The sequence below is a fragment of the Podarcis bocagei genome (assembly GCF_964188305.1).
Source record: "Podarcis bocagei genome assembly, chromosome: Z".
NCBI lineage: Eukaryota > Metazoa > Chordata > Lepidosauria > Squamata > Lacertidae > Podarcis > Podarcis bocagei.
In genome coordinates, this window is record NC_138140.1 from 31,631,959 (window position 1) to 32,200,000 (window position 568,042).

Genomic DNA, 568,042 nt, shown 5'->3' on the forward strand with positions numbered 1-568,042 from the left:
TTAGGAACTGGCTGTTTAAATAAAGACATGAACGTTGGTTCGTTGGTTCATCCATTCATGTTTATATTCCACCCTTTTCCCCAATGGGAACACAGGATGGTTGCAATGGGAGCACATAGTAGGATCAGCCTGTATGCACTCCCCCCTTCCCCTCTGCTTGAGCACCTGAGATTTGGTTGTATACTTCAGCAACTGTGGCAAAAGGGTAGACAGCTGCATTACTGGAGCAAGTGAAGCCAAGCCTGTTCATCTGCTCTCAGGAATAGAGTTATGAAGGTCTAGGAGCTCTTGGCAGGTTCTGCAATGACCACTACTGCTGGCAGTTCTGCCCTAGAGTTTTCCAAGCACTGTTCCTTGGCCTATTGAGAGTTTGAACCAGTTTGGGCAGGTGCCCATTGTTCAGCTGAATGCTGGCAGATGAGAAGAGGACACAGGTCTCTTTTCACCTGGGTTGCACAGCAGCAGGCAGAGAGTAAGTTGCACCGTTAAGGGCAAAGGACCATCTGGTGGCAGCAGATAAGCATGGTCACTTGGCAGGATGGAAATGACACCTGCAATCCATTGGAAATGGCGCAGGGAGAAATGAAGCCACAGATGAGCATGGAAATGAGTGTCGATGACACAGGCACTGAGACTGTCAGTATTCTAAATTGAGCATTTAGGAGTAAAGAGCTTGTAACTAAAATGAAACAAACCAATGTGAGTCTCTTTCTTTTGCAAAACAGGGAGCATTATATGCTCTGGGTTAGAATAGTTGATGCAACCCTTGGAAGCAGCAAACAAGCCTTTGAGATGCAAGGTCAGAAGCGTTATCCCTATGGAGAATCACACCTCTGCTTTCTCTTGGCTCTCACTCTAAGCTAGCCATGGAATGGGAACTCCAACCCAGATACAGTGGTGCCTCGCAAGACGAAATTAATTCGTTCCGCGAGTTTTTTCGTCTAGAGAATTTTTCGTCTTGCGAAGCACGGTGTCGGGAAAGTTTTGGAAAAGCTTCAAAAATCACCAAAGTCTTCAAAAACCTCAGAAAAGGCTATCACGCCACGTTCTATGAGTTGTTCCTCGAAGTCAAGTCGCAACTGTATTAACGGTGTTAAGAAAAAGGAAACAAACTCGCAAGACGTTTTCGTCTTGCGAAGCAAGCCCATAGGGAAATTCGTCTTGCGAAGCAGCTCAAAAAACGCAAAACCCTTTCGTCTAGCGAGTTTTTCGTCTTGCGAGGCATTCGTCTTGCGGGGCACCACTGTATTGTGATAGCAGCATGCAAGTCTTCAGTTGATTATATGTTTCAGGATGAAAGTAGATGGAAACACCATCCATCCAAACATACCTTGTGAGATGGCTTATGCTCTGGGGATGGAGAAGGGGAGAAATGGTTCTGCCGTTTTGAAGCAAAAGGGGCCTATGGTTCATGCTAATTGGCTGTCTTGCACCCATGATGTCACCAGGATGCCACATCTTTTCAGTCTCTGGAGCCATTTTATATTCACAACAACCCTGTGAAGTAGGTTAGACTGAGAGATAGGATGCCCACTTACGCGTCACCAGAAAAAGAGGGCACAGATCTGCATATGTATAACTTCCAATTTAATTACTATAGAAACAGAAATACAATGCAACTTACATTGTGGAGAAGATTGTGGCTAGTTGGCCCTTTTGCCTGCTCAGTGTGCTGTCTGGATGCAGATAGTCAAAGAAAACTTGAGGATCCCTGCTGTCCCTTCTTTAAACTGGACTTGAACAACCCTTCAAATAGAGGCCTGTGCCTTGTAAAGCACTACACATTGTCTTCCAACTGAGAGATAGAGTGACTAACCCAAAATCATCCAGGGAGCTTCATTGGGTATTTGGACATGCTATTTCCTACTGATTTTCTAATCCGGGGTGGGAACACTTTTTCTGCCTGAGGGCCAAATTCCCTCATGAGTAACCTTCCAGGGGCTGCCTACCAGTGCTGGCTCACTTACAGGTAGGCCACATCCTGGGAATAGTAGTTTTCCATTATGAACGTGCAATTCCCATTATTCTTTTGGGAAACTTATGTCCTTTAGATGTGCTTTGAATGTATGGTGTGGGTGTGATCCTATGTGGCATTTAAAAAGGCACCTTGCCATTTCTTTAAGCATGTCTGCTTGACCACCATTCTTGATGAAACAGGCTCTCTACACCACACTCCTTCCATGAGCCACTCTTGGCAAACAAACCTGCATCACTTTCTTCCAAACTCTCATGGTGACAGCAGAGTGTCACCCACTTACTGTATGTGTTGCTCACTTCTAAGTTATTTAAACAAGGCAGAGCTGCATCTAGTGGCTTACTCACTGCGATGCCATGAGAACGTGAGCCAGGGAAGAGACATGTGCTGGCAGGAAAGTGCTGGTGGTGAGTAAGGCTTGGTTTAAATGTGTCTGCAGTTCTGATATTTTTAGAGCAAGTGAGTACCACTTAAACCATGATACACTCTATTTTTGAAACCCGTTTTTTCTCCCTTTATGACAAATCCCAAAAGTAACATTTAGCAGCCAGTCCTTGAGCAATTGTGCACATGGCATTCCTCAAGAACCCTTCACACATATTGAAGCGCATATGTGGCATTTAGGGCATTTAGTAATCTTTCCATACAACATCCAATTCCCCCCCTTTTTTGGTCCCCTTTCCACATCTGTTGCTCTTCCGTTGATGTGCTTGTGCTTTCCACAGACATCTTGTTGACCACTGTGAGAACAGAATGCTGGACTAGATGACATGATCCAGAAGGACTCTTCCTGTGTACTGTTTGTCCCAATTACATTCAAGTGGCAATGAGGAGGAATACAATGGGCAAAAGAGACTTGAAAAGTAGAGAGAATGGCTTGTGGGAGGGGGATGGAGGAGAAAGAAAGGTAAAGACGCATTGCAGTTCATCCGATCTGCATTCAAATGGTACCAGCTTCAGTCTCCAGCACCTCCAGGCAGGGGCGTAGCGTGGGTTGCCGGTGCCCAGGGCAGAGCAAGTATTGCAATCCCCTAGTGGACTAGGCAGCACTCAGTCCCTTTGCCAGTCAGCATCTAATCAAGGGAGTCTCTCCTTGCAAACCAGCCACAAGCTGGGAGCAGAGAAAAGGCAGAGAAGCACGAAGCCAGGAGCACCACTGTGTCGTCTCGCCCAACTGCCCTTGCAGGGTGGTGCTCCAGACAACACATGTGACTCCAGCAGTGCTTTCCTGCTTTCCTCTTCCTCCGTCCCTCTCGGCCAGCCCAAGGGTAGGATGTGCACGGGCGTTCCTTCACCAGACACAAGGAGAAGGAGGCATCTCTGCTGTCCCAGCCCCAAGGCCCAACCCGGGCACAGCTTTCCTCCCCGTGGCTCCAGCCTCAATGAGGGAGCCTATCGTGGGGGCAGCTGGTTGCACCCCCTCACAAATTTGTGCCTGGGGCCATGGGCTCCCCATGCTATGCCACTGCCTCCAGGTAGGGTTGGGGGGAAACCCTCTCTGAAACCTTGGAGACCTGCTGCCAGTCAGTGTAGACAGTACTGAGCTAGATAGATCAATGGTTGAGTATAAGGCAATTCCATATGTTCCTAGTGAACACTACAACTGCTGTGCATTTGGTGGAAACAATAGCTCAAGAAACTTTTCTGCCTCAAATCCGCTTGCAAAAATTGCATTGTATTCTCCCAGTCTTGTTTGTGTTTTCAGTCTTGCCTCTTAGGGATACAGTTGGATTTTGAGGTTGCCAGGGGAGTGGAGCTATAAAATAATGGAGCTGTTATTCAACTCCGCTCCCTTAAATTTTATCAGCAAGTGCCATGCTTTTCAAATGGCTCTTATTTTTGCCAACGTGAACTCTTATGAAATTTTGTTTTGGCTCTAAAGTGGTGTTTCTCAAACTCTCCCCACCCAACACAGCCCAGTGGAAATGGCTGTACAGCCTCTGTCACACCCCCCCCCCCAAATGAAACGAGATGCTAGTGACAGCATGTCTTATGCTCAATGTTCTCTGGTGCAGAGGTTTCACTAAAGTCATGTTCCTTTCTTCAGATGGATGTGGTTTCTCACAACTGCCTCACAGTGGGCTGAAGAGGCTGAACATCAGTAGATTAGCTGAAAAGCATAGGTCCTCTACATGTGGGTACACAAAGAAGCCAATGGGAAAGGTGGAGGCAGGAGAAAGATAAAAAGCCACATAAAACGTAAACTATGGACTACCATAATATGTCCGGGTGGGAGGAGGGAAACAAGCAACTTGGACCCCTGCTATATCAGCGATTCACCATACAGGGAATGTTGACACACTTCCAGTCCTGGTTTGACAAACCATGTTGTGCTTTCATCTTTGTTCTGGCTGCTTTTCCTGTTACTCTTAACACAATGCCAAGGTCTCTGTGAGCCTTTGTCAAAAGCAGCAAATAGGTGTGCAAAGCTCTAAGCAGGTTCTACATGAGAGACAAAGACATGGCACAGTGTCATCCATTTTCTTCCTTAACGGCTGCTATACTGGGTCCCGAACATATGCCATAAATGCTGGGTGCAATGGTTATGTAGGCCTAACACAGACCAGATTAACAGCTTCTGAAGTTCCTTCACAAGATGGTATTGGGCAAGGATTGGCCAAAGGTAGATCGAGATCTACTGCCAGATCCCCAAGTAAATTGCAACAAATTATGAGGGGTTTCCAATTCCCAACAGCTGGGCAATAGAAACAATTAAAAGTCACTCTTGCTTCTCAAATGCAGAAAATGGTATGGTTATTTTTTTTAGGTGGGGGACACAGCAGGGGTGGATTTTCGTGTGAAAATCAGTGGTGGCTAGTGTCTATTGGGACTAACAAGGCAGAAGGCAGGGAGCCCAACAGTAGCTAGAGCCAGAACCAATGACAGGTGGTACCAAGTAATCGTAGTTTTGTTCCCATCCTCCTCCTTGCAGAGGCAGTCCTGAGACTAAGTAGAAGGAAGTTGACTGCTGGTGTCATACTCTGGACTGTTTGCTGTAAGCAAGGAGAAAGGCAGGTGGGGATTGGCTGAATGCAGACTGAGGTTGGTGGGGAAAAACTGTCACTATGATTCCCGCCCCCCGTGATTGTTTTGATTGTTTTTTATTATTACAGTAGTACCTCCGGTTACGTAACCCTCTGGCTATGTAAGCTTCAGGATGTGAAAGTGGCAAACCCAGAAGTATTTGACCAGGTTTCGCTGTGCGCGCATGTGCAGAAGCGGTCCCCAGGTTGTGGAGACCTCGGGATCCAACCAGACCTCTGGAACGATCCCATCTGCAACTGGAGGTACCACTGTATGCTGTTTAAATTATGTTTTTAATGTTGTTCACTGCCTTGGGATCTTTGGTTAAAGGGCGGTGTATATATATATATGAAGAAATCCAGCTAAGAATCATCCCCAGAGAAAAATCATCCAGATGCCCCAAACTCTACGGTCTCCCCAAGATACACAAAGAAGGAACACCACTCAGACCAATAGTCAGCTCCATAGGCTCACCTCTACAAAATCTCGCTAAATTTCTCGCTAAGCAACTTCAGCCCTATGCAGAATCTATCGCTTCACACGTTACAAACTCCTTCCAGTTCATAGAAACAATAAAGAAGCAAAACCTACATCCCGATGACCTACTTGTGAGCTTCGATGTTGTATCTCTCTTCACACAAGTGCCCATTAATGAAGCCTTGACAGCCATTCAAAACAAATACAATCCCCCCGAATACATCCTGGACCTGACCAACCACTGCCTAACCAACACGTACTTCATCCACAATGGACAAAGATACAAACAGATAGAAGGAGCACCTATGGGATCACCCCTCTCACCGGTCATCGCAAATCTGTACATGGAACACTTTGAAACCAATGCTTTAGACAAGTCAGAACACAAACCCAAACTTTGGCTCAGATATGTTGACGACACCTTTGTAATTTGGCCACACGGGAAGGAAAAACTAGATAGCTTCCTCACACATCTCAACAGCCTACACCCCAAAATACAATTCACTATGGAAATAGAAGCCAACAACCAACTTCCCTTCCTTGACGTCCTAATCTACAAAAAACCTGATGGCTCCCTAGGACACACTATCTACCGGAAAAAAACACACACCAACCGCTACTTACATGCACAATCACACCACCACCCTGCACAAATAAACTCCGTAGCCAAGACTCTCATCTCCAGAACCAAACGCCTGGCTGACGAAGACCACTTGACAACTGAGTTACAGAATCTCTCAAATGTGTTAATCGCCAACGGATACCAGCAAAACAGGGTTACGAAGCTAATCCAAAAAGAAACACCCCCCAAAAACCAAGACACAGAAGAAAACAATGGCATGGCCCTCCTTCCTTATATCAAGGGCACCACAGATAAAATTAGCAAAATCCTCCATAAACACAATATCAAAACAGCCTTTTGCACCAACCAAAAAATAGCCAATATCCTCAGAAACCCAAAAGATAAAATCCAGTTAGAAAACCAAGGGGTCTATGAAATACCCTGCAAAGTCTGCCCAGCCACGTACATTGGACAAACAAACAGACGAATAAATGCACGTATCGCAGAACACAAGAATGCCGTCAAAAAAGAAGAAAAAACTTCCTCTCTTTACCAACACATGAAAGAAACAGGACACGAAATTAATTTTGCGAATTCCAAATTGCTCTTTAACATGGAACATCACCACAAGAGAATAATCATGGAAGCCATCGAGATAGAGAAACACCCTCACAACATGAACAAGCGTGACGACACGTCCCGCCTGCCAGACATCTGGAAATTAGCCCTCCCCACAAAAACCGACACCAGAACCAGAGGCACACAGAACGCCATCTCCAATCAACCACACCAGACCCAAACCCAGACCCTCTCCACAGATAAATTACAGATACCATCCAGTAGCCAAACCATAGTGGCACCTCCGGATGCTGCACCCCCCTGCAATCCCTACACAGATCTGGCTGGCACAGGGCACAAAACCACAGCTCGCCCCTATACACGAAGCCAAGCCAGAGCACAACTAAGTGCAGTACAGCCATCTTCTCAGAAAAACTCTTCTCAGAAAAACTCAGAAAAACTCTTCACAAGCTCAAGAGGTCAAGACACGAAAGCTTTAGCAACTAATCCACACCTAATGACCCTCCTAAGTGGTACTCAGAATATCACTCAAGAAATCACTCAAGATATCCCTCAAGTAATTAATGAACAAAAGAAGGAAAGGCACAATAACCTGGGAACTTCCTCTCTGCCCAGAACGTTGGAGGCTATACACCACACCCCCTCCACAGTATTTATAGGAACTCAAACACTGAGATCCTGCTCTGTTCTAGTAACAAGAAGCCGAAAGCACCAGCCTGAAGATGACGAGTGAGACCTCGTCGAAACGTCGCCTAGACACCCCAACTCTTACACGGGAAGATACCCGAAAACACCAAAACCTGCATTCCTGTACCCGTGAAAATCTACGAAAGCATATATATATATATATATATATATATATATATATATATATATATTTGCTTTCGTAGATTTTCACGGGTACAGGAATGCAGGTTTTGGTGTCTTCGGGTGTCTTCCCGTGTAAGAGTTGGGGTGTCTAGGTGACGTTTCGACGAGGTCTCACTCGTCATCTTCAGGCTGGTGCTTTGTTCCAGTAACAAGAAGCCGAAAGCACCAGCCTGAAGATGACGAGTGAGACCTCGTCGAAACGTCGCCTAGACACCCCAACTCTTACACGGGAAGACACCCGAAGACACCAAAACCTGCATATATATATATATATATATATATATATATATATATATATATATATAATTATTTCATTGTATTATGATTGTGTGATATCACAATTTCATCCCTTCTTATTCCTTGTGGGGTAGATCGCTTGCCAGCACCCTGTGATCCACTGGCATCCCTCAACCCAATTTTTGGAATTTACAAGGTTTTGAGAAGCCAAGTCCTCCATATTTCACAGCACAACCATTCTCTGTATCTGCCCAGGATTGCCAAAAAGAAGAAGAAACCATTAGCCTGAAACTGTGATTCATATTATCATCCCATCTTGAAATGCCAAGAAGCACTTGGCTGAAAGGTCCTCTAAGGGCAAAGCGACACTAATAAGACAAATTAGAAGCCAGGCAGGTGAAACTGATGGGAGCATTGCGTGTAAATGTCCTTTTTCAAGTTTTAAAACACTAGAGCTAATAACAGAGTATGAGACAATTGGTGGGGATGGAAATGAAATTAAGTTTACTTTGTGCTTAAAGGTGGATAAAGAACTTAAACAGCTGTCCTTCAGAATTTGTACTTCCCTGAATATTGCAGTATAGTTCTCCAGTTGAGTAATGTGCATGAAAAAAAGGTATATTGGGGCAAAGCGTGCATAGAAATGCATATATTGGTGGAAATAATATACAGAAATGCATTATATTGTGCTCTGCAAAACTGCGTAAGTTCAACAGAATCACTTACCAAAAAATGTGCATTGTTGTGACTTTCGGCAGGGTTAGGCTCTGTGATGCCTGAGTCCCATATGATTCCTGGAATCCTGGATCCAGCAAGGGTTAAAATTCATTTGTTGAACAGGAGGCAACTTTCTTGGTGAGTTAATGGCCTAAGTATGGTCTTTAGTATAACAAAGGAAGTGGGTTTGTGCAAGAGGGCACATGGGTAGGGCCCCCTCCCTCACCTCATTGGTGGTAAGAAAGAAATTTGCAGCAGTGTGTGTGTGCGCGCGCGCGCATGCATGCACATGCACACTAGAAGCAGACAGAAGCCAAAAAGTGAGAGTCATGCTTGATTTCTGTTTTGATTGCAAGGCTGTGACTTCTGGGGTGTTCATGCTCTAAGCTCCAACATCATAGGCTTACGTTTATATATGTATAAATAAACCATGTATCATAAAGACACCACAGTCTCTGCTCTGCCTCGTTCCAAGAAAGCCAAACTGTGCCTGGAACCCCTGAAATCTCACACTGCTCAGAGATTGGGTTGGCAGTATATTAGGAGATTTTCACATTAAAGTGCTGGTGAATTTTCATGAGAACTTAAAAAATAATAATCCTGCAGACTGATACAGAAATGTAGATTACAGTTGTACCTTGGATCCTAAACACCTTGGAACTCAGACGTTTTGACTCCTGAATGCTGCAAGTGACTGTTCTGGTTTGCGAACATTCTTTTGGAACTTGAACGTCCAACGGGGTTTCCGTGGCTTCCATTTGGCTTCAGGAGCTTCTTGCAGAAGCCGCACTTTGGTTTCCGAACATTTTGGAAGTCGAACTGACTTCCAGAATGGATTTCTGTCTGAAAGTAGACTCTTTTCCAGGTCCAACTGTCCTCTCTTCCTCCTCCCTCCACTGTCTATTTTCTTACATTTCTTTAAGGGATGTAAATAGCTTGGTCTTAGGACATTATAACCACAAAGAGAATACACAACACCAATTTGCTAAAAGCTGTGCAGGGTCTTCCAGTAAACGTCTGGCTGCTGTTGCAAGATGAAAGGGTTAACCTCCAACATTTCCCTTCCCCATACACACACTTAATGGGAGTGCTGTCGCCTCTTGTTAATCTTGGGCTTCACTGACCCAATTCCCTCTTTCCCATAAAATACTTCACAGGCCACTACTTTTCAAATACAGCACATTCCATCTCAAGGCTTGCTTTATTCTTCACGTACGTTCTTCAAATGGCTGAACAATGCAGTAATCTTTTTGCTCAGAAAGTAGCAAGAGCCAAAAACTAATCTATCTGCTCAGGACTGCTCAAGAAGCAATGGGCTGAACTTGCAGAAATGGAGTTTGAGGCCAAATATTAGGGAAATAGTTCCTAATTGTCATGCAAAAGCTAAGCAACTGGGAGCTCCTTTTGCCCTGAAACAACTTCAGATTTGGCCTTCAGGACAACGCCCAAACTCAAAGGCCAGGTGTGGGACACCTTTCACTCTCTGGATGTTCCTGAAACTATAGTTCCCATGATTCCAGGCTACTGGCTGATGAGAGCTGTAGTTCAGCAACATCCTGAGGTCAAAGGTTCCCCACACCTGCCAACAACAATTGATGCTGGCCCTTTGGCTCTTCCTTTATTCAAAATATGACCCCTGTTACATTGGTTGCTGACCAAGGCTGTTTCTCAGTTCAAGAGATTCTGAAATCTCTTTCACTGGGATGTTTGGAAAGATAATCTGTGAGGCTCACATGTGCTGCCATACGTTATGGATGGGATGAAATGATCAGTAGAGTCTTGTGCAATACTGATTCAGTGGCTACCTTCCCATGTACTTTTGAGGTGTGGTATATAACCTGAATTAATGGTTTGGTTCACACATGCACGTGGATACCTTGATGTAGCATCAAGGGGTAGCTTACATGTGTGAATGAGCCTGCTCTGCTTTGGGCAGAAATGCCCTTGGCCAACCCTGTAGTCCTAATGTGCATTTACTACCACAGTGACAAGAGGTTGGGCAAAACTGAACTCCCAATAACTCAGCTTCAGTAGCTTTGTACAGTGCAGGCTAGTGATGAATGAATCTGTCAGTTGCAGTTTCTCTCATTTTCTTGGTTTTTTTTAATTCTTATGTATACTTATCCACATTTATGCTTCTGATTCCATTAAAAAAATAATAATCCTGATACAATTATTCAGCATTTTTGTGCAAATTTCTCCTGGTGTACACATTTTTGTATGCAATTTCTCCCTTTGTCCATAGTTTTGCAAACATTTTTGCCTAATGTAACTAATGCATTTCTGGATGTTATTGTCACTTTTAAATGTGCACTTTCCCCTAACAGGTGCATTTTTGTACACTTTATTTGGTCTGAGAACGGCATTGCAAAATTAAGGAAACTACACATTTTTTTAGGGATAACATTGTTTCAGTTCACATATTGTTTAAGGAACTGCAAATTAGGAAATTTTGCACTAAACCAAATTTCTCCCCCAACCTTCTTACAGGCCTGTGTTACAAAAAGCTAATGGGATAGTTGGAATTGCATCTATACCACAGCCTTAAGCTTGCTTAAGCTACTCCTCTTCTCTAGGAAATCATACCACCCTTCCCCAAACTACAATTCCATGGGTTCCTTGGAGGAAATAAAGTGAAAGCAGTATAAGCCAACGCTTAAAAGTAGGGCTGTGAGAACACATGGTTCTCCATTCTGTTCATTCTTCACTACAAGCAACACAGTCTCCACTCTACTGCAGTCCGTTTTCTACCAAAACCTACAATATACATCTCACTGTCTACTGTGGAAAAAATATGTAGCTTACTTAATTTACACAATTAATTGCATAATTATGTTGACGTTTGGTTATTTCACCACATCTATTTCAATGCAAAGGAAACACAATGCAACCAAGTGGTGTTTGTGTGTATAAAAAATGTAATCAATTGTGTATCATTTGCAGATGAAAAGCAACAACAGCAGTGAATGCCGGTCGTATTTGCTGGATTGATTTCCTTTCAAGACAGAGCATGAATAAATAGACATAGGCAACTTCTACTCCTGTTTCCAGCTGAATTCTCTGACCTCCCTGCATCTAAATCTGTAGATGCTGAAAGAGAAGAGTATAGATGAATCTATCTGGGTCCAAGCATTGCCCACTGCAGTTGAGATGGCATGATATTTGGAGGGTGCCATGAGGAGTAGAAAGTCGTTCTGCTTCCTTTCCATCACACCTTTCTTTAAGGAAGTAAGCAGCATGCTTGCTTTAATTTTTAACCTATTTATATCTTCTAACTATTATGGATATTATTATGCTAATGGGATGTGTATATCCCACTAGGGAGGTGCATCAAAGGATGCAGCAGAAGTTGATTTATACAGTCATTTGCATTATATTAGCATATTTCAAAATTCATCAGATCTCTACCACCTTTCTCAGGCTTAGAATAACTTTGGTTGGTTTGAGGATCAAAACTGTACTGGTTAGCCATTCATAATTAATGTGGGCACCCCCCTTTCTCCTTATCTTGAATCTGATTTTTCCAAGATAACAAAACCAAACCTAATATTTTAAAAAAAACTAACAAGAATCTATCATCTGTCTGGTTTTATTTTATTTCAAATGACCTTATACTATGATATCTCAAGTGGTGAATAGCAGCAAATCTGGAAACATGTTCATTTTAAACATATTTAAAGAAGGCAGAGAGGGAGAAGACATATGGAATTAAAAGAAAAACATTATCCCCCCCCCCGCCGCCCCCCAACTGTAGTGTAATTTGAAACAGGAAGATAACAAACCCTGAAATTGTGGTTTGATTTACAAATGCTTTAGCAGTTTTAATTAGGGGCATAAATTAGAGGAAAGCTGGAGCTTCATCAGAAAGAACAAGAAAGCATTATGCATCACAGTAGCATTTTATGGTTCTCTATGAAGGTATAATGCTATGTCCATGCCTCTAAAATGCAATGAGAATGCATTTAGCACTAACAATGGGGCTTGGGACAAAAAAAAATGCAGCTTGCTCCACACACCCATTGAAAGAAAGAAAGAAAGAAAGAAAGAAAGAAAGAAAGAAAGAAAGAAAGAAAGTAAACAAATTTCAAAAGCAGCAGTAGTACAGTATATTTTATTATGACCAGCTGAAAGGTGACAAAGTGGTGAGGTTCTCCCCACTCTGTCCATATTCACAAAGACCATCTGAAAGAGCCACAGACCAGTGAAATCAAGGACTTAAATTTGTGCCATTTGAGCAAAATACCTTGATTGGGCCCACTTCTTCAGTCACTGCCACCGATGCCCATTTGATGTCCTCTCACTTTGGTCCCAATCCACACCACAGCCCAGAGACAAAGATGAGTGGCTGCTCCTGCTCCTTTTCTCTCCCATTGCTGTATTGGGGCTCCTCTAGCCAACCTATTTATTGAGCGTTCTTCCCAATTTGCTCACACAAAGCTTACACAGAGGTCAAACTATGCCTGGTCTTTATTGAGCATTCACATTGATTTAGCTATGTTGTCTCCCGTCTTACCAAGTTTGGAGATCAAGGCAAGGAACCATCAGAAAAGCAAAATCCAACCTATTTGGCTAGGGGGCCAGCATAAAGAATGACCTGCTGGTTTTGTGAATGAGCCTTGTGGCAAAGAAGACCACATCCTGCCACAGTCTGACTTCTCCAAGCCATTCAAGCAAGGACTAACATAAAATAGTTGTGGATCCCTACAGCTAGGAGCAGTGGTGGCTGGTATCCATATGGACTGGTAGGGTGGAAGAGCTAGGCTACCAGTAGGTGAAGCCAATGACAGGCTATGCCAACTGATTCTAGCTTTGTTCCTATAGTACTCCTTGCTGAATTCCACAAGAGTAAAACTGAGGCTAGGGAGGAGGAAGCTGGCAGAAGCAGAAACACTCCCAGCACTGGTTGCAAGTAAGAAAGGCAGGCAGGGGCTGGCTGAGAGCAGATTGAGGTTGCCTATTTGCTCCCAATAGACTAGTCTCCATTGACTGAGAGGGAGATAGGGACATTTTAAAGAAATAAATCATGGGAAGCATTTGCAGCAGGGACAGCGCATCCTGTTTTGCCGTTTGAGGCAAAACGGAAAGTATTGTCCCACTCTGCCCCTCCACTTTGCACCACCATGCCCCTTCCACCCACCTCTGCCACACTGTATGCACCACTGCCTGATTTTTGCAGCTTTTCTAAGGCATGCCCACCTTCTATTGTGCATCATGCAAATAAAATGCTCCCCCGTATCCCCTTTCCAGTGCACCACTGCTTCCAGCTCCCTTTGCTGCATCCCTTTCAGGGGGGCTGTTCCAAAGGCTGCACTGGAAACCTTGTGCTTGAAGCCTTCTGTAAGGTGGTGGGACAGAACAGTCCTTCTGGCACCAGTGCCAATGCTGCTTACAGTGTGGTAAAGTCAAGCTCATTCAGACACACTGGCAGAAGCACCAGATGGTGGCAGCAGTGGTCCTACTGGTGTAACCTCGACCTGGCAGCTGCCCCATTCCTATCCAGGTAAGCAACAGTGAAGCAAATGTTAGAAGGGCTGATGTGCACCTCCATCTCCCCCCCCCCAGCTGCTGCCTGTGAACATGTGCCCTAGAAAGAAGACAATGATGGCAGACAGTCTTAGATGTGTGTCTGCAGTACACAGAGTGTGTGCACCTGTGAAGCTGCCCTCAAACATTTATGTATCTATAAGGTCTGAAAGCACTTTGGATGCTTAATTGTGCATTGGAAGTTGCCAGGGGTTGTGCGGAGTGATAGCTGGAAGCAAAAGCTCCTGTAACCTTTTAGAAAATTCCAGGTTATTCACAGTGGAACTAGCAAGGCTATTATAGTATCAATGGTTTCTGAAGCCAGCTGTTCAGTCGTCTTAGCGGGAACAAGCAATGGAAAGATCACTTAACAGCACATCAGTGTATCACACCTTTGACACACTGCACCTTGTCACAGTGGTAAGTGTGTGATGGTGGGAAGATTCTCTCTCTCTCTCTCTCTCTCTCTCTCTCTCTCTCTCTCTGTGTGTGTGTGTGTGTGTGTGTGTGTGTGTGTGTTTAGGTAGCCAAAAGTGACTTCTGTTGCAGCATCAAACTGAGGAATATGCCAGAAGGATGCCTGAGGAGTCTCGAGAGATTTAGCTTTTTAAATTATTATTCTAAGATCTGAAGCTGTTAAGAAGAGCCTTTTCAGAACAGGAGCAGATCAGGAGCAGAAAGGATCAGGAAGGGAATCTGGGAAAAGGTTATAGCCTTCCAGAGGAATGGGCTGCAGCATGTTGTAGCAGGGGATGGGGGACCTCTGCTCCTCTTTTTGGTTTTTTTAGGTCAATTGTCCTGGTGCTTGTAGTTTCTACAGAGCATGTCTGATTTATGCATCTGCTGTAGTTAGATAGAAGGTCCCTGGGGAAGTAGAGGCTGAAAATAAAATGTAGGTCTGTTGTTTGGTCTGAAGGAGACTTGTGGGAGAGGAGCAACAAAGCTTTCCATAGGAAGCCAGGAATCAGGACAAATGTGAAAGCTACTGTTGATTTGGGTCATTGCAAAATGTCTGGGAAACATGGTTCACATGTACCTTGGACTACATAAGGTGAAGCATGCACAAGGTGGTAGTGAACATCACATACCTGCACCCTGCCACATTTGAGCATAAGAACATAGCAGTATTCTTTTGAGCCCTTCTGGATCAGCCCAATGGCCCATCTAGTTCAGCATCCTGTTTTCATAGTGGTTATGCCCTAACAGGATGCCCATAAGCAAGACCTGATTGCAACAGCACTCTCGCTTCCTGTGATTTCCAGCAACTGGTATTCAAATAGAAGGGTTAATAGCCTTTGATAGCCTTATCTTCTATGAATCTGTCTAATCCTCTTTTAAAGCCATCCAAACTGGTATGTATGTATGTATGTATGTATGTATGTATGTATGTATACATACCCCACCCATCTGGCTGGGTTTCCCAGCCACTCTGGGCAGCTTCTAACAAAATATTAAAATACAATAGTCCGCAACTTCCCTAAATGGTATCCATCATTGCCCCTCTCCTGTGGGAGCAAATGCCATACTTTAATTGTGCATTGTGTACAATACTACTTTCTTTTGTCTATCCTAAACCCTGCAACATTCAGTTTTATTTGATGTCCATGAGTGTTATGAGTGTAGGAGATTTTAGCAGTCAAACCTAGCAATGCATGTTTTCTAGTTAGTATATGAAGGTGTTAAGAACCACAGAGTTCTAATTACTAGAGTAGGCATAGGTCATATAATCACAGATTTGTAGAGTAGAAAAGGAGCCCAAAGGGCCATCTAGTCATGCCCCCTATTCTCCTGAAAGGGAGGAGTAAAGCCTATTTCCTGATCCTCTCTCTCTCTCTCTCTCTCTCTCTCTCTTCATTGTAAGCCATGAAGGTGGATTTGTTTCAACATAGCTGCCAACCTCAGACACACGTCTGAGGCAGCTTTGCTGTGCTTCTACATAAGATTTCTACATTATTCTATTGCTGCTGCAAAAGGAAAATGCTTGTCTGAGGCCTAGACATGGTAAGTAAAACATTCTAAACTTACTTTGTAGTCAGTGCTCTGTTTATTGAAAACAGTTTGTGGTCTATTTATTGAAAAGGGGGTAAAAAAGGATCCACTGCTTCATGCAGCTGAATTGAGTAAATAAGGTTTGAAAGCCTATATTCTCATACTTCATGAAACTGCTTAACAGAGGGATTGCAAAGCCCCACATTTTAAAAACAGGTACCAACAGTTTTTCTTTGTGTTCAGCCACACACATGGATCTCTAGAGGATTAAATATTGTAATAGAACTAGAGTACCAGAAGTAGAGTACCATTCTACCAGTGAATGGTAGAAATTAGATAATATTTGGGTTGTGAAGGGAAATACAAGCTGAACAACTGTGCCAGTCAGGAAATTCCTGGGTTAGCTTGTGCAACCCAGCCTGGCTGGACTAGCCAAATACTAAGCCATTAAGGGCCATATGCAATGCACAAGAACTGTCCTCCTTGGTTCTGACAAGTGAACAGAGACAGGAGAATTGACAGGTTGCCAAGGTGATGGGGTGTGTCACAGAAAAATCTGTAATGTTTTAAATCTAAAGGTGTTCTGGGAACAAGAAATAGGAAGTAAGGAGAACCATTTTGGTGCTACTGCCTGAAAGAGGCTGCACCAAGAGACTAGGAGCCATGACTGGCTGCTGCTTTGGACCCAGGCTTGCTGAATCTAAAAAGGGACAATGAGAGGCACTCTGCTGTGTCTCTGTTTTCCTAATGGAAACACAACCCTGAGTGAGTGCATAGAACCCTCCCAGAAGCTTACTATTGCTTGGCAGAGATCGGGAGTGGCATGCAACCTTCGTTACAGTATAATTAATATATCCTCTTACCAATTATCTAAATACAGTGGTACCTCAGGTTAAGTACTTAATTCGTTCCGGAGGTCCGTACTTAACCTGAAACTGTTCTTAACCCGAAGCACCACTTTAGCTAATGGGGTCTCCCACTGCCGCCGCACTGCCAGAGCCCGATTTCTGCTCTTATCCTGAAGCAAAGTTCTGAACCTGAAGCACTATTTCTGGGTTAGCGGAGTATGTAACCTGAAGCGTATGTAACCCGAGGTACCACTGTATGCAGACAGAAACAAAAACAAGGAGAAGGAGCACTAACCTTCATTTTCCTTGCCCTCTCCTTCTGGGCACTGGTGCAGATTGGGGCAAGAGGGAGAGGGCAGGTGGGGATGGGCAGAAAACCCCAGGTTCAGTCCCCAGCATCCCCAGGTAGTCTCTGGTCGGAAATCCCAAAATGACACTGCCAGCTAGTGTGGTGTATGGGTGGGGAACTGCAGGCCATATTGCCTTCTGGAAAACATCCCAGGGGGCCACATGCCAAGGACCAGAAGCAAAACTGGGTGGAGCCATGGTTTAAATTTTACCTCTGTGCAATGTGCTCATTTCCACACTCCTGTCTATCCTCTTTCTAAGCAACACAAAAGGCGTCATCAGAGTTCAAGGGTACATTCCAGCCAGGCAAAAACACATGGGTTGCACAGCATGGCCAGTGAGGGGTGTGTTGTCTGCAGAGAGTTTCAAGGGCCAGATAGAAGCACTTGGAGGGCCACATTTGGCCCTTGATCCTCAGTTTCCCTGCCACTGATGCAAACAATGCTGAGCTTCCTATGTTCTTAACACATAGTGATGGCAGTGATAGGGAGCCCCACCTGCCCAACTAGGGTGTTTTGCCCAAAGTCCTCCCAAAACCCAGAGATGATATATTGGTGTGAATTTACCCTCTGGTGGCTCATAAGTCAGCTCAACTAGGTTTTGCACGCTGTGCTTTCTAATTTGAGGGCATGTTTCCAGGCTCTGGCCACAGAGCAGCAAATAGAGCAAGGCTGAATCAGAAGCAGATTTTTTTTTAAAGAACTAGGACAGGGCAAGCCAACAGCTCAGCTATATTCTACTGCTTAAAAAAAAAAACCATTGCCAAAAAAAGTGGGGGAGATAAAACCAGCTGTGTAAGACCAAACAGATGCTCTAGTCATATACATCACATGACACGGAAGCATTAATAGCCAATGCTGTCACGTTGCAGAGGTTGCTTTCTGCTGTCTTTGTAACTATAGGTTAATATATTGTTATGACACAGCCTATTCCATTTTGCTTAAGAGTCCATTTTCAATATAACCCAAGCAGGATAGTTTTTCAATATTCAGTCAACTGGTACTCCTTAGTGCTAAACAATCCTAGGTCACAGTCTAGGGCAGAGGTGGGGAAACTGTGGCACTCCAGATGTTGTTGGACTCCCAACTCCCATTAGCCCAAGCCAGCATCACCAATGGGCAGAGAAGCTATAATCCAACAACATCTGGAGGATAACAAGTTGCCCACCCTGGTTCAGAGCAGCGTTTGTGAAGTGAAGCAGTTCTGTTGCTGTAACAGCAGCAGCATTATAGGAATCACATTTGTGAACATATTCACTCATCAATTATTTCGTACCTTCCAAGTGTCCCGATTTTCCAGGGTCGGTCACAGAATTACAAAAGTCATCTCAGCTTCTGATTCAGTCCTGGAAAGTCCCTATTTTCCCCACCAGTGCAACCGCTGCTGAGCTTTGGAAGGAAGATGCTGCAAGGTAGCATCCCATGGACTATCCATAGCTACTGCTGCTGGCCTATTCCCTTGGGCAGCCCATAGTGGCTTTGGAGAGCAGGCAATGAGAAGAAGCTGCAACTGTGGCTGCCAAGGTCCAACCCTACATGACACACTCGCTCTGAGGGACAGGCATTGGGCAGGGTCACCCTGGGCAGGAAGAAAGGCAGTGAGAAATGGAGTTCAAGGAGTCTTGATTTTAAAAAAGAAACACTTTGTGTGTCCACGTCTGTCAGAGATGGGGTACCTGTAACTCCACAAGTGTTACTAGTCTGTAGTTTGCAATTATTCCTGACCATCAGCCATGCTGGCTGGAGCTGGTGGGAGTTTTAGTTGTCCAAGAACTTCTCTTCTTCTCTTCTTCTCTTCTTTGGCGATGACTCGTAGCCGAGTAAGATTGTCTTCCATAAACATGGTTTTAACAGTGAGTCTGTAAGTGACTGTGGAGGCCAATTCTGGATCCACACGTCCTTCCACAGTGGGGACATTGGTTTCCGGGCAGGAGTTGATTATGGTGTGGATTTGCCAAAGCCCATGACACCTTTGGTAAAGGCTGTTCTCCAATTGGAGCACTCACAGGCTGGTGTTTCCCGGTTGTCAGTGTTTATACTACATTTTTTAAGATTGAGACAGTCATTAAACCTCTTTTGTTGACCACCAGCATTAGGCTTTCCATTTTTAAGTTCGGAATAGAGTAGTTGCTTTGGAAGATGATCAGCAGGCATCTGCACAACATGACCAGTCCAACAAAGTTGATGTTGAAGAATCATTGCTTCAACACTGCACTAGAGGGTCACAGGTCACCCATCCCTGGAGGAACCAATAACAGTACTTAAGGGAGTGGAGTTATCTGTGAAGTTTCATTGGAAATTACCATCTCTTGCCAACTATAGATTTCCCCTGAGTAGGACAGCATGAAGGAATCCCTCAATATGCACACAGATCCCTATGTTCAAGGTTTACCTATGCAGGTGTGTTTTCCCCTGTGACATTTCTCTGTATTCCTAGAAATGTGCAGCATCCCTCAGCATTCTCTTGCTATGTCTTATCAAAGTTCTTTTAGCTTCTTCTCAGAAGTATTCAAAAAATGTGTTTGCCTGTGCTGAACCTCCATTTTTCATCTCAAATGTGCAAACCTTCTAGAATAGCGATAGGGGAACCTCTGCTTTCACAAATGTTGTTAAACCACAACTCCCATCAGTCCTGACCAACAGCAATGCTAGTTAGGGCAGCTGGGACTCGGCGTCTTGTAAAATTCAGAGGGCCACAGGGTTTCCCATAACTGTTGCTGAAGCTGATTTAATGCTCCTCAGAAGTCCTACATATGTGCTGCTCCAGCAGGCAACATTTGGAGTGGACCCTGTATGCTTCCAATATTATGCTATGTTGCCTGACTATGGAAGAAGGAAGTTGTTGCCTTGACATGCCCAGGGCTGGAGGCTGGGGTGGAGAGAGACCATGCAGAATTCTAAGCAAGAGGCTGCTGTTCCAGAGGCAGGAAGGATGTTGCTGTGGTCCATTACTTCTCTTCCCTCTCCCCCTCCTTCTTCCATGAAAGTGAGCATCTTGTGACCAACCCACCTTGGACAGTGGAAGACAGATAATCACAGGGTGTGCAGTCGCTTAACCCTCTGACAGAGGACATATGTTCTGTGAAATACGAAGTTCTCCATAGAACTTCAGAAGCACACCTACTTGAGCAATGAATCCAGTGCAAACCCTCCTTCTCATGTTATAATAACCCCTCTTCCAAGCAGCAGAAGTTTAGCTTCTGCAGGGTGTGTGTGTGTGTGTGTGTGTGTGTGTGTGTGTGTGTGTGAAATCTCCAGTGAATTTCAGAAGGAATTAAATGCTGGAGACTTAAAAAATAAATAAACCATGCACTACCTTGGACTTCTTATATTGCAGCCCGTGGCCAATGACAGTGTAGAAGAGGATTCATGAGGTGATGCTGTTCTTTTGCCATAAACGAGGCACAGAAATGAGAAAAGGGCACTGGGGTCTCCGAACACTGAGAGGGGCTAATCTGAGATGGACAAGGGCTACCTTGGTACGGCTCTCAGTCCCGCTCCTGCATGTGACGCTCTGAATTACATGATTATAGATGCCGGTGGTGACATCCTGCATTTGTGTGTATATGAAGATGCTCAGCATTTATTTATTTATTTATTTATTTTTTTGCTGGCAGCTGCCAAACGCTATCATGCTTTCTTTTAATTCTTCAGTGACAGTCAGCATCTTTTGCCGCTGAACAGAGACAATCCGCTATCAAGTTCCAGCTAGCAATATCGTTATCTTTGCATTCGTCTTCTCCCACCCTCCCACCCCTTGTCTTCCCTCCCTCCCTCCCTCTCTCTCCTTTCTCATCCGTGATCCCCAGAGCCAGTCAAAAATCCAGCTCTAGAGGCTGGAATAGCAGGGGGGAAGAGGGGAGGCTGGAACAGCTGAAGTGTGCACTGTAATTTCATATTTGTGCCAGCCTAAATAAGTAGATCATTGGGTGTAGAGACTGCCTCTTTCTTTTTCCCCCCTTTTTCCGTAAGTAAGTAGAGACACACTGCACCATTTCCTGATTCAGTGAGCTCTAGAGGGCTGCTGGCTGTGTGCGGCAGGGGAGGTGCTAAAGCTGATCAAGCAGCGTAATTTTATACATTACTGAATCAGTGCAGGAAAAAGCTGGAGGGACAAAGCGTCAGCTCATCTTTGGACTGCATCGTGAAATCCTCCCGCTTTCTCCTCTAGCCATGCTCTGAGAGATCCGTTTCATTTCCCTCACACCCACCCACCCCTCTCTCTTTTTCCCTTTCCTGCTTCCCATTCCTCTTTTTCTCAATATTTTCCCTCCTCCTCCTCGTGTGAACGATAAAGTGGTCTGATGATGGCCCTCGTTATGGAACCTATTAGCAAGTGGATGCCCAAACAAGTAGTGGATTGGATGAAAGGTAAGAGTATTTCTATATTGCAATCTGCCTCTCTCTCTCTCTCTCTCTCTCTCTCTCTCTCTCTCTCTCTCTCTCTCTCTCTCCTCTCCCCGCTGGCCTTTCATAACCTGCGCTTTAGGCATGATACAGTGTTGTGATCCCAGCCCCTGCTCCTTTCCAATGTGCAGAGTTCTCTCAGTTTTGAAGATCGGTATGCTGTCTCATGCAAGCGAGTTGACTGAGAAAGAGGCACGACTGAATGGAGACAGGCTGTTTTTGGTGCGTGCGTGTGCGTGTTTAATTTGACACTCCAATGCTAAAGTGCCGCTGGAATCTCTTGGATGAGAGCTGATTGCATGTGTGAGCCCAAACCCTGGCGGGACTGTAGAATGTGCCCGTGCTCTAAGCAGCAGAAGACACCTCCCTCTCCCCATTTAGCCATTGCACAGTGTAATGATCTTATGCCTGCCTGTCTTTAAAAAATGCCCTGATTATCTCTGATGTGTTCGGAACAGGTGATTTGATGCAGTAGGTTGCAGCACTAAGTGTGTGTGTGTGTGTGTGTGTGTGTGTGTGTGTGTGTGTGTGTGTGTGGATTCAAGCATATAGCTAGTGATGGGAGGATGACACCCTTGATTCCTGAGCCATGTACAGGTTGCTTGGAGTCTGGGCTCCCCAGCTTTGCTTGTAGCTTCTCTGTATTTTGTGTCATGCAACCTCCGTGACAATCTCCCCACAACCCGCCCCAGCACTGTGGACAGTGCAGCCCCTGCCATATATGGAGAGTACAACGAGGGAGCAGCAAGGGACACCTGAAAACAACCTTGCAGGAGAAACTCTTCAGGATAACTTGGCAGGAATTACGGATTCCACAAACACGCACCCACAGCATGCATTGTGTAGTCACTACCACCATACAAGCCCATGTTTTCTATCTGGAAACTCAGTCTATGGTATCAGTAGGCATTAATTTGGACAGGAGGCAGTGAAGTACTTTTCTGAACACAATGAATCTTGTTTCTTTTTTCCTGAGTAAGGAGGGGGGTGCAAGCAATAGTATGTATCTGTGGAGACCTACATTGCGAGAAAGGGCTGGCCTTAAGGAGCAAGCTAAGTACTCACATTTTCTGCTTTGCAAAATGAACTCTGGTGGAACATTTTCTTTGTGATGTAGGGACACACGGTAACAAGCAACATACTTCTATTTATATATGCATATGCAATACACAGGCCTTCATTATATTGCTGTGTGTGTGTGTGTGTGTGTGTGTGTGTGTGCGCATATCTGCATGCAGTATTATACTGAAGGACCATCACCTTTTCCTTTTAAAATTCCTTTACTATTAAACCAGACATTGGTTTTAATTTGTATGCAATTAATATAGCCCTGATCTCCAAAAGGTGCATTGTATGTACAAAATATGATACACAATATAATTCAGTTCAATATATGGCCCAAGTTGGAATCCAAGACTGCTTATATTTCATGACATAATTCTACATGGTTATGCATAGGGATAATTTTTGAGTTGGGTGGAATGTACTCCCTGCTTCTACTCTGCAAAACTGCCACTATTCATACACACAATAGTTTTGTGCAACTCTTCTTGCCAACAGGGTAGTATGTGTTGTGCTGTTACACACCTGTACCCTCAACATAAGCCCTCGTATGGGTGGGTGACATCTGAAGAATCCAAAAACTTGGCTTCTCAAGAATCCATTTCTTGACCCTCATGGAGGGGGTCATTATTCCAATATGGCTAAGCCAGGAAAAGTCTTGAAATTAACAAGGTCTTGGGACACCACTGAAATAGAGCACTGGTGTCTAAGAGGGAAGATTCCACCTTTTAGATAGCTTTGTTACTGTATTCAAAGGGTTTGTGGGTGTAGTGAAAATGTTACATTTCCAAAACGCAGGTGATATGATGGGTCGCAACACTACTGGAGGCATGGTTTTCTAAATAAATAAATAAATAAATAAAAATTAATAATAGTACTTGTTGCTGGATTCCAGATAGATCTTGGTTTTATATTTACAACATAGCTGAGAAAGAAAATCCACCACCAGTGGAATGAGCACTTTTCTCATCCTCTATGTGTGCAAACAGTTTTTTTCGAATGACAAATAAGGACACAACTCTTACTTATCCCAAACACTTAGGATTTAATCAGACAACGTATTGTTAAAATGATGATTAAAAGTATGATAGCAGAGTCCCCGTGTTTGGATGCAGATTGTGCCAAATTTATGTGATGCAAGAGGAATTTGGGGGTGAAAAATGCTGTGCAGGAGGGTGCTGAGATCCTGCCTGTCAACTCTTTTCCTTCCAGCTCCAAACCTGCTCCCCTATTCTCCAAGTCAAAGTTGCAGCAGGAGAAAAATGTGTAGGGGGAATTCTCTCTCTCTCTCTCTCTCTGTGTGTGTGTAAGGATTAAATAGCCCCCTTCCCCACCACTTCATAAAAATTTAGCAGTTTACCAGTTTTAACACATGCGTCTGCCACCATTGCATCAAGTTTGACCCTAAGTTGCTTGCTAAAATATGCTATGGTGTGCTTATAGATCTTCTGTGTCTTTATCTCTTTGCACATCGTGATATAACAAATGCAAGGGGATTCCTTTCAGCATTATGGGCTATTATTTCAAAATGAAATTTTGCATGATGAAACTGGAGCGTGTGTAGCAGCAGACAGGACTTTCCTTCAGTAGGGGGCTTTCTGAGTGCACACAGACATGTAGGCTTCATTTACACACACAAAAGCCCCCTATTGCTCTTGCTACCAACAAAGGATTAGATTTTTCCTTTAGCATTTGCTCCATGCCAATGAACAGATATAATAGCATGAGCTATGCAGCCAAACAGGAGAAAATGGTTCATTAAATATTATCTTGCAGCTAAAATGTTAAGTGTGGCCACTTGAGGACTTGCCCAAATTAGGGCAGAGCTGAAGCTGCTTATCATATTTTGCATGAGGCTCAAAAATCGCCCTCAGTAGCATTGTCTTGTAGCCAAAACTGATTGGTTGTGCTGACCCGCCTGACTTTATTTAGAGGTGTCTGGCATTGCCACCACTATGTTAAGACACAGCATCACAATAACTTCCCATTTACTATGCGATTCCAGATTGGGGGCATCACCCATATGACTCAGGAAGGAAGGAAGAGGAAGCAGCAGCAGCAGCCAAATAGTACTCAGAAAAGTGTAAATATTTGCAGAATCTGAGCCTTGTTTGCAGGCGGGGCGGGGGGGGGGGCTACTCTGCCAAAATTGCTAGTTTTCTGAAAATCAAAACTGGTGAATATTCTATGGAGCTCAGTGCAGATGCACACACTTGTTTTTCTCAGTTGCAATCTTACTCCAAGGAAGCAAATGAGTCTGACAGTATTTAGGATTCAGATTTGACATGGCACTCCTCTATGGGAGTTTCTTTGATGCAGCACCCAGGATGTCCTTGTTCTGGGAAACCTTTTAAGCTTCTTTTTTATAGGCTTCCCATGTGTATCTGTAGACTCTTCTGTTTCAGGAGGCTTTCAACCAGATGCCACTACCCCACACTCCTTTTGCTCCTTTCAGGATAGCTTAGTTGCAGAGCACCTCCTTTGCCTGGCAGAATGGAGGGATAGGGGAGAAATCTGATTCTGTTCTCATTTCAGTATGAACTTACCTAGTTTGCTCTTTAAAAAAAAAAATCAAATCCCAAACCGAAACATCCATCATTAGAAATTTGCACTTTTCTGAGTTTTGCACTCCAGTTCTCCCACCAAGCAATGTGTAGAACAATCCGTATACTCAGGTAAAGTGTGCAACAAAAGGTACATATTGGAGGAACTAGCATTTAAAATCCATTATACATTTGCAAAAGTGTGCATATTAGGTAAAACTGCACACAAAAATGCACATCTTAGAAGAAATTTGCCCTAAAATGCTGGTTTATTTTCATAACACACACACACTGATGTCGAATTTTAGAGAACTGAGCTAAATGCAGGAAAAATGAGGAACTGAGCATCTATTCAGCATATCCAGTTTAAAAAAAGGAGTCAGTGGCAGGGGATGGAAATGTGGCGCTTTTCTGTCTGAGATCCTGGAGCGCTGTTATTAGAGTAGATGAGGGTACTTCAAACTTGCATCTCCAGGTGTTGCTGAACTACAACTCCCATCATTCCTAGCCAGTTTAGCCAATAGTAAGGGATGATGGAAGTTGCACTCTAACAGCATCTGGGGACCCAACGTAGAAGAGCATTGCAGTAGACAACACTGGGCTAGAGAGACAAGTGGTCTGTCCTGGTATTAAGGCAGTTTACAATGTTCCTCCTCAGTGTAAGTTTGTTTGCTTTTTTAAATTTACTGCTGTATCTTCCATTGTGTTTTTTAAAACTGCTGTATTGTATATATTGCTTTTAAATTTATGGTGTTAGCTGCCCTGAGCATTTTGCTCTGGAGTGGAAAGGTAGGATAATAGATAATTGCCAACATAAATAAAATGCCTATGTGTATGGCTGCTGTTAAAAAGCATGGAAAACAGGGCTAGGGGAAGAGAGAAAGGAAAGTTGTCAATCCATGTCCACTAGTATTGCGTGCACCTCTGAGGGTCCATGGCTTATAGAGCAAAGTGGTGGTGGTGGTAAGGTAAAAAAGGTAAAGGTACAGGACCCCTGACAGTTGCACACCCCCCCCCAACTAATTCAGCTTCTACATTTTGCAAACCTGCTCAGATAGTCAAATGATGAGGCTTCCTCGTTTCTCTCTGTTGAGACTTCATTCAGGTTAGAATTAACTAGTGTGAACTCATTCAGCTTTCCAAAATTTATGTCTCCTTGAAGTGCATTCTACTTACGGTAGAGACCCATCTTTGAATTCTCCTTGTCTCTTTGAATCCTAGTCCAGTGAGCAGTTCAAGCTTTGTTCAGCTTGTAAGTCTAATCCATGGGTAGGCAACCTAAGACCCGGGGCCCGGATCCAGCCCAATAACCTTCTAAATCCGGCCCACGGACAGTCCGGGAATCAGCGTGTTTTTACATTAGAATGTGTGCTTTTATTTAAAATGCATCTCTGGGTTATTTGTGGGGTGTAGGAATTCGTTCATTTATTTATTTTTCAAAATATAGTCTGGCCCCACACAAGGTCTGAGGTACAGTGGACCGGCCCCCTGCTGAAAAAGTTTGCTAACCCCTGGTCCAACTCTAATCTGTCATTCAAAGTCTTGAAAAGTTAAGACTCTGAATCTGGAGCAGCTTGATGGGACCATGTGTCACCAGTCTGGAAAGCTTTGCATCAGCTGCCAGTCGCCTGCTGGGTCCAATTCAAGGTGTAAGTACTAACAAATCCCTTGGGGTCCAAGTACCCCCAAAAAGCATGTTCTCCAATATCAACCATCTCAGACCCTATGATCAGCAGCAAGGCCTTGTTGGTGGTGGTGTCACAAAGTGCTGCCCAGTTAGCCCTGACCTGCAAAAAGTATTTTAAAGTGGTAGTTCCCCATTTGTGGGATGTCCTCCCTTGTGAAGTGCATCTTCCCACCCCCCTTTCAGGAAGAATTTTAAACCAGTGTTGTTTTCCCGGGCATTCGATTTGAACATTTCTGTTCCTAGCACCTTGATAGTATTATCTGTGCAAGTATGTGATTGTGTCTGGTCGGTTTTGGATAAGTTGTTTCATTATTATTTTGTTATTTTATTGCTGGTCTGTTTTCCGCTGCCCTGGGCATCTTTGGGAGGCAAGGTGGGATATAAATGCAATAAATGAATAAACAAGCAAACAAACTGAGATGAAATGTGACATAAACAAGGGATTTCACCAGTCACAGGACAGAGGTGGGTGTGGATTCCATGATAAGGTGGCTGCAGATTCACCATGCTGTATTAAAAAATAAGAGATGTTAGCATCATCATCATCAATTTATTAATTACCATTCACACAATTGCTTCAAGGTGATACACAATTAAAAATGGCAAAACAACAACAGTTAAAAAACACACACACACCCCAAAACAGCTGATACATTTAAAACAAAGCTAAAGCAATGCAAAATAGACACTCATAGCAAAGACTTGATCTCCGGCTGCGAAAACCTGTTGGGTGGGGGAAATTGCCTTCAGTTGTTTCGGGAAAGCGCAGACAGTGTGCACCTGCTGTATCCCAGCAAGAAAGCTATTCCAAAGAACAGAGGTAGCCACCCTAAAAGGCCTGCTCCAAATTTCTTCAAAGTGGGCTTCTGAGATCTTTGGAACTTGCTGGAGATAATTAATCTTCACATATAAGCCTATTCCGGTGCAGGAACTGGCAAGAGTTGGCAGCTAAATGTATTGCATATTCATTTCACACACACACACCTCAAATCTTCAGGCCTCCCATAGAGCAACATAAGCATTGAAGAAGACAATAGCAATGAGCAGGAGCATGGTGGGTGGTCTGGTGGGAGGTACAAAGGGCAGCCTAGATTGCCCATCTTTGCATCATACCCCTGCCCACAATTTATTTATTTTTTAAAAAATGCATTCCACGAACACACACACACATGAGAGGACACATATCTGTATAACATCTGCATGTACTAATTGATATGTATACACACCAATGGGCAGTAGATGAATTGAACTGAACTGAACTGATTTGAATTAACATGTACAGATGCCAAGTTAGAAATAGTTACCATAATTTAGACCTGAGCTTGACTTCCTGGACACCCACTGCTAGAAAGAGTAGATCAGGTTGGCCAAGGGTTTGACAGTAAAAGGCAACTTAATATGTTCTCATAACTAGTGTGTCATACATAAGACTCCTGGTTAGAGCCCCATGGCCACTCAATAGAGTATTCTTTCTATTTTCCTTTTGATTCCCTGGGTACCTGAGAATCAACAAATAGGGCACATGCGCCCCCCTCCCCCCTTATATATGTCTTACAAACACCCTCTGATTTCCACATTGCAGATGCCCTGCAAAGCTTGCGAGATACAGTGGTACCTCAAGTTACAGGCACTTCAGGTTACAGACGCTTCAGGTTACAGACTCCGCTAACCCAGAAATAGTGTTTCAGGTTAAGAACTTTGCTTCAGGATGAGAACAGAAATCGTGCGGTGGCGGCGCGGCGGCAGCAGCAGGAGGCCCCATTAGCTAAAGTGGTACCTCAGGTTAAGAACAGTTTCAAGTTAAGTACGGACCTCCAGAACGAATTAAGTTCTTAAACCAAGGTACTTTGAGAAATTGCTTTGTTTTTTAAGGCTCCTTCTATACAACTTGTTTCCGAGGATTCCAAATAGCTTTGTACTACTGTATGTGCCTTTGTATGCACAGAGCAAGCAAAATGACGGGGAAGTTTCAGCAGGTGCACTTGCAGGAGTGGTTGTGACTTGCACAGGAGGTAGGTACAGGGGACCCTGGGGTTAGAAGAAGTACAAAACTGAGCCCTAAAAAGTAGAGAGGGCAAAAACCCCAAAGCAGCAATGACGACTTGAGCATGTTCAGCTTTCAAGGGACGCTGATTAAGACCCTATCTGCACTGTACATTTAAAGCAGTGTCCTACTTTAAATAGTCATGGCTCCCCCCCCCCAAAGAATCCTGTGAACTGTAGTTTGTTATGGGTGGCAAGAGTTGTTAGGAGGAGACTAACAGAACGATCCCTGGGGAAGGGTTGTTAGTTAAACCACGCTGGGGTTTTTAATTATGTGAGGGGAACAGGTGTATTGTAACAACTCACAACACCCTTAGCAAACTACAATTACTATGATTATTTGGGGAAGCCATGACTGTAACAGTGATAAGATACAGTGGTACCTTGGTTCTCAAACTTAATCCGTTCCGGGAGTCCGTTCGACTCCTGAAACCGTTCAAAAACCAAAGCGCGGCTTCCAATTAGTTGCAGGAGCTTCCTGCACTCAAGCAGAAGCCGCATTAGATGTTCGGCTTCTGAAAAATGTTCACAAACTGGAACAGTCACTTTCGGGTTTGCAGCATTTGGGAGCCGATTTGTTCAGGAGTCAAGCTGTTCGACAACCAAGGTACCGCTGTACTGGTTTAAACATATGGGGCAGATGGGGCCTGATTCATACCTCCCACAACAGCATGCAAATTGAAATTCAGTGAGCTGTTATCTGCTAAGGGTGCTGTTGTGATCGGGTTCTGCTCTGGGGCTCCCCAGAGGCCTCTGGTTGCCCATGGTGAGAATAGAATTCTGAACTAGATGGGCCAGCACAGTGTTTCCTAGGTTCTTAAGATATATTCTGTAGCTGTTCTATTGCATTTGCTGATCATGTGAGATGGCAAAGTGCACTTTGATGTTCCGTCTGCCCCCGAGGGGGTCGAGGAGTTATAGTCTAACAATCTGCAATTTCCCAATTCCCACTGTGCAGCTTGAGGGAGTATGCTGGCATTTTAGCTTAGAGAGAAATCCCTGTTTGCTGTGCAACCTCGTGAAGAACATAGCATAAGAACTTGAGCCTGCTGGGTCAGGCCAATGGCCCATCTAGTCGAGCATCCTCTTCCCAAAGTGGCCAACCAGGTGCCTGTGGGAAGCCCTAAAGCTGTTCTGTTCCCACCTGAAGTTTCCAGCAACTGGTATCCAGAAGCATTACTGTCTCTATGGAGGCAGCACATAGGCATCATGGCTAATAGCCACCAATGGTCCTCTCCTCCACGAATCTGCTGAAACCATGTGACCATCACTGCCCCCTGTGGGAGTGAGCTCCCTAGTTTAGCTATGTGCTGCAGATAGTAACTGTTCCACAGGGTTTGCACCTCTATTCAGCAAAACCATAAATTTTCTTGGAAGGGCCATAGCACAATGGCAGAGTCTCTGCTTTTCATGGAGAAAGTCACAGGGTCAGTGACGGGCATCTACAGGTAAGCCCCCTGCCTCAAACCCAAGAGAGCTGCTGCCAGCCTGTGCAGGCAGCAAAGAGCTAGATGGACCAAGAGTCTGGCTCGGTATAAGGCAGCTTCCTATGCTCATCACATTTTTATATCTATATAAATACATGCACACAGATGGTAACTGCGCCCCCCCCCCAAAAAAAATGTTCTTTGCCATCAAGTAGCACTTGAAGTGAAATACTGCAGAATAAAATGACAGCTAACTATTAAACAATGTTTTAAATTGAAACCACCGGAAAATCAGGGCCAAATCAGGCACAGTGTTATATGCATCGTTGTATCTCAGATGCAGATTTTTTCAAAATGCAAATAGCTTCAGCTGGCGTGGTGGTGGAAGGGTCTGATAATCAGCAATATCAGAGCAATCACAGAAGGGAAATTCTTGCAGCCATTGCAGCGGTTCTGAGGACAACCCTTCTTCTGAAACCATTATTTGTTGCAGGGAGGGGTTGGGAATCCCCCACAATAGACCTCTGGAATTCCAGCCCCTACCCAGATTGTGGCAGCATCCTGTCTGCTTCCAGTAATACATGCTTATTGTTAAATGAAAGGTATAAGTGTTGTTGCTGCATTTATTTTAGAATCACAGTTGCAAAATTTCATTGAGAATTGTGAGCAGCCAATTTTTGTTTTCCTTCCGATGTGTTTCTTTTGCAGTCAAGAGAGCACCATATGTGTATAAATGAATGGTTCTGTGTGTGACATCACAGTGTTTCAAGTTAAACAGCAACAAAATCAGTTGTGGTTCTCGGCAGCCTGCAAGGTGATTAAACAGCTGTGTGTGCACGTAAATATATAAGATCAGCTCCTTCTTAAATGCACCTTTTAAAGTAATAGCCTCATATGGAGTCATTTATTCCAAGTCCTGCTGATTGATAGCAGTGTTTTGCCTGCCAAAAGCTCTGGAGGTTCCAGTGATAATGAATGCTCAGCTATAAATGCCCCATTTCACAAATGCAAAACCCAGTTTCTCACCCTCATTCCTAATTCTACCTCCCCTCCTTTCTCAGCCAGGCTGCAGCCACGAAGAAGAAAAATACAAGCAAATTCAGTTGGTAAATTGATTAACCATGTTGCATTGATCCTTGCCCAGAATAATTACATGTTCTCAGCAGAAGGGTTTTCCTTAGTACGTAATTCCCTGGTTCCAATAGGGTTCATAAAAGGGGGGGGGGTAGAAGGATGGGAGCAGGGAGCAAAGATGCTGATGACGTGAATGGGCTTGTTAACATTCACCTCATGCAGCTTCTGGCAATCCCTTCTTCAGTCTCTCTCCTTTGCCTCTCATTAAGTCACTACCTGCTTTGTAGCAATGTGTCATGGAAAGGGAGTCTCCGAGATTTGCAGAACGCAGTGCATAAAAATGGTAATGCACCACGGAATGCCAGACTAGGAATGGGGCAGAAATTCAGTCCACTTCACATTTTAAAGGGGAACCTACCTGCTTCACTCTTCCAGAATCAATAAGCAAACTGAAACATAGCCACCCTCCAAAATCTGCACTTTTCTGAATTTTCAAATGCAGTTCTCTAGCCCAGTGATGTGTACAAAAATGGCGAAGCTGGGGTAGAGTTTGCATTAATATGCACATACTAGTGAAAATAATGAACACAAATGCTCTGCAAAATAGTGAATATTAGGAGAAAGTGCATACCTAGGACCACAGGAAGCTGCCTTATACTGAGTCAGATTGCTGGTTTGTCTAGCTCAGTATTGTCTACCCTGACTGCCAATGGCTCGCCATGATTTCAGACAGGAGTCGTTAACTGGAGATGCTGAGGATTGAACCTGGGATCGTCTGAATGCAAGGCAGTTGCTCTGTCATTGAGCTACGGCCCTTCCCCAGGCATATGTTAGGAGAAATGCTGGTGAATTTTCATGACATCTATCTATCTATCTATCTATCTATCTATCTTGCAAACCACTGTGGAGAACTGAACTGATAATTGGAAAAAAGAAGATTCTGGGAGAAACCAAAATTGACATATTTGCCCCTTCCTGCACCAGAGCACATTATACCATATTCTCGCCAAGCGGCTTTGACCTGTTATTAGTTCCTTCCACATTTAATCCTCTCATATGCACTGTGCCATTTCTGTTTACTGAGAGCATATTCACATGAGAGATCTAAAACAGCTTAATTGTCATTCCCGTTTTCCAGGGAATCCTGGGAATTGTATGCTTTTGGGGGGAGAAGATGGGTAGGGATATCTTAACAGCAAGCATCTCACTGAACTACAATACCCAAGGTTCTCTGGAGGTAATCCCATGACCTATAAAAGTGGTATATTGGTTTTAGACCAGTTGGAGATTATTATCTAAGCCCTTAGCTGCACTGCCCAACATATATTGATGCTGGTAGTGTAGCTAGGAGTGAGATAAGCAGTTCCTAATTGGAGATGGTTATCATGATCGGTTCTCCTGAGATAATTATTCTTTAAATGTGCACTAAAGAAAATTGAATGCACAGTTGACTGGTTAAGATAGGAGCAGGGAGTGACACCTCTGTATAATGAGAACCTGAGAGCTGAACCATACTGGCTTTTACCTGTGGTTTGTTGGTTTGTTTGAATGTAATGCCCAGCCTCCAAAGGGTTAGGCCTGGACATTTTCGAGCCTGAAACAGAAAATCCAAATAGCAACTCCATCTCTAAAATATAACAATAAATAAGGCCTCTGGGAGCTCCTGGTGACTCAAGAAAAGTATGAAGCAAGTCTGGTGCAGGGTGTAGCTGGGGAGGATCTATGCAAGTCTAGCTTAAACATCGGGAACCATAAGAAGGGAGAGAAGAGACCTTGAAGTTGTCCTTCAGCTATGAGAGCCTGGACAACAGACCACGTAGGTACACAGGTGATCTAGCTGCATCCCATCATGGTGAGATGTACTGAATTTCTGTGTACATTACAGTAATTATTTTGCATCTATACATATAAGATAGTGTATTCAAATTCCATGCAAATCTGCACCACCTTTTTATCTCTTATTCGGTGATGTGAACGAGGGCAATTACGGTAAAATAAGTATTGCAGTAGCACACCTCAAGACCTTGTAAGAAGACATATCTGAAAGTTAAAGGCGGATGTTCCCCTGGAGACACCTAGTTTGGTTGTCCTAGGGGATTTTAACATCCATGCCGACATGGCCTTACAAGGGGCCGCTCGGGACTTCGTGGAAAGCATGGCCTTCATGGGGCTGTCCCTGAATAAGTCTGGCCCAACCCATAGCCGTGGACATGCCTTGGACCTGGTGTTTACCTCTATGGATGTTGGTGATCTGACACTAAGTAAAAGCGAAACAAAAGAAGTGCCATGGTCAGATCACTTCCTGGTGCAACTGGACTTCTCTGCGACCCATCCCCTCTGCAGGGAGGTGGGACCAGTTCGGATGGTCCGCCCCCACCACTTAATGGATCCAAATGGTTTCCAGAGAGTGGTAGGGGATGCTTTATCCCATGTTGATGGCCTTTCAGCTGATTCCCTGGTGGCCCGCTGGAATGTGGAGTTAACCAGGGCTATTGACTGTTTGGCTCCGAAGCGCCCTCTCCGATTGCATGGAGCCCGGACAGCCCCGTGGTTTTCCACGGATCTGAGGGCAATGAAACAATCGTTGAGACGGCTAGAGCGCCGGTGGCGGATAACTCATTCCGAATCTGACCGGACACAGGTTAGAGCTCAACGTCGAGCCTACCAAGTGGCGATAGCGACGGCGAAGAAGAATTTCTTCACCGCCTCTATTGCATCTGCAGAAAACAGCAGCAGGAGACTTTTTCAGGTGGGTCTCAATTTTGCGGAACCACCTGCAACATCGGGGCCCAGTACGGGCCACATGTTCTCCTGCAATGATTTTGCAAAGTTTTTTGCAGATAAAATTGCTCAGATTCGGGAAGAAGTAGACTCCACCGTGGGAGCAGGGCCGGGGCGGGAGAGTGCTAGAGTTCTGTCTAGTCAAGTTGAGTGGGATCAATTCCAATCTGTTATCTCCGAGGATGTGGACAGGCTGCTTGGACGCGTGAAACCAACCACCTGTCTCCTTGATCCTTGCCCATCCTGGCTTATAAAAGCTAGCCGGGAAGGACTGGGCGATGGGCTTCGTGGGGTGGTGAATGCTTCCCTCCGTGAGGGAGCCTTCCCAGACCCGCTGAAAGAGGCGGTTATTAAACCGCTTCTTAAAAAACCATCTTTAGATGCGGCCACGATGGCCAACTATCGCCCAGTCTCAAATCTTCCATTCCTGGGCAAGGTGATTGCCGAACAACTCCAGGCACGCCTGGAAGAAGCGGACCATTTGGATCCCTTCCAGTCGGGATTCAGGCCTTATCATGGGACTGAGACTGCCTTGGTCGCACTGGTTGATGATCTCCGGTGGGCTAGGGACAAAGGTGAGAGCTGTTTCCTAGTTCTGCTGGATCTCTCAGCGGCGTTCGATACCATCGACCATAGCATCCTTCTGGACCGTCTTGAGGGGCTGGGAGCTGGGGGCACTGTTATACAGTGGTTCCGCTCCTTCCTCCTGGGCCGTGTTCAGAAAGTGGTGGTGGGGGATGAGTGTTCAGACCCCTGGGCTCTCACTTGTGGGGTGCCTCAGGGTTCTGTCCTCTCCCCCATGCTTTTCAACATCTACATGCGGCCGCTGGGAGAGATCATCAGGAGGTTTGGGCTGGGTGTTCATCAGTATGCGGATGATACCCAGCTCTACCTCTCTTTTAAATCAGAACCAGTGAAGGCGGTGAAGGTCCTGTGTGAGTGTCTGGAGGCGGTTGGAGGATGGATGGCGGCTAACAGATTGAGGTTGAATCCTGACAAGACAGAAGTACTGTTTTTGGGGGACAGGAGGCGGGCAAGTGTGGAGGATTCCCTGGTCCTGAATGGGGTAACTGTGCCCCTGAAGGACCAGGTGTGCAGCCTGGGAGTCATTTTGGACTCACAGCTGTCCATGGAGGCACAGGTCAAATCTGTGTCCAGGGCAGCTGTTTACCAGCTCCATCTGGTACGTAGGCTGAGACCCTATCTGCCTGCGGACTGTCTCGCCAGAGTGGTGCATGCTCTGGTTATCTCCCGCTTGGACTACTGCAATGCACTCTACGTGGGGCTACCTTTGAAGGTGACTCGGAAACTACAACTAATCCAGAATGCGGCAGCTAGACTGGTGACTGGGAGCGGCCGCCGAGACCATATAACACCGGTCTTGAAAGACCTGCATTGGCTCCCAGTACGTTTCTGAGCACAATTCAAAGTGTTGGTGCTGACCTTTAAAGCCCTAAACGGCCTCGGTCCAGTATACCTGAAGGAGTGTCTCCACCCCCATCATTCTGCCCGGACGCTGAGGTCCAGCGCCGAGGGCCTTCTGGCGGTTCCCTCATTGCGAGAAGGAAAGCTACAGGGAACCAGGCAGAGGGCCTTCTCGGTAGTGGCGCCCGCCCTGTGGAACGCCCTTCCAGCAGATGTCAAAGCGATAAACAACTACCTGACATTCAGGAGACATCTTAAGGCAGCCCTGTTCAGGGAAGTTTTTAACGTGTGATATTTTATTGTATTTTTGGTTTTTATGGAAGCCGCCCAGAGTGGCTGGGGAGGCCCAGCCAGATGGGCGGGGTATAAATAATAAATTATTATTATTATTAAACAAGTCAATTCATGCCTGTGAAAGGGGACAGGGGCTGTAGCTCATTGGTGGAGAATGTATGCTTCATGCAGGTCCTCCCTGTTTCAGTTCCTGGCATCTCCAACTAAAGAAGAGATAGGAACCCAAAGGCCCTCCATATATTGCTAGACTACAACTCATCATCCCTGACCATTGGCTGCACTGGCTGGGGCTGATGGAAATTGGACTCCAACAACATCTGGCATGCCACAAATCCTGTGTCCCTGATTTAGAGAATCACATAATAAGTGATGGGAAAGACACCTATCTGATAACTGCCAGAGTTGGCAGTGATGGACTAAATGAAACAATGTAGAAAGATGCAAATGACTATGGAAGAGAAGGCTGTGGGCCCTCCAAGTGTCTAGTTTCCAGGGACAGCCTCAGATTTACAGAAGCTGTCCTGGTTTTATGATTTGATCCCGAAATGTCCTGCTTTTCCTTAAGACGTCCCTAATTTTCATCGGAGAAATGTCAGGGGATATGGGGTTATGTGACTCCGACGCCAATGATACAACCTTTAGAAGTCATCTGAAGGCAGCCCTGTTTAGGGAAGTTGTTTTAATGTTTCATGTTTTTATATATGTTGGAAGCCTCCCAGAGTGGCTGGGGCAACCCAGTCAAATGGGTAGGGTATAAATAATAAAATTATTACTGTTATTGAATAGGACGTCCCTGTTTTCATTGGAGAAATGTTGGAGGGTATGAGGCTCTCAATGGCTATGCTCTGCCGCTACAGCTGAAGACAGTAACACTTCTGAATACCAGTTCCTGGAAACCTTAGGAGGAAGGAGTGCTTTTTTGCTCAAATCCTTGAGGTTTCCCACGAACATCTGGTTGGTCACTCTGAGAACAGGATGCTGGACTAGATGGGCCATTGGCCTGATCCAGCAAGCTCTTCTTATGTTCTTACGTTCAGTGTTCCATCAGGGCAGACCAACCCCACAGCTTTTTCTGTGCAAACATTGTAACCTGGACCCTTAATCAACATTGTCTTATGAGATCATCTGTGAGCAGAGGTGAATTAACCTCCCGTGCTGCAGACAGAGCGAAGAAAATCTTGCACAGGCAGTACTTTGCTTGGCTTTTCTGTCGACAAGGCTGCTTCTTCCCCACCTCCCACTGCTTCCCCCCCAAACCTGTGTTTGAATCATAGCCATTACCGTACCTTACAGTAGCACATCTACCTGGTGGGAGAATGTTTTGGCAGGATTATGACAGGCATAGACGGAGGAGCATTCAGCATCTTCAAGCAATACCTGAGCTATTTTTAGGCCTCGTTATTTCCGTGGCAGGGTTTTTAGGAGAGTCTGAGTCTCGGAGGAGGAGCCGGAACCTTAAGTTGAGCAGTCACTGCTGGGCTTGTTAACTGTCTTGAAAAAACATATTCCTCCAAAGCATCATTTAATGCTTGGTGCTTATAGCTATCAGTGACAGTGCTTGTGGAAGGATGCAGCCACCTTCCTGCTACCTGCACACCTGCTGCTTCCCTAGACAGGGCAGGGGCAGAGGAGGCTGGGGCTGCAGTGGTGGAGCAATGGGAGCACTAGATTGGCAGTTCTCCCACTAAAATCACATAGCCCTAAACTCTCCCCAGGTCCATCCAGGTAAGTTGCATGACAGCTCTGCCCCCATGGGATGTGCCACTCCTGGCAGCTGTTTTCACTTTGGGTGGAGCAAAAATCAGGTCTTGGTGTATGTGGTAGCATCACATGAAACAGCACCTGCACAAAGAAGTTCTTTAGAATGTTAAGAAGCTAACTTCTTAACAGGCTCATTGCTTTCCTATTCTGACTAGCAGCAATGCTGCAAGGCATGCTTTTCCCAACCTGGTGCTTTTCAGATGTTGTTGGCCTTCGGATTCCTATGAACTGCAGCCAGCATGGCCAATGGCAGGGCTCATGGGAGGCTCAGTCCAACATATCTGCAGGCTACCAGCTTAGGAGAAGTTGCTCTAAGGTCTCAACAGAGGTCTCTCCCAGCCTTAATAACTGAGATCCTTTAATTAAGAAGACAGGGATCGAATCTGGGACAGTCTACATCCAAAGCATAGGCTGCATCACTGAACTATAAACACTGAACAATGTAGAGTTGCAATCTGTGCCCCACATCAGGTGCATCTTACCTAAATACAAATGCACAACACAGGATCATAGGAAGGTGTCTTGATACTGAATCAGACTATTACTATCATTATTACTTATTAAATGTGTATACTGCCTTTATCTGTAGATCTCAGGGCAGTTCACAACATAAACTTACAATATAAAAAATACAGAATACATAATAAAAACAAAAGCAAACCAATAATCTCCCCACCCTCCCACAACACATTTAAAGGGGAATCAGATGTCAATCAGCCAAAAGCCTGGTTGAAGAGGTATAATGAAGGCTCCAGCCAAACCTCCCTTGAAGAGCATTCCACAAATGGAGCGCCATTGCAGAAAAGGCCTGTTGTCATGTTGCCACACTCTGGATGTCTTGTGAAGAAGGCACACGAAGAAGGGCCTCAGAGAATGATCTCAGGGTCTGGGTGGGTTCATACGGGAAGAGGTGGTCCTTGAGGTATTGCAGTCCTGAGCCGTTTAAGGCTTTATAGGCCAAAATCAGAACTTTGAATTGGGCCAGGGAATCAGTTGGCAGCCACTGAAAAATGATGATAGGCTGACCCAAAGTCATCCAATGAGCTTCAGCGGAGATTTAAACCTGGGTCTCCACCATTCTTAGATGCTCCTCAGTTCTCAGACAACCCTTCAAAGAGAGGCCTATCATCTGTCATATAGGATGCATGGCCATCCTCTTCCTAGGCAAAAGAAGAAGAAGAGAGAATTAGGAGGGAATTTGAGGCTGTGATGTGCTTAAAGAGAAGTTCAGTGGTTGACTGATTAAACTTTAATGGCACGGCTGGGACTATGTTCTGTCTCCCCCAAATCTCAGAGTCTTCTCCAAGCTCAAAAAGAAACAAGGATCAGCAGCTACACCCTTTGTTTAATCCCTCCGGATTAGCAAAGGCAGGGACCTATAATTGCTAGGAGCCTAGTAATCTTCCCTTGCTTGGTCAACAAAGCAGAGCATTTTCCCTGTTACCTAGACCTAACAATTCTGCATTTCCAATACCAGAAAGATGAGGTTCAACCAAAACACGCAGGCCTCTGTGAGTTTACTTGTTCCACTGTGTCCAACAAGTCTTACAACTAAGGAAATCCACAGAGAATTAAAGGCTTACTGTGCAATCTATTTATCCTAAAGTACATATTTTATAAACAGTTTTTCCTAGTATTTTGGCAAGCCATTTCACCCTGAGAGAATGCATTTTATATGTTATTTTCAGTGATATCCTCCATTTTGTACACATTATTTGGTTGGAGAACTGCACTGCAAAATTTGGAAAAGTATAAATTTCAAAGGAGAGCTGTGCTTCTGACTGATTATTAGCTTGGAAAGCATGAATTTGGGAAGGTTGCATTGAAATGTGATCTAAACAAACTTCTCCCCATCCTCACTCTGGTGCAAGTCCTATTGAACTCAGGTAACTGAGGTTAGGAAAGCAGCCTTCGGACTCATCCAAACTTGTGCTCGCCCCATGTTTTATTCCACTCGCCTCGCCACTTTCATCCAGGAAAACACACTGTTTACCACTGAATTGGAACAAACACCAATTGAGTTTTCTGTGGATTTATGTTTGTTCCGATTCAGCGGTAAACAGCAGGTTTTCGTGGGGAGAGCGGTGGAGCAAACAAAAATCCTCTCAGACCCATGCCTAGGAAGCATGGGGTAAGCAAAAGTGTCTTAGTTCTCTTACCAAAACCGAGCATCATCGTTCCAAAAGAAGCCCGCATCTCTGGTAAAATGGCACGCATACCATTTTGCTTGCTTGAGAGAACCACACAGCTGCAGGGAGAACAAGCAGAAAGCAGCTCTTTTGCTCTCGTGTTTAATGACGCTGTGTTAAAATGGAGTTCCTGCTGTAGTCATCACTAAGTCCTGGAATAATAGATAACAGAAAATAGGCCTTGTGTGCCCAGAATATGTTCACTGGGCTTTAGGGCAGTCATAACAGCTTCATTAGGAAGGCAACCTACAAGCCCAGAACCTTTGGAAGGTATGTTATTAGGTGCCAAAAACTCTTCCATGGCATAGCGCAGGGCCACCAATTCTTTTAACCCAGCAATCTGAGCTTGTTCACTTCAACAGGCAATGAAGTCTGTGGCATGTTTATCAGTAACCAGCTTTGACTCTGCATAAATTGCCCCTGAGAACATGTGTCATTGAAAGAGCCAGCAAAATGCTGACAAGGATTCTCAGGCTAACAGCTAGAGACGCAGAAGTGACAGTTGCATCATACTGCTCCTTCTGACACGTGGAGCTATTTTTCGTTTGCCTGCTTTGTTTAGGGGTTTCTGCTTTCTTCAGCAGTTAGAGAAAATTGCTGGTGCGCATCTGTTTGCAGGGGTGGGGGAGAGTCCATCCCACAGACAGAAATGAGATTTAATTTTGGATTCAAATGGGGAAGTTTATGGCGGGATGCATGAGGCTGATAATGGCAATAAGACCAGGATTTTAGGTTCCTGACAGGAATTGTTCTGGGAACTTCAAACTAAGGTTTATTCAGCCTGCATTTTTAAGCCTAATTTACACCTCTGCAGATCCAAATGCCCTTTGGATTTTGCCCTTCTCTGAATTTTGTTCTCGGCTCAAAAAGTGTACTAACATACATTTTAAATGTGGGCTTTAGAATAAAATGTGTTTAGAAAAGTGTACATTAAAAAAAGACACATATCCCTTCATACTGAAACCAGGCAGATGTGCCTTCACTGTATTCTTTTTGGCACGTGCTAAAAAGACTTTTGTTCAGGCAAGCCTACCCAGATATGTAGAATGTTGATGTGTGTTTTAATCTGCTTCTAGTTTATCATTGACTTATTTTTTTTAAAAAAAAATTTTTTAAATAGTTGCTTTAAATGTTTTTTCTGATAATTTTATTTTTATTCTTTTTGTAAACTGCTTTGAGGGGTTTTTTACAATCAAACCTTGTACAAATTTTGTAAATAAATAACATACATATTTTGTTGATAAAATAGCATTTAAATACTAATATGTGTATTTATTAATTTTAGCCACACATTAATGTAGAACTGGAATGGAATTGTGAATGAATTAAAAATGAAGTGAATCAGAAACAGACTGGCATGTCCAACCCTTATTCCAAACAGGCAAGGGGAAAAACGTTTGGGTCAGGAGCATAAATTTTAAAACAGAGATTTCAAAACGTTAAACTGCGGCCCTTCAGATGTTGCTGGACTCCCAGCTCCCCTCAGCCATGAGGCAACACACGCAGTGGTTAGGGATGATGGGTGTTGTAGTCTGTTTCTGTTTTATCTCCCATGGCTCAGTGGCAGAGGGCCTTCTTGGTAGTGGCCCCCACCCTGTGGAACACCCTCCCATCAGATGTCAAGGAAATAAACAACTGCCTGACTTTTAGAAGACATCTGAAGGCAGCCCTGTTTAGGGAAGCTTTTAATGTTTGAAGTTTTATTGTGTTTTTAATATTCTATTGGGAGCCTCCCAGAGTGGCTGGGGAAACCCAGCCAGATGGGCAGGGTATAAATAATACATTAGTAAGAATCCGTGAACAGGGGAAAGAGACGGCGGATGAAGATTGGAAGAAATTTAAAATTTATCTCAAGAAATATTACAAAATTAATGAATGCTAAAATGTTGAGGTTTTTAGTAAGAAAAGGAGATTACAGCGACAAAAGATTAAGTAAAAGAAAAGAACAAATAAGGGACAAATTTGACAAAATTAAGTTTAGGATTTGCTGAAACAATTTTGGAAATTGGGATGTAGAAAGGGGAGGTTTGGGGGAGTCAGAGAAGTAAGGTTTATGAAAAAAGGAGATGAAATTATACATGTTTGTTTGTTTCTTTATTTGTTTGTATTGTTTATAAAAATTTTGTAAAATCAATAAAAAAATAATTTTAAATAAATAAATAAATAATACATTAGTAGTAGTAGTAGTAGTAGTAGTATTTTAAGGTTGGACTTGGCCCATTTTTATGAGAAATCATTCTGACCAGGATTAAGCAACAACTTAAGTGGGTATATGACAGCCACCTCCAGGTGACAGAAGAGCTGTCACATGGAAGGTGGAGCAAGCATGATTTCTGCTGCTCAGTCATTTCCCCTGCTGTTTCCATCTTCTGTTTTCATTTGCACCACAACTAGAGATGGGAATCTGAAAACTAGTCAACAGAGGATACTCTTGTTTACCTACATGAATTCCCATTATAGCAATACAGCTAGGAAGAAGTGAAGTGTTTCTTCAATCAAATCTTTGCCTATGTGCACCATCACCTGGCATTGCCTCTGTGATTAGACTGCAGTAATGAAGGGAATACATGCTAACAAGATTCAGGGGCAACAAGGCAGGAGGCGATTGGGAAAGCAGGAGAAGAGTTGAGGCAGTGCAGCTTAAAACATTTTTATTTCTCTAATGTACAGTGTTTCCATTGCAAGATATCGTAAAAATGTAGTTCTGGGGCAAGGAACATTTAAACCCAAACATTTAGCTTCCAGGAGGCACATGCTAGAGGAACAGCAACTGTGAATTTTACCTTTTGTACAGTAGGACAGCTTTTGCAAGCACTTCCACACCCTTCTCCATTCCTGCCAGCGAGAGGCTTTGTCACATTCCAGCCAGGCAAAAATATTAAGGAAGGCTGTGAAGCAGGGCTGGCAGGGTGTGTGACCTGGGTAGAAAGGGAGTACCTGGAGCAAAGAGTCATGGCCTGGAGACAGTCCCATGCGGCCAGATAGAGAGGCTTGGAGGGGAGGGCCTTGGGTTCCCCACTGTGGCGCATGATAATTTTTGCTCTTGGGTTATCCAGATAAGAAATGTACCTGATAATCATCTAAATTATTATTTGAAAAGCTGCTTTGCCCTGCTCCCTCTTTTCCTCCACTTTTCACATGCAAATATCTCAACAACAAAACTTTTTAAAAGATAAAAGGAGGCATGTCCTTGTTAAGCCTTAAGAGGCAGCAAAATCTCCTTCATGTTGTGATGGCATTATCATCAAGCTTTGATCCAGTACTTGAAGAACTATTGATGTTCCATAATTGACAAGTGGCAGTGAACAGTTGGGTGTACTTTTCATTTTAAGGATTGCCATTTTATCAGAATGAAAAATCCTTGGAAGTAGACAAAACCATGCTACCCCAAGCAAACACAAAGGCACTCTTCATTTTGCATTCGGTGCTGATAGGATCCCTTCCTGCAGATTTTACTATAGTTTCTGGTGATGCTATGGTCAACAGTAAAGGATGGTGTAGTCTAAAAGATGGTGTAGTCTAAGCAACATATGGAGAGTCAGAGTCCTCATCCCTGTAGCAGACAAGTTTTTCCCTAAGCATTGAAGAAACAATTTCACCAGGTATACTGCAGGAGCAATAGAAATGTTGGAACAGCAAGAATAGCCATGGTGGTAGCTCTAAGTAACTTTAAGGGCAGTGAAGCCTGCATGGATTTCAATATCATCTTCAGAAGTCCTACTTTTTTGGCCCATCATTACCATCTGGTAACCCAAGGGAGTTATGACTGGATAGCTCAGTTGGTTAGAGTGTGGCGCTGATAATGCCAAGGTTGCAGGTTCGATCCCTGCATGGGGCTGCTGCATTGCAGGGGGCTGGACTAGAAGATTGTCAGGGTCCCTTACAACTCTACCAATTCTATGATTCTATGAATGCCTTCTCTCCGTATTGGCCTATAAGAGGTCCTTGACTGTTTTTAAAATGTCAGTTTGCCTTTGGTCAATGTAGTGCTTTCAAGTTAATTTTTGTTAACCAGGGTGTATGTGTGTGAGAGAGATCATTGGGTGAATTTTTTAATGTGATTTTATGAAAATTGTGTGAACCACACTGAGCGTGCTATGCCTTAAAGGCAGCTTTAAAATGGTGTCAAACAGAACCTCCACATATATATGCAGTATACCTCTGAGTATCATACTTTGGGGAGGTTGTACTTCCACAGACAATTAAGTCAATTAAGTTTAATTAAGTCAATTAAGTCAATTAGGTCAATTAAGTTTTTAGTTGACAGTTTCCAAGCATTTTGGCTAGATATGGTTATCCTTTGGAACTTTTAAACCTGATGTCAGCATAAGATTTATACCCTTTCCTTTGATTCTCCCCCCTCCAATATTTTCCTCCTAAAAACCCTGTGATGTCAGTTAGGCTGACAGCTAATGATGAGCCCAGGGTCACCCAGTCCAATACTTTAACCACTACACCACATTGGTTTCCAGAATCGAAATGATGAAATAAAACACAGTCAAAGAAGACACCATCCCATCTTATGTTATTATGGTATATTCCTATTCCCCTAGTCTCTGAAGTGCAGAGGAAAGGACTCCTTATGGCTTTTGATCAAGACTGATTCCCCCCCCCCCTTTACTCCAGCGTGAATGTCAACCTCATCATTAATAGCTCACAACCAAGCAGTGGATGCTCTAACGAGCTACTAAATGGCTCAAATGATGATGTGTTCAGAAGACATTTGTTATAAATGTTTGCTATTTTTAAATTGTTCACTAATGGCTGCAATGAATTATCTTTCCTCTTTCAGAACCATGACCTGTCCAGAGATAGATTTACAAAATCAAGGCATGCAGTGTACTTTGGGTCCTTATACTACACTGACCTAGAAGTTCCTCTGGATTTTTAGATTTAAAAACAGGAGCACTTACATACTCCAGCAGATACCCAAGTTCCAGTCTCATAGTATTTCGTATTTATCATGCATGCTATATTTCATATTCTTAGGGATCACATGCACATAAAGCTGAGCTTGGAATAAACTTGTTTGTTTTAACCAAGTTCGCTGAATTTGTTCAAAAAGCTCTGAACTACAATTGAAAGTACCTCCCATAATTGTTGGGTGAGCTGAATATGAATTAAGCTCATTTTATGGGAGAACTTTGAATTATTTCTAGATGATCTTCACATTCATTCTCTGACATGTTTTCAATGTTTAAGACTCATCCATGCACCTTTAAACTTAAAGATAATAATTGTTGGAAGTAAATTAACATTATGCTGTGTGTGTTAATCTTTTCTTACTTAAGAATATTTTATATATTTGTAACATTCTGGATGCTGATTTTTGCTGTTGTTGCCTAGGGTCGTTTGGATGAATTTGAATTGAACTGTGAACCAAACTAGAACATTTTGTAAAGGGCTGAATGTGAATTGGAGTTAGTTTCTTTTTGGACATGTTGAACTTGGTGTAGCTTTGGATAATCTGTTAGGATGTTTACCCTTCATCAAAGAGAGACAGAGGCTCATGCAGTTGGAAGGTGCAGATTTTGGGGGGAGATAGAAAACTGGAGTTGAATGCAGGATGTTCTTTAAAACCTCCCTGGCTATTAGCAGTAAGAGGACTAGGGTTTTTTGTTTGTTTGTTTTAAATGCCTTCATTTCTCCCTATAGATATTGACTAAGCTGCTGAGGTTTTGTGGGGTGTTTATTTAAAAACAAAAACAAAAAACTCTGCACACATAGTAGTCTTCTGGACAGATGTTGGTGGAAAGGGGATTGGAGATGGGAGGCAGTTTATCCTGAGCTGCTGGATCTGTCCGTGTGGTAAACCACCAAGCTGCAATGGCAGCATCTTGGCGAACTACATTCAACTTGACCTCACATACCCAGCTTGGCTACTGGAACCTCCTGGAACAGGAAGGAGTATAAAGGGCTTCCTGTTGCTTGAGCAGCACTGTCCTCTTGCGTTGCAGTCTGTTGCTATATCCATGGTTATTCTGTGGCCCTTACTTATTAAATTTAATTAGTTAAATTTTGTTCTTTAACTCTGCCTCCTAGTTTGTCTTTTGGTCCCATCATGGCTTGTTACATGGCTTCTAATTTGCAGCTCCTGCTTCATCTGATATTGCTGCTCCCCGTGGCCAAGCCCTGTTGGACTGAGTGAGCAAACAGTGTTGTGTGAATTGGGAAAGGACATGGAGAAGGTACTAAACAATAGACACAGGATTATACATGATTCAGACTTTTATTGCTGCAAGGTTTGGAATATATTGCTCTCTATCTTGATGAAATCTAAATGCTGGCCAGTGGCATCAGACTAATGCATTATACAAAACAAACAAAACCTCTCTCTCTGTTTATTCTGAGATGTGATGGCTGATTTTAGTTCTAATTGCATGAGTTAGAGCTGCATCCTCTAACTGGCTAGGATAGGTATTGACACTAGTTTTTGTGGATGCAGGCAACAATGCTGAATCTATCAATTTGTTGTTCTCCCACCCCCTCCCTTTTGCTTAAAAGGTAAAGGGACCCCTGACCATTAGGTCCAGCCGCGGACGACTCTGGGGTTGCAGAGTTCATCTCGCTTTATTGGCCGAGGGAGCCGGCGTACAGCTTCCGGGTCATGTGGCCAGCATGACTAAGCCGCTTCTGGCGAGCCAGAGCAGTGCACAGAAATGCCGTTTACCTTCCCGCCAGAGCGGTACCTATTTATCTACTTGCATTTTGATGTGCTTTCGAACTGCTAGGTTGGCAGGAGCAGGGACTGAGCAACAGGAGCTCACCCCGTCACAGGGATTCGAACTGCCGACCTTCTGATCGGCAAGTCCTAGGCTCTGTGGTTTAACCCACAGCGCCACCCGTGTCCCTCCCTTTTGCTTAAGCTTAAGTTAAATGAGCGATAGGGATTGCAAGATAAGAGCAGACTTCTGTTTTTGTGACTCTTCTGGTGTGTGAACTTCAACAGACCCAAAAGTCTGTTGTTCCTTCTAGCAATGAGTGGAAGATTTATTTAAGGCTGAGATCCAGTGGTTCCTGGGAGGGTGCTTCAGGGGCTCATAGGACTGTGGAGAGGGTGGCCCAATCATGGGAGTCCTCCCTGCACCAGTAGTAGAAAGATGTGTGGCTGTTTGACCTCTGTTGGCAGTGCTCAGACAGTGTGGAGGTCAAAAGGGGGATGAATTGAGGGAGGCCTTTGATCTGCTGGATCCAAAGCTCCCCTACCTCCTAGAGTACCCTGGGAACAGGGAGAAAAAAACCCTTGGGCTGCCCCAGCTGACTGGGGAACAGCTGAGAATGGCAAAAGAGAGCTGGACTGGGGGGTGGGGTTGAGCCGTATCTGGAGTCCCCCTCTGATTGACTGATCAGTGGAAGGTTATGTTGCAAACCCTGTAAGATTAGGCAGTGGGCCAGAAACAGCCCAGGGAGTGCCAAATGGCGGGAGGCATGTTTCTTGGAGACTATGCATACTGACCAGAGAATGTGCATATCACTCAGAGAATGCAACAAAACAAAACAGCTGAGATACGCACATTCTTCAAAGTCTTTTGGGGTGTATGCATAATAACCGGAGAATGTACAAAACTCAGTCAGTTGAAGTATATTGACCAGGAAATGTGTACATTGTTCCCTCTTTATGGAAAGATTATGAGACTGGTGAATGTGCACAATAGCAGGCTGTTACACACACTAAACCTTAACATATATATTGGGAGCAATGGGATTGGGAATTTTTTTTTTAGTCCCCAAAGAGAGAGCAGAAAGGACAATATGTACATACATACATACACAGCGGACTTCCAGACTCTCACTGTATTCAAGTTGGATTCAATCATTGGCAAATTCCAGTTGCACAGGTGTGGTTATTTGGCAACAAACCTCCTCCCACAAAATATCGGATTGTTGTTGTTGTTTTGCTTTAAGTGATGGGGAAATTCACTGGATAACGGTGTGGGATAACACTTGTTTTGATGCAACATCATCTACCTTCCCTGCGAACAAATCAGAGTGAATGCTCAATAAATCAGGACTCTCCCACTTTCTGACAAGCCTGGTGATTTGACTACTGGTATGCTTGCCCTGCCCAGTCAGATTACACCCAGTGCATTTTTGCTGGGGGTCCTCAAGGGTATGCAGCACCTTGTTTATCTAGAAGAAAAGCACTGATTACACCCCCATTAAATTTGTAAAACCTACCACTATCTCAGAAAAAAATATATTTTGGATTGCACTTCCTTTAATTCCAGAAAAACACCTCTGTTGGAGAATTTGGCAATAATGTAAATTTAGTTTGGTATTTTTTTCTTGGTCCATAACAATGAGAAACCTGGATAAACTATCTTGGGAATTTTTTCCTCTCATATGCTTTGAAAATATCATTAACACAAAGGGTCTTTTTAAAAATAATAATAATAATAAATGATAAATTGTATAGCTTTTTTCCCCAAGGGAAAAAAATGCCCAGGCAAATCTGTCAAATGATCTAATCTTGTGCATTATCTGTGAACAATTGACCTTCATGTATTTCAACCTCAGTGCAAAGATCAGGACATTGTTCAAGAGTAGGGCCATTACAAAGCAGCGCTGTACAACTGAGCATACAGAAGGTTTCAAGTGCCTAACCCTGACATCTCCAGTTAGAAGAATTAGATAAGTGGTGATGGGAAAGGCTCCTGTCTGCTAGACACCCCAGAGAGCTGTTGCTCAATGATCAAATAGTCTGACTCAGCTCATTTAGAAGTAGATACACTGAAAGGTGTACAATGAAGAAGCCAGATGCACCTCCATCAGGAGGGAATTCCACCACTTAGCAGATGCCACAGACAATGTCCTTTCCTGGGCTACCACCACCAACCCAATTTCTGAGGGAGTTGGAACTACTAAGAGGGCCTCCTGTGCTGATCTTAGCACCCGAGAGGTTCTGTAGGGAATGAGGTGATTTTTCAGATATTTGGGGAAGGAGTTGTTCAGGGCTTTAAAGACTAATGTGAGTACTTGAAGTGGGCCTGTAAATGAACTGGCAACCACTGCAACTGTTTTAAAACATATTAAATGGAATCTAAATGGAACCCCAGCTAGTGATTTGGCTGTTGTATTTTGGACCAATTGAAGTTTCCAAGTCATTGTCAGGGACAGGCCCAAGTAGAGCACATTGCAGTAACTCGTTCTGGAAATTACCAGAGCATGGAGTCCAATGGTCAAGTAACCCCTGTCCAAAATGGGTTATGGTTGGAGAACCAGCCAGAGTTGAAAAAAGGATCTCATAGCCACCTAAGCCCCAATGACTGTTGAATTCAGGAGATTCCCCCCAAGCTGCAAATGTGCTCCTGCTAGAAGACTGTATCCCCCTTCTCATTAAATAAAGGTTAAATTTTCTATATCCCAGGCATGGGGAGGGGGGAAAGCTCTGAACTTCCAGATATTGATGGATCACAACTCATGATGGCTGGGGACAATAGGAGCTGGAATCCAACAACATCTGGAGAGTCACAAGCTCTCCATCGCTGCTGAACACTAAGAAACCTACCAGGTTCTGCATCTGGTCTTCTGCCATTTGCATTGGCTCTGCTGCTACTTCTGGATTTGGTAGGCATCTTGGGAATGCTGCTAACAGTGAGAGCCTTTCATATCCAGAATTTTTTTGTCTGTGTCCAAGGTAGAGTAACGAAGGACCTTGTTTATACAGTAAAACAATGTTTTTTCATTATTGCAAAATGCCTTTGATCTCAGCTGGTCCCTTGGTACAAGGAAGCACTCTACACAATGTACAAGGATAGCTTTATATCAAAATGAAATGCAGCCAGCTCTGTGCTGATAGGTGATGAGTTTAGTGGAGCATAGCTAAATACGACCCAGACAATGAAGTGCACAGTGCAAAATGTCTACAGTACTTGGAGGTGGTGAGAGAATTAAAGAAAAGGGTCTGAGCTGAAATTTGGGGAAGAATGTTAACACTCTGATCCAGTTTTTATTTTTTTAGAAGGGACTCCTCTTTCTACTGGAAATTCAGGTAGTGCAGCTTTCTCAAGCACGGAAATGCAATGTATTAGGAGAGACTTGTCCAAAATACTGTCAAAAATTCATAAGTTCTTTTTAGTTTAAATTGCAAATAGCTGCAGAAATTTAGAGATTGCAAAAAATGAGAAAAGGAGAGAACCAAATCTGACAGATTGGGAAATTCCTACTCTGATCCTGGCCCCAACCACAGGGTCAGTATCATCGTCGTCATCATTTGTTAATTAAAAATTGCCATCCCACCTAATTACCTCCACTACTATGTGCTTCCAGCTATCATTCCAGACCGCATAAACATGTGGGTCAAAAAGGAAAAAGGAAACCAGCAGCAAAAGATGGCAATTCAGTCAGGAGAGAAGCTGAACTGATGAAAAGGGGAAGGAAGCAGTTAAGGGTTTTGCTGCTGCAAGGAGGGAGTGTGGCTGGATGGGATGTAGTTCAGACAGAGAAAGAAATATGAAGAGACAGAACTGGGCTTCAGTCCTGATCAAGGTCCTCTTGGGTGCCACTGTGCTATAAATGTTTAATGCTAATAACAGAAAGAGGGAATAGAGAGGAGGAATTGGAAGGCAGAGAAATGGCAGCTAGCAACCCACATGCCTGCTCATGTGTTTAATATCATAGGGGGAAATCTCAAAACGCTCACTCTTGGCGCATCACCTCCCATAGATGCTCTATTCCTATTGCAGAGCATAATGAGAAACGCGTTCCAAAACGAGCTTCCTGTTTTGCGCCTAGATGCATATTCTAGAGTAAATGGCACAATGGCTGGCACCGGTGCCTATGGTGGAACTCAGGGGCATGTTTGGGAACCCATTGAGGATATTAGCTCATCTTAGCTGCAGGGATTTGGAACTGGTGACTCTCCAGATGGTGTGGGGCTCAGTTTCCCCCAATCCCTGACCATTGGCCTTGCCTCTGAGGCTGATGCGAATTGGAGTTCAACAACAACTGCAGGGCCACAGTTCCTCACCCCTGTCTTACGGGAGTTGGGTGTTTTTCTTCCTTTGAAAGTCTATGGACACTTATTCCCCATCAGAAACCCCTAGGTCTGCCATGACTTTTTTTTGGTGGCTAGCGGCTCTGTCAATTGTGGTTTTGTTTGCTGTCAAGCACTCAAAAATGGCTCCTCTAGGGAGGAAAAATGTGTCTGATTGAGGAAGGCTCAGAGACAGCTGGCACAGCCATATGGGTTTGGGGATCATTAGCTAATAGCTATGAAAATATCACAAAACTATCACTTTATGAGAGCTTTACAAATAGTAAAAAATAATAATCAAAAATCACCTCAGCGACCTTTGCTTTCTTTGATAGTTTAAGGTGCTCACCTCTTACAACACACAATCCAGAAAAAAAGGTATTCCAATCTTGATATTAATGCTGAGATAAAATATAAGTTTCCCTTATGACAGGTGGTGTGTGTTTGCAAAGCAGTTTTGTGTATTTGCAAGGACCAGGAGGGTGCAATATGTCTCTGTGTGCTCTGTGCATAATTAGATACACCCTGGCACCTCATGCAGGGATTCCCATCACAAAGGAACAGACCACCCAATTCCAAGGATGAGTTAAGCTCCAAGGGATGCTCTGGAGCTTCTAGGGTCCAGGAGGTAAAGGTAATTTTTAGCAAAGCAGCCACCAAAGAAGGCAGAGTTCAAGGTGCAGCAAGGTCTCAACAAGCCTAGGCCAAGCACAGAGAATCAAACTAGGCCCAAAAAGTGACCCAGAAGTTAGGATAGAGAGCAGCCCACAGTCAATAGTACTCAAGCAATGTACAATACAGCAAGGAGCCAGATATCTATGTTGCATTCTGCAACTAAGAAGCCACGGGAGACCGTGGCTTCTTAGACCATACCCTAATGATGATGATGATGATGATGATGATGTATAAACACAGACAACTGAGAAACACTGGCCTGCAAGCACTCCAATTGGAGAATAGCCTTTACCAAAGGTGTCATGGGCTTTGAAATAAAAAAAATAATTCTCCAGTAGCATCTTACAGACCAACTAAGTTTGTTCTGGGTATAAGCTTTTGTGTGCATGTACACTTCTTCAGATACACTGAAACAGAAGTCACCAGACCCTAATATATAGTGGGAGGATGGGCTTTGAAGACACTCAAACTCAAGACAAAAGGGAGAAATGTGCTAAGAGGAAGGTACGTTTGGCAAACCCTTGCCATGATAAACTCCCACCCGGAAAGCTATGTCCCCACTGTGGAGGGACGGGTGAATCCAGAATTGGCCTCCACTCTCACTTACGGACTCACTGTTAAGACTGTGTCATGGAAGACAATCTTACTCGACTACGAGTGACGCTGAAGAAGAAGAAGACCCCAACCTCAAGCCCAGTAGGAGTTGCAAGGATTACTTACTCACATGCATAGGTCCCTTACTTGCAAGCCACTAGGGAGATAGGAGAAATCTGGTTCAGTTTAAATTTAAAGGCAAACCTACCCAATCTGCATTATCCAAAACAATGTTAGAATCAAAACATAACCGTTCTTCAAAATTAACAGTCCACTTCTGCAGCCAAATAATGTGCACAGAAATTCATATGCAATGTGCATTAAAAATGCATAAATTATGAACCATTATGAAAATATCCAAAAATCTTTTTTTAGGTAACATTGAGTCAAAAAAATGTGTCTATTACACAAAGCTGCATATAAAAATGTGTACATTAGAATAAATTTGCACTGAAATGCTGATGAATTTTTATGAAGACTTTAAATTATAAAAGAGACCCCAGAAACTGATGTGGAAATGTAGAGAACTAAAGTTAAGTTTGGAAAAATGAGAAACAGAAACTGAAATTTACAGATTTCCTCATCCCTAACTCACACGCAGCTACATAAGAGAGCGAGAAAGAGAAATGTTTGAATGCTTTTACATCATGAAATGGGTTTGGTTGTTGTAAAACTCCACAGTTTTGGAAAGTTCACGCACATATACAATTTAACTGGGAGATGGGGTAAACTCGACTTCTTATGTTCTGTTCCGCTGTAATTTAGCAGAATGGAGAGAGTGTTTGGATACATGCATTTATCAGCTCTGATGAAGCCAGAGACACAGGGAATGGCAACTTATGTATCTGATGGTTTTGTTTATGGAATATACTGATTAATCTAAGCAGGCCATTCAGGAAGAAATCCGAAATTGCTAGCTCTGAGTTAGACTCCAGTGCCCATTGACTCAGCCGCTAATGACAGGCTGAAGAGGTATGTGGGATGGGAAGAATGTGCTAGTATAAATCCTGTCAATATTTAATAGAGTAATTATATTAGAGATGAAATTAAAGCACGGTGGTATAAATGTCAAGAGCTTGTATCCCAGAAAGGACATGCTGAAGAGCATGGTGGAAAGTAAGGACGTATAATTCAGAGAACCACAGCAGGCAGCGAAGGCTGGGTCACTGAGCAAATTAGGCACTTCTGCATTAACACTAGCCTGCCCTCAGTGAACTCCATCTGCCGGCCTTCTTACCTACATCCAGACCAGCAGGTGGCACTATCTGTCATCCTCCTCCTCCTCCTCTACCTCCTTATTCTCCATGTTGCCCTTCAAGAACTTAGCAGGGAGAGTGATGTAGTCAAAAGAAGCATTGGTATCCTCTGCCTGTCATTTGCTCTGCCTCCACCGACTGTTGGGCTCTCTGACACCTGCCTTACCACAGTCCCAATGCAAGCAGGTGCTTTGAGTGTTTTGTTTTTAATAGGAATTAAGCAGTAGCATTGTAAAATAAATAAATACAAGGATGTTTACTTTGGCTACATCTACATTCTGGTCTGAGCATTGACAAACTCCAGCTATTCCCTCCTCTCCCCCAAACCCTGAGTTGGAGAAGTGTCAAGTACCTTGAATAGAGGCAGGTGCATGTGTGCGCACACGCACATAGAGAGAGGCACAGCAAGAATACCCAACAACCTCCTTCAGCAATGTGTTGCCCATACTGAGGAAGTGATGTAGATCTTACATGCAGTGGCATAGGATTTGCTGTCTAAGGTCACCTGATTCTCAAAAAGGATTTCAGTCAGTGGAGTTATTATCCCAGTTCAAACTACATCTTCACTAGCAATCCCACTAGTGCAAGGAAAGGATGTATGACCTGCAGATATCTAATCGGAGTGCAGTAGAGCTTGGTAATTCTTTTTTTACTAGTTTTTACTGTCTCTGGGTCTTGACCCTATAGGCCAGAGGTGGGGAACCCTTGGGCCCTCCAGAAGTTGCTGGACTACAGCTCTCATCATCTTTGACCACTGGCCATGCTGACTGAGGCTAATGGAACTTGGAGTCCAACAACCCTTACAAATGTCAGAACCCACTCCAGAATGTAAGAGGATGGTCTAGGATGGTCTAGCTGCACCATAATAGGAAAGCTTGGAAGCTCATTCCTACTGATTAGAAATCCAGAAAATCAGGATTCCAGCAAGTGGATGACACAGATGATGGCTTTTTCCACTCCTGAATTCAGCTCAGGCGTCCTCAGGCACCTACTAAACAAATTATGGAAACTGGTACTTCTACTCTCAAACTCCCAATGTGTGTCTCTTCTCAGAAGTTGACTGAGCATGCCTCCTGAATCCATTCCTGGATTATTGTTTTTCTGGAGGGCTTCTTATGGTAGCCTTGCTCCCACTTACATGATGCTTTCTGGTAGCGAGAGCTTGTTAGTTTGCAAGCCTGGGTTGAGCGTCAAGAAGGTGTGTGCAAGACAAAATGGTAAGGATGGGGAATTTTTTAAAGCCCAAGGGCCACACTGCCTTACAGGCAACCTTCTGGGGGCCACATGCTGCTGGTGAATAAGGACCAGAGGAAAAAGTGGGCAGAACAATGGATGTGATTCTTACTTTTCTACAGTAGCTACATGATATAGCCAGCCACAGAGTGCCAGAAGCTTTGGGGAAATGCTAATTATGTCCATTCTACTACTAATCTGCCTCCATTTTAAAAATAAATACTTGAGCTAAAACTTATTTTCCTCTTTTTGTCCTTGTAATACATCTCAAATTAGGCCAAACAATAGTTCATATATTTTACCAAGCTTTTCACAGAGAACGTTGCAGACGTGGTGAAGGGTAGCACGGTTTGTAAGCCTTGTGAGATTGTTCCATTCTTGACTGGGCGGTTCATTTGAGTTCCTGTTTTTATCAACCCGTAAAAAGGCTCTTAATAGAACACTGTGCTTCTAAAATTGTACAAAACCAATTTGTAACAATCAATGCAGATTGAGTTCAGCTGAAGTAAACAGATTTATTTTTAGAGCTTCCTCACTGTAAGAACTAATAGTTCTGTAAGAATATCAGTGCAATTATGCATACTCTGTGTAAATAAAGTAAGACGGTTACAGAAATAGGTCCAAGAAGATAACACTTTGTTTATAAGTAATCCAGCAATATCTGGGTAATAGAGGAGCACTTTATTTTGATATGTTTAAGTAGCTCTTTCTTCTGGGTGAAGCTATTGTACAGACCGGAATTGCTTCAACACCCATCCACTTTCCCCAGTGAATCTTGAAAATCAGCAGCAGCTCTTCCGTTAAAACAAGAATGGAGGAACTTTGGCTCTCCAGATGTTGCTCAACTGCAAGTCCCATCATCCTCTGGCCATTTGTCATGCTGGCTGGGACTGCTGGGCATCATAACTCAGTGACATTTGGAGGACCAAATGTTTCTTATTCTTACATTTATAGGGTGAAAGATGGGGGACGCCTCCCTTACCACCCTGCTAATCAAAGGTGGTGGTAGGGAACAATGAAAGACATCTCAAGTTAGCAGTTAGGCAGGGCAGAAGACGGCATATAGTGCAGTCTGGTACCTCCCTCAGTCTGGTACCATCCAGATATTTTGGGCTTCAATATAATCTCTGGCCATGCTGGCTGGAGCTGTTGGGAGTTGTTGTAAAGCAGCAACAAAAAACATCTGGAGGGGAGTGGGTTGGAGAAGTCTGCTACAGTGTAAGTCATGTGACAACCCTGGCTGCCTTATGCCTGCTTAGAGCAAGCAAGTCCCTGCCACCAACCCCTACTAATTGTTGGTATCTCCCACCCAGTCTTGCTAAGGTCATCACAGGAAACTACCTCCAGTGGTTGAGGCCTCTCTAAGGGCCCATCCACTGCTCTTTCATGTGGAGCTGTGTGGGAGGTACTTGTTTCCTGCTGGCAAAGGGCAATGAGGCAACCTGAAGCTTGGACAGCATTTTAGGCTTTTATCTCAACCTGTTGGAGTTCTTGGACCCTGCTTCCCTTCCCTGCATTGCATATCAAAGCAGGGAGATGCACCTCAACTCCTTGTTCTCTGAAGGAAATTTCCTGAGACAATTTTTCTCACTAGGAGTATTCCTATGTTTCTGTTCGTTTGCCTTTGTTGTGTAACTTCATTTGCTAAGTTCTACTTTCATGTGTGATGGTGGAACTAAACCCTTGCTTGCAGCTCCACAATGGTGGCAACAATCAAATGCCTCAACTCTGCTGCTTTCTTTATGGTCCCTGGCTTTTAACTGAGTCAGTCCTACCCTCAAAACTGGAGGTGGCTCACTGAAATTAATGGACCTGTTAGTCATGCTCATTCATTTCAGTGGGTCTACTCTGAGTAAGACTAGTATTGGATACAACCTCATGAAGGCCTCATGATGAGAGCTACTATGCCCATGGCCTGAGGTTATTGCTTCAGATTTCAAGGGCCAAGCACTCATGGGCCTTGGTCCAGATTAAAACTTGTCTATGTGACTAAGATATTCCGTTCTTTCTCCTTTTAGGGAAAGGAGTGGCTTGCTTTTTGATTTTTTAAAAAAATTCTTTCCCCTCCCAATTTCAACATCCAAATGGGCAATGAGAAGCCAAGTTTCCCTGGCATTTCAAAAAACATTGATTCATTTATTTGGAACTTTTTTTTTTGGCAATGGGTGCATATTTATTTCCACTTTTGAATTTACTTCCTATGGTATCAAAATAAAGGTTTGATTTAATTAGATATTTGAAATAATGTATGACTGTGTCTACAAAAACATCTTCAGTAACATTATTAAAGAGATTTGTCTGGCTTCCCTCCAATATGTCTATGTGTTTTATTCGTTTATTTCTTTAATTCCATTTATGAGTCACTTCATATGACACACCCCAAAGAGCACACACGCACACATACACAATGGGTTGTATTCAGTGCTATTTTTCTAGAAAAAGAGGTGCCAGAACACTCCATGAGCACCTCCCTAGTTCTCTTATAGTGGCAATGGCAGCCAACTGAGAGGTGCTGGAACTCAGTTCCAACTGAAAAACAGCAGTGTATTCAACATAGGTCTTAAGTCTAAAGCTGCATTAGCACATTAATTTCACCTTGTGCAGCAGAATACACTCCCCCTTTTCACCCCATAAATTTATTCTGGGGTTCTCCAACCCAGAAGTAGTATCCTTCAGAATATCAGTTGCTGGAGTGGATAAAGCTGTTGTGCATAGGTTCTGTTTTTGGGCTTCATGTAAACATCTGCTTAAAAACCTCCAAGGAAGGAGAGCCCACTATCTTCAAAGGGAGTCCAATTCACTGGCAAACCAGCTCATCTTCAGAAAGTTTTATTCACCAGGCTGGGCATTGCTTTCTTTTTTGGTGAAAACAGAGGCAAAGTAGGTGTTGAACAGTTCTGCCTTCTCTCTGTCACCCAATAGCATTTCTCCATCTTCTCCACACAGAGGACCTACCACTTGCTTGTCTTTCTCTTGCTTCAAACATAGCCGAATAAACCTTTTAAAAAAAATTTAACCTCACTTATAAGCCTGAGTTTTTTCTGAGCTTTGGCCCACCTGACCTTCTCCCTGCAACTTTTGGCTACTTGTATATACTCTTCCTTCATGATTCTCCCTTTCTTCCAATTCTTATACATGCCCTTCTTACATCTCAGCTCATCTGTAAGCTCCTTACGCAGCCACACTGGCTTCCTTTAGATGCCTTCCACTTTTCTTTCTTGTTGGAATTGTCTGACTTGGTGCATTTCATAATTCATGTTTAAGAAACTCCCATCCATCTTGGATTCCCTTCTCATTGAGTATTTCTAGCCATGGGCTCTCATTCAGTAGTTCTTTAAGCATGCCCTTAGTTACCCTTCTGGAAGCACAAATAGGGATTAGGATAATTTATGGTGGAATGCTAAGAGAAGGGTGTGAACTTTTGATTTAGATTATTATAGGGGAATCTCTTTTGCATGTGTGTGTTCATATATACAGTATTGCCAGAATGGCTCACTTAGGACATATCCTACATTCAAGGATTTGCCCTCTAAATAGCTTCCTGCAAGAAAGCTTGACAAGGCAGCCTGGCTAATTATATTCTGACATATTCTCCATTTTTTCCTTTATGAAAGATATGCATTTAGTTTATTGGGGCTTAGGTGGCACTTGAAAACCAGGAGGATTTTATAGCTGCAGCCTCTGCACTGAGGGTTAATCTCTTTCCGCAATCTAGACAGTGTCATTGTTAAGCCAATTTACATGTTAAAAGGGACCTTGTCAGGTTGGAATAAATCACAAGGTAGTGGAGCCCCCTTCTTCACTCCTCTGCAACACTCCCAGATTAGAAATAGTAAATTGGTTTCTATAGTCAAGCACCACTATGAATGCTGGGGACTTAGTTGTTGACATTTCTTTCTTGCCTTGGTGAATTAACCTTGTGAATGACCCGCCTTTAAAGCTTCACTGTGGGGCAGTTTAGTACACTTTTTGCTGCCTATCTTTGCTCTGGCATGGCCTTTGAGGCTGTGGCTTATGATGATTACTGTTTCTTTTTTATAGTTTCTTTTGGGTTTTTTTAGGTTTACAAACAATCACAAAGAGAACAAATTTTAAAAATCCATAAATCCCCTTTGACTTCTCTCCTTCCCATTTGTGGTTCCTTATGTTAACTTTTTCTCCTGCATCTTCTCTGTTAATCCAATTCTATTAAAGTCTTCGATAACAACATAGTCCAACTTTCAGATACAAGTGTCATTCCAATCCTACTAATAATTTCAGTTGTTATTTGTTTTTGTTTCTTGTGCTCCACAATTTGCCCCTCCAAACTCCAAAGCAAGAACTGATATCAGTGTTCAGGGGGAAAGAAGCATATGAGGGAGGGCTGTACCACTTTGGGGTTCAGAAGGGTGGTCCCATAATTGTCTCCTGCATAAAAGGCTTCCTAGCTTCTCCTCTCATGTATTAGCTTAATCTTCAGTGCAGGGAAGCATCCAGACATTGCCACACTTCTGAATTCTAAAATGGTACAGTAGGTCCCAGTAGGAATGCACCATATGCACTTTTTCTGAAACAGTGTTTCAGCTGTGTGTTTCCTCTATGGAATTTAATCCCTGGAACAATCTGGTTCTGGTTTGAGTGGTGTGAGAAGGAAACAATTTAAAATCTGAAACCTCTAAGGCCCATATGCAGGAACAACCAACCGCCTTGATGCACATAAATATTAAGAAAACATATTTCTGTAATTGTTAGCTGAAGGCCTCTGATTTAATTTTTAATGTGGATTTTATAGTGCAGTATATAGGAGGGGAGCCAGCTTGGGCCCCAGGTTATGGGTGCTTGTGACATCATGATGTCACGCATGAGCCCTGGCTTCGGAACCTGACTTTCAGAGCCCCCTACAGTTGGTGCCCCTGCTATATAGGATTTCTGGTTGTAAGCCACACACACAGACAAATATTAATAAATAAAAATATATCACCGGTCTCATCTGCACTATGCACTTAAAGTATTAGAGTGGTATCACTTTAAACAGTTATGGCTTCCCCCAAAGAATCATGGAAAGTATAGTTTTAAACAAACTATAATTCCCAGGATTCTTTGAGAGAAGCCAAAACTGAGAATTTTTAGGAGACATCCTCACAGAGCTACAGTCCCCAGACTTCCCCGAGAAGGAGAATTAACTGATAAACCACTCTACAGCTGAAGAACCCTTAATTACAGTTCCCAGGAATCTCTGGAGGAAGCCATAACTGTTTAGAATGGTATGATACTGCCTTTGACTCGCAGCTGAATGTGTGTATTGGCTCCATTGCAAAGTGTTATGTCTGAGATATAATGTGAGTTGGCATAGAATTTATATCTGTAATGCTGGCATAGCCAATTCTTTTCAGCCTGAGGGCTTTATTCAATGTTGGCCAAACTTCCACAGTGCCAGAAGTACAAGGGCCAAAATGGAAGCTTGTGTGGTCACCCCACACCCACTCTCGTGCGCATGTGCACATACACAGAGAGAACAAATGCACATCTCCGCCACAGACCCCCACATACATTTGCAGATTCATGCAGGAACAGGATGAGCTGAACTTAAGGTTGGAAAATTGAGAAACCGAAACTTGACATATTCATCAAACCCTGCCACCAGAAGGCAGCATTTTCCATTCTGCAATGTATTTGATGCACGCTGCATCGCTTCTTTTGTCCTGCAGCTCATCTTCCACCAAAAAAAAACCCTACATCATTCATCTCACCGTCTGCTGTGGCAGAATTATATAATCTATATAATTAAAAACATTGTCATTATGGTTTTCCACCTCATTAATTTCAATGCAAAGGAAATGCAATTCAAATTGGTGGGGGATATAATCAGTTACATATCATTTGTGCACAAAAACAACAGCAGCAACAATGAATACTGATCATATTTACAGGATTGATTTCCATTCTAGATGTGAGATAAATAACCAAGCGCCAGAAATTTCTACTCCTGTTTCTCTTTCCACCACAGTTCCCAGACTTTCTTGTCCACCACTGGAACAATGCATAATGTGCTTCTCTAGTGAGAACTTTAAGCACAGCCTCAGTCATATAATCAGGGAACAAGGGCCTGTGTTATCTAGAGAGTGTGCATCATTTTTCTGCAATCCCCAAAGGGTACTACTATGAGAGAGAAAGAGACAGACTCATACATCCTCTCTCATTTCACCAGGAGATACAGACATGACAAAAATAAAACCTAATTCAGTTGGTAAACTGATTAACTGTGCCGCATTGATTCTGTTTAGAATAATTATAGGTTTAGTGGAAGGGTTTTCCTTAGCATGTAATTCCACTGACTTCTAGCTGGCTTCCAAGGGGGGGCGGGGGACAGGACTGCAGGGATGCTGATGACGTGAGTAGGCTATTTACTATTCAACACACACAGTGCTCTGGCAAACCCCTTAAAAAAAATCTTCTTCCCTCATTGCCTTTTATTAAATTGCTGTACCTGCTTTGAAGCACATTGGCTCAGCCAGTGAAACTCCCACATTTACATAATGTGCAGCTTGCATCTGCCTGTTAAATATTTTTGTTTGAGTGCTATCCTCTTTTAATCATATTTGCCTGTTATCTATGGGTGTGGGGTGAGCATACAAAGCATATAGGCATGTAAGTTTTTAGGCTCTAAAGCAGCGTTCCCCAGCCTGGTGCCTGCCCTCCAGATGTTGCTGGATTCCAGCTTCCCATCAGCCCCAGAGAGCACAGCCAATGGTCAAGGATGATGGGAGTTGTAGTCCGGCAACTGCTGGAGGGCCACAGGTTCTCCATCTCTGCTTTACAGCCTTCTTTCCCTTTGCACAGGCTATGTTTACCCCCAGAGTGCCTGTAATGGGCCTTTCTTATTGTACTTTGTCATCAAGGCACTTCCAGTTGGAGCTGCAATGATTTTCCCGAGACCTTTTGCACATGCTGGTGCAAACAGAGATAGCATTTAAAGAGGAGTGTTATTTCTGTCTCCTCTCACCACTCCAAGCCAAAACCATATTGCAATGTGTCAAGTGGGTCATTCAACAATAGTCCGTGTGGAATAGGGAGATGAAGAAAATGTAAGCACATCATCATCATCATCATCATTATCAATATTATTATTCCCCAACTCTCGGTGGGTTGCAATATTATAATACAACATTAAAAACAGCTTAAAACAACCTACACTTGCAAAAGTAAGGGGTCTTCTAACAACTCTCAGCTCCCACATTTCTTTTGGGGAAGCCACAACAATTTAAAGTGGTATCATGGTGCTTTAAATGTATGGTGTGGATGTGACCTGATATGTAATTGGAGTGGCATTTTATGTACAGTCGTACCTTGGAAGTTGAACGGAATCCGTTCTGGAAGTCCATTCAACTTCCAAAACATTCGGAAGCCAAAGCGTGGCTTCTGATTTGCTGCAGGAAGCTCCTGCAGCCAATCAGAAGCCTCAGAAGCCCCGTCGGACGTTTGGGTTCCAAAAGAACGTTTTGCAAACCAGAACACTCACTTCCGGGTTTTGATCGTTCGGGAGCTGATTTGTTCGGGAGCCAAGGCATTTGAGATCCAAGGTACGAATGTATTTGGCTTAATTAGCGTTTAGTCTGGGCAGGGGAGAAAATTTAAAACCTGGATGGTTGAAAACCTAAGGCATTTTGGGGTTATTGGCAGTCCTGAGCCACCTTCCACTGCTTTTGGCTTGGAGGATCCTTAGGCTGCCCTTTAGGTTTGGCATTCACACCCCAATGTGAATACTGGACATTGGGGCCACAGTGTGAGCAACATGTTCACATGCCCATAGTTCATGCAGCAGTAGGGGAGAGTTTCCTTCTAATCCTTTGCTGTGTGCGTGCTGTGAGCATGCTCAGGAGATGTGAGAGATCAGATCTCTCCTTATTGGATAACTCTTCTGCCCAGACTACTTTGATCTGGCTAATTGATTTTTTTGCATAGCCTCTAAATTTGTTATGTTTTAATAAATGTAACATGTTTTCACTTTACTTGTTGCATCTCAGTGCTTCTTCTTGGGTGTGGTTGCAAATGCTTCTCCCTCTTTCTTCCTGGCAATTAGAGTAAACAATACACTGGATGGACAAATAACCCTAATTCTCTTTTTATTGAAGTGTATCGTTTATTTGTTTATACCTCTCTTCCTCTACAGCTTGAGGTGGCTTGCTAAGCTAATAAGAACCAATATAACACCAATTAGAAACATAAATGCAAGAAGAAAACAAACAGCGGCAAGTTAAAATAGCTACATAAAAAATATACAGCAAATCAGCACCATGTCCCCAACGGCAGTCTCCAAAATGAAGTTTGAAGGTTGAAGTACAAACTTAAAAGAAGTGATATTCACCAGCTCCCTTGCTCAGGGAAATTTGTTGCATAGATTCTGGAGCTGCAAAAGAAAGGGTTATCATTAAACTAAGCTTTAGTCAGAGTAGACTTATTGACCATAATGGACCAAAGTTACCCTGTTCAGAAATTTCAGCAGGACACACATTGTTCAGACCCATAAAAATATTATTCAAAGTTTTACTTGCAGAACTCTTCAAAAGAAAAGAGAAAAATCAAATGATACATACAAAAATATCCATACAATATCTTGTGCTGTCCAGCACAGGCTCAGAATCTTAGAAATAAAAGATAACTCCAAAAATCCAAACTGTATCACTCCCCCATTCCAGCCTGCCTTAGCCTCTGACAAGCTATTCAGCTTCTTGGAAAACCATATCACATGTTTTTGTTCTCTGTGGCATTCAGAGAAAGACTAGCAGCCACCGCCCTTTCTAGATGGTGAATTTGTATCTCAATACCTTTGTCACCTGATCTAAGGTTACAACACTCATATGTTGGCTAGTAGAAAACAATAAATAGTTAATTATCAACTCAGCAAGAGCCCTGAGGGCTCTTCTTGGCTTTGATATAGCCCTGTGGAAAACCCTCATGTTAAAGCCTTCATTAATACACATAAGCATTTTCCCATTTCAGTGACAAATAAATCAATTATGCTTGACAGCCTTATACCAAGTTAGACCATTAGTCTTCCTAACTCAGTACTGTCCACACTGAGAGGCTGTCAAGGGATCTTTCCCAGTCCTATCTGGAAATGCTGGAACTTCCCCCATGCAAGGCAGCTCCTCTGTCGCTGAGTAAAAGTCCTTCTCCTTTTTGCTATTGGTTGCCAGGGGATCTATTTTTTAAACCTAGTGATGCCAGGGATTGAAGCAGAGGCCATCTGCATGCAATGCAGGAGCTCTGCCATTGAATCATGTCCCCTTCGCCTAAGACACCTGGTGGTCCTACACCCCGTCTGCACACCAGAAGCCAGAGGAACATATGTAGCTGCCTTATACTGAGATGAAAAATTTGTTTGTCTAGTTCTGTGTCACTTAACCCAGGGATGGGGAGGGAGCCCCTGCTGGCATGGAATTATGGGTCCAGCAACATCTGGAGAGCTGCAGATTCCCCACCTCCTGGTCTAATCTGACTGGCAGAGGCTCTTCTGGGTTTGACTCCCTGATCCTTCTAAATAAAGATGCCAGGAAAAGTTTGCGGAACAATTGTTTTGTTATAAGGAGCAATCTCTCCTCATTTTCTATTCATAGGTTGTGTTGAGGCTCTTCTGCTGTACTCCAATCTTAATGTGTATCCTGGTATCTTTATTATATATTAGAACAAGATGTAGCTGCACCACAACTCCCATCATCCTTCTCCCTTGCCATACTGGCTGAGGCTGATGGGAGCTGAACAACATTGGGAGGGCCACAGGTTGTCCAAATCCGCCTTAGAGAAACAGCTACCTAAATATATGTTGTTCACTGTGATAAAAATAACATCTCTCCCTCCTACAGGCCTCTTTTAGATGTATGTCTTACAAAAGAGCTGCAGAATATAGCATGCTTATATTGTATAAATTGTTCACCAAAAATGCCACTTAGATTTTGTCTCAGGATTTTGAACTAGAAACTCTTTAGTCTGTTTGTTTGCTACTGTCAAAGTCCAGAATGCACATGCAGTATTGATTTATTTTTATCCATGTACAGTAAGCATATTTGGAAAGACATTAAGCAAAGTTCAGAGCATCCTAGTTATGTCACATGACTGCTTCACTGATTCATCCAACGTTTCTTGGGGCAATCCTCTCCTATACTACTCCCTTTTCTTAGGAGACCTTTAACAACATCACTGATTTAATAGGAATTCCCTTTTATATGCCTCCTTTCACTACCTGTCTTCCCTCAGCTCTAAGCTTATGTTTCTTTCGGATCATGCAATTTGATAAGGTGTCCTTACAATGTGGGTTTGGGACAGAAAGCCAGAGAACTGGGTATCTTTCTGTTATGAAACACTGGGGTTTGTTTGCTTTTTTGCTCTTGACCAGATAACTTGAACCCCCTGCATTATCTATGCAGCATATGGTTTTTAAATTATTTTTTACCAAAGTGGTACAAAGTGGTGTTTAGCAGGCCCGTCTTACCCATAGAGGCTAGTGGCGTGGGGTGCAAGGGCACCAAGTTCTGGAGGGCGCCAGGCAAGAGTCCGGGGAACACCGAAAAAGCGTGCTGAGTGAGCAAGGGTGCGTTCGCTGCTCCTGCTGAGCATCAGCTCAGATTTTTCTCTTTTAGACTGCAGGCACCAAATTCTGTGGAGCGCCAGAAGGCTAAAAAGAGAAAAAACCCGAGCCAACGCTTGGGAATGGCGCATACACCCTCGCTTGCTCGGCACAGGCCCGCTCGCTCAGTGTGCTGCCTGCCATGGCCACCGCGGCACGAAGCGGCCAGCTGATCCAGGAGGCACCACATCCAGCCTCTGCTGCCTGCCTCCTCCAGTCCTAAAAAAAGGTTGACAACTCTGGGAAAGGGGGGCGCGCAGAGGAATCTTTGCACCATGGCGTCGGATATGCTTAAGACGGCCCTGGTGTTTAGCATATGGTGCCTTTGGTTTCCAGGGAATCTCACAGCATTGGCTCCCATCTACACAAGTCTGCATTGAGCTAATTGTGTATTGATCCACTCCCCATTTGTGGTAGTGCATTAAAAGATGTGTCAGAAGATAATGCATCTGAGAATACATCCCATTGAACTCATTGGAGCCTGCTTGGGCAAAGTACTGAATAGGTCACGTTTCTGTCTGCTACCTTGATTCAAAATGGCGGCCGGCATCCAAACACTGAGGAAGATGTTAGTTGGATTCAACCCTTAGGAAGCTGCCTTATCCCAAATGCAGATGGTTCTTCATCTAGCTCATTATTGACTACACTGACTGGCAGTGGCACTCTCACGTTTCAGACTGGAGACTCTCCCAGACCTACCTGAAGCTGCCTCTGATTGAACCAAGAACCTTCTGCAGGCAAAGTAGATGTTTTACCACTTCTCATGATTCTTCTCATGAATCCTGAATTAAGGGCACTTATTTTCTTTGGAATATCTCCTTAAGAAAGAGAGGTGGGAAAAGTAAAAAATGAAAGATGTAAGCAGATATTTAATTACAAATACTGCAAATCTTAAATTTCTAGCTTTAAAGGGACATCTCTTTTTAGGGCAACCTGTTCTCAGAATCTCCCTTTGACCATTATAAACCAGCTAATTCCTTTTCACAATTTGTAGAGTCGTTCTCAGTTTATCCCCACAGGTACTTTGGTCTGTGGCAGAAGCAATTATATTTGCCTGTTTCTTGACCTCCGGTTTCTACATTTTTGTGAGAAAACCTATGGAGCTAGAAATCATCGGAATAAAATGTTTGTGCCCCTCAGAGGACTGCCTGAAACAACAACTTGTTGGGCCGAACAATCAGTGAGTTTAAAAACCTCTGACAACTATAACCACTTAAAATCAAACAGAAAGAAACAGAAGTTATAGTTCATTTTATTTCATCAAACTTAATGTTTTCACTCTAACAGATGCATAGAGGGTGCTGGGATGTTTATTTTCTATTCTTTGACTCCAAATACTTTTCTGTTTATTTATGTGGCTTTGATTTTATTCCACTGCACTTGAACAGGTAGCAAATATTTGAAAGCAAATCCTGTGCATAATATATAAGATAGCAGCATCTTTCAACAGCTCTGGTGATTGGCTAAGGCTGCAATTCTTTGAATACTTTCTTGGGAGTGAGTTCTATCACACTGAGTGGAAATTAATTCCAAATAAATATGCACAGATCAGGCTGTTTCCTTGCACTGCCTTGCAATTGTGCACCGTACTTCTGTTTAATGCAGGATCATGCCTTCCAATTGCACCTATTTGTGCAAAAGCACAGTTCATCTTGCTTATAAACTGGGCTTCAAAGTTTCACTGCTCTGCACCAAATATTGGTAATTGGGAATATTTAAGCTCCTGGTAGGGAAGTAAGGCCCTCTTAATTTTTCTTCTCTCTTTCCAATCTTAAAATCAGTTCTCTATATTTCTGCAGCAGTCTGATTTATATAAAATCCTCATGAAAATTTCTCAGCATTTTAGTACATTTTTTCTAATAATCACATTTTTGTATGCAGTTTTGACAAACGTAGACACATGCAGTTTCCTCATATATAATATCATGCATTTTTGTGGAAAATATATTCATTTTTCTGTATATGTGCTATTTGTGAACATTGTCCAGTTGGAGAACTGCATCACAAAATTTGGATGGGGCAATTTCAAAGGATGACTGTTTCGCTTCTCATATTGTTTTCAAAAGTACCCATTTTATAGATTCTCCTTTAAATGTTAATGGAATCAAATTTCTCCCCCATCCTTAGCTCTTGGGGGCAAAAAGGTCATCTATATACTGTGCTGTTGATGTGCACGACACTTTCTAGCATTCACAAAACATCTGCTCCTACCCCAATGAATTTACAGTCTGTCTGGAGTCAGCCTGAAATTGTAGGACAAGTCAGTCATCAGCAATGAATAGCAAGCCAAGATAAGGAGGTCAAAACAAGAAGCAGGGTTGGAATCCCAGCCCAGATGGGAAGAACCATTCCAGGACCCAAAGGAGCTTGAGTTCTTCATGGCCACCTCCAGTTCAGTGGTCCACCACTCAGGACAGCCACACACATGGATCCAGCAATTTGGAGAGGGCAGAGCAGATGGGGTGGATGTGTAGGAAAGCAAAATGGACCTTCTGACTATCAAGCAATGGAGGAGCATTGTTGCCTTCACAGGCCCTGGGGCACCTGGTTGGCTACTGTCAGAACAAGATTGTTGACCTTTTGATTTGTCAGGGCTCCTCTTCTGTTCTTTTGGTTTCTCAAAGATGGGGAACCTCAGCCTTGGGGCCTTGATGTAGCCCTCCTGGTCTCTCTATCTGGCCCTTGGATTTCTCTCCAGCCACACACACACTCCTAAGACCACTCCCCTCACTGGCATTGCTTGTAGTGTTTTGGCCTGGCTGGAGTGTGGCCCTGATAATGCCAGCTTTTCCTGAATGAACAGGTGTGTGGGTGTGGATGTAAACTAGCCTATACAGTTAGATTTTACTTTAGTCGCTCCACGCATTTCTGCCTCTGATTCTGACTACCATTAGCATATAGCACCCAGAAGAATTCTGAGAAGGAAACACAGGCCTCAGGCTGAAAAAATGGTTCATGGTTCTCCACTTCTGTTCTCCACTTCATAGCATTCTTTCCCCATGGCCAACAGAGCAAATGAGTACACAGTATTCCAGTTCTATTTACCATACCATAGTGGACCATGGATGCATGTTGGTTCTGATGCTTTGGAGGTGCTTGCAAATCAGGAAGACAAAGCCCTTCTTAATACTTCCATGGAGCCTGCTGTTTATTTAGGTGGCTCTCGCAGGTAATTTAAATTCTATCCAGTGGGTGACATGCTGCAACAGCTTGGAAAAGTCCGCTTGCCTCATTGTGGTTCGGCAGTTGGTCTCAGAGCACCAGTAAAGACTAACAATCAGCCATCGTAGACGGATGCTCTAATTGTGATGTGTATTTTACAAATGACATTACCAAATGCCATGTGTCCTCTTATCGATTGTTAATGACATGTCAAGTAAGCAGATAATCAACTTCTTATATTAAATGTGTGTGTCCAAGCCATCCAGTCTTCAAGCAGTGTGGTACCATAGAGACTTAAGTGTGATGCTTAAGTGTGATGGAATGAATGGGCAAATTTGCATCCAGCAACTCCCCTCCACCCTGGTTTTAGTTGCCTAATAAAACTAGTTCCAACATTTAAAGCTCAGATCAAATTTAAAGTGAAATGGAAACCTCATTTGCTTGTTCTTGTTTGGAGATGCTGTGATATGACTGAGAGTATTTCAGTGATGGTAATATACATGAAGATCTGGCCATAACAATGAGCGGTGGCCGCATGGGTGGGTAATATGGCTGGTCTTTTGTTTCACTCTGGGAGTTTGTTTGAACTTGGAAGAGGGCATTTTAGCTGAAACCCTGAAGCAAAAATATTTGCGGGGAGTAAGGAGAAAGAGGTCTATTTGGTTCTGGAAAACGAATATTGACTAATGTATGGACTGTTTGCCAGAAAAAGGTAAATAGAGCTATATCTACTTTGAGTGGCACTGTACTGGAAGATTTTGTATGATGACAGTAGCTATTGGCCTTACAAACCTTTTAATAGAGATTGATGAAATCTAGTTTTGTTTGCAGGTGTACCAAAGAGGCTTGCCCAGCTAAACACACATCACAACTTTTGTAGTTAATGCATGTATGGGGGGGGGGGTTATTTTGCCAGCTGCCTTAAAATGGTTTGTTCCTTTAAAAAAGTGAGACTTTTATATCACTAAATATTGAAATGTAACTATTAAGAAACTTCTAAAACCTTGTTTTTAAAACATTGGGAATAAAAATTGGGCATATTCTCTCTCCATCTCTCCCTCACACACACACACACACACACACACACACACACACACACACGAGCTGGATTTTGCACTTTGTTTTAGAAGTAACATGTTCTGCTAGAAAACAAATGGACAACCAATTTCATTGCATGGGATATGTGCAACCTGGTGCAGTCAAAGGGCAACTGAACACATGAACAGACTTTCAAGGCTCTGTACTTATCTGGATGCATAGAAAGTGTGGGGGGGCTCATGCATACTTCCTCCCCTCCATGGTATCATAAGCCCCCAAATATTGACTGGTTCAGGGTTTGGGAGGCCATTGCTTTCCGATGGGTCTGAGGAGAAGGTAAACAGAAGATGCTGTTGGGGGGTGAAGTGGCCCTTAAAGGCCAAGGTAGAGGGAGAAGATCTACTGGAGCAGAGGAATTCCATAGCGGCAGGGTGGGAGCCAGGACATGTATAGAAAATCAGCAGCTATACAATTCAGCTGCTGTGGAGAAAGAGGCTCCTGGAAAGCTCACAAGCAGAACATACAACATCCTTCCTTGTTGTCCTGTCCTTAATATTTGGTGCAACATACATAGGTTCTACTACTAGAATGTAAGAGGAAGAACTGCGTCCTGTTCCAGTCCCAAGAAAGAGCCCACTGGGTAAGGCAGTTTTCAGAGCACCAATCAGAGTACTTAGCGAGCCTCCAGCCCACTTAGTCCAGCATCCTGTTCTCACAGTGGCCAACCAGATGCCTCTGGGAGGCTAAAAAGTAGGACCTAAGAGACCATCTCTGCAATGATGGTGCTCAGGCTCAGTGCCTCCATTGGCACCACCATAGCCTTGATCCTGTGTCCAGGCCACTGCTGGGTTCTGGGGTCATGTCACCCTGGTGATTTGGACAATAGTTTCTCCTAGTCCAGCATTCTGTTGCCAGCAGTGATCCCCTAGAACAGGGGTCAGCAACCTTTTTCAGCCAGGGGCCGCTCTACCGTCCCTCAGGGCATTTGGTGGGCTGGACTATATTTTGGAAAAAAATATGAACAAATTCCTATGCCCCACAAATAATCCAGAGATGCATTTTAAATAAAAGCACACATTCTACTCATGTAAAAACATGCTGATTCCCAGACCGTCTGCGGGCCAGATTGAGAAGGCGATTGGGCCAGAGCCAGCCCCCGGGCCCTAGTTTGTCTACCCCTCGACTGGAGCTCCAGAGAAACAAATGGGGCATGAAGACAAACGTCCTTCCCTGTTCTTTGGCCCTATCCACCTGATATTAAAAGGTATGTTGCTTTGGAACCCAAAGGTTCCATTTAGTTATGCTGTACAATTTTGGCTAATCCTTTTTAAACAGAAGAAAGAAAAGATCTAAGTCACTGAAAGATTCTGCGAATTAATTACCCATTGTGTGAAGAAGTCAATGCTGGCTGTAATTGCTAAACAAAATAAAACGTCTATATTTCTGTAAATCAGTGCTGTTGTTTCACTGCTGGGAATCTACATAAATGAAGGGGATTTATACATAGGGTGGAAATCTATATTTATCTATATCGAGGAATAAATTATCTGAACACAGTTGATTGCTGGACAGAAGCATTAATCTCATTTGCTTGACAATTTGAAATTTATGACTAAATGAGAACAACCCACCTGAAGAATATTCTGACAAGACATATTTGATCCAGGTTACAAAAGCCTTGTTGAACAGGGGGGAGATCATAATTGAATGAGAAATTGCTATCTTAATTCTCTTTTGTTTCTCAGACAATGAAGTCCTGGGCTTGTTTGTAGCTAACTTGGAAGTGGTGGCTTATGAAGTAGATTGCCTTTGATGGGTGCTATGCACAGATATTGCAATTAGCTTGAGTTAATTGCATAATTGTGTTGATCACTTGCAGAAAATGAAGGGAAACTTCATCTGTTCAATTTTTTTAATGGTGTCTGTGGAAGTAGATGATAAAAGATATTGTACACTGGGCTTGGGGGGGGGAGGGAAGAGACCATTTTCAGACTTTTAGTTGAGGTTTGCTCAGATGATTCATTTTGGCTTTGCTCATTTGATCAAGCTCTCTTGAACTGTTGGTTTTGAAAGCATCTTTCCTTGGTGTACCTTGTTCACCTTTAGAACACAAAAGTCCTACTGGATCAGTTCAAAGGTCCTTCTGGTATGGCATCCTTTCCCCCCACAGTGATTAAATAGGTGCTTCCAAGAAGTGACAGACAAGGCATGAAAGCAATCACTCTCCTTTGCTTTTGCTTCTTAGCAACTTGAACCTCTGAAATTAGAGAGATGTGTTTCAGAGGGATCATTAAATAAAACAGTACACAAAAGGAATCTTGATTCAAACTTATGACCAAAAAAATACTGCCTTGGGGGGAGGCTGTATTTCATCTATGTGCACGCCTGTTTTGGTAGTGTAGTGTAGAAGAAGATGTGGATGAATGCAAGTATCTGAAAGACATTTGAACCTGTACAAGTTCCAATTCCTGAGCTCATTTTAAAATGTTAGTTTAAGCAATATTCATCAGAAGAGAAAAACAAGACTAAGTGAGCAGGGGGGGTGTGAACAAAGTGAGGGGGGAGTGAAATGGATCTTCTTGGCCCTAGTAGAAATTTATTTGATCATATTCATGACATGAGCCAGGTACAAAAAGTGTTTCTCATGCATGACACAGATCACTTTTATACTTAAAAGTATTCTAAGTCATCAGGTTGCTGTCACATGGAGCAATGAATAATTCAGAGAATTGCTCAAAATTTTGCACTTGTGCAAACATTTGAGAAAACATAACAGCTTCTTTATTTTTTACATCTCTGGGCAATTACAGTAGAGCTTTCTCTTATGCTGCTATAAAACACCACTGTTTTTAGTTTTATGTAATTAAAGATATGACAAAGTTCCTTTAAACATTTTGAGAAGCTGCTTAATTACATGATTATTCTTAAGAAGTCGTAGTGGCTTGTGCAGTGAATTGGTAATTACCAATTTCTTCAAATGTAGCTTTCATGCGTGTTTGGCAAGCTATTTAGTAAATGTTGGGGAAGAGCTTCGAAGATTTACTGCTTCCTATAAGAACCAATTATTATAATGTTTAATATTCTAAGCGTGCAAAACAATAGGCTATAAAACAGCCATGTAATTGTTGGATTAGTGGTACAATCTACTCCCAATTTTTAAAAGTTTCTTCGTTGGAGTCTTGCAAGTCTTACTTAACTTGCTTATACATAACTGTTGCTGAGTCAAAATGTCTTACAGATTCTTTGTGTGTGTCAAAGGTTGCAAATAATTTTCAGTGATTTCCACCAACGCACACACACAAGAATACACCTTGTGAAATTGTTTCCCTCTGTTTATTTTGCCATCTCTCTCTTTTGCACTAAGTGATGTTGCCACAACTGTCTAACCTGACGGGCTGTGCACCACACAACACATTTCACTACAAAATGCCTGATTGAGTTGGATCATCTATTTGACTAATACAAGCAGTCAGAGTAAACCATATTGCTGAACAAAACTGAAAGCAAGGGAATAATCACATAATCTAAGCAATGTTAGTGCTAGGGAGATTTCTATGCCACAGAAGAAGTGATGCTGTTCAGTAAGACACTGAACCATCTACTCTACAATCTGTAGAGGTGGCACAAATCACAGTGTTTTCTGGGATTGTTAAACTGCTCTGGGAGTTGTAGCTCTGAGGGGGGTGGGGTATAGGAATCTCCTAACAACTCACAGTACCTTTAACCCTTAAATGTAAAGTGTATAAGGGCCGGTGGTGTCCAGGTTACTGGGGAAGGGGACCTTGCTTTTGCTGCTATGACCATCAGAGGTAGCAACAAAGAGGAAGAAGAAATAGAAGGCTGATTGCTTCTGCAAACAGTGAGCCACTCACTAAATTTTTCTGCCCTCCTGCCCTGCTTTGCTTCCCCCTTGCAAAATAAATTGCCACATTTTAAATTTTGCCAGTTTCTATCGCTTACCCTAACCTATCACTTACCCTAACCTGCCTGGCACGCTCTGGTCCATGGGGTCACAAAGAGTCGGACACGACTAAACAACCAGACAACAACAACCCTAACCTATCACAGATAACACCTGCAAATCACCTTCGATCTTGCTAAGCTCAACTGTGCTTTATCATGGAGTCAAATTTTCACACATTCCATTGACAGGCTTCCAGTGTACAAGAATCAAAATGTAAAGAAATCAAGCCTTAAATGTGCGCATGTGAAACCAGAAATCAAGCCTTATATGTGCACATATTCCTTTCTTTCAAGAACAAAAACTGGCTGCTGGAGCAAGTAGGACAGAAAGCTGAAGCTCATGCATGCACCATAACTTTCATTTTCCGACATCCCCCTCTAACTACAGCAGGCACCAGACAAGAAATTCTCTATGTCTCTCTTTTTGAAATGTGAAGGGATAGCTTTGCAGCCACGATGTGCCTTAAAGCCAGAACATTTATTCATGGATCAATGGGTGGCATTGCTTGAGAGAAGCAAACAGCCTTGCAAGTCTTAGTGCTGTCAGTCGGTTTTGAAGTTAGACTGGAAGAGGCTTGTCTAATCCTTGCAAGGAGTCTCGAAACGGGGGAAACTGAAATGCAAGATCAAACAAAGGACCCAATTACAGAGACTAAATAGGAAGAGTTCCTTCTTCTCCTCTCTTTCTCTTTCTTTCCCCAGCATACATACATTGCAAATTGTTTAGTATTTAGGTCAGCACAATAAAGATAAAATGATTCACGAAGAGTTAATTAAAAATAAATAGTTTCAGAGCCCAATGCTAAGCATGTTTACCCTCAAGTAAGCCCCTTTGATCAAGTAAGAGTGCATAAAATTGCAGCAACTGAAATCATTGTTCCCTTTCCCTTTCTGCATCCTACAGCCCCTGAAACCTCACATCCATTGTGGTGAAACTGAACTGAGATAATTAAATCATAAGAGCAGACTTTGCTGGATCAGACCAAAAGTCCATCTCATGCAGTTATGGATGAGTAAATATGCCCATTTTGGTTTTTCTCACTTTCTCATTTCCCCCCACAATCTTACATTGAATTTTCCACATCAGTTTGTAATTTATTTTTTAAGTCCTTATAAAAATTCAACATCAGTTTAGGTGGAATTTCTCCTGTTCATATGCCATTTTTCCTAACATACACAACTTTGCAAATTAATTTTCTCTGATGTAATGCATTTCGTATTTTGTATTTTAACTAATATATGCATTTTTATGCATGCTTTGCTCTAGTTACTTGCATTTTTGTACACATTACTTGGCTGGAGAATGGTGCTGCAAAATTCAGAAGACTGTGGCTATGTTTGGTGTGTTACCAATACACCAGGGGCAGGGAGTCTGTCATGCTGGTAGCATAGTCAACTGTCAGAAATCCAGGTTGAAATCCAAAACATCTGGAGGTGCCAAGCTGAGGATGGCTGGTGTAGCAAGTGAGAGTAATTTAGTTCTCACTGCTAAATAAGGAATTCAATACATTTTTAAAATATGCATTTCAAAATGCACTTTGGTATGTTTTTAAAAAGCTGAGAATTGAATTGCAACGTTCAGAAAAATGCAAAATCTAAAGGATAATTATTTTTCTTATGTGCATTAGTCCAGGAGATGAGGATCAGGTCAGCTGACATTGGAATCCATAGGAACTGAATTCCTCAATCATCGTACCATAAAATACTTCCAACCCCCACCCTGAATGCTAACCTTGATTTGTTTCAAGCATGATCAGCACAGCTCTTTCATGGTCCTGATTTTACATACTGCTGCTGATCTCCTAGCTATTTACCCTAAGAACGAATTCAAACAGTTGTCTTTTGCAGACAATTCTCAGAAAGCTGAGAATTGAATTGCAACGTTCAGAAAAATGCAAAATCTAAAGGATAATTATTTTTCTTATGTGCATTAGTCCAGGAGATGAGGATCAGGTCAGCTGACATTGGAATCCATAGGAACTGAATTCCTCAATCATCGTACCATAAAATACTTCCAACCCCCACCCTGAATGCTAACCTTGATTTGTTTCAAGCATGATCAGCACAGCTCTTTCATGGTCCTGATTTTACATACTGCTGCTGATCTCCTAGCTATTTACCCTAAGAACGAATTCAAACAGTTGTCTTTTGCAGACAGTTAATGGTAAGGATTCTGTCATGAAGACTGCAGATGCCGAATCTCATGGTCCATTACTGTTTAATCTGACAGAAAGACCAAAAAAATAAAAAATATTACTTGCAGAGCCAGCTAATGATGTTGCTTCTTGAGTTAGTGACCTAATTTCCCATTTGAAGTTGGCAGGATAGTATTTGTTTTCCAAAGGCTGTTTTCTACATTAATTTTGCAAGAGGCAGAATGCTAATGACTCTTACAAAACTGCCCCCACCCTTGCCGAGTAGAATCCGGGAATGGCTGACATGCCAAAATTCTGCTCCGGTAGATGGTTTGTCGTCATTACCAATAAAAGCCATATGCCAGCTTTGAACACCATCATGATTGCAAGACCCATACAAAGGGTCATTAAATCTCCTGCACTAATGACTCCCATTGTGTAGAAAATGCTGAATCCTGGCTCCGATTCATAATTCACCCTAGTGTCTCACCGACTTCTTTCTCTAGCTCAGTGCTTTTTTCAAAAGGTGGTCTGGAGTGCCTTGGGCTTCCTTGGAAGTTTACCAAGAGTCCTTCACTGAAGTCAGTGATAGTGGACAAAATTCTTGCCCTCCATGATACAGAATTCTCTTTCCCCCCTCAAGCATATGCTTGGAGCTTCCCTCTCCTCCTGTGCTTCCTCTTTTTCTTATTTAGACAAGCTAGAAAACAGATGAGTACTTTGTGAAATCTCAATCCCCAGACAGTGGATAGACAGGGCTGGTGTCAGACAGTGACAGCAATGGGCCAAACACCCCTCTCTGAAAGAAAAACCAGGACGTGGCCCGGTCCTTCTTTGGGTGGTTGCAGTGGCATATTCTTAAATTAGCCACATTATAAACTTACATAAAGGTGCATTTCTCATGTTTTCAAATACCCAGGCCAGGGCAATTTGCAGCAATAGTGCCTACATGCTTTTTCCAACATATAGCAGCCTTTCTTGCAAAGGAGGCACTCATTTACTGAGGCCAAATCCCCAATGAGGTACAAAACCTGATTCTGCAATGTGACGATCATTCTCCTCAATACAAATTTAAAAATCCACTCTGTAAAGAAAACAAAATGGCCTTTAAGATGTGATTGGGGTTTATTGTTTTTGTGTGTTGCTATGTTATGTATTCTTAAGTTTTTTATATTGCAAACTGCCCTGAGATCCTTGAATGAAGGGTGATATAGAAATATAACAAACAAACAAACAAACAAACAAACAGGAAATGGGATGTAAGAAGCAGAAGAGTTTGGATTTGATATCCCGCCTTTCACTCCCTTTAAGGAGTCTCAAAGCGGCTAACAATCTCCTTTCCCTTCCTCCCCCACAACAAACACTCTGTGAGGTGAGTGGGGCTGAGAGACGTCAGAGAAGTATGACTGGCCCAAGGTCACCCAGCAGCTGCATGTGGAGGAGCGGAGGCGCGAACCCGGTTCACCAGATTATGAGTCTACCGCTCTTAACCACTACACCACACTTAAGAGCCCTGCTGGATCAAACCAAAGGCCCACATGGTTAAGTATTCTGTTTCCCACAGCAGCCCACCAGGTTCCTCTGGGAAGCCCATGATCAGAACTGGGAAAACAACCAGCTCTTTCCTGGTGCTGTTCATGGAAGGACTGTAGGTCAGTGGTAGAGGAACTGCATTACATTAAGAAGCTCCCAGGTTCAATCCCTGGCACCCCCAGTTAGGACTGGGAAAGACCTGAGCTTAAAACCTTGGAAAGCCACTCCCAAACAATGTAGTCAATACTTAGCTACACGGACCCTTGCTGTGACTCAGTATAAGGCAGCTTCTGATGCTCCTAAATAGTTAGCAAAGTCGTTGAAGATGGGACAACTGTGTACATGGACCACAGTGCCAATTAACCATAAAAAAGTACACATAACTTTAAGACACTAAAGCACACTATGGAAACCCTTATGCTTTGTAGAGCTACAGAGGAAGAGATATAACTTGCTGACAAATTTCTCAGATTCATACCACTCTAAAAGATCTAAGATAGCAAATGATGTAAAAGACTTCTGCCCGGAATCTTGAACAGCCACTGCTCACATGGTTTAGCATTTCTCAATCTGCTACTCTCTAGATGTTTTGGACTACAAGTCCCTCATCCCTCATCCCTGACCACTGACTGGGTCTGATGGGAAGCTCCTTCACAGTATCACTAACGTGAAAGATTGCTCGCCCACAAAACCATAGCCCTGGACTGAGAACCTTCAGAGACTCCAATAACAGCAGTAGCAGCAGCAGCTCAAAGGAAGAGTTGTTTCTGCCTGCTGGCCTTCCAAACTCCGGGAACATCCTGGGAGGGAGCTAGCAACTATGGAACAAGCCCTTTACATTAGTCAGATACAGTGTTATGAAGTGTAACTTCAGATGGGGCATCTTGGCCAGTCTATAAAACTCTGGCAGTTGCTGCCTGAGCAAACTGTTTCTTGCTCGAGAGGTTCTAGCCATGGTCCTGAACTCATTCCAAGGTTTTCTGGCCCAAAATCTGCAGCACTGTCCATGGTGCTGAATCCGCCCTGCTTCAGATAACTGCCTTACCTAATGTCTTCTTGCTTGAGACATTGCCTACTGGGGGGTGACAAACTTTGCTGTGGACTTGGGCAGTCACATAGCTTCCTCTGCTCACAACATCCACATCTACCAGCAGAAAGCCTACACAAAGAGAAATCTCTATGTATGCAAGCTTCCTGTAGGACATGAAAACCTGTGCAATCAGAGTTCTGGGTATTGGAGAAGCCTATGTGCATATATCTCCCTCCTGTAGAAATCAACACCTTGTGCATGGATGTTGAGGGAAGCCGCATAACCTTGGGATATAATTAGTGGTGTGGCCCTACTGTATTTGACAACATGAGCACAAGTAATGCACGTCTGTGCCTAAAGGTCACTATGGCCTGGTCAAAATGCTCTCTGGGCAGTGCAACAAATGAAGCCCAAAGTTGTCGAAACAGTTCAATCAGCCACATGGCAGATTGCTATCATAGCTCTAGGCTCGGCAATATGTTCAATTAAAAAAACAGAGTGAGAGAGAATAAAGAAAAATAGGCTTTCATAGTGCATGTATATGACCAAGTAATTATAGTGAAGCATTCCTGAGAGCAGGCCTAAAGCCTGCAGACTCAAGCAGTTACCAAAAAACAAACAAAAAACCCTCCTTTTTACCTTTCTCATCCAATCACCTTTGCTCTTAGAACAATTGTTTTGTCAGGTGAAAACAACCAAGTGAAAAAAACCAAGTGAAAACAAACAAACAAACAAACAAACCACCAACAGGATCTAACATTGTGTGAACAAATCATTTATCCCACTATGTTGGAGGCTTACCATATTAACTAACTTCTCCAACTTTCCTGGTTCAATAGGCCCCACCTGCACTATGCATTTAAAACAGTATCATACCACACAGCCATGCCTTTCCCCAGAGAATCCTGGGAACTGTAGTCTGTTAAGATTGCTGAGAGTTGTTAAGAGGCCCTTATTCTCCTCTTAGAGCTTCCTGGAAGGAGAGATACATTGTTAAAATACTCTGGGAACTGTAGCTCTGGGGAGGGGGATAGGGGTCTCCTAACAAGTCTCAGCACTCTTAACAAACTACAGTCCCCAAGATTCTTTTGGGGAAGCCTTGACTGTTTAAAGTAGTTTGGTGGTGCTTTAAATGTATGGTGCAGATGGAGACTTTCTGTTTTTTTTGGGTGGGCACTCAAGCACCAACTCCTTTTGATGTCATTCATATTTATGGTGAGCGAGAAGACACGGCACAATAAAACTGACTTACAGTAATAGCCAAGAACCACAGATTTAATCACTGTAGTAGTAAAATGACAGATTTTGAACTGAAATGATTGCTGGTTTGGCTTTGTTTTGTTGACAGTGCAGGTGAAATGGCAGCATTCTCTTTCTCTTTTTTTGCTCTGGACACAGGACACCATCTCCTAAACCTAAGTGACCTCTTTCCTCTGCAGCCTATTCATCACCCACTGGGAAACATGCATGCTTCTTGTACCTTTAATACATTCAGTTTGTGTGTGTGTGGCGTGCATCTAAGAGCAGATCCTTTCAGCAAAATACAGACTTTAAACTGCTGAACAGAATCCCTCTGTTTTTGCAGATTAAAAGGTAATTCTTCCATCCTTCCTTCTTTTAACATTTTCTTCCTAGACTTTTTCCAAGAAATGTGTACATGGGATTCCCATCCCGTGTTATCCTCAAAATTAAGCTGAGAAATACACCCCCCCCCCATTCAGATGCCCCTTCACATATTGAAAGAATATGTGGGAAGTATCAGGAACATGTGGCCTAGCCTTGCATCCTGCTGCCATTGTGTGTAGCTATTTCTGTGTGTTCAGCTGGCATGTGAAGAGGGTTTTACACACATATGAAAGTATGCCCATGTATCTTCTCCCTGTGAATGAAGACTTGATTGGTTGGCAAAATAGTGGTGACAAATCACACATATTTAGCACAGCACACCGAAGTTGCTATGGTAGACAGAAAAATCATTAAGTGGCCCATCAAGATCATCTGCAATTTGGTTGGGGGGCAGCTCTGGGAACCACTGCTTTAGGCTTTGTTACAGCAGTACATGAGAAGTAGGTTCTTGGGTCAAAGGCTGCATGAGACTGATTGACTTTGGGCCACACATCCTTTTTAGTGTACATTCATGAGTACAGTGGTACCTCAGTTTGAGAACGTAATGCGTTCAGGAAGACTGTTCGTGTTCCAAAATGTTCGCAAACTGAAAACTCCGTACGGAAGCCTCAATATGGAAAACTCAATACAGAAGCTGCATGGCATGTTCGACTTCCAAGGCGAGTTTGAAAACAGAACCATTTACTTCTGGGTTTACAGCATTTGAAAACAGAAATGTTCGTCAACGGAGACGTTCGAAAACTGAAGTACCACTGTATTTGTGCTCATGATGTTATCAGGGCAGTCCCATCCAATTCTGCTTTCCATACTTTCTGTGCCTGCAAAATTTTCTGGTGGTCGCACTGCTTTATTTCCAATCAGAGCACATCCCGTAACTTCCTGCTGAGACCCATCACTTCATATACCACAACTGATCTGGTTTATTTTTTATCCCAGTTTTCTTGTGCTGTATCACCTCCCAGCAACAATAATGGCTACATTCAGACCAGTGCTTTTTCTGGGGGTACACAGGGATATGCATACCCCTAAACATTTTGTGAATCTTTGTACTTTTGTCCATTTACTGTATTTATTTTCCCTGATTTGAACTATAAAATGGTGATTTTCTTGAGTCAAAATGAGAGTACCTCAAACATTTCTTTTAATAGAAAAAAAGTCCTGATTCAGAGATTCTGGCCCCAGATTCAACCCCCAGTTTCTCCCCAGTTAAAAGCACCACATAGCAGGGTGTTGGGGAAAGTGCTCATCTACCTGGTAACTTGGGAGCTGCCACTTCCAGTCAGAGTAGATGTTGCTGGGCTCGATGGAGAAATTGAGCTTGAATAAGACAGCTGGAAAGAAGTCCACAAGGCAACAGGGACTGGATGACCATTTAGACTGGTAGGACAAAAGGCAGGGAGGTCAACCGACGGACAATCGTAGCCAACATTTAGCACCTGGCCAGCAGACTGAGCAGGGACAGCAATTATCTGATCACATTATTCCCTATGACAATTGTGCTTCTATTTAAATTATAGCAATTATTTCTAAATGTGCCTTTATGCTTATGAATTAGCACATGAAAATTGGTGTCCCCTTTTGTCTTTTTGGTGTGACGCGTTTTTCCGAAATGGCCACCCTACCCTGAAATGTCTTCTTGCCAACCTTCAGCATATAATGTTCCCAGGGTGGTTCACAGATACACACAAATGCAATATAACAAGCAGATGAAAGCAATGTTATAATCATATCACAATGTTATTAAAAAAAATCAAAATGCAAATCAAAACCTTATTATATTACAAACACATCACAATGTTGTTTAATCATATTATCATGTTATAATCATATCACAATGATTCTGTGCTGACTACACCTGTCCACAGGTCCCTTCCCCTATCTAGCTGATAACTTCCAGATTAGGCAACTGACCTCAGGGTTCTTAGACTGGAGAAGCTACTCTTCACTTCCAGATGTAGATATGGAGGCCTGTGGCCCCAGCCTGGCCCTCCAACTGTCATGGACAAATGTGGCACCATTATTAACCTGTGTTTGCAAATATTTGTTCACTGCAGTTGTCAGGGCCAAGTACCTTGGCTATGCGCTACCGCCATAGTCGGGGGCATCAGCCTTCTGAGAACTAGTTGCTGGAAGCCAAAGGAGGGGAGGAAACTCCTATCGTTGGGTTTCCTGCTTGAGGACTTCCACAGGCATCAGGGAGAACAGGATGCTGGATAGATGGCCCATTGGACTGATCCATTAAGCTCTTCCAATGTTCTTATGTGTGTCTGGGGAATGGATGGGGTTTGGATCCAGCGGATCCCAAGTCTGACCTGTTCAGTCCAGGAAACACTGCATTTTCGTGTTCTCTGCCATCAGAGCACAGATACACAGCCCATGGTGGAAGTCCTCCTATGTCAGCTGGAAGAAGGCTTCTAAGGGTGTGCCTCATTTTCACTTATGGAGATGGAGACTCACCAGATCCTACGGCCCTGGCATACCCTCCCAGGCACCAATGGATTGTGCCCTAAAACTGAAAAACCGAATGCAGTGCAAATGCTTGTTAAAACAAACAGGGACAGTATCTGGTGCAGCTTTGTTCTTCTGTACCAGCTTTCTTTATTAACTGTCACGCAGAAGGGCAAACTTTTAAATAATATAATGAACTAATAAAACGCTTTGGGTTGCTGCTGCTATAGTTTTGAGGCAATTATAATACCTCTACCTTTCTGCTGACATCCTCTGCTACCCGAACCTTATTAAAACTATATTTGGAAAGGTTTATTTGAGTCACTATAAATGAATGTCACTAGATGACTGGATGCAGAATGAATATCCTGAAAAATAACACTCTTAATGTGAGTCAACAAGTTTCATTAACTTGTCAAATGGAATAATTACATTTCCACTAAATATAAAAATATACAGGTCTTCAGCTACAAGCTGTCCTATTAGATAACCTTGTGGTGTTTAATTACTGAGTAAGGTGCATTGCAAAGTTAGCCAACACATATAGGGGCTGCATGGAATCCTCCGTATGCCAGGAAAAATGCAAAATGCCCAGATGAAGCATGAGACAGTTGTTCTAGCAATCAAAAGTCCACCACTACCAGCAGTGCTTATTTTGCAACAGGTTGATAATAATGATGAAATTAATATATATACCATCTATATCCTAAGCGGTTCACAACTATAAAGTCAATAATTAAAATACACAATAACATTTTTTAAAGCCTGAATTTAGAAAGACAATAAAACAATTAAAAGCATGGCGATTAAAACAGTTAATAAAATCACAATTTCTATTCATTGGAATGCTTGGAGCCAGTGGAATGCCAAAACTGGTGGGGCCTCTCATAAGGAGGGAGGTTATTTACAATTTCCTCTGATCTAGGGCAGGGAAGAGGAACCTGTGAGCCTCCCCAGCTCTCATCAGCACCAGCCACCAGTGCAAGGGTTGCCAACATGGTGCCCCTCAGATGTAGTTGGGCTCCAACTCCCATCAGCCCCTGGCCAGTCATTAAGGATGAATGAGAGCTGTAGCCCAAAAGCACCTAGAGAGTTCTGAGTACCACTGGCAACTTGGTCTAAAGTCAAGACAGAAAGTTGGGTTCTGCCCCCAAGGAGGAAATATTTGCCTGAATCAGTGGTGATTTGAACTAGGGGTGGCTTGAAGTGAGAAGCACAGTGTGTGGGGGTGGGGAGGGGACTTTAGCAAACAGAGCCCTATTTTACATACAGCCCAGGGGTCTGAGAGAGAGAGAGCACGCACAAGAGATAGAGCACAAAACTGCTAGCAATCTGAGGTTGTTGACATTACAAGTCATATCGCCATTTAGCCAATACTAATCTTGTTTGCCTTGGTATCTAAGGTCCAATTGAAACAGGCAGATTTGGTTAAAGCCAATATAGGCAACTTGCTCTAGGGACCAATGCTACCTAACTGAATTAGTTATACACATTAAGGATACTAGGAGAATCAAAGAGTACACTTTTATCTTTCTGGGTGATTTGGAAAAAAGGGAATATAAGATTTAACAATATTTGAGGGGGTTAATCAATAGCGGATTGTCCAGGAGATTGTCTACCCTGAGCCTGAGGCCAAGAGTAAATGGAACTGGGTCAAAGTTATACATCTGGCTCAGACAATCAAGGGTGGGTGGGGAGAGAGAGTCCTTTTGTTCTGTGAACATTGGCAAAAAGCTATCTTTCAAGCCTGTCGTCATCCATGGCCAAACATTGGATTTCCGACTCATAAGGTCAATATAACTTTGTGATTCAGAGCACCATAAATCCAACTGCAGCATAGGTTCATTTGTGTTACTCCCCCAACGGAACTGCATAATTGCAGTTCAACAAACTTGAGAAGTTTATATAAGCCACTGGTAAAAAAGAAGTCAGCACAGAGCTTCAGTGTAAGATGTGGTGCTGCAATGCAAGTACCTCTAGGCTTGTTCGCATGCTAAACTGAACACGGGTTTAAGTTGTCAACAACAACAACAATTACTTTTGCCCCACCCATCTAACTGGGTTGCCCCAGCCACTCTGAGTTGCTTCCAACAGAATATAACATATGCAAGTCTTGGTGTGAAAGAGTGTACACCTGTTAATTTGTGCAACTCAGGTCTTATGTGCACAAATTGTACACTTGTTGAATATGGTGTGTTACTGTCACCTGAAATTGGGGGTTGGAGGCTGCAGCCTCCTTAATGGTCAATTAAGTGTTGATTGAGGGCATCTGTACAATTTACATCAGCATCATTGTGATTGACTGCAGGGCTAACACTGAAAGGAAGGTACACATTGACCCGGAAGAAGGCAAAAGCAATTGGATGTCTTGGCTGGAAGAGGAGAGTGGGTGGGCCCAGTTAAAAGGGAAGACTTAATGGATGAAATGGGTAGGGGAGAGACAAGGGAATATAGGCAGCTTCCTTATACCGAATCAGACCATTGGTCTACCCAGCTCAGTATTGTCCACACATACTGGCATCAGCTCTCCAGGATTTCAGGCACGGGTCTCTCCCAACCCTACCTGGAGATGCCAGGGGTTGAACCTAGGATTTTCTGCTTGCAAGGCAGATACTCTATATCTGAGCTATGGCCGGTCCACCTAGGGAACGAAGATGGAGAGAAAGGGTGGGGAGATGTCAATAAATGGTTCAGCTGCAAGGGAGAATAATGAGGCAAGAAATGGAGAGGAAGAGGAGAATGGAGGTGGGTGAAACTGAGGCAATTAAAATAATCAACAGCAGCAGCTGCCTCTCATGATCACTCTTTTGGCCACTTGTGAAGATGTCAGACAGTGGGGCTTCTGAGCCTGGGGCGAATGATTTGAGAATCTCCTTGACAGTTCTATTTAAGCCTGTTGTAAAGTCGTCCCCATGGAAAAGGATGACAAGGTTGTCCCTTTGTGGGACAATTGACCCACGTATTTGATTAATGAACTTTTCATGACTCGTAACTGAATGTGTGAACTGGCCCAACAGACAACCAATTAAATCTAAGGCAATACAAAAATTTCATCTGTCAGGTTTGATGCTTATTTCACTTATTACCGCTTCACCCCAGCTATCAAAGGAAGGATGAATAGTCGCATTGAGCAACACTGCAGTGATGCCAACATCAGTTTGCAGCTTTTATGGCATTTGACAAGCTTCTTCTGAGTCAAAGAGAGCATCCAGTCTTATCAGTAAGATAGGCCCCTTTGCTTAATTGCTGGAATTAGGCAAATGTAGTAAACATTTACTTATAGCCATACCTTTGGTCTGCTACAGAAATGCTTTCTATCTGGGTGCATCACAGCTGTTAACGAAACCATCCACCTTTTTAAGAGGGATCATTAATTATACAATGCTTCATATTTAAGGAATATGGGCATGTGTGTTAGATATTAGTCCAATAGTTTTCCCTTTTATAAAGACCTTAAAAGAAAATGTGGCCATTTTCATCTGTCAAACACCAGAGGCCACATATCTACAAATCTCTCCCCCCCCCCCGCCCTCACACATAAATGCAAGTGCTCCAGCCAATCCAGCCCATCTGTGCTAAAAAGTTCAGAGACTTAAATATGCTGTCAATAGATTTGGTTGTAGGCATAATTTTGCCCTGGTTTACACTCAACACAGTGCTACTGCTGTGCTCTGCTGTGTGCTGTCTTAAGTTCCCGAATCCATACCAAGAGCAAATCATTTCCATGTGCTTTATTTTTTAATTTGGTTTCATCCTCTTAACAATCTGTTATTTTGCTTCCCCACTTCCCCAGAGAGATGTGAGGAAAAGAACACTTGAAGCAGCTACCATTAATAATACAACAGGAGTGAGCATTTCAAATCTGCTGAGCCAATGTTTTTCAGATGAATTGCCGATGAAGGTTTTCTTTTCTTCTTTTTCTTCTTTTTTTCGGGGGTGGGGGCAGCTGCACGTGCGTTAAGTACTTGCGCCAGACCTTTCCTTGGTGCACATGGGGGCTCTTCCACCACTGTTGCTCCAAGGAAATGGCCTTGAGTTGGAATTCCAGAGAACTCCTTCAAAGAATGCTGCATTTAGTTTGGATTCTTGAAGCAGGAAGGAGCAGTCTTCATGTGTTTTGGACTCAGGGCTGGCTCACCCATTAATGGGCTGAAGCAGCTGCCTTGCACACTAGAATCTTGTGCGGTGGCGTGGTGACCCCTCCTGCTCCTGTCACCAGGGTTGCAATGCAGTGATTTCTGGTGAGATTTCAATAGATCTCATCGAGGATTTGGCATCTTCCTGTTTCAGCTCAGGTGTTGAAATGAGATGACATTGAGGTCCAGCGCTGAGGGCCTTCTGCCAATTCCCTTGCTGTGAGAAGCCAAGTTACAGGGAACCAGGCAGAGGGCCTTCTCGGTAGTGGCACCCACCCTGTGGAACGCCCTCCCACCAGATGTCAAAGAGAAAAATAACTACCAAACTTTTAGAAGACATCTGAAGGCAGCCCTGTTTAGGGAAGTTTTTAATGTTTAATAGGTTATTGTATTTTAGTGTTTTGTTGGAAGCTGCTAAGAGTGGCTGGGGAAACCCAGCCAGATGGGTGGGGTATAAATAAATTATTATTATTATTATTATTATTATTATTATTATTATTATTATTATTATTAGCTGCCCCAGGTTTGAGTCAGCAAACTTAGGCGGAGCTGAAATGGGAGGCGGTATGGTTTGTGGAAAACATTTGCTGCTATCTCAATGTTTCTTTCAGGGGTGGCTGCAAAAGAGAGTGAGAAGGTTTGCCATTCAGAGTAATTGTGGTCACTGTATGTATGTTCAGCATGGAAGTGCCAATTCATGTAGTAAGTGCCTCCACACAGGTGATCCCAGTGGTCCCAGCCTCTTATTCATGCTCTCATTTGGAGCCTGCTCAGCATGTGAACTGGGCCTTACAAAGCTAGCAATTGCAAAGGATGGACTGGATAGCACAGAAAGGGACCAGTGGGTTGCACAATGTATTCAGGGGAACAAGTGGGACCTGTAACAAAACATTGAAGTGAGGAAGGCTCCTATTCAAAGTTCCAGTCCTTTTCTAGCAAGCTCCATTCCACCCCCATCCCCCCAGTTTTCTCTTTTGTTTTCTACCCATCCAATACTCACATACTCAGACTATCCTGGGGATAGTTCAGTCAGCAGGGCATGAGACTCTTAATCTCAGGGTTGTGAGTTCAAGTCCCATGTTGGGCAAACAATTTCTGCATTGCAGGGAGTTCGACAAGATGACACTTGTGGGCTATTCCAGTTGTATGATTCTATGAATATTAACATTCTGCAACCACAACTATGCCCACTCCTCAGTCACCTGTTTGGGGAGGTAAACCCTTTGGGATGTTTTCTTTTTTTTGGGGGGGATACTTCTGCAAACCATGTGGTCCTCCCAAGCCTGATAATATCTCCTTCTTCTGTGTAAATGGTGCCATTTTTGTTACATAAAGATCCACACAGGCAATAATTTCAAGATTCCACACATACAATCACTCTGTTATTAGGGTATACTAGGGCTCTGGTCAAACCCCATATATCTAACCAAACTGGACTGATTTGGGTTGACCCAGGATTTGGCTGCAGCAGCCCTGGGTCACCCCAGCTTAGATCAGGTCCACCCAGAGTGATCTGCAGCTGTCAAAGGGAGTAGTGGAGAGGAGGGTGAAGAAGACATGCAAGCAGCTCTGAGGGCATCTCCCCCCTCCCAATTGCATGTTTAATTCCGGTTTGGATGTATTTTGCCACTGTGGTCCTAATGCAGAGCCTCAGGCAGTAGGTTGAAGTAAAATTGCAAGCCTCATTTATACCTAAGCTCTTAGAAAGAGCTTGCATTCAACCTGATCTCGCGCAAAGGCCTTGCTGCTGCTTCCTGTGGGATTTTTAAGCATTTTGCTTGAGCTTGGTTATGTGTTCCCTTTTAGGAAAAGCGTTATATCTGTATTTTAATATGTCATTAAGAGGTACAGAAGAAGACAATGGAGCATTTTATATACCTGTAATGCAGATAAAATTTAGTCTGGTAAGAGAACTTTATTACAAACTTTAAAGTTGCGGAAGCCTAGCTTCAGTGCACTTAATGGCCAAATGAATTTTGTTTTGTCTTCTTCTTCTTCTTCTTCTTCTTCTTCTTCTTCTTCTTCTTCTTCTTCTTCTTCTTCCTCTTCCTCTTCCTCTTCCTCTTCCTCTTCCTCTTCTTTACTGTACTACAGACTACTGTGTCTGAGTGCCTTTTTGTTTTGTGGGGGGTTTTTTGCCACGAAAACTTGCTCTTTACTGCTGAAAACAATTCCACAGAAAACCTGAATTGCTGTTGGTTCCAATTCCACATTAAAGGAGCGGGTTTTTGCAGGGAAAATGCTGGGACCAAAGCAAAAAGAAAAGGGGGGGGCTTCTATCTGGCACTTTAATGTGAGGACCTCTGCCTAGAAAGCATGGGGCGAGCCCTCTGTGTATACTGTATTTATAAGCTGTGGAATAGGCTTCTTAATTCATATTTGGATTATTGGAAATTTTAGAGTCAAAGCATAGAAATAACATGCATTTTCGCATCATACACAAACCAAACAGTTTAACAATGCCAACACAAAGCGGGCCTCCTTTTTCTGAATGACTCATTTACAAATCAGGTAAAATACTTTCTGTTTACTCAAGTGACACAAAACTCAGAAAGTTGGTCTTGCATTTCACATATCAAGTGTCACTCTAGATACATGTTTCTGTAATAAAATTACAGAGGCAGTGCTAATTTTAATCAAAGTTACACTCTTGCAGTGTGCTTTTAATTATGGTTTTAATTAATGAACTGTTGCTGTGATGTAATTGTATGTACATCATTTATGGTAAAGACTGAAGCATGCCTAAAACAATGAGGCATTTATCCAGTGGTCTTTAAAAAGAAGAATAAAAAATCCTGTGGTACTATTTTTAATTAAATATGTCTGAAAGTAATTGCTAGGGGCTATAGGAACCAGTACATTTTGCTGCAATAGATTATGTCTGCTGATAGAAACACATCATAATTGCAATTAGTCATGGAGATGTGAGCCACCAGCAAATGTCACCGTAATCCAACAATGATGGATCTGTCCACCCTTATGGAAGCATGCTCTTCAAACAGCAAATACATGCACACTCATGTGCAGAGGTGTGGGGAGCAGGCATGCTTCTTCTTGTCCCAACACCCCACCAATCTCCATGTGTTGATCAGGGTATCTTGACCCCTGGATCCAGCAGAGATCCGATCATGGAGTCAGAGGCTTCCAGGGCACCAGAGCTGGGTTAAGTTTAGGACTCAACTCTACTATTGGACTATGCCTGTTCTTGGACTACCTCACCAAACTTGACCTCAGTTTCTCCTTAAGACTCTGCATATCCAAATTACTCAACTGCTTCTAGGCCAAGGGAAAATATCAGGAGACCAGGAAAAGCAGGTTTCCTGATCATATGGAGAACACAGCTGGGCATACAGAGGTTCATTTTAGACCTTTCCATGAACACTGTGGGGCATCTCCCCAAACCCCACCACCACCGCTCACCCACATATCGACTAGAAGATATCAACATGGCTCCAGTCAAAGCTGTTTGGATATGATGCCACTTTTAATTCTGTAGTTGTATTCCCATGTGTTTTAACAACCTTTCCATCACCCTAGACTACTCCCAAGAACCACACTTAGCACTCCAGCTAACTAAAGTTCTTCGCAAGAAGCCTTGGCACTTGGAAGAAGCTTAATACATCTATATACTAGATGGCTTTGGGGAAGAATTAAACAAATTCATGGATGATGAGACTCCCAGTGGCTACTAGCCTCAATGGCTGTGTTCCACCTGCACACAGAGAGGTAGTAAGCCTCTGAAACCAGTTGCTAGAAATCACAAATCAGGAGGGTGCTATTGCACTCAGGTCCTGCATGATTTGTTTTTGTTCTTGTTCTGCTTTATGATAAAATATGCATTTGTGTTTTTAACATGGTTGTAGGTAACTTGGAGACCTTTGGGGAACAAGCAACTAAAAAGTCACAATAAATAACAACAGCAAAATAATGTTAGCCACAGTGAGCTGAGGATGCTGGACTAGGTGGTCCTTTGGCCTCATCCAGGAGCTCTTCTCATACCCTTATGTTATTTTTGCAGTTTGTGCATTTACAGTGAATGTCTGCTTCAAATGGACTTTGATGTGAAGATGAACAGCCACAACACTTTTGGCTTTTTGGAGGTTCTTTATGATTATGTTCTGATTATGACTTAATACATTTCCAGACTTTGTTAATAATGTGATCAAGGGGAAAATGCTAATGAACTTGTGCATCAAGAATGCTTGGACAGTAACTTTCTTGCTGATATCTCATTTATTTTACCAATGCGGTGAGATGATCTTTCTGCCAGTGAGCTGCTTACGAGTGTGTGAATTCTAAACATTTCAATCATAATACAATTTAGTACTCTGTTTTCTCACTAATTACCTGTTTCTTTAGCTTTCCACTCGTCTGTACAGAGCTATAAAAGCCAAGCTCCCATTTTGAAATGAGTAATTGTGTTTCATTCATGACAAATCAGGAGAGCTCTCAACATTGTTTGAGAGAATTTCCTACCAGGAAAGTTTTTACATAATTTCATTCTAACTATAACAGGAATCTTTTCTCTCTCTCTTTTTCTTTCGGGAAGTTAATTAGAATCTGTCCAGGGAATGATTTATAATGAATTCTGTGGTTGACAGTGTGTGCACATTACACAAGTCACATCATACTAATGACTTTCAGTACACTTGCAGTGAAAACAATTGCTGTTTTGATATTTTAATTATGAGCTTTTATACTGCGCAAAGTGATATTACTAAAATGCTCTGCATTAATTTTCTTATTTTTAAAAAGAGCTTACAGGAAAGAATAGTTAACATATGTACCCTTTCTTATTAGATGCCAGGCAAAAACATTTCTCTTCTCCCAGGCCTTTGCTTAATTAAGCAATCTATGGCCTTTTAAACTGTGTTTGCGGGGGGGGGGGCGTGGAGTTATTTTTTTTTAGTTACTATGCTATGCATTTGTGTGTTTTTACATTGTAAACCGCCCTGTGATCCTTGGATGAAGGGTGGCATAGAAATTTTAACAACAACAATCTATCTGCTCCCTTACACAAGGACTTTATGTGGGTTGAGCCTTGCTGCCACACAGCTGAGAGCTGGGTACCAGCACTGAAATCACAGGAAGTTCCCCCTTCTCTGTAGCAAAGAACAAGAGAACATAATATAACACTGAGCCAGGAACTCCATTTCCCATCTGCCCCCTCTGCTGGGATCTTTCCCCTTTCCCAGCAGTTCTACCTCTGAGTAGGAAAGTTTGTTTGAGAAGCAAACTGAGTCTCAGGAGCCTGGATGGAAGAAAACTTTGGCTCAGGGAAAAGCTGGACTGAAAGCTGTTCGAAACTATGACCTGTGACTATGACAGGTAGGCTTACTACTTTTTGTAAAATACCAAGTTTTTGGAGGGCCAATTGGAGTGGGTAGGTAGGGTTGCCCCATCTTCAGGACTGACCTAGTGTCTCCAGGTTTGCCTGTCTTCCTGGTCCAGGTGGCAGGTGAAGGGCTTGAATCTACAGGTGGATGAGTGCCATTTAACAACAACAACAGTAATAACAACGGCTGCAGCCAACTGCAAATTATTATCTAGGCTCTTTGTGTAGGGATGGAGCTCATAGGAACATCCCTTTAGCTAAGGTTTGTGTCTTAATTTTCAGCTAGCGACATAGTTGCTCATTTTTAATACTTCTTGTTTTTTATTTTAATGATTTACTCTCAGCAGTTACTGTCATTGCTTAATGTGTCATGCTTAATGACATCACCAGGGGCCACCCCTAGGTTTCAGGTTTGGGCCCTGGAAACTCAAGAGTTTGGGATGCGTTTGACCTTGTAATCCTGAGTGTGTTGGTTGTGACAGGAGAGGCTGGCCCCTCTACTAAACTGACAATATCAAGACAAATTAAAGGCTCATGTCAGGGAGTTTTTAAAAGCATTCATTTTTTTACTTTCCTGCTTTCTATGGATCTTTCTCATTATTCCCCAAATAAATCACTTCTTTGCATTTTGAATCACTCTTGGCTACATTATTGTTCCAGGAATATTGCAGTTTGTTGCACGGGGGAGGCAAAATTCATAGATAGGACCTCAGTTAAAATGTTCTGGCAAGGAAATGAAAGGCGTGGGCATATTTATTAGGCCATAACCATCCTGCCAGTATGTGTGCATGCTCAAGTCCTTGACCAACAGTGTAATGCTAACCATGTATATTCAGAAGTAAATCCTGTTGAATTCAATGAGACTTACTTCCAGGTAAGCAGGGTTAGGGATTGCAGCCTAAATGCATGTGAGCAAAGTTGATATGTGGTTTTTGGCTTCTTGGTTCACTTTTCTTGATGGCTCTACTGTTCTGTGTTTGTTTTGACTCAGTTTTCTGTCAGTGATTCACTCACTGCCCATGGAACTAATTTTATTCTCACCAGTGTACTCTGTAAAATGGATGTGAACTCTTTCTCTGCAAGGCCTACAAGCAGTGGCAGATATTGGGGTCTCAAATTTCAGCGTCACCCAGATTTGATGCCCCCCACCTTTCATTGTACATCATAGCTGTGGCACCTCCAAGGCTCCGAGCCCAGTGTGACTGAACAAGTCACATCCCCCTAAATCCACCTGAGCCTACAAGTCCAAGAGATCTCCAGAACACCAGGGTGTCTCTTATCTCCATATACCACCTGATGAACTCCACTGAGCTTGGGACACTTGCCATCATGAAATGCCTTTTGTATTTATTCCAGCAACTTAACTGACCAGAAATGCTTCTGATTTCTGTAGTGTAGAGAGACCCTGCTGACCCCAACACTCCTTCCTCCCCCTCATTGATTCAACACTGGGGTGTTTCTCCCACCCCCCAACTTCCTCATGTTGCTCTTCTACTCTGCTGGGTACTGCTTCTTTGAGGCTAAGATTGTCAGCTGCCCTGTTTTTGGGTGCCTTTACTTTCAGCCTTCTGTCGCTTACTCCTGCTTTCTCTCTACATTTTCCCTTCCTGGGACCAGCAGTTGGCATGCCACTAGCCCCACCTTTTATCTTCTGGCTGGTTGGGCATCTCTGCATTCTCTGTGACATTGCCCTGCCCAGATGCTTCTGGTTCATTTGGCTTGCATTCTGGGTGGAGATTTCACAGAAATGTCATGGCGTCATCCATCAATCAATCAATCAATCAATCAATCAATCATGTCTTCTGTACTGTGTGCTTGAAGTTTACTTGCTAGTTCCGCAGCAAGTACATGTGTGTTATATGTTTTGTGAGTTAATGTGTAACCTTGTGGATAATTTTGTGTGTTTGAGTTGTTGTATACACGTTTCTACCATACTTCTTGTGGTACATTGTACTAGTCTTAATTGTGATAGAAGGATAATAGATTCTCACACCTGAGTGGGCCAGTTTTCCTCAGTTTCTAATTTTCCATCTTCTACAGTAGTACCTTGGGTTAAGAACTTAATTCGTTCTGGAGGTCCGTTCTTAACCTGAAACTGTTCTTAACCTGAGGTACCTCTTTAGGTAATGGGGCCTCCCGCTGCTGCCGCCGTGCGATTTCTGTTCTCATTCTGAAGCAAACTTCTTAACCCGAGGTACTATTTCTGGGTTAATGGAGTCTGTAACCTGAAGTGTCTGTAACCTGAAGCATCTGTAACCTGAGGTACTACTGTATTTGCTTTTTTTCTTTAAAAAGTCCTCATGAAATTGAGCATTTTAGCACAAGTTTGCCTAAAAGTTTTGCAAAGCAATCTTCTCTTAACACAATGTATTTTTGTAATGTATTTTACTGATGCACAGTTGGCTTGCAACTTGTGCAGGGATTACCTTTTTTGAGCAGGGGGGTTTCCACATAAAACTGAAATCCCATTTAGTCAGAACATCCCCAAAGCACCCCTGTCTGACCACCCCTACGTTTATGAAGCTGGTGTGCCAAGAGGACATTGCCCCTTACACAAACCTGAGAGCTTTAAAGCCCTGTGCCTTGCATGTGTTTGATTTGTGTATTTACAGTTGGTTGGCTGCCAAGTGCATAAAGCTGTGATCACGCAAGTTCAATGCACTTATATTGTGAGTCAACTGTATGCATTTCTTATGGATATTTTACAATATGCATTTTTATACGCAATTTTGTACACAGCAAAATTCAGAGAAGTGTGAATTTTGAAAGATAGCTGTGTTTCAGTTCCCTTATTATTTTCAAAAAGTGTCAGTTAGGTAGGTTTGCCTTTAAATGCAAACAGAATCAAATTTCTCCCCCAACCATAACCTGGCCCTACCTTCTTTCTGAATTAGAATTGTGTTGTGTGACTATGCTTTAAAGATGAACGGTTTAATTTTTGAGTTCCTTCCTTGCTTAGAGCTACACGCAGAGTGATGTTCTTTCTTCCAGAATTCCTCTTACTTCAGTCTGCTTGCTGTAAATCCTGTGGTGAACGAGTCTACGCATAGCTCAGAGCATTCCGATATCCTGGTCTGGATCAAGGAATGGGTCTGTCACAAACACTACAAATTCCATCCCTGATTCTGTTTCACTTCAAATATATGCTACAGGCCTGAAAAATCTATTTCTACGAATATGCATTACTCTAAAAACGATTAGTTGCATCCTGACATCAGTTGCATCTGGTGAGCATACCTTTTGTTAACTGGAACTGAGAAAGGATCACCTAAGTCGATCTAAAACGGGGCAAGAAATGTTAATGGTCTTATGCTCTCAGAAGAAAGTAAACTTGCTATCTAAATCTGTTTTGATCATTTAACTCATAAGTTCACAAAGAAAAAAAGCAGAGCAAGCAATAAGTCATTCAAGTAGGCTATACCTATTTAAATATCAAGTGATTCATAATTTTTCATAATGAATGACTTTTTGTTTGGGTTATGCAAACAGTTGATAATTTCTCTTCTTAATTTTGATAGCTAATGCTTGCAGAAACTACAACGATACATAATTTTGTTATGTCGTAAAGTAAATTTATCTGTCAGCTGAACTGACACTCATAGTTAGGAATGAATTCATAATAATTACAGTGGTGCCCCGCAAGACGAAATTAATTCGTTCCGCAATTTTTGCCATCTAGCGAATTTTCCGTCTTGCGAAGCACGGTTTAAACGGCTTAACAAAGTCGCAAGACGTTTTCGTCTTGCGAAGCAAGCCCATAGGGAAATTCGTCTTGCGAGGCAAATCACGGACGAAAAAACCTTTCGTCTAGCGAGTTTTTTGTCTTGCGAGGCATTCGTCTTGCGAGGTACCACTGTAAATACTACATCATGGGTAGGCAAACTAAGGGCTGGGGGCTGGATCCGGCCCAATCACCTTCTAAATCCAGCCCACAGATGGTCCGGGAATCAGTGTGTTTTTACATGAGTAGAATGTGTGCTTTTATTTAAAATGCATCTCTGGGTTATTTGTGGAGCATAGGAATTTGTTCACCCCCCCCAAAAAAAAAATATAGTCCAGCCCCCCACAAGGTCTGAAGGACAGTGGACTGACCCTCTGCTGAAAAAGTTTGCTGACCCCTGTACTACATGATAAACCAGGAGTAGCCCACATGTTGTCTTCCAGATGTTTTGGACTACAACTCCCATCATCTCTGGCTATTGACCATGCTGGCTGGGACCAGTGGAAGTTGTAACCCACAACATTTGGGGGGGGTGTCAAGTTGTCAACACCTGTAATAAGCTATATAATACATTTATATGTTGATATATGTGCTTAAATACATTGTTCTTTCTATTGATTGCATATGGAGAAAGGGAGGCAGGACCCCAGCACTGTGTTGCAGAAGGAACATTGCCTTGTGATAATCCCTTAGGCCAGACAGAAATGCCTGAGGGGCCACATGTCACCCTTGGGCTTGAGGCTCTTACCCCTGATGCAGGTCAGCGTGTAGTTACAGCCTTAAAGCATTAGTAAGAAGGAATGCCTATTTTGTTTGAAGGCTTGTGTTGAATGTGAATCAAAGCACACAGAAACAGTGGATGTAGATGTGAGTTTGCAAAAAAATCTGCTTCTGGGGTTTTCCCCCCAACCCCTACCTCTTGCTTCCTTAGAAAACCAAGCAGATTTATCTCCTTGCTTGCTGGATAGCTTTGACTCATATAAATTTGTCACTCGGAGTCTGCAAACAAAAAACCCGAGCATGCAATACTCAGAAGAGATCTTCACAGGGAGTTGAAATGGGTTTTTTTGTGGGGGGCAATAGTCTTTATAAGAAACTTTGCCTCATATTAATAATGATTTCTGTTGCTGCCATACTCTCCCTGATGGCATCAAAAGCTTGATTATGCCATTAATATGTCTTCAGACTGTTTTCCTCCTCTGGTCCTATGGGGTTTCTTGTTGGGTGTTGCCACACACACACACACAGCCCGAATCTTCGCTTGCTATCAGATGTGATTCTAATAACGAGATATATATAGTCTTATGCAAATGCCTGATAAATGCTTAACCATTATCAAGGGAAACTCAAAGCCTTACTGAAATGGGGATCGCCTCTAATGTGTGCAGTGGGTGGAGCCAGAACCAATAATAGGTGGAGCCAACAAATTATACTCTTGTCCCTTTGCTCCCCTTGTTGAGTTCTACAGAGGCTGAGTTGGTAGGCCGAGCCAACTCTCAGAGCTGGTTGTAAACAAGGCCAGCAGGTAGGGGGCAGGCAGAAGGCAGATGAAGGTTTGTGGGACAGTGTCCCATATGCCCAGATAGATCAGCCTTAACTTAACATGCATATCATTCAGATATTCTGTAGTCCAATAATTTTTATTCATCCATTGTTATTATTAGCAGGGCAATTATGATACTATTATTAGCAGGGCAATTGATATTATTAGCAGGGCAATTATGATATTGACTACATTTATGTCTCGTCTTTCTTCCCAGGAGCTCAAGGCAGCATCTGTGGTTGGCTTGATTGTTTGATCACTTGTTTGCCACCCTGGGGCTCCTTTGGGAGGACGGTTGGGATATAAATTTGATACACAATAAAGAAATTTGGCCAAAAAAAAATGCTATTGGGTTTTCTCTCTGAAATATTCTTAACCTCATAACAAAAAAAAGGTGTTGTTGCTGTTTTTGCAAAAAAAGAAAGGAGTGCCTTTTGGGGGGCAAATAAATAGGGGTGCTTATTTGGCAATCCTAGAAGCCTCTGTGCCATGATGGGGGAAAATAATAAATATGGAAGGGAGGGGGACAGAAATATGCGGGAATGGAAACAGTCGATGATAACTATCCAGTGATATTTGCGTTGTGAGGCCCCATGATCACCCTGTTCCTTGAGGATTAAATAATCAGACCGTATGTTGGATTTATGTGATCAAATAAGGCCACAACTTTATTGGTTACAGATGGGTAGGTTTTGGCCATAGGTACTGTGTATCTCATGCCAGCCAGTCTGCTGGCACTGTCTCTAAAGGTAAATTCAACTGACAGGGAAACACACTATGACCTACGTCAAATTGGGGCATCCCCCAAGTGGTTCCTGTTGGAGGAGTGGGCTGGCCGTAGTCCACATCTGGGTGTTGGACAGGAGCCATTTTTCCCAGCTCCTTTTAGCAGGATACACTTACCTGTGGAGGAGCAGGCAGAAGCCACAACCTCCCCTCCATTCGTGTGTACATGATTAACAATTAAGTTTGTAACAGTGGAGCCTTAGGGAGGGACTGCTTCATCAGGTAACAAACCACTGATGTCTTTATCAGGCATCCACACAACTTAGCTGAAAGAGATACAGTCATACCTTGGGTTACAGACGCTTCAGGTTGCGTTTTCTTTGGGTTGTGGACCGCCGAAACCCAGAAGTACCAGAATGGGTTACTTCCGGGTTTCGGCAGTTGCGCATGTGCAGAAGCGCTAAATCGCGCTATGCGCAGAAGTGCTGAATCTCAACCTGCACGTGCGCAGATGCGGGTTGCAAACACTGTGGGTTGTGAATGTGCATCCCACATGGATCACGTTTGCAACCCAAGCATCCACTGTACTAAAATGCATGTAGAAAGACTAATCAATAATGGTCTCCTGCGATGGTGCCCCTGCAAATATTGGTCTATGGGAATAGGGAAACATGCCAAAGGGGCATCCTACAGTTTGATAGTTACTTTGAGATTGTCGTGTTTTTAAGCCACGATGAAGACAGAACAATTTCTTCTAACAGGTGCAGGGGATGAATTTGCTAGACAACATAAAGAAATAGTGTGTGTGTATGAGAGAGCTTTTAGAACGTATGCATTTGTGTTTGTATATAATAAGGCTACTTTCAATTGGCAAGTTATACTGCTGCTTAATAAGTTTAATGTTTGGGGGGGGGGGCTGCTGCCCAAACACTACAATTTTCCAACCTTGGGCATTTTGCCCACTACTTCTTTGCTATGAAAAACCAAGCTTTTAGCAACAGCAGATAATCAGGTGGTTTGTATAATCCCAAAACATTGCTATAAATATAATTTTAAAACCCATTATTTATTCAATACCCTGTTAAATTCTACCCAGAAATCTTTAGCTGCCCTGCAATTTCACATACTCTTGGCAGTCTTGCCAGTATTGGACAGACACAGAAACATTTATTTATGTTATTCTAACAGCTATAAGCTACCTTACGAAGGATTTCTCCCAAGTGCACGCTAATTATGTTTCTCATCAGACAGACTGTGCACAGCACCACATTTAGGGCTCATCCAGACTTCCTTGGGTGTGACGTTTCTAGGCACAGGTCTGGGCTTTAAAGGTCCACATCCAAGTGTTGTTGTGGTGGAGGGGTTTTTTTTGTCCTGGCGCTTTCCCCATGAAGATTGCCGAATCAGAGCAAATGGCAATCAGGTTTTTTGTGGATTGCCATTTGCTCCGAATCTGTAGTATATGCAGGTTTCCCTGGTGAAAGTTCTGGGACCAAAAAACCCCACTTGGACACCTCTGCCTAAAAAAACAACAACACAAAAACTTTGGCTGAGCCCTTAGTCAGAACTGAAGAGTAAGTCAGGACCATGTGACAAACCAGGAGTTGAGGTCATAGAGCAAACAGGAAATCAAGATAAAAGAGGAAGTCAGGACAGAAGGATGAGTCAGATAGGCAGCAGGATCATAGAGCATGGCAGAAGTCCAGGCCTCAAAGCACAACCAAGAATATGGGGAAAGACCAGAGCTCAGGGAGCCGTTCAGCAAAGCTCAGCTAGTGAAGGAAGTCCTTTATACTCTGTCCACCCAGAGAAATCCAATGGTCAGCCTTGATGAGCTGAGTCCATCCAGAAGGTCCATCACCAAGAAGGCTGCTAGTTGCAGTTCAGTAGGTCACCACATGGGGCAGCCATACATAGACTTTAGCAGCTTCCCTGACACAGGTTCAGCAGGTGAAAACACACTTTATTGTGGAAAATAACATGTGCATGGCAGAAAAATCTTCACCAAATGCCAGAAGGGAGCGGGGGGGGGGGGGCAAATGAACATCATGGTGCAAGGTAGTCCACAAGCTGAGTGCAGCCACTAAGAGAGTTATCGGTCTAGCCAGTCATGCTTCCACCTTAGATGAGAAACAGAGAAGAGGCTCCACACCAGATTTTAGACACTGGACAGGCTAATAAGGGAGGAGGAAATGAAATGACAGGCCTCTGTCTGAGACTCTTAATGGGTTACTTGCCAGTCAAAATAATTTATACTGGCTAAGACACCTGCAAGAAGATCAAACCTATCCATTCTGAAGGAAATCAGCCCTGAGTGCTCACTGGAAGGACAGATCCTGAAGTTGAGACTCCAGTACTTTGGCCACCTCATGAGAAGAGACGATTCCCTGGAAAAGACCCTCAGCCTCAGAGCTTTTGTGGCTTTGACGGATACACTTGCAGTGTGGAATATTTGCCCACAAATAAGAAAATTAACATGTACAGAATGATTCAGCAGATGAATCCTGGAATAGCTCTGGAGAGGGTATAGGAGGTATGATTAAAAAGTGTACTGCTCACCCCAGGTCATCTTTGTAAAGACTGTATTAGGATTATAGCAACCCATGTATATGAGTTAAAACTGAGTTGGACCCATTTGTCCATTTAGTTCAATGGACAAATGGGTCCAATGGACTGACAGTTGGCTCTTCAGCTTCACCACTGAGTTGTGCCCCTTCCTCGCTTGCCTCAACTGCTGTGTAATAATAATAAAAGTTAAGTTTATTACCCAGCCTTCACCAGCAGGTCCCAGAGCAGGTTACAGCAATCTAAAATTCACTATTAAAAACAATAAAAACAGATTGCAGTCAGAATTACAAAATAGGGTGTGTCTTGAAAACACACATCTCAGTTGTTAAAGGCCTGGGTAAAGAGGTACGTTTTCAGCATGTGGTTGAAACTGTAAAATAAAGGTGCCAGATGTATCTGTATGGAGAGGGAATTCCGTAACCTAGGAATCGTCTCACAGAATGTACTCTCTGGGCCACTGCCACTCTCAAATGTCTGAGGGCCATGGAGCTAGAACTGGAAGGTGAAAGTGTTTGTATTTATGGTGTTTGGGGTGCTGTGTGAGCCATATAAATTTGTGATGTAATGGCTCTTCTGCACATGGAATCACTTGATGGTGTAGTCAGTAAGTGAAGGATGTGCAGTTCTAAGGGTACTGTGTTCAGGACCAGCTCCAGTTTTAGGGGCCTGTTGAAGAACACACTCTCTGCTGGTCTTCTCCTGTATCTGTGAGCCTCAGGGGGCTTATGGGTGAATGCAATGCTGCATTCACTACCGGGCGTGTTGGGGTTGCAATTTATATTTCCTGCAATGTACAGCATTGCACGAAGGCCTAATAGGAAATTGTGAGCAGAGAAGCTTGAGGAATCTGTTGCTGAACTTTATGCACGTCCAGACCATTGTGTGGATCAGAATTTCTGCATACAGATCAGTCTTGGAAACGGAGCCAAAACTTTGGGAGAGATGCAATGCCATGATGTTGCCTCTCTCTCAGGGACCTTTTATGGAAGAGAAGAACCTTGAGGCAGCTGAAATGGATGGACAGGGATAGGGGAGAAATGCAAAACCGAAGTGGAACAGGAACAGATACAGATTAACCCATCTGTAACTGTAATCCCCAGTGGACATTGCTGCCCTTTATATATCCCACAATGCTCCAGGGCTACACTGTGTCAAGGGCATTGTGGGACATTAAAATGGTAGCTGTCAGGGCAGGTGTCAGAGCCACAGTTAGTCCTGGAATCTGTGCAGCTGCCTTAGGAGTGCTGTGTGCTGCCAATGACCAAGCAAAGAATTAATCCAGTTAGTGTTCATGAAGATATGAATCAGCCCCAAGAAAAGCACTTATAAGTGCCAGAATGTCTGATTTTTACCTTTTATCATCTTGACTTAGAGTATTAGAAATGAGATGATGAGTTTAAAGTAAGTGTGTTTGAGAGAGTGTGGGAGTAAATAAGAGGCTGCTCGACTCGACAATGTTGATGACTCTTAAAAAAGAATTTCCAGTAGTCATGCTTTCTATTCTGCATCTCCTCTCAGATTTGAGTGGGCTTTAAAAAAAAAGGCTACAAAAATGCAATAGATAGCTTTTTATATATTTGAAAAAGAAAAGAAACCCTGCTTGTTTCCTACAATTTTTTGTGTGTGACTGGAGTCTCTAGCCTGGCTTGCTGTTACTAATAGATTACTGGGATGTTTGCATGCTGCCAATGAATAATTTCTGGCAAGATTTCAAAAGGAAACAAGCAGACAAATACTGAAAGGCATATGTAATAAAAGAACAGCTTAAGACAACTGTGAACTGTTGACAGCACCAACCAATATAAAGGGTGCATCTGCCACAGGGTATTTAGCAAGCTGTGCAGCCTTGCCTTAGAAAGTGTGTGAAGCCCCCTTGCAAAGCTTGCCAAGGGCAAGGATATCTTGACTTCACAGTGTGGCATGGCAGAATATAGGCCTAAGAACTCAAATTCCAAAGCTTTTCCTGAATCAGGGACCTAAGGCATGTCTGGTGGGTGTGGATATAAGGCTTTGTTTTCTATTCTGCCCTGTATTTGTCACATACAGAACTGTTTTCGTTCCACTGCAGTTTATGTTCCACCAAGGACCACATTACTCGTCTTCCTGTCCACTGTAGTAAAATTGCACAACATGTAATTTCTGTAATTAATTGCAGAAATGACATTGTCGTCACATTACAATGATCGTATTGAACATCAGCAATTTTTACTCTTCTCCGACTTCCTGGGAATTTGCCCCAAGCGCCTTCAGTTTGCTAAAACTGGGTGTGCAAGTGGAAGGAGATCAGCCATAGCATCTTATTTATTTATGTCAACTGTTTTCTAAGTGGTGCATATAATGATAATCAAAAGCATACTGTGGATGCAATTACTTAAATGCTAAAAACAGAAAACTTGCTTAAAATGCCTGCTGAAATAGAATCATATGATTGTTGAGTTGGAATGGACCCCAATGGTTGTCTGGTCCAGCCCCCTTCAATGAATTTCAACACGTGGTACTCCATCCAATCTGAAACCATACCAGACCCTGCTTAGCTTTGCAAAAATGCGCTAGCAGTTTTATTGTTGTACCACTATATTGTTATCCAAAAGGCCTTCATCAAGTGTCTGACATTCAACAGAGAGTGGGCTGGCTTGATCTGAGCTGAAGAGCTTCCAAGGAGTTCGGCCCAGAATACTGAATGCAGAGTTTCTGGTGGGTAAAAGTTGTGTATGGGAGACTAACAGAGTCTCCCCACAAGATCTCAGAGATAGATCAAGGATGAGAAATATCAGGGGGGTCCTCAAGCTGTCCTGGACCCAAGGGCCTTGTAAATTAATACAAGAACTTTGGACCTGGCCCAGTTTCATTTGAATAGCCAGTGCAAGCTTTAAAAATACCAGAGCTATGAGGTGATGGTAGTCAATTCCCATCAACAGTCCAGAAGCAGTATTTTTCACCAGCTGCAGCTTCTGGACTAGGTACAAAGGTAATCTCACTTATCACCAAAGGATATCTTTTAAAAGAGGCCAGTGAAGGTCACCTGTCTTCCCCTATCAGGTAAGTGAAGACCAGAATGAGTGCCAGATGGAGAGGCCTGGAGGGCTGCATTTGAAATGCTACATTCAATAATACTAGTAATATACAAAGACCAAAATATTCAAGTACAGCTAGGGATGGGAACCTGTGAGTATTTCATGCCTCGGAAGTAGTGCAGCTCTGTGGTGCAGCACATAGCTCTTTGTTCAAAATGTACTGGGTTCAATCCCAGGCATCTCCAGGTTCAGCTGGGAAAATTCCTGTCTGAAACTCTGGGGAGCTCCTTCCAGTCAGTGTAGACACTATTAAGCAAGAGAAAGGTTTCCCAAACTTGGGTCTCCACCTGTTGTTGGACTACAGCTCCCACCATCCCTAGCTAGCAGGACCAGTGGTCAAGGATGATGGGAACTGCAGTCCAAAAACAGCTGGAGACCCAAGTTTGGGAAACCCTGAGCTAGAGGAACCACCAATCTGAATTGCTTTAAGACAGGTTCCCATGTTAATCACCCTTTCTTTTCTGTTGAAATAGTTAGGGTTTAGATATTATGCTCATAGTCCACTTATGGCAAGCAATAGATGCTCAACATGGTGGTGCCGTTAGCATCATGCCCAGTGTGACCTGGGTTTGAATCCATTCTCAGCCCTTAGGCTTTCTGAATAAACCTGAGCCATTCACTGCCCCTTGGGCTAACATCCAAACAGGGCTATTGTGAAGATACCGTGGGACAAGGGGGGGAGATCCTAGAGCTCCTTGGAGCAACGTTGGAATATTGATAAAATTAATAATGATATGCTTTGTGTGAGGTCTTCTACGCCAAACAACTGAGCAAAGAAAGGAAAAAAAAACATTTTATGCAGCTGAATTCTTCACGTTCCATTAAGTATTAATAATAAAAGGTTGCGGGATTTTATCCTCCTGAATTGCAAACAAACAACAACCCATTTAAGTGCTAGGTTTTTCTTCATGTGGGTCAACATATCTACACTTGGTGTTTTGAGTGCTATTGATATTATTTTAAAACACATTTTGTGTTTAATGTGCTAGGATAACTTGTTTGTTCTGAAGGCATCCTTTTTGTACATCTTGAGCCGAGTGGGCTAAGGACAGAATCTTTGGAGGAGAGATGTCCTTTCACAGGCAGTTTCTCTTTCCTCCCAAGAGTAGTAAAGGTGTCATGATGTTTGCTATAAGGTGCCAGAAAAGATGAGGAGGTTGCGAAAGTGAGAGCTCTTGAGAGGTGCTTCTGATCAAGGTAAATTAGAATGTATTGAAAAGATCACGAATAAGTGTCACTCCCTGCTGCACTGCACATCACTACAGTATAAATAGGCATTTTTCTTCTTCTTTTTTTTAAAAAACGAATTCTTTATTATTTTTATTAAACACTATAAACAACAAACGTAGCCACAGAGAGTTATTTCAGTTACAAGCTTGTACAAAGCAAAGCACAGTAAAGAAGGAATTTATCCACCAATGTAATATTGCGACCACTCGGTTCCCATGCATGTGAAGTATCATCTCATCCCAAGAGTCCTGTGCCTCATGCATTACCCCTCTTTCAGTGAGCCCCCCCCCCAAAAGTGCCACAGTTACTGATTGTCCTATCAAGATGCTGGTGGGCACAATAAAGAAATCTTTACAAAACTGTCCATTTCTTTCCCCTTAAAATATGCAACATCTTAACCAGGAATGTGGAGCCTTAGTCAAGTGTGGCCCTCCATTTCTCTTTGCCTGGCCCCCAGGACTCTCCACAGGCCACACCCCTCGCTGGTCTTGTGTCACACTGCCTTTTGTGGTATTGCCTGCCTGGAATGTGTCCTTGATCTCTGATTGACACTTCCTGCTTGTGTGGATGGGGGGGGGGGTAGAAAATAGCCTACTGTACAAAGCAATTTTTTTTTCATTCATTGCTGACCCTGCACACCTCTAGCATGTGTCCCTAAGGGGTCTGAACAGACAAACAACAGAACACTTTCCAAAGTATATAAGGTAAAGGTAAAGGGACCCCTGACCGTTAGGTCCAGTCGTGACCGACTCTGGGGTTGCGGCGCTCATCTCGCTTTATTGGCCGAGGGAGCCGGTGTATAGCTCCCAGGTCATGTGGCCAGCATGACTAAGCCACTTCTGGCGAACCAGAGCAGCGCACAGAAACACCGTTTACCTTCCCGCCAGAGTGGTACCTATTTATCTACTTGTACTTTGACGTGCTTTCGAACTGCTAGATTGGCAGGAGCAGGGACCAAGCAACGGGAGCTCACCCCGTCACGGGGATTCAAACCACCAACCTTCTGATCGGCAAGTCCTAGGCTCTGTGGTTTAATCCACAGTGCCAGCCGCATACCTCAACCAAAGTATATAGATAAGGAGAAATTTGCATCAAAGTGCAAATGAATTTTCATGAATATTTTTTTAAAAGGCAGTTAATAAACTGAGGTGGAAATTTGGGGCCATGAACTTAAGATGGCGAAAATGAGCAGCTGAGAGAAACCAGAACTGACACATTCAGCCATCCCTATAATGGAGCCAAGTTCTTCCTAGGAGGACCAAGAGGGAAGCTCCCCGCAGCTGCTATTTCTCCACATGGGGTCAGGCTCATCTTCCTCTCAGTTTGAGCGGCTCTAAAATCCTCTGTCCGTGTGAGATGATTACACATGTATCATTTTACATAAATAATAATAATAAAAATAAGGGTTGTAAGGGTTTGGGTAATGATCGCGAGTAGGGCTCTGCCGCCTTGTTGTTAGCTGAGTTTAGTACGTAAGGGTAGTTTCATGGTCAGTCTTTTTGTGAGCATCAAAACCGTTTCATCATCAAGAAAAAACGGAGTGTGTTTGGTGCAGATGCTGCCTTGGTTGGTATGCGCCGCTTTCCCTGCATTCATGTGCCTACAGCTAAACATGCGTCACTTACAGTAGCAGATGTGCCCTCTCTTGGTTGTGCCCCAGTTTGAATGCTTTGCTGTTAGCATAAGATAGGAGCATTGTCTTTAAAATGAAAAGGAGGAGGAAAAGCTGTTTTTCTTCATATGCAAACATATAGATTTAATTAAAACTCTGATGATAGATCCACTAAGTTTTATTGAACTGAGTGGCTGTTGGGGAAATTAAAAAAAGGGGGGGCGGGTTCCTAGACTAGAGGTTATGCTCACAGAAACCCAAAAGAAAAGGATGTAGGCTCCAAGTGAAAAGATGGGCCTTCAGTGAAATAGAAATGAGCATAGGACGGCGTCAAAAATAAGGAGGCTGCAAGCAAGCACATCCAAAGCAATGTGTTTATACATGACCAGATTACACATGTCGACAGTTCACCAGTCAAAGGATATCAGCAATCTTAATACAGTGGTACCTCGGGTTACAGACGCTTCAGGTTACAGACTCTGCTAACCCTGAAACAGTACCTCAGGTTAAGAACCTTACCTCAGGATGAGAACAGAAATTGCATGTCGGCGGCCTGGCAGCACCAGGAAACCCCATTAGCTAAAGTGGTACCTCAGGTTAAGAACGGAACTCCAGAACAAATTAAGTTCTTAACCCAAGGTACCACTGTAGTTGCAACTCAATGTCATCATCCTGAACCAATCAACATCATTTGACTCTTCAGATCAGCCCTTATCATAATATTGCGTGATTACATATAAACATTTTTCAATGTCTTTCTTTATTAAGACTTTGACTAATTTTCCTGTTCATTAAAAGTCTTCCATCAGTCTACAAAACAATTCAAGATTAATCGCAGTTGCCATGCCTAGCTGATTCTCTTTTCATGCATTCAATGGCCTCCATAGATTCTAACAGTTTATTCTTTTCAGTGTTTATTCATTATGTACAGGAGCTAAAAGCAGCAGGTTCTGTGCTGTAAAAGGCTTGTACAGGCCCCTTTAGTTTAGCTAGACAATAGACTCAAAAGAAAACAGAATAATCAAAAGACAGTTTTATAAAATTATTATTTTCTCCAAAATGGCAGCCTAAGTTATATCTGTAACTAACATAGTTGCAAAACAAAACACTTTTCTGAGGTGGGTGAGGGAAAAAGAGCTGTACATTACATTGGGAGTCTCACTTCGAAGCAGAGGGCTAGGCTTCTCAATCCAACACTGTGTTTAATACTGCAGCGTGTTCAGTAGTATCCCAAGTAAAAGTAGCCCTGTCGTGGTTAGTTTGCAAGGTACCTGATGTACAAACTGAGGACTTGGAAACCCTGGGGAAATTATGTTTCCTTGGGTCCCTGCCATTGCAATGCTCAAGGTACCAAGTTTGGATTGGGGGAAATGGAGCTTGCTTTGTAGTGGAGTTGAATCAGATAATTATCAATTTCATCACTAGCCTCTATCAGACATAAGGCATGGTTTCTCTCCCCATGCAGATGGACTTACCTGAGGATGTCTTACCTGAGGATATTAATGTTAGCCTGCTAGAAAATGTAGCAGTATTAAAACATCATTCCTCCCTCCCGCTCACACCAGCTGAAAAACATTGACGATTTTTAACATGGTGTGTTTAGTTTTTGCTGAATAAAATGTGCTTTAAGCAAGGGATTAATCTCCTCTTTTTTCTAGTTTTCTTGTTATTCGGCCTGTGATTAATTTGTTTAATTCTCAGAACCATCAAGGGACACATGGCGGGTGGAATTGAAAGATTTAAAATAGCTATATTTCCTTCTCTCTCCCCACCAGCAACATTCAGCACATTCTGACACTTACCTAAGTGCCAAATTCAATAGAAAGCAATTAACTATGATCTGAAGCTTGACATAAAGAGGCTGAGTAATTCAGAAGCTTGAACAGGCAAATATTGTCATAAGTGGCTGCTATTGTGTGTCTGTGTTACAACATGCTACCTACCATTTAATGCTTGTTTGTCCATTGTTCACCTGGATTAAAAAGCATGTTTCATCACAGTGACTGAAGGTGTCACAGGCAGTTTGAGTGGCCTACTTTAGAGAGAACCAGCTATCATCATCATCATCTCTTCATCAGAGAATCACAAGAATACACAACACTATTAAAAAAGTCATAGATCCTTTAATCATCCAAAGGCCCCAGAGAAAAAGAATGTTTTTGCCCGGTGCCCACAGATATGTAATGAAGGTGCCAGCCGAGCCTCCCTGGGGAGAACATTTCACAAACATGGAGCTACCACAGAAAAGGCCCATTTTCATGTTGTCATCCTCTGGACCTCTTATGGAGGGGGTACATAAAGAAGTGTCTCAAATGACGATCTTGGGGTCCGGGTCAGTTCATGTACCTGATGAACTGGCAAAACTTGGCTTTATTTTTCCTGTGTCAAAGACCCAGTTTGATACCCCCCTCACACACAGGCTGGGAGCATCAGTGGCGCCCCTCTGGAGGCTTCACCCGGGGAAAAAAAACCCAGCTAGCCTCCTGTAGCTATGGCACTGTCTGGATGTACCATTACAAAGTTAATCTTCTACTCCAGCCTCTATTTTTTATGGGGTCCTCAAAAGTTTGTAGGGTTATCTGCTCAAAGGCCAGTTAAACTCTTTGAATAAGAGGGAGAAGAGGAGCCTTGGAAGTTGCCTATCAAGTGTTTGTCCTTGATGCTAAACTGGGTAGACATATAGCTTACCTGGTCAAACTTTCTCCCATTGTGGCAAGAGGCATTATATGATGAAGCTATTTAAATTCTAGTATCCATTATGAGATTTGTGTGTCTACAGAGATTTGCATGTCTCATGTTATGCAAATTGTGTCCTCTGGACAGCAATAATGCAAGAATATTAGGGAAGCATCACAGAACAACTAATGAAGTTGTGTGCTGTGTCGAGGGTCTGGTATTAATCCAGCACTAATGAACTATTATTCGTCAATGACATGGCACAGAATACACCCACCCACTAAAAATCCCACCACTCTCGGGGCTGATGGGATGAGTCCAGCAACAGTTGTAGAGGAACTGCATTGGCTGCCAATTACAAGAGAGCGGACATTTGAGCTTCCTGAGATACCCTCTTCTCCCATGCATGAAAAAGTAGGTTTAGCGTACTTGGTTAGTTAAATTTGCAGACATTAGCATATGAAGAAAAACATTGGGTTGAATCCCAAGGAGAGGGCCTGATCCAAAGTTTCTGCTCATGTAAGGACTTTTTTTGTGAGTGGAATGGATAATTCATTGGTTTCAGCTCTTGTCTTTTGGATCCATCCAACTCATTCTGAAGCACTCATCCTTTTGTTTTTAAATGACCCATAGCAGCAGGCACCATCCTGGAGAGGCATTTTCTGGTGGGTAAAATAGAAGGGGAAATCATCTCATCTAAGATTGTGTCTGCCACCTACAGTTTCTATTAAAAAAACCACACAACCCAAATACTTAAATTAAAAACAATAATTAACACTGGTTATTTGGTCACTCCAAAGAGTTTTTTATTATTATTCAAGTAATCTAGCCAATCAATCCATTGAATTTAGGATGGGGTACCTGCAGCTCTGCAGAAGATGCTTGTCTAGAACTCCCATTGTTACTGGCCATTGACCATGCTCTCTGGGGCTGATGGGAGTGTCAGACTAGGACCTCACTGGGTGATCTTGTGCCAGTCTCTCAAGCTAACCTACCTCACAAGGTGATTATGAGGGTAAAATTAGGGAGACGGAGAGATGCATGTAATCCACCTTGAGACCCTTGGAGGAAAGATGGGACAAAAATGTAGAAACGAACAAACAAATTACATCTGGAGAACTAGAGGTTCACCGTCCCTGAATTAAATGTTGCAGCACTTTCTTAGATCACTGGGCCAAAGTGATTATACCCTCCTTGCATCATTTCCAGCATGGCATGATTAGGAGAAATGTTATACCGTAATTCTTCCTTCTTTTAACACCTACTTATCGGAGCAGCTGAGTATATAATTGTGCTATGGTCTGTAGAATTAAGTACTGCTAAGAGTGACATGTGTCGTTTTTTTCTTTTTTCTTTTTCGTTTTTGGTCTTTTGCTTCTGCTTTGAATTTGTCATGGGCTTGTGGCATAATTAATTACGCCAAGCAGTCCTTTCCCAAACTCTGGAGTGTCCAGCAATATAAGATAGCCATGTAAGCACATAATCCATTTCATGCTCATTTCGCTTCATCGGAAGATATGTTTATTCAAAGATTAGGAGCTGCTATAAGAGAGAAGTCCTTTTCATTGCCAGTGGGGGGGGGGGGAGTGCCCCTGCACACAACCCCAGGTGCTAGTCTTTTAAATGCCCAGAATGTGCTTCTCTGTTATTGGGTGGTTTCCCTCACCAGGGGTTGGTTTAGATATAATGCTAAAGCATAGTTTGGTGTTACAAATAATAAAAAAGAGAAATGTCAGGAAAAAAAGGAAAATTCATCACACACACATGCACCAACAGTTTGCATATACAAATTAAAACTATCTGGATAGCTCAGTTGGTTAGAGGCTGGTGATGATAATGTCAAGGTTGCAGGTTCGATCCCCATAAGGGACAGCTGCATATTCCTGCATTGCAGGGGGTTGGACTAGATGACCCTTGTGGTCCCTTCCAACTGCCATACGTACGGAAAATCCTGGGCAAGTGGAAAAGGCGGCTGGGAATTTCAATTCCCATGGTAAATGTCTGGGGAAACCCGAACGTATGGCAACCCATGTTAAAAGGTGTGTTTTTTGCCGCTTTTTTAAAAGGGAAGCAGTTGGTGGCTTCCCACGCCCCTCATTTCCCAGCAAAGCAGGTCCCCTGGTCATCCTGCTTTTTTTGGTGTCACATTCATCCAGTGGTTCGTCTTCTGCATTGGACGATTTCCCACCTCCACCCGCATCTGTGTTCCAGGACGCTCTGCTCTGATCTAGAATTTCCTCATCTGGCTTGCCCGATAGCACAAAGTGTAGATAGCCAGCCTCAAGTTGCTGTACCTTTTCTTCCAGCAAGGCAACCAGCTTGCAATTGCTGCAGGTGTAGCTTTGCATAATGTCAGTCAGGAAGACAGAAATGGCACAGATGTTGCAGGTCACGGCAGCAGCTCCCTTGCCGTTCATGTCTCTTGGTCTTGTGTACTCTGTGAGACATCACTCCATGCACTCCCTTCAAGCTCCTCTCCCTCGCAGCACCTCTGTTTACAATTCATGGCTGTGAGAGCTTAGCTGTTCCTGTTTTATTTGTAAGCCCCCTTGGGTCCCATATCTGTTACTCACTCCTTCAGAAAACAATAGACCCTCCTGCTCCTTCCTTTCTGTACATGGGAGATGAAGAACCTTTTAGAGCTCAGAGGGCCAGGTCCTTTTCAAGATCCACATTGCAGGCTAGATTTGACTCAGTTGCTATTGTGCTTATGTCCTCCTTGTGGGTTTCTCACAGGCATTTGGTTGGCCATTGGGAAAACAGAACTCTAGATGTCTGATGTTCTCATGTTCTGTTCTCGTGTTCTTAACTAACTTAGTCTTGATTCCAACCCACTGCATTATTTATCCTCACTCACCCCAATAAAATCCTCATGAAAACTAAGGTTTGATTTTGTAACCTTTACGTGGATTTTTTTCAAAAGGTTTCTCCCCCCACCCCAGTTTTAATGTGTAGAAAATATTGGAACATATTTGGAACATTGCGGAAAGGGCTCTCTTGTGTTGGTCTGATTTTAATAATTAAATATGGATTATTCTACAACTTTTTATTTTCATATGGAAAAGAATGCAAAACCTTAAAAAAAAAATTATACTCAATCTACCCAAATCTGGGGAACGTGAGAGAATGAGAGAGAGAGAGAGAGAGAGAGAGAGAGAGAGAGAGAGAGAGAGAGAATCTCTCTTGTATGCAAACATATCTGAAGAGGGCAGCAGATTTCTGAAACTAGGACTTTATGACCGCTTATAAAACATATTTTGCACACCTCATTCTATTTGAAAGTGAGCGTGCTGGTAATGGTTGTTTGAGAGCACTTTGCATCAACATCTTCCATTTTCATACACTCAGCCTTTTAAGCCATTCTCCTTAGGGGCTGGAATGTTATGTGCTTGGTCTTTTAGTTCATTTTGCACAAAATCCTGTTAGTTGTTAATGAATTTTAGGGACTGTGGAGAAAACATATCCCTCTTAGAAAAGAAAGTGTTTTCTCCTAATGCAAATATGGCAGAAGTTCAAATGCTGAAATTAAACTCTGCCTGAAATCTTTCTGGGCATTTTATTTTCCCTTTTCATTGAAAAAAGAGCCCTTTGCACTGTAAAACATTCAGAAATGAGTTAACATAGGAAGCAGCATTATATCTAGTTAGATTATTGGCCTGTCTAGCTCTGCATTTTTGTTTGCATGCAAAGCAAGAGCTCCACCATTGAAAACAAAGATAACTCTGCTGGATCAGGCCAGTGGCCCATCCATAGCTGTCAACTTACAGATTTGAAAATAAGGGACCAGCAGCCTCAAAAATAAGGGATCAGCAGCCAAAATAAGGGAGCTTCCAAGCACAGGTATGTTCAGCTTCTGAACCCCTCCAAGCCAAAGGCAGAAAGCCCAGCCAGCAGTCAAACGAAGCCTCATGTCGTGGTTCCCACAGCGCAGCAACCCGGCAAAGGGGATGCAGCAAGGAAAACCACCGTCACCTCTCCGCTGGGAAGCGCTGAGCAAAGGCGAGTCCCCAGGCAACACGGCCGATTTGATCGGCACAAGGCATGCAAGCTCCACCCCCAGTCGTTCTTAGACTCCTTATTGGGTGAGCAACACAGCCAAGCAACACAGTTGGAGCCTCCCTCTTCCCTGGCCAGCAGGGAGGGAGGGAGAGGAGCTGCTTCCTTTGAAACCCGGGAAATTTAAGGGACATCATCAATAAGGAACAGCAGCAGGACACAGCACTGGGATAAGGGACTTTCCTGCCAAATAAGGGACAGTTGACAGCTATGGGCCCATCTCAACCTGCATTCTCTTCTCTCGGTGGCCAACCAGATGCCTGTGGGACGTCTGAAAGCAGGACCATACAACAGCACACTTGTAATTCCATTCCTTTCCCATATGGTGAGGGGGATTCATTTGCCACACCCTCCTCCCCCACAAAGGAGGCAGCCACGTGGGGGCAATTTCCCCTTCCCTCTTCCGTCTACCCATTAAGACACTCACCCTCCTATTTTCCAGTGTGGGCTCTGCTAGTTGCCTTCATTAAGTAGGATTTTTTTGGGTGACACTAATTGACACGTATCACTTCTTTCTCGCCTTCTTCACACTGTTGGGTGTTGTCTGCTTGACTGGCATTTTGTTTGAATTCGGTTAATTGGCATTTGGCTCAGGTGGTTGAGTGGATTTTGGAAAATATCAGACTAATATCAGAGCCAGAGTAGTTTTGGGCCAGTTGGGTGCATTGGGGTGAATGTTGGCCAATGGAGCCATGGTGCGCATGTCGGGTTCATATACTGAAAGAGCAGGCAGTGAGGGTCAGAAGAGTTCCCTCAGGCCTTCCTGCATGATCACAGCATGCGGCTGGCAGCTGGCTCAGGATTGATGGGAAATCTTCCTGTCAATGCATCTCAGCTCCCAGACCTCATTGGTTTTGGTGAATTTGGTTGAATTGACTGGCAGATTCTATGTTGTTGTTGTTTAGTTGTTTAGTTGTGTCTGCCTCTCCGTGACCCCATGGACCAGAGCACGCCAGGCACTCCTGTTTTCCACTGCCTCCCGCAGTTTGGTCAAACTCATGTTAGTAGCTTCGAGAACACTGTCCAACCATCTCGTCCTCTGTCGTCTCCTTGTGCCCTCCATCTTTCCCAACATCAGGGTCTTTTCCAGGGAGTCTTCTTTTCTCATGAGGTGGCCAAAGTATTGGAGCCTCAGCTTCATGATCTGTCCTTCCAGGGAGCACTCAGGGCTGATTTCCTTAAGAATGGAGAGGTTTGATCTTCTTGCAGTCCATGGGACTCTCCAGAGTCTCCTCCAGCACCATAATTCAAAAGCATCAATTCTTCAGCGATCAGCCTTCTTTATGGTCCAGCTCTCACTTCCATACATCACTACTGGGAAAACAATAGCTTTAACTGTACAGACCTTTGTTGGCAAGGTGATGTCTCTGCTTTTTAAGATGCTGTCTAGGTTTGTCATTACTTTTTCCCAATTCTATAGTTGTTATGTTTTAATAAATATACCCATCTTTCTTGTCTTGTGTGTGCTGCTGGCAATCTGTGCTTTCCAACAACTGGTAATGCAGAAGCATTATTCCCTCCAACTGTGGAGGCACAACACAGCCATCATAACTGGTAGCCATGGATCTCTTTCTCCCCTGTGAATTTTTCCAGTCCTCTTTGAAAGCAATCCAAGTGGATGGCCATCACTGCCTCTTGTGGGTGCAAATTCTGCAGTGTGTTGTGTGAAGAAGTACTTTCTTTTGTGTTCTCTGAATCTTCCAACATTTTACTTCATTGGGTGTCAAGAAGCTCAGTCATGCCCCCTCTTACTCAAAGCTGTAACCTTTTCTTGAAGAAGCGTTTCTCCATCCTCTTGATCATTTTGTTGCTCTTTTCTGAACTTCTTCCAACTCGACAATATCCTTTTTGAGGTGAGGTTGCCAGAACTGTACACAGTACTCCAACTGTACACAGTACATAACGGCATTATGGTACTGTCAGCCCCCCCCCAATCCTTTCCTAATGATATATGGAATTTGCCTTTTTCAAAGCTGCATCACAAAGGCTTGGCATCTTCTTATAGCTGTCCACTATGACCCCAAGGTCTCATACCTGGTCAGTCACTGGCAGCTCAGGTCCCATGAGAGAGAGAGAGAGAGAGAGAGAGAGAGAGAGAGAGAGAGAGAGAGAGTATGTGTGTATGTATGTGTATATAATATATATATATATATATATATATATAGGTTTTGGTGTCTTCGGGTGTCTTCCCGTGTAAGAGTTGGGGTGTCTAGGCGACGTTTCGACGAGGTCTCACTCGTCATCTTCATATATATATATATATATGCTTTCGTAGATCCATTTCGTACTCCAAGACCCTACCTACCAACCTATAAAAACAGATCCCACCACCTATCTGGAAAAAACCACCAAATCCAAAATAAAAGCCTCTCCTATCAGTGAAGAAATCCAGCTAAGAATCATCCCCAGAGAAAAATCATCCAGATGCCCCAAACTCTACGGTCTCCCCAAGATACACAAAGAAGGAACACCACTCAGACCAATAGTCAGCTCCATAGGCTCACCTCTACAAAATCTCGCTAAATTTCTCGCTAAGCAACTTCAGCCCTATGCAGAATCTATCGCTTCACACGTTACAAACTCCTTCCAGTTCATAGAAACAATAAAGAAGCAAAACCTACATCCCGATGACCTACTTGTGAGCTTCGATGTTGTATCTCTCTTCACACAAGTGCCCATTAATGAAGCCTTGACAGCCATTCAAAACAAATACAATCCCCCCGAATACATCCTGGACCTGACCAACCACTGCCTAACCAACACGTACTTCATCCACAATGGACAAAGATACAAACAGATAGAAGGAGCACCTATGGGATCACCCCTCTCACCGGTCATCGCAAATCTGTACATGGAACACTTTGAAACCAATGCTTTAGACAAGTCAGAACACAAACCCAAACTTTGGCTCAGATATGTTGACGACACCTTTGTAATTTGGCCACACGGGAAGGAAAAACTAGATAGCTTCCTCACACATCTCAACAGCCTACACCCCAAAATACAATTCACTATGGAAATAGAAGCCAACAACCAACTTCCCTTTCTTGACGTCCTAATCTACAAAAAACCTGATGGCTCCCTAGGACACACTATCTACCGGAAAAAAACACACACCAACCGCTACTTACATGCACAATCACACCACCACCCTGCACAAATAAACTCCGTAGCCAAGACTCTCATCTCCAGAACCAAACGCCTGGCTGACAAAGACCACTTGACAACTGAGTTACAGAATCTCTCAAATGTGTTAATCGCCAACGGATACCAGCAAAACAGGGTTACGAAGCTAATCCAAAAAGAAACACCCCCCAAAAACCAAGACACAGAAGAAAACAATGGCATGGCCCTCCTTCCTTATATCAAGGGCACTACAGATAAAATTAGCAAAATCCTCCATAAACACAATATCAAAACAGCCTTTTGCACCAACCAAAAAATAGCCAATATCCTCAGAAACCCAAAAGATAAAATCCAGTTAGAAAACCAAGGGGTCTATGAAATACCCTGCAAAGTCTGCCCAGCCACGTACATTGGACAAACAAACAGACGAATAAATGCACGTATCGCAGAACACAAGAATGCCGTCAAAAAAGAAGAAAAAACTTCCTCTCTTTACCAACACATGAAAGAAACAGGACACGAAATTAATTTTGCAGATTCCAAATTGCTCTTTAACATGGAACATCACCACAAGAGAATAATCATGGAAGCCATCGAGATAGAGAAACACCCTCACAACATGAACAAGCGTGACGACACGTCCCGCCTGCCAGACATCTGGAAATTAGCCCTCCCCACAAAAACCGACACCAGAACCAGAGGCACACAGAACGCCATCTCCAATCAACCACACCAGACCCAAACCCAGACCCTCTCCACAGATAAATTACAGACACCATCCAGTAGCCAAACCATAGTGGCACCTCCGGATGCTGCACCCCCCTGCAATCCCTACACAGATCTGGCTGGCACAGGGCACAAAACCACAGCTCGCCCCTATACACGAAGCCAAGCCAGAGCACAACTAAGTGCAGTACAGCCATCTTCTCAGAAAAACTCTTTACAAGGTCAAGAGGTCAAGACACGAAAGCTTTAGCAACTAATCCACACCTAATGACCCTCCTAAGTGGTACTCAGAATATCACTCAAGTAATCACTCAAGATATCCCTCAAGTAATTAATGAACAAAAGAAGAAAAGGCACATTAACCTAGGAACTTCCTCTCTGCCCAGAACGTTGGAGGCTATACACCACACCCCCTCAACAGTATTTATAGGAACTCAAACACTGAGACCCTGCTCTGTTCTAGTAACAAGAAGCCGAAAGCACCAGCCTGAAGATGACGAGTGAGACCTCGTCGAAACGTCGCCTAGACACCCCAACTCTTACACGGGAAGACACCCGAAGACACCAAAACCTACATATATATATATATATATATATATATATATATATATATATATATATGAATGAATGAATGATGCTGAGCAGTTTAATATCATCAGCAAATGTGGCCACATCACTGTGCACCCCAGCTTTAGTTATTATATAAACAATTTAAAAGTCCTTTTTCTTATATATTTATGGATGAACATTTTAGGTTCCTGTTTTATTGCTGTTATTATATTTGGTTTTAATATTTCTTTTCTTATTTTGTTAAGTTGCTTTGAGACAGTATCATGTAAAAAGCAACAAGTAAGTGTAATAAACAGGATGAATAAGAACTGAAATACTTAAAATTAAATTTATTTAGGTCATGGCAAGTGTAAGAACATCACTATCTTGAACTGAGGTTTAAGTCACCATTTAGGAAAGGTTATGTCTTCCACTTGCGTTGATGTTGTATGGATTTTGCATGTTTTCAGGTGATGTAAGATCAAATTTACAAATTTACAAAAACTGTGAATGCAATAACTGGCTGGACAAAAGGGAGGCATTGTTTCATGAATGGTTGATGGTGAGCTTAATTTAGAGTTTGCTTCGCATTCATAAACCAAACCTTTTTGAAGACACATTGCAACCTTAACTTGAATGTCAGCAGTTGCATCAGATGATAGGCCTTCCAAAACACTGGTGTGATAATGACAAACTCTGGATGTGTGGGGAGGTGCTTTTTTGGACCTCCCATGACCTTTCAGAAGATAAATGTTGTGCATCCATATCCTTGATACTGCAGGAGGCTTTTCATGTTGTGTAGGAAATCTAAACAAAAAAGAGTGGGGAGAATAAGGCAAATGGCATTTTGGTTTCAGACAGATATAAAGCATCATGTTGCCATGATCACACACATTCCTGAATTCATTTCATCTGTGTGAAGGTCTGTTTTGAAGCAGGTGGTGAAGCTCAGAGAAGTTCTATATTATTTATTTCTGTTATGGATAGATTGGTGAAAATCCTAACACAGACTTGTGTACACATGCATTGCCTCCATGTGAAAAGTTTTGAATATACTCATCTTGAATTTTCTGCACTCTAATGCACATCTGCTCTGGTGTATATTATTGTTAGATTCAAAATAAGTCCACAAAGACACTCCTTCTCTAATACAGTGGTACCTCTGGTTACGTACTTAATTCGTTCCGGAGGTCCGTTCTTAACCTGAAACTGTTCTTAACCTGAAGCACCACTTTAGCTAATGGGGCCTCCCGCTGCTGCCGCAGTGCGATTTCTGTTCTCATCCTGAAGCAAAGTTCTTAACCCGAGGTACTATTTCTGGGTTAGTGGAGTCTGTAACCTGAAGCGTATGTAACCTGAAGCGTATGTAACCCGAGGTACCACTGTACAGAGATTAGCTGAGTTGTCTTTAATGCTTATTTACTTTATGGCAGCCTCATAACCTGAGTTGCTCAGGAATATCAGAAACCAAGATATCAGTGCAGTTTTGAAAGATTCAATCAGTCATCTTGATTCAAATTGGCATCCAATTGCATCCAGATATAGACTAAAACCTGTTTGTTGATCTCAGGTGCCATCATGCAAACTGTGGTTACAATATTATTATTTACAGTATTTCTCCATGGACCTCAAGGTGGCATACATGGTTTCCCCCCTCCCATCTTCAGATATCATAAGAGGTATCCAAATGCTTAGCAAGGGAACGGACAACTTTCTAAAATATATAGAGAGATTAGTGGGCCCCTGGGACCTTTTTAATGTGGGTGGGTGGGATATAAAACTTTTGGGGTAGGTTATAGGATCATGCGTTGGCACTTTGAAACACCATGTTGAGGAAAGGAACTTGTCTGCATTATTTATTAAAAAATAAATCTTTCATCAGACCCAATATTATATAGCTCAATTGGTGCAGCAGGAGACTCTTAATCTCAGGGTCATTGGGCGAATGATTCCTGCATTGCAGGAGGTTGGACTAGATGACTCTCGTGGTCCCTTCCAACTCAACCATTCTATGATTACGATTCTATATTGGTTTGTTTGGGGATTATGGGCTTAATTTTTAAAACCTGACTGGTCCATGGCTGAAATTGGAAGGAGATAGATTGATTGACGATCCTAAAACTTTTAAAAATTTGTTGGTTGCCAGTAATGTAGCCAACGGGGGATATATTAGATAACTGGAAAAGAAGATGAGCAGATTAAGACATGATCCTGGGAGACAAAGGAATTTACATCAAGCTAGAGGGCATAAGATTTGGCAGGTTGGACATGAGTCATCAGCATTAGCGCCTATATCTAGATAGGGATGGCTGTGAAGATTTAATTGTAAGGGTGAACAGGCAGAGCAGAACACCCTGACCTTGCCAGATCTTATTTTCCTAATGATGCAAGACCCCAGGGAATCCGGGGAGCCATGATGAGCCATATAGATTTTAAACACTCTTAGAACTTCATAATCTCTGGCAAGTGCTATGACCTGCCCTTTTTCTTTTCTTGTTCCCTAATTTGTTAAAGCCTCAGAGCTAATGACCAGCCCATTGCGTTTATAGTAGGGATTGGAGAACCTGTCGCCCTGCAGCTCTCCTATCAGCCCTAACCAGCAGGGACAATGGTCAGAGTACAACCACATCTGGAGAGCAACAGGTTTCCCCATCCCTGGGTAGTGGGAATCTGCTTTCTCCAGTGGTTTCTTAAAGTGTTAAATGTGGATGAGTGATCCACTAAGCTGTCCTCACTGGGGATGCCATAGTCCATAATTTGTGCCTAGTTGATTGGCAGTTTATTAAGCTAACGTGGTTGGCTATCTTGAGCCATATGTTGGATTTTTTGAGCCAATTGATGGCATCTCCCTCCCAGTGAGCACAAGCTATAGGAGTTTGAAACTGCAGTTAACTTTCATCCTCCTCTTTCCCCTACCTTCATCTATACAGTGGGTTCAGGACAAGAAAGCAATACATTTCACAGATAAAAATAGGGCCACTGTGTGCAAGTATAATCCCTGTCCTCATACCAGATAAGGATCACTTGGGGGCACAGATGTAGACAATGGGAATCAGTTATGGCATTAAAAAACCCAACTTTTATCTGCAGAAGAAAACAACAGGTCACACTAAGACTTCCTCTGCTCTGGTACCCCCATTGATCCACCTAGCTCAGTATTGTGTACACTTACTGATGGTTCTCCAGAGTTTCATACAGAGACCTCTCCCAGCCTACTCTGGAGATGCGAGGGATTGAAGCAGGATCTTCTGCATGCAAAGTGGCTGCTCTACCACTGAGCTATGGCACTTCCCAGGATGCAGAGAAGACAGGGCTGGCTGAAAAAGATGAATGCTGCCTGTCTCTATCTTCTTCCTCAAGATGAGCTGGACTACTACTGCTGGAGAGTAATTGGAGAAAAAAATTAGGATGGTCTCCTGAGGAATAAGGAAGGTTGGTGATTCGAATCCCTGCGACAGGGAGAGCTCCCGTTGCTCGGTCCCTGCTCCTGCCAACCTAGCAGTTCAAAAGCACAAAGTGCAAGTAGATAAATAGGTACCGCTCCGGCGGGAAGGTAAGCGGCGTTTCCGTGCGCTACTCTGGTTCGCCAGAAGTGGCTTAGTCATGCTGGCCACATGACCCAGAAGCTGTATGCCGGCTCCCTCGGCCAATAAAGCGAGATGAGTGCTACAACCCCAGAGTCGGCCACGACTGGACCTAATGGTCAGGGGTCCCTTTACCTTTTTAGACTTTGATGGAAATGCTCATGGTGGCAGTATTCCTATGAGTGTATTTGGGTTTATGCTGGAATTGGAATGGAACTCAGAGCTTTACAGCAAAATCGTTTAAAAAAACAGCTAACCATGACATGAGTATAGAAATCTGCTAGAGAAGAAGGGCATTCTGCTGAAAGCACCACAGAAAAGGATTCATTTTTATCTTCTTCCTTCCATTCCATCTCCTCAACTGGCAGTGGCCAAATTACTGGAAGACATGAAATTCATTGGTAATATGGGTCACGATGTTCACCATCACGCATACGCTTGTGTAGAAGCTGTTCAGCCGTGCTTTCTTTTGTATGCACTGTGTACTGTCACATTACAAGACAGCTGGGTTCTTCATCAGTGACTTTCTGTGTTCTTTGCATTGTCACCTGCCATACTGTTTGAACCATTAAGTAAATGTCTTCCAAAAAGGCTCATGCCCTGGGGATCTATGAAAGAGCAGCCTGAGTCATAAAAAATGCCAGTTTTGCTTTTTCATAATAGATGTACCTGGCATAAAGGCATATTTAGATCAACCAGCTACACATAATTTCCTTATCGGAGCACGACACACTTGTTTGGTTTATCCCAGAGCAAGACAAGAGCACAGAAGGGGACTTTGGGGAAAATCCTTCTGAATGCCCCCTCCCCCATTTTAACTGCTGCGTTATTGTGTTGTTGCTTAAATATATTACCTTCTTTTCTCTTCCCTCATGTTGCCTTCACATTCAACTGTGGGCCTCTGAGTTTACAGGAACAGTACAGTGGTACCTCGGGTAACATACGCTTCTGGTTACAGACTCCGCTAACCCAGAAATATTACCTCAGGTTAAGAACTTTGCTTCAGGATGAGAACAGAAATCGTGCTCTGGAAGCGCGGCAGCAGCAGCAGGCTCCATTAGCTAAAGTGGTGCTTCAGGTTAAGAACAGTTTCAGGTTAAGAACGGACCTCCGGAACGAATTAAGTAATTAATCTGAGGTACCACCGTAGTTTGAAGTATGGTTGTGCACCAGACTTGGCCAAGGGCCAAATCAAATTGTCTGGATATAGGGATGGAGTGGGGAATATGGGTGTCACTCAGATTGTGAGGGTTGCTATGGGTTGGGTAGAGCATTAAGCTGATGTTGGGAGGGGAAAGAACAAAAGGCCAAGGAACCCAGTTGATTGTTGGCCATGAACACTGTGCTGAGACAGATATCTTTCATGGCCAAGCTATCTTCCAAGCTGCGACCCAGCAATAGTTTTGAAAAGTCCAACATTGCTGGTGCAGAGCATCCAAACTATTGTACCCTCCAATACTCCAATGACAACAATGGGAACACACTTCTAGCATCCAACCAAGGGCCACTGACATGATTCTCTACTTCATCATTACATGTTGCAGAAGCCTTATTCTGTCTGTTGCCTGACATCTTATTTTATCCTTCTATTGCCCTCTACACTATTTTTAAAGCCAAAGGGATGTGTGTGTTCTTTGGACTAAAGATATGCTAAGAAAACACAATTGCTCTACAGTAAAAACAGTTCAAAATATACCTGATCAGCAGTGGTATGTAAAATGGCAGGCTATGTACTGCCTTTCAGTGTTGATGCATCTACCATTTGTAGAAATGTGCTCTGGTTACTAGATACACCCCTTCGCACACTCACATAGCCAATGTGTGATTTAAATGCCAGAGACTGGAGTGCTGCTTAACCATGAAGAGTATGGAGTAAATTATACTCAAGAGGAGACGTACTGATATTAATGGAGCTAAGTTAACAATGTCCATTAATTTCACTGGTTTGAGTAGGACTAGCATTGGATGCAACCCATTGTGTCCACTTCTGGGCACCTCATTTTAAGAAGTACTTTGGGGCATGTCCAGAGCAAGAAGGACAGTGGTGAGGGTTCTGGAAGCCAAGTTCCTATAATGAACAGTTGAAAGATCTGGGCAACAGAGAATTAAGGGGAGACTATCAGAAGGTCGCGAGGGTGACTATGAGGGATGCGGGTGGCGCTGTGGGTTAAACCACAGAGCCTAGGACTTGCCCATCAGAAGGCTGGCAGTTTGAATCCCCGCGACAGGGTGAGCTCCCGTTGCTCAGTCCCTGCTCCTGCCAACCTAGCAGTTCGAAAGCACGTCAAAGTGCAAGTAGATAAATAGGTACCGCTCCGGCAGGAAGGTAAACGGCGTTTCCGTGCACTGCTCTGGTTCGCCAGAAGCGGCTTAGTCATGCTTGCTACATGACCAGGAAGCTGTACGCCAACTCCCTCGGCCAATAAAGCGAGATGAGCGCTGCAACCCCAGAGTCGGCCACGACTGGACCTAATGGTCAGGGGTCCCTTTACCTATCAGATGGTCGGCGGTTCGAATCCCTGCAACGGGGTGAGCTCCCGTTGCTCTGTCCCAGCTCCTGCCAACCTAGCAGTTTGACAGCATGCCAAAAAGTGCAAGTAGATAAATAGGTACTACTCCAGCAGGAAGGTAAACTGTGTTTCCGTGTGCTTCTCTGGTTTTGCCAGAAGCAGCTTAGTCATGCTGGCCACATGACCCGGAAAAACTATCTGCGGACAAACGCCAGCTCCCTCGGCCTGTAAAGCAAGATGAGCACTGCAACCCAGAGTCGTCTGTGACTGGACTTAACTGTCAGGGGTCCTTTACCTTATCACAATAGTATTTGAATAGCTACAAAAATGGATATGTTGCTTCAGAAGGCAGGGTAGAACTTGTGGGTGTAAATTGTAGGAAAGCAGATTTTGCTAAATATTCTTCTAATAAGCATATTTTTGTATGCAACTTTGAGAAATGTGCACATTTTTACAAAGCCATTTCTCCTAACACAATACATTTTTGTATTTTATTTTCTACTAATATATTCCTTTTCATTTTTGTAAACTTGTTTTTGGGAAACATCACAAAATTTGGATAACTGCGAATTCCAAAGGATAACTGTATTTCAGGTCACATATTGTTTTGGAAAGTGTGGATGTGGTTGGTTCACTTTTAAAATACATTTCCCCTCATCCATAACTCTAAGCAGGACTTAGTTGGATACAGCTCTAGCTTCATAGCAGCTCAGTGTTGTAGCCAATGCTAGGCCTATTCAAAGTGCGTGAAAAGCAAAAGTAGGTACGTAATAGAGGCAGCTATTTACACGGAACAGGGACCAGAAAATAAAAATAGTTGGACTTTTTGCATTTCAGTATCAGCCCTCGCCTTTGTGACATGGTTTGTGCATCGAGGTCCCCCAGGCCACCCTAAATAACTCACACATCAATTTTTGTTTAAGGTTTTTGGCATGAATTTGGCCACAACTTTAAATATACACACACGTGAGTGGTTGCTTAGGTATTGGTTCCGACTATCTGTCCGTGCCACTGGGACAGAACTGACTTCCGGATTCCAGCGGAAGCCAGTGAGGGAAACAATTTTGGAGAGAAAATGAAGCTGGGCCTCAGTCCCTCACTTCTCACCCTCATGCTCCTGGTGGCTTGCATGGCCCAAGTCCGATGCCAGGGACAAGGACGAAAAGAATGGCAAGCCCCTGGATTCCTTTAACGGAATTCCCTTTCCACACCACCATTGGAGGGGTAGGCACTTACCCCTCCACCAACCAATTTGAAGCAATGCCTAACCACCAACCTTACAAGTCGTGACGATTTGCTACGCAGTAGGCAAAAACCAAATGGCAACAGCCAATCAGCCAAATGGACAAAATTCCTACCAGGCCCCCACTCCAAAGCAGACGACCCCATGACTGGCATAGCAAGGTCAGAGGACAACGAACCCCTCCCCTTTTCAGGGAGGGTGGGAAGGTGATGCGGTGCACACAGCCCAAGAGAAGGCCCCTGGCTGCGAGCCCTGTATCTAAGACCTCTGACCCCTCCCACACTTTAGCAACATAACATTCTCCCCAGCAACACTCCTTGCCCAATCACAGCATGTGGCCAATTTGCCCAACAACAGTGGGGTGGCCTTTAGGCCCCCATCGCAACACGTGCTCTCTGTTATGGAGAACACGCTTTACAGAACATTGTTTCAATATATCCCGGAGAAACGGAAGAGAGGGGTGGAGGGGGACCCCAGCAGTAAACATTTTCCTCTGTTTCGTTTCACGCCTCTGCTAATTTTCAGTAATGGTAGGAAATAGTAAGAGATGATTTCATTGTAATGGCACGCTAGATTTATTTCCCTCCATAAAGCAAGAAACGTGATGCCTCTAGTACACAGCCCGTGTCTGGATAATCATACTGTAAAAGGAAATGGTAATTATAGAAATGATGCCTGATCTTGAAAGTGCATGGCTGGCCCGGCCTGGCCCGATCTCTTCACTGTTGCTTTGCCACGACACAGAGCACTTTGCGAAGCGGAGAAGCTAAAATAGCAACAACGACGAAAGGCAAAACGTGTCCAAGGGACTGGGGTGGGGAAGCCACATTTAGAGGCTAGAAAAACAAGGGAAGACATGGTCTGGAAGACATTTGTGTCTGTTTAAATAGCTCTTAGAGAGAGAGAGAGAGAGAGAGAGAGAGAGAGAGAGAGAGAGAGAGAGAGAGAGAGAGGAAAGAAAGAAAGAAAGAAAGAAAGAAAGAAAGAAAGAAAGAAAGAAAGAAAGAAAGAAAGAAAGAAAGATTAAATTCCAGGAGGCATTGGAACAGAATTTTCATTTTATAATTTTAACTGATTTTTTAAATTTATTTTCAGTGTATTGAGGATTTTTGCACGCTGCTTGGAGAGGATAATAATTAAGTCAAGAAATTGTCAAAATAAATCATAATATAGTTAGTTAAATAGAAGGGTTGGAGTGTATGTATTCTTGAGTTTTATGCTATACTTGCTGCCTTGCATCTTGGAGCTGAGCATCAGCTCATGTCCAGGGCAGACCTGTGCGTAGTGCATTGCAATGCTAGAATCTTGGGGCAAGTATATTTTATTGTATTTATGTTATCTGTTATACTTAACAGTCACTTGTCATCAGAAGGCCTCTAAGCGACTTACAGCAAAACACACACACACACACACACACACACACGATACCATAAAGCAAGGGGGGAAGGGGGGGTCATACCATACATCAATACATCATCTAACATAACATTTGTGGGGAAACCAACATGGCACATCCACCATATAAATGACAAGAACATTAACTATATACAGTGGTACCTTGGTTCTCAAACTTAATCAGTTCTGGAAGTCCGTTCGAAAACCAAAGCGTTCCAAAACCAAGGCACGCTTTTCTATAGAAAGTAATGCAAACTGGATTAATCCATTCCAGACTTTTAAAAACAACCCCTAAAACACTAATTTGACATGAATTTTACTATCTAATGAGACCATTGAGCCATAAAATGAAAGCAATAAACAATGTACTTCAGTCACACAATCAATCAGCAGCTGAACTGCGTTCCACACAGTCACAAAAACAAAACAAAAAAGAGGCACAAAAACGCAAAATAAATAGCAAAAACAGACAGACCCCATCGTAACACTCAAAACGGAAGTGTGGCACTCAAATCAGAAGCGTAACACTCAAAATGGAGCATGTTCGGCTTCTGAAAAAAGCTTGCAAACCGGAACACTTACTTCCGGGTTTGCAGTGTTTGGGTTCCAAGTTGTTTGAGTACCAAGGCGTTTGAGAACCAAGCTACCACTGTAGTTAGTTCCTAGGCCAAGAGCAATGACTTGAAAAGGGAACTATTTCTCACAGAGGTGAGTGGGGGGAGATGTCAGTGTGGGCCTGTAGGCCTAGGAGTAAGTAAGGCTTCATGTCTGCTGTAGTTTTAAATAACACTGTTCGTGTTTAGTTCACCTGAAGTCCCTGGAGTCTGCTTCTGAGAAAGGCACAACACATGGGGTTACCAAATGCAGGAACCACAGAAATAATGTAGTTTCAAATATACAGTGATATAGTACATATCACTATATAGTACACTATACATGTACTATATCACTGTATATTTGAAACTACATTATTTCTGTACTTAAACGTTGTATCCAAACTTACCATTACTTTAAAACTATCGTACTTACACATTGTTTTAATTTACTACTAGCTTCAAACTGTTATTCTTAGCAGAATATACTCGTTTTTCATTTCAACTCTTGAGTAGGAATTATTCCTTATATTGAAACTTTTGGCCAGAGTTCTTGATATATCCTTTTCAGTGCCTTTGTGGGTATGGCGTACTCATGTAATGGGAAGCCAAAACTGGCTGCAGCTTCTCTGTTGTTTGTGTTGTTCAACTCATGGCCCTGTAGGACAAGTCAAGAGAACTGTTTCCCCATGTTCTTAGCCATGGGATATGGCACTTAATCTCACATTATATGCAATATAAAAGATGTGTACCAGTGCACAAGGTGTGAAATGATATCATTCCATTTTGTGTTCTTTCCTTAAAAGAACATAGGCTTTTATATTCCATCAAGATGAAAACAGTGAGCTGAAGCTGCAATGAGGCAGCAAAGTATGCTACCTCTTTTTTTTTTAATTCCTAATCAAGTGCTCCTGTTGCTGTTTGAACCTAGGCCTTGATGACTGCCTTCAACAATACATAAAGAACTTTGAGAGGGAAAAGATCAATGGAGAACAGCTGTTACACATTACTCATCAGGAACTTGAAGAGCTGGGAGTCACTCGAATCGGTCACCAAGAACTCATCCTGGAAGCAGTGGATCTGCTCTGTGCTTTGGTAAGTGGACCTATTTACTTGGAACGCTCTCCATGTTGATCTCTGTGTATCTTTCAAACCAAAGTAAGCAGATCAAGTCATAACGATGCTTCTGAAATTCTTACTGTCTGAATTTTGGAGCCTCTATTGTGGTCCATGGGGTGCCTCAGGGGCCCAGATCTCAGTCCTTGGAGGAAATAAATAAATAAATAAATTAGAAACTTAGCAAAACGCTTACCCAAGAGAGCAAGGCTCAAGGTGCAGCATAATCTCTTCAAACCAAGGTCAACCATGGGAAATCAGGTCCAGTAACATCCATAAATGACCCTAAAGTTAGATGAGGCAAGAGGTGTAGCATGGGGGGATGACAGGGCAGCTGTAGCTCCTGGCACACAATTTTTAGGGGTTATGAACCAGGCACCCCATGCAGGGATCCCCATTCTGTCCTGCCTGCCGCTGGGGGTCTCAGCCCCAGAGCCTGGCCTGACCTTGTCACCACGTCCCCCCCCCCCCCGCTGAATGGCTGCCAAGCCAGCATTGTGGAGATTCACCCACTAAGGGCCACATTGTCCCTGTTCATCCTCCTTGATCTCTCATCAGCTATACGAACCACTGACCATGGTATTGTTCTAGAGAGGGTGTCTGAGTTGGGCGTGGGTGGCACTGCTTGGTTTTTGTTCCAGTCCTGTTTGAATGGCCATCTTCACAGGCTGATGCTTGGGGCGTTTTCTTCAGCCCTGTGGAGCTTTCAGGGTGGTGTGACAGAGGGTTCTATTTCGTCCCCCATGCTGTTTAATGTCAATATGGAACTGCTGAGTAGTGTCATCCAGAGTTTTGGAGTGACCTGCCAGCACCATGCTGATGTCACACAGCTGTATTTTCCCTTTACATCAGTAGCTGTGGCAGTGGGGGCCTGGTCTTGGTGATGGATAGGAGGAGAGCTTAAAGCAGAAGAATGAGGTGCTCTTAGTGGGTCTCTCCCTCGCATGTTCTGGCATGTTCAGTTAATCACCTCTTTTGTCCAGCTGGCTGCCCCTTCCTTCCTAGCTTTTCTCAACCCCGGCCACCTCATGGCCTCCACGGCTGGCATCAACACTGATTTCTGGTGAGATCTTGCCAGAAATCATCGCCAATGTCGGCACTGATGTGGGCGCAGTGATGGCAGGGTGTGGTTGCATTTTGCCTCGAGCGGCAAAATAGAACACTCCAGCCCTGATAGCAGGTTGGACAATTTGTGCACTTGGCTTTCTAAGCTGTATGGCAACAGCTCTTTAGGATCTCTAGCAGAGATTATGTTCCCCATCAACTGCTACCACCTTCTCTTTTCTTTTTAAGTGGGAATGCCAGGGACATGCTAGGGAACCACCCACTGCCAGCACCACTGTATTATCTGGATTAAGCTCTTATCCAGTTCTTTACCAAGGTCAGACGCCCACTGCCACAGCTGCAGATGTAATGGAGAAATAGAGCCGTGCTGCATTAGTATATTTCTGACAGCTGACTCCAAAATTCTGGGCGGCGCCACTCAGTGGTTTCATGCGGGTGTTCATAGAATCATAGAAGTGCAGAGTGGTAGGGACCCGAGGGTTATCTAGTCCAACCCTCTGCAATGCTTTAGCATTGCAGCTAAAGCATACATGACAGGTGGCCATCCAACCTCTGCTTAAAGACAAACAAACTCCAAGGAAGAAGAGTCCACCACCTCTTGTGGGAGTCTGTTCCACTGTCGAACAGCTCTCCCAACTCAGACATACATTCCAGAAAAATGCTATGCTTGAAAGATCAAAGCTGCTGAAAGATCAAAGAGAATCAACAGGAGTTGTGTCTTCTGGGATAAAATGCCATTTTTCTGGTCCCCATAGTAAGAAATGCTGCCCACTGGTGCTTGGAGAGCAGATGTTATTTCTTGGGTCAGATTTGACCCAAGAACTCACAATTGCTGACCTCTTTGATGGACTTCCCCCTTTCTCTGCCCTGCACCATGTAATATATCATAAAGCTATGAAATACCATTGAAACTATGAAATGCCTTTGGAGTAGAACTTAAGATTCTGCTCATGAAAACTCCATAATCTTTCTCTCTGTGTATATTTATGAGCCAAAAGAGCAATTGGCAGCTCTTATCAAAGAGTTGCTCTTTCTAGATGACTTTGACCTTGTAGCTCACTCCAAGTAAAGGCTAGAGATAATGATATCTCATTTGCTTCTGTCTTTCCAAGCTCTGACTTGACAATTAGCATGGGGGGGGGCAGTGCAGTGTAATGGCAAACATAAAACCTTATTATGAACTAGGTGCCAGTTTTACTAAATAGTGAAATGAAAAATACATTGACAAGACCTGGTGTTTTGTTTTTGTATTTTTGTTCTGCAACGCGCTGCATGCAGACATCCAATCCTTTAACACAATCTGTAATGCACTGTGTACATTTGCTTTTGTTATGATTATTGTCATTATTTCCCCATGAACTTGTGCTGGTGTAATAAGAAGCTGGGACATGGGTGGCGCTGTGGGTTAAACCACAGAGCCTAGGACTTGCCCATCAGAAGGTCGGCGGTTCGAATCCCCGCGACGGGGTGAGCTTCTGTTGCTCGGTCCCTGCTCCTGCCAACCTAGCAGTTTGAAAGCACGTCAAAGTGCAAGTAGATAAATAGGTACCGCTCCAGCAGGAAGGTAAATGGCGTTTCCATGTGCTGCTCTGGTTCACCAGAAGTGGCTTAGTCATGCTGGCCACATGACCCGGAAGCTGTATGCCGGCTCCCTTGGCCAATAAAGCGAGATGAGCACCGCAACCCCAGAGTCGGTCATGACTGGACCTAATGGTCAGGGGTCCCTTTACCTTTAATAGGAAGCTAATACCATTTGACAAGGATTTGCAAAAAAGGACCATAACTCAGTGGTAGAAAATAAGAGCATAAGAAGAGCCTGCTGAATCAGACCAATGGTCCATCTAGTCTAGCACACTGTTCTCACAGTTGCCAACCAGATGCCTATGGGAAACCCACAAATGAGACTTGAGCACAATAGCAATCTGCCCACCTGCAAGCCCTTCAACTGGTATTCAGAGGTGCACTGTCTCTGGCTGTGGAGAAAGAATAGCTATTGTGGCTAGTAGCCACTGATACCCTTATCCTCAATGAATTTATCTAAAACACTTTTAAAGCATTCCAAGTTGATGATCATCACTGGCTCCTGTAGGACTGAATTCCATAGTTTCACTTTACATTGCGTGAAGTATGATCTTGCTACAGGTAGGTAGCCGTGTTGGTCTGTCGTAGTCGAAACAAAATAAAAAAAATCCTTCCAGTAGCACCTTAAAGTAAAGGTAAAGGGGACCCCTGACCATTAGGTCCAGTCGTGGCCGACTCTGGGGTTGCGGTGCTCATCTCGCTTTATTGGCCGAGGGAGCCGGCATACAGCTTCCGGGTCATGTAGCCAGCATGACTAAGCTGCTTCTGGCGAACCAGAGCAGCGCACGGAAACGCTGTTTACCTTCCCGCTGGAGCGGTACCTATTTATCTACTTGCACTTTGACAGTAGCACCTTAGAGACCAACTAAGTTTGTTATTGGTATGAGCTTTCGTGTGCATGCACACTTCTTCAGATAGGTTTTTTTTATTTTGTATTATTTTGCATTTGCTATGACTCTTCTAGCCTTCAGTTTTATTTGGATGGCTTCTAAGTTCTGGTATTATCATGAGAGAGAGAGAGAGAGAGAGAGAGAGAGAGAGAGAGAGAGAGAGAGAGCATTTTGACTTCCATCTCTTCTCCAATTCATTTTTCCCTAATTCACCAGTGAAAAGGCAGCAGTGTCATAGTTTGCCTCGCAAGTATATTTGGACTAGTCCACATTGAAGATAAAGCTTCTTCCTTCTCTTTCTGTCTTGTCTCCCTTTTACATCCCAATTTCTTCCTAAAAGCACTCCACGTTTTCTGCATCCCAGACTGTTAAAAGATTTTATACTGCTAAACCTTTGTATGGCTGTGTGCAGTAAGGCTCTCTTCATGCTAAAAGCATTGCTCTTGAAAGAAGTGACATTTTCTCCCATTTTGCTTGCGTAGTCTTTGATTTGCACATATTGCAGAATGTATTTTTTAATTTGATTGTAATCTGTAATCATGTTTCACTCTGACATAAACCACTTTGTACACACACCGAATTGTGCCATTGCTTTTCTCTTTTTGCTTCAGAGTCATGGGAAAAATAGAAACGCATACAACTTAGAATAATAATATTTTGGTTTTGGTGGTGGTAGTAGGAATACACTGTTCTCTTTGCAGACACCTGGGTGTTCATTTTGTTTTAGGCCTCACTGCTAAGTTCTAAAGCGGCTAGAACTTTGGTGTGATTAAACCTAATGCAAGCTTTTGTACTTCATTACACTGCTGTTTATTGGCTGACATAAAGCTTGATTACTGTCCATTGGTGCATATCCAAATTAATTTACTGAGTCCACATTGCCAGATGTGCTCTGACTCATACACAGCCCAGCGTTTCAATATCACTGGATTAGTTATCCTTTATTCTTCCCTAGCCTGCCCTCATTGTCTGCTACGTGCAGTCTAAGGAGAAAGCCTCTAAAAGAGCAGCCTAGTTTTGGAGAGGGGGAGTTACAAAATAAAAATTAAAGCACATTTTAAATATTAGCAGCTTAATGCCTTGATTGGAGCAGCTTCAGATGCTTGCACATAAGGTGTGCAGACATGCTATATACCATGTTATTTTTACCATTACAAAAGGGCCACTGATGCTCCCTAGAAGTTGCCGTCAGATGCACCATTTCAACCACTAAGGTCTAGAACAATTTGCATTCTCTTTATATTAAATGGGAACATGCATTGACTCTGATAAAACTCCCACTGAAATGAAGGGGGAGTGGGGTTCATGACTGGTGTCAGTGCCTGGTGAGTCAGTGCCAGAGATTGGCGGAGTCTGACAGATGTTGGGCCTCATTAAGCAAGCCACCCAGAGTGCCACTCTCTCAGTTCGTGCTTCACACATAAGTGTATGGAAGAAATTTGCTTTGTTTTGTGCCTCCACTCATTTTTATTATTAAAGACCTCATTCATTTTGTTCTTCATTCATTAAGATCACATTGGCTTTATTCATTCATTACATTCCCATTCATTATGTAATTCTCATATTCATTTCCCAAGACCCTCTTCTTTTATTTTTGTTTGGCTTCTTTCTAGCACATGTGGTGGCAGAAGCATTGATTTGGGTGTCCGCCCGCCTCTTGTTTCCTACAGTTTTATTTTCCCAGAATGCCCCAGACATTAAATCATTGTGAAACATTGTGGTTGGGAAGTAGCTGCCATCACCCCCTTGAAATGACTCCTGTTAGTGTTTGCCCTGTTTTTCATAGAATGTCCCAGAACAAGATCTTGTCATTCCAGGAATAAAATGTTGCCGGCTAGGAAGCATGGAAATCAGCTCTGCTGCAACCAGAAAAGGTTATATCTCTCACCCCGTTAGTGGCAAATGGGGTGGCATTTTTCTTTTTAATTTAAAAAAAGTACCTGTTCAGTACTCATCCTGGTGTTCATTACTCATGAGAAATGAACATTGAACTGAATGGGTCCCAACAAATAATGCCTCCGTCTTATCTGGTTTAGCTTCCAGTGGTTATAGGGATGGGGTAGAAACTGATTTTGTTTGCATTTTAATGAGAAACTGTCCAATTTGCACTTTTCAGTGTGATCCAAAACACAGCTTCCCTTCAAATTCTGCACTTCTCCAAATTTGCAATGTGTTTCCAAACACTATGTTTAAAAATGTTTATATTAGGGTATTGTAATTCTGTTTAAATTATGCTAGTCATTTGTAAATGACAACAATGGAAACAAAAATAGTATAGACAGTTCATCTTCACTTTTAAAGTGAGCAGCAGTGACAAGCATGGTAGGCACTGCATTAATATTGTTGCTACTATTTTTTGAGAAAATGTTCAACATCAGTGCCCATTATAAGAAAACGCTGTATGTGAGTGATTTTAATCACATTTGCACACAGGGATCTGTCATTTTATATGACAGGAACAAGTAAGGCATGCAGATTCTGCAATTGAGTTGTGAGATGGGATACAATGCAATTAAAAATAAGGTAATCCAAAAGTTAACAAATAGAAAGGAGGCATCACCAAAGACTTTTCTTTCCTTGGACACCATTTGCTTTAGGATGTACATATCTTACTCATCTGTACAAAAAACTTGCACATTGATCCTCTTGCAAAAATCCTTTCCAGTAAAAAGCCCTATAGGGGTTGTACCCCAGAGCACGTCCTGTTTCATGCTGATGTTTAGGAAATGGAAGCATTTGTTCATCAATATGAAAGACCAATGCCAATCAAAAAATGCAAAATGATAACCTGGTACCAGCTCCCTCAAATTTGGATATAGGCACCTAGGAATTTGCCCAACCCAGGTCTTGGGGGAGCCATTCTAAATCTGAAAAAAGATAAAAGCAAATATTCACCAGGTACAAGATTCTAAAGAGCCACAATAATTACAAGCCATTGAGCCCCACACCTGTGTCTAAGTTGTTCCTTTGACAGTGATGGTAGGAGTTTTCCAACAGACTTCTGCTCTCTCGAATGCAGTACTCTGAAGTGAGAGCCTTCAAACAGCTCCCAAACACTGAAAGGCACACAGCATGTTTCAATATTCTTCTGTTTAAAAATGTAAATTTTATTTTTATGTTGTTTTATTATAAACAAACACAGAGTGCTCATCCTTTCAAGCCTTTTCTTTCTCAGAACTACACAGTGTCAGGAAATGACAGATGGGAGCACTTCTTAGATTGCTTCTCAGCCGGTTTGCTTCTTTAGTTCATCAAAACCCGGCTAAGGAAAGAGTGTAATTTACTTCTCTTGAGTAGGAAATAATCTTGGAGCACAAATCTCATATTTATGTCTAGATCCCATTGAATTCATTTAAGCTTACTTCCAGGAAAATAGAATCCTAAGGTTGCCATCCTATATGTTGAACTCAATGGAACTTAATTCTGGGGGGGAAAGCCTGGGATTTTGCTGTTGGCCCTATGCACACTTACCTGGGAGGGAGTATATTTAATTGAATTCAATGGGATATATTTCTGAGTTAACATGTATAGGACCACAGCCTTCAATTGTTTATTTCTAGTTTCATTTATTATTGCATTTATATTGCACCTTTCTGTGAAGAGCTCAAGGTGACATACATGGTCCTTCCCCTGCCTCATTTTATCAGCACAACAACCCTGTGATGTAGGTTAGGCTGAGAGTTGGTGATTGGCCCAATGTCACTCAGTGAGCTTCTTGGCTGAGTGAGGATTTGAACACTGGGCTCCAAGTCCTAGTCCAACATTCTAATTGACTACAGCTTACTAGCTCTCCTGTTAAATCCTGTTTCATTTTTTCCCCTTAAAGGAAATCCAGTGCTTATTTCAAATTATTGCTCTATTTGTCTTCCCATATTCCTTGCTGTAACAACTTTCTTTTTATTTATTTTTTTAATATTGCTGGCTTCCCTAGGGGAATTAAAATAGCAGGATATTTGGTTTTGCTACCATTATTTCTCATTTGAATGGATGTGCCCAATTAAGTCATTTTTGCATCATTTAAGCCTGATAAATGTCACTTTATGATAAATAGGCTAATAAAGTATGTTCATGTTTCACTTACAATGGATAAGGATTACTGGTGTGCTCTGGTTTGTGGCCTCCCCTGCAGATATCTAGAAGTCTCATGAATTTGTCCAGAGGAAAGGGGGGGGATGACAAGATGCCCAGTTTATGATCATAGATTTGAGGAAAAGGACAATCAAGCCTTCTGAGCATAACGCAACGCAACGCAACGCAACGCAACACAACACAACACAACACAACACAACACAACACAACACAACACAACATAACATAACATAACATAACATAACAACTCCCACCAAAGATATCCCCTTATTTGGGATAGTCCCTTTCTTCAGGAAAGTGGTTGACTATTTTTATTTTATGCTTCAAAGTAATTTCCATCCAATTTCAAAACATGAGCCACTATTAAGCTGAGGTGTGTACATTTGAGACGGCTGTAGCATCTGTGCATGTGGCAGCTCATGGGCATATAACAGTTTCATTGTATAGGAGTTTGGGGACTGCAAACACAGGGAAACAAGTAATGTGTGTCATGTTAAGGCATCCCCACCGTCTCCCTAGTATGTGCAGCAACACAAATATGCAACTTGAAACATGAGGGCAGCAGGAATGCAGGGCTGGCCCATCCATGAGGCAAGGCGAGGCGACCGCCTCAGGCAGCAGGATCCCCAGAAGCAGAAGATCCAGTCTCCAAGAAATGCATCGCCTGCTGCTGTCACTGCAATGCCATCAATACCTGTGGTGCACACCTTGGAGGCTGGATCTGTTGCCTCCTTGTCAGTCAGTGTTTGATTCCATCTGATAAGGTGGATTTGATTCCTCCACTTTGTTCCCAATGTAGATCTTCTCTCTCCCCTTATTTCCCGTGGTGGTACATTTCATGGTCCACCTCAGGTGCCAAATCATCTTGGGCCAGCCCAGGGTGCATGGACTGACTTTGTTAAGCCCATCATGTGTGCATAGCCTCAGACTGAAATACAAAGGAGAACTCATGGAAATAGAGGACAGGGCCCTATCATCTTTGTATTCTTCACAGCCACTGCTGCTTCTGTCCTGCCTTTAGGCTGTGCCAGCTTTCCATAATTTAGAGCAGCCCTGGGGTTGTTTTTTTTTGCTACCTTTACAGTTGTGCATGTTCAGCCTGCTAGGCTAATATTTGATGCAAAATACATTTAAAGCTGCCTCTCTTGCATTGCCTACAAGCTTTGCATTACAGAAACTCAGCAGCTGCTCAGAATCTAATGCGGTGTCTTTGAAGTCAGCAGTATCTTTTATTAAAATGAATACCCCTTAATATAATCAATGCTGCCCCAGTGAATATTCTAATGTAGTAATAAGGAAGCACAAGAAAACCAGGGGGCTGCCCTTTGATCTGAGGGGATTCCTCGGGTATGCTATAGCGTGTTGAACTAGGAGCTTGGGTGTCCAGGGTTCAAATTCTCACTCAGCTATGAAATAATTTGACAACTTTAGGGCAGTTGCTGTCTCTCAGCCTAACATGTGTGTTTTTATTTAAGGCATTTATATATTTCTTAACCATGAGCGTTTCTAAGCCATGCATGTAAAATACAGAGAATAAAACTTTTTTTAAAAAAAGTCATAAGACAGTACATGAACACTACCTTACAATTCCTGCATGACTAAGAAAGTCTTTTTCATGTGTCTGAGGTTCAACAACAGAGTGTGCCAGTGTGATCTCAGTTGAGAGAGAGTTATGTCTCTTAGGCTGCGTGCCTGAGCCATGGGTGACCACCGACAGAGACTCCCCTAAAGATCTCAGTGATCAAGCAGGAATTTAAGGGATCAAGGAACCCAAGTTGTTAAGGTCTTTGTAAATGAATACAAGAGCCTTGAACCTGCCCCTATAACATATGGGTGACCAGTGCATGTTTTCGAGCTGGCGTTAGTCTGTCACTGCCAGCAGTCCAACCACAGTATTTTGCACCAGCTGGACAAAGTGCAAGAGTAGCCCCACACAGAGCTCATTGCAATCATCAAGTATTGAACATGACTAATGCATGAATCACTTACCTCACCAGCTTTCCCTGATGTTAAAATGGTGAAGAGAGACATGCCCACCACCTTGAGTCGTATCTCCACTGGAAACTTGAGTTGAGGCACAGCAGATGGAAAAGTTTACTCCTTGATAGTCCAAACAAAGTCCTTCCCCTGCAATTAGACTTTCAGTGTGCCCTTCAGGTGGATATGATTCATTGTCCTAATAAAGGACAGAACCACTAACATATATGTAATAGACCAGACCAGCCTTCCCCAATATTGTAGTATTGTGTTTTGGACACAAAGCCCCTGGGCAGCATGCCTGAAGGCTGGGGATGATATAGTCCCAAAACAGCTGGAGGACACAAGGTTGGTGAAGGCTGAGAAAGGCAACAGTTTATGCCATTGCATTTGAAGTGTGCTGCAAAACCCCTGACATCACTCACTCAGTAGAAGCTCAACATAAACAGAGCTTTAGAAATCAGTACAATGAGAGCTGCCCTGTAGTAACTCTAGCAGTCAACATAATAGTAATTCCACTAGACACTCTCCCTGCAAAATTATAAGTTAAATTACATGGAAGTGGGTTTCTGTGATAAGACATTGTGAAAATTAGGTCATGTTGGGTTCAATTGCCTCTTACTCAGATATCTCACTCTCTTGCCCACGGAGTATGTGATTATCATCATTACCCAATTAAAAACACTGCTGTGGAGTGACAAGACTGGCAGGGCATGAATAACACCTGACATGGGGGATTCCTTGAGCAGACTTTTTCCCTGCTTATTAGACTTCTCCCCTTACATCTCATTTAACACTGTGAGAGCTGGCATATTAACATTACCATCGTCATATATTTTGCAGAAAATCACTGCTTGCCATGCCTGGACATCTGTCTCCAAATCCTGGCTTTTAGAAAATGATCCATATAGCTCAGTATTTTCGACACTGACTGGCAGTGGCTCTTCAGGGTTCCAGTGAGGGATATTCCTCAGAGTTCCAGTGAGGGATATTCCTAGCACTACTTTGAAATGCCAGAGGTTGAACACGAGACCTTCTGCATGCAAAGCAGATCTCCTACCACATTGCTACAGTCAGAAACAATTCTCTTCCCACAAACCATAGCTCTTTTGACAAAGGGAATGCATGACCATTATTAGAATATATCCTTGAATCTTGTATATTTTACGCGCTTAGTGGCCGGCCAGCTGAGTGGAGAGCTTAAAAGCTCTTTCCACGCTAGATTTTCCTTGCTTACTAGGCTCTAGGAAGGTTCCATGAGAGCCTCTCAGAACTCAGTAAGCAAGGCAGAAAGCTCAAAAGCTCTCTGCTTTGCATGGAGGTCAAGTCCCTCTTTGTGTACCTGCTTCAGAAAGGTAGGGATGGTCGTTGCAGGGTGGTTCCAGGGTTGTTCTGACTGTATGCAATTTCAGCTTTACATGCAATTGCCTGGAAAGTAATCTCCATGCAGGCTGGGAATTGTAACTCTGTGATGGGTAAAGTACAATTCCCAGGATTCTTTGGGTGGAAGCTACATGCTTTAAATGCATGGTGTGTATGCATGTATTGTTACAGTGTGGAGTGCTACTACCCATGATTCCATTCCCTTCTTCCAACAGTCTGTTAGCCTTGTGTGGCCTTTGGGCAGCCTTAGACTGCATGGGCCAATTTTGGGTCATCTCTCCCACCTCAAAAATAGTTTGTACTTCTGCAAATCTTGGGGTTACCCAAGCCTTCTAATGCCTCCCTCTTGTAAATTAATGATGTCATATTGGACACATATACAGTTGTACCTTGGTTTACAACCATAATCCGTTCTGGAGGTCTGTTCGTAAATCAAAACAGGTTGTAACCCAAGGTGCACTTTTGCCAATGGGGCCTCCCCAAAAATTTTGTTCGTAATCCAAAAAAATAAAATGGGTTGTAATACAAAAAAAGTTCACAAACCGGGACACGCACTTCCAGGTTTGACGTTTTGAAATCCAAAACGTATGCAAATGAGACTGTTCACAAACCAAGGTACCACTGTACTATTTATTTATTTATTTATTTATTTATGCATGCATGCATGCATGCATGCATTTATATTCCACCTTTTTTCTCCAAGGAGCCCATGATGGTGTTGACTGGCCCAAGGTCACCCATTGAGCATCATGGCTGAGTAGAGATGTAGAGCCTGGTCTCCCAGGTTCTCGTTCAGCTCTGTAGCCACTACAGTGTCTCTCATCAGGAAGAAACTAAACAGTGTGCATTTTGGGTGATTGTGATTAGAACCATGCATGCATACAAATCAGTCATTTCACATGATAGGGATAAAACAGGTATGCAGGTTGTGCTTTGAATTCATGAAATGGTCTACAAATGATATAAAAATGGGAAGGCAATTCAAAAGTTGAACAAATAGGTGTGCTGGTCATTCTGTCTGTGGGTGGATGCCAAAGGTGTTCATTCTCTTGGGTCCCTAAAGAGACCCATAGACAAAGTGAATTCTGCAATATGCAAGTATGCTTATCTTTGCCTTGTGTTTTTCCTCTCTATTTCTGTGATGGGAGCATACAGTTCCCAAAGAATTATGGGAACTGTATTTTGTTAAGAGTGGTGGGAATTGTAGTTCTGAAAGGGGTGTGCTACAGTTCCCAGGATGCTTTTTTTTAGGAAGCCAGGCGCTTTGAATGTGCCTTTAATGTATGGGGCCTAAACACCCCTTATCCAGTTCCCCAAATGTCTCCATTCCAATCAACCTTAAAAAATAAAGCAATAAACAAAGTTATTTTGAACAGCAGAGTTTTTGTCCTGCTTTATGACAGCACCATTTAGACTATGGATGAGAGCCATTTGGAAATGTACATCTGATGTGCTTTTTTTCATTAAAAAAGAAAGACAGAAAAGCCAAATTACATTGTAGGGTTTCTCAACACACAAAGAGGAAGTATGTTTGCAGGATGCAAAAGTCCTGGCTGGCTTCATTGTGTTATTTAAACACTCACTTTAAATATCATGAACTTTATATAATGATGAGTGAAGATGTTGCATCGTCAGTCAGGAGTTTTGTTGTGTGCGTTTGTTTCAATTCATCAGTCAGCTCCAACTGCAGTGCCCTTTCCTTTCTCTGGCATTCATCTCTCAGCTGAATGAAAAAGAGTAACGTTCTTGAAATACCAGATTGCACAGAAGCCAAATGGTACTGAGGTGGAGTGTGTGTACGTGCATGTATGCAGATTCAGAGCTAGTTTTGAAAAAAATATTGAAGGCGCAACAGCAGTCCCATCTGCACTATGCATCATTCCACTTAAAACAGCCCAAAAATATTGGGAGCTATAGTTTGCTAAGGGGGCTGAGAGTTATTAGGGGACCCCTATTCCCCTCAGGGACGCGGGTAGCGCTGTGGGTTAAACAACAGAGCCTAGGACTTGCCGATCAGAAGGTCAGCGGTTCGAATCCCAGTGACAGGGTGAGCTCCCGTTGCTCGGTCCCTGCTCCTGCCAACCTAGCAGTTCAAAAGCACATCAAAGTGCAAGTAGATAAATAGGTACCGCTTCAGCGGGAAGGTAAACGGCGTTTCCGTGCGCTGCTCTCGTTCTCCAGAAGCGGCTTAGTCATGCTGGCCACATGACCCGGAAGCTGTACTGTCCTCGGCCAGTAAAGCGAGATGAGCGCCACAACCCCAGAGTCGGCCACGACTGGACCTAATGGTCAGGGGTCCCTTCACCTTTTATTCCCCTTGGAGAGCTATAGTTCCCAGAGCTGTTTAACAGCCAATCCCTCTTCCTAGGGAACACTGCAAATCTACCTTTGCAAAGTTACGGGTGTGTGTTTTTTAATTATGTAAAAATTATTCCTTTGTTTGAACAGACAGGGAGCAGGAACAAGAAGGCTAGTCACAGCAGTGAGCCCCTCTTTGAGCTGATACCAAACTCAGATGAATTTCTTTCTGCCTCTCTATTTCATACACGATGTTTCTCTATGCTAGTTCATACTCAGTTCTTCAGTCTGTCCCTGAATTCCTGTTGCTGGGAATCACAGGGGATGAAAGTGCTGGTGCGATTTGATCCTGCAGGTGAGCTTCCAAGGAGGCACCTGTTTGGGAACTGTCAGAACAGGATGCTAGACTAGAAGGGCCTTGGGCTTGACCTAGTAGGGCTCTACCTGTGTTCTTCCCTATGCCCAAGGATGTTTGGTGGTGTTCACACAGCCAGAAAAACTGTACCCCAACACTTTCCAGATGCTGTGTGGAAACTGAACCCCCATTAAGATGCCATCACTGAAAATTGTTTTTATGTTCTTAGACAACAACCTACACACATGTAGAACATTTGGATAAGGATTTTCTAAACGTTTCTGCTGCTCAGCTACTTCTTCAGTGCCTGTTCACTGACTGGCCTGAGATAAAATGGATCAGAGTAATTTCTTAAGTGTCATATTTGCTAATGAACAACACAAAATGTCTTTAAAGCATGCCTTTCTCCTGTTGCGTGTTTCTGTTTTCCTGAAAGCTTGCAAATTTTCTTTTAAAAACTCATCCCTGTATAATTAGCACTCGTTACATGCTTTTTTATTTAACAGTTTCTTGAAATCTCTGGGGCAAGCACTTATTTACCATTGGGTTAACACTTTAGGATACAGTCAGTCTCGGGAGTTAAATCATGACTACTGAAGCTGCATTAACATGTGATCTGAATCAGTAAAATGCAAATACCAGGATCTAGGTTTTTAAGAAATGTTCCTCTGTGGAGACCAAAGTCTGAGAAAGGGCCATAGCCCTGTGATAGAGCATATGCGCTTGCAGAAATTCCCAGCTTCCATCTCTGGCATCTCCAGATAAGGCTGGGACAGACCCCTGTCTGAAACCATGGAGAGCTGCTGCCAATCAGGGTTGACAATACTGAGCTACATGAACCTGTGGTCCGACTCAGAAAGAGGCAATTTCCTGAGTTCTGCCGAATATTAAATAGGAAAGTGCTGTGTAAAGCAGTATGAACATTCGAAGCTGCCTTTTTTTGAGCCAGACCCCTGGTCCACCTAGCTCAGTATTGTCTACACTGACAGATATCCTTGTCTGAAATCCTGAAGAGCTGCTCTCTAACAGCCCTGCCTGGAGATGCTAGGGCCTTCTGCATGCAAAACAGGTGCCACTGTGCCACAGCCTTTTCACAGTAGCCACGTGATTACTCTTCATCCGTCTCCTCCTGCTATGTGCCGGTATGTGCCCCTTATGTAATAATCCCACCAAGCAGTGCCATTCATCAGGGATGATGGGAGATGTAGTCTGATACCAACTGGAAGGAAACAGGTTCTCCACGCAGGGGCGCAGCACAGTCCACAGGTGCCCGGGGCAGGTGTGGGTGTGCGCACTTCCCAGGTGAGGACAGAGCATGCTCATTCAGCCCTTGCTGCTGCTGCTGCTGCAGCAGCTGGGCATAGGCATGGCATGGAGGATGAAGAGCACCCTTGGCGCTCACCAAGCCACTGCTGCCGCCAGTGGGAGCAGGGTGCAGAAGCTGAAGAGCACCCTCTACACCCTGTCTCCATTCGTGCGCGGGTCTGCCCGTCAACTGGTGGGCGGGAGCAGGGCGGGGCGCTGAGGGTAAAGAACACCCTCTGCACTCACCCAGGGGGCTCGCGTGCTAGAGGCATGTGGGGGGCACCTGGTTCATGCCCCCCACGCTTCTGCCCCCGGGGCCACAGCCCTCTACCCCCCATGCTACACTTTTGTCTCCATGCTGGGTCTGGTGGGCACAGTGCTGGCCTGGGACCAAAGGCATCTTGGGTTCAAATCCATGTTCAGTTATGTGATTCTAATTTACCTCAGGATTGGTGTGTGTGTGTGTGTGTGTGTGTGTGTGTGTGTGTGTGTAGCTTTGTAGTTTTCACCTCAGCTACTATCCTGGATGATTACCAAAGTTTCCTAAAATTGTGTGAAAATTTATTACGCACTTCTGAAGAACATTTTGAATTTTTAAAAGATTTTGAGGTGTTCCTGCTTTCCTTTCCTCCTTTTTTCCTTTCCAGGTTCACTCATGGACAACATTTATGTTTATTTTTATTTCTGTAATCATTTATTCTCCACCACTAGGGCTTGGGAAGGGGCCCCAAAGGCAACTTACAGCTATAAAGATGTATACTAACAAATGGAATAAAACAGAGAACATTAAAACAGAGCCATCACCGCACAGCCAAGCACCAAAGGGAATTCCAAACAAATCAAATGCTTGGTGGAACAAAATATTTTTGAAACCTGCCTAACAAAACAAAGAAACAAGCAACAATAACCCCACCACGGATCCTCTTCATAATGGGAGTTCTGTAGCTTGGATAGGAATTGGGGAGAAATTAGATTCAGTTCACATTTAAAGGTGAACTTTCCAAACCAATAATGGAGCCAAAATACAGCCAGCCTTCAAAATTTGCACATCCCTGAATATGTACTGAAGTTCTCCAGCCATGGAATGTGTGTGCATATAAATGCACAAATTACTGAAAATAGCATACAAAAATGAACCATTTTAGGCCATATTGGATAGAAAGGCGTGTATAGTAGGAGAAAGTAAAATGCTGGTGAGCTTTCACGAGGACCCTTTCAAATAATAAAAATTGCAAACTGATGTGGAAATGTGAAGAACCGAACTTAACATTAAATGCTAGATAGAGACCTAGCCCATCTGGAGAAATGTCTGACTACAGACAAGGACTCATTGGGAATAAAGGTCTGAAGAGAAGGGAGCTGAGAAGGATTAGCTGAGGTTGGGCTGTGGTTCCAGCAGTTCCTGCTCAAAAATTCCAGTGCTGGGGTGCAAGAGTTTCTAGAACAATATGTACCTACCATGGACATAGCCAGGATTTATGGGGGGGGGCAGAACCTCAGCTAGTTAAGTATTTTTATTGATGTGCTTGATTGGCATCTGCCCCCCCCCAGCTATGCCCATGGTACCTGTTTGTGCCCTACCTGCTACTGGACCTCCTGCCTAAACTCAGACTTTAGCTCTCGCTCAATCCTTTGTTGTGGCTTCTATTTTCTTGGACTCTGACCTTGGGCCAGCCCTGGATGCCCCTTTAGTTGCTTCTCCACTGGTATTGCCAATGGCATTTGCCTTGTTTACTCAGAATCCCAGTGAAAACAGGACACTGCTGAACCTGGATGGTGCACATGAAAAGGCCCTATTCCATTCCCTAGGCAAATGCACTTTTGAAGATAGTGGTTAATGGAACAATGACTCAGAGGGGGTGGTCTTTCATTTATCCTAGTCCCAACTTCTGTGGGGCATTATAGGTTGATATCCAGTTTTGAATTGCACTTAGAAATGAACTGGAAGCCCCAGTTGGTTTGGGACAAAGATACAAGAAACGTAGGAAGCTTATTTACTTTGAGTCAGCCCTGGTACATCAAGTGCAATACTGCCTACAGTAGCAGTAGCGAAGTTTTTTCAGGGGCTGCATTCCCTCAAAGTAAACCTTGTGAGGGCCACATGCCAAAGGCAAAACTAGGTGGAACCATGGATATGACCGTTGTGCAGTAGGTTACATTACAGCTGTGTAAAAACCAGAGGTTTCTCATGCCCATGCCCACTTCTCCAGCCTCCATTCAGGCAAGCAAGAGACACGATCACACTTCAAGGATGCATTCTGACCAGGCAAAAGCACTTGTGGAGGGTGCAGTGGGGGTGTGGCCTGCAGAGTGTACATAGCCTAGGAGAGTTGCAAGGACCTAAGGTTTGACCCTGACCTTGAAGTTCCCCACCCGTGCCCTAAAAAGAGTGGCTTCGGCTCTCCATAGCATGTGGGGGTGTCATATTATCCCCATTGGTGAAGAAACTGACAAAGCACAGGCTCACTTCATCCAGTGCTTGGGGAATTGGCTGACTTATCTGAAATCCAGCAACTAGAAACTGTTAGTATTGTCTACCTCTGATAGCGATAATAGTCTCTCTTGGTAGGAAATTGGTATGCTCCCTGGGTAGCTGGAGAGGGATGAATTATGGGCAGGCACGGCGGCTTGTATTGTTAGCATGGGAGCTGGGAAAGCAGATTGCTGAAAAGCAAGCAAGAAGAACAGACGGAGATGCCAGCAATGGTTTGAGTGACTAGAGAATGCAGGTACTCCCTGCATAATGCTATCAGGTTGAATTCCTACTGCCCTTGTCTACTAAGCTAGCCACAAATGTATAAGTGGTCTGGATAGCTGGGAAGGTATATGGGAGGTATATAGGGTTGACTTAGTTGCTTGGTTTTGCAAAAGACGTATCCCAGGTGCAGGGCCAGATTTAGGTTTGATGAGGCCCTAAGCTACTGAAGGTAATGGGGCCCTTTATATGTCCAGCTGTCCTTTGTCAACAACAAATCGTCGCTGTTTTTTGTGTTGAATATATGCTATACCTGTATGGTAATTTATGGACCTAATAGGTATCTAAAGCCATTTGCACATAACAAAATATGTATTTTATCAAAGTAATTGTTGAACTGAAATACAATTAAGAAGTATATTAAAAGTGAAATACATCATAGGAGCATACACAACACAAAACACTGTTGCTGTGTGTAGGTTTTATTTTGTTTTTTATCTTATATTTTGGAAATGTACATCCAGGTTTTTTTCCCTTTAAATTTTTTGGTGGGCCCCAAGAGAGTGGGGGCCTAAGCTATAGCTTGTTTAGCTTATACGTAAATCCGGCACTGCCCAGGTGTACCCATCAGCCACATGTTGCTGGGTCTTAGATACCCTAGCTCAGAAATATGAGTCTTGAGGGTTTCTAATGCTGGGTGCAAATACAGTACAAGCATTATGCCTACATTTTTCAGCATGTCTCCAAGGGTCTGAGTGACAGGTCTTCTGGAGCTCTGGAATGGGCAAGATGAACGTGGAACCATGGGTAGCTGGTGTCTTGACTTCAGAGTCCAGCAAGGACCAGAACACCAGTTGGTGAAGAGAAGCGAGCTGAGTCAGAGGTTACAATATCAATGGCTAAGGAGCCAGACCACGTTTCTGGCTGAGTCCCGTCACTTGTGTGCTAGTAATCAGGAACCCAAGGCTGGTAGGCAAGGAGTCCGCTGAACAAGATGCCACAGCACTGTTATTTTTTATTAACTAAAACAAATACTGTAGCTTAATAAAGTAGTTCTTTTTTAAAAAAAATAAAATTGTTTCCTAATGGTCCTTACGGATTTTAAGTCCCATGTTATTTTATCTGTATGCTGAAACCTAATTTGAGGTGACAAAGGTGGCCCTGTAAACAGAATCAAGAAATAATCATAATAAATTTTCTCTTTGCTTTTGTAGTTCATAAAGATGTCTGAAATCCCAAAAAAAGTTTAAATGTTTGCACACTGCTGTTTCATTGTGTGTGTTTTAAATGTACCAAATGTCTCATTTGTTTCAGAATTATGGTCTGGAGACAGAAAACCTGCGAACACTTTCCCACAAGTTGAATGCCTCCGCCAAAAACCTCCAGAACTTCATCACGGGTAGGAGGAGGAGTGGCCATTATGATGGCAGGGCCTCCAGAAGACTGCCAAATGATTTTCTTACCTCTGTGGTTGACCTCATTGGTGCTGCCAAGAACTTGCTTGCCTGGCTGGACAGGTAAATGAAGTGTTGTTGTTTTTTAAGACATGTTTGAAAGATACAAGATTGGCTTTGTATTTTCTGCCTTTGAACCTCTCCAGATGTTCTTGTGGAGTATGGTGCTTAATGGGTTAACCTCTGGAATGCCCTGTGCCTGGGAGGGACTTCTACGGGAAGTCACGTAATTCCTTTGTCTGTGTGAGTTACTTTCACTTTTCTCCGAGAGCAGAGGAGAAAGCAACGATGTGTTCTAGCTCTGATGGAGTTTGCTGTATTTGCTTGTAAATAAACGCTGTAGAATAGATAGAAGTACAGAAGGACTATTTCCTTCTCCTTCCACACGAAGGCAACCGCTGCTACTCTGCTATTCTGCCTTAGGTGAAGTTTTCCCAGAAGACTGCTCGGAGGGGAAAGCAGTGTTTTCTGCGCAGGGAAAAGCACTGGACAGGCAGAAGTTCCAAAAGTTCTTTTCATTGTGCATGCACAGCGATTTGTGTTCATATAATGGTAGCAAGCTTTGTTTCCCATCAGTGCATGTCTCCCTGAAGTTTCCTGCTGAACTCCTGTAACTTGTTATGCAGCAAATGTTCTACATTGTTGTTGCTTTTTTGCACGTTTTGTTTTGTTTTGTTTTAAAACATTTTCCAACCATTTAGTATTTAGTAAATTTCTAACTGGTGGACATTATGTACGATATGAAAATAGTATCTGTGAAAACAAAGATACAGCCCAAATCTGGTAAAAACACATCAAGACATATGAAAGCAAATAATACATAGATTTTGGGGGCTGATACACATCAATCATGGGCCAATGTTATGGATCAGGAAAAGCCTGGGCAAAAAGATAAGTCTTTACAAGAAGTCTGAAGCAACTAGCGGTTGCTGCTTCACCCATGGTGGCAGAGCGAAATACATTCCACAGAGGAGGAGCAATAGCAGAAAATGCCAAAGTACATGAGTGCTTCCCTGAATAGTAACAATGCTGGAACCTTGGGGAACCATTTCAGTGAAATGATGGGTACCGTAGATTGTCCAGTATAAATCCACCACTTAATGCACTATTATTTGAGTGAGTAACGTTGCAGCAAAGAAACACCAATCTGGAGGGTTCCCTTCCCTCTGCAACATTCAGTTTCCCCATTGTTCATTTGTCATGGCTTGAGGTGGAGTTTCAGGACCTGGCTGCAGAAATGGGAGTTGTTCTCCAATAAAAAATTAATTGAAATATGATCAGCTCCCAGAGTGATAGGATTCTCAGCAAAGACTTAGCTATGGTCAGGTCTGTGTCAGTTTCACGTGTGTTTGTTCATATGGGTCTTCCATCCCATTTTACATTTTCATATAATGTCATGAAAACCACTTAGAGGGACACCTCTTCTTCTTCTTTTTCCATTAAGTGGTATGTAGAAATCTTGTTAAGTCAGTTCAAATAATTAAATTAATCTGTGATTTTTTAAAAAAATAAAAAATCCACATAGAAGGCAAATTTAAATAATTATATATCAATGCATTCATTTCTGAACATGTTTTATCCTTAATATGCATTTATAATGCATTTCGGTATGCTTTTTTGAGCTGGGAGATGTACTGCAAAATTCGAAGAAGTGTAAAATGGGAAGGATGGTGATTTTCTGATGTGCATTCCTGTCTGTGAGGTACAGATGATGTTGATTTGCTTAAACCTGTGAACCAGACAAATTTCTCCTCCATCCTTAAGCAAAGCACTATACCTAAGCAACACCACAGGGCTACACCAGAGTATTTACTGGTGGCCTCAACTGCAGTAAAGGTGCAGTCTGAAGCAGGTGGCCATGACTGCCCACTGTTTAACATTTCCCACAACTTATAAACATGAATATAGATAAATATTCATTAGGGCTTTACACTAGATCCAGCCAAATCATGAATCCCAAACTGACCTGGGATTCAGCTGCATCAGGTTACAGCAGCCCCAGCTTGAATAGGGTCCACCCAGAGTGTTTAATCAGGTCTACATTGCATGACTGTACAAGGCCCCTGAATCAGTTCAGGACCTGGATCTAGGTTGGACTGTTTCCAGGTTGGATCAGGACCCCTCCCACATGATCACACCCCAAATCAGATGGGAGGGAGGATGAACACCTTATCATTAATTCTCTGATCACCTTATCATTAATTCTCTAGGTGGCCTGAGTATAATACAGTCATACCTTGGGTTACAGACGCTTCAGGTTGCGTTTTTTTGGGTTACGGACTGCCGAAACCCGGAAGTACCGGAACGGGTTACTTCCGGGTTTCGGCGGTCGCGCATGCACAGAAGTGCTAAATCGTGCTTTGTAGGCACAAAGCGCAAAAGCACCAAGCGCAACCCGCACGTGCGCAGACGCGCTGCTGCAGGTTGCAAACACTGCGAGTTGCGAACGTGCATCCTGCACAGATCACATTCACAACCCAAGCGTCCACTGTATAAGATTTAAACAAGAACACTAAATGCCAAAGTTTTCATGAAGGAATGGAACGACACCCAGCAGAAAACTCACATTACATTTAAGAGCTAAAAACCATCTCAGCACTAAAGTGAACCAACAGATATCATTCAGGGGAGACCAAAAGTACTAACACCTGTCTTTAAAGATGGTAGAGCAATCTTTAAAATATTAAGTGTGTCCAGGTGATATTAAAAGGATGTTTCAATACGGTTCAAAAGGCCTGGAACTTATTTACTTTTAAGTATTTGTACAGTGCTGAAATGACATTAATTTGTCCAGCTCATTGAAAACGTCTCTGCTATAGATGTTCATTTGGTATTGTTTTTAAATCTGACTTCAATTATTTTTGTAGTTTTTAAAACTAGCTTTTTATTATATGTTTATAATAAATTGCCTTGACACACATGTAGAAGGCAATTCACAAATAATATGTTTTTTTCCTTTTCACTGACAAAAGAAAAGGGCAAAACAGGGCACATGTTGGGCTCAACCCTGCTCGAGATGGTGAATTCTAGGTTTACCTGGAGTGAACCAATTCATATATCATTGGAAGGTGACTGAGCAACAGTCTTATCTGCTCTTCAGGAGATAAGCAGTTATTGAGCAGGGAAGGTGATCTGCCATTTGTCAAGCTGGAAAAGCAAACATTTTCAGGCTGGATTCAAATTCAGGCAATCTCCCACCACCCCACCACTCTGCACCTCCCAACAATTCTTGAGTCTATCATTTGCAGCAAGGGTGGGGAACCCTTGGCTCTCCAGATGTTGCTGAACTACAACTCCCAGCAAGCATGGCCAATGGCATGGGATGGTGGGAGTTGTAGTTCAGCAGCATTAGAGCGCCTCAGGTTTCTCCACACCTGCTTTGCAAGCATAAACACAAGGATCAATCTAACCCTATATTGTGATTGGGTCTCCAAGGCCTCTGACAAGAGACACCAACTTTTCAGTCTGAATTTCATCGTATGTGTGTACACCATCCCTCAGTTATTTATATGTTTGTTTATACTTACTGAAATTAGTATTCCACTTAACTGTAATTAAAACTTCTTAGCAGTTTGCAAAGAACTATAAACGGAGACTATACCCTGCTAACTCAGATTGTATTGGGGGACTGCTTCAAACACTCACTCACTCTGCCCTCCTTCCTGCACATGTGTATTCAGAATAAATTCTTACTGAGTTCAATGAGATTTACTCCCAGGTACATATGTGTATACATTTGCATACTATCCCATATGTGGATAGTAAACATTCCTGTTGCATTATATTTCCTCATGCAGGGGAATTTTTTGAAGTGCAGGTGCTTTCAGTCTTTTCTTCTTTTTCTTCTTCCTCTCAAACACATGGAAGACTGTGTCATGTGTCCATTTGAATGTATGGACTGAATTTTTTTAGTGTAAATGCCAAAGAATAAACACAGAACCCTCTGCTGCTTTCACAGAGCTTTGTGAAAGTCTTGTGAAAGAATGTGCACAGTCCCATTTTTAATAATTACAGTGCAAGAAGCCAAGATAATGTAGGCAGTTGACTAGGTCTTGTAGAACCTGCCCTTTCTTTGGCCTATTAATAGTTTGGCATATTTCCATTAATACAGTGCAAAATTGTACAAAATCAGTGTGTACATGGTCATTAGTCAGACTCTCCTTATAGGAAATATGAATAGTGCATAGCATTAGACTGATTACCGGAACTGTAAATGTGAAGACTCCTAACTTGCTTTCTCTTTAAATCCCCTATTCTTAATAGGTCTCCATTTGTCAGTGTGACAGAATACTCACTGCTGAAAAATAACATTGTTCAACTGTGCCTGGAACTAACAACCATAGTGCAGCAGGTAAGAGCTAGTTAATCTTCTACTAAATTACTCCTAAATTACTTCCATAGTGGAAGGACGCAGATATGTCTCCTTCCTTGGCTGCTGAGGCCTCTGCACAGCTTTTGTTGCGCTTAGGCAAAGCAAGAAACATCAAAGCAGTGGTTTCCAGCAAAAATGGGTTTCCTCAGCTTACAAAGCCTGACCCTTAAATGTTTCTATGGTTTAAACTACAGGAATTATAGAGTTCAAGAACATATTCCAACCAGGCAAAATTACTGAAGGAGAATGCAATAGAAGACCCATAGGAGAACATGGCTTTGGGAGAGGGTGTGTGACTCAGAAGGTGGTGTGGAGCAGGACTGTCTCAAGGGCCAGGTGGACAGGATTGGAGGGCCGCATTTGGCCCCCCACCTTTAGCCTGAGGTTTCTCAAAAACAATGCTCCACACAAAAGGCCACAAATTGTTTAATTAACCGAAGACCTGGGAGAAGAGGAATGTTTCTCCCTAGTTCCTAAAGACACCATTAAAGACATAATGAAGACACTAGGTGAGCCTCCACTTCCAACATCATTGAAAACTTTCTACAAATCCTAATTCATGGAATAGCTTCATCATTTGTCCATTTGCTGACCTTCCCTTCCCTAGAAATCACACTTCAAAACTCACCATCGCAGCGAAGCTTTTGGATAAACTCAATGACCCCCATATCCTACTGAAGGGATGAGGAACCCATGGCTCTCTAGATGTTGGTGGACCTCAACTCCCATCAACTTTGACCAGAAGCATAGTGTGGGTGTGGGGTGCCGTGAGTGTCATGGCCCCAGGCACAATTTTGAGAGGGGGCACACACAGGAACCCCCACAGCAGGCACCTTCATCGGAGCCTGGCTCTGCACCCGAAGAAGCTGCACCAGGCCTGTACCGGGGGAAGAGAGCAGGCAAGTGGGTGGCAGCACACTTTGCACCCGGTGGCAGCGGCTCTGCCGTTGGGTCACTTATGACTCAGCAGTGGAAAGCAGCCCTCCTTGACCGTGGCGAGGCATGCCCGGCTGCAGTGGCTCCATCACCAGGTCAGGTCAGTGGAGAGAAGGGGAGTCAGTGGCAATGCTGCCACTCACTCTCCTGGGCTGTGAGGCACTGCTGAGATGTCTGACCCGGCAGTGGAGCGCATTCTACCCTGATCCCAGTGAGGTGTGCCCAGCCGCAGCAGCTCCACCTCCACTACTAGGTCAGGCCTGACCTGGTGATGGAGAGCAGGGGGACAGTGAGCAGCAAAGCTGCCATCCGCTCTCTTCGGCCGCGGCCTGGCCGTTGCAGCTCTGCTGATGGGTCAGGCCTGACCCAGCAGTGGCAGGCAGGAGGAGAGTGGGCAGCAGCTTCCCCACCCCTCTTCTACCCTGAACTGCAGGGCTCGGGGGGATGCCCTCTGTGCCTCGCCTTGGGGCGCGCCCTGCTCGCCCACCTCAGGCAGCATGAGTGTACACTCTGCCGCTGTCTCTGACTGTTGGCCATAGTGTCTGGGACTGGGGGGAGAATGGAGCTTCCAACAACTTCCAACAACTGTCTCCTAGCAAATGCTGTCTGAGGCAGCCACCTCATTTTACCTAATGGTAGGGCTGGGCGTGTTATATGTTGTTTGTCCCATATCTATGGCTAATTCAGTCTGCTGAGTGCCTCTAAGCATAAGAGAGGAAGAAAATTATATATTTCTGTCCAGCCTCTTCACAGTTTTCGTCATTCTATAAACCTATATCCCATGTCCTCCCCTGCCTATGTTTTTCCTCAACGTAACCCTTTGGCCTTAAGTAAATGATTCTATTGTTTAATTAACCATCTGACTACCTGAGTTTTGGCCCTTTTCTAAGCCGTTCACAGACTGCCTTTATACATTTGGGGAGAAAGCTCCGTCTAACCAATCTCTAATTTAAATGAGGTGGGTATAGAAAGCAAATAGATTTTTCTGTTGTGTGATATGAATCCCCAATCAATCTGGGCAAAGAACGCTTTGTGTTATCAAATAGAAAACCATCAGATTTCTCTGCCCAGGCCTGGTCTGTTCTTTGAAATTAATTCATTCCACTCTACAAAACAGGGGGGAAAATTTCAGATACACTCCACAACTGAAGGCCTTTATTCTCTGACCTGAAATAATTAGGTTTGCTGCAAAGGAAATTTGAGTTGCCTTTCTGATGCATAAATTAAAAGGAATGATGTTTGATTGGCATCGTTAGCTCAAAAGCCCAGCTGCGATTGATTTATCCTCTTGGTGTTTGAGAGTTAAATGGAAGCCACGTCTTCTAAAATGGATATTCCATTTGAAGTATTTTCAACTAGTACAGGCAGTGTGTGTGTGTGTGTGTGTGTGTGTGTGTGTGTGTGTGTAAAAGAGAGAGAATTGCCTTGGGGTCCAGACGGGCAAGCTGATTGAATGCCTTCCCTTGCTACAGAAATGAAAACTTCAAAGGCATACTTGACCATCAAGTGTATAGAGAGAGAGCCTTCCATATTTTTGTGCTCCTTGGATGATTGGACTGTGCCTCCGTAATTTCAGTTTTTGTAATCTTTCTGCATCAGAAGTGTGGGCGAGTATCACGTTTTTGATAGCTGGGGAACCCAGAATCACCAACTGAAGTCCTTCCATCCCAACCACCATACCTTACTTATTTACTAGCTGGTTACTTTAATTACAATATTTACACACACACACACACACACACACACACACCATCTTTCTACATGTTAAAAATAAAATGTAATCTTTTCATAAATGGGTGGTAAAGGTGGTGACCATTTCATGCAGGGGTTTCATTCCCAGCCCCTTTGTGTGTAGCCAGAGCACACATAAGTATGCCTCACCCCCGCCCCACACCCATTCTGCCCTCTTTCTGGTCCAAAAGGACCCATGCATTGGTGATTTTGTGTCAATTGGACATGCTTAAAATGGTTGTCTACACTTTCCTTTTGTCCCATTCTTTCCAGGCACAGGTCCACCCTTTCCAAGTCTTGGTCTGAACACTCTTTTTTTTGCCCTGAAGTTCCCCCCGCGAAATCCCACTCTTTAAAGCTGAAGTGCAACAAACAGCAATGCGGGTTTTCCCTGGATTGCCATTTGCTCTAATTCAGCTTTAAAGAGCAGGTATTCACAGGGGAAGCTACGGAGCAAAAAGAAAAAAAGGGGGGAAAGGATGCTTGGACGTGGAGCTTTAAAGTGTGAGCTATAAGTGTAGATAGGCCCTAATTTCAGACCTATTGAAATTAATGGATGTAACTTAGTCATGTTCATTAATTTCAGTGGGTCCATTCTGAGCAACATTCCATTGACTGCCACTCATAATTTCCAAGGTGGTTCATAAAAATATAAAATGAGTTGCCAATACAAACCAATACAAAGTTTTTTTTTTAAAAAAAGCAGAATAATAATGACACCATAGATGGCACAGCATATGGAAGAAGGAAAGGAAACCTAATTGCCAAGACCAAACTGTTGGTAGTCTAGGATTCTGGTTACTTATTACTCTAGTTTTATGAAATCTGCATTGATTACATTTCCAGGTTCATTTCCAGGTTCTGGTTCTTAAATGGCTTGGGGTCTGCTTATTTGAAGGACTTCCTCCCCTACCACCCCCAAACATTTGTATTCCTCCATGGACTGCCTGTTCTCTTCAGGTCCTGCTCCGAAGTTGCTCCTTTGCCAGCTGAAGTTTTGCCTTCACACCCATGAAAAAAGGTTCAAGATGCAACATGCATGGCGAAGAGGTCTTAATTGGCTATATTTCTTTAAAACATAAGCTATCTGCACAAACTGGTTAAGCAGATTAGCTAAATCACAGTAGTCTGGGCAGGAAAGAACCAAGAACATAAGCAGAGCCCTGCTGGATCAGACCAGTGGCCCATCCTGTTCTCCACAAGCAGGACCTGAGCACAACGACCCTCTGCCTACCTGCATCTCCCAGCAGCTAGTATTGAGAAGCATACAGTGGTACCTCTGGTTACATACTTAATTCGTTCGGGAGGTCCATTCGTTCGGGAGGTCCAAAAATGAAGGTGAAATGTGTGTGTGTCCTATGGGGCAAATGCAGGCTTTCGCTGAAGCCTGGAGAGTGAGAGGGGTCGGTGCGGATAGCAGCCTTCATCTCGAAGCCTGGGGTGGGCTGCACAGCGTGCCCTGGGCTTTGGTTCCCCGACCTGGTTTGGAGGCTGGCGGCGGGGAGAAGCACGCTTCTCCCCGCCGCCAGCCCCGCAAACTCGGGGGACAGCGGGGAGGTGCAGCGCCGCCATCCTGCTGTTCCCCGACCTGGTTTGGGCTTCAGGCAGATATCCACAAGCAGTGGGCGCCCGGCGGGAAGTTGCAACGGTCTCCCAAGGCTTGCGGAGAGCTGCCTGTTCTGTGGGCAGTGCGCCTTCCCACTGTCCCCCGACATGGTTTGGAGGCTGGCAGCCATCCCCATCCCTCTGTCCCCCAACATGGTTTGAAGGCTGGCAGCGGGGAGAAGCACGCTTCTCCCCGCCCCCAGCCCCACAAGCTCGGGGGACAGCGGGGAGGTGCAGCGCCGCCATCCTGCTGTTCCCCAACCTAGTTTGGGCTTCAGGCAGATATCCGCAAGCAGTGGGAGCCCGGCGGGAAGTCGCAACGGTCTCCCAAGGCTTGCAGAGAGCTGCCTGTTCTGTGGGCTGGGGTCGGGGGAAGCTCGGGCTTCCCCAGCCCTGCGCCTGGGGGAATTTTTTTTTTCTTTATTTCCCCCCTCCAAAACTAGGCGCATCCTATGGGCCGGTGTGTCCTATAGGGAGAAAAACACGGTAACTAACTCAGCAGAATGCCCTCCCAGCACAGGGTGGGGGCAGCTGCCTAGCTCCTTTTCTTTTTGTTTTGGAGCACCAAGTGAAAACTTGGCTTTTCTGGAAGGCTTTTAGCACTGGCTGAGGCTCTTTCTGCTAACTGGAGGCTGAAATCCCCCCCCCCCTGTTTTCAAGGGATAATTCATTCTCTCCAGAAGTGAGGGGATTATCTGATTATTTTGGGGGCAGAATATGAGTTTCACAGATTTGTGTATGAGTGGAGGGTTTGGGTTATCTCATTTGTACATGGCGGACACCAGGCCAGCCATTGAGCTTCCTGGCTGAGTGGGCGATTTGAACCCTAGTCTCCCATGTCCTAGTCTGACACTTTAACCACAGGAGCACTCTGGCTCACACCGTATAAATGTTTCACCAATCGTTTTGACATCTGAAAGTCAGGGATTATCCACACTTCTACTTGTCCTGTGCCTAGAAGTGGAAACCGCTTTCCCCTGGAAAATCTGTTCTTAAGTGCTCAAACAAAACAAACAGCACTCTGCAAAAAAACCTAAATGCCATTTGTTCCAACCCAGTGCTAAACCACGGGTTTTCCTGGGGAAAGTGGTGGGGTAAAGGGAATTGTGGATGAGCTCTTGCTCAAACTGCAGAAAAGTTAAAGCAAGGTGATATTTTAATAATAATAATAACGATAATAATAATAATATCTCTTGGGTGACACCATCTTGTATAGGTGCTGTTCCTTGCTTCCCTGCATGTTGGGATTGCACTGCTGAGTTATTTAATTTTACAAACGGCCTTTTGGCTTTACTCCAATAAAGCTGAATTACCAAAGAGAAATAGGAACCCCAGGAGAGGAGAGAAACAGACAAAAAACAGCCAGAACTGCAGTTTTGTATAGCTTAATAAAGCTTACCAAACTAAAGATGATTCCCCACAACCAAAATTAGACAATGCTCCCAAGATAAACATTTGTTACCCGTAGCATGTTGTTTGATTTAATGTTTGTAATTTCTAAACATACTGTAGACATTTCTTATCTTCCCCCACCTTTTCTTCCTTTAAAAAAAAAAATCCTCATTTTACTAACAACAAAAAAAGCAACCATTCTTTCCATTACATTGCAGGTTGCATTCGCTGTTGAATTACATGCTCACACTTTCTTTTCTCCTTTTCATATTGTACAACAAATATTGTACAGAGCCCCGGTGGGGGGAGGTGTCTTCTAGTAAGCAAATGGGGATTCTCCATACTTCCAGATTAATAATAATAATGGAATTTATTGTATGTTGTTGTTGTTTTTATTTATTATCCCCTCCTCCTCTCACCCTAAGATATCAGGGAAGATGACAACACTTTAAAATGCAACATTAGAAAAAGCTGATAACAATTTACAAATTACTGCCATGGACTGACAGGACATGGAGGAATAGTGGAAGGCACCAGCTGGGGAACTCACAAGGGAAGAAGACTCAGAGCCCAGGGGCTGGTGGTGGTCAGTTGGAGAAGACGGGGAAGAAGAGCTGTTGGATGTTGAAGGGCTAATTGGACTTAGTGAGCTGGGAGAGGCTGTGGCAGAGAGAGGCCCCCAAATCTGAAGCTGACACAAGAGGAAGGTGGTCAAGAGGCAGGGATGAGTCAGGCTGGTGAAGAAGCCAGGGTTTCCCCCACTCCTGCTGTGATAAGCTCCCTTTCCCCCTAGTCTCCCAGGACCAGAATAGGTATGAAGAGGGAGGAGCCGAGATGGGCATGTCAGTGGAGTCTCAGATTGCTTGGGAAGGACCTGGGAGAGATTTAGATAGCTGTGGGAAGGCAGGAAGCTTCAGTCTCCACAACTGCCTCATAGGGGCAAGGCCTACTGAGGAGAGTAATTATGCTCATTAGGCCAGGCTCCCCTGAGCAGTCCTTGCTTCTTCTTTATCTGTGCTGAATCTACAGGGCTTTGTTCTATTTTAGGTGAGAAGCCTTCAGGTACTTGTTTGAAAATACATATTTGTTTGAGCAAATCATTGCTCCATGTTGAACATCCATGCCAATATGGGATAGCAGGTAGTGTATTAAACCAGGACCTGTGAGATCAGGATCCAAATCCTCCCTTCACAAGATGGCTGTGAGAATAAAATGGAGAGGGGGAGAACTGTAGGGAACCTTGAACTCCTTGGAAGAAAAAAAAGGTGGAATATAAAAGTAATAATAATACAAAATGAAGTAATTTTTCAGCAACCTTAATGAACTGTATTTGTGGAATAGACACAACCCTAATTATAATATTGTTCACCCAGTACAGTATTGTAAAGGAACACTGACTTGCATCCAGTGCAGGGCTAAGTAACTGTCCCATCAGCACAAAGACTTCTGCTTGCACAGCACTTTCCCCAGTCTCCTCTGTGGGGGGCCCCTGGCCCCCACACCCTAGAAGGGTTAGGGGGAGCACAAGAGCAGGTTTAGGGGGCACACGGCCAGAAGAATGAGGAGAAAGTCCTCTTGTGCACACATAAATTCTTGTTCTGATGAGATACAAGCCTTGCTATCAACTCCTGACTGCTGCCAGCTAGGAGTTGGAAAAGATGTGGTTCTGGTTAATGAGAGTGTGAGAAGCAGGAGCAGAGGCTGAATGGGTCAATTGGAGATAACCAGGGGCACTAATGTGGATTTAGCAGATTGCCTAATGAGGAATAGTGCTCTGGATTTTTGAGCATGACAGTTGATCAGGCCCTACTTAACCGTAATTCCTCCATTATTAAAGTTAACCATCCTGTTAAGCTCTATATCAACAGAGTAATAACAAAAATCCCAAATATTTTCTATCACTCAGCATATAACTAAGTTTCAGGGCACAGTTCTAAGGCTGGATGAGAAGTAGGTCATATAAATAATATAATGATTACTCAAGTCAAAGCATTTTTTTACCCAGATGAATGTTAATTTCACAATTGCCGCTAGAGTTATAAAACCATACGGCTTGTATTAAAATTGCTGTTAGATTTAAAAAAAAAAAGACGTTGCAGGTTTCCCTTATGATAATGATTTTCCTTTCCTTCTTTTTTTAAAAAAGAGGGGAAAATGAAACCCTTTGCAAGGTAGCACACCCCCAAAAAGCCAAATTCAATGCCAGAGGCTGATTGCCTCCTCGTCACTGTGCAATTATATCAGATCTCTTTGGCTTGAAAGAAATCTTCTGACATTTCAGCTTAAAGAAGAGCAAAATCTAAAGAAGTCGCTGAAGGGGAGATCTTGTGGAATGCTAGACTTGAAGCAGATAACTTGGCAGGTAGAGAATTTTGGAATAATCCTTCGAGTGACAAGCCAGATTTTTCTCAGAGAAGCTGTTTTTATTTCCCACAAAAGCCTTTTGTAGGCAAGGCATGTCACATTTGGTTAATACAGGAGAGAGTCAACAGCATTGTACAATTTGCTTCTATTCTCATCCAATGAAGGCTGTGATTTATTTACTTCCTTAAGTATTTTTTTATCATTACATCGGTTCATGGGATACACCTTCAGTGAGTGAACGCCTGTTGCGGAGAGCTCCACACACATTCATGCCTTCATGTAGGTTATCTACATACAGCTGTTCCTGTCTGGGTTCTCTCGTTGTGGCTAAGAACCCAAAAGCAGCAGAATTAAACAAAAAAAGCAGGACTACAAATTCCACCCCACTAAAAGAGGCGACAATATCCTTTAACATGTGGTGCAGATGTGTTATATATTCTGCAGTATATATTCCAAGGTGCTGGAAGGTACGTGAACAAATGGTAACCTTTTTTAAAAAAAACTGAAAAACTAAATACAAGAGTATGTACAATAACATCTTCAGAAGTGCTCCTGTTCAGAGTTCCAGGCGTCAGTCTCTGTGCCTCCCCGTTTAGCTTTAGGCAGCTGGATTAGGCTTGTTTTAAGGACTTCTACAACTTTCACCATTGCTACCAGCCTTCCCAACTGTCTGGCCTCCCCCTCACTATTTCTCATCCTTGATTCTTGTTCAGAATTTACATATATGATTAGCAGCACTATAGGAGACCTTCAAATCTCCAAGTCTGCCTCTAGTTATTATACTGGGTGAATGTCTTGTTCCTTTCCTTAGGCAGTTCAGGACTTCTCATCATTAGTTTCCTCTTGGGGCTTAAGGTTGCCTCTGCAGCTGCTACTCAAATTCTCTTTCCTCTGCTGCCTGCTTTATCCAGCATGGTTTGGGTGCCTCACACAGAGTCCTTGGTTGTATCTGTTCTCTGTCATTGTGGCCATCTCTGTATTTCTTCTGTTTCCTATGGCAATATGGTAAAGTGCTTTCTCTTGGTGCCGCCATTTCTCTTCCTTCAGCCGATCTTCCATTCTATATGCTAGCAGAGCCAGAGTTTTCCCAGCATCTCCCCCCGGCCATGCCACATCATTTCTGGCCTGACTGCGTTTACACCTGCCTGGAACAGACCTAACGTGGGATGGAGGTTGTACACAACCACAACCACCTCCAGGCAGTTCAACCGACCACTCCAAAAGCCTCTGAAGATTTTTTTGATTTGTTGACTGGAATGGACAATTGCTCTTCAAATGATATATCTGCAGGTGGACATTCAGGGATCTCTACAGCAGGACAGGTGCACCCAGTGGTCAGGAATAGGAAGGCGTGTACTTGGCTTTCTCCCTACCGCAGTTACAGAATCAGTATAATCTGGACCAGATCAATGCAGTGAAGCAGGTTCAAGTTCAGATTCCACCTATCTTTCTCTTTGTGTGACCTTCAGCCAGTCACAACCTCTTGGCCCAGCTTACCCAACCTCATTATAAGACAAGCAGGATAAAAAGTGTAATCAGTAAAGAATAAATAAATGTTCAAACCGGGCTGCATAATTTTCCACGTGCAGCATGAAGGCAAAGAAACACATCTGGAGATACAGTTTAAGTGAATACATATTAGAGGAAATTATGTGTGTTCCGATATGTAATTGCAAAGGTAATAGTGGCTACATCAAGTACATCTCTTTGGAGCTGAAATAAAAGCATTAATGCACCTGAGCCTTCCTGACCACTTATATTAATGCACATGAATGGTAAAGATAATTCTATGCGCAGTTCACTAAGAAGTGAAAGTGGTTGTTAGCATTATTATTTCGACTCTCCCTGCCCAGCTTCGTTTAGCAGAATATGATTTGAAGTGGTATTTATATTTTCTTTCTGTTTGGCTTCCTTGCTAGATTTCCGGACAGAGTAAGAAGGCTTACAAGTGAGCAAACAAAATTAAGCAGAAATTGCAGAGATGTCCCTATGTGACTCTGGGCTGGTGTATCAATATGAATGTATGATTGTGTACGTGTATGTACGCACAAAGAGAGGGGACTGAACCAATGTACAAGATAAATGAGAATATTTTGACCATAATGCCAACTATGTGCATATCAACATGACCTTATCATGAACAGAACACAATCTGGCAAGCTTTATTGTCCCATGGCTTCTGTTCATTTCAGTGACGTTAGAGTGGGTAGATTCATTGGTGAAATGAAAAGAAGATATGTAGCTCATTTCTACAGTTATGCATAGGTAGGCTCAGAAAGCATGACTAGCCCATGGTTTGATCCAGTCAGGCTTGCAGGCACTTGATGTGAGCATTTTCAAAAGCCTCCAAGATGCTAGCATTTAATAGTGACCTCCCATGCCTCTCCATTCCCCAATATCATATGTCAAGGACTTTGGGTCTGGCAAAGCAAGAAGTTTAGAAAGTGGTGGCAACTGCTCCTGGGACTCTAGTGGAGAATCTTTCCCTACTGGGCATGGGGTTGTCAGTCTCGGAATCCCCCATAGGAAAATGATACTATTCACATCATTTCCACTAGTGTTGTTTCCCCAGTCTAGTCCCATCTCTGACTGGGGTCTTTGCTGTGTTGGGTCTTTGGAATCAACTATGGTCACCTCCACCACTTTCCACTTTGCCAGCCATGGTCATTCTTGACCTTTGGGAATGCGGAGGTAGGAAGAGGTAGAGGATGAATCTTACAAGATTGAGTCAAGCATTGCCTGGCACACCTTGCTCATGGAGCAGGGCTCTGCTTGACCCAATCTTGGCACAATAAAGCACAATCTTTATTTTTCAAGTGCCTCTACATGAGTGATCGTGGTGTCTCTAATATAGCCTTCGGAGGCAAAAGTGGCAGAGCAATGAGTGTGATTTTTACCTTTGTACAACAGGGTAGCTTCTACACATACTCCTGTAGCTCGTCTCTATGCTCCATCCATGCTAACAAGGAACATTTTCAGAGTTCAAGTGCACATTCCACCAAGTCAAAACACTCAAGAGGGGCACGAAGTGAGGCAAGTGAGGGGTGTGGTCTGGGGGAAGCAGGTGTGCTTGGGAAGGGGATGTGGCCTTTTGAAAGCATACAAGGGCCAGATGGAGATGCATGAAAGGTCACTTTTGACTTCTGGGCTTGAGAATCCCCATCCCTGTTTTATATGAATTGCTAGGAAAGACTCCATCTGAAACTCTGGAGCATCATATCAGTCAGTTATCTGACTTGGTTTGAAGCAGCTTCCTATGTTCATGAAGGGACACAGGTGGCACTGTGGGTTAAACCACAGAGCCTAGGACTTGCCGATCAGAAGGTCGGCGGTTCGAATCCCCACAACGGGGTGAGCTCCCGTTGCTCGGTCCCAGCTCCTGCCAACCTAGCAGTTCGAAAGCATGTCAAAGTGCAAGTAGATAAATAGGTATCACTCTGGCGGGAAGGTAAACGGCGTTTCCATGTGCTGCTCTGGTTTGCCAGAAGCAGCTTAGTCATGCTGGCCACATGACCCAGAAGCTGTATGCCGGCTCCCTCGGCCAATAAAGTGAGATGAACGTCGCAACCCCAGAGTCGGCCACGACTGGACCTCATGGTCAGGGGTCCCTTTACCTTTACCTATGTTCATATACTCACGAAATACTCAGGTAGGACTCACTATAAATCTGAATGGGATAATAGTAATTATTGTCATGTTTATTATTAGTTTCTTTTTTCACCAAAGTGACTCAGAACAATTTAGAGAAGCAAACATTGAATACAAGAGCAATCTATATTATCTGTTATATTTTGTAACCTGTCCGATTCACGAGGGCAGCTGCTGGCACAATTGCAAAGCTAATCAGGTTCCAGTATGGTTTCAAATTGGATGGGGGACTTTGTGTTGAGATCCCTGCATTGCAGAAGGTTGGACTAGATGACCCACTCTGCAATTCTATGATTCTGTGCCAAATTTATTCTGGCAACAACCCACAGATTCTCAACTAGGCTTTAATATTTCATTTAAAAGCCCCAACATTATCATGGGTAGGCCCCAAAGAATATAGTAACTACAGAAAATTGGCATTTTTTTAATTGCCAGCATGTATAATAATACATTTTGCGCTATTTAGCTAAGGTATAACTGTTGATATAATATGATACACACAAACACACACACGTAAATTCATGTGTGTATACTTACAAATATAGGTTTGTTTTTTCAAACTTCTGTGATTTTGTATCTGTCTGTTTTCTCTTTCATATCTGAGTTTCTGAGTTCTGTAATTTCAACTATAAAGTGACACTATCCTGAACACAAGCCTGGCATGCAAGCAATACCTTGGAAGGAATGCTGCAAGAGTCCCTCTTACCTGGGAGTCAGCTCCACTGAACTTAATGAGACTTATATTTGAGTAGACATATATGGGATTGCACTGTTAATCTCATTACTGCACTGTTAATCTCATTATTTTCAATGGAGTTTATTTCCGCATGAGGAGTTAGCGTCCCAGATGGTGCTTCAAAGGATAAAATTGACAATTTGGACAAAGGCATATATTTATGCAATTGATTGTGATTAAATGGCTTTCTCTGTGTAATGTGCAAACCACTGATCTGGATGTTTGATCTAGTTGTTTGATTTTCTTATTTTTTCTTCGGGAAGATGAAAATCTCTGAAATATTTCAGCCGTTGCCAAGGTGTTTCAGAAAGTCTTCTATATCCGTAAAAGAAACCCCTCAGTACTAAGTTCCTGTATTGTAGCAAAATCATATTATCTTTTAGATTTTCATTACAGATGCATGTTATTGCAGGACAGGATCTTCAAATTAACAGGTTAGCAGATATTCACTAGATTTATCTGCTGTCAAAGCTTGCTAAAGAAAAAATAGGAGGAGGGGTCTTGCTTTTTAATTATTCAGTCGAGCATTAGCAAGGTAGACTTTTCAGGCGTTAGCTGCTCTCCAATAAAATACAGCAGTGATGGTGCACCTTAGGCCTGGGGGCCAAATGCAGGCCTCCAGGCTTATCTGCGTGGCCCCCATGACTCTTCAGGCCACACCCATCCCCACTGACCCTTCTTAACACTTCTGGTGTTTTTGCCTGGCTGGAATGTGTCATTGAATTCAGATGAATGCCTTTTGCTTACCTGAATGAAAAGTAGAGAAGGGTGTGTTTAGAAGATAGCTCTCTACTTTTTACAACATTTACATTCCTTACTCCACCCACTTTTGCTGCTGGTCCCTTCCACTACTGACATCTAGCCTTGAAAAGAAACTGGGAGTTAAATGGCTGGACTGCCAAACAGATAGCATTTTCCTCCAGCTATCTCTCTTTCACCAGGAATAATTCCCTGCTTTCCTGCATCTTCCCCAAATAATAGTCTCTATTTACCTTTCCAGCTGATGTTGAGAGGGTGCTATTTAAAAAGTGTCCAGCTGTCCTACCATGCCCTCCATCACGTCTCCAGATAGTATAGGTTGCTAAAATGTTGCAGTGCACAAGTAGATCTCTAGTGATCGAGGCCCCACTTATACATTAAAAGCAGTATCATGGGTTTCCCCAAATAATCATGGGAACTGTAGTTTATCAAAAGTGCTGAGAGTTGTTGAAAGATACCTTTTCTCCTTAGAGAGCTACAAATCCCAGAGTGATTTAGCAACCAATCCCTCTTCCCAGGAAGCACTGGGAATTCTACCTCTGTGTGTGGAATAAGGGGGCGGTGGCGGTTCTGCTAACAATTCTCAGTACCTTCAACAAGCTACAGTTCTTAAGATCCTTTGTGGAAAGCCATGAGGGATTAGATGAATTCATTGAAGCAGTTGATGATTACTTGCCATAATATAGATCACTTCTATTAGCAGAGGCAGTATGTCTCTGAATAGCAGGTGCTTGGAAACACTAGTAGGGAGAGTGCTGTTGTACTTATGTCCCGCAGGTCATGTGACTCACATGGGAGTCCAGCCCCAGAAGATTGTGTCCTGATTTGGGGGCACTTTGTATTGGAGGATATGTGATTGGTCACAGTAACAACAGAATGCTGGACCAGATGGGCCTTTGTCTTGGCTCAGCAGGGTTCTTCTTACGTTCTAGTTCTAGGTCAGAGCAGAGAACCAGAACTTTGCTAGAACGTTGCTCAAGTTTTATGGTGGACACCATTCACACAACTTGTTGAGAGTTGAGAGATGAAAGATGCAGTCTTTCAAGTGATCAGTGTGCATTGTGTATGGCAACCATTCCAACAAAAATGGGAGTGGATATCGTTGTTTTTGGTCCACAAACAATACCTAACTGATGACTCCTCTACCTCCCACCCATCTGCATTGTGCTAGCTTTACATTGAAATTAATGGCTTCTGCATTGAAGTGAATGGTGTGAATAATGTAATAATAAACAGCGTATCTTTTGTTGGAAGCCAAGCTGCGGCAGAACAGAAATAGTACTCAAACATGGGGCGGAAGGGAGATCAGAGCCTTCTTTCGCCCAAAATGTATCTATAGGCCAATGGCTGCAATTTACAAAATGTCATCTGTCTTTGGAAATGGGGAAGGGGCTGTGTTTTCCACACTGTTGCAACAACCCCCTCCCTCCTGTAGTGTGAAATTGCTTTTCAAACTAAATCAAACAAAGAAAATACACCCAGGCACAACTTCTGTTGCATGTGTCAGGAGCTCCGCTGGATCCCAGCCATTATAATTAAGCACCACAATATATTTTGTGATTCTTTGCAATCCTAACCAGTTTTGCAAGGGAACAAAGCTGACATTGGCACTCACGTCTATGCTGTGGAGCTGCCAAATACTTTAATTAGCCTGCATTTTGCTTATTCTGCAGGTAATTTTTAAAGGAGTCAATTAACAGAAATGTTTTTTGTCAGTATTTGTGGTCAGTTGAAATCTGTTGTTGATAATATTTAATTTGCATGTGGCCAGTAATTATGGTCAAACAGAGCTTTGTTCTAGCGAGTCTGAAGTTACATTAGTTCACTTAGTGCAGGCATGGCCAAACTTGGCCCTCCAGCTGTTTTTGGGACTACAACTCCCATCATCCCTAGCTAACAGGACCAGTGGTCAGGGATGATGGGAGTTGTAGTCCCAAAACAGCTGGAGAGCCAAGTTTGGCCATGCCTGACTTAGTGTCAACAGTGTATTGAGCTGATGGTTGTCATATTCTAGGGAGCAAATTACAGATAGGTAGCAGTGTTGGTCTGCCATAGTCAAAATAAAAAAAATTCCTTCCAGTAGCACCTTAAAGACCAACTAAGTTAGTTCTTGGTATGAGCTTTCGTGTGCATGCACACTTCTTCAGATACACTGAAACAGAAGTTGCCAGATCCTTCTATATAGTGAGAAGGTGGGGAGGGGTATTACTCAGAAGGGTGGTGGGAATGGGAGATTGGCAGATAGCTGAGATGAGCCTGTTGACGACTCTTAACGACTGTAATAGGTCTTACAGGAAAAGGCAAGGGGTGAGAAGGTGAGAAATGGCTTAGTCATGTATAATGGGATAAGAATCCAATGTCTTTGTTCAAACCAGGTTTCTCCATGGTTTTAAGTTTGGTAATGAGTTGCAATACCCAGTAGTTGACCAGAGAGTCTGAATACTGCATCCACAAGTGGGAGCCAACACTCTGTAGTCACGTTTCCTCAAGTTTAAAGGCAGTTGTTAGGGAACACAAATAGGAGAGTCCTGTTGTGTACATGTCCTGATTGGCCAGTGTAGGAACAGAATGCAGGATTCTTCCAGCAAGACTCTTTATACATTCTTTTTCATTCATCTTGGTTGGTTTTTTCTCTTTGATGTGTATGATTAACCTCCTTTAATTGATAAAAGTTTGAACTGAAAGCATCTTTGTAAATTCAATGAACATTTAACCATATGAAGGAGAGGGGTTGTTGCTGTTTGCAACCCAGAAAGAGCAGGGAAAAGCTTCTGAGATTTTCTTATAAAGCTTTCTTAAAAGCAATTTGAATCAGTCATGGCTAGAGTGGCACATTATTTTTCAACGAGTTGTTAACATAGCTGAGGCAAAGTGGATTTCTAAGGATATTAAATACTGCTTCTCTCTCCCTCCTGTTGTTACAGGATTGCACAGTGTATGAAACAGAAAATAAAATTCTTCATGTGGTAAGTACGCATTTTGACTTTTTTTAATGGTTGTGCTTTGCACATGTCTGTCCCATATCCATGTTATAATCTTGTACATAGGATCTTATTTTTGTATTTACACCCCACCTTTCCTCCTTGGAGCTCAAGGGGGTGTACAGGGCTGTCCCTGTACCAATATTATCTTCACAGTTTAGTCTGAGAGACATTGTCACCCATTGTCATATATTGTCACCCAGTGAACTCTGGGGCGGCGTGGGCATTTGAACCTAGTTGCCCAAATTCTAACCCAACATACTAATTGCTGTCACACAACTCTAGGTTGTGTGTGTGGCTGAACCGAACAGAGTTTGTAATAGAGGTAAGTCTCCCCCTGCTTTATCCTGTCTGTTCCCTGGAATGGCCCTTCTTTCAAGATTTGCCCTGCCTGAGCTCGCAGAACCATAAAATAGAGAATATGTATAGCTGAAGGAGTATTGTTCAGTCAGGACATTGACATCTCACTCCAGGGGCCTTCTGGCAGATCTCTCACTGCGAGAAATGAAGTTACAGGGAACCAGGCAGGGGCACTTCTGGGCACCCTCAGATGTCAGATGTCAACCTTCAGGAATACATCTGAAGGTAGCCTTGTATCTGGAAATTTCTAATGTTTGATTTCGTATAATTGTAGAGTTGGAAGGGACCACAAAGGTCATCTAGTCCAACTCCCTTCAATGCAGGAATCTTTTAGGGGCTTGGACACATGACCCTAAGATTAAGAATCTCATGCTCTACTGACTGAACTATCCCTTCAGTCATGTTTCACTATGGTTTTTTTATATTCTGTTGGAAGCCGCCCAGAGTGGCTGGGACAACCCAGTCAGATGGGCAGGGTGTAAATAATAGCATGATAATAATAATAATAATAATAATAATAATAATAATAATAACAACAACAACAACAACAACAACAACAACAACAACAACAACAACAACAATCTGGTGTTATATAAGCTCATAAACTGAGCTGGGGTGAGGGGCTTCAGCCAGTACAGCGACACCTCTTGTTACATACACTTCAGGTTACAGACACTTCAGGTTACAGACTCCGCTAACCCAGAAGTAGTGCTTCAGGTTAAGAACTTTGCTTCAGGATGAGAACAGAAATCGTGCAGCAGCAGTGCGGCAGCAGCGGCGGGAGGCCCCATTAGCTAAAGTGGTACCTCAGGTTAAGAACAGTTTCAGGTTAAGAACGGACCTCCAGAACGAATTAAGATCTTAACCTGAGGTACCACTGTATAGCCGCTGTTGAGCCCATCTCAGCCTGAGATCCGCTCATCCCAGTAGACCTTTGTCTAAATCTTTGTCCTTGTAAGTTGAACCCACTGATTGAAGATCTTTGCTCTGGAGCAACAGATTTGTATATCATCTGAGTGACAGCCCTTCAAACGTGGCTGTCATATGGTCAGTTCATCAAGCCTCTCACTATCTAGAAGTAAGGCCCATTGGACATGCTGGATGTTAATATGCACCAGAAGAGGCTTCAGAGTCCTTGTTTGATTTGAACCACTTTTAAAATAAATAAGATGACAAAAAAAATAAATAGTGATGACAAAATTCAGCCTGGCAAATAAGTATACTAAATTCACCCAATTGCCAATGTTAGTGATCTGCTGCATATCTGAGGGTCTGGAATAATAATAAATAAATCTGGTAATAATAAATCTTTCTTCCAATTAGCATTATTTAAAATACAATACAATACAATACAATACAATAAAGAAAGTTGATGTTTCTACCTAAATGTCAGGGAACTGCCATCAGAGGCACGGGAGAAGGAGAGGGTCTCTGATTCTGCAGGGGAAGGTCCCAGCGCTAGAGGGAGACTCAGCTGGGAAGAAGAGGAAGAGAATGAGTGTAACACCAGGGATCCAGGAGAGCAACGGGACAGGGAGGTGCAGGGGCTCCAGGACTCTTCGTTGGAAGTTAGCGAGGAGAGCCCAAGCACCCCGCTGCCCACGCCCACCCTGCGCAGGAGACTCCCGCGCAGTGAGAGGCGGAGACGATTGGGCGTCAAACAACTCTTATGTTGGCAACGCTTTAAGAAACGCCCACAGACAGATTCTACGAGTGACTAAGGGCAGCCACGCTGAGATGGGCTGTGCAGTCAGAAGGGTTTAACCAGGCAATCTAATGCTCAAACGGAGCAGGATTACGCACGAGTAACTCCCAACTATTATACTAAATGTATGCAGTGTGAAAAAAGGCCCACCTTGTTCACTTTTCAGCTCTCTTAATGATGGATTTTACCATAGTATTTAATGAAACAGATACTCAGACTTAAAAAATAATGATACATTTTGATTGTTGTTATTCCTCTGGACAAAATTTCATATTTTTTGTGTGCATGTGGAATAAGAGTAGGTTCTTCATTTTTTTGAATCTCGTTTAAAATTAGCAAACTGCTGCTTTGAAATAATCTTTAGGGTTACCTTTTGTCAAAAAGGAAAAAGAAAAGAAATTCATTTCTTTTAAGCAAAGATGTATAATTAACTTTGTAGGCAGTCTACATTTCCACTAAGCTATAGTAAATGTCACTTTATTAAAAACTCAATATAGGTTTTAAATCAATATTGACTGCCAAGTGGCTTCAAAGGAGATGTTGTAACCATTTGGCTATTTATAGAATGGTTTTTAAAAGGAAAACAAAAACCCTAAACCCTATTGATGCATCATGTTAATTATTATAGTCTTGTGTGTCAATAACTCACAGTGGGATTGCAGTTCTTTATAGATTATGCTAAGGGTAGTTTTTTAGCAATTTGTCATGCCTAGAATTTCATCAGTCAATGACAACTGGAGTGTAGATTTTTCTAAAAACAGGCAAGCCCAGCAGTAATAGAGTTCTTGCTTCTTTCACACACTCGAGAAGAATTAACAAAAGCAGTTATTTAATTTTTTTAATTAACCATTTGATGAGTAGGAATTATTATTATAATTTAATTTATACGCCACTTAATTGCCAAGGTTGCTTCTAAGTGGCTTACAAGTGTGAAACCAAAGTAGACGTAATTAAAATACAAATACAAACAATTTCATCAAAGCATCAACATAAACATCAAAAATTAAAATGTATATAGCTCAAGCCCATCAAAACAGCACAATTAAAAACATTTAAATGGCAATTAAAACAGAAATTCTCCCTCCCCACCCCTCACAAAGAAATAGTTGGTGGAATTTAACTGGAATTGTCAAGAGAGAGGGGAGATGGCACTTGTCCTACTTAACCTTTAACTATAAAGAAGGCGTCTGATTCTTGCTCTGTGAACACACTGTATATTTAAAGCACATCCGCCAAAGAATCCTGGAAACTGTAGCTAGTTTTTTTAAGGGTGCTGGGAACTGTTGTTCTGTAAACTATAGTTTCCAAGATTTGGGAGTGTTGGGGATCGGGGAGCAGCCTGAAGATGCCACCACAACTTTCTGCTGGTCACACTTCTTAGTAAGAGCACACTGGTAAACAACAATCATCTCCTGAAAATGTAAAAAAAAATAAATCCCAACCCGGCTGAAAGCAGCAGATAATCAGACACCATTTCTGCAGGCAGATAATTCTTCCAGGAAACGGGAAGGGCGATTTTAGCCCTGCTTTAGAACTAATCAGGCTAGATGTGACAGAATCTAGCCTAACTGGTGTTTCGGTTGCAGTTAAATTAGCTAATGTTCCTTATCAATGAGTGATCCATACTGCCTTTTTTCCAGGTACAGCAGGGGGCTGAAATCCAATTACTTCTGAATGCTGCTGTTTTGAACTGGGAGTATGAACTTCCACATTCTGGAACTTATAGGCCAATTATGAGTCAGTACAAAAATGCAGGTTTCGTTTGAAATTTGGGTGGCCCTGACTCTGGCCTTTGTACTGGCCCTTCCAACTCACATAGCAATGTTCTACTCAAGGAGAGGCTGGTCAGTTAGGGAAAACTGAGCATTTCCCCAACAACCTCAGTCTTGATTCCTTCCAAGCCCACCTGCCTGCCTCCCAACTTGCATAAACCAGAGCAGAAAGTGGTAGCACAGCCTGTCAACTTTCTCTTCCTCAGTCTCAGTATTATCCTTGTACAACTTAGCAGGGAGAGGGTGGGCGGGAGCAGAACTACGTAAAATTTGTTAGTTCTCCCTCTCATTGGTAAAGGTAAAAAGGTAAAGGACCCCTGGACGGTTAAGTCCAGTCAAAGGCTACTATGGGGTTGTGGCGCTCATCTTGCTTTTCAGGCAGAGGGAGAAGGAGTTTATCCACAGACAGCTTTCCGGGTCATGTGACCAGCAGGACTAAACCGCCTCTGGCACAACAGGGCACTGTGACGAGTGCCAGAGCGCACGGAAACGCCGTTTACCTTCCCGCCGCAGCGGGACCAATTTATCTACTTGCACTGGTGTGCTTTCAAACTGCTAGGTTGGCAGGAGCTGGGGAGCTCACCCCATTGCACAGATTTGAACCGCCAACCTTCTGAACAGCAATCCCAAGAGGTGCAGTGGTTTAGACCAGTGTTCCCCAACCTTGGGCCTCCAGCTGTTTTTGGACTACAATTCCCATCATCCTTGACCACTGGTCTTGCTAGCGAGGGATGATGGGAGTTGTAGTCCAAAAACAGCTGGAGGCCCAAGGTTGGGGAACACTGGTTTAGAACATAGCATCACCCTCTCATTGACTCTGGCTTCACTTATTGCTGCCTGCCTGCCTTCCATCCCCAGCTGCTCTTTTCTACTATACTAAGCCTTCTTGGTGGCAACAACATGGATATTTTCTAATTGGACAGTGGCAGTATTGTGAGTGCCTTCTCATGTTCCCAACTATGTCATTTGGATCACAGGTTCCGGGGGCTTGAATGAGTTCACATTTATGAACAGAGTCCAAATTTGCTCTTCTTTGGCAAGCCCCCTCCAAGCTTAGCTCTGGAAAATTCTCCTATTATATGAATCTCCATGCCGCAATTTAGTACTCAGAAGTGTTGCTAGTCAAGTGCCAATCTTCCAGCAGAAACCCACCAGTATACTTCCAGTACAAATAATTTGAGCAAAATCACTGAACAAACCATTTAAAAGGCAATTCCAGAGAGAGCAGTTTTTCTGACTTCAGCTTTCAGTTTTCTCCTTTCATCAGCTCCATTGAAAGAAACCAGAGCATTATAAGTTCTTAGCTGATTGTGGATGAACAAGTATTTATGAAAATGTTATTTCTCTGGTTAGCATGCAGTTTGTCTGTGAACCCACTAAATACAGTTACTGGAAATGTCTACTACTGGGGTTTGTCCCCCCCCCCCTTTCTTGAGCAGTAGCACAGCATTAGAATGATGCTCAAAGTTCATAAAAGCTGAGATAATTTGTTTGGCTTAACTAATTCCGCCATGTGATACAGAAGCCCTCTTGTGATGCAAGCTGTACCACAGTTTTGCAAGACTCAATTCTGCACAGAACCATGTAGGCCTTTATTGAAATGTGTGGCAGGTGCATAAATAGTAATAGTAACACAAGGGAAAAACTGTTTAAATGCTCACAAACTTGGCAAAGTCTTTGCATATGTTTATATTATGGATGTATGCTTTGTATTGTTTTATTAATATTATTGCTTAATGCAAGTTTCATCATGGCCTTTGGCTAGAACAATAAACTTAGGAAAATAAAAAGAAAGAATAAAAATCCCCAAAAAGGAAAATAAAACAGCATTTTTAAAGCCCAAGGCTAATCCCCAATTAAGATCAAGGGTAATTGAGGTTCTACCCTATGTGAAAGTTTTCACATGGACCAATGTAGATGCAAAGACTTCCAACCAGCAGACGCTGGGACACCGGGGAACTATAATGTTCGAATAGGACTAATGTATGCAATTATATAAAGTTTGTGAAATAAATAATAAATGTACTGTTTGATTCATGTACACTGGTATTACAAGTTGATGGAGCAGAGAGGGAGATAGGAATACAAAAGCTGAAGAAAGCTAATGCGCAAGCCCAGTGTTCTGGGAAAAACATATAAAGTGGAACAATGAACAATTTCTAACACATCAGTTCCATTAAGGAAGTAAGAAGCAGTAATTTGGAACTCTGAAATCAAGAGAGAACATTAGCTGAGGGTGCCAGAAGCATCTGTTTACCACTATTTCATTCATCTATTCCAAGAATATCTGACTCATCTATTAAGCAGGGTGTGCTTCCTGTCTTCAATGAGGTAGTCTCCAAAGAATTTTTAACACATAAAAAGTACAACCATTACAATATCAACCATTAAGCCAAAGTCATCTCATTGGAACTACCAGCAACTAAAATTGTCACATACAACACGTGAGTTAAAGGCAGACTGAAAGTATAATTTGTAAGAAGTCATTGAGTTTCCTTAAAAATCAGCCAGGATGAAGAGGCAAATGTGTTTCCCTGTTTCTTTTCTCACTAGACAATACACATTCTTTGTGTGACTTACAGAACACATTTGTTTATTTGTTTTATTTCTAGTATAGATACAGATATTTGATTTAGCTTCAATGACAGGATCAGGCCGGTGTATGTGTGTGCAGGGGTGGGGTGGGGTGATAAAATAACATACATTTTGTTTCTATATTACTGGGTAAAAAGTATTTCAATATACATTTTTTAGAAAAACTCAAAGATTCTGAATGGTAATTTTTGATGTTTTTCCTTTCTGTATCCCCCTCCCCTCCACGAAATTGTCAAGGACAATAGCTAGTTGATGAAGATAGTACAGTATTTATTTGTCGGGTAATAAGAGATGTGGGGCTCCCACTCAGAAGGCCCTCTCCCTCACACATCCAACTGCAACAACCCATACTGACATACTACACAGCTGTACCTCAGATTCCGATCTTGATAATTAGACAGGCTCATATGGCTGCAAGTGTACTTCAGATATCCTAGTGCCAAACAATTTACTTTTGCTATGTGTCAAAAAGAAGTTCTGCATCTAGAATTTCTGTAGCTGCACTGAGAAACCTCCAGCTCACGGGCCTAATCAGGCCTAAATGGTAGGCCCTGGGATGGATGGATCTATCAGTTTTGGGTTTTTCACATTTTTCCAATCTTAAATTGAGTTCACCCCATTTTTGCATCAGTTGGTGATGTATTTTTTATTCATAATTTCCATGTGCATTTATTTTTTATGCATATATTTCTTTTAATATATACATCTTGTACACATTTTGCTTCACATGCTCATTTTTGTAACCAATTTTCCTGAATATAATGTAGGATGCTATTGTAATGTATGCTATTTTCACCAGTGTAAACATTGGTGTGCACACAGTCCCCTAATATACACTCTCTCTGTGTGTTATGTGTGCTTGCATGCATGCATTCTTTGGTTGCAGAACGCCATTTCAAAATGAAAAGACATCTGGATTCTGAAGAATATCAGAGTTTTGGTTCATGTTTTTGATTTAGGAAGTGTGAAAGAGGTGGGAGCAAACTCTCACATTCCTAGGTTGGCCAGTACAGAAAACAGGATGCAGATATTTGCTTGGATCCAGCAGGCCTGCTTTTATTTTCCAAGATATAAGCTTGAAAAAAACGTAGTTTTCCAAGATTTAAGCTTGGAAAAATGTAGTTTGTGAGCCCAGCATCAGTACAACACAGACCTCACAGTTGTTGTTTTTAGCAATTGTCACTCTGATCTTCCGCCTGCCGCTTTGATGGCTCCTTGTCTAAATGAGTCTGCAGCTGCTACAAAGATGTGTAAATTAGTATGCTAATGACACACTGCTTGTTATCTCTAGCACTTTTGACCCTGCCAGGACAGCGGAACAAACTATCCATTGTTTAGATAAGCTTGATGCTAGGGCAGGTGCCAGCTGGCTCAAACTCCATCCAGAGAACACTGTAAAAAGAAGGAAAAACTTGTAGAACAACTACTGTTAGGCAGAATGATGCTGCGGTCTCAGGCATCTGACTTTGTGTGTCATGAAAGGGCACAGCAAATGGTTATTTCTTTGGGTGGAGTGATTTGTCAGTTACAGTTCTCTTAGCTTTTCATTCTTCCGCTCTTCAATTCTCCACATTTCTGAAGCAATTTGCATTATTATTATTATTATTTTTTAAAAGTCCTCATGAATATTCATCAACCTTTTGTAGAATTTCTCCTAATAAACACAATTTCCTATGTACTTAAGACTAATGTACACTAATGTATTGATTTTTACACACACTTTCCCCTAAAATATGCATTATTGTTCGGCTGGAGAACTTCATCACAAAATTCAGATCAGTGTGAATTTTGAAGGAATGTATGTCGGTTCTCACCTTTTTTTCAGGAAGCGATAATTTGATAGATTCACATTTAAGTAAGAGCTGAATTGAACTTCTCCCCCAATCCTAGTTATTTAATTTGATATTATAGATACTGCCAGAGAGGTGCTGATGGAATTTTCTGCCTCAGCTACCAAAATAACAAAAAAATGGGTCGCTTGCACTTTAACTGTGGGGAGCTAGGGTAGTGACATGTGACTTACTTTGCAGAATACATACCTCTGTTTGAAGGACTGCCTGATCCAAGTCCAGTTTAGAATTAAAAGAACCTGAAGAAGGGAGAGCAGGCAGGGATTCTGAAATTGCCCACCAACACTGAACACCCAGACAAGTGACTGAGCAGGCACGCAGACTATCTGGTCACAGTCTACCCCATTGTGGGGTGATAGGTTATACTTAAACAAAGCGAAGGGGAATAATGAATGGAACAGTGTACCATTTTAGTATTCTGACTGTTATTGCAAATGGGTTAGAATATCTTTTCCTTCCTGTTGTTAACTTGTGTTTTGAGAGTGGAGCTGCCCGTAAAATAAAATGGAAGAGAGTTAATTCTTCTTCTATTCTTAAAGTTGCCCATTAGAAGAACTACTGCTTAACTTTAGGATCTGGACCCTGAGTTTCCTTTTTTATTTCTTCCTCCTCTGTCGCTCCCCAACTTTGTGTGGTGTCTATTAGTTTGTAAGCCTGAGAGCAGGAGCTGTCTTGTTTTTAATTGATTATACAGCCTTTGTGGGAGCTGTTTCAACTGAGGCTATAAGAGCTTAAGATGAGATCTGCTGTGTCAGACCAGTGGCCTGTCTAGTCCAGCATCTTGTTCTCTTAATAGCCAACCAGATGGCTTATTGGAAGCCCAACAGCAGGACATGAGCGCAGAAGTGCTCTCATGCTGCAAATGATCTAAATAAATAATCAAAATAAATAGAATACTGATTCATCTGTTGTGTTTTTAGTGCTCAAGTTCAGCCTATTTTAAATGATTGTTTTAGCTATTAGGATTCCATGTGGGCAATTGAAAGATCAGTTATGTCATAAATGTGCAGATGGGACAGCCCCATGCAGCCAGCAGAATGCGCACTGGACTGACATGTCTTGAAGGGGAACTCTCTTGTAAAGGGAAGCTTCACAGGTTTGAGGATGTACAGTCTGAACAACTTCCCTGCCCAGTTTTTCACATTATACAAGGCAATTCTGTGTTGCCAGTTGACGACAGAAGTGATTATGCCTTCCCCTGGCAGCAGAGGATCACAGCATCTGAAGATGCTCTGAATTTGGTATTTTTGTGTAAAGTGAAAACTAACTTGGAGGGGAAAGTTCTGCTGACATCAGAGCTGGAGATGAGGATGAGAAGGACCCTTCTGTGAACAGGTGGCCATATAGGAGTTCATTGGAAAGTCTGCATGGAAGCTATGCATGCATAGTTCCCTCCTTGTGAGTGGGAATCCTCTGTTCTCAATTGGACAGAGACACTGCACTCAGTCTCCACTAACTTGTGATTGCCATCATGAAAGAAGGAGTGTGGGAATCAGCCTGTTGATCCTTCTACCTATGACATGCATGCAGCTTTCACCATTTCTAAAAGCCCCCTCCCCATGTTGGGGGGTTGAATACCTGCAAGGGTGGGGTGCCTGCTCTACTCTAGTGAGTTCCCTGCACAACAGAGAATCTTTATCTACAGAGTTTTTAATCTAACATGGAGCCTACTTGAACAAAGCTGACCCCTTCCAAAAATAGATGTTCAGTGCCCAATATGTGGGGATTGCTAGAATGGCAGCAGGGACATGTGTAAGAGGCCAGTGGGTTTTGTCTCTGATTTTTCTCTTGCACAAGATTTTGCTGAACTATAACTTCCAACAACCCTTGCAGGCATAACCAATGGTGAGGGATTTGGGGAGTCGTTGTCCAACGACATCTGAGGGGCTGCCATTTAGCTACCCCTGCTGTAGGTTTCCTCGCACCCATGTATTCCGACACTAACTTTGGTTATGTCATTTGAACAGGGGCTTGCCTCTTATTATTTTGTGTAGCAAGTAGAGTCTTATGCCAGTTTTTACAAAATACATGATACTGAATTGTTTCCTGTGGGTAATGTTTTAACGCTGAGTTGTTTAGTGCTTCTCTAAAAAAAGGAAAAGCTTATGATGTTCTCTCTCTCTCTCTTCTCCCCAGTGTAAAACACTCTCTGGCATCTGTGATCACATCATTTCGCTCTCATCCGATTCTCTGGTGTCTCAATCAGCTCACCTTGAAGTTGTTCACCTTACCAGCATCATGCCCAGTGAAGGGCTGGTAAGTAATAGCAATCTAGGAAGGTGGTTTTCAGCAAGGCTGGGTAGGCATTTAATGCATGAAATGCTCACCTCATTCTAAAGGGTGCTTGTGAAGTGGGGGGGGGGCACCCAGGCTTTGAGGTTTAGTCCCACATCCCGCTACACGTTTATTTTAGTGAACTTGGCAACCTGCCTGCCAGAGTTAGTAGCTTTGAACAAACCTGGCAATCTTGATTTCTTCAAATTTATTTTCAGTCTTATATTGGATTCTTCACCTTTCACATCAGCTTCCTTTTTTTTTTTTTTTTTTTTTTGAGGAAGTCCTGATGAAAATTCTTTGGGATTTTCCTCCTGATATACACAGTTTCTCATGCACTTTTTCCTAATGTACACATTCTTGCAAGCAGTTTTCCCTAATATGCATTTTTGTACGTTATTTTCACTAACCTGTGCCTTTTTATGCATTCTTCATCCCAATATACACATTTTTTTGTATACATTACCTTGATGGAGAGCAACGTTGCAAAATTCAGAGAACTGTAAATTTCAAAGGATAGCTGTTTTGGTTCACATATTGTTTTGGGAAGTATAGAATTTATCCTCCATCCCTTTAATCAGGTTTATTTTATTGAAATGAATGAAATTTAAATATGATAGGGATGGATTGGCCAGTGCTTGTTCATAAGGCAGTAAGTGCTTGCCTTATGATGCAGTCCTAACCATGTATACTCAGAATAAAACTTTGTTGAATTCTGTGGCTCTTACTCTCAGGTTAGTAGGAAGAGGATTGTAGTATCAGTCAAACTCTGAGTAGACCCATTGAAACCAATGGGCGTAAATGTCCCTTGACGCCGTCCTTCAGGCTGCCTTGGGGCTGTTACAGGCTCTTCTAGTTTCTCAGTTTTGAGGGTTCTCTGGGGGTCTCGGACCTCAAAGGAGATCTCTGCAGGGCCTGATTCAGACAGGTTCCTAGCAACAACATTTTGCTTCTTCTGGCTTCTTCTCTGTGACCTCTCTGCTCCTGCAAATTCATAGGCACTCAAGTGCCTGAAACATGGGAAGTCCATTTCACTCTTATCCAATTTCCAGAAAATGCTGTTGTCAAAAATCTCCCTTCTCTCTGGCAAGAACTGCTGCAAGCAAATCCTTGATATATGAAATTTCCCTGGTGACCAACAGAGATGTCTCTTTTTCAGAATGATATGCTATTCTTGCTTCACTTCACCTAGCATTTTGTCAATACAGGAGGCATTCAACCAAGTGTCGTTCCTATGCAAACTCCATTTACATTAATGGGATTTGTACAAGAACAGTGTTTGGTGGATGGAGCCCATAGATTACAGCAGAATGGATTGCATTGTATGATTGTTAGACAGTGCAGAACTACGAGTTATTTCAATGAGGGGGGTTTTATAATTTGTTTCCCTCCAAGCACAAACATTGTATAGAATAATGCAATTTTATTTTTACTTCATTCAAGAGCTCTGCTTGTATGGTAAGGTTTTTGCAGCAATGCAAAAATAGGAGCATTTCCCAGGAGAAATTTGGGGAACCAAGCAGAGGGCTATTTAAGAATGCATTATTTGAATCAGGCTTCATTTCATAGTCCTTTGGTGTATGAAGTTAGAACTATAACTGTCAGAAGAAGGTCCTTTGCACTGATGGCCTAAAAGTTGTAGAATTATACTCTTTTGTTTGAGTATTTTGTTAGTATATTTTTCCCAGCTGAGCTTAATGTAGCTTGTTGTCAGGTGGCTCATCTTTGAATGCTATTTTTCATGTTTATTGTTTGCATTATTTTGTGACTTCTATGTCCCCCTCTTTCCCCCAGTATTGCCCAGCACTCTCTGATAACTGTTGAAACAGTTTGTGTTTATGTTATGTACTGAGTTGACTAGGATCCAAACTGCAGCAGTCTGATTGGTCCTAGAACAATAGGATCCAAATTGCAGCAGTCTGATTGGTCCTAGAACAATAGGATTCAGAATGCAGCAGTATGATTGGTTGGCAGGAACCACCCAATCATGCTCCAGATATAAGTGAATCCACAACCTGATTGGCTTACAGTAGAATTCCAGAATTAACCAATCATGTGCAGCCCATTGTGTAAATAATGTATATAAGCAGATACTTTGAGGGGACTTTCATTCATTCCTCCTCACCACTATGAGCTGAATAAAGAGCACGAAATCACTTTGCGACTCTGAGTATATTTCACTGGCGACGAAGGTGGGATCCCGCTGAGCTGACTGCCACACACAGCACTGCAGCACCGCCACCTGACGCACCGCTGCCTCGCACCATGTATCCAGGCTTCAGCTCCGGGACACAAGGAACTCAGAATGGCAACCGACAGCAGCTTCTCGCCGTTCAACCCAGCATCTGGAGACTGGGAAGCGTACGCCTCCCGTTTCACCTTCCTTCTAGAAGCCAAAGGGGTCACCGATGAAGAAGACGCGAAGAAGAGTGCAATATTCTTCAGCATCTGCGGAGAGGAGACATTTGAAATCGCCCGGGCTCTCCTTGCACCTGAAGACGTCGCTACTGTTCCATACAAAACAATAATGGAACAGCTGAAGGGGCACTTTTTGCCACAGCCCTCAGTGGTGGCTCGTCGAAATGCCTTCTACGCAAAGCGGCAAGCCCCTGGGGAAACCATAACTGGGTTTGTGACCTCTCTCCGCCAAGCTGCCCGGTTCTGCAACTTCTCAGAGCTGGAGAACATGCTTCGTGACCGCCTCGTCGGTGGCCTGAAGGATGAGAAGCTGCAACGACGCCTCTACACCAAGAAGGACCTAACGTTCCAGGTCGCTCTGGAAGAGGCCCTGGCAACGGAAGCTGCCGAGAGGTCGACGCAAGAGGCACGGCCGAGCCTGCCACCCCAACCGAGGGTCCACCATGAAGACCTCACCGGCGATTCAGGATCTGACAGGGAGGAGGTGCACCGAGTACAGCAGCGCACTCAAGCAGCCCACATACCACAGCTGCCTCGACGAGAAGGAGGGAACTGCGCAAGCTGCGGGGAAAGTCACGAGAGGAGGACCTGCCGTTTCCGCAACGCAGAGTGCAGGCAGTGCAGAAAATTGGGACACATCGCCCGGGTGTGTCGAGCTCGGCCCACCCAATGCCAGGCATCAGATGACCAATCCAAGAGCCCCAGGTCCCGGGGCCCAACGCACCAAGGCAACTCCACGGAGCTCACGGACTTCCAGGTATACCAGTTGCCCCACCCCAAGGTAGAGAAAATTTATGTAGAGGTACAGATAGAGGGGGCCCCATGCCGCATGGAGCTTGACACGGGTTCAACTCTATCCATAATCTCGGCAAGGACCTTAAGGAAACTGTGTCCTACTGGGGGTCCCAAACTCAGGCCGGCCCCATTCACCCTCCGGGACTTCCAGAAACGTAAGGTCCCCACAATGGGGGTGGGGACCTTCAGGGTGCAATACCGAGGGCGGACGCGGCAACTGGACTTGCTCATGGTCAAGGGCCCCTACATTAGCTTACTGGGATTGGCATGGTTTGGACCACTGGGGCTAGCCATCACCGGGGTGAACCACACTACCTTACAAGTGGACGTGGACGCCATCTGCAAGGAATTTCCAGGGGTTTTCGATGGGAAATTGGGACAGTATACGGCCCCCCCCATTGCTCTACAGCTTGACCCCACAGTACGACCGGTCAGGCTCAAGGCCCGCCGGGTCCCGTTCGCCCTGAAACCCCGTAGAGACGAGGAATTGGACCGGCTCGTGGAGCAAGGAGTGCTGGAGCCGGTGCCTAATGCCCCCTGGGAAACCCCAATCGTCACACCAATCAAGCCTAATGGTTCGGTCCACATCTGCACAGACTACAAATGTACCATAAACAAGGCCCTCACGGCCCATGCATACCCAGTGCCAGTGGCCAGCCATGTCCTTGCCACCCTGGCTGGGTCAAAAAATTTTGGCAAGCTGGACTTGGCCCAAGCATATCAACAGCTACCAGTATGCACTGATTCACCGCCCGGGGAAGGCAATGGGCCATGCGGACGCCCTCAGCAGGCTACCACTACCGGAAACAGGCCCCGACCCAGCACCTGCACAAGAGGTTATGAGCCTGGAGCTGCTTCCCGACCGCCCCATTCAGGCACAAGAAGTTGCACACCATTCCAAGAAAGATAGGGTCATCTCCCGGGTCCTGGACTGGGTGTGGAGGGGATGGCCCAGCAGCAGCCCTGGGCCAGAATTCGCTGGCTACACAACCCGCAAACATGAACTGTCGGCCCACAAGGGGTGCCTGTTATGGGGAAGCAGGGTTGTTGTTCCCCAGCCCCTCCGCAAAAGGGTCCTCACAGCCCTACACGAGACACACCCAGGGGTAGTAAGAATGAAGGCCCTTGCCAGGAGTTATGTGTGGTGGCCAGGGATCGACGGAGAGATAGAGGCCTGGGTCAAACACTGCCAGGCCTGCCAAGAATCCCGCCCAGATCCCCCAAGGGCCCCAGTCCAGTCCTGGGAGTCCACCCGAGCACCATGGTCACGCCTGCATGTGGACTTCGCTGGCCCCTTTCAGGGGAAAACCATTCTTCATAGTGGTGGACTCCTACACCAAATGGCTGGAAGTCGCACTGGTACCATCCACTTCTACATCCGCAGCCATCCGGGTACTACGCAGGCTGTTTGCAACCCACGGGCTCCCTGACACTCTCGTCTCAGACAACGGGACTGCATTTACGTCAGGAGAATTCCAAACCTTCACAGCGCAGAACGCCATCCGCCACATCCGTTCGGCGCCATTCCACCCTGCCACCAATGGCCAAGCAGAACGCATGGTGCGGACCACCAAGGACACCCTTCGCCGCATGACGCAAGGGGATTGGGAGTACCGCCTTGCCACATTCCTCCTAGCACAGCACAGCACCCCCAGCTCAACGACTGGCCGGAGCCCCGCTGAACTACTAATGGGTCGGTGCCTTGCAATCAGATTGGACCGCCTTCACCCCGATAGAGCTCAGGATGAGGTAGTGGTGGGGGAAGGCAGGAACCCCCGGACCTTCGAGGCCCAGGACCCAGTGTACGCAAAGAATTTTGGTGCAGGCCCAGCATGGGTACCCGCCACAGTCACCAGGGTCACTGGCCCCGTGTCGTACGAGGTGCTAACGGATGGGGGGCAATGCTGGCGCCGCCACTGCGACCAGATACGGCGACGATTCCCAGGAGAAAACCAGGAGGAGGAAAGGTCAGAGGAGTCCCAAGGGAACAGAGGGGCGGTGAGGCCCATAGAACAGGAGGGGCCAGCAGGAGAGGCAGAACCAGTAAATACAGAGAGGACCCGCGAGGCCGAAAGGACACCGGAACCAGAACCACGACTGAGCGAGCCGGTTGCGCCAGACCAAACAGGCCCATCACAGCCAGCATCCTTGGAAAACGAGCCAGAACCTGAACCCCGGACCAGGGAACACCACAGGCCGCAATGCACACGTAGGCTGCCGGCGTACCTCGAGGACTATGAATGCGACCTCCCGGGCAGGACTGGAACTTAGAGGGGAGGGGTGTTATGTACTGAGTTGAATAGGATCCAAACTGCAGCAGTCTGATTGGTCCTAGAACAATAGGATCCAAATTGCAGCAGTCTGATTGGTCCTAGAACAATAGGATTCAGAATGCAGCAGTCTGATTGGTCCAAGAACAATGCAGCAGTATGATTGGTTGGCAGGAACCACCCAATCATGCTCCAGATATAAGTGAATCCACAACCTGATTGGCTTACAGTAGAATTCCAGAATTAACCAATCATGTGCAGCCCTTTGTGTAAATAATGTATATAAGCAGATACTTTGAGGGGACTTTCATTCATTCCTCCTCACCACTATGAGCTGAATAAAGAGCACGAAATCACTTTGCGACTCTGAGTATATTTCAGTTTAAATGCAAGAAAGCTCATTGTCCAGTCTTCACTAGGGATGGGTGAATGTGCTGTTTTCTCATTTTCCCAATTTTAAATTCAGTTTTCCACAGCAGTTTGCATAGTTGTTGTTTTTTAAGTATCATGTAAAATTTCCAGAATTTTAGTGCAAATTTCTCCTAATATGCACATGTTTGTATAATGCATTTTATTGTGTCACCTTTCCCCAAAATACACCTTTTTGTACACAAAATTTGGCCGAGGAACCACATTGCAAATTTCTCAGAAGTGCAGTTTTCTTTTTCTTTTTGTAATGTAATTTTTTATTACGTTTTTCAAACACTGCTATGCAGTTTTCTAAAGAGAACTGTGTTTCAGTTCACACACACACTGGTTTGTTAAGCATGAAATAAGTAATTTCTCATTAAAATGCAAACAGAACTAAATTTCTTCCCCATCCACAGTTCTTACCATGGGGCATGAAAGAATCCTGAAGGTGGCTCACTCAGGCAGGTAGAGTCAGAGTCAAGTTCCAAGACCATGGTTAGTTCAAAGCACAAGGTCTGGAGCTTGCCTTGGACCCAACTACCCATCTTAGCCTCCGCCTTCTTCCTGAAAAGTAGAGGGGAATTTAGCACTTCATTGACTCTCACTTGGCTCCTGACCTGTACATTGTCTGCTCTGGTGAGCAGGAAATGGTGAACAATGGGCCCTGGGTGTAAAAGTGCCCTTTCTCAACATTCTGTCATACTTTAGTACTACTGAGAACTAGAACCTAGGATAGAGTGTGCAGATAGCTTTGGCAAAGGATCGTTTCATTAGCACTCTAGGATATAGGATCAGGAGCCCCTCCTTACAAAAGATCAAACATTAGAGGTGGGTAGCGAAAGAGCACAGATGTTAAAAATAAACCTTGATTAGTTTTATTCCTTCAGCTACATCCAGATAATAAAAGTGAAGCTAAGATCAGCCATTTCTTACAGACGTCTATTTCATGATATCATAAAATTGCACAATAACTTTTCAAATCACACACCGGTTTGCTTCATAAAACATATAACAATCATCTTATGATCCATTTGTCAGTTCACAACCTCCACAGTTTTCCTGGGACCAGATGAAAAGGAACATAGGAATACAGGAAGCTGTCATTGGCCCCTACAGCTCAGGATTGTCTACACTGTTTAGCAGTGGCTTTCCGGGGTTCCAGACAGGGGTGTCCCCTAGCTTTATCCAGAGATGCCATGGATTGAATCTGGGGTGGATAGAGCTTTAAATTATCAGCATATTTAGTGCACAGGGTCCCAAATCTTTTGCCAACTGTTAAACAGGATGGAGCAACAAGAGCAGACCTTGCAGAATCCCAAGAAACTGAAGGTCACAGGGATGAGCAGAAATCCTCACTACTACCGAATGTGAATTAGTTTGCATTTCAAGGCAAACCCACCTACCCAATTCACACTTTCCCAAACAATTGTGAAAGAAAGCACAGGTGTCCTTTAAAATACACATAGCTTTTGCGGTGTAGTTCTGCAGCCAAGTACTGTGTACACAAATATTCCCCATGTTGCCCCACATTGGGCAAAAGATTCCTGCACTGCAGAAGGTTGGACTAGATCACCCTTGGGTCCCTTCCAACTCTACAATTCTGTGATGCCATGAAAATGCATATATTAGTGAAAATAACATACAAAAAAAGCATTGTTTTAGAGGAAATTGCTCTGCAAAAATGTGCATATTAGGCAAAATTGCATGCAAACATGTATATTAGAAGTTTGCATCAAAATTGCAGACTGATGTGGAAATGTGAATTTAAGTTTGGAAAACTTAACAGAAACGGCCAGATTCACCCATCCCTACTAACCACCACTCTGAGGCCTACCCTCCAGGGGTGATCACACCACCACCATAAATCAGGTGGTCCAACATGGACATTGGTATCAAAACTGCAAAAGAGGTCTATCAGAACTGTCAACAGTGCTTGTCTTGTTTCCAGCACAGAGTTTAACAATGACACAGTTACTGCTGGCAGGGAAGTAAGTCTTAACTATCAAATAAGTGGTGAAGAGCAATAGTTCTGTGGTAGAGCATTTGCCTTTGCATGCAGATGATCCCAAGTCCAATCCTCTGGGTATAGCTGGGGGAAGCTGCTGCTTTGAACCCCTGAAGAGCTGCTTCCAGTCTAAGAAGACAATACTGAGCCAAATGGCCCAGTGATCTAACTCGCTAAGATGTAGTGACCTGGGTTCCTACACACTTGTCATCCATTCTTGTTGGAAAGAATGAAGAGTACACTAAGGGCTGTTGTTCCAGTGGTGGCAAAACCTGCCTCTCAGCCCTGGCAGTGAGAGGTCACATGCACATGCACCCTCCTCCCAATAGACATACATAAACACACACATACATGCACACAAACAGAGAGAACTACTTGCAACAGACCAGCCATGCACACCTGACTTTCTTTGCTGGTAATAACAATAAATTAGAAACTTCTTGGTGTGACCAAAGACAGCCTGCAGCAGCTTCTCCTTTTCCACCCCATAACTGATGGCAACTGAGGAAAAACCCTGTGCAGGTAATTTGTACAGCTTGAGCTGCCTGTTTGATTAAACATAATGCGGAATGGTCCCTGAAGCAGTGTCATCATGACATAGGCTGTCTTGCAGAAACAATACATTTCCTTTAGTGTCAGAATCTTCTTACCATGAAGGATAAACTGGCCCTTCGAGACTCTCCCTAACAGTGAGCACAAGAAAACGTTAAAGTAGATCTTTGTGGTTACAAGAGGGAAGAGCCGTAGCTCAATGGCAGAGCATTTGCCTTGCGTGCAGAACATAGGTAAAGGTAAAGGGACCCCTGACCATTAGGACCAGTCGTGACCGACTCTGGGGTTGCAGCGCTCATCTTGCTTTATTGGCCGAGGGAGCCGGCGTACAGCTTCCGGGTCATGTGGCCAGCATGACTAAACCGCTTCTGGCGAACCAGAGCAGCGCACGGAAACGCCGTTTACCTTCCCGCCGGAGCAGTACCTATTTATCTACTTGTACTTTGACGTGCTTTCGAACTGCTAGGTTGGCAGGAGCAGGGACCGAGCAATGGGAGCTCACCCCGTTGCGGAGATTCGAACCGCCGACCTTCTGATCGGCAAGTCCTAGGCTCTGTGGTTTAACCCATAGCGCCACCTGCGTCCACATGCAGAACATACATAATTGTATTTGTATGCCACCTTTCCATAGTTCAAGCCACATTCAAGGCAGCTTACAACATGAAAAAGTACAAAAGTAGTCATAAGCAATAAATAAAATATCAAAAAATGCACCAACTGAATCAAACACTTTCCACATAAATCATAAGATCTAAAATGATGATATAAAAATGTAAAATATAAATATTGTTTGCCCTCATCTGGTTTAACCAGCCAGCCAAAGCCATTTTCCACTGTCGCTTGCTGACAGCTTTTAGGAGCCACAGGTGAGAGCTGAGTGCAGGTGGGAACCAAAGGTGGACAAACTGCCCCAGAAGGAGCACAACATGTCGCCCACTAGAGGTACATCACCTCCCCTAACATCACATACACCCCTTAATAGGACTATTCCCAGGTAAATGTGTACAGGTTGCAGTCTTCATGCACATAGCTTTGGCTTAGCAGCAGGCACCCAGACATGTTCTTTGGCTATTTCCTATCCATTTCTTTGAAATCCCACTTAGCAAGGGGTACTAGCTACACCCTTGATCAACCTTTGGCCACCGATTGCCCTTTCCAGACCTTTTGGACAGCAATTCCCATTAGCCCCAGCCAGCATGGTCTTGTTGGCTGAGGCTAATGGGAAATGTAGCCCCAAATATCTCCAGAGGGCACCAGGTTGGCAAAGACTGCCCTTGCCTGTTGTTCATTTTCCATGCCAGTTTCAAAGCGCTGTAGCAGAACATCTGTCCTAAATAGAAAATGGAGCCAAAGCTATTTTGCTCTAGGTACAAAGCAATGCATCTAGACAAGCTGAATAAAAACAGCATATAATATTTCAACTTTTTATTTTTTTTAATGAGATGAAGCTCTGTACTTCAACATAGAGAATATGACAGAAGTAGGTTCTGGTGATAAAAATACTCCTTAAAAAAAATCTTATTCACATTTCTGCTTCTCATTTTGATATACTGTTGTCCCCCCCAACCCCAGTCTCTGGATTTTCATGTGCAATGATAATGCCTGGAAACAACAAAAGCAACCTCGTTAGCTTTTTCTATTTGAGGATCAAGGGAATGGGAAGTTTTTAGGACAGACTTTCATTTCAGCTCTCAGGTAGATTTCACACATTTTGCGCAGTTTGAGAAAAGAAACCTGTTTCCTTTTAAGTTAGAAATTTTTCCAGCAGTACAGTGAGGCAGCAGCTGCTATGCCCCACCTCTGCCATCCTAACCATTCCTTTGTAGATACAATGGCTCACATAGGATCAGGCTTTCAGGCATTTTGCATTGATTTGTACTAAAACTGAATGGTAGATGTGAGCACTTTAAAACGAAAAGACTTTATTAGCAAGTTCTGAAGATCTCTGACTTGCTGTTTGAAGTCTTGCAGAGTTTACAATCGCTTGTCATGAATTGCTGAGGAGCTGAGTTCTTGCAAGCAGCTCTTTTCAAAATGAGTGCTGATGGCTCAAATCCTGGGAGTGCAAAAACCCCAGATAGTGATTTTGGGATCCCCAAGTTGCATCATAGGATCTAGGGAGCTTATCACTGGTGGTACAGTAGCTCTCTCTTTTCTCATTCTTTTCCCATTCTAAGAGCAGAACTTATCTTGATGACTAGAAGCCCACCTTTCCTCCCAGAATTAAAAAATAAAATAAAAATTCAGGGGGAGGTGGCAGCTCAAGAAACACCCAATATCCATTTGGGAGAAGGGCAACATTTTCCAAAATGGCACCTCCGCAGAATGTGTCTGCCAATCAGTGGGCTGGGGAATTGCGGTTGGGTTGGTATGGTGGAATTTTCAGCCCAACTCTAGACTCAGGTCTTCCAAAATGCACTTTCTCTTCCTGACAGGCAAAAATTACCTTGCTGAATCAGACCAAAGGCCCATCTGGCCCAGCATTCTTTGTCTAACAGTGATGACCATTGGAAGCGCATATGGATGGCTGATGGAAGCAGCAATTCCTTGCTATTTGGCACCACCCCCCAGCACATGAAAATGAGAACATGCATATTTTATTTAGTTAAAACTGGTGTTGTGATAAAAACCTTGCTGCTGAGACCCCTCATTTAATGGCTAATGAGTTTGACAGTTCTCTATGTCTGGAACAGTGATCAATCCAGCTAATGCAATTGGTATTTGCTGATGCTGATACTGATGCTTTCAGTCTGCAAACGATATACAGCTGATTATGTTTCCTTATTTGCGTTGCATTTCCTTTGCAGTGAATGAACGGGGAGGGATAATGTGATGGCAATGTAATAACATAATTTACTTAATTTCACCACAGTGGGTAACAAGTTGAATAACATAGTTTTGGGTACAAGATGAGCTGCAGCAGAATGGATACAGTGCTGCATGTAATGAATACAGGATGGGATGGAAAGCAATGCCGTCTTGCGTCATTACTGGCCACAGGATGCTGCTTGTTATAGGGGAAAATGGGAAATTGGGGTGGTGGGGAGGTAGAATGAAAGGAGACTTCAGCTTGCTTTCTGGAACCCTGAGCAGGTGCATACCATACTGCAGCATTTGATTTCAGGTTCCACTTGTTTGCAGAATTCTTAATAGCCTGTTGTATATTAATCATTGCTCATCTCATTATTTCTCAGGGAATGTATATCAAGTCAACGTATGACGGGCTGCACGTGATCACTGGAACGACAGAAAACGTAGGTTTTGTTCACTGTGATCATTTTCTTGATTCTTCTGTCTCCATAAGTTGAATGTTACAACTGTTTTACTGGGTATCCTCCACGGACAGAGTACTCTAGGATTTGCTTCATTTGTTTCAGTAAGACAAGAACAGGAAACGTTCCTGGCAAATTGTGCCTCATTATTTTTGCTCTCTCTAGTTATCTTCAATATGAAATACAGTAAATTCCACAAATAGCATCGATTTCCCTGAAAGAAAGAAAATCAAGGTTCTCAACAGTGCATAGACACTTCGTGTATTGCTCCCAGAGGTTGTTACAGACATTCCAGAGAAAAGAACCTTGCTATAATTATGATGTCTGGCCTAGATTTTTGAACTGCACTAAAGACAAGTCCTGGCACAGAATCATAACATGGGAGGGTCCCCACACCTCATTCCCCAGTCAGCAATTTCTCTGGATTGAGGAGTAGCAGGAAGAAGTATTCTGTTGTCACCTATGTTAGGTGTGGGGAAGATGGGCATTGTTTGGAGAAAATAGATCTAACCCATTCTAGCAGCAAAGATCCGGAAAACAGAATTTCCCTGTTAAGGAAGTTCTGTTGAAATACTGGAATACTGGATAGGTTAGTCATCCCATGTACAGTATTTCAAAGTGTGTTCTTAAGCAGTCTACTAACAATCATTAGGAGTTTTCAGAAACACACTGGAACAGAAAGCAGTTTCCTAGGGGGGGGGAAGTATATCTTGATGTTAAATGAGGGGGTTAGTTCAATTCTGAAAGATGATGGAATCAGGTTCTTGGTAATGGAGATGAAAATGAAGATTTAGTAATGGTCAGACCATACTTGGGACTTAGTTCATAATTCATAATTGTCCATTGCGGAAAGGAGCTTAGTTTGAGCCATGAAATCCTAAGTTAGCTACTTATGATTGATGAGCAAAGTTCCCTTGCTTGCCATTTTGTTCATTAAGTTTTTTACATCCATCACTTTTTTGTCATTACCTAGATGTGAAAGTGATGATGTTGTACAAACTCTGAGCCAATTCACGCAACTCTAATGAGCCTGGATATATTTCACATCGGGTGGCCATTTGACAGACCTTGGGCCAGATCTGGCTTCAAAGCAACTTTATCTGCCCCTCTCCGCCTGATTACTATACCCAGCTTTAATCAAAGTGTGCCACTCCAAAAGGGGCTCCGTCATATTTCATAGGATCTGCATTGTACCCATGCTCTGAAGTTGCAGCTGTCAAATCTGCCTCTCTTAAATAGGTTTTTGAAAAAGCGGGTGTTGAGTCTTCTTTGCATCCTGTTGGTGGGTGATACTTAGCTGGTATAGGAACATATGGCCATGCCTATATTATGGAACGTCCTACATATGGCTACCAAATGGAGCATCTCTGCCATATCAGCATACCTAATCTCTGAGATCAGTTGGTGGGGGCGCTGTGCTTACAATGCTGCCAGTGAGTATTACTTGCTCTGCTCTGCTGGGACAGGCCCTTCTTGGTGATTGTACCCTGGGTGTGGAACTCTCTCCTCCTAGAAGTGCAAATGGCAATGACATCATTGGCCTTTCGTCATCTAGTCAATGAGTTGTTTAGCCTACCCATCCTATTCTGTGTTTTGTATTGTTTGCTTTGATTTTAAATTACATCTGTTTTTACATGTGTCTCTATTGGTGGAAACCATTTGCGACTTTTGATGTAAATCAGTCTAAAAACTGTATAGATAAATAAATTATAAATAAATATGGGGCTCCACTTCAGCCCTCTCCACTGGCCTTCCATCATTTTGTGAAGACCTTTCTCTGCTGTATTTTGCTGAGCTGAACCTATTCTTCTAACACACTGAGATTTTGAGGAGTCTATTTTATCTGCAATTTTAATCTGGATTTTAACAGAGTTCTTGCAATTGTGATGATTTGCTTTTTAAATACATTTTGAGCCACCTTGAGTATGGGGGAATTTATTAATGTGCTTTGTTTAGAATGTTCAGTGACCACCCAGACAACAACATTTTCTAGGGAATTAATATACAAACTGAGACATAGTTAAAACATTTAAAGCACATTTAAAACACAAAACACCAGCCACTTCAATTTCCTCACTAAAAACCAGCCCAAGCTGCATAACAGCATTTTTTTATATTAAAAAATGGAAAGATGGGGTGTAAATTATTTTAATAACATTTTTAATAACATTGCCCAGATACAGCACCAACAAAGTCTGGATTTTGAACTCTAAATATTCTACAAATCACGAATACTTGCTTAGGTTCCTTATGCATAATTCCTAATGCATAATTTGTTCTGATTTTGTCATAGTGGGGGATAACCTTTCCAACTGTTTAAAGATCTGAATGCCTGCTGTTTGATCTCTGGAAGTCCCGTTTAGATTAAATGGCTCTGTGATTTAGCCTGGCATAATCTGTGGGAGTTGAAAGTGACCCTCCAAGCCTCTCTGTCAAGCCCTCAGGAATCTCCCTAGGGCACACCTCCCTAGGCCAGACCGCCTCAGTGGTCCTGCTCCATGCCCTCCACTGTTGCTTTTGCCTGGCTGGATTGTGATAATGCCTATCTGGGGATGGGTATCTCTGAGTTGCATCTAGCTGCTCAGATGTAGCCCACTGTGCAAAGGTAAGAGTTACATCTATTGCTCTGCTCACATTTTGCCTCCAGCCCACTCCCAATTTTGCAGCTGGCTCCATCCACTGCAGTCGTGCAACCCATGGAAGATTGCCTGGGAGTGAATGGGAATCTCAGATTGAAGAAAAATTCCCCACCACAGTGTATAGGCCTGAAAAACAGCTTTCCTTTCCTTCTTAAAATATTAATAATAATACAGGGGTGCTGTTGCCTTTTACCAAAAAATGCATACACACAATCCCCCCACAATATAGATGTGCATAATATAGATAGCCTAGCACAACCCTAACCCATTCAGCACATAGACAGAATCTGAATCTGTTGACTGCCCATTGTCTGGGAAGCCCAGTTTGCAGCCAAACTATCCTTCTCACTACTTCTCTGTTACATTTCCAAAAGTGGCTGGATGAACTTTAACTGGAGTGTCTTTGTGGGGGGAGTAGGGGAGAGTGACACACCTTTGGCCCTTCAACTGACATGGCTCTTTTGAACCACAACTCCCATCAGTCCTATTCTGGTTGGATTGATGGGAGTTGTAGTCGAAAACAGCTGGATGGCACCAGGATGGTGAAGGCATAGCAATATCTTTATTGGTGATCATTAAACTCGCTTTTAATTGAACCTCCTGCCATTTGTGTCTCCTCCACTCCCCTGCTTACCTACCCACCCACCCACCCGCAATTTCCAATTTTTAATCTCACTGCAATTGCTATAGAGTTCTGTTTCAAAGCCTTGAGCTTAATGAAGCATATTTGGGTCCAGGAAATTAGGTGGGCTTATAAAATAGTCATATGTAATTAAGCTGAGGAACCGTGCTAACTAGAGATGGGAAAAGTCCATTTAGTTCAAGCACTCAATCCTTCCCTATTAGCTAGGACTATACCCACTAGTGTTCTGGGCCATTTAAAATCAGCTAAACTGAAACCATTAAAAGTGACGTTGAGGAGGCAAAGCAGTAAAGAAACTACTTGTTCATTATGATAGCCCAGAAAACATTAGGTGATATGGCTTAAGACCCCGTACATTAGGGTTTCAGAACTGGCAACCTGTGGGCCAGATGTTGTCTGCAGAATCTTAGGGACCTCACAGGTAATCTTTCAGGGGCCTCCCTGCTTGACCCCACCCCCATCTTCAGGGCCTCCCACAGGTCCAGTCCCCGCCACAGCTGCACCTTCATCTCAGGATGGGGCAGGGGTGGCGTGAGGTTCCACAAACGCTGCTCCTAGACAAGAACCCCTCCCCTACCTTGGAGCTAAGTTGACATGTCTCATTTGGCCCTTAGAAAGCAGAGTATTATCTCTTCAAATGAAGAAGAGAAGAGTGTCCATTTATGCATCGTTTAAAAACAACAACAAGAGGGCACAGATTTGCATTAAAAATGCATATTCTAGTTTGTATGCATAGATGTAAATTTAGAAATAATGGTTATGATTTAAATAGAAAGACTGTGGGTTGTGGCACACTTACTTCTACTCCGAGCAGACCCATTTAAATTAATAGACCTAAGGTAGTGATTTCTGTTAATTAAAATGGATCTACTTCTGAGTAAAAGTAGCATTGGCTACAACCCCATGATTCCATTTATAATTCAAATAGGACTCAAACAGGGCAGTACATCATGGAGAAAGATAATATGACTACCGTAGGTCCCATGTGTGCCTGCCCAGTCTGCAGTCTAGGTGGTCACTGTTGGTGGGCAAGTTCAAGGTTCCTGCTCTGCCTTCTTAGGTTTGAGCCAGATTTGGACCAGATAAAAAACTCCCTCCAACTGATGGCTGCCTTCTGACAGCCCTTGAAACAGACTCCTCTGTAAGGTAGGACACATGGCCACTGTAGGAGGAATAACACAGTTTCAGATGAGAGAGCCTTAAACAATTTGTATTGCTTGTGGAACTCTGATTGTTAGGAAATGGAAGAGAGATTATTTGCCTATTATATTGTCTTCACAGATGTCTCTAAAATCTATTTAGAATAAATTGTGGCAATTATTCTAATTCAGCAACAAAACATGCACACTAATTTTATTGTGATATTTATATCGCGTCATATCCATGACAATTTGGTAGACCTTGCAAAGCGTTTATCCCTCCCTTCTTTTCCCCCTCTCTCCATTTGCCTCCCTTCTTTTTCCTATCCTGAAGATAACTTAAAGGAAATATAGGCTTATATAAGAAAGAGACTGGTGCCCTGATTGAGCTAGAAAGGGCTCAGAAAACTCCTATGATGAGGACTGAAGGAGACTTTTTAGCACAGAAGCCAGGAAGGGCCACATTCCCTTCTGGGTAACCTTCAGGAGGCCATAAAAGAGGCAAAAGTTACCTGCAATTTTGCCTTTGCACAGTGGGCTTTGTTTCTGCAGACACTCTCATGCCCCTTTCTATCCTCCATCCAAGCAAACAAGAGTCGTTATCAGAGTTCAGGGATGCATTCCAGCCCGACAAAAGCATGGTAAGAGGCCTGGCCTGGGGAGAGTTCCAAGGGCCAGTCAAAGAGGCTAGGAGGGCCATATGTGGCCATCAGGACTGAAGTCTCCCATCCCCAAGATAGCAACTTGAACATAGCCAGAACAAAGCCAGAAAGTAACCTTGGTGGGATGGCAGGAGGAAACGAATCAGTTTTATAAAACTGTATGGATGCCTTCCTCCGCACACTCCCCTGTTCCAAGATGCAAATAAATAAGTTAATGAAAGAGCAGGACAAAAGTATCCAGTGGTTTCTTCCCCAAAGGGAACTGACCCTGTGAAAAGCAAGGGTCCTGAAACTTTCCACTGCTTGAGGAAGCACGCAAATGTTCTCAGCAGGCTAATGCAAGGGCTTGGCCTGCCTTTCTATCTTCGTCTGCCAGCTGCAGGGTAGCTGGCCACTGATGGACTCTAATGGACTCTAATGCTGATAGATTTTTAAATGCTGTTCATTGACAGTATGAAAGGCTGTGCACACGCTGCACTAAACCCACCCCATATCCTATGCCAAGCTAACAACTCTCACACCCCCGCAAATGTTACAGTCGGAATAAGTTTTGCATGTCAAGCTAATTTGACGGTGTTGTCCATTTTCATAGAAGGCACATGTTGACTCATAGAATCAGAGTTGGGACCCTGAGGATCATCTAGTCCAGCCCAAATACAGTATGCAGCTGTCTGATGTGGGGTGTAGAACCTGCAGCCTTGGCATTGTCAGCACCTTGCTCTAACCATTTCATAGAATTGTTTCTTTTTTTACTAGCCACAACTACAGAGGCCACAGTTATACGTAATGCCAACCACAGTCTACAAACATGGTCTACAAATTACCATGGTTTGACATTATTTGCATGACCAGAGCCCAGCTTCCATTGGAGGCATTTGAACAAAGAATGGGCGTTCCACCTGGGCCAGTGCCGCCCGTCTGACCTCTCCAGGAAGAGGCAGAAGCTTCACACAGCTAATTGTCTCTGTGACCAATAACTGCCTTCTTCCTCCCCACCCCCTTTCTGACATTGTAATATCGCCATATCGCGAAGTTTAGCTGGCAACATATTACGATGTTGGAAAGCAGATATCACCCAGACCTAGTCCTGGTGGGTCTAATTAGACCCACTGGCCCCTCTGCTCTCTCCGGACAATGTTAATATGTGGACCACTTTAGACACTCAGTGCTCTTAGCTATTAGTATTAAGATGAGGTCTGGAGGGCTGTTCTGCCGTTCTTTTTTATTGAGTTCTGTCTGCAGACATATTTGCAATTAAAAACCTCAAATGAAACCTAGATGGGGAGATAGAACACATCCAGGAAGTAGCAAGCAACATCTTCTGAAGCATGACACATTGTCCCTGCTCTTGGTTGAAGTGCACTGTGCTTTTGCTTACCTAGGTAAAGAGCAAGTTTTATTGCTGCTTAGAAACATTATCCCCAGGTCTCAGGCAGGGATTTTGATGGAAGGTTGTTGGGTCTTTTTTGTTTTCTTAGGCTAGTGGAAAATGCTAGTAGGAACGAGCCTGGCACTATTACCAGTGATCAATCTGAAGGGGGGAGAACAGCTGAGCCAAGCCGATCCATGCCTTTTGGGTAGAAAAACAGCAATAAAATGGTGGATGAGTGGAGATCAAGGCGGCTAGAGTAGGGTGAATGCTTTTCATGAACAAGATCCTAGGTGCAACTCCTAATATCTCTAGGTTGGGCTGGGAGAAGACCCTCTCCACCTGAAACCTTGAAGAGGCACTGTCAATCACTGTAGGCGATGCTGTCAAAGATCAAGCTGTCAGTAAATCACACCATTCAAAGTTGAAGTTAACTCTTTATTAGCAGAAACACCATCTCCACAGACTTGACAGGGTGTCAGGCCTAATGAGTGCAGCAGCTCATCCCCATGAATCAATTGCCAAGACTGATTCATGAAGTCCCTGCCTCCCCACAGCTATCTAAGCCCCTTCTTCTCCAGGGGTTTTTCTAAGCAATTGGGGGCTGTGCTTGTGTGCAGCCCACTGCTGCTCTGCCTGTTTCAGCTCTCTTCTGGTTTTGGGAGACAAGGAGGGATGAGAGCTTGTTGCGGCAGGAGGGAGAGACATCTGTGACTCTTCTCCAGCCTGACTAATCTCTGCCTCTTGGCCTCCCACTCTCCAGCTTCAGCTTCTTCCTCTAATTCTGGACTTCTCTCTGCCACTAACTCTCCCAGCTCACTAAGCACCTTTTCAGCTTCTGACACTTCCTTTTCCCAGTATTCTCCCTCATCTGTCTCTGAGCACTCATTGTCATCCCATCCCCAGTCCCTAGACTCAGCCTTCTCCCCTTGGTGGTTCACCAGTTGCTTCCTCCCACCATTCCTCTGTGTCTAATTAGTCCATGACAGTGCTGAACTAGATGGACCAATTGGTCTGATCTGGTATAAGGCAGCTTCCAAGTTTTATTAATAAATAAAATAATATATCCTGGAGGGAAGGAGGGGTGCAAATGTGATAAATAAACACACGGGCAGTGGTAAAGATCATTTCAGCAATAACCAAGTAATAAAGAGCTTTTGAATAAAGTGCTATTTTAATGATGGCAGAAAAAAAATGATGGTGGAAGCCTCGAATCAGCACACATCTACATTTTGAAGCAAAGAAATAGCCCTTGTGTCAAGATAATAATTTTCTTTATAGCGTCAAAAGCTTTATATGTTAAAGAAAAAGAAAAGAAAGATGCCAGCAGCAGGCTTTCACTTTCTTCATTATATTTTATTCTATTCCAGTATTATAAATCCATGATTAGTAAGGGGGAGACAGGCTGGAAAGAAGCACCACAATGCCAAGGATGTCGGCTGTTTTTTGCGGGGGAGGGAGTGGGTGGGTCAAAGTCTACATGAGAGAAAAAGAAAGGAAATGGAAAGAAATAGGCAATGTGGTTTGGGAGGGCCATAGCCTAACAGGTCCCAGTTCCAGTCCCTGGCCTCTCTAGGAATGTCCCTTGCCTGGAATTCTGGAGGGTCCCTGGTAGAATTATAATGGGTCTGACCCATTATAATGCAGCTTCCTAAGTTCCTGACCCATTTTGATTGTGGCTTCTCAGCCTGAGGTTTTAATCCTTACGCAGGCAAAAGCGCACAATCCTAGCTTCTGGTTCTCAGAAAGGGTAAACAAACACAGGGGTACAGAAGATTTAAAACATGTAAACCTAAAACCTGATGCATGTTTATCAGCCAGAGTAAAGAAAGACAAGCATGTCTTCTTAACTGTCCCAAAATAACTTTCTCCATACTTTCTCAGTATTTTTGGGAAAGGGTCCATGCCAGATGCTAGATGAAGTTATTTCTAAACCATCCTATTATTGCCCGATTTTTGAGTTTTGTCCTCGTTTTGCAGCCACCAAGAAACTCTTTGTCACACCTTCCTTCCAGTGAAGAAATGCAATTTCCTTTGCAATCTTCCCCCACCTACCCCCATTCCTCTGCCACTAATTATATATGGAAGGGTTATCATAGCTCAGTGGCAGAACATCCACTTTGCGTGCAGAAGACCACCAGTTCAATCGTTGACACTTCCAGGTAGATCTGGGAGAGAACCCTGCCTGAAACCCTGGAGGGATACTGCCACTCGCTGTTGACAGTACAGAGCTAGATAAACCAAAAGGTCTGCCTCAGGCAACTTCCTATGTTCCCATGTGCCCTGTTGCCTTCTGGGCAGGCCAGTTACTTTGGTAGGTTGGGTTTTTGAACCTTGCCTTACCTAGGCAGACAAAAAGAAGTACTTCTTCGCATAGTTCCAACTATGATATTCTCCACAACAAGAGGTGGTGGTGGCCACAAACTTGGATGTCTTTAATGTGGGTTAGGCGAACTCATGGAGTATAAGGCTGTCAATGACTGCTGCCCACTATGGCTTTATTCTACCTTCACCAGCAGAGGCAGTATGTCTCTGAATGCCAATTGCTGGGAACTACAAGTAGTTCCGGGACGCCGGTGGCACTGTGGGTTAAACCACAGAGCCTAGGACTTGCTGATCAGAAGGTTGGTGGTTCGAATCCCCACGAGGGGGTGAGCTCCCGTTGCCCGGTCCCTGCTCCTGCCCACCTAGCGGTTCAAAAGCACGTTTTAGTGCAAGTAGGTAAACGGCGTTTCCATGCACTGCTCTGGTTCGCCAGAAGCAGCTTAGTCATGCTGGCCACATCACCTGGAAGCTGTAAGCCAGCTCCCTCGGCCAGTAAAGCGAGATGAGCGCCGCAACCCCAGAGTCAGCTACAACTGGACCTAATGGTCAGGGGTCCCTTTACCTTTACCTTACAGGTAGTTAGTGGTTAGTGTTGCACTCATGTCCTGCTTGTGGGCTTCCCATAGACATGTGGTTGGGCTACTGTGAGAACAGGATGCGGAGTAAGATGAGCCTTTGACCTCATCCAACACGGCTGTTCTTAGGTTAATACAGATTTTTACTTTTTTGTTTACAGCTAGCTGTGCCCTGGCTTGCCCAAGCATCTCGTTTCTGACCACTGCAATAAAATCCTGCCACTTTCCTTAAGTGTCTTCTTTAGTTATACCCTTCTGGTGTTTGGATATACTTTACAGTATTTTCCAGATCCAGGAATCTGCCATGAACTCCAGCCAAAATCAATTGTACACTATCTTATTACAGAATCCCCACCTCCACTGCCGTTTTTGCTACCGAAAGCAACATACTTTATTAAAAGAAAAATAGGAGGAGAAATAGGGAAGGTGGGAGAGAAGAAGAAGAAGAAGCATCTTTTGTTAAAGAGCTTATAAATGTTTTAATAGGAGAAATTTGTCAGTCGACGACCAAATGAAAGCCATAAATCTTTTAGTGGTGAATGTCCCTCATCTTTGGGGCTGCTGTTCAGCAAACATGAGGAAGTGGGACACACCCACAGCTTGCCACTTCATTTCTGCTTGAAATGCTCAGTGAAATAAAAGCAACATCAAAGATGTTTCATTCCTAGTACTTCAACCAATTGATTTGGCTTCTCTTTTGAAGGAATAATTGACCCCAGCCAAGATGTAATTGAAAAAGATACCAGGAAAAGCTGGGTCAGAGTCAAGAGATGGGGAGGGCAGGGAAGAGAGAGGCAACTTGAAAAACAAGCCTAGCCTGAACCTTTGCAGCTTATGTTGGAAGAGATCTAAGGGAGAGTTCATACATATTCATGGGGAATGAGACATAATGGATCAAGCATCATCACAGCAGACAGCTGCTTCACACATGCATCTATCTTGCTTGATTTCTCTATGCTTAATAAGTGCCAGTTGAATGTGGGAACTGTTGTAATATCATGTGTTTGGGCTGATTAGAAAATTCCATCTCTGGTGTAGGGCTGGATCCACACAGGAGGGGGAAGGGGCCACAGTTCAGTGGTAGAGCATCTTACTTGCATGCAGTAGTTCCCAGGTTCAGTCCCCATAATCTCCAGGAAGGGTAAGAGCTGCAGCTCATAATAAGTATCTACCTTGCGCTGTGGTCTAAACCATCAGACTTCTTGGGCTTGCTGATCAGAAGGATGGCAGTTCGAATCCCCGCGACGGGGTGAGCTCCCGTTGCTCGGTCCCTGCTCTTGCCCACCTAGCAGTTCGAAAGCACGTCAAAGTGCAAGTAGATAAATAGATACTGCTCCGGCGGGAAGGTAAACGGCGTTTCCGTGTGCTCTCTGGTTCACCAGAAGCGGCTTAGTCATGCTGGCCACATGACCTGGAAAACCTGTCAGAGGACAAACGCCGGCTCCCTTGGCCAGTAAAGCGAGATGAGCACCACAACCCCAGAGTCATTTGCGACTGGACTTAACTGTCCAGAGGTCCTTTAACTTTACCTTTTACCTTGCATGTAGAAAATTCTAGGTTGAATACCTGGCATTTGCAGATAGGGTGAGGAGAGAACCCTGTCTGCAGTCTTTGACAGCTGTTGTTAATCAGTGTAGACAATACAGAGCTAGATTTACCAACGGCCTGACTCAGCAGAAAGTAGCTTCATATGTTCCAGTGTTCCTACAAAGTCTCCGTTAGGGCCTCCATCCTATGACAGTGTCCCCCAGCCACTGTTTCTGTTCCACTGCATATCATCTTTGCTAAAAGTGGCTTTATTTGTCCCACTGTCCATTGTGGCAAAATTATGTAACTTATGTAATTAGGTCATATAAATTATGTTGCCACTACATTATTCCACTCCCATTTGTTTCAATGCAAATGAAATGCAATGCAAATGTAGCAGAGGGAGGAAGTCATCAGTTATATCTAAATTTTATGATACAGTTCTCCAACCATGTTTACAAGAATGCACATTTATGAGGAAACTGCTTAAAACCATATAGAACATTGAAAATAACATACGAAAATGCATTATATTAGGGGAAGTTGCTTGCCAAAATGTGTACATTAGTCAAAACTGCATATAAAAATGCCTTCGTTGGGAGAAATGTGCATTAAAGTGCTGATGAATTTTCATGAGGGTTTAAAAATGAAACAAAACCTGTAAATCTTTGCAAAACATGGAGAACTGAGTTTAAGATTGGGGAAATGAGAAACAGAGAGAACCAAAACTGATAGACTCTTCCCTCCCCAGTCCTCACACATTTCTTTTGAAAGCCTGAAGAGGGCTTAAGAGTGTCACTTTGTAAAGAATGAATCAATATTATCTTGGTGCCAGACAGAATTATGCCATGGACTAGAATTGTAATAGTACAGTTGCAAAGTGTGAAGAATTCCACCACTGGGTTTTCCCATTGTCAAGCTTCTCTCTCTTTCCCCCACCATTCTCTTGCCTTTAGTCTCCAGCAGACCAGTGCAAGAAAATCCATGCAGGGGATGAAGTGATCCAGGTCAACCATCAAACTGTGGTGAGTACTTTTCCAATTAATCCGAGTGTCTCTATTCATCTCCACCTGGCTGCATTGTTCACCACCTTTCAGATATTTCTGACAGCTCCCATCAGTCCCAACCATCACAGCCAACTGCACCGTCTGGGACTGGTGGGCATTGTACTCCAAAACACCTGGAGGGCACTAGGTTGGTGAAGGCTGGTATAAAGATGCCCCCTTGTTAGCAACACCAGCTTATTGCAAATGCTTATTTAGAGTTGCTATCCTTAGGCACAATTTCTGCTGCGAATTTGTCCTGACGTTGCTGGGGGAAAGTTTGAAATATATTGATTTGTCTTTTTTGCCAAAAGGAATGCATACTCAGGCTTGATTCGGAACAAAGGCTCTTGGCAGAGGGAGGGGATAAAGCCTTTAATGTTTTAATGTAAGCAGGAAGTGCCAGGTAAGAGTATCTTTCACTGTGAGCCATTACCAACTAATGGCAACCCCTTCTGGGTTTGGGACCAGAGCTCAGCGCTTTGCAGGCAGAAGTTCCCAGCATTTCTATTTAAAGTGACAAGGAAGCAGGCAATATGAAAGGTCTTTTCCATTTGGGGAAGGGGGCCATAGCTCATTGGTAGGGCAATTACTGGTTGGACTGGGGAAGACTCTCTGTCTGAAACATGGTGGAGCTGCTGCCAGTCTGTGTAGGCAGTCCTGAGCTAGATGGACCAGAGGTCTGGCTCAGCGGAAGGCAGCTTTCTATATATCTATATTGCAAATGGTCTCACCTGGTGTAAGGCAGCTCTCTGCTTTCCTGATATCTATGGAGCAAGGTATGTTGCTCTAGGGTTACAGAATCAAAGGGAGGCGCATCCCAGAGTGTGTCAAGGGGCCAAGTGCCAGTGAGAGGCTACACCCCAACCTATGGCAAGGGGGAGACTAACCTGTCCCAATCTGTCATCCCAAGAATGAGCAGCTGTAGGGAGCTTGCTTCCCCCCACCCATCTCCCTTCATGAAAGAACACTCTACTCTAACCACCTGTTACTGGAAGGGAGGCATGTTCTGGCCTGTGCCACCAGCCATGTGACTCTTGGCCACAAATAGGCTGACCCCCTGCCTCCCAAGAAGTGCATCATGGAAAAAGCCACATCCATTGCATAACAAAGGACCAGCTGCTCCAGTGCTTGCATTCCTTTCTCCTCCATGTCACGTCCGTTAGATTGTGAGCCTGCAGGCAGAGACTGTCTTCCCTTTTGTACCATGCTAACAAAATGGTGAGCAGTTTAGAGGTGTTTAATAATACTATTGTTGCGATTGCACTGTTTACTGCCATATAAACCTGCCTGATAATTAAGATCTTCCTTGGAGTCTCTTCTCTGCATTCCCCTGTCTTCAGATAAGACTTGTAGAAGTGACTGGAACAGGGCCTTTTATGTGGTGGTGCCCTGCTTCTAGAACTCCCCAAACAACAATATTTTCCTGGTTCACCTCTTGGTAAATTTTGGTGGATTTTCATGTTTGCCCACGCTGTTGTCTTTGGTGCTATTGTATATTTAAATCTGGTTATTACTTATTTTTACTCTGAGATATATTTTTCTATTTTGGTGATTTGGATTATTGGCTCTATGATTTTTTAAAAAATCTTTGTTTTACAAGCCACCTGTGTTGAGCAATAATGTTTGAAGAAATACAAACAATAAGCACATATTAAAACTAAACTGAAGTTGAATTTGTCAGGACAGATTTGGTTTTGAATAACCTCTGCTTATGGGATCTCAACTTGGCCCTGGATGTTACAAGAAGTGCCAACTAGAGGTGTGGTATTTTCTGAAAAGCTCCGTGCTGCTGTTATCTGCAGGGATTTTTTTTCTAATTTTCATCTTGTTCCTTGATCTCAATGAGAAGTGAGGTATTATTATTTTTTACCAGTTTCACTAAAAATGTAAGCAATTCTTACATAATATGTACAGCATTATATACTGTAAAAAGTGTGTTATTATGCACACATGCTCTCCAGGTTTCCTTAATTAACCAGCACATAAACAAATAAATACAGCAACATATATAACTATATGTAATTACCCATTAATACGATGTATTAATACTTTGCAGAAATATAATACAGCGTAGAGCTTGACTCTTCCATACATATTAATGTATATGTTAATGTATTTTATATGCAGAATGCACATGATATATATTTTTCTGTGTGTAATTTTGCATTGCTCACACAGAATCAGGCAAGTGTGGCTTGGGTGTAAAGTGTGCTCTCTGCATAAGAGGCAGTCTAGTGTGGGCTAGGCTTAGCCAGGTTAGAACTGCCATATTATATGTATAGGCCACTTTAAAACAATTTTCTCCTCCACCTGTAGTGCTGTCAACATGCATGAAAAGGGACTCAATCCTCTTTAGGAAGCATTGCAAGACAGATACCCATGCAGGCTATTTGGAAGCCTAGTTCAATTTTCTAAAAATCTGAGGGTGGCTCTGCTGTATCACATTAGGGTTTCATGCTGTCCAGCAAACTGTGGCCAACAAGGAGCAGCCATTTGCTTCTGGAAGCTCATGAGCAAGTCATAAAGGCTACCTCTGTTATTTAATGACATCTACTACAAAGAGGTGTGCTGCCCCCATATGTGAGCATTGTTAAGATCATCCACAGAAACCTTCTTGTTAGTTCCGAATCCATATTTGGCTGGGACAAAGAGGAAGGGAATTTTCTTTGGCCTCACCCAGTATTTGATACTCTTCCTTAGAGCGGTTTGCATGGGCCCTTCTGTATTTGCTTTCCACCACAATGCAACCTTCTTTGGCTTTTAGGGGCTGGTTCTTTACAGTGGTGCCTCGCAAGACGAAATTAATCCGTTCCACGAGTCTCTTCGTCTTGCGGTTTTTTTGTCTTGCGAAGCAACCCTATTAGCGGCATAGCGGCTATTAACGGATATTAACGGCTTAGCGGCTATTAACGGCTTAGCGGCATTAAGAAAAAGGAAAGAAACTCGCAAGAACTCGCAAGACGTTTCGTCTTGCGAAGCAAGCCCATAGGGAAATTCATCTTGCGGAACGACTCAAAAAACGGAAAACTCTTTCGTCTTGCGCGTTTTTCGTCTTGCGAGGCATTCGTCTTGCGAGGTACCACTGTATTTTCTCTTTTCAATTGCTTGCCTACCATCATAATTATGCACAATCCCTCTTTTTTTACCCTGACTTCTCTTAATGTTTTATGACGCTTTTGACTGCTGGATTTCATTGCTGTTCTTTCATGTCTGTACAGGGCTGATTGTATTGTGTTGTATGTTGCAAAGTTTGTTTGTAAGATTCCTTGAACTATGGCGAAAGGCGGATCTTAAATGTTTGCTTGCTTGCTTCAGTTTGTGTCTCACCTAATACAAATATTCTCTAGGCTAGTAGTCCTCAACCCATCTTTAACCAAAACATATGTTTGGGAACCAATTTCTTTGTTACTGTTATTAATAATAATACTTGCATACCGTTATTAATAATACTTGCACACTGCTTTATATTTCAGTAAATGCATATGTGGTTTACATATATCAACCAAAATCAATATATTTGTGGTAGTGCTGCTTAGATCAGGCTGTGATCCAGTGCTAGACCCCAAACTACCAATTGAGGACTAATGCTCTAAGCCAGGGGTTCCCAAACTTGGGTCTCCAGCTGTTTTTTGTCTACAACTTCCATCATCCTTAGTTAGCAGGGCCAGTGGTCAAGGATGATGGGAATTGTAGGTTGTTTTTAAAAGCAAAAACACAGCTGGAGACCCGAGTTTGGGAAGCCCTTCTCTAGGCTACAAACCAATAAGAAAGACAAAATCATAATATACAGCATTTCAGTAAAAACATAAATCAGTAACAGGGAAATAATAAAAAGAGGGGAATTGAAGGTATTGAAGGAATTCCCCTGCCTTTTTCAAAAGTCAAAACAGATTTGCCCATGTTTTAAAATACCCCCCTCCCCATTTTATCCAAGTGGGAAGGGAAATAAGTACTTAAGCTCCAAGAGGGGCATACCAACCCCTCTCATTCTGGGAGCATATTAGGGGTGATTGCTAGTGAGAGCCACTGTGGTATAATTGTTACAGTGCTGGGTTATTATTTATATGCCGCCCATCTGACTGGGTTGCCCCAGCCACTTTGTACAGTTCTGACAAAATATCAAAAACACAATAAGAGCTCAAACATTTAAAAAAACTTTCCTGAACAGGGCTGCCTTCAGATGTCTTCCAAAAGTCATATAGTTGTTTATCTGTTTGGCATCTGATGGGAGGGTGTTCCTCAAGGCGGGAGCAACTACTGAGAAGGTCCTCTGCCTGGTTCCCTGTAAAGTGACTAAGACTTGGGAGAGCCACTTTCACATCCTCACTCAGCCACAAAACTCACTTAGCGACTTCAGCCCTTCACTGCCTCTCAGCCTATCCTACCTCAAAGGGTGGCTGTGAGGATAAAACATGTAAGATGTGGTGCAGGGGAACCATACATAGTACCTGGATCTCCTTGGAGGAAAGGTGGGGTACCTGGAGGTGGAGGGGCAACTGCAGGGGTTTCCCTGACTGCAAGGAGGAGGCCACTGTGAATGGATGTCCTGCTGTGCCCACAGCTGCCACACACCCCACCTGCCTGTGGTCTCTCCTATGATCCTTGTGCTCCCCCCGGATTTATGGGATTGAAGCAGCAAAACCAACACAGCATGAAAATCCTGTACAGGGAGATGCAGTCAGACAAATTCCATCAACCCATCAAATAGTTCAAATGCACACATTTGGTTATAATGGCTAATAGCTATTTGATTGATCTACCCCACATGAGTTATTAGGGGTGGGCACTGAAAAACAAACCCACTATCTCATAATGTTGTCTCACAACATGGCTGTAGGACATGTTTTGGTGTCATCATGTTGGGGAATCCAGCTGAGAAGATCTTCCCAACCTAATGGCCATATTCTCTCCAGGGGCTAACAAGTGAGATAGGGACCAGCCACTATGCAAAAATGTCTGCATGAAAAGGGAGTTAATCCTCTTTTGGAAGCATTGCAATACAGATAATCCATGCAGACTTTTTGGAAGCCACATTTAGTTTTCTAAACCGACTGTACATTTCTAACATTGCTTGTATGTAATGTGTGGAATACGCATATGTCATATTCCGTAGACTATATAGAATATACCTGTGTATATTCTATAGACTATATACAAGCAATGCTAGAAGGAATGTGGAAGAACAGAAATACAACATTCCCAGAAAGAACAAAACAAAATAACTAAGGCAAAAGGGATACTGCAGAGCTGGAAAGGTTCAGAAAAGGACATGTTAAATGATTGAGGGGTTGAAGCAACTCTCTTCCGAGAAAAGTGGCAACGTTTAGGGGCTTCTTCATTTAGAAAAATGTGGGGGCATGAAAGAGATAAAAGTGTACATTGTGTGAAGAAAGTGGAAGGGAAAAAGGCTTTTCTTCCTATCTCATAACAGTAGAGCTTGGGGACATGCAAGCAGAATGCTGGAAGATCCGGGACAGATAAAAGAAAGTGCATTTTACATGGCATATAGTTAAACTGTGAAATTAGCTCCCACAGGAGGCAGTGATGGCCACCCACTTGGATGGCTTTGAAATATTAGATTCATGGAGGTAAAGCCTAGTAAACACAACGGCTATGTCCTCTGAATACAGGTTGTTGGGAATTACAGGTGAAAAGAGTGCTATTGCATGCAGGTCCTGCTTATGGGCTCACTAAGGGCATCTGGTTGGCCAATGAGAACAGAGTACTGGGCTAAGGCCTTTGTCCCGATACTGCTGGGATTTTCTTACATACTTAAAGTGTTTTGTTTTGTTTTTTAAGTCTTGAATCACACCACAGCCATATGTGTGCTGGGATACAAGTTACTTTGCACCTGAAACTTCCAGTTTGGGGTTTCTTACCTTATCTTTTCTGTTGTGACCCAGCAGACTTAATTTAGCCTCCAAACTGTTCTGCCCTTTAAATTAAGGAGCCACTCAACACACTTACTTCTAATTAGTTGCACAAATGCTACTTTCAGTAAGGTAAGAACTGTCTGTAGAAATATCAGAGCCTTATGTTCAGCTTCAACTTCAAGAGTCCAAAAGTAGATTTGCTAATTAAAACAACTGTGTGGGGCAGGGTGCACTAATCATAAATTGGAATACTTAAATCAGTTTATCAGAGAAACTGATTTAAGTCCAACCTCATGCAATGCAGGAATCTCAACTAAAGCACCCATAGCCATCCAACCTCTGCTTATAAACCTCCAATGAAGGAGAGACCACCACCTTCTGCGGGAGTCCATTCCACTGCCAAAGTTCTTCCTGATGTTTAGTTGGAATCTCCATTGTTGTTGTTGTTGTTGTTGTTGTTGTTGTTGTTGTTGTTGTTGTTGTTGTTGTTGTTAATTAAATATTCTAACTTGAGCAGGAGAAAACAAACTTGCTCCATCCTCCCATCCTCCATGTGCCAGCCTGTTAGACATTTGAAGATGAAATGGGAGTGCCTGATCACCTCATCTGTCTCCTGAGAAATCTCTATGTGGGACAAGAAGTTACAGTTAGAACTGGATATGGAACAGCTGATTGGTTCAAAATTGGGAAAGGAGTACGACAAGGCTGTATATTGTCTCCCTGCTTATTTAACTTATATGCAGAATTCATCATGCGAAAGGCTGGGCTGGATGAATCCCAAGCAGGAATTAAGATTGCTGGAAGAAATATCAACAACCTCAGATTTGCAGATGATACAATCTTGATGGAGGCTGGAATTAAATAACCTTTTAATGAGGGTGAAAGAGTGCAAAATATGGTCTGAAGCTCAACATAAAAAAAACACACGAAGATCATGGCCACTGGGCCCATCACCTCCTGCCAAATAGAAAGGGAAGAAATGGAGGCAATGAGAGATTTTACTTTCTTGGGCTCCATGATCACTGCAGATGGTGACAGCAGCCACGAAATTAAAAGACACCTGCTTCTTGGGAGAAAAGCAATGACAAACCTAGACAGCATCTTAAAAAGTAGAGACATCACCTTGCCAACAAAGGTCAATATAGTAAAAGCTATGGTTTTCCCAGTAGTGATGTATGGAAGTGAGAGCTGGACCATAAAGAAGGCTGATCGCCAAAGAATTAATGCTTTTGAATTATGGTGCTGGAGGAGACTCTTGAGAGTCCCATGGACTGCAAGAAGATCAAACCTATCCATTCTTAAGGAAATCAGCCCTGAGTGCTCACTGGAAGGACAGATCATGAAGCTGAGGCTCCAATACTTTGGCCACCTCATGAGAAGAGAAGACTCCCTGGAAAAGACCCTGATGTTGGGAATGATGGAGGGCACAAGGAGAAGGGGACGACAGAGGACAAGATGGTTGGATAGTGTTCTCAAAGCTACCAGCATGAGTTTGACCAAACTGCGGGAGGCAGTGGAAGACAGAAGTGCCTGGTGTGCTCTGGTCCATGGGGTCACGAAGAGTCGGACACAACTAAATGACTGAACAACAACAACAATCATATCTCCTCTTAGTCTCCTCCTTTCCTGGCTCCTTCAACTATGCCCAGCTCCCTCAACTGTTACCCATAAGGCTTGGCATCCCTATTCATAACTGGCTATTTTGATGTTAACAGATCACTTTCACCATGTTTGACATTGAAATTTGTTGTTCAGTCAGACCGTTTCCATCCTATTTGAATTGGCTAACCACAAGTGCTCTTTTTATTGCAGCAGGATCTGATTTTATCATAAATACTGACACTGTATTTATTCATTCTTGCACCTTGACCTCATCCTGTCTGAGCTCCAGTGCTCCACAACTGGGCTACCTTCCTTGCTGCCAAGGCTGCAGCCAGAGGGAGCAAGTTTTAAATCAATTTAAATCGAGGTAAATCATGACACACAAATCAAGACAATTGACATCTGTCTTTAGATCTCCCATCGCTTTACATTTTTTTTAATAAAAAAGCAACAATTAGAAGCCCCAATTCAGACTGGGACTAGAGTTCTGTGGGGGGAGAGTTGTTAGTGTAGGAGGTGTGGAACTTGTGGCTCTTCGGATGTTATTGGACTATACCTCCCATCAGCTTCAACCAACATGGTCAATGGTCAGGGATAATGGGAGTTGCCAAGAACATTTGGAAAGACACAGGTTCCCCATTCCTGGTTAATACTTCCCCCACTCCAGTAGTTGGAAATTCCCTCTCCCCACCCCCCTACAGCTGCTATTTGCTCTAGTAGGGAATGTATTAAAGTATTAATAGTTCTATTTTCAGCAGGTACTTGTAGATATAGAAATGTTCTGTGGTGGGCACCTTTCTTAATGTAGCTGCCCATCAATCTTCATAGGCAGAGGACAGACAATAGGTGATGGTGGTGGATGCCAGCACACTGGAAGCCATTTGAAAGATGGATGGCTGCTCATTCCACTTTTGCCTCTGGCAAACAGGTTTTGCAGATTTTAAAATGGTTTCAAAAGAAATGTCTGTGTGCTGCATGAGAAGTGGACCCGCTCTCAAAACACTTGCAATTCTCTTAAATAAAACTCTTATCTACTTCTAGCTTTGCAAGCAGTACACATTTTCCCAGATACCCTTGGTTATCTGTTCCAGGTGCTAATCTTGATTATTCCAAGTCTGTTCTGTATATTTCCTGAACAAGTCTTACTTTTTGTCTAGTCAAAACAGGTTACTCCTTTTTGTTTTTGTTTTTTAAATAGCTTTGCCTAGGCACTGCTTCCTTTGCTTTCAGGAGTTTTTGGACACTTCCTTTGCTTTCTACCCATCCCATTTCCTGGTTTTTAGCTCTTCTACCTATTGACCATACCTTGGCCTAGCAGCACCCACTTGACTGCAGAGCAGGCTTCCTGGATTTCAGACCTGCCATGTTGTTGCTGCTTTTCTTCAAATTCTCTTCCTCTGATATAGGAATTTCCTCTTCCATTGCTCCCAACTCTCCTGGCTTACAAAATATGAGCAACACCATGGATCACTCCAGTAGTTAGGAAGCCAACTTCAGAGGTGAACATGATGCCTTCCTCCACTGGATTCTGCCTCTCGGGTGATCCTTCTTCATTAAATCTGCACATTTCCCCCATAACTGATGTGACCCACACCCTGAACATATAACCACTTTTGAGTGCTACAGCCAATTGTGAAGGGAAGGGTTGTGGTGGGAAGGGTGCTTTGTGTTGCCAGGGCTTGAAACTATCAGTAGTCTACTGATGTCTGGAGGGGAAGCCTGGGGCTATAGACATGGCAGGTTGGATTGCTCGAACATTGTAAAAAGCTTCACTCCAAAACAGTCTCTAAGGGGAAGGGAGGACATGTCAGAGGTGTATAAAATGATGCCTGGTATTGAGAAAGTGAGCAAGAGATGAGCTTTCCTCCCTCTCTCATAGCACTAGAATTTAGGGCCACCCAATGAATATTGGAAGGCTCGGGATAGGCAAACAGAAGGACTTTTTGACACAGCATGTCATTAAACTATGGAATTTGCTTCTGCAAGAGGCAGTGATAGCCACAAACTTTGATGACTTTAAGAGGATTCAACAATCTATGGCTTTCAATGGCTAATGGCCATGATTACTATGTTTTGCTTCCACCGCCGGAGGGACAATGCCTCTGAATACCAGTTGCTGGAAACTGCAGGAGAGGTGAGGGCTGTTGCACTGAAGTCCTTCTTGTGGGTTCACATAGGCATCAGGTTGCCCACTGCTGGATTAGATGAGCCATTGGCCTGATCCAGCTAGGCTGCTCTTTAAATTCTTATGTTCTTAATCTGGGCAAGCTGCCCATCCTGAATCCCTGTTGCTGTGATGCCTACCAGTCTTTTTCTGCTTTTTGCCTCTGCAGCTTCACAAGCTTTCATTCCATCCAAATGTATGGCTTTTGGTGGCAGAAGGTGGAACAAGTTTCAGAAATAGAGCCAGTATCTTGAGGGGGTTTGGCTAACATGGTGTGTAAAAAGAAATGCCCACAAGTTGGTCCTGATTACTTCATCACTCCCAGGAAGAACTGAAGTAGATGAAAGAGTTCTACTTCCCCCAGAGCACTAAACCCGGTGATAATCTGCTCCTATTACATTATCTGTATCTGTGGCCAAGTTATTTATTTATTTACTTATTTTATGAAATTTATATACTGCTTGATTGTAGAAAAACCCAAAGCAATTACAAAAAGAATAAGACAAATAAAAACATAGGATTATTAATAAAACCAATTAAATCAAACCATTAAAATGTTCTAAAAATTAAAACCAGCAATGAACTAAATGCACATCGTATGTATCTATGTTATTTATGCATTGGGAGCTTGGGGTTTAAAAAAGGGGTATATAACTAAACTGTACTACACGATTAGAGGTATATAACTAAACCGTTACCAAATCTATCCACACAATTATGTGGGAAGCTTGAGAACACATAGATCTCCAGCTGTGGCTACAGCACTATTTCTGCTCTGCATTTCCATGCCCCTTTGCCAAATCCTCAGTTAGGCTACAATCCTAAATCCACTGCTCTGGGAGTAATCCCCATTGGATTCAATGGGGACTTACTTCTGAATGGACACCGTTAGGATTGTGCTGCTGGAGTGCTTTTCTCAAGACCCAAGTGCCCAGTTAGCTGACTGCAACATGGCTCCACCTGAATTTGGCTGCATGCATTTGTGCATAGAGCACCGTCCAACATCCCTTCTATAAGCAGCACACAGCTAATAGGTAAGGATGTTAGCTGTCTACACTCATTAGGGAAGTCACTCCTTCAGACTTAACTGGTCTTAAAATCTTAACCTTATTCCAAGTTTGCCTACTTGCCCACTCTGATTGGTGGAATAGGCACTGCTGCAAGTGCCACGTAATACCCATTCTGTATTTGTATGAACTTGATTGCTTAGTGTGGAACTTTGGAACTCCCTTCCTATTGATATCAAGCAGGTGCCTTCACTGTACTCTTTTCAGTGCCTGCTAAAAACTCTCCTGCTTAGACAAGCCTACCCAGATGTGTAGACAGTTGAGGTACAGTAGTTTTAATCTCTTAGTATTTTAAATTTTGTAGGTTTAAAATCAGGGTTTTGAGTTTTTCTTGATATTGCAAATTGCTTTGGTCAAACCATTGTACAGGGGCTATAAAACAGGCAAAGTTTACCTCCTCAGCAGTAGCTCATTTTTATTTTCAGAAAGGTAACCAATTTATGCCAGCTGCTATTCAAATTTTTCAAGCCAAAGTGTTGTCCCAGCAACTTTCTGGGATCCCGGTATGGTTACAGGCATATAATAGTGATTTAGATAAGATACACTCAAGTTTCTTGAGACGTATCCTGGTGCTCCCAAGTTCATCAAGTATAAGAGGATGTGTGCTGAACTAGGTGTACATATGATGGTGTGTATACACTGGGTGTGGGCTAGCACTTTAAAATACTGGTTGCGTTGCCATTTCTGTTGCCAAATGTTACCATTTCTGTTGCTTTCTGACTTAAGGACTCTTATAAATCCAGAGGGTTCCAACATTTACATAGCAAAATCAGATCTATTGGTATTGATTTTGAACTCTTATATATTTCAAGTGAGCAATATATTTATCGTAATATTCAAATCAGATTAAGGGACATTGAAAAACAAAACATCGAGTCAGCTGTAAATAAAATTTGCTCCCCCAAGTTTTATGGTTTAAATATAACAGATAACAGGGTCACTTATATTTCAAATTTAATAATTCCAGTCCAACCTTTATGTTAGCCCAACTAAACGTTTTCCCCTCAGCTTTTGTCAAGATATTTTAACATCCCTAGAAACGAGAGACATTGCAGATGTTTTTTGAATGTGCCAGACACAGTAGAAGATATTCCTTTCTACTGCCCATTGTACAACCAGCTACGCAAACACGTGCATTCCTCTTTTTGGGGTAGTCTAGCATCACAGCACAATGAAAATATCAGATTTTTATCTGTGTGACATTAACCTGGAAGTAACTGCAAGGGTGGCTGAGTTTTTATCAATAGTATCTCTCTGAGTGGTGAATGGCATTATTTAGCAGGAAGAAACTCCCAATGAAAATGCTCATTATTACATGGCTATTAATTTGTAAAAACAGTGGTACCTCGGGTTAAGTACTTACTGTATTTTTTGCTCTATAAGACTCACTTTTTCCCTCCTAAAAAGTAAGGGGAAATGTGTGTGCGTCTTATGGAGCGAATGCAGGCTGCGCAGCTATCCCAGAAGCCAGAACAGCAAGAGGGATTGCTGCTTTCACTGCGCAGCAATCCCTCTTGCTGTTCTGGCTTCTGAGATTCAGAATATTTTTTTACTTGTTTTCCTCTTCCAAAAACTAGGTGCGTCTTGTGGTCTGGTGCGTCTTATAGAGCGAAAAATACGGTAATTTGTTCTGGAGGTCCGTTCTTAACCTGAAACTGTTCTTAACCTGAAGCACCACTTTAGTTAATGGGGCCTCCTGCTGCTGCCGCGCTGCAGGAGCATGATTTCTGTTCTCATCCTGAAGCAAAGTTCTTAACCCGAGGTGCTATTTCTGGGTTAGCGGAGTCTGTAACCTGAAGCGTATGTAACCCGAGGTACCTCTGTATTTTAAAATTTTATATATGAATGTTTTATGGTGGCTCATATTTGTAATGCCTAATCAAGGTTTGGCGAAGGAAAGTAAGTAAACTGCTTTGAAGGTTTATTTGTTTTCACAATCAAGTGATGTATAAATTTTATGAAACAAACAAAAAACAAACAAACCTTGTAATGGAGAGCCAGAATAATGAACTGATATTAGTTCCAAACACACAGTCTCTTAGAGCTCGTTCTCATAAACCTATGCCTGGGCTGCAAGTGAAACTTGTATTATTAAATGATTGAGATTGTGTTGGCATCCATCTTTCTCAAGAGACAATGAAGTGTGCCTTCAGGGGTGAAGTTAACCCCCCCCCCAGCTTCATATGGCTTCTCCCTGCCATCTGTTCTTTAAAAAACAGAGAAGTGTTCAGTCATACGAGCCCTCCCACATTCTACCTTGTAGTCAGCTTATAGACCAGGTCCACCTACCTTAGTAAGAACTAGAGAATTCTGGCTGCAATTCTCTATATCTGGGAGGACACCCCATGGAAAACAATACGATGTACTTTTGAGTAGATAATGTATAAGATTGCACAGGATACCTGCCATCTCTCAGTACTGATTGTGTCACTTAGTGCTTTAATTAAACAATATTTTATTATTATATGATTCTTAAATGAGATAATGTTTGATGATACAGTTTTGTCTGTACCTAACCTCCAAGAAATACTATGTCTGTTTATTTGTCTCTGTAAAGCATTTTATTTTGACCCCAGAACATAAAGTTCCCTAGGCAGCGCTCTCTCTCTCTCTCCACACACGCACACACGCACACACACACACACACACACACACACAAATAATAATAATAAGGCATTAAATCAAAAGCTACTTAAAATGCAGCAAAAACAAAACCCACCCATGTCTCCAAAGATGAATCATGAATTTTAAAACTTCTGTAAGTTATGCAAACTGTATACAGTACATTATGATAAAGGCCAAGCTGAGCAAATAGTTCTACCTGGCACTGAAAAGACTGCAAAGATGGTGTCAGGTGAGTCTCCCCGGGAAGGCTGTTCCCTAACAGGTGCCATGACCAAAATGTCTTCTCCCCAGTGGTTACCTCCTCACTTCATTCAACAGAGCCACCCAGAGTAGGGCCTTGAAACAGGACCTTAATGTTCAGGTAAACAAATGGTTTGCCGAAAAATGGTAAGAGAATTCCTCTTCTTAGCTGGCTTAAGGTGAAATCAAGCTATTTGTTTCTACCACAATATGGGTGCGAAAATGGGTCTGGCTGCTGGGGCATTGTATGATGTCAGGTGACTTAACTTCAAAGGAAGAATCAGGAATGCACTTTAGGTGCTGTCTTGGTTTCCCTTTGCAACCCTGACTTGGATTCAGGTTGTGGCTACAAATATCTGCACTGAAATTGGAGCTTACAGTCTATGCTGAATCTAAAGCTTTGCTTTTGGCAGGGGCTGTCTCTAGTCAGAAGCTCTGAGTAGAGCCAATTCCAGTGGAGCTGGAAGCTGTGGTTTCAGCAGAGAACAACTCTACTCAGCAGCTCCCATTTCGAAGCTCTTGAGAGAAATCAGTCCCAGCGGAGCTTGCTTTTGGCACCAGATTCAAAAGAAACTGAATGCAAGCCCTGCTGTCAGAGGAACAATCAGGAGCACATTTTAAGGCTCCTGTTTGTTCCCTTGCAGCTGCAGATTTTTCTGCTCCACATCTGATGTATTATGGAGCCAAGTGTGGGTCAGAGATTCTCCATCCCTGAAATATAATATGACTTTTTGAACTTTCCTTGTGGCAGCTTTCGTAAATGGCTTCAGACATGTTTCAGTTTGGAGAGAGTGCCCCAAACAAAGAATTTTCAGACTTTGCCAAAATTCTAACTTTATCAAATACCAGATGTGGGTTAAACCATTTGTGAGATCTGTAGGTGCATAAATATCGTAAGAGGAATATAACCAGCTTTGAAATCTGCAAAATGGGAATTTTGAAAACTGTGAGCCTTTGTAGTTCATTACAGCATGACAGTTATAGTTAGAGGGTCTGACTAGAACCAGGGACATCCAGTTAAAATCCTCACGTAGTCATAGAGTTCACCAAGTGACCTTGGGCCACTCACTCTCTCAAACCAACCTGTTTCCCAGGGTTGTTTTGAGGGTAAAAAAGCAGGAACCGCATGTACTGGCTTGATCTCCCAAAACGCAGGATATTATCTATATGGTGGATTTTGGTTCCATTTGTTCTTGTGCGTAGAGAGTGTCCTATCTTTCTTAAATAGAACTCAGAAGGCCTTTATTTCATGCGATTTTGACACACAGTTCTTAAATTGCCACTCAGTCAAACTGAAGTAGTGAGGAGATAGAGAAGGCAGAAGAAGATGTTATTTCGCAGAGAATAATAGCAACAGAGTCTACATGTTCGTAAGGCGGCCTGATCTGGAAGGACTTAATGATCCACTCTGACAGCCTTTTGCTGTTGAGTGAGGGAGAGAGTATTCATAGACTCCAACACCATCATCCTCTGGCTTCAACCATGGTTTGGACTGATGGGAACTGAGATCCAACAACTTCAGGAGGGGCACAAGTTCCCCACCCCTCACTGGTTTTCAATGGATGGACTGGAACACATGATCAATCATACTTTGACCTAACTATTTTTAGGAAAGAGAGGCAGAAAAAATAGAGGAGGATGGAACAGGAGAAATAATATTTAAAAAGTTGATCTCATTTTTCAAGTTGTTGAAGGTGGATTCCAAAATTTGAAGACTACTGCATTATACTTCTCTCTTTGGCCAAGAATGATTCCAAGATGATATCTCTGACATTCTGGTCTCCCAAACCCAGCAGGGGAGCTATCCAGCAGTATAAGCAGAAAGAGGGTCTACTACTTATCACCTGAGGAGCTGTCCAGAAGATCATTGAACAAGGATCACATATATAGCAACTATAGCATTTGCATCTTCCAAGCATCAGCTGAAGGTTTAAATTAGGAAGGGGAACCTGTGTTCCTTGAAATATTGTTTGACTCCAGGTATCATCAGCTCCAAACAGCAAGGCCAGGAATGATGGAATTTAGATCTGGAGGGCTACAAGTTCTCCATTCCTGGTGTAAGCACTCAGGCTGCCTACCCTATCATTGTCTTTGTAAGGCCCTGATCCTGACCATGCTGCCTTTTTCTGAAAAGGCCACTGACCTGGTATGTTTTGTGTTGACAAATAAGCACAGCATTTTCAGGTTCAAGCCTGAGTTCAGGCTTCCTGCCATTGCTGTTCCTGAGGACTCAGTAGTGATGATTGCAAAGAGTCCCAGAGATAGATGATTCCATTAAGGGCACATTAAGTCACCTGATTCCGCTGGTTTCTTGAGTGGGGGTATTATTCTGAGCTATGGTCTCAGGGTGCTGAATGCTCTGTCCCCCTAGTCCTGATGCTGGGACTCATGACTGGATCCTCATCTGTGGAGCTCTCCTCTGAGTCTAACACAAGGAGGATGCAAGTCCCAACAATGACCTTCTCTGGTGTGCCTAGCAGCTCTTAAAGACAAATTAGTTAAATGTTGGTGCTAAGCCCAATTTCAATTCTCTGTCTAGTATTCTAGTCTGCCATGATGTCATCTTACTATTTTTGCCTAAATGTAATATCTCAGCAATACCATCGATAACGTCCTAAGAGCTTTCCATCTTAGCCTGCTGACATTCAGGGCAGGCTGCCCTAAATTGCATATATTATTAGTGTTTTAATGGTTCCCTCATTAAGGTTTCTCCTTAGAGCAATTTATCTTCAGGACATTAATTATTTAGCATTATTTTGTGAGAAGGAGCTTGCGAAATCATCAAGGCTCCTGGATTTTTTAACGTTTGCCCCCAGCTTCAAAATTGCATCTGGTTCTCTCAGACATGATCAAACATTAAGAAAATCAGACATTTCTGAATACACATCTTGAAAACACGGAGATGAAGAGGAAGAAAAAGGAAATAAAAAGGAAGGTATTTTAGAAATAAACTGAAGGTGAATTTATATCTAAGGACATTCTCTAGGTGAGAAGAAATCACCTCATAAAACTGTTTAATTTATGCCTGAAGGAAGAGAAGAACTCTTGTGCCAGTTAAATTAATATTAATAGTAGTGGAAGCCTCTACCCATATACTCAGAAATAAGTTCTTCTGTGTTTTTGCAGGGGGTGTTACTCCCTAGTAAGTGAGTTCAAAATTGTAACCTAACCCTAAATTCTATTTTTAAAAAACCCTTCCAGAAAAGGCTGAATTTCAGCTGTGCACTGCAGGATGCTATCTGCTTTATCAGTAAAGACATTGCAAGCCAGAGCATTCGTGGAGGGCTGCAGGGTGGTAATAAGGAGGTCTTCCCTTCCCCTCATGCTTCAAAGCACATGTACTCAAGAGTGTGTCTATTTCTGTCCATTAGAACCTAAGAACCTAAGAAGTGCTTGCTGGATCATGCCAGTAGCCCATCTAGCCTTCATCTTGTTATCACAGTAGCCAGCCAGATGCTTGTGTAATAATAATAATAATAATAATAATAATAATAATAATAATAATAATAATAATTATTATTATTATTATTATTATTATTATTATTATTATTATTATTTATACCCCACCCTCCCCAGCCAAGACCAGGCTCAGGGAGGCTAACAACCAATAATAAAAACATTGTAGCCAAAAGAGGCTCCAGGAAGACAGCTTTGTTCATGATAGCCAAATAAATAACAACAAATAAGCCTAATCACTGATGCGGCAACTCCTTCTGCCCTGTAGTAGCCAGTCATTGAGGAATGGACTTAGGTACCTAAGCAGCATAAGCCAAGAGTTAGGTGTCCTATATGAGTACTCTACCTCCATCTACAACAGGTTTGTTATAAATTCCTTTGTCTCACAGAAGCCATGCAGATATAAAGGGTGGATGCTTAAAATGGGCCATAAAGGTAAAACAACCCCTGACTGTTAGGTCCAGTCGTGAACGACTCTGGGGTTGCGGCACTCATCTCACTTTACTGGCCGTAGCTCAGTGGTAAAGCCCTTCTTTTGCATGCAGAATGCCCCAGCATCTCCAGGCAGAACTGGGAATGTCCCCGGTCTGAAATTCTGAAAAGCTTCTGCCAGTCAGTGTAGGCAGCACTGAGCTAGATGGGCCAATGGTCTGACTTAGTGTAAGGCAGCTTCCTATATTCTTAAGGCAATGTGAAATATCCAGACCATTGCCACTCCTACATGCTCCATTGTCCATTCTCTTGAAATCAGGCACATTAATGATAGGAGAGGGTTATAGCTTGGACTATGCCCATTCAGTCTGTGGCAGCCTGTGTTCCAAATAACTTCACATTTCAGGGAGGAACCTCCTTGCATAGCTCTCATGCCGCAAAGTTAGCTAAGAAATAGGACTCTGGGTAAGCATGGGTGGGAGGGAGTTTAAAAAGCTCTAGATGCTAAGTTTGCGTGCCAAATGCACAAATGGATGACTGCTTTATCTGTGCAATAACCGGGAGGTACAAAATCCTGCTTATCAACGATGGAAGGAACCTGTGGCCTTCCAGTTGTTGCTGGATTAAATCTCCCATCATCCTTGACTGTTGGCTGTTTTGTCTGAGGCTAATGCGAGTTGGAGGAACATCTGAGTTGGAGGAACAGGTTCCCCACCTGCTATATATGAATTCCACACCTCTGAGTGTGGAAACTTGTGTAGCCAAAAATGGCACACTCTCTGCAAAAGAGGGTGGTCTTGGCAGGCTTAGCAAAACCCCAAAGTTTGACCCGAGCTGGGGTTTTAAATCTTGCTGATAGCCTTGCCCCCAGCTGCATCTCTCTCCTCCCACCACTGAAATCTCAAATGGCACCTGTGGAAATAGTCTGGGAAGAATTTTTTAAGAGAAAATAAATCTATTTATTTATGCTCAATTTATGAGTTTAGACTGTTTGCTTTGGAGCTGTTTCAAAACATTGTTTAAACATTACATTTTACAAGCCGGTGCCATGTTTATTCATGAGAACAAAGTGGGGCGCTTTTCCTGTGTTCTTAGCAAGGCATAGCCCTCCAAAGAGAAAAGCAAAGGAGAGTTTTTTTTAATGCTTAAGCAACCATGGAGCACCTCTTAGCTGTTTTAGAGGGGTAAGGCAAACGTGTGGCCTTTGTGTGTTAGTGAAGCTTTAATTTCAGATGGTGGTTATAGCTTGCGATGACTTAAGAAATGCAGTTCCTCTCTGTGGAGTGTTCAGTAACTCAAATAAATGATGTTTTATCTTTAATTAAACACCTTGAAGAAATTGCACCAATATTGTTCTACAATATGCTAGCAAACCTCCCTCCCCCCATCCCCCATCATCACCAAATTAACAGGTTCCATTACAACAGCCAGGATTCATTTTGTAATTATTCTGAAGCTTCTGTTCTATAATCCCCCAGTGAAACACAGTGATACTTCAGTAGAAAAGATAATTAAAAGTAATAATTCAGTTTGTTTAGAGGATATAAAAATTAGAGCAGTGCATCAGTGTCTTAAAAAATACATTTGTGCTTTTTGGAATATGATATTCTTATCACTAAGTTATTATTGAAATAAGACCACCTATCATTACCTTTTCAGTTGAAGAGAAAGAAGCAGGTGGTTGCATCCAATTTCTACAGAAATTGATGGGTGCAACTAACTTAGGTCTATTAATTTCAATTGGTCTATTCTGAGTAATGATGGGCAAATCTGTCAATTTCGGTTTCTCATTTTTTGAATGTTAAGATCAATTGTTCACATTTCCACACCAGTTTGCAGTTATTATTATTTGTGATTGGGGGAGTCCTCATGAGAATTCATTACAATTTTAGTGTATATTTCTCCTAACGTGTATACCTTTGTACATAATTTTTGCAAAACAGTGTTCCTTAATATAATGCATTTTATATGGTATTTTCATTCATAGATGCCTTTTAATGCACACTTTACCCTAGTATATACATTTTTGTGCACATGTACTTCACAGGAGAACTGTTTTGCAAAATTTGGAGAAGTGTAAATTTCAAAAAGATGTTTGTGTTTTTGTTCATGTATAGCTTTAGAAGGTGTGAATTAGGTAGTTTGCCTGTAAATGCAAACTAAATTCGAAGTTATCCCCACCCTAACTCGGAGTACAACTTTGTTGGATATAACCCAAAACTGGTTTTAACAGAAATGCTACCACGTCTGTTTCTTGCCAAGAATGATAAGTACTATTTATAAAAGAGAAATATAGAAGGAATGCTGATAATAAGAGATCCCTTATTCGCCATACAGAAATCTGAACGAAATACCGTTAACCATTTTGGGAAGATAAAATGGAAAAGGAAAAAAAAAAAACCTTTCAAAATTCCATTATGGGATTTTTCTCCAGGTTGGCTGGCAGTTAAAGAACCTGGTAAATGCATTGCGTGAAGACCCGAACGGAGTGATCTTAACCTTGAAGAAACGGCCTCAGAACACCCTGGTTTCTGCTCCTGCTCTTCTGAAGAATGTGAGGTGGAAGCCTCTTGCCCTGCAGGTAAGGCAAACCTGGTGTTGCATTTCTGTCTGGCAAACACTGTTTAATGAAGGGCCAAATCACTATAGAGTCCTCTCTTCTTTCTGGTAGGGGGGAGAGAACATTGATGCCTTCAACAGGCCCAGTTAACAATTGCACACATAGCAGCAATGGCTCGACATATGTAGCCTTCTGGGTTTGGGGGACAGTAGTGAAGGGTGCCTGCTGGAACTGGTAGGGCGAAAGACAGAAAGGACAACAGAATATGGAGCTAGGGCCAACTAATTCTGGCTTTGGCGCCCATCTATAATATCAGTGGATGGGTGGGACTTTCTTCTTATATCAAATGGCTTACCTAAACAGCCACCAACATGATTTTTAACAGTGCAGTCCTACAAATCTCTACTCATACGTAAACTGCACTGAGTGCAGTGGGATTTACTCTCAGGGAAGTGTGTGTAGGATTGCAGTCCTGATGTATCTGAAAGTGGAACTTCTTGGCTCCCATCCTCAGCAGCCGCTATGCTCTCCCAGCTCAGCAGTGACCTGCAAATTGAGAGCAATGCATTTTCTGAGAATTGTTCCTTTGAGAGGAGAGGACATAAATCTAATGACTTCCCCTTCATATCTTTTTATTATTACCGGGATTCCAAATGGAGGGAGAGCACAATTACAACCACCACATTTTCTGCTCACTGCCCTCAGCCAAAGCGCTACTCATTCATTGGGATCTCTTGGGCAAAGTCAATACTATCAGGCCAAATCACTCTCTGTTTCCATCATATCACCGCTATTCACTCTCCTCATCCACCCCTCCCGCTGCTGCCTTTTTCCCATCTACACTTTTCAAGAAGAAATTTAAAAATCCCTTTTGGATTTCACAGCCTGCTTGCTTTCATGATTTTGTTCCAGAGGATTATGAGTTTGAAGACAAGTATTATTCGTTTCCCAGTATGAAAACAATTGAAGCTATCATGAGTTATTGTTGGCCTGGTGTTGTTTTTTTCCTCGCCTGCTGGGGTTGCTGGAGCTTTCTGTGTGATTTGGAACAGGCAGCTCAGAGTAATCCAGCCCAATACATTTTGCTGCCTTAAGGCAGGCAAGATGGTGCCTCCCCATCCCATATACAGAAGCCAACTTTGCTGGCTGTTGGATCTTGCTTCAGCCCAGGCAACGGAGCAGAGTCCACCTTTGCACCCAAGGGCAGCAGAGGAGATTAGCCCATTAGGGCAAAAGGGGCACTGCCCCACCAACCTCAGAACTGATTCTTCCAAGTCCAGCTTTCTTCCTATCTACAAAGAGTTCAGGGGTTGGTACTGGCTGTCTTCATCCTCCTCCTTAGTCTCAGCTTTGCCCTTTTAGAACTGAGCAGGGAAGAGGATGGGGTCAAAGCCAGAGTTTGTTGACACTGTTGTTATCACTGGTTCCACCTACGGTTGGCCTCTCTGCTTTTCACCCTACCAGTCCCAATGGGCACCATTGGAGGGCAAGCATGCAGTCCAAAACCTCACTGCTTCTTCCAACCCCACAGTAGTTTCCTAATAGTAGGGCTGGCTCTGATGGTATACAAAAACCCTGGCTTGAAAAGAGCCAGAACACATGGAATGCGAAATGCATGAGTGTGTTCAAAAGGCCAAAACTTTGTAGATTTTCACAGTAAACAAAAATCACGTCCTCCTTTCTTTTTACTGGAAAGCTTCAACATGGTTTACATACATAGAACAAACATGGTTGTGGTTTTTTGTTTGTATGTGAACTGCTTAGAGATTTGCATTATGTTATTAAAAAAAAAAGGAACCATGTGCTTGACATTCCTGTCTGAGCTCTTTTTGCTCACTGGAACAAAAATCACCTTTAAAATAAATGGTTGTATCCAGTGTTAAGGGTAAAGGGACCCCTGACCATTAGGTCCAGTCATGGCCGACTCTGGGGTTGCGGCGCTCATCTCGCTTTATTGGCCGAGGGAGCCGGCCAGCATGTGGCCAGCATGACTAAGCCGCTTCTGGTGAACCAGAGCAGCACACAGAAACGCCGTTTACCTTCCCGCCGGAGCAGTACCTATTCATCTACTTGCACTTTTGACATGCTTTCGAACTGCTAGGTTGGCAGGAGCAGGGACCGAGCAACAGGAGCTCACCCCATCACAGGGATTCGAACCGCCGACCTTCTGATCAGCAAGTCCTAGGCCCTGTGGTTTACCCCACAGCGCCACCCGCGTCCCTATCCAGTGGTATCCAGTGTTAGCCATCCTTAAATTAGACCCTTTGAAGTTACTGGGCATGATTAATTTAGGCCCATTAATTTCAGTGGGTGTACTCTTGAGTAAAACTCAGTTTGCAACAACCCAGAATTTCTCGGTGGTGGCAGAGCAAGACCCCTCCTTTCTGTTGCCCTGTGGTTAAGGATCTGGAAAGGAGTAAAACACACACACACTTTCATTGCACTGAAAGTGGTTGCTGCAGAGTGAAAATGTATTGTGGCATGCTCTCTGTTGAATGACTGATGCTTCCATTGTCATCACGGTTGTAATAGCTGAATGAGTGAGTGAGAGTTTATTTCGGAGATTTCACAAAAGTAGGGAATATTTTCTCCTTAAATGACGTGCTTTGTCACTCATCGTCAATTTTTCTTTTGCATTTCAATGCGGTGTGTGTTATATACCAGCCACATGGGACTGATTTAAAGCAGCAACATTGGAGGCATCTCCAGCCAATGAGTGCTGCCCAATTTTTGTGCTTTTTAGGAGACAGGATTGCTTGACATCTCTGCTTGACAAGAAGGGGAAGGTAGGTGGAGCAACACATGTAAGCTTCACCTTTGCACAGTAGGCTAGTTTCTACACAAACTCACAAACCACTCTCTGTCCTCCATCTATGCAAGTAAGAGGTGTTATCTGTTTCAAGAACATATTCTAGCCATGCAAAAACACTAAAAGGGGGTTTGAAGCAGGTCTGGTAAAGGGTGTGACCTGAGAAGAAGGTGGGTGGCTGAACAGAGGACATGGCCTGGGGACAGTTCCAAGGGCCAAATGAAAAAGCTTGGAGGGGTGCATTTGGACCTTGTCCCTGTCAGGAGGAAAGGTGGGACATAAATTGAATGAATAATTTAATTAATTAATAATTAGTGATCGTGGTGAATATTAGTCGATTGCATTATGCTTGTTGTAAAGATAAAGGGACCCCTGACCATTAGGTCCAGTCGTGGACGACTCTGGGGTTGCGGTGCTCATCTCGCTTTATTGGCCGAGGGAGCCGGCATACAGCTTCCGGGTCATGTGGACAGCATGACTAAGCCGCTTCTGGCAAACCAGAGCAGTGCACGGAAACACCGTTTACCTTCCCGCCGGAGCAGTACCTATTCATCTACTTGCACTTGACGTGCTTTTGAACTGCTAGGTGGGCGGGAGCAGGGACCGAGCAACGGGAGCTCACCCCGTCGCGGGATTTCAAACCGCCGAGCTTCTGATCGGCAGGCCCTAGGCTCAGTGGTTTAGACCACAGCGCCACCCATGCTTGTTGTTGTAGTCAGTAGGAAAATTCAGATATGAAACCATCATTAGATGCTTTGTTCAATCAGCAGTGATGCTGCCTGTATGTATGAACAGGCCCTCAGTATCTGTGTAACAAAAGCCACTGAAGCAAAGCCCCTGAAAGATCTCTCTTGGCCCCATCTCAGCATTTCCCATCAACGGTTTGGCTTTGCCACAACATTCCGCGAATCAGCAGAAGGACGTTATCCTGTGACACTGTTTTATTCCGCTTTTGCCAGCTTTTAATTAGAACACATGGCAGTCGTGCCAGCCTTGCTGTGTTCTCCCCCAGTGGGCCTTGCCATATGTGAGTGGTCTGCTTTCTTATCAGAACCCATGTGGATATTTGAGATGGCCTCATTTCCTTACTGTTACTGTTCAGAGTCCCCCTCCCCGCCGACTACTTGCAGCACTGCTAAATACTCATTCATTCCTCAGCTTTATGAATATTTATGGTTGAGAGCTGTTGATTACTTCATTGACTTACTGCACAGCATTGTAGCATCAACACTGACTAACCTAGGGCTTAAATTAATTTTTTGCAAAGTATAAAAGCAACATATTTCAAATGCAAGTGGTATCTGAATACACATATTGGCAGGAATGTATTTATGAATTAGACATGCTGTATTGGAGCTTTGTGGCTGTTTACCAGTTCCTCTGAAATACTCGAGAACAGTGTCAGGCTCACTGAAGCATCGAATCTGTGCTGACTAACCTCAAGGGCTGTTAGATGCCCAGGAAATGGTCCAAGACTGAGTCCTGACCTGCTGTATTGATAGTAGGGATGGATGGATCTGTCAATTTTAGTGTCTCTCCATTTCTTACTTTTTCACTGTTAATTTCAGTTCCTCACATTTCAACAGCAATTTGGAATTATTATTCTTAATTCAGCATTTTAGCGTGAATTTCTCCTAAACACATTTTTGAATGCAGTTTTGACTCATGGCTTGTCAACACTTCTGCTTGTTCTATGCCTGGAAAGTATGTGTTTGATAAGTTTTCCACTTGCCCATATTTTTTAGGCACGGGTCCTGCCTTTCCCCCACCACTTTTCCCCATAATACATATTTGTATAAAATTTTCATATATGAATTTATATGTCTAGGTGCCTCTGAGAAATTAAGACAGTGAGTAGTTGGAGTCTCATCAGTACTGCACTTTGCACTGAAACCCAGCTGCCCTATAAGCAAAGTTTAAGGAACAGGAAATGGGCAGCAGGTCTAGGGCCCATCACAAAAGACTCAGGGCCTGTGGTCCCTGGGACAGCCCTTAACAATACCCCTTCCTTTTCCTCATGGGAGGAAACTGGATGGGTAGTGGGAAAACTGGATAGTGACGAACAGCCAAGTAAGAACTTGTGACCTGCCTTGGGAAATTAATTTTCTCAGGGCTTCCAATACAAAAATATTGCTGTTCCCTTAAGAAGGCTGGCAGTTGCCGTTTTTCTCATCCCTGTTCAAGCCATAAGGTGAAAAGGAGAAATGAAAGCTAGCTAATTATGAACTGATCTCAAACTTGTGCTCTACTTGTAATTAGCCTGGAAGTTCTGAGTCATGTGCATTTTTACTTTGCATTGACAAAATATATACCTCTTCTGAAATGTTTTGGATTTTATTCTGACCTAAAAATGATGTATTTAAGTTGATCTAACAGGCAAGAGGGTGGTAACCAAACAGAACTCAAGAGGCTAAAAACATTAGAAAATACTTATTTTGTACGTATAAAGGGAATTTCCCTTCCTTCCTTCCTTCCTTCCTTCCTTACTTCCTTCCCTCCCTCTCATTATTTCTTCTCTTCTTCCTCTCTTCCTCTAACTTTCTCCTCTTTTCTCTCTTTTCCTTTCCTCCCTTTTTTGTGTTTTGTGCTTTTATCTAGATTAGTGTTTTCCTTTTGACAAAAAAATATACTTGGTATTAATTTCTGTAAACCATTTTTCTAAATTCCAATAAAATCTGTTTCTTAAAAAATAAAATATTTATTTTGAAGGCAGCAGCAGAAAGCAAGTGAACACATAACAGCTTATGTGAGATACGAATGTAATGACATCAAAGAGAAAACAGCGCATTATACATGAATGAATCTTGGGGAAGGGAGAAATATGGAACAGAATATGCAAAAAAAAAAAAAAAGATTATAAGGGGGAGATAAAAGGGGAAAAAATAAGGGGGAGATAGGGCATGTCATGATAAACTATAAAATGCTTCTCCTACACCTCCCCACACCCCCTTTTGTTTTTTATGAGGTTTTAATTAAAAAGTTGATAATAAAAGTTTAAAATCACATAATAAAAATAATATTTTTAAACATTTTAAAGATCACATTTTATAGGTGCCATGACACACTTCAGGGCGCGTTGGGTCTTTTACGTTCTATCCTGTTAAATCCCCACTGCTTTTCCATAACTCCTTTGGTTAGTTGAAGCCCCCTTGCCACTGCAAAAGGTGCTGGTACTCTTCACTGGAGTCTGCCATCAGGGGGCAAGGTCAAGAACTGGTGCAGGGGCATCTGTGCTCAGGGTCAAAATGCAATAGGTAAGTCGTTGTTTGATTTGATTTGCTCCTTGAGATTCCATAATGGGAGATGACCTGGATTGAATCTTGAACGTTATCCATGTTACCAGCAATTTACTACCATCAGTAAGGTGTTATTTTTTAAAAAATTAAAAAGCATGGGAGATTATTGTGGTGGGGTGGAAAGCGAAAGAGTGGCCTTTGCTATTGTGCCATCTTCTTGGAGCTTCCAATGCTTCTACTAAATAGAGTAATTTCTGCAAATATCTCTTGGGGAGAAATTCTTGTTGCAGCCAATTTAGGAGAGAGATTCCAATAAGTTGCTGGTTCCTGCTGGGGCAGTGAATATTCCAGTTTTGTTGCATTGGCAAAAAAGAATAAAAAAGGGTAGAACTGGCTAGAGTATTCATTGTGTGCTCTCTCTCTCTCTCCAGCCTGTTATTCCTACCAGCCCAACTAGCAGTTGCACAACACCAACCAGCACGATGGGCATGGGCTCAAAAATGGACAGCTCGACTCTCCAAGATGTTTTCATCCTCTCCCCTATGTCAGGACTCTATGGCCCCAGGTATCCCTTGCCCTTTGACTGGTTTTGCATCCTGGCTTTGCATAGCCGTAATTGCAGGCTAGAGAACAGAAAGAGTCTCTCTTTCTATCAGGCTTTCTCCCTTGCAAGTGCACTCGTGCGCACACGTAGAGCCATTAATTCAAATGCAAAAAAAAGGTCACAGCAATTAGTGCATTGGAGCAGAGAATACTCTTACCCTGTCACTCTCCTGTGCATGGTAGAGAATGAGAAAACCCTGCGCTCCTGTCCTGTCTCTGATGCCACTGAACATTCAAGTGCGGGCATAACTAAGGCATGCATGTTTAAAATCAGTGGGCATATGTCCAGACCACACAATCAATATCCCACATGGAATCTGCAATTCGACCCCACGATATGGATGCATGCATATCTGCCCAATTTCAGGGAGTGCATTCCTCCAGATGTAGTTGGACTCCGGCTCCCATGCATCCCAGCCAGCATGACCAGTGGTTGGGGTTGATAGGAGCTGGTAATATCTGGAGAGCCACGGGTTCCGCACTCATGTTTGAATGTGAATCCAAATGTACGAGTCTACTAGCATTGGCCATAAGAGAGTGTGCTTGATGGGAGGCAAGTGAAGGGGCCTCCCCACTCCCTGATACATGTAAGGAGAGAACAGATAAGTGTATCATCCAATCTGTCTTAGGACAGAGAAGGCTTGCTATCATGTGAAGGGATAGTGTGGCTTAATGGTTTGAGTGTTAGACCAGGACCATCCTGTGTGCATGCAAATTTAAAAGGGGAAACCCTTAAAACGAGGGAAGGGCTGTAGCTTGGTATGCAGAGCAGATGCTTTAGCACTGAACATCCCAGGTTCAATCTCTGTTGTGCTGAGGATTGATCCTGCATGGAAACCTGGAAACCTGTTGCTATTTCATAGAATCATAGAATTGTAGAGTTAGAAGGGACCGCAAGGCTCATTGAATCTAATCTCCTGCAATGCAGGAGTCTTTCACCTAACGTGGGGCTCGAAGCCACCAGCCTGAGATTAAGAGTCTCATGCTCTACCAACTGCGGTGTTGTACACAACACTGAACTAGATGGCTGAACTAGTTAAAGACAGCTTTCTGTGCTCCTAAAAATCTGCACAGAAATCCAAAGTTAATAAATAAATAAATAAATAAATAAATAAATAAATAAATAAATAAATATACTTCCAATGCTTTCAGGGGTCTGCAAGCACTGCCCCTGCCCTCTCAATCCTACCCCCTATTTTTTAAGCAAAATCCAAAATACAGCATCAAGCCAACCGCAGCCTGGAGCAGCTAACCCACAGGACTCCCTCCCCACCACTGGATGTCTCAAAGGCACTTGCACAGAAAAGTCATTGCTTCCTCTAAGTAGAAATGATCAGACTTGTATTTTCAAGCACCAGTCATTGACTTTGCACCCCTCTTTGTTGATTATTTTAGGACTAAATAGGAGACCAATGAGAGCCCCACATGTGCTTTCTGGGGCAGAGCAGGATACGATCTATAATAATAGTGCAGCAATATATGGCATGCTTATTCTTTGTACTGGATGGGAAAGCATAGGTTATCTCTCCGCAGCTTTTCATTACTGATGCTCCTCCGATTTGCTGTTTTGCTCATTTCTTCCCCTACAGAGATGATCTTGGAATGGTGTCTTGTGATGATGTCAGCAAGTATGGCGGTGGAAAGTCTGGGATGAAGGGTTCTGAGTCTCCCAGCTACTTTTTGGAGCACGAAAGTGGGAAGTATTACACGTTAATCGAAGGCGAGGGCCACCCAGTAAGCTCTGAATATGAAAGAGGGAGAGCGACGGGGGTGCGACGAAGAGAAAAGACACCCACACATGGTACACTTTCCTTTTGTTTTCTTGTTGTTATTTCATACAATGGTAGGCCACTCCACAGCCTAAGTTCAGCTGGGAAACTGTGACCTTATTCTGAATGGCCATGATGGAAAATGGTGGTTTCCTAAGGGTGACCCACACCCCAAATCTGGGTTTCAGCACACAGCCATGACATCTGGTTACTGGGCAATACTGCCCAGAGAAGGTTTGTCCATTAGGGCAAATGGGTCACTGCCCCACCAACCACAGTCTGTCCTCAGCCAGCCCCTACAACCAGTCCAGTCCAGAGGATGGCACTGCCTGTCACCTTCCTCCTCCTCCTCGGTCGCAGTGCAGCCTTTCAAAACTCAGCAAGGAGAAGGATGGGGGCAAATCCAGAATGAGTCAGCTTTGCTTGGCTCTGGCTCTGGCTCTGGTGCTACCCATGGTTAGACTCCCTGCCCAGTGGTCACCGGCCACCACTGATAATGACCAAATAGGTGGCCAAATAACCTGGCCTGGTATAAGGCACCACCCTAAGCTCTCCAATAGCTTTGCGCAAGTGATGAGCCCTTAGATGTTTCACTAATATCATGATTCCAGTTGTGGGAATCTCTTCCATTTGAGAAGAGGATGAGGAATGGGAGAGGACAGCCATTGTTTCCTTTTCAGACACAGGTGTCCAACTTGTGCAAGCATTAATAAACATTGCTTATATGATTGCAAAGAGGTTTGCTCTCCCTGTTTCACTTGGACAGGTTCTGAAGCTGATTGGTAATCGATTGCCAAGAAGTGCTGGCCTGGAAACTCATTAGCTTTTGCTCCCAGTCTTTACTTTTTGCATGGCTGTCGAAAGAAATGACAATAAATCGGATTCTGAGAGATTGATGTCTTGTTGACGCACCAGGTGACCTGTTGGAACTTGTACAGTGCACAGAACAGTTTCTGTTCCAGTGCTGTAGTGGCTCCCTTGCAATGATTCATTTAAGTAGCTCAAACTCAAGGGGGGGCACATCTATCAATGCCTGTCAGGTATGATAGCTAAATGCAGCCTCAGTGTTTAAATGCAGCATACTGCTAAGAGGTAAGGAAGGAATGGGCATCTCTATCATGTCTTGCATATCAGTTTCCCAGTGGCATCTGTCTGACTTCAGCTGGGATCAAATCAGTCCTTAGTTTGAGCTCAAGTCCATAGCTCATTGTCTGACCACATGTCTTTGCATGAAAAAGGTCCTAGATTCAATTTTGGTATCTCCACGTAGGAGTGGAAAAAAGCTGCGGTCTGAAATCCTGTACAGTACCTGCCTCACTCAGCCTAGCCTACCTCCATTAGGGTATCAGTGAGGGGAAATCTTACATACATTTCCCCTGAGCTCCATGCAGGAACAACAGGCTTGAAATATGATGAATAAGTAAAAAAAGAAGACAAGGAAACAGAAATATGTCTCTCTATGCCCCTGAGTAGAACATCTGTGGTTTCTCCTTTGGCAGATGTTTAAAAGGACTTGTAACTAGGTCATGTCCAAAGTGGGGTTTTAAAAGTCAGGTGCAAAGGAAATGAAAGTCCTCTGAAGCAACACCAGGAGAGGTTCTGCTGGGAAAGAAGACATATTAGCCAGGAAGCTGGATGCAGAGATTGCAGTGAAGAGTGGATATCTGTCACATAGTGTAGAATAGCTTCTTCTTTCTTACTTTTGAAAAACAGTTCTTTGAAATTTGAACTGTCTTTTCTCTGCATCCTTTGAAATGAGAATTTCCAAAGTCTTGGTTGCTCCCAAAAGGATTAGACATGACAGTCATTTCTAGAATTTATAGCACGGATTCTGGTAGCTGTTTTAAGGCTTCCCCTTGCCCCCCGGCAATCTCCCTGGTCTTTTTCTAACACATTAAATAGATAGCTCCATAGGCATCATAAGGAAAGTATGAAGGTTGAGTTTTGAGATTTGATGCATTTGATACATTTTAGTGAGATGGATGCATTCATAAAAATCTTGTGGACTATCGACTTATGCTTTCTTGATTCCTTTTAGCGGGCAAACATATCTTTCCATGGCTCCTTCAAAGCTTCTGCAAAACACAGAGGAACTGCGTGGAGTACTATGCAACCCTAAAGATGAACAAGTTGATTGATTTATAAGCTCTTGGGAGTGGAGGGGAAGAGGCCATGACATCAGTTTAAGTCGCAACAAATGTAATACTTTTCAAAGTGACACAAAATCTCATGTTGGTTAGCAAAACAAGGGATGGGGAATCGCTTAGTTCCTCAGTTCTATTACTCATTTTTTCCAATCTTAAGTTCAGCTCTTCACATTTCCACATCAGTTTGTGATTTTAAAGAAGATATTAAAAAGTCCTCATGAAAATGCATCAGAATTTTTGTGCAAATCTATCCTAATGTGCACATTCTGTATTCAGTTTTGCCTACTGATGTGAATTTTTGTATCTTATTTTCACTAATATGTGCATTTTTGTTCACATTCATTGTGAATCTTGAAAGATGGTTGTGCTTCAGTTCACACATTCTTTCTGAAAGTGCAGATGAACTTGGCCCACCTTTATATGCAACCTGAACTGATTTTCTGCCCCATCCTTAGCTGCAATGCATTCTCATAGTTACCCATCGAGAACCACGTTGCTCTGTTAGAGAATAGTAACAACAGCAAGTGCAATACTTTTCTTAGGACTGATTAACTACATCAAAAAGTGGTGACCAAACTGTTGAATTCTCCAGAACGCTTCTGAAGGCTGAAGGCTTAATGAAACAAACAAAACAAAACAAAACAAAAAAAACCAGAAAGAGGATTGTTGAGAGGAAGGATATCGCTGACAACATGAAAAGCTCCTGCCTTCTTAAGATGGAAAGGAGGAGGTTTTGTGCATATGTGGAAACACATAGAAATTATCACATGCCTAGGTATTAGGGAGAAATTTGATTCAGTTTGCATTTTAATGAGAACCTACCTAATTTGCTCTTCCCAAAACAATATGCAGATCAAAATACAGTCACACTTTTTCCTAATTTTGTCATGCAATTCTCCAAGCAAAAAATGTACATAAAACTGCATTTGTTAGGGGGGAACTTAGAAATGTGTTTATTGTTGAAAATAACATACAACAATGCAAACATACAAAAACAATGCAATACAATACAATATACAAAACATTTGGGGGAAGTGCTTGCAGATCCAATGCTCTGGTTGCTGCTGTATTCCAGGGTCACGGCCACAACTTAGGAGGAGCCCTTGAAGCACAGAGTTGGGTTTGGAACGGCTGAGGAGGTGTAAAAGATAAGGAATTAAGAGTCTGGCTGCTGGAAACCCTAACTGGAGGGAAATATGAATCCGTAAAGGAGTTTTATTACATGTGGGTGATTTTCTCTCCTTATTGCGTACAAATCAGCACTTGGCTGAGGTGTGTTATTCGATTGACACTGGAGAGCAGAACTTAAGTAGGACTTAATACAACTACCATCTTCATTCTCTGCTTTTTCCCTGAGCCACAAAAATCTCGTTGGCATTTTGCCTTAATAGTAGGATCAAAGTGAAGATGGAATGGCTTTGCCTTTAAAAAAAAAGAAAGTGAGCCAATAAGGTGGATTTGGCTTGCTTTCATAAAGTCTGAGTGAACAATGACTTCTAGCTAAGACACCAGCTACATTATACTAGAGCTGGGTTCCAGTAGCATTTGGATTTTCTCCTGATCTTCACATTTGGTCTGCGGCATCTCTTTGAAGGAAAATATATTAGCAGATGAAAGCTGCTTTCTTAAAAATTGCAGGGTCATTTCACCTATAACATTAATGCAATGTGTTTCTGCTGCAGCCCAACCACATCGTTTTAATAATGTTTCATAGGCACCTGCATGCCCGAAAACTTTTGGTAAGCAACATGCAGTCATTGCTTGAGCTTCTATAACAGCATAGAGTGTTCATGGATGTTCTAATGGCAATAGGATGTTGTGTAAGTGAATAAGTTTCAGCAGGGAATTAGGTCAGGATGAAATCTTCACATAGACCTTGGGAAATAGGAGCTGTGACCTACTGGCAGGGAAGATTTGGAGAGTGGACATGTCTAGGGTCTGAAGGCCAAGGAGGAAGTGTCATGACAGTCAATTTCACATTGGTTTGGGTACCATATCTTTAAGCACCAGGCAAAAACATTCATCTTCTCTCAGGCCATTGGCTAATTAAACAATTTATGGCATTTTAAATGCAGGGTGGGAGTGGTTTGTTTCTTACTATGATGTGCATTTTTTGTATTTTTATATTGTAAACCACCTCTGGTCCTGGATGAAGGGCAGTATAGAAAATTATTTATTATTATTATTATTATTATTATTATTATTATTATTATTATTACTATTATTATTATTATTATTATTATTATCATCATTATCATCATTATTCCCTGCACATTTGGCTGGGTTGCCCCAGCCACTCGGTGGCTTCTAACACAAATAATAATGATAATAATAATAATACATTAATAGTAACAATCTGATCCAATATAAAAGTCACAATAAGTTTAAAATAAACAACTAATATCAAATAAACCAATATTCAATAATCCGTTAGAATCCAATAGTAAACAGTAAAATTAAACATCAGCAAATAATAATTAAACAGTTTACACTTATCAATTACAATAAAGAATTACTAATCTACAATCAGTAAATATAACAGCAAATCACAATGCATAAAATACCACAAAACATACAAAACAATGTAAAAGGATCAAATTAAGAAACAAGGACACACAAGTTATAAAATTAATTTTCAAAAATATCCCTGAACTCCTTTCTTCCCACCTGCTTCTGCTGTTCTCAAAGTCAAAGTCAAAGAGGGCTGGAGGGTTGGGCAAGGCAGGTGGAAAAGCCAATGCCTGCAGAAAATCTCTCTCAGATGGAGCCATTCCCTCCTCCTTTCCTGTCCATCTGGCTGGGTTTCCCCAGTTCTGGATCCATAACTTCTCAAGTGGGAACCAGTGTAGTGTAATGGTTAGAATGAGGGACTAGGTTGTTGGAAACCAGGGTTCAAATCCCTACTCAACCAAGAAGCTCACTGCATGTCCTTGATGAAGGTTATTATATCTCAGCCTCACCAGACGGTTGGTGTGAGGATAAAATGGAGAAAGGGAGTACCATATATGTCTCCTTGGGGTCCTTGAAGGAAAGGTGGGATATAATTATAATTAACAGTAGTAGGACCCTTTCCATCATAATAATAATAATAATAATAATAATAATAATAATAATAATAATAATAATACCAACAGATTTAGCCCGAATTTTGGAGCAGAGAAACTGCCTCCCCATTTTCAGATTTCAGGGTTGGGGGCAAAATTTACAGAAGCTACCATATTTTTTTGCCCCAGAATGCCACTCAGAGTGGAACAATGTCAAGCTGTAGCATCATTGGAGGTATTTTGAGGAAATAAACAAAGCAGCCATAAGCCTAGGAAGAGCCTAGAAGAACAAAGGTGAGCTTTACAGCCCCATTTTTGAAATTTGCTACATCCCTGAAATGAGATGGTTTCTCCCCAAAGCTGCAAACAAAGTGTCCATTTGTTCAGTCCTAATTTTAACCCTTGACCCTGAGTGTTTTTACGTCCATCTTGAACACTTTAGGCATAGCTGTTGGGCTATGGGAACATGGGGTGACCTAGGCGCACAAGGGGGAAAGGTGCAGAGCTGTGTTTTATGTTCTGCCAAATTAAGAGGTGTTCTCCTGTCATTCTAATATATTGTGCCATATAAAGGTGCTTTGCAGACAGGTAGCTCAGAGCAGGAGAGAGAGTGATTGAGAGAGAGAGAGGTTGCTGTAAACAACCTGCAGTCTCCTGGGGTGCAGATGGGGTAACTTGAGACAATAACAAAGCAAAGGTGGTTGGAGAAGAAAGGAAAAGGAAGTATGTAATTGATGAAATATTGCTTTGTAGGAAACAGCCTATTGCAGATGATGTCATTCTTTGAACTGATATTTCTATTTCATTTGTTTATTTTGGCAGATCCATGATCCGATCCTCCCCACTCCCCTCCCAACTTGATTTTTTAATTCAGTAACAAAAGTGCTAGCAAAAGTATAGATCAAGTAGGAGGCTATTTCAGGTATAGGCAAATTGCATTGGCGGCGCTGTGGGTTAAATCACAGAGCCTAGGACTTGCTGATCAGAAGGTCAGTGGTTTGAATCCCCGCGACGGGGTGAGCTCCCATTGCTCGGTCCCAGCTTCTGCCCACCTAGCAGTTCGAAAGCACGTCAAAGTGCAAGTAGATAAATAGGAAGCGCTCTGGCGGGAAGGTAAACGGCATTTCCGTGTGCTGCTCTGGTTCGCTAGAAGCAGCTTAGTCATGCCAGGCACATGACCCAGAAGCTGTACGCTGGCTCCCTTGGCCAGTAAAGTGAGATGAGCGCTGCAACCCCAGACTCGGTCATGACTGGACCTAATGGTCAGGGATCCCTTTACCTTTTTTAGAGCTAGTGGAGAAAGTTGCTAATGAGCTGGTGCATGTTTGGGGTTGTGTCCAACTAAGCCCAGCTCAGAATAGACTCAAAGGAATGAATCATAGAATCATAGAGTTGGAATAGACCACAAGGGCCATCGAGTCCAACCCCCTGCCAAGCAGGAAACACCATCAGAGCACTCCTGACATATGGTTGTCAAGCCTCTGCTTAAAGACCTCCAAAGAAGGAGACTCCACCACACTCCTTGGCAGCAAATTCCACTGAATGAACAGGTTATGCCCATTGATTCCAGAGAGTATGATTTACATTGGACATTAACCCTAGTCTCTCTCTTTCAGTTGATTTATGCATCCATCTTCATAAGTGCACTCCAAAGAGTCAAAGGTCCATCCTGTACATCATCCTACTTCTTCCTAGGGATGGCTGGTCACTTCAGTTTCTATGCACCCCAGTGCAAACTGACCTGATCTGCACCTCCAGAACTAATCCGTTGATTGGGATGTAAACAAGACAGGACTGAATTATGAGTGAACACAGGCAAAATGTGGATCAACCATAAATAAACTGATCCATTCCTGTCTCCCATGTTCTTCTAGCAAGAACATAAGAAGGCAGGAACATAAGAAGTTGTCTCATGTTGTGTCAGACCTCTGGTTCATCTAACTTAGTACTGTCTACACTGACTGGCAGCATCTCTCTCAGCCCTACCTGGAGATGCCAGGGATTGAACCTGGGACCATCTGCATGCAAAGCTGAGCTAGGGCACTTCCCCAGGAAGGCAACAGCCCTCTTCCCTGGTGTGTCACTGCCGACAATTAGTATTCCATGACATACTGCTTCTGAACCTGGAAGTCCTATTTAGCTATTTGTGGCTAATAGTTGCTGGTAGATCTCTCCAGCACTTCTCGTCCTTCTCTCAAGCAAAGTTACCTTTGCAAAGGGGTGTGGGGAACCAGTGATAGGGTGGGCTCAATGGGTGTGTAGTAGTGGGTGGGGCAGCAGATGTGATTCTAGTAGGCTATGGTCCAGCCATGCACAACAAGATGTTTCTACACTTGCATTTCTCCATCCAAGCAAGAGGCATCATTACAGTTCAAGGATACATTCCCATCAGGCAAAAGAACTGGATAATGTGAAGTAAGACCAGTGAGGGGTGTGGCCTGAGAAGGAGGCTTAGCTTTGGGAGAGTCCCAAGGGCCAGAAAGAGAAGACCAGGGGCCACATTTAGCACATGCGCCCGAGTTTCCCAGTCCTGCTCTTGAGCATAGGTTTTCTCCTCACCTACAAGAGTAGGTTTGCTCAAGTAGCAAGGAAATTTGGTTGAACTCCCCATATTTGCTTTGTGTTTTAGGGTTCGGAGGAAGAAAACCTATTTAGAATGACTCAAACTTTTCCCTAGACACCTCTTAGAAAGCTCAGAAAACCTGAATCTATTACGAGCCAGGGAGCACTCATATGTCACTATCACCAGGTTGAACACATCAAATAACAATTCTGAAAATTCTGCTCTTGTGAGAATTTTGCGTGTGCCTTGTAAACAATAGTTCTGGGCATGTGATACCACAGTTCAGGAACAAAGATTATCTGCTAAGATAATGGGGATTTTTAACATATACGGTATGAAGGGCATACACATTTCTCTGTAAAATGCTTGCAGGTAGCAGGTGGGAGAGGGTTTGGTATTTGAAAAGGGAAAGCTGATATGTTGATCTTTTGGAACAAATGAAGCACAGCTATATGCAGGTAGGTAGGACCATAAAAAGCTGTCCTATATTGAGTCAGAGCATTGGTCCATCTAATTGAGTATGGTCTGCACAAATTGGCAGTGGGCTTGCCAGGGTTTCAACCAGGAGTCTTTCCCTGGCCCTTGAAGATGCTGAAGGCTGAAGCTAAGACCTTCTGCATTCAACTATTGAGCTATGGTCTAGCTCCAAGTACACAAACCACATTGTACATTTAGTGATATGAAGATTCTGGAATGCAGATGGTATGCTTCTGAGTCTTGTGCTTCCCCCATCTCCCCCCCCCCCCGGCTGCCGCCGCCTCTCTGTTCTAATATATAACTGATTATTGCAAAGTTCATAGTAATAAGGCAACAAGATAAATAAAAACCTAATTGCTTTCATCATATTCTGCAAGATTGTAATCGGGGAGTGGGGTGCAACCTGGCCTCTTCAAAGCATGTAATGACATTCTGAATTAATGGCATCTCATTTAGCAGGCGGAAGAATCGGTGAATATGTGTCACAAATCAGTAAACAGCAAGCTTCATTTATCCATCTGTGTAGCTGCGCATTGAATCTTTGTTGGTGTGTATGTGTGTGTTGCTTTCTTCTTATACACAGAGAGAGAGAGAGAGAGCGCAAAATTGAGGAAATGAGCTATTGGAGTGGAAGAAAAGAGAAAAGAAATTCTTGATTTTGTTCAGTATTTTTTTTCCCTCCAGCTCTGGGTTTATTTTGGGAGCTGGAAGATTGGTCAATGTCTAATGTTTCAGAAAATAACCCGAGTGTCTCAAGCGAACAAGCCACAAAACCAGAGCCAGGCTGACATTTGCTAAGGTGGTGTGTTTGTGTGTGTGTGTGTGTGTGTGTGTGTGTGTGTGTGTGTGTGTCGGCTGTGTGTTTCAGATGAGAGTTGACTCATGAACTGGAGGGTGGTTTTTATGTGTTGATGATAATGTGCACTGACAATGTCAGAAATATGATCCCACATAGCCAGTTTTACAGAACTGCTTCTCCCTTAATGCTGCCACTTCTCCAGCTTCCCTTTGCTTTATCGGTTGAGAATTAAAAGTGTTGAAATACACAGCCAGTGTGATGACAGGGCACACTTGAAAGTTTTGTATGAATAAAACATCAATTTTAGATCTATGTTTCAAATCAACTTAGATATAGTCTTGGAGATCATTCTACAGCATCCAGCATCACAATGGAGGAGAGTCCATGATTCTTCAGAGAAAGGTTGGCCTGTTTCTTAACCTAGTGGTTAGGCATAGGACAGAATAGGACAAGTATAATTGGCCACTTTGAAACGTGCGTTGGTGACCTCATTGTTAGACTATTGTAATGTGAGGCTTCCGTTGCAGCTGATCTGGAGGCTGAACGATATCCTGTCGCTTACTTACAGAGTTCTCAATAACTCTGGACCAGATTACCCAAAAGACTGTCTATCCCTCCGCTGCCCAGTAACAGCATTAAGTTCGACAAATGGAACCTGGTTAGTTTTGCAATAGAGCTTGATGGTTATCAGCTCATGGTAACGCAAGGGTGGGCTTTTTCACCATTACCACCAAAATTGTGGAATGCTCCCCTTGATTAAATACAGGTGTCCCCACTGGATATTGGCATTCCATCATTTATTGAAGACACACCTGTTCAGATGAACATTTCTCCAATCTCCTTGATTGAATACTCTGCTTTGATTGCTGTTTTAACTGTTGTGGTTATTTATTATTTATTTTACCTATGGGTGTTTTAATGTAGTTATTGTACTACACATTTTAATTGCAGGTTACTGTATTTTGATAATTTGTTTTATCTTTTTTCTGCCATTGGTTTTTATTTTTCTGTGAACTGCCTTGGGTTTTCTTCTTGAAATTAAATGAGGAAAATAATAATAGTAATAGTAACAACAACAACAACAACGGGGGTTTTTTAGTTCAAAAATTAAAAGAATAACACATGACGTGAATGAAACTGGATTGAGGTTCAGCCTAAAGTCAGCTTCTATCACCCCTGATATTTTGCTTTACATGTTGCTTTTAAGGAACGCAGGAACAAGCAAAACAGAGATAATATAGGATATGCCACTTTAAACAGTCGTGCACTCCCCAAGAATCCAGGGAGCTGTAGTTAGTTAGGGGTACCAAGACTTGTTAGGAGACACCCTTGTTCCCTTCAGAACGCTCCAATTCCCAGAGTTCCTTGAGAAGGATTGACTGTTAAAACATCCTGTTTTAAAGTAGTGCAATACTGCTTTAAATGATATTGAAGATTGGGCCATATTCCCATTCTAAAGCAAGAATAGAGAACCTGCGGCCTTCCAGTTGTTGTTGAACTACCACTGCTGCTATTTCTGAACACTGGCTGTGCTGACTGGGGCTGATGGGAGATGGAGTGCAACACCACTTGGAAGGCCACAGATTCACCATATTTGTCCTACAGAGGAAGTGAGAACTTATTTTTCCCTGCAGGCCTTGCCTTCTGATTAGGGGAGCGAACAGGCGAACCACTGGCTACTTGCTATTTTACAATTCCATTACATTCCAGAGACTAGAACCAGGTACCATCAACTGCGTCAAATTGCTAAGATTTTCCTGCCAACTCCACATGCACGGTGCCTTTCTAGTGCTAACTAATTCTTCTTTTAATGAATTCCAGAATGTTGATTGGCTTCCCTTTGCACTTTTCCCCCAGGTGATCTGAGGCCAGTTTCTATGCCTACAGAATACAGCTGGATAGGAGAATCAAAAGAGCCAAATATGTTCAAGAGGGGTAGCCGAGGTGAGTGAATGCACAAGTGCAAGCACTTGAAATATAGATTTTCAGGATCCAACCTATTGCCGTGACTGTTATTTGTTTAAACCGTTCTTGATTCTGAACGTTACAGTGCTGAAACCCACCATGGGCCATGCTGGTAAAGAGCAGGAAATACTGTTACAACTACAAAAACATTATTCTGGGGTTTGTGTATACACACATAAGCACACATGCATACCCTCCAACATGTTACAACGAAAAACTGGGTTGCCATCTTCCGGGGCCACACTCCCATGTGAGTCACATGACTTGCAAGAGATCACAGCTCTGAAAAAGTGCAAGATTTATAGGGGCAAGATCGCAGTGCAAAATTGCACAAGATCACAGTGCCCAGAATGGCCACTGTGCTCTTATAGAAAAAATGGGATGTCCTGGTTTTTCTGGGACAGTTTAGGGGTATGCACATGGTTACGGGTTTATATATATGACCTTTGCTAATCTAGTTCATTTGCTTCCTTCAAAAGTCCTCAGACATTTCACCCAAGCAAGAGCCTCTAAATCAGGGTTGGGAAACCTGTGACACACCAGACATTGTTGGACTAGAACTGCCATCATCCCTGATCATTGACCATGCTGGCTGGGAACTGATGGGGCCCGCTGTTAGCAACATCTGGAGGGCCGCAGATTATCTGCTCCTGCTCTAAATTCACCTCAGAATTTCACTTCTGTTCAAACTATGCAGTGATTCTATTTTGTAGACTTTTTGGACGTGGTTTCGGAGGACCCGTGTAATAAATGCAAGAACAAAGAGACAATGTCTCCGTTTATTTCCCCAGGGAAAAGGACAAAAGGAATGTGCATTTTGTAGTTATCATGCCATACAGAGCTGTGGTTTGTTGTGCCAAAGAACAGTAATTTTAAAAGGATTGTTTTTGTTTCTGGGAAAGAAGGCTCTTTGGATCAATAGACTGGGAAGAGCTGATAGAATAGCTGTGTTTCGTTTCCTCTTTGTGTGTGTGTTTGTGCATCTTAAAAAAAAATTCAGGTCTAAAAATGACATGCAGTTGTGCGAACCATTGTGGCTTGTGGGTTCCCCTGAAAATGTCACGTTAAAGGCATCAAGAAAGAAGCTGCTTGGGGCTTCTCTTTATGTATCCCCACCCCATTCCTGGTCACAAAAGTTTCCATCAGCATTGAACCGAAGCTTGCTACCTTCTTTAGCTTGTTCTTCCTCGTTTTTTCTCCTTCACCCCATAACAGACTCTGAGAATTCACTTCTGCGATACCTGAGTGATGACAAAATATTGGTGATCCAGGAAGAGCCATTGACTCAGAAGGACAACAAGCGGGATACAGGTCGCAGGTCAAGGAAAAAGGGCAAGAACAGTGGCAGCCCCAACTATCCCATAAGCCCATCCATGTTGACCTCTTCTATAAATGTACGGCTTGAATCCGGACAGCAAGATGCCTTGAATTTCTCCTTAGCTGAGAGCAACACTGTCCCACTTTATCACGTAAGATTCCTTAACGTACATTTGATTTTTGTGGATTGGTTTGTGCCAACGAGATGGGATGAGCCAAGAAGATGGACCTGAGATGACTATTGTATATGTATATGTATATATGTGTATACATATGTATATATACCCTTTCGGCTTGTCACATCTTCCTGAGGAGAAAGTTCCACAAATGTGGTACCACCACCAAGGCATCCATGTTCCTCATATTTACCAATTGAATATTTGCTAATGAAGAGCCAGAGAGTGGGGCCTGTGATGCTCATCTTAAGGCTCAAGACAGATTCATGTGGTAGCCCACTGGGGGCCTTATAAACTGTCATGTTTGCATCCCACCCTTTCTCTGATGAGCTCAGCTCAGCATATATGGAGCTATCTCTTCGCATTTTATCCTCCAGAGGGGTCTGTGAGCTTGGTTAGGCTGAGGTTGCATCAGTTTGTTTTTTAAAAGGTGCTGAGAATTGTAGCTCTGTGAGAGGTCAACTACATTTTCCAGGATTCTTTGGGGAAAGTCATGTGCTTTAAATGTGGGTGTGACCTGCATCACAGTGACCAAACCTTTGGCCCTCCCTCCTTCCGAGATGACTCTGCACCTGCTCATGCCAGAGCACCATTTAAAAAACACACAACAGAATTATTTTCTAGATCTTGGTAGCTTAAGGTTTCCTGCACAGCTGTGTGTTTTCTGCCTTACTATATTAACTCGGCTGTTGTTTAAAGTCTCAAATCAGGCAGGTTGTATACCTGAGGAAGGAGTGCTGTTTTATTGTCTCTGAAATGAGACACTGGCTCTTACTAGAGTATTTTTAGCAAACAGTGACAATCTCTAACAAAGGCTGGAGTTTCCTTCGCCGTTGCTTGCTCTGTGATAATCTTTCTGGGTCAGAAAAGACTCAGAGGGGGAGGGGGAATAGATTTATACAAATGCAATGCGGGAAGAGGACCCAGTCAATCCATCATGGCGATGAGGCAATCATGTCACTGGAAGAGCGACAGGGAAATCATAACGCTGGCTTCAAGCTCATCATTGCAATTTACAAGTTTGATTTAACTGCTCCAAAGGTGTCACAAATCTTCGAAGCCTCTGTGTCGGGTTTATATAGCAGCGATCTTGTTGGTAGAAGGGTTAGTACCTTTCAGTGAGCCTTGTGATAATGAACTGGCATACTGTGTCAGAAAGTGAGGAAGCATGGATTGAAAAGAAGCTTGTAACTTATTCCAGGCTTCAGTGTTCTGTTGTGCTATTGTCAGGGCTGGAGTCAGATGCAGGGCATCAATAAAGGAAGCAGATCTATGTGGTCAGTGAACTGTTTACTCAAAGAAACAAACATACAACTCAGCCTAGTGGTCTCATCAACACTTCCTATGGAGCCGTTGCCATGACTGAAGGTCTCTGCTTTCTGCCCTCTCTAAGTCTCCTCCTTTCCCAGTTGTTTCCTAAGCAGTCTCAAACTGCAACTGCACACCTCTGGCCTCTGTTCTGCTCTACTTATTACTCTGCAAGTTCTCAGAGACCAGGGGGAGGGGAGTTTGTCACAGCAGGAGCAGAAGACTCCTGGAATTCTTTTGCAGTCCCTTGACCCTCCTCTTCTGCTTCAGCCTGAACTGCTCCCTATCACAGGCTCTTCCTGCTCAGTAAACCATGTTGCATCCAGAAGCTCCTCCCAATCTTCTGCCTCTGACCTCTCCTCGGTGTCCCCCCACCAATCCCCTGGCTCTGAGCCTTCTTCTGGGGGTTCCCTGGTGGGTGCCTCCCACCACTCTTCTTTGCCCAGCCAGTTCATGACAGTTATTGTAGATTGACTCCAGAAGAGAGGTGTAGATAAATTTCAGTAGCTCCTGTGGATTTCCCATATGGTTCCTGTTCAAAACTGGCCACTTCCTTCTTTTAAAGCTACTGGGTAAATTTATAGCATTCTCCTGAAGATGACTTAAGGCATATTCTCACAACCTTTGGGCATGTGGCAAGCAGGGGAAGAGAGCTTGAGCTACCCATGCATGCTGACTCCTAACCATCATGTCTGGGATTCCACTTGGATGTGCCACTGCTGGAAGCCCTCTTGGTAGTTCTTCCGCCCACAGAAGTGTGAGGAATGTTGGCCTAGGAGAGAGATCTTTCTCTGTGGCAGCCACTGACTTGTGGAATTCCCTGCTGACAAAGGTGTGCATCTTGGTTATGCAGCTTCTGTCATGTGCTGGAGACACACCATCTATACCCTCAATGTAGATCCCAGACATGGTGCGTTGTGTAGAGGCCGCATTAGAATCCTGGGCTCTCTTTTCAGATATAAACAGCCGAGCCAACCACAGCCAGAGACTCTTAGCTTTTTCTATGAGAATAAGGCAATTTAACCAACCCCTGGGCAGAGGTTTCAGAGTCACCATAGCAAAATTCCTAGTGCATTTTGTGTGTGTGTGTTACTTTGGCTTATATTTCTTCCCCTTAAAAAAACACCTGCACTCAACTAACTCCACCTGCTTCACCAAAATTTCCGTTTACGTCCCTTGAAGCGCTTCCACTGAATGTGTTCTGTGCATGTGAATTTCTGACAACACACACACACACTCCTGAAGCTACTCAAAATGATAACCCCTGAGACATAATTAAGCTGTTATGCGCCAGAATTCAGCTTTGTTATACTTCATTAGTCCCAGTAAACAAAAGGCATTTAGTTTTAAGACCACAATATCTACGTGCATGAATATGCAACAGAAAATGATGGTTCCTATTTTCCTTCTTTACTTTCTGTTGCAGTGTGCAGCTATGCTATCACACTTGTCACATTTCATTTTGTCTTTTGCCTCACATCTAGCCATCACAGCGTGGGTAACCATCCCTGGGTGCTTACCAGGAATGATGGGAGCTGTAGTCCAACAACATCCAGAGGGCCACACCCCTCCTTTCCCCAGAATTGCAGGCACTTGGTTGGTTGGCTTCTTCCTCTGATACTGGGTTCATACAGCAGGAGCCTCTCGTGATGCTCCAAAGTATAGTTGGAATATAATCAAATCTTCTGATGCTCCCACACATAAAATACTCCATAAGTAAATGTCAACAGTGTTGCTGGATCAAATGAAGCATCAGTCTGTTCCACCATCCTGTTTCACACAGTGGTCAGAAGGATTATTCTGGGAAGCCCATGATGGGAGTAGGAAGGCAATGACACTTCTACCAACAGACATATCCAGTAAAATACCCCTGTATAGTAGAGACTGATTCATTAGGCCAAGTTTGCCCTGCCAACTTAGTTTGCCCCTAGCCAGCCAACCTCCCTGCCTACCTCCTTTTTACAACCAGTCTACAGAATGGCACTGGTTGTCAGCATCCTCCTTAGTCTATTTCACCATTTTAGAATTCAGCAGGGAAGATGGAAAACCAGAGTTAGTTGTTGGTTCTCCCTATCATAGTCTCTAGCTTCTCTGGCCATTTGCTCTAGCTCCCCTTCCTTCTGGCCTTTCTGCTTTCTGCCCTACCAGTCCCCAGCGCGCACCAACTTTCACTGTAGTTAACTTTCTTCTTAAGAGACTGTGGTGTCTCTCACAGTCTGTTTTCCTCCCTTTGGATAACTTTCTCATATGGTTATGGATTGAAGATCTAATCCTTGGTGGTTCCTCTTGCCTGAAACGATTATAATTAGGTTGGTCAGGCACAAAAGATGACAGGGTTTCTGCACCTTTAGTAGCTGTATGGTGTAGAAGAGGACATTTCAGATGCAGCAGACGACTATTGTCCTATTGGCAATGCTGAAGTAAGATTGACCTGTCAGGCCATTTTGCTAAATATGGAATGGGATGGAACCTCTTGTCTGCCTTAGGCAGGGATATCTGAGAATTCAGAATGAAACAGAAATGGAGTGGAAATTGCCAGTGCTTATTTGTCCTGTTTCCAGGATAAAAAAAAAAAATCAATCCCATGAATACAATTGGTATCCCCATTGTTGTTGCCTTCAGTCTGCAAACAATATGTAATTGATTATGTCTTCCACGCCTTATGCATTGTGTTTCCTTTGCATTGGAATGAATGGGTGGACTAACACAATGAAAATGTGATTTACGTAATTAATTGCGTGGATTATGTAATTTTGCCACAGTTGACAGCAACGTGTTGCTGTTTTTTGTAGCAAAACATGAACTGCAGTGGAATGGAATAGTGCTGCATGCAACAAATGCAGAGTGGAATGGAAAACGATGCCTTCTTACATGCCTAGCCCTCAGGCACCAAACGTCTTGGGCCAACTGTACCCAGGTGCCTACTTTGTGGAGTTTTAGGTAGCAACTTTAAGCTGTAACATAGGGCTGCAGTCTAAAAGCCTGGGTGAATAAAACTATCTTAGACTGTTGCCTAAAACTCTGCAAAATACGCATTGAGCAGTCTCACTTACTTAAGTTAGACTGACTTTCAAGTAGATATTATAGGATTGTACTGCTAGCTATTGTTCTAGTGTGTTTTACAAAGCAATTCTCTGTTGGCTGGGTATAGGGAAAGCCTGTGGTGGAGGGACTGCTACTCCCAAAGCCCCACCAGGCTTGTTCTGGCTAAAGCAGAAAGTAAAGGTGGCTTTTTACCTTTGCGTCCCTCACCAATTCCTTTTCTTTCTTTCTTTTTAAAATTATCTCCTCCCATTGGATCCAGTGGAAGGAGAAATAGCATCTCCAGGACTGGCAAAGTTTCCATTTCACTTTGGAAGTAAGTTTAGGAAATTGGATGGATCTAGCAGCTCCCCAATACCTTTTTGACATGCCCCCAGAAACCCATTTCTCAAAGAAGGTCCACAGTATCCAATGGCCTCCCAGATATTTTGGAGGGAAGCTATATTTTAAACTCATTTAGGACTCCTTTTTGTGGGCTTAATCTGCAGCATGTGATTGACAAAATAGTGCATTAGTGGTGGATTTTTACTGGACTATCCAAACATCACTCAACTTTATTAAATGGGATGTTTCCCTAAAGTTATCACATTATTGCCATCTGGACAAAGGCAGCATGAAGAATCCTCATCATCATTATCATCAGTTCTGTTTTCCTAGATCAGTGCTATTTTATGCAGCATTCCACAGGGCAGGCACAACTACTGAGAAGGCCCTCTGCCTGGTTCCCTATAACTTCACTTTTTGCAGCGAGGGAACCACCAGAAGGCCCTTTGAGCTGGACCTCAGTGTCCGCGCGGAACAACAACAATAACCCAGAACATTTTGTAGCATGAAAAGGTACAGGGTTTTCAGCAAGAAGCTCAGGGACATGCGTCAATTGGAAACTAAGCAGCAGTATGTCCTTGCCCAAACCTTTTACAAGCGCAAATGGTATTATTGAAAGCCAGATTGCGTCAAACGGCTTCGAATACCACCATGAGCAAAAATAATCATGAATGCACAATGAAAAGGACTTCTGGAAGGTCCTTGAGTTAAAAGATAGTTTATAAATACTTCTTAATAAATAACAGAGGTCAACCAGTTCTTGGGTCATCTTCTTATAAAATGTTCAACAAAGGATTGTGTTTCAGGACATTGGATGCATCCTTATTTGAGCACAGGTTTTTAATTGACAATATGAACCACCATGAAACCACGTCAGCTACTTGCACTAAAGTGTTTTTCAGCAAAGCTCAGGGTCTGGCATTTTATATTGACAGCAGTTACTAAGGGGAAATGCCTGCTAAAAAAGCCTGTGTATTCCAGCTGAGTTTCTTTTCAACCTGTCCTCGGCTCTTTCACAGTTGGGCATTTCTTGAAATTACTGTTTTCATTACAGCAGCCGTGAGAAATGTACGGTTGGTAGCCAAAACCAGGATGATAGCATAATAGGAGGGAAGCACTGAAGAAATAAAATTTACAGCAGTTGGTTAAGAGCAACTGTTGAGTGCATTTTGGAAATCATATTTTCTACCTTGCGCCCGGGGGGGGGGGTGAGTTTAAAATAGCAATTTAGGTAGATACATAGCATTGCAAGACTGAATTCGTGTCCATGGTGTTTCTGGTTTATTTGATCTAACCTGGCATATATTCTGCTTTGCCAGTAGCACTCAGGAAGTTTTGGCCTGTGTGGATTCAGACCTTGAGGGCTTTAAATGTACAGTGGTACCTCTGGTTACGTACTTAATTCGTTCCGGAGGTTTGTTCTTAACCTGAAACTGTTCTTAACCTGAAGCATCACTTTAGCTAATGGGGTCTCCCGCCGCCGCGCGATTCCTGTTCTCATCCTGAAGCAAAGTTCTTAACCCGAGGTACTATTTCTGGGTTAGTGGAGTCTGTAACCTGAAGCATATGTAACCTGAGGTACCACTGTATAGCAATGTAAAAAGCAAAATCAACCTCCCGTCTCAGGAGGTGAGAAAACCCCAGTCCCTGTCTTCCACCCAATCTTCTATTTTCTTACTTGCTTCTCGGCACATTTTGTGCTACATAGAAAGGTAAGCCTATTGACTGTGAAGTCATACAACATTTGTTTTCTGGATCATTAGAGCGGCATTCCTCAGACTGCCACTGGCTCATGCTTTCTGGGTGTGAGGAGCAAAACAAAGGTTTCATTTCACTTTTAATTTATGTACTGCCTTTCTGTACTGCGATACACAAGGCGGTTTGCAGCAATAAAATACACAACAAAGACAATACATCTTATAATAACCTGGTCCAATACAAAAAGGTCACAATAAAATGAAACTTTAAAGTGGAACGACATAACAAATAAAGTAATATTCAATTATCTATTGGACTATAATAGTACACAGCAAAATTAACTCTCGGAATGTCGGCAAATACTAACTAAACAAGAATTCACTCTTAACAATTAACAAAAAAAAATTACTAAACTATGATTAATAAATATAACTACAAGTAACAATGCATAAAATTCCACAGTACATTTAAAAAACCATGTAAAAGGATCCATTTGAGAAACAAAGGCACACAACTTATAAAATTACTATTTTTTAAACCCCTGAATTCCTCTTCTCCCTTCCCAGCTGCTTCTACTGTTCTTGAAGTCATGGCTAGGAGAGGCTAATTGCTCAGCTGGACTTGACTGAGGGTGGGGGAGCGAGGCTCTTCCCCCCTTCTTTGCACTTCCTTGCTGAGGAAGCTGACTTCTGCTGAATTATTTTAGAGTGTTTCTATAGTCTCTCTTGTACTGTGCTGGATCCTCTATGCATCTCCACAAATGCCAGTCCCCTGGAGTGTGTTAGGCTTCCTTCCCTGGAGACGTACAGTAGCAGTAGAGCCTGAAGGCTGAGTGCAGAGGAAAGGCATGGTTTTGAGGGTGGAGGATAGAAATGCATGGAAGAGGGTTGCCTAATAGTGATAAGTGAACTCCCCTAACATTAGCAGAGTTTGGGGCTGGAAACTATAAGTAAAATTGGAGAATGTTTGCAGGGGGGACAGGACTGTGCATCAGATGTGCATTGAATGTGCTTTAAATGCATGGTGCAGATAAACTCTCAAGAGCGCATAACAATGTCCCACTGCTTCTCTTCCCCCCCCTCACTACAGATGTGCATCTTGGGAGAGGGGGAGTGGCTAATGGAGGGATCCAGTACCCCACCCCTATCTACATAGGAGCCAACTCCTAGGGGCCAAGGTCCCTTGGCCCCCTCCCAATAAAATATTTGAGGGGACTGGGACTCCCCAAAGTTGATGGGCATTGCCATGTTGCATGCACAATGTCATGTGATCAATTATGTGAGCCAGGGCTTACCTGCCCCTCCCATATTTTATTCAAGTTGGCACCCCTGCCTATTTATATCCAAATCAGCCGTCCTCTGTGATTTTTAGATGCAAAGACCTAGATTCCTACAACCAGGCCTACCATCTTAACTTTTGCTTGGCCCTTAGTTCTGCCAGCGTGCCAATGAAATAGGGCTGTTCATTCCAGTTCAAGTGCTTTAATTAAGATTCGCGCACACGGCGTAATTTATGCTACTGCTTCATTTCTTCCTCACAGCATGAGTTTGGAAGATTTGTTATATGCAAGTAGCTACTGGATGTATTAGACTTGGAGTAAAAAAAATAATACAAAACTGATAATTACACAGAACCATCTTTTAGAATAAATGTTTAGGAAGTGGTGTGGAATCGAAACCTAAAATTAAAACATGTGAAGCAATTTCATAAATTGCTTTAAGGATGCAAACTTTGCTTCATTAAATGGTGTCTTTAACTAATGCAATGTTGGCCGGATGCCCAGGTTTGATGCTGTTGTGCAACACTGGACTAACTGGAATATTAATATCAGGAGTCATGACCCTTTTCACTACAAGGTCGTAAAGGCAATTTAAAGGTCTTGCCATCTTTGCTAGGAAGGTGTGTGGAGGGGGGGGGGTTCCCTTGGTTTTACATCCTGCCCTAAATAGGACTAATAAATTTCATTTTGGAAAGCGTCACTGTAAAATACTACACCAAATTAAGTGAGGTCTAGCTGCTGCAATGCACTCTCAGGCCCCATCTTCACTATACGTTTAAAGCAGATTCATGCCACTTTGAATTGCCATGTCTCCCCTCAAAGGATCCTAGGGCATGGAATTCGTTAAGGGTGTTGTGAGTTGTTAAGAGACACCCCTGTTATCATGACAGAGCTACAATTCTCAGAGTGGATTAACAATGCTTCTTCTCTGCCAGGGAACTCTGAAAATTGTACGTCTGCGCAGGGAATGGTTGTGGGGAGGGGGTGTCTCCTGACAACTCAGCACCCTTAACAAATTACAGTCCCCATGATTATTTGGGGGAAGTTATGGCTGTTGAAGTGGTATGAAATTGCTTTGATGGAACGTGAAGATGGGGCATGCAACAAAAAGTTACTGTATGGAGTTTTCCTGTTCCAAGTTTTCAGCCAGCCAGTCATTCTGTCTTCAAGGATACTCCATTCCATGGTTTTCTGTTCCTTAGGAAGTCCTCCCAATGCACCTAAGTCTTCCTGTGCATGCTTCAAAGTCCTCAGGAATGCTAGAGTCAATAGAATTACCAGTGCTATACTAGGTGCTAGGCAAGGCCGTACGTACACAGCCTGAGGACATCTCACATAGAGCATGTCCCAGAAATAGCATGCGGTCTTCAGGCCAGACCAGCCCTCACCTTTCAAGGTAAGGCATAACATAGCCGGAGGACATTGCAACCTAGAAATAGTATGTCCCAGAAATAGCATGCTTCCCCAGGCCACTTCAGGACTCACCTGACATACTGTTTCTGGAATCAGCTTCCACATTTCGAGAAGGGGATCTGCGCAGAGCCTGTGGGGAACCTACAGCCCACAGAACTGCGGGGTCAACACATGGAGTCAGAACCAATATCAGTACCCATCATTCTTGGAATGTAAGAAGCTACCACGGGCTTATCTGGCAGCAGAGGTTGGGTCTAGAAAACTGCTCAGAATTGTAAATTTCCCACAAAGTCACACAGCATCACCCTGCAGGGCAAGGCGCATAATTCAAACTTTGGGCAGCTTCCCAGATACAGGCACTGCTCCCACATAAGCATTTTCCCAGGTAGGGGGAGCAGGTCATGAACTAAAGATGTGCTTTGCCAGGATGGGTGGACATCCTCAAATGTTCCCCCACTGCTGTCCAATAAATGCCTGGCTCTGCTTGCTTTGGGGATGGGAGGAAATTTCAATTCATTCGACATTTAAAAACTAAGATATTTAATTCACACTTTCCAAAACAATGCACAAACCAAAGCACAGCTATCCTTCAAAATTCACATTTTTGCAACATCGTCCTCCCACCAAGCGACACGCAGGGAAATGCATAAATTGATGGGGGGGGGGGACACAAAACGACACATCGTACTAGGGATCATTGCTTGGCAAAAATGGGGGATATTACACAAAATTGCATAAAAGAGTATGGATATTAGAACAAATCAGCACTAAAATACTGGCAAATTTTCATGAGGACTTTAAAAACAAAAGGTTGCAGACTGATAATGGAAATTCCGAGGAAGATTGAGGAAAGGAGGAAGTGAAATGGACAGGTTTGCCCACTCCTACTCATTTCTTGCCCTTTCTTGGAAACTTGTGCCTCCCTTCCGGGCTTAGTATTGTTGAGTTGGAAGGGACCACGAGGGTCATCTAGTCCAACACCCTCCAATGCAGGAATCTTTTGCCCAACGCAGGGCTTGAACCCAAGACCTTGAGCTTAAGAGTCTTGCTCTGAGCTATCCTGCACGCATTTTGTGCCCATCCTGGGGTTGGGGGTGAGGGCATTCCCACACAGTGTGTGAACAACTCTTTTCTTGTGCCAGTGGAGATTTGGGACACTTGTCAGACTTCAGTCTCAAATCACTGCCAGTATGCACCCATCAAACAAAATTTTTAAAGTTATTTGTACCTTGCTCCTGATATAGAATCAAAGCAACAAAACATGCGCTTCTTCTGAGTTCACCTTTTCTTTTCTCCCCTGCCCCTCTACCACCAACACCACCTTTGCCCTGTTGTTCACTTTCTTTCTTCCTTTTGCTCCTTTTCTGTTTTTTTTTTTTTTTTTCCTTCCCCAGCATGGAATTTAAGAATTGCAAAATGTTTGTTGCTGGAAGCAACATTCCTTCTTGTCTCCTCCCTCCCCACTATCCACTAGTGGGGGGAGAAACAAAATAACCTCAAAGGCAGCTTTTTATTTTTAGCCTAGCACACACACAAAATTCTGCACGTCTCTGTTGTATCTTATGATGGGTTTAGCGTCAGCTTACTGAACTCGAGAGATAAGTTAAGCCTTCTGGCATTGAAATTGCTGCTGGGTGAAAGGGGGAAATGCTTAGGATGAAGGATCTCTAATTTTCAAAGCTTGAAAAAGAAATAGAAATGTTTTTGTGTGGTGTGTGGAAAAAGTGAATAGAGTACAACAGCATCAGTGATGAAGATGGGACCACTTTACATCTGTAGCTCAATAAATCGCTTATCTTGATACTCTGCATGCAGTGTTGGAGAACCAGAGATGCATGACTGGGAAAACAGCCTCGCAGAAGCCTAGCTCACTATAAGCATTGCTGTTCCAGTTAATATTCTAGACCCCATTCAGATGATCAGGGACTTCCATTATTATTATTACTACTGTTGTTATTGTTGTTTACCCTCCTCCCTAAGGTCCATGGGAAAGGTAGGTTGTGTGTGTGTGTGTGTGTGTGTGTGTGTGTGTGTGTGTGTGTAAACCTTTACTTTTGCATAATGAATGTAACGGTTGAGAGTTTGTAGAGAATTTGTAGAGATTCCGTTGTTCCCAGAACCTTTCTTTGCTTTTGCATCATAAACACAACTGTTTGAGTTACAGCATCTTGTAGAGAATCACAGCCCTTCACCATCTGAGAAAAGAAGCAGGTTTGAAATCTGATGTGGATCTCCTTGATCTCCTAATCTCGCAAGGCAAATTTCAATAGGCAGGGGCTCCTTTCACATTAGTGCAATTAACTACAAACATAAGCTGAGGCCTTCTGTGATTTACAGATCAAAAGCCTTCTGCTCAGATCTGATATCAAAAGGTCTATTTAACCTCATGAAGCTCATTGCCCAATTAAATTAAAACCAAGCTTCAGTCTTGCCACTGTGAAAGCCAAGGGGATTGGTTGTAATGAAGTTTCAGGTTGTAGTGGATAGGCAGGCAGAGATAGGTGGGCAGACACACAGACTTCTGTTATAGACAAACAGTCAGATATAGATAAAAACTCATTCATCATTAATATTTTGATTCTATTTTTGTGGCTAGATGGCAAAACTCCATGCTCTGGAGTATGAGGGAGGCACATTTCTCAGTCTGACTATTAGGATGTAGAACAGGCATGGGGAACCTCAGACTCAGGAGTTGAATGTGACTCCATCTAATTCTTTCCATTCCCCAACCCCCAACTTCACCTTTCACCAGCCCCACACCTTACCCTCGTCAGGGGCTTTTGCCTGCATGAAATGTGTCCTTTTTTCTGCCAGAACTCACTGGATCTCAGTTCTGGCACCTCTCAGGTAGGCGCATTGCCATTATAAAAGAACAAAGTTCAGGGTAAGTTCTAGCACCTCATTGTCTCTGTCTTAATGCCTACCATGGCAGGTGGCCCTCAGAGGTTTCACCATGAGAAAATATGGCCTTCAAGCTTTAAAAGGTATCCACCCCTGGTGTAGAATAAACCCCACCAACAATTGTAATAAATTTCAAAAAATCGAATGTCACTGCTACCATATTTACAAGCAAAGGTGAACTATTAGCACTGTTTATTCCACCTGTTGAGTAGACAGCTGAGCCCATGATGGTTGTGATATTTATTTTTTCCTTATTCATGCCCAGCACTGCCTGGGAGCTTTTAAAAATCAAAATATGTAGTTTTTAAATGAACTGTGTAATTTGTGAGTTTTCACCTGTTGCACCAAAAATTGGGTGAAGTCACACCAAAGTCACATTTTGGTCTACCATCTTGTTTCAAAATGGCAGCTGATGTCCAAACATCAGGGAAAACTGATGCCTCCACCTTGGAAAACTTGTGTGCTGAGTTTGGTGAAGATACCTTGAAAGGAAGCCAAACCTATAGAGGGCAAACAGGCAAACTGACAAACTACTTTCCAAAATGCACAGTAGATATGTTTATTTCATTCTGTCCCAAGGAGGCCCCTCTTCCACTGTATCCTCAGAGCAACCCTGTGAGGTGGGTTGGGCTGATTAAGTGATTGGCCAAAGGCTAATGGGATTCATGGCCGAGTGGGGATTTGAATCTGGGTCTTTCCCATGCCTAGTCTGATGCTCTGACCATTACACCATGCTGTCTCTACAGAATTTCATGTCGCCTAATCTTTGTTTACTGTACCTTGGGTTCCATTTATCATTAAAAACATAAGATAATAATCTTATTTATTGCACTCTCTCTAACAGCTAATATCCCTTATCTCTGTGATGAAAATTAAAGGGTTCTTGAAGTACAAAATGCATTTTTATGTTATGAAGGCAGTGATTCCTTCATTGCAGAGTAAAAGAAACAGAACCACCACCACCCCAACCCCCCCACACCTTCTTGACTAAGCCCTGCTAAAGTCTCAAGAGCATCTATTAAGCCCTTTCAGAGAGTACAGCTTTCCTGCGAAAGCTGCTAATTTGACCAGCCAAGGGGTGGATTTATTTTTTCTAGCAATGGTGCAGATGGACATTTGTCCATCATTCTAATGCATGCTCCCAATCTTTCACAGGAAGGGCATCCTCAGAGATGGCAGGGTATAATTCACTTCCTGTATTTAGATTAATTGTAAGCAAGAAAGTTTCCAGTTAGGGCCAGCTGTGCTGGGAGCATTACAGTGCAGTCCTGTATTTTTGCATTGCAGTAAAACCTGGCACATGTCTCTTCTGTGAGCATGTAGAGGTTTGCACCCTCTGTCTGTCTGTCTGTCATCTATCTTCTTGCCCACTCTTTAGCCAAAAAGGCTCCCAGAACAGCTTGCAAAAATTTCCAGTGCCTGCCCTTTGAGCATGGACAGGGAACCTGTGGCTCTTCAGGTGCTTCTTCAGCTGGCATAGTCAATAGCCAATGGTTTAACAATGAATTCCTCTTCCCAGGGAATTCTGGGAATTACAGCTCTGTGGGGGAAACAGGGCATCCTAACAATTCTCAGCATGCTCAACAAACTATAAGTCTCAGGATTCTTTGGGGAAAGACAAGACTGTTTAAAGTGGTTTGATACTGCTTTAAATGTGCAGTGTGGATGGGGCCTTAGAATGCATTCTCCGAAAGGCTGTCTTTGCAGTTAAGGAACAGTGCATACCCTCCAACATTTCTCCAATGAAAATAGGGATGTCCCATTCCATAACAATAATTTTACTATTTATACCCCACACATCTTTCTTGGTTGCCCCAGCCACTCTGGGCAGCTGTCAACATATATAAAAACATAATAAAACTTTGCGAGTCAGATAACTTCACGCCTTGCAACATTTCCCCAATGAAAATAGGGACATTCTAAGAAAAAGTGGGACATTCCAGGATCAAATCAGAAACTGAGACAGCTTCTCTAAATCAGGGACGTCCCTGGAAAATAGGGACCCTTGGAGGGTCTGACAATGAATGTGTGTGTTAAGTGACCCTGAATATACATTCTTGCTTATTTGTTTTATGTGTTAAACTGACTAAGCTTCTGAATATAACAAGTTCCTTCCTGGATCAGACCAAGGTTGGCCTAGACCAGTAGTAGGTGGTTCACCAGAAAATGTCATATATCCCGGCAGGACACCGTGGTATTATCTCCGGTGGCATATGTGTACTTTTCTCGCTCTTCTTCGTCCTCTGTTATTGATCACATTAATGAATTTCATTTGATTCTGACGAAGATAATATGTCAGTCTATTTTTGGACGACTGGGTTTTGTTCATAAGCTACTGGAATATTAAATTTTGAACAGAATGTAGGCCCATAAATTACGGCTGTAATATGACCTGAAATGTATGTGATTGAATTTTAAGATTTGATAAAGCTGTACTCAAATGCAGCAAGAGAAAGAATTTAGTCTCTGGTTTAGTTTGGGGGGAAGAAAGGGAATGGTCGTAGCCTTCCTCTGTGCTCTTGTTGAAATGGGTGTGCACAGTTGCTGTGCGGTGAGCTTGGGACCTGGACAAAGAACTTGCATTCCCACCTTTTCTTCCATCCCTTTATGCCTTCCCCACCCTTGCTGGCCAACTCACATACAACTTTAGGACTGGGATAGGGAACCTATGGTCCTTTAGTTATTGCTCACTTCTCACATGTTCTGACCCTGGGCCAGGCCATACTAGCTGGGGCCAAGTTTACAGCACTCCTCCTTTTTTTGTAGACCCAATAGGAAATTCTAAAAAATAAACTGCTTCATCATTGGACACAGGGAGTGGAGAGAGTTAAACCACCCAAATGGGACACATTTGTCAATGTCTAAAATTAATAACGTGAGAATGGAGAGGCCGATGAGAAGAACATCGTTTAGCCTCTAAATATGAATAAATTATAGGCCAGAGACAGAACTGAGTGATGAGGCTCCTCTCTTCAAAGGCTGTTTTACTGGAATGGTTTTGCTTCCAGTCCACCATCATTTAGAAGAATATCAGGGTGTTTCATTCATATTTTAATATTGCACTGTTATAAAAAAGTTACAGTATTCATGGCTGAAGTTTTCATTGCAACCTTTGAAAAGAAACAAGCATATGCATACTGAAGTGGACTCTACAGCACAAAAACTGATGCCACAAAAAAACATGTAAGACATTTAGGACCCCCAAACTACTGAATAGGGATGTCAGAGAATTCCATCAAAAACAGAAATGGGAGTTGAAATTCCAAAACTTATTATTGGTTTCATATCTGGAATGTAAATCAATCCAACAAATACAATTGGTATTTTGCTACTTTCAGTCTGCAAATGAAGCATAATTGATTACTCTTTCTTTCCATTTGCATTGCATTTTCTCTGCATTGAACTGAATGGGATGGGGCAATGTAGTGACAATGTAGGTTATGTAATTTACATATTTTTTGCAATTAATAACATAAAAATTGTCACAGTGAATAATGACACAAATAATGCCATTTTGGGTGGAAGATGAACTCTAGTAGGACAGAAACAGTGCTGCATGTGACAGATACAGGGCAGAAAAGGGAAAGATGTCTTCTTCCTTCCCTACTACTGAATGGGCAGTGAGCATGCTCTGTGGGCATGGAATGGTGGCTGATAGCTGTGGGGGTGGAAGGTGGGCATGGAATGAAGTGGCTGGAATCCTGGAAAGCAGGCACTCACAATGGAGTATTTTGTTGCTTTGTCGTGTTTCTTTTTTTGTCCTTTTCCTAAAATGAAAGCTTTGCCCGAGAATTTTATATTCGTAGCCAGCTTACACCTTGTCAGCGAGCATTAGTGTAACCGCTCGAGACAGTCATATCTTTTCTCTTCCTTGGGCAAGGATGTGTTATCGATGTTGTGGAAGCATTTATATCCCTGGTCGGCAACTAGTTTTGCTGGAGACTGCTTGTGTGGCTATGTTGTCCTCTGGTTTGTTTACATACCGCTTTTTGGCCCCAAGATCAAAGTAAGGAATAGTGTATTAACACAAAATGAAGATACAACAGAAGTACATAAAGGAAAAACCAAGCACCCACTAATCACACTGGATATGCATTTGTGAGTTGCATTTGTGATCCCACCACTGACGAGGCTCTCTAGCACAGTGTTTCCCAACCTTGGGCCTCCAGCTGTTTTTGAACTACAATTCCCATCATCCCTGACCACTGGTCTTGCTAGCTAGGGATGATGGGAGTTGTAGTCCAAAAACAGCTGGAGGCCCAAGGTTGGGAAACACTGCTCTAGCATTCTACCTCTCTCTTAAAGTTGGGTTAACTCACAACTCTCTCACACATGCAATCCTTCCTTAATGCTTGAGCCTCTCACCTGTGAGCAAGCCCATTCACAACCAATCACCCACAGACAATGCTCTCAGCCTTGTCACACTCCAGAAGAGCAGCCACAGGGGCTGGTTCACTGGTGGTCACCCGCCACACCCAAATAATAGGCTCTGCTCCTAGAAACCAAGTAGAGCTGTGGCAAAGTTCATGCTTTTCACAAGCAGGACGACCTGACCAGATCTTCTGTCTCTTCCAAGAGAAGCAAGGTGGACAAGGAATGTTTGATCTGATGCAAAATACTCTGTTTTGGTTGTTTGCACAAAGGCTATGCATTCATGAATTGCATTCATCCTTTCACCATAGATGCAGCTTGGAGAGAAACCAGGTTGATTTACATATCTTCACCACCCATCTGCTTCAACCTCTCACCTAGGAGTGAGCTCATCCACAATCACACACCCCTCGTGCACCAAGGTCACACACATCCCCCTCCTCTCTGTGTACTGCTGCCTAGAGCCCTTTGCCAACTCCACTGCTCATTCACATCTCTCATTTCCCTATTGGGCTGCCAAACTGCCAGATAACACTGCTTGGGTGGATGAATGTGGTCCATTGTAAGGGGCTTTGTCCAGTTGCTGACCCCTAATTTATGTAGAGCTCAGGATTTTATATACAGTTACAGGTGCCACATAATACTCATTCCACAGTTCTAAGGGATTGATCTTTTAGTTTGACAAACTTTGGTACTGCCTGCCTATTGATATCAGCCAGATGCTTGCTTAAAACATTTTTGTTTAGACAAGCCTACCCAAACATGTAGAAGTTGCATGAGTTTTATTCCTTTTTAGCTATTGTTGATTTCAGTCATCTTTTGAATGTTTTAAATTCCTGTTTTTATTGGTAATTTCACTGTTTTATTTCATGTTTTTCTTACACTTTTCTAACAACCATGTGGTCACTACATATTGTTAAATAAAAGGAAAAATATTGTCCATGTTACCCTCCCATCAACAGTCAGCATTCTCTAGCCATTAACCAAACCTAGTTCTCATTGGGCTATTGTTTTTTGAGGAAGGTAAGGGATTCTTCCTTTGCATTTTGTTTCCAAAAATTTAGTGTATTTCTGCAAATCTCAGGGTTCCCTCAAAGTTGGTTAACTTCTCTTTTTTGTTCATGGGGTTGTACTTCTTTGGTTACACAAGCAATTATTAGAAATAGCAGCCTGCTGGGCAGAAAGGAGGGGTAGGGTGGGCACACCCACATTTTGCTGCAATCTTGCCCATCACTGACTTTGGCTCTACCCATAGTCAGCATGCACCCTTGACAGATTACCTGAAAAGTGTGTGCTGTCAATAGAAATCATTTGGCCCACCCTTGCGGTTCAACATCAAAACATGGTCTTTGCAGCATTTCTGCAATGATGCCAGCTTTATGTTGATTGCACTATTTTAATTATGCTTATATTTCTATGCACTGCACTGACTTCCCACAATCATTTATACCATAGTCTGGTGCCAGAGTTGAAGCAATAGATTTCTCCACAGGAGGTTGTTGCAAGTGTTGTTGTATGCAAGCAGAATTTAAAAGCATGTATATCAAAGGTGTCAGCTCCCAAGCAAAGATTACCCATGTCCTTTGATCCCTAGACAGTTTTTGAATCACACAGGCAGCACACCTCAGGGAGGCGGTTGGGAGGAGAGAGAGAAGGAGAGTGTGTTTGTGTGACCTTGGTAGATTTTGTGTTGATTCACATGCAAAATGATCAAGAGTTCCGGCTTGAACTCGGAAACCCTATTGAATGTTAAGCTAGAAAATAATGACATGACCTGTAACGTTTGTGTGATAACACCCTGCTGATGAGAAACATATTCCAGACACATTTCTGCTCTGCAAAGGAGACTGGACATTTGCCTCTGTCCTCTTAGATGTATTAGAGACATGACAAGAGGAATAATTAAGAAAAATGGAGGCTGGTACAGCCACAGCAGAATCGCTCCCAGGAGAAATCCTTCAACCCTTCCAAGGTAAAGCATTAAAGTTGGAAGATTAATGATGCTGGTCAGCACCTAGCTCTAATAGATAGAGTACCACAAATTCTTACATGGAGCACCCATAGTATTGAACAAGCATCTTTCTTGATGATGATGGGTTGCAGTGCCTGTCAGGAATATTCAAACCATTCCTGGCTGCATGAATTGCTGTGTGTGTGTGTAAGAGAGAGGGAGCCGATAGTTAGCTATTCAAAATTGTTTTGAATCATAAAAGCGTAAATGGGTGCAGACCTCATATTGAAAATGGCAACATTCAGAAAGCAGTGGGAGAATATTTCAAACACTCTATCACTGACCTAAATGAACTTCAAAAGGAGAATTCGCTAAAGAATTGGCCAGTTGGGATGTATCACTTAAATTTGGTTCTATTCATTTAGGACTAGATAAACACCATGGTTTTGTATTAGCACTATGGGTATGAAAATTAGGACAGCAAAGCTGAGTAGATTGTGCTGGTGAATAAGAAGCCAGGGTTGCCCCCACTCCCCCATCAAATAAGGCAAAAATCCATTCTCTCATAACATTAGAAAGCATTTCCTTGACACATTTTCTTCCCAGGAAGCCAATGGATTTTAAAGCAGAGGTTAGCTTTGAAAGTTTCAACATGTCAGGAGTCTCATAGGCATCAAATTGATGTGAGTGAAATTGGATGAGTGATCATTCACACCGTAGTTTCAGAGAACAAGATGAGAAAAAGCTGTTGATTCATTTGTTAGGCAAGCAGAAGGGGGGCAACTGGCAGGTTAAACTGGTCGCACAACAATCTGAGTAATGAATACAAAGTGAATAATTTTTGTGTATTTTCTGTAGAACATGGATGGGGAAACTGTTGTCCTCCAAATGTTGTTCGGCTACAGGATCCCCATCCGTGCTGTATGTCGGGCCTAGGCTGGAAGCCTCCTGTTGGTGCAAAATGTGGTGGCTAATTTATGAGGTCATACTACCAGCATATAGCTCCAGTACTTAACCAATTGCAATGGTTGCCCATATGCTTCTGGGCCAAGTTCAGACCTCTTGATTTAATTTGCATGTCCCTTGATAATATGGGTCCAGGAATTCGAATAATAGAATCACAGGATTGTAGAGTTGGAAGGGACCCCAGGTATCTAGTCCAACCCCCTGCAATGCAGGAATCTCAACTAGGTGGCCTTCCAACCTCTGCTTAAAAACTTCCAAGGATGAGAGTCCACCACCTTGAGTCTGTTCCACTGTTGAACAGCTCTCACTGAACTGCAGGTGGCATCTTCTTAGGGAAGTATCTTTGAGCCCTGGACTGACTCCATCTGCCAGGCTGGCCATTGGATCCTCTTGGACAGGAACTCCCTGTTCTAGGTGAGCCTTGCTCTTGAGCAACAAGGTCTTCTTGAGCTCTGGTGTGTGCCTGTATTCTTGATTAGCCTTCAGTGCTGACTAGGGGTGAGGGAGAAATTAAAGTAAGTCCAAAAGCCACATCTGGCCACATCAGGGGAGTGCAACCCCATCCAGAGAACTCCATCTCCCAGACATAAGAACTTGGGGTGCATAATACCTCTGTCTTTCCAGGATTCAGCTTCCCTTTTTTTTAAAAAAAGAAAGAAATCCATATATTGCTTTTTCTTTTGGGGGGATGAAACATTGCCGAGTATATTATCTGAACCAGATAGGGTTTCTCTCCCCACCCCTTCCCTTTTCTTTTCACAGTGAAATTGCTATGAGGCAGCAGCGGATAATCCTATTTGATCAGATTGCAATGTCTGACTGTCAGAGTTTCATGGAAATCCCTTCTCATCGTTACAAAAGTAATCTGATCTAATATGCGTGCATTTACAATCACGCAGTTATCTTTGAGATTGAGAAGAAAATGCAGGGTGCTGGTTAAATTTTCTCCCTGTTTTCCCAGGGATCCAGAATGGTTTGCAAAGCCTGCTGCCGAGCTGCCTCTTTCGCCCTCTCTGCTTTAAACTGCTAATCTCGCAGGGGTGTCATCACTGGAAGGTGGGAACTCTCAGAAGCAAGCACCCCTTCTTCATTACTCAATCCTTCAAGTCACCTCTGCCCCAATTTCCCCTCCCTCAAGGCTCTGAAATTTACCTTGTGGGGGGCATTCAACACAAGGATTTCCACTTGCACCACTGGACCCCCTCCCTTCCCAAAGTCTGCACACATCATGCACTCTCCCCAGATCTGCTCCAGAGGGTTGGGCAAGGCCCTAGAAGTTCCTAGTCTTTTGGATGTATTTCCTGGGGCCCTGAGCAAGCATGCTCTGATCCCTGCCTCAACCTTTGATTCTCCTCCCTTCCAACTCCCAGACCACAAGGCTGGGAGAGGGGTAAAGGTGCAAAGTCCAGTGTGCGCAGAAACACTCACTTGGCAGTCTGAAGGCCTTCACACCAGATGTCTCTTAAAGCAGGTGTGTCTGCTTGGGAGGAGGGAGATGTCCCAGAAGACACAGCTGTAAACAGTGACCCAGCAGATGACCAGGGAGTTGAGTAGGAGGTCGGGGGTGGGGAGCCACTGGCTCTTGGGCCAATCTTGGCCCACCATGGGGTCCAATTCCACTTCCCCCAAACACACCCACTTGCCAGTCAGCTATCATCACTTTATGATGAGTGGAGTAGGTTCAATTCAATTTTGCATTGGCTATGTCTGCCAGTTATCCACAGAAGCAGGATTTTAACCTCCCACTCATCACAGGGTGGCCCACCAGGCAAAATGTTCCACACCTGTTCCTGCTCAAAGTTATAGTCCAAACTGAAACCATAGTTTGGGTCCTAAATTGTGGTTTTCACAATCTGGTTTTGCAAGATGCACTGTATTGAGATTAAATGTATTAATGCCTGGACTAAAGAATGCAACCTGTTACTCAGCCAGGAATACCACATGGGATGAGACCTTCAAAGCTGCTTGAATCCAGAGAGGTGCTCTTACTAATTATCTTATATGCATCTATTTTCACCCTCAGCTTGCTAAACACTTTAGCAGAGGCTGTTCGTTTTGTATAGGCATTTTGACTGTCTCTCCGGCAGATGCCTCCAAATTAATACAGCTCGTGAATTGCAAATTAATGGCTGCAATACATGAAGTGCTCTGTGTCGTCAGCCCATTAATATGATATCAGGAGGTAATGTCAAAAAATGATTATAATTAAGGGCCTTGGTGTAGAAATCTTGAAGGACGGTGGTGCTTGCCATTCCTTTAGATTCAGCAGCACTACTTGAATGATGAAGTACTCCTCAAGCTAAGTGGGGTTTTCTGTGTCAACCCTTCATTAATTAAATATCAATTTCATAGATTTTGTTAAATAACATATTAGTAATCAGGCTAAATTGATATTTATCACCACTACAACATAGCTTTCATTGCAGAGTAATTAAATCTGATGACCAGTATCAGATATGTACCCCCCTTCCTTTTAACTTTTGTGTGTGCCAAAAAAAGAGGTGAAATAATTTAAAATGTCAGCCATAAACAAACACAAAACTGTTGGTTTCAAGGTGCAAAATTGAGGTCCTCTTCATGTCAAGTCCATCACTACCACCACCTTCTGGAGTCCATTTCACAGTCAAACAGCTCTTGCTATCAGAAACATTCTTCCTAACATTCAGTCAGAATCTTCCGTCTTATGATTTGAATCCATTAGTTCTAGTCCTACTCTCCAGAGCAGCAGAAAACAAGCTTGTGCTCCATCTTCCCTTCAGATATTTGAAAACAGCTATCATATCACCTCTCAGTCTTCTCTTCCCCAGGTTAAACACACACAGCTCCCTCAACCACTCCTCATAAGGCTTGTTTTACCAAACCCTGTTGTTTTCAAGACACAGTGTTGAAACCCAAATACAGCCCCATTGGTGTACAAGGTTGGCTTGCTTATAACCTATGGTGTCTTGTTTTAGGATCGCACAAAGGTAGAAAGCACTGGGAAATTTCACATGGATAGACAGCATTGTTCTATGTGGTATAAATGTGGGTTTGTGTAAGAAAGAAATGTTACAAGTTGGAGTGCTCTTCATCAAGATGTCCTGCTCCATCATTCCCCCTCCTGGCTGCAGTAGAGGAGGCATGGGGGTGGGGTTGCCAAGGAAGGTGGCAGATCCAGAAGTTATTAAAGTTACTGAATCTCTGGTGCCTAGCATTAACCCATTGCACCTGCAAACTGATCCCACCCTGAACTAAAAATTGAATAACAATTTGAACGAGTGTATGTTGCCTCAGAAGAAGACAAGCTTCTTGCCCAGAGCTGTTGTGCTACCAAAAAGAAAGAAAGACTTTGGTTAACCCCTATGATACAAGCTATTTTTAAGAAGAGCTTGTTTGAGCAGGGCAGACATTTGTGGTGCAATCATCTTTTATCTCTTTAGTTTCACTTATTGGAGTGTCCCAGAGAGGAGTCTCTGCAGACTCTTTTGTTCAGCAGCAGGAATCCTTTCTAGTTTTCAAAAAGAAAAAAGGTAGTGGAATTGAAATTGTGGTCTTCACAACCCATGATATCCAGTGGGTCACCACCCAACCTGTTGTGAAATGGGGGCTTGGTACTTCCACATGATCAAGCCTAAGAGTTGGTGATTGTGTAGAAGAGCAAGGAAGAATAGGGAAATGGGAAGAAATACAATTATTGAAATGTTTAAAACAAGGTTAAATTTGGCCTTTAAAAAAATTGTGTGTGTGTGTGTATACACACTAAATATTCTCAATCCCCAAAGGATTCAGATCCCAGTTTTGTATTTATTGACTGTAGCTGTGATACCCTTTTTTTATACATTCATAAATCTTTGGATAAACCTAATAAATAAGGAAAACTGGGGAACATTTGTGGCAAGTCCAGTGGCATATTCTATTTCTAGCATGGCTGTGAGTAATGGCTATGTAAATGTTTCGTGAATGGTGCTGTTGAAATGGCGAATGGAGCAACTGATGTGTGGTTGAATTGTGAGTTAAGTAAACTTTTAAAATAATAATTTTCCTTAGATATAAAAGCATTCCTGAATGTTAATATTTGGAGAGTTTTAATTCATTGCAGTTTATTTATGCTTTTGTATGTCATTGTATCTGGAGAGGGGGGGTGTGCCTGTGTGTTTGTGTGCACCTACTGAGAAGATCCATTAAAAAGCAACTGTACCAAAAAGAATTACCATGAAAATGAGAAATGTTTAGAAAGGGGGCCAAATTTTGTCCTCGCTCAGGGTGCCATATTACCAAAGTCTGCCCCTGACTTTCTGCATTCTGAGCAAAAAAGGGAATGTGATGTTGATGTTTACATGATTTTACATTCAGGCAATAAACATATCTAATATACTTTGTGGCAGGGGGAAGCTTGCTTACAATCTGTTATGCTTGCCGCTCTTAAATGGAACCCACATGAATATTTGAAACCCTGCCTTTCCTCAGCAAGCTCAAAGTGGTTAACCATTTGTCTCATGCTACAGGGGCACTAAACTTCTACTTGCTAGTGGTGTAGTAGCACATTTTGAGGGCCAGGGGCCTTGGCAGTCCTGCAGCAAAGAACCCAAGGAGAGTCCAAAAAACAGAGACACCTGTACTGATCCATTATTACCATATTTTTTGCTGTATAAGAGTCACTTTTTCCCTCCTAAAAAGTAAGGGGAAATGTGTGTGCGTCTTATGGAGCGAATTCAGGCTGCGCAGCTATCACAGAAGCCAGAACAGCAAGAGGGATTGCTGCTTTCACTGCGCAGTGATCCCTCTTGCTGTTCTGGCTTCTGAGATTCAGAATATTTTTTTTCTTGTTTTCCTTCTCCAAACACTAGGTGCGTCTTGTGGTCTGGTGTGTCTTATAGAGCGAAAAATACGGTATTTTATATACACACACGTGTACACATCAAAGAGCAGTGGTGCACAGAACAATACTCAAGTTCTTAGAATCTGCATAACTTCAATTCTATGCATCATTTCCTGGTTCCAGAGGTTTGACTTGTAAAACACAGTGAGCTTTTAACAAAAGATACTCAGCCAGCAGAAATGCAGCTTTAAGCTGGGAATGCCAGCAATCTTGTGAAAAAGATTTAAACTGTGAGTATGAAGGAGGAACTCTATGGGGTAGGGGGAGGAAAGATGTATTGACCCTCTGCTTGATTATTTCCCTCCTTCTCTGCCTTACTGTGCACTGGTTTTTCTCCAGTTGAAAACCTCAATTAGCACTTTGTTCACTTGCCAGAGCAAGGAGGGTCCATAAGCTATCTGGTGCTCCAGCAGATGGCAACCCAGAGCTGAGCTCCCCCTCCACTGTATTATTGCAGGGAAGACATCAGAAATTCCCTTGCATAATTCCAGAAATATTTCTAGGATTGTGCACAATGCTTCTCAGCCATATGCCCCACTCAACATTAACTAACTGCAACAGCTATTACACACGAGAATCTTATGATATTGAAAACACATCTTGGGGCGGGGGAACAAAGCGCCTTACCATTCACTGTTGTGACTGCTAACAGCTGACTTGCAAAAGTCCCAGGGTGCAGTTTTAAAATGGTTCACACATTTCCCCAGTGTTTGCAAATAGACAAATGGTATGACAATTTTTAGAGCATGTCTGCCTGGGCTTTCAAGCTGTTTGACTGGCTTCAAAATCTATATCGTTTTCCTGCATGCTTAACTTTGAAAGGGGCAGGGGGAAACATTTTCCTAATTTGAAAAACAAACAAACACCCCACACTTTTTACATTGTCTGTGGACACCTAAAATGTTTTACAAATTGTTTTCCTCCCAGAAGACTCTCCCTGACACAGTTTCCTCTGCTTACCTGTTCCAAAGTTGGCTACTCTAACTAAATTCCTCTAGCAAGGGAGACTGGTGCATGGAAGCAATCACATATGGCCGATACAGATGCAAACTTGCACCTGAGTATACATACACATTCACATTGCATTGTTCATAGAGGCCACATGGTTGGGTGAATTCCTTGAGTTGATGGGGACACACATCCACATCTAGGGTTCTTTGAATGTTCACTACTCAGTTTTTTAGCCTTCTACTAATTACGGTAGTCCCTTCCCTATAGCAATGAGAATGATCCTGAGCATTCCGTGACGCCAAAAGCATCTCAGGTGGTGTCTGGACAAGATCACAGACAGACAACCAGGTGGCAAACAAAAGCCAGTTTTAGGGCCAAACTAGACAAAACGTGTGTGTGTGTAATTAATAATAATAATAATAGGAGGGACTGTGGGAAGAAGAGGGCCAGATTCATAGTCATAGAGTTGGAAGGGACCACAAGGATCATCTAGTCAAACCCCCTGCTATGCAGGAATCTTTTGCCTAAGGTGGGACTTGAACCCGCAACACTGAGATTAAGAATCTCTTTAGACCAAAATTGTGATACTGGGAAGGTTAATCCTCCATAGTACCATTTCCCTGACAAGAAATGCTCCCCAACCCCTGGAGGTATAATCTGCCATTATGAGTGTGTGTGTGTGTGTGTGTGTGTGTGTGTGTACAAACCTAGTGTGTGTATCTACTAAAAATTGTAAGAGAGCCAGTGTACAGATCGACCTTTTGCTGAATTTATTGAAAATTATTTATACCAGATTAAAAACGAAAATGAAACGGTCCCCAAAGCATTTCCATTACATCTCTGGTTATTCTACATTATGCGGTCAGTATTTCATTTTTCGTGTAAAATCATTGTTCAGAGTGGGTGCAACTTTTCAGCTTCCTTCCTGTTAGAACAGCCGTGGTGGTGGTTTGGGGTTTGTTCTGCTTCCTTGTTTTCTTGGAGATAATGTAACTTTGATCATATTCGGGAACTCTTTCATTCTTCTCAGTTAACCCGAAATGCTAAACGTCACTCTCTTCTTCTTCTTTTCTCCTCTTCCTTTCTGCAGAGAGCAGGAGAGGCAGTCGGTGGTGATTCTGAAAGGTAACTATTCTTTGCCTTCTTACTAATCAAATTGTAATTAGAGAGTTGCTGCCCTAACTGAGCTTCAAAAATGTGCTTGTGATTTTCAGTTCCTTGCAAACTTTGCACTTTGTAAAAGGTAGCCCTGCATAGTTTGTCAAATAGCATGTAGCCAATAATGAGCAGCATTAAAAAACCTCTCTGAAGTGGGCCATTAAAGATTACATGAGAAAGAGATGGACGCTGGAGATTGACCATTTTTAGTCATCTTCACTTTTTTTGGTAATTTAATTTTAAAACAAATATATATAATGGATTTTTAACATGGAGCAAATATTCATTTATTCTGATCTTTGCATCACACCTGACATTTTAAAAAAATAAAAAATACGGTTTTATCAAATGCTAGTCTGTGCAAAATAGTCTCATTGAAAATAATGGACATGACTTACATAGCTCCATTAGTTTCAGTGGGTTTGCCCTGAGTGTAACTTAGTTGGATGCATCCTTTCATTTTTTCAAAGATGTTTACAACATGGGATGTGCCAGCTACATGTTTGAACAATTTTTTCTTTCCTTGTTTTAACGTCCAGTGACGAACCATTTGCTTCCTCCCCTCCCCACACCTCTTTCTGACTATTTTTGCTTGCTTTTAACAACATCTGCAACTGGTCATGATGTAAATGCATTTAAGGTTTTAAAAGTATTTCACAAACAGACCTAGGGGCTGTTTCCCTTGAATTGCTGTGGTGGCTACTGGACTGTTAAGCTTTAAAGCAGAGCTTGGCATATTCATGGAGGTTAAGGCTATCAACAGCAACTAGTCACAATGGTTGTGTACTGCCTCCAGCCTCAGAAGCAGTCTGTCTCTGAATACTGGTTGCTGGGAATCACAAGCACTTAAGATCCTGGTGGGCCACTGGGAGCACAGAATGTGCCACTGTTCTGAACCAGTAAGGGTTTTCTTATGTTCTTATGGGAGGCTGGCCACTTCCCATAAGTCTTTTTTTAATAAAATTTGGGTCGGGGGTTATTTATTTTTTTACTGCTCTTGAGAGACAAGAAAGCCTGTGCTCCAGTATTATTTTGGCACTAATCCTGGGCTAGTATCCAGAATCTTTTAAATGAGGGAGAGAAGGGGCGAAATCTCATACATGACATGGAAACGGAAGAAAGCTTCATTGTTAAGGGCGATGCTTAGTATTCATCATGTGCATCTCTTTGAAGTACTTTACGTATATAATCTTAATAAACATTACAAAAGCCCTGTAAAGTAAGTCCATAGATGCCAGAAGTGGTGGAGAGAGCGCTAAAGACTAAAGAAGGAAGAGGACTCTTATGCTCTAATCCTGCTTGCGAGCGTCCAGTCTGGCACTGTGAAAATAAGATGCTGGACTGGATGGGCCATTGGCCTGATCCAGCAGGCTCTTCTTACCTCCTTATGTTAAGATTGACTCATGCCATCAAAGGATACATAATTGAGCTGATATTTGGCCCATGGAAGTCTACGTAATAACCTGTAACTTAAAGTGAATGAAATAGGTCAAGGGGCTTTTATAGAAGTGTAAAGTTAGCTAGTTCAGGGGCATCCAGCATTTATGGGCAGCTGCCAAGCCCCACAGAAGGTGTATGTGTCTTCACTGATTTTATTTATTTCTTATTCTATATCTATCCCACCATTTTCCTCCAAAGAGCTCAAAGTGGCTTACGTGGTTCTCCCCCTCCCTGTGTATCCCCTCACAACAACCCTGTGAAGTAAGTTAAACTGGGAGTTAGTGATCATCCAGTGAGCTTTATGATCAAGTGCTGGGTTTGAACCCTAGTCTCCCAGGTCCTAGCCCAACACTCTAACCACTCTGCCACACTGGCTTGCCTTACGCTTCTGGGTCGTGGCACAGATTTGGTCCAGCAGGAGAAGGGAAGCAAATGGACTGAAACGACGGTGGTGAAGAGGTGGGTTTACCTAGGGAGGAGAGCCCATAAAGGCATCTTGGCCAAGCTACACACTGACACACACCTCTGTAGCAGGAATGGGGAATGCTTAGCACAGGTGCTGCCTGCAGCTGGATTTGAAGTGGCCTCTGTTCCCTCTTTTCAGCAGAGAGCAGCTGAGAGGGAGAAGGGTTTTGATGCTATGCAAAGTGTCTAATGGCATCTGCTTCTGCAAGAGGAACTGGTAGAAGAAGTTCAAAGTGGAGGGTAAAATGTCCTGGTGGAGGTCAACTCGTTTCCTTGCAGAACCTTCCCCATACATGTTGCAATTGTGTGTGCATAATTTTTGGCATGCAGTTGCATTTGGCATTTGGGTCTTTAAACTGCAAGGCGGGGCTTTCTGTTCAGCTGTGGATTAACATTATTTGCATTCTTCTTGGAGCATTGAGTTCCTTTTGTCTATGCACATTTAGAATAGAGAAATGATTTTGGAAGGCTTTTAAAATAACAACAACAACAATGTGGAACTTGTGTAGAGTGGAATTGCAAAGAAACAAGTACATGTCTCTATTTCCATGAGAATAACATTGTGCCTGTGTGAGTAAAGAGCATGCTATTGTGTGTGCATCTCGTCCCACCTGCTGCTACAATGCAGCCCTCCGCAGCTTTCCGCAAGCGTGCTGCAGCCTGAAGAAGATTCCCCACACCTGCTGTGTGCAACCTCCATACTCAGTTGCACCATGCCTTTGAATACCAGTACCTGGGAGCAATTATAGGAAGAAGGCTACTTCCTTCAACCAGCAGGTGGGCTTTCCAAAAGGAGTTCAGCAAGATTCTGGCCTAGATGAACCTATGGTCAGATCCAGTACTGCTCTTCATAGGTTCTATGTTATTTCATTCTCAGGTTCTCTAAATTCCTGTTTTCTATCTGTTGTAAAAGTACCCTCGTCGTCCTGAATGTGCCCAAGGGGGCTAAGTCTCAACAAATTCAACAGAGGTTAAGCATTTACCCACATCTGCATCCAACATGAGCTGGGGGGGGGCATGTTTCTTCCCCCCTGTACCCTTGCAAGTGATTTCATCTGCAGCCCACGTTCTGCCTTTACAAAACGTGTACAATGAAATTGGGGGTCGATACATTTCAGCTGTTTGCCTGCCCTTCAGAGAGCTTTGCCTTGCCTCTTCTTTTGAACGGGTGGCGTAGCCAATCATTGGCCCATTAAGGCAGAAAGAAAAACATTTGGTATTGAACACTCTGGGCATTATGTTACTTCTTGCGTTCAATGTCAAAAGTTGAAAACCCCAAGTATAGGCAGACAGGGATCGTTTTATCAGGCCACGTTTCATCATTACAACTCTTGTCAGATATTCTTAGCAGACGTTAGTTCTGTAAGGGAATAGGCACAAATATAGCATTAAAATAAACCCCCAAGTAATCTTCCAGAAAAATAAAAGGAAACGCCTCTGAAGTTTTATGTCCAAAATAATGGATGGTGTGCAATGTGGAAGTGGCAAGAAATATAAGCAGATCCACACCATATGTTTAAAGAAAATTCAATGCACATTTAAAGCATGTGACTACTTCCACCATCCTGGGAACTCTAGTTTTCCTCTCACAGCTACAATTCCCAGCACTCTTAGCAAACTTCAGTTCTCGGGATTCTTTGGGAGAATTCATATGCTTTAAATGTGCATTGAAACTATGTTGTGTATGTGCTCAAGAATCATTCCAAAATCCATCGTTGGGTAATCCTTTTTATTACAAAGGGCTTCCAGAGGTTGTTGCATTACAATCCCTGAAGATTGACCATGCTGGATGGGGCTGATGGGAGTTGGAGTCCAGCAACATCTTGAGGGCCACAGGTTTCCCACCTCTGATTTATTAGAACTAACAAACATGTCACGAAACAACTTTTCAAGATTGGGGCAGAACTGTAGCTTAGTAGTATTCCCTTTTCATGCAGAAGGGCTCCGTTTTGGTCCCTGGTGTCTCCAGGCAGCACTGGGATAGTAGTAGTAGTAGTAGTAGTAGTAGTAGTAGTAGTAGTATACCCACAGGTCTCAGGGCAGTTTGCAACATAAAATCACAATATGAAAACACAAAATACCGGTACATAAAAAAACACAACCCAATAACAACCCCCCCCCCCCGAGGTAAAGAGAAACATGGCAATTTTTAAATTAGAAAAGATAATAATAATAATAATAATAATAATAATAATAATAATAATAATAATTCATATTGTTGCACGCCACCCCAGTCTTCAAGCACTTCGAGATTCCAGGGGTTCCAAGTGCTTACCCAGGGTTTCTGTTTCCTTTTGAAAACGAGGCACATATATCTTCGTGATATATGGTTTGTTTACAGGATTCGCCACAAGACCCAAAAGGGTCTTCTTTCTCCCATAGCTGCAGCTTTGGGTTCAAACAGAAATCCACCATTGCTCTGCCTCTCTGCCTTTCAAGCCTGCAGCTTTTGCATCTAGGTCACATCACACCCTTGCCTTTCTAAACTCTGGCTTTATCTGTTGAGGATAAATCTGTTGAGGCCATTTGCTATCTCACATGAGCCCCTCTTAATGGCCCATCAGCCAAGAGGCTAGCTTGGCTTGATTAGCTTTTAACACTCGCCTGAGTCAGGGATTAGAAATCTGGCACCCACAAACTCACAGCAATACATATATGGACAAAAGTTCCAAAGAGTTCAATATAAACCTGGTCCCTTATTTATTCAGTAATCTGGTGGACAAATTTAAGATGGTCCACACCCAGACACTAATGGAATCCAATGGATTTCGGAATGCACATGGGGAGTTTCCAGTAGAAAGAGCAGGTGGCCCTGCTGAAACCCTTGCCATGCTGGGAAGAGCAAGGCACATCAGGCTTTTGACACGGTTGTCTCTCTGAGCTCCCTCTCTACCATTGTGGAGCTGGATGATGATGAGAGCACAAGTGGGAAAATGTGAGGCCAACACATCACAAGTAAACAATGTGCCTATCTTGTGGTGTTGAGGTGGCAAAGAAGGTCCACTTCTCTGCCTCCCTCGCATCCTCAGGTGTACAGTGCAGTTTTTCATATTGTCTGTGAACTGTTAACATCTACTCCAGGAAATGGCATTTTAGACCTTTTGGAAGCCCACTGTAAATTATTTGCAAGGCACTCCGCAGTAATCTGTGTGCCAAAACCACACTTACATGATTATGTAAAATTTCACCACAGCACACAGTGAGATGAGTAATGTAAGCTTTTTGTCAGAACCACAGTGGAATGGAAACAGCACTGCATGAACAAATATGCAGCAGGGCAGAAATCTATGCCTCCGTGCATTCCTGTGTCCTATGAAGCATCTCCAATAAAAACACATATAAAACAATTTCATATGTAAGAACAACGTCAAATCCAATACAAATATACAGAATTAGAGCTGTGCACCCAATTCAGCCAAAACCTCCTCAGCCCCAAATTGGGCTAATTCAGGCAGTTCCAGGTTTGAGGTGGCCCCAGATCACCAGAAGTCAGGTTGGAACACCTGGAGCAACCTGGAACTGTCAAAAGGCAGGGTGGTTGGGCAGCAGGGGAGGGGAGAAGCAGAGGCAAGCATGCATTCTAATTAGAAAGCAACTCCCTTTAACTCACTGGGACTTCATTTCACGTATGCATGCACAGTAGCGCTCTCAGAGTAGCATGGATAGGGTCGTGTGGCTTACCTGGCTTTGCAGCTCCACACGTCACTATCAGGGAAGGGGAGGGGAGGGGCGGCTGGGAACTCTGTGGTGTGTCAGTGCAGTGATGGAGCCAAGCTGCACTCCTGCCACTGTACCTGCATCATGCAGAGCTTCCTATGACCTCTCCCTCCTTCCTTTCAGTAACCAGAAGTGATGTTGGGAAGCCTGGGCCTATGCCTCTCAGAGAGATAGAGAAAAAGATATACAGATATACCGTATTGGCCTGAATATAAGCTGCATCCGCAAATAAGCCTCACTTTTAAAATTCGGGGGGGGGGGAGAGAGAGGCAGTACCAGAATATAAGCCGCTCGCTTAAATTTCCACAGGCACTCACACACGTAAATGGAGTCATCAACATCGGGGGGGGGGCACCTCCACGCAGCTCCATGGAAAGAGACTGGACAAAGGGCGGGGGCAGAGCCGTGATTCTGCTTCCACAAGCTGGGAGCCTCCCTCTTGAATTCCTGGCCAGGCTTTCAGGCTCCTGCTCTGCCCATGAGGAAGACAGAGGGAGGAAGGCATCCAGGTTTGTGAGGTTGTGGGAACTCGCGTCCAAAAAGAACCTGCAGGCACGGAAGGAGGATTGAGAGGAGATCCCATCTTCCCCCCGCCGCCCCCCACCCCGTGATTAAAACTGAAATGGTTGGGGTGTAAAAGCCAATTTTTGTAAGGTCACGAATTTAAGCCGCACTTTAACTTTTCATGGTCGGAATTTGGGGGGAAAGTGTGGCTTATATTCAGGCCCATGCGGTAACATCAGAGCGGTTTACAACAATTGCACATAAAACCATGTAATAAAAACCAAATAAAAAAAAGTTAAAATCAGAAATCAGCTGTTATAGAAAGATGCCTGCATAGGCCTGGCAGAATAGAAAAGTTATCAGCAGGCATTTAAAAGTTGGCATAGAAAGTGCCCACTAAATCTCTACTGGCAGAGTATTCTATAATACTGGGCCATTGGCACTGCAAGCTCAGTTTTTTGTTGTCACCAATTTGGAGAATTTCCAGCTACATTCTTACAGATGATATCAGTGATCAAGCTGGGATATAAGGGTTCAGGTAGTCCCTGGGGTACCCTGGATCTAAATTGTTCGGGAATTTTAAAATTAATACAAGGGCCTTGAACCTGGTTGTAGATGGGCAGCCAATGCAGAATAGTGCTGCTGTTGTTGTTGGCTAGATGCCCCCATCAGCAATCTGGCTTCTGCATTCTGCTCCAGCAGGAGCTTCTGAAGTGGGCCCAAGGGCAGCCCCACATACAGCACATTGCAGTAATCCAGCCTCGGGGCATGTGGTGTTGAGAAATCAGGTAAGCAACACAACTCTGTTCACCTACAGCTACTCCTTCTTTCCCTTCCCTCTGTCAACCACACATTTAAACATTAGGGCTGTTCCTCTGTGTCGGATCTGGATCAGGGCCACCCCAAAGTGCAAGATCAGGCCCCAGATCAGGGGGTCCACAGACAGTTTTGATAAGAATACCCACTTCTGACTACTAGTCACTGGGAATCGCATGTTGGTGCTTATGTCCAGCCTACAGGTTTCCCACAAGCATCTAAGTTGGCCACTGCAAGAACAGGATCCTGGACTAGATGGGCCATTGGCCTGATCCAGGAGGGTTTTTCTTATGCAGAGGCTGATTCCAGGACAGTCCTTGTGAGCGTAATGCCATGTGCCCCACTCTTGCACTGCCTCTTCTTGAGTGTTGTCAGAAGACTCCAGTGCATTTGTTCCTAACTTTCTCTTCATCTCGTTTTATTTATTTAATAGGAAATGTAAATTACCTTGCTGAAGAGGCAGAGAGACAAAACAATCTCTGTCTTGGATTATGCACACGTCTTGAGGGGCCCCGCTGTGTTGTTTAAATGAAACAACTTTTTTATTATTAAAAAAAAATCCTTTTCACTCTAATTAACATTGGGTGAACAGAAGAAATACTGGCACTGTGATTACGTAAATGCTTGTCCTTATTGTCAGCTTAATACATTTATTTACAGGACCCATGTGTGCGTTTGGTGGATTGCCACTGTGTGGTTGTTCAAATGAACAAGAAGCACTTGCTGTTCGTTTTTAGCATGGCAATCAGAGCTTTATTAAGATTTCGTTATAAGCATGCAATGGGAAGCTCGTTCAGCCAGCACACAACTTGCCTATGTCTCCCAAGAGTTGTTGTTAAGATCATTCCTCATTTGACCAGATATTGAAACCTGCCCTTGATTACTGTAGCTTTTCTTGCATTTATTTACTTATTATTTGTACTTATATCCCATCAAATGGTCCCAAGGGATATATATATATATATATATTCAATTAAAACAGGTTCAAATGATCATTAAAATCATACAGTAAAACCATGAAGCAAAGCAAGAACAAAATTAAGAAAAAGGCAATACAGAACAGTGATGTAAGTGATAGCCATAGATGTGGGTAACGAGATGCTTCTTGAGTGATAGTTGAAAAGCACACATTGATGTTGTGAGATGCACCATCAGAAGGGAGGTCATTCCACAAATGGACCCATCAAGGTGAGGAAAGAGGATTGCAGTCCTAGTGCTCAGATGTAGGACCCAATGTCCTACCAACAAACCCTGGCTGGCTCTATTATTAAGCAGAATGAATGAACGTCTGAGGCAGCTGGTTTGGGGTCACATATTTGGTCGCTATTTAATGTATTTATTTATTTTTGTATCCTTGCTTCCAGGCAGAGGCATTTGTGGCGCTTTCTGCCTCAGGTGCTAAATAACTTGGCCAGCCATGTACACTGTGCGTCTGGTGGGGTGGAGGGGGGCAGATGTTGTTGCTATTAGCTGTTCTGCCTCATGCAGAAAAAATGTACTGAGTTGGCCTTGGCAACTAGAACTGGCTGGCTGGATTGATGTTCCCCTTCCCACTAGCCAAAGGGAATGGTGCTGATCCTCATAGGAGGAACATGTAGATGTCATGACCGAGATATACGTCATTGTCGTGAGGAGGCCATTCCCAGTGGTATCACTGCAGAAAACATAATGTCTGCTCCAGTTTATAGGATTACAATAAAACAATCTAACCACGGAGCAATCCAATGAATGCAGAGATGGGAAAGGCATTCAGCTCACATTTTAAGGCAAACCTACTTAATTCACACTTTTCTGAAATAATACGCAAACCTAAATAGAACCATCTCCTGAAATTTGCCCTTCTCTGAATCCTGCCATGCAGTTCTCCAGCCAAGTAATGTGTACTGCATTATATTAGGAAAAATTGGCTTGCAAAAGTGTATTATGGAAAATGTGCATTTTAGGAGAAATTTGCAGTAAAATGCTGATGAGCTTTCAAAAGGACATCAGTCACAAACTGATGTGGAAATGAGGAGAACTGAAACAAGAGAAACCAAAACAAATGTAAGAGTTCCCCATCCCTGCTCAGATGTAAATGTCATTGAGTTCAGTGAGACTTACTCCCAAGTAACAGTGAACAGGACTGCAGCTTCAGTAGTAGTATTTTTAATTGTCATCATATGACAAGCTTTCTATCCTGCTTTAAAAAAAACAAACCCTTCAGAGAAAAAACCCAACAAAATGCATTCATCCTCTCTGTTTGACCAGAAATGTACTGAGTCATTGCTATTTCTGCTCAGCAGCCCTCCAGTCCAAAAGCTGCAGGAAGTAGAAAGGAGGCAAAAGAAGTTTCTCAGTCACAGCTGGGTCTCCTCCACCAGCCCCTCAGGCTGCTGACCCTTAAAGAATGCTGGCTGTAGCCAAATTAGCAGCAAGCTAGCACTTTTGCTTCCCACTGCTGTTAACACCAAAAAGGCAGGCAAAGGAAAGAGAAATCTCAGGCAGCCTGGGAATGCACATGGCTGCAGTTGTGTCCCTTTAATCAAACCACAGGCCAGAAGCCACCTGCTTTGCAGATTTGATCCATGATTTCAAAGCAGCTTCTGTTGCTCGAGTGGAATATGTGGATGTCGGGGAACCTAAGAATGTCCAGGCTCCATCACGTGATCCAAAGTTCAGGTCAGATGCTGTGAGCCCATCCCAGGATGCTCCAGTTCTGAACTCTGAAAAGCCTCCCCGCTAACCACCATGGCAATGTCTTGGTCTTATGCAACCATTCCTTGACCTAGCACAGAGATGGAGAACCTTTCACCTTCCTAGAAGATGCAGCACCACTAAACCGAGGCACCTGCGGTGATGGTGCTGTAACACAACAAAGATCAGGCTCTCCATTCCTCTGGCTGCCATGGAGTAGGCTGGGGGTCCTTTTCAGCCAAATGGCCACATTCCTTTCTAGGCTACCTTCTGAGGGCCCAATGCCAGCAGAAAGTGAGGCCAGAAGAGGCACGGCACAAATGTTGATTTTACCTTTGTACACTAGGCCTGTTTCTACACACACTCAGAATAACATCCAGATAAGCAGGAAGCATGATCAGAGTTCAAGTGACATGCTCTTGCCAGGCAAGAACACTCAAGTAGGGTGCAAAGCAGGCCCAGAGAGAGGTGTGCTCTGGGGAAAGTCCCAAAGGCCAGACAGAGGGGACTGGAGGGGCCCACAGCCCTCATGTAGGTAATAAGATTTCTGGGCTCCAGCACGAGAGTCTAGGATTGGAAACTCTGATTCTTTACACCCACAAGAGACATAAGCATTCCCAGAGGACCAGTATCCAATTTCTAATGCGTTGTGATCCTGCTTCAAAAACAAATCCAGGTAATTTCAGAAAGGCAAGATCTTGGAAGGCGAGGAACATATATGTCAATTGTTAATTATAATTGTTTAATGTACATTGAAATGGGAAATAACTCCAAAGTGTCTATACGTATACTGTGAAGCACGGCATGGGAATTTCCATTGAAGCTAAAGAAGAGCTGAAGAGAGAACCTAGCATTAATCATTAAGGGGGGCTGTATCTCTGTGCCTCACTCACAAGGGGATGAGCTCAGAATCACACAAAAAGGATTGTATTACAAGTTATGCATATGCTAATCTGTGGGTTTCCATCTTGGGTGGAATGGATCTTCGTTCTCAAGCTACTGAAGGGAATGGAAATACTAATCTCTCTTCAGGAAGCTGGAATGGATAGGAGACAGAGCTTTGGTTTTTAGCTCCGGATGCAATATGTTTTGTAAAGTGCCTTATACCTGGACAAGTACACAAATTATGCATCTATCTGAATGTAAATTTGTTTGTTTCAAGTTGTTTTGAAGTTAAGTTCTGCAGTAAAACTTGTGAAGCATATGACTGAACTGGGAAAAAATTATTTCAAAGAAGAGTCCATTTTTATTCATCCGATTTGCTTCCATATGCACAATATTAATATCTTCAATATTCACATATTTATTTGCTAGAGGCTCTCAGGACCATCTGACCTGTTCTGCCTAGATGGGGATTAAAGTGTATGAATGCCACATGCAAATCATCATGCATGTGACAATTCGAGTGATGGTTTTATGAATCCAAATAAAGATCACTGGTGTTTTCTACACACACATTACAAAATGAACAAAATGTTTCCACCATATTTTTTTGCAGAAGCATGTGTTTTGTTGTGTCTACCTGTATGATCTCTTTGTTTTATTCGAGGCTTACACTTCCTGCATGGATGTGCTCTCCGAGTAGGGAAAAACACTGTGTTCGAAACTGTTCATGGATACATTCTCATTTTCCAAATGATTAGGCCTTTCAGCAGTCTGTTAGCCAAGCATACCCATTTCTTTACTTGGAAGTTTGCAGAGAGAGAGAGAAAAAAAATCCTGCTCCCCACAAAAAAAAGAAAAAGAAAAGATTCATGTTATTCCAGTTTCGTGACATGCAGTAAACCTTTGCCTCAGCAGGCTTTTGTCCAGTCAGAAGGGCAGCTGTGTGCTGATTGTAAAAAATGAGGTTGAGCATTGAAACTGACAGATTCCAGATGGGTCAGATCAGCGGTTCCAGAAACAAGGGAGAGAAAACACCCTGGCAGGATTGTACAAAAACTTTTAGCAACCTTATGGGCAGTTTGAAATAGGATCATTCAGGCCAAAGCTTGTGCATGTAATCTTGGATTTCTTAAACAAAACTCCAGAAGATTGTTCACTTCTCCACATTTCAACGACTTTGCAAATTCTTTTTTCTTTTAAGTCCTCGTGAAAATTTATCAGCATTTTAGTGCAAATTTCTTCTAATGTACATGCTTGAATGCTGTTCTGCAACTTCAGTAATAAAGTGAACAGTGGTGTTCTGCCTATTATTTATATATTTGCAAAGCAATTTTACCTAATATCCCTATTTTTCCACAGCGGTTTTCACTAGTGTATTTTTGTATGTCACTAACATTTGCATTTTAATGCACACTTTACCCAGGCAACGTGCATTTTTGTATATATTGAATGGCTGGAGAACTGCATTCCAAAATTCAAAAATGTATGAATTTCAAGGGATGCTTGTATTTTGGTTTGGACTTTGTATTGGAAAGTGTGAATTATGTAGATTTGCCTTTAGACTGAACTGAATCTAATCCCCACCCCTACATAGTGGGATGTGGCATTTCTTCCACCTAATACTCTCCCTTCATTAGTGGCACACCTTGGTAATATGGCGCCCTGCAAGAGGCCAAAATATGACGGCCCCTGCCTGCTAGCCCATGTGGCACCTTCCCAAAGCTGGGTAAGGAAGACACCAGGCTTTGGGAAGCAGGCACCAGGTTCTGGCATAGTCCTAAAGCCCCTTTTCTCCTTCCCAAAACTAGGCAAGTACTAACTAGGTTTTGGGAAGAAGGCTGGAGGACTCTGTCAGAGCCCTCACTAGGCTTTGGGAAGGAGGCAGAAAGGAATCCCCTTGGCCTCTGCACCCTGTGTTGGGGAACCACTTGTGTTGCCCTAAATCTGTCTCTGTCTCGGAGGGCATTCTGTCCAGAGTTCCATTCCGATGTTTGCAGTACAGATAAAGCCTTTAGAAACAAGCTTGCCATTTTTGCATTACACTGAATTAGCCTCGAGAATACAAATGATCTGAAATGTTTAAGAGGGATCAACTTAGAGACTTTCATTTTGGGAAGCATGAAAAGCCATCCATTTCAACACCATTGGTGTTGCAACTTCAGTAATAGCTTTCCCTTGGACAAGCATCAATTTGCAGATATTTATTATAACTGAACTCTTAATTACTTGAGGGGCAGAAAGGCGCAAGATGCTCATATTAGGAAGGATTCTGCTATAAATAGCCAGAGACTCAGACAGAGAGAATTTGCTAGAATGAAAAGGAGAGAGCCGAGCCATGTTGGAGGATTTATCTGTATGTTTGTTTCAATTATTTCCCTGTATATCTTCTTGTTTAGAAAGGTCTGCAAATGTGGCTGCATGGGGCCTCCCACTAGGATGGATGAGAAAATAGAAATGTTTACATTTAAAGGCGAACTTACCTAATTCACACATTACAAAACAATATGTGGACTGAAACACAGCCGTCTCTGAATCTTGTAGTGTAGATCTCCAGCCAACAAGTATACCGAAAAGCATGCATATATTAGGGAAGATTGCTTTGCAAAAATGTGTTCATTGGGGGAAATGCATACAAATATGTGCTTATTAGGAAAAATGGACACTAATATGCTGAAGAAAAATATGAACTAATCTGGAAATGTGGCGAACTGAATTTAAGAATGGAAAAACACAAAACTGAAGGAAACCAAAATTGTCAGAATTGCCTTTCCCTGTCTCCAATTCAGGTTTACCTGGTCAAATCTGCTTAGGTTCACAGTAGAACTGTGTTGGGATGCTTGCAAAATTCTGCACATCCAAAACTCCCTGTGGATTTTGGAGTTCCAAACTGACTAGTCTCCTTTCCAAAATAGAACCAATGCTTTAGGAATCCTCCAGTAATCTGGCTTGTTTTTGTTTTTAATTTCTGGCTCTTATATAGAACAATTTCCCACTCTATGTGTTCCTCATGTGTGCATCACGGTAAAACCCTGCAAAAGGGCAATCTGTGCCATCATATATATGTATAGTTCTGTAAAAATTAGTTTGGTAGGAGTACATACTGCACATGAAGTAAAACACCACACCAAAAAGAATTGTGAAGCAATTATATATAGGATTGCATTAGGATTGCTTTCTTGTAGGGTTTTACTAACATATACATGCAAAAGAACTGAAAGCCACAACAAACTGACCACACTCTGATTGTGGAATTAACTTCAGGAATACTACTGAAACTGGAATTCAGGAGTGGGACAGAGGCTTAAGAGGAAGCAAACTCATGGTGCAATACAAGAGGGAGTTGAAGAAATTTACTCAATGGAAAGCTGCCTTATGCTGAGTCAGACCTTTGGTTCATCTAGCTCTGTATTGACCATGACAAGTATGGGAAACCTTTGGCTCTCCAGATGTTACTGAACTGCAATTCTCATCAACCCTGGCAATTGGCTGTGCTTGATGGGACTGATGAGAGTTGTAGTTCAGCAACATCAAGAGGGCCAAAGGTTCCCCACACCTGATCTGTGGTGGCTTGCAGAGGTCATCCAAGGTTTCAGGTGGAGGACATTACTATCCCTCTGTGAAAATGCCAGGGTCTGAAACTTTGCATAAAGGCCGATGCTGTATCACTGAACTATGACACTTCTAATTCCTACAGAAGAGCCATAGTTCATTGGTAGAGCATATTATTTACACCTAGAGGTTCCAAGGTTCAAACTGTAGCATCTCCAGGCAGGACTTGGAAACTTGTCAGAGTAGAGAGTGCTGAGTTAGATAGACCAGTGGGTCTTGATTCAGTACCAATGCAGCTTTCCATGTTCCTAACTATGTCAGATTGGCTTCAATTCTTTCTGGAGACACTTGTTTTCCACCTTCTCATTCCCAACCCCCAGCCCCTAATGCTAGCATTAATAGAGATCAGCTAATCAGCTTTGAGGATTGCTAAAGCAGATGCTTTCCCATGAACCAGTTACATTTTCTTAGGCTGATCTCCCTCTCCGCCAAGCTTTTCTTAAAGCTAGCATTTTGAGCAGACTTTTCCCTGATTTTGCAATCTTCTTTACAGACCAAATCAACGCACGTTGTATTAAATAGCTCAGAAGACTTTGAATGACCCTGTTCTTCTTTGATTTGGGGGAGCCGTTGTTTGTGTGGCTCTTACTGAGCAGGTCTAAGAACTACCTACTTATTCATTGATCCGTCTTCGGATCAACGTCTGTGTGTAAGAGAGACGTGCTAGGTGAATAAGCCCCATGCTCAGGCAGGCAAGTAAATCAGGCAGTCACTGAGCAAATAAACCATATTTATTATTCATTCAGATTGTATTTGTCTGAAGTTATAGACTCTTCCTTTCCCCTCAATCTCTCTGCAGGTATGTGAGTTCTGCCACTGAGCGACAAGGAGGCACATCCATGAGGAAGGTAATTCCTTGCTAAATGACTGTCCTATCCTAAGAGAAATCATTCATTGCTATGTGTTGATAATATAGAGTTGTCTCTAAATTTGTGTCTATGCTGGTGGGCACATCTGACAATCCAGTGTTATGTGTGTTGTTTTTCAAGTAAAGGCTAATGTAGATTTTTTTCCCCCAGCTTATCACCCTGCAATGTACTTCTGAAATGATGGATTTGTAAGCCATGCCATTCCTTGAGTATATAAGAAATGCTTAGCTGGATTACTTGCACCAGAGAGCAATCAAGCGAAGCTTTTTGTTCCCAACAGCGAAAACTTTTGAAGAATGGGCAGAATGGGCAGTATCCAATGCACTTGTTCCATTAGCATGATAATTTGCCCTTGTACAATTCAATTTTCCCCCTTCTTCTCCACCCACACCCTGCACCCTCCTCCAGGAGGCTTGGGGGAAACCCAGAGCAGATTTAGGTGGCATGCTGCAGTGTGGAGAGGGGCAAAAGTCTGGTTGTGCAGGCATAAATCATTTTGTAATTGAACAAGTTACTTAGTGATGCATTGGATACAAGCCCATGGGTATAGCAGCTCCCTTTTTGTTTGTCCCCATTATCTGTTAATCAGAGATATTCTGCTTCTGAATACTGCTTCTGAGGGGTGTGTGGGGAATTACGGGTGGTACCTCTGGTGGGGGACACGTGTTCCTTCTGAGGTAGTTGGTCCACCTTTGGTCCCCAGTGTGCACTCAGCTCTCAGCTGTGGCTCCTGGATGTTGTCAGTGTGCCACAGCAGCCACACCCCAGGAAACTGCTTCAATAGGCTGTCTAAACCAGGTAAGGGTAGCAGCTGGGTCTCAAACTCTCGGTGATTTTGGGAATTTCCCTGCACGTGAAGACAGGCTCTGGCAGATTGAGCGGACAAGACCGATAGTGGGTTCAACGGTCACGAAGGCACATGCCATAGAGAGAAGTGAGGGGCAGATGTGGATCATCAGCCTGGGAAGGTAACCTTTCTAGGAGCAGGTAAACTCTGATCTTAAACCTCTGCTGCCTTATAGGACATCTCCGGGAGAAGAAGAGGTTATGGAGTAAACCCTAAGCAAATATAGAGTGGAGTCCCTAAGACAGTTGGATGGCACCTTGTATGCCTCCTTTGGGCAACTCCTGCAGCCAAACTGGTGCCAGATGTATTGGTTTCCTTTCCTTTGGACCACATCAGTGAGGCCGAGGGGAGGGGTCTTGTTATCTGGGCAGGCTAGGACCTTCATACACACTGTCCAGGCTTGCGCCCAAGGAGGTCACTTCAGTGCTGTTAGTGCAGTGGTTTGACTTCACCCCCAGAGGTGCATTGTCTATTGAGATAGATGGATGCTAACTGCTTCTGAACATGGAAGCTCCATTCTGCTGGCACACCTTAATAGATGTGGCATGCATCAGAATGGGTGCAGTGTGTCCTCCCTCCTAAAATAAAAGCTGCTGTTCAGAGATCTGGCCACCCATTCCCTCTGAGCTGCACATTCCACACTCTGCCCAATTCTGTGTTTTCCCCCCTGTTTTTTTCTTTTCTTTTCCAACTGTCATTCTACATTCTAAAGCCACCAATATGGCTGTGCACTGGATTCACTCCCAATCCCAAACTGAATCAGGCCAATTTGAGAGGGTCCAGGCTTGGCAGAAGCCAAGTGGAGCAGCCCTGGGTTGCTCTGGGTTGGGTTAGGCTTCCCAGAGCAATCTGGAGCAGGCAGCAGGTGGGATGGAGAAGCAAGCAGTTACAGCATGTTCCACCACAGGGAGTGCAAAGGGAAGGAGAACCCTTCACTCATCAGCTGTTGAGCAGAAGATTCAATCCTGTGGAGTGCCTTGCTTCACAAGTAGCCCTAGGTACCGAGAACATTTAGTCCACACCAGCATGGGTATATGTTTGGGGGGGGGGTTTCTTCCAAATATTTTTTGAACTTCTACAAACCTCAGAGTTCATTCAACTATATAGTGGTACATCTGGATACGAACAGGATCCGTACCGGAGCCCCATTCGCATCCTGAAGTAAACGTAAGACGCGTTTGCGCATGTGCGGGTCGCGTTTTGCCGCTTCCGTGCATGCGCGTGAGGTCATTTTGAGCACATGCACGAGCGGCGAAACCCGGAAGTAACGTGCTCCATTACTTCTGGGTCGCCACGGAGCGCAACCCGAAAATATTCATCCCGAAGCTACTGCAACCCAAGGTATGAACTGTACTAGTATTCCCCACCACCACTTGTTTCTCAATGGCCCCATGTTGGTTAAAATCCTGATGACACCTACAACCTGAGTTTGCTGTAAGAAGGAATGTGTTTCTTTTTCTGGTTAATTGTGAGCTGCATGCTCCCTCTTGCTCCCCGTCTCCCCCAATCTACTGCCAACAGTAGGTTAGTCTGAGTTCGAGCATCAGGAATCAGAAAAAAATATATTTCTGCCTGTTCCTATCTTTGCTCCATTCACGATTCTTCAAATTTCTGTTTCTTCCTAGTAATCCATGTTTCCCACCCACCCCCATACAAAGTTCCCTAACCCAAACTTCCCAAACTTGGGTCTCTAGCTGTTGTTGGACTACAAATCCCACCATCCCTAGATAGCAGGACCAGTAGTTGGGGATGATGGGGGTTGTAGTCCAACAACAGCTGGCAACCCAAGTTTGGGAAACCCTACCCTAACCTAAGATTTATTTGCATGGGTGCTCCACCCCCATCTCCTGATTGTCCTGGTCTCCCTTTTCCATATCCTCTCCAGATCTGCACAATCCCTTTTGAGAGGAAATGCCCCAAGCTGTATCTAGTAGATGTACCTAATGGGAATTGTATTCATTGTGGAGGGGAAAGGTTTGCTAGGTAGAAGGGAAGCAGTGCTGTAGCCAAGTCTGGGCAGCATCTTGTGGTATGGCTCCAGTTTCTCCACCTCATCTCTCCTATACCATATACTCGGAGGCTCACATATCCTCGACTGCATTCAGTTCTTCCCTCAAATCACAGGGTGAGGTCCAATGCAGGGGGAGCAGACACCTGTTCATGTGGCAGAGTTCCAGACCTGCACCCCACATGCCACTAAAATCTTTCCTGGAGAGTAGGGAGACTCTTTTTTGCTGTGACTAGGGACATAACCAGGGACCAGGAGTCCCCTTCATCAGGTGATGGAAGCAAGGACTCCAAACCTGAAAGGGAAAGGCACTGCAGGGGCAGTCAACAAGAAACTGCTCCCCAATGACCCTGTGGGACCGGTGACCCCCCAACCTGAGGATGTTGCACTGATTCCACAGTCCCTGGAAGACCTGTCCCTTCCCCACCCTGTTACAGTAGGAGACTACTAGGGAAGGCTGGGCCCCTTTAAGTAGAGCAGCCTCTTGCAGCACAGGTGTTCGCAGTGATTAGGCTGCTGCTGATCCTTCTGCTGCAAAAGGGCACTAATTCAGCTTGTTTCTTTCCGGGGTAACTTCAGTTTGCTGCATTCCCTAGCTTGCCAGGCCACAGAGCAGGTCAAGAGGATGAGTAGAGCAAATGTAAGTCCTACTTGTGCAATCAAATTTCCATTGTTCAAGCGGATGCCACCCATGGGATCCATCTCCAGTGCAGCATGGCCAGCACCAAGGGGTGGCCAAGGCATAGTTCTGCAGTTAGGACCACTTGGCATGGAAGGAGAGAGGAGCACTTAACTTCCAATGTCTCCTCTCTCCTGTTCCTGGCTGAGGAACTTCTCACTTACTATGCAATATTGCCTGGATAAAAATAGAGGGGGAAATTGTATATCTGCAGTCCTATGTATGCATGTGGTAGCAAATTCCATAGTTTAACAATGACTGTGTGGTAGCCTGCTTCTTTTTGTCTCTGCAGAACCTCCTGCCATTCTACTTTGTTGAATGGCTCTGGGTCCTGGTTTTATGAGAGAGGAGAATATTCTCTCTCTCTCTCTCTCTCTCTCTCTCTCTCTCTCTCTCTCTCCATTTTCCCTCACAGTAGATTTAGCTGGTTGTACTTCTAATATAAGAGCTGCAATTCAAACCCACATTCAGCCACATTTTACTCTCTGGCGAGGCGGCAAAGGAGTTTGAAGGGAAAGGGTGCTGCCATTTTGTGTCCACATATATGCTTTTGCCTGGAGATGGTGCACTTGAGCTATGGGAGATATTCTCCCCTTGCTCCTCAAGTTTAAGTTCTAGAGATCTGGACAAGGGATCTGGAACTGAAAGGAACTCCACTGTGTGTGTTTGTGCACTAGTGGGATGTTTTAAAAGCATCAGCGGTGCCTCTTTATGCAGCAAAATAGAGTTTGTGTTTTACCAAGGACAGAAACCCCGAAGTAGGGCTTGCCTCGGTTGAGTGTCAGGAAGAATGAGGCACCCTCCAGCACCCTCATTCCATTACTGCAAGGATTTATGATAGTGCAACATAACCTTTCCCCCCCTTCTCCGTCCCATATGCAACCTGCACCCTCCACAAATCTGCTGCAGAGCGTGGGGGGCGGGACCCTCAGAACAAATGGAGGGGGCTGTAAAAGGAGGAGAGGGGAGGAGTTTCATTGTGTAAAGGTTAATTGTTGCGTTAAGAGAGCAAGAGATTTAGCACTGCTTTGGATACAAGCCCCAAAGCCGACAAAAAGCTGGATCCATCAGTTTAAAACAGTGCAGCTGTTTAAGATGACCATTCTGCCAGATCTCTCCCCCTTGCTTTTTGGATTGGCTTTGCTGAGGCATTTCCCTGTGGTTACCCTGGGTATCTAATCCAGCCCCTTGAATATGCACGTCCAGATGCTGTTGGGAAGAGTCAGAGCAAGGGGGGGGGAGTGTTCATGAGATGTTATTGCTGCTTGCCAGGAGGCTGCTAAGAGTTTTATGGGGTCCCCCCCCCCTTCCTCTGGGCTATTCTTCATGGAGTGAACGTGGGGTAATTAGCTGAACCGCCAAATACTCTGAACAGAAGGCCTGGCAGTTCCATTGGCTTTGCAGTGCACGTCTTGCATTTTAAACTCCATTCTAAGTAATCGAGAGCAACATTGTGTAGCAAAGTGCGCAATTAGGTAGGCATTCAGGATTTCAAACAAGGCACAAACTTTGAGCGCAGCTGCTGATAGCATTCATTTTCTTCAGACTTGATTTGTGTGGCTTTTGACAGGGGATGAGTAATCTCTTGCATCCGAGAGTAAATTTTGTCATTTATAGATGCAGATTCAGCTTCCAGACAGATAATAGGTTGTGCTACTGCTTGTTTTTTTTAAGTTACAGCTTAGGAAGTGATCCCTTAAGATTCCGTAAATATTGCCTGTAGGTCTAAACTACTTGGGAAACTTATTGGAGTCAGTGGAGGGTTTTATGAAGGAATCAAACTATTGGTTAAGAAGATTTTAAAGACTGTAACAAATGAACTGTTTTCATTAGGTCAGCAAGTGCTTGATAGATTTAAGCCAAATTTTGAATTGAGCAAGAAATAGAAAGCTCTTAATTTCAGCCAGTCACTCTCTTCTGGGGGAGATGAGGTAAGCAAAGATCTCTTTAACCCCCTTTATTCCAGGACTAATGGGACACTGGTGGTGCTGTGGGTTAAACCACAGAGCCTTGGACTTGCCAATCAGAAGGTCGGCGGTTTGAATCCCTGCAATGGGGTGAGCTCCCGTTGCTCGGTCCCTGCTCCTGCCAACCTAGCAGTTCGAAAGCACGTCAAAGTACAAGTAGATAAATAGGTACTGCTCCGGTGGGAAGGTAAACGGCATTTCCATGCGCTGCTCTGGTTTGCCAGAAGTGGCTTAGTCATGCTGGCCACATGACCCGGAAGCTGTACCCCGGCTCCCTCGGCTAATAAACTGAGATGAGCACCGCAACCCCAGAGTTGGTCAGGACTGGACCTAATGGTCAGGGGTCCCTTTACCTTTACCTTTACTCCTGTAATGGGAAGCAGCTGGTTCTTCACCTGAAGTTGCAGGGAAGGGGCTTATAGAGCAAAACTGCAAGTTACATTGAAATCCAATATTATAAGTCCCTATTTAAAAACAGAGAGAGCAAGAAAATGCAACTGCAGATAGGGATGAACAAATCAGTCAGTTTTGATTGCTTGCCATTTCTCATTTTTTCCAATCTTTAGTATAGTTTTCCACATTTCTACAGCAGTTTGCAAAGCCTTTTTTTTTAATTCCCCATGAAAAGTAATCGGCGGATTTCTCCGAATATACACATTTGTATTCAGTTTCCCCCTAATACACACATTTTTTGCAAAGTAATGTCCCTAACAAGGTGTATTTTTAAATAGTATCTGCATTTTTATACACACTTCACCTAAATACATGCATCTTTGTGGGTATTACTTGGCTGGTGAACTGCACTGCAAAAGTTTGAGAAGCACAAATTTAAAAGGATGGCTAAGTTTCTAATCACATGTTGTTTAGAATAGTGTGAATTATGTAGATTTGCCTTTAAGTGCGAAATGAATCAAATCTTCCCCATCCTTAGCTGCAGGAGGGAGATGCAACTTTGCTTATAGCAGCAAGGTATGGATGTTTCTACACCATGAGAGGCAGTGAGCAGCATTGCCCGGACAGGCGGAGTCCCCAGATCCCGAGCGGGCCCCCCCTCCCGTCATGTGGAATAACGACTCAAGACAATGTGCTATGGGATTAAATTGGCCACAACTTTATTAAATTTCAAATGTGGGTAGACCTTGGCTCAGGCATTGGGCGTTCTCCCTCCCCGGTCCCCAGCCGGGGACCTAGGGAGCATCAGGGTTATCCAGTGTTTGTGTGGGGGATGGGCCGGCTCTGGAGAACATATGTTCAAGCAGAGATAGCCGCCCCCGTTACGCCGCCACCGCAGGGGAGAGCAATGACAACCTTTTGGCGTACGGTCAAAGCCTCCCTTCAGAAACCCCTTTAACGGGGAACCCTGGTATTGCTGCTGCAAAGAGGAAGATGGACAAAAGGATTCTGCCCAAGGCCTGATACCGCCAAAGTTGTGACATTTTGCTACAGGAAAGGCGAAACCTGCCTATGCAGGGAAATTCCTTTCCAGCCCTTTGACAGCGACCTTAACGTAGCAGAGCCCGCATACCTGTGAAGAAAAGTTAACCTGCAAAATAAGGCATTAACTAAGGGTGGGTAGGGTGGGAGAAGCTCTGGAGCCAAGTGAGGATTCCCAGATAAGATCCTCCCTCTATTGTGTGGGCAGGTAATCCCTCCCCTACCTGGCCTGATCTCCTTGGCAACGCTTCCCCCAGGTGGGATTGGACAACTGACAGGGGTAGGCGGAGACCTCCAGGTATCCCACCTGAGGGAAGGCAAAGCCAAGCCTATGCTGTTGGAGCCGCTCCAGATCCAGGGGCTGCGCGCATCCACGCAAAGGTCACCCCCCCCCCCCGTTTTATGCGGGGAGCAGTCATTGTGGAAATGTTTTAGTGTAGAAACAGCACAGGAAAGGGCTCAAACACAGTGCAGACATTAATTCATTCCCTTGCCCTGTGCCTAGATTTAACAATGAAAGGTGGGGAATGCTAAGCACATCTATGTCCTTGAGTGGCTTACTCCAGAACAGTCCAAGCTCAGCTCATTGATATCTGTAGAACTTCAATGAATGGTTTTCAGAATTGCACGAAGAACGTATCAGAATAATAATAAAAAAGCTTTGCCATTCTTGCTGTGCATACTGAGTTATGATTATGCGATTTGATAGAGGCACTGTAGGAAATTGTAAAGCCTGTGGATAAGAGATTGACAAATAATGTTTATTTATTTATTTTCTTTCCTCTTAGCCCCTTGTGAATTACTATCTTCCTTAGCTGCCTCAGCCAAACATTGCGAGACATTAAAAATCATCACTTATCTGATCATAAGGGAAGATTGTGTGTCACGTTCATTGGCTTTCTCTGTGCTTGTTTTGCATTTGGGACTTCTGTGCATCACTTTCAGCTGCATCTAATTTTTTCGCAAAGCAATTACTAGCAGGTGTGAGGGCAGCATTTTCCTTAGGATGGCAGTGTGTCTGGAAATGGGGAATAACCCTTTGTACTACTCCCCACTGCGGTCCTGATGAAAACCATGCAGCTTGCGTGTGACTGCTGCTAAATGACACCCACACCATACATTGAAAGTACCATGATGCAACTTCAGTAGTCATGTCTTCCCCCAAGGAACTCTGGGGACTGGCATGTGCTAGGGGTACTGTGAGTTGTTAGGAGACCTCTATTCCTCTCACAGAACTGCAATTCCAAGAGCTCTCTGGGAAGAGGAATTGACTGATAAACCATTCTGGCAATCTGGTGCCTTCCAGATGTTTTGGACTATAACTCACACCATTCTCAGTCTTGTGTTCAGCACATTTCTATACCAGCTTGCCTTTAAAAAGGTCCTCATGAAAATTAGTTAGGATTTTACTATTCATTTATTCTAATATACACATTTTTGCAAGCAATATTCCCTAAAATTTTTGAATGTTATTTTCACTAATGTGTGTATTGCCCAGTTTCCCCTAATATTTGCTCAAAAACTTTCAGGTTTTTGAAATATGGCAACCCTACCATTGCCTGCTGGCCAACACACAGTCTCTCACCCCTCAAAGAATAGGGGCCACCACCTCCTTGCTGAGATAGTCTAGCACAGTGTTTCCCAACCACTGTTCCGCGGCACACTAAAGTGCCGCGAGATGTTGCCTGGTGTGCCGCGAGATGTTGCCTGGAGGGAGGCGGGCGAGTCAAGCGGCGAGAGGCGGGGCGGCGACGACGAGGAGAGGCCGCCCAGCGCGGGGCTCTCGCCGTCTGCCTGCCTGGCTGCCTGCGAGCTCGGCGGGCAGCGCCTCCGTCCGCAGCGCCCGCCTCGCGGCTCTCATTCCCTGCCCCTGCCAAAGCTCACCCAGCCAAGCCGCGCTCTCCTTCCTGCCTCGCTTTGCTGCCTCCTCCCCCCCCCACCCCCAAAGCTTGGAGGTTCCCCGGCAAGGGGGAGGGGAAAAAATTGAAACTTACACTTTCGTGCGCCCCTCCCGGCGTGACGCTGCACGCTGACGTCACGGGGCTGTAATGGTGGTGTGCCTCGAGATTTTTTTCATCGAACAAATGTGCCTTTGCCCAAAAAAGGTTGGGAAACACTGGTCTAGCATCTTCTGTTGATGGTTCCCAGAACGGGTCTTTCTAGTTAGATTTGAGTGGCCATGGTGAGTGTGAAAGGAGCACGGTAGAGAAAATGCTCCTTGAAATATTGGGGACCCAGGTTGGCCATGACAGGGATGGCTAAGCTGCAGCCTTCCAGATGTTGCTGACATACAACTCCAGTCAACTCTGACCATTGGCTGTCCTGGCTGGGACTGATGGGAGTTGTAGCTCAGCAACCTAAGCTGCCCTTGATTTAGGATTTTAAAGCTGACAAGAAAAATAGTCTGGCAGCCATGAAGATGTCTCAAAAGATGGCTCATTACAGCTTAGACCCATCAGTAATCAAATACACATTTTCTGTTGAGCAATGCAAGAGAAAAGTTGTAAAGCAAGCATTTGAGGTGCAAAATGGGTGTTCCGTCACTTTGGGAAATTCCAGCTAAATGTCATAACAGCAACATGTCCCCTCTATGACTGGCCCATACCCAGTAGAGTACTTAGCATACTTATTTTTCCAGCCCTAGTCCATTTACGTAGTTCTCTATGTGGGAGAGGGGAGAGGAGTAAATGATGCCAGTGGAACTAAACCGTGTGTGAACCAAAACCACACACTCAACATCCTGCATTGTAGGCACTGATAACGTACTACTTGCTGTGGTTTAGAAGGAGCCATAAAGTATCTCGCATTCAGATACACACCCCTTCCTGTTTTCTAGAGCAGTTTGAAACCGTGAGTTCTTTTATGCCAGTATGAAGCTAGATTATACTGAATTCAGACCATTGGCCCATCTAGTTCATTACAATTGTTGCAAGTTATTTTCCCTAACATAATGGATTTATGTATGTTACTTTCACTAACATATATCCTTTCCCCTAATAAATGCACTTTTATGCATATTGATTGGTTGGAAAACTGCATTGCCAAATTCAGAGAAGTGTGGATTTTGAAGGACAGCTGAGTTTTAGTTTGCACATTGGTTCAGTATTGTGAATTAGGTAGCTTCTCATTAAAGTGCAAACGAAACTGAATGTCTCTTCCACACCTACTGACAGTTAGCAACTCTCCGAGGTGTGGTCTTTCAGTGTTCTGCTATTTGAGCTCCAGTAGCTGGAGGTGCAAGAAATGGGACCACGTATGTCCAAGGCATATGCCCTTCCCTTGCATTATGACCATCATGCTGTACTGTACAGTGGTTGCTTTTTAAAATAATTTCCCATGCATTTTCCTAACTCACAGCTCAATGAACTTGCTTAGACTCCTCTATCATCCCCAGAAAGTCCTCCTTAATTATGTTCCCTTGAACAATATAATTCAGTGTGCAGGAAGGAAAACAAGAAGAATGAGGCTGATTGACTCCTATTTTTAGACATACTAATCCCTTCTGCTTTCTCTGATCTCTTTTGCTGGCCTGTTCACCATCATCTTCAGAGTCTTTTACAACAAACCAGAGAGGGGTGTGCCTTTGTTCCTTTGAATAGAAATCCTTCAATTGGTTCCAATAGAGCTTATTTTTTCTTGGGTACAAATCTTTTACACCACAAGGAAACCATCTCACAGATGTTCCAAATGTTGCATTTACTTTGGATAATTCCACTTTCAAGTGTTCTTACTTGCCAAAGTTGGAAAGGGAGCTGTGTTGGGCTGTACCATGAAATCCCTTTGAACTGGTCTTTTCCATGAATGTATTGTGAACCGCCAACTTGTATAAGTTGCACAGATCTGCAGTTAACCAAAAAGGCAGATAGAATTTGGAGCAGGCTCTCATCCCCCAGATGTCACATAGAAGGATGTGCATTTTCAAAGTACACTCAAAAGTGGTGTACATGATTTTATGATCACGGTTATTCTGTGATAGGTTAGTCTAAGAGAGAGAGACTGGCCCAGAATGACCTAGTGATTTGAATCCTAGTTTCCTGTGTCTTAGTGCAATGCTCTAGCCACTACACCACACTAGTTGATCTGAAACTGTCTCATACTGAGTCAGGCCACTGGGCCATCTTAATCTCAAGGTTGTGTTTGAGCCCCATGTTGGGCAAAAGATTCCTGCATTGAAAGGGGTTGGGATAGATGACCCTCATGATCCCTTCCAACTCTACAATTCTATGACTCTGTGATCTGGCAGCAGCATTCCAGAGTCCCGGGCAGAGGAGGTCTTTCCCGATCCTTCTGAGTTCATTTAACTAGAAATGCTGGACAGGGCTTCAGGTAACTGCATACAATTTCTACCCTGGACCCTTCCTTTCCAACGCCATATAAAACTTATGTTATTTAAAAGCATTTATGAACCACCCACCCACCACTGGCACATTGGAAGCTTGCCCAGAAAGGCATAAACACAAAAAAGGCTCCCCACTCCTTTCATAGTAACTGCTTTCTTCAAAATCCTCTGAGGCTAAGGTGGTCACCTGAGTGATGTGCTTCCTGAGCCATTTCCATAACACACGGCGGTTCAGTGACTCAGGCGTGACAGTCATGCTACGCTCATGTTTCTGAGGTTGTTCAGTCATATCCCACCATTGCTGTTACTCAAGCAGGGGTCGGGAGAGCAGGAGGCTATAGCTGAGCAATTTTTAGGGAAGGATCCTAAAAGGTTTACACGCAAACAGCCTGTTCTTGCATTGATTCTGATGGCCAGTTGGTACTAATACAGTACATCATTAAAACATTTGGCCAGGCTTTCCGTGACCTGAAGGAGCATCTCCACCCCCATTGTTCAGCCCGGACACTGAGATCCAGCGCCAAGGGCCTTCTGGCAGTTCCCTCATTGCGAGAAGTGAGGTTACAGGGAAACAGACAGAGGGCCTTCTCGGTAGTGGCGCCCACCCTGTGGAACGCCCTCCCTTCAGATGTGAAGGAAATAAGCAGCTATCTTCTCTTTAAAAGACATCTGAAGGCAGCCCTGTTTAGGGAAGTTTTTAATATTTAATGCTGTATTGTTTTTAACACTTGATTGGAAGCCGCCCAGAGTGGCTGGGGAAACTCAGCCAGATGGGCTGGGTATAAATAAATAAATTATTATTATTATTATTATTATTATTATTATTATTATTATTATTATTATTAGATCAGACCCTATTTTATGTTAGACCCCTGAATTCCTGATCACACACACACACACACACACACACACATATACACACACACACACACACACACACACACACACACACACACTGCTGTTTATTGGTTTTAGGTTGTTGTATTTTGTTTTAATGTACACCACTTTTGGGTGCAGCCAAAAGTGTGCAGAGCAACAAATATAAATTTGCAGGCTAGTGTCTGCCCGTATTCATCGCTCCCTTCTTCCATCCAGACAAGAATATATTAACAGAATTGAAGGGGATGTTCCTGCCAGGCCTAAGCACTCAGGGGTTCAACAGGGCCAGTGGGGGGGGGTGAGGATTGGGCCAAATTAGGAGACTTGGAGGACACCATTTGGCCCATGACCCTGAGATTCCCCACCCGTGTCCTATAAGCAGAGCACTTATGTGCTCCAGCCATCAGTCTGAGGCTAATAGTGCCATCTTGTTGAGTTTCATCTTCCATGGAACTCAAGTTAGTTCAGTAGCTCTGATAGATATGTACAGAGTTTGCACGGCTGAGCTGCCTCCCTTCCTGCATTTTTATCTTAAATTTCAGGCTAGATGATCAGGGAAGAATTTTCTGACAAAAAAGAAGACAGAATAGTATGCGGGTGCAGCGATCTCTGCTGGCTTTCTACGTGGTTATTTGTGCCAGAGGAATGCCATAAAACATCTTCTCTAACAGAAGAACAAAAAGAAAATTCTCCAAAACCCACGACTGGGCAGGGCCCCTATTAAGGGCCAACCAGAATGTCACAGAATCGTTCAGATTCCCCAGGTGTCCTCATCAGGCAAGACATTACATAAATCAAGGGGGGGGGTGAGGAAGAATCTTACTAGGACGCAGGAGACCAGGGTTCAAATCCCCACTTGGCCATGAAGCTCACTGGGTGAACTTGAGCCGGTCATCATCTCTCAGCCTAACCTACCTCTCAGGGTTGTTGTGGGGATAAGAGGAGGGGGAATAGAACCATGTGTGCACCTTGAGCTCCTTGGAGGGGGGGGGAGTGATATATAAATGCAATACATGAATGTGTACATAAATTTGTTTTTACAATATCTTGCCTGTCAAAGACTTCTGGAAAATTTGAATCTTAAGTTTGTTTTATTTGGGAACAACACGTTTAATGTTCTCACCTAGAACATAACAGAAGAACGTACTGGATTAGGCCAAAGGCTCATCTAGTCCACCAACCTGTGCCTATGGGAAGCACTTGTGGTTATCCCAACTGGTATTCAAAGACACCCTGTCTCTGACAGTGGGCGTAGAACACAGCCATTGTGGCAAGTAGCCTTGTCCGACATGAATTTGTCTAATCCCATTTAAAGCCATCCAAGTTGGCCCTTACTTCCATTAAAGCAACACATAGCAGTCCCTGGGTCATTATCTGAGGCTAGATTTTTATTTTTTATTTTGCGATTCTTTCTTTGTGGAAAGAATCTGGACCCAGAGTCCACCAAAAGCAACCAAGTAATAGCCAAGATGGGAGAACCGATTCCTAAGGGGGATGGCCATTGCTCGCCATTAAAGAGAGCTCTCAAAATAGGTAATAAGGGTAGGGATGGGGGGGCGCAAATCTGATTCACTTCACATCTAAATGTGAACCTGCATAATTAACACTGTCCAATACAATATTAGAATCAAAACAACAGGTCTTTGGGGTCTTGGACAAAAGTTTTCTTTCCATTTCTTGCTTCCTGATCACTTTCTAACTGGATTACTCAATGCATTCAGAGCTGATGCTCTACCACTGAATTATGACCATTTTTCATAGCAGCAATGGAAGAGGGTTGGTTGTGTTGGTGCCCCTCTTGTGGGCTTCCCAAAGGCATCTGTGGGGAGTTGGGTGCTGGACTGGATGGGCCTTCAATCTAACCCAGCAGGGCTCTTCCTGTGTCGGTTCTGCAGGCACTGTGCACATTTTCCTGTGTGTGTGTGTGTGTGTGTGTGTGTGTGTGTGTGGCTTGTGGCTCTGCAATCTGAAAAATGAGTTAATTCATGAGCTCTTGATAAGGTTGGATGTGATTGTCTACGTCCTCCTGCTGTCTGATTTTGATTTATTCAAAATAATTCCTGCTCATGGAAATTTACTGCATTGTGTAGGGTGCACTCAAACAGATTGCAGGGCGGTCGCTGCTGCTTATTGATTCTGCTGCAATGTGGAAGCTTCCACTGGGGGGGGAAATGAAATCAGCTTTCTTCTAGCCCTTTGCGGTTGCAAACTTCACTTTGAAACTAGAAAAGCAGGTAGAAAACATGAGTTGGTTTAAAATTGACGAAGGCACACATTGCACAGGACATAATGAAAAACGGCATGTAGCCGGGCCGATCCACTCATCCATGGTGCCCTGTTGAAAGTCACAGGCAAAGGCCTTGAAAAACCAGTGCATGCTTGCTGCCTCCCCAAGGCCTCCTCATACATAGATTTATTGAAGATTATTAAGACACGTGTGGAAATATTACTCACATTCCAATAGGCTGTTCTATGGCTCTGAATGAAGATGGTTAGAAGCTTTTTATGAAGTTCTCTGTGGAGTTCTGAAAGGACGAAATGAGTTCGCTCTCATGCATAGATTTATTGAAGATTATTAAGACACGTGTAGAAATATTACTCACATTCCAATAGGCTGTTCTGTGGCTCTGAATGAAGGTGGTTAGAAGCTTTTTATGAAGTTCTCTGTGGAGTTCTGTAAGGACGAAGTGAGTTCGCCCTTCTTCTTGGGTTTGCCGTGACTAGACTGCCACTAGATTACAAAGGAGGAAGAGGAGGTATTGTCCTGCTCTCTGGCAGAGCCAGCAGAAAGTAGAATATTGCTGTGCCTACATTTCCCAACCTGCCTTGGGGTCTAAAAAGGGGGGAATGCACTACCTTTCCTTAAAGGGGCAGCATTGGTATTCCTTCTACCTAATACTAATACAGTGGTACCTCAGGATGCGAACGGGATCTGTTCCGGAGCCCCGTTCGCATGCAGAAGCAAACCTAACTAGCGACGGCATGTCTGCGCACGCACGCGTCACTTTTTGCCACTTCTGTGCATGCGCGTGACGTCATTTTGAGCGTCTGCGCATGCGCGAGCGACGAAACCCGGAAGTAACACGCTCCGTTACTTCCAGGTTGCCGCGGAGCACAACTCGAACACGTTCAACATGAAGCATATTCAACCCGAGGTATGACTGTACAGTACAGTGGTACCTCGGGTTACAGATGCTTCAGGTTACAGACGCTTCAGGTTATAGACTCCACTAACCCAGAAATAGTACTTCGGGATAAGAACTTTACTTCAGGATGAGAACAGAAATCGTGCTCCGGCGGCGTGGTGGCAGCTGGAGGCCCCTTAGCTAAAGTGGTGCTTCAGGTTAAGAACAGTTTCAGGTTAAGAACGGACCTCCAGAACGAATTAAGTTCTTAACCCGAGGTACCACTGTACATAGATTTGCTATCACTAAATAACTGAACCCTGTGGGGGCAGAACAGCATTTCTTGCCACACAGTTGGCTTCCCACTGGAAACAAGACGTTCTTGTCTCTTTTATCTGTTCATAGACCAGTTTACTATTCAAAGGATCTCATACTGGTTTGCATCCATAATAAGACCATATCGATAAATTAACATAAAAAATACATTAAAAAATTATCTGTATCCTCTGCATACTCAAACAGCACCACCTTCAGGGCTCACTGGGTGGAACCAGTCCTGTCATGGTCTGAATGATTTACTGCGGAATGAAAAGGTACAAATCCCATGTGATTCAAGTTATTCCATCTATTATATATTCACGACTGCAGTTTTAGGGTGCAAATCTAGTACTAGTCTACACATGTAGCAGAATGCGATGATTGGAATCATGAGGTGATAGATTGGGTTGTACCATTTCATCCTACAGGTGTGGATACCAATTTTTAATCCCCCCCCCTTTCAAAAAACTAAATGCTCCAAGACACACCAGGGGAAAATAGGTACTACCCAGTCCATTTGGTGTTTGTGACAGTTTCCAATTGCAGGAGGGCTCCCCACTCCCACTCCCCAAGGGCAATTTGAAAATATAGCCCACCTCCTGTAGTGGTACAGTCCATTTTGCAACCTCAGCATTCTACCACCTCATTCTACTGTGTGCCTGCTGTGTGTGTAGACCAGGCTAAGCATATGCTCTGAAGTGCTCTGGGAGTGGTTTGCAATAGCTCCACTCTGAAAGTTTCTCTTGCATTTTTCTCCTACCTTTCTCCATCAGGTAGCGATAAAAGAAATTGCTTTCAAAAATTATGAAAGGGGACAGGTTTTTTAAAAAAAGAATAATTGAAATTTTCATGGGTGGGGTGCAGAATTTTTGTCATGCTTACCATACTTATGTAGGGTGTTGTTTGTGAATGACCTTCCTAGCTTTCTAAAAATCATCTCACCAGCAGCCTGCACTTTACAGCCTTCCCGGTTGCCCTCCCTTCATCTAAGCCAAGATGAAAACAACGGGAAGTAGCTGTTTCAGATCAGGAAGTGCAGGCACCCAAGGAGGCTGCAGAGTGTTATAGAAGTGCTTCCTGAAAATAAAAGTGTATATCCCACTTGTGGCCCTGGCCACTTAGCAACAATAAGAGATACTCAAAACTCCACACCCACCAGAATTCTAATAGAAGTGTCCTGATACTGAGGCAGGCAAATTGAAGGTTCTTTCATGCAGAAGGGGGGCAGGACTTTAGAGAAACTGGAGGTCAGATTTTAGCACAGCTCCAGGTTGAAAGCGCATTCACTGCATTCTGAGGTGTTTCTGTGCAGGACAGCAAACTGGTCTCTTCCTTCTAATAAGTGTAGCCCAGAAGGCTTATGGGGGCACTTGAGGATCCTGTAGCCAAGCAAGTAGCAGGCAGTGTCGTGGTTGCAGGACCTCAGATACCTCTGAGTGATCTCAATGGAGGGATAATAACTTCGGATTATTCCTCCCAGGCTTCACCACCTTGGAATATGAGTGGCATTTCATAAAGGGAGAGCCCTCTGACTTGGAGCTGAGCACTTTGTTGCTTTACTGTTACTTCATGCCCATTGTGCTCCCTGAAACAATGAATAGTAGTTGTGAAGTGGGAGGTGCTTGGTGTGATAGATTCCTTGGGGGAGGGGTATCATTCTTCATAGGGTCATCTGTATAGGTCCTGGCTCATGAGCCTCAGGTTCTAGTTAAGGGCTAGGAGATATTTTTCAGATTGGGGACCACATTGCCTTCTGGGCAGCCTTTTGGGGGGGTCAGTAGTGGGTGGAAGCAGAGGAAAAAGTGGGTGGATCAATTAATGCAAACTTCCTTCCTTGTCCAGCAGGGTGGTTTCTACACACATACACACCTCTTTCTTCTCCGTCATGCAAAGCAACATGCATTATCAGAGTTTAATGACACATCCCAGACAGGCATAAACAGGGAGGATGCAAAGCTGGACCAGTGTGGCCTGGGAGAGAGATGTGTGGCTGTGGAGGGGATAGTAACGTGCAGAGAGTCCTGAGGTTCACACTTGGTATTATGTGTGTCTTCACCCTATCTGTTGTTAGAATATATGTAATTCTTATTAAACAGCTGGCATGGAAGTTTGTTTGGTTTTTTTAAGAATGGCAATATTTTGGAGAGGGAGAGTGGAATCCCAGCTGGAAGCAGTAATGTATGTCGCCATTATGAAGCATTGACTTTTAGTCTACAATGGCTTAGCTCAACATTCCACATGCCAATAACTGATCAGTCTCTCTCTCTCCCTCTCTCTCCCTCTCTCTCTCTTTCGTCTTTTCTTCCAGTCATTTCACTATGCTTCCCTGAGGGTAAAAAGCAAGAAATGGCCCAAAGGTAAGTTGTTTTAATTATTCATCTGCTTACATATTCCTTACAGAATTTGGAAATCAAGGTTCCACTTTTGTGAAAGCATTACATTTGTAGCACGGTGCTCTTTTTCTTGAAAAAGAGGTGCCAGAACTCAGCATGAACACCTCCCTTGTTCTCTTGCAATGGCTCCCACTTGAGAGGTGCCAGAACTGAGTTCCAATTGGGGGGGGAGCCCTGCATTTGCAGAGCTTTAGCATAAAGCACCTTGTAAGTCATATTTGGATGTTCAAATCCACCTTGCATTTAGAATCGCATTAGGAAGAGCAGGTAATTCACTTGGTACCTTAGGCTGCAATCCTGTACACACTTACATGGAAATAAGTCTTATTGAACTCAGTAGGACTAACTTCTATGTAGGCATTGTCCTCTAACTGGTAAATACAGAGATGTCAAGCAAACAGCAGATATTTCTCAGGAGCATGTTCCAAAGATGAGGCAAAAGGAGTCCTGTCCCTTTCACCACCCACCTTAAGATCAGAAGACAAGGACAGTCACCGAAGGTATTCAGATGATAAATCTCAATGAACAGAGATGGGGAAAGATGGTTGTTATTAGCTGTCAAGACCCCAAACCTTTAGTTCCAGCTTATGTGTTCTGCAGTTCTTCTAAAACTGGCTGGAATGTCACTTCAAGAAAGGAATAAACTTTTCAGAGCTTAGCTGCTGGATGCCAAAGAAGAAAGGATAGTAATTTAATGTGATCTAAATTCTTGACTCTGCTTCACAGCTGTAGGACAAATATAATTAATATAACAATGTAAACTCAATTTTTCACAGTGAATAGTCTAATGTTTTAATTAAATTTGCCCAAGGCGTTTAAGGGAAAGTGATATGAATATTAGGGGCAGGGGGTCTCTTTCTGGTGATAGAGAAAGAAAGGGAGAATAAAACGTTAAAAGTTATGAAGTGGGATGCACTGAAATGTTGAAAATAAATTGTGCATCCAGTATCAGCCTTATAAAGCCAAAGTGCTCCTTGTGAATTAGACTCAGATTTTATTGAAAAATACTTTTGCTATACACTGACCATTCTTTCTTACTTGGTTAAAAAGAGATCAGACAGACAAGTCGCAGCACTTTTTAATCACCATCATCTATAGCATCCTCTGATGTTATGTGAACTATAAAGAAACTGGGAATCGAGAGAGGCTAACAGCATTTAACAGACATTTGTGTCCAGATCAGCCTTGCTCTACATTTGGTAATTCAGTTTCAAAAGGGGAGAGAAGTCAAACCAGCAATGCAGTGCATCCCATGTGCTGGGAAACTGATAAATCTAACTGGAGAAATCACTTGATGCCAATATTCATTTAATACACTCAGACAGCCCATCCATATATTACGAGTGTCTGGTTCAAGAAGTTGCTGAATGAATTTTTAGGTCGAACCCCGAGTGTGAGCTGGCAGGTACTAACTTCCAAAACCCCAGCCACATATTTAGGAAGCCACCTTATACTTTGTCAGCCCATTGGTCCATCTAGCTCAATACTGCCTATATAGACTGGCAGCTGTTCTGTGAGGTTTAGATGGGGTCATTTCCAGTCTTATCTGGAGGTGCCAGGGATTGAACCTGGGACCTTTTGCAGGCGAGACAAGCGTTCTGCCACTGAGCCATAACCCTTCTCCAACTGAAGAAGTGTGCATGCACACAAAAGCTTATACCAAGAACAAACATAGTTGGTCTGTGGGTTAAACCATAGAGCCTAGGGCTTGCTGATCAGAAGGTTGGCGGTTCAAATTCCCACGACAGGGTGAGCTCCCGTTGCTCGGTCCCAGCTCCTGCCCACCTAGCAGTTCGAAAGCATGTCAAAGTGCAAGTAGATAAATAGGTACCGCTCCAGCGGGAAGGTAAATAGCCACATGATCTGGAAGCTGCTACGCTGGCTCCCTCGGCCAATAAAGCGAGATGAGTGCCGCAACCCCAGAGTCAGCCACGACTGGACCTAATGGTCAGGGGTCCCTTTACCTTTAAGGTGCTACTGGACAATTTTTTTATATATTTCGATTAGGTATGCTGCTTTCCTTCCTTCTTCCCCCCACCCCTATTCACCAAAAGGTGAAAATAATACTGTCCTACCATATAGGGCTGCTGTAAATATTAGTTGTATAGTGATAGAATCTGATTTTGTTTGTGGAGATCCACTTTCAAATCCCTTTTCAACCATGAAACTAACAGATGCCACAGAGTTGTTAGGAATGTAAGACATTGCCTTATACCACTGCCAAACCATTTGGTGGATCTAGCTCAGTGTTATCTGCTCTCTGGGGTTTTAAACAGGGGTCTTTCCTCTCCTTGTCTGCAGAAATCTGGCTCTGTTTACATTTTAATGCAAACCTGCCTAAATTTCCCTTTCCAACACAAATGCACAAACCAACATGCAACTCTACTTCAATATTTGCACTTCTCCAATTTTTTTCAATGCAATTCTCCATTCAAAAAAATATGTACATAACTGCATATATTAGGAGGAAGTGCGCCAAAATGAATGTATGTATAAAAATAACAAATAAACTGCATTAGGGGGAATTGCTTGCAAAAAATTGTATATCAGGAAAAATTAGCACCAAAACGCTAATGAATTAATAATGAGGATTAGGGAAACCAAAGCACGTACATTGATTCAGAAATGTGGCAGACTGCCCTTTGCACCCTATGAACGCCATGAATCAGATGGATAAAATGCTGCAAGGATTTCGCAATTGCATATTATTTAAAAGGGTTCCGTTGAGAATCTTATATCATGTTTCTCAGTCACCCTTAAGGATTACACTTGCACTCTCTCCTGTTTTTGGAAGTTCTCATGTTCTCATTTCCATTCAAGGAGGTTCACTGAACAACAGCAGCAGACGAAGGATATCCTGCAAAGACTTGGGGCATGGAGATTGCGAGGGTTGGTTGTGGAAGAAGAAGGATGCCAAAGGTTACTTCACCCAGAAGTGGAAAAAATACTGGTTCGTCCTGAAGGATTCTTCCCTGTACTGGTACACTAACCAGAATGTGAGTACCTACCACAATGCAGAAAAGAAAAATCCCAAAATGAATATATGGGCAGAGAGATTCAGTTGCTTACCTTTAGGGTTCATCCACACTTCCTCTTGTTCCATTGCTTTCCATCCAGGAAAAACTGCTCTTTGGCAATTGCATTCAGATTGATGTTTGCTCTGATTTAGCACTAAAGAGCAGGTTTTCCCTGGGAACAGAGCAAGGCAAGCAGAAACCCACTTAGACCTATGCCAAGAAAGCATGGATCAAGTGGGAAACTGCTGGGCCCTTGGAGAAGAAGAAAAAATGAGGTGCATTCTAAGCTGTTGTTGTGTGTGTAGACAAGTTCACCATACTCAAATATGCTATCGGTGATCTCGGTTCTTAGAGTGTTGGTCCTGATGGTGCCATCATTGCACAAGTTGGGGATACCAGCAGGCTTGGGAAAGCCCCAAAGCTTGCAGAAGTACAAAAATATTTGAACGGTGGGCTCTGAAGGGGAGTTGTCACCCCAAAGAGGCCAGTGAGGACTGAGCATGCATTTTGATCAGGGGGGGCTGATAATTCTAAAGAGGAAAAATGAAACTAAGGGAGATTTGGAAATGGAATGGAATGTCCTGGCTGCAATCCTGAACAATGTCAACGATGCTTGTGTTCATTTAGAACTCAGTTCCATCGTGCTTCTACACTGATCTGCAAATAGAAAACAAAATCATGAGAATGTGTATTTAAATATGTGGCTTTGAATATATTTTCTCATGCAATACATATTTACAGATACGTTCTATCCTAAAATACATTTTTGGTACCCTTTTTTGAGCTGAGAGCTGCATCCCAAGACTTGGGAGAACCATGAAATCTAAAGGATAATTAGATTCCTCTCTGCACATTAGTCAGGGTCCAGGGTGTACTGTTCAGGTCAGTTGACATCAGAATTTGCAGATTGAATTGCTGAAGCCTCACTAACAGGAGCACTCTATGCAGCAACATTTTTGTTGCCATTCTTGCTTACAGTGGTTAATTGTGGAAATTCTCCATACATGGATGGACTCAGACCCTGCTAAACAACGCATGCAGGAAGTACTGTGAGAGTTGGGCATATGTGCGCATGTATGCATACATTAGAATAGCTCTGATGACCAAGATCCTTCCAATTTGCCAATCTAAATGTTACTTCCCATGCGTCTTCGCAGATCAGTGCGTGGGCCTGCATTTAACTGCACATAGAGGATTTCTGCATTTTAAAATGAGTAGCCTAAGTGTAAGTTAGTTCAGCGAGTGGTGCATGGTGGCACTGGTGCTTTGTGGAAAGAATCTGTGCTGTTTGTCCACTGTATCTGCTAATACAGCCTTGCAAACGTTCCTGAGACCAAATAGCAACTATCAGCTTGTCCACACGTCTGCTTGTCCCACCACTTTCCTTCGGAGTCACACACTGTTATCAATGAATTGGAACAAACGACAATTTTATTTTCTGTGGATTACTGTTTGTTCCAATTCAGCATTAAACAGTGGGTTTTCCTGGGGAAAGCGGTGGGAATAGTGGGGAACCTCTCAGACCCAGGCTTCCTAGGCACAGGACTAGTGTAAGGGCTCATCCACACTTCTAGTGTGATCCTGTCCATGTCTACCCAAAAGTGGGGATAGGGAAGAAATTTGGTTCAGTTTGCAATGTAATGCAAACCTACTTCATTTAGACTTCCTGAAACAAACAATCTTCTCCTAACTTTGTGATGCAGTTCTCCAACCCAAAACCATCTGCTAAATGCAGATATTAGGGGAAAGTGTGGGAGATTATTTCACCCAAGCCATCCTCACCTGCCCTACACCTGATGTCATATATGATATTGATATGAAGCAGGTAAAGAGCATGATCCCTGCAGATCCCAGCTTTGCAGGCACCACCAATCAGCTGGTGGTTGGCGTTTGCAGTGTGCTTTGTCTTTATGTGGGCAGTTTGATTTCAAACCATTCAGGCAAAGGAAAACAGGTCACCTGATGTCATTGTGGTGTCAAGCCAGTCAGAATTGGTCCTCAGGATGTAAGAACCAGGCCCAATGACCATATGCAGTTCCCCAAATAAGCTCATGGCTGGAGTGAAATTTGGACTCAAACATCCTGATTCATAGCTCAGGCTGCAGTCTTTTATAGACTTATCTGGGAGTCAATTTCACTGAACACAGCAGGACTTACTTTAGGGTAAACATCAATAGGATGCATGGTGTGTCTTCTTCTTTTTAGCCACCAATTTGTACCAGCTCTCAATGAGAGGGCAGTGAATGAGTAAATGGATTTGTCTTGAGTAAAATAAAAATAAGGGAGAGGGGAATATCAAGGTGAGATTTATTTCCATATGTAAAGCTTAGGCTTTTATTGGGTAATTCCATATCTGCAACTTGAATATTAGTAAGGAGGTTACCTGGCATTGTGATCAATCAGCAAAGGTAGCTAGCTGTCTTCTGTTTCAGCTTGTACCACTGCAGCCAGAGATTATTCTCAGATTAAAGTGGGCAATAAGAGCACCCGCTCCATAGTGTGAACGATTGCTTTTTTGAGATGCCTACACGTACAGAGTGTGAGCAAAAATCACATTAAACAAAAAGTAAATATGTGTTACTTGAATACTTCCACGGGAAATTAACAGCTCTCAATGCTGAAAGACAGGCTTATATTTGGGTTCTCCGTTCTAATGGTTAAGAGGATGTCAGCCACCCACGAAAGCAGCTGTCTATGATATGATGAACACAGGAGGCTGCCTTATACCAAATCAGATTCTGGAAACTTTTGCATGGGAAGCAGGTGTTCTAACCCAAGGTTAAGGAACCTGATTTGGCAAGTGGGATAGATTCTTACCTCCCCTGCCCATCATGAGCCTCTTTGAAATCAATTTATGGGTGCAGTCTGAATTCAAACTACAGCTGCAAATTTTCCCCCTTTCAGGTGTGGAACCATTGCGGGTGGTTTGGGGAAAACAGCTCTGTGGACCATACTATGGCCTGTGCTAGGCCTAGTTAGGTCTGTGGTTGGAAGTTCCCTATCCCTAGAGTGACCCCGGATTGGGTTATGACTTGGCCACAAAGCTTACTAGTTGACCTTGGGCCATCACAATCTCTCCGTCTAACCTGCTTCATAGGGTTGTTGTAAAGATAAAATGGGGCATGTGTATGGAGGAGACCATGTGTGCTGCTCTGAAGTGAATGCAGTAAGTGTTGCCTTTGCCCAACTCCCTTCCAAGCTGAGCTTCAGGAAAGGGGCAATGCAATCACTGCCAGGGGTCCCAGCTGCTGACTCCCATCTGCAAGCCAAGACCCAAGCAGAAGAGAGCAAGCAGCTGAGGCACAAACAGTCTATGATGCAGGAGAACTGTGATTCGATCTCCCAACATTGACAAACTGGAGCCTATTCAAATGTTCAAAGCAAGGAGACCAGAATGGTGAGGAGTCTGGAAAATGAGTCCTATGAGGGATGGTTGAAAGAGCCAGTGTATGTTTAGCTTGCAGAAGAGTTAACGAAGTGGAGTCACACTATTTCAAATCAAATACCTGAAGGTCAGTCACACAGAAGATGCCACAGACTGGGTCTCTGTTGCTGCAGGGGGTAGGATGTTCTGAACCTCAGGTCCAAAGGAGGACTTGTGGGAGTGGTTTGTTGCAGGGATACCAAAGAAGGATGTCAAAAACATCAGAGGGATCAGTGCAAGTGCTTTATTAAAGAAAGGTGTGGACTTACAGCAAAGCAGCCTGCCAGGTCTGCCAGATTTTACAAACGTGGGATGGACACCGCAGCAAGGAGAGAGCTTGTCCACACCCAAGCAAATGTTGTTCATACATTCATTTTAAACAAAGCATCATATATCACTTTGCCCAGGACTTCCCATCATCTCCACATCTCAGTAGGAGTCTTAGTCTAGCCTATGTAACAAGTCCTAGCTGCTACGCTGAGTTGTTGACCTGTTGTACACAAATAAATATAGCTGTGGAAGTTTTCCAGATTCCTGCACCTTCCTGGTATTAGGGTTGGAAGGTTTCCTCACATAGTGAATACCTTTCCAAACCCACCGGAAACTAAAAAGTCAATCAAATTTGACTCTGTAAGGGTGCTGGTGAAGGCAAGCAAAGTCAACTGAGAGTGAAGGCAGTGCTCTCTGGAGCCATCAGACAGTCAATTCCCCTCAGTTGGGCCAGGGGGTCACATAACGGAAAAGTTGACATCAGAATGCTACACAGCATGGCACTGTCTTATTATACGTTTGAATGAACAAGATGGACAACAGGCAGTTTCCTACAGCATATAAAATATTTTGGTTGGTTTGATTTCTGATATTGTACTTTTTTTGTTATATTGGATATTCTAGATCCTCTCCTTTTTTGATGTGTTATATAACATGGCTGTATGCTGCACTGCAACATTTTTATTAAGGGGGGAGGAGTTGTATATGTGTTATTGTTTAACATTCAAGAAGCAAAAAAATTGATAAATGTAATAATTTATGCAGCCACTCAGATTTGGCAGTGTGATCACTGAGGGCAAATTATGTTAATTGTAAGCGAGAACAATCCTTCCTAAACCAACGAACACTTTTGACTGAATTGCTGAAACAAAAACAAAAATATTGCTAAAAGTGGAGCGTGCATATTTGTATGTACAGAAATTTCCAGAAAACCAGTACAGTGGTACTTCAGGTTAAGAACTTAATTCGTTCCAGAGGTCTGTTCTTAACCTGAAATGGTTCTTAACCTGAGGCGTGCTTTCGCTAATGGGGCCTCTCACTGCTGCTGCACTGCTGGCACGCGATTTCAATTCTTATCCTGGGGCAAAGTTCTTAACCTGGAGCAACCCCTTCCTGGTTAGCGGAGTTTGTAACCCAAAGCGTCTGTAACCCGAGGTACCACTGTAACTGTCTTTGGCTCACCCTTAATGAAAACTCCTTTACCATAACCTCTTTGGAGAAAAGGTGAGATACAAATTTAAATATAAAATAAAATAAACTCTGGTTTTGATTGTGGCATAAGCTAGAACTTTACTGCAGCAGAACTTTACTTCAGAAAGCACTATCCGCCACACAAAGGGTGGGAAAAAATACCACAGTGCAAATGTTTGAGAAGCACTAAGTTATTAATAGTTTTGAACTTGCCGTCTACCCACTGAAAGTGCTCATATTTAAAGGTCATCCGCAAACAGATTCATTATTAACCGTAGCTTTTTGCTCAGTGATCTGGCAACTCAGTATCTAGGATAACGAGAGTGAATGGAATCTCATCTCTCAACCTTTTGCTCTTTGCCAATTGTATTTCTTCTCTTTCTTTCATGATAGGATGAAAAAGCAGAAGGATTCATCAGTTTGCCAGAGTTCAGGATAGACAGAGCCATCGAGTGCAGGAGGAAACAGTAAGTATGAGTCAAAAGAGCCTGCAAATGAAAGAGCCAATCCATGCAGAGAATGGGGGTGAAAAAAAGTTACCTGCTGGGAAATTTTTAACTCAGTTAAAACTTACTGTTTGTTCATAAGCGATGGGCTGAGAGGAAGGCTAGAAGGAGTTAGGGGATCAAACCCCTTCAGCAATGTTATATGTTGGGTTGGATCCTCAGGTCCCAAAAAATGGGAACATCAGCAGCTTCTTCACATCTTCGGTACATCTAACTTAGTAAAGTCTTCAGAAAACAGCACTCTAGGGTTTAAGGCACAAGACTCGCCTATTTGGAGATACCCAGGATTGAACCTTCCAAATGCAAAGCACAACCTCAGCCAGTCCTTCCTCTCTACCAACTTATCTGTTGAAATTGTCCAGCAGAATAGAACTCAAATAAGAAAATTATCAGAAATGTCAGCCCAGCAGTTTCCGTGCCTGGCAGATAAGATATTCTAAGACCACATTCACATTAGACATTCAAAACCCTAAGATAACACTTTAAAGAGGCATCACTCCCCTACCCCATGAATTCTGGGATATGTAGTATGGTGAGAGTTGTTAGGGTGCCCCCTGCAGTCCTCTGCATTGCCTGGGAAGAGGAAGTGATTATTAAACCACCCTGGGAATTGTAGCTCTGTGAGGGGAATAGGGGTCTCCTAACAACTCTCAGATCCCTTAACAAACTACAGTTCCCAGAACTCTTGGGGGAAGCTGTGGCTGTTTAAAAGTGGTATCATAATGGCTTAAATGTATGGTAACAGATGGGGCCTGTGGAACTTGTTGTTTTATAGTGAATTGTGGGTAAGCATGTTAGCAGCATCCAGAAATCGGTTAACATTTTGGAGACCAGATTTGTCACTGCTTTGTATTGGTTTTTCATCTGATGTAATGACCTGTGTTTCATACACAAGTAAACATTCATTCACTCACTGATTTGGTAGCACATCAAAGGGAGAGAAATAGGTCACTGCACAGGCCTAAAGGCAAAGCAGAGAGAAAATCTGCAAGAATCACTCTTCTGCCTCTGGCAGCCAGAAATCTCAGGACCAGAAATCCAACTTCCCTAGATAGCAGGATAATCTCTTGGGAGCTGCAGCTTTGCAAGATGTTTAACAACCCACACAAATCAAATAGTAACAATAACATGGTTGCTGCATCCCATTTTTGCAGTGTAGCTTAGAAAAAGAAAGGAAGATGCAGCAGTCGGACCATACTGCATCAGAACGTTGTCACAAAAGCACGATTGGTCGCCAGTATTGCAAATGAGTTTTTCCCAGTACATGTGGAACTGACATAAAAGGAAGGCAAGATGAGGGGTTTGCTCATCTACCCAGCAATAAAATTAAAAAATCACTTGGTAAACCACAGCCAAGAAAGAGGGCCAGGGTGGGAGCATGAGAGAATCTAAAATAAAATTAAAATTTTGCATTTATAAAGAAAAAAGAAACATCATCTGCTGGCAATAACAGTAAGAATAGTCCATTGATCCCAACTTAAACACAAGCAACATAGGCAGTTCATATGCCCAAATGGGTTTCAGAATGAGTCTGACAAATATAAGCTATGCTTTCGAGCATGACATCTTCAGACCACTGGGTAATAGATGGTGGGTGTTCATCCTTCCAGCCTTGCAGTACAAATCTCTTTGCAGACACAGGGGCTTGCAGGGTCCACTTTTGCTGTGGGATCTGTTAGTCCCCGCACCACAGGAATATGATTTAAGAGTGAGAGAATTCCTGACTTGCACACACAACCTCTTTCGTGTTACAAGGTCCCATTGAGGGTCCTTTGTCTAATGGGACCACTACCTATCTAACATTGATCTGTCAATATTCTTCTCAAATGTTGTGTTCTCAACATACATTCATTAGGTTGGTGATACTGCACTCGCAGGATCAGGCACAAGAAAATCCAGGGCTGGCCTAACAGGGCAACTTATACCCACTCTGGTGCAAGGACCTAACCACACTTCTGGTGGCAGCTTATTTCCCCCCAATTTTTTCTCGGAGCAATTGCACTTCATAGAGCATTGCTTTGTGCAGCTCAGCTAAACAGCAGACGTCTGCCATCTAGTGCACACTGTCAGAATATTCCATTCTCTTTAAGACTTGTCCTTCCTTTGTTATATGTTCTTTAAGGATGGACAGATATGCCTATTTCCACTCCGCGTCAGCTTCGCATGTGCTCACTCATCAGTCTATTCTGTCCCATTTTGACCTAGAATTGTAGAATTGGAAGGGACCACGCAGGTCATCTACTCTAACCCCCTGAAACGCAAGAATCTTTTGCCCAAGGAGGGGCTCGAACCTTGAGATTAAGAATCTCTTGCTCAACTGATTGGAGCTATCCCTTCTGCAACCTTTTTTCTTTAAAAAAAACTGCACAGAAATCTACATTTAAACACGTATTTTTACTTCTTTACATATTTATCTTCTTTCAAAATACACATTTTAATAACACATTTTGAAACAATTGGTTTTGGGGCTTCAGAACCACCTTGGAGCATTTGGGAAGTGTGGGAGCTGGCGAATAACCAAGTTCTGATCCAAGCATTTAGTCTGAAAAGTGTTGATCCGATCCATTCCAGTTAGAATGTTTTTGACTAATGGGGGGGGGGGAGTTTAGCAGGTTATTGTCCATATCCTTTCATTACCATAAACAATATAGAAAGTTGACCCTGAACATGAGACTCTTGCTCTCAGGGTTGTGGGTTTGAGCCCCATGTTGTGCAAAAGATTCCTAAATTGCAGGGGGTTGGACGATGGCCCTCATGGTCCCTCCCAACTCTATGATTCTATGAGAGTTCAATAAGAACACCTTTTCAGACATGGGAAAGAAGCTCAGAGGGGCCCTTCCTTGTATCTAAAATGTGAATCAACAAGTCATTTGATGCAAGTGCCGATTCCTGGTTTCCTACACTTTCTGGAGACCTGTTCTTCTTTTGTGTGGGCCATCTCCTTGCAGCACATCCAGACACTAAGCAAATAATGAGGAAAAGCCAATAATAGTCCTTAGGAAGCTATTATTGGTTGGCTTCAAAAGAAAGTGCCATTGAGTTGTGTGCTCACACGCAGGCTGCCTTTCATGTTGCCAGTCTTATTCAAGTAAGCCCACTTCACCACAGGGAGGACTTGTGGGATATATCTGGATTGGGGAAGCATGCGCTGTGCAGCAAAAGCTGGATGAGGAAGAAAATGTCAGTAGGACGAAGGTCTCTTTGATGGCCGAGGACACAATGACAAGGCTGGGGTGCCTTTTCTTGGCTAGCTTCGAAGGAACAGAGATCAGAACATCAGCTAGCTGCTCATTTACTCTCCTAAATCCATCACAGTGACATTTCCATTGCTTTGTAAATCCCTGCCACTTTGAAATGCATCAGTCTTGGCAAAATGCCTGTGATTGGCAAAATGCTTAAAGAAACAAGAAACCTGGGCTCCAAACTCATTTATTTAGAATATCACCCCATCTTTGTCACACCTATCCATGTAGCTCTTGCTTTTGCATTCCTACAGAGCCAATTCTCTAGTGAGCCATTTTTCAGCTCACTCACCAGTGAGGACCAACGACTCAGACATAGCTTTTTAGTTCTGTCCCCTACCTGCAAATGCCATCAGAGAGCTGTCGTGCCAGGGAATGTAAGCTAGAGAGGTGGAGGGGGCGGGAGGAACCAAAAAACTTTGCTGTGCGAACAGCAAGTGGCTGCTTTGAAAGGGTTTTCCAGTTCATTTCCTAAAAGGTCACACGTTGGAGGGTGTTACATGTAAAGCTGGCAGTGACCTGGTCTGATGAGTTTATAATGAAAATTCAGGAAACCAGTTCGTTGAATGCCATCCTAAGGCATTTAATAAGAGAGTGTTATGAAAAAGGAATTAGTCAGTGACGCATCCTGGACTAGGAACAAAAAGAGCCCTGCTAAAATATCCTTTGTTCAACGAGGGGAGATGGAGAGTGGCAGATGCTAGTTTCATTGCTTAGTTCCTCTCTCATACATTTACTTCTAGTAGTTCTTTATTTTTTAAACTTTAAGACTGCACTCCTATCATCACCATTAGCATTTATATCATTTGTTAGACACCTGATAAAAAGTCTTAAGGCATCTTACCCTACAAAATATGCATAAGATTAAAAACAAGTATTAAAAATAATAATGGGCAAATTCTAAAAGCTACAGACAGAAGCCTCCCTTGCCTCCCTCCAACCCACATACACCTGCTCACAATCCCCAAGAAAAAAGGTTAACTATCAAATGTCTATTAACAACACATCCCAGCGGGGCACAGGACATCACAGGCTGTGTTTGGGGCATTGCACTGAACCTGGGCTGTATCTGTTACCTGAAGCATGTAACCAGGGAGATGCAAACTGCATGGTAATTTCAATAAAATTGCCGGAAAGGATGCATCTCTTTGATTGTTTTCCTTTTTTAAAAAGAAAAAAACCCTTTAATTGTCAGCATAGATTTACTGTGCACATGGATACAAAAAGAAAAAATGGTACCATTCCACATAAATTAATATTATGGGCAGGGTGTCCACTGCATCCTCTGAGAGGTGGGACTCAAGATGAAATTCCTAAAGACAAAGAGCTAAAGTCCTGACTTCTTCTTCATCTGTTTGTCAAGTTCTAATTTGGGAAAGAACTTGACATCATATTCAAAGGGAACGTAACACAGGATTCTCAGAATATCGGTTTCCCTAGGTAACTTGCTGTTAAAGTTCAACTCCCCAAATACCTTCTGAACTTCAAGACAGTTATCTTTTCCCTCTTTCTGCTTTCCTCACAGTGCTTTCAAAGCTTGCCACCCCAAAATTAAGAGTTTCTACTTTGCTACTGACTGCCTGGAAGAAATGAATAGGTAAGAAACATTGATATTATACTAGAGTAATTTTGTTCTGATGTATTCAGAGCAGCAGACGAAAGAACGTTACTGTTTCCTCCTCCGTGTGTGCTGAGATTTCCATGGCTCTCAACAGGCTGAATGTGATTGTGTAGTTGCATTGTGTACTTGACTTACATAAACTCTTGCTTTAACTTATCTGGGTCCCTTTGCTTGAAGCTCCTAATGCTTCCAGCTGTGTGAATTGTATTTTTAAATGCAAATACAGTGGTACCTTGGTACTCGAACAGCTTGGCTCCCGAACAAATTGGCTCCCGAACGCCACAAACCCGGAAGTAAGTGTTCCAGTTTGTGATCACTTTTCGGAAGCCAAACATCCGACGCGGCTTCCGCAGCTTCCGATTGAATGCAGGAAGCTCCTGCAGCCAATCGGAAGCTGCGCCTTGGTTTTCGAATGGTTTCGGGAGTCGAACGGACTCCCAGAACGGATTACGTTTGAGAACCAAGGTAATCAAATAATTTTTAGGCTAGGCAGCTGATTGGCCACTGTGAGATCAGGATGCTAAACTGGATGAGCGTTGGCCTCATTCAGCATGTCTCTTCTTATGTTCTTATGACCCCTTTGGTATGTTCCAGCAGGGAGCTTCTTATGTTCTTAGGAGTGTGCATCCATGCAAAAAAAAACTGGCCTCAAAATTGCAGTGTATGATTTGCTGGAATGCTTGTGCTATATCTGCACTGGGCGCAAGTCATGAAAGGATTAAATACCAACGAGTGGGGACTTGCTGGCAATTCACATAGTTGTTCCAATGAACCCTTCCTGCTGTTCTGACTGTTGCAGACAGAGTTTGGTTTGCAAAATTAATGCTGCCATGCTGCTTTGTCAGGTCTGCACAAGCACACTGATGTTCTCTGCAATGAATTAGTCATGAAATTAATACATTTGTTTCTAGTTTGCCTCGGTCACTCAGTGCCTTGTGCAGAGACAAATAGCACAAACCACAAATAGGTTTGGAAATGAGAGATCCTTCCTGGCGTCACACTCTTCATGCAATTATTACACTTGAATAAATCAGCAAAGATTGTGATTCTTGTCGTCGCTTAAAGAAAAATCAAAATGGGAGATTAAAAGAAAAAACAGAGCGCAGGGGTTGCCCACATTCATCCCAAGTAAAGAAGAGCAGCAGGTTATTAACACTTTAAATTACCTCCTACCGATAGCGTGCTAAAGATGACATCAGAGGACACTTAGCTGGAGGAGGAGGAAGAAGAGGCTTTGGCTCCCTGGGGGTGGGGGCAGATGGGCACCATTGCTATTCTAAGAGAACACGGAAGAAGTTCATGGTAAGCTCTAGCATCTCTTTTTAAGAAAAATAGCACTGCTGCCCACTCTGCCTTCAGCTCAGACTGAAGAAAAGCTCAGGTGGGGAGGCTGCAATTTTGAAACAGATGTGAGCTGTTGAGAAGACTAGAAAGGAAAAAACACTTTTAAAAAATCAAGCTTTGCAACAACATTTAACTAATTTTGAAAACTCTTCTTGCTGTTGTTGTCATTATTGTTGTTATTATTACCATCTTCTATGCTACGAGTTTGTACTAGGACATTTCCCCATTCAGCACCTAGGGGTATCTGTTCGTAGTGGTGCTGCCTTTCAGCTTGGAATTGTAGGCATGTACAGACCTTCGTTTGTTGGTTTTGCCTGGATTGCCAGACCAGAGGGAGCATGTTCTCTATGTCCTTCTTCCCAAGAGCCAAGCAGTACTGCTGATTGGTTCCTGGAAGTAAGGCCTTCCCAGGCAACATGGTAGCCAGTTGAAGCCAGTGCGTGAATGGGCCCGGGGACTAGGCTAGCGCCCTCCTCTCCACTATCACATGCGGGGAACAAACCAGGCTCTCTGATATGTGGAGCCAGGCACCAGGACTTGTAGAACTGCACAGACTTTTAGTTTCTGTGAGTTCTGATTCCAATATGGGCATATGAATGTCTCTTAAGTGGTAGGTGCCATTGCTGTACTAGTGTTGTTTTACCAAATTGGACACAGTGGGTTAACTCGTGGTGGGCATTATTTTCTATAAATGCATGTGCAAAACGGTAAATGTTGTGATATCTCAGCCCTAAAGGAAACCAATACAAGATCAAGATGTCTTAATTTTCTTTATTATTTATGTATGTGTTTGCAAATAACAACCCTGAGTTATTTCCAGTGCAGGCTGAGTGATCATCGCTGCTTTCCTGCAAAGGTTTTTATAAGTGTATGTTAGCTGGATTTACAGGAAATTTTTGTACACTATCCATGTCCCTTTGAGACTTGCATGGCTGGCAGGAGAGCTGCCTTTCTGAATGTGCAGCTTCCCCCCTACTGAGAAGCATAAAAGGTTTTGCAAAACGGAAGGCTGTTAGGAGAGATCATGGAAATCATTTATGTTATATCCAGGATAGCTTCCCCAAAATAAGACCACTGGGCACGCTGTTCAAAATCTGCTTTGGGATTGTTCCAGACTTCCAAGAATTCATACAAATAGACAGACAGATACTTGGCATCTCTGGTAAAAATGCCGGGGCCCACTGCAGCTGACTCTAGCATTCAGCTTTTTAAAATAAAAATTATGGCCTGGTATTGAGGAGCACCAAGCCAGGTAGATACAACTTCCATCCTTGATGCCTCTGATCTCCACTTCCAATGTAACGTCATCAGTCCCCAGATGCATTTTGAGAACATGAAGATAGTGGCAGCTGTAGCCTCCTGACCTAGGGGAACAACTTGCATATTGCCCAAAAAAATAGGACATAGATTTCTGCGTATTCCAGGTTCTAACCCCACCATCTCCAGACAGGGCTGGGAGAGACTCACGCCTGAAACCCTAAAGAATCGCTGCTAGTCAGTTGTGATCTGAGTCTGTATTAAGCCAGTTTCCTACATTCCTATGTGTAGTCAGGAACTCAGTCGGCTTTAGGGAAGGGTCATAGCTCAGTGCTGGAGCATATGCTTTTGATTCAGAAGTCCCAGGTTCAATCCCTGGCAACTCCAGGTAGGGCTGGGAATGCCCCTTGTCAAAAATCCTGGAAAGCCCCTTTCAGCCAGGGTAAACGATACTGAGCTGAATGGACCAGTGGCCTGACTCTGCATAAGGCAGCTTCCTGTGTTCTTTTGCTGCCTAAGTGCTCACTGTTTTTTTATATATATATATATATATATATATATATATATATATATATATATATATATATATATATATATATACAGTGTGTGTGTGTGTGTGTGTGTGTGTGTGTGTGTGTGTGTGTGTGTATAATCAATATTTATTGAAAGTTTTCAACATAGAATACAATAAAAGCCAAACCAATCTAAGAGAGACAGATGTGGAAGAAACCAAAATGGTAGAGAGAGAAAAATAGAGAAAAGAAAAAGAAAAGAAGCAGGAGAAGATAATAATAATAGTGTTAAAGAGCTTTGAGGTATTATTATTATTATTTCTCTCTTTTTTATTCAAGTTCTGAACCACCTTTCGCCATTCAAGATCTGAGGATGGCTTATCACAATTATACCTTAACCCTTATTCCGCACTCAGAAGAGTGAAACCTCCCAGCTCTCGCCCAGGTGCTCACTGCTGATGGGCAAAGTCCCCTCCTGCTCTCCCTACTTTGGGCTTTTTTATCTTCCAACTGCTCACAGACCAGACAGCCCTTCCAACTGCAGGACACTTTCCGGCAAAGGACTGTCATCGATGTGGCAGAATACATGACTGTTGTAGTTTGGGTGGATGCTTACCAGTACCAGGGTTGGCAGAGTAGGAGGAAGCTGGAGCGGCTGCCATCTATCAGTTCCATCTGTCCTCACCCACCCCTCTGCTGCTGCCGCTGTTTGCTGCTGTGCACCTCCACCTGGCACACTTGTTTGAGCAGGGGCACTAGCAGTGTGTGGCTAAGGGATGACATGATAGAGATTATGAATAAGGTGTGATGAAAGCGCGTAGGGAGCAGTTTTTTTCTTCCCTCTCGTAATATTCAGAACTGGTGCTATCCAGTGGAACTGGATGTTTGGGAGCTTCAGGGCAGACAAAAATAAAGTACTTCACAACAGGCCACATTGGGATACATTTCCACAACATATAGTGATGGCCACCAACCTAGATAGATTTGAAAGAGGATTAGCCTGATTCCCCGTGAATTTCACTATTCATGGCTACTAGCAACAATGCCTATGGTTCTGCCTGCACTTTCGGAGGCTTTATGCATGCACACCATAGGCATCTTTGGCTACCTTGAGGACAGGATTCTGGATTAGATGGGCCTTTGACCTGACCTAGCAAGGCTTTTCTTAGGTTCCTATCAGAAAACAGCTGTGGGCACTTTGCCCAGGACATCTTCGAACCAGGTGCTGGTCCAGATTTTTTAACCTTGCCTGTAAAAATGTAAACAGTGAATGGGACAAACAGCTATTGGGGAACAGGTATATCCTACAGGTTCATCAGAGCTATAACTGACTGTGGCTTCATGTTGACTCTAAATTATTCTGATGGGATACCCAATCAGCACACACAAAGCTAGTCATACTGTGCTTCGTGTGCCAGGATATTCCTTTCAACAGGGTTGCCCCATTTGGCCTGTACCTTTAGCATCAGGGACCTGTGGCCTTGCTAGGTGCTAAAGTTGCATTTTGAACATGTGAGGGATGTTGCATGGGTATTGTGAGTGTTTGTGAGTGCACACCTGGCTTCCTGTTTGTATAAGGCCTTATCAGCAATTTCCTCAGAACAAGATGAAAGCAAAATGTAACTTTATATCAGAAATAAAACTGGACAGTGTGCAAAACAATAATAAAACCTAACAGTCAGGGTCCGTGAAAGCTTCAGGGCTGTCACTGAGAAGGCCTGCTTCTTCTGCATTGTCACCAAGTCAGCATCATGGAACAGCCAGCATGTTTTCCTTTGAAGATCTTAAATATCATCTTGGTCTATACAGTGGTACCTCAAGTTACAAACGCCTCAGGTTACAAATGCTTCAGGTTACAAACTCTGCTAACCTGGAAGAGTTACTTCAAATTGAGAACTTTGCCCCAGGATGAGAACGAAAATTGGGTGCTGGTGGTGCAGCGGCAGCAAGAGGCCCCATTATTGAAAGCACGCCTCTAGTTAAGAACAGTTTCAGGTTAAGAACAGACCTCCAGAACGAATTACGTTCGTAACTAGAGGTACCACTGTACTGCAAATGTGGTCTGCTACGTATCATGCTCCTAAGTTGTTAAGGCCCTTAAATGTCAGAAACAAAAGCTTGTGTTTGGCTCAGTAGCTAATAGACAGCCTGTGCATATTTTTCAACACCAGCATAATATGTGTAAAGCAGAGTGTCTTCCTATTAAGCACCGTAGCAACAGAGTTTTGCACTAGCTGCAGCTTCCACACCAGACACAAGGGTAGCTCCACATATACTGCATTACAGTAGTCTACTTCTGCTGTAAATGAGAATTTTCCATAGAAAGAGCTTAGTGTTGGCACTAAGGCAAGGGGTTATAGTGGCTTTGGATAGAAAAGAAAGTTAATAGGATGAAAAGAGGTGTGTGTTTTTCGTCAAAGTCCATTAAGCAGGTGGAAGGCATGCACACAAAAGCATGAATTGGTATGGTTCACTTCTCAGCTGCTAAGCTGTCCTGGGCTTATTCCTCTGTTGTTGGCTTGACAAACCTAAGCAGGCACCGCATGAAATGAGATCAGCAAAATCATGTCAAATTATCAAATCAGAGAAAACACACAGAGCACCTCTCCTGTCGGTGATCTTCATTTACTTTTTTTTAAAAATGCCACAACAGTGACAGATGCAGCAGTGGGGAAGGCAGACTGCAAAGACTTTATATGTTTGGAAGGAGCACGCTTGTTATTCCTGTTGCAGTGGCAGCTTAGTCTCCCTGTGTATACATTTTCTTCTTGACAGAAAACTTAAGAAATGAGTATCTGCCAAGCTCCCTGGGACATTATGGCCTGGATCGGGACAATCTCTCTCCCTGAATCAGCTGTTGGCGGAGACTTCGCCCCTGCTTTCTGCAGGGATCAGCTGCATGTGGGGAACTCATTTGTGCAGCCCATCCACCTGCATCTATAGGTGCCCCACACATGACCTCACATAGGATGTCAGGTGTGGGGCAGGTGGGTGTGACGCAGTCTTGCAGGCCAAATCAAGACCTGTGCTTGGCCAAATTTGGCCCAAAGACTGGAGTTTCCTTTCTCACGCTTTACAAATAAGGAACATTGAGGAGGTGCAGAGCTGGCCTCCAAGCCATGGTGCCCTGATCCTAGATCACAATCCTGACATGTAAGAGCCTCCTCGGTGATCTTTTGATGGGTGCATGCCTAGGGCTGATTCGGGTGTTTGGCAAGCTTGTTTGTGATCAGCCGTTCATTTTTCATGTTCAGTTTCTGTTTTAGGAAGTGTTCAGAACAGACAATATTGTTACATGTTCTCTTTTAAAACCACCCAAGCAGTCTTAATAAGCTTTCCTACTATACTATTTGCAGGGTGGTGTGAGGAGAAGGGTTTTGTTGTAATTTTATTCCAAGCCTTCAGTCTACTGCAGTTCTATTCTTTTGCAAAGCAATTACAGCCACGTGAGCGCCTCTGTTTTGAGGTGCTTTCTAGATATAGAGCTGCCTAACATTATAAATGGCGAGTCACGCACAGTTTGCAAACCATATTGGCCTTCCATAATGTGATTTATAAATAATGTTTTGACATCAAATTGTCCTTCAGCGCTATGAGTCCCTTGCTGTTAAATCATTCCCGCCCGCCCCCTGCCCCAGCATAACAATATAGGGGATGCAAAGTGAATCAAATGAGGTTTTAATAAGAAATGCCCTCCTGCATATAATGGAAAATGCATCAGAAACAACAACTGGAAAAGGCTCAGAAAATATGTATTCATTTAAAGATGTTGGGCTGGTGCTCCAGGTAAGAGTGGCTGTTAAAAACCCTTCCTGTGGCATCCGTGTGTGTACACCAGAACTCCAGTGAAGCTGAATGTCGGAAGATTCGTGAAAATTCCAGTTCCTTTTGGAATGAGTTCAGAAATATGCACGATGGATTTCAAAGCTTAGGGTGAAAAGGCGTGACATTAGCATATGATGAAAACTATACAATGGATGTACGTCTGTGGGAAGGTTATTCCACAGCTTAAGGGCTGTCCCTCTCTCAGGCTGCTACCCTCCCTAACATATTTATTTAGGGTGGCTGAACTACCAAGAGGGCCCCCTCTGCCAGTTTTAACACCCAAGAGGGTCTGTAGAGAATGAGGTGATCTTTCAGATATTTCGGGCCAAAGTTACTTTAAGACTTTAAACAGTGTCATAGCTACGAAGGGGTTAGCTGGGGGTTTTATGCGCTGGGTGAAGCCTCAAGAGGGGGCAACATTCAAGCTTCCAACCTGTGTGTGTATATGTATGCAGATGTGAAGGGGGGTGTCAAACTGGGTCTTTGAACCAGGTGAAATAAAGCCTATTTTTGCCCCTGCTTTAAACATTACTGTGAACACTTTGAATTGAGCCTAGAAGCAAACTGTGCAGCTGTTTTAAATTAGGGGTTATGCAAGTGGTGAATGTTTAAATGAAACGCGTTTGAACAACTTCAATTCAGGGTGATGTTCATTGTGTTATTAAGAGACATCCTTGCTGCTATTAATGACAGTGACCATTGCATGGAATATAGGGTGGGAGAGAAGTTGAATAATTATATCATTGGGGTACCAGCCAGGGCAAAATATGAATTAGCAAATGAAGGATGCAAGGCTATTTTAGCAAAATTCCCATCTTTACATGGGGATTTAATAGCTTATACTGTACAGAAAATCTGTTCGGGCCTCAAAGGAATAAAAGGAGGTTTCTATAATTGGTCCAAGGAACTTTGTCCTCGGGAGGGCTGTAAGTCTAATTCTAAATGTCACTAATTCTCATCTCACCAGCACCACAACTCCAGGCAGCTGAAACTATCCCTGCCCCATTCCAGAAAGAGAGACAGAATTTCGTTTGCAGCTTATTACAATTCTCTTCTGTTTCAATTTGCCCCCAAGGGATAAATGTGACACAGTACAGTTGCCTTCTTTCTTCAGGCTTTTATTTTAAAGGAAAGGAACCTAGGAAGAAGCACAGATGAGTCAGGCCACTAACTCAGCATCTAGTTGAGCACTGGGGAAAGGTCGCAAGTTAGACAGTGCCAGGTTCAATTCCCAGTATCTCTAGGTAAAACTGGTAGCGTCCCTGGCATACAGAGAGGGAAGAAAGTGGGTGAGTATTGAAACTGTAGTATCTGATTGAGATTCAGGCACTGAAGAACTTCAAGTTTATAAGGTTGTTGGGGGGGGGGGTTGATCGCTTGTTTCGATATATGAAAAAATAATGAAGAGTAACACTCTACGCCGTCACTGTCAATGAGCATTTCTTTGAGCTTAAAAGACAAGTGCAAACCACAGGAGGATCAAAATCCTCTTCTGTTACGCTTCTGGCATGCAAGCTTCACTCTACCCTTTAAATAATCAATGGCTTAAGGGAATCTTTCTTTGTTGGTTGGTTGGTTGGTTTGTTTTCTTTGCAGTCCTCCAAGTTGTTGGGGTGGGGAAGTGTATTTCATAACTCAGGCCTACCCCACATCATAGGACCCCCCTTTATTTTAAGTCTGACCGATGGCATTGCTTTCAGTGAGCAAAAATTTAAAAAGCAAACAAACCAAAGTTTAAAACCAAACAATAGAACAGCTGTGAATCTGTATAATGTCACAGTTGCAATTAAAAGCTGGAAATGATGCCTGCCTCACAAAGTCAGCTATACCGTTCCACATCCATTCCAGTACAGTGGTACCTTGGTTGTTGAACTTAATCCATTCCGGGAGTCCGTTCGACTCCTGGAACCATTCGAAAACCAAGGCACAGCTTCTGATTGGCTGCAGAAGCTTCCTGCACTCAGTCGGAAGCCGCGTCAGAAGTTCAGCTTCCAAAAAATGTTCACAAAGCGGAACACTTACTTCTGGAGTTGTGGTGTTTGGGAGCCAAGCCGTTTGACAACCCAAGGTACCACTGTATTAATTTTCAAATGGAAAACGTTACTTAAACCAACTACGGAAAAACAGTGGTGGTGACAGAGTAGTCTTTAGCACTCTGAAATGTATCATTTTCTCATCTTCTGCTTTCTTTACTCTTCTGTTAATTTTATTTATTTATTTTTTTATGTGATAAAGGACTGTAGGCCACTGCTTAAAGCCAATTGTCTTGTTTTGTATCGATCTGCCAGCCTTCCTGGGAACTGTTTCTCTTTCAGAACAGGTTTTAAATGCTTTAAATGAACAGTTGTAGCAGGGTGTGTATTTGTGTGTTTAAAATGCCTTGTCTCGTTTTTCTGTCATCAGATGGATGAACCGTTTGGGTCTTGCAGCCATTGGTTATACACCTGATGACAAGGATATCCGACCTGATGAAGGTAAGGCCATCGTTATTCTTTGACATCCATGTGGATGAACGGAGACATGTACAGAGTGGAGTAGCGAATCCATGACCCTTAACATGCTTGCTTACAAGTGAGCTTAGGGATGTTTTAGGAATTCATTATTTGTGAATGCCTATATAAAACACCATATATATATATATATATATATATATATATATATATATATATATGCAGATCAGAGCTTATGTATCCATTGAATTTCCCCCCTCTCCAAACATTGTGAGGAAGTTCACGAGATGTACTGAAAACAGGCATTTAAGCCAGGTTTTTTGGAGATAGTGGGTTATACCCAATGCTAGTCCTACTCAGAGTAGATCTCTCAGAGTTAATAGATATCACTAGCTTAGTAGTGCACCTAAATGTGGGAACAGAATGGTTAGTATTCTTGGTAAAAACAGGTAGAAGTGATGTGAATTACAAATACAATAGACAGATTTGAACATCCTCAAGTAAACCATAAACACGTAGATAGGGGAACCGTGCTGCCCTGCTGGCTGTGTCCCCTATGTCTATGTCCCTTCTGGTAACCTCCTATCAGAAATTCAGCACAAAAGAAGAGCCTGCACATACACAAATGCATGGCCTGGAGGTGGAAAGAGAGAGGTTTCTCTGTCTCATAACACTAGAACTCATGGATATGCAATGAAGCTGAATGTTGGAATATTCATAAGAGATAAAATAAAGTACTTCCTCACGCAACACATACAGGAGGCAGTTATGGCTACCAACTTGGAGGGTTTTCAGAGAGGACTGGGCAGATTCATCGAAGATAGGGCTATCAATGGCTGCTAGCATTGATGGCTCTGCTCTGCCTCCGCAGCTGGAGGCAGCAATGCTACTGTGTGCCAGTTGCTGGAAACCACAGGAAGGGAGAGTGCTCTGGTGCTTGCATCCTGCTTGGCCACTGTGAGAGCAGGATGCTGGGCTAGATAAGCAATTGGCCTGATCCAACAAGCTGCTCTTATGTTTTTTTTTAACTTGCACATTCGGGGACAATTACCAGGTTGCATAACTACACAGTAAGCTACAGCTTACTGTGGTGTTTTGAAAAATGTTCCCTAATGTAGGACTCATTTCAATGGCAAATGCAAACACTTTTTAGCAGATTACTGGAGTGAAAGTGACCAGGAAGATATTGATGGCTCATTAACTCTGAAGCAAGAGGCACCCATAACACTTTGCGACACCTACCACCGAACACCCTCGGTAAGTTACATGAGGCATGCACTAGGCTACTTCTGAGCCTTGGGCTGTATTTTTTTTTTAATCCTTCTGGTTTTTGGAAGAGTGTCTACTGACATGGTGTTGGATGTGGACTAAGTTAGTTGCACATAGTTTCCATTGAAATAACCGAAACTGGTGGTGCCATGACTAAATTGCCCCATTGGTTCCAGTGGGACCCAACCTCAAAGAACTTTGTCGGGATTCAACCCACTGTAAGTAAAGCAGAGCAGATAAGTATTTCTACTGTAAGTAAAGAGAACATGACTATACCTAATGGACCAAGAGTAGTGCTAAATAATAATATATTGATAAAGGAAAAACAAAGCTCTGGCTTTGTTGACTTTTATGCAGAAATTCCCATTTGCTCAGTCATGCTTAATGGACTTAGGAGCCCTACCTTTTAACCTGGTGAATGGTGAGCCGTCTGGGCCAGTAATGGAAAATGGAGTAGGGTAGATCTGCAGAACCGCCCTCCTGACATCTGCGTTTTTTAACAGATGGGGATGGAGCAGGGGTAGGTGGATGCAAAGTTGGAGCTGTGCTAGTACATGCACTGGCAAGGCTGCTTTCGTTGCTCCAATGCTGCCATTGAACCTGCACAGCCCCAACCTGGATACCGCCCTGCCCCATCCAGGTAAACAGTACTGATGCTGTTGCCAGGAGGGTCGTTCAACCCCACACATGGTTACCCTACTGGTCTGGTCCTTTGATCACATCAGTTGGACAAAGCAATAGAATGCTGAAGGGATGAGCATGACCCCACAGTATTATCTAGTCACATCATTACAATCATTTATATACTTTGTCTTCTCTCGCTTTTCTTTCATTGTCGATCTCAAGGCAGAAGGCATGTGGTTCCCGGGGCAGGGGCGCCTCCCATCCATACCCAGATTTGCTTAGCTTCAGCAAGGCAGTGGCATCATGTGGGGTATTCCATAGAGAAAATAGGAGTGTTGGTTGGCAAGGAAAATATAGATATAAAAAGAAATTCCCTGGATGTCAGGATCCAGGTTTTGACCAAGTACTCTTTGGTGAGAGAACCCCAGTAGAGATTCTAAATCATGAAGTATATAGCAAAGTACAGTGTGGAAATATGCCCTTGTGAGTTCCTTCCAAAGTTCCCCTCTTCCCCTAGCATAAAAAGAGCCCACGTTTGTGTTTTTTCCATACTTTGGTCAGAAAATACCGGCAGTAAAACTTGACTTAGTTACAGTGGTGAAAGTTCTTAAATGATTGGTATAGGAACACAACAATGGCTTGTAAGAGCCATGTGGTTTGAGCTGCAGCAACCAGCTCAAAACCTCTTCTCACATTGATTTTCTCTGGTAGACTGAGCTACAACAATAGACTTGATTACATTACCTTGCTTCCAAGGTGAGAAAGGGAGTAACCTAGCTCAGCCTAGCATGACAGCTTATACTATGGTACAGTGGTGCCTCGCAAGACAAAATTAATCCGTTCCGCGAGTCTCTTCGTCTTGCGGTTTTTTCGTCTTGCGAAGCACGGCTATTAGCGGCTTAGCAGCTATTAGCGGCTTAGCGGCTATTAACGGCTTAGCGGCTTTAAGAAAAAGGAAACAAACTCGCAAGACGTTTCGTCTTGCGAAGCAAGCCCATAGGGAAATTCGTCTTGCGAAACGACTCAAAAAACGGAAAACTCTTTCGTCTTGCGAGGCATTCGTCTTGTGAGGCATTCGTCTTGCGAGGTACCACTGTATTGACCCCTTCATGCATTAGACTTAAACATGTTGGTTATGTGAGGTTGATTATCCCACAGACCCCTTCTCAGACATAATAACAATTGCATGCACAATTAATGAACTACCCAAAGACGCATCTTGACTCAAAGGTATCAGTGCTGTCAGAAGTGGCTTGGTTAGTATGTCGGCTGTCATTTCTTTGGTTTGACAGTCGGCTAATTTAACAAGTCCATCATGCATCACCTCACACATCTATTGGTATTTCAGCCCAATGTGATTGGTTCTCACATGAAATTTCTCACTTTGAGATAATTTCAAACAGCTTTGGCTGTCTTCCATCAGTCGGACTGGTTTCTGCCCACACAACCCAAAGTCCATAATTAGCATGGAAAAAAACTACACATTTGGTACATTAAAAATTGGTTTACTTACAAACCCCTTAATGGTCAGGTTCATGTGCTTTTTCCATACATGAATCAGAAAACACAGGCGGTAAAACTTAGTTACGGTGGTGAAAGTTCCTAAACTATTGGTATAGGAACACAACAATGGCTTATAAGAGCCATGCTGTCTGAGCTGCAGCAACCAGATAATACATTTTATCCTCCTCCCATAGGGAAGGTAAAAGGAATTCAGGGTTGGAGAACTGGTGGCCCTCCAGTGAGATGTGGGAGACCAACTCCCATCAAGCCACAGTTAGCATGGCTGATGGTGGGGGGGAATGGGAGCTACTGCAACCCTATGCAAGAATAACTAGGAGTAAGTCCCATTTAACACGGTGAGAATTACTTCAGAGTAAGCATGCATAATGTTATGCAGTTAATCAGTATTCCAACCATCTGGAGCTTTTTTAAAAAAGAAAATTTCCTTTGATCTTTGAATAAGCTAAAAAAAATGACGTTAGGAACTGATTGAAGTTGGTTTGGAAGTTGCAGTTCACACACACACACACAAAAGCAAATTCTGCCAATGCTGAGAGTCCTAATTATGCAAAAAGCCCCTGGTGTAAGAACAGTTCATAAAAGAAATAATGAACAGGTAGCAACTAACATGACTCTGAATTTCTCTTTTCATGCCTGGAGAGGAAACAGTTCACTGACAGCTCAGCAGAGGGCCACATTCTCTTCTGGGCAACTTTCCAGGGGCCACATGCCAGTGGTGGGTGACAGCAGAAGCATAAGTGGGCAGAGCAGCAAATGTAATGTTTTCCTCCCCACGATAGGCTGCTTTACAACCACACTCACCTCTCTCTTTCCGCCAGCCAGCCAAGCAAAAGGCATTATCAGAGCTGAAGGGCACTTTCCAGCCAAGGAAAAATACTCAAAGGGAATATGAAGCTGGGCCGCTGTGGGGTGTGGCTTGGGGATAGGGAGTATGGCATGGAGGATCCTGAGGGCCAAACAGAGATACTTGGAGGGCCACATCTGGCACCCCAGCCTGATGCACAAGGTTGCACAGCAGCTGCAGCTGCAGCTGCAGCTGCAGCCGCTTTTGCTCCCAGCCTCCAGCTAACCCCAGAGCTTCAGCTCCAGATGTTTTGGTCAGTATTGGAGAGAGAGAGCAGGAGAGAGAGCTGGAGAATGGGGAATAGGCATTCAGAAGCCTTTTAGAGGGTGCTCCATAATTTACACAATCTCACTTATGCACATGGGGGCCCAGAACATAAGGGGGGGCTGTATATGTCCAGAAAGTGATGGTAATGATATATTCTTTCATTTGCCAAATGTATCTTGACATTTTTGGAGGGTGGGAAGGGTACGAATCTGCAAAATAAACTGTTTGAAGCCATAGTGATCATGTGGTTAATAAGTATGTTGGTGGATAGTCTACCGAATGCGTACAACCTGCTTTTTAGTTTCCTTTCCTTTTACCTGTGTTTTTTAAGTTCAGATAGGACTCTTTCTGTATTTTTCTTTCAGATTTTTCTTCAGCGTGAATGATGTGGTCCTCACACAGCCTGAACCAAAGGGAGAATGACTGAGGCAACAGCATCACATGGGTGAAGCTCAGACTGACTTTTCACCCATGTGATGCTGTTCCATCAACTGGGATGCAGGTTAAGCCCCTCCCTTACTGTTTTTCCACATTTTTTTTTTCATTTTCTCTCTTTTTTCCTTTTCAGAACTTAGCTGGAAGAATTTGGATAATGTTCAGCAGTCCCTTAAAAAAAAAAAAAAGAATTCTGCACTACAGTGTTCACATGTTGCTTGCCCCCTATTTTGTTGGAACATTTGTTCTTTTTTTAAAAGAAAAGAACTGGAAATCCAGTTTTGACTTCTTCTGAGGAGGCTTTAAAATCTCCCCTGCAAAGCAACATTGAATTGCAACTACATTAAGCAGATCTCAAGAAAAACTTCTTTAAAAACCTGTGTCGAAACAAGAATAGGGAGTGGTTGAGGATGTTTTCCAACAACTGCAAAGGGAAGTGATTGTGATTTTCAAATCCGCACATCAGATCTGCTGGTTAGCATTAATGTTAGATGTTACTTTAAAATGTGCAGTTGCCACCACCGTTGATGCTTCTGTGGTTGCTCCTGAGTAAGCAGTAGGATGTCACAAGATTTCCACCCATGTGGGATGCTCAGATGACACATTCAGTGGACTTTGAAGAGGGCTAAATATTCCCTGTGTTATTGCCAACCACATTGCCACAGTAACTCATGTGGGTAGGAGAAGGCTTTAGATCAGGGATAGGAAGCCTGTGGCCTCCAGGTTACAACTCATCCATCATCCCTGATCATTTCCATGTTGGTTTGGGGCTGATGGGAGTTGGAGTCCAACAATATTTGGAGGGCCACAGGTTTAGATTTCTTACCAAGACAGAAGCAGCTCTTGAGGGCATCAACTATCACACTGGTAACAGAATAACTAAAGAGAGGAGTGTAGGTTTTATTGTACAGCACACACTGGGTTTTTCCTTTATGTTCCCAACACTGTGTCATATAACAGACTGTTTCTAATTATTTCCAGATGAATTCTTCAAGCCCATTCCCTGAGCCTAAACAAGGACGACACTTCTCCAGTGAATCAACCTATTCTCATTCTTCTGCGGAAGATTCCAGGCAGGATGCAGCAGCGAGCACACACTCATCAGGTTGCAGACCTCCCTACAGAGAAAGGCGTTCCTGGCAGGATCTCATTGAGACCCCGTTGACCAGTTCAGGGCTCCATTTTCTGCAGACTGTCCCTCCTGACCCAGAGTACACAAGCGGACAACCCGGGTCATCACCAGAGAGGCGGCGACAAGCAACGCTACCAGTCCAAAGACGACACAACCATGAACAGGATGGCCCTTTCCCATTGGTGGAGTGCCACAGAGGCCACAGTTCTCATGCCAGACCCCAGAAGCAACGTAGTCAAAGCCTCCCACGAAACAGAGATGTCCGAGCGAAAAGCCGCGTAAAACCCAGTGGGATAACAGAAGAGAGGTCTGAAGAAAAGCTGCCTGTTAGAAGGCAAAGTAGCTTGTGTGAAGAAGGTAAGAAGGGCTCCTGGATTGGTGGTTGAGGGTACCCGGGTGAGATTGTGGAGATCTACTGCCTGCCAGAGCAGACAGAGCTTAGGTAGATGGGCCCCAATAGTATGCAGGAGGTTAGAGTGCTTTAACAGTCAAGCCTTCTTCCCAGGGAACTCTTTGAAGTATAGCTCTGTAAGGGGAATAGGGGTCCCAGGATTCTGTAGGGGAAGCCATGACTCTTTCATGATGCTTCTGTTAATGTACAGTTAGATGGGTGCCTAATTTTGTTCCCAAACCCTCCTCCCCCAATTCCACTGAGTTCTACAAGGGGCAGCATTGAGACTAAGGCCAGCCCCACCTCCTGAACTGGTTGTTAGGAAGGCAGGCAGGTAAGAGCTAGCTGAGGGTGGGCCAAGGTTACTGGGGCAGGGTTCCACCTGCCCTCCACCTGCAGCCTCCGGTGCAGACTACTGTGGTTTACAGGCAGACCTAAAGCTGAATAACTGCTTCAGAAAAACAATAACTGTCCTGTTTTGGCATAAATTATTCTTGTTTTCTGTCACCGTATATTGTTATTACACGCACAAATAAAGGAAGCTGGATTTTCTTTCAGAAAACGCAGAAGAGCGACCACAGAGTGCAGATGGTCTGCATGAGTTGTACAAAGCTCTGGAGCAAGCTAGTCTGTCAGCATTTGGAGAGCAACGCCCTTCCACCAAGCAGGAATACCGGAGGTCCTTCGTAAAGAGAAGCAACGACCCTGCTATCAACGAAAAGCTTCATCACATCCGAGCTCTCAAGAGTACTTTAAAAGTAAGCATTTGTCCTTGATATGCTGCAGCTGCATACACACATAAGACTAAGCTAAGCCATGGCTTAATGTGAACATACAGGCTCCCAGGGAGGAGAACAGTCATTTTGCTCCTCCCCAGTCATTCTGAAATTGCACAGCATGGCAGCTAACCCAAGCTTTGCCTTACTGTGTTGTCTGAACCTGGAGTCATGTTTAAGATCTCTCCTGCACCTTCTTTTTGGCTACAGTTCAGGGTTAAGGAGGAGAGAGCTTAACCAAGAGCCAGGGTTCAGAAAATACATTAAGTCAAACTTTGGCTTAGTTGCCACACTGAGAATACAGGACTGGGGGAAGGAGCAAAGGGTGACAGTGAGCTCCCTCTCTGAGAGCCAGAACATTTCCAAGGTACCAGTAAGCCATAGTCCAGCTTACCAAGTTGTACAAACCAGGCCTCTGTATGTTATTGCGTCAACATGAAAGACCAGTGTAATGCTGTAAAACTTGTTGTGAATGAACAAGACAAACATTTCAGAATATTTATTGGACAGATGATCCTTTTGCATATTGCTGATTTCTTGAATCCCGTCCCTCATCCAAGGACTTAAAAGTAATATATATAAGGTTCCACCCCATCCCCATGCTATTTTCACCATGATTCTGCCAAGTGAGTTGAGTGGAGAGGGAAGGGATTGGACCAAGATCACAGAGAAAACTCCACTGGCTGAGTGTTGGTTTGAGTGGGGACTCTGAAATTCAACTCCCTGCATCAGATTGATTCTGCTCTCTGCTGTGTACAGAGATATGCATGACTGTTGAAACCATTTCGAACTTCCCTGGCTGTTCAAAGTCTCAAAAGCATTATGAAGTAACCACAAAACTGGATGACTATATAAATCATGTAATACCTCATGCCTGTTAACAGAAAGCCTTCCTTTTAAAAGGATTCTTTCTTTTCACCTGGGTGTTATTTATTTCTTAAGTAAAACATTTTTGTTGTGCCATTTTGTTTCAAGTGGGACCCTCAAGGAAGATGACAACCATCCTGAAAACATAACATGCCACTAAAACACCATAAACAAAACCGTTGTAACCAGGAGCGATAACCAATGAATAATATCATCAGTAGTTTAAAAATAAAAACAAATTCCAAGAACCAGGGTATCACATTCTCAAAGAGCATTCTCTGACACTGGGACAGCCAGTGTTGTTCTCTCCAGATGTTATTAGATTCTAATTCCAATCAACCCCAGCCAGCATGGCTAGTGGCCAGAGATGCCAATGGGAGTTTTGGTGCATAAGAATCTGGAGGGCACCATGTTGGTTCACCCTGCTCCAATTATAGTGAAAGTGAAATAGGAGGAAATAAGCATGGGGGCGGGCACCATGGCTAAATGGGTGGAGCACATGCATTGCATGACGAATACCCCAGGTTGAATTCTAAGCATTTCCAGTTAAATAATGAAATAGCAGGTGATAGGAAAGACCACTGTCTCCTGGAGACTGTTGAGAGCCTCTGCTCAGTCAAAATGAACAGTACTGACAATAGCCTAACCTGGTATTAGGTAACTCCTGAGTTGATGGGGCAGGGTGCCACCACTGAGAAGGCTCTATATTAGGTGCAGGGAATCTTTGGCTGTTAAAAATGTTGCTGAACAACAACTTGCTTCAGTCCCAGCAAGCATATCCAATGGTCTGGGATGATGGAAGTTGTAGTTTAGCAACATGTGGCGGGCTAACGGTTCCCCACGCCTTCTCTTTACCCCTATGCCCATCTGTTGCACCTCATATGAGATAGGTGTTTATTTGCATCAGCCAGTAGAGATTGCAGTTTGTGCACAAAGTACATATGAACATGTCACCTTCATTTTAATGGCAGCCACAATTAACATATGTGGTGTTTTCCTGTCACCCACTTACGTTGGTCTATAAACATAATCAGGTCATATCAGAAGAGCCTTTTTCAGATATCGAAGTCCCAAAGAGTAATTGTCACTTTGAACTGGGCCCAGAAACAAATTGGCAGCCAATAAAATTGGTACATATGTTCACAATTCAGGCTACTACCAGCAGTCCTTTGCATTTTTCACCAGCTGATGTTTCCAGATGCTTTTTTAAGCCAGAGTACATTACAGTAGTCTCATCTGCAACCAAAGTCCATTCAACTATGTCAAGCACTACCATGTGTAAATAGGGATTAGGAAGAAATGGGGTTCAGTTTGCAACTCTACATAATTTGCACTTTCCAAAACAATACTGTACGTGAAACGTGTCCATCCTTCAAAATTCACACTTCTCTGAATCTTGCAGTGCAGTTCTCAAGCTAAGAAATGTGCACACAAATGCATATACCAGGGTAAAGTGTGCATATAAAAGCATAGAATACTAAAAGTAAGATACAAAAAATGGCTTGTTAGGGAAAACCATTTTGTAAAAATGTGCATATTTAGCAAAATTGCATAAGAAATTTATGCAATTAAAACTAAAATTCTTATGAATTTCCAAGAGGACCTGGGGGGGGGCAAGGTGAGGAGTGAAATATTCATTCTGATGAAGAAATGTGGAAAACTGAATGTAAGATTGGGAAATTAGAAATTAAGAGAAGCCGAAATCAACAAATTCACCCAACCCTAGCTGAAACTGTGACAAGCGTATAACTCCACACTTAAACAGAATGTTGTCTTTCCAAACTCTGGCAGGCAAAGGAAGGAGATCTTGCAGTGATCAATAACCTGCTCCATGAGCCCAACTTGACATCCAAGAAATTCAAAGAATGGAAAATGAAGAACTATGAATTTTTCCTGGACATTTGTGAGTACGGCGCTGTTCTGAAAACCCAAAACGGAGCCTCTGAACTTGCAGCTTCAGCCCCTCTGCTGACACACACTCATTCCTTCATTGAAACGCACGTCTGACAGGATGTAGCACTGGGAACACTTGGGGCGGAGTGAGCTAGTGGGGGGACCATGAAAAATCCATTGTGACAAAACACTGTAACCTGTGTAAATAATGTACTCAGCTGTATTGTAAATAGATTGGATAAGAAAACTCGTGCCACAGGATGCCTATTGCATTGCATGTTAAGACAGTCTTATTTTTATTTTATTTTACTTTATTTTATTGGATTTTTGTTTTTTGTTTCTGTTTGTTTGTTTGTTTGTTTGTTTGCTGATTGAGTTCTGCATTAGAAAGAAGTGAAGTATTCACTGGCATAATTGAAACCCCAGTTATATTAATGAGTACTGTACTAAAGTTGAGTATGGGTTAAAGGAGCTCTCTAACCATTTTATATAAGTAGATGTACTGTAGCTATATCTACATATATAAAATGTAACATGAAATATTATTTTTAAAAAATACTCTGAAATGCCCATCCTCATATATTTCTTTTATTTATTTATTTATTTCTCTGTCTTTTTTCCAAATTGAAATTTTAAACCCTAAAAGCATACAAAAAAACAAAAAAAAATTAAGAAAAGTAAAGAAAAGCATTGGCCACTCCTAGGGAAAGAACATTTAAATGTTCAGCATTTCCAGTCAATCGTTGCTACTGTCTTTTGTGAGCATAACAAAGGTTTCAAGTAGCATGGAAATGGTAAGCTTAAACCCTTTTGGTGTGCCTTAAAATGTATAGCGTCTATATCCAGGAAAATGTTACGTTCCCTTTTGCCTCGAGGTGTAAACTGTACATGCCGTTGAAACGCTGTGCTATTTTTATAATAACGTGCCTGTTTTTCAGAGGAAGAACGGGCATAGGCAACGCACATGTGTATGGCGGGAGTGCGTGCTCATGCACATGGTACGGAAAGGGGCCACACAAAGTGGCCCATTCAGTTCTGCTGCTACCTAAAGCAGCTTCCGGTCGCTTTTGCACCATCATGGGGTAGTCCACAAGAAACGTGCCCTCAATCTGAGAAGACGGTAGCTATTCCAGTTGTCGGCGTTTATCCACTGTGAATTTAGTGCCACAGACCTGTGAACCACAAGATTCCGATACTGTCTATTGCTGCCTCAAAACAAAGGATGAAGGGGGGGGGGATGTCTGAACTGAAAACCGTTGTTTTCTATATGTACAGTGTCTGACGGAGTTAAGCGAATCATTCGTATTTATGACTTAAGTAATGTTTACTGGAATAAAAGAAACAAAGAGACCACTGGAAGTACTCAGGACTTATAGTGATTCACTATAGAGAGAGAGGGAGAAATCGGGGCCTCCTAGATGAACCTTGTTAGCATTCTCCCAAAGGCCTACAGAAGCCTTTTTCCGGTACTGGCATAAACTGCTAGCAGTGAGCAGAGATGGTCCAAGACATTTGGTACCTGACGTAGAATATCTAAATGGTGATACAGATATAATAATAAACTAAATAACTGACCAGTAACAGCACAAGCCTATATCTATCTACTCAGAAGTAAGATCTATTGATGTAAATGGACCTTACTCCCAGGTACGTGCATATAGGATTGCAGGCTTTGTGCCCTTAATTGGCATCCCCAGATTTGCTTCCTCAGATGGGCCATTATGCCCTTGTCTTGGACAGATCTGGTAGTAAGCGCTGCAAGACAGTATAGAAATATAAGTAAAGGTGAGCCTCGCAGCCAGGAAAAAATACCATTTGCTTTAGTTCAAAAGTTTAGAAACCATTGCAGTATACTTGTTTACATGACGACTGTTAAAAGCACTTCACCAAACTCTCCACACTGTTGTAGAGTCTCCATTCATTCGGAAGGAAGCTTTGAATGGAAACCCCACACAGCCTGCAGAAAAGAGTTGGGAATGTGTAATAACAGGGCTTGGTGGGATGCCATACCCATGTTGCTTACCTGTTGCCTTTGGCAGAGCAGGTAAACTCAAAGCATGGTGTGGCACTAGCAATGCATCTTGCCACCCTAATGTCCAGATGGTGTGTATGTGCACAGATATGACCAATAATGTGTAACCCCTCCCCATAAACATTACATTCTAAAGAGTACCTCTGCTGGGCATATTCACTTAATACTCTACATGCATATATCCCATATAGACCTGGGGTGAAGAACCCGTTGCCCTCTAAATGTTGTCAGGCTGCAACTCCCATCATCCTTGGCCATTGGTCATGCTGGCTCGGGTTGATGGGAGTTGGAGCCCAACAATATATTGAGAGCTGTGGATTCTCCATTCTTTATTGCACCAAATGTGTGGAGACCAAGGGTAGGGGTACAGAATGCAGGCACAATCCCTATTATGCACCGACTAAGGCCAGTTTACTGAATTCCGGACAGAGCATTTGATCGGCAGCATTGCATTGGATGACTTAAGCCTAAGGAAAAGAATGGGATTCCTATTTTTAAAAATGAAGTTCACTGTTGACAATAATACATGTAATTTATGATGAATTATCTGTGAAAAATAGGTGTTTTTCAGGTGTCATTGAACTATAGATCCCATCATTCCTGACCACTGGCCATACTGGCTGGGACTGATGGGGATCCAGCGTCCAGCAATATCTGGAGGCGACAGTTTCAATGGCTATCCTTAATGCAAACATTCTTTCCAGTAAGGAATGGCTGCTTTTAAACAGATACACAAGACATATTGATATTCTTTCAAAACCCTTCTTTGGAAACCTAACCCTTTAATACTAAACACATTTACTTAGCACTGCCAGTTCACACATGCACGTAGAAGCAGTAGATTTCTGGCACATGCAGCTGAATGTGTGAAATAGACTCCCTTGGAGAGCATAGTGCCAGAAGAGGCGGGAGGTTATGTGAATAGTTTGATCAGGATGGGTTGACAGAAGAATCAGCATCATGTCTGAGGATGGCCTCAGCATTGTGCTTCTTGGTGGGGCCTGCCTGTGTTTGTGCCTCAGCATATATGCTGACAGGCTTACCTGAGCAGTAACGGTGATGGTGGTCGAACGAGTTGTGGTGCCTTGGAGGAATCCAATAGTGTAGAAGCCACCCTTAGAGTTTCCCACAATACCCCATTGCAGCACATTATCAGAGAGTGTTCGAAAGCACTGCAGGAAATTTAAACAGTGACTCAAAGCCATTTAGTAGGCTGTCTTGTTAGAGCACCAGGAAAAGGGAGCCTAGGCCTAGTGTTGTCAGTGGGCACTGCTGAGTCTCTAGCAGCTGCCTGAGGATGCCAGTGACTGATGCTACAAATGAAGCAGAATGAGGAGATGACTAGCAGACCATAGCAAACTCCACTTGCTATGCAGTTTGTATTTGCAGGAAGGTTTTGGTTGAAGGGGGTTAAATATGCTGGTTGGTCCTCCACATGTAGCCTGAAGTAGCACAGTCCAGTCTCCTTCCTCAGAATGACACCATCTTCTGTGAGATATACATATGCATAGACCAACCCCTGGTACAATGGCACACGGCTGAGGTCTCCACTCTCTTTTTCTTTGATTTCTTTTTTGCTGTATTCTGTCTTCATTTACTCTGTAGCGTGCTCCATTAATGTGAATGATAGGAGGGTGTTTTAAAAATATGCTTTAAAGGGGGTGTACTTGGAGGAACCATAGAGCTGGAAGGGATCCCACGGGTCATCTAAGTCCAACCTCCTACAATGCAGGAATCTCAACACATGGTCCCCCATCAAACCTGAAACCGTAACAGACCCTACTTAGCTTTGCAAATGGGCTAGCAGTTTTATTGCTGCACCACTAGGAAGCTACTCGTTGTCCTACAATACGCTATTGCCAATTCAAAATTGATTTAACCAGATGTAGCTTGTGAACCTGAAAGCTGTGCCCTGTATGGGGCCTTTTAGTGCTCAAGTGTGAGCACTACCTGCCTATGCACTAGAAAGAAAATGCACCTGCTTATTACTCCAAGCTTGCTGGGGCCAAACTTGCTAGCATTTTGGCATTTAGCAGATATGGATTTTTTAAAAGTGTAAATAGCTGCCACTAGAAGGAGAATTTTATCCTTTTCACTCCCTGCCATAATCCTGACACACACACCCCAGTGTTGCTATTTGCACATGGAGGAAGGTTGGCATTAAGGGGATCTTTCATTCTAATGCAAACAGCAGGTGGGGGCGGATTTTCATCAGGTTTCAAGTGGGTTGGTGGCTAACATTGTTGCCTGCCATGGTACCAATCTTAATTGCTTGATCTATTCCACAAACACCTATTGGCAAGTCTAGCAATCAGAAATTTAATCATGCTTCCCTGAATGTCAAGAATAGGAACAGTGATTTACTAGGCCCCGGCCCCTGAAATCAGGGACAAGTTGGAAGTACAGTGGTGCCTCGCAAGACGAAAAGAATCCGTTCTGTGATTCTCTTCGTCTAGCGGTTTTTTCGTCTTGCGAAGCAAGCCCATTGACGGATTAGCGGATTAGCGCTATTAGCGGCTTATCTGCTGATCGGATCAGCTGATAAGCGGCTTAGCAGCTTAGAAAAAGGGGGGAGGGAAAAAAACCAGCAGGAACTCGCAAGACATTGTCATCTTGCGAAGCAAGCCCATAGGAAATTCGTTTTGCGAAGCACCTCCAAAACGGAAAACTCTTTCGTCTAGCGAGTTTTCCGTCTTGCGAGGCATTCGTCTTGCGGGGCACCACTGTAAGTAATGTCCTCAGATGTGAAAAGCCACTTTGAGAACTAAACTAGTATAATAGGAAGGAAGGAACAGAAGGTTATAGAATCATAACTGAACTCAGCTAGAAGGCTGCCCAATCAAGTGAGGTCATGAGATAACAGAAATCCCAAGCCAACATGTTGGGGTTTTGTTTTTTTGATGAGGTGGAGACACCCCTTTGCCCAGCTCCGCTTGGTTCTGGTGGCATCCACCAGTGTGTGAGCCTCAAGGAACATCCCAGTGTGCCTGCCCAAATGCTGTTGATAGAGCAGACGTTACTGCTTGTGGTAGCCATTGGAAATAGGGCACTTCTGGACTAGTGCAATGTTCACTAGATCCTGAACCATTCCCACGGCTATCACATGATGGCAACAGCTCTGATTGAGGCCTCTTTGCTGTGCTAGCCTGGAAGCTAGTGAAACAAAGGGTCAGTTTTACTCTCCTCCCCTTCTACTTTGGCTGGTGCAAATGGTGAAACTATGGCTGCAGCAGTAGCTCTGCCACTCCACCAAGCCCTGCCACTGCTAGCTATAAGCTGCATATTGCATCCTAAAAGTGAAATTCTGTTTTTCATGCACAGACAATAGATTGGCATCTACTGGTAAATCTCTGGGAGATTTGTAGTAGATCTGCAAGGGTTTACCAATTACTCAACAATGGCAACAGAAAAAGGCTTGCACACACCTATGCACAATCTGCATATTAGAATATCTGCTTTGTAGTAACTCAGATGTAACTTGTGTAAGTGTGTGCAGGTTATCGAAATGTGTGGTTCATGCACTGCACCTGAGCATGTGGCTCCAGCTGGTGCACCTTAAGGTTCTATTAAAAGCACTAAGAAGGTCATGTAAACCTGAGGTCTACCTACACCTGCTGTACAGTGCACAGTTGCTTCGCATCTTGGGTTTCTAGGTGGCCTATGGGGAATTCCTCAATGAGAAGATCAATCATAGAGGGTTTCATTCAAAGGCAGCTTGTCCATTGTTAATGTCCCTTTTCAGAGTTCCCTAGGAAGTGGGCTTGGTTGTTAAACCACACTGAGAATTGTAGCTCTGTGAGGGCCAATGACTCCCAGCACCCTTAACAAACTACAGCTCCCAGAAAGAAGCCCTGGTGGTTTAAAGTGGTATAATGAGGCTTTAAATATGTGGTGTGAATGTGCCCTTAAGCTGCAGCACCTTTCCTAAACCTTGCTGTCTCTCTCGTTTCCTCACCAACACCTTGCAACTGCTCTGCCCCTGACTAGCAGGGTTCCAGCTCAACCAGTGATAGCTGGAATCCCAGTTTTCCTGCTCTGCCCATTTGTGGCATTGAAGCAGTAGTCCAAGCTTGTCACTCTCTAGGGCAGAGGTGATAAATCTTGCTCTGCCCAAGGGCCACATTCCTTCTGGGCACCTTTCCAGGGGCCACATGTCCGTGGTGGGTGGAGCCAGGTGAAAAAGTAGGGAAAGAAACATATATGCATTTTACCTTCGTATACTAATTTCTACACACATTTCTTCATATGTTCTATCCAGGCAAGGTAGAGGCATTATCAGAGTTCTAGGACATTGCAGCCAGGCCAAAACATGTTGTGACCCCTGAGCCTGAGATTCACCACTTCTGCTCGAGGGTTTCAGCATCCTATTCCCATAAAAAAATACCTTGGAAAAAACACAAGATAGATTGTCTGAAACATCGAACACACAGTGGCACTCTCTCTTTGGGAATAGTCTTCAGCATGCCCAGAGACACCCCCTTGCCATTGGGGAAGGAAGAAATGTTACCCCAAATGAGCTTATCAGCACACAAATGTCTAAATCCATCCCTAATTGTCTTTATCCAGGCTTGCTGCCAGTACTATTTTTAACCAAAGAATACACCTCACTTTCTTGGCAGTGGCTCTGCTTTCCTGGGGCTCCATGAAGTGGAGCAAGGCTTTTTTGTAGGTCGACAGCAGACATCTCTTTATTTTCTCCAGGGGGTCTGAGCTCAGCAAACTCATCATTAGAGAGCTTGTTTTGTTGCTTTGATGGCAATATTTGCATTTGCCTCCTTGTGCTGCAGGTATCTGTGGGTGGGTGGGTGGGTGGGTGGGTGGGTGGGTGTGTTTAAAGACTGGGAATTGTGCAAGTCCCAGATAACAAAGGGGCCACAGTAGGAACATAGGAAGCTGCCTTATATTTGAGTCAGGTCCATTGGTCCATCCAGCTCAGTATTGTCCACACTGACTGGCAGTAGCTCTCCATGGTCTCATCTTTCCCAATGCCAGAAATTGAACCTGGGACCTTCTGCATGCAAAGCAGATGCCATACCACTGAAACCATAGCATTCCTCCCTTTGAATGTATAGGGCTTTACAAAGACCACTGGTTGTTTTCACCAGCTAAAGCTGTTCCAGAGCTAGTAAGTGCAATGTCAAATCTCATACATTTGCCTTTAAATCTCTTGTATTCATTCCCCCTCCCCATCACTAGTTGCATGCATATCTTCAAGGCTGCCATCAGAACCCAAAATCCTCGGGCAGCTGCTGGGCCACCACCCAGTAGGGCACACCACAGATGCTTGCCCAGAAGCCGCCACCCCCCAGTCTGGTGCTATTTTAATTTCACTACAGTGCCCCACAACTAAGTATAACTCTGGGGCATTGTGAGAAATTTAAATAGCAGCCACTCAGTACTGCTCAGAGCCCTGCTCCTACAATGCTGCCAGCTAACCCACCAGGGCTCAGTGAGAGCATTTTGCTCAGGGCCCCTTCAAACTGGTACTATACCATCCATGGATGCACTTCCTTTCCCAAATTTACAGGATAACCAGCAATGACCTACCTGATGGTGAGAGCCAGAGTAATTTTAATTAGAGCTAGAATGGCATGAGGAAGCTAGGACCCAAAGGAGGCTGCATTTTATATTTACCTCACATATGGCAGGAAGCAATAAGGCAACAAATATTAATCCCACTTGCAGTTGCCCAGGGGAATAGTGAGTGTTCTAGTTGCAAGCTTTGCGGTGCTGGAGCTGGCAGCTATGATAGCCTGCAGTAAAACATCATCCATCCCCTTCAGCAGTAGCTATTGTACACTGGATTTGTTGAACAGATAGGCTGAAGGTGGCCCTGTAACCCTAATAAACCTAAATTATGCTGAATCTAGACATCCATCTGTCACCCATGCTTTTTCTTCTATGCATGTTATCCTGTGCTGCATACATTGGCATGTATCAATACACGCACATGTATCAATACATCTTGTTGGGCACCAGGAGCACACTACTAGAAAGCAGCCTTATCAATACTCGCTGACATCAAGTTATCAGTAACACATATTGAACCCAATATATGGGCTTGTCACTTCCCCCCTCTCCTCTTCAACATGGACGCAAGCTTACTGTTTACAGTAGTTTACTGTTACGTCTGAGCTCTGAGATAAACTATGGTTAGTCTTAACTATTATTTACTAAAACAAGTCAACTTCAAGCTGACTTCTTTCAGTAAGAGTAAGAGTTCAAATATAACTATAAACTGCTGTTAATTGAAAGTGAAAGTCAAAGCTTCCCAACTCCTCCTGGTTGGAAGGCTCGGGTTAAACCACAGTTTTCCAGTTCAGATAGATCAGGAAGTGGTTTAATAACCTACAAGAGAAACACCATGTAGTAGAGAAGGGGGGGCAGGGTAAACAAAGGTACAACACTTGCTGTCAGCCTACAAAAAAACATGGTTTGATGTTTTTATGAAACTGGCTTTAGAATCCAGTTCCTTAACAAATATATTTCCCAAAGATGCTGACTTCCTGGGTTTACTGGCTTTTGTTCTAGGGAAAATGCCCAGCTTTCAGAGCAATGTACGGAAGCTTAAAACTGCAGAAAGTAGTACCGGTTTTTGCAAAACTGAAGGTAGTCAGTTTTGGTGAATCCCAAGGATGAAGGTTGGATGACTTTACCCCTTACAGTGTGGTCTCCCAAAGCCTTCTTCTGAATCTTTCAAAATTCTACAGGAACCATTTGACAATTTCATTGTCAGTCCTCCTAACAAATCATGATCATTAAATCTATTCTTTTATAGGTCTAATTGCCAGATTTGGATGTATCTGATTTCTTTGATTTAGTACATTTCTAGACATCCTGCCTACCTTAGCAATTTCTCTTCCTTTTAACAGCCTTAATTTAACAAATATGAAAATAAAATACTTTAGTTTCAAGGTGGGGGTTCATTTCCATAGGATATATTGTATACACACTTAAATCTAAATTTAATTTCCCTGAAATAAAATGAATGGCATTTAAAAGAAAGAAAATAAACCCTGGGGTGTTGTTGCTTTTAAAGAAATGTTATTTTGTAGAAATAAGTTGATCACACTTTTGAAAGGATGTAAAAGATCATAAGTTTACTTCTTAAAGACACCATGAGTTGTATCCAATTACATTTAGTGCACTAGCTACACAGTTCTGTCTATGACTTCCCAGAATTAAGCCCCACTGAGCTCAATGAGGCATATTTCTAGGTATGTGTTTAAAGGATTGCAGCCTTATTTACACATGCTGTACTTAGTTCCCATTGAAAGGGACAAATTTCTCATGACTTACGTCCCACTGATTTTGATGGAAACTAAGTGCAGCTAATGGGCAGAACAATCTAGTCCCCTCCCCATTATGCCAAGCTGGGCAGAGGTGGTTGGACTGAGCAGAGATGTCCCTCTGTCCAGCTCTCCTGATTAATCTGGCCTCCTGCAAGCTGCCAAACATGTAGGCAGGAGGGGGAATCACTGGCAGGATCTCCCCGGTCAGCAGCCAGCAGGAAGCCACTGAATGGGAGTTCCAAGGGTGGGGCTCAGCCAGTTGGCTCCCAAACCGATTTCATTGCCTTCATGTGACAGGATGGGGCCTGATTGCTCTTCTGCCACGTCTGCCGTGCAGTGGTGGGCCTGCCACTCCATACAGCCCCACTGGTGGGGGAGGTTTGGAATGCAGCCTTAGTCTGGATGCAACAGCATGCTATTTAATATTCATCAGACACACACTGCTAGGCCCTGCTGTGCTTTACTGCATAGCTTATATCAAAGGGTCTTGCACTGGAGGACTTCCTGATAGATATCACTTTAGTTCAGGCAAACGTGAAATCAAAAATAACTATTTTTTTAAACTGAAAAATGCACTCACTTTGCATGAAGTTAAGTAACTAAAGCACTATGTTGTGTGCAATAATGCCACTACCTCTGTAGTATGTGGCGTACTAGTTGATGGTAAAGATTTATATTGAAAAGATTAGGTAGAGTGCTTTGTTGCTTTGCTGGAAGCAACCAAGGAACTCTGCCCCTCAAATTAGTGGATTATTACATATACTGAAGCAAAGAAACCTGAAGCATTTCAGTTAGGGTCTCAGTTATAAATCACTCTGCAGCTGTTTTCAAATCAGTTTGAATGCCCTGGCTTTCTCCAAAGAATCCTGTAAACTACACTTTTGTAAGGCGTGTCCTTTCTTTAACCGTTGCGGATGCACCTGCAGAACTATAATGGTTTGTGCTCTTTGGAAGGGAGCCATACCACTTGAACTGGTTTGAAACTGATTTAAATTTGTCCTGCAGATGTGACTTGAAAGGAGCTGGGAAACTGGGGCAGGAGAGACCCATCTGCACTCGTATGAAGTATCTTTATAATATGTGACACTGAAACTGTACTACAACAAAAATATTGTTGTCAACACCATTAATTTGCTGGGCCATAGGTGACTCTTGCCTAATTTACTAAGTAGATAACAAGACTTGTACAAATAGAGAGCCTTTAAAAAAAAAGAAAAAAAGAAAAATGCTTACATGTAGAAAATGTATGACACCCTTGTACTATGGCTTGCACTTTACCTGCATATAAACTGTGAAGTAGGCTGTAGTAATTTATTATTATTTTGTATATTCAGGGGTTGAAGTAGCAAAGCACTAGTACTACATGGCTGGTTTTCAAGCTGTACTGTTAAAAGATATCTCAGACTAGAGACGGACATGAGGGTTTTGAAGAGAGTTGAAGGTGGCAAGAGACAGGAATCTTGGGCCAAATAGGACCCAATCTTCCCTTGGCTGAAAAAAAAGGCTTTGCAAGCATGGATGAGATAATTACTCTTGCCAGGTTGCTATATATAGTGGTACCTTGGTTTGCAACTGCTTTGGATTACAACCATGTCAAACCTGGAAGTACGTGTCCCTTTTTTTATTACAACCCATTTTTTGGGATTACAACCCATTTTTGGGGGGAGGCCCCATTGGTGAAAGCGCGCCTTGGGTTACAACCTGTTTTGGTTTACAACTGGACCTCCAGAAAGGATAATGGTTGTAAACCAAGGTACCACTGTAGAATGCAATTGATAAACCACTTAAAGGATTGCAAACACCAATGTGGATCAAGACTACACAATCAATAGCCAGATTCTGACAATCCTTTAAACTTGGGTGGCCAGCATGTGCCCTCTAGATGCTGTTGGACTACAGTTGCCACCTTCCCTGATCACTGGACGTGCTGGCTGGGACGTTGTAGTTCGATTACTTTTGGGAAGTGAGGGTACAATGTTGGGTACGTCTGCTCTAAACTATTTCCTTACAGGACTCCTATTCAGGACTACTTTCTTGCTTTCTCTATGAATCAAGCTACAGTTTGCTGCTGTGATACCCAGATTGGTAAATGGTAGTTTAACAGCAGCAGGAGTGGGGAATTTGTTGGACTCCCAACTCCCATAAACATGGTCAATAGTCAGAGGTAATGGGAGGAATCAGATTGTTAAAACCTCACCTTGCTACTTCGGATGTTGCTGTAAACCAGGCATAGGCAAGCTCTGGCCCGCCAGATGTTTGGGACTACAATTCCCATCATTCCTAGCTAACAGGACCAGTGGTTAGGGATGATGGGAGTTGTAGTCCCAAACAGCTGGAGGGCCGGAATTTGCTAATGCCTGCCTGTGGTTTGGTTCAAACAGGAGATAAGAAATCATGACCGGCAAGAGACAGGAAAAACAAATAGGAAGGAGCACACACATACTACAATTGCTCACAATCCTCCAAACCATGTTTTCCAGGGGCTTTGGAATGATGCTGTTTAGTATAAACACCTAGCTTTTCAAACCACCTTCAACTCTCTGTAAAACCACTCTCCTGCCAAAAAGAGGTCAAATAAGTGTATTTTGAAAAATCTGCTAAGTTAAAAGTCAGCATCTGTGACTGACTATGCTATGGGGTCTCTCCATGGTCTTTCTTTTGTAAATATGAACATTCTCAACTATTTCTGTAGCAATAGGAGGTTATATACCAAACTTTCACTTGGACTGTTTTCAAACAACAAAAAATCTCTAGCGCCTTGTATTCTTTAAAAAAAATAAATCACGGAGAACCAGTCTTAGGAGCATTTTTGTTTACACAATAATATGTATATATAAGGATATATATATATATATATATATATATATATATATATATATATATGAGGCAGAACTGTTATTTATCATACTTTATGTTGTGCTTGATTATTTCTAAGAGTCTGTCATCTAGAAATATTTTCTGTGATAGAGAAAGAAAAATGTTATATTGTGGGAACCCTCCTGCATAGGAACTTGAAAAGTGAAAGCTTTAAACAACTGTACATCTATATTGTAGCTATTATTTTTAACTCCAACCTATTGTAATTTTCCTAATTTAGCCATGAAAGAAAACCAAAATGTGATGTTAAATCATTAACCAGGGAAGATCCCATTCATATGTTTTGCCTTGTTGTTTGAAAACTTCAGAACATATCCTTCATCTTTACTTGTGATGAGGGAGGTCTCTTTCATGGGCTGCCTCTATTTTCATCCCTTAGCAGTCAAGAGCCTTCATTTTCATGGATGCACATGGAAAATGGACTTACAGTGCAATCCTATACATTTCTCCTCAAATGTAAGTCCCATTGATTTCATTGGGGCTTATTCCCAGGTAAGTGGGTACAGGATTGCAGCCTCAGATAGGTAAAACTAAATTTCAACCCCTGGATAATACAGGTTTCTTTATGTGTCTGTATGTGTGTTTTTCAGTTTCACCAAAGTCTTTTTAATTTTATACTTGTCTTATGTTGGAAAGTGATCCACTGGTTTATATAGGCTATGAATGTTTGTTTTCCTTTGTTTTCCTTTTTTAGAATTAATGTACTTGGCTGCATTTTTTTTTTCTACCACAGATTAACTTGTTAACTTTTTGCGTGTCTACAATGAAACTTTATGAATGGAAAAATTTCACTGTGTGTTGCTCACTGGGCATATACCTCATGGTACATTGCACAGACTTGTAAGTTGTAAGTTGCACTGCAACATTATAAAAGGAACATATTGCTCTTTTTTCAAAGATATTAACTTATTAAAAAAACTATATAGACTGTACATTATTGAAAAAGGACATTTATTCTTCCTAAATTCAAAAGTAGCTTTTGTTTTGGGGAAAAGTTGTAAAACTTCAGTTGTAAATTTGGACTTCAATAAACTGAATTCTCTGATGTTTGAGGGCTCTTTCTTTTCTTAATATTTTGTATCCTTAAAAAGGGGAAACTGGTGTATGCTTCAGCCAGGCAAGAAAACACATAATGAACTGCTACATGAATCTTGTGGGAGGTTTATCATTTTAATTTGTTTCAGCAATGCCTTTTAATTTTTGTTTTAACACCTGGGTGCATATTTAAAACTATAGTGAATTATAGCTCCAACTACAGAGTTTGCAAAACAAACAACAAGAAGCCTTGTGGCACCTTGCCGTCTTCTGGAATGCTGTAATGCTCTCCCAACCAAACAAACCACTAATGGAAGAACCCTATATAACGCCAAGGACTTGGGAGTCACATTTTAGAGAACTTTACAAGGACAGATCAGTGGGGAGAGGCCAAATCCCTGAAAGTATTCTGGACCTCCCAGAAGGGGCCCCTGTAACAACGTCAGAGATTCTGGTAGCCCAACTGAGACAGGGGAAAGCCCCAGGTGCAGATTTAATACCCATAGAGGCTATTACAAATAATTTGGTTTTTTGGGCCCCGATTTTAGCCCCACTTTTCACCAGCTTAGACACTTATGGATATATTCCTGAAGACTGGGGGCTTTCAATCATTGTCCCAATATATTAAAAAAGCAAAAAGATGATCCTGCCAACTACAGACTACTCAGTCTTCTTAACATAATAAGCAAACTGTACGCAAGACTGGCTACAACAAGAAAACATCCTTGCAGATGAGCAAGTGGGATTTCGAGAAGGCCGTTCGACCATCGACCAATGTTTAGTTCTTCACCATCTAATAGAGAAGTACTCATTTAGTAATATTGCTTCTCTTTATGTGGCCTTCATTAACTTCAGAGCAGCCTTTGACTCTATTTCCAGAACAAAGTTATGGGAAAAACTGGAGACCTCCACAATAGATAGACGCTATACCTAATACGCATGTTACATGAAGGGACTTCATTAAAGGTGGGTTGTACCTCCCAGGGCCACTTATCTAATGCAATAGAAACCGATAAATGAGTCAAACAAGGATGCATACTGGCCCCATCTTTGTTCAATTATTATACAAATGAAATGATCCCTTATCTCCGCAATATTAATTTCCATCCTCCAAAACTTGCAGGAAATCATATTTCAGTGCTGCCATATGCAGATGCTGCTGCAATCCTCTCTAGAACACCAATAGACCAATAGAACACCAAAAGAGCCATGAAAACACTCACTGCATGTTGCAAAGAGAGCCAATTGAACCTCAATTACCAGAAAACCAAAATCATGGTCTTTGCCAGAAGGCCTAAATTACGTGTATGGTACATTGATGGTCATAAGATCAAGCAGGTCACCTGCTTTAAATACCTGGGTATAGCCCTTCACTCATCGGGAAGTAGAAAAATCCATGGCATCTACATTGCAGGGAATGCTCAGAGAAGCGCTAACACCATTCTTAGGTACCTTAGGTCCAAAGGTGGACACTATGTACCGGCAGCCCTCAAATTGTTTGAGGCCAAATCGATTGCACAACTGTTATATGGTGCCCAATTAGGCCCCTTTGCCAACTTCACTCCATTAGAATTGGTGCAATCCAAATTCTTAAGATCTGTCCTACAAGTACCTAAATATATCTCCAACGCTACAATACGCCTCAAAACTGGATTCATAAGAATTGAGGCCAGAGTGTGGCTCGCCACTCTTAATCACTGGCTGAGACTAGCCTCCCTTCCGAGTGGCCTTGCTTCCCTGACTATTAAAGACAATTTCCAATTGTTATGGAAACGAGCAGTGGATAATATAATAACAACTCTAGGATTCAATCCACAGATCTTACTTAACATGGGGCACGACAAGCAAAAAACATTATTAAACACTGTGTGGTAGACATAGAATGACAGGTAGACCTAGCCAGGTCCCCCCAAATTTTAATTAACAAAACTAGAAGATAATCGACTTCCCAAATGCCATACATAGCTAACCTTGAAATACCAAAACCATGAAGGGGTTTCACTTTGGCCTGTTGTCAGGCCCTCCCTTCAAAAGTTCACGAAGGCCGTTATAGGAAGATACCATATGAGGAGAGAAAGTGCCCATGTGGCTCTGGGCAGCAGGAAACAATGGAGCATGCCCTTCTTCATTGCCAGTAGTCATACGTCTGGTTGCAAACATAATCCGTGCAGGAATGTAATTAATACATTACTGTATTAATACTATTAGGTATCTGTTCCAGAATGCATGAAAAGGGCATATCACGTTTTAAACCTGGAGTACATAACAAACCCAAAGATTCTTTTACCCCAGAATACCAAAGCTTAATCCACACAGCAGGTAGCCATTTACTGGTGCAGCTTTTACATGAGTTGACAGATTACTGTATTTGCATTTTGTTGACTTTTAAGGTGTTAACCGCCCAGAAGGTACGATTAACTGGACTATAAAGTATATTGTTCCTGGCCACGTCAATCCCTGTTGTTTTTATTTGTTTGTTTGTCTTTACAATCAAGCGGTGTATAAAAATTTTAAGAAATAAAACAAACGTAGGAAGTTTCATAGCTGAAACCCGGGAAAAGAGCGCGCGGGGAGGGGGTAAAATAATAACCCTCCAATACTGAGCTTGAGGGGACCGTTAGTATTGACGCTGTGTTAGGCAGCGCCCTATTCCTCCCCGCCTAATCATCATCATCATCATCCCGACGCCCCTCTTTGTACAAAAAGAAACATTTGCGGCTGGTGGACAACCAAAATCTTAACGTCTCCCTTCACCAACAACACTGGGAGGGGGAGGGGAAAGCACGCGTCATTTTCTCCAATCCCGCGGCGCTCTCCTGTTTAGTCCCGCCCACGCTGTTTCTTGACGTCTCTGCCCGTTGGCGCCGTTGGTCGCGAGCGCTCGGCTGGTCGCCTCCTTCGAGTAGGAGGAGCCAAAATGGCGGCTAAGGTGAGTGGTTCCCCTCGTGCTTATCATCCTACCTTCTGCCCCCTCCCCTCCCCTGCCTCCCCTCCCAGGAAAGGCTTCGTGAGGCGCCCTCCTTTTGAGTGGGCAGCGCTTAAACGGCACAGATGACACACAGGGTGAGCTTTTCCCTTCGTTTAAAGGACGCCTTAACTTTCTTGAATGCGGTCGTGGAGATGCGAGGGGCGCCTCAGCATGTGCAGAGCGCCCCCGCTTCCATGCCTCATAGCATGTATGGCCCAGCTTTCCTCCGCTCTCCAGGTAGCCTCAAGGTAGTGGGCACGGTTTCTTTACCCTGGTCTCCTAGGGGCTGGTCTGACACCCAGCTTTTCCACGCCTGGGTGGCCAAGGACTGATGGGAGTTGTAGTCCAAATCATCTGGACACCTCCAGGTTGGGAAAGGCTGCAACCACCATGCTGCTCAGCTGGTGGAGCTCAGTGTGGCTTGGCAATGCATTGTTATTGTTATATTATTACTATGTTTTCTTTTGGTTGTTTAACAGTAACTGTCACAAAACTACATCCCACTACAGTGGAACCTCAGGTCGCGGATGTAATCCGTGACAGAGGCACGTCCGCAACCTGCAGCGTTCGTAACCTGCAGCGCCACGTCTGCGCACGTGCGTGATGCGACTTGACACTTCTGTGCTTGCACGAAGGGCAATTTAGCGCTTCTGCACAAGCGGCGAAACCCAGAAGTAACCCTTTCCCATCATGCCACAGTCATGTGCAGAAGCAAAGCTTACCTTCAAGTACTTCCGGGTTCCCCACAACCTGAAAACACATAACCCGAAGCGTCTGTAACCCAAGGTACCACTGTACTCCCCACTTTGGCACAGCTGAAATGAATAGGACTTTGGGTAACCAGGAATGGATCCATGAACTGTCTGACTGTGTAGAACTCGTATTCAGTTATGACACTATATATATATATATATATATATATATATATATATATATATATATATTCTGGGCTCGGAATTCTCTTATTCGATCTCTCTTGCATCTGGCTCTGGCTGGTGGATTTATCGGCTCTAGCAAGCAAAGCAGATCCCATTCTGCCTGCCTTTGCTCTTAAAAAGTCCGAACTCTGAAAAAGAAAAGTCCCAACTCTGCTTCTTTCCTACTGCTGCAGCTTCAGCGAGGAAATCTTAAGTGCTCTCAGGTTCTTATAAAGCTGCTGTTGAGTTTCAGGCATAGTCCTGAAAACGAAAGCGTGTCTGAGCAGGTGCAGAGTGCTGCCTCCTATGTCCACTCTGTTCTGTCGCTTTCCTTCTACTCCCTAGTGGGAAAATGTGTAGCAATTCTTAGAGCTGCTGGACATTAAAGACTAGTTAAGATGAGAAAAGTATCTGAACATGTGTGGTTCCATCTCCATCTTGTTCTTCTGAATAACTGCTGAATAACATACAAATCTCGAAATTGAGTGATGATCTGTGATCAGACTTTTCAAATAGAGAAAAAAGCTTCAAACCCAGGTCTTAAATTATTGGGGCTCATGCTAAAAGTTAAATGTTTTCATCACATTTATAATATTGTATGCACCTTAAAACATCTTAAGATTACACCCAAACCTAAAAGTACAAACAACCTAAAAGTTGTTTGTACTTCTATAAGTCCTCTTGTGTTTGGATGGTGTCATTTTTTGCTATATGGGATACACAATCAAAGAATGAGTTTGCTATTAGCATATAGCAAGAGTGGCTAAGTTGCAGCATGCAGACTGGATCTATTCCTCCCCAAAAGGATGGGTAAATGGGTATGTCCTCCAAGATCCCCAGCGATTTGGCAATTTAAGATGAAAAATAATGATCTTAATGTAATTCCCACTGTAGTGCTGTGGAGTTTCCTCTGTGGGACTGGAAGGGCTGCCAGCTTTCCAAAAAATGTGTGCCTCTGGTTCAGCATACCTTGCAAAGGCACCTCTTGTCTCTCGAGTGCCACAAAATGCACTTGTAAGGAACTGATCTTTGAGTGGCAGCTCCTCACAGTCTGGAGCTCCCTGCCCATTGACAGCAGGCTGGCACTTTCATTGAACACTTTTTGGTGCCTACAAAAAACTTTTTGTTTAGTCAAACTTGCTCTTACTCATTTTGCATTTTTATAAACCTTTTAACAATTATTTTTATTGACAATTTTAATGTATATTTTATATTATTTGTAAAGGTTTTACTTACAGTTAAGTGGTATGAAAATTTTGTTAAGCAAATAAATCAGAGCTTTCCAAACTGTGTGTCGTGACATGTTCATGTATCAGCTGCAGTGTGTAGGTGTGTCATGCGAATGCAGCTCGCTCTCCTGCCGGGGCTGGAAAAGGGTTAGTTTAACCTCCGGTTTGCTAGTAAAACTGAATTACTGTGTTTCAAAATGATGCATGTCTAAAAAATGTGTCACTAACATGAAAAGTTGGGAAAGCTCTGAAATAAAAATAGTGTGGGGCATGAAGGTCATAGTGTTCAGGAAACAGGAAGGTGCACTTCTTCCTGTTTCCCGAGCCCTGAAACATTATTTCAATGGTACCACCTCAGGGGGAGAAGAGGCTCTCTTTGCAAGGTAATTGAGGGTTTTCAATCCCCAGCACACTTCTTGGCTCCTCTCCTCACAGCCCAGCGATGGAAGCAAAGCTCTCCTGCTCCACTGCTAATCAGTGGAAGAGCTGTGTGGGGCAATGCTATCTGCCTGTGTGAGTGAATGAATGTGTGAGCCTCCCTTTGTGTATACAGTGGTACCTCGGGGCCTCCTGCTGCCGCCGTGCCGCCAAAGCACAATTTCTGTTCTCATCCTGAAGCAAAGTTCTTAACCTGAAGCATTATTTCTGGGTTAGCAGAGTCTGTAACCTGAAGCGTACCACCTGTACAGTGGTACCTCGGGTTACAGACACTTCAGGTTACAGACTCTGCTAACCCAGAAATAGTACCTCAGATTAAGAACTTTGCTTCAGGATGAGAACAAAAATCACACAGCGGCAGCGGGACACCCCATTAGCTAAAGTGGTGCTTCAGGTTAAGAACGGACGTCCAGAACGAATTAAGTTCTTAACCCAAGGTACCACTGTATGTGGTATGTGTATTGGCCATTTAGGCCAAGCCCATAGATGGCATGCTGCCCTCAGAGGGTTTACAAAACTTCAATGAGCTCCTCAAGAAAAAAAGAAAAAAAGGCTAGCCACCCTGTAGTTAAATGTTGCTCCAGTTTGAGCCCTCCGAAATGCAGCTAAAACAAAGTCATCCCCTGAGGCAGGATCTGGCTGAGCCTTGCCATTTTAATAGTTCTTTTCTGAATAAATCTTTCTTTTCAATAAACTGATTCAAAATAATTACTGGGCAGTGAAGTGATGTACAGTATCATTTTGTTAGTCGTTGCACAGTTGACTTCAGTAGACCTTCCAAAGCAGAGCAATTAGTGTCATTCAAGAATTGAGCTAATTCCAAAAGTCACAGCACAGTTCCTAGCCCTTTAAGTAGAGTGGAATGTGTGTTATAATACATACAGCTTTGTTTAACAGTTTGAATTTAAAAAAACCAAAACACTCCCACACAGTCTGCCCACTGAGTGCTGCTGTTTCCAAACATGTTTGTCATGTGACAAAATAGACATTTGAGCAATTTTGACACAACAGTGCACAAGAGCATAACTATTTTTTATTCTACAGCCACCTGAGGAAATGGCAGTGTGTGAAACATCTATTCCTCTCCCAGAGCTTCAGTTTCCAGAGTTCCCTGGGAAGAGGGATTATTTTAAACTGCTCTGGGCATTGTCACCCTGTGAGGAGAATAGGGGTTTCCTAATGATTCTCAGCACCCATAGCAAACTACAGTTCCTGCAATTCTTTAGACTCATTAGATGACCTTGTTGAGGACTGGAATAACCGGCTCTTGGCAGCCATTGATGAGATCACGCCTCTGCGACCCCGTCGAAACCGGGCCCCTTGGTTTACTGAGGAGCTCCGGAAAATGAAGTGGGATCTCAGACGGCTAGAGCGAGTATAGCAACGGACTCGTGAAGGAGCCTCAAGAACATCTTATAGGACGCTTATGAAAGCCTATGAGATGGCTATGAAAGCTGCTAAGAAATCTTACTTTGCAGCTTCCATTGCATCCGCTAGCTCTCGCCCGGCAAAACTTTTTAGAATAATTAGATCAATAACGTCCTTAGGAGGACAACCAAATTTAAGCACAAATTCAACCCACAGCTGTGAGGCATTCACGAGCTTTTTTGCGGAGAAAGTCCTGTTGCTCCGCCGTGACCTCCCTGCCAATTTAGATACAGTGACTGAACTGGAGGCCCCTCGACTGACTTCAGGTCCAGTGTTGGACCATTTCGATCGAATACTCCCTGCTGATGTGGATAGATTCCTCCAAGTTAGTAGGCCCGCCACCTGCCTCCTTGATCCGTGCCCGTCTTGGCTGATTAGGGAGTGTCCAGATGTTGCGCGGACCCCCCTGGTTGAAATTATCAATTTGTCCCTTGACACGGGGACATTCCCAGGGGAACTGAAGGAAGCAGTGGTATGTCCACTCTTAAAAAAACTTCATTAGATCCCTTAGACCTATCCAATTACCGCCCAGTTTCAAATCTTCCATATCTGGGTAAGGTAATTGAGAGAGTGGTTGCTGAACAACTTGGTAGGTTTCTGGAGGAAACATTGGCTTTAGATCCATTTCAGTCCGGTTTCAGTCCTGGTTTTGGGACGGAGACGGCTCTGGTTGCCCTAACAGATGATCTCCGTAGACAGCTGGATCGAGGCAGGTCAGGACTGGTGATCCTTTTAGATTTGTCAGCAGCCTTTGACATGGTTGATCATGATCTTCTGGACCACCGCCTCGCAGACGTGGGGATACAGGGCATAGCCCGTAACTGGCTGTGCTCTTTTATCTCTAGTCGGGGACAGAGGGTGGCACTAGGGAGGGAAATGTCGTCGCGCCACTCCTTGGTGTGTGGAGTGCCGCAGGGCGCAATCCTCTCCCCAATGCTTTTTAACATCTTTATGCGCCCCATTGCCCAGATTATCCAGAGCTTTGGGCTGGGCTGTCACCAATATGCTGATGACACTCAGCTCTATCTGCTGATGGATGGCCACACCGACTCGGCCCCGAACACACTGACTAGATGCTTGGAAGTTGTGACTGGATGGTTTCGTGGGAGCCGATTGAAACTAAATCCTTCGAAGACAGAGGTCCTATGGCTGGGTCGGGATGGCATGGGGATGAGGGACCAACTCCCTTCTCTTGCGGGGGCCCAATTAGTGCCATTGCCTTCCGTTAAGAGTTTGGGTGTAATCCTTGACGTCTCCCTTTCCATGGAGGCACAAGTTACAGCAACAGCCAAGGCGACATTTTTCCACCTTCGCCGCATCAAGCAGTTGGTCCCTTACCTTTCCCGCCCCGACCTGGCCACAGTGATCCATGCGACGGTCATCTCCAGGCTTGACTACTGTAATTCGCTCTACGCGGGGCTGCCCTTGAAGCTGTCCCAGAAACTCCAGCGGGTGCAGAATGCTACAGCGAGACTCCTCACGGGGTCCCTGCCATGGGAGCATATTCACCCAGTGCTTTTCAAGCTGCACTGGCTCCCGGTGGAGTACAGGATCAGATTTAAGGTGCTGCTTTTGACCTTTAAAGCCCTTCACGGCCTAGTACCCTCTTACCTACAGAACCGCCTCTCCCGGTATGCCCCACGGAGAGCCTCAAGGTCCATAAATAGCAACACCCTAGTGGTCCCAGGCCCTAAGGAAGTTAGATTGGCTACAACCAGAGCCAGGGCCTTTTCAACTCTGGCTCCGGTCTGGTGGAACGCTCTGCTTCACAAGACCAGGGCCCTGCAGGATCTGATTTCTTTCCGCAGGGCCTGTAAGACAGAGTTGTTCCGCCTGGCCTTTGGCTTGGAGCGAATTTGATTCCCTCCCTATCTTTCTTTTTTCTTTTCCTTCTCCTTCTGCGATGAGGCTACATTTTAATATTTTAATGTTTCAGTATTTTAATGTTGTATTGTTTTTAAGTTGTAATCATTTAACTTGTTTTTATTATTGCTTGTAAGCCGCTCTGAGCCCAGCCTTGGCTGAGGAGGGCGGGGTATAAATAAAAAATATTATTATTATTATTATTAATTCTTTGGGGGAAGCCATGGCTGTTCAAGTGGCATCATAGTGTTTTAAACGTATGATGCAGATGTGCCCTTTATCCTGCCACAACTCTTTCATACTTGTGGCTTTGAAAGATACAAGTTAAGTTGCAGAGTGGGTATCTGGGCAGAGAGTACTTTCACATGCTTTCTGTCCTTCATCCCTTAAGTACTTACTTCATTATTCGGCTCTCCCAAGAAACATAAAATGTGAACTTATTTCCTCTAGCTATAAATTACATATTCGAGTTGCAGCCACTCTTATGCACCTTAACATCAAAAGAGCAGAGAAATCTCCTATCTTGCAGGCCGATTCTGGATACAAGGATACATTTTTATCACACTTGATATTTAAATGACTAGATAAAATTTGGCTGAGAGCATTTTATCACTTTATAAGTCAGATTCTGAACGTTTACCACATTTATCACACATGCGCCTTCTCCTGAGTTAATCATTTCATTCTGCTGTATTCTTCCTAATACTCTTTCTATGCTCCTGCTCATTAATGTTCAGTGACTTCAAAGTGTGAGAGTTAATTGCTCTTAGGGGATGGGCAATACTCCCCCCTTTTCTGCATGCTTAAAAAAAAAGAAAGAAATCACACAGTTGACAGTCCTGGTATAATTTCAGAATGCCATTTTCTTTTGTGCTTTTCCATCAAATATCTAATTTTTGCATTTTTCTTTCCCCTCTGTGCTTCATTTGTCCGCCCCTCTGTCTATTCCTGCAACACGGTCAGTTTGCTTCATTGTCTGTTTCTTTTTCTGCTGTAGCTAGCTTGATACTTTACATCCCAAATGAGGAGCATTTGTCCCTCCAGATGTTGCCAGACTACAACTCTTATCATCTCATGTTTCAATCCTTTTTAATATTTTATTTTTAAATTGTTGTAGCCCACCTGGGCCTCAACATGGAGAAATCAAATAAATAATAATGTTGATATGTGGAAAAGATCACCAGAAATGCATTCTGTTGGGAGGAGACTTCAATCCACAAATTAGTTAAACTTGGTGTCCTTAGATTCAACTATTGGCTCCATTCCTCAATGGCTGTATTTCCATATCACTGTAAACTATGGTTAATGGTTTGACAAACAAATTTCATTGTGAAGCCAGGTATTGGTTGCTGCCTTGCCAATTATGGTTTGAGTGAAACAAACCACAATTCTCAGTTCCTGCATAACACTAAGTCAGAGATTTTGGCTTGTTGATCACACATGGAAAAAATGAAAGTGCATGTGATATCAACATTATTGGTAAGTCATTAGCAGTGGTTTGCGGTGATGTCTGAAATGGGCTAGTGTGGGAATTAATAAATACAACACAGTAATAAAACCTTCATTAAAATCCAGTACAGCTTCCTTAAGTTGTAACGTGACTATGGGGCTTATCAAGCATTAACTCATGATAAAAAAATGCAGTAAAAATGGTTTGTTATGCTAATTCACCTCCACTGGCATTTTATCCTTAAAGAGGTGAGAGCATAAGACATTTCCTGGTAGGAATGAAATTGATTATTAGAGGGGAAGAGGAGATGCAGCACTTGGAACAAGTAGTTTCCAGAGATGCAACATAATAGGGAATGGATAGCATATTGCAGAGAGAAGGTAACTGACACAAGCTGTATACATACTATCCATTTAAAGTACATAACTTCCCTGAAAGAATCCTAGAGACTAGTTTATTAAGTGTGCTAGTAATTGCAGCTCTGAGAAGTAAACTGCATTTCCCAGGATTCTTTGTGTTAAGCCATGTGCGTTAAATGTATGGTGTGTGCGCATATTAATTTGTAGAATTCACTGCCACAATAAAATGTGGTGACTGTTGGCTTAGAAGGCTTTCCAATAACAATTTCATAGGCAATCATTTCCATTCAGTATATAGTGAGTAGCAGAAAGTACTGTTAGAGGGACATGGGTGGCACTGTGGGTTAAACCACAGAGCCTAGGACTTGCCGATCAGAAGGTCAGCGGCTCGAATCCCCGTGAGCGGGTGAGCTCCAGTTGCTCGGTTCCTCCTCCTGCCAACCTAGCAATTCGAAAGCACGCCAAAGTGCAAGTAGATAAATAGGTACTGCTCTGGCGGGAAGGTAAATGGCGTTTATGTGTGTTGCTCTGGTTCGCCAGAAGTGGCTTCGTCATGCTGGCCACATGACCCGGAAGCTGTACGCCGGCTCCCTCAGCCAGTAAAGTGAGATGAGCGTTGCAACCCCAGAGTTGGCCACGACTGGACCTAATGGTCAGGGGTCCCTTTAAGTACTATTGCAGAGCAACACTGGATCAAAGTTCCTGTTTTCTTGCCCAGCTGCTTAACTCTCTGGAAGCAGTTGGTAGAGCATAAGACTCTTAATTGCAGGGTCATGGGTTCAGGCCCCACAGTGGGCAAAATATTCCTGCATTGCAGGGGGTTGGACTAAATCAGGGGTCAGCAAACTTTTTCAGCAGTCCACTGTTCCTCAGACCTTGTGGGGGGGCGGACTATATTTGAAGGGGGAAAATGAACGAATTCCTATGCCCCACAAATAACCCATAGATGCATTTTAAATAAAAGCACACATTATACTCATGTAAAAACACCAGGCAGGCCCCACAAATAACCCAGAGATGCATTTTTAATAAAAGGACACATTCTACTCATGTAAAAACACCAGGCAGACCCCACAAATAACCCAGAGATGCATTTTAAATAAAAGGACACATTCTACTCAATCCTGGACCGTCTACTGATTCCCGGACCGTCCACAGGCCAGATTTAGAAGATGATTGGGCCGGATGCCTTAGTTTGGCTATCCATGGCCAAACTAAGGCATCCTGTGCCTTAGTTTGCCTATCCATGGACTAGGCTAGATGATCCTTGTGGTCCCTTCCAACTCTACATTTCTGTGATCAGGCTTCACAGATTGTTGGTCTAATTGAGCAATGCTCTTCCACTCTTTCCCATGTTTTTTTTTATCTTCTTGAGGTCTCAAAACTTTGACCTTTTTAATGAATATATGTTTTAAAACGTTCTTGCTATATTCTGTAAACGCCATTTGAGCATTAGAGAGCAGACTTCTGTGTAGCGTCCTCATTCATGCCTATACCTTTAAGGCAGTTTTGCTCCCACTAAATGTTGTTAAAATATGAACATAGGAAGCTGTCTGATATTGAGTGAGGCCTTGGGGGTCCATCTAGTTCAGCATTGTCTACACTGATTGCAGTGGTTCTCTAGGCTTTCTTTCTCAGCCCTGCCTTTAAGACATCAGGGATTGAACCTGTGACCATCTGCATACAAGACAGATGGTCTCCCACTGAGATGTGTCCCTTCCTTCACCTTGGGAGATATTTTAGGTATTTATTAATTCTAAGGATTTCTACAGTGATCCTGCATTTTACCAGCACATTATTGCAGCAGACCATGCATAATGCATCTTCAGTGTACATATGGTGCTTCACAGTGACAAATATTTTTTAAAATGTGAGTCCCTGCACCAAGAAGCTTAGGACCACATCACAAGTAATATTCCTGAAAAGCGTATTTTAAGGAAACAGTTCAATAAATTATAGTAAGCAACTTCCTTGGTACCCAAAAATGATTAGTTTGAACAACCTGAACATTTGCAATTTGGAAACCTTTTCTACACCTACCGCCCCCCCCCTTGCAGTGAGAATGTTCATGTTTCTTAAAATGCTTTTGTATACATTTTTTTCAATTCTGTATTTTCCTATATCAGATGTATGAAAAACAATAATTTATTGTGCTTATACTCTTTAGCAGACTTAGCTGGTTAATGGATATTGTTGTTGAACTTGGTCTGAATATTGATGAACATGTGCATTTATTTATTTATTCATTCATTCATTAATTTGCTATTCAGCGATTAAGCTTCTTTCTTGCTTTCTTTTGGCCTCTACCCCCCCCCCCGCCCCCAGATAGCAAAATGGGTGGCTTTTCCTACAGCCTTGGCAGGTGCATCTATTGTACATGCTGCATCTGAAGAGGAACCAGAATCTCGTCGCATGAAGGCACATCAGGTAGGATTAGTATGACCTCTTTAAAAATTGAATGAGCAGAAGCACCTAGGTGCAGTGAAGGCTTTCTTCTGAATTTTGTTTCACAGGAAACAGAACTATATAATAGAATGCAACAAGTGATATAGTAAAATAATAATAATAATGTGATGATGATGATTCTCGATGCTGCATCACTTACCATTGCAGATGATCCAAAAATGGAGGACTGAAAAGATAAGCTAATGCAAATATGTGATATAATACATAATATAATTTAAAGCTGAAGAGAAGCATTCCTTCTATAGTTTCAATGTTCATTTGTTGAGAACTGTTTCTTATGTAGCCAAGGTAGTACCGCTCACACAAGAAGGGGATACCCTCAAGTTTTGGAGAGCCCAAAGGTTTGCATTTTAAAACAACCTGGGAGAGGGAGAGCCCAATAAGGACTGAGTGCGTGCTCGGTGTCTACAGAATGCTAAGTGATAGGGAAGGTATGGAACACCAGGGGCAGAGGCTATGCAGTGCAGCAGCTGGAATATTGAACAGCAGCACTCCACAGTGCAACATTTTGTTGCAAGTCCCACTTGAAAGACTGGATCACATTTGTACTTAAATTTACTGTGGCTTTTGTATTAATGCATATGGGTTTTTTTGGGTGGGGAGATTTGGTTTGCTTTCATCTTTGCTTTATTTATGCTTGATTGTTATCAATCTAGGTATGATGAACTTAAGAAGAGGGCAGTATACTGCAGCAACAAGCTCCACTACCATCTCTTGACCTCAACACATTCATCATATCTTGTGTACAGAGCCTACATATATACACTCTAACGTCTCCTGCACTCTGTACGTTAGGTACACAGAGTGCATATAGACCAGCATGAGGGCCTGCTACTGTGCTCCAGCTCCCTACTCTACATATTCTTTGTGTAGGGCTAATGAAGATTATGTTCTTGATTTCCACCCCACTTGGAGGCTTAAAACTTAGGACAACTGCTGATGACATATGGTCCAAAGCACAGCAGTCACATTGTACAAGGTGTTCTGTGCGACTCGGAAGTGTTCATACAAGAGTGAGCCTTCCCATCTGCACCATGAAGCTGGTGGTAATCTGCACCACCATTTGCACTGCTCAAGGGTGATGGAGATAGCACTAGGCCAAGGGTATCCAATATGGTGCCTTCCAGGTATTGTTGGACTAAAACTTGCTTCACAGCCACTGGCCATGCTGGCTGGGGCTGATGGGAGTTGGCATCTGACAATATCGGGGGGGGGGGTGCCACACTGGCTACACCCGCAGTAGACCAGTGGTTCTCAAACTGTGTTCTGGGGGGTCTTTAGGTTCGTCAATGAGAAAGTTGGTAATGGCTGGCAAGCTTCACTGAAAAACTGCTTGTCTGCCACTACCAATTTCTCCTGCAGATGCAGTGGGGTTTTGGATGCATTTGAAAGACAACTCTTGGTTCATTCAAGTTAGGTGCTAGCTCAGCTAATCATAGTACCCCAGAACACAACCCTGAACCCTGTGGTGCGTACAGGTATTATGTGGTAGAGATGGTTATAGCTCAGTGACAGAGTATCTGCTTTCTGTGCAAAAGGTCCCAGGTTCAGTCCCCATCATTTCCAAGTAGGGCTGGGAGAGACCCTATCTGAAACTCTGAAAGGCCATTTCCAGTCAATGTAGACAATACTGAGCTAGATGGACCACTTTCTATGTTCCTAGACGTGCTGGGGACCTGAACAGCCATGTTGAAATGGAAGGAATTCTCTGAAAGTAGAATCCACTGCATTAGATGACTTAAGCTCAGATCCCTGTGTGTGTGTCATTTCCCTGATCATCCATATCCATGGCAAAATGTCGGGGTCAACTTACTGGCACTTAATTACCATACATGCCTACTTACACACAGAAGTCTTTGGATCTACCCTTTTATCCAGTAGATGTTAGTATCCAAAGTAGTTGTGGATGTAGAACAACTCTTCTATTCATGCAAGTCTTGTACTACACAGGCAAATTTTGCTGGATTGAGGCCATGGATAAAATAATCCCATTCCAAGTATGTGGATTCCCCCTCCCTTTTCATGGTTTTCCCAAGACAAGCTTTGTTATAACTCCTATCCCCCCATTTCCTTCCAGCTTCCTATTTATAATGCACCACCTCTTAATTCAAGATACATTGATGAAAAGCCTGGCCGCTTGCAAAGTAGGATTTCATCAGTAAGAAACACAACAAGTTACTATGTCAATGGGTGCAAGGTAAGAATATTACTTAATTTAATAGATCAAGAATTCTCATACATGTCTTGCCATAAGTGAGCAATTGGATAAATTGGAGTCAGCATGGAATAAGATTTCTATGAATTAGTTCAGTTCAGGATTTCCAGTGCATTTTGAGTTCAGAGTTCTTAGTCAAACCCTTAAGAAGAGAAGTAACATATTCAAACACTCTTAAAAAACCTTCTGCCTAGGAAGTTGTCCTTTTGGTAGAAGAAAAGTTAGGAGTAAGAATGATGTTCCTGCTTTAGGTTTGCTTTGTGTTATCTGGACCAACCTTTTTATGCCCACCAGTCAGTAATTTCTCTTTATTTTTGTTGTGTTTCAAAGCTTGGAGCGTAGTGACCTCTTGTGGTGTAAATTCAAAATAAATTTTCAGTGCCAAGTTTTGTTCACAAAACACCAGTGCAAAATAAACTGAAATGTATCATTGTGAAACACACAATATCTTTCCCACTGTGATGTCCCAAACTCTATTCTTTATTCATTCGTGCAATATGTTATTTCAGCTGAAATAAATAACAGGTGGTAGGGGAGGGAAAACTGAAGGGAAGATGAAGGTAGAGCATTGGGGAGGAGTTTTCCAAAACATTTTGTCTCTTGTTGAAATCAATGAGAGGGCAGTAAATGTAATTTCTCCTTCTTGACACATTCCCAACATGCCATCAGAATGCTTCCTCTTTGGCCTCTCTGAGGTTGGAGAGGAATCAGCTGCAGACCTTTCTGCAACCACAGGCAAAAGGCTTCCAACTACGGATCTTCCTTCCTGAGAGCAGACCTCTCTCTGTTTTCAGTCTGATGAAACTTTGGCCCCTAAGATGTCCTCCCAGAGACTATAGGAGTGCAGAGTTAGGATCTACTACATATTTTAGAAAGTTGCACTATGCATTTGGATACCTCTTAAGATATCTTAACTAAGTTTTGTGTGCTAGTTCCTAAGATCAAGGAGCAGTTTTTCGTTTATGTTTGGATACAGTTGAATGCCATTATAATCAAGATTGTGGACTGAACCTTTTAAAAAAGATTTTATGGTTTCTTGGAATTCCTGAGCACCAGGTAGAAGGCAGCTTGTCCTAAATAAAGAAATATATTACATAAGATGTCCACCTAAAAATTGGTGCTGATGCATAAGAATGTTTACATCTTCTGGTGGTGCTAGAAAATATGATGTATCAAAAAGGCTAAATCAGAAAACCTCAAACACCTTATAAATGTAGCTTGTGCTATGCCAGTGGATTAATGCAATGAAATAACAATTTCCTGTTATGTTTGTCTATCAGTAGTTACGATAGAAGGCAAGGGGGATGTGTGTTTGTATTTTATTTTGTTTGTATTTATATCCCATCTGTTTGTCTGATAACAGGCAACTGAGACAGCTGACAACATGGGGAAATTAATGCACAATAAAATAATAGGATGTTAATCTTAACAGCAGATGGTTCAGAAAGGCTAAGTTTATTTATTATTTGTGGCCTGGATCCAAAGCACCATGTGACTAGTTTTGCATGCCCAAGTGTGTTTGGATATATGATTCAAAAAAGCAGACTTCTTCCAAAACAGAAGTTTCATAAGCACCTGGTGTGGGGGGCTGCTCTTCAAAGGGGACATGTTCAAAATTCCACACACATATAAGGCCTTGGGCATACCTAATTAAAGTATCTTCTTGGATCCCAGCCATTATTCAGTTTGGAGTATATGTGGGAGGCGGAGTGATTTTTACACAGCCTTGCTCCCTCTGACATTGAATGAGTTGCTGTTGGTAATGCAATGTGTACCACAGTGTAAATTAATAAAGCTGCCTTTTGTTTTTCTCTAGCTGAATAACTTTCCTATGTAAAGAGATCAAAAGTTTCATATTGAATATATTGTACACTGCACATGCTATAGCAGAGTCACCATGTGGCACCCACAAAGGCCTTCCCCGGAACCCATGAGGTTCCCTGCTCCTCTGCTTGCTGAAATTAGGCTTGAAGTATTATTTTGTAGCCAATAGAAAAGGTTGTGGGGGTATTTGGTTGTGGGGTGTGTGTCATTGATAGTTTATCAGACTTACAAATGTGGCCACGGATCCAAAAAAGTTTGCAACCCTTGCTACAGTAATATTTTGCAGCATTGGGTACAGGGCGTTAATAAAATATGGCACTATTTGCCCCCTACTTGCATCATATATTCTGGTTCCAAATCCACAGAAGCGGCAGCACAGTAGGAGTCTCCTCCTGCCCCACCACTAAAGAAGTGATAGCTGTGACAAATTTGTCATTACCAGCTATTAGATTGTTGGGGAAAGTCATGGGCTCAATCCAACACTTGCTTTTCTCTTGCCCTGCCTAAGACGTGATGTTGTTATTGCTGATGTTGCTGGACTACAGCTCCCATCATCCTTGAGCATTGAGCATTCTAGATGGAGTTGGACACAGGTCTCCACCCCATTGTTAAGTGATTCAGGAACATTGCACTTAAATCTGCCTCTTTTCCACCTCCTCCATGTTCCACTTGCTGATCAGTTATACTAAATTCAAAGAGCTGAATTACAAAGTGGGAAAATTTCCAGTGTTTTGTCTCCAACTGTTTGTCAATGTGATTATTTGATAAATATTAGGAGTTTTTAAGACAGTTGCATAAATATCAGATGGGGAAAATTATATTTTACTTTGTTTGTGCAGGATGCTTATCTCTTTGTCAAAAATGGGATAATATCATCTGTACAGTTTGGAAAAGGTGAGTGAGTATGTGCAAAGCTTAAATCTTTCATTTCTTTGTTCTTGGCCATGCAAATTACAAAGCTTCTTAAAATGAGGCGACATTCCAGATTTTCGTATAAATATTTTATATTTTCTTATAAATATTTTGCCCCACTGTAAATACAGCACAGTTAACAAAGTCTGAATTTGTATGAAGTAATCATTTCTACATCCAATTACAAATAAATTATTATTTTTATTAACTCTAAGAAAATAATATTCAGGCTTAGCAAATCTTGCTTCTTTATTTTTAAGATGCCTATGTTTACCTGAAGAATCCACCTCCAGAATTCCTTCCCAAAGTTGGTGTGATTACAGTTTCAGGACTGACTGGGCTAGTCCTTGCAAGAAAAGGTAAGGGATTACATGCTTATATGTTACTGTTATTATTAGTAGTATTAATTTATTAATCACCTTCTGTACAAACATGTCAAAACAATTCACATTAAAAACAGAAAAAACAGTTTATAACTCATACACATAATCTCCCCCATTACATTTAAAACAAAACTAAGAGAGTACAAAATACACACTTATGGCAAAGACCCATTGATCCAACTGGGAAAACATCCTAAAACAAAAAATAGTCTCCAGTTGTTTGCAGAAAGTGCAGATAGTGGGGCACCTGTTGTATCTCAACAAGAATGCTATCAACAGAACAGAAGCCAGCCCAGGCAAGCTGTTTAATGAATGGGGAGAGGCACAAAATGTCTACCCCCCTCCATTAAATGTGTTTGTAGCAAGGTTTAACAGAGGGGTAGGGAGGCCCTTCACCTATGTCTTATACTGGGTTAGCAAGCTGCCCTGTGACCTCCCCACCCCTGGTTAAACATTTTTGCAGTCAGGTTTAATAGAGGAAGGAGAGTTCTTTACAAAACAGTTTAGCAACTGGTGAGCAAGGAGAGGGAGCAGGTGGGTAAGATACAAAGGGAGGGAGGGTTAGTCATATGTTGGGGGAAGCCAGTTGATGAGGTGGGGTTGGTGAATGGAGCTGTGTGTGTGTGTGTGTGTGTGTGTGTGTGTGTGTGTGTGTGTGTGTGTGTGCTTCCTTGCCACATTGGAATGTGGATCCTAATGCAGATGGTTACAAAGCTTGCTGTCCTGTGCACCTACCCCACTGTAAGTTTAATACATCCAAGTAGAATCATGAGGATGCATGCAATGGAACACATAGTACAGCCTTATGCCTAGTAGTCTGTAACTGTATCCAGATTCAGATGCTTTTGCAGCCTCATTCCCATTAAGAACAGAAGAGATGGGCAGTGTTGATACAGGCTGAAGATAGTTCACTTGACTGAATACTTGTCTATATAAAAATATTGCTTATACATTGGAAGCCAGTGTGGAGCCTAGCCTTCTCAATATGATTGTTTTTGCTTAATGTTGCTTAAATCAGAGATGGGCAACCCATGGCCCTCTAGATGTTTCTGGGCTACACAACCTGTCATCTTTGGGATAGGACCTTGTCATCATTGGCCATGCTGGCTGGAACTGATGAGAGCTGTAATCCAATAGCATCTGCAGGGCTGCAGGTTCCTGGTCACTGCCTTATATGGTTGATTGATTGATTTTGCAGGATCTAGATTTAAGAAGATTTGCTATCCCTTTGGACTCTGCACATTGGGCATATCTGTTTGCTATCCAGCTCAGTCAGTAATTATTGCAAAGGTGAGTTCTATTAAATGGTGTATGAATGCTTTCCTTTTTATTGTTTAAAAATCTTGCCACTTGTTCATCACACTTTAGCATTTTAAACTGGAAAATTCTTTAAAGTTTAAAAGCACTAATAGATTGCTATCTATAATTGCGTTGTTCTTTCTTTCACTGTTGGCTGCATCACTGTTCATTGGAGAAGTCTTGTTAGCCTTGCCTATGCTACAATATTTTTAAAACTGGTTGTTCAGTACAATAACATTTCTAATATTAAACTAGGTAATAGGTGGAAAGGCCTATGCTGCAAGCCAGAAAACCTATGAAGCAATAGGATCGCTATGGACCAAAAAGTCCACTACGGAAGTTCTACTCACCCAGGATAAAGATACTCAGGTAGGTTCTTTTCCAAAATCTACCCTTTAGCAGCATGGGCTAGTTATCTTTCTTTGATCTACATTGTGTTTGAAACACATGCATAAAAACAATAGTGTTGCAGATATCCAGCATCATTATTTTTCAGCCTTTGAACTTCCAAACGTGCAACAGATTTTTATATACTATATATAGTAGACTGGTTTGGAGACTGACAGATACTCTGCACATGTTAAGAGACATATTTTTGCTGCTATTTGTGTGTATTTTTAAATGTTTTTTATTAAATTAAAAATAGTTATACAAAATTCTGCAAAATATAGAGTGTTATCAAACAGTATCTGGTGGCAATTATACATTCACCACATAAAATTATGGGTCACTGTCAAACAAAAATAAGACATGAAGTAAAACCAAAATAAATCATGGGCATATGAATGGATGGAAGGTAGTGACTAGAAATATTTATAGCATAGACATAATGGTTAAACAAGACAGGGTTATGAAACATGGACCCTATTACACCAATGGAAAGTATTTTAATGGGCACAATGACTATCAGCCATATTCATTTGTAAGCCAATGAGGATCCTCAGCCAATTTGCTATTATTATTTATGCACTGCTATCCATGTGCATGACATTTTACATAGCAATATTAAGCAAAAGACAAGCCACCAATCTGTGAGGGAAAGACTGTAGCACAGTCTCTGCGTTGAGAAGGTCCAGAATTGAATCCCTGGCATCTCCAGGGCTGGAAAAGACTCCTATCTGAAACCTTGTAGAGCAGTACTTGTCAGCCTGGTGTCTTCCAGATGCTTTGCACCAGAGCTGGGGCTGGGGAAGTGGGCAGCAGAGGGCACCAGATTGCTGAAAGCTAGTGTAGGCAATACTGGGTGATGGATCATTGATTTGACTCTAGTATAAGGCAACTTCCTATGTTACAAGGAGTGTTCTGCCTAAATTTAGATTTGGCAATATCAGGCTAATTTTACAATTTAGTCATTATTTCAACAGCAGCAAGTACTTGGAACAGTTCCAGGAACAGACCATATTGTCTCAGAAGCTCGGAAGATAGCCCTTGAATCAGAAGAAAAGGTGAAATCATCACAAATGCAATTTCATGCAGAGAAGACACTTCTGCAGACAGATTCTGTTCCTTTGATAGCTGAAGCGAAACCGCCAAGTGTGAGATCAGGTATGAATAACCAGCAACTGTCCTGAAGATCTTAAGTGACAAGACAGTGCCAAACACATACACACACTAACACCTTTTTATACTTAACAGATGTGATGAAGGCAACAAAGTTTAAACCAGACCCCAGCCTCATGGACCATGGCCAGTCCAGCCCAGAAGATGTGGATATGTACAGTACCAGAAGCTAACAGAGCACAAACTCCCAAAAAATTTGGATTACAATAATGCTGGGACATTAAAATGGGGAAAGTTGTGATCTATATGGTGGTATTTGATCAGGTAATTCTTCAACCTGATCTTTAACTGCACAGCCAGTTCACTCACCCTTCCTTTCCACTTATCATTTTTTCCCCTATTACTTATTGCTACAAGTGTTCTTTTAATTTTTGGAAATCACGAGACAGCCAAAGGGTTTCAGATGAGATTGTCATTGTCAAGCTGGCTATTAATGTAAATCACTTGGAGAAACAGATTTCTGTGCCGCTCCTGCACAGATAATGAAGTGATAATGAAAAGAGAAATATTTAAATTTCTTTTCCTTGGGCTTATCTTTAGTCCAGGAGATGTGGCTGCTCAACACTGTAGCACTTTGTTAATATGCTGGCCTTTAAAAACTTGCTGTCATTCAGAGGAAAAGGGGGAAACATATTGATAATTATAGTTTATGGATATATAGGTATATATATAATTAAAAATGCATTTCCCAAACTGCTTGCTGTGGAGGTGTTTTGGTAGCTTCATACAGGACATGAATTTTCATCTGCTTTCTACAGTCCTTGTGTAGTGGCAGGAATTTGCATATAAACCCAGCAGATGATACCAAGGCTATGTTCGCAGTTGTGAACGCAGGTATCTTCCTATTTCTCCACTTCCAGCCTCTGGGGCTGATTAGTCCTGTCAGGTATTTTATTTGACCTCAATTCCACTTTGGCCAAGTCACACCCATCTACTCTATTCCTGATACAAAATCAGATGAAGTTGCGCCTGAGCCAAAAAGATCTACCAAAGAGAGCCAGCCAAAAAAGGCATACAGGATTAAACAACAGGGTGCTTCTGAGCACATTCTGAGCCAACACATTTGTTTTTCATACTAAAACTGAAGTGAGCGCACAATCCTTTCACACACAATGCCACTCCTGGTTAGCTTTCTGCAATGCAACAGCCTAACTTGGGGTGTCATTTTGTCATTGCTATAGTTAAAATAGTTGCTGAAACTCTAGCTGATCTACTGAAAAGTCACTCTGGGGTCTACTAGTAGATACTGATCTACTTTCTGCCGCCCCCTGCTTTATGTGGGTACTGGGACGTTGCCTTGGTTCTCCAGTATTGGTGATATAGCAACAAGCCATGTGACACAAATGTCATGATACTGCTTTGGGTAAGGGTAGGAAAAGTGCAAGACTGCATTCTCTAGTTGTAACCTTTATAAACAGGCAAGACACTGGAAATCGGGGGACTGAGGCTGAGAGAGAATGGTTTGTCTAAGGCAGCCTTTCCCAGCTTGGCATCCTCTGACTTGGAGGCACCAGGAATCAAGTCTGGGACTTTCTGCATGCAAGGCAGGTGCTCTTTCCCACAAAGTCCTGTTCTTCCTTCTGGGTACAAGCTTGTACACGCTCTAATACACTAGGGCACCAGCTATTTTTGTATTTGAAGAAAAGCAAGAGGTTTCCTGGCCAGGCCAGCACATTCTGTCCCACCTGTGTTCTTTCTCCATATGAGTCACCAGTTGAGTATACCTTTGCTTAAGCTGATCCGTAAGATTCAGGCTGCATTTGAAGTGTTGTACATCCATGTGAAGAAAAAGTAAAGCAATTTATCAAAGTCATGCCAGTCATAAAACACGCATGCTTCTTTTAATTTTTCTTGCTATTTGCACTCTGCTTTGAAGCCACTGTGTTAACCAGAAGTCTCCCCTTGTAAGTGAGGTTTTTCATCGCAAGCCTGATGAACACTCCAAGCTTTGAGAGTGATAAAAAAAAATGGCGGACTTCCTTCTTTTAGTCTCCAGAAGCCATTCTGACTAGATTTTCTTTGTCAAATCTAAAGAGATGCCAGCCTTCTTCAGTGGAAAGGTCTGAAGCACCACGCCTCATATAGTACTCTATAGATGGCTTGTTCCAAACAACAACAAGGAAATGCATGCAGCTGCAGTTGGTTTCGATTGCTATCTGAAAAGTAAGCACAGGCAATAGCATTTGGGGAAATAAGAGAGGGGTGTCCAGTGCTGGTAGCCATTTATTGCCTTTCCCTCTATGCCAGGCACATCCAAGCTTAAGTTGCCTCCGATCTACCAACAAGTATCAAAAACTAGCAGTGCTCTACCACCCTCCAAAGCCAGATAGATAGATAGATAGATAGATAGATAGATAGATAGATAGATAGATAGATCTTTATTTCATAGATACAGTAGTTATGTTTGGATATCATTATGACAGATTCAAATAGTTACTAGATGGATAAGTAACTAAACAAGTGAGAAAAGGCAAACTATATTTTTATATTAGTTTGCACAGATCTGAGGAGCCAGCTTTTCTCTCTCTCTCTCTCTCTCTCTCTCTCTCTCTCTGTGTGTGTGTGTGTGTGTGTGTGTGTGTGTGAGAGAGAGAGAGAGAGAGAGAGAGAAAGAGAGAGAGAGAGAACTCTTTCCCTGTCCGGGTTGCTCCATGATTCTTCCTTCCCTGCTTTCTCCCTCTCCCTCTCCCTCTCCCCCTCCCTCCCTCCCTTCTTCAGGCAGCATCCCATTCCACTGCCAGCACTCAGCGCAGGGGAAGGATAGCAAGCCAGGGCACTCTCTTTCTCTCCCTCTCTTTCTCTCCCTCAGGCAGCATCCCATCCCACCCCACCACCAGTGCTCAGTGCAGCAGGAAGGATAGCAAGCTGGCAGCATATGCACACACCAGCTCTCCCTCAGAGGCGGCAAGGCAGCATCTCCCTCAAGTCCCCCCAGCAGCACAGCAATCAACCTGCGATCGACCATAATCAGTCTCAGGTTCCACCAGTCGATCGCGATCGATGTGTTGTACATGCCCACTCTATGCCATTTATTGCCTTTCCCTGTATGCATTCCCTCTAAGCCATGAGGTTGGTAGCCATCACTACTTCTTGTGGGAGTTACTTTTTTAAACCATTTATATTTAAGCTGCCAGTTAATCTTGTTGCTTGAAATTATTACTGTAGTAAATGCAGAAACAAAACTTGGAGTAAAAGAAAACACAGTTACTTGGCTTTCTTTGCAAGAAGCACTGCATTCACGGATTGCACAGAAAGTTGTAGGACTATAATACCTGCATCTAAAGTTCTGAATCTAAACTGGGACAACTTAAAGCTCTTTGCTGTTCTCACGTTCTTGGGCATTTTTAAGCATTAATACAAGATCAGAGATTTGGATATAAGTCATTAATTAGTCACTAATTTGTTAAGAATTCCTATAAAACCTTTTAGCTGGCAAAATGCTTTTCTGGTTCAGAGCCAGTTGATATGTACAGTAGCTGTGATGGTACATTGCACACCCACCATTTAATTTCTCCTTGTTTTATTTAAAGATGCCTATAATTGTTTTCATTTCCACTCACAAATGTCTCAAAGCAACTTACACATCCATAAAATGCACAAAGCTTACAAACAGTTAAAAACAATGCATCAGGAAATTTTATCTAAAAAGTGCTCATGCAACAATATTAAAAGGATGATTCCTGCCCCGTTCAGCTGAAAGGTGAACATCACAAACAGGTAAGAAATCATACTCTAGTATGATCCCAATCATAAGCGCTCAAGAAGACTTAAAATCCAATCTGTTTTTTGAGGTAAGTTCTAGTCTAGTTTGTAACTTCCACATTTTTCAAACCTGTAACACTTCCCTCTTTTTCTACCTAGTCTCCCTTCCCAAACTCAGGAAGTTGATTAGGATTGCCCTTCTGGAAGAGGATATTGTGTCACAGCTGGAGAACTAAGCTGAGTCACCAGTTGGAATGCAAGTAAAAACTTCATTCATACAAATGATGAGATGGTTAAAACTGTTGGTACCCCTTCAGACTACAAGTGAGGATTACCGTATTTTTTGCACCACAACACTTACTTTTTTCCTCCTAAAAAGTAAGGGGAAATGTCTGTGAGTGTTATGGAGGGAATGCCTACGGGTGGCATGCCTACGGATTTTCCTCCTCTAAAAACTACATGCGTGTTATGGTCGGGTGCGTGTTATAGAGCGAAAAATACGGTACATGGTTCAATGTATTTTCATACTGAAAGCTTCCCCACACATAGAAAGCTAGCACAACAGTGAGAGTGTTCAGCTATAACTCTTCCCCCGACATCTAGTTTTATATATGCAAAATTCTGATTTTATTTATTAGTACAGAGGGATTAGGAAAGTATTGAGTTAGAAGGGATTTCAAAGGTCACTTAGTCTAGTCCCCTTCATGCCAATGCAGTAAATCCACTGCTACACCATTCTTGATAGGTGGCTGTTTTCTGTTTAGTAACCTCTAAAGACAAGTTTACTTCCTTCCTAGGGAGTCTGTTCCAAAGAACAATTTTACTTCATTTTAATAATAATAATAATAATAATAATAATAATAATAATAATAATAATAATAATAAATTTATTATTTATACCCCGCCCATCTGGCTGGGTTTCCCCAGCCACTCTGGGCGGCTTCCAATAAAACACTAAAATACAATAACCTATATAACATCCCTTCAGATATTTGAAGATGCCTATCCTCCAGATTTAAGCCCAACTTACAGAACATGGTTTGCAGACCCCTCACCATCTTTGGGAGGAGATGCCATGGCTCAGTGGCAGAGCATACACTTTGCATGCAGAAGGTTCCCCTTTCACCCTCTGGCATTTCCAAGTACGTCTGGGATTGCCCCCATCTGAAAGCCCGGAGAGCTGCCAATGATAAGATTTGGTAGAAGGCAGGTTTTCTGTGTTGCTGTACAGTGGTACCTCGCAAGACGAATGCCTCGCAAGACAAAAAACTCGCTAGACGAAAGGTTTTTCCGTTTTCGATTTGCCTCGCAAGACGAAATTTCCCTATGGGCTTGCTTCGCAAGACGAAAACGTCTCACGGCTTTGTTTCCTTTGTCTAAAAACAAAGACATGTTTTGTTTATAAAGTTAATTTATTTTCCCTTCAATTTTTGAACTGCTCTTTACAGTATGTGTGACTTTAAAGAGCAGTTAATAAACTGTTGTTGTACCAAATTTGGCTTTGTTTTGACTTTTTTTGACCATAGGAACGCATTAATTGATTTTCAATGCATTCCTATGGGATTTCGTGATTCGCAAGACGAAAAATTCGCTAGACAACAAAATATGCGGAACGAATTAATTTCGTCTTGCGGGGCACCACTGTATTGCTGTTCCAGATTATCACTATGCTGCAACGTCCAGAGCTAGATGCAGCACTCCAGGTGAGGTGAATTTCTTCAGAGTGGAAGAAATGATTACAATCTACATATATTTTTGCTGGTGCATTAGCCCCTTTTTTAGCCTCTGCATTCTGCTATTAACTCACATTTCACCTTGTGTTCTGTTAGAAATTTCAGGAACTTTTTGTGTGTGTTCCTGCATATGCAAGCCCCTACCTGCAGTCTGAAGCGTGAAACAGTTGTATCAACAGTTTTTACAATCTCATCTGTTGCTTGTGTGAATGAGATTAGAGGTTCTAACCACTGATACCCTGTTGATCCTCTCTTTTGCTTCTTGATTCTCACAGCTGACTTAAATAATGAAACCAGGTCTGGGGAACTGGTAGCCCTCCAGATGCTGTTGGACTCCAGCTCCCATCATCCTCAGCCAGAATGAGCAATAAGGGTGATGGGAGTTGTAGTCCAGCAACATGTGGAGGGCACCAGGCTAGAGAAGACTCTCAGCCAAATTTAATATGTCAGCAGCTTTTTGACTAAAGTAGATTTAAGTCTGTACTGTTGAATATACAGCTTACAAAGTAAATACATACAAGTAAATAGAAGACAGGAAAACATAACTTGCCTGGCTTAATCTTTTTAAAAGTTCTGTTCCAATGCCCCAACCTGCCAAAACACAGTTCAGAAAAACCTCAGATGACAAAACTTGCAACATACCCATGTGAAAAATGTGCCTGCTTTGACAATATGCTATTTTATCTTCTTTGCCATGAGCCATGAACAAAATAGGAACATTTACAGGTAAAATCTAATGCATTATCCTATACACATACAAAAAATTTAATTTCTTTGAAATTGCAAAGAAGCCTGTACATTTATCATTATTTTAGGAAAGAAAAGGAAATGGAACTGCAAGGCCTTCCACCTGGTGCCCTACAAATTTTGTTGGACTCCCAAGTCCTATCAGCCCCAACTAAGGATGGGTGAATCTATCAATTTGGGTTTCTTATTTTTTCACACTCAAATGCAGTTCTCCACATTGGCACATCACTTCACTTTAAAAAAAATAAAAATTCTCATGAGAACTTAGTGATATTTTATTGTGCATTTTCCCATAAATATATATACACATACACACACAACTTTGCAATCTTCTCTAGCATATAGCTTTGCATTTTGTATGCTATTTTTACTAATATATGCATTTTTGTGCCCAGTTTATGCATTTTTCCACACATTACATGGCTTGGGAACTGCAGTGCAAAATTGAGAGACGTGTGAATCTCCAAAGAAAGCTTGTGGCAATTCAGTTTGTGTATTGTTACAGAAAATGTGAATTAGGAAGCTTTGCCTATAAATGTGAACTTAATCTAGTTTCTCCTCCATCCCTAGCCCCAGCTAGCAGAGCGGATGATCAATGATTTTGAGAGTTGTACTGTAGTCCGAAACATTGCAAGGCACCAGGTTACTGATGGTTGTTCAATGGAGAATGTAAATATTTATTCAAGGTGTTTCCCTATACTGCCCCACAAAGCTGGCTCCATAGAATTATTAACAATAAGCATGAGTAACAATTAGACAATAAAACAAGGCAAAATGAGAAATAACTCAATATTGAAATCCTATTCTCCCCTTTCCTCAGGACAAAATGGTTCTTCAGAAGCCACCATGGTTAGTGGCAGTTAAAAGGTAAAGGGAACCCTGACCATTAGGTCCAGTCATGACCGACTCTGGGGTTGCGGCGCTCATCTTGCTTTATTGGCCAAGGGAGCCGGCGTACAGCTTCCGGGTCATGTTGCCAGCATGACTAAGCCGCTTCTGGCGAACCAGAGCAGCGCACAGAAATGCCGGTCAGTCTTAAATTCAGTTATTCACATTCCAAATCAGTGCAAAACTCCCAGTATAAACAATTTTGAAAAGCAATTTCCCTTACATGATTCATTTTTCACTAAGCAAGCCTGGACAGTGTATATGGTCTTGATGGTCCAAAGGAACGGAAAGCAATATGTTTGGCACCAGCTTGGTGCAGGAGTTAGGTGCATTTATGCAAATTTCACCCTGGTATATGCAATTTTGAACACTTTCCTTGGTTGGAGAACTGCATCGCAAATTTCAAAGGATGACTGTTTCAGTTTGCATTTTGTTTTGGAAAGTGCAAATTAGGTATGTTTCCCTTTAAATGCAAACTGCCTTGCCCAACTGGCTGGGGCTGATGGGAGCTAGGAATCCAATAATATAATGGGGGCCACAGTTTCCCTAACCCAGTTTTAGGCTTTAGGGCTAAGTGATGAGGACTTTATCTCCGGGGTCTTCCCAATCTCAGCCCAACTACCTAACCACACCTCCACACTGCCTCTCACTTTATTATGTGCAAACAGTATTATTTTTACCTCTATATTCATCCATAACGTAGAAGTCTTCTAAGTACAACAGCTTGCCAATCCAAGGGTCATAAGTATAGTAATACATAGCAAACCCTACAATGTCGGTATCTGGTGAGACACAAAACAGCTATTGTAAGGAAATAACCACTATTGTGTAAGGCTGTCAATCAGCTAGAGAATTATGAATTAGTTAATCATCTTAGACTGTATCCAACTAATTTCTACTCAGAGTGCACACATTTGTTTTAGTTTAGTAATAATCATTAATTTCCACAGGTGTAACTAACATTAGATACTACACCTTCCTTCTAAATGATCACTTCAACATAAATAGACCAGAATTTTACTGAATTTGGTAATGGCACCTTTTGTAAGAAGTATTAAATTTGCCTTTTTGAAAAAAAAAAATTCTTTTGTCATGGCCTTCCAAAGGAGCCAGGGGAGCAAACAAAACCATGTGTAGTTATTTTTTAAGCAAATCAAATTTCCTCAATATAAAAGGGCTTACTGTTTAATACAACAAAAGGAAAGAGAACCACACTGCTATAAGGAAAAGCCACTTCAATGTTTTTTTAATTAAAAACATTTTCAGTAACAAAGCCAAAATAGTCCCACACCAACATAATGATGCAATTGTGCCTCAGAAGCCCTATTAGTAATTCTGTCTTCCCCCTGAGCATACAGAGATTTTCTCCTTTCCTTTGTTGTCAGTGGTCCCACTTTGCCACCAATTTATTACTTATTTATTTTATTTACTACATTTATATACCACCTTTTTTCTCCATGGAGCTGCTCCTCCCCACCACCCCTATGAAGTAGTACTGGCCGAAGGTCACCCAGGGAGCTTAATAACTGAGTGGGAATTTGAAGCAGGATATGGTCTGACACCCTAACCACTATACCACACTGGCTCCAATCCTCTCTGCACTCAGTACCTGAGTTGGCTATTAGAGCAGCAGAGGCTGGTCTGTTTGGGTAGGTGGGGGCATTGCCCCTCCAACCTCTGTCTACCTTCCTCTAGCGTCCTCATGTCTACCTTCTTAACTGCAGCTAGACCAGGTTGTACCACTGCCTCTCAACTTCCCCCTCCTTAGTCCCATTGTTGCCCTTGTAGAACTCAGCAGCCAGGAGGATGGAGACATAGCAAATTTATTTCACTCTCTCTGTCATTGGCTCTGGCTCTACCTGTTGTTTACTCTGGTGCCACCTTCTGTTGGCCTCCCTGCCTTCCACCCTACCAGTCCCAATGGACACTAACCACCACTGCACAGTGGTACCTCGGGTTACATACGCTTCAGGTTACATACGCTTCAGGTTACAGACTCCATTAACCCAGAAATAGTATATTGGGTTAAGAACTTTGCTTCAGGATGAGAACAGAAATCGTGCGGCGGCAGCGCGGCGGCAGCGGGAGGCCCCATTAGCTAAAGTGGTACCTCAGGTTAAGAACAGTTTCAGCTTAAGAATGGACCTCCGGAACGAATTAAGTATGTAACCAGAGGTACCACTGTATTAGATGCAGTGATATCATCTTGGTGGGTAGAAAGAAAAATAAGAGCCTATATTGCACTTGTCCTTTCCCCCCTAGAGAGCATTTTAATAGCTCAGACATAGGGAAGGATAGGGGAAACTGTGTGAGAGGTTAATTACCTCTCTCTCCCAGCACTACTGCGCTAAGCCAAATACCACCTCCCCAACCACTGACTAAGCTCTAAAAAAAGGCCAGGATCAAAGGGCTCACATTTTAGGTTCATGTAAATATCTTCATATTCTTGGTGGGAGGTGTTAATTTCGTTTTTGTTGCACAGTTGACCCATTCTCCCTCCCATCAGGATATGCCAAGAATTGCTTTTGAAATATTTATTAGATTCAAAACACCATTTGCCATCCAGCAGGGTGGTATATACATCTGTGACTAACAGAACACAAATCTAAAAGCCTCTTTTGGATTGTGAAGCTATTGCCAGACCTTTAATGTTTAGCTGATTTTTTAAAAAAAGGTTTTTTGAATTCTCCAAGCAATTAAAAGGATCGAGGCTGTCATCTTTTAGGACACACTATGTGCCTCTTGGTCAAATGGCAGGAGGTTCAACAACATGTGCTGAAACTCATTTAAAATTGCATAAAGTATTTTGAGGGAAGTAGCAATCCTTTGTTGACAAGCAATTCCAAAACAAAGTAGAATATTCTCCACACTTTAAATGTCAAGGAGTGCAAGTTACATCTTTTAGGTCCTGGATAACAGGAGGGTTCTTGTGGGGAGATGTTTATTATTGCCTTTCACGTGAGTCTGCGATTTACAAACATAAAAATGAAAAACAGTTTCGAAAAGAATAGGAAAAATCCAACTAAATACAGGCTTGCAAACAATACAAAGTGAACATTTAAATCAGAAACCTTTCTCTTGAAATGTAGCAGCTTGTCAAAGCAATAATGTCTTTTATTTCCCCCAAAAGTAAAGTGGGTCCACGATTTACCCTTAATTTACCTGCGCAATCAGAACCTCTGGCACACAGCAGAAAAATAGTTGGAGAGCAGGGGAAACCCACCACAGAAAGAGCCCTCTATTTTGCTTATCTGACTCTGGGAATTTCCCAGCATAAAACCCACATAAGTGGTGGGCTCACTATATCCCAATAGGGATGCTGTTCCACAGAGCAGGAGCACTGGCAATGAAAACCCTGCTCTGAGTTGTTGGGTTAAGTTAGCTATATTGAATTGTATTCTGTCGGTGGGTTCATGCTGCTGCCTTGTTGGCTGTGTATGTGATAAAGGGGAGCCATGCTGAAGTGAAGGCATCCTCTTCTATTTCTCCCCATGTCAGTTTCAGTCTACTGGTTAGCTTTTCTAGTAAGGCTGTTTCCCATACTACTTGATACCAGTGTTCCATCTTTATTCCAGACAGGTCCCTCCAGTGTCTGGCTATGTTGTTTCTGGCTGCTGAGAGTAGGTGGGATATGAGCTCTTTATAGGGTAAGTGGGCATTGTTATCTTGGAAGATATTCAGTAGGGCGTGACTTCTAGTACCTGTTTAGTTATTTTGCTTATTTCTTGTATGACTGTTGTCCAGAAGAGTTGGGTTTGGGGGCATTCCCATCACATGTGGAGGTATGAGCCTGTGGAGGTGCAGCCTTGCTAGCATTTTGGTGAGGTTCCTGGGTGTATCAGTGCCAGTTTCTGTGGTGTTGGGTACCATCTGTAAGTGAGTTTCAGAGTGAGTTCTTCTTGCTGATATGGATTTAAAGGGAGGTTTAGACCACATTCTAGTCAATTGGGTGGGGTTAATTTCACAACCTATGTCGTTTTTTGATTATGTGAAGAGGGTTTGTGGGGCTTTGGAGCAGTGTTTTGTATACTGTAGATACCATCCCCTTGCTATGTCCCGTTGTTGTTAGGAGAAGACTTTTGAAGGTGGTCAAGGGCCTAGTGGCTGCTGATTTTACTGCTGCCTTGTTTAAGGTGTGTAGTTGGTGGTGTGTTAGCCAGGATATTTATTTTGTATTTCTTGTGTCAATATGGGTTTGTTATTTTTGTAGAAGTCTGCTATGTGATATAGGCCTTTGGTTTGCCAGGTTTTTATCTGGAGATTTTGTGCTGCATGGTGGAATAGTGGGTGGTAAGCCAGGGGGATTAGTGGGCATGGGGTTGGGGACAGTTTGCCAACTTCTTTCTATGTAAGCATAGTCTGTGTCAGGCTTCCTCAAACTTGGTCCTCCAGATGTTTTAAGACTACAATTCGCATCATCCCTGACCACTGGTCCTGCTAGCTAGGGATCATGGAAGTTGTAGGCCAAAAACATCTGGAGGGCTGAGTTTGAGGAAGCCTGGTCTGTGTGAACCTGTTTAGTGTGGTGGGGATTTTCCTTAGTTTGTTTTGGAGGAAAGTATATGCTGGGGTAGGGACGCGGGTGGCGCTGTGGGTAAAACCTCAGCACCTAGGGCTTGCCGATCGCATGGTTGGCGGTTCGAATCCCCGTGGCGGGGTGAGCTCCCGTTTTTCGGTCCCAGCTCCTGCCCACCTAGCAGTTTGAAAGCACTCCTAAGTGCAAGTAGATAAATAGGTACCGCTTTCTAGCGGGAAGGTAAAAGGCGTTTCCGTGTGCTGCGCTGGTGCTGGCTCGCCAGAGCAGCTTCGTCACGCTGGCCACGTGACCCGGAAGTGTCTGCGGACAGCGCTGGCTCCCGGCCTCTTAAGTGAGATGAGCGCACAACCCTGGAGTCAGACACGACTGGCCCGTACGGGCAGGGGTACCTTTACCTTTATATGCTGGGGTGGGAGTGTTTTCGATTATGTCTCTCTCCAAGTGTACCCATTGTTTCTTCTCATCTTCTAGAATGTATGGGATTATATGGTTGGCGATGTAGTATAGTTCTATGTTGGAGATTCCCCATGCTCCTTCTGAGGTGGGGAGGTGCAGGTGTTTGGGGCTTATTCTTGGCTTTTTGTGTGAGAAGATAAACAAGTGTTGTTTCTTCTGCCATTTGTGGAGTTGGGTTGGTGGAATCCAGATTGGAAGGGTTTGGAATAGGTAGGTTAATTTTGGAAGAGTAATCATTTTGATCACGGCTATTATATCTGAGAGAGTGAAGTTAGTATTGCTCCATCTCGTCAGGTCTTTGTTAATTTGTCACCATAGGGGTTTGTAATTTGGTGGTACAGTTTTTTGTGTTTTCTGGTTATCTGTACCCCTAAGTATCTGAACTTGGCGCGGCAGACTTTTATCTTTGTGATGTTGGTGAATTCTTTTTGGATATGGAGGGAGTGTTGAAGCACATAGCCTCAGATTTTGCAAAGTTTAACCCGATACCATTGCAAATGTGCTGAGTTCTTTGGTTAAGGTGGTTGCTGTGTTGATGGGGTCTGGTGTTGTGACCATTAGGTCATCTGAAAAGGGCCCTAATTTATAGGTTTTGTCTTTTATTTCCACTGCTTTGATGTCGGGCTGCCCAGATTTGGATTGCTAGAGGTTGCAGGGCCAGGATGAATAGGAAGGGGGGCAGTGGGCATCCTTGTTTCGTGCACAATGTACTACCCATCTCCTAACACCCCTTATACCCATAGGTGGAGCAATGGATGCCAAAAATGACCTAAGTTAGTTTCTACAGACAAACACACTTTTTGATCCAGGCAGGCAGGCAAGAGGAACTCAATGCTACATTCCCTCAAGGAGGGGTATAGCTAGGGTGGGATTTGCTATGGTGAGAGTACCAAAGTTCAGATAGGGAGGCTTAGAAGGTTGCAGTTGAACTGGGAGCCTCAGCATTGCCAGTGATGAGGCTCTCCAAATGTCATTGGACCCCTCACCCACATCAAGCCCATTCAGCATATCCAGAAGTGATAACGTTGTAGTCCAGCAACTTCTGGAGGCCCACAGGTTCCCCACCCCAACCCACCTAGACCCTATTATCTTCTGAGGTCCTTCTCTGGGTACCCCCACCAGATGCAGTCCAGTGGGTAGCTTCTTGAGGTGGAGCATTTTCAGTGTTGGCACTCATTCTATGGGATACCTAGTTATACAAATAAATGATAACTTTGTTTTCTTGAAAGCTTACCCTGCATTGCATCATCCTTATTTGCTTCTGCTATTAAACACTGGAAGAAAGGACGTGATCCGAAACCATCTCGAAGCAAATCTGAAATGTTTAGATAGTTGAATAAAGCACTAAAATATAGTCCCAAGATAAAAGAAGATTCATAATAGGTAGTAGTACTAAGTAGTTGTACTTACTAGTACTAAGTAGTAGTAGTAGGGTGGGGTGGAGTGCGAGGGAGGGAGGGAGGTTTAGGGTTTGTTGTTGGTTTGGCCTTGTTCTTGTTTTTATTATGTACCGTATTTTTTGCTCTATAAGACTCACTTTTTCCCTCCTAAAAAGTAAGGGGAAATGTGTGTGAGTCTTATGGAGCGAATGCAGGCTGTGCTGCTATCCCAGAAGCCAGAACAGCAAGAGGGATGGCTGCTTTCACTGCGCAGCGATCCCTCTTGTTGTTCTGGCTTCTGAGATTCAGAATATTTTTTTTCTTGTTTTCCTCCTCCAAAAACTAGGTGCGTCTTGTGGTCTGGTGCATCTTATAGAGTGGAAAATATGGTATTGGGGGAGTTATCTTGTATTTTTATGTTGCAAATCGCCCCGGGAGCTACAGATGAATGGCAGTATACAAATTTAATAAATAATAAAAATGAATAACGTTGCCACCAGCATCTTCTCAAAATAGAATTCTGGGCGGGTATGGAAGAGCAGCCATGATGGACTGGAGGGTGTGAAATCAAAGGTTCACCCAAACAAATTTGTATTGTTGGGGCTCTTTTCTTTGGACAGCAACATGTGAATTGTGTTGGCAAAAAAGATCAAAGGCCAAAACAGGCATCTTCACCAATATGAAGATCTGATGTAAGGCCAGACCACATGAACACCAGCCTTTTTGCTAAATCTGTTTGAACAGGGGTAGGTAGGTGCTGGTGGGTTTAAAATCCCTGCGTGTAAATAACCGGCATGTTAGGGAGATGTTAGACTAATCTAATCTTAGCCAACCATACCGTCCTCCAAACATCTTGGAGTCCAAACCATTCAGAAGGTGTCAGGTCATTCGAACTAGAACCATCTTCCCTCACATTAGTTTTCTGTGAGCCAAATTACACTTGAAATGTGGATTTGCACAATGTGCAAGATTTCTCTCCCCCCCCCCCATGCAAATTGCAATGTGTGTGTTTGTGTGTGTGTGTTAGAAAGACAATCAAACCAGGACCATAGCAAGGATGGAAACTGGTTCAATTCCATCTCAGTTCTTGCTCTGATCCTAAAATTACCACCAGCATCCTGCCACCAGGTGATGCAAGTTGTATATAAAAATAAAGACGCCTGCCTTGAGGGGAGGCAGAAGTGAGGGAGCCCAGGCCAGCAGTTGGCATAAGAGGATGTCAGTCTCCACCTTATATAATGTATTTGTTTTAGTGTTTTAAAATTGTAAACTGTGTGGTTCTTCACCTGAGGGACAGGGCCGAGGACTTGATCGCATGTTATGCTCTGAAGAAGGCCTGGAGGTCAAATAAATAGCAGCCTCCTAAATTTAACACGGACGCGGGTGGCGCTGTGGGTAAAACCTCAGCGCCTAGGGCTTGCCGATCGCATGGTCGGCGGTTCGAATCCCCGCGGCGGGGTGAGCTCCTGTCTTCGGTCCCAGCTCCTGCCCACCTAGCAGTTTGAAAGCACCCTTAAGTGCAAGTAGATAAATAGGTACGGCTTTATAGCAGGAAGGTAAACAGTGTTTCTGTGTGCTGAGCTGGTGCCGGCTCGCCAGAGCAGCTTCGTCACGCTGGCCACGTGACCTGGACGTGTCTCCGGACAGCGCTGGCCCCCGGCCTCTTAAGTGAGATGGGCGCACAACCCTAGAGTCGGACACAACTTGCCCGTACGGGCAGGGGTACCTTTACCTTTTACCTTTAAATTTAACATGCTAGGCATCTACGTTACCTGTTTCTGTTACTTTTACTGCATTAGGCATGTTTTCATAAGCAGCTAGTTCCTGCCAAGAGAAGAAACCAGAATATCACCAAAATAGCAAAGCAGACTTTAAAAACAACAACACTATGAAAGATTGGAATGGTGTTGTTAGTGAAGGTCAGCTCCAAGGAGAGCCTTGAGAGATTAGGCATATGCCCATCTAGTCAAGCATCCTGTTCCCAGAATTACCAATCAGATGCCCTAGAGCAGGGGTTTTCAACCAGTGTGTCTTGGCACCCTGGGGTGCCTTGGAATGATAGGGGCACCACAAGCTACACTGGCCTCTGCCCCTCCTTCCTTCCCTCCCTTCTCTGATGCCCTCTCTGTTTGTTGCAGCCGCCCTGGCTATAAGCTCCCCAGGTGAATGGTGCCTCTGCCAGGGGGTACTGGTTATACCAGGAGCTGAGGCGGACTAGGCAAGCAAGTGGGTGAGGGAACCCAGCCAGCCAGTCTACCAGCCCCTGCTGTTGGGAATGGATGGACAGGTGGGAGGCCAGGCAGGCAGGCGTCACACTAACCTTTCTTGTGCTTGTGTGGAATAACTGCCTGGGAGCTGTGTCCGGTGCCAAAGGGGAGCCTTTCCACCATGCAGGCAGAAATGCTCTGAATGCCCTGAGATATTTGGGTGAAGGGCGGTATACTGATTTAATAAATGTAAATAAATGAATAAAGGAGAAGAACTTTGACATGAGTATAAGAAGAGCATGTGGCCCACCATCCTGTTCTCATAGTGCCCAACCAGATGCCTCTGGGAAGCCTACAAAAAGGACCTGGGTGCAACAATATCCTCCTACCCCCTTGTGATTCAGAGTTAGTACATAGCCGCCATGGCTGGTAGCCATTGATTACCTTCTCTGTGAAACCAGGAGTAGTGGAAGAATTCTCACACAAGGTTGAATATTGGTGACCCCTCCCCAACAGGGAAACTGGGACAGAGACAGAATCTGGCTAGTTTTTGGGAGGCTGGTGGCTGTGCCACCGACACAAGCAAAGTGATGGTGACAGGGATGCTTAGATTCCTTTCCAAGGTGCCATAGCTGAGCTGGGGGGGGGGGGCTTCTAGCTCATGGACCTCATTAGCCGCAGCAACTTGCCCAAAATTTGATATCATATATGACACCAGGTGTGTCTTTGGGCAAAGACAGGTTTCCAAACACCAACAACCGGCTAATTAGAAGCTGCAGTTGTGTCTGGTACTCGCAGACAAGGAATGGAAAACATGATGTGGGAGCCTCTGATAAAAGGCAAATACAGGGAGAGAACAGCAAGCTCCACCCATACACCTGTACCATGAAATGAAGGGGAGACAGAAAATAGATGCTCTGTCACTCCCCCTCCTCCTGCCAGAGGCCACAAAGAATCACCATGAGAACGGAGTACTGTATGTTTTTCAACCCTGGGACATCCAAGCTTTTGAAATTATTCACTGGTGTAATGCAGTACAGGATCATGTTGACCCGCTTATTTTATTAGGAGCCTTACAGAGTATCAGAACAAGTCAATGGATATTTGTTAGGCAGATTTGTTCTATGACTTCTATTTATGTATTTTTCATAATCATAATAACAACAACAACAGGCTACTACTATTTTGCTCCATAAATATTTGGGCTGTAAGCAATAGACTCTGCTGTATCACATGTATACATCTCTGCTGCCCACTGCACAAACCTTTCAATAAACAAATAAAAAAGAAATGTTTTTTTATGTGCAAGTTTTAAAGCAACAGATTGAGCTGGAAACAGGATGGAACAGATTTATGGGTGAAACCCTTCAAAGCAGAAGCTTGGATAATTGATATTAATCATTGGAATATTCCATGCCATGAGCAACAAGATGCCGCTGCTTCTCTGTGGAACTTGCTAGCAGCCTGCTTTTTGTTCTTGTTACTTGCTGCTGCTTTTTGTTTTACCAAGGAAGATATGGAGGTGCTTTCCATAACTCAGTGGCAGAACCCTGGCTTTGCAGGCAGAAGGTGCTAAATTCAATCCCCGTCATCTCTAGTTTAAAGGAACTCAGATAGCTAAGCTGATAAATTGTTCTGCCACGGAGATACCGCCTACAGCAGATAGTACCAGACAATATAGGCAAGTTATAGTGAAGTAATATAACGGCAGCATCATGGGTCCCTGGAACACAATCTGCAAGCTATATATTGTTCATTTCCTTGTGGTGGCTTGCATAAAGAATACATGATTCCTTCTTAACCACAGTTAGGTAGCTCAGGGTTCTTTCACATATTGAACAAAGCTTCAATGTCAGTGGGGCTGAAAAGTGGTGTGTGGTGGGATAGTTTCTGAGAATGCCGGGCGTTGGAACCTTCAGATCAACCTTCATCAACTTGGTGACCTCCATATGTTTTGGACTACAAATCTAGCTCTGGCTGTGCATAGTGGGAGTCCTTGTGCAAAACATTTAGAGAGCAGCAAGTTTGTACCCTTCCTCAGACAAAAATAGGGGATTTTCTCACTCTCCACTCCCTACTGACCCTCCTCAACCACCCTACATTTTTTGTATCCCACCTCTAAAGAATTTCCAATCAGAAGGAGGGCGGGTTTCACCACCACTAGACCAATGGGACACAGCACATGCACCGCACACTGTCCTAAGGAAACCCCTTAATCCCAATTTTATTTTATTCTTCGATAGATTTACAAAAAAGAAATTCGCACACAAGTAGATTTTTAGAAAGGGGCACGATTAGAATGAACACACAAAGCATTTTATTTTATTTTTAAGAAAAAGAAAAATCGACTCCTTGCACTCTACTCCCGCTTTCTTACTGCCCAGGGTGGTCCTGCCCTCTGCCTGCCCCTCAGAGCTGACATGTCACAAAGGGCTGCGCTTCCGCGGTGGAAGCCTCTCCTGCTCCTCCTCCTCCTCACATGCTTTACAGCAGCTGCCATGAGCTGCCCAAGGAAGGAAGTTGGCAGCGGCAGCCATGGAGAGGCAATGGATGCTCCCTGAAAACCGCAGCTGCCAACACTGTCATAGCGCATGGGACAAGCACTGGTTCATCTACTAATATTAAGTTTCTTCCAGAGACACTTGAAAATCTCTGGGGATCATCAGTTCAGGTTTGGGTTGACTGTTATTGTTGTATTGATTGGTTTTCTTTTCCTTAAAATAAAAATTATACGAACTTCAAAAATATACACACATTCCAGATTTTCTCTAAAAAACAACAAACAAAATATGCCAAAACAAACACACATCTAACTCTGGGTTGCCTCCATCATTGCTGCAGATTGGCCCCTGTTTATGGAAGCTGACAAAGTCCAAATAATATTTTTCAGGGAAGTCCCAAGGGCAGTGCCAGCACTCTTAATAAATTACGTCAGTTAGTAATCTATAGCTTTCCCTAGGTCACTGGCAGAGATCTGCCCAAGACCTCTCTGTTGGTAGGAGAGATAAAATTCTTCTATATGTTGCATAATGCAACTTGTTGTGCCTGTTCCTTGGAAACAGCTCAAATAAGATAGCTTCTCTGAAAGCAACAAACCACAATTTCTGATTCCATATTTCAAGAGGCAAATTGCTTGATTAGTTTTCTAGCTCAATATATGTTTTAATATGTACCCTGCTTTGAGACGGAGAAGGACGCACATCCAATTTTGTCTAAGAGGAATTGGTACATACCAGCTTCTAAATGACCTGGAGCATCAGAGCAAGAGCTCTTTGCACGGAAAGCTACAGGTGCGCCACTTGCTTTCCTAAGAGCTGTTCTGTTTGCAAAATATACACCTTGCCTTAATCACTGGAATACTGGTAATGACAACAACTAAAAGGGGTAATTCAGTTTTAAAGCAGGAAGATGCTGACAGAATAGCATGGTTTTAAACCAGTAGAAGAGAGTGGTGGAGGGGTCAGAAATAATAGAAACTGCATCCATTTTTTCCCCAAAATGCTAATTAAAGGACTGCTTTCTCTGCCTGGGGGATGCGGGTGGCGCTGTGGGTAAAACCTCAGTGCCTAGGACTTGCTCATCGTAAGGTCGGCGGTTCGAATCCCTGCGGCGGGGTGAGCTCCCGTCGTTTGGTCCCAGCTCCTGCCCACCTAGCAGTTCGAAAGCACCCTTAAGTGCAAGTAGATAAATAGGTACCACTTTATAGCGGGAAGGTAACAGCGTTTCCGTGTGCGGCGCTGGTGCTGGCTCACCAGAGCAGCTTCGTCACACTGGTCACGTGACCCGGAAGTGTCTTCAGACGCCGCCGGCTCCTGGCCTCTTAAGCGAGATGAGCACGCAACCCTAGAGTCGGACACGACTGGCCAGTACGGGCAGGGGTACCTTTACCCTTTTTACCTTCTCTGCCTGGCTATCTCCTTGATGGCATTTGGGCATCAAATAAAGGGCTAAATTAGATGTGATGTTAAATGTGTTATTTGACCAAATGTGCTTGTAAAAAAAAAAGTATATGGGTGTGGGTGGAAGGCAGGAAAAGCACTCAGGATCGCAATGATCGTGGGCGAAGAGGAGGGGTTTGTCTTTCTTAGCAACCATTAACAGCACAGACCTGTGGATGTTTATTCAGAAGGAAGTCCTGCCGAGTTCAATGGGGATTACCAACCACAGAGAGCCACTGTGGTCTAGAACCTGAAAAACCAGGGTTCATAATCCCCATGAAGTTTTCTGAGCAACCTTGGGACAGCTATAGTATCTTAGCCTAACCTACATCACAGGGTTGTTGTCAGAAGAAGCATGCATGTTACCTCGAGCTTGTTAGAGGAAAGTGGGGTGGGGATATAAATTTAATGAAATGAAATGAAATAAACTTGGCTGTGCTGTAATAGCCCAGCACCATCAACCCTCCCTGCTCCCTCAGCTGGCCCCTGGGGGAAGCCATTCCATCAGATGGCCTGACCGGGAGAGACAGGAAGCAGACCATGCTTGCTGCTGTGCTGGCAGAAGTCACACTCATTAGTGTCACCCATGGCATTACAGCCCCTAAAGACTTTTATTTTCTTGTCTGCTTTTGCGTAAAATGAACCTATTAATTTTGTAAATGGCATTGGTTTTGCATTGGGGATTATTATGTGACTGGTTGTGGTGATTTTATGTGGCTTTGCTATCTGCTGTCCTCTTTGTTTTATACAGTATTTAAAGAGTTTTCACAAATTATGTATTATTTTAATTGCCTAGTTCATAATGTTTTATAGTGGCTCCTTTCTTATAAGCCACTCTGGGATGTTCTATAATCCTAAAAATGTTTAAATCTTCCTTCCTTCCAAAATTACTGCAATCATACTTATCTGCTAGTCTAGCAGTTTATAGGATTGGACTGTGTCTCATGGCAGTCCCAAGCCCAGGAGTCGCCAATGGATACAATGGCAACTTGAAGAACTCCTCAGGGTAGCCCTGGTCATCAGGTAGCAAAGGTAATTACCCTTTTCTACCTTGAGGAAAGAGTGGAAGAGTGGTGTTCTTTCTCAGTTCCTCTTTCAGTGCTCAGATTAATTCTCTTGCATCCAGTTTTTTTACTCTGATCCAATTTTTACCCTGATATTTTGGAAGAAGGAAGTGTGTGTGTTTGTGTGTTTCTCTGTTCTTGTCTTTGGGTAGGGATGGGCAGATTCAGGGGAATGGGAGAGAGATAAACAGAAAGGGAGGCACCCACACAACTCACTCAAAAATCCAAATGTGTCCAATGGCCTAAAAATCGAACTTTCCTTCCCTACAGCCTCTCTTCCCCTCCCCACCCCCCGCTTACTTTGATGAGACGCAGGATTTCCGTACAGTCCCGTGGTTCTGCTGGACGAACCCGGAAGCGGTTCAGAGAGCTGCCAGACATCCTGAGAGCATGAAGCAGCAAGGATGCTGATCACTTCCCACAAGGGAGCTTGAGTGCTGCTGGGCCTCTCCTTGGGGGACTGACTTCATTCACCATCTCCAACGGCTATTGTTAGCCAAGGCACAAAAAATAAAAGGTGGGAAAAGATGTTATTCCTCCCCACCCTTCCCCACCCTGTTTTCTCCTTCCCCCTTTACATAGGTGGGGATTTGACTTCCTGCTGCTGCCCAGTTTCCATCCCACCTTGTGCTTCAGTTGGTGGTTGAGCCATTAAGCATATGTGGATCATATGAAGAGTCACAATGGGATCAGTGTCACAATTCTCTACCTCCCCTAATCTCCTCCCCTTTAGTGAATTGCTGTGCACAGGTGGGAAGGAGAGGGACTCAAAGAAACAACACAGAGGTGGGTCAACTATTACAGTGTTTCCCAACCTTTTTTCGGCAAAGGCACACTTGTTTCATGAAAAAAATCTCGAGGCACACCACCATTAGAAAATGTTTAAAAAATTAACTCTGTGCCTATATTGACTATATATAAAGTAACTCTCTTTAATAGGAATCAATGAAGGCATATTCTACATATGTAGCTGAAATAGTCGAAAAAATTCTGAGTTGTAAGAATGGGCTTGTATCATGCCAGATGGGGAAAGGTCACTTTTTACTTATGTAAAAAAAAATAAAAAAATAGTAACAGCATAGAAGGTAATGGTTAGGCTAGCATCCCTCTTCCAAATATGCTAGGTTTTTATTTGCAGGGACTGTTCTACATGGGAAAGCATTCAGCACTGTCATTCTCCCATCTGCCATCTGAATTGGTACTATTCTGGGTCAACTTACTCTGCTGCATGTGTAGATGAAAATGGCACCAAGTGTGGGGGAGGGGGCAGAACAGGTTTCAGATACAGGATATTAAGCATACACGTACTTCAGATTGAACTGGTTGCTTGCTTTGCAAGTTTTCATTTCCCAAATGACTGCCTTGGCAAGCGCAATACCTACCAGGCTCAACGCCGGTCTCGCGCTGCCGCTTCCCGCGCTCTCAAGGACCCGGAAGGAGGAAGGCGTGAAGGGAATCCCGAAGGCGCGAAAACCTCGCGCATGCGCAGGCCTTCCGCCTGCGACAGCCCAGTAGGCCGGCCGAAGCGAGCGGCAATGGGATGTGGGAGGGAGCTCGCTCGCCGCCCCGCGTGTGCCTATGTGGGGCACATTACAGCCCCGTGACGTCAGCGCCACGCAGGCAGCCAGGCAGGCAGACGGCGAGAGCCCCGCGCTGGGCGGCCTCTCCTCGCCGCCGCCGCCGCCCCGCCTCTCGCCGCCCGCCTCGCCCGCCTCCCTCCCACGGCACACCAGGCAACGTCTCGCGGCACACTAGTGTGCCGCGGAACACCGGTTGGGAAACACTGAACTATTATGATAGCTTTCCATGTTCAAAAATCCTAATGGGAGATATTTAGGCCCATCCTCACCCTTGCAGTCACCTAAGGCAGAGGTTGTGTGGCTATTCCCTCCCCCCCCACAGGTGGAATAAATAAAGACAACGGACACAGCGATTTAGGTTTAATGGGCGAAATTGGCCACAACTTTATTGATTACAGGAAAGAAGGGTATTGGCTTTAGGCATTGGCCCCTAACCGACTATCCGGTCTAACCGGGAAGGGTTAAACACCAACAGGGGGAGCCACCCGAGATGCGTATCCCTAGGCGCTCCCCGAGGGGTTACCGCTCGGGGGCGCGCTTTAGGCCCTAGCCTCCGTAGGTTTCGGACGAGGCGTCGCCCCTCGGAGTCCTTTAACGAACTACCCTTCAAGCATTGGGGGAGGTGATGGCGTTCCTCCCCCCCAACCTCATCTGCATGACAATACCCCGGCCAATGCCTACCGCCAAAACCAAGGGAGTTGTGACGATTTGCTACGAGGTAGGCGAAAAAACCAAGTGGCTCACAAAACCAGCCAATTAGCCAAATGGAAAAACTCCTACCAGGCCCCTTGTGGCGACCAGCCGAAGCCCATAGCAAGATCGGTGGCAAAACCTAAAGGGCGGGTGGGTGGGAAACCGCTTCTCAAACAGTGGTCCACAAACCGCCAGTGGCTTGTGAGCTCTGCTCAGGTGGTCCATGGAAAATCTGTGGAGTAGTCAATGATATGTTATTTTAGCACTGTGCCTGATTTTACTTCTTCAAGATTAAGATAAGGGATGCCAGAGAATTCAGAAAGAAACAGAAACGGGAACAGAAATTGCTGTTGTTTGTTTTACTTAATTACTTGTTTTTATCCTGCATTTTGGGACTCAGGTGGTGCTGTGGTCTAAACCACAGAGCCTAGGGCTTGCTGATCAGAAGGTCAGCGGTTCGAATCCCCGCAACGGGGTGAGCTCCCATTGCTCGGTCCCTGCTGGTGCCAACCTAGCAGTTTGAAAGCACGTCAAAGTGCAAGTAGATAAATAGGTACCGCTCCAGCGGGAATGTAAATGGCGTTTCTGTGCGCCGCTTTGGTTCACCAGAAGCGGCTTAGTCATGCTGGCCACATGACCCGGAAGCTGTCTGAGGACAAATGCCGGCTCCCTTGGCCAGTAAAGCGAAATGAGCCCCGCAACCCCAGAGTCGTCTGTAACTGGACCCAATGGTCAGGGGTCCCTTTACCTTTATTCTGCATTTTATTCTGTATACTGCCCTGAGATCTTATAATGAAGGGAGTGTTAGAAAATGCCCTGGGGTATCGGCAGCCCCCCCCTTCCTCCAGCTGTCCTTCGGTGAACGTGGTTCTGGAAAAGCTACTGCCTTCTACTCCAGATGCTCCAGCGACACACATCATAATGATTTATGCACACTAATCTCCTGACATTGTATAGTAATAAGCAGGAGACACCGTAGAACTAATCTACTATTTATTTACAGACTATACACAGAGAAATGCATAATGGTTACCATTCTCTTCAGCTCTGAGAACAAACGGGGACCTGTAAAAGCAAAACCACAGTTATAAAAGAACATATGCAGCTGGAAGAGATAAGACTGTTTCTTCCTGTTCTCACACTCTCTCGAGATAGTCATGTGAATTGTACCAATTACAAAATGCAGCTTCGGTGGACTGATTTACTAACAGGGAGATATACAAATTTAATAAAATAAAATAGGACCAAGGGGTCCGTGGGTTAAGAATTCCACAGGACATAGAATTTCCCTTGACTGTGTCTAAAGTAGCTTTTTGGCTTCTGCCAACTTAAAACATAATTCTGTTCTGACAGGCAAGTGCTATGGCAGTTTTTCAGATCATGGTGCCTTCCATTTACAGGAATGAACATGTGTTGAGCGCCTTATCACTGAGGGTGAGTAGGAACTGTGCACTTGTGATACTTGTGCTGCCATCATTATATTCAAGAGAGCCTTATCTAAATCACAGACTCTCAATTTAATCAGTTCATTTCCTCAAACTAAAAGTGTAAAGGTCAGGAAAAGTCACAATAATCATACTGTTTTCTTCTTCCGTGGGCAGATCCTTACCATACATTTAAAGCACATCCATCACACATGTAAAGAACAGGGCTTTTCCCAAAGAATCCTGGGAATTGTACCCACCCCCCAAACAGCTACCAGCTTAAGTTCATAGGATTCTTTGGAGAGAGCCATGTGCTTTACATATGTGATGGATGTGCTTTAAATGTATGGTGATACTGCCCCATTGCCAGTATCAAGAATTCCTGGGGATACTGTTGGTATTGCATGGTACTTTTTAACAGGCAGATTAGCCAACTAAGGCTACAATCCTAAACTCAAGGCTTACCTGGCCATTGCTATTTCTGTTCCTGGATCCCATACCATTTCCTTTGCAGTTCCTGAGGTCAGGGCAGCCTAATATTGCTGTAATATGCTTAGAATTATTTCACAACCAGATGGGCTGGAGGGGGATAGGAGTTATTTCGTTACTTTAGTTGCTTTGTCAATGCTACTCTTAAATTCATTTGCCAGTCATATCCAGCTACTACGTAATTAATAATATTATCCTTTACCCAATTTTGTATCAATTTCTATCCGTTCAATTTTATATTTTTCCATTTTGCATGTAAATTATGTGATTCTAATTTTGTATCATTTCCATTAATCTTGGGATATTAATAAGCCAAGTAATTCATTTCAGTTACATTCATTAGTCTGTTTTGGGTGTGTGGGTGTGTGGCTGTAGGTAAGCTTTACTCCCCATTCTACTAGGGAACTACAGAACCCTTACTCCTGTCCTAAATATTTAGCTTCTGTATCACCTCGCCCACCATTCTTTCTCCTTTTGGCCAATTATTTTTATTGATATTCCATAATTTTTAACAAATTGTCACAAAATTAATACAAATTCAATATAAATTTAAAAGTTGTCTTTCTACCCACCCCATATGTCCCCTCTATTTTCCTTCCTCATTTGCTTCTCTCAATAATATAACTTTTCCAACTACCATTTCATTCATCCCTTCTCCCTACACATCACCTGTTCAGTTACCAATTTCTGCTATAGTTTTTATACATTGTTACAGTGGCGTATTGTGGGTTGTCAGCACCCGGGGCAAGGCAAGTAATTTGTGCCCTCTAACCCGTGGATTTGCGCCCCCTAACCCCCAGATGTTGCGCCCGGTGCGGCCGGCCCCCCCTGCACCCCCCACGCTACGCCACTGCATTGTTATAACATGTCCTCAAAATAGTCAAGTAGAGTAAATCCTCTTCTATCTATTTATAATAGCCATTCATCAATTTCCAAACATTTCCTTCTGATACATCTTGAGTAACACTTTGCCTGGGGGGGGGGGAAACAGACCTTGCTTCCTCACTGACGACATAAACACATCCCTCCTTAACCTGGCCTTGAACATTGCTATCGGACATCTGGCCCCAGTAGTTAATAACTCAGCCTCACGGGTGCAGTATGCAGAGAGTGAAAACGAAACCTCTAGAAACTTTTTGGTTTATATAATAGACATTCTCCCCCTCTAACGCTGCCAGTCTCCCAGCGTCACCAACCCTTCACATTTTGCCATATTTTATCCTCAATTTGACACACAACAAGTTCATTAATAAAGAAACACCATATCTCTTCTTTTCTGTCTGAAAGTCTCAGAAGTCATCAACACACTGTGGTCCATCCTGTCCCGTTCACTGTTCTTATTTCCAACTTCAAGCTTCAAAGAGGGAGGCTGGTGTAATCTCAACAAAATCCCTATCTCCTCTCCATCCTCCCCCTCCCCAACTAATTAATTTTCCTGCAGTCCATTCTTCCAATCCTCAGTTCCATTAGTCCTTAGTTATAAAATAAATGCAACGCAAGGAGTATCTTTAAAGTCCACTCTTCTCCAAAATTTTGCATTCCATTGCTTTAAGGGAGGGTAGATAACGCAGATCCCCTCAAAAAACCCATTACTTACAACATTGACTTCACTTCCCCTCCAGCATAAATCAGGACCTTTTTAGCAGGTTGCCTCTTCACTTGCCAATTATGTCCAAATTCAAAGGTATTCCAGAATTTACCATGGTAGCTTGCTGGGGCTGTCCTTGGACACAGCAATTAAACCCAGCGCCCTTACCTTTTCATCTAGAAGATGGGGATTTCCATCCCCGCTCACACACACAAAAAAGCATTAATGGACGACTGTGGATTGTGCCCTTTTGATACCCTCGAAATGTTAGGGGAGACATGCCCCTTACCCAGTGCTTTTTTTCTAAAAAATAATAATAATGTTTAGTGATACTCTCATTTTCCTACACATATTGAAATACTGCCCCTCCATGAGGCCAAACTTAGATTCACAAAATGTTTAGGGATATGCGTCTCCCCGGAAAAAACACACTGAATATAGCATTGTTGATTTATTTTGTATGCTATAAAAGAGCTATTAGAGGATGTGTTATATATATATAGAGAGAGAGAGAGAGAGAGAGAGAGAGAGAGGGAGGGAGAGAGAGAGAACTGGAATATAAAACTAAAACTCCAGGACAATGTTCAATGTTCATATATTATTTTCACTCATACAATTTGATCTCCTGCTCAAAATAGAATAGTAACCAAGGATAGCTATTAAGTTATGTAGTGCTCCTTAAACCACCATTGACTTTGTGTGTATGGATGTGTGGTATTATGGAATTGTATATATATTTATAAATATTTTATTTCTTTTGTAATTTTAAAAAATAAAAAAATGGATCCAAATAGGTTTACCTTAGAAAAGTTAATTAGTAATTGCTTACAAGAAGGCTGCTGTAAAACAAGTTCAAAATCCAGGACCTTTGGTCTGCTATAAGGAGAAAGAACAAGAACAAGAAATCAAAATTGAAGGAGAATCTCAGATGGGCAGGAGAGTCCCAGAGAAGAGGATTAACCCTTGTTCCAAACAGCATCCCACCATGTTAACCTCTGGTGCTCTCTTCCTTCTCCTGACTGTGTTGTCCAAGAGTTGGCTGACGACGGAAGCTGCAGACCGTAAGAAACATTTGGGGCTGGTTATAGATGAGACCTAGTTGAACAAGATCCCCCTAGGTGCAAAATCCTGACTGATCCCCCTCACTTAGCTACAGTTTCCTGGGGAAAGCGATTAGTTGTTAAACTGCTCTGGGAATTGTAGCTTTGTAAATAGAATAAGAGTCTTCCTCAGCACCAATAACCAACTACAGTTCTCAGGGTTCTTTGGGGGAGGGCATGACTGGGAGCCAGTGTGGTGTAGTGGTTAAGAGTGGTAGTCTCGTAATCTGGTGAACTGGGTTCGTGTCCCCGCTCCTCCACTTGCAGCAGCTGGGTGACCTTGGGCTAATCACACTTCTTTGAAGTGTCTCAGCCCCACTCACCTCACAGAGTGTTTGATGTGGGGGACGAAGGGAAAGGAGAATGTTAGCAGCTTTGAGACTCCTTAGGATAGTGATAAAGCGGGATATCAAATCCAAACTCTTCTTCTTCTTCTTAAAGTGGTATACCACTGCTTTAAACAAGTGGTGCACATGGGGCTTGAACTTAAGGAGTCCAATATTAATCTGCAGTAGGTTGGGTTACGATTTCAGGGCAGGGCTGGGGAACTGTGCAACCCTTCAAAGGATGCTGGACTGCATCTCCCAATATCCTAGGCTATGGGCCATTCTGGCTGGACGTGATGAAAATCCAGCAACGTATGAAAGGGCCACAAGTTCTCCACCCCTGGACTTGGGGATATATCCCATTGAGCACAATGGGACTTACTTCTGGAGAAATATGGGTAGAATTGTGCCATCAGGCAGGGGTAGGCATGACAGACGTAGATAAGGGTGTACTGGAATATCTCTAGATGATGTGCAAGAGATCAACCATGGCTTCCTCTAGGCATCTGTTTGGTCACTTGTGGGGAAAGGATACTGGACTAGATAAGTATTTGGCTTCATCCAGCTGGAATCATCTTATGTTCTTATGTTTTTCTGACTAGCAATAGCAACAGTTAGAAAGCTCCCTAAACTAGGTTGCTGAAAGAGAACATTCAAAGGAAAAACAGGAGTTGGCTTTTATTTGAAAGGATCTCCCAGCCCTTCCTGGACATGCCGGCGGGAACTGAACCTGGGATTTTCTACATGTAAAGCAGAGGCTCTACCACTGAGCCACAGCTCTTCCCCTAATAACCCTAGGAAGGGAGGTACTTTAAAGTTTTCCATCAGCCATCAGCATCTAAAGGGTAGAAAGAGCAGCACTCAGGTTACCTGATCATAGTCTTCTCTGCATTAGTCATAAGTGTGCATCCATACATATAAAATAGCACACAGAGATGTCATGCAGTTCTGTGTCCTCTTTTATGATAATGTGTTAATGGTCACCCTATCAACAACAGTGGTCTCTGCCAGTAATTCCGGAGGTGGATGATGATGATGATTATTAACCAGATGCAAAGGAGGTCACAGGCTTCTGATCTGCTCTCAGGTGTTTACTGGTATACGTTTTCTCATATGCTATAGAAACATCTCTTTACCTTGGCCTGTTCTTAACCCCCCCCCAGCCCCCATTCTTCTGATTGTAATTTGTTTTAACTGGTTTAAAATCTTTTTGTGCAGTTGTAACTCACCCTCACACCTTATGTTGTAGGTCAGGCAAATAGTAATAGTAGTAGTAGTAGTAGTAATAATAATAATAATAATAATAATAATAATAATAATAATATTAATAATAATAAACAAAAACAGAACAACAGAAGTAATTTTAGGAGGTATACCTTTGTGTATCTTTGCATCAGAGTAGTGCAAATGCACTGGAAGGAGAGTTGGATCAGCTCTGCAGGCATGTTTTCACTGTACCAGCCTCCCTGTTGTCTCATCCCTCCCACAAGCAGCAGAGACCCACCTTTCCAGAGTGATGTGGTTGCACCCCATATGGCAGCAGACCAACCTAGGTATCAGCCATTGGGTGGTACTCAACCAAGTTTTACTGGGATTGGTCCGGTTAAAATGAATGGATATGATTACCTGAAAGTTAGGTTTTTTAATTTCAGCAGGTCTGCTCTGAGTAAAAGTTAAATACCATCCATAGTTTCTCAGTTTAGATGAAATAGGTATTGTTAATTAGAGGCTCCCTGGTTTAATTGTGGCTCGTATGAAGCAGGGAGCAAAGGTGCTTTGTGCATCGGGGCAGGTGTGTTTGTTTATATCAAATAATAATAATACGTAATAATGATAAATAATAAAGCAGGTTGAAATGTTGGTGGTCCTATATGAATCCACCACTAATGCACTGTTCTTGCACCGGTGGCATGTTGAATACCCCTGTTTCTGCTTCTTTGGCAATCACTTGTAGCCAAGTAAAATTGTCTTTCATGAACATGGTCTTAGCAGTGAGTGACTGTGGAGGCCAATTCTGGATCCACACATCCTGCCACAGTGGGGACATAGGTTTCTCGGCAGGAGTTGATCACAGAGTAGATTTGCCAAGAGTGCCTTCCTCTTGGCACATTTCTCCCTTGCGTCCTGAGTTCATGCTTCTTCAAAGTCTATGACACCTTTGTTGAAGGCTGTTCTCCAATCGGAGCACTCGCAGAGTTTCCCAGTTATCTTTTGTTGTCCACCAGTATTTTGCTTTCCATTATTAAGTTGGGAATAGAGTAGTTGCTTTGGAAGATGATAATCAGGCACCAGAACAACATGACCAGTCTAACAAAGTTGATGTTGATGTTGAAGAATCATTGCTTTGACGCTGGTGATCTTTGCTTCATCCAGTACACTGGCCTTAGTTCATCTGTCTTCCCAAGTGATCTGTAAAAAAATTCTGATGGAATCTTTCAAGGAGCTGGAGATTGCATTTATAAAAGGTTCATGTTTAACAAGGGTACAGTAAAGTTGGTAGTACAATGGCTTTTTACTAGCATTTTGGTTTCCTTCTGAATGTCCTAGTCCTCAAACACTCTGCACTTCTATCACTTCTATCAGGAGAAAGCTGTGCTCGCAGAGCTCAGGCGATGCTGGAATTTGGCATCAGTGTTGGCTCTTGTGGAAAGATAACTGCCTAGGTAGGAAAAGTGCTCAACTTTTTCCAACGTTACACCATTAAGTTGGAATTGTGGAGTTGCAGAGGGGTTGTTTTGTGCTTGTTGGTACAGCACTTTAGGAGTTTTTTGGATATTGAGCAATAGGCCAAGTGGCATGCTGAATACCCCTGCAAAGCAACTCAGGCCCGCAGGGTGCCTGAGACAAAGCAGCACATCATTAGAATATGATCACAAATTATCTCTATGGGTATCTTAAATTATGGTCAATATGACATTGCTATGCAGCTCAACTCTCTCCCCACTGTTTTCAGCCAATTGTTCCGGTGTGGCTGATCTTGATGATTGTCCAGGCAGTACAAGTGATTTCTGCCCAGAAGGAGTTGCCTGTGGTTGTAAAGATCAAATTCCCTTTTGCAAGTAAGTTACTCTCCTTCCTTTTAGGGTTTGGTTGAGCTTTGTGGGGAAAGACAATGGTTGGGCACCTGACCTCCCTCTGTCCGCCTCACTGCTGCATATTATGACAGGGGTGGCGGGGAGAGAGAGGCTTGTAGCAAGGATGACATGGAATAGATGTGCAGCAGCTGTGCTGAATTAGCTTTGTTCCATTGCCTCTCCATCCTATTATGCAGCCCCACTGCACCAACTGCCATGTCTACACAGGCACCATGTGCTTAAGCCATGGGTGGGGAACTTTTTCAACAGCGTTTCCTTGGACTCTGGCACTCATCACGGTCCTTCATGTGCCAGTAGCGCTTTAGTCATACTGGCCACGTGGCCCCAGCAAGCAGTCCGTGGACAAACAAGTTCCATTGTGAGGAAAACAGCAAGGTTAAAAATTGCTTCCCTGCCCAATTTGACCACACGTCACTGGATAGCACCCCAGCACAAAAGCATTGCGATGGGTTGCAATCATACTATTAGGGGGTTGACGCAAACTATTTTGATGTTGCTTTGCTTGATTCCATCCACAGGTGCCCTTCCTACCAAAATGGCTGGAAAAATTACTGGTACATGGGTGTCAAATGCGAGGAGCTTTGGAGCACTTTGGACTTGATTTTAGTTGTGGTTTTCCCCGCAGTGGCTTTGTCCTTTGCAGCTGCTGTCACAACACAGTGGGTCCGGTATTGCAAGGACAAGCCAGAGAAAGAAGCCAAGCGAAACCGGTGAGTCAGTATGTATTGCATAAAGTGGAAATATTTTATTTCCCAAATGAACATCCTTGTAGGCTGCAAGTCTATGCATACTTACCTAGTTTGATCCCGAGTAGAAATCAAGGAGAAATTAGGTGCCATTTGTATTTTAATGGAGAACAATGGACTTCACACTTCTCAAACTGAAATATGAATTTCTCTTGCTTGGACTACTGCAATGCGCTCTATGTGGGGCTACCTTTGAAGGTGACCCGGAAACTACAACTAATCCAGAATGCGGCAGCTAGACTGGTGACTGGGAGCGGCCACCGAGCCCACATAACACCGGTCTTGAAAGACCTACATTGGCTCCCAGTACATTTCCGAGCACAATTCAAAGTGTTGGTGCTGACCTTTAAAGCCCTATGGCAATCACAATAGGTGTTGAAATTTTGGGAGGTTGGATAGTTACAATGGAATGGTCTCAGGTGTGGGGTGCACATTTTTATTTATTCTTATTACTTTGTTGTTTTTAAAAGGAGGAAGTGCAAGTGGTGGTACCTCACCTGCCCCACTGTTTCCACTGGTGCCAGAATGCCCTCCTCTCTAACCTGTGCACAGTTGCCCCCTGTACAAAGAAGACAAGTGACAATGCTTAGACGAACACCCCACTGAGAAAGGAGTGGGTATTCTGGCAGTGGTAGAAGTGGGGGCAGGGCACAGCACATTCCTGTTTTGCCTCAGGTGGTGAAACGGGACAGGCTGTTCCTGTTCTCACCCCTCCTCACCAGCAGTGTACTAAATTTCTATATGTTTGTGGAAGTAACGAAGGAAGAAGGAAGGAAGGAATCACGGGTCACATTCTTTTGACTCTTATATATTTTCAGTACTCAGGCAAGGCAGCTGAGACCTGAACCACAGCATAATTCAGAATATGCTCCTAAACTGGCCAATAGGCTGAGATCTGCCTCTTATTCACAAGGAAGACAGGTAAAATATTGTGATTGTTTGTTTGTTTGCTTGCTTGCTTGCTTGCTTGCTTATGATGGACTTGGAATTTAATTGTGGTAAAAGGGGTGCTTTGTTTAATCCAGTGGATGGCATTGTTTCTTTTTGAAATGCCCCTGGGTTTTGCATTATTTTTTGTAAATGAGGGAAATAGCTGGCAGCCTTTTCTGAAAAGCATTCTTCCCCTATCCACTCTGCAATTGACATTTACAATGTATGTCTGATATGTAAGATGAGATTAGGGCATATGCATTAGCTGACATCAAATGGACTTTGTTTGCTTAGAAGCTGCAATATGATTGTCCTCCTTTATCCCAGCCAGGCCTAGAAGACTCCTGGTGGGGTTAGAGGAGGAATCTGCTGCTGCAGTGCCAAGAGTCCAGTTCAAGTTTTGTTACTCTTTGCAATCAATGGCCATTACAATATAAGCATAAAACACATATATGTAAAGCACAGGGGGGAGGATTCATCGCATAAAACAGATAAACCCCAATAATACAAATAAATAGCATTTAAAGCATGGATTTCGTTCAAAACCTCCTTAACATTTAGGACTGATCTGAAAGGTGCCTCTAACGGGATAAAGCTATCCCGCAGCTAATTAACTTGTTTACATCGGGCAGCAGACATCTTATCTGGAAAATGTCTCGTTTGCCTTCTAAGAAGGTCTAAAAGGCTAGAAGAAATGTCACACCTGGTAGGTATTGTAAAGGACAAAAGAATAAAGTGCAGCAAAAAAAAAAAAAAATCTTATTAGAAAATCTGCCAGCCAAATATGCTTTAGGGAAAGTTTGGAAGCTAAGCTGGAAGTGTGCCTGACAAGGAAATAAGTTCATTTCTGCAAATAGGTGGCCCTTTTATGGTTTGGTATCATACAGTTTTTTTAGAACCACAACCACAACAACAACACCTTGTGCTCAATGCAGGAAAGCTAGAGCATCACTTACCAATGGTTGTACAGCCCCTGCTTGAAGACCTCCAGTAAGGGACACTGGTAACTGGTCCCACAGTCAAACAGCTCTTACCACTTATATTTCTTCTGTGGGAGAGAAAGCCACTGATTCTTTCATTCATTCCTATACAGCAAGGATGGAGAATCTGTAGCCCATCAGATGCTGTGCTACAACTAATATTATCTTTGACCGTTAGTCACCTGGCTGGGGCCAAAAGGAGTTAGGAGCTGCAGGTTCTCCACCCCCGATATACAGTTAAGGAACAGAAACTTTAATCATTTATGTGTAGAATGATGGCAGTATTTTCTAAGTTTTTGCAATAAGAAATATAGGAAGGACAAGGTACAAAAACCAGGTTTGTTTGTTTTTAACTCTATCATGATATGTTTGCAACTGGTCTTTATTTCACTCTGATTTTCTCTTCCTGTATACCAACCTTCATCAACCTGGTGCCCTCCAGATATTTTTTAGGCTATACTGTAACTCCCATCTGCCTCAGTCAGCATGGGTCCCATATCTTGACGGCATACGGTTGATGAAGGCTGGTGAGTAACAGTAGATATATTATCTCATTATTTGTCTTCATTATTTTGGGGATTGCATATTTGTGTATTGCTTTGTAACGATTTGTTGGGTCTCTGGACCGTAATAAAGATTGTTGTTGTTGTTGTTGTTGTTGTTTTTAAGGGTTGCATCTTTATCATCTGTTTTTCATAATAAGCATTTTAAAATAACAAAACAGAAGTCAATTTGTCACTTAATTCCCCCTTCTTTCTTTTTTCTCTTTCTTGGTATAGGATGATATTAAATTCCCCAGGTACCCTCTCCAAAGTTACCCTCATGAACAAATACAGTCACCATATGCTGGAGACTACAGGTATGATGTCCTTTGGTCAAACTTTTTCACAATGATGATATATTTTTCCTGCTAGAAGATAAATTGTGCACACTGCTCGGCAATGATGGAAACCATTATATATATATTTTCAAATGTAAAATGATCTTGAACTGTTCTGAAATTTGCCCTCCATTTACTTGAAACCTTTCTTCTCCTGAGGAAGAAGAGTCCATTGTTCTGCATCATTTTCAAGGCATTTTAGAATTTGTATGGACCTGGAGTTTAGAACATGCCTTATAGTTGTCACATAGTCTTGTGTTTTCTGTTTGTTTTTCATACCAATAAACATTTATCCAGTTGCCTGCAACCTTCCCAGCTGTTCAGGCCATATAACCTCCTCCCAGGCCACACCTCTCACTGGCCTTGTTTTGTACCTTCCTTAAGTGTTTTTGCCTGGACAGAGGATATAGGTGTGTGTGTGTATAGAAACTAGCTTACTGCACAAAGGCAAAATTTGTATGCATCAATTTTTGCCGCCACCACCATGCGGCCCATGGAAGTTTGCCCAGAAGGCATTGTGGGCCTTGAGATTAAAAGGTTTCCCACTTCTGCTATAGGAGCTGCTTGCCTACCTCATCTATATGTACAGAAAACCCGCAAAAGACAGGGTCCTCGGCTGCATGTTCATCTATGTTCAGACCTTTGTATGAATGAGTGCAGGTCAGAAGCTGTGGTGGTGCCTGTGATCTGCAGGAGCTCATATGACGCAACTAGGAAAAGGGATAAGGAAGGAAACAAGCAAACTGAGACAGAAGTTCGTTACCAGTTTTCTATAATGACCAGTTTGTAATGAAGGATCTACTTAAGGGAGAAGAAGAAGAGTTTGGATTTGATATCCTGCTTTATCACTACCCGAAGGAGTTTCAAAGCGGCTAACATTCTCCTTTCCCTTCCTCCCCCACAACAAACACTCTGTGAGGTGAGTGAGGCTGAGAGACTTCAAAGAAGTGTGACTGGCCCAAGGTCACCCAGCAGCTGCATGTGGAGGAGCGGAGACGCGAACCCGGTTCCCCAGATTAGGAGACTACCGCTCTTAACCACTACATCACACTTCCTCTTAGGAGAGGAAAAGCTAGATGGAGCTGGTCTCTCAGCTGAGCCAACGGACTGGGCCCTGCTTCCCATCTTTCTTTTTGCTGCAGCCAGGTGGGATGCTGTGGGCTAAACTGCTGCCAAAACGGAGGTCCCAAAACTGAGGCCATTCATTTTGATTCAGTGCATACAATAAGTGGTTATCATCTTGTTATTTTGCCTAGATCTGTATACAAAGAAGTAGCCATGTTATTCTGTTGCAGCAAACGTAACAGAGATGAAATCTACACACATATTAAAAAAACCGCTGTGAAAATGCTTTTTAAAAAAGGTTTTGAAAAATACATTGAATTTGGCATAGCTCACTGTCTCCATATAGTGCCATATTTGTATATTGCACTTTACGACACATTTAAAATGTTTTATTTGCAGCTGTGTAGCTGAGTCCAGAGACTTGCAGCACCTTAATGGTTTACTGTGCCATATTTATCTTGAAACAGAACTCTTTGTTGCATTTATCTGCCTATAAGAAATTTATATTTGAATTTTTTAAAAAAGTGTTTAATTTGATTATTATAGTCAGATGCCTCACCAGCCATTGAGAAGAGCTGTTCCAAGCCAAGATGATGTTTTTGTGGGTCGGTCTTTCCAAGCTGGCCAGCTTCACTCTTGGGAGAGTGAGGTGCCTGGTGTGGATTATGAGGACATAAACCCATTTTCTGCTATGCCCATGCAACGATTTCCTGTATGTACAAATAATCTCAGTTATAGATTATTTAACAGGAGTGGGGTTTTTTGTTTTGTTTTGTTTTTACTGGGGCAGGATTCAGAGAGAGCTCTCTGCATGAGTGCAAGGACCTCTTTCTTCAGTTTCCAGTGGGAACCTGCTACACTAGCCTTCCCTGACATGGTGCCGCCAGATGTTTTAGACTGCAACTACCACCAGCCCCGGTCAGCATGGCCAATGGTTTGAGAGGATGGCAGCTGCAGTGCAAAGCATCTGAAAAGCACCTGGTTGGGCAAGGATGCCCTACACCAGATGCCACATCATTCCCAGTCCTCAGGGGTTACTTTTCAGGGCTGCAGTAGGAAAAAGGAACAATCCCCATCTGTAAACAGAACTCTGTTCACAATTTCCCTAGATACCACTGATAATATTTGCACTAGGAAATGGAACACATGTGAAGCCCTTGTGTATCAGGTTTACTACATAGGTGTTCAGCAAGCCTTAGGGCTTATTCAGACTTCCTTCTTTGCCATGCTTTTGTGCACAGACCAACAGTTTCCAGGTCTATGTCAGAGCTGTGGGGTTCTTCTCTCCCACCACTTACCCCAGAAAAGCCTGCTATTCACTGCTAAATCAGAACAAACAGCAGTTGAGGTTTCTGTGGATTGCTGTTTGTTCCGATTCAGCAGTAAAGAGGGGTTTTTTTTCATGGGGAAGCAGTGGGACAAAACAAAAGACCAGAAAACAAAACATAAAAGAAAAAACGTCCCACTGCTTGGTCCTGGATTTGGAAAGAGCCCTTAGAAGTAACTATGAGAGCCTGTCTGTTACATCACTCATTTCCTCTTCCTGATTCTTAGGCTGTGTACACAACCATACATTTAAAGTGCATCCCCATCCTCACCCCACAAAGAAACCTGAGAGCTGTCATTTATTACCCGGAATTCCTACGGTTCCCAGAATTCCTGAGGGTGTTAGTGCCTTAAATGTATGGTGTGGATGCAGCCCCAGGGCTTAACCTACTTCCCCACCTACCCACTCTCTTTCTTTTGTCTTATGCTCACCCACCCCACTGCAACTATTTGCTTCTCCATGGCTCTTTAAGAAAGTGTATCCACAGGAGTAGAAGCTGGTGGGAAAAGGGAAAAAATAATGGTACTCATGAACATGCCCAGAAGCAATTTTGGCCCTGTAGCAGGAGGAGGACTCTGTCTAGAGCAGTCACATGGTGTTTCTCTCCACCTGCTGCAAATTACAGTTGGTGGTAGGTGGCCCTGTAGGAAGTGGGGGAGAGAAAACAGTCTTGCTAGAACTGTAGCAAGGGCCTGGTGTTATCCTTGCCTGCTTCCTTCATGCTCCTGGAATCCCACATAGCAGTTGGTGGGAAGGAGGCTCTAGGAGAGGAGGCAGGGAGTCCTTCCAATGCATCAACCAATTTTCATATTTTAACTTTCCCTTTCAGAGACCCGGGGCATCAGTGGTACCTCGGCCTGAGCTCCAGAAGTATGGCCGTCAACCAGTGAATTACCTGAATGGTCAAACAGCTGGAAGGCCCTATGGGATTGGGCACCAGCAGGATAGATACACCTAGGAACTTTTAATAAATATGGAAAACAGGTGCAACTGCAGAATCGTCCTCCATTGTTTGGTGCAGCCTTTTATGGGTGCTCTCTTACCTCTAGCTTTCTCCATGAGGACTTTATCGCAAGCTACACTCAATGAATACATACCTATCAAGACGCAGCAAATATTTAATCAGCACAGCCCTTAAAATGAGAAATCTGTTCAGGCAGCATCTTCCATATTTAATAAATGAACCTACCAATCCACCTCTTCCTGTCCAAAGCGTCTTATGTTCTGCTCTATAGCATGTTGTTCTTCTAGCAATAATTGGTATTCAATGGATCCATTTTTTCTCTGTAGTGGCGCCCGCCCTGTGGAACACCCTCCCATCAGATGTCAAGGAAATAAACAACTGACTTTTAGAAGACATCTGAAAGCAGCCCAGTATAGGGAAGCAGTATATGGAAGCTTTTAATGTTTGATGTCTCGCTGTGTTTTAATTTGTTGGAAGCCGCCCAGAGTGGCTGTGGTAACCCTGTCAGATGGGAGGCATATGTATAAATACTGCAACACATTATTATTATTATTATTATTATTATTATTATTATTATTATTATTAATTGTTTTCTCTTTGGTATTACTGAACCTTGGATGGAGACAGGCTCAGTCACGGGGAGGGCTCCTCAGTCATTTTAGAACATTCTGCAAATTTCCCCCACAACGTGTACTTGTGTCTGTAAAACAGGGGTTGCCAAACTTTAAAAGCCTTTAGTCACATATGGATTTCTGAACAAATGATGTGGGTCCTACTCTCTCTGGGCACTTTAGATCAACCCCCCATCCTGTAACGAAAGTACACTTAAAATTAGTTTATGCACATGCATAAGTAGATAGATGATACAGATATAGATAGAAGTATAGATATGCTGTATGTATGGGGGGACAGTGGGCGCAGGAGACAGGTTTACACTGGGGTGGAATATTTTTTAGCAGAGCTGTGAAGTCTAGCCACTTTTATTTATTTATTATTGGGGGGGGGACACCCAATTCTGTTCAGACACCCTGGGAAGTTGGAAGGGAGCCTTGAAGTAGCCACAATTGTGGATGGTGCTCAGCATCTCTGTCTGTCAAAACCACCCAGGCCTTTCCAGCTCCTAGCTACGCAAATGCTTGTTTTCTGCAAGAGTGAGATATGGTGGGGCCAGGCAGCACCATTTTCTGATTTGCCTCAGGCAGCAAAATGCATTGGTCCTGCCCTGGTCCTGAATCTACCCTTTCCTGGCTGGCAGAGAATGCACTGGACAAAATATCAATAAAGGAAAATGGAAAGTGCACTCAAAGAAATAGGCGGTATATGCACAATGGAGTGATTACAGATGTAAGAAGAATTTAATGTGATTTGATATAAGATTTTCTATTGTTATTTTTGAATGAATTTTTGTTTGTTTTTAAATTTCAATATAACATTATTTATATATAAAAAATCTCACTCAGTTCAATGGGATACACTCCCAAGAAAGTGTGCACTGGATTGCATCTTTAATTCCAGAGGTACTATTCTTGTTGACTGTCATTTATCTTGTGAGTTCAAAAGGCCTTATAAAAATCTAAAATTATCCAAATGCCAACCTTTGCTTACATTTCATAGAAAATATTTTGTCCACTAGATAAACTGGTTGAGAAACAATGGTGGGGCACATCCTGTTTTGCAGCGAAATTGGCAAGTCACCCTCTCGGGCACTCCAACACCTGAGAGGGGTCCCAGATGGAAATTATTGGGGGGTAAGGCCAGTGGGTTTTTTCTGGGGGGTGCAGGGGGACGCATACCCCTAAACATTTTGTGAATCTAAGTTTGGCCTCGTTGAGGGGCAGTATTTCAATATGTGTAGGAAAATGAGAGTATCGCTAAACATTATTATTATTATTTTTAGAAAAAAAGCACTGGGTAAGGGGCATGTCTCCCCTAACATTTCGAGGGTATCAAAAGGGCACAATCCACGGTTGTCCATTAATGCTTTTTTGTGTGTGTGAGCAGGGATGGAAATCCCCGCCTCCCAGATGAAAAGGTAAGGGTGCTGGGTTTAATTGCTGCATCCAAGGACAGCCCCAGCAAGCTACCATGATAAACTCTGGAATACCTTTGAATTTGGACATAATTGGCAAGTGAAGAGGCAGCCTGCTAAAAAGGTCCTGATTTATGCTGGAGGAAAAAATCATCGGTTTGGAAAGGCTTGAAAAGAATGAAAGATGCTAATTTCTGCTTTGCTTGAATGGTGTAAGGAGGGGAAAGGAAGTCAGTGCTGTAAGTAATGGGTTTTTTTTGGGGGGGGGGATCTGCGTTATCTACCCTCCCTTAAAGCAATGGAATGCAAAGTTTTTGGGAAGAGTGGACTTTAAAGATACCTCCTTGCGTTGCATTTATTTTATAACTAAGGACTAATGGAACTGAGGATTGGACGGATGGACTGCAGGAAAATTAATTAGTTGGGGAGGGGAGGATGGAGAGGAGATAGGGATTTTGTTGAGATTACACCAGCCTCCCTCTTTGAAGCTTGAAGTTGGAAATAAGAACAGTGAACGGGACAGGATGGACCACAGTGTGTTGACGACTTCTGAGACTTTCAGGCAGAAAAGAAGAGATATGGTGTTTCTTTATTAATGAACTTGTTGTGTCAAATTGAGGATAAAATATGGCAAAATGTGAAGGGTTGGTGACGCTGGGAGACTGGCAGCGTTAGAGGGGGAGAATGTCTATTATATAAACCAAAAAGTTTCTAGAGGTTTCGTTTTCACTCTCTGCATACTGCACCCGTGAGGCTGAGTTATTAACTACTGGGGCCAGATGTCCGATAGCAATGTTCAAGGCCAGGTTAAGGAGGGATGTGTTTATGTCGTCAGTGAGGAAGCAAGGTCTGTTTTTCCCCCCAGGCAAAGTGTGACTCAAGATGTATCAGAAGGAAATGTTTGAAAATTGATGAATGGCTATTATAAATAGATAGAAGAGGATTTACTCTACTTGACTATTTTGAGGACATGTTATAACAATGTATAAAAGCTATAGCAGATATTGGTAACTGAACAGGTGATGGGTAGGGAGAAGGGATGAATGAAATGGTAGTTGGAAAAGTTATATTATTGAGAGAAGCAAATGAGGAAGGAAAATAGAGGGGACATATGGGGTGGGTAGAAAGACAGCTTTTAAATTTATATTGAATTTGTATTAATTTTGTGACAATTTGTTAAAAATTATGGAATATCAATAAAAATAATTGGCCAAAAGGAGAAAGAATGGTGGGCGAGGTGATACAGAAGCTAAATATTTAGGACAGGAGTAAGGGTTCTGTAGTTCCCTAGTAGAATGGGGAGTAAAGCTTACCTACAGCCACACACCCACACACCCGAAACAGACTACTGAATGTAACTGAAATGAATTACTTGGCTTATTAATATCCCAAGATTAATGGAAATGATACAAAATAGAATCATATAATTTACATGCAAAATGGAAAAATATAAAATTGAACGGATAGAAATTGATACAAAATTGGGTAAAGAATAATATTATTAATTACGTAGTAGCTGGATATGACTGGCAAATGAATTTAAAAGTAGCATTGACAAAGCCACTAAAGTAACGAAATAACTCCTATCTCCCTCCAGCCCATCTGGTTGTGAAATAATTCTAAGTATATTACAGCAATATTAGGCTGCCCTGAGCTCAGGACGTTTTGTGCCAAGTTTGAAAATTGGAAATATTTAAGGAAAATTATGGTCCACTTGAGAAATCATGCATCAAATATATGGTGCCCTTTGTAAAACCAAAAATAGATACTGCATACTTTCCAACAAAGTACCTTGATACCAGAAACAGGAACGTGTGTCTTCCCAGCCCAACAAGTCAGATGATCTGTGTGGGATCACTGAGCCAGAAAACATGTGTTTTGGGGCAAAACCCACAAGATCGCAACCTCACACAAAATTACAATGCTCAAAAAAGCACATTTCTGGGCTCTCTGGTTTTGCATGAGATCGCAATCTTACACGTTTTGCCCCAAAATGTGTGTTTTCAGCCTCCATGGTCTCGCATGAGGTCAGAACCTCACACATTGTTGGGTAGCATGCTGAAAGTACAGCATCAAAAAATTGTCCTGCTTAGATTGGAACAGTTGATGGGTATGGATACTGTACTTGAATTGTCTTTGACAACATGGATTAAGACTAGTGCTCATCCAATATATGGGCCCTCCCATATAAACAGATGGAAGAGAATCAACCCTTGTAGCCACATTCTGAATGTCTTCTAATTTGTTTTCCAAATGTTTCAACTGAAACTGGGTTTGTGAATACAGGGTGATTTTTCATACCCTTTGATCTGCTTGGATGAAATACGGCCTAAGGCAGACCCAAATATTGTGCCTACATCTCAGGAATTTGCAGGTTCAGTTGCAATAAAATATTGCCATATCTTCCAACATTCCTCAGATGAAAATAGGGACATTTCTCACTCTCCCCAAGTTACCCTCCTCAATCTCTTGTTTATTGCTCCCCACCCCCGAGCATTTCCCATCAGAAGAAAGGTGAATGCTACAGTCATTACACCAGTGGGACACGGCACACGCGTGTCCGGCAAAAACACCTTAATCCAGATTTTACAAAATGAGAAATATGCACCATTTATTATTATTTTTAGAAAGAGGCACCCCACTCCCCCTTTCTTCCACCTAGGGCAGCCCTACCCTCTGCCTGCCTCTCAGAATGACCAATACAATACAATGAATGACCAATACAAATAAAATTGGGAAAAGAGGACATCCTTGTCTTGTACCTTGGGCTAGTGTTATTTGTTTTGTTATTTGTTCTCCTCCTCCACTCTCCAGTAGCTGCTATGAGCTGCCCAAGGGAGGAAGCCAGCAGTGGCCATGGAGAGGCAACAGGGTGCTCCCTCCCAGCCGCTGCCACCGCTGTTGCTCGGGAGAAGCGCCAATCATCCTCCTCCCCGATCTTGGTGGCAATATCACTGGTGGGAGAAACAAGGACATTCCAGGATCAAATCAGAAGCAAAGATGGCTTCCAGAATTCTGGGAGTGACCCTGGAAAATTGGGACACTTGAAGGGTATGAGATATGCTATTAAGACAAATGGGTTACAAGGCCTAATAAAGGATCAGTTTGCCCAGTGCTTGGTCAACCAGTAGAAAGAGTTTGGAAAGGTCCATTGGGACTACATTGTTTGCAATGGGGATAGGATTGATCTGAATATTTTGCAAAATGCAACAAGCACTTTGTTAGATATCAGGCTGAATGTACTCTGTATAATTTAAGACCAATCCACTTCCAGAACTGGGCTTTTGGCAATATAGTCATAAGTGAGATTGGGCACCAGTGGCTCCAAAACCCTGGATCTGGTGACTTATTTCATTTTCATGGTGTTCATTCTTTGATTTTTACCTTTATCTTCACCTTGTAAAATGTGTTCATTTGAAAGCTTTCAGGTTGTTTGTATTTTGTTGCAGACTTTCTGATGCTAAATGTTTCAGAGAGTAGTTATGTTATTTTGTGTTGCTCGGTGAATATGGATGAGACAATTTGATCCAATAGGTTGTGCTATCCATGTTAGACCTTAGCCTAACAGGTTATCAGGGCTGTTAATCCCAGGCCCTGCTGGACCTCCATATGCATCACAACCAGCAGTTAAGGTGTATTTTATGCACACAGTAGATGAGCCATGGTGGATCAATATGGATTATGCTATGCCAGTCTGTGTCTTTCCTGTGGAAGCTGCTTGGATCTGTGAACACTTTTGCTGCTTCTGATAAAAAGCTCATGAAGAGCTTGGCAGTGCAGCTTGATTAGCGTGGTGGGAAAGCGTACATGTAACCCAAACAACGTGGGGGCATAACGCTTCTTGCAAGCCAACTCTGCAAGTTTCACAAAGGTTATTGCGTGGGGGGACTGCTTATACAACCAGGTTGCCCTTAGCTCATTCATATGGGTTTTATGTTGGTCCACCCCATGAATAGAGCAACTGGTGGGAAGGTCCAACCCTCCTACTCCGCCTGCTCAACAATTAAAAAGCAACCCAGCTCTTGCGCTCTTCCTTTAACTTTTTTGGAGCGAAGGAGGTCACATCGCTGTATTTTTCTTTCTTCTTGCTGATATCTGCCTTGCTTTGTGTCCGTTGCCTGTGCTAAGGACAGGGCCTGGTCTACGTTTGGTAAGTGAATTTTTACTGCTCTAATATGCTAGGAACTTCAAATTATTTCACAACTAGATTTGCTGCAGGTGTAGGAGTTGCATTATTTACTTTGAATGCTACCTTTTAACCCATATGCCAATCATATCCATTGTTTCCATTTTCTATATGAATTTTGTATCATTCATAATTCTATTTAATAGCATTTACAATTTTCCTTTCAAATTTTTTCATTTAATTTATTTTCATTTCATTTCTATTAAGCTTTGTATATCAAGTAATATGTAATGTGTTTCAGTTACATTCAGTTGCCAGTGAGATTTTTTAAAACTGTGTTACCGGTAGCTTTACTGAGTTTCACTTGGCTACTTCATAGCAAAATTGAACTTATTGGGATCCAATAAAAATTGGAGCATTGGGCAGGATTTGGCATGCTGTTCACCAAGCTTGATTGTATCACCATATTGGCAGTTTCTTATCTTGATAACAAGTCTTGAGTCCCAGTTTTCTCCATGCACCCCCCCCCCCAGTGAATCTGTCTCCTCTCTATAGTAGTTCCAGGGGAGATTGCCAGTAGACCACATGCTGTGGTGTGGATCTTTGAACCATTCCCAACCATGCTAACTGTTGATGGCTAGAGAAACTCCTATATGAGAAAAGGTTGTATTTAGGGCTTTTTAGTTCAGAAAAAAAGGTAAATGGGGGCATGTAGAGGTTCATAAAATTGTGTACTGTGTGAGAAAGTAGGAATTCCCCCCCCCCCTTGATATTTTCCATTGGTGGGATATTCAGGACAAAGTACTTGTTCAATACAAATCAGATTTTTGAAAGTATTATATAGCTTTTTATCAACAGAAATGATACAAAAAATCACAAACATAATCCATTCACACTTGAATTCAAATCTGTTATCAATAAAATGGAAGAGTGGAAGAGAATATATTTGCTATAGTAATAATAATTTATTATTTATACCCCGCCCATCTGGCTGAGTTTCCCTAGCCACTCTGGGTGGCTTCCAATCAAGTGTTAAAAACAATACAGCATTTGCTATGTGTTGAAATGGATATTAATAGCACAAACAAGTGGGGTGCAGGGTTCTGTCTTGTTCAACGTCTTTATAGAGCTACTTGGATGAAGGAGTTGAAGGGATGCTCATCCCATTTTGAAATCATCAGCAAGTTTGATGAGCATCCCTTCATCCAGGTAGTTCATGGAACCTTCTAGAAAAATAGCACTGGTACTGCTCTATTGTGTCTTGGTCTTCTGTGTCTAGTTCTGTGTGCTGCAATTTAAGGATACTGACAAGCTGGAATATGTGCAGGGGTGGATGATCAAGGGCCTGGAAACCAAACCTGGAAACCAAACCATTTGAGGAATGGTTGAATTGGAAATGTTTAGCCTGGATAAGTTGAGACTGAGAGGATATACGACAGCCATCCTCAAATGTCTAAAGGGCTTTCACATGGAAGATGGCGCAAGCTTTGTTTTCCCCTGCTCCTGTCTAATGGACTCTTGATTAAACATTAGGAAGAACTTTATGATGGCAAAAGCTTTCAGAAGTTGGTATGAGTCTCCTTTATTGGAGGTTTATAAGCAAAGTTTGGATGGCCATCTATCACAGTAGCTTTCGTTGAAATTCCTGCATAGCAGGGGTTGGACTAGATGACCCTTGGGGTTCCTCCCAACTTTATTATTTGATCTCAGTGAACGTAATTAGTGTGTCGAGGATTATAGCCTAAAATACTCTGGGTTCAGTGTGATTAGCTGTTTCCCATTTTCAAATGGGAAACTCTCCAGAAAAGGAGAGCAACAGCGCCATCTTATGCGTCCGAAGCCCAGCTGAATATTCAGCGAGGCTTGGGGTGTGATCCGAAGGCTTGCCGACTTAAAAAGCAAGCCCACTGGGTTCCACAAGGCTTACTCCAAAGTAGCCCTTGGTTAGGATGGCAGCCGCGACCCCTTTGCCAACCGCTGAGGGGACAAAAGATTCCTTAAAGGGCTGGCCAGATACAACCGCGGCGACGTTTAAAAACGAGTTGGGGGAGCAAGAATCACGACTTGTACATGAGAAAAAGCGAACGGTAGAGAAACTCAGCTGTGTGTTTTTTGTGGGGAGGGGGACACCTGCCATGTCTTTTATTGCCTCTTTGAAATAACCATTCGACGCGTTTTGAGGTACCAAACTCAGTTATCGTTTATTGTAACGGTGCTGAAATGACCTGTTAAGTTCCCGTGTTTTTTTTGACTGGGGCGGGTTTCGAGATCAGAACTCCTGCCGTACCCACCCACCCCCCAACCCAAAAAATCAGGTCGGTTATTTTCCATCATTTTTTTTTCTGGGGTATCGTCAAGACCACATCACCTCCCCTTTCTGGTCAGCGATGGCGTGAAGCGACGGACCACCGAGCGCTCGCGCATCCTCCCCCCTCCCCAGTCACTGCAGTCAATCCAGGGCGCCTCTCGACTGGCTTTTGTTTTGCTTGGGCTCCCCCCTACCCCCCGCGCGCGACAACTAATGGCAAAGAAAGTACTGGCATATAGAAAGCCTCATTCGCTTTTGCTACGCATGCTCTGGACACCGGCGGCGGCAGGGTCTCAGAAGATGAGAGAGATGGGGGGGTTAAACAAGATGAGGGGGGCGCGCAAGTGCGCGCGGTTGATGCTTGCGCCTGGGTGACGTGTGTTCCAGCTGGTCGCGAGACTGCTGGTGGTTGCGTTGGGGGGGGGGCGAGGGTGAAGAGAGAAAGGGAGGGGGGAGTGAGTTTGCGAGTGAGCAGGCCGCGCGCGCTCCCGCCCGCCTGCCGTTTCCTAGCCCTAGCCTGTGATTGGTGCAGGCCTCGGACCTGGCGGACCCTGAATGCCAGGCCCCGAAAAGCGACAGCCGAGGCGGCCGGGTCCTCGGGCCTGCACTCCCCACCCGCTCGGGCCCGAGCCCGCCAAGCGAAGGTGAGGAGGAGAGCGGCGGCGGTGTGGGGGGAAGCGGGGAAGGGGATGTGCGCTCAGCCGCGACAAGGGAATTGAGCAGAAATTCGATTTTATTTTTTAAAAAACGGGGAGGCGGCGGGGGAGGAGGCGCCAGGCCGCATAGGCCCCGGAGCAGGCCGCGCCCCGAGGCCTACAGGGCCGCTCATCTAAACAACCGCCTTCTTTTTATTTAAAAAACCGAACGAAGCAAAAATACGAAGCGTATGAACCGGGTCGCGCCTCACAGCCAGGCGGCCGCGAGCGAGCACTCGGGCTTCTCCCCCTCCGCATACTGCTCGGCCGGGGCTGTGGCCGGGCCCGAAGGCGGCCAGAAAATGGCGGAAAATAAAATGGCGCCCGTTGCAGCAGAGAAGCGCAGCTCGGCAGAGGCCCTCGTCTCCCTCCACCTTACAGAAGCTCTTTAAAACACGCGCGTACACACACACACATGCCCGCCCGCCCGCCCGCTAACTGACACCCACCCGCTGTAGCAATCAGACAAACCGTCCTCCCTCTTGCGCCTCATAGTGCCGCGGGACGTAGAAGCACGACAGAAAAGGAGGGGGGGGGGGAGAAGGAAGCGGCGGCAGTCCGGTGAAGACGAGGCCCGACGATTCGGGGAAAGCGTTGCTTTCCCACCTCGCAACTCCTGCTAGGGGAGCTGTCCCTGGTGGAAGCCGCCTCCCGCCTTCCCCGAGAGAGTCTTTTGTCTCCCACAGCCGACGGGCCCCCTCACTGCCGTGCTTCCTCTCGGGCCCCGCGCTAGGCACCGCTGGCTCCCTGCCCTCCCTCGGCCGCGCAACACCGCCCCGGGGAAGGATGGGTACAACCCCACCCCCTTTTGCCCGACTCGGGCTCCAAAGCGCCGCTTTATTGTTTGCTCATCACGGGCGCTGATTGGAAGCGAGAGGAAGAGGAGGGTTGTGTGTGTGTGTGTATGTGTGTGTTTTTTTGTGTGTGTTTGTATATAGTATGCGCGTCTCCGTCCCATGCACGCGCATTTCCCCAGCTGTCTGTTGCGCGCTGAGGAATAGCAAGCTAGAAGCCTTATAGAAATGAAGCATATAAATTTAGGTAGCAAAGCAACGCGCCTTGGTCTCGAACATGTGTTTTTGATTCTCATAAGCAGTCCGATCTCCTCTGCATGTTTACTTTTAAGTTCAGTTGGAACTCACTCGCCCGTGTGCTTTAGTTTTGCAGAGCTTAGCCTGTTCGGGTTTACTGGGAAATGATTCAGAAAAAATCCCAACCCAATCTTTTGACTTCCTTAAGATGCTGCAGATTTATGCTATAAACGTCAATGGCCTAGAGCCTACTTCATCGGATGCATATGATTAAAAACATCTGATCTTGTGTTCCGCTGCAACAGACTTTTTTTGCTGTGGGAAGTAAGTGCAGCTGAGATTCAGTAGGGCTGTAGACCTAGATTTCTTACTGCAAGCAAGCATAGTTTATTTTTACCTGGGGAAGTATAATTTTGCATCTACAGTCTTCATTGGGTAGGTCAAGTCCTTTTCCATATATGTTTGTCCTGGACATTTCCATTTGTATTTAATTGTACAAAATGCCTGGTTGTACAAAATAATTGTACAAAATTTAGGTGTTTCTTTATTAGCACCTGTAATTCCACACTTTAAAAAGAAATAAACAACCATCTGATGTTTAGAAGACATCTGAAGGGAGCCCTGTTTTTAACGACTAATGTTTTAATGCATTTTTATCTCTTATTGGAAGCCGCCCAGAAAGGCTGGGGAAACCTCGCCAGATCAGATGGGTGGGGTATAAGTAATAAATTATTATTATTATTATTATTATTATTATTATTATTATTATTATTATTAGTGCCTAATGGCAGCTCTGTTGACTTGGTCCTGCTTAGCTCATCTGCTGTGCTGGTTGGGAGAGTGGTGAGTGAGACAACTGCAGCTGCAGCAGCCACTTAAAAAAAACAACTACCTGCAAACATTTGCTGCCTAACAGCTGAGTGACTCAGAGTTACTGCTGTTGACAGGGATGTGGTCTTGCCCAGGACGGACTCTATATGCCTTGCAAAAAGATGGACCCCTTATGAGTGGAATGCTTGCAGTGCTATTTATTGCCCACCCTGCAATTTCAGTACCCAGATGTGGCCCTTTAACTGAAAGATGTGCCTACCCTTGCTGTGGACATTTCTTAGGAGCAAGCCCCCATTGAACCAGGGCTAGCTCCAGGTTTTTCTGAGCCTTGTGAATATGACTTTTGGTGGGTCTCCTGTCACTGTCATACGCTCTTCTCACATATAAAAATGAAGCAACACATTCACTTTTTCACACAGAGGGAACACTTGTCCTGATCTGCTAGATTGGGTACTCCTGCGAGGTGGCACTCCTTTTCATACAGTACTGAACAAGGCTATTTAGGCCCTGCTCAGTTAATTTTACCTGTAAACATGCATTGTTGGAAGATAAGGGGAAATTATCTTTTGTGTGCATGGTCAGAAGATTGAGGTATAAATAAATATGTCATAAGCCCCTGAAATAACTTAGGTGATATTTTCCATTCCCCCAAGTTACTCCTTGGGATGTGGGCAACGAATGGATGCCTTAATTATTCAGCCCAAGGCAGGTTGCTACTTTCTGCTCCACAAGGTTAGAGCATGGTTAGTAAAACGTAAGAGGAGAGCCCTGTTGACTGGACCATCTAGGCGCCATCCTTTTTCCTCACACTGGCCCACCATGACTAAAGGATGATTAGAAAGGAAGGGTAGGGCAATCAAGAAGATTCCAGTTTGTCTCATTCAGGCACAGTCTGAGCAGATGGGATTCTGGTGAACATAGGCACAAGTGTTAACAATGCTGAGGGATATACCATGCGTTGATTCATACCTGTGTGAGGTGCTACACATTCCTTTTTTATGTAATAATACATTTTATTCAATTTTAAAAACTTAAACACATTAACTTCAAATTCAAGATATGTTTCTCTTGCAAAACAAACAAGGTGACTTCCCACCCTTACCTCTGTGGTGTTTTTATTGCCACCCATATTCTGTTGTATTTTATGTCAAACTATATCTAATACATGTTTCCTTTGTTACATTTATTGTCATTCTCAATCCACTGCTCATAGTTCAAATCCTGTCCGTAATTTTATTTGAGTATAGTTTTTTCTCAAATACTGTGAAAAGGGTTTCCATTCTTCAATAAAAAGTTGGTCACTTTGGTCTCTCATTCTCAACTTCACCGGTTCTGCATAGTACTTTAGGTTTGCAACCCATTCCTCTTTGGCTGGGACTTTTTCTTCCAATTGTGCACGTATAGGATTCTGGCAGCTGTTATTGTGCAGGTATGTTTATGGACAGAGAACCTGAAATGGTCTTTGTTATGTGGTGGTAATATTATTGCTGCAGCCTTGTCCCAGTGGCCTTACACACCTGTTTATGACTCTTTACTATTTCACACTCTATAAATGTGCAAAAACTGCAACAAAAATCCTTAGCTGTCAAAGCACAAAATATATGCATTCATTATTTTATCTCCCCTGCCCTACCAGGAGAGGCTGGGGAGCCATGCTGATATTTGCTCTTGGTGTAAAGTCTAGTAAGGAGAAGATGCACACATGCACTTGCTAAATATGTGTGCACTGAATTCTGTATGAAACACATTCTGAGATAGTTATGTTACTACAAGAAGTAATTTCTATTCACTTTCTTTTCTCAGTTCGTGAGCATAGAAGATTATGGATCCAGGTGGTGGAAGTCTTGGGTTGCAGACACAGGAGTCCAAAATGCCTCACACTATGATTATGCAGGATTTTGGTAAAACAACAACAAACTTTTATTTTTAACTTGACTGTTTACTAATCACCTGCTGTATATTATGAATGAATAATGAATGGCATGGGTGCAAAACATGGCATAGATAGTAGGAGAGGAGCCTGAGAGTCGTTGTACCACAGTGGGTGGCTGACACTTTTGATTACCTCTTCTGCGTAGCAGTATTGCTGGCTTGCTGCCTTAGTAGATCAGAGGCATGGGGAATGTGTATGGACTGCAGTATACACAATTGTTTATAATATTCTTGTATTTAAGTTTGAAATAATGGAATCCGCAATATTAGATGGCAGTAGAGAGTTAAAATTATTTTTTAATTAGTTGTATTCCATATACTAGGGAACGCGGGTGGCGCTGTGGGTAAAACCTCAGTGCCTAGGACTTGCCGATCACATGGTCGGCGGTTCGAATCCCCGCGGCGGGGTGGGCTCCCGTCGTTCGGTCCCAGCGCCTGCCAACCTAGCAGTTCAAAAGCACCCCCGCGTGCAAGTAGATAAATAGGGACCGCTTACCAGCGGGAAGGTAAACGGCGTTCCGTGTGCTGCGCTGGCTCGCCAGATGCAGCTTGTCATGCTGGCCACGTGACCCAGAAGTGTCTGCGGACAGTGCTGGCTCCCGGCCTATAGAGTGAGATGAGCGCACAACCCTAGAGTCTGGCAAGACTGGCCCGTACGGGCAGGGGTACCTTTACCTTTACCTTTTATTCCATATACTAGGGAAGCAATTCTGTAACTAGATCTGCCAAGATGAGTGGGTTAGGATCCATCAAATCTTCAGCTCATCCAGGAGATTCCAGCACAGCTAGGTTATGCTGGTTTAACTCTCTCATTCATTGCACACCAGTTTATCTCCCCCGTCGCAGCTCAGCTGTAACTCAACTGACTCACTTGAGCCCAGTGGATCTTAAGCTGGCATAAGTCTTGTAAAAGTAACATGGTGTGTGCAGAATTAGAGAGACTTAGGCTGGATCGTACCCTGTTCAGCTCAGTCATGTGATCTGGCATAAGTCAAGCTAGCAAAAAAGGTACTATATCTCAAAAATAAAAAATTGTAAGGCTTGTTTTCTCTCTGCCAGACTTAGGGCAAAATAAAAAAATTCCTTCCAGTAGCACCTTAAAGACCAACTAAGTTAGTTCTTGGTATGAGCTTTCGTGTGCATGCACACTTCTTCAGATACACTTCAGGTATCTGAAGAAGTGTGCATGCACACGAAAGCTCATACCAAGAACTAACTTAGTTGGTCTTTAAAGTGCTACTGGAAGGACTTAGGGCAGTAACTGTGCTCCTGAATAGCATTTGAATCTGGTGTAACTTTACATAGGGTTAACTTATACTGGCTTGCTTTACACCAGCTTCTTGTGTATAGAATTGCTCTATAACAACCTAAGCATGTATACTCAGAAGTAAGTTCTTTGAATGTACTGATTTTTAATCTCTAGTAGGTGTGTTGTACTATAGCACAAATACTTGCCAAAGTTGAACATTATATGCATAATGATATAATTGAACAACTTAACTGAATTCCTTAAGCATTGGGTAATATCTAGGATAGCACAAGAGGGTGCCTTCTCCTGTAGTGGGATTTCTCTTTTGTCTCTTCACCCTGTGGTCTTCATGTGCACCCAAAATATGATCCAGAGGGTTGGATGACTCTTTGGAGCAGATCTTGGGGGCTGGAGAATAGAAACCAAAAACTTCATTGTGGTAGTGGAGTTTTGTTGCACAAGCAAGCGGACATTATTGAATGTCACCATTTTTTCTGAATATGGTTATCAAATATTTCTAGCAAAACCTCCCCTTCCCTTCAGAAGACCAGACTTCACATGAGCTACTGTCACCTATCCTACCTTTGGGGAGGATAGCTCAACAACAGAACACTCTCTTAATATGCCCTCCTTAAACTAAAATTAAATGTAATGAAAGGTAGGAGAGTAGTTTGTCTGACTGCATTCATTCTATGTATTTCTTAGATGCATAGTATTGTTCTACAGCAATATAACTATTAATACTTTATCTCATTTACATTTGTTTCATAGTGGCTGGAATGGCTGGTACTGCTCACATTGATGGAGATCATATTGTTGTGTCAGTTCCTGAAGCTGTACTTGTTTCCGATGTTGTCACAGATGATGGAATAACTCTTGATCATGGCTTAGCGGCTGAAGTTGTCCAAGGACCTGATATCATAACCGAAACCGATGTTGTCACAGAAGGGGTGATAGTTCCTGAATCTGTCTTGGAGGCTGATGTAGCTATTGAAGAAGCACTAGATACCAGTGATCATGTTTTGACTTCAGATCTAATTACAGAAACTGTTAGAGTTCCTGATCAGGTTTTTGTGGCTGATCTTGTTACGGGCCCTGATGGTCATTTGGAACATGTGGTACAAGATTCTGTGTCAGGAGCAGATTCTCCCACAATGGTTTCAGAAGAGGTTCTTGTAACCAATTCAGATACAGAAACTGTGATTCAGGCAGCTGGCACTGTTCCTGGTTCTACAGTTACTATAAAGACTGAAGATGATGATGATGGCAAGAGCACATCTGAAGACTACTTAATGATATCTTGTAAGTTAAGGTTTATATGGCATTTGAGTCTGTTCAGACTAGAAGTGATCCAGTGATGAGAGGTTATGAAGTATAATTGGTTGTTAGTTTGAATATAATTTTCCCAATAAAATTTTGGAAGAAATAGCATTACAACCGTAAAATACTCAATACTGCTTAAAAATGGTTTCTAGTTAGTAGCGGTAGGTGGCTAGTGTGCATAAATCTTTATCCAGTTGTACCCCTCTGCTTAAAGAATACTGTTGGATCGAGAAGAGGCTTCCGTGAGCCAAAATGGAAATTTCTGCAAATTCCCCTTTCTCCTGCAATTATTCACACTTCCTACTTCACCAGCTCTCTTGAGCAGATTTTGGAGGAGTTGCAGAGGAAAGAGAATTTGAGAAAATAAATTCTACCTTCCCTTTCTGCTAACAGAAACCTCTCAGATCAAAGAGCCTTCTATCAGCAGAAGAACACGATTGGATAGAATACAGCTCACAGCGAGATTTTGTTTTCACAGTTAAAGAGGTTTATGGGAACAGTACAACATTCTAATATATATATATTCTTGGAACCATGGCTGGGAGGACTTGACAATTCTTATGAAAGAATCTTCAAAAACAAAACAAAAAACTTCCATAGCAGTGCACATACAACACTTCAATTCTTTGCATTCTTTAGAGCACATTTCCAAATGGAATACTTCAATGTTAAATAAGTAGACATTTTTAAAGGTTAATTTAAAAAAAAAACAAAACAAAAAAATAATTTTATAATGGGCAGTTATGGGAATTAGTGGCAATACAATTGTACCTAGGATCCCGAACGCCTTGCAAGTCTAACATTTTGGCTCCCAAATGCCGCAAACCTGGAAGTGAGTGTTCCAGTTTGCGAACATTCTTTGGAACCTGAACGTCTGACGGGGCTTCCGCGGCTTCTGATTGGCTACAGGAGCTTCCTGCAGCCAGTCGGAAGCCATGCTTTGGTTTGTGAACGTTTTGGAAATCGAACGGACCTCCGGAACAGATTCCGTTCGACTTCCAAGGTACATGAATTGAAGATCAAATAGTAAGAACAACAGACTTGTGGCATCTTTAAAGACTTACAAAATTACCATGACATGAGCTGTGGATTATGACCCACTTCATCAGATGCATGCAGGGTTTTCTGAGCTAGAAAGATGTTTGTCTGTGTTGCCCTTAAGGTGCCACCAAGACTCTTTTGTTGATTTTGCTGCGGGAAACTAACATGGTATGACAACTGTTACAAGGAAGACATCAGTCTGTGTAAGCTAAAAAAAACCCCCACACAAATAATGAAATATCTCTTTGTTTTTGTTTTTTTATGTTTGTGATGTTCAAACACCCACAGTGGATTGCTAGCTCTTGATCCATATGATAGCCCTGCATGCACAGTACTGGTAACTGCTACCCACTGCAGCTGTTCTTTAGGGGTAACATAATATTCCACCACCAGCTTCTTTCAAAAATCTGTTATTTTATTTAAAACAATTTCTAAACCACTTAAAATTGAAAGTCTCTAAGTGGTATACAAAAATGCAGACATGAAAACAGTAAAAACAAAAAGTATCATAAAAACAACAAAAAAACCTAGTAATAACAGGGTCCAATCTTATTCTTATTGCTTACTACAGTATAGTAGGTTGACAACTTTTTCGTGGTGTCACGCCACTTCCCTTAGCAAGGATTCCACCACCAGTAATGTCATCACGGCAATCTGGAATGGTAGTGGAGTTTCTTACAAGCAATGTTTAGATTCACATTGTGGGTCATGCTGCAGACCACATGTTCAGAAATTATTCTTTGAGCCATAATATGGGTGGCTAAGCCACATCTCGTATGCTGGCCAAAAGTTACCTAGTCCTGCAATATGGTGCTGCATAGTTTGCTAAAATTAAGAATACATTCCTCTATTGAGATAGAACCTAGGTAAAGCAAATTTAAACTTGCTTAATAAAAGCACAACTGTAAAACTACGTCTCATGGACTTCTGTGCTTGGTGTGAAATCACCAACATAGTGTATGCTGAGACATCATATGAATTGAGAGCTGGCAATCTACAGTGAATCTGAACATCTCACATCTGGAAACAGCTGAAAAGGTAAGTTAGAGGCGGCAAATATTACCCTTTTTCTTCTTTGGTAAACAGGCTTTTCTGCAGAATTTCTCTTGCAAACAATCCCTTCACAATTATTTGTGCTGAGAGCAACAATATAATATAACTGGAATTTACAGAATTTATTCAGTTTCTTCCACTAATGGGTTTACTATGTGGACCAGACCAGAAAGTAATAGTCCTGCAGCTATCACTTTAAAATGAAAATTTTGGTGAGGAGAGTTGTGGGATTATTAATGCATGAAACTGAAATTTCTTCATTTAGTTCATATCTATATAATTCTGATGATGTCTGTGCAAATCTTGTTACACCTAGGTATATTTTGTTGAGAAAGAAGCATGGGTTGAAGGAGGAATCCAAAGGGTGCATATTGAATGGAATTGACATAAGTAATTAACTTAGATGTCAAGCTATGGTTGATCGATACAGTACATTTCTATAATGTCTGAAGTATTACACACACACACACACACACACACACACACACACACACACAAAATATGGTAGCATCCCTTAAAATACCTTGCAAGAGTTGAAAAATGTGAGCACGTTTGCGACATTTTTATTTGACCCCTTGTTTCCAATATTTTAAGCACCTAACATGTCTCTATAACAAGGGCTTTAAAAATGGAAAAACAACAGTGTGATAAATTAATCTTTTGTAACCACTTGTGAGGTCTACCCGAAAAGCAATATATAAAGACCTTAAATAAATAAATAAATATAACACAGAACATTGATAACTACTTCAGAAACAGTATGTTATTTCCTGACATCCTGTGATTCCAGCTGAAAAGCTTTCTTTTCAAGCAGCTGTTTCCAGTAAAGTTTAACAATGTAATATCTACTTAGAAGTAATCCTGTCTGAGTTTAGTCAGGCTTACTTTCCAGTAAGTGTGTGTAGGACTGTATCCTAAATGTCTCCTCTGTTTGCATCCGACTAAATCCATGTCACTGTTCCACATTTTTAAGGCAGCATGTGTGGGAAAGAAATGTTAGTACAGTGGTACCTTGGTTTATGAACTTAATCTGTTCTGGAAGTCTGTTCTTAAACCGAAACCATTCTTAAACTGAGGCGCGCTTTCCCTAATGAGGCCTCCCGCCGCTGGTGCCCTTCCACTGTTTGGATTCCGTTCTTAGACCGAGGTAAAGTTTGCTAACCGGGATACTACTTCCGGTTTTGCTGAGTTCGTAAACCAAATCGTTCTTAAGCAGGACTGTTCTTAAACCAAGGTACCACTGTACTCCCTACTGCTTGAACCACCTGAACAGGGAAGAGTGTTTTGTCTGCAACACTAAACATTCTAAAAGCAGAAATTACTATATTCATTTAAAATATCCTACATTGCAGACATTTTGTGACTGGATGCAAACTTTATTATGTTTAAAGAACTTTGTTAAGCAGGTGTTAATTTGTTGTGTGGTACACACCTTTGAACCATGGATGATCATTTCAAGATACTACTTCATTATTATATTGCCTGTTGTAATGCTGCTGCCTTTCAGGCAAGACTTAACAATTTTAAACAGAAGTGTTTGGGAGAGAGGTAAGTTATGTGGTTTTTTTTATGTGTTACAATAATGCTGGTAGTAATGTTTTACCTGAAGGTACTATTTTTGTGATAAGAACATTTTTCCCGGCTTCCCCCCACCCCCACCCCATATAGTTACTATTTGATAGAATACATTTATATAGGATAAAAGGGCAAGAAATGGTGAAGAATATAATTACACTTGACCACTGGAATACTTCAGTTCTTATCATCAACTCAGTGACTTAATGCCTAATCTCATCTCATGCATAAGTCATGTACTGAAATTTACAGAGGAGAATTATTATTTTTTAGGAATTCAGCAACCTCATTCACCATATTATGGCTTGCTAGGACTATGCAAACCTGCTTGTTTCAAGAGAGGAACTTGTACCTCCTTTGCTTCTCCTCGGTCCTTTCAGCATAGAGTGGTATTGTCAGGGAACTGCCATCAGAGCATCAGGTGGTGGAGGGACTCAGGCAGGATGAAAGAGACTCAACTGCTGAAGCAGGGACCAGCAGGGGGAGGAGTGGGTCTCTGAGGGAATGCGAGCAGGAGGGAGGGCTCAGGGAGGCTTCCAGCGAGAACAGTGGGGAGGTATCGGAGTCTCCCATAGGGAGACCCATACCTCGCAGGAAACTGTCACGCCGTGAGTCCAGGAGACGCGTTTCCGTTAAGGAACTTCTTTGCTGGAAACGCTTCCGCAGACAGCCACTGTCGGACTCTACTAGTGACTAGAGCAGACATGTCTGAGGAGCTCCGTCACACACGGAGGTTTGTGGGGGCGCACAAACTCTGAGGGAGCACGTTTTCACGCACAAGCAGCTAATCAAACCCTCACAGCAGTCCGACAGTCTTTGTACGCTGCCTGTGCAAGAGAAGGCATCATGAGCGAACCAACCGGAACCGGAGGAGCAGGGGCTGGAGCTGGTCCAAGCTTGGAAGATAGATACCGAGCGTTGGAGGTTCAACTGGCCCTGCAGACGGCGAGGCTGGAGGAGAGAAGGGCTCAGGATGCAGACAAGAAGGGGAGAGCCACTCAATTCCCCAGAAAGGTACCAGGATTGGTGCAGAAATTTGGGGGGGACCCCAAGGACTACCATGCTTTTAGGACAGAGATGCAATATGCCCTTAATGTGCAGTTCGATGAGTTCCCTGATGAGGAATCGCGAGTTGCTTTTGTAATTGGGCATCTTGAGAAAGGGGCTAGAGACTGGGTGCGACCCCTAATGGCAACGCACAATGACATACTAAAGGACACAATGAAGTTCTTTCGTGCAATGGATATCATGTTTTCCAGCGATATTGAGGAAGGGGTGGTGCGCAGACAGCTAATGGCTTGTAAGCAGGGGAGTCGATCTGTCCGTGAATATTGGACTGAGTTTACCATGCTGATTCACAGACTGAGTTGGGATTTATCGGCGGCACCCGTTCAAATGCTATTTGAAGAAGGTCTTTCTTCGGGGGTGAAAGACGAGCTGGCACGGAGCCCCAGGGCGGAGTCTATGGATCAGCTGACCAAATCTGCGCTGACCATAGGAGCGCGGCAGGAGGCAAGAGCCTTGGAGAGGCGGGAAGGGAGAGGGGAACGTTGGAAGGAGTTCCGCATTCCAGACATTCCTGAGCCAGCTTTCCCGCCGGCAGAGCCGATGGAAATCGGAACAGCGCGCGCGCGCGCATTTTCAAAAACCAGCGAGGGAGCTAAGAAGGAGGGAAAGGGCCCCCGGAAATGCTATCTCTGCCAACAGCCAGGCCACTTTGCCAGAGTCTGCCCCCAGAGGAAGGAATGGCAAGGGATGGTGGGAGCTGTTGAGGGGGGAGAAGAAGGGGGAGCGGAGCAGGTAAAAGCCAACGCCTGGTTGCCACAATTGGGGCACTGCAGCCAGGCCAAAGAGCAGTGAAAGTGCCCGTGCCAGAAGCTCCTCGACCTGCTCTAGTGATTGAAGTGTCGCTAGAGCTGCAGAATGGGCACCCCCTAAAAATAAAGGCGCTATTGGACTCAGGCAGCTCCTGCAATTTTATGAGCAAGGAGTTTGCTGCTGAACACCAGATACAGACCATCCCTTTAAGCAACCCCCTGCAGGTGACCACGATTGATGGCAGGGAGTTGTTGGGAGGAGGAGTCCGCTTGCAGACTGTCCCAATGATAATGAGGGTGGCAAGGCACACAGAACTGATAGCGTTTAATGTGGCCACCCTGGGAGGCGCTCCCATTATTTTGGGAATGAGCTGGCTAGCTCTACATGATCCGCTGGTTGGCTGGCATCAAAGAGTGGTGTCCTTTGGTTCAGCACATTGCCTAGAACACTGCAAAGGGGAGAAGGGTTCAGTAGGGGCCCAAGCCACCCTAGCAGGGACTGAAGTAATGGGGAAGGTGAAGGTACCACCACAGTATGCAGATCTCAGCGACGTGTTCAGCGAGAAGGAAGCTGACCAACTACCACCTCATAGACCCTTTGATTGTCAGATCAATTTACTCCCTGGAGCACAGCTTCCCGTGGGCAAGTTGTATGCCATGTCAGACAGGGAGATGCAGGAGTTGCGAGGGTTCATTGACAAGAACCTGAAGAGAGGCTTCATCAGAGAGTCCAAAGCAGCAGGGGGGAGCCCAGTGTTCTTTGTGGACAAAAAAAATGCAGACAAGCCGAGACTTGTATGTGATTTTAGGCGGCTGAATGCAGTGACTGAACCGGTGGCGTTCCCTATGCCCAGAATTGATGATATTTTGACCATGGTGAGGAAGGGAAAGATTTTCACAAAGCTGGATCTAAGGGGGGCGTACAACCTGATACGCATAAGGAAAGGGGATGAATGGAAAACCACCATGTTTACCCCTTTGGGGGCGTTTGAATACCTCGTTATGCCATTTGGATTACAAGCAGGCTCCGCGTGTTTTCAATCTTTTATGAACCACGTGCTGGGCCCTTTGCTCTACAAGAATTGCGTTGCCTTTCTAGATGATGTGTTGGTGTATTCTGAGAATGAGGAGCAACATGTGAGAGACGTCAGAGAAGTGTTGAGCAGACTGCAAGCCAACAGGCTGTGGGTCAAACTGGAGAAGTGTCGGTTCCATACCAAGGAGGTGGAATTCCTGGGGTACCGCCTGTCAGACAAGGGATTGGCCATGGATCCCGGCAAGGTACAGGCAGTGCTGGAATGGAAAACACCCAAAACCAAGAAGGATGTGCAGAGGTTCCTAGGGTTTGGAAACTTTTATCGTAAGTTCATCCGCAACTTCGCCCATCTGACGGCGCCCATCACTGACTGTCTCAGCAGTAAGAAGAAGTTTGTATGGACGGCGGAGGCGGGGCGAGCGTTTGAGGAACTGAAAAGGGCCTTCGCCTCTGAAGAACAACTTCTGCATGTGGATTTACGAAAGAAGCTAAGGGTTGAAACAGACGCATCTGACAGAGCCATAGGGGCGGTGCTTCTTCTGCAGCCGGGGAAGGAGGAGTCGGAGTGGCGTCCGTGTGCCTTCTTCTCGCGGAAGCTGAACAAATCCGAGAGGAACTACACGGTGTACGACCGAGAACTGCTTGCTATTCATGAGGCGTTCCGGAGATGGAGGCATCTGCTAGTTGGTGCACAACATAAAGTGCAAGTGTGCACGGACCATAAAAATCTAGAGTACTGGAGAACGGCGCGAGTGCTCAACCAAAGGCAGTTGAGATGGGCCCAAGAGTTCTCCAAATTTAACTTTGAGATTTGTTATGTGCCAGGCCCAGAGAATGTTAGGGCGGACGCTCTCTCACGCAAGCCTGAATATTTGGAGGGGGAGGGAGCACCCGAAGAAACCCATATCATTCCAGAGGACCGCTGGGTGTGTGGGGCGACTTTGGTGGGGCAAAGGGAATTGGTAGAGGGTACGGTGCAGGATGCATACGCCCAGGGGAAACTCAGGGATCTCAGAGGGGAGGAAGACAAACCCGGTGGTTTTGAGGAGAGAAATGGGGCATTGTATTATAAGGGAGCGTTATATATACCTGAAGGGGAATTGAGGGAGAAAGTACTCAAGCAGCTGCACGATAGCCCCACAGCAGGGCACTTTGGGCAACACAAAACCATGTGGCTGGTTACCAGGGAATTTTGGTGGCCCAAGGTCAGGGAAGATGTGCGGGAGTATGTGAGAGGGTGTGAACAATGCCAAAGAGCCAAGGGGGAGAGGCAGGCGCCGGCTGGTTTATTAGAACCACTGCCCACACCTGAGAGACCGTGGGAAGCAGTGGCAATAGATTTCATGACTGATCTGCCAAGGTCTAGAGGGAAAACAGCCATCATGGTTGTAGTAGACCTGTTAACTAAAATGGCCCACTTCATAGCCTGCTCACATGCGGTTACAGCAGAAGAAACCGCCAAATTGTTTGTAGAGAATGTGTTTAGGTTGCATGGCGCCCCCTTGAGGGTGGTTTCAGACCGAGGGAAACAATTTACTTCCAGGTTCTGGAGGAAGCTCATGAGCTTACTGCATGTAGAGGTTAATTTCTCGACGGCCCGTCATCCTGAAACCAACGGGCAGGCGGAAAGAGCAAATGGGGTTCTCCAACAATATTTGAGGTGTTATGTTAATGACAGAGAGAATGATTGGGTGGAGAAGCTGGCGTTGGCAGAATTTGCCTACAACAATGCAGAGAACGTGTCCACGGGGATGAGCCCCTTTTTGGCTAATCACGGGTGCCATCCCAGAGCCTTCCCAGGGGGGGAGGGGGAGAACTGGAGCGTTCCAGCTGCAGAACAGTTCGTGGAAGAAATGGAAGCGATCCATCGCCAGCTCCAACTCAACTTAAACAGGGCTAAGGAGGAATATAAGAGGCAAGCAGACAAAAACAGAAGGGAAGGTGAAAGCATCAGGGTGGGGGACCAGGTGTGGCTGTCAACCCAAGGGTTGCCATTCAAAGGAGGTTGTAAGAAATTAAGACCCAAAAGGCTGGGTCCGTTTGAAGTCATACAGCAGGTCAATCCAGTGGCTTTCAGGCTCCGGTTACCGAACCACATGAAGCTGCACCCAGTTTTTCACAGGTCGTTGCTGTCACCGTATAGAGGAGACAGTGAGGGGAGGGTCACTAGGGGACCAGCAATGGAGGAGAAGGAACACAGCTACCATGTAGCGGAGATCCTCGATTCCAGGTGGAAGGGAGATCAAGTAGAGTATTTGGTAATGTGGGAAGGGGAACCGGAGTCGGAAAACACCTGGGTTAGGGCAGAGGATGTCAATGACGAGGTTTTAATAGAGACTTTTCATCAGAGGTTCCCACGTAAACCTCAGCCTGTAGCGAGGTTCCGAAGGGAATACTTTGCCACCACCGACGAGGAAGAGGAGTTGGAGGGGTTCCCAGATTCTGAAGAGGAGGAGGATTCAGCTGGCCAGGACGACGATCGATGGAGAGAATTGTTCGAGACGTCAGAAGATGAGGAAGATTCGTTTCGGGGTTTTAGCCCTTCACCTCCCAGGGGGGAGGAATTGGGAGGGGGTGAGGGGGGCCCTGGAGGGGAGGTGGATGTCAGGGAACTGCCATCAGAGCATCAGGTGGTGGAGGGACTCAGGCAGGATGAAAGAGACTCAACTGCTGAAGCAGGGACCAGCAGGGGGAGGAGTGGGTCTCTGAGGGAATGCGAGCAGGAGGGAGGGCTCAGGGAGGCTTCCAGCGAGAACAGTGGGGAGGTATCGGAGTCTCCCATAGGGAGACCCATACCTCGCAGGAAACTGTCACGCCGTGAGTCCAGGAGACGCGTTTCCGTTAAGGAACTTCTTTGCTGGAAACGCTTCCGCAGACAGCCACTGTCGGACTCTACTAGTGACTAGAGCAGACATGTCTGAGGAGCTCCGTCACACACGGAGGTTTGTGGGGGCGCACAAACTCTGAGGGAGCACGTTTTCACGCACAAGCAGCTAATCAAACCCTCACAGGTATCTAAGCCAGTGTTTCATTTAGTATGTCATCAGAACCCGGGATTGTGGTTAAAGTCTCTCCTTGTTAGCACCTTTGTCATATGTGATCCTCGAATGAAGGGTGGTATAGATTTTTTTAAAATAATAATAATAATACGAAAGCCATACAACATGCTAATTACCTCTTTTTTTTGGTTGTATTGTTATATTTTGTATTTTACTTTTGGGGAGTATTTCCTTTTCTGAAAACCAATAAAAGTTTTTCTTTTTTTAAAAAAAGATCTCTCCTCTTTAACTACAATACACACCTGTAAAACAACCTTGGTGGATAAAGAGGAGATACCTTCACCTCTCTGGTTTGGATGACATGCAAACCACTGGTTTCCAACATTTTGGCCTGAAGGAACATTTGGAATTTTGAGAAGGTGCTAAGGGCACCAGTCAGAAAATGGCTGGCACTTCCAAAAGAGCAGAAAAAGAAACCAGACAGGAATAGAACATGGTTCAAAAATGGAGGAAAAGCTATTCTTTTGTGTTAATTTGTTAGCAAATAAGTTTTGAAATGCTTTCTACTTTTCCAAATGCTGTTAAGTCTTGGATGTTATGTTTGTTGCTGGTGTGCTGCTATAGATTAGAACTGGAAAATAAAATATAACTGAATCCTGAAATAATTTTAAATTACTATAGCCAGCCATATACATACATAGCCTCAAATAAAGGCATGATGCTAGCTGGCAAACCTTTCCTTTCCTTTCCTTTCCTTTCCTTTCCTTTCCTTTCCTTTCCTTTCCTTTCCTTTTCTTTTCTGGCTATCTGCATTGAATAGAAAAAATAGATAGACAAGGAAAATAACAAAATAAATATAAAACTCACCAGAGTAGGCATTGAACATTGCAATGCTTGAGGTTGACTGTCATTTAGAAGTTTTTTTTTTTTCCAAAATTAGGGCTGTATGAGGAGATGATAACAGTAATGTTTCTGGCCTTTGTACTGAACACTCCCTTCCAAAAACATATTGGGAGCAATCCTTGCTAGGCACCACACAGGAGGAAAAGTTCGTGATGATAATGATGCCTCTAAAATGCACCCCCAACAACAACTTGGAAACAATCAGGAAAAATGTGATGATTAAAATAATGACTCAGCATTACTGCTTCCACAATTTGGGAATAGCTAGAATTAATTTATTGTTATGACACCTCTGCAATGAGTCCACCCCACAACTTTGGGACAATCCATGTTGTAGGGCATGCAGCAGAAACAAGAAAAGGGTTACCATATCCACACCCACTCCTGTATTCAGTGGAGGCCTCTCAAGCAGCTTTCCGCTGCGTGTTCCAGCAGGCAAACTAAACAGACAGTGCGGCATCAGCAGGATTCCCATAATTTTTTTCTCACATTTTCAGAAAGTTGTTCCATATGGCCCACAGGCAGTTATTGAGGAGTTGCTTCTTCTACTCCCAGTTTTTAAGCAGTTCAAGTGGCTACCTGCATATTGCTCTGTGTGACTGGCAGGCAGCAAAACAAAACAGAACAGCAGTTATGTGGATCCAAGGACTAGCAAATAAGACAGAAGTAAGAAAAATACTAAAGTGCAGGGTGAAATGTTATGTTGCCTAGTATCCAAGCAACTCATCAGTCACAGCTCTGACTTCACTCATTGGCTAAGAACACCAACAGGTAGGAGCAACTAGATTGGTTCATTTCACAAAAATGTGCCTGCCCATTTTTCTTCACTTTTTTTCTCAGCTAGAGATTAAGCATTGTCATTTTGTTTTTGCTTATTCCTATGCATTTAGCATCTCAGGAACTTTGAATTTTTTTATGGCATTCTTTGTCTTATGATTCACATTTATGTTCTTATTGCCTTATACTTGTTCTCCGAGAATTATGTTTGATGACTAAAATTAAACCAGTGCATGAGAATTTGCAGAATCGGGCTTTTCTCCATTAAACGGGGGTTTTCAACCAGAACCTTGAAAGAAGGAAACAGAAGAAAAAAACAATAGGCAAGGCACTAATGTTATCTTCAAAAACGTCACATTTTATGCATGCTTGCCATCTTTTAGTTTTGACATTTGAGTACACATCTTCTGATTGCTGAATTATCGCTTCACTGTTAATGAATAGTCTGAAATTCTTAGGCTTTCTAGCCACAAGCCGTTTACACATTACTTTTTATCACCAATATCCTCTATAGAGAATATTGCCTTTTTAAAATCCCACTGTGACATAGGTATACTGATTTTACTGACCCATGTAATTTTAAAAAGAATAAGAAATACTTTGCATTTTAAAAACAAAGGACTATTATAGAAGAATGAAATGTTCATTGTTCCGATCTGGGATTAGGTTCTCCATTAAGTAAGTAGTTAAGGAGTTATTTATTAACCATATTTTTGAAAGAACTCTTTTTTTGTGCTGGTGGCACGATCCTCCCTTCCTGCACATATAGGAGGAGATCTCCCAATAATGCAGTCCCCCAAGTTTTCAGCATGCACACTATTTACTCTGATCAGCAAAGGCTCCCATTATGCTTGCCAAACTTCTCAGCCTTGAGTCCAGATGTTAGGCTGCAGTCCTCATCATCCCCAACCATTGGTCATGCTGGCTGGGGATTACAGAGATTGCACTCCAAAATCTGAGGACCAAAGGTCGGGGAAGGCTACGCTATGCCACAGAGATGCCCTCTCTCACAAGCAGGTTGCATAAGGAGGGATGGATAATGCCCATTTTGCAAAAAAACAACAACCCCAAAACCAAGCACCCATTAAAAAAAACTGTTCAGTCAAGGAAGTTTTTTTAAAAAAATGATTCACCATAGCATTACTGATAAATTTAAAAACAAAAATAGTGCTTAGCTTTTTTATTTTTATTTAGTTCTGTTTTCAGTAGCTTCAGCAGTGTTCCGATTCATTCACCGATTTCTGAAATACCACTTTCATCAATGACACCAAATGCTGCTGCTGTTTAGCAGGTATCATTAAATGACATCCAGCACAGGCAATATGAGCACACACAAATTTGCACTGTTAAATTCAACTGTTACATATCATTAGTACATGTAAATATATATTATGTGAAAATGACCCTATTTGAGTATTGCTGACCAATTGCAGAGAGGTTTCATATTGGGCATTTAATTAAGTTTAATTTAAGTTCCAGCAAAGGAAATTATACTGAATTTTGTTAGTTTAAAGCACTTTGACTTGATGATACTGCTCATACTGTTTATGAGTTCAGAATTAAGCTCAGTATAGAAGTAATGTTCCAAATCTCTTAAATCATGATTAAGAGATGAGAAGCAGGGCCATATCACATGCTTTCTTTCTTTCATTCTTCTTCCTGCGCTTGCACTGTAAGTCTAACTCAGGTTAGGATACGCATTGGCACTGGCCTGAAGCATAGTTAAACAAGATAAAATGTGGCATTCAACACCAATCTTACTCAGGGTAGACCCACTGAAGTTAACATACATAATTTTAGTGGGTCTATTCTGAGTAGGACTTAGTTGAATACAACTCATACTGATCAATATCTAGAATTGTTTATCATACTCCAGTTAAGAAAGAACCCTCATTAGGCCAACCGTGGTTAAGGTTAGTTTGGCATAAGTTTAATAATGCCTGTTGGGAAGGGGTATATTGGAGTGATAATGCTATCCTGTTGTGATTTATAAATCTGAAGTGTTACATCTCTCCCGGAGTCTTACATCATCCTTACAGGGTGACTCGCTAACATTTTATACTGTTGTTCTGTCACTCTGTCATCTTTCAGAACGCTATAGTCTGGAAAGCAAGCCACATCTTGGATTTGTTTGATATTTTGAAAATCTTGCAAAGCAAAGAAAATATATACTGTGTTAATTTCCTTTTTAAAATTGGACAAGCCTACCCGTTAATTCTCTCTCTCTCTCTCTCTATATATATATATATACCGTATTTTTCGCTCTATAACACGCACCAGACCATAACACGCACGTAGTTTTTAGAGGAGGAAAACAAGAAAAACAATATTCTAAACGAAATAGTGGATATATGATTTTTGTGGTTCATGCTGTGGCCACAGACATGTGATCTGACAGTGAGTTTGGAGTAGCCCAATACAAAAATCCTGAGGATCCATGTGGATCCATGCTTTGTAACCACGGAGGAGGGAAGGAAGGGGAACCATGGATCCTCTGCTCACGACTGCAGCAGATCCCCCCCGCCACCCACAGGCATTCGCTCCATAACACGCACAGACATTTCCCCTTACTTTCTAGGAGGAAAAAAGTGAGTGTTATGGTGCAAAAAATACGGTATATATATGGAGAAAGGGACAGCAATACAAAAATAATTCTGTTGCTTAATCGGGCATTATAATGTAACAGACATGTTTCAACAGTGTGCTTGTAATTATTGGTGGTGAAATTTATTAAAACTTATTAAAATTTATTAAAAATAAAACCAATCTATTCATATGTGAAATATTCACAAAACAGGCAAAATAAGGTGATTGGTCTGCATGCCAGCTTTATATTGCGAATCATGTTGTGTTTTGCATAAATGAGCTAAGAACAATTGAGCAACATTGCTAATACTTACTTCTTGCTTCCTTCTAACTGGTTTTTATTGTTGTTTGTTTTTTATAGTGGATGATGTTGGGGAAAAGCTAGACCATATTGGAAACACACCTTTAAAAATCAGCACTGAGGTTTCACATGATGATGTATCTAAAGATGATGGTTTTGGTTCTGAAGTCATTAAAGTTTACATATTTAAAGCTGAAGCTGAGGATGATGTGGAAATAGGTAAGTATCACAACTTCTGATGTTGCTAGTTTGTAGTGTTTACAAAATCCAGTTGCTTACATTGTGTAAAACAAATACTTCTTCGTAGTGGTTTCCAATTAAATTCCTTCCATTGTCTTTCATAAGGGAATCTAAAATAACTAAGATACCGAAACAAAACCATTAAAACTCTGCCCATAGATTACATATAGCTTGAATCACCCCCAGCTTCTGCCTTGGCTATCTCACTCAACTTCCAGAACCAACCCCTTTCCCCATGCCCTTGTAAGGACTCCTCTGAGTTTGTTCCTTTCTCCCATATGTCCAACCCATGACAATTTGTCATGCTAAATGGAAATTAAAATGCTGCCCCACCGTGCTGTCTTTCCCCCCAATGACAGTTGTTGTCTTGTTATTTCATCAAGCACACAGAAAAGAAATGAAACATTTTACTGTTCCTATCAAAACGTTATCAAATAAAAATTACTTATTCTCTTCAAGGTGGAACAGAAATTGTAACAGAGAGTGACTTTCATAATGGGCATTCTGTAGCTGGAGTTTTAGAGCAAGGCGGCGTCGGCAGAGTACAGCGAGAGAAGATGGTTTATATGGCTGTTAAAGATTCCTCTCAAGAGGATGAAGATATTGGTAAGAATTATATTTTTTTGTTGCTAAGAAAGTAATCTTGTCATTTCTCCCCCCCCCCCAAACCACTGTGAACATGAAGGGATTTTATCCCTATAGTGTTATATGATTATTTTATACTTAAAATGAGGATAGAGATCCTAACACACACAGCCCGCCTAAGTTACGTGCACCAGTCCACAAACAAGCTGAAATTCAATCAACTGCAAATGAGAGGTCATTGCAAACCTTGTCATGTGTGCTGTTGTTTGCACTATATTGCACATCATGGACTTGTGATCCGATACATAGATGGACAGTTTTCTTTGAAATGCAATCCTCAGCATTTTTATTTAGAACTAGGTGCAGCCTGTACTGCACCAACCTCCCCATCAGAGCTTTCTCCTGGTATGCACATTGACCCTACTAACAGGAAGTCAGCTATGTAGGTGTGCCCCTCCCCGCTTGTCTGCTCCTGCTGAGAAACAACCCCTACCAAGTTAAGTGGGCTTCTTTCCTATGAGATATGTATCAGGTTGTAGTCTTGAACATGGAGGGAAAACTCTTGATGGCAATTTCATGAATCTGGTGTTCTGATTTTGGATTTTCACAAATAGATTGGTAGCTTCTAGTTTAGGAGATAACTACTAAATCAAATACGAATTAATTGAGCAAAGCTGGAAAATGGCATATACAGTGTCATTAATTTCTATACCCTTTAAAACTAAATATAGGTTGTGCTGAAATAGCTGATGAAGTTTACATGGAGGTTATTGTTGGTGAAGAAGAAGCAACATCACTGCCTGAAGCACAGCTTGAAGACACTGGTGTGAATAAAACTTTTGTTCCTGTTGCATGGGCTGCTGCTTATGGTAGGACGCTAGATTATGACTTCATGAGAGTCCCTTCTCTCCTTTCTAATTGCACTAACCCATCTCTGCCCAAATAATAATTTTAACATTTAGTGGACATAAAAGCATAATAAAGCGTATTGTACAGAGGACCATGGATTCGTTTTAAAAGACTCCCCAGAGTTCTTTCTGCCTTTAGCAGTTCATGTGGCAATTGAAATGAAGCTTTCAAAAATAAGTCTAAGTTTGAATATTTAATAATAGTAAGGGAACTTCAAACACTTGCTCAAAGAACCCATTTTCATGCACATGTCTGCATATTCTGTTTGTAATTATAGGAAATTGTCAGCCCATCTACACTTAGACTTCAAAGTGCTGCTCCTAGGCCTCTGAGGTTTACCCCTGTGCTACCCATTCTCTTTTTCCAGAAAATGTTACAAAAATGGCTGGATTCACCTAATGAAATTAGAGAAGCATTTGAAACCCAGATCCCCAAAACACAAATATATATTTCATTTTTTAAAAAACTCCTCACTAGATGGCAAATTCAGATGGTGTTACAAATGTGACAGAAGTCATATGCTATCTGACCACTGTACAAAGCAGAGGTCCACAAATACTGTTAACACACTTTCCATGGCACACAACAATTTAATTCTGGTAGTCAGAATTGTGGTATGGTCTCCAGAATAGAAAAGCTCTTATATTTTGCCCTTTTGGTTTTTTAAAGTGCCAACATTTTTCCTTTTAAGCAGCCCAAGTCTGCTGCAATATAGATTACTGTTATGCCTTCCATCCTGTCCCATGTCCTCACAGCTGGCTGAGCAAGAGCATAATTTTTAAACTTCCTTTTAACTTTCCTCATTCTGTTTAGTTCCCTCTTATATATATACGCTTGTCTGAATCTTTGCACTGGAATAAAAAATTGTAGCAAAGGGAATACGGAGGGTTAGCCTGTAGCTTGAAGGCCCTGGTTAGCCAAACAACTGCTGATGTGTGGCAATGTGTGCACATACCTATGTTCCTATGGGAAGGGATGGTAGCTCAGTGGTAGAGAATATGCTTTGCTTGTAGAAAGTCTCAGGTTAAGTCCACAGCATCTCTTTTAAAAAGGGATCTCAAGTAGAAGATGCCAAAAAAGACAATTATCTAATACCCTAGAAAGTTACTGTCAAAGTTGACAAAACTAGGAAAGACTAATGGTCACACTCCGTGTAAGGCTGCTTCATATGATTCTGACAAATCAGAGGCTCAGTGCTAACAAGCTGTATGGTGCTTCTGTTAATGCTGTGAACTAATGTGCAAATGTCATTTTGTAGAATAGCTTCATACAAACATTTAAAGGCTAGTTACTACTTATTTTTGTGTGTAATGAAAAATAATAACGTAGACACTACATTTATGGCATAAAAAAGATGAATGTCTGGAAAGCAGTGACTATTAGTAAGTTTTATTTTTGAAGCAACTGACAGCAAATCATGTATCTAAAGTGAAAGTTAGTGTGAGATTTGGGGGGGGGGTTGGTAAAAAAGTAACTTGGAAATAGAAATGATTAGCTTAGTTGTTTTCTGTGTTGGACTGCTTTGAAATCATCATGCAGTTGGAATGTGTGAACTGTTTCAATGAACTACTTGTTCCCCTAGGAGATGATAGAAGACTTCCCCGGAGGTATGAAGACTGTCAAACAACAGGTCAGTAGATGAAGAATTGCTCATATGTCTAGTATTGCAAAGATGTTGTGAACTACATTTAGGTTTCATCAGCAACTATATAAGAATTGGCACATTAATATTAATGCATCAGATAATTCAATGTAAACAAAAACACAGTTATGATATTAACCATCTCCTTGCGTAGGGCTGTCAATAGCCCTGCTGTGACATTCCCAAAACAAACCCTATTTCCTTTTAAACTTGGCACCAGCTCTTACAAGCAGCTACCTCTGTTTCATTTTTGGATGAAATACTCCATTAAAATGCTAAAGGAAGCAAGAAGAAGCTATGCTGGAGCAATTTTTGTGCCTTTCTGCTCTATCCCCAATGCTGGATCCGGTGAATCTTTCATTATAGGAGTTCTTTTCAATATGTTACCTTAAGTATGTCTACTCAGAAATAAATCCCACTGAGTTCATTGAGAGTTACTCCTAGTAACGTGCATATGATCACAGCCTGAATGTGAGAATGATGTTGGCTGACATTTTTTTCATTTATTAATTCAAAGTATTTCCCCCTGTTCTTCACAGACTTAGCTTCAGAACAGCTTGTGTAAGATGAATAGAAACAAAAGCAAATCATTGCTTACTGTGTGTTGTATTAAAAAATATATGTAGCTATTATCCAGTGTGTGTTTCTAGCATCTTATGATGAAGCAGAATCCCATTGTCCCAATCTCAGTGCAAACACAATTGCAACAGATGGTCCTTTCTCTAAACAGCTTCAGTGTTCAAAATAAGCTCTTATAAGGGAGCCTCTTGCCACATTGTGATGCGTATCTGGTCTTTCACATCAGGAACCAACTTGGATGCAAGATTAGAAAACAAAAATGTTAATGCAACACAATTCCTGCAAATCTGTGATAGCATTAGCACAAACAGACTGCTTAAACAGAAAGCCAAGAAAAGGAGGAGAGGGGAAGCAAGGCAGTGGCAAACAGGTAAAACGACTTCCTTGGCTAGCTTTTACCTACTTATCTATAGCTTTTAGCATTCTTAAATTAGAAGATAAAAGTGTAGTTGATTCCGTATTCTTACAGCATTAGGAGTTTTTCTTTTTTGGGAAAAGATACCTTACGATTTCATCCAGTTTTCTCTTATCTTATTAGCTGCATAGTCAGAAGAGTATTTCCTGACTTTCTTATACTACAAGTTCATGTAGTATTTCTGCAGTAGCTAAGTTCTTGTTATATTAACATAGTAGGAGGCATGTGGATTGGAAATTTCTAAAAGGTAATTTATAAGAGATTATTCTTTGTTGTGTTGCACTGTCAGCTTGTGCACAGCCAGCACAAAGATTTATTTTTTAAAAAATCAGCAAGGGCAAAGAACCACCACTCAGTGCATTTTCATTGTAGAATTTACACAATATTAGACTACAGTGTAGTCATTATGGGACATAGTCATTTGCACAGCAGAAATCAATGTTTCGGTAATTCAGCCCCTTACATTTACAGTTTTCTTTCTGAAAACAAAAATAAAAAGTCTCCGCATAAAAATTCCAAGGAAATCAACTGAATTTTTCAATAGAAGTACTTCTTTACCCCAGCCAGTGTAAAATACTGGAGTAAAAATGTCAAACAGAAAACTATCCAGGAATACATATAAATACCCAAACCTTAGAGATGTTTGTGTGTGCTTCTAAACACCAGGGTGCATAGAATATGCCTTATTAGGAAGTTTTTTTGTTCCAGCCAACTTAATGTGTTGGTAAAAATGTCCCACGCCATTTTCAAACAAAAACTGATACAGGGAAATAGACTTAACCATCATCCTTCTAGCACCACACTTTTTCACTTTGGAATATTGTACTACCCTGACTTTGGAATTTTGGTTGAGGTGGTCAGTTGTCTTTGAAAGCCATCCATGTAAAGTTGTTGTTTTTCCGGTATTATTTTAGGACTTAATCTCCATACTTGTTAGCCCAAATATTGATGACAAGTGTTTTGAGCTTATCCAGCTAGAAGCTTGCTAAGTTTGAAGTTCTTAGCTTCAGCTTTGGACACAAGAACTGTCTTTCATTCCTCAGTCTCTTTTGTAAAAGTGTTAAATTTCAGTGCCTCTTGGTGAATCCTCAGAAGTGAAGATTTGTTTAATTGTTATCAGCAGTAAATTTCAGCATATGTTGACAAAATTATGAAGAATTGAAAATATGGTTGAATAATAGAAAGTGAGAAGACTATAAGAATTATAAGCCATAAATACAAATTCTAGTCGTAATAGGATTCTTAAGATTTAGTGAATGGGAGAGAGGTCGACCCTAGAAGAGGGCGATCCAACTTTGTATGCCTCCTCTTTGAGACTGCGGAAGCACAGATTTTGAAAATGGCAAAAAGAATGTTCCACAAATGTGCTGAGACTGGATCCACAGAATTCAACCCACTCCCACTTCACTGATATCCTATTGAAATCAGTGGGAGGGAAACTTAAAAATAAATAAATCCTAGCATAGGAAAGGAACATTAAGAAGGCAAAATGTTGGGGCCCAATACTTTCTCCCCTGCTGGCAAGAACTTAGTTGGTCATAGGAAAAAGCAATTAATCTGCCTTTAGTTCTCACTCTCCCACTTTTGGATTGCTCTGTTCTTTATTCAAAACATTACATGATAGGTGTTTTTTGAAAAAAAATGATACTGTGTTCTGCTTCATTGATGTCAGAATCATTCTTTTTCTTGTTACAATTTATTTCATAATATTTTCTGTTTGTTTAAAACAGCTGTTATAATAGGTCCTGATGGACAACCCTTAACCGTCTATCCTTGTCACATATGTGGGAAAAAATTTAAATCCAGGGGATTCTTGAAAAGGCATATGAAAAACCACCCAGATCACATGATTAAGAAGAAATACCAATGCACAGACTGTGATTTTACAACTAACAAGAAAGTAAGCTTTCATAATCATTTGGAAAGCCATAAGCTCATCAACAAAGTTGACAAAACGCATGAATTCACAGAGTACACCAGGCGATACAGAGAAGCAAGCCCACTGAGTTCAAATAAACTGATCTTAAGGGACAAGGAACCTAAATTGCACAAGTGCAAATATTGTGACTATGAGACAGCAGAGCAAGGACTGCTTAATAGACATCTGCTTGCGGTTCACAGCAAGAACTTCCCTCATGTTTGTGTTGAGTGTGGGAAAGGATTCCGCCATCCTTCTGAGCTCAAAAAGCATATGAGGACCCACACAGGGGAGAAGCCTTACCAGTGCCAGCATTGTGTCTTCCGTTGTGCTGATCAGTCCAATTTGAAGACACACATCAAAACCAAGCATGGTACTGACCTGCCCTTTAAATGTGAACATTGTCCGCAGGCATTCACAGATGAGAAAGAACTCCAGCAGCACACAGAGTTGTTTCAAGGGCATAAGACTCATCAGTGCCCACATTGTGACCACAAGAGCACCAACTCAAGTGACCTGAAACGGCACATAATATCTGTTCACACAAAGGACTTTCCTCACAAATGCGAGGTGTGTGAAAAAGGTTTCCACCGTCCATCGGAGCTCAAGAAGCACAGTGAAACGCATAAAGGTAAAAAGGTACATCAGTGCAGGCACTGTGACTTTAAGACTTCAGATCCTTTTGTACTTAGTGGGCATATTCTCTCAGTTCACACTAAGGACCTGCCTTTCAAATGCAAAAGATGCAAGAGAGGATTTAGGCAACAAACGGAACTGAAGAAGCACATGAAGACTCACAGTGGAAGGAAAGTCTATCAATGCCAGTATTGTGAGTATAGCACTACAGATGCATCAGGCTTCAAGCGGCATGTCATATCAATACACACAAAAGACTATCCGCACAGGTGTGAGTACTGCAAAAAGGGATTCCGTAGACCATCAGAGAAAAATCAGCATATAATGAGGCATCACAAAGAGGCCCTAATGTAATATATGAGCTGTAGAAGAAAACGGTTTAGAAACTGTGATCTGCTTAATTGGGGAAGAAAACTCTCATGAACTGTTTCTCCTGGTTTCAAAGCTTGATATTAAATCATAACTTTACATTCTTTGTATTACAAGTCTTTAAAAGTATTAGGGTTGACAGGGGATCTCATAGCCCTATGATTGTTGCTCATCAAAACCTAAAGAACACTATAAAATGCAGAGATGAATGTTTGAAAAGCTGCGGAAAGAGACCTTGAATGTCTTCTGTTTAAAGTGTTATATATAATTAAGCTAAAGAAAATACTAAGACCGTTATCTTAGCCCTTTATCAATAACGCCATTTATATCCTTAATGAAAACTGGGGGTGGGAGTTTTTTGAAATGTTTGCTATGGCAAGTCTACAATATGCAGGTAGAAGTCAGTTGCTTTGTCATTACATTTTTTAACTGTGCTGGGAAACAAGAATTGGTTAGATTTTGAGATCTGTCTTTTTTGTTGTTAAAGCAAACACACATTTCACCAGGAAACATAGTTTCCTTCCTTTATTTAGGTTCAATGAGCAATATTTAAACTTTTTTTTTCTAGAGCTGCTGACCTATGTTATCGCAGGATATGGTGTTAAAAATACAGCATTGTTTTTGAGCTCAAAAGGTGTTGTTCAGTACTAGGATTGGAGATGTGTGTGTGTATATAATTTCCCTTTACAGTTGAATGTTCAGTATGGCACATATAAAAAAAAATTACCTTTTGGCCAATCTAATTATTATAATACTTTTTTAAAAAAGAATAAAAAATTGATGGCTGCGGCTGTTGGTGCTATGATTTGGCACTGTTTTTCTTGCTACTTTACTGTTTTCTTTTTTCCAAAAAGAGTATCAAGATTACATTAGTTGGAAATGCCTAGGGAATCTTAGGGGGCAGTGTTCCTGGGAAGGGTGGACTACTGTGGTCCTTCCTTGCAAATTAAAAATCTTTCCATATAGAAATGAAAATTGCACCTTTTAATCAATTCATACAAAACATATACCATACTATAAACATGCATTTTCAATCTGTAAGAAAGTTATATATGCAGTATTTAACCAGAACAATATGCTGCCGCTAGAGTTTGGAGGTGGGTCTTCAGTTTACAGTGTATACATTTGAAATATGCATCCCTTTAAACAATGCTTTGTGTTAGCATGCTGCAAATCAAAATGGCGCTTAATATAACAAGCTGGTCTAGGGCTATTTAATAATTAAAAACTGTTCATAAATGTTATGCATATAATGTGTACTTTTTAAAAACTTTTTTTTAAAGTTGCTTTATGTTTGCACACAGCTGTTCACATAATAAATTGTAACTTTACTTCATGCTACTATATTGTGGCTTTGTGTTTCAGATAATGTTCATACTTTGTTTTTGCACCAGATGAGAATCAGTTCCTTGAGAATAAATTTTTTTTATATTTCTAAACTTCAGAAAGTTAACTTTGGGAAACCTTGTGTTTTATGTGGCTGTAAAAAATGATGTACACGATGTAAAATAAGATTGTCACTGTTATGTGGGACTATTATTTCAAAATGTGTTACTCATTGTAATGAGCATACAATAAAATGCATCTCTTGCACTCCAAGCTTCTTGAAAAAGTTTGCATTCCTTGCTCAGGCCAGATATTTGTTTTGCTTACTCATCATTTAGTTCAAATTTTAATTGTTGATATCCTGATCACTGTTTTTGAGGATTTATTGTAAATCACAATCACAGTAAGCGTCAGATTTTTTTATAAAAAAAATTGTAATTGATTAAGGGTGCAAAAACAGAACTCTCATTTACAGAAAAAGATGGTGGTTAAGACTTTTTTCATTTAATTGTTAGTGTGTGATTTTAAAAATTGTGTTCATATTCACTCTTGCCCGCTCTTTAATTCTATTGAGTGAACCAATATTGCCCGTTCATTGAATCTGCAGTAGTTCACTAAGAGCTGGAACAGTGATATTGAAAGCAGACAAAAAGTACAACTAAATTCATTTTAAGCTCCATTATGATGTGGTATTACAGTATGTACCTGTGTTAACAAGTGTACTTGCACCCTCCCTTTAGTGTTTTTGAAGAACTTGTTGACTAAATGGCATCACCTCACTCCTGAGTGTGCACTGTATGTGAGTTTGTGCATGCACATATACTACTAGCAGGCTTGTGTGGAAGCAGGCAGCTTGCTCCCATGGTTGCACTCTGATCATAGTGCAAGTATTGGAACAAGGCTGTTCAAAATAACAGCAACAGAACAGCTACCCTGATTTGGATCAATGCCGGTAGAAACATAGCAGGGTAAAACAGCTTGCTGCATCCGCCTGAGTGCTCCAAAAAGGAAGTACTAATGATATCTCTGCTTAGCAAATGCCACACAGCATGGGGGGGGGGTGCATAAATTTTATTATGAAATAACACCCCAGTACTGTTTTTATATTAAGTGACCTTGCACCTAAAATTTAAATTCACTTAACTTGAAAATAAGCGCCAATAAAGTGAGACTTGCTGTAAAGTAAGTTTTGAAGCATATTTAGGATCAGGATGTGTGTGCTTGGTCCATGTTTCTAATGTTAACATTTAATTTTGTTTCCTAGTGCTTTCCATAACGTGGTCCTTCAATACTCAAATTGACTCTGCCTTCAAACTCCTCCCTTTCATCAGCCAGTGAGACATAGAAGTGAGATGTGCTGAGGAAAAGGGCCAATTTGCACATGAGCCTTAGAATGACCAAATCACTGATGAAAAAGTGACTTTTTATAGCAGCTTCCAAAACATCTCTGCACATTTATTTCATCATGCAATACAAAAAAAAAAAAAATCTGTATTTTTTCAAACTAGGCCAAGATTCAGATTACTGCTCAACTTTTCCCAGATGTTTCCTGGGCTTATATTTTGCTGCCGCACAGAACCCACTTGGCAAACCACTTTTGAAACTGAGATCACTTTTGATACCAGATCTTCACTGTGATGTAGCAGGAACATGGAGGTGTATCCTCCAAAAGTATCCAGTGGGGCATATAAAAAGTACCTTTGCTTAAGCCTTTGCACCCTTTGGTTCCCTTATGTGTCATTCAAATATTTTATGGCTCCAGACTATTACCCAATCCATCCCGCACTTACTTGTGGTGGCTCTTCAAAATCTTGTTGATAAGTGACCAAAGCGTATGACTATTTGTTATATAGCTTTACACTGGGATGGGCAATTCTTTGTTTTCTTTTTATCTTAATTGCAAGGGAACTACAAATGACCATTTTAAAAAAAGAGCTCCAAAAAAGGTGGTGACAAGCTACAGTAGACGCTGATTCAGCTTCTTTCCTAATCTTCCAGCCAGGGTTTTGAATTCTGGAACAGGCTCATGTTCCTTCTTCCCCTCCTGTGCAGCTGTTCTCTCCTCCCTTCCCAGGGCAACATGAGCCATGGATTGCAGGCACAGTTGAGTTGAATTAGCTTTTCCAAACCAGGGTTCAGTGAATTCTCTGCCACAGGGTGACATTTGTCCTAGCACTAATAGTATATGGATTCCCCGGTATTCAAATTCCAGCAGCAATTCTGGTATTGGAGTTTGTGCTTCTGTGGAAAGTATGGGTGTGTGTAACAGCAAAACATTCCGAGTTTCAAAAATATGTACACACAAGATAGTTTATTTAGAAAAAACAAGGATGCAAAGTGTGGATAAAATGCTTTGGGATACATTGGGTTGTGGTGTTTTGTTTCATTTTTTAAATAATCATTTCATTTTATTTTTTGTTTGTATTTTCCTGGAAAAAAGAAATCCCTCCTCACCTAGCTTGCAAAAAAATAATAATCCAAAAGTATACCTGCAGAATAATGCATAATTAGGACCCATCAGGGAGAATGGATTGTGTGTGAAAGGGGAGAAATAGTGAATATGCCATGTTCCTACTCTCCTAACCATTTTTGAACTGAGTAGCACACATTGAAACAACTTTAGAAAGGTTGAGAAGTAAACGGGTGATTTTGCCCAAGAAGCCACATCAGCATAGGACTAAATCATATTTCTACAGGGAGGTTAGCTACATAGCTCTAGGCTGTGCCATAACACCTACTGAACTTGGGAGAATTCTATGTACTAGCTTCAATACAGTGTAAAAATAAAATGTGAGGGGTGGGTAGGGAAGTCCTTTAATTTCTTAATTGCTTCAGAGCTGTGACTTACAACCTTATCTTTTTGTTGCTTTAGATGTGTCAGTTCTGGATAAGATGAGATGGCTTCCCCAAGATTCCTTAGGAGTGTATCAGCTTGCATTGTGAAAACCTCTGGGGACCTGTTGTGTCCCTGGCAGGAATTTCAGTGCAGCTCCAGTCTCTTTTGTACTACATTCTTAAAAAGCAATAATTGCCCGGAAGGTTTGGTCATCTTGCCCATCATTCATGACTTCCTCTTCCCCATATTAAAGTCCATTATGTTAGCCCTTTAGGCAATGTTGCGACTTCTGGCTATTCCACATAGCCAAGAGGTTTTGTATGTATAGATGCTGCCTGTCCCATATACTTCAATGGGAAGAACTAAGCTCCAGGTAAAAAGGCATTTCATGATATGTGTATGGCAAACCCCGTGAAATGGAGAAAAATGCGCTCTGCAGGCAAGTTCTGCTCATTAGTGAGCCCATTACTGCTAGAGACTGCTGCACTGAAGAACATGTATTACATGTTTAAAAAATCAGGGGACTTGAATCCTCCCCAACCCAATTAAAAAATATAATTGACTTTTAAAAAGAACATTTCATACTTGATATTATCATCTCGTAGAGTTGCCAACTTCATACACCAATAATCTAAAAACTTCAGGCGACAGCTAAGAAATCAAGCTTACAAATATATTTATTTTGTTTTAACAAAGATATATGTAGGCTTGCCCCCTGTAAACTGTTAAGGGCTTATTGATACAGATACAGACTGTTATGTGTCAGCTCCCAAAATGACCAACATCCATCACGCTGTGGGAAAAGAGAGGGAAGGGAGCGCCCATCTACCCACAAAACAAATCCCTACAAAAACCTAGTAAAGTGTTATTTTGTAGCTGCATAACAAACACCACTCTGCTGTTGAGCTACAAACATCTCCAGTTGGTGTTCTAATGAAATGATTGGGAAATATGCCAATACTAATAATAAAAATAATACTATTAATAATTTATTTATTTGCTGCCCATCTGACAGGGTTTCCCCAGGCACTCTGGGCAGCTTCCAACAAATTAAAACACAATACGACATCAAACATGAAAAACTTCCCTGAGCAGGGCTGCCTTCAGATGTCTTCTAAAAGTCATGACATCTGATCGAAGGGCATTCCATAGAAGGCCCTCAACCCGGTTCCCTGTAACCTTACTTCTCACAGGGAATCGGCAGAAGGCCCTCAGAGCTAGATCAAGAGTGTTCAAGAGTGTGGAATGTGCTCTTGTCCAATTTAGTTCATTTTATTGGGTTCCTAAATGATGGTGCTCCTTGGGTATGCCTCTTTAATTTGCAGAATCTGGGAAAACATTTTTTTAAATAAAGATTTTTAAAAAGAGAGAGGCAAATCTCAAAGTTCTGGGAAAAAAGTAGAAAATACCTAATGCATTTCAAATGGAAACCTTGATTATTATTTTTCCCCTCCTACAGATTGTTTCTCTCCGTCTCTCTCTGATTTCTATTTTGGGTGCTGCCCTCATGTTTACCAATAAATAGGCCAATGCAAGGTATAATGGCAGCCAACAAAGCATAAATGGAAGCTCGCTTCGGGTGGATTAACCTGTTTTTGCAGCCTGCCTGGGAATGCAAAATTGAAGGGTAGAGAAAGCATATGCTAGTTGTGGATCAGAAATTGAGATGATTTACAACAGTAAACCACAGTTTACTCTGGTCCAGAGTTCCAATATTTTAGGTGGGAGTAAAACTGGAGTTACTTTGTTAACAAAACAACTTTGCTGGGCAAAACTCGGGGTTTGTTTCATTTTTTTTTAGTACTGTATAGAGGACTGAACAAGAAAACAAAAAGCTCTACATGCAAAACAGAAAATTATATGCTATCAAGATTAATAATAACAGTCACAATTGGTAAAACAAATTTGATAATAACTGCTTAAAAGCTTAGTCCCAAGATAGCTGCCTTGGGATATAACAATCACCAGCCACACTCCTCGAAAGCACATTTTCATTATTCTTTTTATCAGCCCACCTCATCCCCTTGCAAGAGTGATTATGGCAGTGGTGACAACATCCTTGTGCTTAACACTCATTGGCCTTATGGAAAAGCTAAACAGCCACATGAATACTAGCTGCAACACCAATGTGAATCAGGAAAGATGATGTTATTTCGGCAGACACACCAGTATGAGTGTTTGCCATCAAATACATCATTAGGCTGATTCTGGGTAAGTGACATACACACCCTTCCTGCTATGCTGCCCCACAAGTTTTCTATTTACAGTGAGCACTGCCCAAATGGAGATAGGCACCCCTCTATCCGATTGAAAAATCAATGAGGTTTAAGTGCATGGCTAACAAGTTTTATCAGTGAACACAACAACTCACCATTACTACCCTATAGCTGTGACCTTCCCAGATTAGGCAAGTTGGAGGGTCTTCATTAGCATTAGCTTGAGGGGGAGCATGGTATGACTTCTGCACTATTTAAAGCTCCCAATATGGTCACTGTGTGATCACACCATTTCCAAGTCACACTTGAAAAATGGGCATAGGCATCATGGAATTTTCTCTGAATGACACCTGCTAATAACCTCCCAACTTAAGTTGACCATAATATCTACCATAGGAAATGGTCCTTTCTAGTCAATTCACACACCCCAGCATGTCGGGCTCCCCACCCCCTGCCCTTTGACACCACGAAAATCATGCAAGTAGGTTTACTATATACAACTCAACCCTGACTGTTCAGTTTTGTCAATTGACCTTGCACTGCAAAGTGATGAAGTCAACCCACAGACATTGCTAACTATCCAGCATGATGGATTAATTTCAAAAGTGGCACACCTGAACTTTTCGAAAAAAGAGAGAGAGGGAGGGAGAGGAGAAACTTATTTTATCCAAAGCATAACAAGTTGTGTGTGTCTGTTTTTCAGTAAGATTATAGAACAGGTCAGTAGGGGGTGGGGAATTCATTCAAAAGACAATTTGCTATAGTAGTTGCCACATTGCATTTGAGGGAACACAAGCATCCCTTGATGAAAAGCTCAGTTCATAGCTCAGTGCTAGAGTATCTGCCTTGCACGCAGAAGATCAACTGGTTCAACTCCTGGCCTCTCCAGGTAGGACTGACTGTGAAGCATCCCACCTGAAATCACTTCAAACAGTACTGAGATGGACTAATGCTCTCAGTACAAGGCAGCTTCCTAACATCTTATGAGCTTTCCTGAAAAACCATTCACCCATTGCTACTCACCTTTGCAGTGAACTGAGTACATTCTAAGTGACATTCTCTGTTCCCATGGGTCAATGGGGAGGACAAACTTGGCAGTCCCTTGTATGAACTCATACACCTCAAACTCCTTTTCAAGACACATCAGAGTATCTCTGCTGATGAGCCAATACAATTAAGACTGGAGGAAGAAGAACGTTTGAAAACCACTCATATGTGAACAATTAAAGCCAAGACACCCCCATTCCACACACACCATTATATAGTGTGACTGTAACATTTTTTCCCTAACCGTGACTGTTTTGCGTTTCAGACTTGAAAAATCAATAGGAGAAGAAGAAAAGCAGAAAAATAATGTAACAACATTCATTTGCACATGAACTCCTCTGATCAGCTGTGGCTTGTCCAGGGAACTTGTTCATACTTGAAAGAAAGGAAGCAGTTCTTTAATCAGCCGTAAAGGCCTCCTGTTGCAAAACAAAGAAAACACATTATCATTCATGCTCTACCTCTGCAAACATTCATTAGATTTTAAAAATAATAATTATTTGCTATTTATTCTGAAAGCTCAAGTTTCACACAGCAAATGCAAGAAGCTATGGTTTTGTGCCCTAATCAGTTTAAATAAACTGTAACACTGCAAAGGGCACTTTGCGACATTTTGAAGAAAGAAAGAAAAATCAACTGAAAAATGAAAGATTTCCTGTCTGGCATGCAAAGGGCAACTTCAACACACCCTTTTCAAACATCTAATTGGAAATGTTGCTCTTATGTAGGTTTAGTTGGCTGGGGTTGTTGTTGTTGATTTTGCATACGAAGTCTTTCTGCAATCATTTTGCAAACTGCTTTTGAACTCCCAAGGTTTCAAAAGCAGTTGGCCATGGAGCCTGGGGAATTGCTGTTTAAGAACACAACCCTAAAGTCCCATTGGGTATACGGAACTAGCTGGGCAGACTTTCAAGATTTGGACCTTGTCCTCAAGATTTAGGATTCATACGCCTTTTAACTTTTGGCACAATTTTTCTGTACTGGGATACATCTATGACAAGCAAGTCTTTGCTGGCAAAACCTGGGTCTCACTCCAAATATCCTAATTTCCCCGCACTGCCACTACCTCTTGTCTACAGATGCCATTGGGAGGGCCATCCCAGATTTCTGCCAATTGTTCACCTCAGCACCCCAGCCCAGGCTGCCACATCCTATAAAGTTTGGGAGCCACTGACACAGATTACAACCCAGTTCACAATATCCAGCAATCTGAAAACAATGTCTGAGGACAATGGCTTGGGGGAAGGGCTGTGGTAGCGGAGCGGCAGAGCTTTACATGTAAATAATCCAATGTTCAATCCTCAGGGAGGGCTGGGAAAGATTCCTGCTTGAAACCCTGGAAAGCGGCTGCCGGTCAATGTAGATACTACCAAGCTAGATGGACCTGGTATAAAGCAAGTTCCTATGTTGATCCAAAATGGCTGCCCATGAAGAAATCTTGCATATGGGCTGCTGCCCACACCTGGGAAATCCTAGGGTTGCCATATGTCCAGAATTTCCCAGAGATATCCAGAATACTGTAGTAGGAAGCAGTGTCCAGGAAGAAATCAGCAAAATGTCTTTGGAAATCTGGACATATGGCAACCCATGTTGGCAGTGTCATTTTTGCCAATTTTTCATTTTTCACACAACAACTTTGGCAAACCAAAATCAACTCAACAACTTTTGTGTCTGGATCTTCACTTTTTGAAATATGGCAACCCTAGGATATCCCTCACAAAAGGTAACTGTGGGGAACCCACTATGCCCACCCACTAAATGAAACCCAGTTAGTTTGCCATGGCCTGATAAATATTGGCATATGATAACAGAGGTGTTTCTTTAACTGTTAGTACCAGTGTTGTGGAATGCCCTCCCTGCTGAAATACTAAATGCCCCATGGCATTCTGCTGGGTCCTGAAGACACATTTGTTTAGGCAAGCAGGCCCACAACTTGAACTTGACATCTTATTGCTTTAAATGCTTTTTAAATGTCATACTTTTTAACTGGCTTGCTTTATTTACATTTTAATTAAAGGCGTATGAATGCTTCAGTGGAATTGCTTTATTGTGCATTTTAATTATGCATGGTAGTGCTATTTTTCTAGAAAAAGAGGTGCCAGAACTCGCCATGAACGCCACCCTTGTTCTCTTAGAATGGCAGTGGAACCCCCCTTGAGGTGCCGGAACTGATGTATGGATTTTTAGTTGTAAACTGCTTAGAAGCCATTTTGGCACAAAGCAGTATATTACTTAATTAAATTAATTGTCTTTCTGAGAATTAATAATGCTCAGAAAAACAGTCACTGGAGTTGTACATCTTTCTTAAGTGACTTTCGGAACAAACATTCGCCTAGGGACGACTTACCTGCTTCCACATTTCTCCAGTTTTTTCAATTACAATTGTCTGCGATTCCTTTACAGGTGATGTGACATTGTAGTCATCAGACAAGAGGCCAAGGATAGGATACTGATTCCTGTACCTGGAATTCCAAAAGGATCTATCAGCATTGCTATTTTAATACCACATATAGTGTGCAAAACATTCTGGCATCAGATCTGCACAATACATTTAAAGTACTCTTATACCATGGCAACAGTCTTGGCTTCCCCCAAAGCATTTGGAGACCAGTAGATTATTAAAGGTGCTGAGGGCTGTTAGGTGACCCACTCTCCCAATCAGTTCAGAGCTACGATTCTAAGAGTTCTCTGAAAGGAGGGATTGACCACTCCGGGATTTGTAGCTCTTACGTTCTGTAAGGTCAGGAATGAAAATCTTTTCGGCTCCATGAGCCAGATCCTTATCAGATTTATATTGTATTTCACAAATGGACAGTCATCCCAGTACATTTCTGAGCACAATTCAAAGTGTTGGTGCTGACCTTTAAAGCCCTAAACAGCCTTGGCCCAGTATACCTGAAGGAGCGTCTCCACCCCCATGGTTCTACCCAGACACTGAGGTCCAGCTCCGAGGGCCTTCTGGCAGTTCCCTCATTGCGAGAAGCCAAGTTACAGGGAACCAGGCAGAGGGCCGTCTTGGTAGTGGCGCCTGCCCTGTGGAACATCCTCCCATCACATGTCAAAGAAATAAACTATCTGACTTTTAGAAGACATCTGAAAGCAGCCCTGTTTAGGGAAGTTTTTAATGTTTGATGTTTTATCGCTTTATTATCATCATCATCATTCTGTTGGAAGCCGCCCACAGTGGCTGGGGAAACTCAGCCAGATGGGCAGGGTATAAATAATAAATTATTAATATTACACCTTCCAGTCACATGACACCTTCCAGTCACATGACACCATTATCACATGACTGACAGGTAGGATGTCCTGCCCATCTGCCAAAATTCCTTGCATGGAGTTCCCAAGGGTTTGAAAATCAGCTGATAAGTGCCAGCTCTATGTGTGGCATCAGGTTTTGGGCGGGTGAGTGTGGCTTCTCCAAAACACCCTCAAGAGTCAAATGGAGAACCAAATGGGCTCAAGGTTCCCCACCCCTGCTGTAAAGCATTGCACACACCTGCAGCACAAGAGAGACAGACAGTCAGAAAGAAAAAGAGTTGCATGCAGTGCCCTTACTTTTTAGTGATGATAGTCTTTGTTACTCCTTGGGATGAATTGTTTGCTAGTTTTTCTTGCTTCAATCTGAAGATTTCCTGAGAGAGAGAGAGAGAGATTTATTTTTTAAAAAGGCTATTTCACTCAAAATCTTTATCAAGGCATTAACACAGTGACAATCACAAGTAAAATCCAGCTCTTTGAAAGGTAGAGGCTTGTCATGACTAAAGAACACTTCATATTGGGATATTGATCAAGAGGTCGCTGAACTATGGTTAATTAGTCAGGAAATGTTGAATGGAAGAAGAAGTAGGAAGGAATGGCTTGAGGATGGAGGCACAAGACCTATGTATTTCTGGGCTTAGTAGGCTGATACACACACACACATGCCTGAACCGGGCAAACTAAGGCACGTTGGGAACATCAGGGGTTGCATTGAGATGCATGTATAATATAATTCAATAGGTATTCCATTTCTATTTTGGACCATGGTCTTATATTGTATACTCCATATTATGCAGTGGGTGATTTTTACAATAATATGTTTTCAGGGTTCACAGCAACAGCATTTCCTTAACAGGAAGAAGAAATTAAAGCAATAAGAGGTTAATAGCTGCCACCCATTTGCTGAACAAGTGCAAAATGAGTTTGAATCCTGGAGATTTCACTGGGTGTTGTTTGGAAAACTGCTGCATTGTTTACATAGTGGTATTCTGTTTGCATCACTTAGTTGGCTTTGCTTGTATCATTCAACACATTTAGATCAATAACATTCTTAACTGGGCTCCTTTGACCAAGCCAGAGCATTGGCCCATCTGCCTCAGTATTGTTATGAGTTTGGGGTGTTAAGCTGGGTGCCACACTAATCAATACCGACTAGCAATGGTTCTCCAAGGTTTCAGATAGGGAACATTCCCAGTCTTGCCTGAAGAATGACCCTGGGATTTCCTCTGTGATAGCAGATGCTCTATCACTGAGCCAAGGATGGATATGTGTGTTTACAGAATGCTTACTAAATGCCAAATTATCTCACAAGGAAGGAGAAGGCGGCAGACTGGAGAAATGGAAAACTCTTGAGACTTCTGCTCTGTACTGGTGTGCCTGTCAACCTCCATGCAGGTGTACAAACCGTGTGTTGCTGAGCATGTAGACAAATAAAAGGCTGGGAACTCAAAGTACTGAGCAGTTATCATGAAAACACTCCAAATCATGCAACATGGGCTATTCCTTGATTTATCTGCTTGTGTTAAGGAATCAAGAGAGGCAGCAGGAAAACCTTCTCTTTGGGAAGGGTCATAGCTCCATGGTAGAGCATCTGCCTTGGATACAGAAGTTCCCAAGTTCAATCCCTGGCATCTCCAGGTAGGACTGGGAGATACCCCTCCCTGAAAAATGGTGTACCACAGCCAAGCAACAGACTAATGGTCTGACTCAGGAGAAGGCAGCTTCCTGGATAGCTCAGTCGGTACAGCATGAGACTCTTAATCTCAGCGTTGTGGGTTCAAGCCCCATGTTGGGCAAAAGATTCCTGAATTGCAGAGGATTGGACTACAGGATCCTTGTGGCCCCTTCCAACTCTACATTTCTATGATTCTATGTTCCTAAAACGTAGCTTTTGGCTAATTAAACCACCTATGGTCTTTTGAACTGGGGGCGGGGTATTGTTTCGGTCTGTTACCATGTTCTGTATTTTTGTGTTTTTATCTTGTGAACCACCCTGTGATCCTTGAATGAAGGTTGGTAAAGAAATTTAATAATAATAAAAATAAAAGTGGGGGAGACTGCCTGGGCAGTTCCAAACCACTGCCCGTTGCACCACGGTCTGCAAAGCAGCACTACTTACATCTTCCAACTGCTTCAATGTGGCATCTCTCTCTTCCAGCCTTAAAGTCAGGTCTTGCAGTCTAATCTGGAGGTCAGTGTCACTCCCCTGCTTCCTTGAAAAATCCCGCTGGAATTCACATAATTTGGACTAGAAAACAAGAACAGCAGGTCACATGTTGAGTCTCAAAAAAGTAACTCAGATACAGATTTTTTTTTAAAAAAGAAAACATTTTTTTTAAAAAAGTCAAGCGATAGAAAGTCAAGGAATGGAACTGAAGAATATGGGAAAGCCAGGATTTCCAGAGCAAATGCAGGGGGTCTCCACTATGAATCTCACCTCCTCTGCAGTGTGGTTACAATAATACTAACCCCCTTTCATAAAGGGTTGTTGTTGCAAAAACAAGCAAAACTACTAACTTAAATTTTATTTTTTAACACTGGTACTCTTTATTTTGTTGCTTATTAAAATACTGGTACCCCACCCTTTTTTAAAAAAATAAATAAATGTATTTTCATTGAAACTTTCAGCAAAGGATACAATAAAAAACAAATTAATCTAAATAAAAATACCTCACCCTTTGGATCCGAAGACACCCACCCAGAGCTTACGACCCTCAGAATAAAAACAACTATTAATAAGATGCTACTGCCAGCATTCATAGCGAGCGACAAGAATTTTCACACCCCCAGTGACATCGGGAGATTTGTGGTTCAGCTGTCCTTCTGGGTTTTCTAATGTGCAATAGTAACTGTGTGTTTAAAACTGACTGGGGCTGTGCATATGGAAGGGGTCAACCCACTTCGCTCATTGCACCCCCGATTAAAATCTCTTTTCCTTGAAGCTGCTATTTGTTCCATGGAGCAGGTAGCAGCTTCAGGTGGAGGGCAATTTAAAAGGCAAAAATGATATAAAGGGACAGGGCTAAACAACACTGCTAGTGCCCATTATTCTTACTATTAAAAAGGTTAATAGCATCCCAGTGGCTGTCATTAACCTTTTTAATAGTAGGAATAATTTTAGAAAGCAGGCAGTTCAATCACTGATTTCCCGATGCCACACTCACTGTGGCTCTGAGCTGTACAAACACAGAGGTGTGCTTGGAGAGGTTCGATATGGACTTTCTCCCCCTGTGGTTTCCCACAAGGAAAGCTGACATACCCTGAGGTTGCGGATCTCCCTGTCCTTATCCTCTCTAAGCTGGTTGATCATCTCCACATAGCGGCTGGATAGTTCGTCAACGGTGGTCTGGCCTGGAGTGTTAGAGGAAGCCTGTGCAAGAGCAAAATGCTTAATTTAGTTTGACTTTTGCAAATGGCACAGATGATAAAAAGAAGGGTCACTTTCACCACCATGGAAATAGCTCCGTCACAAAACTGATGTTCAAAGAAATTTCCTTCATCTCCCTCTCTCGCATCTCTAGAACGGGTTGAAACCCAAGGAAACTGAACGTTGGAAGAGTCGGGACATATAAAAGAAAGTACTTCTTCACATAAAAGGGATGCAGGTGGCGCTGTGGGTTAAACCACAGAGCCTAGGGCTTGCCGATCAGAAGGTCGGCGGTTCGAATCCTCGCCACGGGGTGAGCTCCCATTGCTCGGTCCCTGCTCCTGCCAACCTAGCACTTCAAAAGCACGACAAAGTGCAAGTAGATAAATAGGTACCGCTCTGGCAGGAAGGTAAAAGGCATTTCCGTGCACTGCTCTGGTTCGCCAGAAGCGGCTTAGTCATGCTGGCCACATGACCCGGAAGCTGTATGCCAGCTCCCTCGGCCTATAGAGCGAGATGAGCACTGCAACCCCAGAGTCGTCCATGACTGGACCTAACGGTCAGGGGTCCCTTTAATAATAATAATAATAATAATAATATCTTTATTGTCATTGCCCCCTCTCGGGGACAACGAAATTACTTGGCTGCTCCACCCACCCAGGTAGGGCACTCCACACAAAATCAAATCAACTATAAAAACACTAATTAAAACAATACAGTATAAAACAGCAAGGAAGATTAGATGACTTTCAAAGTCCAGGCTTCCCATTCAGGGCCGAGATCGCTCTGGGAAAGAAGCTGTTCTTAAGACGGCTTGTTCTTGTCTTCATCGTCCTGTATCTCCATCCCGACGGCAGGAGCTCGAAGAGACAGTGACCATCTTTACCTTTTTTTCTTCACATGGTGCATAGTTGAACTCACTGAGTTCCCTCCCAACGAAGGTGGTCATGGCCACAAGCTTGGAAGATGTTAAAAGAAGACTGGACAAATTCATGGAGGATAAAGGCTATCCCTGGCAGTGGCTGTCAATTAAGATGGCTGCCTCCACAGGCGGAGGGAGTGATGCTTTTGAATACCAGTTGCTGGAAACCACACGAGGGGAGAAGGATCTTGAGCTTGGGTCCTGCTTGTGGGTTTCTCGCATGCATCTGATTGGCCACTGTGAGAACAGGATGCTGGACTAGTTGGGCTATTGGCTTGATCCAGTAGGCTCTTCTTACCTTCTTTTATTGCTACATGCAGCCTAGAACTGCCTGCTGACCAGCAGCAGTTTGTCAAGGGTTCTCCAAGATACAGTGGTGCCTCGCAAGATGAAAAGAATCCGTTCTGTGATTCTCTTCGTCTAGCGGTTTTTTCGTCTTGCGAAGCAAGCCCATTGACGGATTAGCGGATTAGCGCTATTAGCGGCTTTTAGCGGCTTATCTGCTGATTGGATCAGCTGATAAGCGGCTTAGCGGCTTAGAAAAAGGGGGGGAGGAAAAAAACCCCGCAGGAACTCGCAAGACATTGTCGTCTTGCGAAGCAAGCCCATAGGAAATTTGTTTTGCGAAGCACCTCCAAAACGGAAAACTCTTTCGTCTAGCGAGTTTTCCGTCTTGCGAGGCATTCGTCTTGCGGGGCACCACTGTAGATTTTACTTGTTTTCAAACCACACCATGTTCCCTTTTTTAATTAACTGGAGGCATCAGAAGCTCCTGTGGCTAGAACCAGGAAGCCCTAGACCTGGGCACTGTTGAGAAGAGGATGCTGAAGCAGAAGGTCCATTAGCCTGATCAAGCAGCCAGGCTTTTCTTATGTTCTTATGCAGAGGATGGTGTAATTCTCATCACCAGAAGGCCGTAAAAGGCTTCTCTGCATATCCTGCCTATCTTGCTGGTTTGATCAGAAAACGGCAAGTATTCACTGATTTCTGGCTCATGGTTGTAGCATAGCCCTTAGACCACAGGGGGGCAACCTCAAGCCTCTCATCTACATGCAGCTCTCAAGCCCAGTTTCATGTGGGTGCCAACGAGGGAGAAAACGGGGTGGCAGAATGAGAAAGAGAGGAGGGCTCTCTTTGCATGTTCAAGATCTCAGATTCAACGTTCACCCCATTCAGATAAAGCTTGGGGGTGCCACTGTCTGAAACTCTGGAGCACTGCTGTCAGTCAGTGTGGGCAGCATTCCCCCCCCTGCAAAGTTTATTATCAGTATTTCATTTTATAATGCATATAAAACAGAGAATGAGACAAAAGTTAAAAGATGAAAAACAAAATTATGAAATAAGGCACGCAGAATGAGTACTTTGCAAGTGAGTTAAAATCACAAAGTCAAAGTAAACACTGTCAACTTTATCAGATTGTCAAGTATAGCTCCAAATTTGAGTGCAGGGAATATTGAGCTGGACGGGCCTATGCTCAAGGCAGCACTCCTCTGTCCCTAAGAAGGGAGCAGCAGAAAGCGCATGAGAGAGCAAAAAGGGCGACCCACCCATTTTGGGCTCCAGCACCTACCAATATTGGCATTTGCCAACCCCCCCCCCCCAGTGCCAGCACACAACCCTTGACCCTCATTCCTTCCAAGTGAATGAGGCCCTTGGCAGGACAAAAAATAACAATAAAAGGTTCCCTGTGCCTGGGTTAGATTACTGAACTAAGGCTGGGGAGGCCCAGTCACTCGTCATTAGGCCACATGTTAAATAGAAACAAAGGCCAGTCTTTACCTGGAGTCTCAGATTCTGGATTTCTTGCTCCAAGGCTCGCTTGCTGTATTCCAGGTCTTTCAGCCGGAACTCTCGGTCTCCGTCGTTGTGCCGGAGAGAGAGGAGCTGCTCTTCCAGCGAGCGGCACTTCAGAGTGTACTCCCTGAGGGCTTGCTGTGAACACACATGGCAGGAAGCAGGTAAGCTTAGACAACCTGGGGCCAATTTACCACTGGGAATGCTGTACCTTGCATACCCCCTACCACCAAGGTACTTTGATCCTCAGGGCAGGCACTCTTAACATTGCCACATGCTCCTGAGGCTCAACTCAGGTCCACTGAGATTTATTGTTTCAGTCTGATAAGCATGCAAACCTACCTGCTGTTGGCGATTATTCTCTCGCACCGATTCCAGAAGGGTTTCATACTCCTTTACTTGGGACTCTTTAAAAGCCAGGTCTTTCTCAAGCAGCACTTTGTCAGTTTCCAGTTTCTGTGAAAGCAAAATGCTCATTATGAAAAGGAATTATTTTTTTTTGGAAAATTCAGATGACAATTTTGAAAATTCAGGTGGGCCTATGCTGCTATGATGGTGGATGCGCAGGACCAAGAATTCTAATGGGGAAACTAACATGCTTATTGCAATGTGTAGAGACAAACCTGAAACTCCTCCTTACTGGGCCCAAAGCTAAAAATCTCTCAGGTGATTTGGATGGTAGCCAGGAAGCGGTTCAAAAACACAGTTTGAAGGACAGCAAAATAGGGGCACATACTACTGTTCCATCAGCAACTGCAGCTCAGTCACATACTGGTCCAAGGGGACTATATCCCCCAAAAAGAGCTGGGAGGACTAGGAACCTTTTGGGGGGGGGCAAGAGTTCTCTTTTGGTATGTATTTTATTTACTTATTTAGATAACATCTGTACTCTGCACTTCGGCTGAAGAAGCTCCCAGAGTGGCTTATATGCAATCAATTAAAACAAGGCCCACATAATAAAATATTATAAAAAAATAAAAAAAATAAAACAAGGCCCACATATCTAAAAGAAACAGCATTAAAGGAAAAAGGGAAGAGAAGGGAAGAGGAGAGGTAGCAAGCTCAAGTTCTCAGCGAAGGACTCGCTTCTGAGGAATTGCTACAGAGCGTGCCTAAGGGTCACCCTCAGAGAGGACCATAAAGCATCCGTAGCCTTTGATTTGATCACCCCAAAATGAAGATGACAAGTTCCTACAAAACACTTGAGAAGAAACAGCTAACATGAAGTTTCATTTGGAAATGCTGAAGTCACTGCCTCTGCCCAATTGGACAAAGGAAAAATTGTGCTTATCAAGAACATGTCATGTGACAGTGGTCTTTTGAAATCAAGGAGGGTTTCAAAAGCAGTTAGTGTACAGTAGAAGGGTCTGCCATGCAAGCAGGGGCAGGGGCAACAATTCTGGTGGTTGCACCCTAAGTAGATTTGGGAATCCCAGTCTTGTATACCAATTGATGAACTAATCAAATACATTTGGACACAGACTAACCAGGACAGCCACTCACCCCTAAGTCATCCTGAAGATGAACAAGCTCTTCTCTAAGGTTGCTGAATGTAGCAAGGACAAGCCTCATTGACTTATCAGCTGTTACTCTCATCTAGGAAAGAAGGAGGGGGAGAAAGGAGAAGTAAATTTCAGGGTCATTTCAGAGAAGCAAAATAATCTAGTTACTCCAACTAAGTTCTACTCAGAATAAGCCCATTAAAATTAATATACCTAAGTTAGCAAAGTCCATTATTTTCTACTGGTCTTCTCTGAGTAGAACTAACACTGGATACAACCCATTAATTCAAAATAAAATAAGTTTAAGGTGCCCAGTAAAAAAAACAACAACACCCTTGCATCTGTTTGTCTGGCAAGTAGCAAGTTTTATCCTCTTTAGTAAGAGCTAAACAAGGCAAGCCAATTTCAACAACTTCTGCCAAAAAGAAGCAAAATAATATAGCCCATTCAACATCATGGGGAAATTTAAAAAGCCTACATCATTTTTAATATTGAATGAGAGAGGCATAACTTTTCATTTTTCAGAAATGGGATTCAGATTCAGAACCCAATCTATATCTGCCTCTGGAGTGCTTCAAAGCAAATCAGGGTGTTTTCCAAAGCACTGAATCAGGATCTGAACTGAATCTTATGGTTGCTGTAAGAGATGGGCAAATCTGTATCCAATGTACACATTTTTGCAGAGTGTTTCCGCCTTACAAAGTATATTCTTGTATGTTACTTTCACTTATACATGCATGTCTATGCACACGTTATCCTAGTATATGCATTTTTGTGCTTGGCACCTGACTAGACAACTGTGTTGCAAAATTTGAAGAACTGCAAATTGGAAAGAATAGCTGTGTTTTGGTCCTCATATTGTTTTGGATACTGTGAATTAGAGTGAATTTCTCCCCCAGCTCTAGCTGGTGTACATCCCTAAAATTCAAAGTAGGTAAGACCTCCCCCTTGCTGATTTTTATTTTATTTACACTTTTGTTGCGAATTGGTTTGATTTATAGAATTTATACGGGCTTGTAATCCCGACACCCCTCCCTAAAGATATAGTGTTCTTCCTGCTATTATATGCACATATGCATGCATGAAAGAGTTCTTTCTAGCCAATATCTAATTCCTGATTATAATTTTAAATTTGTCCAGAGTTCGCTGTTGCTTGTTTAAAAATATGTTCTGATTGTTGTATGCTTAGAAGTTAAAATAAAGAATACAAAATAAGACTAGGGAGAAACCTGGCATTTTCAAATCACACATGTAAAGCATGGATCAGCATCCACAATGGAATCTGTTGATTTGTTCAGACAAGTCGTTGCAAATGAGAACGATGGTATTTTTTAAAAAGTGTTTTCATAACACAAAGCAAGGCAAACATTCCCTTTTAGTTTTTGCAGATTACTTTCCACCTCACGCCCACATACGAAATGCCCTACCTCCAGGAGATAACGGATTTGTTGCTTTGTTGATTCAGAAATCCCTTTAGGAATCAAACTCTCAATATCTTCCGTCTATTAATTTAGAAACAAGAGACAAAAAAGACAGAGTGAGTATTAGACCTGGTTCTCATCTATTGATAGCAATAATAATAATAATAATAATAATAATAATAATAATAATGGAACAAGCACAAAATATTATGAGCAACTGAAAGACAGAGAAAGCAGAATGGCAACAGAATGGCAGAGTTACAGTGGTGCCCCGCAAGATGAATGCCTCGCAAGACGGAAAACTCGCTAGACGAAAGAGTTTTCCGTTTTGGAGGTGCTTCGCAAAATGAATTTCCTATGGGCTTGCTTCGCAAGACGACAATGTCTTGCGAGTTCCTGCTGGTTTTTTCCCCTCTCCCCCTTTTTCTAAGCCGCTAAGCCGCTTATCAGCTGATCCGATCAGCAGATAAGCCGCTAAAAGCCGCTAATCCGCTAATCCGTCAATGGGCTTGCTTCGCAAGACGAAAAAACCGCTAGACGAAGAAAATCACAGAACAGATTCTTTTCGTCTTGCGAGGCACCACTGTAAATGCCAGGTGGGGCAGAACCACTATGCTAACTCTCTGGCAGGTTAGTCACTGTTGCTTGCTAGGAGGGAGAGAGACAGGGCAGCATGGTGCAAGCACCCTGGCAGAACCAATATAGTGCTCTTGCTGGTGCATCTGCATTAGCTGACCTCCCCACACCCTTGTACCTCCCAGTAGGCAACAGCAATCCGCCTGCCATGACACTACTGAAGCAGCTCCACCCAACACAATTAGCTTCTTCTGGGAAAAGGGCTGTGAGGACTGGAAAGTGCAGTATCTCTGAGGCATCAAGGGACCTTGTGGTTCACCCTCATTAGAGAGCTTGCATCTCAGTAATTAGTGAAGTGCACACTTAGGGATTGTACTGAAAAGAGGAGTTCCTTGTGAAGAACTTGTATAGCCTTTTTCTTCAACCAAGCAAAGAAGAAAATGTCACAAGTTTTCAGCAACTGATGGACTTAAGCAATTAAAGTATTCATCAACTTTACAGCAGCCTTCCTGCAAAATGTTTGGTAACAGGCCTAGCATGCAAAGGAGGACACAGCCTGTATACTTTTGGCAAGCTCATTATCTACAACTTGTTAAGAGCATGGCGACCACTAAATCTTTTGCACACTCAATCTGCTCAGTGTGGAAATAGTTTTTGCCCATCATTTTGATAAAGTGGGATTATGATAGGAATATGTTATAGAATATATAACCTACCTATGATTTCTTAATCATTTAAAGAAGCATTAGTTTGAATACCTAACCATGGTTCAATGACTGATCACAAACCAGTGTGAGAAACAGGTTTGCTTTCCATGGTTTGTGTTAAGAAACCATGGCTAAGGCACTTTCCCTACCTCTTCAGCCTTTCTGCTTGCAATTTGGCAAGTAGGTATTACTATTATATGTGTCTCCACACATCCCTCCACAAGCTAGGGCTTAATTCAAGCAATCAAAAACGCTGGTTTCACTTATATTTGGGTTCTTGACCAGGTGTAAGGTAGCTAACCATAGTTAGGTAATGTCTGTACAAATGCGGGATATTTGTTGTGAGATTCACGGGACTGCAGCCATGGACCATTGATGGAGGATACTAAAAATCTTTAAGAGTACTTACTTGATTCAGAGAGTCGATTTCATATCTCCTGTAAGAAAAACAGGACATCATTAGCACAGAGTATTTCCAAATGCACATAATTTTCATTAGCCAGCTGTGTAAAGTTTTCAACATTTCTTTAAAGTCCTCTTGGGTGATTCAGGTAAGAGGTAAGCTTTCATTCTTAAATATAACCTTTTCGTTCCTATAGCTGCAAATGCAGACAGAAGCAGACAAAATGCATACATTTATAAACAAGAAACACACACCATTCAAAATACACACACACATGCACACAGTCCAACTATTCATTAACTGTGCCTATTTGCAGAAGGGCTCCATAATGATTGACATGTATTCAATCAAACAAAATTTTCACAACATGCTCCAATCATGAAACTTGGATTATGTGACTGGTTGCAGAACTGGGGAGACTCATATTCAAATCAGAATTTGTGACCTCCTGCTTTCTAAATTCACAGAGTTTCTCAAAAAACAGGCAATCAAATGGTTAATTACTCACAAGCAGAATGGAGTTGCAGAATGCAGCTGAACTGACCATCCCTCCTTCCATCTATAAAACTCTGACTAACATTCCTAAGATTCTCAGAGCACCAGAAATAGGGGTAGGTACAAAGTTACCTTCCACCTAGCTTCTCAATATGCTGGAGTAAACAGCTATAGAGTTCGCTGCTCTTGCGGTGCAGTTCTGCCAGGAGCTCGCCAAAGAACCGAGAGTCCAACTGATCATTTACTTCATAAACACATTTCACCTGGTGGGAGACAATAAAAGACCACTTTACGGTCTGCTTTGCCCATGAATGTGATAAATGATTTGGGGCATTTGCAACCGTTCTTTAAAACAACAGCATCCCAATGTGATTAAGAGAAAAATGTCAACAATTAAAATATACTTAAAAACAATTTCAATTTCAGTACAGACACCCAGACTGTATAAGAATCTCCATTTAAAGAGTCTTGTTCGGAAAAGAAGATATTCAATTAAGTACCGGAAACACAATAGAAATGGCAGTCTGAAGCAATACAGTGCATGCGACCACCACAGCCAATGAAAAATGTGCATGAGCAAACTGGAAAGAGGAACTTTGCTAGAGATGAAAAGGACCCACATGCACTTTAAAATCATTATGACTAATTATTGCCTGCAATCATATGAGCCTGCCCTGTTCTTAAAATCAGCACCCAAGGTTTGCTCTCTGGTCTGCTGGTGAAACCCTTAGGATTGGTGTCTGGAATGGGGTCTTCTCAGTGGTGGCCCCACATTTCTGGAACACCTCCCCTGGGAAGTACATAAAGGCTCATCACACCTAAGAACTTTCCATGCATGCTGATTCCAGCTTGCTTTTGCTTAATGCCCTATGTCTAATATTCTTTAGCTGCTGCTAGCTTAAAACTAATGGTTAAATATTTTATTTGCTGTATTCATGGGCTGTTGTTTATATTTTTAATGTGTTTTATTTATTTTTTTGTGTGCCTTGTCAGGGCAGTGTACCCTGGAAGGTGAGCTATAAGAAATTTTAAATCATAAAATCAAATCCTACTCTCAGGGGATGGGAGCTCCAACTTTGTGGAGGAAAGGTGAAGAGAAGATGCAAAAGTAAAGAACTATAGCTAGAACCCTCAGGGGCTCATTGAAACAAGCCTAGTCAGCTAAAAACTTTGTGTGAGAGAGAGGAGACAAAACAGACGAAAATGATTCATCCTTATTAGACTCCATTTCTTCTCTCCCACCCCCCAGACACACCAGAATAAAAGCAGCAGTATAGGCTTAGGAAAGCCACCAGCTTCAATTCCAGCTGTTCCCACAATGTGCATTTGACCTCCTGGGGGGCCTAAGGCCTGTTGGCATGTCCTGTATTTAATTCATGTTATTAGAATCCAGTCTTCTCCTCTTTGCCCACAAGCGCTCCACCTTAGTACGTTTGGTTTCATAATTCTGTGGCTAACAGCACTTTTCTGCTAAGGTACTTGCAAAATTGCCTGCCTTTTGCTGGAGGCAAATGAACACACATTTTTACTCTAGTTCCCAATACCATCACCACAGAAGCTCAGAGCAAGAGTGGTCCTGTGCTACCCAGCTGCACATTACTCATGTTGCAACCGTAAGCAAAATGGTTGAGAAAACGAGATCCAGCTTTTATCCTAGATGCTAATAGCAAATGTGGATCTTTATGTAGCAAAAAAACACACACAAAAAACACCGCACAACACCCCCCCCACACACACTACCCATGCAAGAGAGGAGGTTATTAGCAGGCTCAGAAGAATCCCAAGCAGTTTCAGAAAGTCTCATATATAAGCCAGGTGCAAAATGGCTCCTTAAACCAGGGTTACAGTCGCCTAGTTGCAATTTTGGGGCCAAAAGGTTCGAAAGCCATATTTTTCAATATGACTTTTTGGTTCCTGAAATTCATTCTGATTGTATAGATAAAATTTAACTGATAGAATACTACAGGATGTGTTGTTGCTAGCGTGTGAAAACAGTCACGATCCAAGGATCCCCAGGCATGTACCTCCAGATGGTGGAGACATCCCTCCTTGGCAGATTTTGAATAAACATTCACAAACTTTTTGTTGATAATAATCAGCTAAATAGTTTGAGGATCTATACAACTTTGTAACATGCAGAAAACAGCAGTCTCAGAGAAACCAAAGACTGGAACTGAGGGAAGTCGGGGGGCGGGGGCGGGGGGCTTTTGTGTGGGAGGGAGGGAGGGAGGGAAGAAAAATGGGGGGGGGGGACAAGGATGATATGTTTTTGGATAATATGTCTTGTTTTAATTTTGAATAAATTTTATTTTATTTTTTTTAAAGGAGACATCCAGACATCTTCACTTGGTTGCAAGTGGCCTATAGCAGATGCAAAATGCACTTGTCACCAGGCGAATTTCAAACGCTGGTCCCAAGGTTTGCCGAAATAGTAATTTGCTTCCTCCTATCCACCACCCAATATTGACTGAGTGTGCTCAGCAGCTATAGAATGCTAGCTCAGCTGGGGATGGGGTGGGGTGGGGGTGGATTGGAACATCTTGCGAGGGAGCATCTGCTGGACAGAATGCTGGACAGAATTCTATACTGCAACATTTCATTGGAAGTCCCAACTGTATTTCTAAATGCAACCTCAGAAGAACAAAAGTGAGACGCTAAGAGTTAACAATCATAGCAGGTGTCAGAGCTGCTTCCAGATCCTAGCTCACAGAGGATCACGCTAGCCAGCGTTCACTTTATAAAAGTCTTTATTGAGTTACAGTTTCCATTCTCAAGCTGCTGCGTGCAGCTCTACGTCTTATGGGTTAGACCGGCGAAGCTCCGTCTGAGTCTCCGCCCCCTGTACACCAGCTTAATACCCTAGCCTTACTCCACCTTTTCCGCCTGACCGTTCTTCTCTGGGTCCCTCTGCCCCCCGCGGTCTCTTCCTTCCTGGACTCTTCTGACGCGGACCCCCCGGACCCTTCTGTCTCCTTGCGTCGGGCTTTAGGACCTGGCTCCCTTTCCGGGCTGCTTACTGCGCCACCTTCCTGTGCATTTGAACTTGGCGTGCGCGCCCAACCTTCCACTTTCCGCTTAACCGTTTCTTCGCTCCCCGATGGAGGTGTGGCCACTCCTGACTCATGCCCTCCCCCCTGCTGCGAGCTGCCAGAGCTCGATACCTGGCGCCCTTCCTCTCCACTGCGCTCTGTTGGTGACGCTTGCCCCGATTTCCAACTGCTGCCCTCTGAGCCCCCTCTGGACCCTTCTTCCTGGGGTGTCCCCCTAGGCTCCCCCCTTGCTCTGGCCACTGGCGCTCCTTTCTGTGAATCTTCTGATTCACTGGAAAGACTCGGAGATCTCGGGTCGTCGTCATCACTCATTTTCTCTTCGGACTCCTCCCCCTCGCTCTCTGTTTCCTCCCTTGCCCTCGCCTCTGCTCCTGAACCCCTTACAGCAGGTCTAAGATATATTACAACATTCAGTTATATTGCCACCTATTCGGCAATGGAATTATTAAACACACACAAATCCTCACAAGGAAAATACTCGGTAGGATCTCCTAAATATTAGCCTGGAAACTGTTCTCCAATCTCCCCCCCCCCAAAAAAAAAACAACAACAGGAGACTGTTTCAAGCTCCAAAACAGTCTTCACCAACCTGGTGCTCTCCAGATGTTGTTGGAGTACAACCCCCATCACCCCCAGGTGCTAAATGATTACAAGGATAGCATCTGCCCTTGGGGGGAACTTCAAAAAATCTCCCATCTAGTACCTTGGAGGGTAAAATGTTAAAACATGACAACAAAACTGCTCTTCCATCATTGCGTATTGTTAGACAATATAGTCATGGTGTATAATTGTCAGGCCCAGAGTTTTTTATTCACATCTTTTATTCTCTATTTAAGAATAAACTATGCTTGCACGGGGTCCCAGGATAGAAAATAAAAAGCAGGCAAACCAACAATACACATCTTTATGTATTTCTCAGCAAACACCACTATATCTAAAGACCAGGCCTAAGCACTGTAAGCTTCATTGCGGTGGGATTTTCCGTACAGCCACTTCTCAGAGCTTCCCACACTAGTCTCCGTCTGGTTATCATCAAGCCACGTTGCGGCTTCAGAAGACTCAAGTCAAAAAGAAACAAGCAGAAACATTTGTGGGAACCAGAAGTCTATTCTAAAGAGGCGCCATTCTTACCGGTTCGCAGGTCTGAAGGGTGACCTTCTTCACATTCCCACTTCCGAAATCATTGACACAGATGGGACTTACGTCATAGCAATTGCCCGTCTGGGTTTGCTGGCACTGCTGGACCACTTGGACATGTTCCACTGGTTGGCTAACTTGGCACTGGTCAGACTGGAGGCCATATTGGTATTGCTTTTTCATTAAAAGAAACAGAATTCATTCAGAACTGAGGCATTGCACTCAAACCCTTCCCAGTCATAACTAGTGGTGGGCGAACCTGTCAATTTCAATTTGTTTCTGTTGTCTCAGTTCTCCACATTTCCACATCAGTTTGCAATGTTTCATAAAGTCCTCGTGAAGATTCGCCAACATTATAGTGCACATTTTTGTCTAATATACACTTTTTTTGCAAAGCAATTTTCCCTAATACAATGCATCTTTGTATATTTTGTATCTATACATTTTGTATATATTTGTATATATTATATAATGTTTACACTTACACACACACATTCTATATTCCATATTCCATTTTCTATATTCTATATTGGATATGTATATGTGTGTTTGTATATATGCATTTATAGGCACTCTTTGCCCTAGTATTTGCATTTTTGCACCTTAGTACATTATTTGAAACACCACCACTAGTTATTTAAATGCTTCTGAGTAGCCAAATGTGCTTCATTTGATACACCCACACTTCAAGTTTAAACAGGTTTGTAAGGAATCCAACATGAGAGCTTTTTTCCATTATCTTTTTTTTTAATAAAAAATTTATTAGGAATTTAAACAAAACATATTATCTGAAAACATATCATCCTTAATTCCCCCATTTTTCTCCCTCCCCTTTTCCCCATTATCTTAATCTTGTATCTCCATTATAGCTTCTTCAGATGACCTTTGAAAATTAGAGCATGACACTGACAATGCTTTGCTAGAGAAGTCTTTGTTCTAGAGTTCCTTGATTGAGAGTCAAGACTCCTGAAGCATAATCCTGTGCACATTTACTCACACACTATGTACACTGGGTCTTATGCTCAGGTAGAGCATGCATCAGATTGCATCCTTAAAACAAGTTTAAAAATGGCCTAGAACTTCTGGTGTTGACAGGTCCTTAGAGGACATGCCTTCCTCCACAGGGTGTTGGGTCTCCACGCTGGTCTCTAGGGCTAGGTCTCCATCCTCATTTTCCCCATGGAACACCATGTACCTGCCTGACCTGAGTTTTGCAGATTCAGCTCAGGAGGAGTTCTATGGGGGCGTCAAGATGATGCAGCTGCATGCTTGCTTAAGCAACCTGGAACTCAATCACTTTGTAGGCATCATAATCTTTAAGATGTGGAGTCAGATTAGCTGAGCTAGGGGGAGGGTTGGAAAATATCCACCACTGTCATCTTTGATGTCAGTCTTCAGGTTGCCTCTGTTGTGAAAACACTAGTTGAGACCAAATTTTCTTGCTCTCTTGCTTCTGGCTTTTGGCCAGATTGGTGCTGCAGCCAAATACATGTAGGTTCCTGGTCAACATACAGACTCTGAAGACTCTAATGTGGTCATCCCAGATTGCAAACATTTTCTCTGCTCTGTAGTAGGCTTCATTAAACATTTGGTGCTGTCAAGCTAGGAATTCAAGACTCTACTTCTAGTTCAAAAGCTGGTGATTAGTTCTTACTGGCTGTATCTTCTTGGCCAGTTTTGTTTTAATGCAGCCTTTGCCAACCTGGTGCCCTCCAAATATTTTGTACTACAACTCCAATCAGTCTCAGCCAGCATGGATGCACTGGCTGGGGATGATGAGAATTATTATCCAAAACATCTGGAGTGCACCAGGCTGAAGAAAGCTATTTTAGTACCCTAGCTCTGACCAGTTGCTGCTTCCTTGCCTACTGGAACTATTAAGCAAGGCTGCTGATAAATCCAAGCTCAAATGCTGAGACTACTGGTTTAGGTCTCTAGGCTTGTTTCTGTGCCTAGGTCTACATCCCAACCTGTTCCTTCAAACTTTGCCTACCTACCTGCCTACCTACCTTCCTGACCTGAGATTTTGCAGCTAGCTGAAAAGCCATCGCCTTTGGGGAATCCCTAGGACATATGTATTGCCTTTGTAGGGTGACTTATATTTCTTTCAAGGTTAGAATGGTCCATCTACACTTCCCTTCTCAACTTGCATATGTGGAAATAGATAGATATTCAAAATACACCTCCAGTACCCTTTTCCCCACAAGGAAACAAACTCCGAAAAAGTATTTCCCTGGAACATTATACTCCTGGGGGAAATGGGGATTTCAAAAACAATACTATCCATTCAGTCTTTTAAAAAGGTTTCCATTCATCTGTCGCAGGGACAGTGTTCATTGCAAAGGCAGGACTGAAAAGTCTGAAAAGAAACAGGTGCTTCTTTGTGTCCAGAAGATCAAACAATGGTGAAAGGGGAGAGGGTAGCAGATCTATTTAGGGATTCAGACAACTTAAACTTAGCTCTGTTCTTATTGGCTCCTGACAGCAATCTTTAGATCTGAGAAAACTACTTTTAAATGTTATGAGTTTGGGGGTTTTCTGGTGAGGGTTCCTCTTAAAAGCTAGGGACACTTACCTGATCTGGATTTAGCAGTTCATATTTTCTTATTGTCTTTTCGTATATCACCTTATTTCCATCTCTCAGAAGTGGAGACAGGGGCTCCTGCAAATATAAAACAACCATTACACATTTGCATAACAGCACTTGTGTGATTCAAATCATCATCAGCAACTAGGAAATAAAAGGGGCTGTCTCTATTTGAGTTCCAGATGGAGATGTTAAGTTGGAGTACAGCGATATTGTGCGGAACATTTCCCCCTCTGGACCGTTTCCTGACGCTGGGGTTTGTTTTTTTCAGCGGGAGTGGGGGAATTCATCATTTTTAAGAAATGCATTGTTTCATAAAATTAACTGGTAACATAATGAAGAGATACAACAACAGTTAAATTGGGCGATTAGGAGAAAAACAAAAATCAAAGTTGTAATTAACTTTTTTCTCATGAGACTATCCCTAGGGAGCACATATATTTATGTACACAGCTCTCTAGGCAGGCAAAAAATAATAAGGCTTGGAGGAATTTTTAGCAGCTTCAGCTTTCTTAAAAAGCAAAATAACAGAAAGTGAGTTGCCATGACTTAAAACCAGGTCCAAGGCTACAGGAAGTCTTTGGGGGGGGGGGCCACCTTCTAGCAGTGGGAGGCACCAGAGGGAAAAGTAGGCAGAACAATGGATATGACTCTTCTCTTTAGGTTCCATTTCACCCACACAAGAGCCAGGAAGTTCTATATGTACACAAAGCCTCTTTCTACTCTTCATCCTCTGTTCAGACAAGCAAGGGGCATTGGTGGTGAGGGGTGTGGCCTCAGGAGAGTACTGAGGGTAAGATATGGGCTACAGGCCTGAGGATCTCCTCCTCAATTTAAAACATTCCATCTGGCTGAGAGAGAGAGAAGCAAGATCCACTTCATTGGTTCTGCTACGAATTTAGTTAGCATTTGGCTCCTCCTCTCCCTTAACTGCCACCTAGTAGTATCCATTCAATAAGGCTGAAGTGAAGGGAGAGATGGGAAGCAGGGTCCACACCCTCAGTTCACTTGAGGGCTCAGCTTCATTTGAAATCCCCTCAACTGTCATCTAGCCGCAGCTATTCCATCAGGCTACAGAATAAAAAGTTAAGAAAACAATATCGGGCCTTCCTCTCTCTGAACAGCTTATTTTCAAGCTGGTCATCATAAGAACTTGATAACTTTACGCACTGATGCCTGAGTTTCCTTCTTTTGATTTCTCCTCATCTTTTCCCCCTTTCCTGTTGTGACTGAAAATTTGAGGACTGTTTTGTTTGCTATTGAATTCCCTAGGAGCTTTAGTAGCTAAATATCAGTGTAGAAAGCTTTATTTAATAAACATTTTTTAAAAAAATGTTTACAAGTTATTTCAATGAAATAACTTCCAAGTAAAGCCTGGGTTTCTTTGCACTGCTTTTTAAGGATGCAAGCCTAACTATGTCTATTCAGAAGTAATTCCCATTGAATTGAATGGAGTTTACTCCCAGGAAACTGGAGTTAGGACTTAGATTGCAATCCTAGACATACTTTCCTAAGAAGAAGCCCTTCTGGACACAATGGAATTTATTTCTGAGTAAACATGCATAGGAATGTTCTGCAAAGTGTGCCTTGTTGATTGCTTTTTAATCAAAATTTTCAGTTCAACCACTTTTGACTATTTGAAAAACGTATATAGCACATAAATGTTAATGTGTCGTGGTTGTTTTCTTTTTTCATTTTATTTTACTAATAAATATGACGTGCTAAATGAGATCTCAGATTAAATCAAGGCAGTGACAAATTTTCAGATTTCAGATTGTTTTGAGGGAATCCTAAATCCCTCTGTTAGTGAGCCTGAATTCACTGCTACTGGCACAAAAGGAAAAAGCTGAAAGGGAAAGGGAATATAAGGGTTTGAATGAACCTGTCTGAGGGTTTACAAACAGTGACTCTGCCCTGTAATAAAAGTATTAAATTTTGCAAAAGTATATCAAACCTTGCCAAACCCCAATAACAGCTTGGACCCAGCTTTTGGAAAATAGGCGCTGTGGGTTAAACCACAGAGCCTAGGACTTGCCAATCAGAAGGTCAGCAGTTCAAATCCCCACGATGGAATGAGCTCCCGTTGCTCAGTCCCTGCTCCTGCCAACCTAGCAGTTTGAAAGCACATCAAAGTGCAAGTAGATAAATAGGTACCACTCCAGTGGGAAGGTAAATGGCTGTACGCTGGATCCCTCGGCCAATAAAACGAGATGAGCACCCCAACCCCAGAGTCAGCCACGACTGGACGTAATGGTCAGGGGTCCCTTTACCTTACCTAACCATTATGAAAGCAACAAAGTTTTCTTACCTGGCCAGGATTCTCCAATATAACCCTCCGGACACTGCCTTGGGAATAAGGAGACAATTTCAAGGACGGAGATTGGACTTCCTGTAGGGAAGAGAGAAGGTAAACATTTAATATGGCTGTGCAGTAAAATAGAACTCCTCCAAGGGGAGTGGAATCCTCAATGCCTTTCCTTGAAACCAAGCAAGCAGATGACTACTTAGCAGTTGGTCAACAGCACTATGCCTATGCATATCCATTTAGACCAGTGCTTTCCAAATGTTTCATGCTGGTGACACACTTTTTAGACATGCATCATTTCACGACACAGCAATTCAGTTTTACTAGCAAACTGGAGGTTAAATTAACCCCTTTCCAGCCCATAGCTGTCAACCGTCCCTTATTTGGCGGGAAACTCCCTTATCCCAGCGCTGTTTCCCACTGCTGTCCCGGATTGATGATGTCCCTTAAATTTCCCGGGTTTCAAAGGAAGCAGCTCCTCTCCCTCCCTCCCTCCCGGCCAGGGAGGAGGGAGGCTCCAACTGTGTTCAAAAGAAAGACAGCGGAAGGAAAGGGCCCTTGATTCTAAAGTTGTTTTCAAAATTAATTTTGCTTTGCTTTTCAAGAGAGCATTGTTTTATTACTTTGTTATCATTTAATTTTGTACTGCACTGTATTTATATTGTAGTTTCTCAATGTCTTTATATATACAATTCAAACAAACATACAGTGGTACCTTGGGTTACAAACACTTCGGGTTACAAACTCCGCAAACCCGGAAGTAGTACCTCAGGTTGAGAACTTCACTCCAGGATGAGAATGGAAATCGCGCAGCGGCGGCAGCGGGAGGCCCCATTAGGGAAAGCACGCCTCAGGCTAAGAACGGTTTTGGGTTAAGAACGGACCTCCGGAATGAATTAAGTTCGTAACCTGAGGCACCACTACATTGCATTTGTCATTTTGTAAACTGCTTAAGACTGTTTTAAAAATTAAGTGGTATATAAATATACGAAATAAGTAACAAAAGCATATCAATAGCACCATGTTGGGTATTCCTGGTTAGGGATTGAAGGTGCTGTCAATTTCGTTTGTCTGTTTCTCATTGTTCCAATATTAAATTCATTTCTTCATCTTTCTACAGCAATTTGCATTAAAAAAAAACCTCCTGAAAATTCACCAGGATTTTAGTGCAAACGTCTTGTAATAAACAATTTTATGTGTCACACAGTTTTGAGTAATTTTTGCAAGCATTTTTTGTTGTTGTTGCTAATATAATGCATTTTGTCATGATATTTCCGCTAATATATTTGTTAAGCACACTTTCCCCTAAAATATCCCTTTTGTAAAAATTGCTTAGTTGGAAGAACTGCATCACAAAATTTGGGTATGTGCAGATTTCTAAGGATGGGTATACTTCGGCTCTCACATTGTTTGGGTGGGAATGTGTGGATTTGACATATTCCCCCTACTTCTGGTAGAAAGGATTGCTGCTTAAAGGTACTGTTGTAAAAAGAGCATTACCCTGCAATACATTTCTTGCCTATGTACAGAAATCAGTTTGCAAATTCAGTGATGAAAATAAGTTGACACAACCAGAAAGTAGGAGTTGCATTCCTTATGCAAACTGATAAACCTATTGAGGGCAGCTTTGGGGCCCCTCCAAGCCTTGCTGGATAGCTCAGTTGGTTAGAGAACGGGGCTGATAAGGCCACGGTTGTGGGTATATTCTGCAACACACATGTTGAGATTCCTGGATTTCAGGGGTTGGACTAGATGACCCTTGGATCCCCTTCCAACTCTATGATTCTGTGTTCTTGATACAATAATAGTGCAATAATGGTGGATCCCCCCCCCTGCCTGGTTTTAATTCGTTCTGTGATGCTTCTCCATTGCTTAACGTTGGCTGGATCATGCCCCCAAATTAAATTTGATATTCTTTATGCTGCTACGACTCATTCCAACCATCAAACTATTGTTTAAAAGCAAGGACCCTGTTTGTTGCATATATATTTTGCAAGAAGGCATGGTCCCTTATTAGATAACAGCCATTTCAAAGTAGGTCAACTGATCTCATGCACAGAATATGTGCATCTCTCTCAAGCGCGTGCGCGCGCGCGCGCGCGCACACACACACACACACACACACACACACACTGTGCAAAGAGCCTGGAGCAACTTTCCAAGCTGCCTCCTATAACAAATGAGTCAGAACAATAATTCGCTGCAGAAAAGGATCTTAACTAAATGCCAATTATTATAAATTAGAAAACCTCAAAGGTAGGAGTGTTGCTGACTTGCCACAGAGGTACAAAGATGTCTGTCTCCCTCCCTCTCTCTCTGCCTCCCACAGTTCTTCCAGTTATGATGATAAAAGTTTGCATTAAGTGAAGTAAGCTAAAGTTGGGTGCAGGAACTTTGTTGACAGTGCCTCCAAGCTCAATGGTAGCACACAAGCTTGTAGTGCAGGAGGTCGCTTGTTCAGTCCTTGGCTTCTCCCATTCAAAGGACCGAGTCACAGGAGATGTGAAAGACCTCTGCTCAGAACCGTTGCTCTCCAGAGTTTCAAGGCAGGGTTCGCTCCCATCCCCACCTGGAGACGCCTGGGATTGAACCTGTAAACTCCTTCCTGCAAAGTAGATATTCCACAACTGAGCTATGCCCCTTCACCTTTTCTCATCTCTCTCTTCAGTGCCCAGAATCTAAAACCTAAATTATCAGGGCAGAGGCCTGTCTTTTGCTTAAGACTCTTCCAAGAAACACTATGTTGTTTAAATAGGCCCAGTATACCTGAAGGAGCGTCTTCACCCCCATCGTTCTGCCTGGACGCTGAGGTCCAGTGCCGAGGGCCTTCTGGCGGTTCCCTCATTGCGAGAAGCAAGCTACAGGGAACCAGGCAGAGGGCCTTCTCGGTAGTGGCGCCCACCTTGTGGAACACCCTCCCATCAGATGTCAAAGCGATAAACAACTACCTGACATTCAGGGAAGTTTTTAATGTGTGATATTTTAGTGTATTTTTGGTTTCTGTGGAAGCCGCCCAGAGTGGCTGTGGAAACCCAGCCAGATGGGCGGGGTACAAATAATAAATTATATTATTATTATTATTATTATTGTTATTATTATTATTATTATTATTATTATTATTATTATTATTATTATTATTAAATGATATACAGGTAACTTGCACCTTGTGCAGGTGTTACTTTCCAGGGATGACGCCCATATGCAAAAGTGTGTATACTCAAATCACCCCTTTTGAACCACCCCAGTGCGAGCAATTTTAACGCAAGGCAGAGAGCTTTGCCTTCTCGGCTCTTGGAGGTTCTTTTGTGAGAATTTGCGGGGCCATCTAAGATCTCATGAGAGCCTCCCAGAGCCTGGTAAGCAAACTGCGTAAAGCTGAAATTGCACATGTTAAACACGCGTAAGTTGCAGGTGATCTGTAATTGCAATTGCTTTAGCCGTTATAAATTACAAGATGTATGCTATCGGGGACAGACAGGTGGCAACAAAGAATGGACCAAACCCTGACTTTGACCAGCTGCCTTCCACTTCTGCCAATGTTCCTTAAGGGGCTTCAGAAGGGGTGGGGACCTGCGGGCCCCCCAGATGATGCTAAATTCCAGCGGCCACCAGCTCCAACCAGAAGGGCCAATGGTCTGAGAAGATGGGAGTTACAGCCCAGCCCTCCGGAAGTTGTTTGACTACAACTCCCAACAGCCCCAGTTGGGATGGTCAATGGCCAGGGATGATGGGAGTCTACAGTTTTCCCACCACCAGACTCAAAGAACCAGTCTGGCCACCTCCTCCTTATAACTGACTTAATTTTTTGTGTTTTACTTTTTCGGGTATATTCTGCAACATGGCACTAGCACAACCATAGTGCATTAGTAATGGGTTTGTACCGGACTGTCCACACATCATTCTGCTTTATTACAGTGGTGCCCCGCAAGACGAATGCCTCGCAAGACGAAAAACTCGTTAGACGAAAGGGTTTTTCGGTTTTGCATTGCTTCGCTAGACAAATTTCCCTATGGGCTTGCTTCGCAAGACGAAAACATCTTGCGCTTTTTCTTTAAAGCCGCTTGAAGAGGCACAGTTGCGACGGACCGTGCTTCGCAAGACGAAAAACATCGCAAGACGAAAAGACTCGCGGAACGAATTATTTTCGTCTTGCGAGGCACCACTGTAGTTGTTCTATGATGGTCCCCCAACATTACTGCATCTAGAGCAGGACCCTTGCACTATGGCACAACAGCAGCCCAGGACAAAACAACAACAGCCCTCATTTGTGGTATTAAAAGTTACAGGATTTCAGGAGCAATTCACGGGACATACACTGGTAGGAACCAACACAGTATACCCACCCCCAAACTTCTGCAGGTGCAAAGAGTCTTGAAAGCAGGAGTGCCCATAACCGCCTTGATACAAAGCATCATGAGGACACACGAAAAAGGACTTCTGGAGGGGCTAAAAGATTAAGTGGAAGCACGACCCAGTTCTCCAGTCCACTGCTCTAAACTGCCCCACTGGCCAAATTAGGTGTCAGTCATCATATTAAATTCAAACTGTGGCCAATTCTCCAAAAGAATCCTGGGAACTGTAGTTTAAGGATGCTGAGGATCATAGCTCTGTTAGGTGCAAACTACAGTTCCCAAATTCTTTAGGGGTAGCCATGTCCTTTAAATGTATGGTGTGTACACAGCATGTACTCAGGTATATAATAATAATAATAATAATAATAATAATAATAATAATAATAATAATAAACATTTCATTCATATTCTCAAACAACAGCAAACAGTTTTCAGCAGATCCTCATAAACTTGCCCAGACAGCGCCCTGTAGCCTCAGGGGCCTGGGAAATAAAGAAGTCATACTTTTAAGCTTCTCAGCTTAAGCAGAGTAAGCTGCAAAAATTATTGAACCCGTCTCGTATCAGCCCACAAGCTCATATTGGTTGCGGGGAATGAAAGAAGATATTAAAGTTGAATCAAAGTCTAATCTTTGGAGATTTATAAGGATGGGTTTCCAAATCCTGTAGAGAATAAGATACTTAAGAAGCCCTGCGGGGTGTTTCTCTGAACTAGGAAGATGCTTGCCAGTTTCCCAAAGTAAGAAAGGCTTCAATTTTGCCAAACCTGATTCCAGTCAGCTAAGAGCTATTTCACAGGAGGGACTGAGTCCCACATATGATTGTACCAGAAAATGTCTAATGGCCATCAGAATTTTGCAAACGGAATTTATGAAAAAGTTAGATCACTTAAGGCCAAATTAGATTAGAAGGGGAGTCTTATCTGTTTACTCAGTGTAGATTTCTCTAGCCTTACCACAAAGGCTGGGAACAAATCTTGACCTATCAGCGAGACCAAGTCAACCCACATGTCAATTTTCTCCCAACCACAGCCACTGGGGCTGTGCTATAAATTGATACATTGTCTGATATCGAGTTTTAGATCAAATCGTGATAACCGTTTTTTAAAAAATGATATTGCAATTTATCGTACCATATTGGCACGAATATAAGCCGCACCTGCAAATAAGCCGCGCCTTTAAAATTCATTGGGGGTGGGAAGAGAAAAAAATACAATACCCGAATATAAGCCGCTCCCTAGAAATTCTGCAGGCACTCACACCCGTAAATGGCAAATGTTCTGTTTTACTGTATGTCTGTTTCAGCAGCAATATCATAAAAGCCAATTTTTGTCACAAATTGAAGTCGCACTTTAACTTTTCATGGTCGGAATTTGGGGAAAAAATGTGGCTTATTTTAAGGCCAATTTGGTATATCCTGTCTGTGGTATTCAAAAATCGCAATACTTGAAAAACCAGGAAGCCGATGCTTCTTCCTGTGTGTGCAGCCCTTGGTCGTAATTCCACCTCAGTCAGCTCTTCTTGCCTCCTGCAGCAACATGAAACACCTACAAATCACTACAGCAGGCTGACTAAGATATCGCCCAGCAGATATCGCCAAACAGAGCTTTGGGAACCGGTTAGCAGTCATTGTCAGACATCCTTCCCTCTGCCTCCTGCAGGAGAAGCAAATCGGTACAAATTGCAACAGAACCTTTGATATCTATGCTACTAATTACTTCTACAGATTTAATTTTAAAGAAAAATTTATTGGTAAAGTACTACTATAACAGAACAGTTGTAACCATATGTTAAGTAAAAATTTATCGGTTTTAGAGTTAGACCGATAAGTACCAGTTGCCAGGACATTACCAGGTTCACCTTTACATGGCTCCAGCCTTATTTCAGATATTGTGATATATGGTGATATATTGTGATGTTGAAAACCAGATATTGCCCAGCCCATCAGCTGCCATTACTTGTGATGGTGTCACCTAATGGGAAGGAGGGAGAGGTTAAATCCTGCGTTGACTGTGTGTGCCTGTTCCCAGGGCAGCCATCTGAGCAGTTCTGCAGGATTCCCGGCAGACCCATTCCTGGATGATTAAAGGAGCGGTTTGCATCTCAACCCCCTGCTAAAATGAAGGGGAATAAATTTATTTTTAGTAGCACCTTGCACCATTCAGATTTGGCCCGGAAGCCCAATCCCCATAAGGATCAGGCCCATGGAATCAAAAGGATGACCTGCCCCTGCCCTGCCAGTGGTGTAGTGTGCCCCAGGCACAAAATGGTTAGGGGGCACAGACTTTCAGCACCCAGTACTGCCTCAGTACAGCTTCCGTCACTGGGCTCCATTGAAAACGGCTCCTCCAAACGAACCAGGAAGTTACCTGTCCAGACAATCTCTACAGCCACTGAAGAAAGCCCCTGCAGTGTGAGGGAATCAAGACTCTCTAGGCAGCTGGGAAGATGGCAATTCCTGCTCAGGCTGCTGCACCACCCCTCAGACTGCAAATGGCAGAATGCAGCCCATCTGTTCTGTTTAACAGGTTTGCCTAACAGGCAGAGATCACAACTGAGCAGGCAGAGGCAGCCTCTCTCACAAAGCTGATTCCATCAGGCTCAGCTGTTCCATCCAAGAAATGCAACACTCCCAAAGAATGTTAGGGAATTAATATGCATTGGTTTAACTCTCTAATGACCTCCCGTCACTGAAACAGCCCATGAGGGGGAGCTTGTGGGTTACCCTGAATGAGTCTGAATGGCACGATTTGAAGGAATGGAGGTGCATTCACGAGGCATGTTGGCAGTGCTAGCCCATGTGGCCCCGTTGCCTTCCATGTCCTTTCCACATGTGGCTGGGATCATTTCTTTTGTATTAATGGGAGCCTAGGTCTGAGGGGTGGATCAACAACATGGCAGGTTCAAAAAACCAAGGCAGAACCAAGGAGGCAGCATGCACACCCTAGAGCAGGCCCACCCATGTAAAACTAACAATGCTACCCAAACTCAAAAATGGTTCGAAGGTCAAATTTAATAGGTTTCAAAATGGGCAGGTATCTAACAAGCATGGGTCTCTCTCTCTCTCTCTCTCATGCAAAAAAATTATTACAGGATTCTGGGAAGATGGCAAACATTCAGCTGAGTATATACTGTGGGTTTTGGCAAACAGTGAGACAGTTATGTTTTCCAAGGGGCAAATTTGCTCATTCCCATGTAAAACATACAAATCTTCTGGAACTGCATCACTTCAGGACGCATGGTAGGAGCAGGGTTATATTATTAAATCAGTGGTAGACAACCTGGCACCCTCCACATGACATTAGATTACAACTCCCATCAGCCCCAGCCAGCATGGGGCTGTAGCCCATCAAGATCTGGAGGGCTCCATGTTGGCCAGCCCACTCATGAGGCAAGGTGAGGTGACCACAGACCCCCTTTGTTCCTGATGTAGGTCTTCACACATCCTTTCTTCTCTGGCAGGGAGGGCAGCACCATTTTGTGGTACGCCTCAGGTGCCAAAATGTATTTGGCCAGTCCTGGTCATCCTTGTACTAAATGCTCCCTCACATGGAAAACAAAACAAAACCCTGTCTTTGAAAAAACTAGTCTTTCCTTTCTCTTCCTAGCATTATAGTTTTCTTGGCTCCAAACGTCTGAGCACCTGATCCCCAACTTGTTTTCGAAACTGACATAATCCAAAGATAGTTGTACACTGACTGCCTTCAAAACGGTAAAGAAAGTAGCAGTCTGACAACGTAGAACGGACACTCCAAACCGATGACCTCCCCTGCTCTTAAGAGAGATTTTTCTGGCAATACTAGTTGGACAACATATCTGAGCTTTGAGACTCACATTCCACTCCTTTCATTTCAATTGTGACCTGGCTGAATAACGTTGCCAACTCATGGAGCAGATCCCTCACCTGCAATCACCTCTAGCCGTTCCTTCCCAATCTTCTCCTCCCGAGTAGACCATGTACACTTTCTGGAAACTCAGGAGCCAGTTAATGCTGATGGCATTCAGTTCCTCCCCAGATGACAGGTAACATTCTATGAGTTACCTATCAAATGAACCATCTTTTCTGGCAATAGCAATATGCCTTCAATTGGGGATTGATAGAAAGTGATGTCCAAACAGGTTGCCATCCTGAGGGATGGCAGTTAAGGCAGGGATGGGAGACAAGTTTTCCATCTTTCCAGGGTCACATATCAATTGTGGGCAGGGCCAGAGGCACTATTACTAGTGCGGTCTAAAGAAGACAGACAGACAGGACAGCTTAGTCAGTAAAGCATGAGACTCTTAATCTCAGAGTTGTCAGTTTGAGCCCCATGTTGGGCAAAATATTCCTGCACTGAAAGGGGTTGGGATAGATGAGCCACGTGGCAACTTCCAACTCTATGATTCTGGTTGTTGGGTTGGCATCTTTTTTGCCACCCCCCACCCCTTATCTCTCTTTCTTGCATTCTTCTGCAAACACTTGAGAAAGTTGATTTATCCTTGCCATGCAAACATTATAAGGCCCAGGAGCTCAGACAGAAAAGGTCAGACCAACCAACATTTAAGAACTGCAGCCATCAGCACTGAACTTCTGTGCAACCTTCAAAGGGCCATATACTTGTGAATGGGCTGGGCTTTGGAGTTCTGGTAGATGAGAAGCACACACTTCACTCATCACATGGAGACTAAGGGCAAAAGCCGGTAGAGCGATAAGTGTTAGTTTTGGCTTTGTGCCACAAGCTAGTGTCTATATGCAATGTATTAGGGCCGGTCCTACCATTAGATGGAGTCAGATAGTTACTGTTAAGTTGTGGGTGAACATATCAGACGACACAGCAATTCTTCAAACAGCTCTTGTTTATTCATAGGCCCAGAACAGGGCTGAAGGGTTCAGCCAACCTGCTTATATAGAGCTCCACTACAAAGCAACAGTAACAATTCTGTAACTATCCAATCACTGAACATCACTTTCAATTCCTTATTTGCATATGTGGACCTGAGTGAAAACTACCTACAGTCTCCCCCTGCTGGCCCAGGGTGAGAACTTCAGTACATAACAGTTGCCTCAGGCAGCTGATTTCTGGGGCTCGTGAAAAGGCAGCAAATTGTTAGTTCTTTGAAATGCTGTTGTATTTTTTACTCCCCAAGAGGAGGACTTGTGGGTTTTCCATCTCAGCCATGAAAATGATTTGCCTGGCCTTGGGCACTACACACCTTGAGCTGGGGGGACGGTTGGTGCCATTTGCTTCTCTGCTCTAGACAGCAAAATGTTTTGGGTTGGTCCTGAGGTGTCACAAGCGTAGCTGCAATGAGATTCTATTATTGTTATTAATATAGGAAGCTTCCTTAGAATGCATATTAGGACCAATAATAAGATAAATTAGGAACACAGAAGCTGCCTAATACTGAGTCAGACTATTGGTCCATTGAGCTCAGTACTGTCTACACGGACTGGCAGCAGCTCTCCGGGGTTTTAGGCAGCCCTATCTGAATATGCCAGGGATTGAAGCTAGAGCCTTCTACATGCAAAGCAGCTGCTCTAGCACTGAGCTACAGCCCTCTCCCCAGTAATAATATTGTGTGTACTATCAATAAGGAAAACTTACAAAATAGGAAAAACACTCATAAATGAAGGCTGTGATTCTAAGTACACATATTAGGAAGGAAACCTCAGTGAATACATTGGGACTTATTTCTTGATCATGCTGTAAGTTCCTTATGACAGTAAGGAAAAATCTACAAGATATGACTAGGTCTGATATATAAACTATTGTTTGTGCTAAAAGAGTTTTGATATATTGAGTCTATAGCACTGACAAGATTTCTGTTCAAATGCTCTCTTTCAGATAAGCAGAAACTAGATTCAGGATGACCTTTACTACTTCTGTAATGAGAGAGCATTCATCTTCAGTTTTTAGAATGTCAAAAAATGTTCAACTCTGGCATTTTAAGCTCCAGTGACAAAGGCCAACCAGAAATATTGATTTTTCTATAAATCTCTCTCTCTGGGTGCAGAGATCAGAATGTGACAAAAGGGTTGGGGGAGCAGAAAGTTTCAAATTCATAGAATTTTTAGACACCCGGGTGACCGGGTGAGGATTTTTCCAGACACAACAGAAGAGCATAAACAATGAACTCTCCAAGACAACACTTCATTTTAAGGGTGCAGGAAAACTAAACTTATTTTAGTAGCCATAGAAACACACCTGCTGCATTTTGTTTCAGACTTGTCTCCAAGACTGAGCTGGGGAAACAGGTTCTGTCTGTTTTTAGGAGCTGGCTGAGCACTGACTGGCCAGTACCTGTGATGCCACAAACCCATTCCTTCAGTCTAGAGCAAATAGTATATGTGTGTGTGTTTTAAAAGTTGCCAAATGATCTTCAAGAAAACGGCAAACACCTAATGCATGGAGGGAAGGTTCAACAGTGACAATGATTAAATCAGCATTGAAGTTGGTGTCAGCTTTGTCAATGGCAAAGATGGGGAAGGGTTAAAAGCTCCTTGTTTTCTTGTTTTCTGCTCCTTGTTTTTGTACACAGCATAAATGAAGTAGTTCCAAGTGCCCTAGACTAGTTCCCGGTTAATGAGCCAGAGGCATAAACTGTACCTACCACATTGCCAGGTGCAATGCAGACAAGCCAGATCCTATTTATCTGAATGGGATTAGTGTACTAAGCAATGCCATTTTCATACGTCCCATACATTAAACATTGTATGCAATGCTTAGAGTCGATCCATTAAAATTCATGAGCATGTTCAGGTTCATTAATTTCAATAGTTCTACTCGGAGTAGAACTTAGTTGCAAACAACCCTATGTTATGAACATCACCAAAGTTCCTATCTCTCTAGGGTCATCAGTGCTGGTGATGAAGGGCCTTCTGCTTGATAACTGGGATTCGATATTACCATTGCAATGCAGAAACATAACACAGATTATAATATTAGCTCTGTCTGGGCCTCACAGGATATATAGCATGGGCCTTCTTTTCTTTTCTTTTTAATTGATTTTTAATTTCAAGTAACAAAACATAACCATACAAGGAGAACAGAGCTTATTAGTTGTATGCCATTTGAGGTTAGGCATTGCTATACTTCTTTCTTCGGCTTCTAAAGGGTTTTATGAGGTAGCCAAGGCCTCTTGCTTACATGAATAAAATTCAGTATTATTTTTTTGCCAATTATTCACATGAGAGACAGGTATGCCTGTTGGCAGTGTTATTTTTCTAGAAAAAGAGGTGCCGGAACTCACCATGAACACCTACCTCTCTTGTTCTCTTAGAATGGCAATAGCGCCCACCTGAGAGGTGCCAGAACTGAGTTCCAGCGAGTTCCAATTTAAAAAAAGGCCCTGCTGCTGGTAAGACTTGGAATAAGTAAAGAAGGTGCAGAAATTGAATCGTTTTTGTGTTAGAAACTATGTCCAACCATGAGACTGTGAGCTTTGACCAATTTCTGAGCTTAGTTGTTAAATATTTTAGCAAGTGAGAAAAGTTCGATTTCTCTAGTTAAGACAGATTATTCGGTACATTCTCTCTCAGGCATTTAAAAGAAGCACTACAGAGTTTCAGGCCAGTTGTTTTGTGCCAATGCAGTTGTTGATTTGGCAGGTTGTGTATCAATTCAGATTTAGTGAAGCTATCAGTGAACCCAAATATCTTGCTATATATAGCAAGTTGGTGCATAATAGCAGGCAACAAGGTTTCAGGATCAGAAAGGAATAGTGCAACATCATCTGTGAACATACTGATAATATAGGTTTATCCAAATAATTCAAAAACATTTTGCATCATCTTCTGCTTTCAATGTCAAAGCTAAGGGTTTCATGGTCAAGGCAAAAAGCAGGAGAGGTAGTCAGCAGCCTTGCTTCATGCCCAGGTCAATAGGAAATGTTGAAGAACATTCCCCATTCATTAAAACTTGGACCACTGACCCATAGTAAAAATTATAAAGCATATCAACCCAGGATGCACTAATACCAAAGGAATGCAGAATTTCAAAGAGATATTACCAGTCTAAACAATCAAATGCCTTGACTGTATCCAGCATCAGCAGAACAGTAGGTTATGGGCTTCAGAAAATTGTATTGAGAACTCCTCTAATAGGAAGGCTATGGATCTTTAATTTATGGATCTGACTTCATCATGGTGGACATAGTTGGGTAAAATTTCTGAATGCCTACTAGCCAGTATGCCTGTAAATAATTTAGCATCCAAGTCAATCAATGAAATAGGTCTTTATGATTCAACTTATTTGAGGTCTTTTTGTGGTTTGGGTATAACTGTGATAACTGAGGTACGCATTCCTATATCTTTAAAGTTCAAGTACATTAAGAGCTATGAATGAAAACAAGCAAGAGCTGCAGCAAAATGTCAGACCCTCCACATGTTCTTATTTTCCAGGGACAGTCCTGGATTTACTGAAGCTGTCCCAGTTTCTGATTTGATCCTAGAAAGTCCCACTTTTCCTTACGACATCCCTATTTTTATCGGAAAAATGTTGGAGGGTATGAAATGTTACAGTGCAGACTGCACCTGTTTCAGGGTCCCAGCCAGTCAGACATGCCTTATTCCAGGATAATCCATCTCATTCTATCTCCCTTGTTTTTCATCCCTGCTTAGAGTCAGAGAGCCATCATTCTGCAGTCACTGCAAACAGTAGGGTTTTTCACTGAGCCTGCTGCTACTTCCTTTTTATTGTGCTTGAATGGTGCCAATGTGACTTCAGACAGATCCACAACCAGAGAATGATTTTTCTGTTAATATATACAGGATGATACACAAGCTGCATTTACGCCCAGTTGCTCAGTCAGAAGCAAGCAGACTCTCTCCTTCCAGAATACTAGCCAAAAGGGGCAAAGACAATGTTAGGTTCTGAAATATCTATGATAGGTTTTGTTTCATGCCCAGCTTGTACAGAGGGAGATTACAGATGGACAGGTTCAACATACCAAGGTGTTAAGAAAGGCTGCAGACTAGCTCAGTAGCACAGTATCTGTCTAGCATGCAAAAAAAATCCCAGGTTCAGTCCCCAGCAGTTCTGGGTAGATCTAGAGGGGGAAACACTCTCCACTGCCAATCAGCGCAGGCGATATTGAGCTGAATGGTCCAAGGATCTGACTCAGAATAAGGCAGCTCCCTATATCCCCATGAGATCCATATTTAGCACAAATGTCAACTCTACACATGCTTTCTTCTCTCAAGTCTGCTGCACTTTGGTAATTTTTTAATGACACAATAATTCAGTGCAGTAAGACGATTCAGCTGCCAAGAATTACCCAGAGGTGGAATGGGCAATGTGAAGCAGGAGTGGGAAAGGATGGCTTGAGCAGGAGCAAGAGAACTGCTGGTGAGGTACCGTCCCCTGCCTCTGGGAACAACTGAAGTCACATCCACACACGGAAACCTGGTGCTTTACATGTATGGTGCAGACGTCACCAAAGTCTGTGGCTTTCCCCAGTCACCAGCTTCCATGATTTCCCTTTCTCCAGATGGAGTGGGCTGCCATCCGAAAGGTCAGTTGTGGAGGAAGGAAAAACCCATGCATCTGACAAATCCACCAAATTTAGTTGCAGGGAGTTACCCTGCCTGACATTTAGAGTTGACATACCTCCTTCCTCGCAACATCGGGACAGCCCAAAAAGCTGATGTGGCACAACACACCTACACAAGTTGTTTTTTTATATATATAAAAAAATCATATTTAGCGTACAAAACATTATTTCCTTTGGAATTAGCAGAAACTAACTTTCCACAGTATACTGAGTACTTGCCCCCTGATTTTAACTAATAGCCACAGCAGAGTTATCTGGTTTGCATGCCAAAGGTCCCAGCTTCAATCCCTGGCATCGCCTGGTAGGGCTGGGGAAAGCCCCCTCCCCCATCTAAAAACTTTGGAGAGCCACTGCCAATCAGTTCACACATTACACTAAACCAAACCATGGTTTAGCACGAACAAGAGAGCATGCTGGCTCCCAAGACGCCCATCACTCCTCCCTGGCTGTTCTGCTGCTGAGCTAAGACATGGCTGACTAGGCGTGATGTGAAAACCAGGCCAAGCGAGTAGAGTTGGCAACCTGTAGCTTAGATGGACCAATGGTCTGACTCAATAAAAGGCAGGTTCCTTTGATCCTATGAACAGTAGCAATTCTGAAAAAGCAGATTTGGATAAAATTGTTCAGATCAGTCAGAATCCAATTATCCTCATTGGTGGTTGCATTAAAATGAAGCTGTTGCGCCAGCAAAACCTTTAGATGTAGTTAGCAAATCACAAAGCCCTGCAGCTAACCCTGAATGGACTGTCCCCTGAGCAATCTTTAAACATTGCGCTACTGCAAGTAATTGTAAATTTCATCATACAGTACTCTCCCAGTTCTGCCTTCTACATCTAGATGAAAATTGGCCCTATTGTTTTTTTAGTATCGGAATATACTATAAACCAAAAAAAGCTAACTTCAAAGATATAAGGATTGCCTTCTTTCTGGTAACTATTTTGGATTCAGTGTTAAGGAACTAGTGTATCTTGAAGGTCGATAGCAGCCTTTCCCAACATGGTGCCTTCCTGACGTTGATGGACTATAATTTCAATCATCCCTGACCAGCACGGCCAACGCCTTGCAGGGAGCAGATTGAGGAAAGCTGGTTTATGTTATGCTCATTCCTTTCATGCTGTTCTTACTGTCCCGCCTTTCCTTCTCAGTGAAAACACTACGTTGCTTTTATCATAGTCCAAAGTCCACTGACCATGGAGATAACACAACACATACAGATTATCCATTTCACAGGAAAATATATTTCAAGTTGTTCCAGAGAAACAAATGGAACTTCCTCTGGTACCAAATATTATGTTCCCTAAAGTTATTTCCCAAAAGCGTGTCCAGACACAAATCCAGCAGGGGGTCATAGAACATGTTCAACTCCTTTGGGGAGGGGGGGGACATAGCTCAGTAGTAAAGCATCAGATTTGCATGCAGAAGATTCCAGGTTCTTTTCCCTGGCATTTCCAGGCACGGCTGGGAGAGACCAATGTTTGCAACCCAAGAGAGTGAGGGATTATGGAAGCTGGAGTATAACAGCTGGATTCGATTCCCCATCACCTATGAAGTCCACCAGGTGACAATGGACCACTTGCTGTCTAACATACCTAACATACCTAACATACATCACAGGGTTGTTGGGAGAAATCAATGGGCAAAATTAAGAACCATGCATGCCATCTTGAGCTCCTTGGAGGAAAAGTAGGAAATAAATGTTTCTATACTAATAACAATTCCCACTGTCAACAGTTTACTATCTCTTGTTGGTGTATCAACATAAACAGACACTATCTTCCCTACTTCACCCTATGATCTGGCTCAGACAGAATTTGCTTTTCCCTAGGCAAACAGCAGGCAGCTGTGTTTACCAAGGCCTGTGGGCTTTTCGCTCCCACTCATGCCTGTGGGAGGCGAATGGTTTCCAATACAAATGTGCATATGGACTCAGCTCCTCTTTACCACACACACACACACACACACACACAACCCCTGGAATAAAGTTGTGTTTGTGAAAATATATTTTGGGTCAAGTCACCAATGAAAACTAGAAACTGAATTGGTTGTAAGCGGATTGCAGTTTCTCACAGAACTGTAGCGTTGGGAAGGTAGGGTCATATAATCCACCCCCCTGCAATGCATGAATAACAGCTCTTAAATACTATTTATTCTGTGACCACTCAGCGGGTATGAATGGATTCCTCCCGATGATTTAGATGGGATAGCTCTGCAGGATACAGTTCAGCACTGGTAACACCAGGTTAGATCCCCATAAGGGACTGCTGCATATTCCTGCATTGCAGGGGGCTGGACTAGATCAGGGGTCAGCAACCTTTTTCAGCCGTGGGCCGGTCCACCGTCCCCCAGACCATGTGGGGGGCTGGACAATATTTTGGGGAAAAAATAATGAATGAATTCCTATGTCCCACAAATAACCCAGAGATGCTTTTTAAAATAAAAGGACACATTCTACTCATGTAAAAACGCACTGATTCCTGGACAGTCCGCGGGTTGAGATAGCTATTGGGCCGCATCCGGCCCCCTTAGGTTGCCTACTCCTGGACTAGATGCCGCAAGGTTTCTTCCAACTCTATGGTTCTATGAATCCTACTGATACCTCCCTGGGAATTAAGTCCCATGGAACTCAATGGCCCTTAAATTCGAAGAAGACACAGGTAGGATTTCACAGGGACAATTTCCAACAAGCAAAGCACCACTGACCAAGGCCATAAATGTAGAATTTGACAGGGAGATGAGCCACCAACCGGAGGGGGTGTGGTGAGTCAAAATTTTTCCTTGCCGTTTAACATTGTGCCCCCTAAAGTTAGCAAGTGATTAATCTTGGGAATCAGGGTGAGCCTCATTGGTTAACACAGCTGTGTTCTAATCAGTAACCTCCCCCACCCGCAAAAGGGGTGCCAACTTGAATAAAATACGGGCAGGAGGGGACAGGTAAGGCCAGTCCTGTATGATCAATCACACACCATTTGAATGGCAATGACCATCAACTTGGGGGGGCAGCCCCCTCAAATGTTTTATGGGTGGCAATGGACCTCGGCCCCCAAGGAGTTGGCTCCTATGCCCCCCCCCCAATAAAAAGACCAATTGATAAAATGATGCTGGACAAGGAAACTGATAAGAGAGGAAAATGAAAGCAACTGTCCTTTTGGACGCGTTTGCCCTTACCTAGGAGGGAAGTGCATTTGCTAAGCGTAACGCGTGAAAAATGAGCCACGGAGGAAGCCGGGTTGGGGACCAAAATAGTAAAGTCGGAAGCCAAGCCCCCGATAACCCTCCGAGTGATGCCAGCGCCCTTCGACGGGGCGGGAAGGAAAACCATCATTTACCTGCAGCGGGGGGTCGCTGCTCCAGATGACGTGCTGGCAGCCCGGGGTGGTCTCCAAGGGGGAGGGCGCACGAGGCAAGCAGTTGGGCGGGTCCAGGAGCTGCACGCGTTTCCCGCCGGGGCTGCTGTAAGTCCGGACGCGTTCGTAGACCACGCTGCCTCCGCTGTGGCAGCCGTCCTGGGAGCAGGGCACCGGGTCTGGGCACTGCAGGGGCATCGGCAGCGGCGCGGGGCGATTCTGCCGCGCGCGGGGCAGCGTGGCTGGGAGAGGGACCGGACACGTCTGCTGGGGCAGCGGCCGGGACACCGACGGCGGGCCGCACGGCTCGTAACAGGGCCTGGCGGTCACCACCGGCGGCTGGGCCGGGCACGTCTGCGGGGGCAGCGGCCTGGGAATCGTCGGAGGGCCGCAAGGCTCGAAGCAAGGGCGGGAAGGGGCCGGCGGTGGCGGCACGTAGCAGGGTGCCGGCGCGGGCGGCACGTAGCAAGGGGCCGGCGGGGTGTAGCAGGGCTGCGGCGGCCGCATGCACGGCGGCAGCGTCGTCGCCTGGGTTTGTTGCTGGATGCCGTACATGGCTGGCTCTGGCTGGAGGACCGTCGAGGGAAGCTGGCGGGCTGGCACTGGCCGGGCAGGTGCGCCGGGCGTGGAGTTAGCAGGATGGGCCGCCCTCGCCGCTGGGGACACGCCTGCCGCGCCGTCGCGGCTCAGCTCACCTGAGTCCGCTCCGCCCCGGGCACAGAGCCAGACCGCCAGAAGGGAAACGGGCAGGAAGCCAGGATCCCAGGTGCCAAAGCAAGCACCCGCCCGGGCAACGCTCTTGCTGCCTCCGCGCCAGGCGAGAGGGGACTTTGGCCCTATTGGAGGCAGCTGGAAGCGCGGCTACGAAATCCGACAGTCGCTTCCACCCCGCCTCTCCACCCGTCTCTTCCCTTTGCTTTAATACTGTTTTATTTGGAGTTACCGTGGTTTCTTACAAATCAATAAATTACTTCTTTCGTTCGCTCTCTCTTGGCAAAGAATCCGTTCTTTTTATTATTATTAATAATAATAACACTTTCATGCCTTTTACGCGCCCACCCACTTAGCAAAAATCCGCCCTGTGAACAGCAGGGCGCCACCTTCCTCCTCCAGCCGAAGGTCAACGGTGCGCCTGTCCTGCACTCGCCACTGTCATTTGGGCCGCTCCTCTTCCCCAGTCCAGGTGGGTGGGAGGGTGCCGCTTCATTTGAAAAGCAAAAAACTTCCGGTGCAAACTTATAAGCAGTTTTGCGCATCGCGTGTAATACTCTTCTTCCCGTATAAGGACAGCTTAAGCTTTGCTGTCCGTTGAGTTCATTTGGGATTAGTTCCAAGCATAGGAGCAAATTCCTAGGGGCCACTCCAAGGGCCGAGGTCCCTTCGCCTCCCTCCTTAAAATATTTGAGGGGGCCTCTGCCGCTGCAGAAATTGGTGAGCATTGCCACTCAAATAGTGTCTAAAATTCTATTATTCTAAGCCTTCTGAGTCGTGGCAATGAATTCTATATGGGTTTCCCATGGGCATCTGCCTGTGTGAACAGGACTTCATGGACCATTAACCTGATTCAGCAGACTGAATATTCTTAATTCTTCCAAGTTACTTTGCTACGAGTTACACATTTTTATTTTTATATTACATTTCTAGCCTATGCTTCCAAAGGAGCCCAAGGTTGCAAACATCAAAGAGTTAAAACAATGCTATTCAAAATTTAAAAAACCTTTTAAAACATTTTTAAAAACCCAGCTGAAAACAATTCAAAACATTTAGAACATCTAAAGAAATTTACAAGCAATCACATGTCCTCACAGTTGCTAATTTGAAGGTTGCCATGGCCAGTATCTTTCAGCCATCAACTGTTTGGGTAGACAAGACTGGAGTCTTGCTGAAAGTCAAAAGTGATGATCAAGACACTAGCACAGGGAAGCATTCTACAGATGGAATTACCACCAAGAAGGTCCTGTCAAGGGGGAGCACCTCCATATAGCACAGGAACATGGAAAATAAAGTTCACTGGATTATTTGGGGGTCAGCCAAATGCCCAATAAACAGATCACACTCAGCCCTGGTCAGGTTGAATCAGGGGTACTGTGTCCAGTTCAGGATGCTAAATTTTAAGAGGGGCATTGATGAATGGGAGCATGTCCAGAGAAGGCTAAACAGGGTCTGGAAATGAGTTCCCATGAAGAACAATGGAAAGGCTTGGAATATTTATCCTAGAGAAGGGAAGGTTAAGGGAGGAGACATTTTAGTGGTCCTCAGATATCTGAAGAGAAGACTTGTTCACTGTTCCTCAAGATGACATATCTAGAACAAGTGGGGGGAAATTCAGCTATTCTAATGGCTTTTGGAAATTGATCAATAATGAATTTAAAAAATATGTTTAGATATACAGTACCTTTCCCCAAAAAACTGGAAGCATTTTTTGCTAGGTTTGATGGGAGAGGAAATTACAAATAGATCAAAGACTGTATGCCACAGCAGCAGCGAGAACTTTAATGGCCCCAAAGTGGAAGTTACAGGAAGTACCTACGATTGCAGAGTGGCAGGCGAAGATGATGGACTTTGCAGAACTGGCCAGACTGACCTGCAGGATTCGAGACCAGGACAATCAAAAATTTCAAAGGGACTGGAGTAAATTTATTGTTTATCTGAATCATAATTGTAAAAATTTGAAGACAGTAGCAGGATTGAAATAAATCCTACAATGTGGACAATAGATGAAAGAAAACCTGCTGAAAGGAGGGAGGGAAGTCGCATGCTCAGCAGAGCAGAAAGTTTTATGTTTGTTATTGTTGAAAATATTGTTTAAGGGAGAAAATAATAAAAATATATTTAAAAAAAGAAAAAAGAAAAGAAAACTCTTAATGGCAAGAGCCGTTCAATAGTGGAGCAAACTGTCGTGGGAAATGGTGGGTTCGCCTTTGCTGGAAATATTTTAAGCAGAGGCTGGCTGGCCCACCTGTCAGGGATGCTGTGGAGGCATTCTGCACTGCAGATCCAGCACTGAGCAGTGGGTTGAACTAGATTACCTTCAAGGTACCTCCAGACTCTAAAATTCTGTGATTCATACTGATAGTGCCTCTTTCTCAGTAAGTCCACTGGCCCTGATCCTGTTGGCATGGGGACACTGAATTTGCTCTTAGAAGGAGTGATGCAAAGCAGAGAGAACCACTTATACTGGATTTATGCCAGGAAATAAGAGATGCTCAATCTTTTTTAAAAAAAACAAATGAGCAACACCCCCTCCCCCAGTGCAGCAACACTGGCTTACCACATTTTGAAGGCACTGAAGTAGTGCCCGTTGCCATCTAAAGAGCCGCCCCGCCACACCCCCACAAGCATTAAGATCATACCCTAAAATTACATACCTAAACCAATTATTACTATCATATATTTTCCCTGAATTCTTGCAAGAGACTGACAATGGCTTCTGCCTCATGTCAGCTTTTAAAGACAGCTGTTAGAATGTGCTTGTTGAGGGTAGAATAACACCAGTCTCGCCTCTAGCAAGCTTTTTGTCTCGGTAACATAATAACCATATCTGTACTGTAATTTATCGGCGTGCAATGGCTGCACTGTTATTATATCCCCATAGATGATCTTGAAGCAGGCAATGCAAATTAGTTATAGTATTCATTAAAGCCACACGAGAGCAATCCCATAATAAGTGTGTATCCTTTTCATATGCAGTTTACCAGACACTGCTAGAGAAATGCTATTTGGGAAGGTAAGGATGGTGTGAATTAAGTGGCTATATTGTTACGTTACGCAATACGTCAAGTGTGAGGGACCTTGGGCCCCCCAGGTGTTGCTGGACTACAACTCCCATTATTCCCATTAGCCATGCTTGCTAGAGCTGATGGGAGTTATAGCCTCAGGGGCACCGCAGGGGGCGCCACAACTATGATGTAGAATGGAAGGTAAGAGGCAGGGGAAGGGGGCAAATTTTGGCATCACACAGAGCAATGCTGACATTTGAGACCCCAAGCAGAAGGTGCCAGTTTCAATCCCTGCTGGCACCTCCATATGGCCAAGACAATTCACCGACATCTTAAGTGTGACTTTCTCCTGATATACACATTTTCATGTGCAGTTTTGCCTAACGTACACATTTTTCCAAAGCAATATTTTCTAATATAATTGATTTTTGAATGATATTTTTTCCGCTAACGCATACATTTTCCTGCACATTTTTTACCCTAGCCCATGCTGTTTACTACACATTTCTTGGCTGGAGAACTGCATTGCAAAATCAAAGATGTGCCCATTTCAAATGATAGCTCTGTTTTGGTTTGCATGTTGATTTGTTTGGTTTGCAGGTAGGCTTGCTTTTGAATGCAAGCGGAAAGGGAAATTTCAGCAGATGCAGCTGTCCTGATGTAATTTGAAGCAGACCCAAAATTGTACCCCACCCTTCTGGTGTTGATCCTCTAATCCAGGCATGTCTAGCAGGTAGATCGTGACTAGTAGATCTCTGGACATCTGTGGTAGATCACTGGTAGATCACTGGCTCCCCCCAAAGAAGCTCAACAACTTTGGCTCCCCTAAAAAAAGCTCAGCATTTCTGACCAGCACCCCAAAAACGTGCCTTCCTCCTTCCAAAAAACCTCAACTAGTTTGACCTGAACCCCCCAAAAGGGGGTAGGTCATGTTAAAAAATATAAATGATTGGAGCATTAATAATGGAGAAGAAGTTAGTAAATGAAAGAAGTTAATATTATTAGAAATATGAATTTGGAGAACTGCTAATTAGGTGATAAAATGAAATTCAGTTAGAGGGGATTCGAGGAAGTCAATTATCAATGTAATGAAATTAGGATTTGGAAGTTAAAACTCTTTTTTATGTGTTTTTCTTTATTTTTGTGCATTGTAATGTTTTTCTTTCTCTTTTCTCTTTGTTTCTTTTGTATGTGATTAATGTGAAAACTAATAAAATTTTTTAGAAAAAAACAACAAAAGGGGGTAGATCATTGCCAGTTTTTAACTCTGAGTAGATCGCAGTCTCTTGGGAGTTGGCCACCCCTGGTCTAATCCATGTGTGGAGAACTTTTGACCATCCAGATGTTGCTGAACTACAACTCCCATCAGCCCCAGCCAGAATGGCCAATGACCAGGGATTATGGAAGCTCACATCTGGATGGCCCAAGATGACCCTTCAGACACCAGTTCATCTATTTTCCTCTTCCCCACAATGCCACCTGAACCTGGGAGCTTCACCCTACTGCATCACAGCTAGGCCACTCAAATTTGTAGGGAAGACCATTCTCTGAGCTTCCCATGCAAATGCATTTCACATAGGCTCGCAGGAACAGGGCACATAAAAAAATATTTTATTTTTTTGGAGTAGGAGAGATCATATCCAGCCAACACCCTTTAATTGGCAAAGAACTTTGTGCAAGATCAGCACCTCAACGCCACAAGCTGTTGTAAGGAGAGGACAGGAGTTTTGTTTAAGAGAGTTCTCACACATGGGAAAATTTTTACAGCCCTACCAAAGCCTTTAAGGCATCTGACTCTTTTGGTGTGTTTTTTTTTTACTTTTCTCAAAGACAAAAAGCAAAAAATATCACAAATGCATCAAGTGAAGCTTTTCCTAACATGGAGAGGCAACAACAGGAATGCTTCACTTCCTGAAATTCTGTCTGGTCTGTGGTTCCCAAAGGCAAAAGTGGCAATCCTAAAGCCAGGCAATGAGCTTCTTTGCCAACATGCAGGTGGAAAATATATTAAGAGCCTGCGGTCTCCTTATTATACCCAACTGCAGTCATCGCTTGCAGAAATCAAAGGGGCAAAAAACAGGCACACCAACACACTAGTCATGCTTCTGGATGTTTTTAGCCAATTACAACTCTGCCTAACTGGAGCCTATTCATAGCCAGACATTATCTTGCCTTGAAGATACCAGCTTTGGGGAGCAACATGCAAAAACCAAATATATTTTATTTATCTTTCATCATTCATCCTTCAGTACACAAAAATTGTCATTCCCCCCCCCCCAGTAGGATGTGAGTTGGAGGAGGAGTTAGCAGCCAGCAGCGTTTATATTTAGGTGATTGCAGCCTCTGCCAGATCATGACCAGGACTTCTAAACAGAGGTGCTGGTGAGGGAATTTTGAGGGGAAGGCCCTGAACACTGTCTCTCAGTGTGTGTAGGACCAAGATTCATGTGAACGGCAAGGGAGATGCTGCAGCGTCCTGCAACATCTGTGCCACAGTGCAAAACTACACCTTCAGCAAAGGGACGCGGGTGGCGCTGTGGGTAAAACCTCAGTGCCTAGGACTTGCCGATCGCATGGTCGGCGGTTCGAATCCCCGCGGCGGGGTGCGCTCCCGTCATTCGGTCCCAGTGCCTGCCAACCTAGCAGTTCGAAAGCACGTCAAAGTGCAAGTAGATAAATAGGGACCGCTTACCAGCGGGAAGGTAAATGGTGTTCCGTGTGCTGCACTGGCTCGCCCGATGCAGCTTGTCACGCTGGCCACGTGACTCGGATGTGTCTGCAGACAGCACTGGCTCCCGGCCTCTTAAGTGAGATGGGCGCACAACCCTAGAGTCTGTCAAGACTGGCCCGTACGGGCAGGGGTACCTTTACCTTTACACCTGCAGCAAAGGCACCATCTTGTGGCATCTTGGCACCCACAAAATTTCCACTGCAGCTGCTCGGCCGGGCGACCCAACATGTCACACATGTGACATCATATGGGCTCCAGAGAAACGGGTTGGGGCCTGGATGGGTGCACGCATGCGCAGCCAAGGGGATGGGTGCCTGCACAGATAGCCCAACAATGGCTGCCACAATTTCAGTCTCAGGTCGCAGAGCAGAGGGGAGGCGAGAGCGACACGAGGAGCCACATCCAGCGGGCAGGAGGAGACCCTGCTGAGGTCAGAGCAGCACAAAGCCACCCAAGGGCTATTGGTTTAGGTCAGAAGAGTTGCACTAGCGAGGCAGCAGCTCTTAAAGGCTTCGGCATCCAAAGCAGTTGTAGGGCACCTAGCAGGCCGGAGATGGGTGACACTGGGCAGCTCTGAATCTTCTCCTGCCTCTGATTCTTGCCCCCTGGCTGGTACAAATCACTGACCCGCTCTCCCAAGTCAGACTCCAGCCTCTGTTCCCTGAGTGCGACCCGCCAGTAATCTGATGGAGAAGCAGTGCCAGTTTCTTGCAAGATCTCATCAAAATTGTAAGAGATCTCACCAAAATCTAATGAGTTCTTGTGCAAAATGCACACTGAAGTCTGAAGCCCCCCCCCCCAGTTGTCAGAATAGCAAGAACCCCAAGGATGGTTTTTCCTCTTCTCTAAATTATGCTGTTCGAATTCCTGATCTGCAGTAATTTTGACCTAGGTGTGTACTTTTATATGCAGGTCAATCCACTAAGAGTCATGTGGTGCAGTAGACCACACACATGCACACAAACACACACACACCGAGGCACTGTTTTGCACCTGGCTCTATGCAGTGGGCCAGGAGCAAAATCCCTTCTCTGATGAAAATGGTGCCAACAGGTGGATTTCCCCTGGAAGTAAATAATTTTCCCTAGTGAGCCAGCAGAGCTTCAATTTTCCCCTCTCCTCTTCCTGCTATTTGTATTCTAAAACAAACAAACAAGCTGCAAGTTGAATGTGAAGAGGCACAACTTCGGCCTTTAAAGGGCTGTGCAAAGGTTGACCTGGGTTTCCCCTCCTTCCTGGAATAATTATGTTGGTTCATATTCTCTTTCTCTGTGTGTAGTTAGTAGATCCATTTGGAATGCTGCAATTACACTGCCAATGATGTTAAGAATTACTCAATGCAAACGCCAGTCAGAAGGAATATTGGGTGACAAAGTACACTGCTGTTTCCTGGTCCATGTTTTAAAATGATTACAAGTCGAAGGACACAGATGGGCACGATGCCCAGAAATGCTGAATGGCACTCACCCACTCCTGTCTTTCAAATTCTGCCTTAGCCAAGAAGATTTAACACAAGAAATGAGGATGGAGAGCAAAGGAAAGGTGACGTGGACAGAAGATGGTTACAAACCCATCTGCACCAGGGTGTGGAGTTAAGGTGATTAGTAAGGAATTCTTCTTAGCTACGTAAGTCATCGTTCAGGATGTATTCAGTACATTTAGTCAACTAAAGGATGACTTACACCAATGTGAGCCTGCCCAAATGCTCAACTCCAGGCCAGGTTCAAGGTTGTTGTCTTATTTCACAAAGCTCTAACTTGAGCGCAAAGTTCCTTTAAGACCAGAGGGTTTGACTCTTAAACCACACAGAGAACTACAGCTCTGTGATGGAGGTCTCCTAACATCTCGCAGCATCCTTAACAACCCACAGCTTCCAGAATTCTTTGCGGGGAGACATTTTTTGAGTGGCACCATCGCGCTTTAAATGCACAGTGTGGGAAGTGAAGATCAGCCGTGGCTGAGGATATGTGGAAAAGCACTTGGGAAGGAGGTGTAAAAAAAATCCTGCTTGCTGACCGTTTCTGCCTTTACCCCCACACCACACACATATCTCTCTAGGACAAAATTCCAGCCGCATATTGGGAATTGCATTCTGTGGGGCGTTCGTGTTGTGCACCTCCTCTGGTGTTTGGGGTGCAACTCGCGGTGTCTGTTGGCGCTGGAACCAGATGCAGACCAGGTACTGTTGACAAATATAAGGTCAGGGTGGACTTTGGTATTTTGCATTTCAGCGGCGCCCTGTGCACAGTCAAAATTCAGCGCCCCCTCGCCTCTCACCTTCCGTTCCACTCAGTTCACTATGTCATTGTTGCAGTGCCATGCAGCACCCCCTAGGCTCGGTTCCCAGTGTGGCAGAACTGGTAATGCTGCCCAAAATCTTCCTCTGATGAAGTAAAGGCAGACTTACTGGCCATTATCACAGAGCTAGAATGCAAGCCCTGTCTCAGTGAAATATAAATTTGAAACCTGGCAGGTGAGAGAAAACAGGGTGTGAAATAGACAGAGTCTGTGCACAACTATCTGTGCAAGGGCGCACATGCATGGATGGGGTGGGGCTGGGGGAGACATTTCATACGTCATATAGTCCCTTCCATTTCTAGGGATTATAGTTCTGTGAGGGGAAATCTCAAACGTTGTCCCATCTTGTGATTTATCTCCGCACATCTTTATGCCTTGTCCACCCTTTCCTGGGTTATTCCTGGTGGCGGGGGGGGGGGGGGAGCTGTTTGTCCTGCACCCAGCCTCCATTCAAGGAAACAGCTCTCTTATGCCCCACCCACCCCCAGTTACAGCCATAGAAAGCTTTGGCAGCACACTGGCAGTAAAACAGAATCAACTCAGACCATCAAAGATCTGGGAGAAAGGCAACTCTTTACTTGAAATCACGCACATGTCAACAAAGGCAGCAGGTGGGCCTCAGGGGAGAGAGCATTCCACACAGGGGGAGCCACAACTGAAAAGGCCTTGCCCCTTGGGATCACACGCTGGGCCTCCCTTAGGGGAGGGAAACAGAGAAAGGCCTCTTTTTATGAAGTTGTGCTTTCGGGAAGGGGGGGGTAGATGGAAGGGCTCCTCCCTCCCCTCTCCCTCCATACTAGAACATGGAGCTCATCCCATTAAACTGTTTGGAAGTAGATTCAGTACAGACAAAAGAAAGTACTTTCACATAACATATCAGTGGCATATAAAATCCAGTGTTACTAGATGTGGGCTGTGCCCATTAGTTTAGAAGGCTGTAAAGCGGATGAGAGATATTCATGGGAATATAGGTCTATAATTCCTTTTATTATTCCCTGGGGTGTGAGTGCTGTTGCCTATGTTGCCCAAACAGCACCACCCAACCACAAGAAGGAGGTACTGTAGCACCCTGCTTGTGGTTAACGCTTAGCTGGAATGAAATATTCAACGCAGCAACAGAGAAATTAAAATAATAATTTATTTGTCAGACAAATAAATAAGAGGCACAGTGGTATATGGTTACCAAGCTCTGGCCTGCCTCCTGCCATTATGGCCAGCCCTTATATTTCCTTAATCCACCCCCCTTTGCTCCTCCTGTGGCTGCCTCTGTTCAATCAGCCTGCTTGAATTTCCTATTGGCTGATTGCTATAACCAATTTTAAGATACACTCATATCCTCCTGTCCTTATATGGAACACAAAGAGCTATATATTGTTACATCTATAAATGACAAATAAGTAGTAATATATCTTACATGTGTCTCAACAAGGAATCTTAATTACCAGCTCACCTCTTGCCTTCCTTGCCCTATTGCCTTCTAAAACAAATGGTTAATAATTTTAAAATTTTATCTTGAACAGATGTCAGAGACCTTGGGTTCACATAAACATTGAAAGATCTCCTTCATTTGAAGGTTTCTAAACAAATGTCTGACAACTAATATATCAGAACTGTTTGGATGGCGTCTCTTGTCTAGGAGGAAAACACTGTCAAGGTTCTCTAAGCAGCTGGTCTTGTGCCTGGCATGAAACTTTTGAAAGTCTAAGCCCATTTACCTGATCAAGATATAAGCCAATATATGCCTTGATTAAAAATGCAGTCTATATTCAGATGCCACATTCCCCCCTTTCAAGCTCAAGGACCTTGGTACCAAGCGTCCTTGATAGCTTGATCTGCATCATATTCCTAAGGTAAAGCTGTGTATAGGGCCATGATATGAGGTAGAGTTTCATTCGAAATCATCTTGCTAATTGTACTTCTAAAACATGAAATGATACATGGCATCATACATAAAACCATTACCACTACTGTCAAGAAAAACAAGCAAGACAATAATATCCCTTTGAGTCCTGTGACATTAGGTAACCATCCCATATCCCATCCTTCCCTTGTTTGTACTGGGACATGTGCTATACTCTCCATCTTTGTGGCCAACACACGGATTGCCTCACCATTATCAGAAATGTTAAAGCAACAGGCATTCCCTGTCAAGTTCAAGACTCCACATAGGCCTCCCTGCTTGGCAAGTACATAATCCATTCCCATTTTCAGCTGCAAAATGCGGCTCTACTTTCATCCAACTGTTGTGCAATAAGTCTCAAACTCTGGGCCGTTACATTGGTTACAAGTTCCACTACTGCTTGCAATCAAATTATTCTGTTTAGATTATAAATAGGATCCCGTGCCCCTTGTATGAGCTCACCAGGATTCCAGGAGGCAGGATCATAATAGGCTATAATGCGCTCTGGTGGCCAATCATCAGTACCACTCCAACTTTGGGTACTTCCTCCTGCTATATGAGAAATATCAGCGTTTCTTCGTGTTCGCTTAGCTGAACTAGTGGGCATAATCCACATTGGTGGTAATACCCATCCCAGGAAACAAGTCCCACTTCATTTGGAAGGGAGTTTCTTGTATGCCCATTCTCCACATATCCACCACAACCATCGGGTCTGAGGGTTTTGGTATGTGGAGTGCATAAGGCGAAATATCAAAAGAGGTAGAGAGTTCACAGTGCAGTATGTTAGATTGCCTTTCTCTGTCACAGTTATGTTCCATACCACTTTCCATGCATGAATAAAAGGGGTTGCACAGGGCAAGGTATTCCGAGTTCGATAGGTAGTACCGTTTGCCCAGGTATGACTATTCTTAATATAATCCCAAGTATAGTGGCAATGAGAAGAGCCTATCATGGTAGAATCAGCTGCATCTGATGATTTATGTACACAGAATTCCCCTTGTACAGGTATAACTCGTAATGTTTAGTTGAGTTCCATCCGGGGAAATTCTGTACTTCTGTTTGGTGTGGCATTTCGCTTACCATACCAATAGCATTTAATGGTATCGGTAATAAGGGCATACCTCCCTCTGAATCATCTGGCCCAAGAGAGCAAACAAGGCAATTAGTCCTATTTGCAACATTGGCTTACCATTTCAGCTAAACCTACCCACATATTGTGGTCATAGCGGAATCCATATTTAGCAAATTTGGTCAGATTCAAGGACCCTTCCCCTTCCCAAGGGATCAGGATTAATAATAAAATCATGTTGATGTCTAGCATATGCATTCCTTCCACAAAAGATTACCTTATTGTGATAGCATAAAAATATTAGCCCCTATATAATTCCCCCAGTGACAGAAATGGGGAACCACCAAGACCAAAACATATATCCCAAGGATCCCCAATGTGTAATATCTCTGATAATTGTTCCACAAGGGGGCAGTCAATCAATTGTATAAGAGAATCTTCCCTTTCTCAGTCGCTGGTTCAGACGCTCCTCAAGCTTCAGGCGTGCGCAGGTCAGCCAGCTTCCAGGGTGTGGCTGCAGCAGGCCGGTCGTCTAATGTTGCCCGTGACCTAGCCCGTTCCCCGTAGGGCTAGATACAGGGGTTTTTGGAGAGAGTCAGTTTTAAAGGATTAGAGGGGTCACCTTTGCACGTCCAACTGTCTTCGGACTTCTTCAAACGGGAGTGATGAATCCAGGGGGGTCACCTCAGCTACCTTCACCGCTGTTGGAGTAGAGAGCAAGACGGTGTAAGGTCCACGCCACTTAGGTGCAAGTGGATCACGTTTCCACTCTTTCACCCATATGCTATGCCAGCCTGAAGCTGATGAATCGGCACGGCAATGCTGCACTGCGTGCGCTCGAGGGCCCACCTGTTAAGATAAAACAAACAAACAAACAAACAAACAAACACGGGAGAGAGACAAAAACACGGGAGAGAGATTGCACTTGTCCCTGTGTCACATGGTCTCTTATTTGTTTGAGGTCAGTTGGAATATCCTGAACAAAGGAGGGCGGCCTCCCATACAGGAGCTCAAAAGGTGACAACTTAAGTCTTTTTGTGGGTGTGCACCGAACACGAAACAGTGTTATGGGTAACACGTCTACCCTCCTGAGACTTTAGACATATTAGTGGGCTTCTGGCATGCCCTGCAGATACCTTGCACAAGCGTCTGGCGATAGGTGGTAAGCCTGGCCAGGTGAATTGCATTATTTGGATCCCAATTAGGATCTTCCAAGGGAAAGTTGTCCTGGAGATGACGGTCAATATTATAAATATTTCCCACTCTGGCCTGCTCACGCAAATATATCTGTGCCTTTTCAATTATGTCTCTCCTTTCCTCAGTGGTGAAGAGAGTATTCAGGAGCTGGCGACAATCTGTCCAAGTAGGACTATGAGTATTTACTATTGAGGTCACCAAGTCCATCATAGCCTGAGGTTTTTCTGCGGAAGGTGGGGTGTTTTCCAATTCATCAGATCCGTAGTTGTGAATGGAATGTACTGGAGGATCGAAGTTCGAGGTGGCCGTGGTCCAGGTTGCCCATTAACCAGCACAGGCTCCTCAAGTGCATCAAATACTCTTCTGAGAGGGGCTACTACGTGATCTTTCTCTTCGCTTTGCTCTAGGGGCCTCAAATCATAGGGGATGGTATCTGTCCCAAGGCGTTCTTTTAGCAGCTTTATACGCCTTGCTGTATTGCTTGCTGACCGATCAAGGTCTCCCTGTAACTTCTGTAATAATTCTCTAGGACTTGGATGTACAGGGGTTTGGGGTGGGCAATTAGTTGTTCCACTAAAGGAGACTGTAGATGGAGTTCTACTGGGACTCACAGGTGGAATAACCACTTCTGCTTGGGCTTCATTATAGGACTCCAATGCCTCCTGAAGATATTTTTCATAATCTATCAAGGAATCAAGTTCTGTGACTCCACCCCCATTATTCATTCCACTTTCTTGCCTTGGGGTTACAACTGGTGGAGTGTTTGGATTTATTTGGCAAGATTCCTTTCCTAGCTTTGGCTTTTACAGCCAATAATTTGCATCGTTGGACTTTGCATTCCCTTATCCATGGAGGATTTTTATTTAATGTGCTCAGCCAAGAATCTATATGTGAAAATTGTTCTGGGCACCCTCCAGTCTCTTTGGCGATGTTAGACCAAAGTTTGCTTACTAAATTTATATCAAAGGTTCCTTGAGATGGCCATTCAGTATTTTGCTTCGGCCACTCTAATTCACATAACGTTCTCAGGCGCTCTGGCGTCAGTTTGACTCCATATGCCCCTGAGAAGGCTTTCTTAAAATTATTTAACATACATTCAAAAGGTGTATTTCCCCCCTTTGATCCCCCAACTCCCATTGTATGGCCCTGTGAAGTATCCACTCAGTCACTCACACACACACCTTACTGGGAAACGAAGTAGTACTCACTCCACACTTAGGTCAGCTACACATTGTACTTTCTCACACATGCAATGCGCCAGATACTTCACCACACACTACCTCCCATTCTTCCCTTTTCCCCCACCAGACCACCATCTGATATACCCAGCCACCTAGCGTACTCAGTTCCCCTTTACTGAGACGCAGAAGTTTGATCAGGACTTCTCTTCCTCCCAATTAATTGGAGGGCCAAAACCCCTTAGTGCACTTACCCTTAGCTGGTTCCCTGTTTATTTCTCTGGTCCCCCCCGGTCCGTCGCCGTCGGTGGGCAGGGTATCAGACAGACGAGACTGCTGCGTTCCCCTGGAAAAAATTTTCCCAGTGCGCGCTTGGGTAGGCAATCAGTTGTCTTCTCTCTTGTACCCCGCCCAGTGAGGCGAAGGAGCTGCGTTCCAGCAGACCACTGATCCGAGTCACGGCACCATAAAATGTAGCACCCTGCTTGTGGTTAACGCTTAGCTGGAATGAAATATTCAACGCAGCAACAGAGAAATTAAAATAATAATTTATTTGTCAGACAAATAAATAAGAGGCACAGTGGTATATGGTTACCAAGCTCTGGCCTGCCTCCTGCCATTATGGCCAGCCCTTATATTTCCTTAATCCACCCCCCTTTGCTCCTCCTGTGGCTGCCTCTGTTCAATCAGCCTGCTTGAATTTCCTATTGGCTGATTGCTATAACCAATTTTAAGATACACTCATATCCTCCTGTCCTTATATGGAACACAAAGAGCTATATATTGTTACATCTATAAATGACAAATAAGTAGTAATATATCTTACATGTGTCTCAACAAGGAATCTTAATTACCAGCTCACCTCTTGCCTTCCTTGCCCTATTGCCTTCTAAAACAAATGGTTAATAATTTTAAAATTTTATCTTGAACAGATGTCAGAGACCTTGGGTTCACATAAACATTGAAAGATCTCCTTCATTTGAAGGTTTCTAAACAAATGTCTGACAACTAATATATCAGAACTGTTTGGATGGCGTCTCTTGTCTAGGAGGAAAACACTGTCAAGGTTCTCTAAGCAGCTGGTCTTGTGCCTGGCATGAAACTTTTGAAAGTCTAAGCCCATTTACCTGATCAAGATATAAGCCAATATATGCCTTGATTAAAAATGCAGTCTATATTCAGATGCCACAGTACTGGCAGGCTTGGGGAGAACCCAAGGTTTGCAGATGTTAAAAAAGGGAAGAAGAGGAAATCCTAAGACAAATACACAAAGAGGGGAGGGAAGTAGCCTATTGAAGACTAAGCATGCTCAGCAGCCGCAGGGTGTTGACTGTAGGAAAATGGCAAACTGGCTAGGAAGGGGGGATGACATTGTGTATCCCTGAAAACAGAGGGCCCTGCAGTATTGTGTCACAGGTCCTGCTTGTTGGCTATCAGCTAAGACAACTACATAGTTCAGAGTCTGTGTGTATACTGGTAGCTGAAGCAGGGCAACAGTGAAGGAAGGCTTGGGCACTTCTCAAAGATGGTTGGTTGACCAGTGTTTGGAAACAGGATGCCAGAAGTGGTGGACGTTTGCTCTGATTCAGCAGGGCTCAGCTTAAGTCCTTATCCTCAGGCAGTTTCAAAATATGAGTGCAGGCACATTTTAACTGCCCTGTTCCGGTTTCATCAGGCTCTTCACAGTGTTCTGGGACCTGACTAGGAATCTCAAAAATGTAGCTCCTTGCAATATGTAGTTCTAGGAACTTCTTCCCCACCCACTTGTGAGGTGTTTCAAAAACTGAACACACAGTCACATTATCTGACCCTACCATGTTTAATCATGATTAGTGTCCCCCCCCCCGAGCTTCAATTCCCAGTAACCTTAAGAAACTACATTTCCCAGAATTCTGTGTGTGGAACAGGGTGTTTTAATTGTGCACAGAGACATTGTTTAGCATCTCAAAGTGTGTTCACAGTGTTGTAAGTCTCTTTTTCATGTACAACTGTCTTGGCCCCATGTTACAGCATTTAAGATTTCCCAGACACCCAAGAGCTGTCATCTGTGAAGATGTCAGGACAGGACCTTGGGGCAAAAAGCCTAGGGCCCCACTCAGCAGAATGAGCAAAAGGATCTTTAAACACATCAGGGCAGACATACTGCAATTTGAAGTAAAGAGTCTATAATCACCTAATTGCATCACTCACTAACATGCTGAAAATTCACAGCTCCCCACTGTGGGCTGGGGTGGTACATATATTGCAAGGGCAACCTTGTCAAACCAGACAGATTTCATGTCACTGTCAACCCACCAATTCCTGGCTCCAGAGTGTATGATCAGGTTGAGTGCAAAGACTGTGCTACTCATGAACCATTCACCACAAAGTGACAGCTGGCACAGGAGTGAATTTTCAAACGTTTGACTGTTTCCCAGTATTTGTGTGCTTTGTACCCAGGAGGAATCTGAGAGCACTGTTTCAGCCGCATGAGTAGAAGAAATAATTGTATAATCGGGAGTCAAACTGGTTTCACAGAAACTCCACCCACCAAGGATCAAAGAATAATAGACTGCAATCATCATCACTAACCGAGAGGGAATATAAAAAGGCCTACACCTGTTACATAATGCACGCTTGTTGATTCATATCTCATAAAATAAATTACGCTAAATCTGCAAATGAGATGATGCCTAGGCAGCACTGAAATGCAAACATAATTTGCTACACTGCTGCAATTCAGGCCTCTAATTGGTCCTGCAAGGCTACCTCAAGCTTCTGCCGCAATGCAGGCTGTGTGGAACTTGGAAGCCCACAGAAACTGCTGAGTAAACACAGAAGGAGAAACTCAGTTTCTTGTCTGTTTTGTGCCTTGATCTAGTCAGCTTTCAAAGCAGTTGAGAGCCAGCGTAGTATTTCTTGTGCAGGATAGTTGTGACTGCATTTGTGGAGAGTAGCAGTATATGCAATGCATGGGGTGGGAAGGAAAGGAAAATCTGTGCTGAGTAATCACCTTCGCTAAGCAACCTTTGCTGAGAGAAGGGGGTTGGTAGACATATCAGCAGGCAACTAGCAACTAGAGAAGAATGGATCTGTCAATTTTGGTTTCTCATTTTTCTAATCTTAAATTTAGTTCGCCGCATGTGAGCATCAGTTTGTGATATTTTGTTTTTTAATCCTCATGAAAAATTGTCAGCATTTTAGTGTCCATGTCACCTAATATCTATGCTGTTTGCACTAATATATACATTTTTTAAAAAATGCACACTTTACTCACATTACTGGTTTGGAGAACTGTGTTGCAAAATTTGGAAAAGTGTGCATTTCAAAATATTCCTTTCTTTCAGTTCATGCACTATTTCAGAAAAAACAAGTTAGGTATATTAACCTGTAAATGAGAAATGGGCTGAATTTATTTCCCATTCCTACTAGCAACATGGGCCCATAAGTATTTATTTAATTGCAGATTTATAAGCTGCTTCGAATCCAAATGCTACCGAAAATAGTGTACAATGAAATAAAATGCAAAAGATTGCAGGCACAATGAACTCAAATCAGCAAAACCATATCTACAATTGCTCAATTAACATTCTATAAAATAACTGGGTCACACTTCAGGGTAAGGCTTCCTAAACAAAAATATCTTTCACAGCTGCCTAAACATCAAGACACCATATATTTATATCTCATTTCAGTTGGTAACTGATTCCAGAGGGCTGGAATGGCAATACTAAAAGCCTGGTCTCATACTAAGTGCACCTCTGGGGCATGTGGTCCTCATTGCAATTCCTCATCTAAGGTGTAATTGTCAGGCAGGGAAATATGCAGTTGAGGCAGTCTGTTAGGTTAGCAGGTTTTGAGTTGTTTGGTGCTGCTATTGCTAAAGGCAAAACCTAGAACTGTGCCTGGTAGCAACACTGGCATTGCAGTTCCCTGAGCCGAAGAAGGGTACACTCCTTCTATGTGGGATAGCCGTCCTCTTCCACCGAGCGCGTAGCTTTGGGAGGAACGCACATGGAGCAGTGAAGGAGGAAGGGGACACCCGCCTAGCCAGCCAGATCAGCCAAATCAACCCTGGCGATCAATGGGGTGACGGATGTCGCAGCCAGATCACCCTCACATCCAACACAAGGTAGAGACTGTTGCCTGGGCGAGATTTCTTCTATGCTGGTTAAACATCTGCCTTACATCAGATAAAGATCCTCTCCTCAGTGAAGTTTTGCTAGACCCCTTTCTTTCCCTAGGGCTACAACACTTTAACAAGAAGGTACAGCAACTTGGGCTGTCAGTGGAACTTTTGCAATCGATGTCCCTACCATCTGCCAAGGCTATAATAAAAATTAGGTTGTGGGATATTGAACGCCAAGAACTAACAGTAGCAGCAGAGAAAACATGTTCCGATCTTTATTTTCAACTTTCTTGGGCACGTGAAACTAACCACAATTACCTTGAATTTCTGCTTAACCCTCAAGAAAGAAGGGCATTTTTGCTGGCCAGGTTTAACTCAAATCCATCCAACCTCCTTTGGGGAAGGTTCTCAGGCAGGGTGGAAGGAGAAAGAACTTGCCCATGTGAAGACCACCTGGTGGAAACCCTTACACATATGGTTCTCAATTGTAAACTTTATGCTGATCTCTGTCAGCAATTTCTAGATCAACTCTGTATCCCCAAATGGAAACCAGAGTTGGAGGTCATACATTTTCTATTACTGGGGAATGATCAGGAGCTCACCAAGTTAGTGGCTAAATATCTCTATTTGGTTTTTTGTTATCGAAACACACTGCAGATGTCTGATCTCCCTGGAGAGCTAGAGATGTGACGATAGACTGCTCTGCCTCCTTTCTTTTAGCAAATGTTTTGTGCCACTGGAGAAGTGGCAATTGATTTGTTTTGGATGTTTGTATGTGATGCCAACCACAGCAAACTATGGCAAGTTCTTAAAGAAATGGGAGTGCCTGATCACCTCATCTGTCTCCTGAGAAATCTCTATGTAGGACAAGAAGCTACAGTTAGAACTGGATATGGAACAACTGATTGGTTCAAAATTGGGAAAGAAGTACGGCAAGGCTATGTATTGTCTTTCTGCTTATTTAACTTATATGCAGAATTCATCATGCGAAAGGCTGGGCTGGATGAATCCCAAGCCGGAATTAAGATTGCCGGAAGAAATATCAACAACCTCAGATATGCAGATGACACAACCTTGATGGCAGAAAGTGAGGAAGAATTAAAGAACCTTTTAATGAGGGTGAAAGAGGAGAGCACAAAATATGGTTTGAAGCTCAACATCAAAAAAACGAAGATCATGGCCACTGGGTCCATCACCTCCTGCCAAATAGAAGGGGAAGAAATGGAGGCAGTGAGAGATTTTACTTTCTTGGGCTCCATGATCACTGCAGATGGTGACAGCAGTCACGAAATTAAAAGACACCTGCTCCTCGGGAGAAAGGCGATGGCAAACCTAGACAGCATCTTAAAAAGCAGAGACATCACCTTGCCAACAAAGGTCCATATAGTTAAAGCCATGGTTTTCCCAGTAGTGATGTATGGAAGTGAGAGCTGGACCATAAAGAAGGCTGATCGCCGAAGAATTGATGCTTTTGAATTATGGTGCTGGAGGAGACTCTTGAGAGTCCCATGGACTGCAAGAAAATCAAACCTCTCCATTCTGAAGGAGATCGTGAAGCTGAGGCTCCAATACTTTGGCCATCTCATGAGAAGAGAAGACTCCCTGGAAAAGACCCTGATGTTGGGAATGATGGAGGGCACAAGAAGGGGACGACAGAGGACAAGATGGTTGGACAGCGTTCTCGGAGCTACAAACATGAGTCTGACCAAACTGCGGGAGGCAGTGGAAGACAGGAGTGCCTGGCGTGCTCTGGTCCATGGGGTCACAAAGAGTCGGTCACGACTAAACGACTAAACAACAACAACAACAATGTGATGCCAATAAAAGGTTTGATAATGATGATGGGTTCCCTGAGCAGAGGTGTTCCCTGGTGTTGATGGGATGCCCCAGTCACCTACCTAGTTGCTGAATCTGTACCAGCTTTGGAGCTAAGGTCAAGGGAAGCCCCACACAGAGTGCATAGCAGTAGTCTAGCATGTGCATCTCTCCCCCCCCCTTAGTTCTTGCTCTGGAAAGACTTTACCACTTGCTTGTTTTTGACTGAGTAAGCTAGCCCTGAGTCATAGGTTATGAGCAAAACCTGGAATTCTGTGCAGCCAGTTGTCCTATGCAGAGGGTTTTGCAATGATGTTCATCACGTCACATTCTTCTCGTGGCTAATGTCCCAGTGGACACGTGCAGGGAACTGCCATAAGCGCAACGTATGTGGCCCAGCCCTTCAGGGTTATTGTGACTTGGTTTATTAATACATTCTCCCCAACAACTCTCAGATTAAAAAGTTAGTGACCCCGCCCTCACAGCTTTTGTGTACTTATGGAATCCTGCTAATACCTTGTTGTGTGTGTATCAATAGGGCTGCTTTAACTACATATGCAACCAAGCATTGTAGTTTGCTAATACTGAGCCTGGGTGGCAATTGGCTAATATACTGACTAATATACTGCGGAGTATGATATGCTTCATGCGTTGATTTTCTTGAAATCGTATTTTATTTTGAGTTGCCCTTGTAGAACTGACAAAGGGTAGGTATAAAAATGTTTTTTAAAACAAACAAACAAAAAACAGCACTCACTGATAGAGATGTGACAGATATCTGCTTCAGTTTTTACTTAATTTGTATTATTTTATTTTATTTTTTAAATGCATTTTAGGGTGGTATACAAAGAAAGTTTAAATTACAAATTCATTATAAAACATATTCCATGATACAATAAAATTGGGGGGGGGGTATTAAATCAGCTAAAAATATTATAATCTAAAATGCCTTGGCAAATGAAAAGGATTTAACCTGGTGCCCCAAAAGAAGAACATTCCATAACTCAGGAGCCACCACAGAGAAAGCCCTTTCTTTTGTGCATACACTTCTCCTAATGATGAGTTATGGGAAAGAGCCTCTTCTGGCAATCTTAATGCAAAGACACATTTATATAGGACAAGGTCTTACTCCTTCAGATATTTTATATAGGAATAGGTACTCCTTTAGACATCTGGGCTTGTTTCTCCCATAGCCACTGCCTTGGATGCAAGAAGAAATCAGTCATGGCGCTCTCTCTCTCTCTCTCTCTCTCTCTCTCTCTCTCTCTCTCTCTCCCTCCCTCCCTCCCTCCCTCCCTCCCTCCCTCTTTCCAGCCTGCAGCTTTTTCCTCTAGGTCACATCACACACACTTTCAACCCTGAACTCTAGCTTTTGTCCTTCTCACTATCTGCAAGTCTCACACAGGTAGAGTTGCCATCTTTCAAAAAAGTAAAAGCCAGAACATCCGGAAGGTTGTTGAGCGTTTTTTAGGCATACCCCAAAGTTGTTGGGCTTCTAAAATTATTATTATTATTATTATTACACCAAAACCCCGCAATTTTTCAGTTGATTTGCCTAAGATCCAGGACAAAGCTCCACCTTTCAAAAATTTCTCCCAGACATCAATTCTGCCTTTGAAATCCTGGTAATGGCAGACGTGTGGCAGCCCTACACACAGGGCCCTTTTCCTTTGCTTTCATAATGGCCTATCACTCACAAAATCACCCGAACACAGCTAGCCTGGCTTGATTAGCCTAGAAGAAGAAGAAGAGGAAGAGGAAGAGGAAGAAAAAGAAGAGGAGGAGGAGTTTGGATTTTTCATTACCCGAAAGAGTCTCAAAGCGGCTAACAATCTCCTTTCCCTTCCTCCCCCACAACAAACACTCTGTGAGGTGAGTGGGCCTGAGAGACGTCAGAGAGGTGTGACTAGCCCAAGGTCACCCAGCAGCTGCATGTGGAGGAGCAGAGACGTGAACCCGGTTCACCAGATTACGAGTCTACCGCTCTTAACCACTAGACTACACTGGCTTCCTTAACACTTGCTAGGTCCAGGGACTCGGTGTCTGGCACCCTGTTTAATACCCCAAGCCTTGATTAAATGCTAACACTTACTGGATCCAGGGATGTCCTGCACCCACAAAGTCATAACAATACAATCTCCAACTAAGAGAGCAGGAAAGCTGATCCTTGATTCCCAAGTGGTTCTCTCTTTTCAGAAGAGAACCCAACTATAGTCTAACAGTTGGTTCCCAAGGAAACATATTGCCATATTTCACTAACAAAAGGTGTATGTACCGGGCTAGACCTGTCCAGTCAGTTGCAGGACTATCCAATCCATCTCCCTAGGTATTCTAATATTTGTTGGAAAGAAGGGTTTGTTGGTGCAAATGTTAACAGAAGACCAAATCAAGTTATACTGTGTCAGACCTGAAAAAGAACCTTGTGGTATCTCAAAGGCCAAGGAATAAGAGAAACACTTCCTGTTGCCCACTGATCCCCCAGGAGAAAAAAAGAAGAAGCTTTTCGGGGGGGCACCAACCCTTAATTTAAGAATTAAAAGAACAGAGGATCCACAAAGGAGGTTCTGTAGATGTTTAACCCAATGTAGGTCAAGGAAAGGGAGTTTCTGAGTGCTCACTCACACCCATACAGGTATGGTATGATTTCTCTCTCTGCCTCTTACACTTTTATTTTCTGGCAAGCTGCGTAGCCTATACTGAAACCGAATCATGTTGTTCAAAGACCACATCCCTCTGGCTACATCTCTGAAGGTGAACTGCAGGCATGCCTTCCTCAAAGATTAAACACTCTCTTTTCTTTGCTTGAAAACTGATCAGGAAATAAAGGAGGGGGGACAAGTTAGCTGCAAGCAGCAACTGATGCCAAGCGATGTCAGGAGTTGGCCTAGTCAGGCATCTTCCAAGGTTCACGCCCTAACAGGCAGGCCATCATCAAGAGCCCCTGGCTCCTGCTCCTTGTCATTATGGTTACCTATTTGTTTGCTCCCACTGTGGCCCACAGGGGATAAGAACATAGCAAAATCCCTGCTAGCTTCTGCCCAGAAACTGGTACCTCCACAGCCAGAGAAAGCATACCATTCGTATTGTGTTCATATCATATTGCTCTCCATCACAAGAGATGCCCTTGACTTTTAAGAACGTAAGAGGAGTCCTGCTGGATCAGAACCAAAGTCCCATCAAGTCCAGCATCCTGTTCTTACAGTGGCCAACCGGATGCTGCTTGGAAGCTCCTATGTTGGCAAGGGATTTTAATGAAAAATTTAGAACTGCCCACTTGTTGTGCAATTGTAATTTGCACGCAAAGCTACAGCTACAGCACACAAGTGCATTTTCCTCATACATCCCTTCTTGCTTAGAATCCCTTCTGTGACATTTAGGTGCCTCCACAGAGTGGGAGAAGATAATCAGAACTGGGAATCAGGCAATGCTAATGCAGAAGAGTGTCCTGGTCAAGCATCACGCAAGAAGCATCCAGCAGTAGCTGTGGAACCCACAGGGAGTGTCTTTGGGAAGGGGAGAAGAAATGGGTGTGCTTCATCAAAGGTCTGGGGTTCTGGGGTTCAAAAGTAGCTTGGACTAAGTCTAGGTCTGCATTAAGAGGCAAAATGGAAATTGTGCACAGGGTTCCAGTAAAGTGTGTTAGGGTGAACGTAAGGCTTTCAGCCAGATTTGGCCCACCAGACCTCCCACTTTGGCCTGGGAGACTGTTTTGGGCAAGCCACACAGGCTTTAACTGATATTCCTACATGAGGGTTGGACTAGATGACCCTCAGGGATCCCTTCCAACTCTACAATTCTATGATTCTGTGACTACTTAGTTTCCTTTTCACATTGTGATCAGTCACTTCACATAATACAACAGACTTGAATTTTTGAACCCATTTTTCTCTTTAACTGCCCATTTAGGTGTTGGGCTGCCCATTAAAAAGAGCCCTGTGAGTATCCTGTTCTTCCCATAGTTCCCTATTAGTAGGCATCCTTCAAATACAAGTGAGTGGCAGTTCTAGGAAGGATAAGGAGCAAATGCTGTTAATCCTGTTTATTCACTCATTCATATATTGCATTTCTATTCCATCTTTCCTCTGGGGACTATCAAAGTGGCATACACATTCCTGCACCTCTCCATTTTATCCACACAAGAACCCTGTGAGGTAGGTAAGGATGAGAGGCAATGTCTGGCTCAAAGCCACCTAATGAGCTACATGGCTGAGTGCAGATTAGAACCCTGGCCTCCCAGGCCCTAGTCTGACAGTCTAACCTAGCCTTTTCCAATCTTGGGTCCCAAGATGTTGTTGGATTACAAATCTCATCATCCCTAGCTAGCAGGACCACTGGCTGCTATAACTGCTCCCCTGCGTTGGCACTCACCTTTTCCGTCAATGCTGAGGGGTGGAGGATCATGATCCAGTGCTTGCCACCCCAAGCGAGACACTAGCAAGAGGTAACCCTTACATGCCCTCCAACACGATGCAGGGGAAAACCAGGATGCCGTCTTCCAGGGCCACACTCCTGCGTGAGTCACATGATCCATGCTAGATCGTGGCCTGGGTAAAAGCATGTTTTCGGGCACAGCGCCCAAAATGGCCACCATGATCTCACAGGGGGAAAAACAGGACGTCCTAGTTTTTCCATGACAGTTGCAGGGTATGCGCTTAAGCACCTAGTTTCCTTGCACATTGAAGGCACCTTCTACTTACAAACTGTCTCCATCTTGTAAGGAGCTTTGAAGTGGTACATGGAGCCATTATTGTCCATCGTTTACACACATGTTTCTTTTGTACCTCCCATAATCTCATCTCAAACAGGTTTTTCAGGCTTTTTAAACTCTCTCCAAAACCTGTATAGCCTGTTACCCCAAGATGATAATCGGGTGAGTGTCATCATAGTCAACAGTACCTCTCCCACATCAACTTTAACATAATTCCCACAGCATTGTTCCCACCTTAGGCTATCAATGCCCGTTTTTCCTTGCATATCATGTGTTTTTATATTGCAAGCCTGCAGGTAGGGACAGTCTTGTTTTGATGTAGGTAGGCCGCTCTGGGAGCCTTTGGGGATGAAAAGCGGGGTACAAATTCTCTAAACAAATAAATGTGAGACAAAACCAATGAGGGTAACAAGTGTTGTCTAGTTGTTACTGACCAGGTTCCATTTAGGGATGTTTGCTAGGGACTGTAATGGGATTTAGGTCTGCCTAACATAACAGGTCTTTTTTTATGGGATGGCCACTTAGGTTTTGCCCCCACCCCAAGGGAAATATTACACCCCAAACAATGCTCTCTAGCCATTAAAATGTTTCTCTTAATGTTCAACTGAAATGTATCCTCATATAAGAAGCTAATTAGATCTAGTCCTGCCCTTTGGGCGGAAGAGAACCAGCTTCTGCCTTCCTCTGTGTTGCAATTATGGGTGGGGGAAGAAAATCAATCTGACTTGCATTTAAAACTGAACCTGTTGAATTTTCGCTTGCCAAAGCACTATGCAAACCAAATCACAGCACTTGTCTGAATTTTGCGATGCAGTTCTCCTATCAAGCAACATTTACAGAACTGCATATATTAGGGGAATGTGTGCATAAAGATGAAGATACTAATAAAAATAACGTACAATAAATAGGCATTATATTAGTGGAAATTGCTTGGAAAATGTGTCAAAACTGCAGGCAAAAGTATGTTTATTAAGATAAATTCTCACTAAAATGCTGATAAAATTTCACAAAGTCATTTTAAATAAAAAAGTTCTAATTGCTGCAAAATGTGGAAAACTGAATTTAAGAATGGAAAAATGAGAAAATTAGTGAAAGAAAATTGACAGATCCTACCATTGCTAGTGACAACCCCAAGGCAATTTTCTGTAACATTAAGCATTTATATATGTGATTTCCACTAATATATGTATCAATATGTACACGTTACTCTGCTATATGCATTATTTTTTTTTAATCATTACTCAGCTAGAAAGTTGGAGAACAGCAACTTTTGAAGGATGCTTATGTTTATCCTTGCATTTCAGTTTGGAAAGTCCAGAGCAGCTAAGTTTACCTTTTTACTTATTTATTTTATTTTATTTTAATTTATTATTGTATAAAGCATGAAAATACAAAATAAAAACACAAAATACATAATAAAAAAGAACAAATCAAATCAATAACTGTCCTCCAACAAACACAATTAAAAGGACATAGAATGTTAATCAGTCAAAAGCCTGGTTAAAGCCTGATTTCACCTGGGGCCTGAAGATGCCAATCAAGCCTCCTTGGGGAGACATTCCACAAACAGGGAGCCACCACAGTAAAGGCCCATTCTCATGTTGCCACCCTCTGGACCTCACATGGAATAAGGGTCTCAGATGATAATTGCAGGATCCAGGTCAGTTCATATGGGGAAAGGTGGTCTTTAAGGTATTGCAGTCCTGAGCCATTTAAGGCTATATAGGTCAAAATCAGCACTTTAATTGGCCCCAGAAACTAACTGCCAGCCAGGGTAGTAGGGCCAGGATCGGTATAATATGCTCAAACCATCTTGTGCCAGTGAGCAACTTGGCCACTGAATTCTGCACCACCTGAAGTTTCCAAACTGTCTTCAGAGGCAGCACCATACATAACACATTGCAATAATCTAACCAGAGCATGGGCAACAGAAGTTAGGCCATCCCTGCAATATTTAGCTTTTCGATGTCATCTGAACTAATTCCCCCATCCCTACCTATTTTTCACATCACTAACTATAAACACTGTTTTTCCTCTGGACTGTTTATCTGTGTCAGGGCCTGCTGACCAGGCCTGATGGGAGTTGGAGTCCAACAGCATCTTGAAAGCCACAGGTTCCTCATCCCTAGCCTTTATCCTTTGAAAGCACAACTTCATTCTGCTTGGAACTATGAAAGCACTCACATTTCCTAAAGTAACTCTTGCCAGTTGGAATCATTACTCACTCAATAACTCAAAGTAATTGCACAGAAGACTTATAATCACAACTTTGCATGGATCAGTTTATTATCTTGGTATTATTAGATTTTTTAAAAGTATAAAATGTTGTGGATCTCAACATATTTTTCTTTATATACCCATTGAGCACTTTACAAATTACTTTCCATGAATTATTTTCTGAGGACTTATTTCTCTCAAAGAGATCAATTTTCCATTATGGTCTACCAAAATTACCTTCCTTTATTGTTCTTCAATGAATGGACAACATTTGAGACAATAATAATAATACTACCATTTATCCCCCCCCCTTCCTCTCCCCACCCAGAAGCTTACATTTCAATCAAAAGTGCCGTTATCTCTGTGTCTGGTCTTTTTTACTGCAAATAATTGAATACAAAAATGTACGCAATGTCGAGGAAGTAAATGAACCAAAAGAAATAAGCATTTGATATAAAAGCAGTATAGCATAAAATGTGCAAAAAATAAAATAAAAAATAAGATGACTTAGCTTACTGAAAATAATATGAAATTGGATGATTTCACTGGGATATTTAAACTTAATTTTGCACTTGAAATCTTTTAGCACATAATGGCATTACAAAAAGAAGAAATGCCAAGTCAAATAAATGGCTTTTCTGTAGTTCTAGCTTTTAGCACGCACAGGCACAAATTTTTTTGGTAATACAATATTCCAGGCTAGCGATGATCACAGGTTCGTAGCTTAAGGCAGATCTACACTTTATGCTTGATGAGAGAAGATCGCTGCAGAAAATGGCATCCCTGTATTGAATTATTTTCTTTCCCCTCTTTTACAACACAGGATGGCACATGGCACATCTTATTTTGTTATGTCATCAGAGCATAGGGTTCCTCCATGCTCTACCATTAGACAGAGTTCACATCTGCCCCATACATTGTAAAAGGCATGCTTAGAAAAACATTAGCAGCAGACCAATTGTAGTTTGTTAAGGGTGTTTGGAACTGCAGCTCTGTGAGAGGTAATCTACAGTCCACCAGGATTCTTGGGGGTGGGGGTAAGGGAGAGACATATACTTTAAATGAATGGTGTGGGCGTGACAAGAGTAACACAGATGCCTCAGGTGGTGTATTTTGGGGGATGGCAGAGAGGTGGAAGCAGCAACCCTCTGAGTTCCTGAGCTAGAACCCCCTGCATTCTCTAACTAGCTGGCCACGGTGAAGGGTGCTGTTTCATTATTAGTCCAAAGTTTATTGGTCAACTAAATTCAGGTTATAGCCAAAGAAACAAAAACCCCAATGAGCAAACAGATTTTAACAGGCAAGCAAATATAATAAAAACAGCATAATAAAACACGTGTAATAAAACACATGTAATACATAAAACATGCCTGCACATGTGGCATACATCTCAGGCTGCAAGGCTAGACTCGTAGGATTTCCTGAGATGAGCTTTTTTTACTGCAAACATAGCTATATTAAGCATGGCAGGCTTAGCCACAAAATTAAGCAGATGCTTAATTTTATCAGTGTCACCGAGGGTGGCGGTTGGCTCTAGAATTTTATTTAAATATTTTGCCCGTGGAGTTTCATATAATGTGCCATGCAGCATATATTGAATGATGTCCACTGCAAAATGTGCCATGCAACATATATTGAATGATGTCCACTGCAAAATGACATCTGCAGATACAGAAGCACTGTTCTCTAGGTGCTGAAGTCACCTTCTGTGCAAGGAATGGGGAAGGGGCAACATCTTGTTCTTCATCTCAGGCAGCAAGGTGCCTTGGGCTGGCCCTGTCTTCCCCTTCCCTTACCAGGGCAATCAAGGGTGCAACATTTTACAGGGGATGTAAGAAGGCACTGTTTTCTATTCCACCTTCTGTTTGTCACATACAGCATTGTTTCCATGCTGCTGCAGTTCATCTTCCACCAAAAACTACATTATTCACCTTGCTGTCCACTGTGGCAAAACTTACATAAGCAATTACCGTATTTTTCCGTCATTGCACCCTAATAATTGCAATGCAAAGGAAACACAATGCCAGACCCTCCAGGTGTCCCTATTTTCCAGGAATGTCCCTGATTTAGAGAAGCTGTCCCAGTTTCTGATTTGATCCCGGAATGTCCCGCTTTTCCATCTGAAGACAGGGAATTTTTAAAAAAAGGTTTAATGTTTTATTATGTTTTTCTATGTGTTGGAAGCTGTCCAGAGTGCTGAGGCAACCCAGTGAGATGTGTGGGGTATAAATAGTAAAATTAGCATTATGGAATAGGACGTTCCTATTTTCATCGGAGAAATGTTGGCAGGTATGCAGTGCAAATGAGGGGAAGCATTATCAATTACGGACTGAAAACAGCAGCAGCAAATACTGAATAACGGAGCACCTGCAATTTCCACTCCGGTCTCCGTTTTCGTCAGAATTCTCAAACACCCCTTGTCCAATTGATAAAATAAATTCAGGAAGGATGGTTCCACCAAGCCATGCTAGGAGCAAAATGAATAGTCCCACATTCAGCTGGGACTCCCTGTGAGCAATCCTCTTGATTCTTCCTGGGAATACTCAGGGATGGTCCAAGACATGTTGTTGCTACACCAAAGACCCCACCTGCAGCATACATTTAAAGCAGTATCATAAAAGTTTAGTAATCATGGCCTGATTCTGCAGCCTCTTCTGGTGCTCTTATGTTCATGTTGAAATCTTTAACAATGCATATATTATTCTAATAACTTTACTTAGATTTCAATAAGGTTTTAATAGTTTTTAAGGAGAGGAATAACAGTGTTCCATAAGCAATGTAATCGTTTGCAAACATGTTTATTGAAACATATTCATATAATGGATTAGCCTATGTTACTGTTTTGTGCAAGCTTTCTATTATTCATAGCAACAGTATATGTAAGAAAAATTATCTGTATCTGTTAAGTGCTGGTGAATTTTTGGAAGGCTGTTTTTTTTAAAAAAACAACAAACCACACAATTGCATACTGACGCAGAAAAATGGAGGATTTAACTTAGCTATGGGAAAAGGAGAAACTGAAATTGATAGTTGTCCCCCCCCCCCCCATCAATGGGTCAGCATCCTCCAATGCATTTGCGGGCAGGAAACTAGCTAAGGGGATGCAGGGCTTGCTGTAGCTGGGTGCACGTTGTAGCTGGTGCACATTTAACCCTGTCCCTCAATACTTCACCACCACTCCATGCCTGCAATCTGCCACCCGAGGTAGCTGCCTCATGCTGCTTAAAGACAGGGCCGGCCCAACCAAAGACTCTCCTTTGGTTTACAAACTAGCAAAATTGGTATGGCAGAATAGGCTACCATCACTCCTACACAGCAATGTGAATGAGATCCAGTATAGCGTGCAGTGCAATGGTTTAAGTATTGAATTTCGACTGTGGAGATCTAGGTTCAGTACTTGCTTGGGCACAAGGCTTGGTAGGCAATCTTACGTCAGTTGTTGCAGAACTAGCCTACCTAACAGGGTTGTGGTGAGGCAGGGAGAGCATGAATTCAGACACCCCAGAGCTCTTGGGAAGAAGAAGAAATATATACATAGTCCATGCTTGTCTGTTGAGGCCAGGATTTGTTTTGCTTCACTTAAGCTAATCCCTAATAGTTGGGTAGGTTCAAGGGATCAACAGCCACTTAATTAAAAACCAGCCACCAAACAGTTTCAAAGGGATAGATCCATTTACACAGGTGTGTACACAACATGCCAGATCACAGAAGCCTAGAATTTTGTAAACACACCTCCGTCCCCTCTGTTCTGGAGGGAGATGAGCTCTCTTCTTGCACTCTGACCTTGCTGTCTGTGGAGTCCCTCTTGATAAGGGCTCAGCTGAGAGGTTGGGGTAAAAGAAATAGCAGTTCTACAGAGAGACAGACAGACATGGGTTTGAGCCCCATACTGGGGCAAAAGTTTCCTGCATTGCAAGGAGCTGGACTAGAGAACCCTTGTCGTTCCTTCCGACTCTGCAATTCTATATTTCTATGATTCTGTGCAGAAAGGAATACCTGGGCATTGGCAAAAGGCGGAGCCTTTTTTGGGAGGAGAACAGGGATGTAAGAAGGCAACAATTTCCATTCCAAAGTGTACTCATCACAATCAATGCTGCTCCTATTATACTGCAGTTCGGCTTCTGCCAGATACGTTCTTCATCTCACTATTTAAAGTAAGTTACACAACTAACATAATTATTTACATAACCTAGATATCTTGCACTGATAGGCAGGGTGTGTACACCCTCCCCCCCATACTAGTTTTTTGTTAGCCCACTTGATTATGAGCGGCTATGACGGTGCCCAGATGTAGGTCTATAGACAATTAATTGATGTGGATTTTCAGACTTCCATTGAACTGGTGACCAGGAGTTGCTCCAATATAATATATGAAGGTTTCTCTGCACTTCCTGGAAGAATTGCACTCATATGTGTCCCTTATATGTTCACAGGAGTTGAGATGGCTTTTGGCCAAATGTAGTTCAAATTCTTTGCAGTTTGTTGGAGGTTAAAGAAAGTTATGGTGCTTGGCGCTTATTGTTGTTGTTTTTTATTGTTATTATACTAACTTTCCTTACAAAAGTGATGCAAGGTGATTTACAAAAATTGTATAAACATCACAACACACACAGCTTAAAAATAGATCTATACAGATGTGTCCTAAAGAGCTGGCCTCACTAAAAAACACCACAAATAAATGAAGCCATTCAATTAAGGACCAGAAGCCAAGTTAAAAAGGAAAGGTGTTTTTTTTGTGGCACTTAAAAAACAGATGAAGATGACACCAGGTTGCCTCCCCAGGCAGCGGCAGCATTCAACAAGCAGGGAGCCAGCACTGAAAAGGCTTGTTCTTCTGTTGCTACCCTCCATATCTTTCATGGAAGGTGTACAGAAAAAGGGTCCCAGGTGATTGCAGGGTCCCTGTCAGTTTCTGTAGGGAGAGGCATTCCTTCAGCTTGGACATTGTCCTACTGGATGCCCAAAGGTAGAGGATATGGGCACACTTTTCATTTCAACGTCCTTTGATTCTAGATCTTAGGATTCCTTAATTTGAGTACCTTTGTTGTTGGGATAAGAAATAACTCTGTTAAGGAAAACTTTATTAATATTGACCAGAACAGATTACTACGTTGTATTTAGGACTTGTAAAACTTGTAAAAGTGACTTTAGAGAAGTAGAAGATACGTACTGTTTTAGATTATAATGCATGTTAATTCCTTTCAGCTGGTTGCAATGGTATAATTTATTATTGTTGTTGTTGTTGTTGTTGTTGTTGTTGTTGTTGTTGTTGTTGTTGTTATTTAATATTTATACCCCGCCCATCTGGCTGAGTTTCCCCAGCCACTCTGGCCGGCTCCCAATCGAGTGTTAAAAAGCAATACAATAATCATATTGTAGCATGGCTTAATGCATTTTGGATGTGCATTATTCTTATTGCCCATCAGTGCAAATTACCTGATTGGCTAATGAACAATAAGCTTGTTGTTATATATATATAAATAAATACATACATACATACAAAAATACATAAAATAGAGGGCTGAATCTCAGTGGTACAACATCTGCTTTGCATGCAAGAGGCACCAGGTTCTATCCTTAGCATATTCAGGTAAGGCTGGGGGGGAATATCTGCCTCAAATGCTGGAAATCTGCCGTGCAGGTAATACTGAGCTACTAGATGGAGTAATGCCCCGGCTTCGTATAAGGCAGCTTCCTCTGTTCCTCATTTGGGGATCTGTAGGCTGATTGCACCATGTGGTACCCATCCAGATATTGCTGGACTCCATCTCTAATCATCCCTGACCAGTGGCCAAGTTGGTTGGAACTTGTGGGAGTTGGAGCCTATCAGCATCTAAAGGGCAACCAGTTCCCCACCCCTGCAGCACATCCAACTGTATCTGCCTATGCATATTAAAATATGTGCATCTATATTAACACTAATGCATAACTCACAATTATTAGCATCTTTATAACTGGCCCTCCAGTTGTTTTTAGGCTCCAACCCCTTCCAGCCCCAGCCAGCATTCCTAATGGACAAAAAACAGTTAGAGATGTAGTCTAGCAACCCCTGGAGGGCAACAGGCTTCCCACCTTTGCTCCAGAGTGTGGGGCTCTTTCTGGCTCCATTGCTTTCCCCCCAACGTCTGGCCCTTCACGTGTTGGTTCAACAATATCAGATCATCAGGGCCAATCAGAGGATGGTGGTCAGGAGAGCCATTCAGCTCAGGGCCTTAAACTCCAAAGGAGCCTCAAATTTAGGCCCTTGTTAATTTTTTCGTATTTGATCAGTTTCACAATCTGTTTTTTAAGCACATCAGACCAAAATGTGACACATTCTCTCAGGAGAGTTCAAATTGTCTTGCCATGCCTAATATTGACTGTGACAGTACACAGAAGCTAGCTCCCCACCCCTGAATAATTAGTGCATTTCCACAGGAAACAGAAAAGAGTGTTAAATAAATTTTAAAAATCAAATTATGGTATATCACTCTTCTTATTTTCTTCTCTGCCCTATTTTCTTTTCATTAGCTGTTGCTGCTGCTGCTGCTGCTATGGCCCTCAAAAACTGGAAGTGATCTGGGCCTCTCCTGACCTCTGATTGGGCCTGCAGGTGGGATTACAAAGTGTTGTAGTAGAGGAATTTGCAACTGAAATGGATCTCCTCCTCCTGACTTTGTCTGCTTCACTAACTCTTACCAAGAAACCAGCCTGTCCTATTTCTTAACTCTTATACCCATTTTTCTTGCTTTATGACATGCATAATGAGGCACACGTGACACCTCGTACATAAGGGGAGTGATTTCTGCCCGGTATTCAATGACTATTTCTCACACTTCACTGGTGCCATTTATTTTGCTACTCGGTACAAACCCATGTTGTTCCTGGAACCTTGCCTATAGAAACTCAGCAGTAACATGTTTGTGTGATATATAATTAGGCGCATGCTGTAACCTGTCCACAGCTGCTGAAGAACATCTTGCACTATCAAGAGAACATAAATCAGACCTGCTCTTGCTCACTCGTCCCAACTTTACCTTCAATACTTTGGGAATCACAATGAAAATAACATTGGAAATGGCAGGAGCTGTTTACAAACAACCCAACTGGGAAGAATTCTTATACAACCTAATTATTCCTATAGCTTTGGGATCCTCAACTTGGCACCCTCAGATACCCCCCAGATGCCTGCAAAAGCCCCCTACTCCTCTCACATTTTAAAAACTGAGTTGTGTGTGTGTGTGTGTGTGTGTGTGTGTGTGTGTGGTTGGTTGGTTGGGTTTTTTGTACCCTTTGGGGGTGGCCTTTTTTGTCTGTGTTTCATTAGTTTGGGAGCATTTGTGTAGGAGTTTTGCCTATTATGGGAGAGATGGTGTTTATTCCCTGTGAAATTGATATGTTCTGCTGGACTCCCCAAAAGTTGGGCACCCCTTCTATGTACCCCCACCTTTCTGAGTTTCCTCTTCTCCTCCAGAACATCACCTGAAATGGGTCTCTGTTACTTGGAAAGAAAAATAACTTAATAAGCAAAATATTCCTCTGTCGCATCCACCATCATCTTGCTAGAAGAACAAAGTAGGCATGAAAGTCCATGTAGCCTCATTCAGCTTTCCTTTCCATTGGATGAGAACAGCCATGTGTGTTTTTTTTCCTTGACAGTGGAACTGCAGCAGCCATGCCTCCTGGGAAAGGGAATTCCATACCACAAGAAAGGCACAACCAGAAAGAGGGCCCTGTCCACTCTGATGGGTCTACCCTCAAGCTTGACTAGGAAGCTGCGGCTAGTGCAGAATACAGCAGTTTGACTGTTCATGGAGGCAGAGTATCACCATCATATTATGCTGCTGCTGCAATAATTGCACTGGCTGCCAGTTAGCTACTGGGATAAGTTCAAGGTGTTGGTACCAGAATACAAAGCTGTACACAACTTGGGAACAGGATATCTAAAAGATGGTCTCCTCCCTTAAATACTCAACCAATCACTGCACTCCGTGGGAGATGACATCCTGTAGATCTCATCTTAGCAGGAGGTCTATTCTACGCAATGTTGAAATTCCTTCTCGTTACATATCAAAAAAGCGCCCTTGCTGTTGTCCTTTGGGCACCTGCTGAAGTTGTTCCTCTTTCAACAAACCTTTTGAGTGGAGAGTTTTATCCCAGCCAGTATCTAAACTGGTTCTGAAATTGCTTTTAGATGTGTGATTTGTTTTTACTGTTTTTGTATATGTGGGACCTCTCCAGATGTACTTTGTATTGTGCACTGAGGAACAGGTATCAGGGTGATCACAAGCACTCCTGCATTCGATTTGAATTGAGTCCTCAAAAAATTTAGGATGTTCATGTGGCATATGTATGTAGCAATCCTTGTATGGTCCACAGCTTCCAGCAAACTTTTCATATGCAAGATGCTGTAGTGTTGTTTTTAACTGCCACCTCTGATGCACCATAGCTCCATGGTACAATGACAATGTGCCAAATTGGTCACTTCTTTGTGATGGGTGTAGCCAATGCCACATACTTCCTGTTGGTGCAACTGGGCAGTCAGTGCAGATTCCATAGAATAAGTGTAATACGGCTACGTGCCCAAGCACCTGTCGATACTCTGACTACAGCAATTGGCACTAGCTGCAGTTTCCAGACCATCTTTAGGGGAAGGTCCACATAAAGTGCACTATAGCAATGTCATCACAAGGTTGCAAAAGCATTGGGTAAGGCTATCCCAATCCAGGAAAAGCCAAAGCTTGTGAAATGGTCATAACTGGCAATAGGCACTCCTTGTCCCCTGAAGCTACCTGGACTCCAAATGGAAGTGCTGCTGGATCCAGTGCTGGACTATGGGTTGTATCTAACCAAATCCAACTCAGAGTAGATTCCTTGAAATACAGTGGTGCCTCGCAAGACGAAATTAATTCGTTCCGCAAGTCTCTTCGTCTTGCGGTTTTTTCGTCTTGCGATGCACGGTTTCCCATAGGAATGCATTGAAAATCAATTAATGCGTTCCTAGGGAAACCGCTTGCCAGGCTGGCGGTGCGGAGAAGGGCTTTTCTCCGCACCGCAAGCCTTCAGGACAGGTACGGGAACAGAGGGGAAGGCGCGCAGCGCTTTCCCTCTGTTTCCGGGGCTTGCGTGGGAGGAGGGTTTTTCCTCCCCGCCGCCAACATTCAGAACAGCATTCTGAATGTTGGCGGTGGGAAGGAAAACCCTCCTCCCACCCCAAGTCTTCAGGAAAGCCATCCGATGCCACGCGGCGGGAGGAGGCGTTCCCCCCCCCCGCCCGGCATCGGAGCTTCATTGCGATGCCGCGCGCCGGGAGGAGGCGTTCCCCCCCCGCCCGGCATCGGAGCTTCGTTCCGATGCCGCGCGCCGGGAGGAGGCGTTCCCCCCCCCGCCTGGCATCGGAGCTTCGTTCCGATGCCGCGCGGCGGGAGGAGGCGTCCCCCCCCGCCCGGCATCGGAGCTTCGTTCCGATGCCGCGCGGCGGGAGGAGGTCCGAGGACAGTGGGGAAGACGTGCTGCGCTTCCCCGCTGTCCCGGAGATTTCCCTATGGGCTGTCGTCTTGCGAAGCAAGCCCATAGGGAAATTCGTTTTGCGAAGCGCCTCCAAAACGGAAAACCCTTTCGTCTAGCGGGTTTTCCGTCTTGTGAGGCGTTCGTCTTGCGGGGTACCACTGTAAATGGATCTATGTTAGTTAAGTCAATTAATATCAACAGGACTGCTCTGAGTAGGATGAGCATGTATGGTCACATCCACACCATATGCATTTAAAACAGGCTTTCTCAGCCTTGGCCCTCCAGATGTTTTTGGCCTACAACTCCCATGATCCCTAGCTAGCAGGACCAGTGGTCAGGGATGGTGGGAATTGTAGTCTCAAAACATCTGAAGGACCGAGGTTGAGGAAGCCTGATTTAAAACATATCCCTTCCCCCAAAGAATCCTGGGAACTTAAATTTGTTAAAGGTGCTGGGAATTGTAGATTTGTGAGGGGTAGGGTACAGGTCCCAGGATTCTTTGGGGAGAGCCATATGCTTTAACTGTACAATGTGGATGGGACCCAAGCTGGACCACAGTGGGGACAGGGAGTAAACCGAGTGAGGTAGCAGTCAGCTGTGTTTGTTATAAAATACAACATTATCGAAAGAAAGTGGAGAGCTATTCAAAAGATATCACATTCCTGACACCAGCCCCTCAGGGCAGTACCTGTGTGAGCAGCTGTGGGAATGATGGGGCGAAGAGAGGGAGGCTCCATCAGGATTCAGCAAGAGATGGAGCCAAGTTGGATGGGCCAAAAGAGCCCTGGGCCTCAAGGGCTTCCCAAACCCAGGGTGGGGTTGGAGGTTGGACAACTTTGGTATTAGACCCGGAGCTCCAAAATTCCTGGATCGAAGAAAGCTGGGAACTGCCGTTTGTAGGATGCCATTCCCTCTATGTAAATGCGTGACTCACATCATTCAATTAGCTTCCTTTAATAGTGCAAATCAAAGGGTGAAGCTAGGTACATTCCTAGGCAAGTTTCAGCTTATTGCACTCTTTGATGTTCTAAGTGTTGTGTTGATATTAACATTTTCTTAAACAAATCTGCACTTAACTGTCTCCACAGAGGAAGAATCTCATTCACAGTTATCATTCCCTCTTAATTAAGGCGAAAAAGTGGGCTGGCGGTTTGTTTGGTGTGTTTTTCTTCTTTTTTTGCAAATCAGCTCATTCATTCATTCGTTCATTTATTAAATTTCTATCCCATCCTTCCTCCTAAAAGAGCCTCCTAAGCCACAGATTGTGGGTTCAAGTCCCATCTGGGGTAAAAAAAAATTAGATGCTGGGATAGCTCAGTTGGTAGAGCATGAGCCTCTGAATCTCAAGTTCATGAGTCTAAATGTCTGTTTAAATGTCAATAGAAGAGAGATGCACTTCACAGGGGAAGGGAGGGGCATAGCATGGTGGGGGCACAGGGGCAATTGCCCCAGGCACATAATTGTTAGGGGTGCGAAACGCCTGGTGCTCCCTCAATACAGCTGAGCACTTCTGTCACTGGGAACTGTTGAAAAAAAACAGCTTCTCCATGCGACCCAAGAAGTGACCTCTCCAGACAACAGAATGACCCTTCTCTTCTTATCTCTGCAACTGTGGTCTCCTGGGTGACGTGGACACTGTTAGACAGTTGAATACAAATACATACTCTGTCCATTTCCCTCCCACCCACTCCGCATGGCCCTTAATGCTTGCAACCCATGCTATGCCATTGGAGGAGTGCATTCCATAAATGGGGAACTACCACCCAAAAGGCCCTGAACTGCTACAACTGCTATTTTGCATGTATTACATACTGTTTATTATGAATTGTGTGTCTTTGTTTCTCAATGTGATCCTTTTACATGCTTCTGTATGTATTGCAGAATTTTATGCATTGTGACTTGCTGTTATTGTTTTAAATAGATTATAGTTTAGTAATGATTTATTGTAATGGTTATGAATGAATTTCTGTTAAATTCTTATTTGCCAATATTTCGAGAGTTAGTTTTGTTGTATACTGTTACATTCTAATGGATTGTTGAATATTACTTTATTTGATATAAGTTTATTTTAAAGTTATGTTGTAACTGATTTTTTTATATTGAGTCAGAATATTATAAGGTTGTGATCTTTGTTGTATATTTTGTTGTTGTAAACCTCCTTGTGTATAGCAATATAGAAAGGCAGTATACAAATGCCTTACAATTTCATACAAAGTGAAATTGAAAAGTGAAAAGGGGTCATGTCAGGGGTCATGACAGTAATATCTTTATTAAGGAATCAAACCATTAGGTACAGGTGCATCAGCTGGAGCAAAGTATCTTTTGCATGCTATTCTTCCATTTTTGCATTGGTATCTGTGATGGCTGCCTCCCAGCTATCCTGGTCATGTGCTGTTTGACAGGAGCGTTGCTCCTAGCTAACACAGAGTGAACCCCTCTATGCGCCCCATTCTTGCCCTTTGAAATCCCCAGCTGCCACCAGATCCCTGGGTCAATATTTCGGCAAGGCTGAGACCACAACAGGTTCATGAAACAAGTCCTGAAATTTACTAAACCAGAAAACGGTCTATGGAATTTTAAGGGGAGAGGGAATACCATACCCTCCAAGTGTCCCATTTTAAGCGGGACATCCTGAATTCTCAGAAGCTGATCACAGTCCTGGGTGTCTCATTTTGACTCCTGTGCTCTGGCTGCTCAACACCAGAGTGCAGGACCAAAAAGCAGAAGGAAAACTTGACTCACACAGTACTACTCTTCTTCCTCCTTCTGTCTGTGGCACCGATGGTGGTGGAGGAAGAGACCGCGCCGATTGGCACAGTGTCTCCCGATGCCACGCAGACCAGTGCAGCTTCCTGTGGCTGACGAGGAGGAGGCCAGTGGGCAAATGTAGGAGGGGGAAAGGAAGGGCGAACGGGCAAGCAATGGTGTCAGTGGGATGGGGGGGGGGGGATGCTCTCCCAAAAACAGGAACCCAGTATATTCCCTTTGAGGGAAAATAGCAAAATAAAGCATTAATAATAAAGTAGAAAGAAGGGGGAATAGCATTAATAGCAGAGAAAAGAACACAGGAATCTGCCTTTTATTGGCTCAGCCCAGTATTGTCTATGGTGATCGATAGTGGCTCCCAAGGGTTCCAAGGCAGTGGTCTCTTCCAAGCTTACCTGGAGCTCCCACGGATTTAACCTGCAACTTTTTGGACACAAATCCTGTGCTTCGCTATGGAGCTAGAAGCCATTCCATGACTGCTATGAACTGAGCCTTATTCCATTGATCTCATTAGTCAAATTGCCAGTGAAATCTTATTTCCTTTAAGCCACCCCAAAGCGGTATGCCCCCCCCCCAAGTGAGCTTTGCGCAGATAAAAAGAATAATAAGAAAGGATACCCACTTTGAACATTCAGTTGTTTTCACTCGCTGGCATTTCCCTGTGTGCCAGTAATACTCCTAGTTCCATCTGATGAGGGGGAAGCCTCCTGCTGAGAGTGCAGGGGGACGAACAACAAACACCCTCCGTGCCTGCTGGAAGCAACTGTGTTTGCTGCCAAATACAGAGAGCTATATTTCAAGAAAAGCACAACCATATGCCATATTTTTTAACACATAAATGTTTCCTGTGGTTAGGCAATTAGACTGGGGACCCTCAGCTAGAGATCTGGCTGGGCTTTCAATGGGATATGTGTGAAGCTGTCTAAAACATTCATAAGAAGAGCCCTCCTGGATCAGGCCTGTGGCCCATCAAGTCTAGAAGGCTGTTTTCACAATGGCCAACTAGATGCCTATGGGAAGGAAGCCCACAAGCATGACCTGAGCAGTACAGCACTCCCTCTCCTCCTGCAGATTCAAGCAATTCAGAAGCCACTGCCTTTGACAGGGGAGGGCTAAGAGATACTGGTGACCTTATCCTTCATGATTGCATACAACTCCACACTAGGCCATGTGTGAGTTTTTGCCTGAGCCTTGGTCTTCCCACACCGTGGTCTTTCATCTTGTCTTCCTACAGTCCAGTCACTGTGAAAGCACACCCTGTCCCTGGTACGTGACTTCTTTGCCCTATCTGAAGTTGGGCCTCATCTATATGATACGGTCATGGCCACCAATTTAGATGGTTTTGGAGTTGTCAACATGATGCCTTAAGGCACCACTGAGCCCAGTGTGGTTTGTCCTATGACACCCACAGGTGTCAGTAATATCCCCTCCAAAAATGAATGGGAGACAGTTTGCTCTTCCTGTTTGTACTGTCTCAGATTCTCCTACATTGAACACACTGCCCTAAAAATATCCTTACATCATTGAATGCCAGGGCAAGGCATCATCTGTTCTGAATAGAGAGGTGCAAGGAGATTCTCTCTGTGAGTGTAGTGTGGTGGCAGATGTCCAGGGCCTTTTTGATGGTAGGGGCATGGAAGCAGCATTTTAGCAGGCATTTTGCATTATATATCATTCCCTCGCAGTAGCCAAAGTTTGTTACGCCAACTAAAAATAGTTTGTGCTATGCTATGCCCCCATAGCAGCCAATTTTGGACTGGTGCCCATGGTAGTTTCTCAAAATTCCAAGGGTCCCCACTAGCCCCAAAAGGTTGGTAATCCCTGGACTGGACAAAACCTGTGGAGGATAAGGCTATCAGTGGATACTCGTCATTGTGGCTATGTGCTACTTCCAGGTTTGGAGGCAGCATGTGTCTGAATGCAAACAGCAGCAGATAGCTATTATCCTCAGGTTCTGCTTGAGGGCTTCCTGGAGGCATCTGGAGGGCTTCCTGGAGGCACTGTGAAAAACAGGATGCTAAATGTATCAGAGCTCTTATTTTATTCTTATGCCTTAACCTGGCGAGGTAATCCCTGGGTGGAGTAAGGAAGAGGAAGATGCCCCATAATCACTAGAATTGCTAGGCACTTACCTAGACTACTGGAATGGCCAGTAATCAATGCATAACCAAATTTCCTGAGTGGTGCGGGTTAGGCAAATTGCACTGCTCCACCATCAATAATGGAGGGTGGAAAAAGAAGAGCAGGTTGCACATGGCACTGACAAATGGCTAGCCCATGGTAGGTGGAGGAGACAATGGGTGTAGGTGGTAGTGGCACACCCCAGGAAGGAAGGAGCATTCTGCTCTTGTTGGGCCAAGCAGCATTATGGGTCACATTTGGCTACCACTTGCCAACCACTGAACAGGGCCATCCTGTCCTATTTCACCACCTGACGCAAAACAGAAAGGTGCCGCCCCTGTTTCTCCGAAGCCTCTTTTACTGTGGAAGCATGGCTGCAGCAGCAGGGACAGCTGTGGCGCCTGTGAGGGCTGCTGGCCTATGGGATTCTGCCACCTGAGGCAGCTGCTTCAGTCTGGCCCTGCTGTTGGAAGAGTGAAGCAAATTTTAAGGGATTCTAATAGAAAGCAAGAGACTGGTTGTAGGTGGAGATGGGGAGAAGGCGACTCGCTTAACTGATAATAAATGCCCTGCCATGTTGGCAGGCAAGGAGGGAAGGGAGAGGAGGCAACCTCGTCTGAAGGATGACAGATGAGCATGATTAATTGTCTTCTCCACCCAAGGCTCAAGGGAGTTTGGGGATCTAGGCCTACTTTTCTACTTCTTCTTGACTGATCGTGAGACGGTGATAAAACTGCACGAATGCTAGAGCTATGTGGCTGTTAAAGTCAATTCATAGTTTCAATTCCCAACGTTTTCTCCCCTCGAAAAATGTTCTCCAAGCACAATTACCTTTTGCCCGCCTGCTATTAACAGAAAGACGCAACACATCTCAAGGTGTGCCGTTTTATCCAGATCTCTCGATTAGAGAAGAAGGCACTTTCATAGAACAGGTTTAGCATTATCTTAGCCAGGAGCAAGGGTTGTTATTATTGCACTGGAGGAGGTCATGAAAAAGCAAGCCAACCACACCAGGATGCCAGTTCAGCTCCTCACAGAGGACAGTAGATGTAGCTGCCTTGCACTGAGTCAAACCACTCGTCCAGCTAGCTCCATATTAGTCAAATCTGACTGGCAATGGCTCTTTGGGATCTGAGGTACAGAATGGTCTTTTGCAGTCCTGCTAACTGAGATAGTTTAGCTCAGGAGCTGGGAACTTTCATGCTGAGGTCCGCGTTACCCTGGAGGAAAACTGTTAGGTGCTGCATTTCAGCACTGGGCTGAGCCAAGTTCAAAAATAGGCAAGGCCAAACCCACACACAACCACACTCCTTACACACACACATTTCCCATGGAAGTAGAAGCATATATTTAATTCTTAGTCAACTCAAGCACTACTTTCTATTTTCTCCAAAGACTTCTTTTTAGGACATAGTTTACAAAAACCAAAACCCCAACATCTCCAACACTCTTTATCTGACCTGATCATGCAATGAAATAAAATCCAGTAATTCCAGCAGAAGAATGCAGATAGGGTCAGTGCACACCTGAACTGCAAGCCAACTTACAGCTCCTGTGCCCTTCTAAAAAATAGTAGCTACATTTTCTACTACATATTTTAGAATGAAAAGTTATCTGTCTGTCTATCTATTCTCTATGAATTTGGGCATCTCTGAATGTATTACCACCAAATTTGGCACAGTGATTCCTGAGATGAAGGAGCTGGTTTTTGTCTACAATTGGGTGCCGTTCTGAATCAATATGGCAGACCGAAGCATCACAAACTGCACTGATTTGGTCACCTTTTAAGATAATCATCATCAAATTTAGCATGATGCAACTCAGATCGGGGTGCAGGTTTTGGTCTACATTTGGATATCATCAGATACCATTTGGAATCAAGTTGGTGACATGAACCTATCAAAACTGTACTGATTTGGAAACCTCTTACAACTGCCATCACTCACTGGGTGAATTATATTCAGAGGACAACCTGGCTTTCCCAAAAGTAAATTTTGTTAACACTTATATAACTATTTTGCAACATTTTTAAATTTATAGTTTATTAGGGTTTTCACATTATTACAAACAGTACAGCCTCTTACACCCTCTCCTCCCTCCCTCCCAGTTCTCTTCTCCCTTCCCTCATGCCCTGCGGTTGTTGCTGCAGCATTTTCATTGAGCATGTGAGTTTTTGTACGTAGTTTTCAAGAATATACACATTTATACTGTTGCACTCCATCCCAGTCTCTGAGCGGTGTGAGATTCCAGGGCTTCCAGATGCTTACCAAGGGTTCGGTTTCCTAAGAATGAGGATGGCAGAGATTGTGGATACAGTGGTACCCCGCAAGACGAACGCCTCGCAAGACGGAAAACCCGCTAGACGAAAGGGTTTTCCGTTTTGGAGGCGCTTCGCAAAACGAATTTCCCTATGGGCTTGCCTCGCAAGACGACAGCCCATAGGCAAATCTCCGGGACAGCGGGGAAGCGCAGCGCGTCTTCCCCACTGTCCTCGGACCTCCTCCCGCCGCGCGGCATCGGAACGAAGCTCCGATGCCGGGCGGGGGGGGGGAACGCCTCCTCCCGCCGGGCGGCATCAGAACGAAGCTCCGATGCCGGGCCGGGGGGGAACGCCTCCTCCCCCCCCCCGCGGCATCGGAAGGAAGCTCCGATGCCGGGCGGGGGGGAACGCCTCCTCCCCCCCCCGCACGGCATCGGAAGGAAGCTCCGATGCCGGGCGGGGGGGGGGAATGCCTCCTCCCCCCCCCGCGCGGCATCGGAAGGAAGCTCCGATGCCGGGCGGGGGGGGGAAAGCCTCCTCCCCCCCGCGCGGCATCAGAACGAAGCTCCGATGCCGGGCGGGGGGGGACGCCTCCTCCCGGCGCGCGGCATCGGAACGAAGCTCCGATGCCGGGCGGGGGGGGGAACGCCTCCTCCCGGCGCGCGGCATCGGAACGAAGCTCCGATGCCGGGCAGGGGGGGAACGCCTCCTCCCGCCGCGCGGCATCGGAACGAAGCTCCGATGCCGGGGGGGAACGCCTCCTCCCGCCGCGTGGCATCGGATGGCTTTCCTGAAGACTTGGGGTGGGAGGAGGGTTTTCCTTCCCACCGCCAACATTCAGAATGCTGTTCTGAATGTTGGCGGCGGGGAGGAAAAACCCTCCTCCCACGCAAGCCCCGGGAACAGAGGCGCCTTCCCCTCTGTTCCCGTACCTGTCCTGAAGGCTTGTGGAGAAAAGCCCTTCTCCGCACCGCCAGCCTGGCAAGCGGTTTCCCTAGGAACGCATTAATTGATTTTCAATGCATTCCTATGGGAAACCGTGCATCGCAAGACGAAAAAACCGCAAGACGACGAGACTTGCGGAACGAATTAATTTCGTCTTGCGAGGCACCACTGTATATGGTTTATTGACACATATGTACAACCTGAGCCTGTGATGGAGAGGCTCACAGCATTAATACCCCAAGAAGGCACTGCTTCTCCCATAGCCACAGCCTTGGATTCCAGCAGAAATCAGGCATGATTCTGACTTTCAGGTGCCCAGTCTGCAGTCTGCTATAACTTCTAGCTTACACACACCATTCTCAACTCTGGCCTTTGTCTTTCAAACTAACAGGCAGTTGAGGGAGGAGATCAACCCATTCGGTGCACAGAACTACTTCCTTTGTTACCTTAACAATCCATACTTAGACCATTACCAAGAAGCTTCCTTGGCTATTCTAGCAATTGAATCCTTGTTGTATCTAGGAATTGGAAGGGACTCAGGCATACAGCCTACGCCCAGCCCCAACTCACAACACTCTGCTTGCTTTATCCTAGTCTATACCTTTTGTACAAATTGCTTTGCTAGAGAGCCACGTTGCAAAATTCAGAGAACTTAAAATATTGAAGGTTGGCTATGTTTCAGTTCATGTGTTCTTTTAGGAAGTGTGAATGAGGCATGTTTGTCTTTAAATGTGAGCTGGCTTTAAATGTGAGCTGGGCTTAATGTTATGAACCCTTGTCCTGTCATGCTGTATGACAGCTTCAATACTTGCCGGCTTAAATTGTTGCTGAAATATCTTATAAAACAGGTTGTTAATCAGCGCTATTACATCCTGTTGTCATATAAATATAGCTTTTAATTGAACCCTCACACATCCTTATGACTGTTCGGCTCAATGTTGCATTTTTTTATTCTTATTTTTTGTATCCCGAGGGTAGCCATTGGGCCTCTACTGACTTTAAACTAAAAAAAGAAAAGGAAATGATTGGCAACAGCATTATTTTTAATTAGTGTTAATGATGATATTACTTCTTTGGTCAGGACACTAATACTACCCTTTGAGTTTATAGTTTTTAAAGCATACTGGCTGAAATCCAGATAATTTATTTTAGACAAGCTTCATCTGAGGTGCTCCCTACTGCAGCTCCAGCTGACAAAGAGGCAAGCCTTCCCCCTTTTTTTAGAAAGCTGAGGCTTTCCTTTTAAGCAAAGTTACCTGCTGTGTCAAAATAAATCCCAGCGGTCCACATGGGTTAATTTATTTATATATTGCCCCTTCCTCCAATGAGCTCAGGGTAATATGCATAGTTTTTCTATCACTACCCCTCATAGTACAGTGGTACCTCGGGTTAAGAACTTAATTCGTTCCGGAGGTCTGTTCTTAACCTGAAACTGTTCTTCACCTGAAGCGCCACTTTAGCTAATGGGGCCTCCCGCTGCCGCCGCAGCACGATTTCTGTTCTCATCCTGAAGCAAAGTTCTTAACCCGAGGTACTATTTCTGGGTTAGCGGAGTCTGTAATCTTAAGCGGTTGTAACCTGAAGCGGCTTTAACCCGAGGTACCACTGTAGTCCTATAACGGATATTAGGCTGAGAGACAATGATTGACCCAGGGCCAATCCTGGCTGAGTAGGGGATATGAACCTGGGTCTCCTGGTGAAACTAGTTCAGCAATGTAAACCCCCTGTTGCCATCTTTTAAACCAGACATGGGGAACCTGTGACCCTCCAGTTGTTGTTGGAATTCATCAGCCCTAGCTAGCATGGCTAGTGGTAAGGGATGAAGGGAATTGTAGTACAGCAGCGCCTAGAGGGACACAGGTTCCCTAAACCTTCCTTTAAGGCACAGATTAGCTTTCCCCTCCTCCACCAACACGTCAAAATAAAAACACTTGAGTGTGTCACACTGGCTCTCAATTGTATTGTGAAACTGGGTGTGGATGGGCAGGAGTGTGGATTCTAGAAGGAACCCATTCATTCATTGTTTTGCACCTATATTTCTGGGTGGCGGCGGCTAAGCTTAAGATAACAAACAGAGCAACATTAAATATATAACAAGCTTTACATAATTACACTGGAATTCACCTGATTCCAAAGACAGGATAAGCTAGAAATCCAGTCCGATTAGCAAAACCAACGTAATGGTTTTGTTCTGGATTTATCAAATATTTCAAATTTTAATGGTAACTCTTTTTTTAAAAAAGGTAAACCCTTACTAGTGCATTTCCGAACACATATCTATATTATATGGTTTGTGAAAACCAGACATTTTTTCTGTAAAAGCAAAACAAAAAGGGAGCTAAATGTCTCCAAATCTTGCACCTAATATGTGAACCTACAAATGGAGAATTAAATGTGCACAGGGACACACATTTCACCTGAGACTGCAAGCACACCATACATTGAAAACACATTAAAAACATGAAGCCCCACAATAATCCTGGGAACTGTAGTTTGTTAAGGGAGCTAGGAACTGTAGTGTGGGGAGTAAATTACAGCTCCTAGAATTCTTGGGGGATGTGCTTTTAATGTGCTTTAAAATGCAGTGGTTTTTTTTCTGGTGGTACTCACCATTACACAGTACTGACACCTAGTTTTCCTAGAGATCCTCAGTCACATGGGGACTGAGCAAAGCCCCACCAGGCCTGGCTGCCACCACCACCCCCTGGAACTGGCCTAAACACACAAACCCTGCTCCCCGAGGAGTCAGGGGTCCCTTTACCTTTACCTTAAGAGAACCTAAGGATGAAGGTTTTGTGGAAGAATGGAAACTCTCCTCAGATTTAAAGAAATAGTATCATATGATGAGCACACGAGCAGGATTTGAACAATGAGCAACAGAAGGGATTAAATATTGCAATAGTTTTGTTAAGGTTTAAGAGATAGAAGATAGGGTGCACCAGAGAAAGAAATAGAAGCACCGTGGGAAAGCTGGTGGGAAGTGGGGGGGGGGAGTCTTTATTATGTATTGAAATGCACGTGTGGAATTTTGGAACACTTAGTAAACTTTTTTTTTTTATAGAAAAAAGACTGTGCTACCATCGGTAGCCTTGATAAATCTGTATGGCAACTTGGTGGTCCAACAGCTACATGATATGCTCTGTTATGTGCCAATCCCTAAGGTGTGTGTGTATGTGTTTGCACTTTAGCACGAAGAAAATGGGCCACAGGGTGTGTATAATGGAAATTAGGGCTAGCTGGGAGAACGCAATGATAAATATCTGCATGCTTCAAACAACTGCAGCAGCAGAATCAAAAGGGCAAGGCAGAGCCTCAGTGCACATGGAAAAAAATCAGCTTGTGCGGTAACATCAAACAGTGAGCTTGAAGGACCTGTTCCCACAAGGCCTCCTCCACACCACAGATTTTCAAAACTTAACCACACACTGATCACGTTTTGTCCACACGCAGCCATCCATGGACCTGCAGAATGTCCACATTCAGTGATGGAACCCTTCATCAGGATAGGGAACAATGTGCACGAGAGCTAAATGGACCTCTTAATCCGTCATTCAGGACTCATCTCAGGCCACACACCCTCCTGAACCACACCTTGCACCAGATCTCCTTTGCACCCTTCCTTGGGTGTTTTCACCTGGCTAGGTTGTGTCCTTAAGCTCTGATAATGGTTCTTGCTTGACTGGACGGATATAGGATGTGAGCATAGAAACTAGCCTATAGCATAAATGCAACAGCCACATTTCTTGCTCTGCCCACTTTTGCTTTTGGCCCTTGGGCTGAAAAGTGTTCCCCATCCCCGCCATACGCCACTCTATCCCCACATATGAGCTTATATTGTTGAAACAACATATGAAGGAGCCAGTGCAGCCAGAAAGAGGGCCAGGTTAAGGAACCTGTGGCCCTCACAATATTGCTAGACTACAACTCCTACGTGCTTTGCCCATTGAGCATGCTATTTGGGGAAGGGGTTGGGGCCTGTCAGTGCGGGTGTCAGGAACAGGTCAGTAATAACTCACATGGTGTCAGAGAAGTTAACTCTTTATTCAAAGAAATGAAACAGCTTGGGAGGTCAGGCTTAGCGAGCACAGAAACTCTTCCCCGTAGATCCTGCCCCAATTGTGAGGCAATTGTGAAGATTGAAAACGTACCCACGGCTCCCTATGTCTCTCTCTCCCCCCCCCCCACATTCCTCCGGAAGGCGTCTTCATTTTGCTTGTCTTTTCTCTGCCCTCTTCATACCTCTTTGGCTTCTGGGAGACCAGGGAAGAGAGGAGCTGCCCATTGCAGCAGGAGGGGAGGACTCCCTGGCTTCAGCAGCAGCCTGCCTGATCTCTTCATTTTGGCCCCTTCGTCTCTAGCCTCTTCTTGTGCCTCTGATTCTGGACTGCACTCTGCCCCAACCTCTTCCTGTTCACTAAATCCTGTAACTTCTTCAGTTCCTGACATCTCCTCTTCTCAATCTGTTCCCTCTTCTCCCTCTGACCACTCTTCGTCATCCCACTTTCCCTGGGGATCTCTTGGGGGTTCCCCAGTGGGTGCCTCCCACCATCATCCAGCCAGTCCATGGCAGAACCTGACAACTTCTGGAAGGCTACTGGTTCTCCATACCTGCTGTATAGGGCTGCTGTAAGGATTACAAGCAAGTACTGCTGTGGACATTTGGAAGTCATAATCCTTGACAATTGCATGCCACTTACAAGTGTCCATGGCATTCTCTACTTGTAATCCTAGGTGAAATATGCACTAATTATAGACAAGCATGTATTTTAATACATTTATGTGCATAAGCCCTATGGGAGAAGAAATGTAACACAAGGCACGTGTTAATACACTGAAACATTCAGAGATGGCAGTATCAAATCAGTGGTGCATGCCCTTCTGGCTTCCACTCTTTATAAAGACTTGAGGAATGAGATTGTCACTCCTCTTTTATTGTCCAATCCAGGTTGCCCAACCACTGCCACAGTGTCCTTTCTCTTGGCAGATCAAGATGAGCAAGTGACAGCAAAGGTTGCAAGGTTGTTAGCTGGGGCAATCAAAATAAGATCCGCTATTTGACTATTGATTCCAAACCCTAAAATGTAGCAGGAGACTCTTTCAGGTGGTCCGCAATTTAACGGAACCACCTTTACCACCGGGGCCTTGTAAAGACCCCAAGATCTCCTGCAACGATTTTGCAAAGTATTTTGCAGATAAAATCACTCATATTCGGAAGGAGCTAGACACCACCGTGGGAGCAGGGCTGGGGCGGGAGAGTGCTAGAGCCCTGTCTGGTCAAGTTGCATGGAATCAATTTCAATCCGTTACCCCCGAGGATGTGGACAGGCTGCTTGGACGAGTGAAACCAACCACCTGTCTCCTTGATCCTTGCCCATCCTGGCTTATAAAAGCTAGCCGGGAAGGGCTGGGCGATGGGCTCTGCGGGGTGGTGAATGCTTCCCTCTGTGAGGGAACATTCCCAGATCCACTGAAAGAGGCGGTCATTAAACCGCTTCTTAAAAAACCATCTTTAGACCCGGCCAGTATGGCCAACTATCGCCCAGTCTCAAATCTTCCATTCTTGGGCAAGGTGATTGAGCGAGTGGTTGCTGAACAACTCCAGGCATGCCTGGAGGATGCGGACCATTTGGATCCCTTCCAGTCGGGATTCAGGCCTCATCATGGGACTGAAACTGCCTTGGTCGCACTGGTTGATGATCTCCGGCGGGCTAGGGACAAAGGTGAGAGTTGTTTCCTAGTTCTGCTGGATCTCTCAGCGGCCTTTGATACAATCGACCATAACATCCTTCTGGACCGTCTAGAGGGGTTGGGAGCTGGGGGCACTGTTATACAGTGGTTTCGCTCCTTCCTCCTGGGCCGTGTTCAGAAAGTGGTGGTGGGGGGGTGAGTGTTCAGACCCTTGGGCCCTCACTTGTGGGGTGCCTCAGGGTTCCGTCCTCTCCCCCATGCTTTTTAACATCTATATGAAGCCGCTGGGAGAGATCATCAGGGGGTTTGGACTGGGTGTCCATCAATATGCAGATGATACCCAGCTCTACCTTTCTTTCAAATCAGAACCAGTGAAGGCGGTGAAGGTCCTGTGTGAGTGCCTGGAGGCGGTTGGAGGATGGATGGCGGCTAATGGATTGAAGTTGAATCCTGACAAGACAGAAGTACTGTTTTTGGGGGACAGGGGGCGGGCTGGTGTGGAGGACTCCCTGGTCCTGAATAGGGTAACTGTGCCCCTGAAGGACCAGGTGCGTAGCCTGGGAGTCATTTTGGACTCACAGCTGTCCATGGAGGCGCAGGTCAATTCTGTATCCAGGGCAGCTGTCTACCAACTCCACCTGGTACGCAGGCTGAGACCCTACCTGCCCGCAGACTGTCTGGCCAGAGTGGTGCATGCTCTAGTTATCTCCCGCTTGGACTACTGCAATGCGCTCTACGTGGGGCTACCTTTGAAGGTGACTCGGAAACTACAGCTAATCCAGAATGCGGCAGCTAGACTGGTGACTGGGGGCGGCCGCCGAGACCACATAACACCGGTCTTGAAAGACCTACATTGGCTCCCAGTACGTTTCCGAGCACAATTCAAAGTGCTGGTGTTGACCTTTAAAGCCCTAAACGGCTTCGGCCCAGTATACCTGAAGGAGCGTCTCCACCCCCATCGTTCTGCCCGGACACTGAGGTCCAGCGCCGAGGGCCTTCTGGCGGTTCCCTCATTGCGAGAAGCGAAGCTACAGGGAACCAGGCAGAGGGCCTTTTCGGTGGTGGCGCCCGCCCTGTGGAATGCCCTCCCATTGGATGTCAAGGTGATGGACAACTACCTGACATTCAGAAGACATCTTAAGGCGGCCCTATTCAGGGAAGCTTTTAATGTATGATATTTTAGCGTTTTTTGGTTTCTGTGGAAGCCGCCCAGAGTGGCTGGGGAAACCCAGCCAGATGGGCGGGGTACAAATAAATTATTATTATTATTATTATTATTATTATTATTATTATTATTATTATTTATATAATTGACTTTTTATTTCTATTATTTGCATATCGTATTGTTGTTTTATTGCTATGGCTGATGACTGACGCAAATAAAGATTCATTCATTCATTCATTCAGTAATTATGCTTCTTGCATACAGGAAGAAGAAAATCAGATTGAATAATGCAAAAACTCAGGGCCTGAGTAAAGGGCATTGGGAACTGTAAGTGGAAGCATTTCCTGTGACCCATCGTCCTGGGGCTGATTTGTCATCATTATTATTGATTGCAGTTATTAGTCACATGCTGCACATAAAAAGGTCTCCAAGCAACTCACAATTTTTGCAAAGGACACAAAGCATGAATACAATTTAAAATGTATTAAAACTGATGGTTGCTTTTATAAAAAGAAATCCACAGACAACCCCCAATAGAACAGCAGGAAGAGCCATAGAACATAAATTATATTGTATAAGAACAGATAAAAGCAAATTTAAAATAGCATTGCTTTGATCAATGCATTCAGATCCAGGAAAAGAACCATTGCTTTTGGCACTCTCAAATACAGGTGAGGGGTCGCAAGAGCCACCTGACTCGTTCATTTAAATGGAGAGAGGCAACAGATCTGTGAACTATAGGGGTGGATGGATCATTCTCTTTCTACTCTATGCTAGTTTTACATGTGTTGATTCATAAGTCTGTTCCCTCCAGTTTTCACACTAATCTGTGAATTTTTGTGATTTTTTTTAACTCTTCATGAAAATTCCCCAGAAATTCTCGTACATTTTCATACCTCTTCGTATGCAGTTTTCACTGATGTACATAATCAGCAAACTCTCCTAACAGAATGCATTTTTGTATGTTATTTTCACCAATATCTACATTTGAAGCACACTTTCCCTTAACAAAATGCAAACTTTTGTAAATTTTGGTTGGCTGGAGAATGACAACACAAAATTCAGAGAAGGGCAAACTTTGAAGGGTGAATGCCTTTCAGTATATGTATTGTTTTGAAAAGTATGGGTCAGGCAGGCTTACCTTTAAACATGAACTGAATCAAATTTCTCCCCCATCCCTGGCGTCAAATTTGAAGAAGTGCAAAATCAGAAGGCTATCTCCAATCCATGAATTAGTCTGGTAGGTATAAATTATTTAAGTTTGCTTAAAAATATTCTTCTCCATCCTTGAATGAACAGTGCTGATTACGTGTGCATTTACATACATGAATAGTGATTTTTTTCCCCACTGGTATTTAGAGTAGTTACAATTTGAGCACACCACAAAGAAAGCAACCAAATAAAATACCAGATTAAAAGATAATGTATAAAAACAAAATTGGGCTGCAGCCCTAAACCTCTTCTTACTTAGAAGTAAGCCTCATTGAACTCAGTAGGACTTAACTCTGAGTAGACTTGGTGAGGACAGCAGCCTAAAATTGTAATGCTTTAAGGGGGCGGGAAATAAAAACTGAATATGATGTTTGATTTTGCACACATGGGCATATTTAAGAAATATACTACTAGATCCTTTGCAACTACTCTAAAAAGGAGTGCTAATTTTAAGTAATGCCCAGATATTACAAAATCTTAAAGAGTCAGCCAATTTAACATAACATGCTGAGAATCAATACAGTAATTTGGATATGCAAGACAAGGTACTGTCCCAAGTGAAAACTAAGAAAATAGCTCCCTCTGCCGGGCTGTTTAAGCAGTTATTTGTTCCCTTTTTTACACTTTTTAAAAAGAACATTTCACGGGATCACTCCCCACTCCCAACCGCCCACCATGCCATTGTGTTTCTCCAGAGTAATGTTTGCTCCAATTTAGCAGGAAAGAGCAGGTTTTCCCTGGGAAAGGAGCAGGGCCGGATTTAGGTTTGATGAGGCCCTAAGCTACTGAAGGTAATGGGGCCCTTTATATGTCCAGCTGTCCTTTGTCAACAACAAATTGTTGCTGTTTTTTGTGTTGAATATATGCTATATGGTAATCTACAGACCTAATAGGTACCTAAAGCCATTTGCAGATAACAAAATATGTATTTTATCAAAGTAATTGTTGAACTGAAATACAATTAAGAAGAAGAATATTAATAGTGAAATACAATTAAGAAGTATATTAATAGCGAAATAATTATTAAGCTCTAACTGTATGTAGGTTTTATTTTATTTGTTTTTTATCTTGAATTTTGGAAATGTACATCCAGGTTTCTTTTCTTTAAATTTTTTGGGAGCCCCCAAGAGAGTGAGGCCCTAAGCTATAGCTTGTTTAGCTTATACGGGAATCTGGCATTGGAAAGGAGTGGGGCAAGGCGGCAACCTCTCACACTCATGCCTAGGAAGAAAACTGCTCAGCCCCCTGCTTCCTAAGCATGGGACAAGCCTAAGTGTGGTCAAGCCCTTAATCACCTTTCAGATGTGTTCACTGGAACAAGGTTTGATTTGGATACTATGTGTATGTGAGGTCATGCAAAAGATTAAATTTAAAATATTAAATGATTTAATTGAACTGTGTTGTTACATACAGTGGTACCTCTGGTTACGTACTTAATTCGTTCCGGAGGTCCGTTCTTAACCTGAAACTGTTCTTAACCTGAAGCACCACTTTAGCTAATGGGGCCTCCCGCTGCTGCCACTACACGATTTCTGTTCTCATCCTGAAGCAAAGTTCTTAACCCAAGGTAATATTTCTGGGTTAGTGGAGTCTGTAACCTGAAGCGTCTGTAACCTGAAGCATATGTAACCCGAGGTACCACTGTATTTTAATTATGGGTGGTTATATTTTAATGTTTGTGTAATTGGTTTTTACATGAGGAAACTACCTAGAAGCCTGGGCAGATTTGAGGGTAAACCATATACAGCACGGGTCTGCCCTTGTGGCTCGTTGGAAGTTGAAACTGCTCTACATGTATTATTATGTTGTCGTCTTTATGAGGATATACGTTTGACTTTTATTACACCTGTTTTGCAAAAGTCCAGGAAAGAATCAGAACTCCATAGTTTAAAACTACTGCTAGAGGATAAGAATCCCAAGACTACATTAAATGGAGCCAAATTCTGTGTGTCTGCAATCAATCGCAGGAAGTAAGTGGTATCCCATAATGACCAAACCCCCAAATGTTAACTACAGGGAGCACGCTAATAATTAATTTTAATTTTTATACAGTGGTGCCCCGCAAGACGAACGCCTCGCAAGACGGAAAACCCGCTAGACGAAAGGGTTTTCCGTTTTGGAGGTGCTTCGCAAAACGAATTGCCCTATGGGGTTGCTTCGCAAGACGAAAAAATCTTGCGCGTCCCCGCGGGTTTTTTTCGCTCCCCCCCCTTTTCCTAAGCCGCCTATCAGCTGTTCCGCTGAAAAACCCGCTTAACAGCTGATCACGGAAAGCCGCTAGACCGCTGTAGCGCTAATCAATGGGCTTGCTTCGCAAGACGAAAAAATCGCTAGACGACGAGAATCGCGGAACGGATTCTTTTCGTCTTGCGAGGCACCACTGTATTTAAATCCTTGTTATACTCATATTGTCCTTTGTATTTCTGATATTTTTATGATCTGTGATATTGTGTGTGTTGATGCTGGTCTGTGACTGTATTAATAAATTCATTCATACCTAGAAGACTGCTTGGGCATTAAGCACTGTTTCTCCATGAGAGAACTTTCTCTGTGGCAGACCAAAACTGTGGAACTCCCTGCCCATAGAGATGCATGTAGCATTGTCATTGTACAATTTTCACCATATACTGAAGATGCACCTCTTTAACTTGGCCTTTAGGAATTAAGGTGCTTTGTGGTGTTGTGTGTGTGTGTGTGTGTGTGTGTGTGTGTGTGTGTGTGTGTGTGTTTGTTTGTTTGTTTGTTGTTGTTGAATTTACATTGTTCTGTTCCATTCTGAAACAGTTTTACATGTTTCAATGTTGCAGTAATTTTTATCGGTTTTTAAATTGTATTTTCTATTCATTGTGTATATTAGGGGGGGAATGAGCCTTAGTGAAAAGAACATGCAAAAAATGCATTCTGTTAGGCAAAAATTGCTTGCAAAAATGTATATGTCAAACAAAACTGCACACAAACATATGCATATTGGGAGAAATGCAGACTGAAATCTGGTGAATTTTCATACGGACTTTTGATAAAATTGCAAACTGATCTGGAAATGTGAGGAAGTGAACTGAGATTGCAAAAAAAGAGAGAGAAATGAAAGTTAGTCAGTCAGTAAAAAAGAAAATTGCAAATATTTTTGTTTTTCCCAGCAGGGGTCAGTATGTAGCAGGATTGGTTTAAGAGACTTTAGATAGGAAGCACCAGTTCAAATCCAGTGTTTGCAAAGGAAGAGAAATATATATTTAAGAATGGAATAGTAAGTGGGTGAGGCGCAAGTTGGCAAGCTGCTACTAAAACAAACTTGCATTCAGTTTGTTTGTTTGTTTGTTTGTTTGTTTGTTTGCTTGCTTGCTTGCTTGTTTGCTTGCTTGGTTGTTTGCTTGCTTTTGAAGGATGAGTGGGGAACCTGTGGTACTCCAGGTATTGCTAAACTACAGCAACCTCTCATTCCTGAACATCAGCTATCCAGGCTGGGGCTGATGGGAGATGGAGCCCCAAAACATGTGGAAGACCATGGGTTTCCCACCCCTGTTTTAAAGCCTTACCTGTCATCTTTTTGAAGTAGGTATTGGACCAACTCTGAGACATCCCTCCTGGCAGCCAACCAGCCTTGCAAAACAGATTAGCCAAATGTGGAAGAAGACATTCTTAGCAAGATATATACGATGCCTTTTAAATATCAGTGTTGAGTCCAGGAGCAGCTCAGACTTTGTAACTTGACCACATATAGCAACTGGAAAATTGGCTATGCCCACACCATACATTTAAAGCACTTTTGTACCACTTTAGCAGTCATGTTTCCCCCCACCCCACCCCTCAAATCCTGGCACACAGTTCCTGCTTACTGAATGCAATGTGTTCCATGAAAGCTGTTCATGAGGTGAGTGTTCACATAACAAGTCCATGATTTCTGCTATTTCCTATGGAAATATTTCTCAAGTGGGATTTACCTGATCTCCCTCCCCTCTCGCTCCATGGCTTCTTCCTGAAATGGCTGTAGCCATTAACAAAGAGACAAAGGAAAAAAACTTATTTGTCTGAACATTCCTACTCCCTGATTCATCCAGTCTTGCTTCTCTCTCCCTCTCCCCATGGTTGCTGCCTGAAAATAGCTGCTGCTGACCATCTAAGCATGGGCAAACAAGAAAGGAAACAATTCTGTTATTTGGGTAAGTGAATCTGCAGTGCATATACAGTGGTACCTTGGGTTAAATACTTAATTTGTTCCGGAGGTCTGTTCTTAACCTGAAACTGTTCTTAACCTGAAGCACCACTTTAGCTAATGGGGCCTCCTGCTGCCGCTGCACCACTGGAGCACGATTTCTGTTCTCATCCTGAAGCAAAGTTCTTAACCTGAGGTACTATTTCTGGTACTATAACCTGAAGCACATGTAACCTGAAGTGTATGTAACCCAAGGTACCACTGTAGTGAGGTTTGGGCATAATTTTTAATGTGCAGAGAAGTGAATTTTTGGATAGTAAGTGTGTGGATAGCAGGACCTGTGTGTAGTTTATTAAATGTGCTGAGAGACTTTATTCAGCTCATGTAGCTGCAATATCAGCACCCTTAACAAACTACAGCTCCCAAGTTTCTTTGGGGGGGGGGAGCACATACCACTGCTCTGGTGAAGAAGGCCCAGCAGAGAATTTATTACCTCAGACTTTTAAAGAAGAACAATCTGAGTGAGAGACTGCTGGTGTGCTTCTACCGAGGCTCCATAGAGAGCATTCTTACATACTGTATTTGTGCTTGGTTCTCCAGTTGTACAGCTAGGGAGAGGAAGGTGCTCCAGAAGGTCATAACCACAGCCCAAAGGATTATTGGTCATCCTCTCCCATCTTTGGAAGAACTGTACGGTTCCCGTTGTCTTAGGAAAGCAAATAACATCCTGCAGGATTCATCTCACCCGGGACACGGTCTGTTTGCACTACTGCCTTCTGGCAGGAGATATAGAAACATCAAGTCAAAGACAAATAGACTGAAAAACAGTTTCTATCCAAGAGCTGTGGCCTTTTTGAATGCTGTAACTCGATAGTGTGACCTGGGAGTTTGATGGGTGTGGTGTGGGTGTGGCTGGAATGTGGTTTGTTTGGTTGTTGTTGTTGTCTTGCTTTTGATGTTTTAAGGGATGGCATCCAATTTCGTTGCACTTTGTACAATGTTGCACTTGTGTAATGACAATAAAGAATCTATTCTATTCTATTCTATTCTATTCTATTCTATTCTATTACTGTTAAAGTGGTTCAAGATTGCTTTAAATGTATGGTGTGGATGTGACCCCAGTCAATCATAAGCAAACTACATCCTTTGTGCTTTTCAGAGATGTGTGATGGGCTCATTGGATAGCTTATTCAGACACAGACATCAGCTGAAGAGATCAGGCCACTCCACATTCACAAAGACCAAAGTCCTCAAAGAATTCCTGATAAATTGATATTTCACATTTGTTGCCTAGAACTTCATCAACAATCAAAAAACAATATCAAAACAATCAAAACAATATCAAACTTCTAAACAAAAAAAATATATATTTGAGATTCAAGCCAGAAGTGGAAATTTCTCCAAGTGGTATGAAATTTTATTTCGGCTATCAGAAAGTGTCCCCCCTCACACTTTAAACCTTTTGGTTCTCTGCATTCTGGAAATTGCAGAATTAAATCTGTTGAGCACAATGCCGCAAAAGTGAAGCGCTTTTACATGCTGCTGATATCTTCGGGAGAGCACAAAGTACTTAATTTTGGCTGGATCGCACCCAACTTGTTTGCCAGGATAACCGAGAAGCACAACAGTTAACCAAATTAACCAAGTGTGTATCTCGGAAGCAAGAGCAACTGGGGTTGCAAAGTCCTCTTCTCAAATGGTTGCAAGAATTGACGTGGCATTTGGAACATGACCATTGTTTCCATCTGTATATATTACAAGAAGCCATACTTAATTGCATGACAACGTCCTATTTTTATGTCTCGGTGCTAGCTTGGCTGCCCGTCAGTACCGAGGATGGATGATGCTCAGTGAATGAGGCAGCTATTCAATAGTTCTTTTCATCTTCATCATTCAATGTGCAGCTCCCCATGCCTTATCATCCAATCCCCGCACAGGCTACAGAACCATTCATTTCCTTGTTGCTGTTTGAATGTTCCTCGTCATCACCATGGTGTCTGAATGTCTCCTGCATTAATGAGTTCATCTTCAGAACTTCCCCCCTGCCCAGACACAACATTATTTTCAATCATATTTAACAGATGAGGAAACTGAGAACTCAGAGGCAATTTATGAATCCAGGAGTTCTAAAACAGACTGATACTGTGCCTGAAGACTCTTTGAATGGCATCCATACCCTATGTCTTCTTTTATAAATATATCTTCTTTTTACATATACCTATGCTTGCTCTGACCAAGTAGCAATTTTGGTTTAGGCTCATTTTTTTTAATTTAATAGATTTTGAGACCATGCCTTAGGACATGGATGTTGCTGGACTACAACTCACATCATCCCCAATGCTTTGCTGGGGGTGATGGGAGCTGGAGTCCAACCGCATCTACAGGAACCCAAAATCCCCACCCTGTCCCCTCAGAGCAATTTATAAAATTACAATTCTACAGGGCTGTATTCAGCAATTGAGTAGACCAAAGTTTTACAAACTTTTCATGCTGGTGACACACTTTTTGGAAATGCATCATTTCGCGACACAGTAATTCAGTTTTACTAGCAAACCGGAGGTTAAACTAACCCCTTTCTAGTCCCAGAAGGAGTGTGAGGAGCATTTGTGTGACACACCTACGCACTGCAGCCAACACACTAACGTGTTGCAACAAAACAGTCTGGAAAGCTCTGGAGTAGACCCATTGAAATGCATTGACACAACTAACTTAATTCCGTTAAGTTCTACTCTGAGTAGAACTTACCTGGGTACAACTGACAAATTTCAGGCAAGAGTAATGACCACAGATTATAATGGTATATAGTCCAACGAAAGATAAAAAAGCAATGTAGCCCTAGTGGAATAAAACTAGTATTGCATACCCTCCAACATTTTTCTAATGACAATATGGACATAATGATAATTTTACTATTTATACCCCACACATCTTACTGGGTTGCTCCAGCCACTTTTCTTCTTTCTTCTTCTTTGGCAATTACTCATAGCCAAGTAAGATTGTCTGCCATGAACACGGTCTTAACAGTGAGTCCGTAAGTGACTGTGGAGGCCAATTCTGGATCCACACGTCCTTCCACAGTGGAGACATAGGTTTCCGGGTGGGAGTTGATCACGGTGAGGATTTGCCAAGCGTACCTTCCTCTTGGCACATTTCTCCCTTTCATCCTGAGTTTGAGCCATTCTAACATATGTTAGTAACATAAAAGGTAACACTCCACAGTGCTAGATTTTATCACTCATTTTGCATCTTCATGTCTACTTGGAATTGCTTACTTTTCACACATTCCAACCTTAATAGGTCGTAATAGATAAGACCTTTTGCATATTAGTATTATTTTTAAATGCATTATGTTACCCAATACTATCTAATTGGATTCAGGAGGACTTGCTGTCTTGCAAGTATCCACAAAAGTCTAGTCAAGGGTTGCAGTCCTAAATATATTTAACATTTTAATGCATTAAAAAAAGAACACCTTCCATTGCCTACACGACTAGAGTCAAATGATGATGACATCTTAATGGTACCCCTCTGAAAAGCAGCGATCAGAATCAATTTGTTTGGCAATCATGCAGTTGTAACGACTGCTTAAGGAAGGAATCTCCTATAATAATTGCAATGTGTACCATTAATGGATTATTATCATTGCAACGGTTCCTTGGTACTCAAGTGAATTAGATCGCCTGGTGACTCAGTCTTCTGTGTTAACCCAGACGAAGTATTTCTCATAATTATGTAACAGAGGGGTTGCAATGGTCATTACATGGATTTGGGAATTAAGAAAACATAATGAGGATCAGGTCTGTAAAGGGATAGTTACACATCCTGGCAAGGACTTTGCCCAAGTTTGGGTGTGATTAGTCCTCATTTTTAAATTGGTAAGTATGAATCCTAACATAAAAACATAGGAAGGGCTCTACTGGATCAGGCCAATGGCCTATCTAATTTAGCATTCTGCTCTCAAAGTGGCCGGCAATATGTCCCGATGGGAAGCCTGCAAAACAAAGCACAACAGCACTCCCCCGCTGTGATTCCCAGAAACTGGCGTTAGAGGCATGCTGCCTCCAACAGTAAAGATAAAGGTAAAGGGACCCCTGACCATTAGGTCTAGTTGCGGACGACTCTGGGGTTACAGCGCTCATCTCGCTTTATTGGCCAAGAGAGCCGGCGTACAGCTTCCGGGTCATGTGGCCAGCATGACTAAGCCACTTCTGGTGAACCAGAGCAGCGCATGGAAACACCGTTTACCTTCCTGCCGGAGCGGTACCTATTTATCTACTTGCACTTGACGTGCTTTCAAACTGCTAGGTTGGCAGGAGCTGAGACAGAGCAACAGGAGCTCACCCCGTCACAGGGATTTGAACCGCCAACCTTCTGATCGGCAAGTCCTAGGCTCTGTGGTTTAGATCACAAAGCCACCCACATCCCAACAGTAGAGGTAGAACATAGCAATTGTGTTTAATGGTCATTCAAAACCTTATGCTTCAAGAAATTACCTAATCCTACTCATAAACTGAGGGCAGGGAATTATCTACAGTAGTAGTTTTTTTATGCTAAACTTAAGCGCATACATATACCATACCATTGTTTTGGTATGGTTCCAAAATGCATTGCATAACAAAGAGGATAGCAGGAAATAATATACCTGCATCACCTGGTGGAGATTGCACCCCTAGGGCAGCGCAGCAGCTCCAGCATTCTGTCGGCATACACAGAACTTGAGGAACAAGCATTGGCTTTGCAACTCACATCTATCACAGCAGCTCCTCTGTTGTGGGACAGAGAAAAATGGTGCTGCAGAAATTGAACTCCCTCATTTCTATGCTGCGAGAGCTCATATTCATTTCTTGGAATGTTCATAGCTTCGGCGAGGTAGTTTTTCTCTGCAGAGACCATAAGCGAAGCCACAGATGACCTGGTGAGGACACTCCATCAAGGAAATCATGGCTCTCCAGGCCTCATATAAGTGATGCCCAACTGTCTTCATATCCTATTAGAATGCTCCGGGAAAATGTGTCCAGGAACTCTTAATACCTTCAACTTTGGATTTTTAACTTGTCCGCTGTCATCAGCTGCTCCTGCCAATGGATGAATGGTTTATGAGCACAATCCACTGATAGTTTCATCTCTTGAGCCTGAGGCAGCATTGTGCATAGCTTCAAGAATTTTGCTATGAGAAGGGGCTAAAGGTACATCTGGGAGTGGGAGAAACAATGCAGAACAGCCAGAGCCTAAATGTAGAGAGCCCAAAGGGCTAGAGCATCCACTTTGCATGCAAAATGTCCCAGGTTCAATTCCTGGCATCTCCAGGTAGAGCTGGGAGAGAACCATTGCCTGCTGAACCCTGAAGAGCCACTTTTAGTCAGTGTACTGAGCTAGGTGGACCAAATGGTCTGACTCAGTATAAGGAAGCTTCTTATGTTCTTATGTTAAAAAGTAATTGGATGGTAATTGGATGGTATTAAATATTCATTCCTTCTCTCTCTCTCTCTCTCTCTCTCTCTCTCTCTCTCTCTCTCTCTCTCTCTCATACTTATATCCATTTTGCAGCCACAAGAGGCTTCCAAAGCAGATTACAAAATATTATCAAGATCTAATACAAGGGTAGAAATTGTATGGTGTGTCCATGTGAAACCACGATAGTTCCTGCAGAATTAGCTGCCTTGTTCTACCCTGGTGTAATGCCAAAAGCTTCTGAGGCAAATCATGTCTTCCCAATATATGCATTTCTGTATGTCGTCTTCCCTAATATGTGCATTTTTATGAATACTTTCACTTAATACCAGCATTCCTGTACATATTTTTTTGGCATGCATACTGCCTTGCAAAATTTGGAGGAGCGTGAACTTAAAAGGATGCCTGTGTTTCATTTCACATATTGTTTCTGAAAGAATGAATAAGGTAGGTTCTTATTAAAATGCAAATCACACTGGATTTATTCCCCATCCTTAGAGCCTGACCATCTTATGGGTATGCCAGGATCCTTCCCTGAATATTCAGCATTAGTATTTATTATGTTTTTTTAAAAAATGCTCCCTGAAATATACTCAGAGTCGCAAAGTGATTTCATGCTCTTTATTCAGCTCATAGTGGTGAGGAGGAATGAATGAAAGTCCCCTCAAAGTATTTGCTTTATATACATTATTTACACAATGGGCTGCACATTATTGGTTAATTCTGGAATTCTACTGTAAGCCAATCAGGTTGTGGATTCACTTATATCTGGAGCATGATTGGGTGGTTCCTGCCAACCAATCATACTGCTGCATTGTTCTTGGACCAATCAGACTGCTGCATTCTGAATCCTATTGTTCTAGGACCAATCAGACTGCTGCAATTTGGATCTTATTGTTCTAAGATCAGTCAGACTGCTGCAGTTTGGATCCTATTCAACTCAGTACATAACACTCCCCTCCCCTAGAAAAGTAAAGAAAAGCATGCTCATTGTATTTTACCTGGTTTTCCACAAATTAAACCTTTCGCCTTTTGGTCCTCTCAATGTTGACTGTAAAGTGGAGATGGAGATCCTGAAGCCCTCTAGATGTTGCTGGACAAAAGCCGCCTCACCATCAACCTAGTTCATTAAGGTTGATAGGAGCCGGAGTCCAACATTTGAGGGGGCAATGAGTTTGCCACCCCTGTGAAGGAAAGGCATTGGGATAGCTGACAATCTCTAGGCCCTTATTTTAATTTTTTTGTACTTTTATTTATCTAGAATAACAACAACACATCTCTTAAATCCTGCACATAAAACATTACATATCATGTTTAACCCTATGCTTTCAAACAAAATTAAGATCAACAATAAGTGAAAGACCAGATTAAAACACATGTAAACATTCTATATGGCTGGATAGGCTTAGGCTTTTGGGCTGGAGTGTTATTTCCCGGGGTGGGGGTGTTGCTGTTCTAGATACTTAAAAAAAATATCTTTATCTTAGATCTTGTTATTTATGTGGAAATCGTTCCATTTGGTTGTGTGTTTTTAAATGTTTTATTTATTCTTCATGACTACTTTTGTTATGTTGCAGTTTTGTATTTTTTTCATGTTGTAAGCTGCCTTGAGCATGGTTTGAATTGTGGAAAGGTAGCATGCAAATAAAATTATGGAAGGATGGATAGATGAATGTTTGCATGGGAGGATGTAGGTAGGAGCTTCTATCTGGTCTTGCACCAGGGAAGAACAATGCAGCTAATGCTCTCTAAACAATTCTGGTTCCACATAGACACCAATAAAGGTAAAGGTAAAGGGACCCCTGACCATTAGGTCCAGTCGTGACCAACTCTGGGGTTGTGGCGCTCATCTCACTTTATTGGCCGATGGAGCCGGCGTACAGCTTCCGAGTCATGTGGCCAGCATGACTAAGCCGCTTCTGGAGAAACAGAGCAGCACACAGAAACGCCGTTTACCTTCCCGCCAGAGTGGTACCTATTTATCTACTTGCACTTTGACATGCTTTCGAACTGCTAGGTGGGCAGGAGCTGGGACCGAGCAGCGGGAGCTCACCCCATCACAGGGATTCGAACCGCTGACCTTCTGATCGACAAGTCCTAGTGTGCTGGTCCCGGGGGTAAGGTACCGTGAGTGCAGCAGAGTCCACACGGAGCGGGGCGAGGTCCGATGCAGAGAGACGGGCGGGGAACAGGAACGCTGGAACAGAAGGCTGAGCAGGTAACAGGAACACCGGATGGTCGGGAACAGGAGGCCGAGCAGGGAACAGGAGTACTGGATAGTCAGGAACAGGAAGCCGAGCAGGGAACAGGAGTACCGGTTAGTCAGGAACAGGAGGCCGAGCAGGGATCAGGATCACAGGAAGGTCCGAAGCCAACAACGACGTTGCTCCCGCAACCTGGGGCCGGGACGAGTGGGCTTTTATCCTCTTCTAAGGTCAGGGGCGGTCCCGACCCCCAGGAGCCCCGCCTACTCTGGCCTTAAGGCGAGCACTCCTCCTGGGGGCAACCAGTTCCCTTCGCCTCTCTGCCCTAAGCCTCTGCAGATCAGGAGAGGCCGAAGGGTTACTGGGCCCTGGAGGAGGCTCACCTGTGGCCACTGAGTCTTCCAGCACCTCTGGGGCCAGAATGGCTTCACCTGGTGCCTGCTCTTGAGTTTCCTCAGCATCTAGGCCTTGCCCCAGTTCAGCCGGCCCTGGAGGCGGGGACTCCTGTGCCAGCTGGGATTCCTCCGGATCGCTCTCAGACTCGGAATCCCAGGCCATCACACCATCCCCCCTCCCAGGCCCCCCCCCTCACTTGAGGGTCCGGACCCGGCTTGCTGGGGTACGCCGCATGAAACTCTCGGATGCAGGCAGGCGCGTGGACGTTGGCCGCTGGTTCCCAGGAACGGTCCTCTGGCCCATATCCCTTCCAGTCAATGAGATACTGCAGCCTTCCCCTGCGGTATTGGGAGTCCAGAATGCGTTCCACCTCGTACTCAGGCTCTCCCTGCACCAAAACTGGCTGCGGTCGGGGACGGTTCGGGTGGAACTCGTCGGGTGGGGCCACCGGACTCAGAAGGGACCTGTGGAATACCGGGTGAACCTTCAGGTGTGCTGGCAACCGGAGACGGAATGCCACAGGCGAGACTTGGTTCACGATAGGGAACGGGCCGGTGAACAGGGCGTCCAGCTTCCGCGAAGGTCGAGAAGGGTGGAGATGGCGAGTGGAGAGCCAAACCAGGTCACCGACGCGAAGTTCCGGCCCCACCTGGCGGTGGCGGTCGGCCTGGGCTTTGTACGCTTCCTTGGCCTGGTGCAGTTGCTCCACCAAAAGCTGTTGCTGGGACTGGAGCTCTTGAAGCCACTCCGTCACTGCCGGGACCGCGGATGCCGGCAGCACCTCTGGAAACAGCCGTGGATGATAACCATAGCTGGCCTGGAACGGGGTCTGCTGGGTGGACGCATTCACCGCGTTGTTATAGGCGAACTCCGCCAATGCCAGGTGGTCGACCCAGTCATCCTGCTGGTAGCTGCAGTAACACCGGAGGTACTGCTCTAGCACCGCGTTCGCCCGTTCCATCTGGCCATCGGTCTGTGGGTGGTAGGCTGACGAGAGGCAGACCTCTGTCCCGAGGGTCTGGTGTAATGCTCGCCAGAACCGGGATGTGAACTGAACGCCCCGGTCGGACACCACGCGCTCAGGTAGTCCATGCAGGCGGAAGACATGCTGAAGGTACAGCTGCGCCGTTTCCTTGGCTGTGGGTACAGATGGACAGGGAGCGCAGTGTACCATCTTGGTGAAATGGTCGGAGAAAACCAGAAGGCAGGTACAGCCACGAGACGAGGGTAAGTCCACTACAAAGTCCAACGAAACCGTGTGCCAAGGGCGCGGTGGAACTGGCAATGGCTGAAGTAGGCCGGGGGGTCGCCCGGTAGGACCCTTGGCGCGACGGCAGACATCACAACCAGCAACGTAGCGAGCCACGTCAGCCTTCAGGCGGGGCCACCAAAACTCCCGACTGACCAAATGGGTGGTCCGATACCGTCCAAAGTGCCCCGCTGCTGGGGCATCATGGGCCATCCGGAGAACCTCCAGCCGTAGAGGCCCTGGCGGGACGTACAGACGACCGTGGTGCAGCAGCAGGCCCTGATGCAGGACCAGCCCCGGATATTGTGGACTGGACCCTTCAGCCAGCTCCCGGAGACGATCCTGGGCCCAAGCGTCGACCCGCTGCTGTTCCCGCACCCGAACCTGCAGTGGCTGCGCCTCCTGGGTGGCCAGGAATGCAGCCGGAGGTAGGATCGTGGTGGGTTCTGCTTGCTGTACCATGTCTGCGTTGTCTTCAGGTTTCCGGGACAGGGCATCCGCCTTCTGATTCTGAGAGCTAGGGATGTAGCGGATCCGAAACTGGAACCGGGAAAAGAACAACGCCCACCGGATCTGTCTTTGGTTCAGCTTGCGGGTGGTCTGGAGGTATTCCAGGTTCCGGTGGTCGGTTCTCACCTCCACCGGGTGTCGTGCTCCTTCCAGATGATGGCGCCAAACCTCAAAGGCCACCTTGATGGCCAGTAGTTCCCGCTCCCACACGGTATAGTTACGCTCCGCTGGGAGGAGCTGGTGGGAATAGAAGGCGCAGGGTAAAAGTGGCGCTTCCGGTCCGTGCTGCTGAGACAAGACGGCACCAAGAGCCGTACTGGAGGCGTCAGTCTCTACCACAAAGGGTTGAGAAGGATCCGGATGTTGCAAGATTGGCGCTCTCTGGAAACAGGCCTTCAACCCTTGAAACGCCTCCACCGCCTCCTTGTCCCAGGAAAACGACGTCTTGGGGCGCAGTAGTCGGGTCAACGGGGTGGTGCGGTGAGCATAGTCCGCAATGAAGGTCCGGTAATAGTTGGCGAACCCCAGGAAACGCTGTAGGTCCTTGCGGTTCCGAGGTGCCGCCCATTCTCGAACCGCTGCCACCTTCCCAGGATCCATCTGCACCCCACCTGGTGAGAGTCGGTGACTCAGGAAGTCCACTGACCGCTGATGAAACTCGCACTTGCTGAGCTTTGCGTACAGACGATGCTCGCGCAAGCGCTGCAGCACGGTCCGGACATGGCCTTCGTGGCACGCCGGGTCACGGGAGTAAACCAGAATGTCATCCAAGTACACCACCACGTACTTGTCTAGCAAGTCCTGGAACACGTGGTTGATGTACCGTTGGAACACAGCAGGCGCGTTGCACAAACCAAAGGGCATAACCAGGTATTCGAACTGTCCGTACCGGGTCCCAAATGCGGTCTTCCACTCGTCCCCGGCGCGGATCCGAATCAAATTGTAGGCACCCCGGAGGTCTAGCTTGGTGAACACCTGCGCCCCTTGCACCCGCTCCAGTAACTCCGAAATAAGGGGCAAAGGGTACCGGTCCGGGATGGTAATTTTGTTCAGGGCCCGGTAATCATGGCAAAGGCGGAGCTCCCCACATTTCTTTTTAACAAAGAGCACTGGCGCAGCAGTGGGCGAGGTAGAAGGCCTAATGAACCCACGCTCCAGGTTCTTGCGCAAGAAGTCCTGTAAAGCCTCACGCTCTGGCTCTGTTAACGAGTATAAGCGACTCACCGGTAGAGGCGCTCCGGGCTGGAGGTCTATGCCACAGTCAAAGGACCGATGCGGCGGCAGCTGGTCTGCCCCCCGTTCCTCAAACACGTCGTGATAGTCCCGGTATTCAGCGGGGAGCGTTGCCGCAACCTCCTCAGTGGGCGCAGCTGCTAGCATCTCAGTCTCAGCAGGAGAACTGGGGTCTGGGAAGTGTACAGTCCGTTTGACCCAGTCAATCCACACATTGTGAGCCTCCAGCCAGTCCATCCCAAGCACCAGGGGGAACCGGGGCATGGAGGCAATATCCAGAGTTCGCATCTCACGATGCTGCTGGAGGCACAGGACCAGGGGCTGGGTCTCCTGAGTGACGGCACCCGAACGCAGGGGCCGTCCATCGATTGCCTCCACCTGCACCGGTTCTGGCTTGTTCCGAAGTGGCACCCGATGCTGGGCAGCAAAAGCAGCGTCCATATAAGAGCGGGTTGCGCCTGAATCCACCAGCGCATGGGTAAGAATCCATGGCCCTCCTGGAGGGTATAGATGTACCGGAACCATAAGGTGTTGTAATTCAATTGGTGCGGCCCCATTCTGTGCGGTTTGGGACCCCCGGTAGCTAGGGCCATCAGCTACTGGGGTTGGCGGTTTCCCTGCGGCTGGCGTTTCTCAGGGCAAGACCGAGCGACGTGTCCACTTCCGCCACAGTAAAGACAGAGATTTCCCTCCCGACGCCGCGCCTTCTCTGCGGGGGAAAGGCGTGGCCGCACTGCCCCGAGCTGCATAGGTTCCTCTGTTAAATCAGTTGTGACCGTGGGGCTGCCGGAAAAAGCTGGTGCCGTGAACTGGAAGTGTCGGCGACCCCGGGCCTGACGACGATCCTCCAACCGGTCGTCTATTTGTAGACTCCGTTGAATGAGAGTGTCTAGCGTGGTGGGGCGTTCCATTGTGGCCAACTGGTCCAGTACCTCGTCCGAAAGCCCTTCGAGATACTGGTCCCGCAGTGCCGAATCATTCCAGGTCAAGTCCTGTGCCAACAGCCGAAACTCCGTGGTATATGCGGCCACCGTGGACTTGCCCTGTTTCAAACGCCGAATCGCCCGGTTGGCTTGACTCCCTTTCTGGGGGTTGCCGAACGCGGCCTCCAAACGATTGCAAAATCCCGTATAGTCTGCTAGCAAGGGGGAGTCTTGCCTGAGTAGCGGCAACGCCCACTTGGCCGCCTGGTCCTTTAACAAACTAATCAAAAAGTGCACCTTGGTGCGGTCGTCAGGAAAGTTCCGGGCTCGCCCCTGGATATACAACTTGGCCTGGGCCAGGAACATAGGAAAGCTGGCCGGGGCTCCATCAAATTTCTCAGGCAAAGCCACTGGGTACTTGCCGGGAGCCGGGGCGTCGGCCCCAGGAGCCGGTAGGGCTTCTAAGCGTTGCTGAAGTGCCACGACCGCGTCACTGAGCTGCTGCACGGTGTGGGTCAAGGCCTGGTTCTCCTGGGCCAAAGTCACCAGTGCAGCCGCCTGGTCCTCCATGGCCTCTGGCTCTTCCCGAACGCACCCCTACGAAGGGGGAGTGCGGGTGTGGCGGGAGCAAACTGTGCTGGTCCCGGGGGTAAGGTACCGTGAGTGCAGCAGAGTCCACACGGAGCGGGGCGAGGTCCGATGCAGAGAGACGGGCGGGGAACAGGAACGCTGGAACAGAAGGCTGAGCAGGTAACAGGAACACCGGATGGTCGGGAACAGGAGGCCGAGCAGGGAACAGGAGTACTGGATAGTCAGGAACAGGAAGCCGAGCAGGGAACAGGAGTACCGGTTAGTCAGGAACAGGAGGCCGAGCAGGGATCAGGATCACAGGAAGGTCCGAAGCCAACAACGACGTTGCTCCCGCAACCTGGGGCCGGGACGAGTGGGCTTTTATCCTCTTCTAAGGTCAGGGGCGGTCCCGACCCCCAGGAGCCCCGCCTACTCTGGCCTTAAGGCGAGCACTCCTCCTGGGGGCAACCAGTTCCCTTCGCCTCTCTGCCCTAAGCCTCTGCAGATCAGGAGAGGCCGAAGGGTTACTGGGCCCTGGAGGAGGCTCACCTGTGGCCACTGAGTCTTCCAGCACCTCTGGGGCCAGAATGGCTTCACCTGGTGCCTGCTCTTGAGTTTCCTCAGCATCTAGGCCTTGCCCCAGTTCAGCCGGCCCTGGAGGCGGGGACTCCTGTGCCGGCTGGGATTCCTCCGGATCGCTCTCAGACTCGGAATCCCAGGCCATCACACCTAGGCTCTGTGGTTTAACCCACAGCACCACCCGCGTCCCTATAGACACCATTAGGGGTGGGCAATTCCATCAGTTTCGTTTTCTCTCAGTTCAGTTCTCCTGTCTTCAGTTTAGTTATCGACCTTTCCATTTCAGCTTGCAAGTTTCTTTTTTAAAAGCATGCAAATCTAGCAGAAATTTAGCACTCATTAATGTCTGAATTATTTCTGGGTGGGTGGGGAATCATTTACAACCCTGTTAACTTGGAAAATCACAATAGTTTGCATTGTAACATTCCCACGGTTTTCATGATTGTACCACTGCTGCTCAGATGATGAAATTTGGGGTGGTACCTTTCCAATTTTGTCCTGCCATGTAAGATTTAGTGCAAGTTGGTGGTATGTTGATTAAAGAGCCACAGTTCCAATATACCAATAATCAGGGGAACCTCAGTATTCAAAGATTGGCAGAAAATACTATCTAAATTTATCTGGCAAGGGAAAAGGCCCAGAATTAGATTCAAATTACTTACAGATCAAAGAGATAGGGGAGGATTCGCAGTTCCAAATTTAAAGTTGTATTACGAAGCCTCGTGCCTTTGTTGGGTCAAAGATTGGATTGTTATTAAAAATAAAGACCTGTTAGAGCTAGAAGGATTCAACATAAGATTTGGTTGGCACGCTTACCTATGGCGTAACAAGGGAAAGGTCCATAAAGGTTTTTCTAACCACATTTTTAGAGGACCACTGCTGGAAGTGTGGGAAAGAAACAAAAAAATATTGGAACAGAAGACCCCTTGGTGGCTATCGCCAATTGATATTCTGACAATAAAAAAACCAAACATCGAAGGAGAAAGATGGACCTATGAAGACTTGCTAGTAAAAACAGAAACTGGTTGGAGGATTAGGCCTTATGAAGAAATAAAGAACAAATTGACAGGATGGATCCAATTTCACCAAATTAATTCTATATGGACTGAAGATAAAAAGAATGGGATAAGTGAGAAAAAAATCTAGATTCCAGATTGAAATACTAGAAAATAAAACAAAACTCCTATCGAAAATGTACAGCCTGTTACTTGAATGGGACACCAAGGATGAAGAAGTAAAGGAGGTAATGGTGAGATGGGCAATGGACTTCGGACATAATATAGAGTTTGACAAATGGAAGGCATTATGGAACAAAGGTATGAGATTCTCAGCATGCACAACACTCAGGGAAAATATGTATAAAATGATGTACAGGTGGTACGTAACGCCCGTAAAATTGGAAAAAATATATAAAACTGGTGATAAATTATGTTGGAAGTGTAAGATCAAGGAGGGTGATTTTTATCATATGTGGTGGTTGTGTGAGCCTATCAAAAAATTCTGGGAATCTATTTATAATGAACTAAAAAAAATCTTTAAATATACCTTTATAAAAAAACCCGAAGCCTTTTTGCTGGGGATAATTGGAGAGGAAATCAAAAAGAAGAAGAAGAAGAAGAAGAAGAGTTTGGATTTGATATCCCGCCTTTCACTCCCCTTCAGGAGTCTCAAAGCGGCTAACATTCTCCTTTCCCTTCCTCCCCCACAACAAACACACTGTGAGGTGAGTGGGGCTGAGAGACTTCACAGAAGTGTGACTGGCCCAAGGTCACCCAGCAGCTGCATGTGGAGGAGTGGAGACACGAACCCGGTTTCCCAGATTACGTGACTACCGCTCTTAACCACTACACCACACTGGCTCAAGGAAGATCAAACACTCTTTCAGTACGCGACAGTGGCTGCTAGAACCCTAATAGCGCAGAATTGGAAGACATCAAAAATCCCAACAATAAACGAGTGGCAATCCAAACTAATTGATTATTTAGAATTGGCAAAAATGATACATAAAATAAGAAATCAAAAAGAAATAAAGTTTAACAAAGAATGGAATAAATTTATGACATACATGGAAACAGAGGTAAAAAAATTAAAAATTACAGTAGGTATGACGTAACACTTGTGATGTAAAGAGTTTTTTAAGGAAAAGAAACTGCAGATAAAAAATCATATAATATATTCTGAAACCGAGATGAAGGGAAGTCAATTAGTGTTGTGTGTTATTTAGTAAATGTAACCTAATTTGTTGGTATCTTATGTTAGGAGATGTTTTTCTTTTGTTTTCTTTCTTATTATTTTTCTTTTTTATGTATTTCTTTTTTGTCTGTATGTGTGATGTATGTTTTTTTCGTTTGTTTTAATGTTTGATGTAGCAAAACAAATAAAATTTATTTTTTTAAAAAAAGAGCCACAGTTCCAGATTGCTAGCAGGTACTAGGACAGAATACACAGAATAGCATTCATAGAATTTTTGTGTTGGAAGGGACCCTGAGGGTCATCTAGTCCAGCCCCCTGCAATGCAGGCATCTCAGCTGAAGCATCCATGACAGATAACCACTCAACCTCTGCTTTAAAACCTCCAATGAAGGAGAGTCCACCACCTTCTGAGGGAGTCCATTCCACCATCGAACAGCTCTTTCTGTCACAAAGTTCTTTCTGAGGTTTAGTTGGAATCTCCTTTCCTGTAACTGGAAGCCATTGGTTCAGATCCTCCCCTCTGGAACAGCAGAAAACAAGCTTGCTCCATCTTCCACGTGAGTCCCCAAGAGCAGAGCAAATAATCCAGTGTGGCTGGAAAGTTGGAGTTTAAAAGTGGAGGATGGGAGGAACTTTGGTAGATGCCTTATACTACATCAGGCTATTTCTCTGTCCACCACAGAGTTCTTCAACCTTGGGTCCTCAGATGTCATTTGGACTACATCTCCCATCATGCTTAATGAGCTTAGTCAATGGGCAGGGATGGTGGGAGTTGTAGTCCAACAACATCTGGGGACTCAGGGTTGAAGAAGGCTAATCCAGGATGGTATTATACACTTTGACTGATGGTAGCTCTCCAGGGTTTCCGGCAGAGCTCTCTTTCCCCATCATCTGTTACGTGTTCCTTGAAACTTGAGATACCAGGGACTGAACCTGGAATCTTCTGGTTGCAACACATGTGCTGTGCTACTTAGCTAAGACAAAGCAAGGTGTTCTGAGTCTCTCTTTCTCTCTCTCTGGTGAGAAGAGAAGCAGGAGCTGGTGAGCTGTGGGAATAAAGTCTAAATAACCCCATCTCTTTCGCTGAGTCGCAAGGTGTCCATAGTTGACCCTTTCCCTCCTTTCTTACAGAATGTAAGGCAGGCATCGCCCACCTGGTGCCCTCTACATGATTTTGGACTACAACTGATGGCCTGGTGGGAGTTGTAGGCCAAAGAAACTGGAGGGCACCAGGTTGGCAAAGGCTGACTGAAGGCCTTTGTTCTTCCCATAACAAAATTCCAACAGAATGCAGCTAAGTCCCAACTGCAAACCTTGGATTGTTCTTGTCCCTGGGATGAAGAACCACACGGACGAAACACAGCTATCTGGTAGGAGAGAGGGAGGGGGAGAAAGAGAAAGCGACTGTGTAAAAATGAGATATACGCGTGTAAATAAAACATTGATGAATGAAGGCCCTGAAAGCCGAGATGAAAGTGAAGCAGAACAGACAGGTAAATCATTTTGATACTTATGTTAGTGCTGAAATTATGTTTCTGTACTTTTTGAGGGTGCTTTTTTTCCTCCCCTGTTCTGCTGACAGCGGTGCAGGTGACAGAAAATTTGTCCAATTGTGTTGCTGACACAAGGGGAGGTTAGCAAGCAGTTTTGAGTTTTGCTGCTGAGAAAGCATGCTTTGGAGCTTGGAAGGAATGGCAGAAGCCTGAGCTCTTGCTTTTTCACACACAGCCCACACACACACACACACACACACACAAACACTTTTTAAGGCTGCAACCCTATACACATCTACCTGGGAATAAGTTCTCATCTTTTCAGTGGTGCTTACATCAGAATAGGCATGCATAGGCCTGCACTGTAAGTCACTCTGTTTCAAGTATGTTAGCCTGAAGTTCCACCATCCTCTCATTTTCACAACAAGACTTAGGGTGAACCTCTGGGCTTCTGCTAAGGGCCAGAGATAGTCCTAAGAAGTTGCCTTCTATCAAGTGACACTATTGGTCCATCCAACTCAATCCTGTCTGCACCAGAGGTGGAGAGCATTTGGTCCTCCAGATGTTCTTGGGCAACAGCTCCCATCATTCCTGACTATTGGCCCTGCTGGCTAGGGCTGATGGGAGTTGTAGTCCAGTGATATCTGGAGGGCCACAGGTATAATACATTACAAACTTGTTTTTTCCTTTCACACCAATTTAACAGTTATGGCTTTCTCCCAAAGAATCATGGGAACTGTGGTTTGGGGAGTTTGCTAAAATTCTATAATGATCTTCACAAAAGCATTGTTCCCAAGGAAGAGGGTATGAATGCCAAACCAGTGGTTGCTTCAGTTTTCTGCACACCACTTGGATATATATATTTAACCAGTGCTTTTTTCTGGGAGGATGCAGGGGTACGCATACCCCTAAACATTTTGTGAATCTAAGTTTGACCTCATTGAGGGGCAGTATTTCAATATGAGTAGGAAAACGAAAGTACCCTTAAATGTTTTTTTAGGGGGAAAAGCACTGTATTTAATATATTGAGCAGTATAGAAATTAAATAATCAAATCAATCTAGTTTAAGATTTAGATGTGTATGTATGTGTGTATATATGGTGGACACATTTACTCAGTGTTGAGACACATGCACACAGTCATATTTAGAAAATTCATATCAAGTATTCTGCAAAAGATGTATAAAATATAAAAGCTGATCTGAAATTAGGAGGATTCAGGACAAACAATTACAGTCGGTGAATGACATTCCCAAGAGCAGAACTGAGCTCTGGGGATCCAGAGATTCATTATTTTTAGTTAGGATTCAGTCACACACTGACAAATTCAGGTTGCGCAATTAAAGTTGATTTTCAGTCTCCTGCAACAAACCTGCTCCTCACCACCACCAAAAGAATTAGAAATCCGGTGATGAGGAAATGTGCTGTAAAGTGTGGGATAGCACTTGATACAATGTCATATAACCTGTCCCAAAACCTGTCCCTAGAATGAATGCTCAGCAAATAGCTAGCACCATCCAACTTCCTGCAAACTTTGTGCAGAGAAATCAGGATCAACGCTGAAGCAATCCAGGGCAGCGGGTTTGTTTGTGTGTGTGCTTAAGTCAACTGCCCGTCTTCTCCTATGACATTCAACACACACACTCTAATCAACCTAACAAAGACATCACCAGCACATTAATTTTAGAGGTTCCTTTGTGAGTCAACAAAGCAACCATGTACAGAATTATGCGCTTTATTTCTGAATGATTTGGCACTATGTAGCAGTGAACCAGACCTGTCATATCATATGCACTTGGCACATCCAACAGACAGCTGTGGGTGACGTCCCATGGAATTGGTTTACCAATGCATGAGTGAATGGCAGAAGGAGGAGACCAAACAGCAAATGTCAGGCAGTAAGCTTTCAGGGGCTGGAATGTGGTGGCTTTTAAAATATTCTTTTATTCAGGCAAATCCTCAGTCAGCATGTCTGGTTCCTCCAGGCATTTTCCCTTCATGTGATGAAGCATCATTAATCAACACAAAACAGAAAAGGATGTAAGAGCTCTCTTAGATCAAGCCCAAGGTCCATTTGGTTCCAACATCCATGTCTCACACTGGCCAACAAGATGCTTCTGGGAGGATCACAAGCAGAATGTGAAGGTAATAACCCTCTCTCCTCCCAATCACTGGCATTACCTGAGCAGTGGTGGCTGGAGCCCACTGGGATTGGTGGGGCAAAAGGCTGAAAAGCTAAAAGCAGGTGGAGCCCGAGCCAGTGATCCATTAATAGGCAGAGCCAATTAATTCTAGTTTTGTCCCTATACTCCTCCCTGCTGAGTTCTATCATTACTTTTACTTTTATTAATTATTTATTTATACCCTACCTTTTCCCCCTGACAGGACTCAAGGCAGCTTACAGATAAAAATAAGAACCACTAAAAACATAGGAAACACAATCATGAAAAACAAACAAACAATTAAATGTTGATAAAATTAAAACTGTTGTATATACGTACATATACTGTACTTTCCAAAGCTGTTTGTTCCACTGCCGAACAGCTTTTGGAAATAGCTTCCTAATATTTAGTGACAATCGCCTGGTTTAATGCTAACCATGCTTTAACACTATGTGCAAACCAGGACAATGAATCCTGATGCTTTGCATGAAGATGTACTTCTTTTGATTTGGTCTGTACCTAACAATTCCGTTCATTAAATTGTAGGTGTTGGTGTTTGTCAAATTATTCCCCCCACAGAAGTGAGGAACTCTATGCAAGTTAGCCATAGGGAGCCTGCACTGGCTTTGGTCTG

At 43.3% G+C, this 568,042-nt stretch overlaps 6 protein-coding genes and 3 long non-coding RNA genes across 20 annotated transcripts; 5 read left to right on the forward strand and 4 right to left on the reverse strand.

Annotated features, from left to right (window-relative positions):
• Positions 1-21,198: 21,198 nt before the first annotated feature.
• Positions 21,199-335,602, forward strand: LOC308579257 (connector enhancer of kinase suppressor of ras 2-like). Of its 3 annotated transcripts, none has more exons than XM_081180125.1 (24): positions 21,199-21,519; positions 127,447-127,610; positions 146,584-146,786; positions 150,987-151,074; positions 167,191-167,232; positions 177,666-177,785; positions 189,449-189,508; positions 201,362-201,430; positions 221,345-221,491; positions 227,947-228,080; positions 229,708-229,919; positions 240,775-240,861; positions 242,098-242,351; positions 268,528-268,562; positions 283,504-283,552; positions 301,478-301,526; positions 304,383-304,558; positions 309,858-309,931; positions 314,738-314,809; positions 324,175-324,245; positions 325,375-325,478; positions 330,166-330,673; positions 331,266-331,465; positions 334,142-335,602. In XM_081180125.1, the coding sequence occupies exons 1-24, from the start codon at positions 21,453-21,455 to the stop codon at positions 334,355-334,357; spliced, it is 3,201 nt and encodes a 1,066-aa protein (XP_081036251.1). In that variant the 5' UTR covers positions 21,199-21,452; the 3' UTR covers positions 334,358-335,602. The 3 variants fall into 3 exon arrangements, with proteins under 3 accessions (XP_081036251.1, XP_081036249.1, XP_081036250.1); XM_081180123.1 differs by lacking the exon at positions 21,199-21,519 and adding an exon at positions 124,801-125,057; XM_081180124.1 differs by lacking the exon at positions 21,199-21,519 and adding an exon at positions 124,801-125,057 and having other exon boundaries at positions 325,378-325,478.
• Positions 117,391-122,678, reverse strand: LOC308579299. Its single transcript, XR_014004391.1, has 3 exons — positions 122,471-122,678; positions 120,363-120,569; positions 117,391-117,997 (listed from the first exon to the last, which is right to left on the reverse strand). It is a non-coding gene; the product is annotated as an uncharacterized lncRNA (long non-coding RNA).
• Positions 335,603-346,339: 10,737 nt separating the features above from the next.
• On the reverse strand, positions 346,340-349,644 carry LOC308579318. Its single transcript, XR_014004411.1, has 2 exons — positions 347,776-349,644; positions 346,340-347,728 (listed from the first exon to the last, which is right to left on the reverse strand). It is a non-coding gene; the product is annotated as an uncharacterized lncRNA (long non-coding RNA).
• A 654-nt stretch (positions 349,645-350,298) lies between these two features.
• Positions 350,299-369,483, forward strand: APOOL (apolipoprotein O like). Of its 3 annotated transcripts, none has more exons than XM_081180219.1 (9): positions 350,299-350,408; positions 360,457-360,558; positions 362,675-362,794; positions 365,476-365,530; positions 365,809-365,907; positions 367,130-367,221; positions 367,486-367,599; positions 368,595-368,775; positions 368,866-369,483. In XM_081180219.1, exons 1-9 carry the CDS (start codon positions 350,397-350,399, stop codon positions 368,961-368,963), a joined length of 873 nt encoding a protein of 290 aa, XP_081036345.1. In that variant the 5' UTR covers positions 350,299-350,396; the 3' UTR covers positions 368,964-369,483. The 3 variants fall into 3 exon arrangements, with proteins under 3 accessions (XP_081036345.1, XP_081036347.1, XP_081036346.1); XM_081180221.1 differs by having other exon boundaries at positions 368,598-368,775; XM_081180220.1 differs by lacking the exon at positions 350,299-350,408 and adding an exon at positions 350,419-350,542.
• Positions 369,484-370,606: 1,123 nt separating this feature from the next.
• Positions 370,607-390,084, reverse strand: SATL1 (spermidine/spermine N1-acetyl transferase like 1). The gene is made up of 6 exons (XM_081180226.1): positions 389,742-390,084; positions 384,005-384,056; positions 382,088-382,168; positions 376,541-376,642; positions 374,776-374,816; positions 370,607-370,946 (listed from the first exon to the last, which is right to left on the reverse strand). Exons 1-6 carry the CDS (start codon positions 389,820-389,822, stop codon positions 370,776-370,778), a joined length of 528 nt encoding a protein of 175 aa, XP_081036352.1. The 5' UTR covers positions 389,823-390,084; the 3' UTR covers positions 370,607-370,775.
• A 95-nt stretch (positions 390,085-390,179) lies between these two features.
• Positions 390,180-406,860, forward strand: LOC308579282 (uncharacterized protein). The gene is made up of 9 exons (XM_081180204.1): positions 390,180-390,227; positions 393,068-393,148; positions 396,099-396,276; positions 399,595-399,700; positions 400,255-400,446; positions 401,301-401,403; positions 403,172-403,251; positions 404,884-405,049; positions 406,494-406,860. Exons 2-9 carry the CDS (start codon positions 393,077-393,079, stop codon positions 406,620-406,622), a joined length of 1,026 nt encoding a protein of 341 aa, XP_081036330.1. The 5' UTR covers positions 390,180-390,227; positions 393,068-393,076; the 3' UTR covers positions 406,623-406,860.
• Positions 406,861-414,696: 7,836 nt separating this feature from the next.
• Positions 414,697-445,132, forward strand: ZNF711 (zinc finger protein 711). Of its 8 annotated transcripts, none has more exons than XM_081180134.1 (9): positions 414,697-414,870; positions 419,452-419,549; positions 421,601-422,131; positions 436,301-436,459; positions 436,940-437,086; positions 437,797-437,934; positions 439,557-439,604; positions 440,422-440,565; positions 442,341-445,132. In XM_081180134.1, exons 2-9 carry the CDS (start codon positions 419,471-419,473, stop codon positions 443,516-443,518), a joined length of 2,424 nt encoding a protein of 807 aa, XP_081036260.1. In that variant the 5' UTR covers positions 414,697-414,870; positions 419,452-419,470; the 3' UTR covers positions 443,519-445,132. The 8 variants fall into 8 exon arrangements, with proteins under 8 accessions (XP_081036260.1, XP_081036265.1, XP_081036266.1 ...); XM_081180135.1 differs by lacking the exon at positions 414,697-414,870 and adding an exon at positions 414,935-415,735 and having other exon boundaries at positions 439,560-439,604; XM_081180136.1 differs by lacking the exon at positions 414,697-414,870 and adding an exon at positions 414,935-415,735 and having other exon boundaries at positions 437,797-437,889.
• Positions 445,133-448,354: 3,222 nt separating this feature from the next.
• POF1B (POF1B actin binding protein) lies at positions 448,355-492,280 on the reverse strand. Its single transcript, XM_081180185.1, has 15 exons — positions 491,693-492,280; positions 474,489-474,569; positions 472,169-472,255; positions 469,588-469,767; positions 465,539-465,669; positions 464,918-464,945; positions 463,232-463,306; positions 461,806-461,898; positions 460,645-460,758; positions 460,288-460,440; positions 457,479-457,589; positions 456,339-456,467; positions 454,517-454,593; positions 453,306-453,420; positions 448,355-451,377 (listed from the first exon to the last, which is right to left on the reverse strand). Exons 1-15 carry the CDS (start codon positions 492,263-492,265, stop codon positions 451,357-451,359), a joined length of 1,968 nt encoding a protein of 655 aa, XP_081036311.1. The 5' UTR covers positions 492,266-492,280; the 3' UTR covers positions 448,355-451,356.
• Positions 458,473-459,525, forward strand: LOC308579301. The gene is made up of 2 exons (XR_014004393.1): positions 458,473-458,881; positions 459,217-459,525. It is a non-coding gene; the product is annotated as an uncharacterized lncRNA (long non-coding RNA).
• Positions 492,281-568,042: the final 75,762 nt, after the last annotated feature.

What these genes read in the sequence shown, in the direction of transcription:
- LOC308579257 (XM_081180123.1), top strand. Translation starts at nt 124,928, where the DNA reads ATGGAGAACACGCTTTACAGAACATTGTTTCAATATATCCCGGAGAAA. An exon ending in TGGATCTGCTCTGTGCTTTG is followed by an intron (nt 127,611 to 146,583) that starts GTAAGTGGACCT and finishes CATTTGTTTCAG; the next exon opens with AATTATGGTCTGGAGACAGA. An exon ending in AAAATAAAATTCTTCATGTG is followed by an intron (nt 167,233 to 177,665) that starts GTAAGTACGCAT and finishes TCTTCTCCCCAG; the next exon opens with TGTAAAACACTCTCTGGCAT.
- APOOL (XM_081180219.1), top strand. An exon ending in GCTAGTCCTTGCAAGAAAAG is followed by an intron (nt 365,908 to 367,129) that starts GTAAGGGATTAC and finishes TTGATTTTGCAG; the next exon opens with GATCTAGATTTAAGAAGATT. An exon ending in AGTCAGTAATTATTGCAAAG is followed by an intron (nt 367,222 to 367,485) that starts GTGAGTTCTATT and finishes ATATTAAACTAG; the next exon opens with GTAATAGGTGGAAAGGCCTA.
- SATL1 (XM_081180226.1), bottom strand. Translation starts at nt 389,822, where the DNA reads ATGTCTGGCAGCTCTCTGAACCGCTTCCGGGTTCGTCCAGCAGAACCA. An exon ending in AAATCCTGCGTCTCATCAAA is followed by an intron (nt 384,057 to 389,741) that starts GTAAGCGGGGGG and finishes TTCTCTTGGCAG; the next exon opens with GAACTAGCTGCTTATGAAAA. An exon ending in AGTAAAAGTAACAGAAACAG is followed by an intron (nt 382,169 to 384,004) that starts GTAACGTAGATG and finishes TAAACATTTCAG; the next exon opens with ATTTGCTTCGAGATGGTTTC.
- LOC308579282 (XM_081180204.1), top strand. Translation starts at nt 393,077, where the DNA reads ATGGCAGTTTTTCAGATCATGGTGCCTTCCATTTACAGGAATGAACAT. An exon ending in CTTATTCACAAGGAAGACAG is followed by an intron (nt 401,404 to 403,171) that starts GTAAAATATTGT and finishes TTCTTGGTATAG; the next exon opens with GATGATATTAAATTCCCCAG. An exon ending in CCATATGCTGGAGACTACAG is followed by an intron (nt 403,252 to 404,883) that starts GTATGATGTCCT and finishes TGATTATTATAG; the next exon opens with TCAGATGCCTCACCAGCCAT.
- ZNF711 (XM_081180134.1), top strand. Translation starts at nt 419,471, where the DNA reads ATGGATCCAGGTGGTGGAAGTCTTGGGTTGCAGACACAGGAGTCCAAA. An exon ending in TATGATTATGCAGGATTTTG is followed by an intron (nt 419,550 to 421,600) that starts GTAAAACAACAA and finishes TTTGTTTCATAG; the next exon opens with TGGCTGGAATGGCTGGTACT. An exon ending in TGAGGATGATGTGGAAATAG is followed by an intron (nt 436,460 to 436,939) that starts GTAAGTATCACA and finishes ATTCTCTTCAAG; the next exon opens with GTGGAACAGAAATTGTAACA.
- POF1B (XM_081180185.1), bottom strand. Translation starts at nt 492,265, where the DNA reads ATGTACGGCATCCAGCAACAAACCCAGGCGACGACGCTGCCGCCGTGC. An exon ending in TATTGGAGAATCCTGGCCAG is followed by an intron (nt 472,256 to 474,488) that starts GTAAGAAAACTT and finishes TTATATTTGCAG; the next exon opens with GAGCCCCTGTCTCCACTTCT. An exon ending in ATTGAGAAGCTAGGTGGAAG is followed by an intron (nt 464,946 to 465,538) that starts GTAACTTTGTAC and finishes TTTTTCTTACAG; the next exon opens with GAGATATGAAATCGACTCTC.